The sequence below is a fragment of the Xiphophorus maculatus genome, chromosome 21 (genome assembly GCF_002775205.1).
Source record: "Xiphophorus maculatus strain JP 163 A chromosome 21, X_maculatus-5.0-male, whole genome shotgun sequence".
Classification (NCBI taxonomy): domain Eukaryota; kingdom Metazoa; phylum Chordata; class Actinopteri; order Cyprinodontiformes; family Poeciliidae; genus Xiphophorus; species Xiphophorus maculatus.
The window spans coordinates 18,105,036-18,681,751 of record NC_036463.1 but is presented as its reverse complement, the minus strand read 5'-3'; the positions used below and the strand labels follow the sequence as shown (position 1 = coordinate 18,681,751).

At 40.8% G+C, this 576,716-nt stretch overlaps 17 protein-coding genes and 1 long non-coding RNA gene across 41 annotated transcripts; 7 read left to right on the top strand and 11 right to left on the bottom strand.

Annotated features, from left to right (window-relative positions):
• Positions 1 to 20,032: 20,032 nt before the first annotated feature.
• On the bottom strand, positions 20,033 to 47,270 carry LOC102224342 (ATP-dependent 6-phosphofructokinase, platelet type-like). 7 transcript variants are annotated; one of them, XM_014472251.2, is made up of 23 exons: positions 47,008 to 47,270; positions 44,650 to 44,723; positions 43,170 to 43,247; positions 42,814 to 43,003; positions 41,847 to 42,012; positions 41,719 to 41,763; positions 41,528 to 41,636; positions 41,267 to 41,362; positions 38,801 to 38,893; positions 36,145 to 36,270; positions 34,446 to 34,510; positions 34,171 to 34,240; positions 31,428 to 31,574; positions 30,546 to 30,616; positions 28,971 to 29,058; positions 28,010 to 28,162; positions 24,736 to 24,900; positions 24,583 to 24,644; positions 24,264 to 24,375; positions 22,870 to 22,969; positions 22,606 to 22,611; positions 21,767 to 21,872; positions 20,033 to 20,942 (listed from the first exon to the last, which is right to left on the bottom strand). In XM_014472251.2, exons 1-23 carry the CDS (start codon positions 47,099 to 47,101, stop codon positions 20,786 to 20,788), a joined length of 2,373 nt encoding a protein of 790 aa, XP_014327737.1. In that variant the 5' UTR covers positions 47,102 to 47,270; the 3' UTR covers positions 20,033 to 20,785. The 7 variants fall into 7 exon arrangements, with proteins under 7 accessions (XP_014327737.1, XP_014327736.1, XP_014327735.1 ...); XM_014472250.2 differs by lacking the exon at positions 28,010 to 28,162 and adding an exon at positions 25,904 to 26,056; XM_014472249.2 differs by lacking the exon at positions 41,267 to 41,362 and adding an exon at positions 40,867 to 40,962.
• A 121,776-nt stretch (positions 47,271 to 169,046) lies between these two features.
• Positions 169,047 to 364,590, top strand: adarb2 (adenosine deaminase, RNA specific B2 (inactive)). Of its 4 annotated transcripts, none has more exons than XM_014472247.2 (10): positions 169,047 to 169,631; positions 294,029 to 294,115; positions 295,018 to 295,970; positions 329,280 to 329,394; positions 339,469 to 339,637; positions 344,491 to 344,642; positions 346,011 to 346,179; positions 351,390 to 351,571; positions 356,908 to 357,089; positions 361,838 to 364,590. In XM_014472247.2, the coding sequence occupies exons 1-10, from the start codon at positions 169,529 to 169,531 to the stop codon at positions 362,015 to 362,017; spliced, it is 2,292 nt and encodes a 763-aa protein (XP_014327733.1). In that variant the 5' UTR covers positions 169,047 to 169,528; the 3' UTR covers positions 362,018 to 364,590. The 4 variants fall into 4 exon arrangements, with proteins under 4 accessions (XP_014327733.1, XP_023182595.1, XP_023182597.1 ...); XM_023326827.1 differs by having other exon boundaries at positions 294,026 to 294,115; XM_023326829.1 differs by lacking the exon at positions 169,047 to 169,631 and adding an exon at positions 289,425 to 289,445.
• A 1,664-nt stretch (positions 364,591 to 366,254) lies between these two features.
• On the bottom strand, positions 366,255 to 389,843 carry LOC102226007 (WD repeat-containing protein 37-like). The gene is made up of 14 exons (XM_023326277.1): positions 389,582 to 389,843; positions 387,489 to 387,781; positions 384,089 to 384,185; positions 383,900 to 383,995; positions 383,066 to 383,130; positions 378,531 to 378,669; positions 378,358 to 378,429; positions 378,178 to 378,222; positions 377,952 to 378,028; positions 376,718 to 376,952; positions 375,994 to 376,135; positions 369,841 to 369,975; positions 369,065 to 369,179; positions 366,255 to 368,956 (listed from the first exon to the last, which is right to left on the bottom strand). Exons 2-14 carry the CDS (start codon positions 387,639 to 387,641, stop codon positions 368,825 to 368,827), a joined length of 1,503 nt encoding a protein of 500 aa, XP_023182045.1. The 5' UTR covers positions 387,642 to 387,781; positions 389,582 to 389,843; the 3' UTR covers positions 366,255 to 368,824.
• A 104-nt stretch (positions 389,844 to 389,947) lies between these two features.
• Positions 389,948 to 393,916, top strand: idi1 (isopentenyl-diphosphate delta isomerase 1). Its single transcript, XM_005808367.3, has 7 exons — positions 389,948 to 390,039; positions 390,627 to 390,772; positions 390,960 to 391,132; positions 391,207 to 391,299; positions 391,962 to 392,092; positions 392,168 to 392,272; positions 393,330 to 393,916. The coding sequence occupies exons 2-7, from the start codon at positions 390,630 to 390,632 to the stop codon at positions 393,540 to 393,542; spliced, it is 858 nt and encodes a 285-aa protein (XP_005808424.2). The 5' UTR covers positions 389,948 to 390,039; positions 390,627 to 390,629; the 3' UTR covers positions 393,543 to 393,916.
• A 2,167-nt stretch (positions 393,917 to 396,083) lies between these two features.
• cpne3 (copine 3) lies at positions 396,084 to 407,526 on the bottom strand. Of its 3 annotated transcripts, XM_023326329.1 has the most exons (17): positions 407,350 to 407,526; positions 406,689 to 406,827; positions 405,940 to 406,119; positions 405,658 to 405,732; positions 405,505 to 405,576; positions 405,336 to 405,416; positions 404,411 to 404,500; positions 403,358 to 403,456; positions 402,895 to 402,981; positions 402,755 to 402,814; positions 401,143 to 401,276; positions 400,907 to 400,961; positions 400,752 to 400,803; positions 400,528 to 400,661; positions 398,612 to 398,848; positions 398,184 to 398,296; positions 396,688 to 396,776 (listed from the first exon to the last, which is right to left on the bottom strand). In XM_023326329.1, exons 2-16 carry the CDS (start codon positions 406,818 to 406,820, stop codon positions 398,186 to 398,188), a joined length of 1,599 nt encoding a protein of 532 aa, XP_023182097.1. In that variant the 5' UTR covers positions 406,821 to 406,827; positions 407,350 to 407,526; the 3' UTR covers positions 396,688 to 396,776; positions 398,184 to 398,185. The 3 variants fall into 3 exon arrangements, with proteins under 3 accessions (XP_023182095.1, XP_023182096.1, XP_023182097.1); XM_023326327.1 differs by lacking the exon at positions 398,184 to 398,296 and having other exon boundaries at positions 396,084 to 396,776; positions 407,350 to 407,523; XM_023326328.1 differs by lacking the exon at positions 398,184 to 398,296 and having other exon boundaries at positions 396,084 to 396,776; positions 406,689 to 406,824; positions 407,350 to 407,522.
• A 962-nt stretch (positions 407,527 to 408,488) lies between these two features.
• LOC102223310 (copine-3-like) lies at positions 408,489 to 422,756 on the bottom strand. 3 transcript variants are annotated; one of them, XM_023326333.1, is made up of 17 exons: positions 422,487 to 422,756; positions 420,994 to 421,186; positions 420,696 to 420,875; positions 420,493 to 420,567; positions 419,548 to 419,619; positions 418,126 to 418,206; positions 417,927 to 418,016; positions 415,956 to 416,054; positions 415,765 to 415,851; positions 414,612 to 414,671; positions 414,330 to 414,463; positions 412,992 to 413,046; positions 412,823 to 412,874; positions 412,515 to 412,648; positions 411,486 to 411,722; positions 411,294 to 411,408; positions 410,254 to 410,340 (listed from the first exon to the last, which is right to left on the bottom strand). In XM_023326333.1, the coding sequence occupies exons 1-16, from the start codon at positions 422,699 to 422,701 to the stop codon at positions 411,298 to 411,300; spliced, it is 1,875 nt and encodes a 624-aa protein (XP_023182101.1). In that variant the 5' UTR covers positions 422,702 to 422,756; the 3' UTR covers positions 410,254 to 410,340; positions 411,294 to 411,297. The 3 variants fall into 3 exon arrangements, with proteins under 3 accessions (XP_023182100.1, XP_014327731.1, XP_023182101.1); XM_023326332.1 differs by lacking the exon at positions 411,294 to 411,408 and having other exon boundaries at positions 408,489 to 410,340; XM_014472245.2 differs by lacking the exon at positions 411,294 to 411,408 and having other exon boundaries at positions 408,489 to 410,340; positions 420,994 to 421,169.
• A 320-nt stretch (positions 422,757 to 423,076) lies between these two features.
• On the bottom strand, positions 423,077 to 433,095 carry LOC102225742 (copine-3-like). 6 transcript variants are annotated; one of them, XM_023325873.1, is made up of 16 exons: positions 432,902 to 433,095; positions 432,017 to 432,205; positions 431,734 to 431,913; positions 431,576 to 431,650; positions 431,366 to 431,437; positions 431,200 to 431,277; positions 431,027 to 431,116; positions 429,324 to 429,422; positions 429,159 to 429,242; positions 428,599 to 428,658; positions 428,376 to 428,509; positions 426,820 to 426,874; positions 426,002 to 426,053; positions 425,764 to 425,897; positions 424,666 to 424,899; positions 423,077 to 424,017 (listed from the first exon to the last, which is right to left on the bottom strand). In XM_023325873.1, the coding sequence occupies exons 2-16, from the start codon at positions 432,173 to 432,175 to the stop codon at positions 423,898 to 423,900; spliced, it is 1,626 nt and encodes a 541-aa protein (XP_023181641.1). In that variant the 5' UTR covers positions 432,176 to 432,205; positions 432,902 to 433,095; the 3' UTR covers positions 423,077 to 423,897. The 6 variants fall into 6 exon arrangements, with proteins under 6 accessions (XP_023181641.1, XP_023181642.1, XP_023181640.1 ...); XM_023325874.1 differs by having other exon boundaries at positions 432,017 to 432,202; XM_023325872.1 differs by having other exon boundaries at positions 432,017 to 432,185.
• Positions 433,096 to 433,602: 507 nt separating this feature from the next.
• rmdn1 (regulator of microtubule dynamics 1) lies at positions 433,603 to 437,547 on the top strand. Its single transcript, XM_005808363.3, has 10 exons — positions 433,603 to 433,812; positions 434,167 to 434,272; positions 434,415 to 434,499; positions 435,187 to 435,346; positions 435,504 to 435,593; positions 435,662 to 435,717; positions 436,254 to 436,341; positions 436,425 to 436,455; positions 436,576 to 436,709; positions 437,181 to 437,547. Exons 1-10 carry the CDS (start codon positions 433,675 to 433,677, stop codon positions 437,217 to 437,219), a joined length of 927 nt encoding a protein of 308 aa, XP_005808420.1. The 5' UTR covers positions 433,603 to 433,674; the 3' UTR covers positions 437,220 to 437,547.
• Positions 437,548 to 438,301: 754 nt separating this feature from the next.
• Positions 438,302 to 462,093, bottom strand: wwp1 (WW domain containing E3 ubiquitin protein ligase 1). The gene is made up of 25 exons (XM_005808364.3): positions 461,945 to 462,093; positions 456,364 to 456,420; positions 456,043 to 456,135; positions 455,821 to 455,959; positions 454,828 to 454,952; positions 453,813 to 453,965; positions 453,520 to 453,592; positions 452,697 to 452,878; positions 449,962 to 450,394; positions 449,782 to 449,877; positions 448,446 to 448,620; positions 447,931 to 447,985; positions 447,183 to 447,267; positions 446,524 to 446,652; positions 446,287 to 446,359; positions 446,135 to 446,206; positions 445,202 to 445,290; positions 444,946 to 445,105; positions 444,649 to 444,782; positions 443,373 to 443,513; positions 442,180 to 442,300; positions 441,926 to 442,030; positions 441,722 to 441,818; positions 441,580 to 441,652; positions 438,302 to 440,546 (listed from the first exon to the last, which is right to left on the bottom strand). The coding sequence occupies exons 3-25, from the start codon at positions 456,110 to 456,112 to the stop codon at positions 440,447 to 440,449; spliced, it is 2,880 nt and encodes a 959-aa protein (XP_005808421.1). The 5' UTR covers positions 456,113 to 456,135; positions 456,364 to 456,420; positions 461,945 to 462,093; the 3' UTR covers positions 438,302 to 440,446.
• Positions 462,094 to 469,884: 7,791 nt separating this feature from the next.
• Positions 469,885 to 475,201, bottom strand: LOC111606190 (agouti-signaling protein-like). 2 transcript variants are annotated; one of them, XM_023326049.1, is made up of 3 exons: positions 475,015 to 475,201; positions 470,629 to 470,708; positions 469,885 to 470,509 (listed from the first exon to the last, which is right to left on the bottom strand). In XM_023326049.1, exons 1-3 carry the CDS (start codon positions 475,118 to 475,120, stop codon positions 470,216 to 470,218), a joined length of 480 nt encoding a protein of 159 aa, XP_023181817.1. In that variant the 5' UTR covers positions 475,121 to 475,201; the 3' UTR covers positions 469,885 to 470,215. The 2 variants fall into 2 exon arrangements, with proteins under 2 accessions (XP_023181817.1, XP_023181818.1); XM_023326050.1 differs by having other exon boundaries at positions 470,629 to 470,705.
• Positions 475,202 to 482,021: 6,820 nt separating this feature from the next.
• On the bottom strand, positions 482,022 to 492,203 carry snx16 (sorting nexin 16). 2 transcript variants are annotated; one of them, XM_023326275.1, is made up of 9 exons: positions 492,047 to 492,203; positions 490,375 to 490,894; positions 489,889 to 489,975; positions 488,625 to 488,773; positions 488,371 to 488,440; positions 487,476 to 487,612; positions 487,276 to 487,392; positions 485,771 to 485,813; positions 483,058 to 483,140 (listed from the first exon to the last, which is right to left on the bottom strand). In XM_023326275.1, the coding sequence occupies exons 2-8, from the start codon at positions 490,768 to 490,770 to the stop codon at positions 485,795 to 485,797; spliced, it is 975 nt and encodes a 324-aa protein (XP_023182043.1). In that variant the 5' UTR covers positions 490,771 to 490,894; positions 492,047 to 492,203; the 3' UTR covers positions 483,058 to 483,140; positions 485,771 to 485,794. The 2 variants fall into 2 exon arrangements, with proteins under 2 accessions (XP_023182041.1, XP_023182043.1); XM_023326273.1 differs by lacking the exon at positions 485,771 to 485,813 and having other exon boundaries at positions 482,022 to 483,140.
• A 1,542-nt stretch (positions 492,204 to 493,745) lies between these two features.
• Positions 493,746 to 494,260, top strand: LOC111606215. Its single transcript, XR_002751964.1, has 3 exons — positions 493,746 to 493,854; positions 493,958 to 494,071; positions 494,180 to 494,260. It is a non-coding gene; the product is annotated as an uncharacterized LOC111606215 (long non-coding RNA).
• A 290-nt stretch (positions 494,261 to 494,550) lies between these two features.
• Positions 494,551 to 500,950, top strand: LOC102223439 (importin-4-like). The gene is made up of 10 exons (XM_023326797.1): positions 494,551 to 494,591; positions 494,667 to 494,794; positions 494,876 to 494,953; positions 495,059 to 495,116; positions 496,097 to 496,190; positions 497,194 to 497,387; positions 497,469 to 497,516; positions 497,642 to 497,767; positions 500,695 to 500,739; positions 500,855 to 500,950. Exons 1-10 carry the CDS (start codon positions 494,556 to 494,558, stop codon positions 500,948 to 500,950), a joined length of 903 nt encoding a protein of 300 aa, XP_023182565.1. The 5' UTR covers positions 494,551 to 494,555.
• A 9,701-nt stretch (positions 500,951 to 510,651) lies between these two features.
• On the bottom strand, positions 510,652 to 527,908 carry LOC102221525 (leukocyte elastase inhibitor-like). Of its 4 annotated transcripts, XM_014475348.2 has the most exons (10): positions 518,762 to 518,872; positions 518,249 to 518,442; positions 514,844 to 514,951; positions 513,382 to 513,522; positions 513,083 to 513,200; positions 512,315 to 512,457; positions 511,918 to 511,995; positions 511,748 to 511,834; positions 511,483 to 511,663; positions 510,652 to 511,390 (listed from the first exon to the last, which is right to left on the bottom strand). In XM_014475348.2, the coding sequence occupies exons 2-10, from the start codon at positions 518,435 to 518,437 to the stop codon at positions 511,164 to 511,166; spliced, it is 1,272 nt and encodes a 423-aa protein (XP_014330834.1). In that variant the 5' UTR covers positions 518,438 to 518,442; positions 518,762 to 518,872; the 3' UTR covers positions 510,652 to 511,163. The 4 variants fall into 4 exon arrangements, with proteins under 4 accessions (XP_014330834.1, XP_023182417.1, XP_005816177.1 ...); XM_023326649.1 differs by lacking the exons at positions 514,844 to 514,951; positions 518,249 to 518,442; positions 518,762 to 518,872 and adding exons at positions 527,388 to 527,569; positions 527,807 to 527,902; XM_005816120.3 differs by lacking the exon at positions 514,844 to 514,951.
• Positions 527,909 to 530,124: 2,216 nt separating this feature from the next.
• Positions 530,125 to 533,743, top strand: LOC111606256 (leukocyte elastase inhibitor-like). The gene is made up of 9 exons (XM_023326650.1): positions 530,125 to 530,215; positions 530,453 to 530,634; positions 530,832 to 530,972; positions 531,147 to 531,264; positions 531,937 to 532,079; positions 532,400 to 532,477; positions 532,561 to 532,647; positions 532,732 to 532,912; positions 533,005 to 533,743. The coding sequence occupies exons 2-9, from the start codon at positions 530,458 to 530,460 to the stop codon at positions 533,229 to 533,231; spliced, it is 1,152 nt and encodes a 383-aa protein (XP_023182418.1). The 5' UTR covers positions 530,125 to 530,215; positions 530,453 to 530,457; the 3' UTR covers positions 533,232 to 533,743.
• Positions 533,744 to 548,743: 15,000 nt separating this feature from the next.
• On the bottom strand, positions 548,744 to 554,461 carry LOC111606284. Its single transcript, XM_023326796.1, has 4 exons — positions 554,217 to 554,461; positions 553,692 to 553,965; positions 552,466 to 552,552; positions 548,744 to 549,419 (listed from the first exon to the last, which is right to left on the bottom strand). Exons 1-4 carry the CDS (start codon positions 554,459 to 554,461, stop codon positions 548,799 to 548,801), a joined length of 1,227 nt encoding a protein of 408 aa, XP_023182564.1. The 3' UTR covers positions 548,744 to 548,798.
• A 1,381-nt stretch (positions 554,462 to 555,842) lies between these two features.
• LOC102220714 (leukocyte elastase inhibitor A-like) lies at positions 555,843 to 559,363 on the bottom strand. The gene is given in 9 exon segments (XM_023326648.1): positions 555,843 to 556,544; positions 556,820 to 557,000; positions 557,083 to 557,172; positions 557,312 to 557,389; positions 557,815 to 557,957; positions 558,148 to 558,265; positions 558,360 to 558,473; positions 558,475 to 558,767; positions 559,230 to 559,363. Coding segments are annotated over 9 exon segments (1,314 nt in total). The 5' UTR covers positions 559,300 to 559,363; the 3' UTR covers positions 555,843 to 556,317.
• A 2,948-nt stretch (positions 559,364 to 562,311) lies between these two features.
• Positions 562,312 to 568,324, top strand: pigm (phosphatidylinositol glycan anchor biosynthesis class M). Its single transcript, XM_005811487.2, has 8 exons — positions 562,312 to 562,556; positions 562,984 to 563,157; positions 563,270 to 563,390; positions 564,143 to 564,392; positions 564,579 to 564,682; positions 564,863 to 565,017; positions 566,090 to 566,191; positions 566,826 to 568,324. Exons 1-8 carry the CDS (start codon positions 562,386 to 562,388, stop codon positions 566,991 to 566,993), a joined length of 1,245 nt encoding a protein of 414 aa, XP_005811544.1. The 5' UTR covers positions 562,312 to 562,385; the 3' UTR covers positions 566,994 to 568,324.
• Positions 568,325 to 576,716: the final 8,392 nt, after the last annotated feature.

The following is a 576,716-nucleotide window of genomic DNA, read 5'->3' as shown; positions in this document are numbered from 1 at the left end:
TTTTTTCATTTAGCAGCACCCTCGGCTGACCCTTGTTGCGAGGTCGCTACGCTCTGTGCAAAAATGCAGCCAAATTTGGTGCAGACCTTTGTGTTCTCTACAGGATCAATCTGACTGCTTTTCCCCTGACCTTTCCTCTGCAGCCAGCAGAATGAATGTTCTCATTTTCTCCAAACTCACAAAGAGGTTACCATAAAGTTTAGCACCGAGGGTTATTCCTAAAATTAATCTGCTAGTCTGCTTACATTTCGTCAAGTAATACCAGCAGACCGAAGTTTCCACTCGTTCTGTTTACGGTGCCTCGCCAAGTAATCATAACCCCCTTTTGAGTCTTTTAGTGTTTAATAAAATGTATTTGACTGTGATTTTATGTGGAGGATCAACATAAACCAACAGCGGAAAGAAACATGCTTTTGGTTTCAGTTACAACTGAAATCCTGAAAAGTGGGAATCAGCACACTGCCTCCTTCTCTGTGATTCTCCTAAACAAAATTCAATACAAGCAATACCTTCAGACATCATTTAATTAGCAAACTGGGGTAGGTCTATTTATCTACCGTCTTCCCATTTTTATGGAAACATTTCCACATTTTCAGGTACTTTCTGGTTTGATTCTCATCTCCCTTCAGTGCTCTGGTCTTCCTCTCATTGAAGTGGATTCCTCTGCTTGAGTTTTATCCGGACCAAGCAGCAAAGAGAAGGAAAAGTTGAGAACAATGACATTGATTTTCGGCGCTGCTTTAGAATCGTAGTCTGCCTGTAGTTTTATCAACGCATCAGAGGAAGTGAACAAAGTCATTCAGTCTGTGTTGGCCTCACTTCCAAATATTGACTTAATATCAGCAGCCGACTGGTTCAACTTGGCACATCTCTCTTCACAGCGCAGGCGAGTTTCGGTAAGCTTCATAGCATCAAACTATCACTTTACTTATGTCATGGAAGAATGCTAGTGATATGGGGTAAAATTTTAAACTTTAGCAGAGTCCAGTCTCCAGCAAGCAATCGTTTCTCTATAGTCGAGACCCTTTGTACAAAGCGAAGCATAGAACGAAGTGCTGTTTATTACCAGGCTAATTCCAAGCTGTTGCCGTGGTTAAATGGAGATACAGTCTACTCAACATGTTCTGGATCTCCAGGGTCTCTTTTCAAATGGGATGTTCCTGATCAGACGCTCCGCCGAATTGTGTTTCGATGTAGAGGCGCAGTTGCTCTGCTGCTAAACCTTTGACCCCGAGCCTTATCGCCAACCCTCACTAAAGGTGAGAGACCAGATCTGAACACATACTGTAACTTTTCTGAAGTTTTTAAAAAAAATTATTTTTACTATATGCTAATAGGCTACAGTTTATCTGCCATATGCCCATATTTGAAGTTGAATAAAACTGACACCTCCGCCACGACTGACCTATATCCGAATGTCAGCTGACAGACGTCTGGCTCTAACACGCGTCCATAATCACCTCTAAACATCAACAGCTTCTGCCGTCGACTAAACTCTCTGCAGTACGCCTGCCAGATCAAAGAAGGAAAAGGCAACCTTCAGTGCGTGTGTGTGTGTGAGTCCATTTCAGCAGCTGCTCTGTCAGCATACTCCCAGTCCATGGGGGTTTCGGGCTGGTGGGGTGCAGGGGTGTGTGGGTGTGTGTGTGTGTGTGTGTAAGGCTGGGGGGCGTTTGAGGGGGGAGATGTCCACACAGCATGCCTAAAGAACTCATCTACAACCTCAGGCGCTGTGCTTGGTGTGTGGGATGATGTGCTGCAGACTCAGCCTCTCAGCTCACTGAAACCCGAACACACAAACACCTCCTCATCACTGACCCGCCTGTACACACATTAACATGCCCGCCGTCTGCATTCATCCAGCAAATACGCCTGTTACCCACGACGACGGGCATTTTTCATCGGGATGTGGGTGCAAGGGGGTAGGGGGGGAGAGCAGAAGCCTGTTATGAGAAACTTCCATTTGATTTGTTATGAATGCAAAGCACAAAGCTAAAAGCTCTTGGGGTATTTAGCGTCTGGCCATGAGCTTAATAAGTTTGTGTGTGCTGCATTAATGTGTGTGTGTGTGTGTGCGTGTGTGACGAGCCCGTGCGAGATGCAAATGTGTGTTTGTTTTGCACTTGGAAAGATGGGAGAGCTCTTTTCTGGTGTAATGCACTCATGTGATGGCTAGTGGCTGGAGGCACATCCTCTAATTCACTCTCGGAGGCTAATTCCATGCTAACAAGTCAGCGATGCCACATGCTTGTCCTTGCCCACAGCCTGGTAGATCAGCCTCAAAGCAAACCAATTACCCAGCCTCACTCTGGGTCTGTCAGCCCCCCTCGTCCCCCCGCAACCCCCAGAAAAGTCACTCTAAACTTTTTTTTCGCCCCTCAGAGGCTTTTGAATGGAAGAGGTCTGTGAGGGGTGTGAAGGCACGTCGCATTAGTAAGCCCGTATTGTTGACATGAAAGACGCCTGGCGAGTGACATGAAGCAGACAAGGCTGAGCTGCGTCGCCCATTAGCCAAAACAGCCATTTAGTGACGAAACTGTCCAACAAATTGAATCGCTACATATTTAAAAAGGAGATGAATGCAATTTTTTTTTCTTTAGTACATACTTTGAACTTTTTTTATTTCTTTATTTTTTATTTCCATTTTTTTTCAGCTTCCAACAACAAACATCAGTGCAACTAAACTACCTTCAGGAGCCACTTAATTAGAAAATAGAGATGTTTAATTTAAACACGCAACATGAAACCACGTGAGAGGATGCAGGGCCACTGGAAATGCTGCAGTAGGTACGCCAGACCATTCGGTGGCACTGTGACACTGCCACAGAATGACGCAAAGGTCATAGAACACTGGACGGCGCCATGTTTGTTTTTGCGTGAGTGAGGCGCATGCAGGATAGCAAGAGAGATGGGGCTTAAAAAAACCCAAACAAACATGCGGTTCACAGTAGACATACTCATGCGTCACATGGCGTGTTCACAAATGTGATGCAACAGGTAGTTGAGTTTAACCTCATTTTCCCTGTGATATTCCAACTGGCGGTAGTTGGAAAATCACTGGGATATTAAAACATCCCACTGAACCTGCCACCCAGTGGAAACGACGCATCTGTGTCGTGATCCTCTGTTAATGCTGCGGTAATTCTCTTCTAGAGACCTTCTTAGCAAATATTCCTACTTCCTAGCTGTTGCTAACACCTGGTGTCGCTTTGTGCCTGGATCTTTCTGGAACCCCACTTGAATAGTAACCTGTGTCACCACATAAATGTCTGGCTTTCTTAAAAAAAAAAGAAAACAACAAAAAAAACCTCCCATGGATGAAAATCTACCTGCAAAACGAACTTCAGAAGAGAAACGCCCAACTTGTCGCCCCGCTCATTCATCCACCTGGAGTACCTGCAGGAGAAAATGAAGATTAACACACCTGTGATTCATGCCTGTGTGCTCTCCAGCTGCCATACTCTCATCTATCAAAACACTCACCTGGAGCTCTGTTCCCAGTTGATGTCTCCACCCCCGGGGTCTCCCACTAAATTCCCTGCCATTCCTCTAACCTACAATAAAAAGAAGAAACCCAAACATTAAATCAACCTCCAGGTCCCACTTGACCTACACTATTCTGTTCCTCCCTCCCAGGTTCCATTGCCAATCTGAAGCATTGGAGCCCTAAGCCTTTATGATTTGAACTTTTATTCTAAAAGTCCCATTTTTTCCCCTTGTTTCAGTCACAATTCCTCTCAGACGTGATGGTTAGAGGCTCCGAAAGACTTGAGATTCATGCAGAGGTTCACCTTCCGGCAAGACAGCGATCCTAAAAACAGCCGGGGCTACAAATAAGTAGCTTAGATCAAATGATGTTAGAATGGCTCTGTCAAAGTCCAGACTCCAATGGAGGATCCATAATGAGGCTTGAACTGATGTTCTCCAGCCAATGTAAGTAAGCTTGAGCTGCTTGCTAAAGACAAGCGTGCAAAACTTCTAGCCTCTAGTTGAGCAAAGCTGTACAGATATCCCCCAAAATACTTGGTTCTACCAAGTATTGACTCAAGGGGGGGCAGAGTAAAGGGGGCTATGAATACTTTTGCAAGGCACTGTAAATGAACATATCACCACTCTGACGGATCCTTTGAGAAAATATTCTGCCCTTAACCAGTTTGAGTGTGGAAAGAGCAGCGAACACAAAGGTGTCAGGATTTGCTAAGTGGACTGACTTGACGCTGTGCACGACTGCTGCAGTTCCACTGTGGGAGCAGCTAATTGGATGGTAATTAACAGAGCGAAGGCCGATAAATACCTTTGTGAGCAGGCTTGCCAAGGACACGGAGGTGATGGGACGGTGTTTGTGAACCAGAGCGAGAGACGAGGCTTTTTTTTTTTCCTCCCTTGCCATCCCCTTCCTCCAGCTCCTCTGAAAGATGCTCTTCTCCCTTATCACACCTCCCGCCCATTCTCTCCTGCCCCGGCCTCCTTCGTTTCCATGGAAACACAGGATAAAAAGAGTTACTTCCCGATTAAATCAAAGATTTTCCAAGTGCCAAAAATATTACCGGCTGAGCCGTGTTCCTCGAGTTCAGGATGACGCTCCGTTTTCTTCTTCCAGGTAACGCCTGCGTGCTCCGTGTCTCCGCCGTATGATAACAGACGCGGCCTATTCATACACCCAGGCAAAACTGTTAGGCAGTTCTGTCTCCGAGGGACCAATGAATGGCTTGAGTGCTGACAGTATTTCTTTCTCGCTGTCTTTTCTTTCTTCCAAGGCCTTCTAAATGTCCCACAGAACTGCCTAACCAATCTGTCAGCTGCCATGGTGAAGGTCCAGAGGAGAATTGTATGCATAATTGAGCATCTAGGATAGAAGAAGAACAAACCCTGAAAATCATTCATGTGATTTTTTTTTTTTTTTTTGCCACAGGACGCTGCAGTCTGATGTGGTTGCTCCGTCTCCAGATACACTCCAGCTTTACCTGACAGTAAACGGTGCTGTCTCTGTTGTCATCTCTTTGATCCCGATCACCTTCAGAGCTTTGCAAAGAGTAGCTGGCTCCCACAGCCTGAACAAATATTGACGTTGAGGATTTGTGCTGTGCCGGTGGTGGCTTGCAAGACTGCAAAACCGACGGGTAATAAGACGTAGGTGCGTCGACCTTCTTTTAGGTGCACAAATTGGAGTTGCAACATTAAATAGTGGAATAATAATTTCAGTTCCAGCTGAAAACTGCCATCAAACTACTACCTGTGGGAATCACCAAGACCCTCTTTATTCATTTTAGTTGCTAAACCTTTACAAACTCTAATCCATGGTGATATAAAAGGGCAGTACTATGAGACATTGACTGAGCTTTATATATTATAAAGTTATTCCCTCATCAAAAACATACCTGGAGTGCTGTGATTCTTTCATGCATGTCTGAGAAATACTTTAATCTCCTGTGGAATCCCTTGGAGGGTACCTGAACACTCGCCCTAACAAACCTCCTTGGAGCTGCAGAGTCCAGCCGAGCTTCGCCTGCTCCACTCAGCTCCTCCAGACTAGCGGCAGCAGCAATTAGCTAACACCTGGTGGAACTGTGCATCTGCTGAGCTTATCATGTACACGACTTTTCATGTGAATGCTCCTAACAACAATGTCAAAGGCTTAATGGAGGAAAGTTGTTGTGTTGTGGTGCTGAAGAGGAATGCCAGAAAGAGTTAGGAGCTTCTTAAACTAAGAGGCCGATTTCAATTGTGAAGTCAAATTCCTTTTAAGTCATGTTTGATATATACAGCATTTTTATAAAACCTCAAGGTAACAGTTGATTGTGATATAAAATGGCCCAATGCGCCTGGAAGATGCATCATACTAGACTAACCATTAAAGCTTCACATCTGCCCAACATGGGAGAGATTTGTCTGTCTTCAGTTCTAAGGATAAAGACGCTGACATGGAAGAACAAGCTTAAGTTATGAGATCATAACTTAACTTGGCAACTTATTTTTCCGAAAAGTTCCTTGAAATTCACTTCAAAGCACATTTTCTCTTGACCTTTACAGACGTCTTGTTGGCAAGCGGTGCGTTGCAGCATAATAATCCATCGCTAACTTTAAATGAAATTATACACACCGACAAATTTTGAGCCACGCTGTAGAAAAATCCAGGGAATAACTACAGGAAAGCGCGACAGCGACTTTCGTCCGGCCTCAGAGTAAAAACCGCTGTCACTTGTCCAGCTGCTCAGGGCCCCATGAGTGACGGGAGATCTGCAGTGACGCGGCGGCGGCGTGTAAAGCTTTTATCTGCAGCCTGCTGGGCATGTTCCTCCTTCACACATGGCCGAGTCCTGAAGGGTGATGAAAGTGTGAGGTACCTGACGGGGCGGACGGACGGGCACATCCGCAAGTGCGACCAACACAAACGCGCTCTTACGAAAGCAAGTAACTCGGAGTGCGGACGTCAGGTCTTTCCGCCGGCCTCCGAGGGACACATCTCATCAGAGTCGGCCCTCCCTCCTTCACACTGCACTGATGGAACTTCTCATTCCTGGAGCGTCCATTTTATGTGTGCTAGATTGTAACCCACCTCCAAGTGAGGAGCTACAGCAGTGTGCAATATTTACAGTAAGGGCGCCTTTAACTGCTGCGGGACACATGCATTTTTTAATGCACACACTCTTTATGCATATTAACAGGGCCGTATATCTTGCATTGTCCTTTTTTTGTGGCTTTATTGTGCAGCAGTCTCTGAGAGCAATAGCCTGCTTCAGGGGAAAAGAAAGAAAAAAGAAAAAAGGGGATTCTTTTGCAGATTGTGTCTGTGCCGCCTTGTACAGTACAGCGGCGCAGATCTACCACCCGGCAGAAGATGATTTATGAGGTACACAGCCACCAAATTACACTTAAATTCAGTGAGGAGCAATACAATTCATTAACACCCCTTTCATTCTGCTGCCTTTGTTAAACACGGGTTAACTGCCACAGGAATCCCAATCGATGCTGAAATGGTTAATGAGTAAACGGCGAGAAACAGAGAATATTAGAGATTGATTTGCTTTGGGGCTATAAAATGAATTTATAGCGTGCGCTACCAAAAGGAGCCTTAAGTTAAGATGAACCCCGTGATCCTGGCAGCTGTTTTCCTGACGGCCTGGAGTCCGTCTCACCGTATCCAGATGTTCAGTTTGTGGCATGCACATTTAATGGTAAAGATTTACAACAACAACAAAAAAAAAGACTTAAAATGTATCTAATAGTATAATCTCACACTGGAAGAAAAGAAAACGCTCATTGGCGTACATTAATTCAGTGGAAAATCTCCGGTTTAAAATGATTTTTTTTTTTTTTTTAATAAAATCGTTATTGGCAACTACCTTGCGAATCTTGAAAATTAAATTTAACCGGTGCATCTTAGTGTTTTATGCTTTACTTTTATGGGTTTATCAGAGTCCCAAAGTACCTTTAATCATTAATCCATATCTTCTTGGATTAACGTTTCTTGGTGTAAGAATAACAGGAGACAGAGCGCCGTTTCTCTTAAGTCTTTCACATCATAATGGGAAACGCTGGAGGACATAGTGATTCAAATAACGCAGCCGTGAGTTGGCATTCATAAATCTGAAACGGATACAAGAAAATACCTAAGGCCGGACAAGAACCCAATTTGATTTTGTTCACCTGCGCTTCAAAACGACCGTAAGAGAAGACGGTATTATCCATTAATGTCAACGTTAGATTTACCTGTATAGCACATTTACGCCAACAGAAAAGACCTTATACAAATACATTCTACAGTAGCTAAAACAAATAATTTAAGACAAAGAAGAAAAACAACAGCATTTAAAAAAAAGCGTTCTCAGTAAGTCTGATTGTAATGTTTCAGTTGAAAGAATAAAAAAAAATGTCATAGATGCAAGGTTATGTTTCACGCTAGTTGTGCTTTAAATCATAACATCTCCATGCCAACTGGTTGTTGGGAAGGTCCGTCAATAAAACCCTTTTCTTGTTATCAGTATGAAAATTAATGCTATTTAAGCTTTTCATCTGTATAATCTGTTTTATGTGACTTTTCTTTGCTGCCATTGAGCATCTTAACCTGAGACATAGCTAAAGTAGTTCAGTAATCATATCTTAAGAAAGGTCTTGAGAAGAAGTTCTTTGGTCAGATGAGACTAAGAGAGTTTTCCCCTCATACTAGGTGGGTTTGGAATGAAGAGGATGAATATGATGTACACAAGGATCTGGAGTTCTGGGAGGTTACAGTGGGCGAAGGCATCATGAGCAATTTGAAATATCCGATTTTAAAGTATTTCAAAAAGCACTGTATTTTTTTTTTTTTACAGAAACCTGAAAGTGGAAAATGATTTGACCTTTCAGTTGGTCAAATCATTACAAAAAAAATGGCTCAACAGACTCAAAGTTCCCCTGTTATTATTATACAAGGCAGGTTGCTGTCCTGTTGTAAAGAGGGCAGCATTGACTGCGGATTATTTCAAGATAAACTCACTTAAAAACTTTTGAAACATCTTTTAGCAGGTATGCTAACAAATGTGTCTGAGTTTGCACACAGCCTTCACTGAACAGGGGAAACACATTTACCTGGATTCAGCCGCGCCGGAGGTCAGCGCTCCGTAAATATCCTGGCGCTCTGGTTACATGTCACGGCATTTAATTGGGTCGACAAACGGCCCACCTGGGACTCGTGGGAAAGGGAACGGGTGGGGGTGGGGCGGGTGATGAGCTCAAAAAACGGGAACGAGGCCCCCTTTTTCGTTCGCGTCGTTATTTTTCCAAAGTCTTTACGACTCAATTTAGCGGAGTGGGAAATAAAACAAGCGGGGCGTCGGCGCTCCGGGGGCCTGAGATGAGTTAGTGGGGCTCCCCGAGCTGTCAGGGAGCTTGGCGTAGCGGCGTGGGGGTTGAGGGGAGGCGGCAGGCAGAGCCACCCTAATCAAGCAAGTTTATTCAGATCAATGTCAGCCTTTAGCTTCGCTTCAAATCCCAGCAACTTGAACTCTCGAGCTGTTGGCTTGCTTTCTCATTCTTCTTCTTCTTCTTCCTCCTGGCTCTCACTCTGGCTCCTTTCAGCACGCTCTGATAGCGCCGTGTGCTAATGGCACCGTCTGCCTCCTCTTCCTTCATTTCTGCTGTTTTATTCCTCCCCACTGTTATTTTAGACCAAGTGGGAGCGCTCACGCCGGCAGAGGGAGGAGTGGGGCCTGTAATTAAAATTCTGTTCAGCATGACAACGCCGTTTCATGCCTCATTTTGCCGTGCGCGCGCGCGGGACGAATGCGGGATGAAGCTCAGAGGCTTTTAATAGGCGAACGAGCTCCTGGAGCTCCGGGTTGGGTAGCGCGCGCGTCAGGTGAGCTGGGAGCTGATGCACGCGCACACCCTGCCAGCCTATGCTTGTGCTCGTGCTGCGGTGTTTTTCGTGTATGTTTTAGGGGAGGAGAAAGAAAAAAAAAAAAACTGCTGTGAACTTGTATCTGAGCGCGCGGGCTTACTAGTGCAACACGGCTCTGCATGCTCGCTTGCATGTGCTGACTCTGTGATGTGTTTACTCATTGAAAGGAAGATGTCGAGGGGAAGTAGAGGGGGTGCGACCGAGAGCCTCCTGGGATTCCATCCATGGGGCTTGTCAGCTTCTGTCACTCAGTCATCAACCGGCAATATCCCATGCTTCCCTGCTCCGTTGCCCTCTCTCTCTCTCTCCCTCTCTCTCTCTCCTCTGACTGCAAAACAAAGACGGCGGCAGGGGCCACAGCTGCTGCATCCAAAGGGACCATCCCTCTCCCAGTCTTTAACCTCTGCTCCCTCCTCATCCTCTCTCCTGCTTCTCCTTCATCAAAGCATTTCTGGCTATTTTGTTTCGCGGCTCTGCCGAGAGTTATTGCTCATGACAACGATCACGGTCGTTTATTTTCTCTGCGCAGCTCGGGCCCCTGCATGCACGCCCGGCTAGCGTTACCCTATGATATTCAAGCGCTCTCTTATTAAATATGCATGAACCCTGGAGATGAAAATTAATTTTGGGAATGTCGCCTCCCCACGAGCACCCCCATCACCCCACCCACCCCGGTTTTCTCTCCCTTCGCTCTCCCGTCCTTTGAATGCTCAAAATATGCCTTCGTCTGCCTTTGTGTCGAACCGTGAATTCATTATTTCACTCGCCGGTGATGGTGTAACACAACACCATGTGCTCGGAGGTGGAGGGGTGGATGGGTGGCGTTGTAGTTGTACAGATGGATGTTGCGATACCGATCCCCGCTCAAGCAGGAGGCGACGACAGAGAAACAAGGCCCAGTTGGAAAAAAACCCAAAACAAACACGAGAAAGAAGCGTGGAGTTTTCACGAAATCTCCCAAGTTTCGGGGAAAGTTTGCCCTGAGCTCTTACCGCTCATGAATATTTAGGGGCGGTAAAAATGGGAAAATATTACTTTGAATTATGCATGGAAGAAAACGATGGAAATCTGCAGTAGGACACTGCACGGCTGTTTCTGCTTTTCTTCGCCACGCGATCATCTGAGGGCGACGCCGGTCCTCCTCGCTCAACCCCGGTGACCTCCAGGGTGTGGGCGCGCGGGAAGGGGCCGAGACCAGCTGAGCTGCTCCAGGAATGGCAGGATTTCTCTGTAAGGAGAGTGAGAACTTCAAAACGACGCTGACAAACACTCGCGTTGAGCGGGGGGCTTGTGTAGGAGGTGACGCCGACTCTAGGATGAAGGATGAAACAAGAACTGCTCGGAGTGGAGGAACGGAGCTCCGGGAACGCTTTTGAGTTATAGACGTGCTGCTGGAGTCAGACTGCCTCACCATTGTCATAATCAAAAACAACAACAACAAAAACTTAGTTGTTGCTGTATTCTTCTGTATTCATTGACAGAAGATTGTTGACAAGTGAACGTTTTTATAGGCCTCCTCAAACTCCATTGGTTTGTTGGAAAGGTCAGAAATACGTTTTCACAGTGCTGTGAAGTAGTGATGTACTTCACTAGTGTCAACTAGTGAAGCACAACTACTGTAGTTGATACATGGAATCTCTGAATGAAATGCCTTTTTGAAAACAAGGCAGGGTTATAAAACCAGTTGCGTTCTGCATAGTCGTTCTGTTTTATGATTTTAGTGGCTACTTAGCTTGGTCATTACCTTCCAATAAAATTCCACTCGATTCTAATCTCCCTTTGGGAGTTCTCCCATTGAGCTGCATTTCTTCAGTAGAATTTGAATATATATACTTGCTGCAACAGTAATTGCCCGTTGGGACCGTGAATCTGAACCTGAAGCAGGCCAATCAGCGAATCGAAGGAGCAGTTGTGAACGATGACGTTTTTCTGGGCCGTTTTGGAATCATAGTCTGCCTGTAGTTTTAGCAACTACAACACAGGAAGAGACGCGAACATTGAATTGTCATTAATAGTCACTTCCTTCAGCTCTGCACTTCTCTCTACGCAGTGGGGGACGGTTGTTTACAGCACAGATCATTTCCGGTAAGCTTCATAGTGTCAAACTGTCACGGACAAATGTTAGCAACGGGCTAAAATGTCAAACTTGGCCACTTTCATTACATTTTAATTGTATGCGCTCCTCTTGGCCAGGTCTACCTTGAAAAGGAGATTTTATCTCACGAGACTCTCATAAAATAAAGGTAGGAAAAGACATGAGAACTGTCTATTTATAATTTCTGTGGAACATTGAGTCAAATTATTTGCTGGAATTCCTGGTATTTTTGTATGGAGCAATGTCTAAAAGCAGCTTCTGAAGCTGAAGGCATAGGCACAATGTTACGTGAGATACTATTGGCTGCTGTTTCCAAAGGAGGCAATCCAAGAGTAGACCGCAAATACTAGCTTCTGCGGTAGTGCTACAATGCTTCAAACTGTACATATTAATGGGTATTAAGGTATGTTAGGCACTTGAACCATTAAAATAGGCATTTCTAAGCATTTTTAGAGACAGTCTCAAGTATTCGTGGATTTCAGCTATTGGCTTTGGTGTCTAACCCTCGCAAATATCAAGGGTCGTCTGCAAACTGTAGTCTGCAGAGGATTACAGTCACTCTTGTCACTCCCTAGTGCCAGAGTGACGCATATTTGCAAGTACTGTAAGAATGCTAGTAGAGGCTAATGGCTAGCTCCTGAGAAACACCATCTGCTACATAGCTTCCTGTCAGTGCTGAAGGCCTTTTACAGTTTTGAATGGCTGAAATTATATTTAATCATCACATGTTCAAAAATTACACACGCTGATCAAAATGGATCACTCCACGCTGAACAAAAACTCTTTAAAACCGAAAATGAGACATGAGATCTTCCCCAAAAGCTCAGCTAAATTCTTCATCTCGTCTAACTAGGATAGTTTTACCGACAAATCCTAACATCTCTCTCGTCGGCATTTAAAAAAAAAAAATCTTTTTGCTCATGATTTATCTTTTGAGCAAGAGACCCTAAAGAAGAAATCTCAATGTGAAACTGCCTCAAGGTGTTGAAACACCGCTCTACAGATACGAATGTTGAATAATGTAACTGTAAGGTGGGTGTCAAACACGCAGGGTACAGTTACTGGTGTTTGATTGGCACACTCTCCGACTAATGCAATGAACTGCTGCTGATTTAAGATGGTCTTGAGAAAACAGTTTCTATTTACATTAGTGTACTTAGAATCAGGACTTGGTTCAAATTTCCATGAGAAACTAGCAACCTGTCCAAAGTGTCCCACATCTCTTGAAAAGATGGATAGCACACACCACAGTCCCAATGGAGGGGTGCCTAGTTAAAGTGATAGAAGTGTCCCCAGATACAGACATATCTCTAGAAGTGATCATCAAGATTCCAACTGGATTAACTCTGATTTTCTTCTGGAGCAATCCTGACCTGCAGTAATTTAGATTTTTAGCTCAAAGATAGCCAAGATGATGAATAACTGAGGTCTCCTAGCTTTTTTTTTTTTTTTTGGTTCATTAAAGCTGATCAGAAATTATTATTAGTTTTAAAATCCAATTTGAAACATTAGATAATTATATTTATATGCAAAGGGTTGTAAAAAAAAATATCATTTTTCTTTCCAGGTCCAAACCTTGAAGAAGGAGCTCGAGGTTTATCGACACCTTTTAACATTTTTAAACGCTTAGGCCAATAAAGAATTTGTAGGACATTTGTAGTGAAGAGAAATTTTGAGATCAATCTCAGAAATATTCTAGAGAAAAACATGGATATTTCTCAGCTCGAAAATTAGAAAATTTCCTAAAAAAAAAACAACAAACAAACAAACAAAAGATTTCCAGAAAAAAACCTTGGAAGTTTCAAAAGCTGAAAATTTGACACGGCAGATAATCATCTCCTTCTCTCAAAGTTCTTTTCTTTCTGGCAAATCTTTGCGATTTTCATCCCCAAAGGAGCTCTGGATAGGCTTTCCGAGATGAACAGCACCCATGCCAGTTCTTACACATTTCTGAAATTTAGACTTTTATTTGGGTTTCCAACTCATGTGCCACAGAAGGAGGGCAGAGATAGAAAAGCAACCAAGAGTTTCATTAACCTGAAACCACGTAGGTGGTTGACCCTGGACAGACCTATGGCCGCTCACAGAGGCCAAAAGTAGAACACCCACATAGGTGTGAGTCAGAGCTGTAAAGTTAGACAACGGGTGTTAATCATTGGCAGGCCTTCCACATACAAGGAGTTTGTGATCCGCAGGTTTTGAGCACATATTAATATTCTTAGAGGTTCTGCTGAATGCCCAGCGTTTCTCTCAGTTTCCCAGGAGTCAGACTTCCTCGTGTTTTTAAATTGAGCTTTGTCGACAGCAACATCCAGAAACTTTGGCTGTTTCTCCACACATTTCGTGGTAGTGTGAAGGCATTCTGTGAAGCATGAGTTTTAAAAAAAAATATATACAATAAAGTAAAATAAGACTCGTCAGTTTATCAACACTGGCTTAAGAGATCACGAGATGCACGGACTCTTTAGAGGCAAAGTGTTTCAAAGATGACGGATGATGCAGGATCTTGGCACAAAGGCAGAAAAATATGATTATGCACCAGAAAGGAGCCGCCCACTGAACTGAATAGCTTTAACTTTAAAATGGAAATAGGGCGTCAGCATTGAACCATGGTGGGGCTCCTTGATTCCAAATGTATGGGGATTTTTTTATTTTATTCTTTTTTCTGGAATATTTTCAAACAAAACTAGCACTGTGCATTATTGTATTTCTGTGACTTTGTGTGACACCAGAAGGTTTGTGTCTGCCTGTTCAGCAGAGGGGGAAGCTTTCAGCTGCCCCACTCCAGCCCCCTGTGGCCTTTATTCAGTCACCCCAAATCCATCTGCATAACTGCATCTTTCATGAGCGCTGGTCAATGCCCGATCCATACTGCATGGCACCGCGTATGCGTGTGTGTGTGTGTGTTCCGAAAGAGTGTGTGAAAGCCCGCACTTTATTTTTCCTCTCCATTTTTTTTTTTAGCTCTTCCACACCTCACAGTGTTTTCTCTTTTTTTTTCTTTTACGTGTGTAAGATGCTGCACAACTGAGCCCCAGTCCTGGTGCTTGTCCTTTGTTTCGGATTACGGCGTTTTGAGTCCGTCGTCGACTAATTGCTCGGGTCAGCGGATGAATGGTCCCCGTTTCGATTTGCTACAAATTAGCACTCTCACCTGTATCTCTTCATCACGTTCATGGTTCCTACTAGTGGCACCTTGTTTAAGCCCAGTCAATATTAGCAAAGAGGAATGCAGGGTGCCAGTGGCTGGAAGACGACCCCTGTAGTTCTTATCAGGTAAAGTGGTTTTTGATTAGTGTTAATGGCTCGGACTAAATAGCCTTCAGCTTTTCCACTGGCTACACTTGTTATTATGTGTGCGTGTTGCTGCTCTGCTCAAGGGCACGCCAGCGATTCATCAAGTTGAAAAAGCTGTATCTGCTTTGCAAGGATGAGTGGGGGGCGGATGGGCAGGTGTGTGTGGGGGGGGGTGAGGTGATCTCGCCGGTCCTTTGAAAAAAACTACGTGTAGCAATTGAGCTTTCACATTTAGTCATTCCCCGACCAAGAACGTCCGCGATTTTGTCGACTAACGTCAAATAGTGTGTTCATTGTATAGCGGAAGAAAAATGATTCATGGTTTTCCCATTTTTCTAATAAATGTAACTGCAGTGGAGCTCTGGATGTATTTTTGGGGTTTTTTTACCCCTCCAGGGGTCTTTTTGTGGGCTCTAGTGTCCCTTATATGACAGTGGGCTGACAGGAAACAGGGAAGGAGAGGGGGGAAGATATGCGGCAAATGTCGCCGGGTCCGGGAGTAGAACCCGCGATGGCCGCGTCGAGGAGTGAAGGCCTCCAAATACGGGTCGCGCTAACCGCTACGCCACCACGGCACGCCCCCAAGGATGTATTCTTTAAAGTCCTGCTGGAAGGTCAACCTCAACCCCTCACAGCACTGTAAAAAAAAAAAAAAAAAAAAATTCTCAAGATGAGTCAAAAAACAGAGAAAATTAAGAGTTGTTCTTCTGACAGATTCTTCACAACCATATTCCCAACCAGTGTGATGTGTTCCTTGGTCCTCATGACAGTGCCTCTTCAGTGATGTTCTCTTGCAAGCCTCTTTTTATTTTATTTAGAGGCATCAGAGTAAAGTAAGCAAGTAGCACAAATGCCAAAAAATTTTAAAACCATTTGTCCTTAATATTTTACAGGATTCAAAAGGTCTGAAGCACCGCAATGGGCTGGACACACGGTGAGCGACGAAGTACAGCAACAGGCAAAAGTTTCGTTGTCGCACCTGGGGGGAAACCCAGCACATGGGATGTGACAGCAACAGCCGTGGCAGCAACAAAAGTTGATGGTTTTTCAACTTTCTTGTTGGTTCGCCAGCAGCCTGTGTGTGCACGTCTACGTGTGTGTGGCTTCAACACACAATGAGCGACAAACGACAGTGACAGGCCAAAGTTTCCACCGCTTGGGCTGAACCCCAACACACGGGATACAATAGTGATGACAGTGACCAAAGTTGTACATCTAAAAGCACCTTCACTTCACTTCACTTCAATTGTCGCCTCATTCTCCATGTAGAAAGTTGAAAGCAGCAGCTTTCAACTTTCTAGTGTTGCGTCGCAAGCCTGCCAGTGCACATCTTCGTGTGCTGGTGTTGACACACGGTGGAACAGCGGACCATAGTGTCGGGCTAAAGCTTACGCCACCTGGAGTGAAACCCAACCCATGCGATGCAATAGCAACGGCAGCTATTTAGCATTTTTCACCTTTCTTGTGTTGCGTCGCTAGCCCCCGTGTGTACATCTGGGTCTACATGCATGAATTTCGCTCGTCGCTTGGCTAGCAGAGGGGAAGCAATTGTCGCCTTGTGGCACAACATCCAAAGGAAATATTTGGAGAGGAATCGACATTGCTTCCTGTTTGTCAAGCCCTCAACAACACTGCTCCTTCGACTTCAACCAAAGCCCCACACCCAGCATATTCTTGCCTTTCCCCTCGTTCAAGAAAGCTGTATGGTCTCCCCACAGCCACGACGACAGGGGATTCTTAGTGTCAGCAAGCACACAGACATTAGCAAAGAGGCTTTTCTTGCTCTGCATACATCCAACCCTCATCTAGTTGTGGCCCAGAAAGACAGACTGCAGCACCCGCTCTCCAAAACGCTCGGCATCTGGTGCAACAGACAGCCTTGCATGTTAATGCAGAGTTAATATTATTCTTATGAACTGCGAGTGACTTCGCATGTTAGTGAGCGCTCTGTCAAATTAATGTCACTTCCATTAATGCCGCCGTCTATTTCGTGTCATGGGCACGCTCGCGCCAGGCACCACAGTGGATACACACACACACACACACACACACACATAGTTGCAGAAGCTCAGGCAGAGATTTACACCCCTGCATCTCAACAGTGGACAGACACGGTATTTACACGCGCACTTGCGCGCACGCCGTTCCTCTACAGATGCAACAGAGGAGAGGAAAATGAATGTCCCGACTCATTTATCACATAGCCTCAAAAGTACAAATGAATCCTGTGATGAAAATCTGTCCTGAGAAATGTCAGGAAGATATTAACTCCAATACATCAAAGTGGAGCTGCAGTCTCTAAGCTGACTGCCAGCCCCTACCGCCCGCCTTTGGTTAAAGAGGGGGAAGCGCACCGGCGCCAATGTAATTTTTGCCAACTCTGGCCATTTGTCACACAGAAACGAGTAAATAAAGACACAAGTCACTTCCATCCCAAGATTAACATCCGAAATGGTGCAGAGCGAATTTCATTAGCGCGCAAATGCCATTCTTTAGATCTGTCCGATCTCAGCGAAGTGTGAGGGAGCGAAGAAGAAGAAAGGATGGAAGGGGGGATTGCCTTTTCATGTAGATTCCACTAAACGCTTCCCTAACAAAATATGGCAGACTTGTACTAATAAGTAAGTTAAGGCTCAGTGGACAGAGAGAGTGAAACAGCACAGAGGCTAATGGAACTGAGAGCTTTCCATGCCTCCATGGGTGTCTTAATTGTCGAAAGGAGATTCTCAGAAAGATGAGCGTTTCGTCGAGCTGCTCGGGCCGCTGGATTTCGGGAGGGCCTTAAATTGGGAGAGCGGACTCACTGGAGTTGTTTTAAGTCTAAGCCTCTCTCGTGTGCGCGGGCGGCTGGATCAAATCCCTCAATCCCAAGTCTGCAAACAGGTCGAGTAATTAACGCCTGTTTGTGCGCGTCTTTCAATGCGGCCGACGGGGGACTGCAGTCGGCTCGCATCAAAAATCCAGAACTTCTGCTGTTCTGTGCTTCCTCATCCTGCGGTATATGCGTCATGCGCTTGTTTATTCTCGCATAGCTTCGCCCTAGCGTTAATTTTCATCACATATGCAAGTAATCTGAGCTTGTTTTTTGTTTTTTCCCCGCCCCCCAATCACAGTCAGTCTGGATTTATTGGCTCTCATTGCTATTGTTAACAGGCTACCTTTATGGTGATCTATGCTAGCACTGCTGGCTCCTAACTAGTTATTACAGCTCTAAGAATCCCAACCAGCGCGGTTCATTAGGGGGGAAATTAGAGTGCAGCGGAGTCCATGAGAGATACACAATGCGCTTTTAATCTAAAAAGGTCAATGTGCACAAGCCATTTTAGAGATTCACTGCGCGCTTGTAATTGGGGGGCCTTGTCGGAAGACGGCGAAGAATTAAATGAAGACAAAGTTGCCGAGCGCGGGGTTGGCCTTTGATGAGAATCAGGAGGTGAGGATGCTTCATTTGCAACCTTTAATCAGTCCAGCGAGATCCGATTCATGTGTGATTGTAGAAGAAGAGAAAGTGTGTGGGGCGGGTGTGGAGAGAAATGAAATGGTAATTAGTATTGATTACCTATGTGCATATGACCCCGTGCTCTCCCCTTGCATTCCTAAATCAACCCAAATTATTGAATTTTCTAATTTCATGCTCAGGGAGAGGGAGCCAGCAACACAAAACTGCCTACGCGATGAACCAAGTAGTCATGGAGGAGGAGCGGTGGTGGTGGTGGTGGGGGGGTGGGGGTCTCAAGAAATCCAAGTGAAGAGAGACCAGTCTCCTTTCCAGCGTCGAGCCGTGTGTGTGAACCTGCATTAACCATACAGGGTCTAAGTCGGGGATAATAATTATTCTTGGACAGTCTGTAGGGAGCAAAGGTGATTCGGGTAGCTTTTTCTTCAAATTACATTTCACGTCACTCCACTGTCGCTAAGCGATGGCCTCAGCACAGCCATATATGTATGTAATTACTCCCAGTTAGCACAGGCAAAAAAAAAAAAAAAAAAGTCAATTTAAGCAGTTAAAAAAAAGGGGAGCCCAATTACATGTATACACAATTAATACACCCATGGGAAATTGAAATTTTCTTTCAAATGATCAGATTAATTCCTAATTATGGCAACACACACACACACACACACACACACACATAGTTAATCTACTTTAGTAATAAGCCACCATACAGTGGAATTGTGAGAAAAGGTGGACAGCCAGTGATGGGAGGGAATCCGTGTCACAGTGGACCCGGTGAACCGGGGGGGACTGCTGCACCTGACGGCGCTCTGCCGCCATCTACTGGATGGTCTGGGTTCACAACTAACTCGGTTAATCACTGCCCTTCTCAGTGCTCCCATCACGACGGTTCAGGACGGAGGGAGAGGGCGACCTTCTGTTTCGGGCGAAAATTCCCAAGGTTAGCACTAAAATGGCTGATTGATTATGTAAGGATGAAATTAAGCCGATGTTGTTTGTGTAATGATCCAAAAAGGGGCCTGGAGCATCTATCCTCACTGAAGGATTGTGAGACAGCAGAAATCTGGGCAGAGAGAGAGCCAAAGCAAACCCCTCCCTCCCTCCCACCACCTCTACTCAGTGGGAAAACAACTAAAAGACTCCCAGAACGGTGACTACACACAGAGCAGCATTCTCCTGTTAGTTTTCATATTGTTTTTGTTTCCAAATCTGTGTTCGCTACTTTACTGATCATTTAAAACGTTGTTCTGCATATTTTTCGGACGCCTCTACAATTTGTAGAGTGCAAAGTGATGCGATTTTGACTTGTTCAGTAAAATTGCATCTCTTTGTCAGTGATTTTCTTGTTGGCTCGGCTCGTTTTGTTGACATTTGAAATCTTTTTTTGGTCATCATTGACCGTAATTGTACTTGTTTGCTTCTTGTTCATCTGATATTGTGTTTCAGTTTATTTTTGATTGAAATTCCTTTTAGTTTTCCCTTCCCTAGGTCCATTGTAGGTTGTTCTCTTCTGTTTTCTAATTTTCAGACTGTATTTGTGTGTGTGTTCATAATTTTATGGTTGTGGCAGCCATTTTTAATCTGTCTTTCTTTTTTTTGTAACAAACTGGTTCATAGTTCTGGCTGCTCTGCCTGAAATCCTTGTTCGCTCTGCATCTTCCTAACAGCTTTATGAATATTTGCGACCCCCTTTCATATGAAGCAGGGGTTTTTTTTTTGTAAATGCTAACAACATATTTGATTTATTTCGCAGCAAATTAAAATAGTAAATGAACAAAACAATAAAAAGAAACAATCAATAGGCTACACTTGTCAAGTCTGATTTTATTTTGTGGTAAACCTTACTCTCGTACACATCTAACTCGGATCAATGATGGACAACTATTCATTACAGCATCGCCTACAGTACAATGATTAATATTACTATGCTTACAAGCAAAATAAACAATGTTAAATATATAAATATTAGTTCTCTGTGTAAAGCACGGCACACAGTTGACTTGCAGCAGTAGAATGTCGTTGCATCAGTCGTCACAAACATGCTGGACCCGCACGTTTGTGCTGGTCAGAAACACGCTCTGGTTTTTCCTTTTCTTTTCTTTTTCTTTTTTTCTACTGCAGATAAAGTGTCTACTCTGTCCTCTTGCAGCTCTGCAATCAGAGCCTGTCTACGCAACCGGGGACAGAGAAAAGTGCAACTAAAAAAAAAAAAAAAAAAAAAAAAACAGAAAAAAAAAACACAACCAACACTAAACAACCAGGGCAACGGGAACACGCATATGCATGGCAAGACTGTTGTGTTGCGCAACATCGGGAGTACTGAAAGGCTCGGTTAAAATTCATCAGTTGTGATCTGAGGGGGGGATGACGGTAACAGGTGAGAAGTGGAGGAAACGAACACGACGCGCGGCCAAACAGAAGTCAGCTGTTTCGCTGAGCCTCCGTTACAACATCTGGACTATCAGCACCAGAACTTACTAGTCTCTGTCTCACACACACACACACACACACAGAGAGAGAGGCTGGACTTCACGGGACAGCAGACAGCAAAGCGCCTTCACATGGCGACCGAAGCGTCCGAGTCTTTGGGTCGGCTGTGTATGACGTGCTCCACCTGTCCCGAGTCGGACACGTCGTAGCTCGTCTTGTACTTGGCCAAGATCTTCATCAGGGGACGCAGCTTCAGCCACCACTGCTCTTTGGGGATCCTGTGGCTGAACAGAAGACCGCAAAAATATTCACCCAGCTCGCTACTGCTGCACTTTTAGATTAGTTTCTTATCTTCACTTTTAATTGACTCAAGTGTTGATTAATGGTTAGATTAAAAGCAGTTTCTATCGATTGACTAATAAGGTCCGCATTAGACCTTCTTTTAATGTTGCAGTTTGCCTGTCATCCAGCAGAGGGCACCGCTGGTCATTCTTTAGCAGAGACAGTTGATACAGAAATAAAGATGACAGGACCATACCAGAGCGGAAACGAGAACAGGTCCAAACAGAGTGCGGTGTGGGATGCAAATTGAACTTTGTGTAGTTCTGATTTGAAATATAAACAAGTTCCTTAAGTTTCACCTTAAAGCTGCAGTATGTAAATTTTATAAAGGATATGTTTTTAATATGCTTGTTAAAACTGTCACTGTGTTGTGATGGTGTAATATGAGACAGATAATCAATGGGGGGAAAAAAATCCTTGCCTTCTCCTAGTGCTAACTAAAACTAACCAATCAGAGCCAGGAGGCGGGGTTTAGCACTGCCAAACATGCCTATTTGGACGCCACAAACATCTCTCTGCTCATGGGGAATTTCTTTTTCTCTTATTTTACATCTTTCAATTCAGCTAAATAATGTCAAAATGTTTAGATTTTTTGTTAAATTCAACATATGAAAAAACGTGCCCTTTATGTCATGGAAAGACGGTCGACGCTCTTCATACAACAGACAAATCTCCGGTTTTTTAGAGAATTGTCGCGTCTCAATCACCAAGATCAATCACCTTTAGACTGACACATTAATTGATATTTTGCATCCCTGATACTCACACAAAATCGGTGTGATCCTTGAGCTGCACGACAGGCTGGAAGACCAGAGCCCTGGCGTGCATCCCCAGCAGACAGCAGGTGTCCTCGGTGTTGGCAAACACTCGGCCTGCGGGGGAAACGTCACGGCAATTACAGGACGCACACGAAGGAGCTCTAGCTTCATCCTCGGAGTACGAGGTGCCTTAACGAGAAATGACGGGGCTTCCTCTACCAGCAACTAAGACCAAACACTAGCAAAATCTAAACAAAAAGAGGTGATCACGCAGAAATCAGAATTAACTTAAAAGGCTACAGACAGACACAGTACAGAAGAAGATTAGGGCCACTGGAAAATAAAAGGAATTCTCACTTTACTCTCTAAATTCTGACTTTTTTCTTACGATTCTGACTTTAATATTCAGACATTAAAAGTCATAATTCTGAGATTGAAATCAGAATTCAGATTAAAGTCAGAATTTTACAACAAAAAAAGTTGGAATTTTGATTGTGAAGAATTGTGATTTTAAAAAAAAATATGAATTCAAAGTTTAAAGTCAGAATTCAGAGAAAAAAAGTCTTCTTTTTTTTTCTTGCCAATGGCCCTAAACCTCTTCTGTAACAAGGAGAGGCAGGGGGTAGAGGAGAGAAATCCAGCCCCTGGTTTCACACATTTCCAGCTCGCTTTCAGATGAGTCATAATCTGGAAATGGAACTGCATGGCAGCAGCTGATAAACATGAAAGACATGAACACAAATGTGTGTCTGCACAGGAAGTGTGCATTTCTAAGCTACATGGCCACTAAATGGCAACACAGGAACACGAAGATGGTCATGGAGCCAGCATGAAAAGCAAGATTTACCTTCATCTTAAGTCATCCGTGTGTAAGAGGGAAACAAAACATAAAAAAAGAAAACCAGCTTTAATTTTAACGGTACTTTGTGATGATTCACTTCAAACATGTTTTGCCTCGATAAACGGCAGCAGTTGGAAGAATAAACGACTGAGAGATTCCATGACAGATCTGCGTCACAACGGTCACGTCTCTGTAGGGAGGGAGGATCCTCTAGGGGTCCGCAGCTCGGGTTTTCATCTACCGGCAAACACAGCGACTGGGACGCCTTACCTTTTCTGTACGACTCCACCAGCTTCTGGGAAAGCCACTGCATGGCCTTGGCGGAGATCTTGGTCCCGAAGTTGCGGTCGAACGGCGACGGCGCTCCTCCCTTTCAAAGGAATTCTCAAGTTTAAACACTTTTCTTTCTCCTTTTCCACAAAGGTTTATTATTCATATTTGCTGATGCAGTTGACGTTTTTGCGTTTTGTCATTTTACAAGCACAACCTTCATTGTATTTTGTAGGGGTTTCTATGTGATAGGCCGACACAAAATCGTTTAGAATTCTGAAAAAGAAAGAGAATTAAACATTTTTTGAATTTTTGGGGTGCATTTCCATCATCTTTATACACTGGAATAGTTTTGTTATCACATCGCTCTTTTCAATTAGTTTTTTTTTTTTACTTGGTCAGATCAGTGGAGGAGATTGAACAATAAAAATGCTGATGTATATAATTTTAGGGCCAAGAAGTCCTGGTTAAATTTAGGTCTGGGATTTGACTAGGGCATTCTAACAAATAATTAAGCTTTAAACCAGAGGTGCATCAATTGCGTTTTCTTGGCCAATCACAATCTCTCAAAAAACCTGACCTGCACATTTTGGCCAATGCAGATTTTTTTTCTTCTGAATAGTCACTAAACATTGTAACGGAGTTGCTAAAGCAGAGGAAATGTGGTCAGTGGATCATTTTCAGACATTTGCAGCGGAGGATAAGATCAGTTTCAAGTTTCGGCCGATCACAGAGCAGAGTTTTGCATTTGGGTGAGACATTAAAAATATACTTTTTCATAAGCTTTCCCTTTTTTAATCTTAAACACATCTTGACCTCTGACCGGTCTGTTGTGTTTCTTGTTCTTAGTGACCCTGTTTGTTCACTAATGTTCTCTAGAAACAGTTGGACTTTATATTGTTACTACATTACACACAGATGAACTGTATTTATTAGGTAAAAGCAATTCATTCCACTTGTTTGGCTTTAGGGCTATCCAGCTTATAGGGTCTAAATAAAAATGCACTCCACACTTTACAGGTAGTAATACTGCCAAGCAGGCTTCCTCTTCATTCCACTTAAAAATGATGTGCTATTTTAATTTGGACTGTCTCATTAAAATACATTAAAGGTTGTAGCTTTAAGATAATAAAATGTAAAAAAAGTTCAAGAACCCCCTCCTCAATTTTCTGGTTTTGTTTGTTTCTGCATATTATTAATTCTCTTATTAAAAGTTCTGTTTGATCCTGCTTTATCTGTGCTAATCTCCAGACGCAGACAAAACAAAAGACCTCGTTTGCAAACAGGGGATATGCATGCTTCCAACACAAAAACAAATCTCCCCCCCCCCCCCCCGACTTCTAGAATAATCCACTTTGCGGCAGCAGAGCATGCAGGACGGGGCCCGGCGGTACCTGCTGCATGTGTCCCAGCACGTTCTTCCTGCAGTCGAACACTCCTCTGCCTTCTTCCGTGTACAGCTGGTAGATGAAGTCCGTGGTGTAGTTCACGTTGGAGTTCTCGTTCCTAAACGGACCGAAGGAGGTGTTGTTATGGGTGTTACATAATGCGAGCTTATGAGCTGTGGACAGCAACACGCGCTCTGTTTAGTGTAGAAGCAGCTTAGATTCAAAAACCGCGGGACAGAAACGCAGATTTATTCTCTAGTACCAGCGAACAACAAACAAAAGTCACAGTGAAATAAAACTAAACCACCAGAACCCTGGTTCTCACCTGAGCACCAGTCCTCTTTGGATGCTGGTCTTCATTTTCTCTGTCAGATGTTCAACATTAGCCTAAAGGAAGAAACATTGACCAGCGTTGACTCCCTTATCAAGGGGATGAAACGACAAAGCGGCCAGTCGGGCGACTCGGCCTCGTCTTTACCTGTAGATCTCTGATGTCGAATGGCTCCTCGTAGATGTAAGCGGCGTCGGCGCCCGCCGCCAGCCCCCCCACGGTGGCCAGGTAGCCGCAGTAGCCCCCCATGGTCTCGATGATGAACACGCGCCTCTTGGTCCCGCTGGCTGACTGCTTGATGCGGTCGCAAGTCTGACACATGCACACCAAGCTCGCAGAGTGAGTACGTTAAAACATGGACGCAGTCCCTTTAGTTCACAAGTCTGATCCTCTGACTGAGAAATGCATTAAAGTGGATTTTTAGAACTCAAACCAGCAAGTATACAAGAGGCAGTAATTAGGCACCGAAACTGTTAGCATACTGGAAGACATTCCACATGAGAAACACAACGTCAAAACTGCATGCTGGTCATTCAAAATGTTTCACAATTTCATCAGGCTAGATGCTGTTTTTACCAGACTGACTGGAGTCCTGCAAAAGAATGAGAGGGCACATTACATGTAAAAACATCAGAGGGGTGTTTTCTGTTTGTTTACCCTTTGCTGGTGTGAACGTCCTGTTTAATGGCCCAGTGCTGATAATCAAGTATCTAGTCAGGTAATGGGGCTGTTCGCACCAACACGCATAGTTTGAAGGATTTTTGACAAACTCTGATTGTGGGGACATTATTTACGCATTTCATCTTTCTTATTTGCTCTAAATGTTTCTGACCGAAAGAGTAAAACGGGTAAAAGAGAAAAAGGATTCAAGTGTTTTGGAGGAATCTTTAGCCTAGCAATGCTTTAGTCGTGCTTAAAATCTTGTTTTAAACTTTTGTCATGCTGCACAGCCCCAACTTTATAACTGTGCAGACAGCATTTTTAATTCAATTGTATCACAAGCAGGAGAAAGAAATTTAAAATTAGTTTGAGAAAAAAATGGTGTTATGCATTAGAAGTTGCAACAGTGGCAAAACAAAGATTGATATTCATAATTTCAGTTAGGGTTCGCTGCAATTAGGACTGGAGCTAACGCATAGATTAGAAATATTCACACATTTTACTTTCGCTAATCTTGCAACCTGATATTTTGCTAATTATTAGGACTGGACCATTAGTTCTACTGATGTCTCGGGTCTTTTTCCCCCCCAACAAATCAGTTTAAACAAAGTAATCAAAGCTTCATCGGCGGTGCTGGCGGCTCAAACTGCCTTACCTCCACGATAGCGTTCAGGGCCGTGTCTGCCCCGATAGACAGCTCTGTGCCCGGTACATTGTTACTTATGGTGGCAGGCAGCATACACATTGGGATGCAAAACTCCTCAAAGGTAGAACGGGCGTCACACAGCTGCAGCAGACACTCAAGCGCCTGAAGCGGCAGCATATAGAAAACTTGTTAGAGCCACTAAGAGAGGGCCGGCCGCTGAGAGAGCGATAAAAACCCTCTCAGCCAGTGAGAGCGTATCCTGCCATTCCGGCTTTTCCCGTGTGATAGCTGCGGTGGCTTCCCTTTGGCAAACAGAGGAGTGTGGAGGGATAGCAGAGAAGGTAAAATGAAGAGGTGTGGATGGAAGGGAGGGGAAGAAGAGAGGGGTTCTGGGGGGTGAGGGGGGCAAAGGGTGAGAGGACAGAAAGAAGAGAAAGAATGACAGACAGGGAGTGTGTGTTTGGCGCGCCTCAGCGGTGATACGGCGTATAGCGACCATAAAACTGCCAAGTCAGCTATGGAGGTTTTATACACTGCAAGCCAAACAAGCAGCACTGGTCAAACCCATGAACACAGGGTGGGGGGGGGAGGAGGGGACCCGAGGGGATGACGACCAGCATCATTGTGTTTAAAATGCATGGCGCTTCTTTCACATCTAGCTTATTAGTTTATACATTTCAAAGCCTAAATACGTGTTAAGACTATCTCAGAAATGCAAATAAAAAAAAGAGCTGGTTTCCATATTTTACTCTGACTTTCACTTATTTCCATACAATATGAATACAGTAGAATATGTGATTCATTGTCAATTATTGGAGCCCATTTCTGCCTCCCAAAGGCTTGTTGCAACTTAATGTCAGTACATAAGATCCTACATTAAAATATTTTTAATACAAATTGGAAATGTATGTCAAAAAGTTAGCTTCAGAGTCTACATTAAGGCACAAAATAATAATTGGCTTAGTAACAAAATATTTCTGAAAACCACTAATTATGGTTAAGTGACTTAAAAATCCTAATTACGAGTCATTGCAATAATTCATATCATTATTGTGAAAATTTACAGTAGAAATGTAATAAATTCCCATTATTGATGTTTGAAAATCCTCAGAACTCACTGTATTGTTGAAATGTTTTAGTTTTTTTATTATTAAAAAAATTTTCCACTGAAATTTGTAAATTTCAGTTACCTTATTGAATCTCAGCAGAGATAATATGATTTAATGCAGTTACTGTGGGCTGTTGTTGATTTTTGTTTGGAAAAGAATCAAACAAGCAACTGGTGCCCTGAAGAAGCCAAATTCTTAAGACTTGTAACTTTAATTGTTACCACAATAAATAAGAGTTTTTAAGGTCCTACCTAATAAAAGCATGAATTTAAGACTTTTTAAGGATGTGATGGGTTTCTTTTTTTGAACTCTGCAAGACGCAAAATGTCCGACAAAAGCCAGAAGCGCTGTATTTGCATATTGTAAAAAAATAAAAGCCATAAAAGCAAGCTTAAGGGACAAGCTTTCTTTTTATATTTGTATTTCTCCGTCTGTCTAACAAGCCAGCACCGCTGCACTCTGTTCGCATTTCATCTTCATGCTAAGAAGAAGGGAGGGGGAGGGGGGCAAACACAGAGAGGGGGGCAGGCAGAGCAAACATGGCGGTCACGACGCTTGTGCACCTCAAAGCATGCCTCCATGTTCTCACTCACTTACTTACCTGTTAATGAAGGGAGGGATGCTGCTGTACACTGTAACTTTCACCAGTCTGGCCTCTCGGAGCGCGCGCACACACACGCGCCGAGTGGCTGAATTTCCAGCGCTCCGTGTGGAGCGCCGCTGTAGGCCAGATGTGGCTTACAGACGCTGACCACGACAAGAATTTCTGCCAAATAATTCCCAGACGGGGAGGCAGGAATACAAAGTCACTGGTGAACAGACCGAGTGAGCGATCTCTCCCTTCTTGTAACAACTGGCTTTCGCTGCGTCAGCATGTTTGTGGATTTCATGCTCGAGTGCGTGTGGTGTTTTGTTTGTCTTTTTTTTTTTCCCCCCCATCTGTTGGTGTGTTGCTGAGGTCATCTAAAAATCTTGTCGCCAGGCCTCCCCCCCCCCCATCACTTACAGTAGTGATGGCGTTCAGAGCCGTGTCAGCGCCAATGCTGAGGTCTGAGCCAGGCACATTGTTGGAGACCGTGGCCGGGACCATGACCATGGGCACACAGAACTCGTCATATTTCCCACGAGCCGCTGACAATTCCAGCAGTGACAGGAAGGCCTGCAGGGCAGAGCCAAGGGCTTTAGTAGTGCAAGGGTGCAACTGTGGCAGGTGGGTTTTGGTTTTGAGAGAGGCGCTACTCGCCACAAGAACAAAAAAAAAAAAAAGAGGAAGGAAGGAAAAGGACATAAGTGGACGGTGCCAAGGGGAGGAGCCATGTCTATCACAACGGACAGCAGCGAAACAGACAGGTACCACTCCACATTCAGCCCCACGAAACACTCATATTCACAAAGGAAGACTCTTCTACTTCCATACATCACAGGAAAGTCGAAGCTGGTGAGCGTCTAAACAGGATTTGCGTGAAATGACTGGAGAGAAGCAGATGTTCACTGTTTCCTAATCAAATCTGTCTCAGTAGGAGAATTATCTATTAAAAATATCTAAATGCTTCAAGTTATTCTCACAGAGCTTCTGCATTTACAGCAAAAATCGAGAAAGAAAAAAAAGTCAGCTAATTTGTGCGTCTACTAAAGTCATCAGCGCTCTATTTGCGGTTTTAGGCAGAGAAATGACTTTGAAGCATTGATATGAACACATGGAGCATATGGTGACGTGCTGGCATGAAAGGAATAGGGCTAATGGAATACATCAACGCTAAACAAGATTCAGAACATTAGCACATCTGATATTAGGAGTAAAGAACAACAGCTGTCTGCTTTAATTTGATGAGGAATAACGCTGCAGCTGAAGTCATAAATATACATCTCTAAAGAGCTTACGAGCTTGTAGCCAAAACGAAAGATAGACCTCAGGAGCAAAACGTAAGCTAATGAACAGGCAGCGACAGAAAAGGATTTCAACGTACCTCAAATCCGCCAATTACCAGCAGAGCGTTTATGTTGTACTTTCGCATCTGCTCAGCAATTTTGTCGACATGCTTCGCAGGAAGCGTCCTGAGGAGGAGAAGGCGAATAAAAAAAAGCTGGTTTTGTATTTATAGTCATTCGATGAGATTTCTAAGAATAATGCTAAAAATCCTCGCAAAAATGATAAAGTCACCAGAATACTAGGAGGATATTCAGGCTCTTGTTTTTTCTTTGGAGCGAAGAGGATGGATTACAGATGTGACACCAAACCACTTCAGGTCACAGCTGAACACTGTCGCTTTGTAAAACGTACCTCAATATAGTTCATTTCCAATAAAGTAATGTAACTCATAAAATACTAATTATCCAACAAAAAAAAGAAAGAAAAACACCAACCAAGCAATTCAAAAATATTTGCCAAACTGTCAAATTACAGCAAATTAAAAAAAAAAATGTAACTATAGTAAATAGAAAAAAAATATTTGATTGATAAATAAAACACAAACTAGTAAAAACTAATAGGGAAAAAACTAATTTAACTAATAAATTTCACAGAAAAAAACTAGGCAATCAATGAAAAAAAACTTACCAATATAAAAAAGCTAATAAACAAAAAATAGCCAACAACTGTCAAGATAGATAATTAATTTTAAACAAACGTTAGGTCAAATAAAAAATGGCACGAGATGAAAAACGCAAAAATTAAACATACATGAAACAAATACTACATGTAGCTAACAGAAAAATGACATATGTAGCTAGCGAACAAGCTAATTGTTTCATTAAACTATAGAAAATAAGACAAATTTACTAAATAAAAACTGAAAGTAAAAATAAGCAACTAATAAAAACATTAACAAACTCAATAAGCCCAATAAGTGGAACCTTATTTCTTTCTGAAAAGGTGTTCATGACTTTTTTTTCCCTTACAAAAATCACAATTTCTTCTTACAGTTCAGTCATTAACCTCCACTCCTCTTTCTGTCTGTTTTTAATCTGTGACTAGCTGTACGCCGCATTTTAACAGTTCGATTTCGTCTGAACTTTCTCCAGGCTTTAGTCGCGGCTGCCTAGCAACAACAAACATCTTTCGCCTCACTCGGTGTTGATTTACCAACTTCAAGGAGTTTTATAATCCTTCCCATTTTTTCAACTGATCGCTCTCTGGTTGGAGCCATGTTTTCTTTCCTTGAAGGAGCTCCAACAGCACATTAAGCGCCGAGTTCTCTTAACTGCACCATTGTTTGCATAATTAGACTTGTGCAGGCATTAGTTATAGAAATATGAATTATGCTTGGATTCTAGCATAATTCACATTTTCTACTTGATCTGGAAAAAACAATGCCCCATTCGTTACACGTAGCATGATTTTTTTAATAGGCGCGTTCTACAAAGGGAGAATAGTCAGCTTTTAGATGAAATAGTTTCGTTTCATTAGAACATCAGATGTCTTTCCATATTTTATGTTGCTTTGTTTTCCGCCTTTATAACCTCTAATCTGAACAACAATCATTACAAGAAAAAAAACAACAACTTAGATTTATATATTTGAGCTTTTTTGGGGAGATTTTCACCTTTTAGTTCCCAACAGGGAGCCACCCTGTCCAGTCCAGCCTCCAACATCCCCCCATTTAATCTCCTTAATCTGAAAAAAGGACAACAGACACACACGTCTTATTAAACACTGGAAAGTTTCACATTATAAAATGACTGAAAAAAAAGAGAAGTACAGAGCAATCGCGTGATATTATCCAAGACTGGCAAATGTCAAAGCTACTCGAGATGGTTTAAATTTCTCTACTTTTACGGACGCCCACGTTTAAAATATGAATGGGTCAGAATTATAGTAATTTACTGGCAAAAGCCGAACGCATTCTGTAACACAGAGAGGATGAGTAATGAGTTCTGTGGATTCCAGGCAAAAGAAGAAAAAAAAGCCCGGCAGTGTTCTGAGCCAACTCCCTGTCATGACCTGAAGCCCTTTGAGGTTTTCTCAGGGGGGGAAAAGGACAAAACTAGATCAGTGTGAACCTAGTTCCAGAACAAAGAATGATAGTCTGGTTTTGGATCAGATTCCCCCCTGCAGGTTTCACAGGCATCTACACTTCATTCACAACTAAATCCCTGTTTGTTTTGCTGAAAAACTAAAGTGGAAATCATCTGCAATTCTACAGAGACGACATTCTGAGTCAGATCACAACTCTCCTGTTGCCATCTGGTGGTGTCCTGTGGTACTGCGTCGGCTCAGGCTAATGGGGGGGGGGGAAAGTCGGTGCTGGAAATTGGTTTACATTAATCTGTGCGGATTATCCCCCGATTATTCTTCAGTGAGAAGAACAAGCAGTGAGAGTGCAATATCTGAGTCATCAAGCCAAAGCAGCACTCCAGATTTCATTGCAATAGGAAATCATTTTTTTTACGTTATATGATTTCCTCCTTTCGGTCCAGGAGCTCACCTGCCCTTTGTAGAATCCTTCAAAGCCGTCGCTGACGGCAAACATCTTGTGTCCCTCTGAAATCCCCACCCTGACGGCCGACCGGACGGCGGCGTTCATGCCCGCCGCGGGCGCTCCCACGTTCAGCACCGCCACGTTGAAGTTGCTCTGCGGGAGGAACACGCGGAGCAACGGGTCAACTCAAGTCAAGTTTAATCTTGTAACACATTTAAGCAACAAGACACTTCATAGCGCTGCAAACAAGCAATAATCATAACATTTTGTGTTCAAAATCAAATACGTTGATCGATATTCCACTAACTACCATTCAAAGGAAGCTCTAAACACAAATTTTTTTTTCTTGCTTTAAAAGGAACTTGGTGTTACCCGCTGGGCGTTACTGCCAAAAATTATGTCACAACATTTTTTTTTTTTTTAAATGCCTCGATAATGTCACAGACAAAATGTATGCAAGAATCACAAAACGCATCTAGTGCGTCTAAGAGAATATAAAATAGATGAATAAATGCCAACTAAATTTGGCCAAGAAAAAAACTGTCTGAAATCAGCAACCAAGTGCAAATAAAAATGCTTAATGAAACAAACTGTTCAACAGAACATGAGCTTTACAAGACGTTAAAGCTCATGTTCTGTTGAACAGTTTGTTCATGCGCAACTAAAACTAGGAATCTTATTTTAATATAGAAGGAAATCTTCCTTTTAAAAAAAACTAAAACATAAAATAAATGCCTGAGCTTACTTCCTAATGACCAGGGACTTTGTTCATTTTCATGTTTTTCCACCTCTCTTTTGTTCCACTGTAGTAATGACTGTCAGTGTTCTGGTTTTTAGCATTCTGGACACCATTGCTTTAATCAATGCGACTAAAGATAAACACATGGGTGAGCTTCTCCAGATCTTTCTGCGACACTAGTCCTTTAATCCTGGAAATGTTCTTCAGGTGACAGAAGACTGAATTTGTAACTGTAGTGAGCATAATAGGCCTCCCTCTGAGAGCCGACCCGGTCAGCCCAGCCAGGAGGGGCGGCGGCTCACACCGAGCGAGGCGTGGAGGCAGCAGCAGCCCGCCTCAGGGCCCGACTCGCTCTCCCTCCGTAACGACAGCTGTGACGTGCTCCCGGGAGCACGCCAGAAGCTACGCATCGACTTCCTCTGTTGGAACATCAACAGCTATCCTCCCGTCGTGCGGCGTGTCATTTAGCAAAGCTGCAGAGTGAGTGAGTGAGTGAGTGAGTGAGTGAGTGAGTGAGTGAGTGAGTGAGTGAGTGAGCGTTGACGGCTGCTTTGTTTCCAGCGCAGAAACGACCCGGAGTCGGCACGCAGCTTCGGTTCTTACAGCTGGAAACCAGACCTGAACCTTCTGAGACGCATAAAGGCAGTTAGAGCTGTTTAGCAAGCAGGTGGATAGTAGCTGTCGGGATTACGTTATTTAATGAACGGCTGCTGAAAACCTGCATCACATGGGTCTAGGCCTGTCGCAATAAGCAGCAGATCAATTAATCGCACGATTAATTAAAACAAGCTTAATAACTGCCATTTGCATAATTTATCATCTGTCCTCCATTTTCTCTCGTTCTACCAAAATCTGAATGATAAAAGTCTCCAGTCTGGTGTTTTGGTCTCAACCAGCCCCCCTTTTTTGAAGGACAGTTTTGTTTACAGACTTCATAATTCATTTTATTTGCTGTTTGTATTGTTTGGTTTATTTATTTAGGGTATTTAAAATGACACCCAGCTCCTGTGTTAAATGTTCAATAGAATTTAAAGTTCATCTTTATCGTGATAAACTTTATTTATGATAAACAGCGGGGATGTGAGCGCCAGTCATCTATCTTTTCCTTCCTTTTGAAATTATTATCAATATTTTCTTTTCTTTCTCTCGCTCTCTTTTTTTTTTTTTACAGTGAATTGTGTAGCCCAAATTAGTATTCCTGGATTTAAAAGTATATTATTACCATATTTTTGTTATTCAGCTCAACATGATAACTGTTAAACTTATTTTTTTATATATATATATATTTTTTTTAGCTATTTGTTAACTCACTTTGTGGTGACATTTTAGCATAAGACAAATAATCTGTGAAAATAATTGACCTCCTCTGCCATCTTCCATCCCTTCCAGTACTAGCAGAAGTACACAGCTCAGTCAAAAACAGCCAATCAGAGCCAAGAGAAGGGTCATAGTGCTGCTCACATACCCCCCCGCCCCGGACTCTGCAGTATCTTCCAGACATCATGAATGCTAAAGTTGGTTAGCATGGCCACCAATGATAGTAGATAAACGTTTTTTCTGGAAAGGTAAGTTGTTTCTCCATTATTACATTTAGCAGTGCGTACATGAGCTTGATTGACAGCATTAATACACACTTCCTGGCTCTGATTGGTTGTTTTTGACCAGGAGGGAATCATTTCTGGAGATTTGTAGTAGCTCAGGGAGAAGACGGAGGAAGTTCAGTTGTCTTGCATCTGATCACATGTTGGTTGTGACCCCTAAATGGCTAAAGCTACATATTTAGAGAATTGCTTTGCTTTTTTATTGCTTCTTGTTTTGCCAAGAATCCAGCAGCAGCAGCACGGTGTGTGAGGCCTGTACTATCTGAGTCATTCTTTGTAGCTAGAACCTTAGGACAGTAATAAATAATTTAGCTTATCAGAGGGTTGGGCGAGGCTGTTTTGGCTCTCGGGCAGCAACCTGCTCCTTTGGTTGTGTGTGAAAGTCGTGCGCGCTGCGTTTTCAACTCACAACTGGCAGCTCAGACTCAGGTTTGCGGTGAGCCAGCAGTTTGTACGTCCTCAGGTTGTTTTCGAAACTCCTGTAAAACACGGCGAAAAACAGTCAGCTCTCCTGTTCGATTCGAGGAACGCGTCAAGACATTTTTGCTTCCATTTAAACTCTTCTCCTGCTTATGAGCTATAGCAACACACACCAGCTGTCCAGACTGATATTAACCAACCAAATCGTCACATCGTTTTCTACTAATGCTTTATTTGGAGCTGAGATTTCTACGTCAGTCATACCTGCCCCGAAGTTTGACGGCCTCCTCAAACCGTTTCTGGTCCATGGCTTTCTGGACCTCTTGAGTCTGAGGAAAAGAGAGAAATAATAATAATGTTTGCATTCAGTTTCATACATTTAAAGCATATGAAACAAAAGTTAACGGCAATCCATTTCTCTCTTGTGGCTGAGAGCCACAATGTCAGATTAAAATGCATTTTACTTGCATATAAACTTACTTTGGAGACACACATTCTAATCTGAGACACTTTTACCATGAACTAATAATGGAGCACATATAAAGACCAAAACTTGAAGGCCTGTTGTTCTACAAACAAAACAAGATTGTTCTGACATACAGTACAGACCAAAAGTTTGAACACACCTTTTAATTCAATGAGTTTCCTTTATTTTCATGACTTTTGACATTGTAGATTCACACTGAAGGCATCAAAACTATGAATAACACATGTGGAAATATGCACTAAACAAAAAAGTGTAAAACAACTGAAAATAGCCCTTATATTCTAGTTTCTTCAAAGTAGCAACCTTTTGCTGTGATTACTGCTTTGCACACACTCTGCATTTTCTTGATGAGCTTCAAGAGGTCGTCACCTGAAATGGTTTTCACTTCATAGCTGTGCCCTGTCAGGTTGATAAGTGGGATTTCTTGCCTTATAGTCATGAAAATAAAGAAAACCCATTGAATTAGAAGGTGTGTCCAAACTTTTGGTCTGTACTGTATATAATACCTTCCTTTCAAGAAGAGGTCAAATGAGCGTGTGGCCAATTACGGCATGTAGAGAACATGGGCTTCTCCTCACAGATCACAAATATTGTGTCTGTTTTGTTATCAAAACAAATAAGGAAGTGGACAAGGACACGGCACAGCTGATGTCAAGGCAACAATAGATAGTATCACAATCAGCAGCCAGGCAGTTGCAGGTGTTGTTTGTGAGCATAAAGTGTTTTTCCTACTGCTACAACACATCCTTAATATTGATTTTAAAAAGTACTTGCTCCATTTGCAGGTTATTTTACTTACGACATGTGAAAAATGTCTTGTTATAAGTGAAGCAATCTGCCAATGGAACTAGTACTTTTTCCATTAATATTAAGGAATTATTGACTTGAAACAAGCTTCGATATCCTGCTAAAAAGTTACTTTCAAGTTAGTCTTTGTCTTATTTCAAGTGTACTAAGATATTTGCACAAGAAACTAGATCAAAGTTACTTGATAAGATTTTGTGTTTCTGCAACGTAGGCAGAAATCTAAATACATTTAAGCCTAAACACAAAGAAAAGAAAGAACAATAATATTTGTCATATTACCTGACTGTGATCTATGATTGAAAGAAATCACTTATGAAAGACATAACGAACGGAAAAGTAAGATTTTCCTGTTTTTATTGAAATAAAAATATTCAGATAAGAGCAGAAATCTTCCCAGGGACATCTGCCAAATTCCAAACACGACTGGCCAACAGAACAACAAAGCTCTTTTCTGTTCCTGTGGAGATGATTAGCTGTTACATCATCACTCTGGCAGTCATCGCCAGAACGCTTCAAAAGATCATTAACCATCAACGCCTCTTTCTCAGGCAACATTTTAGACGTTACAGCCCCTCTGAGCCCAGTTGGCTCCTTCTCAGCTCCTGTGCGTTGAAAACTTAAAGGGTGTGGGGATGTCTTGGACCGTTTCCAGCTCAGCGCTACACTCACCGTCTGAACACACTCCATCAGAGGCACGCGCACCGACTGGTTCCCGCAGAGAGAGACCACACAGGCCGGCGTGTTGGCGGTGGTCTCCAGGAGAGCCAGGATGGCCTCCACTCCCATACGACTGGCCTTTTACGGGTGGACAGGAACAGACAACAGTGTGTTATCGCTTTATTTTTGCATGCATGCGTTTATTAAAACATTTAAATCCTGTTCTGTTTGCTCCTTTCTGGTTCATTTTCACTTCTTGACCTATTTTTGGTAGGCTTGTAGTACGGGCGTAGAAACGCGTCTGCACGAGTCGTGTCCTCAGCCTCGAATCTCATCATGTGCTTAACTCAAATCCCCGACACCATTTCCTTTAAGACAAACACACTGAGGCTTTACCATGAGATACTCTACCGCTACCATTACAACTCCAAACGTTTACATATTCCTGTGTAGAGCTTCCACTTAAAATGTTACAGTTTCCTACAATGTCACTGATTCTTGTTTAGTATTTAGTCAATATGGGAACGAAGTTAAGGACGGAAATTTTTTTAATTAGGGCTGGATAAAGAGGCTGAAAAATGTATCGCGATATAAGCGTTTCAGTCGATATCGATGATTGTTTAGTTGTTTTTGTTTTAAATATCTGAACTACAGCCAAACTAGTGACTTTTTCTGTTTTATCCAGTTTTCACTTCATGACCTTATTTTTTATTTTTAAGCACTTATTGAAAAGGTTGTTGCTAGGCAACCACAAAGTAAGCGAGTGAGTTACCAAATTTGCTTAGCTGGCTGGGAGAGGTTGAGCGACTAAAACTTGTCCTCTGCCTACATCTCCCAGAATGCCATGCGCTGCTGAATCGGGGTTCAGTTAAGTTATTGAAAAGTCTATCGGAGGTATTATCTATTGATACCGATCACATGTATATCTATATCATGATATATATTGTTATTGATTTATTGCCCAACCCTATTCAAAATACTAAAGTGAGGATTCTTTTTATTTCACGTTTTTTTCCAGAATTATTGTTTTTAAAATGTGTCAGATTTATTACATTTGTAAAGCAAATTGTCTGAAGCTCTTTGGCTCTTTAATTGGTATACTCCAAACTAGAAGTAAAAAACTGAATGGTTCAGTAAGAGCTTTAGTTGTTTAATCACAGCACCCCTGGTGAAGATGTGTAAAGTTTCTTAAAATAAATTAAATTATGCATTAAAAATAGCATAATTTCACACAGAAAATCTTTGACAATCTTTGTAATTGAGTACAAGTATTCAGTGTGAGGGAAAAAGCAGCATTAATAGGTACATAATTCCTATTAAATAAAATTCCTGAATCGTGTTTGTATGGAGGGCCAAATGGGGCTAAATTAAATCATAAAAAAATATGTATTCCAGCCCACAATCAAAGCCAGAACACAGTTGATTAAAACCTTTTAAATGCCTTGGATTGACAATGATTTGCAAATCCATAAAAAGACTTGTACAAGTCTCTCTTGTTCATTGAAATCTTGCACATTTTGTTTAATATTGAGCAGAAAAAAAATATGTTCAAGAAATGTTTTTGTGAAGTTTTAAAAAATAATAATTTTTTGTGCTTCCATGTTAAAGATTTTGGTCATCATGGCCAAAAGACACCACTGAAATACATAATTTATTATCTGAATCGGCTATAATAGGTTTGCATTTTAATGATTTAATGACATAGTTAATCAATTAATAGCCTGTCAAATAAAGTAAACATGTATTTCATGGTACATTTAATTATTTAGGTATTTAATTTTGTCACTTTTCGCCCTGCATATTTTTGTAGTTTGTATTTTATCAGAGTGACTTCTGATTAGTAATTCATAACTTCCTGTTTAATCTGGGATGTTATTGCCCCATTCTTCCTAGTTTAAATTCAAATAATAAAGATTTTATTATCTGCCTTACACACAAGTTAGGCAAATGTGTGCAACTTCATTGGCATGACCATAAGAAAATAGCTGAATAACATCAATGTGCCCAGGTTTACAGTCAGTGCAACAAATGAAGTTGAATGAGGATGCACTTTAAAAAAGATCACTACTAGATAACTGCAGTAAACATTTTAGTATGCAATGATGCAACAGCAATTAAAGATGAAACAGTTCTACTTTATAAACACTTTTTTTTTTTACCAGGGATTCTAATAATTGTGCAATTGGCGCTAGTGTAGCTTTAGGAAGGACTTTAAGGAAGAATGTGAAATAATTTATCCATAGCCCTGCTTTCAGAGCTAGCTTTTAATAACGTTGGCATAACAGAAATGTGGACTGGTTTGTTCTGGACCCTTAAGGTAAATTCAAGGCCATGATTGTTAATGCTTTCGTTTTTCTTAATAAATTGGTTTTGTGTGAAACTATAAAGTGTAGTATTTACGGATCATAAAAAAAAAAAATCTTTTTTTATGGTAATGCACTGACTATTTCAAACTGCAATAACTCAGCCTGTACTTCAAATATTATGAATAATCTCAAACTTTCTATCTGTTCAGCCTGATGTTGAAGAAACAAAAAACGAGAAACCATGGTGACAATGGATATCTTTCACATCATGTCCCGAATATTTTATTTGATTAACAATAAGAAATGAAAGCAATGTGCTAGGCTTTTCTTTCTTTTTGCCTCATTCCTCCTTGTGAACCTACCAAGATGCGGTCAAAAGCAGACGGCGTCCCTCCTCTCTGCACGTGGCCCAAGATGGTGACCCGTGTGTCGAAGCCCAAGTTTTTGACAACAAGCTTTTGATGACAACACACAAAAGGATTTAGCAGCAGGTATTGTTGCGGAAAACCATCAAAAACCACTTTGTATATGCAGAAACATTCAAAAATAACTGGGCACGTCACACACTAAAAACACAGGCACAATATAAAAGCTAAAGAGAAGGGGAAACTGCAAAGCACAAGCAAGCCATTCTAATTTTTCAGTCATGTTAGCAAAATAGCTTGTAGCCCATAGAGGAACCCAGGCAGGATGTGAACCATTAAAAAGAAAAGAAAAACCCAAGTACTGATAAAACAATAAAACTTTAGACTTTATCACCAGTTAGTTGAATGAATGAGAAAACTAATGTGTGAAAGCAGGTGTAAATCATAGAGATGCACCGAGAACAAGGACTTGATGGAAACAAAAATCAACAAGTTAACAGCAACACGTTTGCGCTAACAACTTCCACTCGTTAGATTGAAAGTTGTTACGGCAGGAAATAGACTCAAAGATACCGGTTTTATATCAGCTGGGATGTTTAAAATAAAGCCTGGGAATCCACAACACAAACGCCAGCCTCGCTAATTACAAAATATTTTACATGCTGAAGGCAATTTGCTAAATGCTAAAGCCAGTTTAAAATGTCACCGCAAAGGTAATTTTGTCTCCGTTTTCAAATAATATGAAATTGCTGTTTTACAGATACTGCCGTTTAAAACTTGTTAACCCCACCGGGGGCAGATTTGAACTTTTTTTTTTTCTTAACACTCATTACTTCACCTCCCTTCAGCGAAACATGGACATATTTGGTATTCATGGAGACATGAAGACTCTTGGCTAGAAGCTGATAAAAAGGATTTGGACGTTTGAGTTGAGCAGGAAGCATTTGGGTTGGACAGATGTCAGTGATCAAGAACCTTCTGCAAAAAGACATTGTATGGCGCTCTGGTAGTGCCAAAAAGTATATATTTTTGTGGTTTTATTTTTTCAATAAAACATTTATTTTTGGGGGGTTTTTTACTCAAGATTTCCAAAGAATACGCTTGAATTAAAGTCAAATATAACAGTTTGTTATTGTTTTATTATAATGTGATTTAAAAAAAATGTATGTGTGCATTTTAAAAAAATACATATCAAAAACAAAAAAATTTACACATGTAATATTAAGTTTAGTAAATTTAGTAAGTAAAAACACAGAAAGTCCCAAGTTTTGTACTTGTTTATGTATTTTTCACTAAAACTTCTGTAAATATGCTTCAGTTTACTGCAGGTGCATCAGTCTTTGCACGGTCAGGTTTCCAAAAGTTCAGTCTCATTTATGATACTTCTAGAAGGTATTTATACTATGTAATGCCAAAAGATTTCTGACAAGAAAACATCCAAATTATTATACTTTCCATCCTAATTCTCTCTGAAACAATAGCAGCTATTGTGATACTTAGATGTGCGATGGAGTCCTGTAAGAGTTTATTTCGATACCAAGATTATTGAAATAAAGTTGGTAATTGCTGAGACAAACGAAGTTGGATTTGGGCGTGTTATTTTAACACAAACTTCAGAAAACCCTGCGGGGCTCAAGTTTTAACATGCATGACATAATGTTTCAATTTAATTCAAATAACGAGTTACACAACAACAAGCAGGCTAGCATGTTTAAAATGCTATTCTTTAACTTGAAATTTATCACTGAAAAGAAGCAGAATAGAAGCAGATAAAAAAGTCTCTTAAAATATGAAGATATTACATTGACAAAAGAATAAATAAATTCTGATCGGTGCATCTCTACTAAACAAGTGGCAGCTGGTTTGGGAAAATGTGTGTTTGGTTTAATGAGTGTCCTACTGTCGTTAAGAGTACAGAACCGTGAAAGCCTTCTTACCAAACTAGCAAGTGAGCCTGATAGAGCATTCCAGAAACACAGCAACAGAGTCAAAAGCCACACCGGGGCAGAGGGTCAGAGTCATACAGGAGGCTGGAGGCTCGCTGCACACAGCTCTGTACTTACATTCTTAATATAGTCAGTTGTAATGGCTTTGTTGTTACGGTCAATCGCCCCTTCGGCGACAATTATGATATTCAGCCTTTTCATCCCTGCGCGGTTCTACAAAAGGAGGGCGTGGTGGAGAGACAACATGACAGAAAAACTGAGTGTGTGGCTGTGACGTGGGCTTTCAGAAGCACGGGAGCCAAAAACAGAGAGAGAGAGAGAGAGAGAAAGAACAGCTTCCTTCATGATATAATCAGCTGTGTCCTGCTTCTATTGCTGCTTGTCAACACTTCTGCTGCGTGAGATTTAAACGCTGTTGCTAAACAGCAGCAGTGAACGTTCGGGTCAGATCTGGTGGCATCGGCCGGGTCGCCGTGCTTCTGGCTTCCCCTTCTTCTTTCCACACTCGTGTACTCACATCCTTGACAATACTAGAAGTTATAGGCTTCCCATGCCTGTCAATGGCTCCCTCTGCTACTATGATTATGTTCAGCCTTGTGCCCCTGGAACGGGTCTGGATTACAAAACATTGTCAGGTTTTCAAACAGAAAAAACACTGAAACATCAGATAACTTGTGTACTAATGTTTTGGGGGGGTTTTGTGGAGAAATAAAACTAGTCATTCAAATGGCTGGTATATTGGTTCATTTTTACTGCTGTGGGAATGCGACGGAGTTACCGCAGATAGTTTCTGGCACATCTTCTCCTCCCAGCCGTCCTCCGGAGGCATTTCAGGAATCAGAACCCAGTCGGCGCCACAAGCCAGAGCGCTCACCAAGGCCAGGTAGCTGCCATGTTCCACACAGACATGTCAGCTGCATGCGAGTACCGCTGGCCACACCCACTGAGTCTGCTGTTTATTTTTCTTACCCACAGTGTCTGCCCATGACCTCCAACACAAACGTCCTCTGGTGGCTGAAAAGGCCGGATGATGAAAGTGGAATCAGTACAGGATTGGTGTTGGAAACTAAAGAGATGCAGCATTTTTTGGCTCTCACCTCTGTGCGGTGGTCATGATGGCGTCTACCACCTCGATGATTCGGTGCAGGGCCGAGTCGGTGCCGATCGTCATGTCGGTTCCACAGAAGTCGTTGTCGATGGAGCCCACCATCCCCACGATGTGCAGGGCCGAGTACTTCTGTACGGCGTCGGCTTCGATCAGACCTGAAGGGACCGGGAGGGTCTTAGAAACTCGTTCAACTCTTTGGTTTCATCACATGTTTCTTTCTGGCCCCTTGAAGCCAGAAACAAACTGTTTCAGCATTCCTTTGGGTGGCAGTATCATGTACCTTCCAGTAACAAAGTGCCATTTTATACGACAGTCATGTGACTGTGTTACCTTCAGTTGTTATATAAATACTACATAGAACAAATATGACTCAAAAGAAATTTGAGTTAAAAATTTAATGCTTTTAAATTGGGCCTCTGGCTCTTTAAGCTCTTCAACTTTCAGAAAGCCGTCACAACATGGTTCTACTATTAACCCTTTAACGTTTTTAACCAGAGTTTTACTGAGAAGTAGCTCCTATAATGAGCTCAGCTAATGCTCAGTTCCAACAGGTGTTTGCTAATTGCTGCTGACTAGTCTGCAGGAGCTGCCCTGGAGAATAAAACTTCTTATGGCTTTGTTTTATAGCCACTGTTCCATAGAGTCAACAAACTACAGATTGTTGCCATGGAGAGGGATGTATCGGTTTCCCTCCTAGTCCTGCTACTTCACAGCTCAATGTCAGATAAGAGGAAGACAAAGATCAAATGTATGGATGATATGTGGGTAACTTAACAGATTTGGTTACAATTTACTTAACGGATTTCAGCATTAAAGAGGCTACATACAAATGCGTGCCTCACCTTTGAGAATTGTTTGCACAAAAACATTTTAAAACAATGTGGTCTTCTCAAATATCCACCGTTTCCTGTTGGTTAAAGTAAAAACGGCTGATATTTTCGGTTGTGTTCCACTACCTTGCTGCACCAGCTCAGAGAGCAGGCCGCTCCATTCCTCCCTGAACAGGTTGGCTCCCGTCAGACTGCCGTCGCCGCCGATCACGCACAGGTTGGTGATGCCGCGCTCCACCAGGTTGTGAGCCGCCTTCAGGCGGCCCTCGTGGCTGCGGAAGTCTTTGCAGCGGGCGCTGCCGATCACAGTCCCACCCTGAAGGCAGCGGAGAAGAAGGCAGGGGAAGCATTTCTGGTCTAAATCAAAAGGTGTTGACAGAGAACTCTGGTTTCTCTCAGTCCTACTAACAAACAATAAAAACAACATTTTTTGTGTTTTCTCTTTTAAAACAGTTCATTCTAAGCAGATGCATGTTTATTACCACTTGTAACATGCTGGAGACACTCTCCCAGGTGGCTTCCCTTATGTTGTCCCCTCCGTCCACCATCCCCTGATACCCCTGAGCAGAAAACATGACAGGAAATATGTCAGAACCTGTTTGTCTCCATAATTCATTAAAAGACAAGATGCAAAACCAGTTAGTGCAGGTGACAGGAAGCAAACAGCAACACTGAAAGAGTTGCAGTAATTTTTGGTAAATATGGGTTGTCTTCTACAGTGATGATATAGCAGAAGGTTGCTTTCACATAAAAATCATTTCGGGATGACTAAAAGCTCCCAAAACCTTTTTAGTTACAGTGCAACTGAAAATGTTAAGTCAAAATCTTAAAATATATGTTCAGCATAGACATTGCACATTGCCATGCCAACGGTGAAACATGGTAGTGGCAGTAGGTCTGCAACCATAGCCAATTTTGCTAGACGATAAATTGTCCCAGAAGTTATTGTGATAAATGATAATATTGTCATTTTGAGATCTTTTTCAACTGGTATAACAACAAAAGCATAATGATGCAAGTAAACCTTCTCAGAGATCAACAAACTTTCATTTCCAAAAAACTTTTCATAATTTTAATGAGAAAAATAGTTGGATAATTATTAATTATTTGTTATTTTTGTGTTGGAGTTTATATTGCCTCTTCATTTCCCTAATATTACGACTTTATTCAGGTTTCCTCGTCAGCCACATAATTCAAACAGAGTCTCTAGACCTGTTAGGAAAATTCTGTTTCTGAATCGAATTGTGACCCTACAAAATCAGAGTCAAATTGTTAGACACTGAAAGACTTGCATCTCTACTGACCTTTATAGAGTTGGCCTGAATTCAAAGTTCAAATAAATAGGAAAAATAGAAAAGAAGAAAAAGAAGCGCCTGTCAGACAAGATAGCGGCATTGGGCATGCTGACATCACTGGGAACTCTGGAAACCCAAAGAGTGCATAGGTGGGGGAAAAAAACTGATTTTCCAATAATATGATTAATTGATTAAATCAATTCCTCACCCAGCTCTACCATGATGTCATTATTTTTAACATCACAATGAACTAGAATTTTAACAGGGGTGTGTACACTTTCTAGATTCACCATTGTAGCGCTACTCTCCTTCATATTTAAGGTTTGTCCCTCGTCACTTTGTGAGCTGTAGGAACAGTACGGCGTTCCCGTCAGCCACCCGCTGAAGCCTTAAGTCCGTTATGTAACGGCATGCGGCGTGAGCTGGGACAGATGAACTGGGATCACGGTTCGAGCAGCAGAGCACGGCTGTTGCTTCCTAAATCCTCTCCATTTGGTACTGATCCGTACCTGCGTAAACGCTGGTCGCATTCATCTGAGATCAATCCACTTCACGCTTAAAAACCAACACCTCCTCATGAGCGAGAGCAGTCATAACTAATTTCACACGACAGCATTTTGTGCAGAGTCATGCTTCTGTTGGACCTGTGAAGCGGAGACGGGCTCACCTCATGAATAAAATAAACTTTAGCTCCCACGTACAGCCCCATGCGGACCACGGCGCGGACTGCCGCATTCATCCCTGCAGGAGGAGAGGAGGGAAGTGACACAATGCTCATAATAATTGACAACAGAGGAGCTTTGCTGTAATGCAGTGCAGCTATCGTGTAGGAGAGGGAATGCATGCTTAAGTGTAAGCTCAGACAATTCATGTTTTGTAGACTTCTGTGGTTTAGGTCAGTCTGTTTCTTATTGCAGAGTTGAAAGCCTTTTATGGGCACAATGTCTTCCAGCTCGTCCCTACCCTCTCTCTGTTACAGTGCGGTTTGTACAAAGTGCGCTCATTAACGAAGAAACTCTGCTATGCGATCTGAGAGTAAATGTAGGGTTAGGAGACCGGAACGGTTAACGCTTCGCTCGCTGGGGGACGGACAGAACCCGGCCGACTGGATCAGCTCTAAATCAACAAATTTCCCAAAAACCGGTGGGCTGCCGGAGGGTTGTCGCTTAGCAACGCAAAAGTTGAGGCTGTTGGACAGCAGGGGAGAGCATTTACGAAAACAGTCTGTGCATCTGCTGGGATTTTTATTTATTTTTTTGTACTCAAACGCTCTTTGGTATTTATTTGATAAATAGTGCGTTTAACTTCAAAGGAGGCAACGTTTTTGCAATGTCCTGGGGGAAAAAAAAAAGTTAGAAAAAGGATTGCTCTGAAGGGTATCTCGAAGAACTCATTCACAGTCGAGTCAAACGACCTGTTGAGCGGTTACATAACGGTGCACACAAACGCCTATTGAGGAGTCTCTCCCACTCGTCTCCTCTGAGGTTTTCGAGGCCCGGATCCAAGCACCCGATCTCTCGTTCTGCATGACTGGCGCTTTCTCCAGCGCGCCGCGCACAAAGCCTGGAGCAAAAAAGCCTGAACAATGCCCCGACGACTCCTGTCATCCATACGCAACGTTACTTTGCTCTGGGATCCGCTCACGGTGGGCTTAAGATCAAAACCAACACACAAAAATCTATTCTTAAGAGTTTTTGGTTTTGTCTTTCTAATTAACTACTTTGAAGTTTTCAAACTCTATATTAAGAATTTAATTAATTGCATCTGGAAAAGAAAAGTAAACTTTGATCTTCCCTATATCAGATACTTAAAAAGATACACGTTTTTTTTTTATTATTATTCCAAATTCATCATATGCACCAAAACAAAGAAAATATGCTATTTACGTTCTAAAAATGTAGCCATTTTAATTTGATGCACCGGTTTAAATGACTGATATTGCTTCACTGTCTGTGGAATGCAAAACTAAAGATATTTTCAATAGAACACGCATCACATCCTTCCTCTTTTCTACTGCTGTTTATCACTAATAACGCCAACATTGGCTGTAGGCCATATTTGTATAGAAGGTCTTTATTTCGAGACAAAAAGTAGTTCAGACCATTTTTTAAAAAAATAAATAAAACAAACCATTGACTAAAAAAGATAAACACATTTATGACGAAGCAGGCATATTATTCAAATATTTTTTAAAAGCTCGAGGTATGTGCTGCAGTTGACTGAGCTCCTACTATCCGAGTCCAACACGAGTTTAATAATTAGACATGGAAACGGTGCGTCTGAATAAACATGTGCTGATGAATAGTGAGGGCTGACTAGAGTAGAATTAATAAATTTGTCTAATTATTAAGTTCAAAATGACTCCTTAGAGGCTGAGCGCGTTCTTGATAAATAAGAGATGAGCCGGTGGAGCACGTGACTAAGAGTTTCCTCTGTGACGCAGAAGCGGCCGGGTGCCGCTCATCACGTACACAGGATGGAGGCTTCCCGCCGCCGGCCCGCACTCTGCTGCCTAGACCTCAGCTCTCACCTCCCTCGACATTAGCTCAGCCTTTCAGGGCTGCTGGCCCTGAAAGGCTGAGCAAGCCGCTGCCGTGACGAGCAGCGCGCCCGCGACTTTCACTTCCTCGTTCCCATTAAATGCACCACAAGATAACTGACGACCTTCCAGGACCTGGTGGAAAACGCAGCACGCAGCTCGACCTTGGCATCTCTCCGGGCTGCGCGGTTTCGGAGAGTGTGAGGATGCGGACGTACCGAGTTGTCACGTTGCGTCATTGTTAGCATCTCAGCTAACCGCTGCCCCTTCCTGGATGATTCAACATCATGCTTTTAGTTTGCTGGAGACTGAAGGGCCCACTGCGCAAATCTTTACAGACATATTGTTGCATAAACACGGTCTTTCTTACCACTGACAACACGGCATCACTGCCGAGGGGGTGTTATGGTCGCCCTCTACGGGCATGTCTGCATTAATGCATAGTAACCTCGATAAACCCCTGTGTCCGTGCATGCGACGAGTTACCTTGAGCATCTCCTCCGCTTGTGAGCACAGCGATGGCTTTCCCTGCTCCCGACAGGTTCTCAAAGAATATCTTCTTGCTGTCCGGCTGCGCCATTTTCTCGACTGGTTAGTATTTATTTCGGGTCAGAGTAGTTGAAAGTCTCCTAACAATTCTGTACAGGTTGCAGCGAAAAGTGATGAAGGGCAGCAGTCTTCACAGCCCCATCTGCAGATAGTATGGCCGTTGTGCTTCTCGTGTCTCTGTTCCGCGTCTAAGCCGGCGAAGACGAGTCGTCGCGTTGATTGGCTGACCGACGCACTAATCACGTTCTTACTCTATGGGCCTCAGCTTGGTGATGAACCAATAAGACGAGACGTAGCTGGCGATGTGGGCGGGCTGAGCGGTGCAAGGTGCGTGATTCGATGTGGCTGTGGCGTAAACCCAACTTTAAAACGAGGTTTATGCCGCTTTGAGTCACCAGTTCTGAAACTCTTAATTCGTGAAAACTTCCCACACGTTTTCAGACGTATTTTATTACATTTTCTTTGGAAACTATCCACTTTCTACCCATTTTCGGTCAATTATCTAACCCTTTTTTTTTTACATTAATGTTTCTATTTTCGTTATATTTGTTTTATATGCCGCTGCTCTGACCCAGTGCCGTCCCAAGGCTTCACAGGGCCCTGAACGTGAAGATTTTACGACCTTCCCACAACAATTGTTTACTACGGTTCGACAGGTCCTCTTATGTAATCTATATGTTTCTGCATTATACATTTAACTTGCATAGTTAAATGTGCAAAAATTTGTATTTTTATTTATTTTTGTTTTTGTGGTGCAGCAAATTAGTGTTTGCTCAGTTTAAATCCCACGACTCGTGTAATATATGTTTGACTTGATAGCATACAGAATGTGACATGTTCAAAAATCTAAGTTGTCTAATAAAACACTTTTTGCAATAAGACTAATCCCGGTGTGGGGGGCATAGCAGCTGCTTAGTCTGCTTTGCCTTTGGTCAGCTCTCCTTTGAAAGATTAATTATTCAAAGTCTAGGCTAAAAAGTTTTCTAAATTTAAGGGATGAACTAGAATCTACACATAACAGATGGTATAGAAGATAAATAACTCTTAAATTAGATCTTGGAGTATTTGTTATTTGCAGATTTTAATTTTAAAAAAATCAAATTTTTTAGTCAAATTAATTTAATAACCAATATAAAAGGCAAAAGTTTAAAGGACAGAAAGTAGAATTTTGGTCAAAACAACATAACTCCCAATAAGCCAACTATAAAAAAACTTTATTAGGTACACCTGTTGAATTTCTTGTTAGCAAAAAGTGTGAATTGGCCCATCACATACCAGCACATATGAATTTATAAATATAATAACCACATGGAACCTTGAAGCAGATGGACTACAGCAGCAGAAGCCCAAATCCGAACATAAAACTGAGACTACAGTTCGCATACATAACAAAATTGGACAATGACAGACTGCAAGAGTCACAATTTCAGTCAGAAATGGCTGATTTGGTTTGAACAGCAGATGTGGGGCCATTATTGCTGATCATGTCCAACCCTTTTTCACCCCAGAGTGCCAATTCTATGATAGCTTCCAGCATGTTACTGCACTGTACATAACAAAGCTCCAATAATCTAAAACCGGTTCCTTGAACAGAACTCCAATGTGGGTCTTTTGTTTTTCTTTTTCCTGAACAGGAGATTCACATATGAGTATCCATTTGTCAAATCTAGCGAGTGTGCGATGCTTTCATGACAGTATAGACTCAAATTCCTCAGAAATGCTGAGCAAGAAAACCAAGACAGTTGTCAACGGAAGATGGGGTGGAAACCAGCGGCAAAGTGAGGACATTGTAGAAAACCTAGTCCACAAAAACAAAAAGTAGCAAAGGTTCAAAAACTCCAGAAGACCTAAAGCCCAGAAAATCACAAATGTAGACCACTTAAAAGTCCCAAGACATCTGAAGTTATTGGAAGTGAAACAAATGAGAAAATGTGGTTGCACAACAGAATATATAACTTGAAAACTGATTGAAAGAAGATGGCTGAGCGGTTACAATTGGGGTAATATGATTATTATTATTGGTGGTGTTGTTGCTGCAGCATTGTAGTTATGTGCTATTAGGCCATATGCATTTGAATCATCACTTATTCCACTAAGTACTAAAACTCCTAGACCAGGAGAATTAGAGCTATTTTTTATTAACTATCCACATATTGAACTGGTTTGCATTACTAAACAACATCGATCACTTTTCAGATCTTTCTCTCATTGGTTGTCTTCTCTTTCTTTTTACACATGACTCAGGTAACTCCTCCATAAACATGACTTATTCCCTATGAAATTCAAAGCCATTTTTCCAGACCTGCACCAAGGTTGTAATGTTTAGTTATTAGTGGTTCTTTTATGCTTCCTCTAATAATCCAATTTGATTTGTGCTTGCTGCAGAGGTTTATTTCATAGCAGACTCCCAGTGTGAGTCATGCAGTTTGCTCTGCCATACTTACTATAAAGCACTCCATGCTGAATTTTCCAGGAAGTCCTCTCAGTTTAACATAAAAATGTGCAATTAGCGGCCTCGGATTGTGGCTCAGTGTCTCCACCGTGTGGCTGTTAGCACAAACTACATGTATTTTGTTCCTCTGCCATATATGATGGAAAACTAGTTATTGTGCCGGCTCAGAAAAACTCACATAAAATTTGCTTCGCTTTCAAATTCATAGGAAAGGACGTTGGTTGGCCAACAAATGTGGGAGGCTGGGTCAATGTCGTAATCACCCACTAGAACAAGAGTCCAATGGCAAATCTGTGACTGATTTTCGAGAAATATCAATTATTGCACACACTTTCCATCTCACTCAGACATTTTTTTGAACTTACAATACTGTGTCTTTTTCTACTTTGTTTCAATAAAATATTCCATGTCTAATTAATTGCAGGACAGCTGGAAAGAAAAATAATGCACAATTAAAAAAACCCAAAACCACTTATTTGACATGTATTTACTTCAATAAAAGGTACTAAACATTGCCTTTTCGGGGCAGTTGTAGGAGCAAGAGTCTGTGAGAATAAATAATCTTTTTTAACTAAATCTAATTTCACCAAAAGGCCTTTTTGTAAAGTCTCGGTCAAAATAGTGACGTTTTTACGTTTGTGAAGAAAGAAATATGCTCAAGGCTTTAAAAAAAAAAAAAAAAAAAAAAGCAGCTTTTGCTGTAGAGAGTTGACACCAGAGAGAAAAAAAAAAAGACTACATCCACAAAGTTTGTTTCAATCATAAACAGTGGTTAGAACAGCCTGATTTCACATTAAAGTGACAAGAGTTCTGGTACAATAGTCTACATTAGTAAAAATGTGTCTGACAGTAAAATGCAGCTGACATGTCTACAAGTTAAGTAATACGCTCTTCCAGCACATATGACAACGTGCCACAGTCATTTCCCCTGAAAGGCTGTGTGCCATTTCAGATATGGGCCACGACTGTTTGGGGACAGGAAGGGGGGGGGGGGGGGGACGCCGCACGCACGTCACTACAGATTCTGTGTTCCTGCTTGAATACATCAGTTTTCATCTGCGTCTGTGAATCTCGAGAAGACAGCGATCTCTGCCCTCGCGATCGATTCAGACGTTTTGGTGTCCGAGGGAAAATTCAGTTTGAAAATGTCTCACACGGCATGTAAAATCCCGATGAAGTTTGTTTAGTTTTTGTCAAATGCATTCTGTTGGGGGTTTGAATGGTTGGATCTTGGCAAAAAATATATATTTTTAAAAAAAGTGCATAATTGTGAGGTGGAAGGAAACGTTAAAAAAAAAAAGTCCACCCCGAAAACGTTTTGCAAGAAAGAATTAGCTTGCATTTTTATTTAGCGCTGTGTACCTTTAAATTGAAGCAGACAGATCTGCGTTTCCATTGACCACATAAATTATGCTAACTGGAAAATAAATGTGCTTAGTAGAAACACAGCAATTGTGAAAAAAAACAACATGTTTTTCGATAAAACTTTTTGTGCTTGAGGAGGTTTTTTGGGGGGGTCTCGAAATGTGATCAACAACCGGATGTTACCACCGGCAGAAACGACAAAGAAGACGACCAGAATGGTAGAAGGTTGATGGTACAGCAGTCTATGTTTTTGTTTTTGTTTAATAATTGCGTGAACTAACTTAGTCATGTGCGATCCTGATTGCATTTCTTATTTAATGGAACAAAACAATTACAGAATTGTAAACATTTCGCTAATTTAATTGACTAAATTCGTAATGGAAAAGCAAATGTGCAGAAATGGGGGGATGAGGGAGGATTGCAGACGGTGCAAGAGGTGATCCTGGCACAGTGGCACTTAGATTTACCATTCCTCAGAACAATTTCCAGAATCCACAAAAGGTATTATATGCATGAAAAGTTTCTCATAACAGAATAATGCAAAGCGTTTAAATATTTGTGTTTACAGACAAAGCTGGCTGCATGTAGACATGTATTTAATACCAGACTGACATCTGAGAGAATATTCTGATGTTGACATTATTATAAAAAGATCTTTTTTGTATGTTTTTTTTCCCAGTCATCGAGGGGGAGGGGGGTACCGTGTTTCCTTTACATTAGCTTGTCTCCGCTCCCTTCAGGCGTTTCCGGGGATCAGATGCTCACACTCAACACGGCTGCTGAGAAGATGGCTTTGGTGGAATCTGCAGAGATGATGACGCTGGCAGCTTGACGCACGGCCTCTTCATCTGTCTGTTATCTGCACTCATCTGTCGTGTTTTTTTTCCCCCATTGGTGTTTTTTTTTGTTTGTTTTTTTTTTTGCTTCGTACAACACTAAGCCGTCAAAAGATATCATCTGCCAAGGTACATCATTTAGAACCAGTGGCAACAGAAAAGATTCCATCCATGCTACAAATCAGTGTGTATTAAATACGCGGCAAGTTTTAGTTTGTACTTTCACTGCATCGACGTTCAGCGTTTTAGTACTACATTATAGCCTGCTGTAGCTAAGCATCCATTAAGACTTTTAAGTGGCAGGATGGGTTTCTGAGCGTCCAATTAAACTAATGACGTTCTGGAGCCTAAAACATACAGTAGTCTGTCAACTGTGGTCTTAAAGAGACAGGAACTCTTTATTTTATCCTGATTGCCCAGTGACAGAAATAATAACGAAGGGAAAGGGATGCTAAAATATAATAATAAAATCAAGGGGAAAATATATGTTGATATATTTGTAATGTTTGAGGTGATTTGCTGAATTTAAAGAAGCAGTACTATGTTTTTTCCAGGCACATATAGTGCGATTTCATAACATAATCTGGTAACTATGTTAACTTCAGTTGTTATGAGAATGCTTTTTATATCAAATATGACCGACCTACAAGAAATGTTAATTCCTAATTTAGTGCCATGAAATTGGGCCTCTGTCTCTTTAAAAGCTCCTGCACCAAAAACTCAAAGGCGTCTCAAAGGCGGGGCTTGGTCCACCCAGGCGTCTTTCACAGCTGAATGGTTGCCACTGGAGATTCAAGGGTCTCTCAAACATGCATGAATGAATAAAGGCAGCACTCCAGGTATGTTTTTGATGAGGGAATGATAGAAAGCTCAGCAAAGTCAATATTACAGAATGCTACCCCTTTAAGGGGGAGAGGATGCTTTCTCACAGCATTATTGAAAACCAGTGAAAAGCAACAGCAGCAATCACCCTTCTCTATCGGGCTCTACTCGCTACGTTATTTTAAAAATACATGTGTGAAATCTTTGTTCAATCACAGGGTTTACACTTGTTAAGCAGTTTCCTCTATAGTGTTCTTCCTTTAAGCTGTCCGGCTCAGAACTGTGTAGCGTATGCCACTTCATGTGAAACAAGTGTCCATAACCATATAGCACATTCATATAAAAGTGGAAGAAACACTTCTAGTTCCCTAAAAAAAAAAAATCAGTGGATTAGATTGCTCTTCTACTTGCATCATAATGTTCAAGGTTTATGTGGTAACAACTTCCCATTTCGCTATACAGCACAGGTCTGGGATGGTTAAATTCACAGAGTGTAGGTGGTTTAAAAATATTTAGACATGTAAGCTTTTTAATTTTATATAAGATAGAGATACAGTCAATGATATTGCTGTCAATCAAAATGCTAAAAACAGGACTGTCAGTCATGTTTTCCACAGTAATTAGCATGCTGCTAACTTTCTTGTTAGCAGTGAAATATCAATTAAAGGATTCTAAAACTGTCAAAACACGTGTACCTGTATGGCATGTTTAACTATGTTAAGATTAGCAAAAGCTGGTTGCAACATTGTGCAAAAATGCTAACAGTCTGATTACTGGCCACATTTACAAATGTACTTAGTAGGCTTACCAGTCCAGACGAAGTTTTCTTAAAAGGACCGTGGGCAGAGCTGAAGTATTTTATGACATAAATAAAAAAAAAAAAACCTCAACAGCCTGGATGGGTCAAAATGAAGTTGAAGCTAACCGAAACAATCCTCCAACTGGAAGCTAAGAAGCTAACATTAGCTGAGACTGTTTTGACAAAATTTCACTTAGTAGAGCAAAACGTTGCATCGATGCCTCATGCCTGTAGCTTCATTTCATGTTGTTGATGTTGACAAAAATAAATAAATAAATAAAAATTAATTTCAGGATGTTGAATGTCAGTCTCAGTGTAAAAAAAAAAAGAAAGAAAAAGAGGTTACATTCAGATTGCTTGCCATAATCTTAGGAATTTAAACAAACGTCTGATTAAATAGAAATCACTACGGTGGCGGCCGAGTTTCTGCACACCGGACCAACAAAAAACCCGAGTTAGGAAATAATAATTTTATGAGCATTAGTGGCCCGGGCTGAGGCTGATTGTTACTATTAAGTCCTGGTGGAGGTCACTCACGACGCAGCCTCACATCCCAGCAGCCATCTGTCCATTAAGGAAAGACTCTGCCTGTCAGATTACATTTCCTGTTCTTGGTCATTTTACACCTCACACTTCGCCCCTTATCGCATTGCTCATTGCTACTTTGTGTCCCCGGGGAAATCAGCTGCCAGTTTGAGGCTCGTATTGATTGGATGCTTATTGGCTGCATGTTGTCATTCAGATTGGTTGTTTTTGTCCAGATTAGGCTTTAGCAGATATTGTGACCCAAAGGGACAGAGCCCAATCTTATATTGAGCTCTGTCAATATATGCTGCCTCTCTCATGGGAGGAACAAGGGCAGGATGCTGGAAAGCATTGCTTTCCTTTATACCCCCACAGGGAAACAACTGCAATCTGTATACAAGTTTCCTTGTATCATTGGCTTGTTTTGTGGTTGTTGTTGTTGTTGTTGTTTGGCAGTGCTGGGATCACACACTATTTGTGGTTGAGATGAGTTGTAAATTTAAGTTAATCTGGAAGATAACTAATGCACTTACAGGACTTATAGCCCTTGAGATTTGAAACCTACACATATACAAACTTCAATGTACTTACTTTGTGTTTTACACATGTACCCTATAAGGTCAACGTGTTACTTCAAAGGGTTAGTTAACACAGAAAGATTGTTATGCCTATTGATGTCTGGATTGGAGGAATATCGGGGGACTGCGCCGATCTAAAATTGCAGCTATTCAACATGTTGGATCGTCTTGGCACGATATCGCAAGGATGTCCTTAAAGTCCCTAAGGAGAAACGACATGTCTAATGTGACTGGTAGCCAATCAGAACGCGAGGTGACGTAAAAATGGAAGGGAATCCGTCCTACCTAAGACAAAACAAACTACCATGCCGCACCAGAAAGTTCTGGTGGAAATATATTTTTATTGTTGTTTTTTTTTCTCTGTTAATTATAGTCCAGAAACTATCACAACTGCTTCTTCCCAGTAACATTTCTTATGAAATATGTTGTCTTGACCAAAGCATTAAAATGTAACTTGGGTCTATATGTTTGGAAGCCCATTTCCCAACCATGAAAGGAAAAACTATAACAAGCCCAACAGGAAAGCATCATTCCGAGTTTTAAAGGACATAATTATGAGATTGAAAGTTATAATTTTGAGATACCAGGTCACAATTTTGACTTTCAGGGTCGCAAGTTTTAGGTGCGAGGTCAAAAGTATTAGCTCCAGTCGTAATTCTACATTATAAATTATTATTACAATATTCAATTTCATAATTATGAGATTTAAAGTCATTTTGCGCCACAAACTTTTCCAAGAGGTTTGTGGACTTCTGAGAAAAAACATTGTGACTTATCACGACTTTGAAAGTCGACAATATGTGTATCTCAATATTATGACATTTATTCTCGTAATTATGACTTCCTCTCGGGCTTTAATTTTTTCCTCTCGTGGCAGAAATGGGCTCCCATAGACGTGCAGATTTTCGTTTTGATGTAATATATTTACAGACTATTTTGTTCAGTTGTTCCAGTCGACAGTAGCTTTTTTTTCTTTCCTTCTGTATCCTCGGTTATTGATGCGATTTACCACCGAAACATCATTTTTAAGTTGAAACATTGGCCTTTTAAACACACAGCAACACAGCAGAAAATGAAAAGCATTAAAGTACACAATGTTCCTTTTACTTTGGCGCCTAAGGGACTCAGTTCAGCTTCTTATCCTCCTCGTCGCAGGAGCTCATTTCCAGTTTATTTCTATTTTTCCACATTAAGGAGGGATCAAGCGCCAGACGGACATTGTGAGCAAATGGTGTGTGAAAGGTGCAGAGTAGTGCGCAATGTCCTCCAAGAGCTGAGGATTGCTGCGCTTCCCGTCCACGTCTGCTGACAGGACGCATCGTTTGGGCCGACACGGGAGGGTTGCTTAAAGTAAGCAGAGAAAAATGGGTGTATTTTTGCATGCTGCATAGAAAAAAAAGCAGGACTTTCTTAATAATAGGAGTAATTCTTGTTTTTTTTTCTTTTATAAAGAAAGAATCTAATTGAGGGTATTGTTAGCATCTGAGGTACAAAACCGGGACTAATGGAGGTCAGACCTGGCGTCGGGATTTAGCGGAGGGAAAAAAAAGAAGAAGAGGAAACGCTGGGCGGGAAAAGTAACAAAAAGAACACAAAGAGATGGTTTATAGTGCCAGGTAATAGCGTAAAGGTTGTGAACTGATTTCTTTTCCCAGCGCGCTGATTGCCACGTGGGAACAAATGAGCGAGCTGCCAATCTGCTGAACTGATTTCTGGGGGGGCCCTCAGGTTGCTGATTAATGAAATGTGGGAGGACAAAAAGACGACAGCAATCCCTCGCTGCTTTTTTTCTGATTGGGCTAATCACCCAATTCACACACCCCTCCCCCCAGCCCCCCACCATCACCACCATCACCACCTCCACCACTCCCAGTCTGGGATTCTTTAACACCAAGAATAAAACTGCATTTCTCTCTCTCTCTCTCGCTCTCTTATTTATGTATTATCTTTACTCCCATCATCTCCCGTTTTTAAATCTTGCACCATTACCTCCAGTTTTTCCACAGCCCCTCATGTGTCATCTATCTGGCTCAATTTAATGGCAGCCTCATAATTATTTAGATGATTATGTGTTGCACGCCATTTAGCATGCTCAATGACACATGTGGAGTTTATGTGCTGCCGCAGCTATACTTCCATAAGAACGGAGGCGAGAGGCTAAAGATGGCGGATGTTGGCCCCAACGTCGCCGCCGCCGCCATGGTACCGTCAAGCGAAGCACGTCCGAGCCAAAATTGTTTGATAAATTGCATCTGTTTACGTAATATGCTATGCCACATCAAAGAGCTAATGCCATACAAATAAGGTACGCTTCCTGCCGCAGCACTGCGAGGCGACGTTCGGCCGGACTAATGGCGTGTGTCTCGGTTGACCACTGAACCCACATAACAAAATCGCGCCATTGAACAAGCTATTAGGACGGGATAATGGGCAGAGCAGCCTGGGTGCTGAATACAACCGCGCGACTCCTTCCAGCCTCCCTGAAACAAAACGGGAAGAATGCAAATGAAATCCGGTTTGTGCTGTGATTTCAAGAAAAAAATATTAAAAGAAGAATTATTTTAGACCTCGTGTATATTTGAAAATGTACGTTCTTATGTTCCGGGTAAATATATTTCAGAGAAGTGTACGGTAGATAAAGCAACGGCCCTGCCTGGCCTTTAGTGGCTGCAATGATGTCAGACGACCACTAGAGGGAAGCACAGGCTCAGTAAAAGGTGAACGGAGGCTCCGAGTCCCGCTAAACCCAGCAGAACTTGTGGGTTTTAAAAGCTACAAAGCTGCATGTCAGACAGCTGTCATGTTGTTTGTCAGTATATATATATATATATATATATATATATTTTTTTTTTTTGTTGCTACGAAGCCGTTTACTCCTGAGAGGTTTTCGTTTTTCCTTTTACTTTCCATGAACATCAACAGGAATCTGTGGCAACTGCCGCTATAAAGCACACATTTAGCTTTTACTCTGTTTCTAAAAGAAAGAAAACATTTGTGTTCGGCGTAACATCGACTGAATGTCGGATCTTTCCAGAATACTTTTTTTCCCTCTTTTTTCAAATTTAATTTTTGCATATTGTTTGGGTATAGGAAACCGTATCTTTAAAGCACGCTCTGCAAGATTAACTCATGCTCCTCGAACTTTCACGCATGTTGTCAGTTTACAACAAAGCACTTTATTAGGACTTCATATGACAAATCATGATTGTTGAGGAAGCAGCCCACCTCCCAAACCCTCCCCCACCCCTTCCAAAAAAAAAAAGATCAGTGTGGTGTGAATGTAAAATAGATACGACTAAAAATTTATTTTGTAATGATTGAGAATGGTGTGCAAGATTTTTTTCATCTTCCTACTCCCTTTTCACAGGTATGTGTTGTCAGAGAAAGTGTTTGTGAATTTGTTAAACTGAGCGAATAAACTGACTGATTGATTGATTGATTGATTGATTGACTTATTGATTGAAAAGGCCAGAGAGCACAATTAGCAGCTCTGTAAAGACATCGTCCAACCTGAGCAGCGGATATCTGCAGCTCCTCCAGAGTATTCCCAGTCTTCTTGGCTGCTTCTCTAACCAACTTAAGGATATCAAAGTAGAATTTTTTTTTTTTTTAAACTTTGTTGTTCTTCAACATTACAACTCAATGGCCTCAGTTCTGAAGGTTATCCTTTTAATGTGACACATTATGGAAAAGCTCCAGCATAAATACTTTGTAAGGCATTGTAATAATAATAATAATAATTCCAATTGATAATTTACTGGTGCCAAAACTTCTTTTCTCCGCCGAGCCCATGATTGTCCCCCCCGCCGCACAGCTTGCAGAGGAGACGTCGGGCGCGGCGTGCTGCAGCTGGGTCTCGGCGTGCGCCGAGAGTCTGTCACCGCCGCTCGAGGACCCCTCTGTCATCTCGAGCATCTGCCGTGACTCCTCGGTTGGAGAAGCTCCTGGAACAATCACAGTCCTCTGCTCGTCAGCACCTGGCGCTCCTGCCTGCTTCCGCCCACAGCGTGTCAGCCTCTCTGAAAAACAAAAAACGTTTAACCGCTTTGTGTCCCGGCAAAGCGACGTCGTCCCCTTTCAGAGCCATATGTGTTTATATATATATATATATATATATATATATATATATATATATATATATATATATATATATATATATATATATATATATATATATATATATATATATATATATATATATATATATATATATATAAAGTTAGTCATGGAAGACGTTGGAAAAAACTGTCCTGTTTGTTAACATTTTTCAAGGTGAGATTTCTCCCGTGACCCAAGTAAGAAATCATTATAATTGAAGAAAGCTTTTTATTTTTGAACAAGCGAATCTGAAATGTGTTTGCATTCTCAACTCACTTAATTTTTTTTTTTTTTTTTTTATTCATTTGACCTTTAGTTATAGGTTGTCTTACTGAGATCCGGGTTTTTCATTCATAAGACAGACCTGTTTTGGTCAAACAAAACCAACAAAACAAGTAATGAAGAAGTTTGATTCAATGAAATAATCTAATGAAATATGAGCTAAAGCAAGACGGAGACAAAACATTTAAAACTCGATGTCTTCTGTTTCTGCAGCAACATTTATGCCATAATATATAATTGGACTTGACTCATTTTTTCCAAGCCACTTTTCATAATAGGAATTCGGTAAAATATGGTATGTGTGTGTTTATCCTTCTAAGTCTACAAACTGCTTCCAGAAATTAGTTGGGTTTTTTTTATCCAACTCTTAATACCAAATCGGTTATTTTAAAATTTAAAACTGTTGCAAAGACGGCAAAAAATAAAACAATAAAATAAATAAATAAAAGTCCAGATGAGGTTCTAAGTTTATCCTGCTGGATGATTAAAGGTGATGTTTGTGAGACAGCCGAAAGACTGGAGGTCACACATGCTTAACAACGGCAGCAAGCTGGTGAGAGATCACAGCCTACGAGACTTGTCAAACCGAATGACAAGAAACTCCTGTGCACACGGGTGACAATTTAACTCAAACAAAATATGGCTGCTTCCTAACCGACAAGAAAAGTTTAAGAAGAAGAACGAAGACGAGAGTGTCAGCTTCCCCAAATTTGCTACTAGCAAGGATTTTATGGAAGAGACTTCAACAAAAATGACCATCATACGTTAAATAAAAAGAGAAATTAAATAATAATAAAAAACCTAAAGATTTACAAAGAACTGACTAGTATTATGCAGATTTTACGTCATACCGTCCTTTTTAAAGGGGCAGTATGATGCGTTTTCCAGGCACATGGTGCCATTTCATGGCACAATCAAGTTCAGTTGCTATAAAAATTCTATGTATATCAAATATGACTTAAAAGAAATGGTACTTCATAATTGAACGCCTTAAAATTGGGCCTCTGTCTCTACAAAAACTCCTGCTCTTTCTGAAGCTCCTCCTTCACGAAGTCACCACGACAGCTCTTTTACTGACACTTTGACAACGATTTTACCGCCGTTGCATCGAGAAGCAGCTCGTGTAATGAGGTGTGCAGGTGTGCAGTTCTACCAGGGGTTTGCTAATTGCTGCTAGCTAGTCTGAAGGAACTGAGTGGGGAAAAATGTGGGGCAAGGGTCCTCTGTAGTTTGGAAACTACGACTCTGAGGAGGAGCTTCGTCTCGAAGGCGGGGCTAGGTCCACCCACGCGTTTTGTACAGCTGACTGGGTGCCATGGAAGATTTAAGGATTTCTCAAACATGCATGAAAGAATCAAGGCAACACTCCAGGTATGTTTTTAATGACCGAACAACATTATAACAAGTTACAAAGCTCAGAAAAGTCAATGTTACACAATGCTACTACCCCTTTAAATTTATTTAACTTCCTAATTATCTTCTGTACGCTCCTAACTTGTGCCTTTATTTTTATCTGTATCATTGTGTTTACTATAAATTTCTATTTACTTATTTTCTGCTGCATATTCAAATTCCCACCTTTTTTCTAACTACAAAAAAAGTTGTTTTTTTTAATTAAAAGAACACATTGGGGCCTCGAGGGCCGCAGTCCTGCAACTTTTAGATGAGCCTCTGCTGCACCACCTGAATAGAGTAATTAGGTCATCAAGGCTCTGGAGAACTGATCTACACAAGGAGATAATGAAGCCATTTCATTCCAGTGTTTTGTACCTGTGGCACAACTAGAAACTGCAGGACAGCGCCCCTTGAGGGCTGGAGTTTGACACCTGTGGTGCAGACTGACGCAAACTTTGTCTAATGGAAGCCGTGGGTAAAATCAAGAATAATAAAAAAAAAAGAAAATCTCTTGCCGTGTGTCATCAGCTTTATGGGAGCAAGGGGAGGCGTCTTGGCGTCACTCGGTCTCCATAACGACCATTTATTTTGAGGCACACATCTTCAGACCTGCTCTACAATTCAGGCAAATTGAGTTATTGAATATTTTTTGCTAAAATGATTTACGCGCACAGGACACAGGTGGAGGCTGACGGTGTGTAATGTTGGGAACAAGACGAATAGCAACTCTTAACAGAGTAAGAGCATAACGTGAGATTACAAACTAAGATTGAATAAAAGGGAACACCGGTGAAAAAGTCACTTTCACAAAAATGTAGTATTACTCTAACGGCAGCGTCTTATTGTTGGAGCAGGGTAAAGTGGAAAAAACATATTTGGAGTCTTGCTGAAATGAAAGGATGTGAGAGCTTTAAAAGGGAGATATTGCTTTTCTCTCTCTCTATCTCTCTGTCTACACACCTGAGGCCAGGAGCAGGACCCTGACTGGAGCCCTGCTTTCTTCTGAGGAGGTAATTTGAGTCCATGTGATTCAATATGTTGTCAAGTTAAAATAGACTGAAGTTGCAGATGTTTTCAGACAGGTAGTAACAGGAGCAAACTGAAAAACAGCTTATTATTAATAGAGAAACGACATGTTCCTAATGAGGATATGTAGCTAACTGCTTGCCAGCTGTGACACTGTACTGGTTACTTTGTTGAAGTTGTTCAAACTGGAAACTGTTTCTAACATTGCACTGACGTAACCGCTGTGTATCCACACAAATTGGGTCTTTTTTGACTATAAATAAGATCATAATGGTGATCATAATGGCGCCGACCTTTAACCCTGATTACTTTCTAACTGCAGATGTTCTCGGCTGCGAAGCAGCAGTAAGGTTTCTCCTTCCTGAGGATCAGAGTTTACGGTTTCTGTAGATTATGTCTTCAGCCTTCTCCCCAATTTTGTTTCTAATGTTTGTTTTCCGCCTCCACATGTCAGTTTCTTTTTTGGGGGGTTGTTTTTGCTGCTGAGACACAAACTTCCACCTTCGCCCCTGAATTAAATGTTTGGTTCTTTTGTTCCTTTTTTCCAGCCACAAACAGCCGGAGTCGCTCTGTGTTTAGCTCCGTCCATTTCGTCGCTCACACCAGCTGCGTTTCCGTTAACCATGGAATTGCGCAAATCGGAATTACAAAGATAAATTCGCTTAATGGAAAGCTGCAGCAATTTAGAAAAAAAAGTCATGTTTTTTTTATTTAAAAAAAAAAAAAAAAAAAGTCAGTTTTTGCACTGGGATGAGGTGTTTTTTCAGCCGGATCAAAATAGACATACTGTATTTCACAAAACTCCAACAGAGACGCTTTTTCTTTTTTTTTTTTTTTTGCATCATGCGAGTCACGTGATCAACAGCCGGATGTTGCTACTGGAGTAAACCACGAAGAAGCCAACAGAAGGTGGTGGAGGATGATGGTTTGTTTTCGCTCCACCAGAGCTCTCAGGCATCGCACGGTTCATCTAAAGGCGTGTGTCATTTCAACGTGTTGTTTTGTTCCCCAAATCGCCGCATAGTGTATGTAGCTGCTTCTAATTATAAGGGGCTCGTCACTCCAAACCATTAGGTGAAGCATTAGCATCATGGATAAGTTATATCTCATATATACTTTTTTTTTTACATCCGTTGCTCCCGTGATTTTTAATGACGTTTCACGTGAGCCAAGTTTATTCGTGTGTGATGTCAATTTTGTTTCTTCTTTAGTGGAGACACAGCAATTGTGGGTTTTTTCTTCGACATTAGCAGAATATCGACAAAGATCTGCACACATTTGTAGTGAAAATGCTGCTCCTGACCAGTTTCCTTGCCAATGCTAACAAAAAACAAAAAGAAAAAAAAGCTGTAGGGATGGGATGGGATTCAGCTGTTTAGCTTTCCACCACAGAATAAGTTAAAGTTTTAGTGAAGTCTTTTTGCTTTTTAAAATAGTCTCTGGAATACAGGAATTTAATTTGGGCTACTGGAGAAAAGGGGAGTACATATATATATATATATATATATATATATATATATATATATATATATATATATATATATATATATATATATATATATATATATGTACCTCACATTTTCAGTTTTTATATTGAAAAAGAAATCGTCATAATTATGCGCTGCCAGTCTGTCATATAAAAAGCCAATTAAACACATTAATGTCTGCATGAGTGGCCAGACCAAATGTCAGAAAAACCAAAAATCGTCAGAGGGATGTAAATATTACATTGTGACAGTATAAATTTAACCCTAAATCTAGAAAATGGAAATTATTTGTGACGGAAACATGAAAAAGGAAAAACTGTTGCGAGGGAACGGAAATGGCTCCGAGGGTGGAAAACAAGACTCGGATCCCAACAAATATGTTTCTTCTTTGGGTTCAAGTCTGACTGTGACACGCCCTCAGTTACCATCAAAGTGAATTCACACTGTTGATGAAACACACCCGCCTCCAAGTCAGCAACTCACGAATTTACTAAACTCAGTATATTTTTTCAGTTTCTTCAAAAGGTTCACCCTTGTCTTGCGCCTTTTATTTTTACGAAGTATCTACGGCTCCACACTGTTGGACTGCATCTCTTTCTCGTCACTATTAACGATTCAAATGATGATTGAACGTTCCTTCACCTGACTGCTTATGGTTATGTATTTAGGCTGCTGATTGAAGCCTCTCAATCAGCAGCCAGGTCTGTAATCAAAACCCTGATTATAACCTGCAAAAATACACCGTCTCCCCACTCAGCCAGCCTGAAACTCATCTCTCCATTTATTTCAATTAATCCCTTAATGACGTTCAAGACAAGCTATATTTCCACTTTCTTTTTCTCTTAACTAAATCAGCGCGTAAGTGAGGGAAAGGGCGATCTTCTCTGGCATCTTGTTTTCTCTCAGATTGATTGCCGGGCCAGGAGTCACGAAAACCTGTTTGCAGAGCAAATGAACTGACGCGGCGCGAGAGAAAAATCCTCTTACCCTCAGTGATGACGCTTCCACGAAGGACGTGAAATCAGACAGTTTCCGTTCATAAGTTATTCAAAACTATGGAGCAAAACTAGGATTTAAGTTGTTAAAATGAAAAACATCTAGGGTTAGGACTCCAAGGGTTTTAAAAAAAAAACCTGTTAAAGTCACTGGAGTGTAACTATAAAGTTATTAAATCAACATAAGGAGCAGATGGACATCACTGGGATCCTCCAAGGAACCAGTTCAGGACCTCTGTCACTTTATAAAATGTTATTGGCTGCATTTCCGTTGACCATGTCATTGGGCAATTTGACGTTTCGAAAATAAATGTTAATGCAAATATGATAATTAAAAAAAAAAAAATTAAAAATCAAGTTTTTCGTGTTCCAGTACGTCACTCATCAGCTCAGAACCTCTACCGACGCGTCTTGACTCCGATAATCTGTGTGTTCAAGCGGAAGTGGTTGGATGAGCGTGCGTGCAGCGACGGCAAACAAACATCCGGGGCTGTGCTTTTCTCACAGGTGAACAAACGTAATGTTGAACAGACCTGATGAATTGTCAGCGCACAACCCAACCGCTGCTGCCAATCCCAGGAAAATAAAACTGGCAGCCATGTTGATGCCAAAGGAATATCCTTATCAGTGTTGCGTCTGCGTCATTAACAGGGAGGTAGATGAAAATGAAATTACTTGGTTTTTTTTTTGTTTGTTTGTTTTTAATAAATTAAGACTTCTGCCTGAGAACTTTTTGTGACTTTCAGGATAACGCTGGACTCTTCTGTCTGCTTTATTTTTGGATCCTGGCTATAAATGAAAAGAAAAAATGATACCCATTTATTCTTGAATGCAGATGACATCTTTATTAGCAGGGTGTTATAGAATGTGATATTGGAAAAAAAACAACAACAAAAAACTAGTGGGACAAGAATAAAAATTGTAATAAAATTAATTGCAGCGTCTGTAATTAATTAATTGCGATTAATCACACATTAACTCAAGATAATCGCTGTTGCTAAATTATTTATTACATAGACGTATGAGCTCAATAAGGAAGATATTTATTGTTTTCAATCTCTCACGTCTTTGAGCCATAAAACTGGTGAAAAGTTCTATTATACCATTCAGCTTTCAAGTGTTTAAGGAACCCGTGATGATTCGTGGAACTTACTTTAAAAAAACAAATGCTTTTGAAATGTGGACTCTGGACGCTGACATTAGTGTTAGGGAAGTCTGTGCAGCAGCAACATGTTTAGCATAGCATTGACATGCTATTTTAGACTTGATTAGCTAGGCTGATAGGCCAACTCCTTTTTGCCCAACTTGAACACAACAGTAGTCTTTTCCAAAGTCCCTTCAGATCGTTTCTGTTTGCAGCCAAAGCGAATCCCCAAGTGGGCCAAAAGAGACGGCGTTGTTGTGCATGACTTTTGTTTGTGGGTGTCGCGTGTGCGACACATTCACGGGCGCGTCAGAAACGCACAATTACAAAGGTTTCAATCGGAAAAATTGGACCTGTTGGAGCCTTTGCATCGGTCCAATCTGTTTCAACGGGAACCTTTGTATGGTTTAAAAAAAAAGAATGTGATTAATTGCATTAAAATTTTTGATGATGATACTGGGGACATTACCATGGTGTTGCATAAAACCGTCTGAACAGATGAACAATGCACCATTAGGCAATTGAACATTTTAACTAAGGTCTTGTGGAGATTAACAGCTCAAAAGCATAAGGAGCCATGACTGCATCACCTGGGCTTCCTAAAGTTGACTAACCGAATGGCTACCTTATCTTTTGACTTTGAAGTAAGTAGTAGTTTGGTCTGCTGATGCATGTTTTCTCCTGGAACAATCAAGGAAATAAAGGATTCTTCAGAAAATATATTTGCAGCGTGCAATAAAATAGTTGGTCTGCGGCGCAATCAGTTTGTGCATATAAATCAGACTTTGTTTTAATGAAGCTATGGTGTTTGTTTTTTTTTAATCAAGGTGATGACATGACTGCAGGCATAATTGTACTGATTATTAATGTGCAGACGCTGAAAGTCAGAGGACGCAACATTACCTGCGTTTGAAACTTTTGACTCATTAAACCCTCAACAAACTGAGATTAATAGGAGAGTGACCTCGACTGATGTCCAGCGTATGTTGACTTCTGTCGCTGAAAAATAAGCCCTGGCTCGAATCCTTAGAAAAACAAGAATGTATTCCCCCAAACCCATTGATTATGATGGAAAGTCCTTGTTCTTTCAAAGACCAGACAGACACATGGTCCAATTTTGAGATGAGGATTTAAACTTCAGTTTAACATCAACTTGTAGTTGGAGTATCTTTGGTTACCCTGAGGTATCTTTGCAGTCCCATTGCTAAGGAGGGTGCTGAGGCTACTGACCACTTTCTCACTCTGGTTTCCTTCTCATAATGTTCTTTGTCCATCACTTGGTCATCATTTCTTCCATTAACTTTGTTCTCTCACTGGGTTTTTATTCCTCCATAGGAAGGATCCCTGAGCCAGTGCATAGTTGGGTTTATTTCCTGGTTGGAGTCATTAACTCAGCTATTGCTGCCTTTACGTCACACACTACCTTTGTTTTTCCTGCTCAGACATAGCACTGTGGGTCCATTTCTTACCTGTTTTGCTGCGCCTATCTCTTGGGGGGGGGGGGGTTGCTGACTGAACCGTTGCTGCCATTAACGTTGCCTTTTTTTAAAAGTAAATAAAATGACAGCTAAATCTAACGGTACTGTGCCCAAAACTGGGATTGAAATCGATTGGGTCGGCGGTGGATCATTAAAGATTTAACCAAGATTTATTAAATGCCTGCTACAGACAAGCGTTCAGATTTTTTTTTAAAGACATGTTTTGGTTGTTGTTTGAAGGCTGCATCTGCTTAAACCGATTATACGGCATTGGAATACTCCCGAGGAATGCAAAGTCACCAAAGAGCAAATATTTGGAGGTTTTCTAGACACCCTTGCTGGTCTTTCCGGGGTTGAAATTCCCATCTGGGCTCTGAAGCCACGCACAGACCATTTCTGATTTGTGATTTGCTTCCTTAAATAGGCTTAAAGTGAGATACTGATTGCCTGACAGAGGGAAATGAGTCTACAGCCGGTGTTAGTGGGGGCTTTTTCAAATGTGAATTGACAGGGCGGAGGTGGGTGGTTAGGTTCAATCCACTATTGCTGATGAGCAGGTTGATTTCTATTAACCTGCAGCCTGCAGATCAAACACGCCGTTCCGTGCCGCTGCCGCCTCCGAGAGGGAGAGAGGAAGCCGAGACTCGGCCGCCAAACTTTTATGACAGAAAGTCTGCTTAATGGGCTGGAAGATTCTACCCATTTAGCCCTGAAATAAAAGGAATCTGGTCGGCGTTCAGGGAAAAAATGGCCGCTTCCAGTTAAAGTCCCCTAGTGTATTGGAAATTAGGGAATTACAAGCACAGTGATCAATCTTTGAGGAGTGTGTCCTCTTGCATGAAACCCTCCAGTGTTTCCCGAGATGTGAGGAAGTAGAGCGAGGCGACACTCCATCCACCCCCACGTCGGATGCATCGCCACCGCTTCTGCTCGCGTGACCAAACGGGACTTGTGGGCAAAACTTAAAAGCTTGCACAGACTTTTTTTTTCCCACAAGCTGACACTGTTACATTTAAATTGTGAATCTTACACCGGAGGAAAAAAAACAAAACAAAACATGGAAACAACAGAATAATTTGAATTCGTACTGTTTTTTGACCTCCACACACATCCAGGAAATCTTGGGACTACACAAAACACACACACATTTCATCCTTTCAGAACGAGCAATCGAACTCTGATGCGGACCAAAAAGGCAAACTGCAGTATGCCTACACACCTGGGTTTCACATGAAAGCCACGCAGAAGCAGGAAGTGAAGTGTAGCGCGGGGCCTTCTGGGTAAATGCATCCTAAACAAACGTGTGTGTGTCTAGCGCTAGTAGGAGAAATGACTTGTTGTCTTTTACCAAACGCAAAAGAGAAATACTACAACTGCTAAAATCTGACACTACTACATTTTTGTTTACAGTTCGCGACAAAGGAAGTTAATAAGTCAGTGACTTATTCTGAGGTTTTTGTGCCGTTTCCTTCAGTTGTTCTTGGTTCAGCGCCACCACAGGTGAGGAGGGGAATAGGTTCTTTCAAGGGTTTTGGTTCGTTGGACGCATTGCATTATGAAAGAGAACCGCACCAGCTAAAAATGTAACAAAAGCTAAAATTTTGTTATCATTCTAGTTGGCGTGAAAACGCCCTAAAAATCAAATACCACTGCAGGACGTGCTACAAGGGCTGCTCTTTAGTTTGGCGTTTTAATAGCGTGCCAACTTAAATGTATTCAAGTCGCAGATTTCTGATCACGTTGTCTGACAATGTGCTCTGCTCCTTTAAAACCCATGCAAGCTCCTTTTCTAAACAATTGTTGACTTTTTTTTTTTAGACATTTCCACTTACATGGTTTACTTTAGAAACTCGATGCTTTTCACCCTTTCGAAGCCCTTCAGGGTAAAATAATGGTCAAGTCTTCACAGCCCGCCCCCCCCCCTCGAGTGACTTAGGTCAGGGTAAAATACGGCGTCCCCCCCCCTCCTGTCTTTGGGTTTGATGTAAATCCTCCGTCCCATCCTCTGATGGGTGTCACCCACGTAAATGGTTAATAAATTAATGTTTTCATGGTTTTTTGGTCAGAAAGGAACAGTGGATTAACGTTGTGAAATAGCCCCCGTGATAAAAATAGGCTCTGTGATGAAAGGGGTAAGCAAGAAAATCCTTTTCATATATATAAATTGTCTGTATGGGGTGAAGATGAGAGGTGAGGAAGACACAGGGGGAGTAATAGCCAGAGAGCGGAAAGATGTCGGTGATAGTTATAGGATCAGAGAAAGGACTGTGTGTGTGTGGGGGGGTGTATGTGTGTGTGCGTTTCAGAAAGAGAGGAGGGGTGTGTGTGTGTGTGTGCTGCAGCCTGCACAGGGAGCTGCCTGTGTGCTGATCACTCATGATGGCACCTTAGAGGCCGTTCTGTAAGGAAGAAAAATGAAAACTATTAAAGGCTCACTGGGCTATGTTGGCTTTGGTGTGTCAGCAATTATTAGCCAGGGACAGCAGTCTTTAGGTCCTCATATATGGAGGAGTGGGAGGGAAGGCCACTACACTGTGCTGCTTCTGACTGAAGAACTTTCCTCAGAGTGTGGAAACGGCAGCGCTGAGAGTTTCCTTTTGCCTGCAGTTGGTGGTTGGTTACATGTTGGAGTGGTGGGTGATCTACTTTCCTCAGTGCGCTTCTCCGTCTTTAGCTCAGCAACCAAAGGTGTTGTGGTGTTTTCACGCTCCGAGATCAGACGCCAGTCAAACTGTGTAGTTGGGGGAATGAGACCTCTTTCCCCGTGTGTCTCTTCATTCAGCTTGCTCGCCTTGTTGCACGACGAGCTGCCGGTTAAAGGCTTCCAACCCAAATATCAGCTCTGCTTAAAGTTTTTTGTCTCTGGTTTTTGTCAAATGTTTATTTAACACCAGCCTGGTCTTTTCTTTCCTGTGAAATTCCACTCTAAGAAACAATTCTCGCTTCCACCACAGCCCGGGCTTTCTCCCCTTGACTTGGATTGTCGATTTTTGACCGGGCCACTCGGCGAACGGATGGAGAAGTTGTGAAGCATAATGACGATTTTCTGAGCTCTTTTAGAATTGTAGTCTGCCTGAAGTTTTAGCAACGCTAGCGGAGGAAATGAACAAAGCTGTCAGTCCGTGTTGCTTCCAAATATTGAAATGAACATTAACAGCGGTCTCGTTCGGCTCTTGTCTTTTTGCAGTGGAGGACCTTTCGCAGTGGCAACTTCTGGTAAGCTATCTAGGCGTCAAACTGGCGCATTGCATACGTTTATGGCCAAATGTTATCGATTGGGTAAGATGTAAAACCACACCAGAACCAAATCGTTCCTCAACACCTGAGAGTCCAGACCCTCTGTGCAAGGCATATAGTGTAGGACAAATTACAGGTTTTTACCCGGCTTATTTAACACCAAACCAATTGACAGGCGAGTTAGTCTAAGTGTTCTAAGCTGTAAACATAGAAAATCCACCAACTATTGATTTCATTTATGAGGACACGTCAACCTTCTGGAAATTAGGTCTGATTTTCTCCCTGAGCTTGGGAGTTTTTCCAGACAGCTCCTCATTTTAAGTTTCAGTAAATTAAAACTGTGTGTGAGGATTCAGGACACTACGTCTTGCGGTTGCTTCAATGATTCCTCCTCTTGTTAAAGGGTGAAGCCGTTTCATGAATCACAAATCTTTGCAGTCATTGTTGAAGTTTGGTTACTAAGCTAAAGCACACTGTGCTTGCATTTTTTTTCCTGGGATGTTTTTCAGATTTTTTTTGCGCTCTCTGTCTTGTTCATGGGTTTTCATGTTGGCCAGTGGTTCTTGGTGCAGCGCCACCTCAAGGCCAGGAGGTAAGCAAGTCACTCTAAGGGTTTGGGGTTTTTTGACATTCTAAATGCACCAGCTGAAAAGGTGACAAATTTTTGCAATTTCTGGTCCCAAATCGAAACGAGTCCACCGGACTGTCGGGTGTGTTTTTGGAAAACAACCAAAGTCAAGGATGCCACACCTAGATTTTTGGAGAGCAAAAAAAAAAAAAAATGCCCCTGTGGACACCCAGCTTCTTCACAATGTAAGCCTGTAATGCTGAGGCAGGACACCTGAAAGCACACAGAAAAAAAAAATGTATATTGAGTTTTAGCGCTATGCATGTGGAAACCACACTAAACATCTGACGGAGCGTGTCAAACGGATGTCTAACCACGTTAACATTACGAAAATACTCAAGACACCTCAAAGTAGAACAAATAACGACATGAGGAGTAAAAAATCACAAGTCGGTCAAAACAGTCTCTTATTTATCCAGACAGAAATTGAAAAACACAAAGCAAGTTGTAGCAATCAGCAACAAATACAATTTTTAAAATTCTTGTTTAGGTATCTATAATGATTGGAGTCAAACAGCGCGCCTCTGCTTACTGATTATTTGAAGGATGCGATCCCCATTAATGCATACTTTCCTGGCATTAGTCACATAACACATTATGAAACTTCTACCTGGTGGCGAATTTGGTGTCCTTGCGTTCGCAGCCCCTGCTGGAAGACTGATCCTCGGCGGACCAACCTTCATTACTCATTACTGCGTTTTGAGGACGTGGGGGACCACCTGTGACACTTATAAATGACTTGCTTTTACAGTTTGCCTACGGCGGAGCTGTTTCTGGGCCCGACCAGATGGCCTGTGATCGACTCTCACGCGGTGCAGCATGACGATCGCCCAAGGGCCCTGTTTACTTTTCATATGAATTACAAGGGGAGGGAAATGCGGCATTACACAGTCTGCATCCAGGAACATACAGAATGTGTGGATGTGTGCGGTTAACATGCCCGCTTTAGATCCTTCATGTTCTTCCAGACCAAGAGCGCTAAGCGGTTTCACTCAAGAAACAACAGATCTAAACCAAAAGAACACATCTTAAATAAATCCACCAAATCCTCCGTTATGTGTTCTCTGAATGGAGAACAAAGGTGGACAACGAACAAGAATAGCAAGGTAATCCATGCTGTAGAGGGAGGGTGATGCAAGAGGTCACTGAATGTAAACGCTCCTGTTATTCAGGTAGTGGTAATCCTCCGGCTATGGCAACCGAGCATGCATCAATCACAGCCTTGTGTATCGAGAGGTGAGCCAACAAGCATTAACCTTGAACCAGAAGTCATTGTCTGGGTGTTCTGCCCCCTCCACTACGCAAGAAAACAAACATCCTGGTTATTTGCAGAATGCAAGTCGGAGCTTGGACGTGTCGCGCTAAGACCTGTGCTGGGAAGCAGACTTTGAAGGAAGGTTTTAAATTAAAACGAGGAAGAGCGACGACAACTTTGGTACCTGAAGTTACATCTTATTAATTCAGAACAAGAAATGTGACTGGAAATCACTCAGAAAGGCAAACTGGGCAGAATGTAATTAAATTTTTTTTTTTATTATTTGTACATGGGTTTAAAATAAATACACGATATACGAAGATTGTAGTCACTTCATTTGATTATTTAACACTATTCATATAGGAACCAAACAATGTTTTTGCTTCTCTATGGTTCTAATTCGGAAGACGACGGACTATCTTTACAACTTCATTCAACATTCGCAAAAGTATGTTGCTATATTATAATTACAATGAAATGTCCTTAGATGCCAAGGAAAAGCACGTAGGCAACAAACCTACGTCTGCTAGGTTTGTTGCCTAGCAACTACACATTTTTCCGATGCGACTTGTGCTTCCCGTGCGACAAAAGACAAACTGCCTGGAAAGAACCCGCCTTCATTTGGTGATCATGACAGACTCGGCGATGTACAGATGTTGTTCGACCGTTTTGTCCTGCAGATTACGTTTTCCCAGCGAAAGAACTTTTGCCTTCTGGCGGTCTCAGAAAGCCTAAAGTGACTTTATAGCTTAGATCTAATCGCGCTTCCTCAGCAAGCAGCATCAGATAGGCCTCCACACCTTATCAGTGTAGGCAGGCAGAGAAATCAGTTCAAACATCTGCAGCCAGGAGGGAGGAAAAGAGGGCAATTCGTGACGGAAGGAGCCAGGCTTTACCAATTAGAGGAAGGCTTAACAAAAAAAATATTCCTCGGGGGGTTGTTTTGATCGGGAAAAGAGATGGAAGAAGAAATCCAAAAACACGAAAAGACTCCTACGTTTCAAGAACAGATGCGAATGATAAGTCGGTGTAGCACTGTTTGATTTCTTTGATTGCCAAAGTGCTCAGGTATATAAATAGTAAATGTAATAACTTTTATCCAAATGCCTTTTCTGTTGATATTTTTATATCAACAGGAAATTTCTCAAAGAAGACTCTGAAAAGGGTGATGCTGATTTGCATTCAGCCCACTGACTTCATATCACCACTCACTGCAATTGCAGCAGCAAGTCTTCAGGTTTATGTCTCTACCAGCTTTAGACCATCTAACAATGACTAGGATTGTTAGTCATTGTTCTTTGCAAGAAATATCTCAAGCTCAGATTAGATGGAGACCATCTACAAAGAATCATTTTCAAGTCTCGGCACAGATTCCCGTTTGGATTTGTGTCTAGACTTTGAGTGGGCCATTCTAACACAAGAACATGATGTTTAGGCCTTTCACAATTTCCAATAAATTAATTGATCGCATGATAAATTAAAACAAACTCAATAATTTCCATTGGCATGATTTATCATTTATTTCTTTTTTTCTCTCTTTCTACCAAAAACCGCATGATAAAAAGTCTTCAGTGTGATGTTTTGGTCTCACCTCGCACTTTTTTGAAGGACGATTTTGTTTACAAATTCAACTTATTTGTTGTTTTGTTTATTTATTTTGTATATTTAAAATGTCTTCCAGTTACAGTGTTGAATGTTCATTGTAATCTAAAGTTTACTGATCTCTTAGAATGTGCTCTTCCATTACCGTTTTGCCATTGCATTATATCTCTTAAAACAACATTATCGTTTATCGCAATAACTTCTGGAACAATTTATCATCCAGCAAAATTTGTTATCGTGACAGGACTAATGATGTTATCATTCTTGTAGGTTCTGATTAAAATATCGGACCGTCAAATCAAGTCTTTTGCAGCTAACAACATGCCTCCACATTTTTTAGTTTTTATTCAAAGACATTTAACACATTTTTGGTTATTTCTTAAAACTGAAAGTGCATAGTTGAAAGCATAAAAATAAAAATTTGGACATGCATTTCCTTTGTATACAGTACAAAGGAAATTCAGCTCGAAGTTCAGTAAAAGAGATGTACTGAGCCTTGTGCCAATAAGCCCATTAAAATGCTGTCTACATCGTTTTAAACTGTGTGATTGTGAGCGTGAGTGGGAATAAAAACAGCAATAGGTATTTTGTTCCATATAACACAGTAGGAGTGTAACAGGTAAACCTTTTATGGATGCAAACTCAACTAATAACCCACCTGTTTAAGATTGTATTTGAAACGTAATCAATTACAAATTTATTGATGGAACCTGACTTAATGTCGTGTTTTGATTGTTGATTCCATGTTGCTTTGTGCTTCTGTGTTTGATATGATGTGAAGCACTTTAAAATGCCTTGCTGCTGAAATGTACTTTACAAATAAAACTTGATTGATTGATTGATTGATTGATTGATTGATTGATTGATTGATTGATTGATTGATTGATTGATTGATTGATTGATTGATTGATTGATTGATTGATTGATTGATTGATTGATTGATTGATTGATTGATACAATTACCTTTTAAACCAGACGACTTGGTCAAAACTTTGGAACTGGAACCAAATCAGGTTTGCGACACATTTTATGAGAGCCACTTTGAGTCGTTGACTGTGTTGTCCTAATTTGACTGTAAATATAGTCGATTGTATCCAAGGTTTAACTTTCTGGCTGATCCCTGGGGATGTTGCTTCAATATGTTGTTTGCTGATAACGCCATCTTATTTGTGAAGTGCACCAGTCCCTTTGGCAGTGAAACACCCTTGTACTTCACAGCTGGGATGCAAAAAAAACAAAATAAAACACACAAATTCATCTCTGGTCTGGACACACAGCCAGTCTCCTTCCTGAACAATATGACGGACGGAGATTAAAGCGCTGATTCCATCTGTGTATAACTGTTTGAACAGAGCCACGAGGCACCTTTAGTCATCTGGAAATTGCACCAAAGAAGGGTACACCCACCCGTACTCTCAAGTTCTTTTCTTCTGTTCATCTCACCGTTCCCCCTTGCCCGTCTTGTCACTATAGGGAGCAGAGCATTTAGCCGGATACACTCTTGAACTCACTCCCATCTGATCTCCGTAGTATCGACTCTTTGCCGCACTTCAAGTCCAAACTCAAAACCCATCAGTTTCAAGTAGCTTACTGTCTTCAATTGCAATTGCATTGTCTTTTTTAATCTTGTTTTGTACTTAATTTTTGCTATGTATTTCAATGTTGTGTTTGTTTTTATGTTAAATTATGAAAGGTGACGTTGAGTGTCAAGAAAGGCACCTACAAAAAAATATTATTATTATTATTAAATGTCTTCCTGACATGTTGCCTGGTATGATTTTAGTTTTTTTGTTTTCAGTGGTTCTACATAAGGAAATGTGTTTGAGGTTATCGGCTTCATTTGGACTCAAATGATGTGAATTAATCTATAAAAAAGCTCATTCATCAGAGCTATGGCAAACTGCTTAAAGTTACTTTAGCTACATATGTATAAGTAAATTTATTATTGTGGCATTTAAAAATTTGAGATGATCTAAAATGCAGAAAAAAAATAAGCATGATTTCAGGTACTTCAAACACAATTAGCAGGGCCGGCCCAAGCCTCCATGGGGCCCTAAGCAAAATTTGGTTTTGGGGCCCTCTAGTTCTGCTAACAATGTGGACTGGCTGCAATCAACAGTTGGACGATTAGATCATTCACCCACCTGGTATAAACTTATTGCATCTCTGGCAGTGCTGTTTACATTATATACATGTATAATAAGATACATTTATTGGCCAACTGATTTATCAACCAGTTGATTTCTGGGCGCCGATTTCCTTAATTTTGGGGTATCGTGCTGATACTTGCATGTGAAGCTGATCTTATCCCCCAATCTTGTCGTCGTCAGCAGAGGTTTAAAAATCAGTCTCCGTCCTCTTCTGCTCTACAGTGAGAGGTTTGACTGACGGACCGGCCCACCAGGTCAGGTCTGCACATTTGCAGTTAACAACATTCATCCCAATGTTGCCAACTCACCAACTTTCTTGTTATATTTAGCGACATTTCAGACAAAAAAAAAGTCATATCAGCCAAAATCAAAATCGGCAGGTCAGGCCCTTTAAAGATCCGGGGATCGGCCAGAAAACTGCAATCGCTGCAGCCCAACTTAAGATGGAATACATACACACATATTCATGACATTCTTTGATTAAATAAATCTCCCTTAGCGTTACTCCAATAGCTAAAAATGTAATTTGTACCAGGTCTTTCTCCCCTGAGAATGTGGATCGGTACCGGTACCGGACTGATTCTATGCATTCAAATGATTTTAACAGAAGTTTCACAAAACTTAGAAGTTGATGTAAAAATAATGTTTGTTTTAGCCACAAAATGATTTTGCTCGGCAGCAAACAACAAATCCCCCACTACAGCAAAGAGTAGCTCATCGATGTAGCAGCCATGTAGCCTGACGTAAAAACATTTTGCTAGACAATGTCACACATTCATAACTTTTAATTATTGTTATCAAACGTTATCAAACACGATGTTTTGAAGCCAAAAATATCTCAGAAATATACAGAGCCGACCATGAAAATCGACTCATTTAAAGTTTAAACTCAGTTTCATACCCTAGCATAAATGTTTGGCTGTTGAACTGGACCGTTCAAGCTAATTTTCTATTAGCAGCTTTACAAATCTGCTACATTACATTACCAAGACACATTAAAACAAACTTTATCTTGGCTTTTTTCTATTCTTTCTTTTTCTTTTCTCCTTCCCTGAAGGATAAGTCCTTTTTTGAGACATTGTTTTGTTTACTTAACTTCTGACCTTTTGACCTTCACTCAGGTCTGGATGCGCTCTGCACATTGAGCGGCATTTCATGTTACCGAAAAGCGTGCGGTACCTACCGCGGCCACCAGGGGCCCCCAAGAGCAATTTGTTTGTTTTTCTTTTTATCAATAAAATAACCATTTCTACATACATTATCAAATATATATTATTGTTCAAACAAATCCCAGCAAACCAACAAAGCCACAGAAAACTCCTGGAGCTGATATAACAAACACTCCACATGAGCTGCAGAATGAGTTTGAGCTGTTAAAAACCAAACAGACTGTAATGATAATGAGCGTTAAATCAATGCAGAGTGCTAAAAGAGAAATGCTTACGTAAATCCCTCGTTTACAAGACAGAAAAAGAAAGTCAAAGTGACGATCTGCACTTTCATGAGGAGGTTATTAAACCTTAGCCATGAGCGTCAAAGCTCGACTTTTGGGGAATAACGGAAACATTACGCACTCAAAGTATTTTTTTTTTGTCTGAAACATTCCCCATCAGAGGGCTAAGATAATATAGCTCATGATTAAGAGACAGGTTTGTGTTTGCCGATGTGGCCTGCCTCTGTTGCTTCGGCGTTTGGGTTATTAAATTTCAAACTTTCCGTATCGACGTGACAGAGAGGCGGCGGAGATTATTGCTCCAGGAGTCGGGGATGTCTTATAAAGGTGGCGCGAACGATTTGCTACTTTGAAATGCAAAACGGGACGGTGGCGCAAATTAGCCCGGTGCATGTAATTAAAGGCCCCAACGAATTCCAATAATCAAATAGGCCATCTTCTGAGAAAACTATTACAGGAGGATTACTTCTGTAGCAGGTTTCACTGATCACTCACTGACAGGCCGTCTCTTTGGCAGCCTCACACACACTGGTGTGTTCTAATGTTTACAGTGCAGCGGAAAAACCATTTGCCACCTTATAGATTCCTTCATTTTTGTAATTTTGTTTTTAAATGATGATGATTTCACTTAAGCAGACGCAACTTGGCGTTATGTGAAAACTATTTGCCTCCTGTACATTAAAATAGTTGGTTGAACTGTTGACCGTCTCTCCTTTGCAGAATTGTTTTAACACAATCGCATTGAGTGTTTAAAGTCATGCCACTGCGTTTCCATTGGACTAGGCCGTTCCAAAAGCTTCGTTTGAAGTTATTTTGAGCCATTCAGAGTTGACTACCCTTCACTATGTTTTAATAGGCTACATTGTTCATTCAATTAGTGTTTTGAAGTTGCAATCTTTGAAGATCTGGAGCATATATACATATATATATAGATTCTGTCAATGCATACTACTGGATAGGATAGCCCCTGGTAGCTGCAATCGGTAGCGACGTTCACGGGCAGGCGCCATCATGCACTGAGTCAAGTCCACGAAAACGGACTGTGCCGAAGCGTGGTGAGCGGGAATCTGTCACAGAAAAGTTCATAGTGCCCTTATTTCTTATCTGATTTCAATAAAATATGGCTTAAATTAAAACTGGACTAAAATCGCCGATGTTTTGATGTGCAAAGCATGTATTCTCATAAACAGCTTAGCTTCTGCCAAGATGCAAGAGAGGACTAAGGCAAATTTCTCTTTTATGTTGTACAATTAGCTTTACATTGAGACGTAGCTTGTTGCATCCTTCACAAAATATCTTCTATTTGATGACTATATGAATATTGCAACGCTCTACAAATGAACAAAACCATCACTCCACTTTTTACACGTTAGTATTGTGGAAGTCAAGCCAGCGTCGCTGACGTACTTCCGTCTTCTTCGCTATTTAAAAAAAGAAATAAATACTGTAATGCTGTAAACTTTTCAAGCCAAAACCCAGAAAAACGTGTTTCTTTGCCCGTGTATCTTGGTATTTGTAGTCCTTAAAGCACCAAGCAAATTCAGAGCCTGGATAGAATACTGTACCACTTAGTGCTGAATTCATAATGTAATCTGCCAAAACTTTGTTGTACTTTTCCTTTTTCCTGATTGCAATCTTTGTTTCCTTGCCTCCCTCGAGCCTCGGCATGTTCATTTGTGCTGTACATGATTTCTATAAAAATATATATATATATAAAAAAAACATTCAGTGCACAGGAGTGGCGCACGAACGTCACGCGACGGCCGATCGAGTAGTAATATGTCGACACTAGAAGCAGCCCAGGCAAAATACATCTGCAAGGGAGCAAATATTTTCTCCACAAAACTGTGTATGCAGATCTGAACTCATCGCACTCATGTATAATCACGCACCCCACAAACAGGACTATATGCATGTAGACAGAATAGTCCACACACAGTGACACACGAACACACACACACACACACACACACGCACACACACACACACACACACACGGAAAGCAGAGACAGTCAGTCAGACCTATTGATGTCAACCTTTAGCTCTCAGTTATCATCTGCACACAGGCAGGCTTCATATTGAATCAGAAGGGGAGGGCGGAACAAAACTGGAAGGCTTTCGCTTTCAATCTCATCCGGAGTCCAACTTGCTTCGCCTCCACACCGCGAGACGCAGGAGACGGAGGGCCGCCGGATGTCGGCGACGCGCCGAGAAAACATATAGAGGCGTTCCGTTCGCCGTGTGCGAAGAAAGAAACAAGCAAACAACCAACAACAACAACAACAACGCATGGGGGGGGGGGGAGCTGGGAGGCCGGTTTTCTCACGTTTGCATTCACACAGCCTCGATGCGCCCCGTAATCACACGTTGTAATGAGGAAAGTGATAGAAAAGCTGATAATGCGATACCCACTGGTGCTTGCTGTTTTGCAGCAGTGAGGTATTTACCACGATATGTTAGCTGTCAGCCCCCCTCCAGCCCCCCGAGCAGAACCGGAGACCCCGCTGGAATTAATCAGTGACATTAAAATCCAGGCCGAAATGTGTCACGCTTTGATGCAAGCCAATGTGTTTATTGATTAATAAACAGAGGATTCCATTCCCCAGATATACTGGCTCTGCCGGCCCGACGCTGCTATTTGGTGCCGAAGAGGCTTTTTTTCCTCTCTTCTTCTTCTTCTTCTTCTTCTTCTTCTTTTTTCTCTCTCTTCCCACCCTCTCCCCCCTCGGGACAAATGTGTTTCAGCTGAGCTGATCCAATCCCTTCTCCATTGTTTTTATGTACTTCTGTTTAGCGCTCCCCGGGCTCCAATGACTACCTGTCTGTTTAGAGGCCCATAAACATAAATCAGACTTGTTAGAGACGGCTTTCCCCCCCCTTCCTCCTCCTCCCAAGTTCTTCCACAGAGAGAGCGCCTCGAACCGATGAATCAAACACCAACCCGGGCTCTTTCCTTTCTCCGTCTCCGAAATGAATTTTGGCCCCCGCTACTGTTCGGAACATTATTGCCATCGTTAAAAAAAAAAAAAAAAAAAAAAAAAATGCTGTCGAATGGGCTACAGCGCCACGCCATTGTTTTATGTCCATACGAGCGTATTGAAATTATTGGATCAGATAGGAGCCAGAACTTTTTTTTGTTTTACAGCAGTATATGATATTGACATTCTGCTGAATCTGGTGTCTGGAGGGGAAATTATGTGGCAGTCAAGCAGGCCTTTTGACTTTTAGATCAGGATAAAAGACAGCAAAACACACCTCCTTCATATATGTATATATATGAAGGTGGCGTATAAATGAAATATATTCACTTGTACTGTTCAACCACCGGCAGGTTTTCTTCCCTGATCATAAGGGGGAAAAAATCCCAACGAAATAATGCTGCCACCGCCATGCTTCGCCGTGGGGGACGGTGTGTTCCAGGTTATGTGCAGTTTTACAGGGTCAAGTCAAATGTTCATACTATTCCAGACTCACGCCTGGAAAATGTAAGGGAGGGAGGGATGCAATTGCATCGAAATTGCATTAGGCACACTTTTACTAACCACTAATGTTCTAGAAACAAAGCTACTCATTTGTTTCCTGTTTTGTTCCCTGCTCATCGCCAAGGTTACTGTGTTTAACCTTGGGCTGACATGCAGCTTTTGTCGCACAAGGTTTGGGTTTTGCAAGTACATCAGAAGGTTCACTTTTCCACAGCCACTTCCTGATCTGACTCTCTTGGTTGACAAATTTATTTCCGGAGTGTTACAGTACGGGGAGGTGAATATAAATATACGGGTGGGCATTTGTTGTATTGGTTATCACTTATCGCGATTAAATTGTCCAATGAAAGTATCGGTAAACGTCAACGAGTTTGAAAATATGTGTGGGGGTTATGATTGTCGTGTCACGCAGTCAGACATCCGGTTGCCTAAAACAGAGGCAGCAACTAGCCCTTATTGTCTCTTATGTTAACACATTACAGCACCACAAAACATCGTTTTAAAACTTGAAGTCCAGATCGCCTACACCAGTGGTGGGCCGTCAGGGCCTGCAAGGCCTTCTCTGCTGGCCTAAAAATATCTGAATCACAGACTGATGTTAATTATATTTTGTCCATGAATACGTATTAAATAAATCCAAATGGTCTGTCCGCTTCCTTTCATTGCTAGCCCCCTGGTTGCGCCGCTTCCAGACGTGTATTTTCATATTTAAGCATTTAGCCAATCACATTTCAGCCACTATTTGTTGCCAGGGTCAAAGAAATCTGCCTGGAGGCCCTGTAGCATAAAATAAATGTCGATCAAACTGTTGCTTCAACCAATCAGATTTTGAGTTGGCGACACCAAGGCCCTCTAGCAGGCGTACGGAAACGTCAGCGTATTCACACGCTCTGATTGGATAGTCAAAGAGTGTACTAGCCAGAGCTAGCAAACTGCATCTGTAGCGAGCTGCACAAGCAAAGATGTTGTTGTGTTGATTTAATAGCTGGTTTGTCAACCCACAATGGGTGAAGGAGGAGAAGAAATGGATTTGGTTGGATATTTACTGTCAAAGCCATTTTCAAGACGGACTTTTCAAGAAAAGCTGGACGTTGTTAAACAAGGTCGGGTAACTCCGGAGCTAGCGAGCCTGTCACAACCGGGAAAAGGATTTGTCCGCCACTTTCAGTCTAACTAAAACTTATGCCAGAAATAGGACAGTTCAGGCTCGACTTTCAGCATTAGCTTCGACGGCGATAGAAAAGGACTTCTTCATGGAAGTGAAACGCACGGATAATCTGCACAACAGAGTAATTGAAACCTTGAGGAAAGAAAGGAGGATAGATTTTGTGTACAAATAATCAGGATTTTTGGTGAGTAAAATGTTGCTATATTCCTAAATAATATTGCAATTTTATCAGGTTATTTTTGATGCTTTTTTTTTATGTGTGTCGCAGCTGTAGAAGTTTTATAGCCATAAAATAGTTATTGAGGGTTGGATTGATTCAGACGGAGCACTACTGAAGGCCTCGGTGTGAAATGCACGGCCCGCCACTGGCCTACACTGTATTAGTAAAAAAAAAAAAACATTGTAAAACGACGTATGTTTTTTTTTTTTCCTTCCAGTTCACAGTTATGCTGCTTTGTGTTGGACCTGTCACGTAAATACAATGACGTTTGTGGTTGTAACGTGGCAAAATGCGAAAAACATCATGAAGGATGAATACCTCGGCGTGGCACTGTGGATGACCTCTGTGCTTTTGGTTCCTTAAAGGCATTTTATCTATGCTTCCATCTGTCTGCTTTCATATTTAGCCTCAGCTGCGCTTGCTGGTCATCACAGCTCTCGGTTTCCTCACCCGCTGGCTTTAGCTCGGAGGCTTGACCTCTGGAGTCCGCCAGTAAAGAGTCCGTGTCTCCTCTGGCGCGCCCATTTGTTCCCTCACTGCACTTCAGTGGGAAAGATAATTACACTTCAAATGAAGCTCCTTCCTTTTGTATCGGCTAATGTTTAAAGCTGCCTGCCTCCGTCCCTCTTCCTCTCCCTGATCGTGCAACAGGGAGGGGAGGGTCAATGAATCCAGACTCGCCTCTTATTTACAAGATTCATGTTTACCTAATGCAAAATCAATAGCTCAGCACCGGGGAGAAGGTAGGCCTCCACCAGCAGTCATTGGGAGCCACTTAACGACACATCTGCTGCTCTTTAGTGGGACATAAAGGAGAGGGACTGTCACCGAGCAACCGCAGCGATGCAGCAGACAAGGGTTCCCTCAATTCACCCCAAAATTCTAGTCATGGTAATAATAATCAAAAGATGGATTTTGTTTTGTTTTTTACAGTCCTTTTTCATCCAAATAAAAATGCAACAAATTCCTTGGCTTGTGTTCTTCCAGTTGCTTGTGAGTGAATTCCCGAGCGCAAACAACTGGATGTAGTCACTGACTTTGCGACAATGAACAAGCATGAGGCGACAGTGAAGAGGAGCAACTCAAATTTAACAGGAAGAGACCTCCAGCAGACCCAGGGTCAGATCAGTCAAGGTAGTTCAATCCACACATTAGATCATTTTCAACACAAACAAGCTTTAGCAGTTTTTTTTTTTGTTTGTTTGTTTCTTTTACAATGCTTTATTGATCCGCTCCAACTGACTGCAATGTGCAACTTCACAAAACACACCAGGCCCAGAGCATCACAGATCCTCGCCTGTACTTAACAACAGGAAGTATAGGAACGAGGTGCCTTTCCCCTCGTTCATCCTTTGTTTGATACCAGACCCACGTTGACGACTCGTAATGGCAAGAAATCCAAAAGTAGGATTCTGATAAAACTACAGGGGTCCAAATTGAAAATTAACACTGGTGTATCTTTTCATCTTTGACTCCCGAAACCTTTGTTGCAGTGAACTATTTGGAAAGTTGGTTTGGAAAATAGTGCATGCTGAAAAATGCACTTGTTAAGAAATGCTTCGTGTTGTCTGTCTTCTATCAGAGTGGCATTCCTCTGACTACTTTTAGTCAAACATAAGCCAAAGCCATTACATCCTGGACTGTTGACAGCCTTCGGCACAGAGTAAAACCAAAAAGTTTTGATTTTTAATCTACATCTCTTTGTCACTTCAAAAAGGCCCTTGACACAGGGAGATATCACCCAACAGACCCGAAGAGACAACGTCGCCTTATTTCCTGCTGCCTTGCACTTCCAGCGGATCGGCACTTCGAAACTTGCCTCACCAGCGGGTACCATTTGACCCTCAAAATGTGCTTTTACCCAACGGTAAGCACTATCCGTCTCAACCCCGACAAAGACCTTACCATCTGTCAGTGTCGCTCCCTGCAAAGTGGCTGCGATTAATTGAAAAACAATCTTTCAGCGGTGGGGGGAGCTACTAAACGGGTCAAGGCAATATTCAATGAGGCCTCTCGAGGTCAGCTCCTCGTTGCCGAAGCCGTCTCCTCCTGACATTAGCCGCGGCGATGTCGGAACACATCGTGCCTGTTTGGCTTCCCCCGTCTTCCCTTTGTTTGGCAGCCGACGTTATCAGTTGGACAGAACCAGGAGACTCTATTTGTCTCCGTCCATGTCAGGGCAACACACTGCTAATCAATGCTGCGGGGGATTACTCGTTGATCCCAGAGGACAGGAGGCTTCTTCTGTGACTACATGAGGCAAGACCACCCACAAGAACTATTTAGAGTGATGGACACCCTGGTGCGAGAGGTGAGAATAAAAGATGCATTGGAGATAGATTGAATGCGAGCGCCCGGCGTGACGTGATACCTCTTCCTCGCCGCGGAGAGTTATTTTTAATCCCGAATGAGTTTCAAGCACCTCATTCTCCAGGTTTCGACCATCCTGCGTCTTGAATAGATCCCTCCTCTCAGGGATGGTTTTTTTTGCTCTCCTCTGCCGCCTCAGCAGATCGAATCAACCCCACTCACACACTTTCAAGGTTGACCGAGCAGCTTCTGGCCCTCGGTAACCAGGCGGAGCGACATTGTCTGTATGCAGGCCTACGCCGTGTGCAGCCACTCAGTTCATTTTTGCTGACAGCTAGGTGCAAGCACCAAAGCGACTAAGTATCTTCAACACTGCCAAGCTGGAGTTGGTCTTCTTTACGCCTGTCTGCCGACTTGAGCAATGCGTCTCTGCCACCAGTGACAAAAATAAGAAAGTCTAAAAGATGTAAAACGCATCACTGGGTCAGTGAAGTCACAGATTTCACGTGTTCACTTTACCTTTTCTTTTCTGTGCTACTATTCCACTGCAGGTCTTTATAAGTATAAGTGCAGAGCATAAATGATTTCTTCACTTCTTGAATGAGAGCTGGATGTGGGCGGATCGAGCCAAAAACATCGACGCCAAGCCGGTATCAGTATCGGCTCGACATTAACGTGGTGAGATTGATACTTTTGTTTTAAACTTTTAAAATTTCATCTTGAACTGTAGCTTATTTTTGTATTGTAGTTTGCTCTCAAATGATAATGTTTTTGCATTTTATTTAGAAAACATGTACACAAATTTCTTCTGTTTTTCTATTGGCAGTTATGATTATTATTATTATTATTATTTTTAAGAGTTTTCAAGGATTCAGTTCGTAAGCTCCTGCAAATACTAAATTGTACATATATAAATACATATTTTAAGACAGTGCAGTAAATTTAAAATGAACAAAAATCCGACTTTCTGATCAGTGTACCGTGGTCCAAAAGTATTCATACCCCTGGCAGATTTGAAATTTTAAGTAAGTAAAAAAAATTTTTTTTTTACTTCCAGTTTCTTGTGACTGGAAGCTTTTCATAATCAGCAATTCGCTGCTTCCCGCCCCCTCCCCCCCAGTAAAAGCTTTTCCATTGATTATTGATCAGCTCCTTCTTCACCGCCTTATTCATCCAGCTGCTCCAATTTCGATCAGTTTTCTGTGAAACATCTGCCTCGCTTGAACGCCATGTTCTCTTGCCTTTCCCATTTCAAAAAGTGCCTAATAGGAATCGGCTGTTGTAGGACACTAATTGAAAGTTCTTCCAAACTCTCGCTTAACATTAAAAAAAATGACGGAAAATTGGAAAAACTTTAGTGTTAGGATTATTTTATAGAAAATAGTTTGGGGATGAAACCGATCCAAACTATTGGAGGCAAAGAGGATTTGGTTGGAAATAATTATTTCTCTGGCCGCTAAACAAACAGTTGGATTTTTTTCAGATGTTCAGTAATAGATTCTGAAACTTCAGTGAAAGATGAATTCATATTAAGGGTGTTTACTATGTCTTTACCAATGGTGACGTCCTTAGTTTGAGCTTTGAAGACTACAGTGAATCAGTATGTCTTCTGCTTTTCTTGCTTTTTGTTCTTTCTTTTTTTTTTTTGTAAATTATGTTTTAAATGTGAAATATTTGAAACCTTAGCCTCTATTCAGACCTTCAAGGTAGTTCAATCCACACATTGCATCATTTTCAACACAAACAAGCTTTAGGTGTTTTTTTTTTCGTTGTTTTTTTATGATCTTTTATAATTTACGGTTTTTAAATGCCCCACGTTATAAAGCATTTTATGCACTTTCACAAACACCTCCGCGGTCTCCTGGTTTTACCGTCGCCATGGCGAGCTTCAGATGTAATCACAGCTGTTCCAGAATACACAGTTAAGCAACATTATGTTGCAAGGCTAGATGTGCAGTTAAATATTATCTATAATATAAAATTTAATGGTGTTTTAAATGAGTTTTCCTTTTCTTTTTTTTTTCCTGAAGCGTTGTAATTTTACCCCAGCAGATGGAGAGAACGCGCTCTGCCAGAACTGGTTAAATTCAGACACCTTAATGACTTTTGCTTCGTTGTGTTGCTAACTCTGCACCCATTATTGCCTGGAGTCTTATATTTAGCTCTTTTTTATATAGATATCTATATATAAAATCTCATAACTCTGGTCTGCAGAGAAAGTTGGCATTTAAAGTTCCTGCCAGAAGTTGACATGCACTCATTATGTGCAGTAATGTCATATTAAACTGGAGACTTTATTAACTTTTTTTTTAATTTATATTCTTCTTCTTCTTAGATTGATAATGTAACCTTTTACAGATTTTAGAAAGAAATGGTGAAAAAGTTCTACTGTATCTACACCGTGTTCCAAATTATTATGCAAGTGATGTTTTCTCAGATGTTCTTAAATGGTCAATGCAAATGGTGGTCCGTATAATTTTCAATTCATGAATTATTACAGCATAAATCAAAATTTACTGAACAAAGCTCCCCATGAGAACAGTATTTTTTTTTTCAAAAATAAAAAACTCAAAATGCACTGTTCCAACTGATTATGCACAGCAGATTTTCTAAACATTTTATGGATAATAAAGAACTGCAAACGGTCATTCTTTGAATGTGCAGCATTAAGTGGTCACATGTAGTAAAATTAAAAGCTATTTCAATCAAAAACATCTTAACAGACCGAGTTCCATGTTAACTTTGGACCTTCTTTGATATCACCTGCACAATTCTTGCATCCAGTGAACTTGTGAGTTTGTGGAAAGTTTCTGCTTGAATTTCTGTGCAGGATGTCAGAATATTTTCCCAGAACTGCTGGTTTGATATGAACTGCATTCCATCCTCAGATCTTCAGCTTGAGGAAACTCCAAAGGTTCTCAATAGGGTCGAGGTCAGAGGAGGAAACTCATGGTGGGAGAAACTCACACCATGAGTTTCTCCCCTTTTATGCCCATAGCAGCCAATGACACAGTGGTATTCCTTGCAGCATGAGATGGTGCATTGACGTTGTGCCCATCCACCACCAATCCACTACTGCGTCCATCTGAACCATCCAGGGTTGCACAGCAGTCATCAGTGAACAAGTCTGTTTGAAAATTAATCTTCATGTAGGGCTGGGCCCACTGCGACCATTTCTGCTTGTGAGCTCTGGTTAGGGGGCCCAATAGTAGGTTCATGCACCGCAAGCCTCTGGAGGATCCTCCACCTTGAGGTACCAGAGGCACCAGCAGCTTCAAATAACTGTTTGATGCTTTGTAAGGACATTTTAACAGCTGCTCTCTTAATCCGATGAATTTGTATAACAGAAACCTTCCTCATTTTACCTTTATCTGTACAAATCTTTGTTCTGAATCAGCCACAAATCTCTTCACGGTACGATGATAACACTACAGTTTTTGTTAAATATCTAATGTTTTCATACCTTATCATACGGCACTACACTATCTGATGATTTTTGTCAGCAGAGATCTTTTCTCTTTCCCATATTGCTTGAAACCTGTGGCCTGCTTAATAATGTGGAACATCCTTCTCAAGTAGATTTCCTTTAATTGAGCTCACCAGACAAACTAATCAACCAGCTCTCTGAAATGAATTGTAGTGATTCAAAGAGCCCTGACACACAATACCATCTATAAATTTAATAGCACAACAAAAAATGTTATCTTTATGACACTTAAATCCAATTTGCATAATAATTTGGAACACGGTGTGCATGAGGTCAAAATTACCAGCAGGTGCAATTACACAAATATTATATAAAAATGTCCTTTAGCAAGTCTAAGAGAAAATATCTATATCTATAAAATTCTGGATTGATTCTAGATTAGTATTTCTTCACCCTTATGATGAGAAATTGAAGGGATTTTTTATATTGGTTGATTTCCTGTCACACCTGGATGCATAATCAATAAATATTGAACAGGGTTGAGGTCGGCCTTATTTGTGTAGCATTAATATCTAGCAGTTTGATCCGTTCTAAAACTAGTTTTGACGTGTTCGGGATTGTTGTCATGTTTCAAAGCAGCAGTATCATGTAAAATCAACCTCTTTTATTAGCTTTACATCATATCATGATGTTATTTCCTCATTGACAACATACTTGGAGTGTTACCTTGAATCTTTCATGCATGTTTGAGAAATTCTTGAATCTCCATGGCAACCATTCAGTCGTTCAAAACACCTGGGTGGACCGAGCATCGCCTTCGAGGACAAAGCTCCTCCTTTGGGCTGCAGTTTCCAAGCTTCCGTCTCACAGTGTTCCGCTCCCCCACTCAGCTCCTTCAGACTAGCCAGCAGCAATTAGTAAACACCTGGTGGAACTTAGACGAGCTACTTCTCAGTGCCACGGTGGTAAAAATGTTGTTGAGGGGTTAATAGAGGAGGATTGTTGTGATGACTTCCTGACGACGAAGTTTCAGAAAGAGACTGAGACCCAATTTCAAGGCTTTAAGTTTCTTTTAATTCATGTTTGACATATGCATGTATGACAACTGCAGCCAACATAGTTACTTGATTGCACTATAAAATGGAACAATGTGCCAGGAAAACACATACGACGACTTAATGCATTTAACACTAAATTGTGTCAAAATTTGACAGCTGATTTAAGTTCAAGTTGAAGAAATTGGAGATACTCCCCAATGTAAGTAAAACAAATCCCCCACGCGATTGTGCCACTACCATTTTTGACAGTTGGTACCTTCAAATTTACTCCTAAAGAGCTCAATCTTTGCCTTCTCTGACAACAACCGTCTTCTCCAGAACACATTTGGTTTGTCCATGTGGGCGCCTTTCCAAACACCTTCAAGGAGCAGACGCTTCCTTGTTGGTCGACGCCCTGTCAGACCACAAAACTGGCTTCACTGTGGGCAGTAAGAAGGGTGTTCCAGTAGCTCCCACTTCATAGACGTGACTCTAAGTTGCTCTTAAGACATCATAAACAATTTTCTTTCATTAGATGGCGTGTGTTCCAATGGGACAATTCGAACATAGCCGTTTGGAAAGGATGAGGGCAGAGCCGGACTAACTTTCCCAAAGCCGTGATTTGCACCTTAATGGAAACGTAAATATTTGCTTAAAACTCCAGTCTTTAACCAACCAGTTAAAGAATTCAATCCATTCTGATGGGAAGACTGGTCAAGCATCCAGCCAGAAGAGTTTAGATGTTGGATAATGGAAAGCCGATGTTGTCGTTTTGTTTCATATTATTTTTCGATTTCACAATGTTACATATTTCTTTATATTTTGTACTACAATACGAAGTGCTTGTGATTCGAAATGTTCAAAGAAAAAATGAAAAAAAAAAAAAATTCCATGTTACCTCCCCTTGGATTTTTCCCAAATCAATATTTTCATTCAATTTAAGGCTTCAGCATATTAAAAACTATAAAAGAGAAACTTGACCTTCAGCTGTTATGTAAATAAGATTTCAGCAGGCTAGCATGGAAATCAATATCTAATATTCAGCAAATTAAGCATATCTATCGAGAAACATAGCAGTATTTCTGCATCAGTGCTGACAAAAATTACATTGTTGCACTAAACAAAATGGCTGCCTCACACCTGAATTTATTGGTGCTGCATTATTTTAGTTAACGTGAACGCTTGACTGTGCTCATTCGTCTCCACTGGAATCGTTAAACCTAAATAAACGGACGGAGAAACTAAAACTGGAACCAAACTAAACTTCAAATGTAACTAAAAGAATAAAACAGTTCTGTTTGATCTGGAAACTAATTTTAAAAAAAGACAGCTATTTGTGCTTACATGTACTCTCTTTCTAGAAGTACCACCAAGGGGAATGCTTTTAATGACATCTTTAACTTCCCCTCGTCGCCTGTCATGAAAGGGTTTTCTAATGTAGGTCTGCTGCTATGTAATTAGCATTAAAAATGATTCATCTGATACTTCTCAGACTCTCGACAACCTGTGGTTATGCCGGGTTCTGTTCTAAAAAAAAAAAAAGATGGCAGAGGGGCTCAATTACTTCAGACTGAACAAAACCACTGTCTGCGGCGCCCGACGCACGGCCTAATGCCGCATGATTTGATTATTCTGCACAAGCAAACACATGCAAATTGCACTCCAGTTTTGAAGTTCGTCATTTCTGTGCATGTTGATTAAATGTGAGAACATGTCAGAGACACCTTGTCAGGTATTAGTGTTTAAAAATAGAGTAAAAGTTTGAAATCATTCACCAGATGCAGAAAGTAGGTTCAAAATACCTGCTGGGTCCCTCCCCCCGTTTTCTCTTAAATGAAAGCAGCTCGGGGTTAACCTTGGAGGCCGTTTTACAGAGTGAAGGAGGGGGATAAAACATGGGCCGACCTGGTTGTTCACTCTGCCATCCAGGCCTTTGTTTTTCTCACAGTATGGATGGCCATCTGTCAGCCTTACCCACAGAGAGGCAATGATTTTTGCTCGCCTGAGTGAACACCCAGGAAAGCAATATTTCACATGTTAGCACCGAGAAAAAAAAAAAAAAAAAGGCCCATCTCAGGGGATTTTGCTTACTGGAGTGATGTGGTGGTGTACATCAAGAGTGATAGTGCTGCCTCAGAGATGGAACAGCTGCGGTAAGCCTGCTTTAACCAGCAGCACCAAATATCTTTGGGGGGGGCGGGGGAAGAAAAAAAAAAAACTCAATTTACTATTTTGCTTTCTTTGTGTGCACACTGGACTTACTACTGACTCGTATTCTTTAAAATATATTTATAAATTCACACATTTGTGATGGTGAATGAAAGTAGAGAAAGTCAGGTAAAATGTCTGAAAGGAAGTAGTATGGAGACGTATCAAACTGGAACATGACGCAGGGGTTTAAGAGCACTCTCGCTTCGATGGACAATTACGGCTTGTGACAACATTTCTAATTAAAACGACAAAAATCCTGGCATTATGGAGGTCAGATTTAATTTGTGCTTTGTTTCCTGGCACATATGAAAGACAGCAATGAATATAGAAACAAATGGCTTGTAAAGTAATTATTGTGCCAAATATTTCATCAATAAAAATAAAAGAAAACACAGGAACTTTCCCAACGTATTTGATGATGAATAGTGACATAGATTAATATTTGTTCATCATTTTAATTAAACATTATTGCTATCAATTCATTTTTGTTACTTTCAGTTTTATTGCTTTATTACTGTATATTTCTTCCCTTGTATTTTTATATCTTTTTTCACATTTTATTTCATTATTTACTCTGTCTATTTTTTGTATTCTGTAATTAACAACTTTTTATTTACCGTCACTTTTTTAAAATCATTCATTGATTCTTTTCAAATATTTTTTCTTTGCATTTTCTTCCCTCCTGTTTTATTCTTTGTCTATTTATTTACAGATTTCTTTTTTTTAAATTATTTTTCTCTATCGGTGAGAAGCTAACTTTGAAGTCCCGCCCACTTACTTAAGCCCCTCCCCTGGCAAATCAGCCTTCTTTCCTATTGATCCAGATTGAGACAGTTTAAAGGCTTATTAAAACTTTGCAGGGGTTTTGAGTTAATTAGCTAATTACATTGCCAATTACATGCGTTCCATCAACGACATTTTTTTTCCCAGTATTCTAAATGCCTTAAACACTAAAATTTGGGTTTTTTTAAACAGCATATTCTAGAATATGCCTCTTGTTTTATGTAAGTGGGAGAAAATCGGAGTAAGAGGATCAAATCCAGAAATGTGCTTTTCTTATCGATTGAGGAAAGTTGAACTAAACTCTAAAACATTGCAACAATGCAAACGACACATTCAGGAGTTTAATGGGAAAAAACGTTCATTATCAAGCCTAATAATTTGGAGGGGAAATCTATAACAACAATTCTGTTTGACAAGGGAGAAACCACAAAAGTGGGGCGTTGAGATGTCCGATCTCTCGCCCGACTGCTTCTGGAGACCAGATTAACGCAGAATCAGGACAAACGTTCTCTCTCGGCCACAAGCTTCCCTCGCCGTGGTTATCATTTGTCAGATCTCGACTTGTTCTCAAGGTCGCAGCCTATAGCGGGGCTATAACTCAACTATCATGTAATTAAAAAGGCCAAATGATCATTTGAACGGAGTAATGAAGTAGAGAAAATGCCTACGTCAGACCTTATTAGTGCCAAGCAGGACACTTTAAGAAGCGATGAGCCATTGGCCGAGAGGATCCAACTAAACGAGTGCCTAATTAGCATCAAAGGAAAACTTAAAGAGAAAATTGGTGAATAATTATTGTAATATCTCCAGAAATAAATATCGTCACCCATTCAGTCATGCAATCGACCAGTCTGACATGATTTCAAGAGGATTTATTCATGTTGGTAATGAAATACACTTTCAGATGAGTTACAATTAAGGGAGGATTTTGTAAATGTATGATAATGACACGTAATAAATATTTATACAAACAAAAACACAGCTCACACAAAGTTGGGAGTTGATAGAAGCACTAAGTTCTAGTTGTTGAACCTTGTCAAATTGCCTCCATTTAGCCTCCATTCCTTCCACGGGCGTGTAATTTTGCTCCTCATAAACATTTCCTCCCCCATCCCCGTATGAAGCTGTGGATTTGGACTCCTTATCTAATTTATGCATCTTGTGAAAGTACGAGTCTGAATTTAGTGGCGCTGGGCTAATAGTATTCATTAACCTTTGCGACAGTGAAATGTTTGATTGGAATGTGGCATTTCCTCCTTCAAAGCCATGTGCCGTTCCCTTTGCAATTCAGACACTTCAAATGAGTCATTAAACGCTATTTTAGTTCAAAAGTCCAGTTTGCTCATGGTAATAGCTGCACCTCGTCTCGATTAGCATTTGTGCACGCTCACATGGAGACGGACGTCGCAATGGTATTTCGGAGGGGCCGCCGCATAAAGCAAAAATTTAGATGACAGACATCTTACCCTCACTGAGCTGCATTGGAATATCAGCGCGTTGTTAGGAACAATGCATTCAGAGACATAATTGTGTCTTATATCACTAGGCTGATCTCCAGCTAATTATAGATGGTAATTAATGATCTGTGATTATGAGAGTAAGTATGAATTCTGTTCATAAGATTTTAAAAACAAGAAGGAGACGCTGTTTTCCATCTTTTGTTCATGGATCAAACGCTACAGTGACGCAAATGTAAATGGCTCATTTCTTGTAATTTGTGTCCAAAATATTTTTTCATATCTGTAAGTATAATTATTATGCAAGAAACAACAGCAGAAGTCATAAAAGGGTTTAAGCAAATGTACAAAGTTTTCCTCTCTGGAAACTACAAAGGTTTTCTCTCTGGAAAACTTTGTAGGTCAGACAATTATGTCTGACCTATAATGCTTAGGACAATACAGAAATGATAGCAGTATAGTGGTAGAGCGTCCCTCCACATACAGTGACTATTACTCTTTGATGCAGCCATCCAGGGTTCCAGTCTCCATATTGTTTTGTTGTAGGTCTGTCTCTCTCTATTTCCTGTCTGATTACTTCCAAAGAAGGTAATTACAAGGACACACACACACACGTGTGTGTGTCCTTATTTTTGACAAATTGCAAGGAACATATTCCTCATACATACCATGTTGTGGGGACCAACAACATGGTAAAGGTTCCTAGTGCAAATATCTAGCACTAGGAACTAGATATTTGTTCCTAGTGCAATTCATACCTTAGAACTAAGGTATGAATTGTTAGGAATGGACTAGTGATGGTTAAGGGCATAAATGTAGTTACTAAAATGAATAGAAGTCAGTACAAAGTCCTAATATGGGTAGAAATGATAACTTGTGTGTGGGGGTGTACTTGTTTATATGCCTAGACAAGACCTTTTCCAGTTTACCAGTCTTCTGAAGACCGATGAGCCGTATGGGGACCAAAGCCCAGTTCGGATGCAGTGGATCACCTTTTTAAGGTTTAGGGTAAGTTTGATGGATATGGAGCCATTTTCCATAATTAGGATCACATCATCAAAGCAACCTTAGTTTGGTCACTGACTTGTATAGCTGCATATATACTGTATTTCTCCACAAACAATCAGAACAACTGTTACAATAACTGTTTCAATAATGTAGCATTTCCAAAAAAGTGTCTCATGGCTCAACTTTCTCTATGTATGGGGTAAGTTGAACCATATCCCTAACCCTCCCACATATTTCAAGTGTACTTATTTGAAGTATGCTTCAAATAACACAAAACTAACTTTTAAGAAATAGGAGCTTGCTTTAAGTCAACAATTCGTTAATATTAAATGGCAAATTATTTCACTTATTACATTGGAAAATGTTTTAAGTGAAATAATCTGCCAATGGAATCTCCTATTTCTTGCTGAAAAGGTTGCTTGCAGTTAGTTTGGTCTTTGTCTCATGTGCACTAAGATATTTGCACTAGAAACTAGACCCAAATTACTTTGTAAGATTAGGTTTTTTTGCAGTGTAACTGGAACTTTGTTTATTTACTTTGTTACATGAAGTGTTAGCTTAGTGCAACTCCTTTTATAGAACAAGGATTTGAAACACCCTAAACAGCAAATCTGAGTTTTGAAAAGCAGACATCGCTTAACGTGACTGCTGTACAGGTTGCAGTTCTTAAAGCGCATGACACATATTGTTCTGAAAGTCATAAGCTCATCATGGGCTGCTCTCCTATCAACCGTCAATCTGTAGCTTAGACTGCTGACCGATGAGATGAGGAAGTGTTTAATTCAAGGAGGTTTTGGTCACACAGTGTCCCGAGCAGCCGACTGCCTCTAAAGTTATCCAAAATATCTTCCCCTGTGAAATGATTTTTTTTCTCTCTTTTTAGACAGCTGACTGGCCCTGTTCTCTCATGTCGCTCGACAGATTTCACCTGATAATGCGCTTAGACACACTCGCTGATCACATTCACCTGACCTTGCTGCACCAGCTAAACTCAGGAGGAGACCGTGTTGTCACTTATCTGTTCTGTTGACTGAAAGAGGACAGATTCTGCAGCTCCAAACGCTTTCCAAACTTCGAAGCTTTCAGGTTTTTTTCAGCTCCGAAGGTGTGCGCACTGGCCCTCCAGATGCAACAATTGGATTTGCAGAACAGCAAATCTTTAAAGAGACAGACTTATTTGGCACGGTGTGGTTACATTTTTGTTGTTTGGGTGGCGCTAATTGCATTTGTCATTGACAGCTGACTAAATCATGCAGTTTCGTAGCATAAAGAAGAACTGATTAGAGATTCTGAAATTCACCCACTACTAATTCGCTGTTATTTTAGCTGAAAAATGAAGATAATTTCCCTTAATGCCACTGGTTAAGGTAATTACTCCATAATTGCCTTATCAAAGTGTCAAAGAAGAGTTGAGGGGGAAAAAAAATATCACCACTCATCTGGCCCATTTTGTCACTGTGTGTTTAGGTTTTATTCATTAAAATGCAGCACTACTTTTGCAGACCACACAGGCAGAACTCTTTGTGCAGCTGCTGTGATTGTGACATGTCCATATCCACTGGCTGCACACGCAAGCACAAAACCTCCTTCTTATGAATAAACAATTAACATAAAAGGACAATTGCAATCAGGGAGAAAGTTCACATCTGAATCTTGACTATGGTAATGCTGCGTGATATAAAGCTGTGCATTTTACACAGCTTAGGTCAAGATGTATCAATTATTGCCTCACTGAACAGTGTCTCTAAATAAAAGCCATGATTGCTGATAATTACAGCTGTAAGAATATCCACATTGACCATGTCAATAGTAAAAAATGTTTCCTTATTGCTACGCTTTTAGGGAATGCAGTCCATATATTGGAACATATAAAGTTTACAATTATATTAGTTGAACCAGAAACCAGAAAGAGATTGTTAAATGTAATAAAAACAAAGCCATTTCTGTTCAGGAATAAATTAGAACAACCGACATACTTCAAACAGCCACAGTTACACAGTAATTACCTGATAAAAGGTATTAACATACATTTCCCAGAGAACGTTTATGTTGTCAGGCTAGATATTTATTTTCCGATTATTAAGTGATCATCTGAAAACAGTGGTGGATGATTGGCTAATTTTGTCAAAGTCAAGCTAGCATAACTAACCTACCTGCTATTTTTATTTCTTAAATGTTTTTCCTGACCTTTTGATCTAGCTAGTCATTACTAGATAACATAGTGTTGACAATTAGCAACAAAGCACTGCGTCCCTTTTTCTTTTATATATCACTCACACATTTAAGATTTATCGCATTATATTGACAACTTGACAGCTAAAACCAAAGGTAGCCATTGTCAGCGAACAGTTTTTTGGGATCTTGTGTGCATCATTGCAAGGTTTCTATAAGTTTATAAGACTTAGTCTATTAGATGGGGTTTGTATGTTTATTTTTTTGTATGGCGTAATACCTGAAAATCACAGTGGGTGACATCATACGTTTAAAAACAGGTTTTTAGGCAATCCTAGAAATCCAGAACACCCAGAAAAATCCCACGCATGCATGAGAAGAACAGTAAGTCCAAGTTTTTTGAGGTGTCGCAACTGTGTATTGCAGTCAAATTATTCCTCAATATATATTCTAAAAGCTTAATAATTGTGACAAACAGATTGGATATAACTTTTTAAGGCATGTTAACCTATGTTTAAGTCAGTGATCTACATAAGTAGAAACTCATAGTGCTACATTTTTTCTACAAAACAGCAAACCCTATCTGATAATCTACTTATCTCTTTGATCCAAAGAAGGTAATTACAAAACATTCGAGTAAATATTTACGTTTTTCCATCTTTACTTTCTCTATAACTTTCTTTTTTCTTGTTATGTTTTTAATTTTTAATGCGTGGCCCATCTAAGAAAACAATCGGTGTCCACTGTGATTTTGCCATTGGACATCTCTAGCCTACTTTCACACAAGCAAAGCCCCGTATGTCATAATGCGCTACATTGAATAACGGCTTCTGTTCTTATGGAACTCTATTAAATATATTTTTTGTCTCTCTTCATGTGACAAGGACAGAAAAGATGTGCATTTACACCGCAACACTCAATCAGCAATGCAGATTTCCTCGGTTTCTGTCTGCTATAAATAACCAAAATTTTGCCTAATGGAGTAATTTACACACACCCCGCCAGAGCCATTGACAGGACTCTTTCCTATGGCAAATGTCTGGCATTTAGCAAATCAATGACATGAGTTATGAAGAGGATCTGGGACTCCATTCTTCTCTATAACAAAAGAGGAAGTGCATTAAAAACTAGCATTGATGGGTTGTTGGGAGTTGGAGTCGATGCTTTCTCAGAGTTTAAAATTAAAAGGCTGTTGGGGTGAAAATTGTTTTCTCTAGTAATCCGTCTTGTCAAGATAGGTCTTTTTCATATTGATTAATTAAAAAACCGAAAGGGTAGCAGGAGGAGTAGAGGGGGAGGGTTAGAAATGCAGCTGTTTAAAAATCTCCGAGCACTTATCCCGCCTAGTCGTGAGTTAATGACACCAGCTTTTCGCCTTGACTAAGTGTTATTGCTGCAGTCTATAATTTCATCTTGAAAATGGGCAAGGGAGTGGATCTTCTTTATAGTAATTGAGTATCGATTTGAAAATAAACAGCAGTGAGACTCCCACCGAACTGACGGAGCCGTCTTTCGGATGGAATCGAACAATAAATGAGCCCTGGTTGGGAGGAAAAGTTATGGATCAGGATGAAACAGTCAAGCGCGCCTTTCCCCCTGCAATCTCTCTTCCAATATATATTGGATTTTAGATAACCCATTTATGAGCCCTGTCATCTAAAACCTATAGTTTTGAGCAGGGTGATGATAAGTCAAAGCAGGGACTTTGCACACTCTTGCATCCCCTGAAGTTTTAGGGGTGGGGGGGTTCCTGGTTAATTCATGTATCATCCAAAAACATGTACAAAATAGTGAGGAAATGATGACCCGACTAAAACGTAATGAGATTCGGAGGCCATGTTAAGCAAATGTTTGATGTCAAATGTAATGTATGCGCTCATAAATGCAAAGTACCATCTACCCAGCTGTGGGCAAATACCTTTATCTGAGCATTGGGGTGAGCGGTAATGGCTCAACGGCTCTGTAAATCGACATAATACGAGGAGGCGAACACTTAAGTCAGACCTCCCGTTAACCTCTGCGTAATCACCGCTGGACCGTGCTCACATGTCCAGCGGTCTGTCTCCCGAGACCTCGCATCGCGCTAACGACGTACAAATGCGCGATCTGTTTTCATTAGCCGCCACTTCACTTTTGATCCAGTGGAAACTGGCGGAGCCATGTAGGAGGAGGACGAGCAAGGAGTCAATGTTGGGGAGTGAAAGCTGCGCACGGCCAAATGACCTTTAGGTTCCTATCAGGCAGCAGAGCAGATTAACAGAGAGATACCGGGGCTCGGCGTGCCGGCCGGGTAATGTCAAAATGTGGTGGGCGCAGCGCTTTTGTACTGTCATTCACACCTACTTAATGATTCCTGATTATCATTCACATGGTAATGGTCCATTTGTTATCGCTGTGACCTGCGTCAGGAGCATTAAGAACCTTTATCTATATTTATCTTGTCAATTATTGATTGCCTTTTCCCTCAGCATGTCATTATTAATTTGGCATGCTGTGTCAAGCTCACTGTTAATCATATTTAAACAGATATGGGGAGATAGAAATCAATTTTCCATTATCCTTGAGGGTTTTTTTCCCCCTCTCACCCCACATTCACTCACTACTGTGGTGGGGGACTCCAGAGATCGGCTATGCATCACTGAGCAGAACCACAGCCATCCAGAGTAAATAATCATCTAATGCGTGTTTAATGGAAGCACTGCCTTGAGTTTTTTCTCAATACAGGACCTTGAGAATGTATTTGCCCCCTTAAAGATTTATTCAGTTTTTATTTTATTTCAAAAAAATTCTAATGTCAGGCGGTCTGAGTAAATACACTGTTCAGCAGGGATGGAGGGCTTGAGACTGGTCTTGGTCTCAACCAGTTTTTTTGTCTTGGTCTCTGGAGTTCTGGTCTTGGCCTTTGAGGATGCAGTCTTGATCTTAGTCTTGGCTGAGGAGGATGTGGTCTTAGTCTTACGTCTTGGTCTTGGAGGATGCAGACTTGGTCTTAGTCTTGGTCTCAGCTGTAGAGGATGGGGTCTTAGTCTTAGGGAATGAGGTCTTGGTCTTGGAGGATGTGGTCTTGGTCTTGGAGGATGTGGTCTTAGTCTTGGTCTTGGAGGATGTGGTCTTGGTCTTAGTCTTGGTCTTGGAGGATGCAGTCTTGGTCTCAGCTGTAGATGATGGGGTCTTAGTCTTAGTCTTGGGGAATGAGGTCTTGGTCTTGGAGGATGTGGTCTTGGTCTTAGTCTTGGTCTTGGAGGATGTGGTCTTGGTCTTAGTCTTGGTCTTGGAGGATGTGGTCTTGGTCTTAGTCTTGGAGGATGTGGTCTTGTTCTTGGTCTCAGAGGTTGCTGTCTTTTTTTAATCAAAAAAGACAGCTTTTTCGAAACTGGCATATTTCCATTCAGCATGTTTATTTACGTAATTTCAATTTGCCCAATTTTAAGGTCAATTCAAACACAGCTATTGATATTAGAGATATAAGACAAATACTTCACATTATTGGAAGATCATAAACCAAAGCTCTTTTCAAGTGTTTCACATGGCAACTATTCTGACTGGCTAGGACTCAAATTCTCACTTCATGAATATTCCTTGTCAATCAGGGTAATAAACAAGCAATATACGAGACGTTTTGCATATATCCAGCATCAACACTTTTTGTAAGACAATTTCTAAAGTGGTCTTGTATCTTATCCTGATGCATGGAAACAAAACTCATTTGGTTAAGCTCTTTTTCTTTGAACAAAAGCAGAACACAAAGAAAGGCCTGAGGAGCGATTCCCCATTGGAAGGTAATGGCGCGAGGCACGGCAGGCTAGGACTAGCGAAGGAAGGGCACTTCACTCAGATAATGGGGTTGAAGGATTCTTCCACGGTGAGATTCATGTACAGACAAGGCTCCTTTGATGCGGTGACATTGGCGAGCCCATAAAAGCAGCTGAATAAAATACAGAGGTGTTACTCAGAGCTAATAGGATCCCTGGCTTTTTGGGGGGCAGATTTAGCATAGCCTGACACGGCAGACGCAGGAACACTAATTGGACACACTTACCTGGGTTCAATAAATGGACACGCAGGGATACATCAGAGGGGATAAGAGTTCAGTCTGGGAGGCAGTAACACTGAATGTTTCTCACTCGTTAACGGCAATAAGCTAAGAATATTTGCATGGATCTCATAGAACTATAATGAGTTTTACAAAAGATGACAATAAAGGGACAAAGATACAAAACGCCCAGATGCTAATCTAGGTAAATAAAAAAATATTAAAAATAATAATTTAGTATATATTTTGGAATTGAGGGACTCTAGTATTTTTATTGAGAAAACACAAGACAAAATCATAAGAGATTCTTAGCAAATATACTAAAACAAAGAAAGAATCTAGAAAAATGCAGAATTTTTTTAATAACCTGAAATAGAAGTAAAAGTTAACAAACAAAAAAGTACACACACATTTTCCCAGATCTTAAATTGTTGATTTTTAAGTTTTTCATAAAAACTGTTTCAGTACAAGAGTTCAATGAAACCAAACACGTATTTTATTCAACAGACAAAAAACATTACTTAAGTTTACTTAAAAGTTGGGCTACAAAGTGTTCAGTTTGTAAAACCAGTAAAATATGTATTTGCCATTTCGCAAGTTAAAAAATATGTGAAATTAAGTTGTGTTATTTTGTGATAAGAATATTGAATAAAATATTCTTCCTTCAGGTTTTGGCAATCAAACAGCCCATGAATTGCTACTGGCAACTGTCACATCTGCACAAATAGCTGGTCAGCAGTGTTTCTACACCAACCTTCGTCCAGAGTCTCCATGGTAACCATCTGTTGTACTGGCTAATAGATTTGCTGTGTGCGCAATTGCAGCTTTTTAGTAACCCGGAACTGCTTTAAACTGACAACAATAGTGTAGCCTAGTGTTTTTTTCCCCTTCAGGTCACCTTTATGTCGTTCTTAGCTAACCGCTTTGCTACTTCAAGCGCATTGTGTTTGATGCATCCTCACTTGGCTAGCTCAATGACTTGACAGGCAACTAGTCATCTATTATATTTTATACATCATCGAAGGTCTTCAACATCAAATGCTAACATCTTGAACTCATGCATTTCGGCACATGGAGGCAAAACAAACCTTTCCTGAAGCCACAGAGCCTATTGCGAAGAACTCAGCAGCCTTTTTAATGTTTTTTGAAAGAGGCACATTGCCGGTTAGATAGTTTCAGCAATAATTACTGGTTGGTTATGATTAGTAATGGTTAATAATGTTAGATGCAACAACCTATAGATGTTGCAGGCTTTGAAAAATACATTATAATCCGTCATGTGCAATAGTTTTTCTTTCTTTTGGAAATATATTTGCACTTTATGTTAAATAGGCGGCTTATTTGTACAAAATACTTCATTTTCCCAGCGTCTTGACATAAGCTAAAATCCCAGACATTTGAATGATTTTGCAGCTTGTAAACTAAATTAATGTGTTACATAAAAGTACAAGGACCTGTATAAAGTTGCAAGGATTTGCTGGGCCTATTTTTTTTTTAATACTTTCCTATTTTCTTTTTTTTTTTTTTGTTATTTTTTCCACTGCCTGCGACCCCGGCACATGGCACACGTTTGACTGACGGCGGATGTAAAAAAAATATTGAGAAGAGCGGCTTAAAGGTCAAAGTCTTAAATCCTTCCTTTGTGATTTAAATCTGATATTAGTTCCAAGGCTCAGACCTACTTTATCTTCCGCTGGCATTCCTCCAGCCAGCGAGCTCGATTCTTCTTGCGTTGATCACAACAGAAACGATGTGAAGTCGAAGAAATTCATGTTTGTCAGCGGCAGAAGGATTAAAGACGTCGAAACCCAGATACGTAAAGTTTCTCACAGCGTATTTTGGTGAAAGGTTTGTCCTGTGGTCAGCGAAGAAAGCACGTCTAACGTTGCTTTTATTGGGGGGGAGTGAATGATTCATATATGATTTATTTCACACGCTGACAAACTGAAGTTTGATTCCCCCTGTCTGTATTCAGACAGAAGGTGTTTACCGGTACTGCCAGGAAGACTCGTTTAGACGGACTAATCTTTGGCTCGCTGACAGCTCTGTCCGTTCGCAAAATGAACACAGATTCCCTCAGACTGGCCTCTCCTCAGGCTCGGATCAATATGGTTCTGATAAGGCAGGACACCTTCCTGAAACCGCAGGGCCCGATGTCGGGCTCTGGCATACCATCACTTGGTCTTAATTACCTGGCTCAAACTGAAACCTCTGATGCATGCTTAAATAATTGTGTGTGTGTGTGCCTGAGGTAAGACTGATTACATGACACACTTGAGCCCTTTTCTGATTTAATCCGACGGCAAGCGTTGTGTCTAAAAATCAACAGCTCGTTACGGTAAGAAGCAAATTAGAATCCTTTAGAGCATTGATTGTTAAATATGTTTAAACATGTAGGCTAATCAGGTGATCCCACACACGGCTGACGTGTTTTTACACGAGCGTGGTACCCTCGCTCTCTTTTGTTTCCTGTTCGCCTGACTTGACGCTCCGGATGTAAACGCGGGTCGCAAATGCAGCAGATGCGTTTCCGTTGCAAAGGTACGCGAACCTTTGTCTTTGTAATTTGGGGGGCAATTTTGCAACTGTGGTGTTTTCAATAAATATGAAATACAATTCAAATCACACATGGCTAAGTTTGTTCAACAAATAAGTCATTAAACAAACAACAACACACACACAAAAAAGGTGGCGGTAACCAGGGCCGGCTCAAGCCTTTTCGGGGCCCTAAGCAGATTTTCATTTGCCCTCCCTCTGTACCACCATCCCAGCACTAATTCAGTTTGTATGACTGAATGACTGAAAATACTCAACCTCACTGTTTGGACTCACTAATAATGTGCTAAAAAAATACTAATGTAAATACCCAAATCAACAAAATGTAAAAAATCAAACAAAACAAAAAAACTGGCATAGTGCATTTAGACAAGTTATATTGAACATTTTCTTGCGCTTGGTGGCACAATTTACCCATCTAGATCAACATGTAGCTGTATGGCTACCAACAGCCATGTAGCTACATATTGCTGAAATACTAACTGCTCACTATTGACTGCCAAAAGAAACCAATTATTTTGGCTTTCAGGGTATCGAGCCGTTTAATCGACATTAAGCTACGAATAACTGATTATTTTAAAAGTACACCAGGTCTCATCCCACTTTTCATAATATTCACCATCAATCGGGGCGTCTGACTCGTAGGTAATTGTCTTTACGTAGTAAAGCCTTAAGAGAGACTGCCTTAGCAGTTTTATCATTTAGCTTTCATTAACATCTGTTCCATTTATTAAATACGGAGCTGTGTGTTTAAGCAAGGGCCCACTCCATCTACCCCGGCTCCATCATGTATGGTCCTCCTCAGCAGACACCCAATTCATTTGTTATCTCTGCCGCATGCTGCAGGCGTCTGGCTGGCACGGCAGAGTGGGAAATAAATGACACAGATGGGAGTGTGCGCGCTTTCCTGGCAGCCCACAGGCCTTCACATAAATAGCTTTTAACATGGGGATCAATAATGTTAACTTGTGATTAAATAGATAATTACATTCAAAATTAGCTGCCCCAGGGGCTAACATGTGTTCATGGATTAGCAAGGGGAGGGCTGCTGAGCTGTCTTAGCCTCTAAGAAAAGGCAATAGACATTTGAAATTCGTCTTGTTTCGCTTTTCTACCTTTAAGTCATACTTAACGTGGCATGTGTTCAGAGATCTTGTGGAAACATGGACTGGACTGAACAACGGCAGTTTACTGTCGTATTACGTTACGCTATTTCTCTCCCTGTTGGATTTTATTGAGCCATCCAATTTGTTTCCATTGAGGGATGGAGGAAGAGGGACCGTTTTTCATCTTGGTTGCCTTTTGGATTAGCTCTGTTCCAAAACTATCTAGAGTTTAAGCGCCAACATTTCAAGTCGTTGCTTCTTGTTTCAGACGAAACATATTAAATAACTGGCTCTGTAATCATGAAAGAAAAAAACCTGGTCTGTTCAAACAACGGTCTTCCCTTGGGTTGGCATCTTGGCGTGGGAGTTTGACAATAATGGTTCACCTGTGGGTTTGACTTCACATCACATTGTTTTTCAATCAAGTTCATTAATACCTAGAGCTATTATTACATCTAGGATAAAAATGTATTTCAAGGTAACACAGGAGGAAAAATATAACCGTACTTCAATATACAAGTAAAATACAATGTTTTTTACGCATAATAATTTTTCTTTACTGTGGAAAACAATGAGTGAAAGTTGAGACATAAACTGAAATACTCAGGAAAAATGCAATAAAACAATTGCAAACAAACTTGCAGCACATTGTAAAGACAGAGAGTAATTTCACATGTAATTTTAATTGCATTTCTTAACGGAAGCACCGCAGTTGCAAAACTGACAAAGGTTTTGTGTTCATTTGTAACAACTGAGCCACTTGTGTACTTACCTGGTGAAAATCAACCTGATTGCTGCAATCATCTCTATCACGATTAACTTAATTTGAAATACAACTCTTTTTAAGAAATGAGGACTGGAGTTTGACTTCAGAAAAATGTTACAGTTGCATAAGGTATGTTTGCCAAAACACTGGCCTGGGTAAGACATTTCTGACGTGGATTTCCAAAGGTTTGACTTGAAACTCGGGCTTCCGATCGCTACGTTGCTCTCTTTAAGATCATATGTGATTTGATGAGGGTAGAAATGGACTTTCTAATAATTGTAAAAAAAAAAAAAAAAAAAAAAAAGAATAAAACAAACATCATTTGTGGTTCCTCCTGGATCTGTAAGGCTCTTCTACCACTCCTGAAGGCAAACTCTTAACGATAGTCCCAGCCTTTTCTTCGTTTTAAGAGTTAGGGAAATCAGGCATTTAGGGGTTAAATCTGGCTTTGTGGGTGAAGAAGAAAGATTGAGAAGGCAAAAGTGTTGGTTTGTGGTGCTAAAGGAATTGTGGTTGGTCTCATGTGCTTTTAAGGCTGAACTATTGTCGACCTATCGCCATGAGCAAGAGCAAAAAACCACCGAAAAAAACATGAATGCCTCCATCCATCACAGCCAGGGATGTAACTGTGATTTATGAAACACTGAAAAGGGGATAGAAATACTAATAATTACACTTAGTGGGTGGCAAAATTATAGTCATTCAATCAATTATAATACCTTGAATATTGGAAGAGAGCAAAAAGAAAAACGCTCTTGCTAAGTTTTCAGGCATTTAGCAATAAGAGATTTTTTTTTTACTATTTCTGACTGACATAAAACTTGAAACGTTTGGTCTAATTTGACGTTAGTAATAATAAAAAAAAATTCTCTTTTTATTCTGTTCTCAGAATAAAAAGTTTTCGATGGACAACCATCGAAAATTGCAAGGAAACGTCAACAAATGCAGAATTGACACAGCATTTAGTATAAAGCAGAATAAGAATATCCCAAAATTTCTTGAAAAATTTCACATACAGTCAATAAACTACAATAAAGACGCTTCACTTCCTCCTTTACTCATTCTGTGCCAAAAGTCCCATCACTCATCACGTCACTCAGGGTTTTTTTTTGTTGTTGTTTTAAAGCATTTTACTCTTTCTTGTGCTAACGTACCCCATGTTAAGCACACCGCTTTTCTTTCAAAAACTGAAACCATATTTGTTTTACAAGGCTAATCCATTTCTGATGGCTGTTCTTATTCTATACTAACATAATAGGACCCCGAGTCCCTTTTCTTCCTGTGTGTGTATGTGTGGGTGTGTGTGTGTGTGTGTCTGTGAACTGAGAGAATGAGAGAGACCTTTTTACCCCACAGCATTTGCCAAATTCATTTGAGTTCTCTCGCAAGTTAATTTTTTTTTATCCTTAATTGGTCTTTTTTATTTCTCCTTTGTAATCCGTGCTCATAAAGATGCGAACAGAGATGGAAAAAAAAAAAAAGAATTCTTGCTCTGCTAGAATTTCTATAACTCTCGCTTGTTCTAAGAATGAAGAAATGCAGCTCAGGTCGAGCCTGATGTTGAATTCAGAGAAAAATGTTCACGCAGTATAATTAGCAAAGCTCTCGTCGGGATGATAAAGCGTCTTTAACTGGCTCGTTGTGGACTCATCAATAAAAATAAAATAAAACGCTCTTCTCTGTGCATATTCCCCACATTTCATGGAGGAAATCTACTCTTACTTTGATAAGTGATGAAAGTTTTCTCCTCAGACGACCAAAATAGCAAAATCACGTGTTGCTGGTACAGGAGGCGCATGTGTGCCTTGATGGGAAGTTCTTTTTTTCTGTACAGAAGGGAGTCTGATAAGTGGCAGATAGAGGCTTTACACTTGGCCGGAGCATATCGGTAATAGCTCCAGGAGCAGCGCGTGCATTAACTCCAGTAGAGGAGACGGAGGAGCGAGGATGGGCGGGGAGGGAGAGGAGAAGGTAACATCTCAGAGTGCGGTCTGAGGAGGGCCGCGCTCCTCTCCGGAAGAGTGCGGATCTTCGAAGTGGCGTATCTGCTGCGGAGCAGATGTTGGAGTCACACAGGCCGGCGACGCAATCGCACATCTCGCTCGTCTGGTTTCTGCGGGCAGCTGGAGGAAGCCGAGAGGGTTGGAGACGATACCCCACCGTACTTGCTCAAGTTTTGTTCTGAGCAAAAGAACACGAAGGTGGGCAGGTAGACGGAGCCGAACGTCTGTTGGTCTGTCTGGAAATTTGGGTTTGACTTGGTTCAGGTTGTAGATCAGCTCACCGAAAAGATAAAATCTTGTTAAACCTCATGGACCTTTGAGTTGATTTTTGGCATTTGCACCCGAAACATTAACCTATTCTCACCTTTTTTCGAAAGGAAAAGAGTAAAAGAGACTATCACAGGATGTTTATATACTTATTTCAAAAGACACTGGATTTAATTAAAACAAGTTAAAAACAAATTCAAAACTTTTGATAATGGAGTTGATATAAAGTGTTTACTTTCACTTTAAATTTACAGTTTGCCACACTTATAAGGAAGAGCCAGTATAACATTCTCATCATATGATAGTGTCTTGATTTCTCTGTTTTAACACAACGATTTAAAATAAGAGCAAAACCTGAGCTGAGCACTTTTAGTTTGAAAATAAAATCATTTATTTTATCATGTAACATGATAAGAATGTCATCACAACCATTGCTGATTATTATGGTGGTGATAAGGCTACATGATTTATTATTATGATGTTCAGACTGAAGCAAAAACTAAAACTAACTGAAGTATTTTATTGTTGTGCAAAACGTTATTTGTGCACAGTTCTGATCTTTATCCACTCAATTCCAACTGAGCTTTGAATCTGGGTGTTTTCACAGCGGACAGTCTGGTAGGCTCGGTTTGATCGGGAACCAAAGTGGCATCATTTGTTCCATTTCCAGCTTCTGTGGTTCACTTACTGTGTCAAACCATCCGAACACTTTGAAAAACCTGTTCACCCCACTCCTCGCCTGCGGTGGCGCTGCACCACCGAAGGAAACGGCTCAAAAATGTCTGAAGAAGACGCTGATCGCACCTTCCTTCTTTATGACATGTGAACAAAGATTTTGATTTTAGTGGTTGTAGTAATTCTCCTTTGTCATCGGTAAAAGACCACAAACCATTTCTCCCCGCTACCACTAGACATGCAGGTTTGTTTTGGTTGTATTTACCCAGAATGCCCTGCGGAGTAATCCTCTTCTTGCTTTTGTTACAACACTGGAGTTCACTTCAGTTGAACTGAGTCCTAGGTTTTTAGGCGGACTGGACTTTGCTTTTTTTAGTCCACATTCACACCTTCACCGAACGAGTCAGACTTTCTAGGCAAACGAACTGAAGTACGACTAAAGCTGACTAAGCAAGGTTGACGTGAATGCAACCAGGCATGTTAAAAGTATGGGTGCATTCACCCATACTTTTAGACTAAAGGAGCGCTTTAAAGATACCCATATAACCATAGCTACTCCCTCATCTTTCAGACAGTCAGGAGATGACCTGTGAAAGGGACTCTTATATTATATACCAGCATATACAGTATTTCTGCCTCCTCATACCTATTCCTGCACCCGGAGGTAAAAAATATATTTAATTTGATCATAATCTGTCATTTTCTATGCTTTTAAAAAACTGAGGGCATTTTAGTGCGGTAATTATATGCTATAGGTGGCAAACGCAGTCAGGGATGTGAAACATCAGGATGGCATCCACTGATGAATTATTACCAATGAATTATGAAAGGACACAATTATATAACCAGTAAGGTGGTAGACTATAATAATAGCCAATTGACAAATCAGTTTCTGAGAGGGTTGGGGGGGGGGTTCTCAGTGTCCCACAATGCAGGTTTTCATGTTTTTAACAGACAACATGGTGTATGGAAGACAGTGGCAGGAATCAGTCCCTCAGCAACACTGCAGGGACAATTGGGTTTAGATAAACTCCCTCTGATATTCTATCTGGGACCTTCTCTGGCATATCTACTAACATTTTAAAGGTCAAAGGACCTTATGTGGGCCAGATTCTTGTCCTAATGTGGAGGGCCCCGTCTTTTACAAAGGTGAGGTGTGAAACCTAAACTACTTAGGTTTAGTTAGGCATGTGATGGTTAGATGTAGGGTAAGGGTCGGGGTTAGCTCATAGAAATGAATAAAAAATGAATGGAAGTTAATGCAAAGTCCTTGTGAAGATGGGAAGACATTCAGTGTGTGTCCTTGTATTTGATGCAGTGTAAAGACCATTTTCCCAACAAATACGACGTAGTGTAGACCGACTGTTCTTAATGGGGCACAAAGCCTGGGCCCCATAAGAAGAAGTGCTGTTTTTGGTTTAGGTTCAGAACTAAGGTGTGAATTGAGTTTAGGGTAAGGCTATACAAATAAATTAAGGATGAATGGAAATCAATTCAAAGTCCATGTGATAGTAGACGCTCAGTGTGTGTGCGTGTGTGTGTGTGTGCTTGTCTAGCTATCCTATTTAGTCAATATGCCAGAAATGACCCTAACCTTCTAAATACCAATGGGTATTATGGGGACCAAAACCTGGTCCTAATACGATGGACCACCTTGTTTACGGATATGGGGTTAGGTTTAGAGACATGGTGTGAATTAAGTTTTGGTTAAGGTTAAGAGTAGACTAGTAAATGGTTAGAGAAAATCTCTGGGTTAAGCATAAATGCAGTTCCTAAAATGAATGGAAGTCACTACAAAGTCCTAATATGGGTAGAAATACAAACTTGTGTGTGTGGATTTGGAGTTTGACCCTTGACCTAAACAGAGTATGGAGAACTATAAAGTTTAATGAAAACTAGAGTGAAAGTAAGAAAACCCTCTAAAAGGAAATCCTTTCCAGTGCCCTATAACTTAAAACAAACGGCGTGATTAAATCACAAAACTCGCGAACGCAACCAAAAACGTAACCAACTTGAATTGAGATTTGTTTCTATTCTCTATATAGACCTGATTTGACTCTTTTTGAAGTGTACGTGTTCGCTTATAGCACAACGGATCATGCAATTTCTACTTGAAAAAAACAACAAAAATAATACTGTAAAATAAAAAAGAACAATAAATGTAGATGAAGAAAGCAGATATTAGAGTCCCATCACTGAGTCACATGAAGACATTAAGTGAGAGTACTTTACTCTCTGTGTGAAACAGACATTCATTAGTCCCACACCAGAGCTTAGGTCCTGTATGAGTCCTGGTTCCTTGAGGCTGTTGTACGACACTTCCTGTCTTGACGCAAAGCTCATGATTTCATATTTAACATTTGCTCGTCTCAGCTATGATACGACAAAAAAGCATAGCTGAAGTGAATTCGTTGTTTTTGCCTTAATACAAAACCGTCTTCATATTTCAAAATAGTGCTTCAGCTTCAGTTTGAGTTTGTTTTTTAGGATTAACAGGCATAAATTAGTTGATCAAAAGTCTTTTTTTTCTACCCTCCCTCCCTCTTCTAAACTCCAAACATTATAGTCAGCATTTCATCTTGGGGCCTTAAGCGTAGCGTCCAGAAGTGCAGCCATTTGCACTTTTTATAAGCTTTATCCCCACCTTAGTTATTCTAAGATCTGCTACCAAATTTGTCCCTCATTCACTCACCCTAAGCTTAAGCCGTCAGCCCAGTAATACGGCTTCGAGAGGCACATCTCTGAGCAACTTATTTATTTATATGCGCGTCTGCCTTCGGTTGAGGCCGCCATGCCGCTGGGGCGCAGCTCGGCGCGAGACGAGGAGGGAGGAACTCTGCTTTGGCTCACGCTGTTTAAGTCCCTGCGCTGCAGATTAGCTGTAAAGCACTCTGTTTGATGCCGGCCAAGGTCATTAGGAGACGCAACGATCACCGGAAAGTTTCCCAGACTAAAAGAAAACAAATGTTCATGAAAATAGATGGAAGACTTCTTAAGAGGGTTCCAAGTCTGAGTGACAACAACGCTTCTGCATCACTCGAGACTCTGAAGAGTCTCATGCAGTTCCGTTTTTTTTTTTTTCTTCTTCTTTCAGATTTATTTTGAGGAAACACAATTTACAAAGTTCAACAGGAACTGAAATAACAACTGCCTCAGATGCTTCCTCCGTGCTTTTCGATATTTCCGTTAGCGGAAAGGAATCCGGAGTTTGCAACCCCGGCGACACCGTGCAGCGTTCTGTCCCCGCTATCTGCAACAGCTCCGTGCAAGAGATACCTGCAGAGTCGGAGCTCTTTCATTGCTAGGCCTGACGCCGGATGATTATGTCTTTGCGTGTGTATGGGTGTGTGTGTGTCTCACTTCCAAGTTTTTCCTTCCGCTGTCAGAAAGGCGGCGAGGTGATATCTGGGTGACTGCAGGCTGCGAGGTAGAGCACCAGGCTCCACCAGAGCGCCCGCAGTCAGCGAAGAGAGGGTGATGGGGGGGGGGGGCCTGTCACGACGTGTCGGCCGGCATCACGTCACGCCGGGGCTCCGAGCGAGCCAAAGAGCTCCGACCAGATCAGGTCATGTAATGGATGTGATGAAAAGCAGCAAGTTCAGTCTGATGCGTCCTGCGCACAAAGACACAATGAGGGCTCGGACATCTGCGTGGTCACTTTAGAGATGATTTGAAACGAGCCAACAAAAAGGCTGTCTAGACACTCCAGAGAGTTTCAGCCGTACGAAGATCAACAAAGATTTGTTTAAAGGGGCAGTGGTACATAAGATTGACTTTTTTTGAGCTTTAGATCATGTCATAATAGTATTCCCTCATCAGAATATACCTGGAGTGTTGCCTTGATGCTTTCATGCAGGCTTAAGAAATCCTCTAATCTCCATGGCAACCATTTAGGTGTGCAAAACGCCTGGGTGGCCCTAGTCCCGCCTTCGAGGCAGAGCTCCTCCTCCAACCTGCAGTTTCCAAGTTTCTGCCTCACAGAGCATCTCTTCCCCACTCAGCTCCTTCAGACTAGCCAGCAGCAATTAGCAAACACCTGGTGGAGCTGAGCTTCTGCTAAGCTTATTATACAAGCTACATTTCAGTGCAATGCTGGTAAGTTTTGTTAAAGGGTTAATAGAGGAGCCATGTTGTGATGACTTCAAGAAGGCAAAGTTTCAAAAAGAACAGGAGTTTCTTAAAGAGACAGAGGCCCGATTTCAACACATTGAATGAGGAAGACAAATGTCACTCTGAAACATTGCCATCTTAAATAAAACTAAACACAATACTTTAGCAACGTATTAATTAGAAGGTACAGTGGGGGAGGAGTGATTGTTAGAGTATGTTTGAAGCTGAAGAACACGGGGGCCTATGAGCCATTGAAACATGAAAGTGTTTAAAAGTCAAATATGACAGAAAAGTCTATATGTACCACATGTGAAGATAACACACGTTCTTCCTCTCTTTCTGTTGCTCTTAGTTTCCTTCCCCTCTTGTTTCCAACCTCCATACCTTCCTTCCATTTAGTCCTGTCATCTTCCTTCCTTCCTCTTGTTCTTCACTTCCTTCAGCTTGGGGCCTAAAGCAAGATGAAGGCCCCAACTTGCTTACAGATCTGTCACACATTCTTCCTCCTTCCACCATTTCTTTTGTACTTCCTTCCTTCATTGGTCCTAGCTTTCTTCTCTCCATCCGTCTGTTTTGCACCCGATTTGTTTCCGCCCTCCCCTCCTTTCTTGTATCCTTTCTTTCGTTGGTTCTCCTTCCTTTCCTCTGTCAGTTGAGTTTCTTATTTTTGCAGATTACATATCTGGGGATGTAGAAATATTTGCATAAATTTATCATGTAGGCACACTACCATATTTTGTATTGCCTTTAAATCAAAGTCTAAAATTAATTACTGCTAAAACCTTGCTGTTTTTTTGTCCTGGTAAGTTTTTATACTTTAAATATCTCGTCTCTTGTGATAGCTACATTTAATTTAAACACAGGCATCCAGCTTGGACTGCGAGTTATGTTATTGTGTTAACATGCCACCAAAACTGGATTTGAGTTGACCAGTTGCAGTACCAAGTTGCTTAAATTCACAAATGACGTTGCTAACTGGCTACAGAAAGACAGGACAGCCAGGAGAGGAGCCACTGCGCCACCACTTTCAGATAAAAGTGACCTTTATGCTTATTCCCCTTTCATTTAATATGTAACGCCACAATTAAAATGTTTACTCGTCAACCGTTTCCCCGTTCCGAGGCCGCTGCCGCTTTTGTTTTCCATTCGTCTTCCGCACAAAAGCCACTAATTAAAGATCCTCTGATATAGCAATCATCAATACAGGCCGGCCTATAAAACAGAAAGCGACACAAATGAATGATGATGGGTCCTTTTGAGGATCTTGCTCTCAAATGACATGAATCAATCAGCATACAAAGCAGGCTCGCGGGCCCCGCCAACAATGAGGCCGATTGAGGCGAGCTGTGATTGTGAGTCGCTGAACAGCGTGAATCGGCGGCACTCGGGGGTCCCGGGGGAGGAGGGAGCTGATCAGGCTTTCTTCGGAGAGGAACGCTCCGTCGCCTGGGACCCAAAAAATAAAAAAAAAATCAGCCGGTTGTGTCACTGATGATGCTGGAAGTGGCTCTCAGTGGGATAACTTTCAAGTGATTGAGGAGGAAAATGAGATTTTTGTTTATTCATAAGCCAGGTGCAGATAACGGGGGCCATTAATGACTGGGGGTTGATTACGAGTCACTTCTGCCGAGCACAGTGTGATGCGCCGCCATTTAATCAAGATTAAAAAGTTAATGGGTGCAGTTTCACGTTTGTTATGAGAGTCGAAATTTAGGTGGTTGTTCAGCGATGCCCCTTTTTTTGTGTGAAAATTCATATTTATCAATTTTTTTTTTGGTCTACATGCTTTTCATTTATTTGTATTTGATGCAAAAATTTTTTTTTTGCAATGTAATATCATTTCCCGTTTGAGAACTGGGGACGTTATCGATCGAGGAAGATTGGTTTTGTTCAGGCAACACAGAACAGGAGCGTAATGCCAAAACAACGAACCTAAAGATGATCAATGAAGACATTTTGAACACTTTTTCACTTCACATCATATTGAGCCAATTGTTTCTTGTATTGACCACTTGCCTTTTTCCCCCCCACTGGGATCTTTTGACTAAAAATGAGGACCCAGAATTGCTTACAAGCACTTTTTAAATCCTGACAGAGAATTAAAAATGTCTGTGAAATCACAAAACACAAAACTTCATCAGTTTTTTTCCCCTAGAAATACACTGGACTCCCAGTATTTGTTGTAGCTGGGGACCACAACTGCTTGGAAATGGCTGAAGTCAACAAATACTTGAGACCCCCTTTTTAAAATTCTCATATTTGCCCATTATAACACTTCAGTCACCAAATATACCTTAATATACATTATTACACTCAATGGAAACTGTCTTGGCACTACCGCAAAAGCCAACATCCGAAGTCTTCCTTGTGTTTGGGTACAGCCTGTCGGTGCAAAGGAAAAAGATTAATGGCACTTCTGGTTGACTTTAGCATGATAAATTAAAGAGACGTTGATTTAACTGCTTCTTGCTAACGTGGCGCTAATTTCATTACCTGGAACTGACTGAAGCACCCAGCTTTGGGTTTTTACACATTTTGAGTACAATTCAATCGCGTGTTGAAGACGAGGAGCATCACCCCGGTTTTTCCTCCACCGCTCGGCTCAGTCCTGTTGCCGGGATCGGTCGGTGTCGTCAACGAGTCCGCCAGGACCCGCGTGTAATCATTCCCTGCCAATATGCCGTAATTAAGTATGAAGGGTAATTGTTCAACAAGGGGCCTCGGTGGGGGTGGGGGGAATCTGCTCAAGATTGTACCTGACGTGCGTCAAGGCGGCGTGGCGTCAGCTTGCGCTGAGACACGCGCTCTCGCAGATTAACCGCCCCCTTCCACTTCCCCGGAAAGCATCCCCCCTCCCCCACCACGTTAATGCAAATTCAAAGCCCGAGTGACATCTCCAGCGGCGTAATGAGAAATTTAGCAGGAATATGAGGCTGATTATCAACTGCAAATTTGCCGTAATGCCAGTAATCAGAGGAGATGGCGGAGAGAGGGGAAGTGAAGGGAAGCCAACAGCGAGCCGGAGCACTAATTAAACTGTTCCTCCAATTTGTTTGCTGCCATCCCTCTGACATGATAATGCTGTGATGACCCGGACGATTCGTTTCACCGAGGTTTCGGTCAAATAACATTCAATTTTGTCGTCGAGGCCAGCAGACGAACGAATAAACAGAAGCTTGTTTCTTTTTTTCTCTTTTTTTTGCTTTTAAAGAAACTCCGTGTCGTGCATTTTTTAGTGACAGTTCCGTTGTCGCGCCCAAGCTGAAATAACAATTCCCTCGTGATATTCTTGTCTGCTCAGGTGTCGGAGGGTTAATCACAAAATTAACTTATCATCTTCCTGGACGAAGTAATTAAGTAGCGCAGGACAAACTCTTCATATAATTGAAGGTGAATAATGAGGCACGGGAGGGAGAAAGATCACATTTTGATAATTAGGAAACAGGCCCGCTAATAAAGCCAGTAGGAGAAATGTTGTTATGTCACTTATGGCATAGTTCTATGGCTGTGATATAAGAGCAGCCTCTGTAATGAGAAGCAAATTCTGTGGTTTTTTTGTGTTTTTTTTACCTCCTTGCTCATAATAAACTACCTCCACGTTACTAAACCAGGCCAGAGGAGATTAATTAACAACGCGGAAATGGAACGGACAATGCATTAGCCGTACAATAGCGGTTGTGCATTTGCATGCAGTGTTTTGTGTTACAGACGAGGTGTCCGGCTAAAGGTCAAACGCCACCCTATTTTTCTTGTCGCAACAGAAAGTTATTTTTGTATTTAAAATGAGAGCTGACACAGCTGGTTGTGGGGAAACGGAAGCCCAGGGTGATGCAAAAAATAAATAAAATAAAATAAAAAATAAGCTGGATTCGTTTTTGTTATGTTTTCCAAACACTTGAGATGCTAATAATAATAATATTTCAATGCAAACATGTCCAAGTAGATGTTCACATTTTGCTTAAAATAAAGAATGAGAACCTTTTCTTTATGTAGATCTAATAAAATACAGGTGTTGGGATCTTGTTGTTTTTGTGTTTTGATTTCTTTCTGTGTTCCTTAGTCTTTCTTTGATAGGGTCCATCTTGTTTCTGCTTTACATTAGTTCATTCCTTAGTGTTAGTGTTTCTAGTTATGTTTATTTCTTGTGTCTAGTTATTCTTTGTTAGTCTAGTTTAGTTAGGTTTCTTAGATCGAGTTATTCTTTAGTCTTAAATTAATTTCCAAGTCCCTTGTGTACTCTCTCTCTCTCTTGCCCTTTTCCTTCTCTCTCTCTCTCCCCTCACACCTGCAACCTGTTTCTAATCAGGCATCTGTCCATTCTTCAGTAATCAACCTCCCCATTTTGTATACAACTCATTCTCAGTTCCTCCTTGCTGGTTCCTCCTGTTAAATCTTGCTAAATCCCATTACTTCCCTGTTGCCCCTGGTTCCTGCCATTGTTTTTTTCCCCCTCTTCTTCTTCTTCTTTTTTTTTGCTGTGCGAGCTTCTGCCGCTCCTGCCGTGGGGTCCTTCTTTAAAACCACACGTCATGACAGTAGGTGGTGCTGTGTCGGGCCGCCTTCGTTCAAATTGTAACACAAGTACCAAATTTGACACGAAAGTCCAGTTTCAGCCCAATGAAATGAAAGGGTTAAATCGAGCCTGGCTAAGATAAAGCCAGTTATTTTAAACCAACATTAAAAGAGTTCATATGAATACCACACACATTTGTTTTGACCACCAATTGGTTGCAGAACTCCCTCCAAAACTCTATGAATTGATGTTTGAAATGATGGCAAGCCAAAAACTTCACAGACCACCATCCCTCAAAGTTCTTTGGGAGAAGGGTTTGTTGTTACTGTTGTTGTTTTTTTGCAAGGCTGAATCATCACTGAAAAGTCTTAACATGAAATTAACAACATAACTCTAAAAAAACACACTCTAAGGTCTTGCCAAGAAACCGTTTGGACTGCTAGCCGTATCCTCCCGAACTAAGTTGTTCACAGCACAAAAAGATGGCTAAAGTGAACGCTTTCAGTAGCGAATAACAGTCTTACCAGGGTGCAGTTGTTAATCACGCTATGCTTCTTCTGCAAGAGATGATGTAACAGTCTTACAGTGGGGCATGCAAATGAAGCAGACATAAAGCCCGGCCCAAAGTCAATACGAGACCTTACGAAGCTCAAGCATAGACGTATAAATGTCCGCTCAACAGGAATTCAATTTCCACCGCCGCCATCAGCACTAATGTTAGTTTAATGTGCAGGACTGGAGCACCAGAGGTATTATTAGGAGCATAATGCATCCCGAAAAGACAGCGTCTGTCTCCTCTGCATTTTCTGCACGGTGAGCACGTGAATACAGCAAATCAATGCGGGGAATCGCAATCATGGAAAACTGCTGGAGCATCGGTGAAAAGTGCGACACGCCAAGCGGCACTCTGCTTAACGGGACATCCACGGTCTGCTTAGGCGTTGCTCAATTTATCGACCGCTGCAAGAAATCAACAGCAGCAAGCGGCTTAGCTGCTCTCTCTTCAGATAATAGACTCCATCCATAGCGGCCTTTTATACGCCACGCAGCGCGAGGTGACAAATGGACGTAATGTCTGCCAGGCTGTCTCTGAATTTATTTGACTTTTTTTCCCCCCATCTTCTTTCTTTTACCCACCCGCCCTCCCATTCTCCTTTCACTTGTGATCCTCTCAGCTGTATCCCGATGCACTGACGTACCCAGAGTAAATTTACTGTTTCTGCTGCTGCTTATAACCTTCAACCTGCCAAGAACAATCAGTGTATGCTCGCCACAACATTCGCTGCGTCTCTGGAAAAACTTTATAACAATACAATGGGGGGAAAAGAGGGCTTTAAAAAGCTATTCTGAAATTACAGATTAATTTTTGTACTAAAAAGATAATGCAGCAACATGGTGATACATTTTTTTATCCATTTTTGTTCTTTTCTTAGGTGGTAAAATTGAAACTGCAGCGCAAAGTAACTGTATTCTCTCTCTAGCTGCATTTCCTTTACAAATGTGAGCAAATCTTTGTCAGTATTCTGCCAATGTCGAAAATCACAATTTTGGAAATTGCGGCGTTTCCATTAAATAAGAAATGAAATAAATGAGCTTGAATAAATTAGCGTGAATTAGCTTGTTCACGCAATTCTTCTTAATTCTTTTCCTTTCGCCTTCTTCCCTTTAGGGGAATCCGTCTCCACGTAACCCCATCTTCCGCATCGTCTTCTCTCACACCAACCACCTTCATACCCTCTTTCAATCCGTCCATGAATCTCCTCTGTGGTCTTCCTCTAGGTCTCTTGCCTTGCAGGTTCCATCCTCAGCCTCCTTCTACCGATTTACTCAGTGTCTCTCCTCTGTACATGTCCAAACCATCTCAGTCTGGCTTCTCTGACTTTATCTTCAATACGTCTGACATCGGCTGTTCCTCTGATGTATTCATTTCTGATTTTATCCGTCCTTGTCACTCCCAAAGAGAATCTCAACATCTTCGTCCCTGCTTCTTCCAGCTCTGCCTCTTTGTCATTGCCACTGTCTCTAAACCAAACAGCATTGCTGGTCTCACCACTGTTTCGTGCACCTTTCCTTTCATTGTTGCCGATGCGCTTTTATCACACATCACACCTGACACTTTTCTCCTCCTCCCACTTCCTGTCATCGTCTCCTTCAACATTTTCGCCTGTAGTAGCATCCGGCTGTTGGTCACGGGCCTCGTGTGATGCGACAAGCGCTTGGATACAGCTGGAAGGCCGCCTCACCCCTACACAAAAACTTTTTCATCAAAAAACTTGAGTTGTTTTCAAAATTGCCGCGTTTCCACTAAGCAAATCTATTTTCATAATTTCTATCTGAGCAATTTTATGCCTACTGTGACATAATCGAAACGCATGCGTCTGGCTTTTGTGAAGTTCCAGCAAAATACAATCGCATACCACTTCTTGTTTATGCCATTGTCTAATCGGACTTGTCACAATTCTACACCGAAAAGTGCGGCATTAATATCGAAAGCATTTGTACTCGGGCGTAAATAAATATTTCAGTCCGAGAAGCCTCGTTGCTTTGATTTGTCGCCGCGCTCCTAATGATGGGATGCTCCCTTTTGGAGAATAATTCAGCAGTTGTGGGTCCGCAGCAGCAGATGAATGATGCGGCTGTGGAAAAGGGCTTATTTATCGCCTCCATAATTAAATTTAGTATCTTGGCAGAGGGGCTGTCACGGTTTGATGGATCAAGTTCCACCGTCCTGAGCTGGAGAGGACAGAGGAAGCAGGAGTTGCTCATTCTGGTCTGAGAAGGCGCGTCCATCTTTAGTAGACACTAACGTTTGATTTTTAACGAAAGAAGCCGGGAAAGAAGATGAGTTATAATATACGTTTGGCAGAACTATTTTTGTTTTAAGGAAAGCAATTATTTCTTAAGGTTGTACCTTTTTTCACGGCTAAATACATTTACAAAAGAAGTCAAAGTTAAATTTTCAGTTTGAAGGAAGGCCACTGCTTTTAGCTGATGGCTTCTCAGACGCCATTAAACGTGGATTGTTGTTTTAGACACATTATTTGTTCCGCTACTAGCACAGTTAACTTCGTTTAAAGGCTAAACAATGACTTTAGATTAGATTCATGGAAAAATGGGAAACTCCTTACGTCTTTGTAGGTGTAAACCATTAAAAGCCATTTGTTGATGTACTGTACACATTGCTTGTTTACCACATACACATTATAAACCATTGTCCCTCAAAGAAGAATAATACTACATCAGTTAAATGCCCTGTAAGCTTGTTTCTTTCAGGAAAGAGTGTCAGAATGATAGACATTCATTTACACATATTGATTAAATGCCGCTTTTTGGACAAAAGCAACACAAAGACGAGCATGACTGGACTCTGTTTATGTCGTCAAGGAGCCGCATAAACACAATAGTCCAGGTAATGAATATGAATGGGAGAGACCGGAGGACGAAGTAATTAAACAAGGCGCTCTTTAAGGTGGTTAGCCCTGGCTGGTCGCCACGTTGGCACCCCTGCATTGCTTAGCGCTGTGAGTTGCCATGTCAACCATGTGGAGAGGGGGATAGAATGAGCATATAGGACAGCAGACTGTCAACATCAGTGTTGAGCACAAAATGAACAAGGTATTTAATCCGCTCTCTGCAACAATACTTTCCTCCCCTCTGCTTCAGCCGGGATGCTGTGTAATTTACCGTCCACTGCCAGCCTCCAGGCAAAACCAGCGCCAGGTTTATTAAACCCAGCTATATGTGTGCGTTTGTGTGTGTGGGCCTGTGGGGGTGTGCGTGTGTGTGTTTGTGTGTGTTTGTGTGTACGTGAGGGAAACGGAACATGTGATCTGGAAGTGTATGATTTACGCCATAAAGGACTTTTCTGGGACTTGGAGAAGTGACAGCTCTTGAGGCGCCTCGCTTTGACGATCGTCGCCTCTCTTCCCTGACAAATGCGATTAAAGGCGACCGTTATTGTACAGAGTTGGGATTAGCGAGGTTTTTGACAAAACTCTCGTCGGAAATGGGACACATTCAGTCCCGGAGCCAAGTCCGGGACTGTTTATGTTAATCGACAGCGGTGGCGCGGCGCTACGCAGCTGTACGGGACCAGAGCGCCTTTTCATCTACAGCTGATTGCTGCCGTCAGCGTCTCAAGCAGAAAAGAGATACAGGCAACTGTAGATTTTTTCATTTTAATTTTTTAAAATGGTTCTGTGCATGATTCATCATAACAGTTGCAACAGTTTAATAACCTGTCACCTGAATTGTGGCTGTTTGTAAGGCGACTGAATCTCTGTCAGCCCTTCGCTAAGAACTAAGGATATGTTCAGCAACCAACACGTCTAACACATCTCTTTTTTTTTATTCTTCTTAAGGAGCAGTCTTATATATTTTCCAGACTAATAGTGTCATTTTATAGAACAATCAAGTAACTATGTGACCTTCACTTGTTCTAAAAATGCTCCATATGTCAAATATGACTTTAGAGAAATTTGACTTTGTAATTTAACGCCTTGAAATTGGGTCTCTGTCTCTTTAAGAAACTTCTGCTCTTTGTGAAACTCCGCCTTCAGGAAGTCATCACAACATCATCCCTCTATTAACCCTTTAACCTTTTTGCCAGCGTTTCACTGAGAAGCAGCTCCTATAATGAGCTCAGCAGATGCTCGGTTCCACCAGGTATTTGCTAATTGCTGCTGACTAGTCTGAAGGAGCTGGGAGGAAGAAACTGCAGCTCTGAGGAGGAGCTCTGTCTCTGGAGGCGGAGCTAGGGCCACCCAGGCGTTTTGCACAGCTGAATGGTTGCCATGGGAGATTAAAGGATTTCTGAAACATGCATGAAATAATCAAGGCAACACTCCAGGAATGGTTTTGATGAGGGAATAACATTATGCTATAAAAAGGGCGACTCTGCAGATCTGACATGGTGGGATCCTCTGGATCAATTTCCTCAAATTAAAGGCTGAATTTTCAAAGATTTATATGAAGAATGAAAGTATTTGAACTACACTGCACACGAGGGATACCAATAAATGACAAAGACATGGAAATAAATCCAGTTAATATTGTTGTATCTTTTTTTTTTGTGCCATATTTCTTCACTAGCAACAAAATAATTCATGTTAGGTCTGTAATGTTTACTTTTATTACATCTGCCTCCTTCTGTCCAATTACAGTCTAATCCAGTATTATTTTGTCTGACGCCTGTACATTGAGCCTGACGTCCACCGACTGAGTGCAGAGTGTCGGCGCAGTAGGTTTTGCGTTCCTGTTTGTGTCGCTCTGAGGTTTCATCCATTTCCCCTCCTCACCTGGCTGCTGGCCTGTGAGCGGCCGGCCTCGGATGGTTAATTATCTCTCGTCGGGTTCCCGATCACATTCCCCCGGGTCCGACGGCCAAATGTTCTGTCAGAGGCAGCATATTGAACTTCCTCCCGGCCCATCGGAGGCGTCCAAACCGCCTGGCTAATAACAATTCATACAGCTGCCAATCTGTCCGGCCTGGCTCATCAATATTCCTGTCCGCAGCCCAGCATCAATTAAGAGACATTAGGGCACATAACAAACATCACTTTCTGGGTTTGATGTCTTAAACGGCAAGAACAGAAGAGCCATTTCAGTGGCGATGGTGGGCCGGCTCTCAGCAAGGTTAAACTCGCGAGGCAAAGGGAGAAAATCGACCTGTTAAATATGGAGGACGCACATGTGCCTAATGTTTAGTTGACATACAAGAAGCCAAGCGGTTTACCCAGAAATGAAACTCGATCAAAACACCTCCTTAGAGCAGCAGTTTGTAACTTTTACAAAAATATCTTTTTTCCGTATTTGTTAAAACTGACATCATGTCGTCACCACTGTGACAAAAAGAAAGGAAAAAATCAAGCTCCATCTTCTCCCAGAGTTGCTGTGGCCGTCTGGAGAAACTCACCGCTCCCGGCCAAAAACAACCAATCAGAGTCGAGGAAGGTCTTAGCGCTGTCAATCATCCTTTTGCACAAGTTGCTAATTGCGGAGAAACAACTTTCCATTCCAGAAGAACTGTTTTTTCCACAATCAACGATGAACATGCTAACTAGCCTTAGCATTCGTGTCAGGCTATGTTGTGGTGAACCAGCTGTAGTGTGTCAGAGAGCAATGGGGAGGATGTGAACGGTGCGTATCCAAGGATGATTGACAGCGCTAAGACCCTCCTCCTGCCTCTGATTGGTTGTTTCTCACTGAATGGTGTATTTCTGCAGTTTGGAATGGGAACAACTCAATTTGATTTTATTTTCACATAGTATTTGTCTCGTATTACACTTTCACAACATAAAGATAATTTTAACAAATATGTAAGAAACTTTTATTTTTTAATGGAAGTTGCATCCTGCAGCCTTAAGGTGACATTTACCTTCACAATTTTGATAGACGTCGCGTACATTGGCTACACTGTAAAAACAAGAACAACTAAAAATGTAGTCATCTTTTAAAGGCTGCGAGCTCCTCTGTGGAAGATAACTGGTAAAATACCAAAGTATAAAACTATACTAAAGAAAACAAAAGCAGTAGATGAGCAAGTCAGCATCGAGAAGTTTTTTATTTCTTTTCTTGGTTTTGTTTTTTACCCAACACTGATCTGAGTCATTGAAGAACAGAAAAGAAGTAGCATTAATAGATCAGATTTGTAGTATCAATCTTCCACACCAATCAGGTCTTCTGGTTCTGATTCATAATAACTGGAACATCGATCAAGATATTTGTGTATCTTGGGATGATTTTGACAAAGAGTAATGTTTATTGACTGTATCACAGCTGTTTACTGTTTTGTTTGTTACTTTGAACTGCCTTGTTTCTGCGCAATACAAGCAAACTTGACTTGATAAACTGAATGCTACGCACATTTCATTGGGACCCGGTTGGTTTATGATGGAGTCCCAGCTAACTCACTCACCGATGACGTTCAGCTCCACAGCTCATTATTTTTCTAATCAGTAACAGACATTTTCTTGCAACCGGAGATCCTGCTGTCGGCCCTCTCTCCCACGGCTGCGAGAACAAGCCCATGTCATACTGTTCTTGCAGCGGGGGGTTCTAGCGCGGTGTCCGACTGCTAAAGTGGGACTAACAAGAGATTCACGGTGGGCCGGGCTCCTCCTTTGATATCTGCTGGGGCCCTGCGAGGACTTCCCAGGGGGTTTCCACTTGAGTTTACTCTGGCGAAGAATAAAATGTTATGGTCAGGGAGAACTTCTTGTTCTTGTTCTTCCCGTCTCGAGGAAAAGAACAATTTGCTCTGTTCTCGCAGAGTATGTGCTGACCTTAAATAAGCTGCTCCTGCATGAGGTCAGCTGCTTCTTGATTGCCTATCACCGAAACCTCTGTGTACGGGTCAGGTCAAAACTCTTCTTCCACCTCGCAATTTACATTTGTTTTTTTGGGGGGTTTTTTCAACCAAAAAATGTGTTTATTATTGGAAACGAGGCAGGAATCTCTCAAAAGACGTTTAAACAAAGTACAATAGGTAATAATAATAAATGTAAAAACTTGTTATTTTTTCATTACATTTTAACCAAAACATAAAGGCTAAAATTATTCATCCAGTTCGTAGTTATCATTGGGAAACTCTTTATTAGCATATTAGCATTACGATAATCAAACCCTTGACCAACCTGGCCAGGACTCTTCAGAAGAACCTAGGTCCTTCTGGAGTTTAGATGTAGCGCCAGGTTGAAGCGCTAGGCTAACGCTAGCGTGCTTGTTCTCCGTTTTGATATATTGATACGGTTGTGTCAACGTCGTCTAAAGATATAGCTCATTCAGCAGCTACAGTCTAGAGTAGATTTGCTCACATTTCCCCAGATCTTTGACTTCTTTGACTCATACATATCAGTACTCTGCAACTCGCAAACAAATTTGGTTGAAATTCACAACGCACGCTTGGAGAACGGCTATCCAGCGCGGCGCGTTAAGAATCAAAGGCCGTGGCAATCATGCCGAACAGCAGGGGCCACCGCTTCGTTAAGAAGAGCCGTCGATGCGACAGGAGGGGCCCGCTGGAACCCGCGACCCCACGGCGCAGGCCGGGGTTATTATCTGCAATTACCCTGATTACTGAGCCCTTCATCGGAATGACTAAGGTGAAATGAACTTATTCCTCTATTAAACAGACGTTCTTCAACGTTCTTCACAATCAGTGAATGTAGTCGATTCTGGTTAAGACCCATGATATGCTTTGCTGTTCTTTGTTCTACTTTAGCTATTTCGCTAAAATAGAGCAAAAGCCTCTGTGCGTTTTAATATAAGCAATTATATCGTCCCAGTTATGCCATCTCTGAAAGTCAAATTCCCAAATACATAGTTATTGCTAATTCTCTCTGCGTCCTCAGACTAATACTCCTGCTAGGGAGCTCCACATCCAGTGATCAATCATATCACCTCTCTGAACCCGCCGCGCAATTTATTAAGTGCTGAACAAATGGGCCGGAGCAAGCGAGCGTCTGTTCCCAGGGCCAGGGAATGTAAATCTGAGCAGAGTAACAAATTAGTTGGACATTGCTCCCCTTTTTCCCTGCTTGCATACTTCAAAAAAAAAGAAAAAAGAAGCTGATTCTGATGCAAAAAACAACAACTTAAAAACCCAACAATAACAAAGCAGAAAGGAAAATTTGAGGGAGGAATTTGTAGTTAATGACCAACAGGAGTTGTTAAAACCAATCGTTAATAAAATGTATGAATGGGTTTATTGATTTTGGTATTTTGAATTTCAAAAGTAAACGAATACATCGTTTATTTATTTGATTTGTTAACACACACTGATGCTTTTTATCATTTTTAATTGTACTGATTGTCGCACAACTAAAAACAAAAAGGATATCGTCCGGCCTAAGAAGCCGGCTCTTCAGAATACTGCTGTGTCCGAGCAAACCTACTGGAAGTTGAGTGGAAGGAAAAAAACTGCAGTACAAAAAAAAAAAAGAGTGCACAAACAAGTTCATTGGATGTGTGTGGTCATCAGCTTTTTGAAGACAATGAGTTTCAAGTTTTCATAAGCTATTAACCGTAACCATTAAAATGATCAAAAAGAAATTCTTCAAAACATAACTCGGTATGTCATGAATGTAGATGAGATGAGTTTCACTTTTTGATTTGATTTGCTGATGTAGACTGACTTTTTGATGATATTTCAGGCTCTACATGTTTGCGTTAAACATATGGTGCAAACACACAGCTGCAGGAAAAAGCAGGGAAAGAGATGGACCAGTTGCATTCCCATCGTCCCCAAAACACCAGGATGGGGAGCTGCTCCTGTCTTCTAAGTACAAACATCCAGGATGTTCAGAGACGATTCTGGCTAAAATAAAATAGATTACAAACGTCGCATAATGGACGCCTCACGCGCTGAGTTGAATGTATTGATCCCAAGTACGTCACCTTTATGAAGAAGATCCGTCCGTATCAGGCGACTTAAGCAGGACACGCTGAGGACATTTTGTCCCTCTGACTCATGAGTGAGAGACAGAGTGGAGGTGAAGGTGGGGGCTCGGGGTGGGAGGTGGATTGCTGATTGCTCGTTTCCATGAAGCCCGCAGGAAATCACATGATATATATATATGTATATATATAATTAATTAATGGAAAGTTAAACATCACATTTGCGCATAATCTAGAAGAAATCCTTCTGAAACCCATGTTTGAGAACGATTGCATGTAACAATGTTAAACTCTGACTCGTTTTTACCTTCAGTTAATTGATTTCATACAAACTAATTTAAGTTTTATTCTCCAAATGTTGGATTTTTTTTCTTCATGTATGTCATTATTGCATTTGTTCAGAAGTGCATATATACACCAGTTATTGGTAATTAATTTTTTTTAAAAACACTTTAAATGTCTGTTTTGTATGTACATGTATCAATTCTTTGATTAATAATAATAATAATAATAACAATAATAATAATAATAGTGTATTAAAAACTGGATTTCAGATGTAGAAAGGACGCGTGCTGCTGGAAGATTTAAGGTGAATTTAAATTCTCCACAAGCTGGCTGAACTGTATGCTATTTGATTCAAGACTAGCAATATCAAAAAATAAAATTAAAACACCACAAAAATATGCTGAGGGACACTGCAATTTTAATTAACTAAGTATAAAATATTTATTTATTTATTTTTGAAAATTCTATGTCTGAATGTGGCTAAAGAGAGAACAACTAAAACCTGAAAAAAAAAGAGAGAAAAATGTAAATATTGGTCCCATATAGTTGAACTGACTGGTGGGTCAGCTCCTCTGTGAATTCAGTGCAGAAATAAAGCAAAAAGTAGGAAAAATACAGCTGAAGGGGAAAAAATACCCATCCGTTTCCTGCATATTCAGTGGCTATTAATCATTTTTACAATATTCACTGCAGCAATATGTGATAAAAAAAGATAGAATTTTCAAATGTAATGTAAAAATTTGTGTGATCAGTCCAGACGTTACAACAACGTTTTTGGGAAGCAGTCTGTGGCGCCATTCAGAAATAACTACTGCAGTTTAATTGTAGACAAGCGAGCGGTTCATCTATGTTTTCCCTCTACCTGTGCGTCGTGGGTGAAAATGGCCTCTTTTAACCCGGACATCACAGCGACGCAACACAGTCCGACCCGTTCGTGAACTTCCCGGTATCTTTGGCAAGCAGACATGAGCCCAAAGAGTTGTGGAAATATTTGAAATTCCTTCCCTTGCAAGATTCCATCGATGTAATACAAGAATTATTTATCTATTTCTTTTTCAGTCTCAGACTTTCACCTTTTTATCTGGTCATTAAAAATGCATGCAGTGTTGTTCCATGATTAGTTTAACACACTGTGCCTTTGACCTTCTGTCGCTTAATTATCATAAACCTATGTAGAGGAAAGCGCATCATTGGCTCCTCTTTTGTGCCACTGTAATTGCATCCTTAATGTTATGTGGTGAGGAATACTGATATAGCCGAGAGGAGCCGGTTTAGCCGGGGTTAGGGTGGGAGCAACTTAAAACAAAGTCTGAATATATATAACATTTAGTAGTCAAGGTAAATGTTGCATTTTGTCAAATCAAAACAGGAAATTAACCTCAAGCAGACAGGAAACATGGTAAACCAAGTCTGGAAAACAAGAAGAAATATTCATGCTCATGCCTACATGCTAGCATGTAGCTAACACGTGGCCACCAACATGGCTACATGTTGGATAAAATCCAGCAGGAGTGAGTCTGGGAGTGACATAATTATGTTATAACATTAAATTTACGCTAAAATGCTAACTAAGGCTAACATGTTAGGACGGCGGGATAGAGGAGTTAAATGTGGTTGTTTTCCAGCCAAAACAGGAGACTTGACATGTTTGTGATACTGAAATCTACTCTAATGCTTCTATTTCAGCAAATATAACTGCTCTTGCAAGATTTTATTTAAAATAGTTTCTGTCAAACTTTGTACCGACTAATTTTTGCCAATTTCAAATTCAAAGTAGCTCTCCTAGCTTTCGTGTCACTAATGGTCAATACTTTTGTTAATATTAAGGGCAGAGAAATGTTAAGCTGCGTACACGAGACAGCGGTTGTAAGAGATTGCTTTCTTGTAAAACAAAGGCCAAATAAGTTGGAATTAGTATTTACACCTGTCTCTAGAAAACCATGTTAGCGGTTAGCATGGTTAGTATTTCAAAAACAGCAGGTCTATTCCATAGAAAATGACTATTGGTTATGGAAAAAGTCCGTTTTTCTACTCAATTTGGTAACCATAACATCAAATGATTATACTGGTTGTCCCTTTTGCAGAACAACTCAGATCAACTCTGGGGTCCAGGTCTCAACAACATGTTTTGTCAAGATTTGTTTAGCAAATCTCTTCCAATAAAACATCCAGTAATACTATATGGACAACTAAGTACCATGGTAACTCTTTATGCTTTTCTGTGTTCTTTTTACCTGATTTTTAGTTTCACTCGACATGCCCTCACGTCAGGGATTTCATCGTCAGGGCAACTCTAAAGAGCTGGGTTTCAGCATTGGTTTGAACAAACTTAGGTTTTTGTCAGTTTTCCGATTTTCTAGACGTTTGTACCAGATTTGTGGTGCATAAAAACTGAATGTTTCTTCGTCATGTTTGGTTCTGACTCTGGAGATGAAGAGTAAACTTGGTGCAGAAACCTAAATCCGTATGACCATGTTTACACTCCTTTCTTTTGTTCATCTTTCCTCATTTTTTGTCTTACCTTCTGGTATTTATTCCTTCTTCTCTACTTTCTTGTGTCTTTGTGCCTCATGTCTACCTTTCCTTCATTTAATTATATATATACATATATAAAAAAGTTATGCTTTTCTTTGTCCCAAATTTCTTGGATTCGTTAAGAGACAGTCGTCAACTTCTTTCCGCTCACATTTTCCCGGGAACTGGAGAGTGTTGCTTGCGGCGATCCTCTGTAAATCCCATGTGACCTTCTCAAGGTTGCAACTGTGAAGATAACAAGATCATGGTGTGGTAGTCAAAACAGAGATAAGAAATGTACATTTAATAATCAAGTATTGATTTTTTTTTTTTTTTTTTTGTAATCTCATTTCCATGATGGACTTCCCAGAAGAGTAAAAACCGGAATAAGTTGAACGCTGGAAAGTATTTGTAGAGCTGGCTTCAATAAATTCTTAAATTCAAAATACTATGGATCTACATATTTAGTTGGTATTTAATGGTTTGCTTATGCAACAAATCAATGTGATATTTACGTGGGAATTGCATATTGATTGGCAAGGATATTAAATTAAAGTTAGAAGTTGGGTTTGCTGAAGGTCTTTGGGAGTTACTGATAAATAACTTATTGACTTTTATGATAACAAAGATCAATTTCATAATGACTGAGAAGCTCTCAACCTTTTCTTTATTTACACTAAATGGCATTCCTGGTCATTTGGAAATGAACCAGTTGACAGGTGAAACCTTCTTGGCCTTTATTTGTTCCTGTAGTGCCTCTCCGTGTCATGTTAGGGCCATTGAATCAAAGACTAAAAGCTATAAAACTAAACCCAACAACTGCAGATTACAAAGTGAGATTTTACAGCAGTGGTCAGAAACACCTTATTTAACTGCTTTTTTTTTGTTCTTTTTTTTAGGTCATTTCAAAATGTCCTGCTGGAATTTACCACCAAACACCTTCTTTATCCGGTGGCATTTGTCATCGGTTTTAATTTATGCTACTATCAATGCTGATTAATAATTCAATCTTGAATGTGAACACACCTTTTTATGTTTGAAACCTTTAAACTGGAAACATCTGTTTCCAATTTAGACAGATGTTTAAACTGTTTATACAGACAGTATGTTTGTTACTGCGTGGATAAACTTATTTACGTGGATAAACTTGTTCACGTGTGAGTTTAATTGCGTTCCTTGTTTAATGGAAACACCATGATTCCAAAATTGAGTTTTTCCTTTTCAACAAAGTTTTGCTTACAGTCGTAATGGAAACGCAGCCAGTTTTTGACCGTTCTTGCGGAAAATTTTCAATGAACTCACAATTGTTCACTTGCGTAAAAAAAACAACATGCGGGTTAATTTTGATCGAGAAAATGAAAACCGGATGGAACGACTAACGTGATTTGGCAGTGAGCGGATAAGATTTAAAAAAATTTTAAAAACCAGCTGTGATTTGATTGATAAAATAATATTTAATCATGCAACAGATTAAAAAGCTGCGGCACATGAGAGATTTGTTCATGTCAGCTGGGAGGTACGAAACCTGAACGGCTGCAAACCTGTGATATGTTAAGTGTATTTTAGCTGCGTGGAGTTCAGGGAGCGGAAAAACGAAGAAACGCCGCTTTCAGGGATTTAGCTTAGATCATCAGGCAGACATAGAAGAGCAGAGAAAGCCTCCCTCTAGGTGGGCTTTATGTGGGAACAAGACTGTAATCAAACACAAGGACAGGGTCTAATTACACCCCTCGCTCCGCTTCCTGCTGAGATCTCGTCTTTGTCCCTGAATGACGGACTTCAGGACGGGTGACCTGTCCGAGCAACCCCATCACAAGCACACACACACACTCACACACACTCACACGGTGTGTTTGAGCTGTAATAAGCTAAAGGATGCAGCAACGTGTAAAATGAATCCAACTTTAGCCATGTTCGGTAACTTTCAATAACTGTGTGACGTAAGTAAATTAAAACATAAAATTAGACAAATAATAACAGGAGGTACTACTTTTTCTTCTTCTTGCAGTGAACAAAAAAAAAAAGATAATTTCAAGGCTGAAAAACATTTTTTTTTTTTTTCAGCTTTTCTGGTCACACTGTATCCAGGGAACAAAGCGAGTCTAAATATAGTTCCAAAAATAAAACAACTGGCTTAATTAACTCTGACTGCTGAAGCTCTATAAATGAACCAAATAAAGATAATGAATATATTTGTTTTGTTGATTTAATCCCACCATTACTTGCAGTGAAAGAGACCACAGTCTGTTTAACCTTTCACTTTTCCTCTGTGTGTTGTTTTGTTTGTTTTATGTACGTATGGCAACGGACAATACCGTTAAATACATTTTCGGTGTGAAGATTATGATTGATTAAAAGAAACAAAGAAAAGAGTTTGGGAAGACAATTCAGTACAATGAAGATATAGAAAATGTTTAGGAAACGGTTCAGCTCCCAGGTTTGGTCCATGAAGGAGACTAAGGTACCATTTAAAACCATTTAACTCAGAAAGCTGATATTTTACCTTCCATCGCCTAAAACGCACAATTTATTTCTATCTCATTTACGAGTTTCTAAAGATTCATGGAGATACAATAGATAGATTCACCACTACAGCAACATCTGGTTGTTGATCACATGATTCGTGTGATGCCAAAAAAAGTGTTTCCATTGCAGTTTTGAGAATGACATTTATTTTGACATCTGAAAAACCACCTAATCTAAGTGGCAAAAGTTTTTAGGGAAAACTTAGTTTCTTTGAAATGGGTGCGTTTCCATTAAGAAACTTTATTTTTGTGATTCCAATTTCCACGATGTTAAGGTCAGTGGAAACGCATCTTACAACAACCACTCTTATTATTTCAACTTAGCGTTTCCGCAAACATTACGCCATTGCAGACAATATTATTTTGGAAACTAATTTTCCAAATGTCCGCTGCTATGTATCATAGGAGCGGACATGTTTACCATCCAGGCTAGGGTTATGAGGTCTTTGTGCTAAAACAATTTTAAAACAGTTTGTTTGAAATTAGACACAAACAGAGCTTTCTGTGGAGGCGATTCATCCGGACATGCGTATCATGTAGACATTTGAACCGACTTGTATCAGCACCGTCAGCTGATACAAGAAAGAAGGAATGTGCCAATCCTGGGAATGAGTCCTGGTGCTTACCCCTTCGCTGAGATTGATTTACCTCTCCGTCCCAGGTCTGTCGTTACGGTGGGCCTCTCACACAGGCCCGTTACGACAGCTCAGGGAACGCGGGGCGGAGGTGGCAGGAAGCGCATGATGGAGAAGTGTTTCTTATCACCGAATGAGAGATCAATCATTGTTATACTGAGGGAAGGAAGGGAAGAAGGACTAAGGAGAACAGAGTTAATTTCGCTTCCTTTCTCTCTGAAGAGAAACAGGCATGCTCACCAAAAAACATCTCAGGAGTTTTCATTGCCTTATTGTTTTATAACTAAAAACTTTGCTACAACACAAAATCTTACCGAAGATATTTGGTCTGTTTTCTAGTGCAAATATCTAGAAAACCCTGTTTTGTTGGGACAATTGTATCTGATTGGCTGTTTAAAAATTGGCTAGGTATCACACTAAAGCTCAGAATCAAAAAAATTTATTTTGTTATTAAAACATTTCTTCAAGCGATCAAGAAAGTGTTGAGTCAACTGATATTGAAAAAAACTCTGGGGCTGTGACAAAATGGGAATGCAACTGCAAAAAAAAAAAAAAAAAAAAAAAAAAAATTCAAGTACTCACGTTGTCCATGATGTTGGGACCACAAAGTCATTCTACAATGTCTCATTCAACAAAGGTCAAGTCCAAAGAGTGCAAACAGTGTTCGGCGTCTGCTACTACATTGTTGCTTTGCAACAAATGAAAATCACCACTTCTCTCAACACAATGAGTTCAAGTCCTAACTTTTTCTTTGTACTACAACCAGTTTCACTTTCAGCAGAAATTGCTTCAGAAAATGTTCCATAAAGTCTACAAGCATTTACTTAAGGAAGGTGTACTATTTAAATAACTTAAATTCGGGTGATAGTCCAGTTAAACTTGGTTTGATTGGTGACCAAAGTGCCAACTGAGAATTGGGTTTTTGTTTCTTGGTCCGCATCAGAGTTCGATTATACATTGGCAACTCCTCGATGAACCGGACTTTTTAGGCAAACAGACTAGAGCTTGATTAAAGTGGACTAAACAAGGCTGGTGTGAATGCACCCTTAGAGCTAGGCACTGTCCCAGCTGACTTATAAATACAGTGAGGACCAAAGTAGATCCCTTGGGTTTTCTGCAATAGGTTAATGAGTTCTGCCACACAAATCATCAACTACTTCAGAGCCAATTTACTAAGATTTTAAGATCTACAAAATCAAATACCATGTCTAGAGATATTGTTTCAGAGAACACGAACAGACTGGCGTTTGGCAACCAGAGCCTGACGTCCATAAACTTGAAGTGAGTCAAGTTTCAAAGTTGAGTCAGTAACAAGCAGGGAGGCACCTTTATACTTGAGCTTGTGTGTATAATATTCAACAAGAGTGGATAACAAAAAAAAAAAAAAAACGTATACTAAATTTTAAATCGACTTATTTTTTGTACGTGGAGTTCAGACCGGAGCTGTACACCAGATTTAAAATGTGACATTAATGCACATTTACTTGTAATTTTTAATAATGCATTCAACACGAGCCACGCATTAAGTGGTCACACTAACAGTCTGGCAACCATTAGCCTCATATAAATCTCTAGCGTTTATCTCCTCATCAGAGGATCAACTCTGCCCCGTCTGAAAAAGAAACGTCAGAATAACGTCTTCATGGCAGCTTCGCCGCTGTACCTTAGGGAAAAAAAAAACAAAAAAAACCCTTTGTCTGAAATAACTGCTCTGAGGGCTTCTGGAGCTATTAACTAAGGTGCTGTTAGACATAAGTATCCTCATTCAGTCTAATGATCACTCGGAGCATGTGGATCTAGCAATTTCATTGATTCACTGTGGCATATGATTTATTACTGCATGAGCTCCAGGCTTCATTTCAGTTGTTTAAGGCTAAAGTGAAAGTGGTATTGATCCTGTAATTTCTACTCAATGGATGTGGCGCGGCTGATTGCTGTGTACTTTCCTCTGGAAAAAGAAGATAGAAAAAGATGCGCTACAGACGGCGCGGTGCATTCAAATTCTACAATTGATAGTGTTTGAGTTTTTATGTGTGTGTGTGTGTTTTTTTTGTGAGCCAACACCTGCTGCACAAGAAACATCTGTTAGTTCATCCTGCCCACATTTTACCTGACGGGTTGGTAATTAGCATTTTTATTTTTTATTTTTGCTTCGATGTAAAAAGTGCAGTAACTTATTTTAATTTTTCCGTTTCAGTTCGATGACTCACTCTCCGCCTACATGATGCTGCAAACCGTAAAAAACCCACCGGTGGCATGTTTTGCGACTCACACCAGCGAGGCAGATGGCTGCTACTTGTGGCCTCGATGTGCAAGTTTTTCAGGATCCTAAACAACTTTTCCAAAAAAAAATAAAAAAAAATCCATAAAACTTGTGATTTCTTAAGTTTTTCCTTTTCTTGACGCTTAACTGTGCTTCCTTGAACTCGAAATATGAAATACGTTGCGCACTAGCAGTAGATTTAATCTTGAAGTAAGCTTTAAAGTTGAGTTGTATGTAATTATATGTGTGCGTATTAATGCCGCCCAAATTTATTGGTGATGCAACATCACTGCATGCATTCACAAAATCAAAACGGCTTGGACTCCAACAAATAACGGCTAATTAAGCACTGTGATGCATTCAGGCTACTTAAGGCAGTACTATATTTAATTCCCTCCTAAAACATTTTCAAATAAGATTGTCTGATCATGCCGTTAAGAATATAACAACCAAGTTGTTTCACTGCAAAATAAGCAGCTGCAACTTATTAAATATGCCATGCTGCTGATTTGGAAATAATGCATTTAGCTACTTAATAATACTCACCTCTATCTGGAGTCTGTTTGCAGTGAATCGACACCAGAGCTGAAAGAACTGGTGTTGACTGGTGAAGGATTGTGTTGCATGTTGTTCAGTTTCATCGTGTAGCTATGACAACGAACCCTGCTGTATATGCCATATATATCAAATATGACTTTCGAATTTGACTTTGCAGTTTAACACCTTGAAATTGGGTCACTGTCTCTTTAAGAAATCCCTGCTCTTTCTGAAACTCCGTCTTCAGGAAGTCAATAACTTTAATAACTGTTTACCAACGTTGCACTGAGAAGTAGCTCGTTGTACAACGAGCTCAGCTGACGCCCAGTTCCACCAGGTGTTTGCTAATTGCTCCCGGCTAGTCTGAAGGAGCTGAGTGAGGGAGTTGCGGATGAGAGTTGCTCTTTATTGTGGAAGTTGGGAAGCCTGGAAACTGCGGCTGCGTCACGAAGACGGCGCTAGGTCGACCGAGGCGTTTTGCACAGCTGAGTGGTTGCCACGGGAGACTAAAAAGACTTCTCAAACATTCCAGGTATGTTTCTGATGAGGGAATAACGTCATAGTGTGACAAAAAGCTCAAAAAAGTTGCCTTTACATAACAACAACAATGTTGTTCATGGCAGAAAGGAACAAGAAAACTTCACGTCAAGGGTGTCCACTTATTGCCCGACAACGTTTTTCACTTTACTGCTCCACCGCTCAGGCGGTCTCCTCATATTTCTCTGTTCTTAGAGTCGAAGCCAAATGTGAAAGGACAACACTCCCCGAGGGGGCGATTTGTTTAACTTTGAGAGGTTCTTTGATTTGTGTTAGATTTGCTTGGAGGAATGCGGCGGTCCTTTCTCCCGAGTGGGTACAGCAGCAGCCACCAGCACGCGCACCGCCACAGAGAAGACGTCCCCACCAGGGACCAAACGACAGTCCTCATTTAGGCAGCCGCAGCCCGGCCAGCACCTCAGCAATGCAGAAACAAGAACTCCATTAAATAATGTAGTTTTTTATTTCTCTCTCTCTCACTCTTCGAGACTCTCTCGGGAAGCACGGTGTTATTCTCCAACCAGCAGGGGACGAGTTCGATGTATCTCATGAATCACATTAGAGCTGTTTTAATCCTCTAATGGGAGGCTCTCGGGAGGGCGAGGCTGCAAATGAAGTAGCACAAACTCAAGAAATACAGTCGATGATGGAGGAGGGGGGGGGGGGGGGCACACAAAACAAATGGAGGGGAGGGAAAGGAGGAAACACATTTAACCAGATATTAGACGAGATTAATCTTTGGCATTAGTGCGCTGTGCTGTTAGCTGTCAGTCCGCGCGGCCAGGTGTTGCCTTTTCCCTCCAGGGTGCATTATTCCAGGGAGCGTGGATGGCGGCCGTGTCCCACCATTGCTTATCCATTCCTCCTAATCCAGCCTAAGCACTTAACCAACGCTGCGGAGATCACCGGGGTCCGCAGAGGATCAAAGCTGCTTCAGCAAAAATAAGAGAAGTGTTGAGAGGGGAAAAGCTGATGTAACAAGAAGAGGTAGATTAGCATTAAGACCTGATAGATACAGGGTGGGGGTAGGGAAAGAATAAAATCTTCATTAGTCTCTGCAGCAGTTTATTTTTTCCTTTTACTATAGGTCATGATGATTTTCTGTTAGAGAATCCATCTTCCCTGTTTGGCTAGCTGGAAAGAGTTTATTTAGTTCTTCGAAAAGCACGCGAGGTGATGAAGTTAGGAGAGCTCAAAGTAGGATAAGAAGGAGCCTGGGAAATGCACTGATTTCAGTGGCCCAGTTTTCTGGTGTCCTTTCTGTCCTGAGGCGGCTTTCTTCTTCTTTTACAGAGCTGTGAGCAAGTATTTACCACCCGCCCACTCCACTACCATCTACAATACCGTTGTTCGCTTTTTAACACATTTACATTTCAGATAATCAAAACATGATTAGACCTGCTGTATGTAACTATTATAAAGAATGTGGGGTTTTTTTTTTAAACTCTTGTCATGATAGTAAGTTGAGACGGATAATCTGTGAAAAGATCAATCTTCTCCACCTCCTTCCTGAGCTATTATTGTCATCTGAAGAAAGACACCACTCCCGTTCAAAAACAATCAATCAGAGCCAGGAGGAGGGGCTTAGCGCTGTCAATCAAACTCATTTACTCCATACTCAATGTGATTTAAAAAAAAACAACTTATCATTACAGGAAAACCATCATCGGCACCCTCACTAATTAGCCTGAGCAAGTAGCCACACAATTGTGATTAGCAGCGCTAAGACCCACCTCCAAGCGCTGATTGATTGTTTCTACTAGGCTACTAGTTTGCTTTCCAAAGCTTTTGCTCCACCTCAAAAGCTGTCTTTCTGTTATCAGTTTAATTCTCCATATAAATCAGTTTTTTTTTTTCGTTCTGCTCTTACCTGTGCTTCCCCGCGTTCCGGTTTGGACTTCATCCTCAGACCAACATTCATAATTTAGCAGATGGTTCCTTCTCCTTCCCTCGCTCAGCCCGGGCCTGAGCTCCCACAAGTCATTTTTCAGACCATACAGGCAGCGTATTTTGACAAGTAAATTGCTCGGCTCATTGCTGATAGCTATTCACTTAAATAATAAATTTATAGTAATAGCTGCAGGAACAGAGCAGTCCCACTGGGTGGGAGGGATGAAAGAGTTGTTACTGACTGAGGACGTGTTTCTGAGATTTTTTTTTTTCCTTCCTCTAGCAATTACAGATGAGCGAATATACAGAGAGAGGGTCTTGGAACCTAAAACATAAATGAGCATTCCTGAAAAGGCAGCATGTGGAAAGAAAAAAGCTTTCAGAACAAAAATCGTAATTTTGAATTTGATCCATAAGCTTGTTTTAACAGTTTTTTGAAGAAAGGACTTACTCGAGGATCCATTTTTTCTATTTAACAAATCAAAAATAATCATATTTACCATAGCAGTCCTTTTTATTTTCATTTTCATATGACTTTAAATGTAGGTGATAGATGTGAATAACATACAGTCACTCAGAGGTCGCTCAAGGCTCATGCTGGCATAGTATAAACTAGACAAAAATGTGATTTGTAAATGTCTCACTAGCACTGACTATATAACTGTGCAAATTGTTTGAAAGTACAATTTTGTACAAAAATAAAACTGCTTAGTGAAACGCGGCAATTTCAGAAAAAAGTGTTTTGATCAAATGTTTTTGTGCTCGGATGAGGTGGCTTTTCAGCTGTGTCAAAATTAAGTGTTTTTCGCAAAACTGCAATAGAAACACTTTTATGACATCAGACGAGTCACGTGACCAACAGTCAGGTGTTACTACTGGGGGAAAAGACGAAGAAGGCTACAGGAAATGTTTGGGGAATGAACTTTTTCACATGTGATTTAAGATTGTTTCTTCTTAAAGCCAACACCGCAATTGCACAATTGAGTTTTTTCGACATTAGCGGAATCTCAAAAAAGTTTTAATTTTTAATCATAGTTATCAGTTGATTGGTTCTGTTACCCTGTGAACTCAAAATATGACATTTGATGCTTTCATGGGAAACATGGGAAAATGTCTTAGAAGTGAAATAATTTGCCAATGGAACTAGAACTCAATAAGGAATTATTGACTTAAAACAAGCTCCTATTTCTTGTTGAAAAGTTACTTGTAATAGTTTTGGCTTACTTGCAGTGTCCTGAGACATTTCCTCTAGAAACCAGACCAAAAATATTTAATTATTTTTGTGTGTTTGCAAATAGAAGGTCATTGTCAGTAAAGGAAGAAGCTGGAAGAAGCCTCATTAAATGTTTTTTTTTTTATGTCTTCAGAAAACCTGAATATGGCTTTTTCAGAACTGACGATGCTCACAACCCTGCATCAAGCACAGCCGTCCATAAATAAAATCTTTTTTATCAGCTTTGTGAATGGCCGAAGGTGTCCAGATGCCACCAATTTGTCCACCACAGTCCACTTTGATGCCGTTTCAGATGTCTCCATCTTCAAAGACTCCCCAGCAAAAAAAAAAAAAAAACAAGGACAGAAGCAGGGTGACAAAATTGCTTTATATTACCCAACATGAAACAAGAGGGAAGGGTTAGACATCATCCACATAATGTCATAATGAGCCCACTCTTACTTCCTGGGGCTTTTGGGTGTCTGGTGGTGATGATGATGATGATCATGTTGTTTGTTGTCCCTTCAAACTAGGTACAAAGTCACCCCGAATGTAAGAACACGCCAATTTCTGGTTGGTTACTTTAATCTTCTGCCGTTCTGATGGCGTGACAGATGTGCAAAGCATCCCATGCTTTCAAGGCTGTGTGAGTTTTTGTGGCAAAGGGAATTGGGGCTGTTGCAGATTGGCGTGTTCAAGGTGGTGATTTAGATTTGAAGCTAATGCACTCAGTAAATGTACTAGCATTGATTTAAGGATTGGCTTATCAAGGAATTTGCATACCTCTACCTTAAGCCTAATATTTAAATTAATTTTGATGTTTTTACCAAAGTTTTTCCAAACTTCAGACGTAAAGTATGGGTGTTTCTATGAGACAGAGAGGTATTTCTCATGGCCCGACAGAATTACCTTCCAGGACTTGTACGATTTCCACACCAGATGCATCCTGAAGCCTTTCCATCAATGAGACTACAAATCATTGTTATTAGAGAAGTTCTATTAATTTTATTATTGAACAGCTAAAGTCCTCTGAGTCAATCCTTAACGTACGCAAATCTCGGGACGAAATATTTCAAGTAAAAAGGAAGTTTATGGCTTTCATAGAAAAAATCTATAACAAATCAGCAGCCAATCTAGCCAGTCTTCTGTTTCTGTAAGTCTTAAGGTTTCTTGTTCTGTTGACCTTCACATTTTTGTGCGGCAGCAACTAAAGCCTCCCAGATACTGTTCAGAGAGATTAACTGTCTTCTTTTACAGTAAATCTCTTGTTCAATGAGGATCCCCATGTACCCAGTGAGGTGTAGGTCCAGTAAGGAAGGAGGCCATGTCAGTATTCTTTCATCTTCAAGGTCATTACTGCCTAGCCTTGCAGTGGAGGACTTCGAGTCATGCTTTTGAACAGACATTTACCAAATTATTTCTGTCAGGAGACTGCCATGAGTATTATACAGTTTAAAGTTTAGTCTTTATTTTTGATCAAAATATTACTTATGCTATCAAGTAACTAGTTTAATATCTTTTAATACTGGTCACTGAAATTGCCCATTGGTTTTCAAGGGATTGAGATCGCCTGCCGTACCAGGAAAAGTTCTAGTGAGCCCCAGCTTTTTACTTCTTGATCCCGAAGGACCAAACCTGAGTCTTTATCCCAATGAACTGCGAGGGGAATCTTTGGTTTGAGCTGCATGGTCGGTGGAAACAAAAGGAAAGTCATTAAGCGTGATCCTTTTGTTCAGAGTAGCCTGATCATTTTCAGTCCTTCTATCCACCAACGTTCCCCTTAACGAGGCCGGCCTAAGCCTGGGTCTGTAACATTGTCATGGGTTACTTTGTTAATGAGAGAAACGCTGCCAGAAAGTTCAGGTGGCTCGGCTGATTAACGCCAAGATGTACCGCGGCTTTCGGAAACTTTCGATAGCTTTGACTGTTGGGATGATGAACCAAGAGTTGCTCTGAATTAAAGAAAACCGATACAAAATTACATCATGTGTTGCTTTGAGCAACACGTGTCACTGAATGAAAAATATTATCCCATTTTTACTTGCATTTATTTAGTTCACTTAAGACATTTTGCAGTTCATTCAAGATTTTTTTAATTAAATTTTTTATTATTATTATTTAACAAGTCCTGTGCAACAGTGTTTATTTTCACAAGTGACGCTTTACAGCAAGGTGCAAAACTCATTTTTATTTTGGGTCACATCAAAATTGTGAATGCTTTCAAAGGGCCGGTCTTTGGGGGAATGCATTTATCGATAAAACTACCCGTTTACACACTGTTAAACAATATATATGAAAAGAATAGCACTGTCTGCATTTGATGAGTACTGTATAAATAGAAAAGATTTTTATTTTTTTCACACTGATTCCAGATTTGACCCGTCGTAGCCTCGAGTTTGGCATGTTCATTACAGCTTTCGCTACAGTGCTCCTCCTGATTAATATCACTATGATTATATATGCATTAAAAAAAGGGACAAAACAGAAAACACAACAGAAGGCGGGTGAGGAAGGGGGGAGGAGGGCGCTAAAACTTGAAATGGAAAGAGGGAGGCAGATGTAAAGTTGATGAAGGATAAAGAGAATACAGGAAAACGTCTGCTCCTACACCGACAGAAAGAGAGAAAGCGACAGGAAACTACAGCAATAACATATTCGTATATAATAACGTCACTGAAAAGCGTAATTATAGTACTAATTAATACATGACGCGTAATAGTCACACCTGCAGCTCTAGATGGTGTGCCTGTAAACACCTGAATCCAAACACCTGTGTCGGTGTGTTTATTTAATATTTTGTTTCACCAGATTAGTGTTTTAAGTTGATTTGAAATGACTTTGGGGGGAAGAGTGGTTCAAAAGGATACCGTTCCCTAGACATGGATCATGACACCAGTTCCTGCTACCTGCTCGCGCTCATGCAGTAATCTATATTTACCTTCTTCCTCCTGCTCCCGGTGTCCCGCTGAAAGGGCTTCAGGGCCTTCCTCTGTCTCTCTCGTCTCCCTGAAGAACGAAAGACGGATAATGTCTTCCTTCTCCTGCGCTACCTGCGCCGCATTCATAGTCGTCGTGGCCTCAGTTAGCTCCCCAAAGGAGCCGGCGGGTAGAAAGAGAGGTGAGGAGGCGTCAAAGACGGGCGTAATGATGTCGAGGTTAAAAAAGAAGCGGGTTGCGGAACAGACGTACGGGTAAACACGCTGCATTTGATTGTTTGATGTCGGAAAAAGACGAAAAAACCCCCCTACAAATGCTATATGGAGATCACATGGGCGCGCGGCGCTCCGACATAACACGGAAACCTCCAAAACACTTAAAACGGCTACACAGTCAAAAGACAAGCTTGGTAAAACATTGAGGGTGGAGATGATCAGGGAGGAATATTTCTGTCTTGCCTGGTTTCAAATGCGGAAGGAGCTCAAGGAGAGGGGGGGGGGAGAAACAAACAGAGCAAGTAGAACATGCTGGATGTTTACACTGTAACTAGAACGAGTAATTACTCACCAGTCTGTTTAACTAAATGTTACAGCGCTGCTGCGGCTCTGCCTCCTTCCTTTAAATGTCTTCACAAGGACGACAGTAGCCGGCTCGGCTTTGTGCGTTGATTAAAGTGAAGTGAGCGCGCGCTGTAATCCCTGGATCCTTTTTAGCCTCGCTGGGACTTAGGTGAGAATGATTTCCCTCTCCGGAGCCAGATTTGTGACTTGCCGCCGCTTTGTTTGGGATGAAAGCTCAATGTTTACCCAGTCTATCCTCTCAACCTTGGCAAGCCAGCATTCGGAGTGTGTTGGAGCCCCAGAAAATCTCCACATTTTAGCTACACTTACAGAAGCTGCAGTGTCATGAAAGAGTATTACAAATTTTAGGGTTTATTTTGTTTGTTTGTTTGTTTCAGACCGTTAAAGAAATGCTAAAATATCTGAAATCACGTCAAAATGCAGTTTTCGAATTGGAGAAAAAAGGTCGTCCAAACCAACCAGGTCATGAGTGAAGATGTAATTGTCCCCTAAAGCTACTAACTGTGCCTCCATTGGCAGGAGAAACTCCCATTCAGAGTTTGTGAAAACTGGCAGTTATTCTTTTGCACCACTATGGAGGAATTTTCACTCAAGAGAAATTTCAAGCATTAACAACCTCGCTGCGAAAATATTATAAAGTATTTCTTTCTTGTTTAGTTTCTAGTGCAGACATCTTGGTACAGTTGAAATATCACAAACTAACTTTCAACTAATATTTCAACAAGATATAGGGGCTTAATTTCTTAATATTTATGAAAACATCCTATGTCGACTGGCAGATTATTTCACTTACAATGAGACATTTTCCTACTAGTTACAAGTGAAATGATCCGCCAGTGAAACTAGAATTTACTGATATTCAAGAATTACTGACTTAAAACAAACTCCTATGTATTAGTAAGAAGTTACTTGTAAGTTAGTTTTGTCTTATTTCAAGTGTACTAAGATATTTGCACTAGGAAATAGACAGAAAAAAATACTTGGTAAGATTTTGCATTTTTGCACTTCCACTATGAAGCAAGAGAAACCTGCACTGTTAACGGTTCCACATAGTTGGTACCGTTCACTCGAAAATGGTTCGCTTATACTCGGACCATGCGGACGTCTGCCGGAGTCGTAAATATTTATGCCACAAACAGTCGTGAAGACGTGCAGGAGCTAGCAGGTAGCGAGCGAACAGGCGGACGTCCACCAGACATGTCCACACAAAGGCACATTTATACGTCCGTTTATCCTCGGAAACTTGCTAGGCGGAAAACGGTTTTCACATCAAACTGTTTTGTAAGCGAGCTGACAAGGTTTAGGTTTGGCGCTACCCGTCGTAAAGACGCACAGGAACTAACAGGTGTATGGTGGCTGCCCTGAAGGAGAGGAACCAGGGCTAGGCGCCCAGCTAGCTCATCAAACTTGCTAGTATCTATTTGGATTGGAGGAAATTAAGAAGTTTGTCATGAGAAATGTAGGCAATCGGTACAGTTGACTATATAATCGCAACCGACCGCGGACGGTGCATGTGGGGTCAGCGCAGCTCACCGAATGCGTACAGTACACTATGCTGTGCTTCATGATTTGATTTGTCACGTTGCATTCCTTCAAAACTCCTCTCAAAATCTGAGCATCTTGTTAATCACTCCAAGTTGCCACATAACATTGGAAGGTCCAGATGTCTAAGCAACGAGAGGTTCATTGGCTCAGAAGACTTGATTTATAAAACCTCATAGGGCGGACTAAATCATCTGTGTTTGTCAGAGCCACAGGAGAGCCGCAGAGGCGACAGCTGACTGAAGTCTTGAAATATTTGGCAGCAATAAATAAGCCTGACTCCTTGACACTCTCCAAAACGCCAGCCATTTAGCTGGGCAATGAGAGCGCTGTGATTAATTAGGACGTGTGCAGCCAACAAACCAGGGATTCATTTCCCCGACAGATTGAACAGCATGAGCGCTCACGCCGCACCGTCGCGTCTCCAGTTCAGACTGTTGTGCCTCGCCGAGTCTCTTCTCAGGGAAAGGGTCAGCCTCCGCTAGAGGCGAGCGCTGCGAAACATCCTGCGGGAGACGATTCGTGTCGCTGAGTTGCTGTTAAGCGTGGTTAAAATGAATCCAGCGACGGCAGGTTGTTTTCCCTCTTGCATGATGTGAAAAGAAAAGTGGCCTTGGCCACTGAACATGGAGCTAAGGACCAGTTCTTCCAGCATCACTGTGGATATTAATTACAAGTAATTGCCAATTACCATTTACTTTTTTATTTATGTCAAATAATAATGAAATAGTGATCATGTGCCTTAAAGTAGTCAAAATGTTTTTTTCCTATTTTACCAAGTCACCAGAGGGCCACAAGAGTTGCTAGGCAAGCCTCAAAATTATAAACCTTAATCTACTACATTTTTGAAACAGAAAACATTGATTTATCATAAAATTTTATCTATATTTCAATTATTTCTATATAAACTAAGTTAAAATATTTTTGTTGAAATGTTATTTGAAATGCTCAATTTATCAAGCAGTGTTGCTCCTCAAGCTAGCATGGCAACTAAATTCTAAACTACACCAACTAAAAAGGTATGAGGCAGCATCTGTGCTAAATGAATGCAATAATTATCAAGGATAGAGAATAAGACATTCTAAAAGTTTGTTTCTGTACATATTTTGTAACATTGTCGAGTGGGTTTGCCAAGGGGGCTCACCGGCCTGAAGCTAAAGCTGTTATGGCATGGAAAAGTTTGGTAAGCCTTGATCTAAAACACACAAATTAAGAGCAAAAACAGAAGAAATTTGTTAGGAGTTCTGTAATGAGACTGTCCTTGACAATTATAGAGGAAGATAAAGCGTGACCCAGGGGACCTTCGGTCAAACACAAATGTCCGACGTCACAAGGGGCCATTTTTCTCTGGAAAATCGTGGAACGAAATTGAACCGAGGACAGCTCCTCAAACTTTGGATAAGGAATGAATAATTTAAGGCGCAATGATTAATCCAGTGGCGAAACACCTCGCTGAAATATAGAACCTCTGAAGGTAACTTTAGCCCTCAAGAAAGACTGATGTGAAGTTTTGTCACGCAATTTTCAAAGGCAAATTTCTTCTCAGGCATGACATAAATCATACTGACAGGAGTGGAAAGTCCATGTTTCCTCCTCCCCTCCCCCCGAACGTGTCCACATAACGCACATTTACAATTCAACTGTCCAAACGAGCAACGGCGAACTAATACCAAATCACCTCAGAAGTTTGATGCTTAATCCTGTTGTTGATACAGACTTTCAAACTACTTTGCAGATGAGCTTACAGGGTTCGCAAAGGACTTTCATACTGTCATTCATACGTTCAGCTTACTGAAAAACTTCTTCAACATTTCTGAAGAGTTGCGGGATTACGGCATTAAACGCCCTAAACTGTCGGTGTGCGTGCGGGGGTGTGTGTGTGTGTGTGCTACAGCTCCCTCCAAGAATTAGAAAAAGAAAGACAGGGCAGAGAGTGTGTGCAAGCTGCTTTACTCTCCCTGATAAATACAGATAGCACCGAGGGCGCCAGCATATTGCTCCACACAGTGAAAAACGCCAACCTGAATCAATTTCACAATTAGCCAGTTCACTGTTTTAATTAAAAAAACAACGGTCGTCTTTGAAGAAATCAATGCCGTCTAATGAGACCAAAAAAAAGAAGAAAAAAGAATTCCCCCGCTGGTTCGCCGTCCCCGAGCGCCGACAAATCAAAGGCAGAGCAGGAAACACTTCTGATCCTGTCTTTCTATGCTTACAGCATTTAGCTGAAAATCTGGAATCGGTGGCGGTGTTTGTTGGGACCATTTGGATGATGCGTATCTCCTTGGAGAATTTAAAGCAAAGCCTTCTTTAGATTGTTGTGCAGCAAGCAGGTTTTGGGAAGTGTCGATAAGAAATCCCCTTTTCTTTAGCTACATGCTATTTGGGAGTCTGTACAGGTGCAACGGCTTTAGAAAAAAAAAATTCTCTATAAAAAAATTTAAAATTTATTTGAAACTATTTTTGATAATATTTCATTTTTTTAATTGTAATTCTCTCTGTAGCTTTAATTTAGACTTTTTGACAAGGCTAACAACCAACCTGCCAAATAGAGTGTTCAGGAGTTTCTCCACTTAAATTGAATGGAGATGCTAGCTACCTTGACAGCTAACAACTCATTTACAAAATCAAACACTTGATAATATAACCATTATTTTATCATACACCAGTCCACTATAATCACCAACTAAGATAGCTAGCTTTTAATTTAGCTCTTGACAGGTCCTAGCGAAACGGCGCTGTAAGAGAATGGAGCTAACGCATTAGCTAGTTAGTTCATTTGCTACTTCTTGCTAGTGCAGAGTGATATTTTTGAATAGTACTTTTGCTACATTCAGTGTTTATGCTGGAAAACTAAATGAGACTTGTAAATACAGCTGAACCCTTTGGTTTTTTAACATTTAACTTTATGTCCTATTATTCCTAAAGTTAACCACTAGGACCCTGCTTAAAAGAAACTGGGTTTCAGTGAAACGTTGTTGTTGAAATTTAGGCTCACGTTTAATTGTCTGCAGCGGTGGGAGTCTGTGTACTATTTTAGCAACCTGAGAAATAATTAATGCTTTTAAATTAAGTCAGTTACATCAGGTACATCAATGTTTCTGTAAAAACTGTGATAGCATAAAGCTACAGTAGGCTTTGTTCAAGGCTACCCAGCGAGGATCACAGTGTCGCTACTTTGTTGCTACATTTAGCAACTTTTCAGAACCTTCTGTGATGCTTTTTTTAAAAATAGTGGCTTAGCAACTGCTGTAACGACTGTTTTAGGAGTTATTTGAGTCTTAGAATCAGGAAAGCACGTTCTGTTCTCACTCTCCTCAACACGCAGCAGGTGCTGCTGTGGGTCCCAATCTCAAAGCTCGTACAGGGTGGGGTGGATCCTTCCACAGCAGCCCCAGATCAGCTGAAGCTAAACCCTGACCCTTCACATCCGGACTGTTAGTGAATCTCTACGCACAAAGCAAAGAACTTCTTGTCTTTGTCAAAAAATAGAGCGCTGCAGTAAAATGAATCACTTATCTTTTTGGTGCGTTTAAGGTTGTTCATATAGATAATGTAAGAAATAAAGCAAAACACACTTGTTAGACTTGTGTGTTCCTAAGCCAAACCACAGTAAGAGGGGCAGTATTAAGTAAAGTCTCCTTTTTTGAGCTTTTCGTCATGTGTTGCCCAGATTCTGTCATGCATGACTTCCCCCAATCAGTTCCTTCAGACTAGCCAGAAGCAATTAGCAAACATATGGTGGACCCGGGCATCTGCTAAGCTCATTACATGAGATACTACTCAGTGGTAAAATTGTTGTTAAAGGATTAGTAGGGGAGGCAAGTTGAGATGACTTCCTGAATGCAGAGTTTCAGAAAGAGCAAGAGTTTCTTAAACAGACAGAGACCCAATTTCAAGGCATTAAATTACGTAGTGAAATTTCTTTTAAGTCATATTATATATATATATATATATATATATATATATATATCATTCTTATATCAACTAAAGGTAACATAGTTACGTGATTGTGTTTTTAAAAAATATATAGTGCTGCCCCTTTAAAAAAAATTTACTTTTAAAAATGTATCTTTTTGGGACAGCCAATAGCTACTTTCCTTTCTGCGGCGTCAGCAACAGCGATGCCACACACCCCTACTGACTACTTATTCCGCAGTCAGAAACCTGTTGTGAAAGCATCATTATCTCCAGAAATAATCCTATTTATTTATTACATTTAGTGCTGAACTTTCAGTCTTTGCTACGTTTCGCGTTTGCGCCATATTGCCGCTGACAGGCCTTTCGGTTCCCCACTTTTATTGATCTGCCAGCTTTAATTCCCATCGACATTCCTTTTATCCCTTCGGCAGCTCTCCCCACAAATACACTGTCTGTTTCCAACTGTATGATGCTGCTTTTTGTCAGGCTTCTTTTTTTTTTCTGTTTTTGAAATTCCTGCCAGAAAAAAAAAAGAAAGAAAGAAAGAAACCCCAACTCCACCCATGTGCCTGCATGCCTGGCATGTCAAACGACACCCAAGCCGAATCCTGCTCCTCTCTTCCTGCTCTCACGGGCCCATTCGCCCGGTTTGATGTGGATCTAATCTCAGCCGCTGCCTCACCTCAATGTGTGGTTTAGTGAGTGAGGGGGATGGGTGGATGGGGGGCAGGGAGAGGAGAGAAGAGACTCGAAACTTCAAACACTGTCTGTCTCTGACGCGGTGATAAACCCTGCCTGATGAAAGACGGGAGCCTTCAGAGAAGGAGGAGGTGATGAGCTTAACTTGAGGGATTTAGCAGCTCTGTCTCTCACTTCCTGCGTTTTGTCAAACACTGTGTAGACCTCGTGTCGTACTTTTTATCCAGAGCTGATGGAAAGTAAAGACACTTTGTCTTTTGATATGTGAGAAATGTGAACATGGAAGTGAAAGGAGACTTCGGGCGGCAGGGGGGGGGAATGTATTTCTTTACCTCTTTCTTAAACGTGCAGAAATAAAAATCTACGTGCTGTTGAACAATTTGAAAGATTTGAGAAGCTGCTGTTTGAGACTCAACCGTATGTAAAAATGTTTACTACCACCATCTACTGTTCGTTTAGGGGAGCTGACGTCAAGCCACGCTTCACTCGTGTGAGTTTGTGGGAATGAAACGTGGCAGAACGATCGTGATTGGAGCAAAACAGACAAAACGGATCTCAAATTAAAACACACAGGTATAATAAGGGAAAACCTTTTTTTTTTTCTGCTTTTCAGATTTGATTTTTCACATTTTGAACATTTTGAATGCCTTTTGGTCAGGCGAGTCATTCTCAGCAAGACGGGCCTGAATTCGCTTTGGAGTGTTCGACGTTTGTTATTGGGGAACTCAAGGTTTTCCTTGAAACGCTGAAGGTTTCCAGTATGAACATAATGCCCAGGCCTATTCAAAAAAAATAAAAAATAAAAATAATAATAATAACTTTGCACCTTCCGCTGAATGCAGATACATCCCAGATATGCAACAATGTTCATACTTCTCTGAACCTTTCCATAATTTATCTGTAAAATATCATGAGGTTTGTCGTCATAACAGGACAAAAGATTAAAAAAAAAAAAAGGTCCAAAGGAGTGCGAATACATTTGCAAGGCTCCATATTTTTTTTGTTTGAGATGAATAAACCTTTCATTTGTATTACACTGTGGATTTACATTTACTGTTTGCCTTTAGTACATAATACATTTGCTTTCAGGCGTTGCTTGGTCGCAACCAAGATATCATCCTCAGGCTTTACTGTAGGTGTGAATGATGCATATAGCAAAACCGATAAATATATTCATTTCGAAAAGCAGCAGGTCTTACATTAAAATTAATTTTTACATCTTTCTAAAAAGGTACTTGGCAGTATAAAGTAAGGCTGCTGAAAACTGAAAAATATTGTAGCATCTACACCGGTTGCTTCCTACCTAGGTCAGTTCATGTTTTTTTTGTTGTTGTTTTTTTTTTCAATAAAAGACCACAACAGGTGTGAGCCTGTAAGACATTCAGTCATTACCGCAACCCTGAGTAAAAATACCAGTGACATCCCCAGGTCCAAGTCCTGAGTTTAGGACTTTTCTATGTGTAGTTTGAATGTTCTCCGTAAAAAAGCATCAGTTCTCCCTGGGTGCTTATTCTTTCCCCATACAGGCCCAAAACATTCGCGTTAGCTTCTTGTGAAAGCTTCTTCTTCTTCTTAGTTTCTTGTGAAATGTTTGTCTCTCTCTTGCCCCCCACACTGATGGAATGTCAAAACATGGAGAAACGGGCAGTGCAGCATTTCTCTATGCGGCTGGAGAAACCTCGTCATCCTCTGGACCAACTGCAGTAGCATGACAGAATTTGTTTTTAGCAGTTTTGAAAGCATAATTTTTTAAAACCCATCAACCGCATCAAGAGATGTGACCTAGCTGTCGAATTTATGGACTCCGTTAAGGAGTCTTTTCTTGTTGTACTGTGATGGTTCTGCTGTTGGAACCTGAAGACTCAAGTTCTAAATTCTTTTTATTATTCTGTCTCTATCTTGCAACTAACAATTATTGCAGAACACTCTTCTTTTAGACTCCTGTAACTGCAATAGATTTTTAATCGAAGTCAGGCTTGAAATATACTTAAACGCTGTTCTGAATGCTTCATGTTTTTTAGCTTTAAGGGGCAGTAATTGAGTTTATTTTCTAATTTATTTGGTTTCTTCAATCATTTAACTACTTTTGATTTAGCCCGTCAAAGATATACTTTTTAACACTGAAGTATGGAGTCGTCACTACATTCATGTCAGTGAGTTGCTGCTGTTCGTCGTCTGTCTTTGTCATGGCTGCCCGTCCCCTGGGAGCCCTTTAACTCTGGCCTCATCAGAGGCCCACAGAGACCCCCCTGTCAGTCAACCAGACATCAGCCTCTGATTGGCTCCGGGACTGATTACACTCTATTCATGCCTCGCCGTTTTTGGAGGACGGAAACACATGCAGGGCCATGTAATAAGCGTCCATACGGTGGGAACATGATGCCCTATTGGGAGAGGGGAGGGGGAAAAAAATCACTGACTGCATTCTAGTGCCGAGTAATCTCAGTTCAAATCAAAATCCAACACGGACGCACAAAGTTGACCGCCGCGCGAGGGTTGGGTGGACGAAGCGGTACGTGACCATGCTGTGGGAAAGAATTTGCACTTTTACAGATTTTTTTTCTGAATTTCTTTCTTTGTCACACTTAAATGTAATGTTATACATAATATTAGACATTAAATAAACACAAAATGGTGGTTTCATTTATTAAGGGGGAAAAAGGCTATTCAGTCCAACCAAGTTTTCACCTTGAGACATTGGCTTGGTTTTTCCAGAGTCTATTTCTCATAGCTGGATTTTGAAGACTGATCTTATTATCAGAGCCAAGTGAGGTCTGTAGTGCTTTAGGGTGCATTCACACCAGCCCTGTTTACTCCACTTTAACTCTAGCTCATTTAGCTAGAACAGGGGTGCCCAAAGTCAGTCCTCGAGGGCCAACATCCTGCACGTTTTGGCTCTCTCCCTGGGAGTACCAGCAACCTTTTCAGCATGTCAATGTTCTTCTTAGGCCTTCAAATGAGCCATCATTGGATCCAGGTGCGTTAAACCAGGGAGAGAACTAAAACATGCAGGATGCCGGCCCTCGAGGACCGAGTTTGGGCACCCCTGCCCTAAAAAGTCCAGTTCATTTGATGAGGTGAGAATGGATAATCCACCTGTGGTGCGGACCAAAAAACAAACTGGTCAACCTACAAACCTTGGTCTTGGTTTGGTTGGAGTGAACTCTAGTCCAGTTCAAATGCATATGTGAACAACAAGCGGACCCGAGACCGCTTTAAAAACAAGAAGTGGAAGACGGTGCAAGGAATTCTGGGTAAATACAACATCCCAATCTAGCGCTAGTGGGAGTAATGAACCATGGTCTTTTACCAAAGACAACCGCTAAAATGTGATGCCACTCCATTTTTGTTCATATTTCACGAGTAAGGAAGTTGCGCTCATGTCTTCTGAGGATTTTAAATACATTTAAATCCATTACAGAGGATCAACCGGACTACGATGTGTCAAAATAACCTTAGAAGTGGTTCTTGGTTGATCTGCGGCCTCTTGACTGCAGACACCTTCAATGGTTTCTTCATTTGTGGACTATGGTTTTCACTGCCCCAAAGCCTGACTTTGACTCCTGTACGTTTCTGAATAGTTTTAGATGACGTGTTGCTTTCTTTGACCTTTCAGCCTTCTTCTTGTCAGCAGGTTCTGTTCAAGTGATTTCTTGGTCTGGTGCTAAACAAGCCTGGGTGTGGATATAATGAGAATCACAGTTAATTAAACTCTTTACAAGAGGGGTAATATTTTCACACTAGGCCAGGTAGGTTTAACATGTTAATGATATGAAAACCTTGTTTTTATCTGTGTACTGATGGGATAAACTGATTTTTTAACATCGCTGTATGTTGAAGGGCATCCTAAAACACTAATCCTTGGTAATCTGAAGACACCGAATATTTCTGCCACAATCGTGACGCGGAGTCGACAGTTGGGAGTGATGGAGAGATCCATTAAAATCATTTCCAAGAGGAAAACGTGTTAAATGTCACCCCAATCTGTGTCAGTTTGATAACTCATGATATGAGAAAGATTCAACAGAAGGATGTTTTAATGATAAAATCCCCGCAGCCATCTGGTGGCGTAATGAAATGGCCAGCGCTGGCAGAAGATCTGGATGACCTCTCCGTATCCACCAGCGGCATATGCCGGGCCGCGCCGAGTCGAAGGCTCAAGCTTTCCAAGCGCCGACAGCCATCAGCAGCTACACTCATAATCATCAAGCCCTCATCTGCTGTTGTTCACAAATCCCACGCAGGGCCGGATTTTTTTTTACTTTTTTATTTTTTGAGGATTTGCGAAAACAGGGCGCGCCATATGTTGCAGCGCGGCTCGCGCCGTCGCGTGAACAAAGACGGGGGGGCATTAATTAAAACCCGCAACTCGCCGCTTTGATTATTTCAACACCTGCGAGTGTCAACAAGCGCACACCCTCTCTGATCTGCTCTTTATTCTGAGAGGTATTAAGAGAGTTGGAGCGGCGGGGTCTTGGCTCTCTGTGCCCGAGCTGGCTCATCTGCTTTCATTGTGAGATGAATCCATTCAAGCCACTCGCTTCAGCCGGCCGTCTGAAAGACTTCTAGCACGTGTGAGCCCCGCGTTAATGTTAGATGTTCTGCCTTTATGTGCTAATGGGCAGATTAATACTGTTGGAGGATACTTGTGTGTGTTTCGTCAGGACTGGTTTGACTTCACGAGGCCGTGTGAGATGAGAGGTTTGCGGGCGCAGAGACGCTGCAGTGCTGAAGCGAAAGGCGGTTTCAAGGATTACTGTTGGGGCGGAAAAGAGGCAATTAATCTCCATCTTCAAAATGGGATACAGCTGAGCTTCAAGGCCTTTGGGATCTTCTGAAAAGATGATAAGCTTCTGTTTACTAATTTTCCCTTTTAGATGTATTGATGCTTTGTGCAAATATGTGGCAGATATCCAAATCTGGATGTGCGAGTGTGTAGTTGTGGATGAGCTAAGGGCAGGTTTAGTGATTCACCCCCCTGCACCACACACACCCTCTATCCCAGGTGTGTGATTGCAACAGTGTTTGTTTGATTTTGCTTTTTGCTCATTTTCAATTACAACCAGCTCCCGAGTGATCGGGTCGAGCGTTCCAGTTTCTATCAGTTCGAACAGGGTGTTTGATCAGAACTAAGCCCTGCTGGTATTAGATTTATTTTTTCCCGTTTTACTCATGTCCTTGCCCCCCCCTGTTTGTTCTGCGGTCACAACCAGAAGAGCAACACGAAAACAAAACAGCTGGGTTCTGTCTTTTAGCCAGATGCTGGGTTTGTGCTGTTAGGGTCATTTTGCTGTGATTCAGACTCATCTGGTGAGTATCTTTAAAAAAAGACCAGTAATAAATTACCATTGCTTTTCTACTCTATTCCACTCGATTCTCATCTCCCTTCAGTGGTCCACCTGGGCTTTCTCCCACTGAAGTGGATTTCTCCAGTAGAATTTCCAACTTGCAAACAGGAGAAGAAGTTGTGAACGAAGACGTTGATTTTCTGTGCTGTTTTAGAAGCGAATGAAGTCATTCAGTCCATGTTGGCCACACTTCCAAGTAATGAATTAACTTTAACAGCCATATTGTTCGGCTCAATACTCCTCTCTTCACAGTGGAGGATGGTTGTTAATAGCGCAGGTAAGCTTCATAGCATCAACCTGGCGCATCACATATCATCACAGGCAAAAGTTAGCGACTAGGTAAAATTCAAAACTTCAACAGAGTCCACACCTCCAGGAAGCAATTATTTCTCAATAGCCGAGGGTTCAGACTCTGTACAAAGTGAAGCGTAGAGCAAGGGGTTGATTTTTTACCAGGCTAGGTTTGTGCAGTTTTGATCAAACAGTGGGTCAAAAATGCAACAAATTGGCTTTGTTTTGTTAAAGTTGAGACCGGAAGGAACCTCCAGTGTTACTAGCATAGGCTGCGTTCACACTGCAGTCTTTAGTGACCCAATTCTGATGTTTTTGGTGTAATGCCACCCAGGCCACTTGGATATCCGATACGTATCCGATTCAAAAGTGACTTAACGTCCTAGTCGCATCCAACGACTTGAACGTCATTGATACTTTACAAATGTCCCTATTCTGCGCCCTGACATTCTGAAGCGGGAAGAAAAACAACAACCACGGCGGACTATAATGACGATTAAGTTGTTAATGCTCCAGCTCATTGACAACAACTTCAAAATCGCAAGATGTGCCCCACCGTTAGCATCCATGTTTACTTCGGCAAACACTTAGCACGCTCTATATGTGTGACATTATTGCTCCCTCTACTGCGCATGCGGGACACTTTCAGGTCGTTTGCAGTTCACACTGGAGATCACATACAGGTCGCATTTATTTGGAAGTGTAAACGACCACAGCAAAAAAAAATCAGATTTGACAAAAAAAAAATCAGAATTGGATCACTTCAGGCGGCAGTGTGAACATAGCCTTAGTAACGTAGGTGATTCAGACCACTTTAGAATAGTGATTATCTTCCAAATATTAAATTAACATCCATCTCGTTCGGCTCGGCACGTCTCTCTAGGCAGTGGAGGACGGTTGTTAACATCACAGGAAATTTCCAGTAAGCTTCATTTCCTCTTAATATTTTTGATGCACTCTACGAAAAACTCAGAGAAGTGGTGGGCTACGTGTCACCCGATCCACGAACACATGAGGTGTACAGTAAATCCATGGGCAGAAAAACATTACATTACATTAAGATTAGCCATGAGAGAGACAGAGAGAGCTCTGTTTTTGAATTTCAAAGGTTTTCCGTTTGTACTTGAAACTTGCTCTCGGCGAGGTTGGGGGAGTTTCACCGCCACTGTACCTGCTTGATACTGATGAGCAAAGCTAAAGCAAAACGTTGCTGTGCATCAGTTCCCCTCTGGCTGCAGAATTCATCCTGATCAGACCTGGCACAACAAGCTTCTTTACCTTCAGGAGCTTCACAGCGCCTTCCTCCGTCTGTCGGCGCAGATATATCTCGTTGTCTGTCCAAGAACACAAACTTATCTCGGGAGGTGCAGAAAAATCTGAAGCCTGAGTTTGACACAAGGTTATATACATATATATATATATATATATATATATATATATATAATATTTTGTTCCAGCGAGAATGAAGACTGTAGGAAATGTAAAAAGAAAAAAACTTTTTTTTTTTTTTATCTCAATCAAGAACAGAAGATCATTGGAATTTCTTAAAATTAAAATAATTATTATGCATCCTTTGACATTTTATACAGGAAGGATAGCATCTGTGAAAACACCACCTGAGATTTAAAATGGAGACGTTTTTAATTAACCCTTTACCAATAATATAATAATGCTGATTTTAGACCTTCTGCTATCGTCTACTTCCATTCCATTTTCTCTTTCATTATCATATACAGTATGTCACAGTGCTGAAGCTGGATACAATCTGTCATTAAAACTCAAATGTGCACGCAGCAGAATCAGACAAATAAATGAACATCTGCTACCCCTCAATCCCAAACAAATTAACACAAAGCTGCCTAAGCCTGGCAGTGACACGTAAACCTCTCGCTCTTTCGCTCTATGCCACACAAATCAAATCTGCTGCGTTTTAAGTCCCAAACCTTTTCACCAGTAAGCAGGGGGGGTTGTTTTGTTTTGTCTTTTTTTTTACTCCTGTGAACAACCAACAATTGGTTTTCCCAATCTGAGGATGGAAATACTGTAGGAACAGCGATCAAATAGAAAAAGAAACACAGTAGATCCCACGTTGTGAAGACAGTATGACACAGTAGAAAAAGTTTTTCTGTTGCAAAAGAAAAAAGGCTAGCTACAAAGTTTCTTTTGTAACTCCGGCTATGAGCAAATAGCTCGTTCGGCAGCTCATTCTGATGAGTTAAATGGAGATCAGATTTCTCCAGATTTAAACTTTCTTTCTTAAATACCTACAAAATAAAAAAAAATACAACCCCATGTTCCTTGGATCAAGCTCCATCTTATATTAATGTGGTCACAGCTTTGTCCATTCCTTTATTTGTGCTTTTTTATAAAAAGGACATTAAATTTTGAGTTTGCATACTTCATATTCTTATTTGTTGAAGTGACTTTGAATTGTTTAAACCTTTTTATACGGTACTGGCTTTGACTTCAGGTGAATCACGGGGGTGTTGGTTTCGAACTTGTTTGTACTCAAAGGTGCGTTCCGTTTTTAGTCGGAACTTTTCCGACTTCCCATCCAAAAATATCAACCGGAACGTCCTCCGAAGTTGGTCTTCCCATTTGGAAAGTGGGAAATCTTTGGAATTAGTAAAAATCCTACTCCCTGTTAGGATTTTTAAGGCTGACTTGACGATTCAACATGGCCGCTCCTCGCATCAACAGCAGTAAGCTGTGGTGGAAACAGTTCGCAAAACAATCATTTTCAAAACACACGTAAACGTTTGCCTAAACTCAGTGCTACATGTGGCCCCAAAAACTCCAACGTGAACAAATTCAAAGTGGTGTTTGCGTATGTAAAGTGAAGCTTAAAATAAAGTGAATGAGAGGTATTGCGAACAGTGTCTCCTTGGGCGTTGCCATCTTGAAATCCCGGCTTCTTGACTTTCTACACTGGAACGCTGTCGCCTCGGGTGTGATGTCAAACGCTCTAACTTCCAAGGTAAATGGAACTTATGCTAAATCAGTAATAAATAATTGGAAGAAAAAACTAGACTTAAGGACTAAAGAATATGACGAGTCTATTGTCTATAGACATCATCAGTTTGTCTTTTTTTGTATATCTCAACCTAACCCCGTCTCATTACATCACTCACTTGAAGCTGGAATGATAACACAATTTGATTGTAAAATTGTGTCCTTAGCAAAAAAAAAACAAGTGCTATGCTTAACAATCAGAACAAACACCAACAATCTGTTTTTATTATCAATTGAGTTTGAATAAGGTTTTTCTGAATGCAGCTCTGTGCGAAAGGCTCTGTTGCAAAACAGAGATCAAATTTACTTTTATTCTATTCATTTTCTCCTTCGCTTTCCCCTTTCCTGTCTTTCACTGATAAGCTCTCCTCACCGCACAGCACAATGGCTCCATTGTACCAAACCACAGAGCTGATAATGTTACGTGACATTAAGGGCAATGATGTTAGCTCCTATTCAGAGAGACATTTTGATTGGAATGTAGACTCACAAAGAGAGCCATAATATTCAATGCTTTCTGAAATTAAGGATTCCAATATTAAACCAAATTATTACTGGGTTTCAGACTATTTTATTATCCGGCATGTCAGAAGATGTTTGGTTTCCTGATAAAGAAGACCAAAGACTACGGTAGATTATAAAGCAATATACAGTTCGGAAGATAGAATTTAATTATTATTACCTTCATTGTCCTTTGTGCCTCCACATATTGATTTGTTTAACCAGGTTTCACCCACTGAGATCCCAGATCTCTTTTGGAAGGGAAACCTGACCAAGACAACAACACAGTTCAATTTGAAAGAACTCACATCAGAGCAGGGAATAAATACAAAGAAACACACAGTTAACATAGACTCAATAGAGGGATGTTTAACTCTAGTCCTCAAGAAATGATCTCCTGTTTCAACAAAGCTGGACTAATAGGTCACTTACCTCTTCAGCATGTCGTCATGTTCTGCAAAGGCCTGAAATAAACCATTTACTTGATTCAGGTGTGCAGAACTTGTGGAACATCTACTATAGCATGCAGGAAAATTGTTCTTAAGGACTCGATTCGGGCACCTCTGATGCAGAGCTTTGACGGGAATTATGGATTTATTCAGAAACTGTAATAAAGTGTAGCTTGGCATGGCCAAGATGCTTAGAGGCACAAGAAAGCTGCGTGTTGATGACTTAAATTAAAACAAAAACTTGATAGATAAGAGGCGAGGAGCCTGAACAGATAGTCACAGGTATTGGAATGCAACAGATGTCAGGCATAGAAATGGAACGATCCAGCACCGAACAATGAAAAGTCCAAAGCTCAAATACTGACGCACAGTTTTAAAGTGACAATAGGACCAGATAAAATAATCCAGAAATATTGTACACCTGAGGCCAGGAGAAAGCAGGAAAACTGAGACCTAGTCCACAGGTAGCCGGATATCTGAAAACAAACGTTTTGGCTTTTCATCCACACAAAATCTCAGTTTAATATCACTGAAAACAATTATTTTTAAAAACTCCAACCAAAGTGGAGATTTGAGACACCTCAGTATTTGTGTTTGTGTATTCACATGGGGAAACAGAAGTTTTGTCTGCGACAAATAATGCGCCATGATGTCCACATACTTGCTTTAACGCAATTCCCAGTTGACGTTGTATTGCGTTTTAATAACCTTATATTCTGATAAGCTATTTAAAAGTAGTTTAACCTATATATCTGTCCACAAATATCAACATTCTGGCGCCGTGTTTTATTCCTGAAAGGAATTCGTCGTCGTTTCGAAGCTGCCTGATTGGCTAACATAGGTTTTATCGTTGGGCTACACTGCCCCCTAGGGGTTTGGCATGTTTAAAACAGCACTCTGGCATATTTGTGTGGGTTTATGTAGATGAAAACTTTCCTGAGACTGATTTTGTGTGAATGATGTTAACAAAACGGGAAAGGGAGGAATCTAAAGGATACATAAAAACTACGAGAAGTGGAACAAAAGAACTTGACTTGAAACGTATGACTGTAACAAACATTTTCTCGTCTCCTTAAACCCTACTTTCTGTAGCAAACCAAGCAACTGTCGTTCCTGTTCCACTCTTCTAAAGTAAGAACTCAATTGTTTTCACTCTCTTTTTGTGGATAATAATATTCATATTCCCCTGAATGCTGACCCAAGAAAAAAGAGGCTATTTCATAGCTGTCAGTGCAACGTCTTTATCTTCACTCTCCAAATGTTGGGGTCAGCCAAGGCTTGACGCTCGGCAGACAATTCTCCCAAAGAACTAATGTGATTAATGGGTGTCACTTAAGAGGGGTGGGCTGAGGTTGAAAATGAGGGGTGGAGGGAGAGAAAAAAAGTCATTCAGAGGAGATTGTTGCTGAAGAAAAGGTGCATTGGTGGACGTTCCTCTGCGAGAATTAAGAATTTACCCCCCCCGGCTGTAGATACGTGTTGCAAAAATGAAATGTTGAAAGTCACTTTCAAAGTTAAGACTCAGTTGGGGAATTCAACCTTGTACTGAGGTGTGAGCCAAGAGTTTTTAGGTAGCAATTAGGGTTCTTTGTGTTCGTAATTATACACAGTACATTAAGGCAAATATTCAAGTGCATTCATCAGAGCAAGTCCACTTTTACAATATTGCCTTAATTTACTTGCGTCATTCCCTCTGGTAAAAGTCGATCCAAAAAAAGAAGAAAAAATCCGGTGCCTTGCAACAGTTTTAGAAATGTAACTTTTTTTTTTTTACATTATTGTCAAGTTACAACCACAGACGTTTGTGTAATTTATGCGACAACCAACACAAAGATGCGAATAGTTGGAAAGCGGAGAGAAAAAGGAGACATAGTAACAATGTTTCCAAATATTGGAAACATTTTTGGAACGTTTCCAAAAATGGAAACAAAATTAGATGGATTTTGTTTCGTCGTAGTTTTGTTGTCGCATGTATTCGGCTAGAACAGCCGAATACATGTGGCTGTTGTGTGAAGGCATCAGAGGTTAGCGGGCATCAGTGAACAAACAGCGTCATGGAGACCAAGGAGCACAGAAGATAAAGCAGGGATATGTTATGAACAACATCCCAATCTTTGAACATATCACAGAGCTCCGTTCAAACAACTGTACAAAAATGGGGAGAAAATTAACCGACATCAAAATTTATGACAATGAACAATGTCATTTACTACGTTGGTGTTTTCAGTGTTCTTATAAAAGAAGAAGAAAAAGTTGCTTGTACTGGCATATGCTGCCACTCCTGAAATATCTTTGCCCCTCCTCTTGCCACTCCACAGATATTTTTCTAGATGCCACATTTTTTATAATGTGTTATTAAGAAGCTGAGACTAAGTTTGCAGTCACAGGAAAATTATAAATTGTGTGTGTGGGTTTTTTTTTGTTTTTTTTTACCTCTACTTTATATTAACTCTACTTTATACACACACACACACCCCGTGTGTGTGTGTGTGAAAGACGTTCTAGTTAATGAACGTCTTTCAACTGGGCCATGCTCTGATGATCAGTTGTTAAAAGTTTGATGCCCATGTAATGAGCTGCCTTCTGGTTGGTGCAAAGTTTTGAGTAAAATATAATCACTAGTGCTTAGTTACAGCTACTTTGCAAACATATCTGAATTCAAAATTTTTTTAATAGTACATATTGTTTTATGACATCTGCAAAAAAGAGGCAATAGATGTTTTTTTTAAATTATTTTTAGCTAAACGTAACTCAGACGATCACTATTACTACACCAGAGTTCACAATTATATATATATATATATATATATACAAGTATATATATATACTTGTATATATATATATATATATATATATATATATATATATATATATATATATAATGTGAACCGGTCTTTAATAAGTTTTTTGATTACAGTGGCAAAAGGTTGGAAAATGTGACAAAATTTAGCTTTAATTTGAGTAAATTTCAGTTCACTTCAAGAAGGACAACGCAACAATACATACTAGAAATACATCCGGAAAAGGTTCAAATGAAAGCACCTAAAATTGTCTACAAAGTGGCATCTTTATGTTTTTGCCAAAAAAAAACTAAAGAAATTTTTTTTAATATTAATAAAACCACAAGCAGGTAGAGAGTTGAGTTGTGTTGCTGTGGATCATACCCGTCTCCGTAAACCGACTGACCTATTTTACCTTCTGGCTCAAAAAGCTACTAAAGGATGACAGTGCTTTGAATTCGCAGCGTGAAACAATCCCGCTTTTCTAAAATGTGCAACGACTGTCAGCGTAAAAGAAGGAACAGCAGTTGTAACACATCATGGGCTGGTTCCTGCTTGTTACTTGCACGGGGTGTGTGTGTGTGTGTGTGTGTGTGCAACACACACTGCGCCAGTGCGCCCCAGACTCACTGCAGCAGAGTGCCGCCGCTCCCCGTGGATTAGAGGCTGAGGAGCGAACCGGCTGTGGAGGGAAGATGAAGGTTGCGTGTGAGTCTCCCAGCCGCCCGCCTCGTGAGCAGCCTGTGCACCTGATAAGGCCACCGCCACTTAATCCGTCCCACCACCACCCAACCACTTAAAAAAAAAAAGGGAAAAAAAAATACTTAAAGTCAGTACTCACCCGGAGACTGATGAGGGCGGCCTCTGAAGCCTCCATCACTACATTTACCTGGCTGGGAGGGTCGATAAGCAGCAGACCCGCTTTCCCTCTGCACGGTATTTCCATCAAGGAGTGACAACTTCATTCTGAGATTTGACCGTTTTCAGACTAATTTTCTGTGTCATAATTGGTTAGTTCTCTCAACTCTTCTTTCTTTGGTAGAGCTGATAAAGGAGGATTCATTGAGAAAAAACTTAACATTTTGAAGGCAAGGCAGACCAAGTGGCTCTATTGATGCTTTATACAGGCCTTTGAACTTTTTCAAATTTTGTCACATTACAACCACAAGTAGAGTAACATATAACTGTAATAATCTTTCAAGTGTGGATACAAGCATAAACTTTAGCAGGTAGTAATGTTTTTCATATTTCCCATTAGTCACAAATTTGAGATTGGTGGACTTTATTTGAGATGGCTGCCATTTTAGAGCTTTTTAAGCCAGTTATCACTATAAAATGGTACCCATTTTTGTGACTTGGATGAACCTTATGTCACATATGTTTTCGTCTTTGGTCGTCCTATTCATACAACTTTTAACAGTAATAATATGTAGCAAAAACAGAAACTGTGAGCTGGAAGGAGATAAAGATGTGTGTCAGACAAAATGTCGACTTTATGGTTAGCATTAGCATCTGCTATTTTTTTGTGTTTTGCAGTTTGTTAGCTTCTGCTAATGTTATTGATGCTTAGCGGTTTAGTGTTAACTCCTCCTAATTTTTATGTGACTAGCTGTTTAGTGTTAACTTAAGATCTCCGTCTTTGGGGTTCCTCTCCAAGATGTCACCAACACAATTAAATGCGATAGCTTTTGCGCTGAAACTAGGACTCAGAGTGAAACTTTTGTGTAACCGCGGAGTTTCTTACCTGCAAAACGCACGCTTGTAAAGTTTATTCTATTCATGAACCGGGAAAATCAGTGGTGGATTTTCTTGTGCCACGTTGCGCTAACTTGTTGAGCTCAGTACAATAACCGATAAGTAGTGAATGTGTTACGTCTTCATTCAGAGGAGACTGAGATGGGTTACTGGTTACAATGAGGTGGAATTTAAGGGTCAAAAAAGTACGTGCACGTCTGATGGCATGCTGACGTCACAGCGTCATCTAGTGGCCTGGCATGATACCTACAGCTGACTCGAGGTGCCTCGGCCATGCCATCTAAACGCGGAAATTTTCTGAGAATAGTGGCAGTTTCCATTTAACGGTCTCATTTAACCGCAGCCGTATTATTCTTCAGTGGAAGTCAGCCAAACCTCCTTCTGTTAACTGGTTAAATAAATGCTTTCAATGTTGAAAATTGAGAGCAAAGCCTATCGGCATGAAGACTAGAATGTTAAATGTAACATAGAAATTCACAGGCTACTTGTTCAATCTGTTCTTTATTGGTCATTGTGAACTACTCTTACATGCACAGCTTATAATGTGAATTCCCTTTTGCTATTGGATGTAACTTACAGGATTTTCTCTTGATTAATTCTTATTTGTATGTTGGTGTTTCATTTTTGTTTTTTGTTTGTTTTTGTTTTTTTGCTTGTTTTTGTGCCATTACTGCATATATTATTTATTGTCTTGTGTGTCTTGGAGTTGTTAGCTGTTTTTGTATATAGCTGAAAATGTACAAGTAAAGCATTTTTAAAAGGAAGCGTTTCATTATATATAATTTTCAAGCAAAGTTATTGTGGGACTTTTATAGAGCCACAGACTTCAGACTCTGTCCTTACTGCTACTCTGATTAGCACTGTCCTAACAACACATAGATTTAGATAAACAGCCGTGCCCTCAGGTTGATTCTGTTTACTGATTTAAAAAAAAAAAAAAAAAATTATCTGTACATTAATTGAGTTGTTCTTTCATTTAAGGCCCAGATAAAATACATTAAATTTTGTGGTTGCAACTGCATGCTGAATATAAGCTAAAACTCAGAGAGTTGTTGTAGTAACTAGATATCTCTCAGGGGTCCAAATGCCATGCTTTGAATGTTAACACATGCTGTTTCTCAACAGTGAGTTTTTTTTTTTTTTTTTTAAAGCTGTTAATTACTGCGTTCTGATTAGAGCAACACATGTATTACCATGGAGATGGTGCTACCTGAGCTCCGACAAGGTGTTAAAATATTTATTTTTGGTCATTTTGAATGCCACTGAAAAAGAAAGCAACGAGAGAGAGAGAGAGAGAGAGAAAAGCAAACTTTTTATTTCTCCATTCCAGAACACCTTCCATAAATATATATTTAAGAAAATCTTAATCAGGAGTGCAGGAAATGAACGTGTTTGAGAGGCGTTCTGATTGAACTCCTTATCTTAGATTGCAGGTGTCTGATTTGATGACGGAGGGGCGGGGAAAAAAAAGAGAAGTTGTTGCCACGTGTTTGCTGTAATCACAATTTGAATCTAACTCTTTAATCCACAGATATGACATCAAACTAATGCCAAGTGTTTGACTAAATAAGAAAACATGAGAGAGAAAAAAACAGTGTTGCTTTCAGAAGAGTTTTCACACGCAGGTTCGATGCCTTTGGCTGACTTTTGGCTAGCCTGCAGCCATTTCATCAACAGTTTTAAAAACACATGCTAGGCTCCAACAGGGGCCTGTTGGAGCCTAGCATGTCTTCTGCAACCCATACCAACACTCACCCCACCCACTCAATTTATTTTGGATCATTTTCAACAGTTTTCCTTTTAAATAACTTTCATTTCATCAACATTTGCTTTTTATTCTGTATTTTTATCCTTTTCTGACTCTATTATATGTAATCCAGGGCTTCTGCAGGTTTCACCAACTCAAATTGAAGACTTTTCAAGACCTTCTTAAAGGCAAAGGCAATTTTATTTATATAGCACATTTTCAGCAACAAGGCAATACAATATTTGCTTGTATTAAAAGGAAATACGAGCAAAATAACAAAGCAAAGGAAGAAAAATCATCTAATGTTGATCTAAAGTAAGCTAGGCGCTCCTGTTAAGACCTTTATGAATGAAATGTAAGACCTGTGTCACAACAAAAATGTAGAAAAATTGCATATTTTACATAGTAGTAGTGCCTATCTTTTTTGTGCAGAATGGGTTGGCAACAAAAGTGAGCCAGCGGTGAAGACAAATGTCGTGCAGCCTACTGGCGATAAATTTGCACCTAACCATGATGGGCACAGAAAGATAACACGATGGCTAGGACATGTTAGCAGCTTGTTAGCGGTAGCTTCAGAACGCAGCGACGATGTCGGTGTGCGACTCAAATGTTTGCCTGACAGAAAAATCCCATGGAAAAATTGAATTATATAGACTGCACAAGATGAAATAGTCCTGCCACCACAAAATGTTACACTAGTGGTTAACGTATTTAACACCAACTTGTGTTTTTTTTTTTTCTAATAAATTGAAAACATTTTAAGGCCCTTATTTAGATACATGAATTTAAGACTTTTAAAGGATGCACAGACATCCTCGTAGACTAAAGTCATGCAGCAAGTGTCACACAGTGGATATTAATTTAAATTCAGTTTTGGCTTTGTTGGATGATTTTCATTTGTTTTTATTTTAGCATGATTTTACTCTGATTTTGATGTTTTTGCCATTACAAAAATGGCAAAAACATGTGTGTGTGCTTTTGCGTAGCCTTGCTTTAATCTGCTGACTTGATGCATACGAGTAATCTGGTTAACCTGTTGAGGTGTGGCTGTCGTGTCTGTGCGAACTGCTAAAATGGGCACCGACTGAAACCAGTAAATCCGTTTGAGTAAATTTGGAAGACATAAAACTCTTCTCACCAAACCTCTCTGCCCATCTACAGCGACGAGAGAGTGTCCTGCAGAACCTGCGGCAACACGGGCTGAAGGTAGACGCAAGCCGTTCCATCGTTTGGAGAAGTTTCTTGGATATCATGTCAACCAACAAGTACCAAAACGGATCCTGTGAAATTGACCAGAACCGCCCCGCTCCATCTACTGCCAGAAGGTCAGAGTCTTCCCAAACCTTCTAACAGGAAGTGCTAGTCATACACGAGCTCACGCAGACCGACGTGACTGCTTTACACGGGTATTGAAAATCTGCTGTCTTTGTGTTTTTATGATTGCAGTAGGGGCATCGTAAATGTCAAATTAAGCCATTAAAGGTCTCATATATGAATATGCATATGAATAGGTGTAAATGCACATGTATTTTAAATTTAACTACAGATCATAAAATGGGTTTTAGATTTTTAAAGAAACAGTGTATCCTCCTATGGTTTTCTTTGTGGTTTGCGCCCGTGGCAACATCTGGTTGATGATCACATGACTCATGTGGTGTGAAAAAAGTGTTTCTACATTGCAGTGTTGCGAAATAAACTAAATTGAATATGGCCAGAAATCCCCGCCTCATCCTAGCGCCGAAACGTACAGGTGTAAGTGTTGGATAAATTGTATTATTAGTAATTATTAAATATTTGTTGTATCATGTAGCCTTGTAGTTACATTTTAGATAATGTTTCTGTGTGTTAAATAACTTTGATTCTATCCTGAGACTTCCCTGGGAAATAGAGGTGACAGCTACTCTCGGCAGCTGTTGTCCTGCAGGACTTCCTACAAGACGGAGGTGTTAATTGCTCCCAGCAGAGTTTTACAGGCCTGACAATAAACTCTGCTCTGTGCTGCTTTGTGATACAAAGCCGTTGCTTTGAAGCTATGCAATGTGTCTTGTTTCACACCGGGCCTGGAGCAAGAAAGATTTAGAGTATAGATAACGTGTGTCTAGACTAGTGAATGTCATTAGCGCTGCAACGATGTGCCCCTCCATCCTTTTTAGAGTTGCAGCGCCCCGTGTGGCAGGGTTCCTAAAATCAATAAAAGAGAGGAACAGACAGATGTGTGGCAGAGCGGTCGGAGTTTTGTAACTGTAAACACATCTCTGTCTGCTCTCCTCGCGAGAAACAAAGAATCTAACTCTCTTGTCTTTCCTGTATTTGTTTAATTGTCTCTAATAGGTATTTAGACCTGACAGTAAGTAAACTTATTTTCAAAATGTCAAATTTGCACTGTTGTAATATCAATGGAAACGCAGCCAGTGTCGAACTCCTTAAGGTGTGAACAAGTGCAGATATACATACAGTACATGTAGCAGATGACAACCGGGATCAACTGGGACAGACTCTATGCTTCTGCTGGGAGGCGACAACAATCTGTCTACAGTGACCTTCCAACGTTGGTGTGTTTGTGTTCCTTCTGCAACCTGTACCTCCAAACCACTTCACCCGTTCACTGTTATCCATGAACGCAACCCGAGCCCCTCCATCCCCCTCGCACAATTCCCGCACAAACAGCTCACCTTCATTACAGCCCTGATAGTGGAATTGGCAACTTGTCACTTTTATTGATTTGTCCTAAACTGCAATTTACATGGATATTTGTGGGTGTCCTGAGGGCAGACTGCAGCTTGGCCGACCGCCCAGCCACCCCTTTCCCCACCGCCCTCTCTGCCTTTTGTTTCCTCAGTCTGAGAGGAAGTTTTTCTCCCCGCTGAACTGCCAGGGCCTCAAAGTGACTTTTTCAGCCTGACTTCAGCAAACATGTCATGCTTTTTAGAGCGGAGACATCCCCCCCCCCCTTTTCATCATGCAAATTGAAAGAGCTGGAATGGTGTTAGGATAAAGAGACTGGTCGCGGTGCATGAATGGCTCCCTGGGTGAGCCCTCTCCCAGTGAAGCCCATTCTGCAGACAAATGCTTAATACGCAACTTAAAATGTGTTTTACTCCCAGATAAATCTTGAAACTCTGTTCAGTGCATAATTTACAAGCCTTTGTATGAACAATCCTAATTGTTTCATATTTTGTATTAGAGATGATAAAATGAAAAGAAATGCATTTTATTATCTGTAAATGCTATAAAATGTGTTTCTATTAGAAATGCAATAAACTTCATTCTATTAGAGATGATAAATGCTAGATAATGTAACTTAGCTTAGTTACCTAAGCTATATTGGATAAATAACTTACCTTAGGTAACTACCTAGTTAGGTAAGTTACCTTAGCTATGTAACTCTCTAGCTAAATTACCTAGGTAATGTAGTTAGGAAATTAACTAGATAAACTTGCAAGATAACTAAGCTAAGTTACCTAGCTTAGGCAACTAAGCAACTTAGTATAGTTTCCGAGGTAACTAAGCTTAGGTAACTTTACTTGGTTACCTAAGATAATTAGGTAACTATTACCTAAGGTAATAGTAACTATCCTATACCTAGGATATAGTAACTAAAAATTAAACCAGCTATTAGCTTAGTTACATAAGCTAATAGGTAACTAAGCTAATATGTATCTTTGGTAGCTAAACTACCTATTAGGTAACTAAGCTAATGAGTAATCTCATTAGCTTAGGAAACTAAGGTATTAGCTTTTATCTGAGCTAATAGTTATCTAATTGTCTTGTGTAACAATTAGCTTATCTGCCTAAGCTAAAAGCTAGCTTATGTAGCTCAGTTAGTAAGGCAACTTGATGCGTTAGATGGTTTGCTTAAGGTGCCAGGATAGGACACACACACAAAGAAAGAAAAAAAGTCTAGTTGAGGGTCAGCTTTTTTTTTTTAATTGATTGCTTTTGCCACCCTCTAAGTCATGCCACCCTGCTTGGTGAGCCTTATTAGGCTCAACAGAAACAAACACAGAAATGGAATGAAGGAAACAGCAAGTCAGTTTTTGTCAGGTTGTAAAAATACGCACAATCTGCCTGAAGATCTGCGTGTATTCATGTACCTGCATGTGCATGTAGCGCCCCCACATCCCCCCCGCACCCCCCACCTCAAACACCAACGCTGACCTTCAGCCACAGAGGCCAGGCAAACAGCACAACAACCCGCAGCGACGGAAAACACAAATGCTTTGTGAAGGCTTTCGACACGGCGCGTTCGCACAAAAATGCCAAAATGTCACAATCTTCAAACTTTGTGTCCACAACACAGTTTTTCTTTTTACCGTTGTGCGGCTGCTGAAGGTTACCTGCAAAAAAAATTCCAAGAGGGTGTCAAAGCTGGAAGTGGTTTCTCAAGAGGGAACTAATTTCAGCTTGTACTGTCTTCATTGCCCTTGAAGTTTTCCATGTTTTTTTTCTTGTCAACAGCAAGAATGAGGTGTGTGCATAAATATAGGAAAAGGAAATTAATTGTGTTTTTGTTTCTTGAGGAGCACACAGAGCGCCCATTACTGAAGGCAACAAAATGAAATTCTTACTGAAATTACAGCTGTTCTGTGAAGACTTCAGAGGTTCGTTAGAGAACAAACCACTAACAGGGAAGTTTGGTTATAAATCGACATCCAAAGCCTTGAACCTTCTAAGGATTACCGGTGATTTATCTTTCTGAGAACTTGAAAGCGCCACGTCGTCGCTGATTTAAAAACCATAATCAGCGAGCACGCGAAACCTGACTGAAACATTGCGCACGGTAAGCCAAACGATATTAATAAACTACATTCAAATGCAACGTATGCTGACATTAGGGTCGTTTTCACAGGCTTGGACAAAAAAAAAAAATCATTCAGCTTAACTTCCCTGGTGATAGTTTTTCCATAAATAAACTAAACTTTAACGTTTCATGATATTTACATTGATTTCAAAGTCTGATAACGGTTTGTGTAAGTGTGCAAATATAGGCTGTATATGCAATATACCTTACATTATTTTAATATATATTTTAAAAAAAGGAACCACATTCGCATTCTTTACTTTGACGTGGTGGCGCGCCACGATCAATTACACGTAAAGGAAACAAAACCCACAACAGATGATTTCCCATAACAAACTCAGGTCAGTGGTGGCAGTATCATGCTGAGGGGGGGATGCATTTTTTCCAGCACAAGCTGAAAGTGAAATTAACATCGGACTGTTTAAAAGACACATAAGACACAGTCATTGTAAGAAAAGGCGCTCCTGTAGCGTGTTATATTTAAAGGGGCTAAATAAATAAGCATGCCACACTTTTCAGATCGTTATTTCTAAAATTGTTCCTGTTTTTTTCCTCGACATTTTGGAAGAGAGGGTGTTCATTTTGCAAAAACTAAAGAATCCAAAAATCCTCGAGCAGGCAAGCCAATTTTTTTTTAAAGCAGAGACAGCAGGACGTTAGGAAAAGAAAGAGGGAAAAGGCCCGCGGAGAGTTTTTGTGTTTCTTCCTCTCATCTGCATTCAGATCCGCTTTTTTTTTTTTTTTTTTTTAGCCCTGCAGTGAAGTTTCCTCTGCAAGGTGGCACGCAGGGGGAGAAGTTCTAGAGCACAGATGCTAGACATCACCAAAGTTGGAAGCTCCGAACACGAGAAAAGATTAAAAAAAAAAAAGTGAGTCAAAAACCCGCGGTGGGTGAACAAGGGGTGTGTGTGGTGTTGGTTGGGTGTTGCTGCTGATGTCACGCCCACTCGAACAGCCGCGATTGGACCCTAATTAGAAATCGCGGCAGCAAATAGATAAGCGTCCTGCATGATTGAGCCCAAAGTGGCTGATGCCTAAAAAAAAAAAAAAAAATTCTGCAGGGGCGGAGAGGAGCGGAGAGGAGCGGAGCAGACAGAGAGCTGCCAGGTTGCGCTGACAGCACAGAGGTTTCACATCCGACGGGCTCGAGGCTGGAGCTGGACTTTCTTACAGCGACACCTCCGCGGCAATAATATCCATCCAGAAAAAAAAGAAAGAAAAGAGAGCGAGAGAGAGAGATATCTGTGCACATACAGAGAGAGGGAGAGAGTAGAAGAAGAAAAGGAGGAGGAGGAGAAGGAGGACGCGGCGTTGTTCGGAGAGGCTGAACGAGACAAGTAGGAAGGAGAGTCGGCTCCAAGTTGCTCGCGCGCTCCGCTCCTGAGCTGATGGCATCCGTACTTGGAAGCGGCAGCCGCGCGTCGGGCGCTCCGAGCGGCCAGGTCCGGTGCAAGCTGAAGCGACGGAGGAGGAGGCGATCCAAGAGAAAAGGTACGGCAACTTTTTAGTTCTCTCTCCCCCCCCAGTCCCTCTTTTTTTCTTTTCTTTCTTCCCCCAACATTTAGCTTGAATGGGCGCGCGGCGTCGTTCGCTCGTGCGCTGCGCTTTGTAACTCTCCGCGCGGTGAAATTCTCTGTTGAAACGCCGATAAGCGAACAAATAACCGGCCGCCTTGTTAAGGTCTCTGGGTTTCAGCGACGCGTACAGTCTCTCTGCTCTAAAGTTTACTTTGGGCTGCATTTATTATTACTGCTCGTTCAAACAAGATGTACAAATTCCAAGAGATTTTATCATATAACTCCCCCCCCCCCAAGAAAACCCCCCCAAACAACAATATATATATATTATACTAATTTACATGGATGCATCTAATGTCCTCATTTCTATTTTTTTTAATTGTTTAATTTAATCGGTTTCTTTGAGGTAGATCTAATTTTTAAACTCTTATTTCATACCTAATGCCCTCTGTTAAAGGGGGGGGGGGGGATCAACATTTGTGCGAACTATATTTAGATCTCTCTGAAAGATTGCAGGGATAATCCTGATAATTTTCCTAATGGGTGCCCTTTTGCCCCCCTCTCTTCCATAAAATGCATTCCTCCTCATGTCTTTATAAGTCCGGCACTCTGGGGAAAAAGTCACATGTTGGACCAGCAATCAAGGCCCTCTGCATGTCAAAAGGAAAATGGGGGAAAAAAGAGGTTAAAAAAAAGAAGAAATTTCTCCCTGAGCCCCATTTTAATTTTTATATATATAGTTTTAAAACTCGGTTTAAATTTTTCAAATCAGTTTCAGTGAATTCCAACGAGTCCCGATCAAGTACATTAGTATAGAGTGTAAAACAATCAGCTGGATCCATAATGGGAACAGAAAAGCATGCTGATTTCACTGACTTTTCCCTCCCAGCGCCGCAGCCACCTCTGTAATGGATTCTGATGGGGGGGGGGCTTCATGGTAAACAATTCCCCCCCCCCCCCCACACCCTCACACCGCCATGCGGTTTTATATCGTCTTTACCAATGATGTTACATCAGACTAATGCATGCTATCAAAAATAATAAAAACAACCTCATTTCACCGAGAGACGCCACACAGTTCTGCGTTTGCAGAACTGACCACACTTTGCCGGCCGTCGTTCGACCCGATCTGTGACTGCTGGGTAATTTCACTCGTTTTATGTTGCACTTCAAAAAAAAACAACAACAACAAAAAAAAAAAGGCAGAAGAAAAGCAACAGAATGACATTTTGGAAAGAAGAATTGGTGGAAGCTTCGACCCTGCGGCACATTGAAGGTTATTTCCTAAAGCATTTCAGCAATTACCATTAAGATGTCAAAAGCAAATTCGTGCTGTTGCATCACGATGAAAGATTGTATCTTTTCGCCCGTTTCTTTGTCTTAAGCTCCTCTGGTAAGACCAGCTGCAGCACGTTTACTCTGTGTGTCCGCGACGCCACGACAGCGGTGCAGTCCGTGCTGCCGAGACGCTGATGCGAACGTGGACGGAAGCCGACGCATCCGGCTTGCGAGCGAACGCACAGCGAGCTCCAGTAAACACTTTTTTTTTTTTTTCCCCCTCGCCTGTCATCAAAGCGCAAAACAGTCGACCACAAACTTAATTTCCATAACCTCTTGATTTTTAATAGCCCAAGTAATTGAGACAACGGAGACAATACATAAAATATAGTGCCGAGGCAAATGTATTTACATAATGGAAACGACAGAATTGGTTCCACAACATTAAGCATTGCATATGAGCGCCGCACAAACGCCGGCGCGCACATTAGCCGACGGGGCCTTTTGGGGGACGCGGGGAATGGGGGGCTGGGGGCTTGTGTGTGTGTTTGCGAGGTGGGGGCTAATTTATCAGCGCTGCTGATTCACTCTGATAACACGGGACATTAAGGGGCCCCGGCTCAGGGGCCCGTTTGGAAATGAACTGTGGCCGTGGCCGGAGCTTTTCTCCCTGTTTTCATGTGTTTCCAAAAGCGTCTTGTTATTATTATTATTATTATTTTATATTTTTTATTTTATTCTTTTTTTCCTCACTTCAGACTTCAGCACAGATTATCCATAAGCCTGACCAAAATTTTCATTTTCTTCCTCCCGGTGTCAAATCTTTTCCTCGGAAATGCCAATCGATTGTCATCTCCCGATTTTCACACAATTATTTTAAAGCTAAAAGAAGGAGTGAAAAAAAAGTCAGCGGGATTACTGCATGGCATTTAGGGCTTAATCTCTTGAAAAGGCTGCAGATTATTTGTAGATGGACTCGCTAAAACCTTTGTGTGCATTCAAAAGGCTGCAGCTTCTATTAATTTCACCGTTTTTTGTTTTTTTTTAAAGTTGCTCATTTTTTGATGGGCAAAACAAATAACCCCAGAGTGAAGATTAGAGATTTATCTCTCTCTTTTTTTTGGCAGTCTGACACCATTTGATTAATGCTTTGAATTCCTAGAAATCACTGTGTTCCCCCAGCTTTACCTTTTAAAATTTCCAACGGCCCTCTCTTCCTTTCCTCAGACCTCTCTCCGTATCGGTTTAGCGTTTATTTATGACCGTGCTTGACCGGCTTTTTAATCAATCACAGCCTTTTAGCATCTCCAAAGGGATGCCGGTAACAGAAATAAAATCCGGCGCAGTAACACCTGAGTGGGTGTCCAGTTTTGATTCCCCATGAAGGCACTCTGTGGTTTAATAGCTGTCAATCATCTGCATACGGTTTGACCGTGGCGTACACACGAGGCAGTCCTTCCTCTTTATCCACAAAAATAAAGCAACGCAGAGATTTATGTACCAGCATTGCTTTTTTATTTATTCTTCTTATAGCCACACTTATCAGCATGTAGTCCCAGTACAGTATATCAGCATGTCATCAAGGGGGGGGCGTGAAAAACACACTGTGTGTAACATAATTTGTGTCGCAATTACCGTTTACGCCCTCAGTCGCAGCGAGGCGGCAGCAGAGGAGTCCGGTTTGGGTTTTAAGAGGAGAGGAGGGGTGAGGATGGGAAGGATGAGGGTCGGGTCACGCAGGATGATGGGGGGGTCCTCCCACATCCGATCCCCCCCACCCCCCTCTTCCCCAGGAAGACAGGTCCCTTATTGTGTGACATCCAGAGTGGAATAATGGAGCATGAACTGCAGGCGGTTCAGTTTTCAGCACGGCCGGCAGTGATAGAGGGGGGCGTCGAGTCGAGGTCAGAGGTCAGGCAGGAGAGCGCTTTTTAACATCCACACATCCGTATTTGGTCTAAGAGATTTATTACTATGTCTAAGGAGCTGTTTCTGGCAATCAAATTGGGTTTCTTTGTATAGATTTTTCAGATTTCTTTGCACCGGAATATTCTAAGCAAACCTTATTTCTTTTAAAGATGAAGCATGGCAACTTTTGGAAGCTCTCAATGTCATGAAAATTGGAATTTAAAACGACAAAGTATGACTCTGTTTCATCCTAACCACTAAAACGTTCGATTTTTCCAAATGTTTTAGACATCTTCCGCCTTGGCAAGCATTGGTCGGTTACTGGTATGAAGGTATATCAAGGTTTTAAAAAGTTGCTTTAGACTGTCGGGACTAAACCAGGCACTTTAAACCCATGTGTGTTATGGAACTGTGGTGGGAATATCCATGTTGACAGCCAAACGATAACTTCATATAGATGAAACAAAAAGCCTGCAAGCATATTTGGGCGAGGTACAGTAGTCAAGGTATATTAAAGCTGTAAAAGGTTATGGTTTCAAAACACAAAAAAGCATTTTATCCTTTTAAAGTGGTGTAAAACTCATCTTTAAGGGTAATTTCTTAGGTTCTTTTGGAGCAGAGCAGTTCAATGTGTGTAAAAATTAAGATGCACAAACGACTTGTATCGCTGTAGCACCTTTTTTAAAAGTACAGATGGAGAATCTGTTAATCAACAGAACGCATGCCTGAGGACTCTGATTATAGCCTGATTTAGTAACAAGCTGATCTCAGTATGCACTCAAAGTAACGCTACATTTATTAAATGTTTATTTTACCTTTCTGTTTTACATAGCTGTTATGATTAAAGCTGTAACAAGCAGAGTTATATTTGTTAAGCAGTAGTAGTTTTTCATGGTGTGCACCGATCCACTTTATCCAGTTCCGACACCGAACCAGATATGAGGTTAAGTATCGGTCGATACCGATCCGATACAGAGAAACAGTGAGGAATTCAATTAAAAAGTTTCCTTTTTTAAACAGACATAAATGTACCGAGTTACACATTTATTTGATAACTCTGCACCAGTACTGAACACTTAAGTATTATGGATCGTTCACATTGTCACAGACACCAATCTAGAATTTTTTTTCAAAATGGAGACCAGTATAGATATTAATATCAGATTGGTGCATCTCTAGTGAACTCCACTTCTTGCCCAATTACCATTGGAGATACCCAAACCTCCCTGACCCCTGTGACCCTGAGAGGATACATGGGTACTGACAATAGATGGACAAATGAGTGTTGTTTTTTTTGTCTTTTTCTCTTTTTTGGTTAATACCATAAAACAGTGGTATATTTATTCATTTTTAAGTTATTGCACCATGTGAATCTCGTATCGCCACATACTTAGTTTCACAAGCAGAAAAGAAAACGTCATGTAAGCAGGAGTCAAGATGCTTCCCTAAAAAGACAATAAAAAGAAGTCTCACGTTTGAATTTAAAGTGCAAGCTTGTGTTTGACTTCTTTTAAACCGCTCTGACGTTATTCAAACGACGCTGAAATTCTTTTTACTGGAAAGGTTTGACAAAAATCCATTTTTCATGTCTCGTTTCGCGTCTTGCAATGCGAAGCAACAGCCCCGCTTCCATTCCAGCAGCTGCGTGCACATACGTTCGGTGTCAAGCCTGTTTTTTTTTTTTCTCCAGTCGTTTTCCTGCCTGCCTCCCCGCCATCATCTGTCAAATTGTGAGAGTTGTGGGGGGGGGGAAGGAAACAACAAAACAATATTTCAGTGGAAATGCTGTAACCGCTACAGCAATTTTTAAGCAACGGCACAAAGCACAGTGACAAACGCATGCAAATTGAGAACACAAGTCTTTGTAATGTGGAGCACAATGAGCACATGGAGGCTGAATGATAGCAGCAATAAAACGCTAGCTGTGAGGAATAAATGAAAATATATATATAAAAAAAGAAAAGTCAGGAATGTGCTCATTGCCAAAGCTCTTTGGAAAATGATCAGTGGAGGAAAAAAAGGAAGAAGAAAAAAGAAAGATTTCTGTTTTTTGGAGCTGCGAGTGCTATTCTTAATCAAACTTGTTCAGTTTGCCTGGATAAAAAACAACTTTGACGGTCTCTGTGAACATGTACACACAGCAGCGTTACGATTCCGGCGTAGGCCCAATCAGACTCGTATCAAGGCACACGCGTGTAGAGCTTCATGCGGGTTACTCGCTCCAGCGGTTTACCAATGTAGGTTCAATCGCAGCAGGGACGGAAGCCGGGCGGAAGGGGGCGGGACTGCTTCCGTGTTGGGACGCCCCAATGTCACAGCGAGTGTCATGAGAGGACGGTGGGGAAGAGATACTTTGCAGATGTGGAACGTCATATTTTATTTTATTATTTTTTTTAGCCCCCTGAAACTCTTCTGCCACATTTGTTTGTGCCTGTGTTGATAATGGCATTAGGAGCTGTGGCGGGAACACCGCTGGCATTTATGAGGTTAATGAAGGTCGGCGCCGTCGGGAAACGGCGCGGCGCTCCGCTGTGTGCGCTCGCATGGCTCTGTGAATTTACAGGGCGCTTCCTGATTAAGAGGGTATGGGGGCAGGGGGGGTAGCGGCGGAGAGGTCGGTCCGCTCAGGACGCCGCGTCCTCCAAGTGACCGCGCGTTTAGCTGACGGGAGGGAGGAAAAAAAAAGAAAGAAAGAGGTTAGCACTCCTGACTGTGGTCTCATGAGGACAGCAGATAAAATGACCAAAGAAAGGGAATAGCACAACTTTGGTGCATTTGCATAATTAGTAATTATCTTGTAATAGTCCCTCCTGGCTTTATTCAGCTCCGTGGTAAAAAAAAAAGAAAAAAATGTGCTTAAAGTTCAGGAGCAACAAATAACTTGAGGAGAAAAATGACTCACTGGTGCAAACGTTTGGACTCTTCGTGGGCCGCCTTGGCCACGTCTGCTAAGAATAAAACAAAAGTATCAAAAGAACAGATGCAGATTTTGAGAAAAAAAAATCAAAAGGTGACACTTAAGTTAATTAGTCTGTTGTTTCGTGACTCCCACAGTTGGAAAGATAACGGTATTACTCATGCCGCAAATAACTTGTTGCGCTTCTCGTCATGACGACCAAACGCTAACAGTTTAATTGAGTTAGTCATGTGTTGCGCTCCATCAATCTGTCCGCAACAGCTTTCGAAAAACGACGACTACTTCAGGGGAAGACGCGCCGCGCTGCTAATGTGTGCGCTCCTGCGTTGGGAAATAAAACTCTGGAGTGTATCAGATGCTGCCTCCGTATGGTAATTTGTTTGCGTGTCTGTTACTGTGTGTGTGTGTGTGCATGTGTGTGTGCGTGTGCCACTCCTGAGTATTTGTGTACGGTGTGTAAGGGTGTGCAGCCGTCTGCAGGGGAGATGCCAGTCCTCATAAACAGAGTGGAAGACATTATTGCTTCCTGTCGGTGTTTGTGCGTCCGCAGTCCACTAGAAGGGGCCTGACAATGTAAAAGATGGAGCGGAGCCGCCTGGGAGCGAGTGCCAGGTGATTCCGGGGTCGGACGCGAGCGGCGCACTGGGTTGTCGCTGTTGGAAACGCAGCTCTGGAACTGCTCAGCACACACACCAAAGCAGCTTGGAAAGGAGCCTTTTTGGAGAGTAAAGCTTGTGGTCTGTAAATATTCAAACAGCATTTCTAGGCTACATCAGCAGGTCCAAATCTTTTTTTTTTACTGTCTTTATTATAGTTGCTTTTAAAACCCTTTTTTAAAAAGGTGAAGCTACTTTATGGTGCACCAAATATGGTCTAGTGCACCACAACATTTACAAAACTTGACGTACCTCAATGCTAAAAAGCCTGTCTGATGCATGAGGGCTTCAATAAGTTGTTTAAGAGACAGCAGTCAAAAGGCACAAGTCTGTTTTTCAGAGCTTGGAAGTTACTGTATTGGACATAGAGCCTCAATCCCTTGTGTAGAAGTCTTCATTATAGGGATAACTACACTAGCTCAAATTTGTTTTAATTTCAGATTTCTTTATTTTGAGCATGTAAATAACTTTGAATTAAGAGCACCGTAATCCAACAATTCAATTTTACAGAACAAAGCAACATAAACATAAGTTCCAGATTCAAAAGGAAAGGACAGGAGTGTAATCTTATTTTGCTTTTCATCTCCATGTGGGGAAAAAAAGTCTCAGTCCACATGAAATGCTAGCTAAAATACCTATGTAGGGTAGATGTGTCAAAGCCAAGTTTGTAAAAAATCTCTACTTGGACTGTCTTTGTAAAAGTCACAGTTTCTCTGTCTCCATGTGGACAGGAGGTACTAACAAAATAGAAAACTTTTTTTTTATTTTTTAAATATCCAGACAAACTTTATCAGTTTACTTCTTTCAAAAGAGTAGGGAAATACGTACACTACAACACCAATATTTGACAACTAACAAGTTGTCAAATATTGCATTTGACAGTCTAATCTCATTCTACACTATGCACATTCTCAATCTGCATTGATGAAGTTTCACTCACATCAGGGTGCTGGATGCTAGAAACTGATGGTATGATAAACTTTTGTGAGTACTTAGTGGAATAATTATCTGACCAATTCGAAGTGCTCATAGAAACTTCAGATTTTTCCTCTTTTTTTTTCTCGACAAAGGTCTGTACCTGCATAGTGGAACAGTGTTCATTCCACGTTCTTGATCCCAATAAACATGCACTATTCAAACTGGGAACACATAAAAAAAGATGTGACAAATGTTGTTGCACAAAATTTGCGTCATATCGTCAACTTTAGACTTTCATTGCACGTTTCTCAATACTACAACATAAATAGTAACATAGTAGTCGGTGTGACAGCAGCTTAAATCAATGTATGGTAATAATAAGTGAGACATTGAAACGTGTCTTGTATATAATGTACAGTACAGACCAAAGGTTTGGACACACTTTCTAATTGAATTCAATGAGAAGGTGTGTCCAAACTTTTGGTCTGTACTGTATATATGCATCAAGAGCATGCATATGCTAACATATTCAAGCATGCCAAAAAATTAAAGCCTTGAATGTTGTGTTTTAATGTAACGGCAAATTTGGCAGCATTCCTGCAACCTCTACTGGGACTTCTCTATTTTGAGAGTTAAAACTCTACAATAAGCAACAGAAAAACAATTTTTAAAAAAACACGGACGAATTGAAAGAGAAACAGATTCTGTCAAATTAAAACAGTCTTAAGTTTTTATGGCGGTAAGTCCAGTTAGGGCATCTGATCTTTTATTTAATGCACTGTACCTAGACAAGCTCTTGTGTCTAATGTGAAGTCCTGCCAGTAGCAGGCAAGCGCCCCACACATCACAGTGGCAAAGCATTCCTCCCGTTTATGATCCTAATTAGCTCTAACTGTGCCATCATCCCTGAGTCATCATGCCTGGAGAGAGGCCAGATCGTTTGACGGTCGGTAGTTTCACTATTTCTTCAAACCTCTCCTCTCTTTCTACCTCTCTCTTCCACCTCTAATCCCACATCCATCCTTCCTTTCTCCCACTTTAGCAGCATTGCACAATGCTATTGTTGTCTCCTGGCTCACTCGGTCGTACTCGCAGCACGGTAGCTGCTACCATGAACAGCCACACATTTCATCAGCCACAAATAGCCAAAGAAGGTGTATTGAATTTGGGCACTGAGAAGCGGGCATTCTGTTTTTCTTTTTTTTTTTTGCATACAGTGAGTTAGCCAGGAATTAAGCTGCCATTTGAAAAGCGCTTGGAAGTGTGTGTGGGGGGGAATAAAAATCCCGACCGCGTGATCGGCATCTGAAGAGCCTTAGACTCCACCTGACTTAAATGTTTTAAACTGACGTCATGCCTCAGCCAGAGCCCAGTACAAGAGCAGTGTGTGCCGTGCTGACATTGCAAAGTTAGCACTGACACTCCGCCTCATATGGAATAATGAAATTGGATGAAGCAGCTTAAACGCTCACCGTACCCTCCTCTCGCCATCAGACTCTGTGCCTATTAGAGATAACATTAATGAAGGGGACTTTGGTTGAGAATAGACGAGTCTTTCTCCAGGGTGGGGCGGTGAAGGTGTAGGCCGCAAACGGCATTTATTTCCATTAATAAGGAAGAGTGTTTTACAAGAGGACCTCTCCAGAGGTTCTCTCTCTAGAGGTTCTGGAAAAGTCCTACACCTTTTTGTTACCAGGCGGGCACGGGGAGAGTACTGCGGTAGGGTCCATTTGTCTAAAAAAAACTTGTTTTAACCTTCATTTACTCAACTTGGGCAGAGGAAGACACTCAATCACAATAATCACCACTGTCCATCTTTTGTAGATTATTAATGAGAATGAGAGGAGAAGAGTAATTAGCTGGTCCTTTTTGCTGTTCAGCATGTTTTCTTTCTTCCCCTGGAGGACTAAAAAGTGGTTTTAATCTGTTGTACAGTGGGTCAAAAAGTTGATGTTCTGCCCATTTAAATGCCAGCTTTTTGTTGTATAAAACGACACCATGACAAATAGTTTCAATTTTTTTTCACCTGTGCAGTTCATCAGTCATTTCCTGACACTAGCTAATTTGAAAAAATGCTGGAAAAGATAAAAAGCATCTTATAGTGTCAGTCAGGGCCAGGGTGCAACAAAAAAAGGGTTTTGTATTTGCTTTCAAGTTATGTTTAAAAAATAAACAGCAGGCAGTAGTCAGGGATGCTCCTAAGAGGCCAATGGTCATACTAAAGGAGCAGCAGGAAGTTACTTCTATCAAGGGGTTTCGAAAATTGTTCTGCTATTCCATTTTTGGTTTAAAGTCCTTGTGATAAAATGCCACACAATGTTCAAGAGTTCAGTTACCAGACAGAAAATCTGCTCTTCATCTTAGATGATGGCCTGGAAACTGAAGGAACACCGCTCACTAGAAACATCCCTGACAAGCAGCAGAGTGGAGGCTAGTTAACCAATAGCCTGGTAAATTAATTGGCTAATAACTTGTTAGACTCAAAGTGTTACTTTATTAGTACCAGACTGGCAAGAAGTGATAGTACACTGCACAGATTTGTATTTGGGTTTTGCTTTTGTTACCTATCATGCACCTAGGAAATCTTTTGAAAATACTAGGCTTTTTAGCTAACACTGATTAATTTTATCTTACCACTTATTACTGAAGGAGAAACTGATCCCTTTTTTTCAAAATGGCTTTCATGAAAGCCATTTTATTTGTGAAAATGGAAGTTGTTGTTTTTTTTTTTTGCCTTTGGACCTTCTTAAATTTAGGCAAGCAGCAATATCCCAATACTAAAAATGAACTGGTCAAATCTTTATGACAATATATTGAGCCTCGTACACTAGGAACAAGATTGAAAGTAATTTCTGGATGGTAAATCTACAACAAGACGCTTGTCTTTTCCAGCAGCCATTGTACAACACATACAGCAGTAAAACCAGCTGACTAAACGAGCTGGAGCTCAGCTTGGGTTGCTGGGTAACGAGCTAGGGTTGCTAGGTGAAGGACAGTGCCTGCTGATTTGTGACGTTATATTCTGAATGATTTTGAAATGATTTTCCAGACACCAAAAAACATTAACTTTTTGTCAAAAAACAGCTGGGTGTTTTTTTGTTGTTGTTTTTTTTAAATGCTTGGTCTGATTTTAGAACCAGCAGAAACCCAAATGGAAGCACAGAAACGTTCGAAATGTGAATTTGGCATAATACATCCCTTTGTAAGTCTAAGGGACAAGTATCAAGCATATTCTCCCACTGATACACTCTGTGACGCCGGCTAATTGTGGCGAGATGGAAATCACATTAAATAAATTCGAGAATTGGCAGATAGATTTGCTAAATGGCAGATTAGCACATATTGATGAGGGGATAAATGTAAACTTCTGCCTCATTATTCTGCCCTAACACCAGCATAAAATCCCCTCTCCACCCCTCAGTAAATCCCTTCCTCATCCATCGATCCTATCATCCGTTTGGGTCTTCTTCTTTGAGAGGCCAACAGGCTTATCTCTCAAGTCTATGAAAAGATACTTAAAAAAATATATAATCTTTGACTGCATTAACTGTGCGGATCAGCACTTTGTTGGCTGGCATTGGTCAAGCTTTGAGTTTTTATTTACCTCTGCGCCAAACTTCGCGATAACATCCTGTGTCCCAACTTTTTTCCGCAGTCGCACGCCGCGGTGTTTGTTTTTCTCCCCGCTGCCGTGATTTTGATTTGTACAGCTTGAAGTGCTGGAGCGTAGTAGATGTGTTTGCGTTTGCCCGAAAAAAACTAAGAGTTCCAATCAGCCATCCATTGCCTCCGATAGCTCCGAGTGTATTTGGCTTCCCCCAGATAAGGCCTGAGCATACATCCAGTCGGATTCAGCTGAATTGTTTGAACACACACAGGCACGCGCGTGCGCGCACACAGGCTGCTTTGGCAGAGGTCTGCTTGGATGGGCTGTGTCAAAACGGAGAATTTCATCCTCACCCCTCGCAGTCAGCGGCGCTTCAGGGCTGTAGCTGTTTGCAAAGGGTGAAGGGTGTGTAGAACCAGCGGCTACAAATGTTGCCTTGCATAAAGGACAAAGACAGGATACCTTGAGGCTGAAAGCGTCCCTGAGATGCTGGAACAGATGGACCTACATATCCACCATTCCACATTTAGACCCGAGGTAGCTATTGGGGGAAAAAAATCCTATACAGTACATCTACGTTTCTGAACTACCTGTCTGTTTGTTCTGCTTTTCTTATCCAGAGTTCTCTCTCTGGTGAGACCTGACACGGCTATGAACTTTAATTTTACCGAATTTTTTCTGAAGAGTCATTTAGACAGAGCTGAAGATTAAATTTCCTGAAAGATTACATTGCGCTCTCGAATTATACCTGCACAAACAGACGAGAATGAAGGCGAAATAGACTGGATATGTAGATGATATTTGAAGCTGTTCTCTTTTACTGCTTCAAATGTTTCTGGCATTTCTTTGGGTCAAAAGTATGTGGTGGTATTTTGGTTAAGAAGAAGAGACATAAGGAAATGTTTTTTTTATTCAGAGTCAGAGTTAAATATGTGAGAAAAAGACCCTTCTCTGTGTCACAATATGCATGGACTGGTAAAAGAATTTCATGATGCAGCAGCGTAGAGGGAAAAATGCAGTGGTTCCATAATATTAACACACATATATAAAAGAAAAAAAAAATCATGGCATTGTCTAGCAGCTTTCCTTTAAAGCACTGCTTTAATAAAAATAGTGGGTTTAGATTCTATGGCGTGTGTTTTTTGTGACTTGACCATATTTCCAAACGGCCAAGTAGATCTGTTCGTATGAGAAATATGTAATAACATTCTTTCAGCAAAGAGGCATGGAGAATCATTCCTTGCCTCTTCCAGCAAGTTTTTCCTTAAACTGAAAATTATACAACTTCTAAAACCTTAGTATACCTTCATAGCCATGTCTATACAGCAAGCAACTCATACTGTATATGCTTGCTCATTTTATCAAATGTTAGTTTGCCAAGGTATGTGTAAAATTATGTTGTCTACACACACTTGACTTAGCTTCGTGGAGAGGGTCTGGACTCTCGGCTATTGCGATAGGACTGCTTTCTAGAGGTGTAGACTCTGTTGAAGTCTTAAATTTTACCCAGTTGCTAACATATGTCCACGACGTATGTAGTCAATGCTGTACATTCAGGTGAATTTCAGCTTCACCTGAAGCTGAAATTTCAGGTAATTTCAGCTTACCTGAATTTGCCTGCACTGTAAACAACCATCTCCCTCTGCGACGAGAGAACAAGATGCTGATAATATTAACTTAATATCTGGAAGTGTGGCCGCCACGGACCGAACCACTTGATTAACTTCCTCCACCGCCATCGCTACAGGCAGACTGCAATTCTAAAACAGTTCAGAAAATCGACATCATTGTTCACAACACCTCCTTCTGTTCGCTGATTGGTCCATTTGAAATTTTGCTGCAGGAATCCAAGTCAATGGGAGAAAGCCGACACTGCCTGTGTAGCAAGATTAGAATCGAGTTGGATTACTCAGGATGGCAATGATCAGGCTATTCTTAGTGTTACAAAGAACAAAAAGTATGACTTGTTTTGTGAGTAAAACTATGTAAAAAAAATGATTCTTTTCTTATCATATGGACTATTTTTGCTGAAAGCTGTCACCTGGTTTCTGCATTTTTAGCTGGACAACACACTGGTCACTCTGACATTTCATCTTTAATTTGTAGGAATTTCCCAGTAATATTTTTAGTTGTTTTGAAACAGTAAATTTTTAAAGCTTTGACATACGCTCATGCCTAAAAGCAACCTACACCTAGTTGAGAAAAAAATCTCAATTAAAATTTTCATTCTTATCAGAAAACAATGCATGTTTCATAAAGCTACTTAACATCCAGTTGCATTTAAAGAAGATACAGGAGGAATCCCACAGAAAACAAAATACTGTACAGAAATCCCAGCTAATCATGTGTTGTACTTTTCCAGAGTTACATGCTTTTGAAGCATCACCTAAGCTAATTTGAAGCTTTGCTGCAGAAAACTTAGCATGCCCTGTTGGTTTGCTGCAGGGCGGCAGAGTGGCAACACGGTTTAATGATAATAGCTCTGACGATTGCAGAGATAATCCTCCTGGTATTCCTGCTGACTGCGGAGAGCCAGGGCTTTGTTCTCCACTCCACCTATTAGCGTGATGGAAGTTCATTTTAATTTGAATGGACCATCAGTGCTCTAAGAGGGTGCTTGTGCGAGTGCGTATGAGAAACCGAGCGTGGAGCATTCAAACGGGTGCGGCGCCATGCCGGTGTGTACGCGCTGCGATGCTAACCAGACACTAACACAGAGAAGTGGCTGCGGGTTGAGTGTGGTGACCTCTCTGGGCTGCGGATGCTCTTATCGTTTTGGCAACTGTTTCAGCAAAGTTTCTCTTCCCTGGCAGCCATAGCTGAGACTCAAAGCAAAAAGATAGTCAGCAAAAAATATGGAAATGGTCTTATTTCAAAGATGGTCTCGTTTAAGGATGCAAAACCAAGGCGCCACGTAGCAAGGGTTGAACTTACGTTCAGTCGGTTTAATTACATGATGCGACATCATGCACAGCAATTTATGATGCTAAAACATTGCCATGTAGATAAAGTCATACCTGTTTGCTTACTACAGCCAATAAGCTAATAGCTTCTTGTTTTGAAAAAATAAAATATTTGCTTGGATCTGTCACAAGATTGAGCATCGGTGAGCGATTCAGTGCGTCCCATTGCATTTTACCTAATTACAGCCTCAAACTTCAATGATTTTTTTGCTGGATTTTTATGTGTCTGATGAAGGTGTCGACCTCCATCCAGACGTTTGGGGCCAGCGTCCTGCAACTTGTAGATCTGTCCCTCGTCCAACACCCCTGAATCAAATGACTGAACTGCGTCTGCAGCATGCTAATGATCCAGTTACTTTGTTCTGATGTGCTGACACAGAGACACAACTAAAAGTTGCAGAACGAGAGTTTGACACCTATGTGTTAGACCAACACTTAAAAATCCCTAATTGGAAAGTACTTTACTCACGTCTTTGATCACGGCTGACTAAAGCACCTGCTTCTGCACCATTAATGATCCCATTCGTGCCTTGTGCCAGACAAGCCATGCGGCTTTCTTTCAACAATCATATTCTTCTTGCAGCCCTTCAATAAATTGGTCAGTTCTTAATTCTGGCCTGCTTATGCTTCACGTATTGGTATGTACAGCAAAAGTGCAAGCTAGCAGTATCACTGGGACAGGTGGCTGTTCTGAGGTGACCCTCTGGTTCTCTGTGGCACAGTTTGAGTTTTTACAGTGCTATCCTGCTGTTGAATTGGCAGACAGAGTAAACAAGGTTCGCTGTGTCTGGGTAGTTTGTCACCGCTGCGACTTCAGGGCTATCTAAATGGCAGCGAGTGAGAGCGTTCATCATCGTGTTCATCCTTTGCAGCGTGAGAGATGAATAGCCTACCAGTCCACCAGGTCATGAGTTATCACTCACCAGGGGCTGCTGGTTCATATCGAGGTCAAAGGACTATTAGTCTTCAGGCAAATGTGCCTTCCTGGTGCTGGGATACACACAGATAGACATCCTTTTGCTCGCAGCCTCAAACACACACCCGGGGTGTTCCTGTGAATGTTTTGCTAGCAGTCGAGTCTAGCTGGTCTTACCCAACACCCTGTGGTTGTTTAATCGCTGCTTTGCTTTTCTATTGATGTTGAAGGGATGAAATAAGTGATGTGGAGATTGTTTTCCTGCTTTTATTAGTACCTTATAGCTGTGATTTGTGTCCCTTTCAGACATTTGCAGTAATGTATAAATAAGTTACCTGCCATCATGAAATAAAATAGAGAATTGCACATTTCTGACTTTCTTTGGTTGTAGCAAAAGGACAGAAATGTCCATGAATTACAGAAACCTCTGTGGTTTTCACATCAATATTGCAACAAGGAAACGTAAAGGAAAGGGCTTCCTGTTTGCACCTTATTACAAATATCGTGAAACCATCAGAAAGGTGAGTTGAAAGCACAAAATTGAACATTGGTGTGGTTGTTTTGTAAAAGAACTCTACATTATCTTTTAAAAATTTCTTCCATATGTGAAACACAGTGATAGTGGGCCAAAACACACATTTCTGAATATATTGAATGAACCGCCTGCCTGTGTGCTGAAACCCAACCAGAATGACACCTACACAAGAAATTCACATTTTATACCGAAATTCAAAATTCCAAATTTTAGGCTATACATGTTTGTTTTGATTATTTCCCTCCAGTGATTTATGTTTTCTCTTATGTTTATGTTTAAAGCTATTATTTAGAAGATCTGTAGAGCTGTAACAACTGTAGTCTATTATAAAATATTTAACTTAGAATTCTAGGAAATGGTGAGTTCACAAATTTTCTTTTTGTTTTAAATGTTAATATTTTTGGTGTTTCTAAAAATATTTTCATCTTTGACAAGAGATCAAAAGTAGAATCTGTACCACTGATCAAATCTACCTTTGAAACAGATCTATTCAGATTTATGTTTTGCTTTTTTAAAAGACAAAATCCTGTGTATGTTAGTCCTACTTAGCTTTAAGAACGTTGAATAATTTATTTTCAGTATTTCTCTATAACATTTTTATTTAAATTTAGCAAACTTATAGAAATATGCCCTACAGAAAAAAAAAACAGATGTAAGACTGTGTGAACATTTACCCATGTTGTTTTGCTAGTTTTGGCCTGAAAGCTAGGTTAGCCTGCTAGCATGATATTTATTTCACAAAATGGAGAGTCCATCTAATTTGTTAATCTAACTGGAGCGCAGTTGAAAGATTTGGATAAACAAAGTTGTTTGCTAATACTTGGTTTGCTAGCTTAAACCATAAAGCTAAACTGGGATAAGCTAGGCTAATCAGCTGTTAGCATTGTACATTCTGCACAAAAACAAGAGCAGAGCCAATTTGCTCTAAAGACTTGCCAAAAGACTCTACCTCAGAGAAACATAAGCCCACGATAGTTTGTACAATGCTCTGTTTGTTTTCAGATATTTTAGCTTTCAGAGCAGACATGAAAAACAGGTGGCAGATTAACACCTTTTACTCTAAGCAAAGATTCTGTAAGTAAAAGAACATTTTTAATTTGTCCAATTTTAGGATGTTCCAGTGAAGTCATAAAACTATTGAAATTTACAATGTATTCCTCTTCATTTTATGCATTCAAACCATAACGGGACAAGTAGATATTGTGCAGCATAATGTCTGCAACCGTTTTAATGAGATCCAAACCATCAGAAGTGCTAATAAACATTTTGTACGCTCAACTTTGGGGAATATTTTATATTCACAGAGGTCTTGGGAGATAACCGGGCTGTTGGGCAATCTCTGACTTGTTATATGGCTGACTGGAAACTCGGATCCAACTTCCCAGTACAAACAGAATACACAATTAGAGGACATTCACAGAGCGGTCATCTGAGTGTTACCCCCCCCCCCCCCCCCCCCCCCCCCTGGTATTTCTGAAAGCAGAACGAGATGGAGAGCTCTGAAAGATTTCCACTAAATGAAGGGCATTTTCATGTATCAGGCTGGCTTTGTTAATTGCTTCATTTAAATGTTATTCCACCATCAAATGCCACTTATTCACAGACAGCATTGTTGCTTGTGAAAACAATTAGGCTATCAATGGACGCTGGAGTGCGGAGTCTAAATATGCAATAACAATAACTGTGCTTTTTTAACAGCATTATTAACGGTTTCATTATAAAAGGCTGAAAGCTGGAATGAAAGCGTTATCTCCGGCACAAATTTGGAAAGGCATGAACACACCAGCAGATTAGCTTTTAACATCACCCACAGACCTCCTGGCTGTGAGTTGGAGTGTTGTTGTGCAATGTGAGTCAGAGGGTATATGAACTGAAGCTTTGTTAAAACCGGAGAATGCGTTATCATTATTTTGACTACAGGAAGGTAGGAAAAGCAAAGCTTGGATAGCAGAGTTTTACTCTCGTCTTTCGTTTGCCTGTCATTAGAATCCTGGAACGAAGGCAGCTTTGATCCCAGCGAGGATACGCAGGAGAACAGTTTTCCCAGTCACCCTCACCTCATCTGTTCAGATGAGGCGAAATAGGATGAGAGTTTAATGATGCCGCGGGAAAGCGGCGGTGTCACAACCACAGCCACTAATAACGGAGGCACTCCGACAAAAGAATAGGACCGTTGTGTGAATCTAGCAGATTGGGGAACTATTAGAGGAGCCCAGTATTGTTGATATGAAACATACTTGGCACATGCAGCCTTAAACAAATAACAACACTGTGACTGTTTATTCCAGAGAGAGAAGCAGCACCTGAAGAATATAACAACCACAAAAAAAAAGAAAGAGAGGAGAAGAATGGGACACGTTATGAGAACATTTGGCAGAAACGGAAATGCTCGCTTGATTGCACGAGTCAGTTTAGAGAAAAATCTAGATTTAGATTTTTTTCATGTATTACAAATACTATCATGTATCTGTATATAGAAAATGGAAAATAAACATCATAAATAACCTATGCATCCGCAAATACCTTTTGAAATTTTTAGTCTACTGTGCTAAAATCTCAACCCACATTAGTTAAAATATGTGACTTTAAAGTCTGTCTGAAAGTATACACACTCTTTGAAGTTTTTCCTCATTTTATCATATTACAGTCACAAATTTGAGTTTCTTTTTTTGGGGCTTTCGTATGAGAAATCAACTCTAGATAATGCATAATTGTGTGGTTGAAGACAAATGCTAACTTTTTGGTGTGTAGACAAAAATTCAACTGCTTTTACTCTGACATCCTTAAAGATCTCCTACCGAATGCCTTCTGAAGACATTAAAGGGGCAGTTGCTTTTATGAACAATATTTATTTTTTACATATTTATTTAAACTGTTTAAACTGTTTCATGACTTTATTGTATGAGACAGATACCATAATTTGGAAACAAATCAATCCACATGATTGAACATACACATGATTGTCTGACATCGCTAAGACCCTCCTCTCCGCTCTGATTGGTTGTTTTTGACCTGGAGTAGTGCAATTCTTTGGCAATAGTGATTTTTTTTTTTTCACAGAAAAAAATCAAGCTCAAGGACATTGTGAAAGTTTTAACAAATAAAGTTAAAAATGACACAATTTTTAATAAACTACATACTGCAGCTTTACAGACCAAATGCATGCCGCACATTTTAGATTTTTATTAGTAAAAAAAACTTTTAAACCACCCAGCAGTTTCCTTCCACTTCACTTTTATGGACAGATTTGTTGTGGTCTGTCATATAAACGCTAAACCTAACTGTTGATAGTAATAAGGCAAAGTAATTCAGACGGTACGAATACTTCTTAAAGTATTTGAACTGTAAAACTGGGAGTCAGTGGGTCTAAACCAATAAACACTTCCTGTCCCTAGAGACAGAGTGTAATAATCAGGCTTGTTGGTTGGCAGGCCGTCCCTCTAGGCCTCCATCTCCCAGCCCCCAGGTCCTCCACACACCTGCCTGCCGCCGGCCGTCTCTCCTGCCAGGCCCGTAATCCGATCCTTATTGGCTGCGCGCTCAGCCAAACTGCCACGATGCCCATTATTGGGCCCTAAGCAGGTGCTGAGACATATCGCTCTTGATCACAATGCAGGATTTGCAGCATCCAGCAATCCATTTTTCAATTTGGTTTCCTGCCTGAGATAAATTAACAGATGTCGATTGATTTTTTTTTTTTTCTTCCTGTGCAACTGTGAGCCTTGTTTACACCTGACAACCGAGGGCGTTATACCTGGGCGACTGTTTGAGACGAGCGCACGTTATAATTAGCTCTTTTTTTTTAATTAAACAAATGCTTGACAGGAAACTTAGCAGGCAGTTACTTTGACACATTTTACCTTCCTTTCCACTGTTGCGGTTAATCAACAGATTGCTTTTAGTAAGACGAGGTGTTGCAGCCAGCTGCACGGCCCGTGTCGTCATCTCTCAGTGATGTTCTGCTACTTTCTCATAGCTAGTTGCTTAAAAAAACACGAATTAAGAACAGGATTCCTCATTGTTTTGGCTTAATCACACCAGGAAAGAGCACTGCAAAGTCAGCTCTTCCCGACTTAGAGACTCCAATCAGGTTGGCACCATCACGAAGGGGCCCCCAGCGCTTTCACAGCCATCTCCCTTCACCAGCTGGTTATTATTGCTAAAAATACGCTAATAAAACTGGTGTAGCCTGGCACCATCGCACCCTAATGACGGGAGTCAAGTGGCGCGCGGCAGATAGCCCCTCACATGAGTGCTGTCACAAGCCATTTAATTGAAGTTGAGGAAATGGGAGCCGGCATTACTTTGCTCTAAACACCCCCTCCCTAACCTCACTTTCCACACTCCACCCCCTTAGCGCGCACACATACGTTGTTATTCACCAATATGCCATCTTTATTGCTTGTTGCTGTTATCTCTGCAATCACATGACATTTTCACATAGAGATTGTGTTACATTCATTCATATCTCTGGTTTCCTTTTCTCTTTGTTTTGTTCTGTTATTGATGAAGGCAAACACATTGTTTTGTGACGTGTCTGATGATTTTTAGTTGGATTGGTTTGCTTGGGCTGGTCCAGGCCTTTTTGGGGCCCTAAGCAGATTTTCATTTTGGGCACCCCCCTACCAATGGGTCAACACCAGATGGTTTATCATGCCTAAGCTAGTCTATGTGTGTAAGCGATAAGTAGTATTTAAGTGTGCCGTGTTTTAATTTTTTGACAGTAACGTCAGCACTAAATATACAGTAAACATGTTAATAAGTTAGATATCTTATATTTCCCCAATAGTGGCAGCAACTAACAACAAAAAGAGATTAACCTATTATTTGTGTAAAAGCAATTTTAAGAATATTAATTATTTTTCCATGTGTAATTGCATTTAGTTTGTATTATCCATGTTATTTTAAATATATATACATTTGCAGGGTGTGTGTGGTTTCAGGAACCAATGGTCTGCTGAAACAACCATTGGCCCTCCAACCCCCAGCTTCTGTGACATCTGCTGCGCTCCTTTTGAGGGTCACACTAAGACCGCTGGAGGGCTAAAGGGCGATTTTCATGCCAGGAATCTCAATGAATCCTAACTAATTTACCATTTAGAGCCATTCTGCTTTTTGTTTGAAGAGTCTCCTCTCCCAGTTTGGTCCAAATCTGTGAGGTGAGGTACGAGTACCTTATGAAGACCCCCAGTTTCTGGTTTGGATCCAGTGCTTTGTTGAAGGCCATTACATCTGTGTGATTTTTAATCTCATCCAGGACAGCCGGAAAGCCAACTTGTCACAGTCTCAAAATCCCCACGAATTTTTCAGTTCTTAGCCATTCATTCTTATGAACACACTCCTCTTCCTTCTTTGGGTGGCTGGGGGTTCTGCCTTCATGTTGGGCCTTGTATAAAAAGAATAAAGACAGAAAAGGTCTACAGGGAGACAGGAGGAAAAGTGGAGCAGAGTGAGGTCAGACATGGAGGTGGCAGTACTTAGAGAGCGGGACCAGAAGATTGATGGTAAATGGAGGTGATTTCCAGGGAACCCTGTGTCTCTGTGTTCATTCGTCGTAAGTGAAAGGAAGTTAAATGAACTAGTGTGCCATGTGTAAGTGTATGTGTTCACGCTGCCGGTGCTATTGCCCCCCTTACTCGTATCTCAGTGGCAGGTACAACGCCTGAGGGCGAATGCCAGAAACCATCTAGGGCAGGTACGAGAAAACTGTGGAAAGGGGTCGGATGATTGAGGAGAGGTAGAAAAAAAGGGGTTAAACATCAGGTTGACAAGATGTCCCAGTTCAGAGAGAGCACTTGTTTGATGGATGATTAAAGCGACAATAGAACAAGTGAAGGCAAGGGAACTAGCCGAGTACAGGAGGAGAGCACTAATTGCGAACACAGAAAAGCAATAAACCAACAGAGGTGGCTTGCTTTTGACGTCTCGCCCCCCTTTTAGAGTCCACAGGAGACGGCACCAACGTCTGCAGCCGGTGTACTTCTCAAGGTCCATTGAGTGCAATTACACAGAACAATAGAGCCAGCACGGGTGCTAGCTGACTGTGCTAAACACTGCTTCTTCCTGTCAAGAGAGGAGGGCAGAGTGACTGAGCCGGATCGAGATACGAAGCCTCTCCCAGCTACTTTGTTTCCTCCCCGCCGCCGTTGTCTCCCTTAAACGAGCAGAAGCTGCAGCCAGGAAGCAAGGCGGGGACAGCTGGATTAAGTTTGGCTGAGTGGAAGCCAATTGCTGGTTTCACCAGAGCATCAGATGAGTATGGAGGAGGAGGCGGCGGTGTCACAGAGATGTCAGTGATTATTAGAGAGTTGGGAGGGCATTAGGGCTAACGGGTGTCCTCGCTGGGCCTCGGCATCAACACAATAGAGGCAATCTCCCCCACATGCAAAGCCTGCTAGCTGGGCCTCAGAACCGGCCATTGGGTTCTGAAGATCAGTCAGAAATTACCATTTGGCTGCAGCTGTAACGACTGATCTAATGAAGGCATAAAACACTTTTCTCAGTGCTCCTCACTGTCCTCGGTCACCTATGATGTCTCTAGATTCGTCTCATGCTGCTTCTTGTGGTTTTGCATCTTTGGATGTATGAAAGACGAAACAGCAATCCCAAGCACACACACCGGTGGAGCAAGACTCAAAAGTGGGGCTTTACTGCCCTTTTCACGTGTTACTGACATGAAAGGAGTTGTGTGCTGCCAATAGTTATTTTAGTTTAAAGGCTTGAAAAGTCAAAATAAACCATTTCTCTGCAAGAATAAAACAAGGCTGAAAATGTCACTGCCTTCCTTTCCGTCCTGTCAATCATCTCCTGTCTCTTGATATTTACCATGCGACAGGATTAATGGATTGGCAGCCTCGAGCATTTGCCCTTCTGCCATGAGAACAAATCGAGACCAGAAAGGTCCTTTTGTTGAGGGTTTCATTCAGATCTGCTGCTTGGTTTGCCTGATTTCGATCCTGGGGAGACATACAGTTTCAGTCAGAAGTTTACATACACTCACGGTAAGCACGAATTTAATATTAGGCTTCCTTCGAAGTGGAACAACTACACAACAAACTTTGTTTTTTGAACAACTGTACAAGTTTGGATTTCTTGGAGATTTTATTTAATCCCCACAAAATCAGAAATATACATACATGCTTAAATATACACATGCAAATTCTTCAGCTTCCACACCTTTTGTGGTTATCAAAAAGCTTCTGTGTAGTTTAAAAAAAAAAAACGACTTTACATAATACTGCACCATCAAAAGTACACATTTATGTACATAAAGGTAGCTTAAATGACCCTGAAGTGCCAGTTAGAAGTGCTTTTTAAAAGTGAATTGTATTTCCAGTACTATCAGCGTCTCTTTTACACAGTTGTGTGTTCTCATTCTTAAGATTCATTTGGATTGACATTGTGTGGTACAATCTTGACATCAGCATGTTATGTGCAAAATCTCCTTTTCAAGGATGTTGTACTGTGACCAAACCCTGAACTTCCCCTTCAGGCAAAATAAGGAATCCTTGTCTCCATTATAATTTCAAGCAGAGCGCCGCCATGCCCTTCAGGCACCGACCCACCACCGTTTCGCTTCTTCTCCACTATCTTAAGTGAGCTGTTCTACCTGTAAACACCTTGCTGTTCGTGTCAGGTGGGCGCTCCCCTTCCTAAAGAGAGGGTACATCTCCTCTTTGTAGTATCAGACAGCGCCTGTCTGAAGCATATGCTGCTGTTTTTGTTTTTTTTTCTAAATTCAGCAAAGGAGTTTTGCACGCCTTGTAGCATGTCACACGCTAGCAGCTCGCGGTGGCGTTCCCCTGACGCTGACAGAGAAATCAAACGTAAAATGGAGCACCGGAGCGAGCGAACGAGCAGCGTTACAGAACAGATGTTCGCGGGAATGTTGACTCTTTGTTTGGCCCCTTATCTTTGACGCTGCCATCCTGCGGTAAAGTGAGTGACGGAAGAGGGGAGGATGAAGGCGGAGGGGGAGGAGGGAGAAACAACAGGGAGGAGAAGAGGGGAAAGCTCTGTTGTCGGGAGAACTCCGTGGAAGAAGTGTTGGCAGGCGGGGTGTTCAATGACAGGAAAGTGGGACAGCCACACAGCTGTGTTTTGGCGTCGGGGGACCCCCGAGATTGGTGTCGGCGTATTTCATTGTCAGGGAGGAGAGTGGGTGAGGGAGACTTTAGAGGATGTGATGAGTGGAGAGACAGAGAAGATGGATCGGGATGCATCAAAGAAGAAAAAAAGACAATAAACGAAAGGAAAAAGTGAGGCACACCCTGGAGCGGCTACTCTTATATTAGCTGATGGTGTATATATATATAAAGTCTAGAAACAGGAAGCAGGAGTTGAGTAAGTAAACAGAGTCAGCCAATTCTCCTCACATAAGAACTGATCTTTGGTTCAACTGCGGGGCGACCCGGTGACAGCACCTGCCTTTGAAACTTTGGTAGGCGGAAATATTTCCCATGATTCAGCAGCCACTCTCTCTCTCTCTCTTTTCCAAGGCAGAGCTGACATCTGTAAGATCAGCTTGACAGTTCTGCTTGCCACCTCACAACAAACAGCCCCTCCGAGTTATATAACGGCGGCTGAGATCCGAAAGGATTTATGATCAGCTATTATTTCACCTTTACGGGGTGATAAAGAGGGCGATAAATCTCCGTGGCCGAAGTCGCCGCTGGGTTGGGCTCCTTTCCTGTTGGCCATTTCGTGTTTATTTTTGCTTGGAGCAGTCCTGCACGGTAAAGCATTTGAGTAATGCTTACTGAGGCAGTAACCACGGTCCCCAGATGGGGTTTTATTGTAAAGGATATTGTTTTATGGACTTACAACATACTTTTAGGTATATTTTATCTATCCAAGTTTTTTTGGGTACATAAAGGTCCCCCATTTTCTACCTGCACTTTGTCCTTTTATGTCTTTCTACTTCTGTTTGGTGTCTGTGTCATTCATTCATTCCTTCACCACTTCATACACATTCAGTTTTTGTTGTCTTCTGTTTTTTTGCCTGTCGTGTGTCGCTTCGTACCCGCGATAAGGACATGATGTCTCATGCAGGTGTTGACCACTGACTATTTAAAGGGATTTTCTTTATTCTTAAAGTCTATGGCAAGAAAATGTCCTCATAAGACTGATGGATATCTGCCAGCAGGGTGTCACTAAAGAGTTATTTTGGTTTAACATGGAGTCCAAATATTTTACATTTGATAGGAGTCAGCTGGTGTCCCAGGCAAAATAAAGAGGGAACCAACGTGAATGGGAAGAAAATTGGACATATTAAACTGAATTAAATTGAAATTAAAGCATTTTATTTTTACTATGACAAAAAAACCCTTCTACACCAAGTACCAGTAGAAAATGAGGATACATATGAGTCAAAAACGGTCCATTGCACTAGTAACCAAATTACATTGATATACATGTACTTAACCAACTTCCTCACAGTGTATTTCTCCTTCTAGTGATTATTTTATTAATTATGGAGATGAATAGTGAGTGAAACAACTCTCATGTCTAATTCGGTGTAATTAAATTTTCAGAAACTTTTCATTAGATCCAATTAACCTGTTAACATATACTTTGGTTCTGATTTATGATTGTGCCGGATGACTTTAAGGGAGCACTCACACCGTTCCTGTTTGTACTGTTTGCCTAGAAAGTCTGGCGCGTTTGGGGAGGAGGGAATGCGTAATCAAACGCTAAGGCGGGCCAAAAAAGCGAACTCTGGTCCGCTTAAATACCTAGGTCTCAGTTCAGTTGAAGTGAACTCTACTGCCATTCGAATGCTAAGCGGACCAAACACTGCTCCAAAACTACAGCGCAGGGCATTCTGGGTAGAAAGAACCAAAACAAACAATCTAGAGCTAGCAGGATAAATTCTCGTGGTCTTTTTTACCAACAGCTAAAAGAAATCCTACGACCACTAAAATCTGATGCCTCCCCATTGTTGTTTACAGTTTGCGAAGAAGGAAGTTTCTTCTTCAGAGGTTTTCATGACATTTTCTTCAGGGGTTCTTAGTGTAGCAATGAGGGCAGCATGTTTTTAAAAGGTTTGGTCCGTTTGACACAGTGCTGTATAAAAGTGACCTGCACCAGCTGAAAACGTAACAAATGTTGCAATTCTGGTACCCAATCGATTGGAGTCTACCGGACTATCAGGTGTGAAAACACCCAATAGAAACTAGCCAGCTCAACATGACCTCCTACAGGTAGATATTATTTACTAGAGTCATAATACAACACTTCCTGACACTAACCTATGAATTAATTGGTAAAAGGAGCTTCCTCTATAGGGTGCCTTGCCTTACTTTTGAGATAGGTTGACAATTTCTGTCATCGACAGCTGAAGTGGTTTGTGTGACTGGCAAGGATTTTGTATTCTGGACACATTTCCAGACCCAAAATGCAATTCTCAGTCAGAAAAATCATCCACAACAGATCATTGCCTTGTTACTGAAACGTCCAAGAGCTGCAGATAGAGGGAAAAAATGCAAGCCATTGTGTGCATAGTTGCTTTGCTGCAGCTCTTGCGCAGCGGGGAAGATGTACGAAGATACTGGGACAGAATGAATGATGTCCAGCCTGGCTCGCACCGCCGGCCTCCGTGTGCATGGATGTTTAGGAAGGCAAAGGTTAGGACAGATAAACTAGACCCAGGAGGAGATGGAGAGAGCCTCTTCATATCTCATCCCTGGATGATTCATCTTAAACCATCACTCTTGTTTAGGACCCTACAGCAGGATTACCTGCAGAGGGCTTTTACAGCTCGGCTTAGATGTGTAGCTTCAGTTCCTTACGAAAAAAGACTGGGTACAACAAAAAAAAAAGAAAAAAGAAAATAGTCCTCCACAGTTTTTTAACATTTTTTTTATTCCAGGTTGCTACGATGCCGGTAAACAGTGCATAAAAAAAGCGGGACTGCAGTTTTGACTGCAGCTTTATTTTGTGCCGTTTATTTAGGCTCAAAATGGGTCCTGATGGAGTCATCAGGACCCACTTGCCAGCTAATGGTTTAATTAGGTCCATCTGGAGGAGGCAGGGAAGGGGAGCTTGTCTTACTCTCCAGTCATTCCTCTGGTAATTTGTCTTCCCCCGCACCCAGTGACTGTAGCACGGATGGCATGGAGATGCAGCAATGCATTCTGGTGCTGGAACAGCCTTCTTCCTCCCACCCAAACACTTCCTTTTTTCTTTGTGCTAAACAGGAGAACTTGCATTCTTTTAGATCTATGATCTTACTGACCCGGGGGTTCTCCAGTCAGAGCCAGGATGATCTCTTCTGTAAACTAAACTAAATTTTACCCTAACCCTAGAGCAATGTGATTATTTGTATATTTCACATTACAATACATATAAGCTTTCAGTTTCAATCATTTCTATATTAACGTAGAGTCTTTGTACTTCTTCAGTCAGTAAATGGGTGGCAAAAGAGATCCAGCTTAGTGATGTTCAGAAGAACCCATATTCGCAGTAAAACGCCAGATAAAAACACTAGAATAAACCAAGTTCTCATCATAAGTGCTTCAGTTCTGTTTCTAACACTCCTCCTCTACCTGTTGCTGCATGCTGCCAGAAAGAAGGATCTTAATTTCAAGAAAAACTAATTAGGAAAATGTTTGGACATTTAAACTACAAGTACACCACCTTTTTAAAGGGCCAGTATTATATATTTTCCAAGCACATACAGTAGTTGCTTGGTTATGCTATATATTGACATTATGTTACCTTCAGTTGTTATGAAAATGCTATGTATACCAAATATGACTTAAGAGAAATTTTACTTCCTGATTTAATGCCTTGAAATTTGGCCTCTGTCTCTTTAAAAACTCCTACTGTTTCCGAACCTCCGCCTTCAGGAAATCACAACGCCGCTTCTCTGTTAAGCCTTTAACAACATTTGTACCAATGTTGCACTGAGAAGTAGGTCGTATAATGAGCGCAGCATATACGCACCGCCAGGTGTTTGCTAACTGCTTCCGGCTAGTCTGAAGGAGCCGAGTGGGGAAGTCGTGGGAGAGGGCCGCTCTGTGAGGCGGAAGCTTGGAGACTGCATCTCCACGGAGGAGCTTCATCCTCAGAGCCGGCGCTCGGTCCACCCAGGCATTTTGCACAGCTGAGTGGTTGCCACGGGAGACGTACAAACACGTATGAAATAATCAAAGTAATACTCCATGTACAGTATGTGTTTAATGATTGACTAACATTATAACATGATGTAGAGCTCGAAAAAGTCGATTTTACATAATACTGCTCCTTTACATTATTGTGTAAATACCTTGGTGTTGTGGCGATAATCCTAATAGGTTACAGTGGAGAAATTATTCAGCCGCTCTTTCCTTCCCTTTAACACCTCAAAGGGCTCGTCTTTTGTCTGACATCGTCGAGGATCAAAGGAGGGAAAAGAGTGTCGGGGCTCAATCTGAGCCTTTGAAAGTTCAAACCAGCGCCTCTCTCCCTTTCCAAACAGAAGCAAACAACTTTGAATCCAGGTGCAAATAGGGCCAAGCATTTTTTTTTCCTTTTGCAATATCTTTACAAGGAAAGCCTTACTAATTTAATAATGGTGTCGGACATAATGGCACCAGCGGCCTATCCCCTGAAAATCCATTTCCATGCTGTTGTGTTATACCGAACTGCGTCTATTCGCATACTGTCCGTCAGAGCTAAAAGAGAGAGATTTTTCCTTCCAGGTTTTCTGCTACCGTAGAATTACTTTGAAACTCACAATAATCGTCAAGGTCCTGCCTTCGCCTCACCTGGCGTGGGAACGGGGAGTTCAGGGAATTTATAAGCTTCACAGGCAAACCTGCTGGAATGCGAGACGGAAAGGAGGTTGGTGTTGGGGGTGGGAGGAGGGAAATGTAAAATGGCCGCCACGGGGGAACAGTATCAGCTTCAATTATGACGGGCAGTGAAGCGCTGCTCAGAGGCAGATGAGCTGGGAGCCAGCCACTGTGGAGAAGTCAGGGGCTGATAGCTGATAATCCCTGGGATGAACTGGGACAAACCGGTCACCGATGGAACCCTCCCACCATGGTCAAGAGTTACTGGAACAGGAATACAAACGTGGATTCTTTCCTTACCTTCACGGCGAAGTTAGGAAGGGATCTTTCTTTCGAGGAAAATGTGACGCCTCATGTCTCAGTGAAACGGATTCTTAAAGCATAAAAAAAAATAAAAAATGCTTCTTTCCAGCTTTAGCAAATAATGATACATTATTTATTCTGAATGCCTCAACGGGCTTCCTGATCGTGAAATTCTTCTTTAACCTCAAAAACTTTCTAGAGTGGATGAGAAGAGAACAGCGTGGAGGTTGTGGAACTTAAAGTTAAAACCCAGTGGTGTTTTTTTTTGTTTTTTTGACTTTCACTAGCAGCTCCACAACAACAACAAAAGGCATCTGTGTTGGGAAATTCTGAATTTCTACTACAGGACTTCACAAAAATAGCTCTTAAAGAAGAGCACCTCCACTGTAAATTCCACAGGGTGTGTATTCGTGGCAGTGACATCACGAGAGGTGTTAGACCCAACCGCCATGATGGATTGGAGGAAAGGTCTGAGCTCATCAGTTGGTGGTGCTGTGCGCTATGGATCACAAGTGATTTTTGAAGTATTCTGACAGTGATTGAGAAACATCTTAATTTCTACCAATAAATGTCTTCACTGAGAAACAACTAAAAAGCAGAAGACTGAGATATGGAGCGAGAATTTAAATTTGAGACGATATATTGGGGGGGGGGGGGGGGGGGGGGGTTGTGAGCAAATTGACATTTTTTGGAGTCTGTATCCTCCACTTAACAATTAATTGATTACTATGTTAGTTGACAATTATTTTAACAATCGATTAATCATAAGTAACCCGATTAATTGTTCCACTATACATGTTTAGAGGTGTGTTCTTTAAAGCGGTTATTGCAAATAAGGATTTTAAACAGGACACACATGGTCCAGTTTTATATTGTCCCAGTATGATTACCTTATATGGAGTTATGAGGTCATGCTTCTTACACAGAACCATATAACACAATCTGATTTCCTGTATTCAATACAAAATATCCCCAAATATCAATTATAAAAAAAATTTTTTAATGTTAAATTTTCTCACCACGGTTGTTGATGTTTGTTGATACCAAAAATATTACTCTTGCTTCTCATTAAAATTACTTTAATCCATAAAATTTTAGCGATTTCAAAACTGTAATTAAAAACAAACAAAAAACTTTGCGTCCTGAGGTACCCGGCTTCAGCTTACAGCAAAAGAGCAAAACAAACAAAATAATGGTGCTGCATGATTGTGGATTTGACACACTGTATCTAAAGTGAGTTGCATTGTGTTTTACCAAAAAGTCTGAGAAGAAACTTAAAACATTGAAAACAATCAAGTTGTGTGTGTGGAAGCGAAAACAACGGAATTTATCGGAGCATTTTCAGTTCTTGATTAAAACAATTAACTTTGGTATGTTTATCCCAACAAGCCGAAATCAGAAATGCTAAATTGTGCAAAATGCAAAATATTTACAGTTGCATCATTATTTCTGAAGTGGATCAATTGACTTGGGTTCAGTTGATCTATCTTTGGAGAGCTCTCATTGCCTCGCCGTCACTATATGGTTCATTTATTTCATTCCACTTTGGTGACCATTACATACGATGACGCGTGTTGTTTTTTTGGGAAGTTTCAGTTTGGATTTTGCCATTTCTGTCCGTCCACGACGCCTCTGCACAGAACATTATTCAGGTTGCCTGTGTTTGGGCAGCGCTTGCTGAGCAGGGGAAAACATGTTCCAAATTTGCACAGTCGTCAGTGGTAATGCACTACGTTACCACCTTCTGTCGGTGAAAATGAAGGATATCCAGGTCACAACTGACAAGTCTGTCACCGAGGGGGGAAAAAATAGGAAGTTGGATGCATCCGAAGCGGCTCTGCCTGCCTCTGCTTAGGCGTGTCTGTGCTGAGCGAAGACAGGACTCCTTGTTTCCATTAGCAAGCAGCAGGAAGCTGGTTTTTATTACCACGTTTGTTCCCATGGAACTGAAGGAACAAGTTTGATCAGGAATAAAATGAACACTCAGGCTGCCTGCGGCCACAAAATAAGAATAGTGTTTACCGTTTCTCCAAGAAACGAAAACCAAGTCCCACCATTGGCAGACAATGTCGTCGGACCGTAAGCGGCTTGTGATGAGAGCCGTTTCAACTCTCTGGCCAACAGTTGTGCACCTGATAAACAGAAAGGCTTTGAGCTTATTTGGGTTGGCTTGAGGTGATAATGGGAGGAGATGAAGGCAACAAAACCTACTCACAGAAACATGTGTCAATATTTCTGATGTGGCCACCCACGTAAGTTCACTTTAAATACGGCGTGATTGTTAGTGGCAGAAGTGAACTTTTTAAGAACTTATAAAAACATGATGTAAGACAGAAAAGGTTCTAAAAACATGACGAAACATTTCATATTTCCTAAAACAACACTTTGTCCAATGTCATTTATTAATAGGACTGAAATGACATTTCTGGGTGTTCTGCTTATTGATTGGCTATAATTTATGATTATTATATGAATTTATTTTGTTTACATAATACAAAGTAAAAATGCACACCCACCTTTCTTTCTCGCTGTGTGAGGTTAAACCAGACCAAGCTTTTCTTGTTTTAGGTCAGTTTTAGAATTACCCAATGGTCCTTCTATTCGCTAAATGCCACAATAATGAGAGAGAGAAACGCCAGACGTTTGCCCATTAATGTCATTTATTAGAACGTCCTAATCAAAGCTGATGCCTAAAACAGATTGAAAACGTGCTCTCGGACTTGAAACCCGGTGCTCATCCTGCAGCCTGATTCGGCTGAAGCTAGTTTGCTTAAAATATATAGAAAGAATGTTTTGATTGTTCGCGTGCAACATAACTGTAAAAATATAGAAGCATTGTATCATAAAGTATCGACTGAAATCAAATGCGCTTCACGTTTTTCTTTTAGATTTTTGGCTGAAACATATGCATCCTTCTGCTTCCCCTTCATATTTCTGCACGATGTTAAGTTGTCTGTCACACAGGATGAAATTTGTCTTTCAATTTTCAATAAATCTATAAGTTTGCTTTTAAGACTCAACTTAAAAGCAAACTTACGCTTGTTTCCATGTAAGAAAAATGTGACAAATTTCACAGGTTACAATGATCTTTGCAGTGCACTCGGAGAGAGCATTCAGAGCTATGAAGGTTATTTTTAAAAATATGCTAGCGTGTCATTTTAAATGAATATTGTATATTGTGTAATATATGTATTGGGTAAACACACACTCACACACACACGCACACAGACTGCTTTAACTACCTGCCAGTTTAAACTGTCATTTTACCGACAGTCCAATGCAAACCTCAGGGTTCTTTGGGACTTCTTTTTTGCATCATTTTGTGTGTGTGTGTGCACACCCGCGTGTGTGTATGCATCCTTTTGCAGGAGAGAGACCGAGCGCTACACAGAGAGCGCGAGCATTATCGCCGAGAGCCGAGGCGCCTCATCAGAACACAGATGCGGCCTGATTAAGGGCGAGCTCGGCAATGACAGAACTGCATTAGTGTGATGTATGTGTTGTTAGCCAGCAAGCAGCTAATTCCAAATTTAACACCTGATTCACACAATGCAGTCACACCTGAGTGCAGGCCAAGATTTACTACCCTTGTCAGGCCGCTGACGGCTTTTATAAGTAATTTTTTGGACTCCCCCGATTCATTCTCTCTCTGCGTCCGCAGTAATGGATTATGATTCCGGGTAAAGATTCAGCTTAAAAGCAAAATCATGCTCGTTTGCAAACTGGGTTGGTGTCAGAGAGTCACTTCGCTGGAGGAAAGCCCCTTCCCCGCTCCCCGGAGACCTGAGGCAGAGACCGATGCCTTAAAAAGACAAATTTCTCTCGGTTCTAGCAGATGCTGAATGCAGCAGGCCTCATTACACACTTTTTTTTTTTTTGCACCTCCAGCGTAACCCACTGATGAAGTTTTTTTTTATGTCTTTTTTTTTTTTTTTTGAAAGTTGAGTCGTAAACTACTAAATGCAAAACAGCTTTATTCTGTTGAATAGCATTAACATGGATGGATTACAGATAAAAGCTCATTACCGGTGATTCATAACGACAGGCCGCCGAGAAGGCAGACATCTAAGATGCAACAGGCGCTCCTCAGGACATGTTGGGCTCTTGTTCCATCTGCCCTTCATACGCCTCCCGGTCTGCTCTGCAGCACGTTTTCTGCCCCCTCCATGTTGTCATAAACTCTCGTCTCTTCGCGTGACTTTATGTTGCCGTTTGCCTCTCGAAATGTTACGTCGCATCGACCGATACCTGCACTTGTTTGGTTCCATTCAGATTTGACGAATGCAAAGGTCAAGTTCATTTTGATTTTGGGTCGCATGCAGGTCATGAATGTATTCAATGTTTTGTTAAAACTACACATTAACAAACTGTTAAAATATATTATGTTTCTTTTTTTTATTACAATCGGCATATTTTCTTGATTGTAGAGGTGTAAGAAGTAAACCGATCTTTATAATCTGTTTAAATAGTTTTTTTTCTTCAAAAGGCATAGCAGTAAGCCATCTAGCAGAAACAAGAAATCCAATTTTTTTCAGTCACTTCTTTCGTTTCTCCGGGTTCGTCTGGTCAAACAAAAAATAAGCAAGAATTTAAAAAAAGGAACAAAATTCATGTAGCAGGTACTATTTAAAAATATTGGTCATTTCCAGTCATCTGTTAAGCAATCGGTGCGTTCTCTTGGCCACCATCTACACAGATCAGCCGTTTCAGCTACAGGCTCAACAAAGCCAACAGTTACAAAACAAGAACATTATCTGAACCAACAATAATTCATCTGACAGCTGTGATATCAGGTATAGGTATCAGCATTAAACACTTGGATGTATGCTAATGTGTGAGCATGCACGTGTGCTTTCTGTGCCGCCTTGATGTGTGTTTCGGTTGCACTGAGGCTGCTCTGATGGAGTGTGCAGCTGCACGTCATTTGATTGCCTTACCAAGCGAACACGCAAACGCACACGGGCAAACACTCGCGCCAACACACACACACACGTGCTCTCTCGAAAGTTAACGCATTTGTCTGTGCCTGCTTTTTGCGACGGAAGAGGTGGGGCTGCGGCCGCGTGCGAGCGTGAAGCAGAAGTGGCTGTGGGCGTGTGATTGCGCTCGCGTCTGTGTGCCTATTTGCCCGAGGACAGCAGTCATGCTCCATTAATTAGCACAGCAACCTGCTGACTTTCAAGTGGCGGCAGCAAAATTAACCCTGCTTCACTGAGAGACCCGAGGAGAAAAAAAAAAAAAGCTTCTGTTGTCCCAGCCTTGATTACCACTCACACCGCCGGCGCGCATACATGAGGTCATTTCGACACGCAAGCCATACCGGCGCGCTTGCGTGTCTGGACATCTGCGAGAGTGCCATGTGATCAGATAGCCACCGCCAATGGGCGATCTTCTGCTGAAAGCCAGAAAACGCTGGAGAAAAAAAAGAAAAAAGTCCTTTTGTCATGAATCAAATCAGGTTGGAAGCTGCAATCATAACAAAGTGGCAGCAAAATTGTGTTTGAAGCTCCTGGGAGAGGAGGAGAGCCACTGTGGCATGTGACTCTGCGAGCTGTGAATGCAAAATAAACGGATTTGGGGGGTGAATACTCTTAATTAACACCATTAAAATTTTTGATTCCGTGAAACTTTATTCATTTAGTCGCGTTTGAACTGCGAGCTTCGATGTGTTAATTTAATTGATGTGGTAGAACAGAACAAATGCGTTTGTAATTGTGAAATTCAAACACTTGTACAAAAATGGTAAATAGCCTGTAACTTTATAGAACTTAATCTAGTCATATGAACTAGATAAATTGCTAACTCTACAGCACCAAACAGGTCTAGACCAGGTCTAAACACCAACACAGTGTTTAGAGGAAGCTAATGCTAAAACACTAATCCAAAAATTGGCTTTGCTATTAGCACATTAGCCAGTTAGCAGAGGTGTGGACACCACTTAAAGCAAATTCTCACAAACAAAATAAATATAAATCTAATACCTCAAAAATATATCCTACTGCACCCAATTGCTCCCAGAAGTTACTTTAATAGTCAGTTGATTTGGTGTGTGTATTTTCGTCTTGGTATAAATACACCTGAGAAAGTTTCATAAGTTTGTTAGAAAATATGGGTATATAAACAGCATCATGACAAACATATTAAACAATTCAGGGATCATAGAAAGGTATTGATGCAATAACTTTCTTTGCGTCTTGCTATGGGGAAGTGTTTCTTGAGCAGGAGGGAAGCTGGTTTGGGTTGATGGATGGAGCTGAAGACTATGAGGGGCCGTTTAGGACAAAATTTACGTTTTGTCTCTCACACACTACCAAAAACTCTTGCATACTCCAAAAAAGTAGCCACGCACACTCCAAAAAATTACGTTTTGTCTCTCACACACTACCAAAAACTCTCGCATACTCCAAAAAAGTAGCCACGCACACTCCAAAAAATTACGTTTTGTCTCTCACACACTACCAAAAACTCTCGCATACTCCAAAAAAATAGCCTCGCACACTCCAAAAAATTACGTTTTGTCCCTCACACACTACCAAAAACTCTCGCATACTCAAAAAAATAGCCACGCACACTCAAAAAAATTACGTTTTGTCTCTCACACACTACCAAAAACTCTCGCATACTCAAAAAAATAGCCACGCACACTCAAAAATTACTCACGCACATTCAAAAAATACTCAAATTGCGTATACACACACTACTAAAATGTCACACACACACACACAAACGTTAACTTTCTCGCTCACATACACTACTATCAGCTCGCTCACATACACTGTACTAACAGCTCGCACATTCACAAACGTTAACTTTCTCGCTCACATACACTACTACCAGCTCGCTCACATACACTACTACCAGCTCGCGCACATACACACAAACGTTAACTTTCTCGCACACATACATTGCTAACAGCTCGCACACACACAGACGTTTATCTCTCACATACACAAGACTAAAGTTGAACACACACACAGTACTAAGACTCGTTTTATGTATGTGTGAGAGCGAGACTTTTTATGAATGTGTGAGAGCGAAACTCTTTTTGAATGTGTGAGAGCGACACTCTTTTTGAATGTGTGAGAGTTGTCACGGAAGAGGCGGGGCATAATTTTTGGATCAAACTGCGCATGCGTAGATCCTAAACTATAAGTTTCGATTGTTGACTCACTGTATGTTCTATTACTTAGTATATTTGTGCTTTTAAATATATATAGAACGTTTAACTTTCTTGTAGATTAAATGTGCTATAGAAAGAAATGAATCTGATTGATTGATTAAAAATAGCAAAATTGCTGTAGTACAATCTGTCCACTGGGTGCCAGTATTACAGAAATTATTAACCGGCGCCAACTAGTGCCGAAGAAGAAAGAGTTTGCTATACCGAACATGGCTAACTCTAATTCGAAACGAGAGAGAATTGGTCAGGCAGCTGCCATTTTAAACACCATTCTATCTTCTCCGGAGGCAACCAGCACTTTGACAGGCGCATTAAACGATTCAACGACTGCCCGCAGTGCTACAATCTGGCACCCAGTGGACAGATTGTACTACAGCAATTTTGCTATTTTTAATCAATCAATCAGATTCATTTATTTATCAAGAGATAAACGTCTGTGTGTGTGCGAGCTGTTAGCAGTGTATGTGTGCGAGAAAGTTAACGTTTGTGAATGTGCGAGCTGTTAGCAGTGTATGTGTGCGAGAAAGTTAACGTTTGTGAATGTGCGAGCTGTTAGTACAGTGTATGTGAGCGAGCTGATAGTAGTGTATGTGAGCGAGAAAGTTAACGTTTGTGTGTGTGTGACATTTTAGTAGTGTGTGTATACGCAATTTGAGTATTTTTTGAATGTGCGTGAGTAATTTTTGAGTGTGCGTGGCTATTTTTTTGAGTATGCGTGAGTTTTTGGTAGTGTGTGAGAGACAAAACGTAATTTTTTTGAGTATGCGAGAGTTTTTGGTAGTGTGTGAGAGACAAAACGTAATTTTTTTGAGTATGCGAGGCTATTTTTTTGGAGTATGCGAGAGTTTTTGGTAGTGAGTGAGGGACAAAACGTAATTTTTTGGAGTGTGCTAGGCTATTTTTTTGGAGTATGCGAGAGTTTTTGGTAGTGTGTGAGAGACAAAACGTAATTTTTTGGAGTGTGCGTGGCTACTTTTTTGGAGTATGCAAGAGTTTTTGGTAGTGTGTGAGAGACAAAACGTAAATTTTGTCCTAAACGGCCCCTCATAGAAGACCGAGTGAAGCTTGAAGAACACCAAAGCCTTGACACTTGGGTCGAAGGTTCACCGTCAAGTAGGACAACTCTTATCTTACTGTAAAAGCTAAAAGGGAAGGGCTCAGGTGAAGAGGAACCAAATCCAAGTGAGAATTTTACTTGAATGTCGATTTCTTTCTAATCATATTCTTCCACTTCATAATTATACACTACTACTATAAAACCTGACAGTGTTCAACAGATTCAAATCCTCTAGCAATGCGCTGTGGAAAAGCGGGGTTCCAATTTGACGAAATTTCAACATTCTGGCCAGCTCAGACTCCCGGGCCCTCCAAGCTGTCGGTGGTCTTTTGAGGTGGAGCTTTCCGTTCCCCTTCTCCTTCCTCCCAGCATTTGGCTGCCTAAAAGTCTTGTGAGATGTCAACCTGCGTTATGGCACCCTCGCGCACCTCCCTCTGGTACAATTACTGACAGCCGGTACGGGGACTGACCTCGCAGTACGGAGTCGGACCCAGCGGCTCGCCCGCTGTGTGCCGCATGCGAGCGCGTACACAGGAGTTCATGCTTGCTTGGAGCGCTGCAGCTTCCTATGAGGGGAGAGGAAGAGAAAAAGGCCCAACGGCTGCAAAGGTAGAAATACAAAAAAGAAAAAAAGCCTGAGATGACTCCGTCAGACTGCTTTGAGTGTGTGTGTGTGTGTGTGTGTGTGTGTGTGTGAACCAACTTTCTCAACCTGTGTTTTCACCTCAGTGACCCATAGAAAAGATCTAAAACCACTTTAACTGGAAGTAATACATTTCGTATCGTCATACCTCCCAGTCTGTTTGACCAATCACTCAACAAACTTTTCTAGCTGCCCACTAGGGTTAGCACAGGGGCGTAATGTTGACATTTTGGCCAGATACTGATAAATTTGGTGTAAAAGAATAATAGCTGGAGACACCATTTCCAGTTTGCTCAAGAAATCAGCTACTGTATTTAATAACAGCATGTTTTATTCAATGATCATAACCAAAATAGAAGGGCCACCTTACACCACCGTTATGTTTAAAATGACACACATTTGGATTTTACATTCCCATCTGTTGTTTGATATAGGCATTTAGAATATATAGTTGAACCATCATACTTTTCAGAAAAAATGTTGTGGGTCAGAGAGATGAACTGGTTTGGTAGTGAATCAACCCCAGACCAAGAGCAACAGATGTTAGGACAATGCTAGCTGAAGCTGGTAAGAGTGTTATTATCTACAGTGAAACAAACCTCGTCTTGATATTAGTTGAAAAGTCACCCAAAGAGGAAGATTTCAAAGAAATGTAAACGACAGCCTACAAACCTGACTCGGTTACCCCAATTCTGTCATGGAAAACGGGACAAAATTCCAACAAACTGTGGTGGGAAGCTTGTAGAAAATCCAAAATGTTGATTGAAATAATACAGTTAGAAGGGCAGCTCTACCAAGTACTAGGGACATTTTTGTAAACTTCTGAATTTGAAAAAAGAAAAAACTAAATCTCTCATTATTCTGAGTTTATAAACCATAAATGATTTTGGTAATTGCACCAGACCTGGAGCAAGAAAGGTTTAGACTGAGAGAAAGAAAGACTGTCTATTTATAAATCCCATTTTTAGGTCAGGTTTCATATGTGCTGGATTACCTGAAACTTTGTAATCAGCCCAACATGTTTATCAGGATCTTTTTCTGGAGAACTTTATGTCCTCTCAAGGGTTGAGAAAAAGCACAGTACACAGCTTTTTGAGACCAATAAACCTTTGATTATTGTTCTTTGTTTTTTGTTTTTTTTTGGGGGGGGGGGTTGTGTAAGTTGAGTAAATCTGCAGTAAGGGACTCAATCTCCGAGTGAAAGAATCTGCGAAAGCCTCTCATGAGTATGTGTATAAGGCACTGTTGCGTGATTCTGCCAATTGACAGTCAGCACCGGCAGTCGCTTTGAGTCTGTAAGATATTCTCATTTTCTGATGAGAGCTTCTGAGTATAGAAAAGATCCGAGCGTGCGCTTTCCTGAGAGACGGTGTTTGGCCGCTGTCTGCTGTCATCGGCGCGGCCCGTCACTGAGCGGCACTGACAGTCGAGTTGGCCTGGATGCTGTCACATGTCCTTGCCAGTCCACTCGGAGTTCGGGGACGCACCTCGCCGTTGTCAGCTCCTGTTACCTCCCCACATACGCACTCTCCGACTGAAACCCCCTCTCCTCGGGCTTCAAGCCAGTGGTTCCTCCTCTGTCTAGCTTCGCTTCACTCACAGCAGTGCAGACACAGTCACATTTCCAGGGGGACCTTGTGACCTTCCCTGTCTGCCTCGTTCCGGTCCTCTTCATGTTAAGTGTCAGATCTCCTATGCCACCTCGCCCTGAGCCTGAGGTCCCCAGAGGCTGGATCAAAACCTCTACGCTGGGCCAGGGAGAAATCCCTGCCAGTGCTTCCGGTGCCACAGCAAGCGGCGTCAGTGGGCTTCACGTACATCATCTCTATTTTCTAACACCAAGGAAGACGAGGCCTCGGAGAGACGAGAACATGCCCGGAACAGTGACTGAAAGAACCAGAGGGCGTGCTCGCTTGTCGCCTGAGCTCGCGTTCAAGATTTTTGGCATTCAGAATTAGCAGGACAGATCAGGCCCGCCTACGGTGGAGAGTAAAATGTTGCCTTTTCCTCAATGACAGAGGCATTGTCACAGTCAGTAAGGAGAAGTCAATAAATGTGTCAAGTGTATAACATCTACCACTCATCAAATGCCAAAGAATCAGAGTTTCTCTACTTTTATATTCAGGTAATTTTATGTTTTGTGCTGCTTTGTTCTGGTAGTTTATTGATGTCTTCTTCTCAACAACTGACCATATGCCTTTTGCTGCATTTGCATCAAGTGGGTGCTGCCATGGTGAGGGTATCTCCAAAACTTGGCATCCAATTACATGCACATATGCTTGATATTTCTGGCGAAAGGAAGACTTTTTCATAACTTTAACAACAGAGTGTTACGTGCCAGAAACAATGGATCCTTACTTTTTCTCACAAAACCGACATTAAAAATCAAAACAAAACTTGATAATGCCTTTCAATACAACTCATACTTCAGCATACACTGTTCGACCTCCTAGCTAACCCTGTCTGCCATGGATTTTTTAACATGCCTAAAATATATCAATAACATGCAGCACTGCAATAAAACTACATATCACATGAGCCAATCAAATGTTCTTTTAATGACCCACACTAATAATATTACTCAATCTCATTGTACATTGTGCTCCAGTTGTGCCGATGAAGGTTCACTTGCTGCTTGAAGTGGCTTCAAATGACAGGAGCCTGACTTATTCTCTGATTAAATTAGCGAATTATTATTTGACCGCTCAGGTCCACTTGCAAAGAATTTGTATAGATCACTTAACTTTTACCCCCAGATCGTTTCAGTATGGAAATAAATTACATTGTTGTTATTGCAATCTTAACTTGCTCTAATCTGACTCAGTCCAACACTTTTTCAATATACAAGATGGCCTAAGAACCGCTGGAAGCAGCTTGAAGAGCTACTTTTTCTTAACTGAGCTTCTGTGAGGTCAGTAGCAGTTCCTTTCCCTGTTGTAGAAAGATTTCATATCAACGTGAGCTTGTCGGAAAAAAAAATAAAAGCGTCCTCAGAGAGGTGAAAACTAGCGAGGTACACACACGTAGCTGTATCAGTCTGCCTCATCCACTGATTTAAACTATGAGCCTTGAGCACGACTATTTCCAGTTTCCGTTGCTAACGTTTAAGCTGATAATAAATCAGCAAAAACATATGGTGTACATCTGATTAGCTTGTTAGCTAATGCTGAGGATTTATTTATTTTCCAATAAGCACATGTTGACATGACATCTTTCTATTTCAGTACATAAGGAACTACTAATGATGATAACTTCACAGGACCTCTGTTTAAAAAAAAAAATAAATAAACCTTTAATTTTGACTTCTTTTTTTTTTAGTGAAAACTAATTTTGGCTGCATACGAAGCAAAAATTCTCACAGAAAACATTTTGTAGTTGCTTTGCATCATTTTAAAACAAGTGAAGACATTTTGTCAGCTGTCTAACTCAACAAGCCAAGCAAATAAAATATGGTTGTTTAACATAAGTGGCATTGATGAGCTGCAGCTAAAAGAAAGCAGTGACTCATATTTGGTTTGTAGTTGATGGCCAGCAGACATAAAAACACCAATATAACAGTTGTGCTGTTTTGCAGAACATTGTTGCTAAATAATATTTTATTTTAATTGTGCTTTCCACTTAACTCTGATTCCATTTTTTTGTCTTTCTACATCTCCAAGATATTGAAAGAAAACGGTTCAAAAAAGTTTAACTAAAAAGTGTTTTTGCCCCCAAAGCAAGCGTGTTATGGAATCATCAATATGTCGTAATTTAAAGATGCCTTTACAAATGATTCACACAGCACTTCCATTTTGTTTTCCTGGATCTCCTCTTGAACATAAAAAAATCAAGTAAAGTCTGGAGAGATGCTGGAAGAACTCTTTAAAGGATTTGAGATTTTAGCTACTAATATCTACTTGTTGTCCCTTGTCAGTCATCAGTAATATTCACATAATCACCAGTGATTTATCTCGCAACAGTGAGTTTTAATGATTTGATAACAAATGATAGGCTATCAGATGGGAGCGGGGAGAAAGCGACTCGTGTTGACGAGCGATGTCAGTAGAGGGGGGAAGAAAAAAAAAAGTGGAGAGGAGAACTTCCCCTGCGAGCGAAACCACAATAATTAGCATAGCGGGAGAGAGAAGCGCAGTGCGGGAGAGATAATCATAGCGCCTTAATGTCTGCTGAATGCTATTAATCAGGAGCATTACCCAGAGTGCCCCGGCTTTTCTTCAGTTATCTCACTGCGCGGGGTGATGATGAGCCTCCCCTCTTGATCCACAGCCATGTCAGCATGATCTGTGTGTGTGTGTGTGTGTGTCAAAGAGTGTGTGGTCTGGATCATTATTCAAGTATTATAAAACATTCCACTTTTTATCCTTCATTTCAATTTCTTGTTTTCACTTTGCACACGAACCCAGAGGTCCAGAGTGTATTTATGTAGCAAACAAGCGGTGTTTCTGTCAGACTGCCCCAGGGCAGCCGTAGTAGCCGTGGTTTATACTATGTGAACGGCTTCAGCTAATACTAGCCATTTACCATTTACAAGCATTATGTTCTGATCCAAACGAGTGACCCGGTGCTGCTGCAAATGTTGAGCTGTTCCCCCCCACGCTGGGGAGACCAGAGCTAATCCGGTGGATACATTTCGTGTCTGACGAACGCTCTCCATTTGTATTACTATTATTTTTTTTTGTTTGTTTGACCTTCTGATGCCAATATGTGTTTTTGTTCGTTTCAAGGTTGCATACTGTTCCACACTGAATTTGTCACATTTTCAGCACTTTTTTTAAATAGAATTATTTACATTTAGATACCAACAAATTACCGTATACTAATAAAAAAAACACAATGCTGACACTGGACTTTAAAATCAATAAGAGATCAGTCATTGCTTTTTCAGGAATCTAAACTAATTTAGAGAAGGTTTATTTTAAATGTAGATGACCCAAATCAGGGCTGGATTATTCTACACAGAAGCTGAAGCACCGTTTATGATTTGTAATGGGTTTTTTTTTTTGTTTGTTTGTACAAAATAAAAGTGTTGCCTAAATGCTTTGAACCATATGTTCAAGTTTAAAAATCAATTCTAGAAGGTAAGAAGGCAAAAAGAAAAATAAAACAGTTAAATTGCCCTTTTTAAATTCTGCATACTCAAAATATGCAATGATCACTGGACCTAATCGAAACAATGATTGTGGCGATTCCAAGAGGAAGGACCGATGTTAAATATGAATTAGTCTGTTTTCTTTGACAGTAACAAATACTACAGTCTTCAAATGTTACTTTTTTCATTATTTTGCTGACCTGAAAAGTGATACAAACATCTTAAATCTATGTATCATTTCAAAAAGGATACCAACATTTCCAAATCCTCAGACAGAGATTGACGGCTTGAGTTGACACGACAAAGCAACTTTGCTGCACTTCGTTTAGCCTTTCTGTCCATCTGCTCTCATTCTTTTGCAGTCAGAAAGAAGCGCAGACATGTCTTAATGTGTAATATAAAACACGGTTTCATTCTCCTTTGCCTTACCTCAGCAACGGCAACAACACTAAAGAGTGTTAACCGACTGGTCACTGGTCAGGGTCGGTCAAGCTGACTGAATTTTTACTATTAGAGTAGCATTCTTCATATATTTTCCTTCCTTTCTCAGATTCATTGTTCTGAGACAAGTACTCCTTGAAATGTCTGTTTAGTAAAATAAGAGACAAAGTGTGAAGAGATGTTGAGATGTTGTTTTTTTAATATTCAGCATAAAAAAGAGGAACTCCAAGCCTGTTTTCACACTGCACTGATTTCCAGTCTGTGGAGGCTTCCATCACTTGGAAACCTGACGTCCTCTTTTATAATGGATTGCCCCCACTGTCACTGTTTGTCAGTGCCAAACAGCGGAGGAGAAGTAAAAAAGCTTGTTTCTCTTTGATTTTTCAAGGGGAATGACATCGAAACCTGCCAGTCGAGGGAGGTGTTTTATAGTCTCGGAATCATTTTGGATATTAGACTCTGGGGGGATGTCATGTTTACCATGCCTGACCAAATATGAGCACAAAGAACAGAAGGAAAGCACCAGACTCTTCACTCAGGTGCTGTTGACTGCAACTTTCGATTCAGCCGTGCCGTTCCGCCGCGTTTTCACAAAACGGAGACAAGACCTCAAGTAAAATCAGAGACTTTCGAGAGAAAGCAACAGTAAGTCCTCCTTTCTTAATCTATATTTTACATCCAACAAGTAACAAGTTTATATATTTTACATTTGCTGGAGCAAGTTTTTTTTTTTTTTTTACATACTGACATTTCAGCCTTTTGTCAAGGTACCGTTTATGCCTCACCTATGAATCATTCAAGCATAAAAAATAACTATAAAAAGCAATCTAATTCAAGGAACATACCAGTATTTTCTTTTCCAGTACATTGAAAAAACTATATGTAGTGAATGAAAAGAATCTAGAAGTAATGTCCTTAAAAGAAACACACTGGGGGAATATGGAAACTCCATGTAAAAAGACCCCAGTCGGGTATTCAAACCTGGCTTTTTTACTGGATAGCAACAGTGATAACCACTGTTCTATATGCAGCCCACAAACACACAGTATGACTAATAAAAAAGCTAATACCAACTTGTTGTACTTGTTACTCTGTAAAGAGCAGAGCTCCAAAAGGAGATAAAATAGGTAAAACATTTTGCTTCAGTTTCTTCATCAAAAATAATGTTTGTTATATGTTTTAGGGAGCTCTATTAATCTAATCTCCATATTATCATAGCGGTAGTAGTTTTAGATAACAGCAATTAGAACATTTTGTACATTTCTTTTACTCGTGTTAATGCCCTCTTATGCAACTGTGATCATTTTGACTAAAGTTTGTCATGCCTTGAGAATCTTACATCAGTGCATGCAATCACTAATGGTCCTTAGACTCATCTAATTATGCCTAAAAACACTCCCAATCTGCGGTTCTTTATTTTACATGACTATGTAATCGCATCTCTTTGTAGCTAAAGGCTTTTCTATTTAAGATAATATTTCTGGTTTATTTTCAAAGTCCATACGCTGTGATGTACTTTCAATACAACATGGTATGAAAAGAGACACCTCAGCTTTCATTGTCTTTGGTAAAGTTAATATTTAAAGTGAAATAAAGTGAAACTCCACTGTCAATCCAACCAGGTTCTTACAAACACTTCATGTCCATCGACTGTTTCTGGTCAGCCAGTCTTTGTCTTAACAGTATTTTTGCTTGTGTTTGGTTTGTGTTGTAAAAATGATTAAAAATGTAACTTTTAGCCCATAAGTCTGTCACTGTGTGTGGCAGGCTTCTGACATAAAAGCCTGTAAAACTCTCAGTAAATAAGATAAAAGTTTACCAGGTTTATTAAAATACATGAAATAGTTTTAGATCCTTTAACAAAGGGGTTGAAATCACAATGAGGGAAAGGGAAGAAAGTATGTGGGATGAATAATAGGAATGTGTTTTTTGCTGGATGAGAGTAGTTGAGGATCTCACTGGTTGAGAGGATTTGTTTAGAGCCAGGAAGGAGTGAGCAGAGTCTGGCGTGTTGGTCCAAGTAGATGCTGGAGTGTCGGAGGGACGGACAGGTAAGGTTGGAGGATTCAAGGAAGAGAGGAGCCTTGTGTCCAGGAGTAACCATGGAAGCAAGGATTGAGAATAAGATTTACATGAGGCTAGGAACAGCATGTAGCACTAGAGATACCACCTGGGTTGGCAGTCAGGTCCTTATCAGCAAACACACAGATCCGTGACAAGTTCGGACTTGGTCAGCCCACTTGGTTGACTGCAACCATCTTTCAACCACATTGAGACATTCAACAAACATCTTTATGATGACGTCCATTCAGCTTTAGATGAAAACCAGTGTCGCCCTTTTCATGTTTCGTCAATGAAATGTTGGCTAAAAGTTTCTCTTCTAGATGGGTCACAAAGACTCCAAATATTTGCATTGTACAAATCTGATAAGAGAAGATTGCAAAAAATATTTAATCTACCAAGGTCTCTTCAAAGTCGACTGCGTGAACTTTAAACTCACTGTGTTTTTCTGAGTGGAAGGAATCTACATAGTAGTCATGGAAACATATGGGACTCTGCGTCCTTTCAGTCCCTCAAATGGCAAATAGCTAACCCTTTTACCTACACAGTACTTGCAATCTGCAATCCAGCTTACTCAAGTGGACTTACTGTTCCCTTTTTAAGGCAAATACATGAACGCTGGTTTGTGTTGTATAAAGTTTCTATTATTATGGTTTGTTGTGCAGTCATCATGTTTTGGCTCCATCTCACTCTCCGCTCCCGTCTCCGTATTCTTACATTGCACGGCGTCCGATTCACCTCTTCACATCATTTATCACTATAAACATTGCTCATTGCTCCCAGCAAATATGTTTATTGTTGTCATTCACTCCTAGGCCATTTATTTAATGTGTTCTCTCTCTCCACACATCTCTCATCACTCCGTTCGCATCGAGGAGTGAGTGCATTGTGTGGAAATCAAACACGTATTTAATGATAATGGACCGATGTGCGGGTGAATGAAGGGAGATTGCGACAGAACGGCGTGCTGGAAAATCAGATCCCGGCATCTCCAAGGCACAAAACATAATAGGAAGTCAAAAGAATGCCTTTGCGCCTCCACTGTTGTGAATTCTCCTTTTGTCAGTCAGAGCCTGGCTATTTAAGTCATTGTTTTGCCTTATTGAGAAGGAATTGGATTTTTTTTTTTTTTACCCTCCTCCTCTCCTCTTGGCAATGGATGACTTTCCTCGCCCACCAATGGGTAGACCTAATTAGGACATTTTGGAGAGATAAATATGTATGTACAATCGATTTTTTTTGCGAAAACAAGAGCACAAAGGCATCCCCTAATAATGTACATCAACCTGCTGGCCAGTGTTTTAACAAAACGAACTTCAGATGACGCCGGCCTGTTGGGTTGGATCTTTCTGCTTTCCCAATGTGCTCCGGTCGGTTTTTATTAATGTTTGAAGTCTGTGTAAAAGCTGGAAATGAAGGAGCTGCCAACAGGGACAAAGAAAAGGTTGCTGTGAATCAGAGAGGCCTGTTTGCTCCAGAAGGTCTTTATATTAAACACTGAAATGATTGATACTGTGCAGGCGTGTGTGCCTGTGTGATACCATGCATGCTCACAGTTGTACTCATTCCCTAAAATGGCATATTGCCCTTTACCTAATCACGCTGCAAATCCTCAATCATGCTAACCAAGGTAAGTTTTTATGGCATTTTCCTCACACATACACGCGTGCGCCGACGTGCTTGGTTTTCTTCACACAAAGAGAAAAGGTCAGCATTTTAATGGCTTTGCGCCCCGTAGTAATCGCCTTTTTGGTAAGCTGTGCAAACTAAATGAAAAGATGTCGTCCCATGTGTGGGGTTAACCTATGCTGCTTCGTTTCAGTAAGTGAAGTGCCATTAGCTTCACCCTACACTGTGATGTGAGGGAAAACAGGGAATCTACCAGCAATTTTGCTCTGGAACAATTTGTTGATGAGCTCGAACTGCCCGTGTCTATGGCACCTAGCTCACCGCGGTTGGTGTCAGCCATTTTGTAGTGGTCATCAAATTTGTCACCCAATGCAATAAATGTTCTCTACACAAGTTAACTACTTTGACCAAAAAAGACCATGATGCACAGCAGTCCGAGCTAACGCAGCATGCTAACATTAACATTTGATGTTAGCATGTAATTTTGTAATGGTACAATCTTCAGTTAATCATTGTGTGTTGTCAGTACAGACTCTTGGGGGCAGTAATGAGCTGGAGTACATACCGTCTACTCGGAAGAGAAGAATGAAAGAAGCAACAATAAGGAATGGTTTTTTACCCCTTGAACTATATTTACGTTTTGTAATGTTGTGGTTGCAGAGAGAGTATTTATCCAATTGTCCTTTTAAAACAAGCCTCTTAATTTGAGTCGATTTTCTCATACGCATCGTTTTTGATGCCTCAGTCTGACTCTATGAGTATTGGCAATGGCAACACACACAGGTAAATTAGGTCATTAGCAACAATCTGGACTGCAAGTGAACATCGACAAAGACCGCTAGCAGAGAGAGCAGTTCAAATTTAACCTTTGCTTTTGAGCGGACAGTCTTAGGAAAACAGGAAGTCATTGATTACTAATTAAAACTTACTTGACTTTAAACACAAATTTGAACATGAACCAATTTTAAAATAGGACAGTTACATTTCCCTTACACGAGTGACTAAATGTAGTTCTCATAGTTAAATGTGCATGTGTTGAACCTTATGTTGTTACCTAATAATATTTTTGCATCAGAATACATTTTACATTCTAGAATAAAGTTTAATCTTACAATTCAAAAGGTAAAGATTTATAGTTTTTCTGTACTGACATGAACAGAGTAGGATTTAAGAAAAAAGCTTCACGAGTTTCATCAAATTAGTCTCCAGCTGTGTTTCCATCCAGAAAGGTTTTTCAGGATTCAAACAATGTCGAAAAAACACATTTTTGCAATTGCAATTTTTCCATTAAGTAAGAAATACATTTGTGGGACGTCGGCGTCGTTGAAGCACGAAGCTCCTCTAGCTTGGTCACAGCTACACATGCAGTGTTTTGGGGAAATTGTTGTCGGCGGTTGTACAGAAGAGCAATTAAGGGCGTTTCTCCTTTATGCAAACTAGTGTGATGCGAGAAAAGTGTTTCCATTGCAGTTTTGAAAAACACACCAGTTTGGAGACGGCTGAAAGACCACTTCATCCTGTCAATCAAATCATTAGTTTTTCGAAATTGCTGTTCAGCAAATTTATTTCTATAATTCCCATGTGCTCAATTATGTGGTCAATTGAAACGCAGCTTTTGTTGTTTGAGTTGGTTTTGTCAGTGTTACAGAGACAAACACTGATCATGTGACTTCAGCGAAACAAGCCAAATTTGCTATTTATCACCTTATGTAAACTGGGGTTTCCTACTTCTTCCTGTTGTGGTAATTCTTTTCATTTGTTTTACATTTAACGTCATCCAAAATTTTGAAAATGCATTGGTACCCAGAAGTCTTTCATCCAATAACACATACTGCAGAAATTGATATGCATCCAAGGCTTACACTTGCACGTTACAATCAGCTAATGTAGGTTATTGCAATACGGATTTTTTTGATTCCCGCTAAAAAGGCAGACCAATACAAGGTAACCACAATGCCTTGAATTTGCATTTCAGTCTCTGCCGGTTACAGTGTTGAAAAGCGCTGCTGCCCTTCTGTTGCTGCAGCTCCAACCGTTCAGGACTGGTCTGAGGAAAGCACATCTGCACCCATGAGCAGCAAAAAAAAATCCACTTAAAGCAACTCCATACAGTCAACAAGTGTGCCCTTCAGGGAGAAGAGAGGAAGAGACAAAGGGTTCCAGAGTCAGTGTTGTTTCCACACTAGCCAGAGCGCGCCACGTCTTAATCCTTCCCCCTGGAACCCAGTCAGCGTTAAACTAGCTGAAATGAGTGCCATGCAGGGAGTAAATGGAAGGAGACGACCGTCCACAATGGCTCTGGAAAGTGGCTGTTCTTGTAAATAGGAGGATTAGAGGGAAAGAAATCCTTCTCTCCTTGTGGAGGCGTGCCCATGGGGACAAAACCCAGTGTTTACACTCATTCTCTGCACGTACAGGACTCCAAATTCAGGTTCACTGCGTGATCAACCAAGCGCAGAAAGAGTGGGGACTAGGTGATGCCTCTCATTCTTTTATGGATTAAACTGTACCCGAGCTGGTTATAACCATGTTAGGAGCATGACGGGGGTCATTCTGGAGGGTAGTCAGCTGGTTTAGCTCTCAGAAATTCAACAGATTGACATTTTAAGGTTCCTCATGCATTCAGCTTGCATAGAGGATGAATTGTGCTAACTAGGATAAAACGTGGACTTTCTTAAAGCTTTAGTAGAGGTTGTGAGATCTTTTTCCTGTTCATCAACATGTCAGACAGGGCAGTTCGAACACTATGTGTAGTAGATGCATACTACCAGTAAAACTGATTTTTACAAAACTCCTTTATAGAACATTTCAGAAGGCATCTCTGTTGACCTAATGTAGACTTAACAGAAATCTATTCCCCAGGGAGTTATAGCCAATGATGAGTCGAACAAGACCAGTCTGGCAGGTGAACTGATTTCAGGTTTGGACAAAAAAAAAAACACCATAAGGTTAGATATTTTGCTTTGTAAGTTGAAGTCCAGCACAATCACTACAGTAAGGACCGTAGTGCTGCTTCAGGATGTCTTTGAAAGTCGTCTGAAGTGGCATTGTGAAGCTCTAAAGCATAAACAGAGATGAGATTAGATGTATCCACAAAGGTTTTGTTGTTTAGGGTGTGCATCCAAATCCATTTGTCTAGTCTACAGTCTTCAGAGACTAAAAACAATCGTTTTTGAAACCGAAATATGGAATAGATTCATTTCAAAACGCCAATTTCAGGCTTCTGTGTCACCATCCGAGCCGAGCCTTTTTTAAACGATATCGACGTCGCAGCTTCACCTTCCTCTCCATCCCGCACGCGCCTCACTGTCATTAAAACAATCATGGTGCTGTTCGACGTTTTTTTCTTTCTTTTTCTGTCATTTGTCAGTCTTACAGCGCTGACCAAGTGGCCTGGCATACCTACTACATCATTTCCTGTGGTGCTGAAATGCATCGTTTTTCGTAACCATTTACAAAAATACGCTCTCTTAGTCTTTGTGTGTACAAGGCCTAAGCTAGAAAGATCGTAGATCTTTGTCACCAACGTATGTGCTATTGTACTGATCAGGTCATATATTTTTGTTCTTGTCCAGATGGTGCATGCTATGTACATTTCGGAGCGTCAATGGAGCGATGTCTGTCACTGTCACATTATCACCATCTGAGGGAAGAGTTCAAACCTGACAGCTGGAAAACAGGCTTTTCTAGGGCTGCTGGCGGTCAGGCATGAACGGAGAAAACACATCAGCCCCGCCACCTCCACCTCCTCCTCCTCCCTCCTTTCACCCGACACTTTATGTTGCTCAACTCTTTTCTGCTTTGCTTTGTTGCTCTCTTCATTCGCCTTCCACCTTTTGGCTGTTTTTATGTCAAAAGCAACATCCGTCGTTTTTGATTTTTGATTTTTTTGTTTTTGTTTTTACTTTCAAATGTATAAAAAGCAAATGACCCTGAACTTTCACCTGTACACGTTTCAGTAGTTGCATCTCTTTCAATCCATTTTTTTTTCGAGATTAAGAGAGAAAGAGGAAAAAATAAACATAGACTGTAGAGGATCTACTCTTTTATTGGCCACTTCATGCTCAATTTAGCCAGCCATATAGCTAACAAGCAGATCATTTTTAGGCTTCACAAGGTCTGATGACAAATAAACAGTGCATATCATTATGCTAATATTTGGCAGGGAAAGGTGTGCGCGAGAGCCGTGGGTGTGTGTTTATGCTGGGGTTTGTGTGTGTGTGTGTCAGCCAGCAGACTGTGTTTGGTGGATGGAGACATTCGGCGTCGTCAACATGCCCTCTGGAAAACCCGTCTAGCGATGTCTGCGCTCCTCCAATGTGTCTGTATGCCGGAATGCCAAGTGGCATTTTTCCTCTTTCTCACTCATGACCATGATCAGTGTCGTTCTCCAACCCAAAATATTACACGTGCACTAAACAAGTCTTTTTTTTCTCATATGCGATTGCAAAAATATTCTTACACCCCCAAAAAAATTTTTTCCACATCCGCAGATATTGTGTGACAGACTGAAACAAGCATAGTGCATAATTGTGAAGAGGAAGGAAATTGATTCCTGCATATTTTCTTTTTATATCGTAGAAATCCGGCATACATTTGCATCCTTCCCCCTTTATCTAATAGATGACCACGGTCGGGTAACTAAACATTAATCAGCGATGCAGAAAAGACGCCGATGTTCACTCTAGAGGAGCTGCAGAGGTCCCAAACTCAGGTGTGAGAATCTGTCAACAGGACAACTGATGGTCCTTTTCCACTCACATCTCTACATCGCAGCTCAATCTGGTTCACCTCTACTTTACTCTACAGCTCTAGTGGTTGGAGAAATTGTTCTGAGGTAGCTCCAGAATCCAAAAAAGTACCTTGCCATGATTGGTACACAACACTAACGTAACCCAACTCAACAATGGAGAGAATCACTCTCGGAGGGTGTCTGGGCATCCATAAAAAGGCAGAAAAATGTCTTAAATTCATTAAAATAATATAAGTTGGCCTTCACAGGTCTTAAATTTTGTCATGGGATTAGATAAGAATCTAATCTTGTATATTCTCTCTCGCTGGACTTTTCTGTCAGGCAAATGCTTGAGTCGCACTCAGCCATCGTCACGGCGTTCAGTGACTTGAGGTGGTTGAGGCTAATGCTAACCAGCTCCTAATACACCCTTTCTAGCTTCTTTGCGTCTGTCATGGCTACGTGTAAATTTATCGCTGTTTGGCTGGACAACGTTTTCGCTTCTGTCGTCAACCCATACGATGCTACGTCCATTCAGTCCCGAAAAAGCGTGGCACTGCCGGGTTTGAAACCGTATGGAGCCGTACGCGGAGTGAGAAGCACAAAGCTGCTGCCAAGACCCACAGCACAGACCTTAAAACGTTCACAGTTTTGATCCCCTGGTGAGGCTAAAGCTCCCCAGAAAGCGGCAGCCGCTCCTACGACTAGCACTGCTCTCAGAGCAGCGTTTGGTGCGGCGCATGAGTCGGAGGTTTGTTGTATTTTAAACATGGTGGCCAAGCACCAGTCTTATCTACTGGAGAATTTTATTTAAACGAAGTTGTTGCTATGGAGGGAATGAGGAGAAAAGGAAGAGAGCATGGAACCAAATTAGACTAGAGCAGCTATGATGACGAGAAAAAAAAAGATTAAAAGGAACTGTAATTAATTTTTCCAAGTCAAATAAGAGTCTGAAAATATCTCTTAGGCAATCTTGTGTGGAGTACAATTTATTCCTCAATAGTTTTCCATTCTTAGTTTTCTTTTGTATATTTCAGGACTTGGTGAAAAAAAAAAACTGTTTAATCTGACTGGCATTTTGCAACCAAATTCTCCAAGCTAGTCCAGACAACAGATTGCAGATTTTTATGTGTTGGTCCATCTTATATAACTGCAGTAAAATCCATTGAAGTTTGTGGCTATAATATTACTAACTGCGAAAAAGATTTAGGGGCGTGAAAACTTTTGCAATCCAATATTCAAACATCTCCACGGCAGCTTTGTTGCTCTTTATATTCTGCATCGCGTTTAATAAGGAAACTTCTTCTGCGTTTCCTTCTAAATGATCAGAAAGTCGCAAAGTGCGGCGTGGCGAGACGCCAAACACATGTTTCTTAATAACAAATCTTTGGTCTAAATATTGAAGCTAATCAAACAAAGCTAGCATTATGAGGTAATCAGCGCGCGTGTGTGTCTGTGTGCGCTCGTGATCGGGCTCCCAGGTAATTATAGCAGACAGCTGCCATGGCTTCCTGGATCAGTCCCACGTCAACAAGCTGCAAACATGCTGATGTGTATGAAGACTCTCACACACACACATACACACAGAGAAGAAGAAGAAGAGGTCCCTCATCAGCATGCAGTCATTATTAGGAGGCTGATGCCCAGATTTGTGTCATTTTACTTGGAGTCTCAGATAAGCCTGGGCAAATTGTGTCTGCCTCCACAGGGGCATGTAGAGAGATGAGCTGCACCTGCCACAGAGCCAAGCAGAGGGAGAAGGAGGTGGGGAAGTGGGGGCCGGGGGATGGACTGGTTCTAGTCTTGTCTCATGCTGGTTCTGGCCGTACTGGTCAGCCTCACTTGGCCAGATCTGATTCATCATCTGGGTTCAATCATTGCTGTACCCAGATCTGTCAGCTCCTTCCCCCACAGTCCTCCCTCTCTCCAGCCCATCTCTCTCTCTCTCTCTCTCTCTCTAGTAGTTTGTGCGCTCGCCAGGCATGCTGTGGTATCATGCCTGCATGCATCATGGACCTGCTAACAAATTACATAGAGTAGCCACTCTGCTTCCCCTCTCACTCAGCTGTCAAGTGGAGCCACTGAAGCATTCTCCCTCCTCTCCACATCCAACCCTTCCATCCATTTCCTCGTCTCGCCATCCAGCGTTCCCTCCCGCCGCCTCCTGCACCCCCATCCCTCGGTCTGCTGTGCCTTTAGCCACATTTCAGCAACCAGGAGCAATCTCTCTCACCTTGTACCCATTCCATCCAGCCTCCTCCATTATCTTGTTTGTCAGTTTTCCAGATGGTTTTCAGAGGGAAAACACATTTTTACAACTGACATAACGACTACATTATGTGATCAAACCTGATTCTTATGCAGATGATACTTTCTGAGAAATGTGTTCATCACGTCTGGTTCAGACAGTTTTTCACAAAACAAATGTAGAGCTCTTCTCTTGCCGAGTTTGTTCAGACGTTCACTCCAAACACATCTTAATATTTAGGAAACCTCTTATTCTATTCATGAAAACACAAAAAGGGAGCATTTGAAATGCTTTCTTGGACATTAGAACCAGCCTAGGATCAAACGAGCAAAAAAACGGAACTAATCAAAGCTGGACTCATTTAGTCTGTGCTGATTACAGGTTCAAGCACAGATGTTTTGGAGGGCCGTAAAACCTTTACCTATCTCGCAAATGTTGTTAAAATCCCATCTTGTTCTCGTGGATTTAATTTCATACAACGCCTCATCTCATGGTTTACAAACCCTAGTTATAGAATAGCTCTCTTCTAAACCTTCACACAGCATGTGGGGGAAAAAAACAAAGTCGACTTTGCTGCTGATTATCTACTATTATAAGCTGAAACAGGGTATAGTGCCACTCAGCTGATTAGCTGCTGTGGGATTTGTTCTCTGTCTGAATGGTGGATGTTTAACCTGCCAGACAAACGTTAGCACTCTACACCGCAGTCTCAGCCAGCGGAGGAGTCAGACGGCGCTGTGATTAATAGGCTAACGACCAAACGTCGACCTCCGAAGGGAGCCGGGTTGTTTCCCGTTTTACTAACCACACAACACTATCGTTATCGTTTCCACACGTTCTGACAGTCAAATGCCCCACCACCTCTGGACCCTTTCCACCAAGACGATGTTCGCTGAGGAGGATTGATTTAATTTTTTTTTTACAAGCATCTGCTTTATTGGTGTGAGGGCTTTTATTAATACAACCCTTTCTACATGGCAGCTTCAAGATAAATAACTTGAACGTAAGTATTTTGCTGTGAGAGTAAATGGACAAAATCAAGACTCTGTGTCTATAAGTTGTACCAAGGATACTATGTCTGTCCTTCCATTCATTGTCTATACCCCCAAGCTGGCGTCTATCTTCAGTGGTCACTGGGCAAGAGGAAGTTTTAAGCCCTTACCAGTCCATCACAAGGCAAAACAGAGACACACAGGACATATAACCATTCACATACTTACACCCAAGGGGAATTTAGAGAAACCAATTAACCTATTACATTGTTTTATTATCTTTTGCGAGATGCCTGTTATCCGATCAGAGTTGAAGTTTTTTGTTGTTCAACATATCCGCCAGGAGTATGAATAAGTTTGGACTGATTTTGGATTTGGCTCCACCCCCCTCACCCCCATTTCTAATTACTTAATCATTGTTTCCAAAAGCCTGGCATAATCACCTTCAGGTGTTAGATGGAGCTCTTCGTTTTCACAGTATTTCATCAAAATTATTAACACAGGAGCAAAAAAGACAATTTTGGAAAAAAATATATATATATATATTACAAGCCTCAAAAAAATATTTTTTTAAATCCACAATGTCTTATTGGGCGATTTCAAATTGTTTTCAGAGTACACTATGCAGCGATACGTCTGAGGGCCTCCAGTGTGGTTGCCTGGAAGGATAATGCAGTTCACCCACTTGCTAGCTGTTGGTAGCGTTGTTGTCATGAGAGCATGGTAGGTGGACCATTGCTGCTCTGTCAGTTTTGTTAGTTTGCACATAGCTACTTTTAGGAACAGATACTGTAAAGGATAAAGGATAGAAAATACATCCATAGAAACCAAAGGTAGCCTAACTTTAAAACTGTAGTATGTTGTCCACTGCAGTTCCTGTCATGTTCTCCCTCTTAATTAACAATATTTGAATTGAGAAGCTAATGACATCACTGTCAAAGTACACAATATACAAGCTAACAAGCTGCTAACATTCGTTCCTGGGTATAATTGGTAAATATATTAAAAGGTAGTTGCATTCTTTGTCCATATGGATATGAATATTTGTCAAGTTCTCTTCACGGCAACAGCTAAGGACACACTTGCTGCTTCCAGAGGATTTTATTGGAACAGTAGCAGCCCAATCCAGATGAAGGTGCACATACCTGTTAAAGGAGATATGCTAGCATTTTGATGCTCTGGATCATTCGACTATGTCAACACAATGCTAATACACCAGGAATGATCTTAAAGAACCAGTTTAGAAAGCTGATAAGGTCATTTCCCAACAATTTGGGATCTATCGGTCATATTACACATACGTTAGAACCATTTAGAGCAGTTGCGAATTTTCTTAAGAGTGGCTATCTTGGCACATTCACCCCAAAAAGCCATCTCACACTATCTCCATCTTGGAACCGCAGATATTCGTTGGCATGTACTTGTTAAAGTTCAAGACAGTGAACAAGTCTGCATCCAAGTCTTCTGTAAGAGATAAAGCGCCATAGAAAACATATCCATGGAAACAAAAGGCAGCCTATAAATACTGATAGATGTGGGCATTAACTTTAAAACTGTAATATGTTGTCCCTTATATTGTTTGTCATATTTTTTTTCTTAATTTACAGTATTTGAATTGAGAAGCTAATAACATCAACGTCACTATTATAGCATAGGAGATACAAGCTAACAACAAGTTGCTAGAATTAGCATCAGGATATGATCAATAATTATCTATTCTTGCGCAGTTTGGGTTTGCAAAGTTGCATCTGAATTAACTCGTACCATGACTTTTAGACAGCTGAGAGCAAAGTAGAAATATTTACCCATAATGCAATTAGGAGCAAATGGAAAAACAGCTAGCATGGTGGTGGAGGTGTGATGATTTGCGTGTTTTGCAGCTACACTGCCTGGATGCCTTTTATTTCTGTCACACTGACAGAATTAAGTGCTTGTGCTAAATGTGGCTCTACAAGCTACTGAATCAGTTGCTATGGTTCCATTTTCTCCATGAGATCAAATTGGTGGCATTTTTTTCTTCTCGCTCTCTCTCTAAATGTTTCTCTCCAAAGCCTCCCCTTCCAAATGATCCCTTCTGCTTCAGATCATCAAACTAATTTAGATATCATATAAAAAGCCTCTTATACTGAGCAATTTTGCTTAATGGCGGTTGTTGCTCACAAGCAGTTATGACATTTAGGGGGTAATTACTTTTCCCAAATAGAGCCAGGTTGGCTTGGATATCTTTTTTCCCCTCCTTTAGCAAATAAAGTCCTGATTTAAAAACAGTATTTTTTTTTGTATTTCTTTAGTTTTCCTAAAATGTGTTTGATCTGAAATTGAAATGTGTGACAGAAAAAGAAAAATACTTTTTTTAACAGCACTGTATGTAAATATGTTTAATTCAAGCAATTTACTTTTGTATGTATGCATCTATCTTAGTATTTTAAGAGACACCTAACTTACTTTTATCATGAAATGTGTGTGTGATTGTGTCTCCTTGCATGAAGGGATTAAAAAACTTGTGGAGAACGAGTTTTGTAGTCTAACGTGACCGCGGCGCATCAACCTCCAACACGACTAGAGTCGGTTGGTGACGGGAGCGGGGTCGCTGCCCGGTGTTGTCCCCCGCTGCCCCGTGATGGGCCCGGCCTGTTCCGCGCTGAGCTGCAGCTGCAGGTAGTAATTACTGATTAGGCTGCTGGAAAGTGCGGACAAATGCACTGTATAATCAGAGACTCCGCCAACAGTAGGAGTCCTCCACAATGGCTTGTAATTAACAAGATAATTGGCGAGAGATAGCAAAGATTTCTGGAGTTCTTCCTTATTTGCATGTCATTTTGCGCTGAGTTCTTTATGACTTCTTCTCTCCTCTGCCAAGGTTGAGGCACTAATAACACCGTGTCCTACGGTGCGACTGTGCCTGTGCCGCGGCTTCCAACTGTGGCGCGTGCCGGAGAACCGAGAGGCAAAGCGCGCGCGCACTCTCGCACGATCTGATATTTGTCTTGCGGACTCCCTTTGCTATTTACACTGTCGCTCTTTGCGTTTATGTTCGCCGTGTAATCACGGGAGGCTTTTCAGAGACTCTTTCTGCCGTGCGCCGGCGTCAGCAGTCTGTTTGGGCATGTAAATCCTTCCTTTAACCTCCGAGGTTGTTTCTCCACATGTGTTCATTAGCGTTATTCGTACAATAAGTTCAGTAACGAGTGCTGAGGCTGCTTCCTTTCAGATGTCGCTCAGTACATCACACGCCCAGACTAAAAAGATGTTTATCGCTCCTTTTCCAATTATATTTCTCCAGATTAAGGTGTCGCTGTGGCACTTGTTTCCTTGACAACGCCGTCGTTATGTTACCCTTCTTCCAAGTACCCTTAATCTAAGCGAATATAAAAACTCTTCATGTGCATTTCTTTTTTCTTTTTTTGTTCACAGTTTGACACTCTAGCACTTAGGGTCCAACCTCTCTAGCTCACCTCATGAGGCTGTTTTATGAGCAACTTAAATGGGCAACATGCAAGATGCTTCATTTTTATTCCCGTGTGCTTGTCCTCAGGCTGCCAGGTCCTGGCAGATTGTTGGAATGAAGGGGGTCCCTGTTGAATTTGAGACGTGGTGCACAAGAGCATTTATAGGCCTTTGACCTGAAAAGGTTGAAGGAATATGAAGTTGAAGGAAAAATGACCCACAACTGTCAACTTTATGATTAAATAAAGTTTACACGTGTGGTGTACATTTTGGTAGTCAGCCCCTTTGTGAAACAACCTTTTAGTGCTATTAGAGCTGCAAGTCTTTCCGGGTACCAGCTTTAAACACCCAGAGGCTGAAATTAGGCCCCATTATTTGCTAAATTGCTCTAGCTCAGTCAGATTGGATGAATAGTATCAACGAACTTAAATTTTGAAGTCTTGTGACAAGTTCTTTTTGTTGTTCTGGCTGTATATTTAAGGTCATTGCCGTGCTGGAAGGTCAACTTCTGCCACACAATTAAGTGCGGCCTTACTTCTGGGATTGTCCTGTATTTAGCTCAAACTATCTTCCTATGGGCTCAAAATGGCAAACGCCTAATGCCACAAGCACTATGTTTTGCTTTGGGGATGGTGTGCTAATTTTTCCTTCACATGTAGCGTTTTTGCATGCAGACTATTTAGCGTACATTCACACCAGCCCTGTTTAGTTCACTTTAATTTCACTCTAGTTCGCTTTCCTAGAAAGTCGGTTCATCTGAGGAGGTGTGAATGCGCAGTCGAACATTTGGGCGAACCAAAAAAAGCAAACCACCTGGTTTGCCTTGAAACCTTGTTCTCATTTAGGCCTGGAAACCGCCTCAAAAGTAGGAAGCGGACTACAGCACAGGGCATTCTGGGTAAATGGAACCAAAACAAACCCTTGTGTCTGAAATGACGCCCCAAAACAAAAGAGAAATCCTACAAATACTAAAATCTGACAACACTCCATGTTTGTTTATATTTTATGAAGAAGGAAGTTGGCTCACGTCTTCTTCACAGGTTTTCATGTCGTTTCCTTCAGTGGTTCTTGGTGCAGGCGATTGGGTGAACTGCTTTTTCAAAGGGTTTGGTTTGTCTGACAGAGTGTGAAGGTGAACCACACCAGCTGGAAATGGAACAAATGTTGCCAATTTTGGTCCCAAATCGACCCAAGTCTACTGGACTGTCGAATGTGAAAACTGCCACTACGTCATCTAACCTTCCAGAATGTTTTTCTTGTTGTGTCCTTTATGTGACTGTACTTCTTATAGTTGCTTGTAACATTGACTTTTTTCTTGCCACTCTTCCATATTTACGTAGAGGTAGTAAAGTAAAATAAAGGGAGAAAGCATATGCATTCATGAGTACGACTCATTAAAGTCGTGCTACATTTCACATTTCTGCGTCATTTGATTTGGTCTAGCACATAAAAGCCAAGTCAAACACATACTGTGAAAAACTTCAAGGGATGTGAAAAGGTCTTCTAGGTACTGAATATGGACAAACAAGAAAATCCTGTTGGACTTTATCTCATCCAAAACAGATGAACAAGGGAGTATGGGAAGGGCGTGGTTTTTTTAGTTGTCTTTTTTTAGTAAAACCGATAAACTGTGAGGTTTGTTCAGTAATCGGGTTTTCTTTTTTTTTTTGTCTTTTTCATTCAAAGTTGAATCCTGAGTCGCGAGAAAACAAGATGCTAGGCCGAATGACAGAAAACAGTGTGTATATTTGATGGGTGACTTGATTCTTTTTCGTGTAATTGATTTAGTTTGCCAACTCCGTCTTTTGCTTCACATGGGAGTCGGCTCTTGTGATAGATGAACCTGATGGAGTTCATTCCCCCCCATCCCTCCACAGCAGCCGCAGGTGTAGTGAACAGGGGCGCGTTCCTGCGCAGGTCGTGGCAGAATAGTTATGAGTTCCTCTTACTGAGCATGCGTCATTCCAAAATGTAGATTTTCTGTCAGCTTCATGTTTCACTATAATTTCAAGCAGGATGAAAGATTGTAGCTTCTTAGATGAAACCAATGCTGTTTCGTGATGATCCATTATGTATTTTTTACACTCTATATGTACCACAAAAGGACTCAGAAGTTCTAATTTGTCTCCCTTTGCTCTCTCTTTCACATGTATTCCTTGATGTTTCCTCTTTCAGGTAAGACTTGCTCATATTTCTTCATCTGTTTGACCAAATCTGATGCCTGAAAGTCCTAAAAAAACAAAGAGAGAGAGACTAAAATCAAGACGGACAGAGCCTGTCCTGCTGGTCAGCCTCATTTTACCACGAGGAACATTCATGCATTCCAACGTTTTTTTTCTTAGCAGCTGAGAATCCTGTAATCATAAAATGTTAGGTGCATACAGTAGAATGCAAATCAGTGCATGAATAGCTACAGTAATTATGATGTCTTGAATGTATTAACTCAAATCAAGTTTATTTGTTTCGTACATTTCATCAACGAGGCAGTTCAGAATGCTTTACACGATAAAACTGTAACACAATAACCAATTATGAAACAGGAAGCAAACATTACATTTAACAACAACACAAATAACAATTACGTCATGTTGAACCACAAACTCTATTGTACATTTTTGTAATCTTGAGTAACTGAGGGGATAGTGAGGTGGAAGAAACATGGTTTTTGATGGAGCACTGTTATCCAGCCACCCGGTGTCACAATCAAGTAGCAACGTTCCCTTCAGTGGTTATAAAAATGCTGTATATATCAAACGTGCTTTCACAATTTCACTTCTTGAAACTCCGCCTTCAAGAAGTCAGCACAACATGGCTCCTCCACCAGCCCTTTAACAGAGTTTTTACTGTTAATGAGCTACTGTTAATAAACGCTGTTAATGAGCTCAGGAGATCTTTGCTAATTGCTGCTGGCTAGTCTGAAGGAACTGGGTGGAAGCATCGCAGGGGAGGGTTGCTGTGTGAGGCGGAAACTCTGAAAACCGCAACCTCGAGGAGGAGCTTCGTTTTCGAAGGCGGGGCTAGGTCCATTCAGGCATTTTGCACAGCTGAATGGTTTCCATGGGAGATGAAAGGATTTCTCAAACATGCATGAAAGAATCAAAGCAACACTCCATGTACGTTTTTGATGAAGGAATAATATTATATGACGACATAAAACTCAAATCAGTCGATGCCCTCCTGCCACTGCAGTTTTATCCGTTTCAAAACAGGCCATAGAAGTGCTACTGGACAAAGGAGAGCTTTTTAGTTCAGTTGACGATACATGGAAAAGTTAAAGGTTGTGACTGTCTTTGCGAGGAACTCCATGTAACGCATGTTTAGCTTGCGCTCTGTGAGTGAAGCATCATCCCTAAAGGTGACTTCCCTCGATGTCGAATCATCCTCCGAATGGTCAGTGCTTGATGTTGCCTCTCCTCTCTCTTTGCGATACAAGTAAAAGTTTGTTCCAAGAGAAAAGAAAAGGAACAAAGTTTCTGCCTAGTGAAGCAGCCGAGGCTGCAGCACATACCCTGAGCTTTGAGCAAATTGAGCTCTTTGACAATTAAGGCTGGAATAGCACAACAGCAATTGTTCAGGGCCCATTGTAATTCCGTTTTGTCAAACCGTACGCCTGTAGGTGATAGCCTTGCTGCTTTTGATTGCTCCCTTTCAGTCTGTTTCTTTTTTTTTTTCCCCTCTCTCTCCCTTCTTCTTGTTCCTCTCTTTCATTTGCTTTTTTATTTCCTCGAGAATACTTCTTTTTTTTTTTCATCTTTTTTTTATTCCAGCGGTATGAGACTGTGAACAGCTTGCGGGGCGGCGGCGCAGTAATTACCACGGTTATAGCAGGCGGAGCCGAGAAACGTAGCCTGGGGAGGAGAAAGGCCACTGTGCGGTGATGGCCCCCCAAAATTAATGGAGAATTGGAAATGAATCAATAGCTAATGAAAATGTGTGTTCACTCTATTACTGCGTTTATGACGGCTGTGACCTCAGGCGGGGCGCTTTGTCACCTGACTGCGGAGAGCGTGGCGGCGCTCTCTCTCTCTCTCTGTCTCTCATCATATCCATCTCTTCTCATTTCTCTGGGATGCTTTCTGCATCACTGAGTCTCTTTTTTTCTCCTCCCATTTCCTTATTTTAGTGTCTTTGTTTCATTCCAGCAACCAAATTAAATGAGGTTGGGGGTTGGGGGGGGGAGAAGCGTCATTTCATTTGTTGAGGGAACAAATGATCACTTGGCGGAGCGATGGCACGTCTCTCAGCTCCAAATTATTTCTTATTGTGCGGTAACAGTAACTGACTGTAATCGTTAATTTTCAGCCGGGTTGACAAAAGTAGTTTTATTTTGTTTTTTTTCTTCCTTTTTTTCATGAGCCATTTGTTTTATTAGCTAAATCCTTAAAGAAATGTATTTCTTTGGCGCAATGCAACAACAACAAGGCGACATGAAAGCATCCGAACAAAATGTGTTCACAGTATATCTTTCTAAAATGAAAGGATGCAACAAATGCACGATGAAAGACACAGCATCCATTGTAAAGATGTGTAAAGAAGAACCTTGGAGTATTTAGCAGCAGAGCCATCAAGCTGTTTAGCTTACCACACAGTGGTTTCCTATAGGACTTAGGTCAACGCAATGACACGGCCATGGAAAAACATTAAAAAAAATGTTTTTATTGTCTTAAAATTTCACACCAAATCATCCAAGTGTTTCCTGTTTAGGTTTGTTTTGCTGAGAAGCTCAATTTTGGTGTCATCTGAGCAAATCAGTGAGTTAAAAAATACCTGTTGATCTTTGCAAATTCCACAAATGAAAGTTTGTAGAAGTTGAACAGAAAAGGAAAGATCCTTCTTCTTGCTTCTCTTCAAAACAGCCAGTCGGGCTCTGGGTTGTGTCTAGTGGTTGTCACGGAGACAGGATGACCTCAAGATGCCGCTGTCTGCTGCTGTGACATTTGGAAATTTCTTTAACCTTTCCTGCTTAGCTCCCTTTTTTAACTTGCCAAAAGATAAAACTCACCGTTCAGTAAACACCTGTCAAATGAAATCACCTGGGCTGAAGCAAGAAAAAACGCCAGTTGTTTTAAACTGATTCATTACTCTTCTGAGTTTAAATACGGGTAACTTTGGTCTTTTAGCTTTTTTCACATCTGATTGCTCAGTAAACTGCACTGTGTCAAACCAACCAAACCCTTTGAAAAACCCGTTCACCCAGCCGCCTGTGGTGGCACTGTACCAAGAACCACTGAAGGAAACAACATGAAAACAACTGAAGAAGAAACTTAGCACGATTTCCTTCTTCGTGAAGTGTAAACACAAGTAGAGAGATGTCAGATTGTAGCGGTCGTAGGATTTGAGCCATTTCTTCCTCTGGTCCTGGACTTGTGTGTTTGTTTTGGTGGTATTTACCCAGAATCCCCTGTGCTGCAGCCCACATCCTACTTGTGGAGCAGGCTCCAGTCCAGTCGTCATTCACAAATATATTCGAACCACATCAGAGTTCACTACAGTCGAACCCGGGCCTCGGTTTTTAGGTGGATCAGAGATCAATTTATCGCGGAATAAGCTGTTCCACATGGCAGCTGAATTACCGCGAGAACGACAAGACAAAGAGTTTTCCACTGCCTACTGAAACCTCTTGGTGACTGTGATATGTTTGAGTTTGAACACTCAGGGAAGTAAAGCAGAACAAATACATGAAGTCATGTTAAAAAGTGCTGACGTTGCACATTAAATTCACACATGTTGGGGGGGGTCTCTGCTTGGCCCACCTCTCTTAGACAACTAAAAACATCTTTCTTCCAAATAAAAAAAAAGCCTTGAGAATACGAGAGGAAGAGGTGGAGATTTGCTGCAAAAAAACGAAGGCTGTTTGTTTCGGTCTGAAACCTTTTCTCTCGGGGGGGGGGCTCATTGGTTCATCTTCATACGGCAGGAAAAAAAACAACCTCCTGTTGCAACAAATTCAGCTCAGGTATAGTTTTTTTTCTCTGCCCCCTCCTTGTTTTATCTCGTGAGTTTTGTTTTGTTCTGTTTTGCCTTTTTCCTTTTTTCTGCATTAACGTCTGACTTCCTCCCTGCAGAGTTTGTGAAACTTTTTGAAGCCTTTTTTACTTTTCATATCAAGCTAAAGATATTGTTTTCCTCAGACATCCAACGTTTTCCGACTTCAGAACAACTCGGATCACACTGCGACGTTGCTTGGAATGCGTCTGGGGTTGTTTTCGCTTTATTTTTGGCCTAAACAACACCGATGCCTGAGCTTGAAAGACTACAACCTCACTACCTCAGTGGAAAACTCTTATTTCTGAAATATTGGGAAAGTTCTAATGTAGACATGAGAAGACCTAACATGTCACCCTACACAACGTCGTGGTAAAAGAAAGGCAAATATACCATACTATTACGTTTGACATTTTAACTGTTTTGAGGGGGAATCTGCTGCGAGAAAGACGCGGCGTACCTCGCTTCATCGGACAGTGAGACTCATCCAGTAAAGAGGAAGAGATGTGAGACTTTCTTACCACTTCTCCAGGTTCAAATTCAGAGTTCATCGCACATTAGCTGCTTTGCTCCCCCAGGATTCACAGATCATTTCTCGTCCCTGACGTGGTACATGCGGCGCTGCTGTGGGGCGGCTGACGGCGCGCGACATCGCCACTGTATGTGTTTGTTTGCTTATTTGTATTGGAAGGGGGCATCAAGCCTCCAGCCTTCAGCACCTCCTGCAGACTCCCGGCCCCTCGGGGCCCCGTCTTTCAATTCAGCCACCTCTTTGTGTTGCGGCTCTGCGGGAAGCTGAGGAAACACGCTTAACTGCATGCTCACCAGGCTGCGCAAGTCTACCAAGGTAGCAGACCTTGAAAAAGAAAATAAGACAATCAGCAGACTATGCCGTTACCCTGCAGCTTTTACGATTAAACTTCTCTGCAGCCGAACATTGGATCATCAGGATCTCCTGTTGGATGGTTCGTTCTGTGCACCGGAAATGAAAAAATAACGTTAGATCCAGCTCACTTGCACAAACCTCTTTAGTCTTCACATTTTCATTTAAGTTTTTTAACCAATTTTTAAAAAAATGGGGGCTATAATTGTACCCTCATGCAGTTCTACAGCTCTCTTTTATGCTGTCTGAGTTTAGTAGTCCTGTTTTCTTGTGTAGTACACCAGTTTCTCTTGCACTTCAATGGAAGTTACCCAACCTCAGGTACAGCTGAAACCAGAAATGTACATACGCCATATAAAAAGACACTTGCCTTGATGCCTGGACATCTTGTTTGTACTCACGTCTGTACGGATGAACGAGGCACATGAACCAAATTTGTTTAAGTCCTCAGTTCTGTGATTGTTTCTGTTAATGGAGAGTTGGAGCTGTTTTCTTGCTGTCAAGTCTACTACGTAGTACGTAAAGGGTTTTGTGTGGGACCGCACTGCGTGTAGATGACTTCCTTGATTTGCATGATTGCTTGGGTCGTTTTGATTATCTGCACAAACAGCTGTAAGCATTTCACTTCTCCTCTTATTAGAATCGGTTCTTTCTCTGTTCGTAGCTAATAAAAATCTAATCATCTTGTTATGCGTCATATTTCTTTTTAAAGTCCAGTATATGGACCCCAGGAGAGCCTGATTAGATCAGGGGTTCCTCCATACTTTTTTGTCTACAGGTCTCACTTTTCCACACTTGTGGTCTATTTTAAAACAATAAATGCAGAACTTCACTAACCATATTTCTACATGGAATCTATAAAAAAAAAACTATAGTTAGATTAATGAATAGACTGGAAGGTAAACAGATGAAACATTCAACACATACAGCAGTTTTGATTTTTTTCTTGGACGTATGACGCGCCTTCTGGTATTTCCATGTGAAAAGTGTAAATAAATAAATGTTACCTTCACAACGCAACAGAGAATCAAGCCTGGTCAATAAAATGGTTGATATTTGGAAATTCTGCAAATCCACAAATCAAATCTCAAGGCTTTTCCTGACTTTGCATGACCGCTCACCGTCAGACCACGTCTTTAGCTTTGCAAGAACGCTGCAGTTCCCAGGGTGGGGGTGGCAGGTCTGTGAAAGGGGCCGTTAAATCTAGAAATTTACCCAGGATAATGGTAGCTCTGGGGTCAAGAATTATGGGAAATGAACAGTTCGCTAATGTTCCTGGAGAGAAGCGGGATGACGAGGAGGAGGAGGAAGAAGAGAGGAGGAAGGCCCTCTCTGCCTTATCACACCACAGAAAACCTGCAATCATCCTCAGAGGCAGATTAGTAGCCGGACCAATGAGCCTACCAATACCCTTCACCGGCCGAGCAGGTGACCTTCCATACCAAGTGCAGCACATTAATCCAGTCTGTTAACAAATAAGCAGCCTGGCTAATAGAGCTCTGCCAGAGGCTAATGCCTGTTTCTGCTTCCGGAGCTACAGAGGGGGACCGGAGATCCAATGAGGCGAGCAGAGGAGAGCAGAGGAGGCGAAAGTGTAGCAAACTGCCCATCTTAGATGGCCCTGAACGGCTGGTGAGGCGTCGTCAGCAAATATCCTGCCGTTTTCCAGGAGTTCCAACCCGGCTTGTTGTCAGTCACACACAACGTTAAGCGAGCGGCCCGTGATGTGTTTGGAAAGAGACCAAAAGGCTTTGCGGCGATTACGTCAGCCGAAAGTAATTCGAATGGTTCCCGTAGGTGTGCAGGTTTGACGAAGGCTCCTGTGTGGAGCCTTCTCCATGCTCACATGGAGCATGCTCACACGATACGTTTCCCAGATCAAATTTACTTGTGCTGCATGTGCAATTGATGAAAAATACTCTTTAAACTAGAATATTACTGAGAAGGTAATAATGATGTAATAAAAACATGTGTTCACATAACACTCTGCTGAACATCTGCAACATGGATACTTCTCTTATTAACTTTATCTTGCCCACGTTTTTGTATTTGAGCTCCGTTCATAGTGTTAATAGTGAATGGTTGATTGTCTCTGTACTTCTACTGGGTCCCCCTCCGCTGCCCCCCCCACACACACACCCCACACACACACACACACCCCCACCCACCTCACCTCTGCCTGCCTTCGGTCCAGGGGCGGTCACGCTCCTTAATGGACCGGCTGACATGCGTTCAGCAGTAATGATCACCTTAAGGGATTTCTCCTCCGTTTGTCTGAATGACCGAGGCCCGTGAGGACAAATCAATAACCAGCCCGCCGCCATCTCCCCGGCGACCGTTCTCATCTGAAATTTCCTCCGTCGTTTTGGGCGAACGCTTCCGGCTCAGGGCCACTATTCCCTCCATCTTTGATTCCTCGCCGCAACTAACCGTCTGAACCGACAGCAGTTTCCTTGGATGTTCTTAATTTTTTATTTTATTTTTTATCTATAAAGCGTCTAATGAATCCAGCTAAACGCTGCATTGAAGAGAGAAAAATACACAAAAACAAAACAAAGCAAAGCAGCGCGGTACAGACTCACAATACCATTCCTGCCTCAGGCAGGTTTTTGTCTCATGCAGCAATATTCCTCTTTTAATCACTTCAGCTCAATAGTAATGGTGTTTGAATTCCTTTTGATCGTTTCCAAAGGCGGTTTAAGTTCATTTGTTGAAAGTGCTGTTGGATTCGATTACTGTAAACCTCTTTAGTAAAGACCGAGACCAAAAACCGAATTCTGCAGCCAATGTGCTTCTCAGAGCAATTGTGAGAATCAAATTTTTGTGAATATTTTAATTGCGCAGAGCAATAAATTCACAGTCAATGGAAGCAATTTTAGAGCCAAACGGAAGAAAAACTCCACCTCGGGAACGTCTGGCCAAGCGTTTTGAGCCATTAGCTTGCCGCTGGTCATTGATTGGTAATTTCTTCAGGGTTAAAGCGGGGTGGTTAACAGGCGTCTCTTAAATCCCCTTGTCTTCATCAAGCCTTATTCCCTTCCTAATGAGGTTTATTAGATTACAACTCTACCTCACACGTTTAACAAAAAAGATTAAATTGCCAAGGCTCTGCTGGGAGCATGTGTTTTTTTTCTTTTCTTTCCTTTTTTTTCTCTATAGTACTCCAGGAATGAGTGAAAGTTGGGGAAACGTGAAGCGCTAAGCAGGAATAAGTCATTGGACATGCCGAGTCGGGCCCCGGAGGTGCGCGGGGCGCTCAAAGAGGCGCGTGATGCCTGTCGGAAAAGGCTCCTAAATGGAAGTGACGTGACAGCGCTAATGAGACGGCCTCGCATTACGCGCGACTCCTGCCTGGGGAGCACATTACAGCTGACTTAATGAGAGGAGATATGGTACACAGACGCTTTTGTAGCTGAGCGATGAGAGCAGCGGCCGCGCCGCCGAGGAACAAGCTACCACCGCGAGCGAGCGCTTTGTTAAAGAGGCTGACAGGTCAAGCTACAGGAAGTGCCGCGGATAAATGCTTCACACGTCTGTGAGGCTGTGGCTCAGAGTGTTGGGCTACATTAGACTCTGCTTGAGCAACAAGAATAAATCCTTCTCTTATTTGTAGTTAGAAGCTATATTATCACATACTTTGAAAAAGAACTGCGATGTTCTCGTGTATTTATCCAAGCTACTTTATTCGAAGCTGCAGTATGTAACTTTTATTTTTTTTAAATAAGTTCTTTACATGATCTCCATGTAAAGAACGTGACAGTATGATATGACACAGATAATATGGGAAAAAAATGAATCCTTTTCGCCTCCTCCTTGAGCTACTATTGCCTTCTGAAGAAACGCTCCCGATCAAAAACGACCAATCAGAACCAGGAGGAGGGTCGTAACGCTGTCAATCACACCTTGGACGCGTTACTAAAACAGCTTAACGTTACAGGAAGACCCATGCTAACTAACCTTAGCATTCACAACAAACTACGCTAGCTGCAACATACCAGGGACAAGACTCAATCACACTAACTTTTAGTTGACAGTACTAAGACCCGCCCCCTGGCTCTAATTGGTTGTTTCTAGCACTGAGAGATTCAGAAAGTGCTTGATTTTTTTTTTCTTCACAAATTATCTGTCTCATACCATGCTGTCAGAATATAGTGACAGTTTCAACAAATATGTAATTAAAATATTTTTTGGCAAAAGTTAAAATTCCCTCTAGGGCCATACCTTATTAGAAAGAGATTGCGAAATAGTTTTTGTAAAAACCCAATGAGATTGCCCACATTTTCCTCACTTCCTTTTCAGAAACCATGGGAACTCCCGCACCACTTTCCTTGGCCTCTAGGCTATAACTCTCCTAAGTCTGTACCAAGTGTGAACGTACAGTAAAGCTGAAAATTATTCATGCCCCTGGCAGATTTAGATTTCAAATTGTTTTCACTCTACCTGAGAAGCTCGTGAGACAGCAGGGCTCCCCCCAGGAAACTTTATCCCAGTGAATGCAGTGTTTTTAATCAATTGTCTGGATGACAAAGATCTGTCTGTGATCGACTGGTGTTGTGGTTCGTTTACATACACTATGAAGTTACAAGTGCAGACACAGAGCCAAGCGGGCGGTGGAACACGTACTGAGCGAACGCGTGTGTGAGGTGTAAACGCACACGCCGCATATTATTCTTTGTTCACAAAGACATACGCGGTTGCATCAGTCCACTGTGCGCTCAATGCACAGCCTGCTGTAAAAGTTGCGCTTTTGCAGGGTCACTTTGAGCAAATCAAACAAGTGGTGAGGATTTTGTCTGTAAAATTCTAAAATAAATAAAAGAAATTGTCCGTCTGTATCAATCGCTGGTGCTTGCAGGTCAAATCTACCTCTAGAACTGTGGTCTGCGACCACACAAAATCATTCAGAGGGCCTCAACTGGCACGGCTAATTTAGAATATATATGTCTACAACATGTTTTATATTATGCTTAAAAAGAGACTTTACTGTTCTTCCCAACAGACTTAGTCAATTCCAGAATCTCTGTGTTTAGGGGGAGAGTTTTATTTGTGGCTAACAAATTTGTGGCCGGTCCAGTGTGTGGACAACCTGCTCTGGTCGGCTAGCGGCTGAGTGATGGATCTCTGACAGCTATTGACTGGGAGAGGAGAGCAGTGGGGAGTAAATCGAGGGTCACGGGAAGGTGTGTGTCAGAGGAGGGAGGTTGCAATTGTCGGTCCGGCTCTCCACAAGACACAAGTCACACCTCATTAGGTGGTAGTGGAAAAGGCAGCTCAGTCTGCCGAGAAGGCAGCGTCTTCTGGCCACAAACACACACACACACCAACACACGTGCACACTCTCCTGCCCCAATTACCCATATCCTGTCCCTTGAGCTGACTGGCTGAGTTATGCTGACAGGCGCCCCTCTGAAAAAGTGAGGGGAGAAAGTCAAAAGAAAGGGATGGAAGGAAAGGGAGGAAGAAATGATGGAAGGGTGAAAGTTGGGGGAGGAGAACAGAGGAGAGAGAATAGACAGAGAGGGGGACAGGGGGAAGCGCATCACGCGGCACCAGGCAGAATGAATCATGTCCGCCTGTCACCTGCCACACACTGTAAATGGATGGGCCTGCAATCTCACCATCAGCGCCTTATCTGGGCAACATGGGAAAAAAAAAAGTTAGCAAAAATGAGAGACAGTAGCAAAAAAATAAATAAATATTGAGGAGTTTCATCCGCTGCAAACTCACCGTAATTTGTTACATTTTGTAAAGACAAATATGACAGGAGGGAATTACTCTGCCACTATGGTAGCAGCCATTTGCAAATGCCATAAAACGCAGGTATAAATCTCCTCCGCGGATCCACTTAATCTCCGACTCGGGGCTCTTCGGCGGCAGCTGTCTCCATCAAAGCTTGTGTTTACAGCGAGTCTTGAGTTTGGAAAGTATTGTGGAGCAGTGACAGAATTGCCTGGTACAGCTCGGGGACTGATGTTTGCTTTTGATAGTGACAAACGGCTGCTATGGGCGCGAGATGATTTTGACGCGTCTGCTACTGGTTTGTACAGCTAACTGCTTGGCTAGTTCTGGAAAAACTCAAGAAAAGTTTTGGTGACGAGCTGTACTTTGTAAATGAAAAAAATGTGTTTCCTTTTCAACAATAGCATAAATATTTTTAAGAAAATTCAGCATTTTGGCAAAAATGTTTGACTGCAGTAAACTTCCAGGTTACACAATGTCGTAGAGGATCATAGGCGCACATCGTAGATGGTCCAGGCCTCGAAGTCCAGTTTTCTAGCAATTAAAGTGAGTTCTCTTCAAGTTAAATATTCGGATTGCATGCTAGATAATTAGCTTCAAGCTAAATATTTACTTAGCAACTTTGACATTTAGCTTCAAACTACATATTTAGCTTCAATTTAAAAATTCAGTAGTTAGCAGCCTTGCTAACTATTGCTTGCTAGCTAATAGTTGGCTAGCTTGCTTGCTAATTATTGAGTTTAAAGCTAAATATTTAGCTTGCAGTTTAAATATTTAACTTGCTAACTAAATATTTAGCTTCAAACCATAGCTACTTATGTGTGTGGAGAATTGTTGGTTGGACATTTAGCTGCTTTGGCATTTTGTACCTTTCTAAGGCCAATACATTTCTCTCCCAGGGTTGATAGTCTCGCAACCCAACATTTTGTCTTATGTAGAATTTATTAGTCAAAAAAAATGATGTGGAATTGCCTCAAACAATAGAGTGCAAATATTGTCATTTAATTTTATCTTTAAAAAAGTTTAAAATTTCCTAGAAGCAGCAAAATCTGTTCAACAAAACAAAATTGAACAGTTTGCAAGATTTGAACATTTTAAGACCATTTAATTCCTCACGTGAGAGACGGCCACCTTTATTAAGCAATTCTGTCAACACAACACATCAAGAAGAGACGCTAAAAACTACAAAGCAAGCCTCAACTTCTCATCACAACTTTTTCTGCTTTCATCAGACAAAAATACATTAACTACATCTGGATTAATCAGACAGCGCTCACTTAGACGAGGTATATAGCGGCATTTTGATAGTGGAAGATCTCGTGGCACATTGTTCGCCAACCAGTTGCAGCCTCACAGAACAGCTTTTACGAAGGAACAGAAGCACTTTCTCGCATAAAAGGTGAATGTGACATTTGCTGAAGGAAATAAAAACTGCCAGAATGAAGGCACTTTTTATCTCTCTCTCTCTTTCAATGGCTTTAATTTGTGCCTTCTTGTCATTTAGGCAGGAACCATTTTATGCAAAACGAGTACTACTTCGATAACTTAAATTCTTGTTTTTGAACAAAGACGACTTAAAACTCAACTTGATTAAGTACAGATAAAATTGTAAGGAGGAAACTTGCCCAAACTCGACACATAATGGGAATTTTTTTTTTTTTTTTTTTGGAAGTTCCTGGGTTGTTAGGTTAACAAGTTGCTGTTTTCTTTCATCGATGTCAACCCGTTAGCTGTCTGCTAGCATTTCTTTTCCTCGCTGCTTCTAGACAAATGAAATGTGTAATGTATCTTCAATTTGAGGCATTAACAACAGCAATGAGAGATGATCACACAATGAGCAGCATTATTAGTGCCTCAGACGGTGAGTGATGAGTCCAGTCTCTGCCTTAATTTATGCGTCGCCACTTTGTCTTGTCAGCGCTGTTCAGCTCGAAGGGTTTTCCTCCCAGCTCAAGGAAGGCAGGTTAGAGCGAGGGAGTTGGGTAGGATGGTGGGGTGGAGAGGAGAAGAAAAAAAAAGAAATAAAACTGGAAATGTGACTGTAATGCAGCTTGCGAGTGCAAGCGTGGATTTTCTCCTTCCTCTCTGACCAAATCCCACCATTTCAGGAGATTAACCCCGGCATGCGATAAATGTTCGACTTCTTCTTCCCCTCCAATTTCCTTGGAGCTAGAAACTCCAGAAGCCAGCGCGGCATGTAAGATAAAAAATGATCACCTAATTCACTCAAGCACAAAATACAATTCTGGAGAGACGAGGGAGGGGGAGGGGAGCAGCAAAAGAGGGAAAAAGGGGGTGCACAACCTCATCCGCCCGTTCAGAAAATTTCCTCCATCAATTATTATTAAATGAAGCACTTATTCAGAGGGACCTGTGCATAGCAAATAGGTCGTGACTCTATGATTGTCTGTGGAAATTCTTCTTTTTCTCTTATCCTGTGGGATTAATCGTATTGTTCGTCTCTCGCCACGAGCCTCGGTGCACCTCGCGAGGCAGCTGCACTGAAATGCCGTTGATTGCTGAAGGTGCCCTCTGCTGCTACCATGCCATTTAAATGGAGTTGTTAATAAAATGTAGCGATGATTGCCTTTCAGTCGTCACCCCCAATTTCTGCTTTGGCAGATGGCTGCTACAGGACAAATTCAGGATTTGGGCTAACCTTTAAGCTACACTCAAAAGTTAAAAGTTAAAGAGAATCGCTGCTCTTTCTCTGTTTGTACTTCCTTGCTCTAAATTAAAATCACCAATAAGAGAGAAACGAAAGTGGACGTTAATGTCGCCTCTCAACTTCTTAGCATTTGCTTAAATCACCTAAGTTTAAAAAAAATGGACCTGAAACGAACAATCTTTTTCATAAGAAGTGGAACTAGACTGACATTAGCAAGTTGCTAGCTAGAGAGCAACTGGTTTTGTTCCAGTTGTTGGCATTTGGGATGCCCACCTTTTCAGAAGTTTTCTTTTTATATTTTGATAAAAGTTAATGAAATGTGTCTATGTGAGTCTTGTGAACAATGTCAGGAAGTTAATCAGGGTTATTGTGGTTTGATAACGTGGTTGTAAAGGTGGTTTAGAGGCCTATAATAGAGTTCTGAGATCTTCTTTGTTCCTGCTTTAATAAGCTTTTTTGCAACTTAACAAGCCACATGAGTTAGCTAGTCCAGGTAAGCTATTAATCGCTCACAAACTCTTAATAGAACCCCCCTTTAGACCTACACAAGTTGGTCAATCAACCGATATAAAACAGATAACTTAAAATTGACTACCACTGGTATGAAATTGCAATATTCTTTATGTATTGTGCAGTAAAATAAAAAAAAACCTCCTTCAAATTAAGATATGCTGCTACTTTTGAAAACTTTACTTAATCTGCTGTCAATCTTAATTTAAAGATATATAACGTATGGAGCGTCTCTTCTCTGTTTTCTGTCAAAAAGTGAATTAGTACCATGTCTGTGTGGACAAGCAAAGATGGAGATTGAGCTACACTGTTTTTTGAGGGTTGGGGAGCACAGAAACCATTGGAGACAGAAGCAAAGACATATTTAGATTAAAAAGAAACTGAAAGTGAAACGACAAGACTTCAACAAATAGATGAAGAACAATGGCACAGAGATAATTTGCTGAGTTTCTGAACAGAAATTAAAAAATACAAAAGCCCGAGACGCCAAACAAGACTTTAAGGATTATTTTTATTCGAGTTTCTTGCAAGAAAAGAGAGAAATTCCGTCCTTCTGATGAACAAACTTTTAGAAATTTTTTCAACTCTTACATGTAAAGCAGAGAAGTATTCTTGTAAATGTCTCTATGGAAAGCATATGCTTCTCATATTTACTTGACCTGATTGTTCCCGCTTGAACAGTTTGCTGCTACGGGAATCACAGCGATTCAAAGATCCCAGTTGTTGGATTTCCAGCTCATCCTTGTTTGTAGCGAACGTATCAACTGTCCCACACTGCTGGAAGTCATCCTCCACTCTTCATCCAAAATGTGCTGGAGCAGCTTTCTACATCCAGATGTCATCCCAGATATTTTTGTCAGCCAAAAGTCTGCCTCTTAGGAAGCTTAAAGAAAAGAATACTTATATTTTCTAATTTTATAGAAGTCATCGGGGTGCACTGCGATGACGATCGGTGTTGAAGACCAAAGTCACCAAGTCCTTCCTCTGGTTTATGTTTGGCCATATTTTTCCTCCTGTTTGTGGACGTATTTGGGTCTAAGTTAGCTACTAACCAACCCTCACCACCAAACAGGCTTCGCTTTGATACCTTCACTTAATGAGCCCATCAGTGATACTGCCACCGCTGGCTATAGAAGAGGTGAGCAATAGTCAGTGGACGGATCATGACGATGAATACAACAGTAAGGTCAAGATAAGTTAAGATTTCCTGCTAAAGCATTCGTTCAAATGCCACAGGTACCGCCAGACGTCCAGTGGGCAGAATGATGTGAATATTAACAGGGAGGTGGTGGTGGTGGTGGTGGTGGTGTTGATGGGGGCAGTAAAGACTCCATCTCGCTGGCAGAGCTTGCTTTTGTGTTGTACGTATGCCACAGCTGTGCCAGCCTGCATCCGTGTGATAAAACGAGAGAAAAATTAGGCACACTAGGCCAGACACCAACGTATTCATTAGTGAGGAATGACTGGTTGAAATGTCAGTGGGCCAGAAGGCCAGCACAACAGATGACCTCAGTGCCTCCCCAAAGGGAGTCGGGCCCCAATCAAACTGCATTGTTGGTGTCCACACATAAACCGGCTATGTTAGTTGACTAAGGCAAAGAAACGATGCACCGATCCGAGTATATAGGCCGATATCTTGTATGTATAATTCCGCTAATTTATATTTAGCTAAATAAGTGAATAACTTATATTAGGGCTGGGCGATATATAGTATCTCAGTTTTTTTTTTCTCGTTTTCTTTTCTTAACAAGAAATTACAAATAACTGAAATAAAAGCCAGTTTTTGAAAATATTCTCTATCACCTCTTCTGTGAGTTGACCAGAACTTAAAGTCCAAATAAAGGTTTAAATCTCGTTTGTCAAACAACTAGTGAAACCCACGGGGGGAAAAAAGCGTTCCTTGCTTTTTCTCCGTGGGTTTCACCATTGAAAAAGCAAGAAATTTGAATAATTTATCAAATCAATTCATAAATTTTATCTATATACATATAGTACTACCCTTTGATACTTGTAAAAACAACCACGCCACCGACATTGCTGCTCTGAAGGAAACAGTTGTTGCCCACAACCAGAGTTAACTCTGCTGTCAGTTCCCGGCTATTTCCTCATAAGTGGAAGATGTTCTTATGTTTATGAATTATATCTACATATCCTACTTATTTCTTGAGGTTGACCTGGATGATTCCCCAGGTCCCAGCAGGTGTCTGGAGTATCTTCTGATCATTCACAGCATGGATCCCATTGCTAGAAAGTCTGTTTTAAGGTTGCGGAAAAAGTTAATTAACTGATCTGAAGACTTCTTCAAGTCTGAGATGAAGAGCTACTTTAGTTGGTTACATTTTTTTTTTTTTTTTAGGAACACAGTTCCAGGAAAAAGGCGGGGGGGATGTTAGCAGGTGTGATGAATAACTCTAATGATCAAGTGTGTTCTGGGTCACTCCGGTTAAAAGCAGTGACGGAAAAGCAAAATGCAACATGGCAACAGCTTGTTCCTGTAGACAGAGCGGTGAATGTGTAAAAGCAGCTTGTGCCCTTTTTTTTTTTTGTTAATACACCTAACAAAACACTCAGTCGCAGTCGGAACGCTAAAAGCCCTTCGTGAAAAGCCAGACAGTTTTTTTTTGTTTTTTTTTTACCTGGTGACCGCCTGCCGCCGCTGTCGGCTCCTATCACGTTGCCGCCTGTGCCACGCTGTTCCTCAAATCCTCAAACCGCGCGAGGCTTTTCTCTCGCCACAGCCCTCCTCCCCATGTTGTTTTATTCATGGGGCTCAGGGTTCATTTGCCAAAGTCCTCTGTTGTAGATTTAAGAAGACAAATAGTGCAGCAAATCCGGCAGAACGGCGTTCGACTAAATGACATTTTGCTCCGCCGCCTGGCTAATCGTAAAGAAAACAGCGGCGGATGAGTGCTTAAAACCTCGTGTCTTTGGGCAGATATCGCGCGCGGCATCACGGAGGGATCCTTTGATGTGTTCGCTCGTCTTCCACAGGGCCCTCGCGGGGAACGCTTCCGCACGCAAATGCTATCACACACACCCACACCCCCACACACGCACGCAGGCGCACAGCCTGAGAGGTAGTTAATGGTAGGAAAGGCGTTAAACAACCCGCTCCTCTGTGTATTAGCAGGAGCGGATCCGTGGCAGAGACGCTGAGAAGGATCCCTCCGCCGCTTTAGTGCTGCCGTGTTCATGGCTCAGCGGGGGGATTACCTGCCGGGGCAAATGCAGGCACATTAGGCACACACCGCTTTGCAACATGCATGTACACACACACAACCCCAGCAGGGGGCAGGGAGGCCGTGGCAGGACGCCGAGGTCTGGGTTCTACAGAAAACAGAGGAGGGAAAAATCTCCAGACTGAATCTTTCTCATTGTCTAAAGGTTGTCCATCCATCATCCATTGTTCCTTTTTTCATTTGTCTGTTTGCTCCAACATTTCTTCATTCCCATGCTCTTTCCATCACTTTTTTCTTTTGTCTATCCTTTTTTGTTGAGCGCTTTCTTTCCTTCTGTTCATCTATTATTTATTTCTTCATCTCTTCATTTCTTCCATGCCCTTCCTTCCTTTCTGTTCCTTCCCGTCTCCTGTCCTTCCTTTTTTATTTCCTTCCTTCCTTCCTCTCCTCTTTCCTTCCTTCAAATCCTTTTTCATTTCTTCTTTATTAGTTCCTTCTTCTGTACTTACTTCCTTCCTTCTTATTCCTTCCTTCCTTTCTGTCCTCTTTACTTCTTTCCATGCTTCCTTCCTTCCTTCTATGCTTCCATTGTCTTTGCGTCCATTATTTCTTTCTCCTGTCTTTTGTCCTTTCTTCTGTCCTTTCTGTCGTCCTCGCTTTTTCTTCCTGTCTCTAGTCTTTGCAGTTTCCACGTTTGAACTCTGACCTCTGTCAAAGTATCTGAGATACATTCATCATTTAAAAAAAACAAACTTTTTTATTCATCCAAATTGGGCTTAACGGTCTGAGACTAAGTCTGGGCTCATGGAATTTGACATGAACAATGTGGAGGAACCCTGATTGTGTGTAGCTCCAGGCTTTAGGCCATGAAAACATATTAGGGAAGAAGAAGCCTGCCAACAAACAAAACAACAATGGTTGAACGGAGGAGAGTGTGGGATGGCCCGCTTATCAGAAGTTGAGTCTTAAGTCTGCGGATTTAGCTCAGGGTACTGCTCCAACAAGCCATCTCAGGAAAAAAAAGAAAAAATGTTTTAGTCGTGCTCGGCCAATTAGTTGTTTTATATTGAGTCACATTTGAATAAATGCCACGCGCCTACTCTTTGCCGCATATTTAGCATTAAAAAGCAGATCATGCACAAAAGAAGGGGCTTGGGAATATCATCTGAAAGCCTACCTGTGCCAATATTATGTGAGTGCTCCGAGGCACTGGCAGCCACACTTCATCCAGTCATACTTTTAAATAGATTAATGTGAACCGCAACAGAACGTATGGAGGTAAACATGTATTAAAAGTGCTCCAACATATCCTGGCAGACAGCTGCTCCGACTTTGGACTCGATAAAGCTCAGTGAACTAAAGCAGCAGGTGACCTAGCTTCCTGTATCACTACGTCCTGCGGAAAGTTTACACTGAGGTTGACCGCTTAATGGAGCTGTCCCTTACCAGTGGAAATATTTCTAAACAATCATCTTTTTTTTTGTTGCTTGTAAGCTGAATAAAAGTGTCTTTCAGCCAGCTGAGTGGCAAAGTGCAGAAACAGAGGGCTTCTACTTAGATTTCATACCAAACATATGAATGTTTCTAGAAGCGTATTTTCAGAGTGTTGACCGTTGTAGCAAAATGTTATGAGAAATAAAAAACAGAACAGGAACTATTTACTTAAATATGGAACATGCCGGAAGGAAGGAAAAACAGGAAAAGGAAGGAAGGAAAGAGACAAAGTGGAAAACAAGAAAAGGAAGGAAAGAGATAAGAAGAAAATGATGAAAAGGAAACAAGGAAGGCTCTAAAAACGAAAACTCAAAAAAGGAAAAGAAAAAGAAGGAAATAAGAAGGCAAAAAGAAAGATAAAGAAAAGAAAGAGGGCTACCACGATACAAAAGGGTTAAAAAAGGAAATGGAAGGAAGGCTACAAAAATGACAAAAGAAAAAACATAGAAAGGAAAAGGAAGGAATAAAGGAACGGGGCTGGTAGATAAAATTATTTTCACTGATGTAATGAGCTTTTGGCTATTTTATCTTTCCCTACATATTTAGATTCCCAGACTATGTAGGAACCCCGTTAACAGGTAAGGGAGGGGCAGCCGCATGTTGCTCCATACTGCGTACAGTCACTGAAAATTACAATCACTCTGCCATTTTCTCTCACATCTTATTAAAATGACTGAAAGCATCATGAAGGAACTCTTTAAACCAGTAGCGTTTCAAGCCTTGATCTGTGTACATGTCCCATCATGGCTCCTCTCTTTTGATACCATCACTAATACCACCAATCAGGAGCGGCCTTTCCCCCCCGTCTCCCCGGAAAGCTGTCAGTCTCGTCTCTGTGAGGGATGGCGCCAGGCTTCTCGGTCCACCTCTGCCTTCGCTGACAGAAGCCACTTTCTCTCCTCTTCTGCTGTTTGTCTGTGGGCGCTCCAAACTTAGCAGCATCATGACAGTCACACATGAAGTGTCCAATAAAGAGCTACAACGCTGGGCAGGCTGACACTCACTGTCAGTAGCCAGCTGTTGGCGAGGCTGCGTCTCCGAATTTCCATTCACGTTCGTCTCACGCTTGTTTTGACAGCAACATCGACCGCTCGCATAAATCCCAAAGTCTTCTGGTTCCCTCGTCTCTCTGTCCGCCTGTCCATCCAGCTATGTGATCATCACGTCATTTAATGAGATCAGCACATCGAGGTTCATTGATGGCGCGCAGATATGTCGAGGTTTTAATTAAGTCCCGACCACTAGAAGGCTTGCCCTCGCTGGCGAATGCACAGGGCTTCACTAAATAATGACACATTTACATTTAACCGTCTAACCTATATCTAATTAGTCACTTGGGTATTGTTTTTAAATGATGGCAGAAAGTTCAGCCGAAATGACAAACAGATGTATTGCAAATTATCATGCATTCTGAGCAGCTCATTAGGCCTCCGTTTGTTTTCGCAGTCGTCTGCCCGCTTTTTGTCGGCTCTCTAATTTGAACAAGTGAGCTTGTGTGAGTGGGCTGAGGGTCCGGGCTGGCAGTAGCTGAATGCCCCTCCTTGTTTCTCGGCTCCGTTTGGTGGCATCACCTCCAGCCAATTGAAATCAATGGGGGCCACGGGCAAGCGCGGCTCTGTGTGGAGCAGATGGCAGAAGAATGGCCCCTTCCTCTTACCGCGGCACGCTCGGACTCATACAAATGGGTCAGTTCTCGTCACTGGACGCATAATATCGCCACTCTGCTGGGGTTTGGTCAGGCAAATTAGCAAAGATGAGGTCTCAAGAAACATACTTCACTCAGATCTTCTGCTGGATGACTGTTCTGTGGATGAAAACTTGAATGAAATGGTGATTGGATGGACATTGAAGGCTCCCACATTTGCAGTGGTTGTGGACAGTTTGTTTTCGTGAACTCCTTCCATACAGCAGCGCAGACCACCGGGGCTCAATGCATTGTTCGTTTTGCTTTTACGAAAAGGTCACAGAGATGGCGATGGTGTCCTTCCTGGACAGAGATGTTCCAATTTCCACCCAGGAGTTTTGAGGCATTTTCCAAACTCATTATTTAACAAAGAACCATCCAAATGAATGTACACGTTCTGATAAAAACTATCAGAGAATTCCTCAAAAACGATCTCCTGCTGATGTGTCCAGATAGTGGAGGCGGACTAGGCGAAGTATAATATCAACACTGATGTGTCCGATAGCATTTCCGCATACAACATGGCAACAAACGTCTGACCAATCACATAACACTTTGCACATACCTCTGTCAAAGTAGTTCAACCTGAGCCTGGTGTTGAGAAGTGGAGAGAAATGGCTCTTTGCGATTAAGTGACGCAATTTTCATCACGTGGCGACATGTATGTCAATGAGAGCCAATTTCAACATGTAGATATGGATTTTGACTGGGAAAATTTAATACATGAATAAGCTCACTGCAATAGAATGCTCTGAACCACTCCATTGCATCCCTGGCAGTAGGTGTGTGGCCGTTGTTATGCTTGAAGTTGAAACTCAGTCTCAAGTCATTTTACAGTCTTTAGCTGATTTTCTTCCAAAACTGCCATTAATCTTCACGTCGACTCTGACCAGCAGGATGCTACAACCACATAGTTTATGTACAAGTTTAATTTCATGCCACACAATGTTCTGCATGTTGGCCAGAAAGCTCAATTTAGGTCTCATGTGACGAGAGCACCTCCTTCCACATTTACCAGACCTGGAGTACTTTATTTGAATTTCTTTGTTATAAATGATTGAATCCATCTGTCGTTTGCTTTCCAGTTCCATCTACTCTAGTCTACCACATAAACTCACAACAAAGTACGTTGATGTTTGTGGTTGTACGTGTCAAACCCAAATCACAGAAACGTGAGCAGTGTGAGTTAGTGACCTTTAATCGTTCTTCTTTTAATGAATCATTAGGGAAATGTAATTGTACTTAGGAGCTGAAGAGTGATTCCCCTTGTGTGTAGGTGTGGAAGGTGTGCAGGCAGACTGAGGAGGCAATTAGTCGAGCATAATGTCTACAGAAGAGGGAAGGGAACTCATCAAACATATTCAGAGCTCAGTGCCAACGACGTTGCTCGTTGTTCCTACACCCATTTATTCTAAGATAATCACCTCAGAGTCTGTGTACATTAGACAGTAAACAACTTTGAAAAATAAGCAGCAGTACTCATCTGCTGTACTTACTGTGAGAGGGGGAGTGATATACCGTTTTAGCTGAAAACAGTAGGTGTCAGTGTACACGCATCACACTGTTCTGTTCAAATAAGGTTGTTCAGGCCTTGCATCTGATTTGACTCCTGGTTTAAACTAATTCAATTCAAAGCAAGTCAGTTTGTAGCAAAAGGGAACTTTTAAAAAGGAAAATTTTCAAATGTTCAGGATGAAATTAAATACAGAAACTCATTATTTTAGTTTATTAAGCCTTTGTGATTGTTCTAAAAGTAAAGTACTTCTGCAGCAAATCATACCTGTCTATATATTTTGGTAAATGCCCCAACTTGTACCTCATGCCTCTGCTTTTTGTAGTCATCAACAAGCTTCCTTGCTGTATACTTTATCACTTTTCTTGGCAAAATCTGCAAGGTTGATTTTAATTGGTCATTTTCCTGACACAAATTTGACTCTTGAGCATAGTACAAACATCTTCTATATGACAGAGGTTGGATTTCTGGTAAAGCACAAGCTTTACCTTTGCATGTCATGTCTTGACATTTCAGGTATACCATAGTGAAGCTGGTTGCTTACATGTACCATGGCAGATTTGCACCACAGATAGGACATAATTTGCATACTATCAATGAACCTTGATGTGCTGATCTTATTAAATGATGGCGATGATCAATTAGCTGGATAGACAGGCAGATGGAAAGACTGGAACCTGAAAACTTCTGAATTTATGTGAGTGGTCGGTGTTGCTGTCAAAACAAGAATGGAATTATTGTCTTGTTGGGACACACAGCTGTGTCCAAATTTCGACCAACTACCTTAATTTCAACCAAACATTAAGGTAGTATTTACGTTTTCCACTCTTTTTGCTCAATGCATCAATACCATTGGCAACAAAACAGCCAAAAACATAATCCTACCACCATAATCCTATACTTACTAACCAAAACAAGAATATTATGGAAGCTTAATGTTACCTACTTTAATAATTTTATTCCAAACCTGTGGAAAACCTGTGGTGCTAGCTATTACTTTGAGATAAAGTAATCGCTAGTATTTGGAAGCAGTCCTTCGACACTAGCTACTAATTTTTTGGGACGAAAGTGGCTCACGAGGTAAGAGTTTGTCCTGTAACCTCTGGATTATCATTTCAAACCCACACACTGCCAATTTCAGTCGTACCCTTGGGTAAGACATTTCTCCTGCCTTGCCTGCTGCTGGTGGTGGTCAAAGGGCCTGGTGGCACTGGTGCATGGCACCCGTGCTTCTGGTAGCTGTGGCTACCATGTTGCTCACCACCATCAGTGTGTGAATGTGCATGTGACATGGTGAATGACTGATGGTGATGTGAAGTGCTTTGAGGTCCTTTGGACAAAATAAAGGGTCACGTCTTCGCCACTGGTTGAGGTTACTCTCAGCCCTTAAGCCTAGGATGTTTCTGTAGTGTTCCCAAATAGCACAATCCACAGCCCTTTTATTCTCATTGACTGATTATAAATAGATAAACCTGAATCAGAATTTTGAAGTCTATAAATGAATTTTTCAGGGAAACAACTCATTTCTGCTTTGCTTTGCGAATCTCCAAGAATGTTGAATAAAGAATCAGGTTTATGCATGTCTACTGCTGATTTATGGCTCTTCTATGGAGAGTGGGACTTAATCGTTTGACATGTGTGTTAGTATTAGCCACACTGTAGTTGGATGGATGGCTGTCAGCATGGCTCTAACACACTTTCGCCCTCATGTGTTCCACTCTGCTTTTTAATGCATGCTAGGGAGTCGTCTGTATCAGATTCTCTTCGGCTTTGATTCTGGTGCCTTTGTTTCGTCATTTGGTGTTTCTCTTTTTCAGTCTGTCTGTCTTTTTCTTACATATTGCCTCAGTTTTTCATTCAGTGTGTATCTCTATGCTCCCTTACTTAGCTCCTACTGCTTCCTCCGCCCTCGCTTGTGCAGTCGAATGTCTATCGGAGCAACATGTGGCAGGTGGTGAAAGGAAGAGACGAAAACCAGAGAAGAACAACTGACAAAAGCTTCCCTTGGGCATACTTGTATCTGAAAAAAAAAATACTTTTATCTCCATGATTGAGTAACGTTAGCACAACTCCAAAGACGTTGCTTTTGTTGAGATGAATGCAGTTCATCCTTTCAGCGCAGATTTCTATGTCAACTGGTGTTTGTTTTGCACGTACGGCCTCGCCGTCAGTAATTATAGCACCGTGCCACTCTCTGACTTGGCCTGCCAATTAAGTCATGAGAGAGTTATGTACTTCTATGCAACAACATCTGTGTGGCGCAATGATCTATATATTCGTCTCTCAATAGTGACTCCAGGAGCTCCAGTTTCAATACAGAAATACACTGGCAAATATGTCAGAGGAATTCAGGACAATGGCATCGAATTCTCGCTTTCACAACATGCGGCAGAAAAATTGGCATTAGAATGTAAGGAAACGGAAACTATAAGTTTCTAACTTTACTGCAGGTATTTTGAATTTATATGTAAAATATTGGTGATCTTAAAGATCCTATTTGCCACAAGTAAAATGGTTCCATTTTGTTCATAACCCGTTTTGACTTGTAGACATTTTAATTGGACATGTCTGGCTGGTTTGTGGACTGTTGTACCTGAACTCCAGATTTCAGTGTTCTCTCTACTTTTATGATGTTCAAGTGGATATTACATATTTCTGTCTATCCATTTATCTGTCCAGTAATTCTTCCCATCCATCCATTTGACCGTCCATCCATTGACGATCAAAATCAATATCAAAGGAGATGGTAGTGGATAGACGGAGCAGTAAATGTTTCAACACCACAAATCGTTGGCATGGCTTTGGTAGTCCAGATACAAATCTATCTTCTTACCATCACAGAGAAATATTGGCTTCATGTAGAAGTTTTGCAACAAGAAAAATCAACAAAAAAATGGATTCAAACACTTATCAGATATGTTCGTACATTGTGATTACTTAACATGAAAATCCTTTTTTTTAAAGCAGGCACAATAGTTTCAATGACTTGCTTGAGAAATGTCAGTTTTCAATTTTAACCAGAAAATAGTGCTTGCCTGAATTTACTTATTCAGCTTTTTGCATTTGTTATGACAACTTTAAAAGTGACAGTAAGGAACGGGTGGAAGTATTTCTGGCAATACATCTGTCACTACATCAGCTGCTCTACAATAAAAATGCTCTTAAACCTAACATTCATGGCATCGGCCACTTCACCAGTGGTATTAGGTTTTACAATTGGATTTCTGAACAGAAAACCATTTTTACAGTCAGTTAAAAAGTAATTTTGGCGAGGAAAAAACAAACTCAACTTGCTTCTTTCCAGAAGATATTTCAAGCAAAATAGTCACTTTTGGAATAAAATGACTAAGGATATCATTTTAGTAAGGTGACAATATATTGATATTTAGTGATGCAAGCATCATCAGTCTATCATTAGCATAATAAATTACAGTAACTTTTGTCACAGTATTGATAAATTATACAATAAAGACTAATACATCCATCTCATACACCCTGTCCTGTAGCCAGAGTAAATTTTTCCAGAAGCACATGGTAGCACAGATGTGATCAACATCTGGTGAGACATGGGGGATCTGTGTATTGAACAAAAACAGAAGCCTGCGAGCTTTAAAATTTTCACTATTTCTCGTCTTTACACATGTGAAGCTCTTTTAGCTTGTTTGGGTCGTGTTAAATGTTCCTGTGATTGGGCGTGCTGTGGTGGCGCAGGGGGTTAGCACGCCCCACGTTTGGAGGTCTTAGTCCTCAACGCGGACGTCGCGGGTTCGACTCCCGGTCCCGACGACCTTTACCGCATGTCTTCCCCCCTCTCCTCATCCTCCTTCCTGTCTGCCTACTGGAAGAAATACGAGCCACTAGCGCCGCAAAAACTCTTCGGAGAAAAAATGGAAAAAAAAAAAAGATGTTCCTGTGACAACAACTTCTTTTCTCCTTTGTTTTCCTTCCAAGTTTCTTCCCTCCTCCCCTCTCACTCGTCTCTAATTTTCATGTATGTATCCAGAATCTTTGATTGAAGTCCAAATGATTCAAACATGACTTGCTCTGGGGGAGGTTAGATTAAGTTGCCAGTGTAATTTTGGCAGGTCAAAAAGCGCCCTCAGTGTGGCTCGAGAAAATGTTCAAATTGAATATTACCTTGCTGTGTTATTCATCTTTTGGTGCTTCTTTTTTTAAGACTCATTATTTTGTTTTTTGTTTTTTTTTTGTCCAACAAAAAATAGACATTTGTAGAACATAATCAAAAGTATAAGAAAAAAAATCATTGGGCTGACGATTCTCAAACCCTTACATCCGTCATGTTGGGGTTTTGCATAGTTGTACCAGTTCAGTTAGAAGGCAGCCATTTTGATTCACAGCAAGGACGTCCATTTCTCTTTTTTTTATAATTTTCTTCCAATTTTTCCATCCTTTGCTTTATTTTCAGTGACTCTTTGTTTTCCCAACCACTTCTTTGTGATGGCTTTCTTCACAGCCACCATCAATATTTTAAATATTCACAGTGGCTTGCAAAAGTATTCACACCCCTTAAACATTCCCATATTTTGTCACATTAGAACCACAAACATAAATATGTTTCATCGGACTTTTAACACAAAGTGGTGCACAATTGTGAAGTAGAAAGAGGAAAATATACATAATTCAAAAAATGTTTTACAAATAAAATAAAAAAGTTAGCAAAGAGAATATTGGGGAGCAAACAGCATCATGAAGCTCAAGGAACACAGCAGACATGTCAGGAATAAAGTTATGGAAAAGTTAAAGCAAGATTAGGCTTTATAAACATTTCCCAATCAATCTCAGAGATATCCAATTGTGTCTCTTCTTAGGGGGCATTTTTCCTCTATAATCCATAGTTAAGTTATGAGAGGTACAACAATCTCTACATTTGACAAATTAGGGAAATTACCTCGCTCTTTAACTAGCATATCTCTGTAAGGTAAATCTCATTATTTCACAAATGGGAGCATTGTTTGCTACGAGCACATAGGCCTAAACCTAGCCTGAAAATGATGTTTGGCTGCTCTCTGGCATTATCCATGTGCAAAACGTTGATAAGGAAAACATGCATTAGGATGGCAGCTCACAAGGTGATGATAACCTATGCCAATCCTAATAGACTGTCAGAAATCTTGATTGAAATCTCCCGCCTTTTGCTCGCCCTATGAAGCCAATCAGCCTGGCTGAGTTTTCCTAACATCTCCTCTCCCCTCCTTCCTGCTGCTTTGTGGGAGCTTGGTATGATGAGCCAAGTAAATCCTTTAAGGGTGTGGGTGTTTGTTGAAGGGGTGGCCATAAAAAATCACTACCACCATATGGCTTCAAAGACGTTAGAGCTACGGGATTATCATCATCAGAATCACTTAAGTGTGCGTGATTTCTTTTGGCATAACCTTAAGATGTCAACGCTTTGGTTTTAGCACTTGTCATTGTGAAATATATAGTTAAATGAGTCGACCGTTATTAATCATGTTCAACCAGTGAATTGTTATTAGATGATTAATAACATGCTGCATCCCTTTAGCTCACTCTGAACAGAAAAAAAACATACCTAATGTGATATTTTTCACTGTTTCTGCCTATTACTGTGCAGAAATTGTGTGTATAGTGTGAAAATAAAGGTTAATCGTTTATTTGAAATTATGGGATGCTATTGTACAAAGCAAGAGCATTATGACATGATGACAACTGTAACTCACAAATATTCAGAAGTTTATTAGTAATATCCCCGTCACATTGCAACATATTTACCTTGTTTTTTTTGTGGCATAGGTACGTCCTCTGTGGCGAATGCAGCATTTTTTTCAACACATCTGATACTATAGCAAGATTTTCACTGAGTTAATGTGAATTTTTGGGGGGAAATGTCTAGATATTTATACAGCATTCAATTTTAGATATTTTGCACATGCAGTGCAGTAAGCTGGACAACATTATCTATATTTTAGGGTTAATTGCGTTTAAATAGCAACTTTTAAGCTATGAAGATGGCTTGTTTAGCCAAGCTTAGCCTAGCTTAGAACAGACAAACTAATAGACATGATGTAAATGTCTCTTGTTTTAGAAATAAAGAAAGCAGTTAGGAATAGAAATAATTTTGGTTTGGCTAAGTTAAATTTCGCCACTGTGTTTACCTCTTAAGCTAACGTTTTTGTCTTGGTTTATTGTTATTGTTCTGCTGCACTGTCGCAGGAGCTCCAACCGAATTTTGTGATGAAGCATCTGAAATAAAAAAAAAATGTTCTGAACACTGAAACACTAAAAGATTTGTCGGCTGTGTGGAATATTACTGAACATCCTGCCCTTTTGATATAAAGTTAAAGGCTAGCCCCATTTTCTCAAAGATGCCTGTAGGAGCTCAAACTCGGTTGCGTCATAATTAATATGCCTGAAAGAACTTCATGTACTGAATGCATTGCAAGTTGCACTCTTTTGGTTGTATTATTTCCATTGATGAGCTAATACATTGTTTTTATAGCATAGCAACACCGTCTCATACATTTTTATTTTTTTTTGATGCTGTCAGTGATATCAGCTTTTCTTTTTTCACCCACGCTGCTGACTTTGCTGTTGGTCCTGGGAAGCAGGTAAGATTGTACTGAATGTGAAGGCGTGTGTGTGTGCATGCCTGTGTATTTCCTGCATGTGTGTCTGTGTTTTGTAGTGGTGTGTGTGGCAGGGATGGGCTTAGCTGAGACGAGCCAAGCCAGGTCACATGATCTCTGTGGTGCTGCTGATATTGCTCTGGCAGTATGGTGGTAGGGGGCTTACCGGGGGCAACGATGAAAGTGGACGAATTAAGACACACACACGCCGTTGTGTTTTCATGACTTGTGGGGACTTTACACTGACTGTCCTTCATTTTCTATGGCGAAGCACTTACCCTACCTACCCCTAACCATCACATACCTAATCCTAAACCTAAACGTCACACACCTATCCCCTAACCCAAAAACAGCATTTCAAGAAAATGTCCCAACAAGGAGCAATGGTCCCCACAACCCCACATTGTAGACAGAAGTAGGTCCCCACCAGGATAAAAAAACCTGGTTCGTGCACACACACACGCCCACACACCCCTGCACACCTCATAACAGAGACCGACCAACACCAACTTTACACCATCATCCTCAACTGGTCGATTCCTCAGGAACAAACCCAGAAATGAAAAAGAAATAAATCTATTCAAGGATTTCTATGGCTAACCAAGAGACAACAGAAATCACAATAACGCAGGGGTGTCAAACTCGGGGTCATTAGCAAGGCTCTGGAGAACTGATCTACACAAGGAGGAGGTAATTAAGCCATTTCATTCCAGTGTTTTGTAGCTGTGGCACATCTAAAAACCGCAGGACAGCGACCCTTGAGGGCTGGAGTTTGACACCTGTGCAATAACGTATAGAAATATAACAGCAGGAAGCTCATTGATAAACCAAAGAAAAGTAATCTTTATAAAACGGTGCAATGCTTTTCTGTTTGGCTGCCTTCTTTGGTTTTATTGATCTTGAAACAAGGTAGAAGTGGCTAATGGTTCTGAATGAAGACGGTATTTAATTTTTATGAGGCAGATCCAGATCTTACACACTGCGTTTGTCATCATGGTGCATTTAGATAATACAGAGCGTGCCCAGATGTGCACCTATTAGACACAAACTCATCGCCGCGATTGTTTTGCTAACCGCCTCATTCCTCTTTTTTCAAAAAAGTAGTTGGCAAAAACCCAGCAGCAGTACTGTCCAAACTAATGTGAAAACCAGTTAATGATTGTACTGTTTCTTCTAGGCTGATAGTCTATACATTTATAATGAGATCCACCCCCTGTCAACTCAAACTAATTTGGTTCACAATAAATAAATGAAAAAGTACATTAATTATTAGCACATTAATGGAAGCTCCTAACGGAAAAGACACACATGGTTAAAAAAACATAAATGTGTAACTAATAGGTAAGAGATGTGTCTACAGTAAGTCGCCTGAAAAACTGAAAACTGCTTTTAGGCCTTAACAAAAACACCATAGCAACTCTACCAGACTTTACCGCAGATAAACACCTGATATTACTAAGTGCCATGTAAAAGGTAAAAAAAAAAGAAATGTAAAATAACTTTTATAAATATAAACACATTTCATACAACACAGTGCAAATAAAATGAAATAAGATATAGAGAATATGAATCAAATATGGACGTAGATTGTTGGTAGCAGTGCAAATATAAATGTGCCAGTTCAATGTTGTTGCCGTTATGGATTCTGGAGGAATGGTCAAAAATGACCATGAACACATTCCTAAGTCCTGGGTGAAGTTATATTTTAAGGCTTGGGGAGCTGTAACATTATTTAGCGGCAAATTAAAAACGAACAAACTCTGAAATTAAAACTTAAATGTCACCAAAGTAGGAAAATCTTTGTTCCTGTTTTCTGAACAGTAAAGACATGAGAACATTTTTCCCTATTATTTCTCAGTGTTTGTTGTGGTAACACTGTCTGAAGGTTGCACATTGAGAACGACTTTAATTAAGATTTTCTTTTTTTCCGCCTGGGGCTGCTTTCGCAAGCCGGTACACGGGCAGCTCTGGAGAGCCAGGTACAGATCGCAGTACAGATCACGGGTCAAAATCACGTGATTAGAGGGAAACGTTCTCACCATGGCGACCCTTTTGACTTAGCAGTCGAATTTATTCCAAGTCAGACAGAGAGGCATGTCGAAACTAATTCACGAGCTGCCACCGGAGCTCCATTTTTTTTTTTCTGGTAAAAGTGACCTTTAATTTGAAGAATGTGAAGTGGCTGCATTGTAGCCTTTCAGTGAAGTAAAAGAGTTGGGGTGGGGTAGAGACAGGTTCACAAAGAAAACTGAAAAATACCACTGCTCACATATTTATCGATTTATCCATTTGCTCTTGCTGTTACCGGAGCTTGACCACGTTGTTGCCTCACTTCCTGCCGGCGGTTCCTGGCCCGTATAAACAGATAAAACATTCACACCCTGCAGCTCCAGGTTGATGGAGTTCGTGATTGGCAGCTGGATCACAGTATTGATTGAATTCTCCGTCTCTTTGTCTTGCCGTACCTGCGTGTCGCTCTCACACACTCATCCTTTCGCTCCCTCCCACATCTGTGTGTTTGCGTTTTAAATTCAGGATTGTTATTACATGAAGGGGAGAGAAGGTTATTGCTTCGTTTTTGGGGCGGTGACTTCTGGTGGCCACCGTCAGAGGCACCCAGGTTTCCCTTTGCTTCGCTCTTCCTATGTGTCTGTAGGACCAATGAGCAGTACGACATCAGCTCTCTTCAGGGTTTGGTCCAAATAAATCCTCTTGAGTGATGAACCATTTCTCTTTTTGTCTCATTGAAAACACAAACACTAAGGTATTTTATTGGCCTTTTATGTGATGTGACGAACCAACATTAGAGAGGAAACGGACGAAGCATACCTGTCCATACATCTGTAGTGGTGGTCTCCAATCTGGTGCTGCAGTGAGTAAAAACGCGTCCGACGCTTCACATCCGACATGCAGACACTTGACATTTCGCTCTACACCCTCGGGCCCTTCACGGGCCCTCAACGCGCCTCCACATAGACTTTGAGTGTAAACCAGATGCTCCTGACGCTCAAAACGCGTTTGGTGTGAACGCACCATTATGAACCATCAGATTTTTTCACAATAATTTGTTTAACTGACATAGAAATAACCTGTGTTTCTCTTATTTTAAAACATATATATAAACTATGTCTTAACATGATTTCAATTAATTTAAAAAAATTTGAGGATGTAAAAAATTGTAACGCAGCTGAAGTTGGGGTATCTAAGTCAAAACATTTTCGTCTACTAGAATTATTAGGAATCTGCAGCAAAATATTAATAGCAATAGATGCTCTCCATAAGCCTGGAAGAACCATAAAAACTGACTTGTAGCTAAGTTGCAGTAAAATGTGGTATTACAAAGTACTGATTAAAGAGGGCTGAATAAAAATCACACCTTTCAAATTTTATTCGTATCATTTTCTGCTCTACTTTGTGTTGGTCTGTCACACAAAATACCAATATAACACAAAATGGGAAGGTAGTTGTGTGTTTTCCCTCGTGTAAATCTTCTTTACGTTTTGTTTAACTTGTTGCTTTTCCATCTCCATCTCACAAAGTCCATTGTACATTTAGACAAAAGCTATTAAATTCAATAAGCAGGAGCCGTGTGAGAGAATTAGCTTTCAATGCTTAAACGGCTCTGCCTTCATGCTTATGAATGTCATTTACGATAGCACGGTTTTGTGCTACATTGTTTAAATCTTCTGCTAATACAGATATTATGGGATGAGAGTAAAGGGGGCGGGGGGATAAAAAAAAAAAAAAAAAGATGTGAGCGTGCGGAGGGAGGGGGCAGGGGAGCGGCTGGAGCTGAGAAGTGACTGCTATTAGCTGTTAATTCTGAAACAAATTATGCAATTAGCTCTGGCATCAGGATGTAGGCCATGAGAGAGGACGGCGTAACCTTCAGTTGATCTGTTCTGCGGCGAGCCGGCGGGAACGAGAAAGAGAGACCCACTTAATGAGAGAATTTCTTTTCGCCTGAGCTAAACGCTAACAGTATCCATAAGTGCCACTTTAGCTTCCCTTTGAGCGTGCGCCCCTTTTTATCGCCCCCCCCCCCCCCCCTTCACCCCCCCCACCCAAATCCCCATCCCCCGATTTGGGGAGGGATTTTCATGATGTGCAAATGTTTTATTTATTCTTTTTTTTTTCCTGTTCCGTCTGGAGGAATACTCATGTCCCTAAAACAAAGAGGTAATTTGTCTGTGCACAGGAGATAATATTGACTCGGGAGCCGCGCGATCCGTTACCCCCCAGCAGACTGTGGAACGGAGCGAAGGTGTTGATTTCAAGGTGTGAGTGTGTTCGCTCGTTTCAGCACATAAAGGTCTCTAAATGTGGAAAAACAATAATGATAATAATAAAGCTGTGCAGCTGTTGCCCAAATATTCAACTTATATTTGTCGACATCGGCTTAACTCGCCCAAAACGTCCACCCTGCCGGGACCAGACTTCAAGTGGAACCACGTTTAGGTCCAATATCACTTATAACATTATAATGAGCTTTGGTTTTTTTCATTTGTGAAATATTGATATATTTAACAAATAGTGCAAACTGGAGCAAAAACAGAAATAATACAACTTGTTTCTATGTTCTTACACAGTAATATGAACTGTGTAAGAACCAGGTACACCTCTAAAGTTTTTAAAAAGTAAATCAAAGTAAGATAATAAGTCATATCCAAAATGTTCCACCTGAGTATCTCTTAAATATATAATTCAACTGAAAAACAAAATGGTGTAATAATAATATAAAACATTTAAAAAACTGCAATAACATGGTTATTAAACTCCTTCTTGAACCACTTCATGATTTAGCCTTTAAATCTTCTTGGCGACACATCTACCCTCAATCGTAGGCCAAGTCAGACATTGTTGCATCAGCTGAAGCTGTTTCTCATTGTTTAAAGGTACCAGTAAGGACAAGAGTACATAAAAAAAAATCCCCACCAGTGTTTATATGGAATGGCTCAGTGAAGACCGGAACAACAGTGAAACTCTCTAGAATCTCTTAAAACCATGTGTCCATCTGATGAAACCAGATGGACGCCGTTTAAAAAAAAAAAACTAAAAGCAATGCAGCAGATCATCAGAACAACACCAAGTCCTCAGAGGGACATGATGGTGGCAGAGTCATTCTGTGGGGTTACTTTTTTCCCGACTGAACTAGAGTTTCTGTCAAGGTGGATGAACTCAACCGGCTCAATAAATCAGTTGGTTCTGACCCCAAACATTGAGCATCACTGTGATAATTTACAGCGTCTGGTTTCTTCAAGAACCGAATTATGACTAGGTCTCACATCAATGACGTAAAAGACGCATGTTCTGACTGCAGACGCTTTGAAAACCATCGGATACGTATCAGATTTAGTACCACATATGGGAGTGGCACACATCAGATTTTTTTGTGGGGTGGAAAGATCGGAAATGGGCCGTTCACCCTGCTGTGAAAAAGTCGCGTTTGCCTGTTGTGTGAATTTATCCATAGATATATTTAGCAGGCCGGCGATGGCTAATATTGTCAAGTGAAGATGTGGCATGCTGGTAGATGTCAATCGAAGAATGTCAACAAAAATGGAGTGTTGTCAGATTTTAGCAGCTACAGGATTTCTCTTTTGTCTTTGGTGAAAGGTCACCAGCCATTTCTTCCACCAACACTAACATTCCTCATCTGTTTTGGTTGTACTTACCCAGAATGCCCCTGCGCTATAGTCCGCTTTCTGATTTTGGAGCGGTCTCCAGTCCGCAAGGCATTCAAACCACGTCATAGTTCACTTCAACCAAACTAAGACTGAGGTTTTTAGGTGGACCAGAGTTCGATTTAAAAGGAGCCAAACTGGGCGTTGTGGTGCCTTAACCAAGTATTTACATTTTACCTCTGTCAGATTTCACTCAGTTAGATTGTGCAGAATTGTAACAACAAAGATGGAAAAAGGTTTTGGTTGGTTGGTCATGCTCTCATTAATTCATTAATTTACTTTTTTACATTCTGTGTTTCTTAACTTAAGTCAGCGTCAGCAGATAGAAAATGACATAGAAAATCAAGACTTTTTTGAGTATGTAACTCGATGACTGTACATGAAACCCATGTTCTAGTTTCGCACACTGAAACATGCTGCTGTCAGCTCTTAACCTGTTTGCAGTGACGAAATCAAACTCCATTTTTTGATTTTCATATTTTTACCTAAGGCGGGCACTGATTTATGTCCATTTTTTTTTTTTTTTTTCGTACACTCTTAACAGCTTAGTGTGTTAAGCACATGTTCGGGGGAACGATTTGGGATGTTATCGGCGTTGTGCAGCAAAGTAAACAGCAGCGCTATCTCCAAAAGGTTAGCCATATGTTAAATCAGTGACATGGGAAGGGAGGGAGAACAGCTGTTCCCTCCCCCACCGCTGTGTGACGGCTCACACACACGTGCGCGCTGTCGCTGGAAAACACATTTATTCCCCCGTGTGCATGTGTGCTAACAGTTGTTAAAAAATATATTTTTTTTATACAAATGTGTGTATGTTTCCAGCTCTCTAGGCGGGAGTTTAGCAGAGGCTCGCCCTGGCGAATTTGCGAGCCTAGAAATGGCAGCAGCACATGTGGGCGAGACATCTGGGAAGCTGAGCAGACCAGTGATCAAAATCAAGCTACAGTGTAAACAAACAAGGCGGCTATGCAGCGTAAGCTGGCCAGCTGTCAGGAGGAGACTGAGGAAATTAGTCTCTTTCTTGCAGTTTCCACTAATTTATTTCTTTTTGGAAGACAACACACTTTCACTGAAAGCAGTTTTCTGCCATGCCAGAGTTTCCATGTGGCGTAGTGAGAGTGTGTTCTGTGGATTCCTGCTATAAAGGGGGGAGGGGGAGAAAAAAAAAAAGATGAATGGCATGCATAATTGCCATGATGTTACATGGGTGTATAATCGCGAAGTTATCATAGAATCATCTTCATGCAAAAATGTTTTCACAGATGATTATCTAATTGGCATACAGTTTCACACACTGGAAGGCTCAAAGACATCTATTATATTTAATTAAAGTTGTTTTTCACACTTGTAAAAATCCTGTCGCAAAAAAAAGGTGGGGGGGACAAAAATACCTTCTCTGTCTCCCCTCATGCACGATTGCATTATTGACTGTGTGAAATCGTCCCAGTTTATCTCACAGCCGTCAGGTTGCACACTGTGAAGAGTTGCTGTTTTTTAATCATCGCGTGGCGACAACGACGGTTTGGCTCGGTTGGCTGAAAACCCCATCCAGAGCTCCTGTTTGGTGAAAGTTGCCAGGCTTCAATTGTTCATTTTAAAGTATTGTCACCCTTCCCAAGGGTGACATTGTGCGGGTGAGAAGGGTGAACAAATGAACAAATCATTTGTGAACAAAAAGATTTGTTCACAAATCATTTTGTTCAACAGAACAAAGGAACAGACACTGAAGTTCCTTTTTGATACCTTCGGAACATAAGTGGCTTTATTAAGAAGCTATATTGAATTCAGAAGCTAGCTTGAATATGTTCATATCCTTTCAAAGCTAGCTTGAACATCTTTAAAAAGCTAGCTAGCTTCTTATGTTTAAGAAGCTAGCTAGAATACTATATCCGTAAGAAGCTAGCTTGACCGTGTCCGTACCCTTAAGAAGCTGGCTTGAATATCTGTATTTCCTCCCCTTTTCATTAATTTTCCTTGTAAAAAATCATTGCTACATAAATTAGTAAGATACCTATTACTTGGGTGTTAATTAATTATCAGTTATTAATTGCTACAGTTTGGAGCGGTGGTTTTTCTGGATTGGTTCCTAGCTTAGCAACTCCAGTTAGCGTATGTTACAAATGCAGAAATGTGCTGATGAAATCCTTTCACCACGCTTACAAAGCCAAGATGATGAATTGTTGATATAAATATCAAGTCGTTCATCTTCCTGAGTCTGTTTTTTGACCCCCATCTCTACCCAAAGCTGCTGTCATCTTATAAAAATTTCATTTCAGCCTCATATAAATAGGTTGCAAATGTATTCACTCAGCTTTTCAGATTTTGTGATTTATGTGGCAGACCAGCACAGGGTGGCACATAATTTCCAAAATGGAAGTAGCATCATGATTTTTTTTTTTACCATTTTTATAAATGAAAAAGCTAAAAAAATAAAAAAATAAAAAACAAGCATGTTTAGTGTCGTTGTTTTTCTCCAAGCTCAAGTCTTTCCAGAACTGCCCTGTGATTAGCTCAACTCTGACCAGATTTCCTGTCCCAGATGAAGAAAACCATCACCATGGTGATGGCGCCGCCATGTTTCACTGTGCGTTCAGTGACAGACAATCCCATTTTTTAATCTCTGCAGTTACTCCAGTGGTACCATGGGGTTCGTATCGGGGGAGTTGGTGGGATGAAGATGTGTTGCTAGGGTTGCAGTCGTGTCGTGGTCTTTCCAGCTCTTGATGACGGAGTGAAAATAAAGAATGGACCTTACCACGTTAGTACTGACCTGCTCCCGATACTGACTTGATATCGATAACATCGATATTTTAGATCAGTCCGCTCCCCTCTACTTTGTTCAGAGATTGAATTGTGATCGCAACGAGACAAATGCTGAAATGTTCAAGGGGTGTGATTACTTTTGCTATCCAAAGCACAGAACCTAATCTGCTGCAGATCTATCGTAACCGAGGCTTCAGATTTGAATGTCTAGATACAAGATTTAAAGCCTTCATCACAGTTTCTACATCTTCCTACTGACTTTTTTACATATTTTTGGATGTTGACAAAAAGAGGAACAAAGTCTCTACGGAGAGCCAAACTTCACCTCTTTGCCAATTATCCATTCCTGTCTGTAGCACTCCTCCAGCGAGCGGCAGATAATGTAACAGCTTCGCTTCCGTGCGCCTGCTCCATCGCCACCGCCGACACCATCCTCTGCGAGGCGCGCATCTGGCACCTCCACATTCGCCACTTAGCTAAATTACATTACTTCTAGCCTAGCGCCTCTAACAAGGTGCTCCAAGTATTCCTGGCGGCTGGGAAAACAGAAAGTGAACACGGAAAGAGACAAAGAAGTAGGGGGGGAAGCTAACACGGTGTTAACAATTGCTCAGTGAGTTCCTCTGCTTCCCATTACACACACTTTGCACCTTTTAACCTTGTTAGCGGGGCCGCGGCGGCAGCGCCACCCCTGAATGCTTGTTCCATAATTAAGAGGGGGGCTCAGGTGCTAGATTTTATGGAGATTTCGGCGGGCCTGTGATTAAAATTGAAATTTAATTCTGGTAATCTGAAAGAGGAGAGGGAAGAAAAGCACAGGGGAGGAGGGGACGGACGGTCTGGTGCTGGCTAGCGAGCTAGCCGCATATCGGCGGGAGATACTTCACACAGGCTGTTCAAACATGGACTTAAAACAGGCTTATCTCCCGAAAGGTTAATGAGGAGCGGCTGGCTGCGCCGGTTACAAACGCGCAACAGAGGTCTCATCTTCCACTGCGGAAAGCGGCACGTCACTCACAGCTACACACACACACACACACATGCTGAAGCAGACTGGATAAGCTGCAGGCATCACAAGCCCACCGCCTCACTGACAGAATCCTCCTTCCCAATAACATCCTCAGACGACTTAATTACTTTTCCTTTTGATGCGATTCATGAGAATAATCGGACTCTAGATGGAATCTCACTTTTATCCCTCTCTCTCTGTGTTTTTTTTTTTTTTTTCCCCCTCCACTACAAGCGGTTGATAATTTAGTTGGGGGGCAAATTAGATGACTCTGAAGTCCGTTCTGTTGAGGTGTGATACAGAATAACGGCTCGCTGTCGGTGTTGCCAGATCGGGGCAGGTTTCTGCCCAGTTGGGCTGGTTGTTAATGTTTGGGCTGCTTTTCACAGCATTTTGTGGGTTTTTAGAAAGTATTCACAGGAAAAAAAATCTTTGAAATAGTTGCCATTGTATGCGTAGCAGAAAAGCACAAAACTTTTAGTAAAATGCAGCCTTCTTGCGCTTATCTTTTTAGTTGATTTATTTTGAAATTTCAAGGATCTGTTGAATGTGACGTCATCCGTGCGTGGTTAGTCATTGGTTCGTCAAGTGTTAACGGGTCGTGATTTTAAAGGGAATATCAGAAAACTCAAAAACGGCAGTATTATGTTATTTATGACAATATTTTACATATATATTTTCACTCTATCTGACTATATTAACATGAGTTTCATTACAGGTTGAGTTTTGTGCTGGTTTATTTGTAGTTGAGTGTTTTTTATGTTGTGTTGGCAGTCCTGCTCGTTGTGCCAGAATTTGCTATAATGCTTTATTTTTGAAATTACAAAAATAAAACACCGAAGTAAAAGCATAAAAAATGCAACAACAAAAAAAAAAAGTCAAGCCAGGATTCAATCACAAAGGCACCCGTTCACGTTTCTCCTCCCTCGTTCGTTTACGTACCTCCACTTTAAAAAACCAAAAACGAGCCATTTAGCATCCAGGTACTGCATTCACGGCCTCAAAGTAACCCTTTTATTGCCAAAGCTCACGTGCGTTCCCCTCGGTCGGCGCTTCCAAACTGAATGGGGGCTCTAAATCATTCACGTTCCAGCTCTGCAGATTTATGTTGATGCCACTGAGGTGGATTGTAAATGCATGGTTCCGTGTGAGGATCATTGTATGGATGCCCTCCTTGTTTTTCACCTGCAGGGTAGTGAGTGGTTGCTCTGTCTTATCAGCACATGGTGGTGTTTAGGCCTGGCAGGGGGGGTTGTTTATGACCGCGTGTGGGCGTGTGTGTGTGTGTGTTAATGTGCTGCACACTTGATCTAAGGAGCATTCTCGTCACATTTATTTGAATGCTATGAGCAGCTGCTTTTTATCTTTAGTGAGCGTTTGGGTATTTCAATTCACATGTATTCCTGTTCGGTGGAGATTGTTGCTACATTATACAGTTTAAAAGCATTTGTACCAGGTCAGGTGTTGTCACCGTAAACTTTACTGTATTTTATTGAGATTTTACCAACACGTAATAGCGAATGGCTGTTTTTTTAAGTGTAATTTCCTCCATCAGCGGTATCCTGCTTGAATTTCTTGGAAAATGCTAAATGTGACGAAACATCGAGACTGCGAATCACCCTGAACATGGAGACGTGGCGGTGGCAGCATCATGCTGTAGGGAGGATTTTCTTTGGCAGGTATAGGAAAGCTGTTCAGTGTTTATGTGACTGTCTATCAAAATCCCAATATTGCATTATGATAATCAGAACAAATACATGGTATTTTTAACTGCCTTAAAACTAAAATGAAATGTTGTTGCTGTTTGTTCGATGTCTTGCCTAATCTATTAACTTATTCACAAAAACATTCTTTTACACATGACTTGCTGTCACTCTGGAGTTTGATCTTCTAATACTTTAAAAAGAATCTAACAGTTCAGTCGTGGAATCTGGTTTAGAGGTTCGATTACCTCTATCAAAATCTGTGTGACACTAGGAAGGCGGGTCATGACAGAAATAAAACCTGAATTACTGCCATGAACGCGGACAGTAACTCGGACTGATGACGGGATTTAATGAAGAAAACAGGAATAGGGCAAACAAGATTCAAAGCTACGACCGAGAAACGAGTTAGTATCAGACGTTTTAAAACAAGAAGAAAAGTGGCAGAGAGAAGGTGAATTATAAAGCTGGCGTAGAACTGAGACTAAAATAAAAGAAAACTATAAATCAAAAAGAAAAGAATAACACTGACCTAAGAGAACAAACTCCAAAGGCACAAGAAAGAGAGCTTAAGAAGGAATGAATACATTTAATTCTATAAAAATGTAACTAAATATGGCAAGACCAAATGAGCAAAGAAAAACGACAAGCAAGTGATCAAATACGGATAAATCCCAAAATTCAAACACCCAAAGATTATAAAAAACTATGGACTGAAGGTCTGAAATCCTGGAGAACAAATAACTAAACTACTGAAACACAATGACATAAATGACAAACGCCCCTTGATTGCAATCTAAAAGGTCTTTAGCCAGATGTAGACAGATCATGATAAAGTTTCTGTTCTCACATCTCTTCTTGTCGCTGTGACTGAGTGTTTCCGTGTGAATATGAGTCCGTCGTTGGGGCCGACCGCCTGAGCAGCGGCAGCTCGCCGTCTCCGTGGCCACGCCGGAGATGAATGGCCTCTGCTCTCAGCCCACTAAGTAATTCGGCCAATGATGAATCGCCGCTCTCAGTGACACCCGCACAGGAATCATTTGGCCCTGAAGCCAAAACTTAGACGAGGGAAAAAAACAAACAAGAAAAAACCCCTGGCGGCGGTATCCAGTCATCTGTTACCGTGTTGCTATCCAACGTACCTCCAGACCCAACTCACCTCCTCCACAGAGTGAGGCCAAGGCCTTCAATAAGTAGAAAAGACAAAGGTCCGTTTAATCATCTCTGCCAATGATAATCAGTATTTGGACTTCCAGAACCCATTGGTTTACATGCTTTTCTGATTTATTACCAGTTAATATGTTATTTTCCAGCCAGAAAATCTCAGAAGCACAAAACATATCTAGAAATTTTTTTAAAGCAAATTAGTGGACACTTTTTTGAAAACAGATTTTCTTTTTTGACAACAAAAAAATACCTTTTTCAGAACGGGTCAAACGGTTGAGTTATGTGTATAGTTTGTTCTGTCTTAAATTTAATTGAAGGTGACATTAAAAATGGTCTTAAAAGCCTTAAATTTGACCTGCCAAGATTACAGTTAAATATTGTTTTATCAGTCAAACCACCACAATTTTTTTCTATGTGCTGCCAAAATGTATCTGTGTGAAACGTTTGTTCAATATCATTTAACTTTAAGTAGTACCCATCAATTTTAGAGACTGATATTTATTCATATTTTAACCATTTGTTTACACAACCCTTTGAGAACATTCCTGATCTTAAAATGAAAATGAGTTTGACACCCCTGCTCTAGATTTTCCAGATATATAAAGATATTGGACTTTAATATACATTACTGTGGAAGGGGGTTAACCCTCAAGAGCAAAACAAAGTGATAATGTAGACAAAAGTGTGACTTTTAGCTGCTTCCATTCACTTACATTAGCGGTACACTTGTTGGGAACCGCTAGATTTTAGTACTTTCCGTCAACACTCCCTTTATTCCACTCTTTCTGTACAGATTTCTCAGTTGTGGAGAGCGAAATAAATGTACAAACCTATCATGCATGAAAATATCTTATTTCACGCATTCTTGTCCACTTCCTCTGTCTGCGTCATACCCGTAGTTTTCCGTCTCCCGGCGGCCGCCTCGTATCAGCCCACATCCAGCTCGCCCCCCACCCGGAGTTTGTTGCCGGCACATGTAAAACAAATCCCCCAACACAAGGAATGACTTAATGAACTTAATGAGGTTTTCTAATTACAGAGGGAAGTTAGCCCATGTCAAATGGGTCTTTTCTGCCTTCCTTTACATGGATTAAGAGGCAGCCTATTAAATCCAAGCCCACATTACAACAGAGGAATGAGGAGGGTGGGGGAACAACATCAGTTATATCTGCTGTAATTCTCTTCTGCATTCAGAGGCTCACGGCTTCGCTTAAACTGAACGACACCGGTGTTTTTACAGCGCAGCATGCGAGTGTTGACTTTACACTCACTCGGGAACGGCGAACGGAGCATAAAATCAGGACAGAAAACGTCCTGATGAATGAGTTTGACGCGACATCAATATTATTGGTGTGTTTTAAGTGGAACTTCAGCGGCTGGACCCTTGCCAGGTTTCCTACGTCTCTGTTTTTTGTCGTTATTTGCGCGTCTCATCCCCCGTCTCTTTCACTTCTCCATGGCAGGGAGGGATGATTTACTCTATCATCATTAACACATCAAAAGAGCCAACTGTGTATTTCAAAGTCATCTGATAACTGATACTCTTTAATGGCCCACTGGAACAGTAATTAATTTCAAAAACATCCCGTTTATTTGTTCTGGAAGTGAATAGCTCCCACCAAAGCGGCATAAATCCTGTCAGTTGCTGCGGCTCAAATTAATTTACGTGTTGCGTCTCCTTGCATCTTTTGAGAATTTAATTATCTCAGCAAACAGGCTCTGGGTGTGCTGAATGTACATTCTATCACTGGAGGACTGGCGCCAAAGCAGCACAGGGGCTCCTTTGTCTCCCGCGCCTCCTATGCCTCTGCAACCGCGAACACGGAGGCTAAAGTTTAGTAGAAAAGATGCGCAGATGATAGAAACAGTTGGGAGTACATATAGAGTTCACTAGTTGAACCTGTGGCATCCCGAGTTCGTGCCTGCTGTTAATGTAATATAGCTAGCTTAGTTGTATTAGCAGCTAGCGGCAACTGCCTTGAGTTACAGAATGCAAAGATTAAGTTTATGAGGAAAAAAACTACATATACAAGGTTAAATAATAACATTTTTTATTGAATTTAAGACATTTTAAGCCCTCTGCGTGTGAGCCAATGACAAAGAGATGAACATCATCCAGCCAACTGGCTTTAAATTTACATTTTACCCATAATAACTAAATAGCTAGCTGGTGTATATTAGCAACTAGACTGCGGTAGCTGCAACCGCCTTGAGTTACAGAACGCAATGATTAAGTTTATGAGAAAATTTAAAAAACCCTAGATATACGCGGTTAAATAATTTAAGATCTGTGGTTGATGAATTTAAGGCCAACTTAATTTTTTTTATTGAATTTAAGGCACTTTAAGCCTTGTGCCAAAAGAGATGAACATCATCCAGCCAACAGACTACAAATTTACATTTTACCAATGATGGAGACAAAAAAGCTAGCCAGTGAGCTAGTGTATATTAGCAGCTAGGTAGTGTTAGCGGCTAATTTGTTTAAATATGTTAAAAGGCGATGTGGGAATGTTTATTTCATAAGATATCTTGTTTTCCTGAAGCTTTAAAGTAACAGGCAAATACACAATACTGTGATAGGAGTGTTAATATCAATGTTTTAGACTATTCTTGAACAATCAGTAGGTTTCCTTCAGTAAATTAAGGTAAAGTGCTTGTATTTAGCTATGTGCTAGGTCTACATAAATATGGAAAAAGAAAATAAATGTATGAACAAGCACTAATTTTTTCCCACTTTGTTCTGTAACACATTGTCCAAATGCTTTAGCCGTCTATTCATGTAAAAATCCAGATATGTTTACATAAATTCATAGTAAAGTTTCAGAAATAATTGTTAAAATTTGGCTAAAACTTATCTGAGAATTAGGAAAATTTGAGCCATGATAGGACAGCATTTTGATTTGAAGTCATTTCCCTGTGAATGCCAGTAGAAATCCGAATCTACGTGCAGCTTACTGCTGTCGCTGCCATTAGAGCGGAAAGTGGCTCATGAAAATTTAGATCCACTGGCAATTTGCAAGCTTTAATTTGATTTCTTGTCATGTATTCTGGTGCTGTTTTTAGACTCGCATTTTGTATTTAAAGTTGTTTTATTTGAAGCTAGTGAGTCAAGCTTGGGGAAAATTTATCCAAGATGATTAAATTAGGGGAGAACAGATACTCCCACACTGAGATACAGATTTCAAGCTGTTTCTCACTCCAAATCATTTTTTTCCCCCCACTGGGTAATCTCTGTTGTTTTCAGCCGCATTTTTTTCTAATTTGTTTCACTCGTTTATCTTTTATTGTATCGTAACCTCTGCACCCACTTGTTGATTTAAAGCCACACCAAAGTGTTTTTTATTACTATTATTAGTTTTGTGGATAAAAACTTTTCTTGTTGTCATTCATTAAAGGACAAATCACACATTAAATCAGCCGTGAGTGATGGACCGGAGGTGAAATGTGGCAGTAAGAGTTACAGCTCCCCGTCAGCTTTGTTTTGACAGACCGTCCTGGCGCCACGCACACATGCAAACAAACAGACGCGCACAGAGTCAGCATGAGTCGTCGGGGATTTTCTCACAAATCGGCCCCCTAAAGGGAAAGGGGGCCAGCATAAATCAGCTGGTGTCAGGGCTACAGACACCCACGGCTCCTTATCGCCACACGCAGACGGGCACGCTCACAGATTGATAGGTAGATAGTGGCTCTGAAAGGCCGGGTGACAGGCAGCCAGGTACAGAGGCTCTGAGAAGCAGGCAGAGGGAGGCAAAAAGGCATCGGGAACAGTTCAAGGACAACCGTCACACACCTACCGACTTCATTTTTACTTAATGACCCTCGTTTGGGAAGTTATACTTTGTCGTACACCGATAAAACGAGCTGTTTGAATTTAATCATTACATTTTTTGTATTATTATTTGCATACGGTTATAAGAACTTAATTTGTTAAATAAATTATTTTTTTTTTATCCCTCCAGGGGGTCTTTTGTGGGCTCTAGTGTCCCTTGTATGATAGTAGGCTGACAGGAAACAGGGAAGGAGAGGGGGGAAGACATGCGGCAAATGTCGTCGGGTCCGGGAGTCGAACCCGCGACGTCCGCGTCGAGGACTCAAGGCCTCCAAATACGGGTCGCGCTAACCGCTACGTCACCACAGCATGCCCAAATAAATTATTTTTAATAGTATTTAGAATGTACGTTCTCAACCAACAAAATTAAAATTAAAATAATTCTGAAGGAAAAGTAACTATTGATTTGTAACCAAAACAAGACATTTCTGAAACTGTAACAAACTAATAATGTGGCAAGTAAATATTTCAGCTAAGATGGCTAATGAATCATGGCTAATGATTCATGGCTAATGATCACCTCGGAGGGTTAGAAGCTAATATTGCTAGCCAATTAGCTAGCAAGGTCGCCTTGCTAAATACTTTTCTAGAAAGCAACTTTAGCTGCTAAAGTTGCTTTCTAGCAAGCAAATTTGCTTAGCAACACTGCTAATGACTCTAGCACTAGCACTGTTGCTAAGCTAACTAAAACTGGATTCAAACCTGCGACAGAAACTTTCTCATCTACTTGTCCAGTGGCAGGTTTTTACATTTACTGCCATAGTGATGAAGTCATTACTAATACAACCTGCATAGTCAAATCAGCCTCTCTGCTGAGCTCCACAAACCATGAACAACGGCTAACAGAATCAATTTTTTTCCATTAAATTTGAATCAAAATGTCACACAAAATGCATACAATATGTTTTTCTACTGTCACATTCACAAACTAGAATGCTCAATTAAAATTTACACAAGTTCATTGGGTAATGCGTAACTACCCTTCAACATTTCTTTTTTAGCAGAAAGCTAGTTCTAGAAACATCAGTTTGAAATTTGACGATCATATTTTGTGGCGTTAATCACATGATAAAACACATTTTAAAATAATCTCTCTGTTTAGCTAACTTAGCGGATACCAGAGCTGGTGTTAAAGTGGTTTTCTGTTAAGAAAACCGAACTGTCGGGGCGTTCCAGAGAGTCGCCAGGGAGCGACATCATCATGACACATAAAAACATGTCTTTGAACAGACGTCTGTTCCTCCCTCTGGGCTCTTCTGAATTTCAGTAAAGGATCAGCGAGACGGAGACGGTTTATCCTTACGGATCATGATGGTTTTTTCTCTCTTTTCCCCCCTGAGAATTGATGTCTCAATGTACCCAATCTAGTTTATAAATGCTCCTTTGGGCAACAGTCAACGCTGGCTACTCTTTACAACGCTGACCTGTGTTAAGATTCCAGGCACATAAAGCCCCCTGTTGTGAAAAGTAGTGGCTTTTCCTAGTGGCTGAACGGTATGTATGACAGCACTGCAGATGGTAATTATACACAACGTCTCAGTCGAAAGAAAAGAAAAAAAACTAAAATGTTGCTGTTAAGCTACAGGCTCAGGATCCTCCCTGAAAACATTTTCTGGGGAAATATTTTGAGATCAACACTGTTGGATTTTTAAGCCACTGGTCTTAATTTTTGGTTGGTTTCCAGTTCACATGAATAAGTCATAACGTGGTCGAAGCCTCACAAAAGTATCGTATCTTGTAAAAAATCTTGTAAGTTTTTGCAGATTAGTCTCGCCTGGTAAAAACCAACCTCTATCTCTACGCTTTGCTTCGTGTAGAGGGTGTGGGCTCTTGGTTATGTAGAAACAATTGCTTTCTGAACTGTGTTGAAGCTTTTAACTTTACTCACGTTTTTCCGTCACGTATGGAGTGCGTCAGTTCAACATTACCAGAAATGCAGAATTACAGGCAGACAACAATTCTAAAACAGCGCAGAAAATCTATGTCACCGTTCACAATTTGTCCTTCCGTTTGCTGATTGGCCTTGTAGAAATTCTGCCAGAGAAATCCACTTCAATGGAAGAAAGCCCAGACGGAGCAGTGAAGGGAGATGAGAATCGAGAGGAATTACACCAGAAGGGAATCGGTAGGCTAAGATTAACGACAAAAGTAGTGTATGAAGATATTACCTAGAAAAACAAAAGGCACCACCATACATGTCTGCATAAGCAGTTATGAGGCACGGTGGCAAAACTTTAATCTGTGGCTACGCAAGTTACTCAACAGGTGGTTGCTAGGTTACCAAAGAGTGAGCGAATTAGTTGATGTCACCAACCTTGCTTTAGCTCGCTGTGAAAGGCTGAGCGGCCGAAGTCTTATGGAGTCCAGTGAATATTTTATGTATTCAATATTGGAAATTCTAGAAGACATTTTATCTATTGGTATAAACACATAACATGCTTATCGCAATATATATTGTTACCAATTTAATGTCCAATCCTATCTGGAACTACAGAATGTGATGACAAAAAAACCCTAAAAATATCAAACGTGTGTGAAAACAATACATGAGATTTTGTGAAGCTACAGTGAGGAGTTTGATGTTGTCCGCATTAGTAAAGCTGACATCTTGAGGTCAAACGCATGAAGCAACCCTTCCATACAGACCGCAGCGCTGCAGGGCTCCCCTCCCTCCGATCTCCTCTGCCGTTTGGAGCTAAACAGACAGAGGCTTGTGTTACTGTCAGAGCGCATTTGATGCACACTGCGTTATAAAAAACTACACTGAGTGGCTCCTCACCCATCGGAGCCCACCTAGAACAAATCGAGGCCGTTGTTCCGTTTCATGGTCCCGTCTGCTGCGGGTCGTCCGCTGAAGGTAACTCTGTGCTTTCCTAACAGAGGACTCTCTCATCTGTTATTCACTTCCACAGTTCTCCTTTTGCTTTTATCCCGTTGTCTTCTCTATTTAATTTTTTTTTGTGTGTGTGTGTCTTTTTTACGTTTTCTTCTGACGTTGGATACTCTGGGTCAGATATCACAAAACTCTCTCTGTCCGGCAGCCGCGCACACAAGCCGAACCTGCCGATGACTAAATGCGATGTGTCATCTTGGAAAAAGGCAGCTATCCACTAGAGATCAAAGCAAGTGAAACTATGGAGTGACTCAGAGCAGACACGTCAGGGACCAAAGAGCAGCAGACACACACACACACCGACACACACACGGCGCTGTGAGTTTGCCGACTCTGTGCAGACAATAAGAACCTACTGAGAATAATGACGATATTGTGATATGTTTTTAGAGCCTTTGGAGATGTGTCACGCGTCTCCTAGCAACTGATGGGTATCATGGAAGTCCACTGGAGATATTTCTGTCAATTAATATTTCTATATATAATAGTAATGACTAACCAAAACTTACTCTGGAAAACACACAGTGCTTTGTGATCATTCTAAAGATCGATACAAAGCTGAGTATCGTATCAGATCGATAGCAGCGCAATGAGTTCGGTACTTTAGTTTATATTTTCTCCTCGGAATGCAGAAATTGAAATGTCCAATATCAAGTGCATATGTTTTCAATGTGAGAATAGCATTTCATATATTTGTAATGTTTGCTCTGAAAATGTCTGCTTTCTTTCAGATACAGTTTGTTCATTTCCCTCATAAGCATAGTTTTTTATGATCTATTCGGTCAGCTTAAAAAAAATGTGACTGAAACTCTATAATATTCAAATCTGAAATATGAATTTGGCCGACTATTAACCGTTGAAGGAAAGACAGTAGTCCTGTCTAGGTTATATACGGATTACAGTTATCCTATAAACAGTTGTGTGTGGTAGAAGGTAGTAGGGGAATTATTTCATTTTATACTGCTACAATGTTTTCTGTTGTAGTTGGTAAATTCTAAAAAATAAAAATAAAAACACTTGCATTTGTCTAAAATCTTTGATCTGTATTTTATCTCAATCACAATCAGCTGAAGTCCCAGTAAAACTCCCAGTAATGCACACACCTGCTTTGCAACAGTTCCTTACCCACAAACCTTCTCAGGTTTTGTCATTGCTTTGTTAAAATTGAAGTTTACTGTGGAAATTCTCGACACAAAGGTTGCGGCATGTCTCGGATGCATCAATAAAATGAATGAGTGAAATTAATATTATGCAATAGACCAGCAAAAAGTAGAGTCTTATTGTGATGGAGAAACATTTTTTTTTTTGGATTAAAAATAGCATGGGGGTTGTGGAGTTTCACAGTTCAGTTGAGAGAATGTGTCAACAACACAACTCTACAAATCTGGCCTTTATAGATGAGCACTGAGAAGAAGGACATTGTTGAGAGTAATCTGTGAGAAGTCCTATTGGACGTCTGACACTAGTCCTGTAGGACACGCAGTCAATATGTGGAAGAATGGCCAGACACTTCATATCTGGCCAGATGAAGCCAAAATGGAACTTTTTGACCCACATTAAAAATGCTTCGTTTGGCAGAAAAGTTCAACATAACCCTTAACCCTCAGGAGGTTGGATTTTTACTGTCCAACCAGCCAATTTCAGATCAGACGGGATTGCGGTCATGAGCCAATATGTGAGGTCATTAACACTTTATCTTTTACTTTTGTAATCGTTACTTTTGGAGTTCTATGATGCTTCTGACTGTCTCTCATGCTATAGCGATGCTTGTTGGTTCTGATTCTTGTTTTGTGTAGCAAATGGCCTCCTTCCTTGTTTGTCGTCCTTAGTAAGGCCACAAATGCAGCACCGAGTTGCATCCTTGACGAGATTTACATCATATTCATTGCAATCTATTTTCGGTCTATTTTATTGCATTTCAAACTGTTGTTTTGTCAAGTTTAATCACAGGTTTTCTTTCTGAGAGAAACTCTGCGGGCAAAGAAATCTCTACTCACACATCCAGCATTTCGAGGAGCATTGAAGAGATCCCTCTCCAAATTGTTCAGCCCTGCTCCTTCTTCAAAACACCGAAGCGGAAACGAGCAGAAGCGCCAGTCGCCCTGTCTCCCCAGCCGCGAGTCAGGTGTGCACTTTCGTAGTCAAAGAGAGTCGTGAATGCGGAACAAATGAAGCCTCCGGTGCGCTGATTCAAACTTTCGCGTCTCGATAATGACCTCACTCTCCTACGCCATTACTCATCATTCATGGAGCCTCGGCTGAGGTGGGAAGCTGCTGCTGCTTTCTCCTGCATGAGACAGAAGGTGATTGGGAGGACTGGGGAGGGCTGATGGGTTTTGTGTGACTAAAATAAAGTCATTTGGAGTAGTTTGGGTTATGAATCCAGACTACTCATACGGAGTAGTTTGGAATAGCAGCCAAACTGGAATTGTAGCCGTATTTACCTTCGTGTGGCACGAAAAGCATATTTTTAGTCTAAACCTTAAACATGGATTGATTCCTGTAGGACTTGATGATGGATGGGTGGCGAAACAAAATCTCAACGCTTGATCTCTCTGTCTGTTGAGGCGTTCACAATCTTCACCATACTGTAGATGAACAGCAAAGAGAGGGGTTGTTTTTCCATGAGACTCTTTAACAAAAGGATGTAAACTGAAAATCAGGGAAAAAAAATTGTGCAGGAATGACGTTCTGTTTTTCTAATCTCACCAAAAAATGCATATTAGTTTCCAAGCCCATTAAAGCTGAGACCACACATAGCCACGTATTTGCACTTTTTGCTGGTCAGGCGCAAAATGGTGTGTTTTTATCGGAAGGAACGTAAACAAAATTACCTCAAAGATACAATCATCCAACAATCTAAGCGTTGTGAAAACAATTTCAAGTCCGTTATTCCATCAAGAGAAGATTTCTGTCAGTATTTAGGACAGTTCTCAATCCTTCTAAATGAATTCACCCTCAGGTAAAGCCATGCAACATCCAGAGAGCACAAAGAAGTCAAAAGCTTAATTTCAGACAACCAGAATGCTAAATGTTGGAATTTATGACAGGACTTAAAGACTTAATACAGTAGAGGACAGAGAAATAGGTCAGTTATGCTAGCCTGACTTTGACAATCTTAGCATGTAGGTGTGCTGTGGAATGTAGTGACCTTCAGTTTAATTAAAACAAAAGGCGAACCATGCACCTATTTTCTGACAGACCATCAGTAGCGCAGGAGTTTAAGTTAGCTAATCAAACACAGCTATCTTCAGACGACCACTTATTAATTGCAAAGTGAACATCAATCCAGGAAACATAATTTAATGGACTGAGTTTTCTGTTCTTTGTGTGGAAAACATTGGAGGGTCTCTTTTGGTGCTGAGTCCTGATAGATGTTCAGTAATCTCTGCTCTGACATCTAGTAGAGCTCTTGTCAGTCAGTTGCTATGGCAAAGGGTCTGTGAAGAGTACGAGTGGTTTCAAGTTGTTTTTCTGTGTTCCTCATGTTGTGGCACGTTGCACTACGTTAATTGATTTACCGCGGCAGTGCGGCTATGGATCTCAACCAAAAGAATCCTATTTTTGCCCTCCAGCATTGTGCACTTCCGCGAAATTTCTAGATGTAAACAATAACATTCAATGTGCCTCTCTGATTATTTTTTGCTGCCCTCCCATCATTGAAAAAAAAAAAAACTCTCAAAGGGATTACATTTGTGTTATTTGTAACATGTTTTGCATTCCTATCCTGCCACCACTGATGATAAGAAGCTCTCCAGACCGTATGGCCTTTGACCTCTGGGCACGTTCCAGGTCCGATGAAACTTATTAGTAATCTGCAAGAGAACCGTCTTTGAAACCACCATATTTGTGTGGATTCTGGGCTTAGTACGCGGGAACAGACAGCACCCGAGATTATTTTTTATGATGACACAAGACATACCATCATCCTGTTGGCGCCAAATCAGAGAAACGACAGCAAAACCCTTTTAGCTTGTCTACGAGCGAGCGTTCTGCGGCTCTATTATTCAGTATGTTGGTGACAGTCTGAGAACTAAATATATCTGCTCTTGTTCCCTTTAGCTCTGCTTGACTGTACATTCATTTCAAGTGATTTTTTTCCCCCTCACTTTCTTTCAAACAAGCAGGTGAACAATGGCAAAGCCTCAAAAAGGAGAAGTTTACTTGGCACCTCTGAATCAAATCAGTTACCGAAGTGACTGAGTGTGTATATTAGAAAGATCTGTCAGCTTTTGTTTTATTAATTCTATCTGTGGAGTTTTTTTCCCCCCTTTGGATTGAGTTTCTCCTCTGGTTGTGTTAGAACTGATCAAAACAAAAGTGCTTAACAGATAGATTAACTGTTTAATGTGAAAACTAATAACGTTGTCAAGCCTTTTCCGCGGCGGACGGAGCCTTTAGGGACCTGGATTGCACAACAGCAGGAAAAAATATATCAGAATCTTGTTTCCTCCTCACATTAAGTCAATTCTGATATTTTCATTTCCAAGACACCGAGAGCACAGGAATGCCTCCCCCCAAACCCCCCATCCTTTCTGCAGGCAGTATTATCACAGCATCAACATTTACCGCAACATTAGTGTCACTCTTAAGTAGCCGAGGAAAGTGCTTGTCGTCCGATAAAAGTGCTTTTCTTCCCTCCATGAAAATAAATTTATGTACAAGCACAGAGCCATTTTCATTTCACTCCAAAGTCACTTTTTTTTAGTCCCCTTTCAGTCTTGTTTTGTATTTCATGTAAATTGTCAGCCAATGTTAGCTTTTTTTTATTATTATTGAACTAAAAAACAGGGTTTTTTTTCCCCCCAGCACATAGATACTACGCATAAAATGTGTCTAAACATCAAAAACTTCTTTTTAGCAAAATTGGTCAACATCCTATAATGATGCTTTCACAGTATAGCGTACCATTAAAAAAAAACACTTTCAGTTTTATTTGTTTGTTTTTTATTGTTACTTATAGATGTTTATAATTGTCAAACACATTTGAATTTCAGACAAAGAAATCCTGAGTCATTACACTCCAATTTGATCCTACACTAAATCCTGAATTAAACCACTTTTAGTTCAGTTTTGCGAGACATAAAGAGACATTTTAAGTCATGTTTTGACTACATGAAGTAGAGGCTGAAACATCTCAAGAAGTAACACATCTTGACCTGATCAAAGGGAATTTTGTCCTTGTGGCAAAAGGGTTATTACGGTAATTTAATCTGAGGGGCATTCTTTTCATAGACAGTAAATTACAAAAAATAACTCAGTAGCTATCGAAAGTTCCGGTTGTTGTGGACAATTGGACAAATATATTTAATCACAGGACATTTAAAGAACTGCATACAATTAAAATAAGCAAAAATATCCAGGTGGAGATTGGAAACCTGAAACCTAGGGTTGATGTCTGTTTCCAATTCGCTTTGATCAATTAGGCTGATCATAACTGTAGCGCTGTTGCTGCATCAACAGAAATCAGAAACAATTTTCATTTTATCCCATATCGTAGAATTGGACTATAAATCTGACTCATTAGCTGCACAGACACTCTGCTTTTTTATATTTTGTTCTTAATACACAAAACTGCGGGTTCAAAAGTATCTTTGTTAGGAATTTACACACTCCACATTCCCTTTCGTCTCTCCCTCTCCCCTGCCCCCCAGTCAGACGGCTCGTGTGCTTGACTCCCGAAACTTCTGACTAGCCATGTTCTTCAAACATCATGCCGCAACCAAAGCATGGCAGGAAGACAGATAGTCCCTTCAATGTATAGTGACAAACAAATTAGTGCAAAGATGCCGCTCGCTGCATACCAGATGTGTCGGGCTCCGTGGCACGGAACAGCCGATGAAAAACTGCCCGCGTCCCATCTGTGCCGTGCAGCCAGCGTCAGTGCAGCAATTTGCGTTGAACAAAGTAGTGCAAACGGGCCACCTGATTATATGTGTCACGACGTGAGGTGTGCAACACTGGTGGAGGAGAGCGCACACGAGTTTTATTTGATTAGGGGTGTCATTTAAGTGGGACGGAAAAGATAAACGAGAGAAATACTGTTCGCCCTCTTGGTATCACATTTTCAAAAAGCTTTGTGTTTTTTGCCAGGCAAGGCGTGTTCACCAATCGGAAACGCCATGATATGCACCGTGAAATCATCCGATTTCAGTCTCCAGTAAATCTCTTGGTGCATCTTTTGGACATAGAAATTTCCCCCTAAGTAACAGTAAAATACCCCCAAAACGTGTACTAGAGTAAGAGTAGCTCTACTTCAGTTTATATTTTACTCAAGTAAAAAGAAAAAGTATCCATCCAAGAAAATGCTAAAGTAAGAATAAAAAAGTAGTTGGTAAAAAAGGCTATGCGAAAAGGGGTATTATTATGTATTCTCCAGGCATATGGTGAAATTTTATAGCCAAATCAAGTAACTATGTTACTTTCAGTTGTTATAAAAATGCTATCTATATCAGGTATGACATTAAAAAAAATTCACTTCATAATCTAACGCCTTGAGATTGGGCCTCTGTCTCTTTAAGAAGCTCCTGCTGTTCCTGAAACTCCACCTCCAGGAAGCCATCATAGCATCGCTCTTCTATTAAGTCTTTAACAGCATTTTTACCGGCGCCGCACTGAGGAGTAGCTCTGACTCATTAGATACACAGTCTGTTTTTTGAGTAGTAGTATTGCATCTGCTGTAATGAGCTCAGCAGATGTTCCACCGGGTGTTTGCTAATTGCTCCCGGCTAGTCTGAAGGAGCAGATTGGTGGAGACGTGGGGGAGGGCTGTTCTGTGAGGTGGACGCTTGGAAAGCATCAAAGGCGGAGCTAGGCTCACCCAGGCGTTTTGAACAGCTGAATGGTTGCCACGGGAGATTAAAGGATTTCTCAAACATACATGAAAGAATCAAGGCAGCACTCCATGTATGTGTTTGATAAGCGACTTTTTGTAAAACTCAAAAAGTCGATTTTACAAAATACCGCCTCTTTAAGGCTACAAACACATCCCTGGCAGGGGTATCAACCAGCATGGATTTTGCTGTAGGTTACAATATGAAGCATTTGTTTTCTTTGAGACTGCCAGGTCTCTTACACTGAAACGGCTCGCATCTAACCTCACACCTACCGGTTGACTCCCACACGCTCTGAGATCCGAGACCACACGCAGGGGACAGGGGGGAGTGAGGGGTCATGTCACCATCTGAACACCGGGTCAGGTCGCTCATCTGCCTATTGCTGAGAGCCAACAAAGCGGAACATCGCTCACCCCTCCGCCCCCCTCTTTTGCCTGCGACTCGGCAGTGGGAAGCGATCCGCGCGCAAATCCGTTGAAAGTTGAGAGCAAAGGCCTCGCAAGGCAAACCCAAGCGTTTGAAATTCAAGCAGATGACAGCGCCACGCTCGATGACATAAACAGGGATAACCGTGGGAGGGGAGAGGGGCCTCGGCGGCGCTGCCGAGACGCTTCCTGAACCTGCTTAGTGTCATTACGCCGCGGACTTATCTCACTCGCTCTGCCTTGTAAATACACTCGAGTGCTTGTTATCAAACGAGCAGCGCGACAAACCTCATCCGGGTTCGAGTCTTCGGCTTCCTCGGCGTGCTTGTAAATGAGTCATTCTCATGGATGACAACCAACATTAATATTCTGTTAAGCAGGGGAGCGGCTGCACATTAAATCCTCCTGTTATCAGGCTGCCATCATGGGCTGCACACAAGTTGGGGGTTTTTTTTTGTTTCTTTTTTCAGGGGGTTATGACCAGCGGAGAGAATCAGGCCTGTTTGCTTTTTATTGCAGAAAGCAGAAGAAGGACTAGAGAGCATCTTGGTTTGCCTTTGTCTGCTCCTGCTCAAGCAGACATGCCAATAGGGGTAAGTTAGCCTTTTGGGTCCGATGGCTCTGTGTTGCAGGCGTTTGGAGCACCCCGAGGCGCCATTGTTCAACCGTTGCTGTTCTGGTGCTAAAAGCTTTTGGAGTCAAGCTCAATGGCATTCACAGGTAGAAGACTTTTTTTGCGGAATGCCCGTTGGAAAAAAAAAAGAAAAAGTTCCTTTTTTTTTCTCTTCGTTCCTACAAGAAAAAAACATTTTTATATCGCTCTTGCCTGGGATGTGGCATAAAAAGGCTTTTATCTGGGCTGCGCTCTCGAGCCTCGCTAGTGCCTGCATTGTGGCTGTAAGTGCGGCTCTCTGAGGTGAGTGCTCACAGAGATGTGAGGGGTGTTAGGCGGAGGTGCGGACGGAGAGAGAGCCCGAGCCTCGGTTTGATCGTAGGGGCGAGAGAGGCGGCCGTCATGCATGCTGGGCGCGTCCCCGTGGCGACTCGCCGGCTCCTCGCCTCAGCAGCTGGAGAGGGTTCCTCTGAGACTCGCTGTCAGGATGGAGGGGGGAAGCTGAGAGAAAAAGTGGTTTCAATTTCTTCCCTGAGCTACTGTATGATTAAGCGATTCACTGTCCGGTTTCTTTGTCCATTCTTCAGTGGAATTCGGTGCTGTAGTCTGTGGACATTGCAGTGTCACTTTCGGTGAAGTGGCCCCTCCTGCCACCCGTACCTGTACATGCAGACATGCCTGGTTGGATCTTGTCACCAGTCCTAACGTTTCTGCACAGTTGAACATTAGGACTGGTGAGAGCAAGAAATACAAAAAGCATCCAGGTCAAAATCACTCTGCTTACAGTGGGGGAAACGAGTATTTAACATTTGTTCACTGCATTTTCATTGACCATATAGTTGCACAAATTGACATTTTGAAAATAAATTTGCCTAATGAAAGCACACCATTTTCAAAAAAATGTGTTTTTTGCATTTTTGGGGGCGATATTGAAACTGGAACACTTTTGTCGCGTTACACAAGTCACATGATCAACAACCGGATGTTGCCACTGGCTCAAACCACAAAGATGACAACAGGAAGTAGTTGGAGGATCATGGCTACAGGATTTTTATTAATTGAACACACTTATTCACATGTGATTTTAGTTGCATTTCTTATTAAATGGAAATGTTGTAATTGCAAACATTATGAGGTTTTTTACATTAGCTGAATGTTGACAAAGTTTTACACACATTTATAATGGATACGCACGTGACTATATTTATAAAAGGGGTAACTGACATTAAATTCACAGAATACGTCAGTGTGATCTCAAGTCATCTGCGCCATAAAGAAATCAGAACAATTAGATCAGTAAATGAAATTACATGTAATTAAAGAGAACGAAATGGAGAATAAATGAAGCTGAAGGAAAGTTACTGAAATCTTTATGTATTTTAAGCATAATTTGCTAACTGCTAGCTAAAATCAGATAGCAGTGCTATTAGCTGAACTAGACAAAGCTGGTTTATTATCATTTTTAAGGTATCACACAACAGCTATTTTATATTATAGATAAGAGAAGAGTAATCAAGATCCTGTTTACAAACGCATTTCTAAACCTCTCAATATGTAGCGGATCGATTATCAGTAAGTGAAAAGAACCTAATTTCACTCCTAGCTTATTCCGAGTGAGACTTCATGAAAAACTATGTGGAAGATTTCACATCTTCCACATCACATCATATTTTTATGCGTCTTCTTGAATGAATGGTTCGTATTTCTCATTCCGCTCTCGATCTTTTCTAGTTGATCCTCTTTTTAGTCCCTATTGGTTTGTTTTTGGATATTTTCTTTTTAAGCTCAACTTCCACATGCAGACTAAAACATCTGACTAGAAATGAGGAAAAAGACACTCTCTGGCTCAGATACTCTGACACCGGCTCTGACAGGTAGGTGATACTTGCATCCTGCAGAGAAAGCCAGCATCCTGTCTGTAACACTCACCAGGTGGTCTGTGTGAGCAGATTTCTTCAGCTGACAGTTTTTACTCTGCAGGAAATATCTACAGACCACAGAGACCGTTAAAAAATGTTCTAAAGGAAATAAATCACTGCTACAGGAGAATTTTTTTTTTTTTAATTCCTCAGAAAGTTTAAATTATAAAACTTAAAAAAAATAAAGTTGCTTTTAGTATTTCACATACATTTATCATAACCTGGAATGTTTCAGCCTTAACCTAGAATGAGTTTGTTTTGAAATTTAAGTAGGGAGCACATTGACACCTTCAGGTTTATCCTCTACTAGCTTGATGGACAGACAGACAGATGGACACAGACTCGAAACTACAAAACAACAGCTGCAACACATAACACCTTTTAAAAGGAACTAAAATGTGTAACAGTTTTTGTCCCTGCAAAACTTTTTAAATGTTAAACTACAAAGGAGATGCTAGTTTTAGGAAGATTAGCCAGCCGCAGCGTACGGCTAACACAGTGTCAGCAACGTTTTCTTGTCGGGCTAGTCGCTATTTCTATCAGGTACCCAAAATGATGCCACACAAACATTAAACAATTTATAAGAGACTCCTTCAATACTAATCTGGCCAAACAAGGTTATACTGACTGCAGCAAGATAGTAGTTGACAAGCCCGATCATATGTAGTGGTGCTAGCATCGTTCAAGGAAAGCTAGTTCACCCAAATTCTACCATTTTTGTTTTTGTGTTGCATGAGTTACGTGACTCCAAGAGTATTTGGGAATATTTTTGGTGTCAGAATGTTTTACTAGCCAAAACTGAATAACAAATGACTTTTCAGCAAGTAGCCAGGCTAAGTACCAAAACCCAACTACTGAAATCTTGTTTTTACCATTGTGTGTTTGTAACTACACCTGAAATGCTCAGATAAGGACAGAACATGTTGAGTACCAGTGCCAGCCCAAGGTATAATCAAGCTACGCAGCCGCTTAAGATCCAAAATAAACAATGGGCCCTAAATCACAAGTCAGTTTTATAAATGTATTTTGGTAATGTGATCGTTCATATGTAGGATGGTAAATCAGTGTACACTATGAAGACTCCTGAATAAAATAATTTGTTGCAAACAAAATGATGTCTTAGAAGCAGCCTAGCTCCTCTACTTTCTACAAAATACGGAAGTAAGAACAAACTTCTGAAATGTATGTCAGCAACAGAAAAACACATTGCTTTTCTCAAAGACAGCATATTTGTTTATAAAACAAAATATATGTATATATACATATATTTTAATACTGCACTTTTTTGGGGCTTTTAACATGTTTAAAGCCCCCAAATGGGCAGTTAATGCAGGAACATTAACGTAGCTGTGCTGCTTAATGGTAGTTTGATCCCTAAACAATCTTGGACCTGCACAGTTTGGTACCTTGTAGTATAGTTTTAGTGCCCAGTAGGTAACTAACAGGATGTAATTGTTGCATGCGCAAGCTTTCAAACTCCGGTTTAGATGTCATTGTATTCAAACAAAGGTTTGCAAGGACCCTTAGCCCAATACGTATTATTATGTGGAGGTTATTTTTATCACATAAGAGAATTGGCAGGAATCAGGTTTTAAGTGTGATGTGAGGGAGGTGGTGGGTGAAAAAAACACAGTCTCTCATTTACTGGCTCAGTAGCTTTCAGTCTCAGAAAGATACTGAGTGGAAAGTGAGACGGGCAGGTGTTAAACGGAGACAGAGCGAGTGAGTCTGTGATTTCCCCCGGCGCCTGTTTCAATAGTGTCTCCCGTCGCTCATCTGACCCATTCGTTATGCTGAGCCATGGGGAAATCTGATTGGGCTCATTACCCTCTGCTCAGAGCCGGCGTAGGAGGTGCAAGAGAGAAGGAGCCTGCGCTCTGCGGCTCATTGTGAATGGACGCCATGGCCGCTCCTTTCGCTATCAGGAGTTCACGGCCATCTGCCGAGGTTCTCCCGTATCTATTCCCGCCTTGTCCTCCGTCTCGGCCTCTGTACCGCGGAAACAAATGAGGACCGTCTCCCCTCACCGTGCCTTGGCGCGGCGCCGGTGGCGAGGAGGTCGGCTGTGGTGAGCCGAGGCTATCGGCATGAATTGGCTCCCATCATTCAGGCCTGCTGCTGAACGAGAAGGAATGGCTGATGCATACCGTGAAGGACATGCAGAGTAACGGTGGAGGGAGGAGGGACATAAGCGGAGGTGATTGGTGGGATGTTTGATGAACTTCATAGCAGGCTGGATTTTTTTTTTTTTTCCTGCTTGACTTTGAAGTCATGCTTACATGGAGAGGATTTCACCTTAGGTTGACCGCATCTCAAGAAGTGACAATATTTCCAACAGTTCTTTTTTCTATTAGACACTCTCTGCTTTCACTCATCAAGAGATATTTAGTAAGGATAAAGCTTTTACATGCCATCAGTTGGGACTCTGAACCGACTGATTTTAATTTGGAACCGCATAGGATGAAGGACTGCTTTCAAAGTTATTTTCTTGGCTTTCTATGCCTGTTTGGTCCTTGCTTTCTTTATCTTTTCAATAATATTTGGACAGATTTGTGTTGATTTTTTTGCTTGTTTGGTTTACTTGGGTTGTTGCTAACATATATTGGGAATGTCGTGCCGTTAGCCTGGTAAGGGATATATTTAGTGACAAAAACATAGACGTGTACAAGGACTTCTCAAGTAGACGTGAACTCCAAGGAATGCTTCAACCCAACATGAAACTCCAAGTGGAGTTAGGCCAATATTGGTATCCTTAGCTAGTCCAATATAGTGATAAACCTACCAGGCGTTTTACCATTGGCATCTCTTTACTGATACATCATGCTCTAACTAAGATGCTACAAATATCCTACATGACTCTGGAAAAGCCAATTTTCTTCAAAAAAACCTGCCTGGGATGCAACTCGGACGTCTTTGAGACGGGAGCGTACTCAGTCAGCCCGCCTCACGAACCTCCACAAACGCCCTGCTAGCATTTCCACTGTGACCTCTTATTTTCTCCCCCATTTACGTCCGCGCAACATCAGAGCTCTTGAAAACACCACGACATTTCGCACTCAATGGCTACTTCCTGAGGCGTTTGACGTGAACTGTGCTCCATTGAAAGCGGAGAAAAAGGGAGCGTCTCACAGGGTTGCATGAAATTACTCAGTCCTGAGGAGGGGAGACAAAACCTCTGTTCCGACGGTGAATGCGAGTCTGGTTCAAATGAAAGTCCTTTGAATGGAGTATTAAAAGGGTCTGTTAAAGCTTTCATACAGCTCAGTGATGTGGCCAGCATATCATCAAGCAATGAGGATGTGCATTGAATCTCATTCCTCTTTATTACATTGTGTTCCTTTTATGTGTGTGTGTGATGATAGTTCATCAGTCAGCGCCGCTGGCTGTTCGGCGTTGATACGGTTCAAAATTTCATGACGCTTTGAATGATTTGTCATTAAACTTCTGCACAGAGCGCTACCCACCAGCGACCTGTTCTCCACTCTGTACTGGCGCGCCACGGCGAACTATGAGGACCTGTTGGCATCTCAGTACACAGTGAATACTAGTGAGGTTGTGTATTTCCTCTAAAATATCCAAAAGCACATATCCTGTGCTTAGCTGAACTGCTCAGAACAAAACACGTTAGTGGGCCTGTCAAAGCAAACAATAAATCAATTAATCACATAATACATTTAATGAATGCTTTTCTCATGTCTCTGTCTATTCTTATTCTGCTTAGCAATACAGAACATTACCTTAGATCAAGATTTAGATTTTGTTGCTAAAAATGTGCTACATAAATAAAATGACCTTTACCTTATTTCTACCAATAAATGGATGACAGAAGTCTTCAGCCTGGTGCTTTGGTCACAGAAACTTCATAATTAATTCAGTTTATTTGTCGTTTCTGTTGCTTTGTTGAATTATTGTGGATATTTAAAAAGTCTTCCGGTTCCAGTTTTAATGGTTCGTTAGAATTTGAGAATGCGTTCTTGCGTTATTTTTTCCATTACCGTTATATTATTTGAAAATGATCTCAAAACAACAATATTATCATTTATCGCGATAACCTCTCTGATGTTGTGCGGATTTATTGTCGGAAAAAAACTTATCGTGTGACAGGCTTATCTCTAACCGTATGCAAAGGCTTTGTATACTTATGTAAATGGTTTACTAGTTTTAATACATCCGCCAAAAATCTTTAAAACTGTTTTCCACATTGTAGTAATGGAGTATTTTTGTGTAGAATTTTGAGGGACTACATTAATTTAATACATTTTAGGATAAGGGCAATATAAAAGGCGGACAAAATCTGAATCACTGCATGTACTTGCACTGTATATCTCAGACATCAAGAAATGCGTTATCGATTTTAACTAAAAAAAAAGAGCTAATAGAAAATCACATCTAACTGCATTTTCTGCCTCACCTGACGTTTGTGTTTCACGTGTTCGCGTGTAAAACAGATTAGGACGTTGATTTGGCTTATACCCTCAATTACTAAAATATGCGGCAGTGGCCTCTCACAGCAATCACCTAACTATTTAATGCAGCTCCGATTGTGTGAAGCTGTTGTGTCTGATTGCCAGCTAAGCCCTTTAGCTTGGCAGAAGCCGTTAAACGGTACTTTTGGACCGCTCTGCGGTGCGGGATTACCAAATCTACAGTTGATTTCCGTGTTTTCGGGCTACACTGGGAAAGCTCAGCCATCCTCTGTGTTAATTGCCTCAGAGTGCGCTCTAATTTCATGGTTCATGTGAACTACTGTCTTTGCTGTCAAAACGCACATGGATAGACTTTGTAAGTTACAACCAAACCTGTATAAATCCTTAAATTTGACAGAGTAGTACGTCACATTTCATCCTTTTCTTTTTTTTTCTAAAAATAAGCCTTTAGAGGCTTTAGAAACAATACAGATTGGTTTGGAAATGGCCTCTGTGATGCCAAGGGAGTCATTAAGGGCCAAATTGCTGCTTGTGTTGAGCTGTAGTCCATAATTAGGTCAGAATGCAAGTGCTCGTATTGTGATGTTGGCCCACAAGGACTCGCCAGTGTTTGGAGTGCAACCATGTGTGTCACAGTGACTCATTGAGTCCCTCTAGTGCTGCTGCTCTGCTAATAGAGGAGGCCTCGCTCACAACCTCACGCTCTTATCAGAACGAGTTTACAGCCCCCGTAATGTGAGGCCCCCAATTTACGCAGCGTTTAGCTGTTTTGAACTCTCGCCCTCATGAGTCTTGGCTCTTGGAGAGTCAGGCGGAGGAGTTAAAGGGCAGCAGGGGTGTGTGTGTGCTAAAAGCTTCTAGAGTATAACGACACCTGGCTCCGACTCTGTAAACTCATTCTGGCTCTTTTTCAACATCCTACTTCATCACCTTGCTGTACAAGTCCATCTCAATCCCCCCCACCCTCCCTCCTTCTCCTCCTCCTCGCCTTTCTCTTTTATTGATCATCAGCTGGCATTGGGAGGAGAGAGGAGGTTTAATTAAGGAGCCAGACTGGTCTGTCAATTTTACTCAGCGCTGCGTGGAGAGCACCAAACCAAGCGATGGTCCTAATAGGGCTTCACACTGTAAACAACACGCACACCTGGACAGCCGGGGCCTCGAGGGGGAAACAAGAAAAGAGGGGCTGTTGACAAGCTGGCTCTGAGGAGAAAAAGTTCAGCTCCTTTCTTTTTTTTTCTTTTTTCGTTCGGGCACAATGCGAGAACACGAGTTTAAGTCTGTGTTACTTCCACAAAATGTTGAATCGATTTGCAGAAAGATTAAGAGCTGGTGGGTAAAACTTTAATCGTGTTGCAAAAAAAAATCTGAATCAGTTAAAGTTTCAGCTACGTTTTGAAGACCTATAAAGATGCAATATGTACCTGTTTTTATAAATGTTTTTTTTTTACATTTGTTTTGTTAGTTAAAATTATCATTATGTTGACAGTATAAGACAGATCATCTGTGAAAAAATTGACCTCTTCACAGAAATACGCCACTCAGTCAGAAACAACCAATCAGAGGCAGGAGGCGGGTCTTAGCACTGTCAATCACTCTCCTTCTCAGGCTCTCCCATTTGCTCTTTGCTAGGCTACAGCTGGTTCACCACAACATACCCTGCTACCAATGCTAAGGCTAATTAGCATAGCCGCCAATAACAACAGATTTAAGGTTTTCCTGTAATTGTAAGTTAGCACATTCAGCTATTAGCACATTCAGCAGAATACCGAATACTTATTGATTGACAGCTATTTATTGATATTTATATTACTAATATAAATATATTTGATATTTATTAACAGATATTTATTGATTAAGAACCTCCTCCTGGCTCTGATTGGGTGTTTTTGACCAGGAGTGGTGAGCTTTTGCAGCATTTTTAGCAGCACTGGAAGGAGGTGGAGGAGCTCATTTTTAGTTTTCCTGTTAGCTAGCTCACTTATGATCCCCGTAAACAGCACTTCCTGTTATTCCATCAAAATAAGAGTCTGAAATCTTGCCAAGCTAATACCATTCACCTTCATATCAGCTAATCCTGCTATCAGAATAAATGTACTTCACCAGATTAAATCAGCTACTTTGAAAAGGAACTCAATTTATATTGTGAATAATATCTCTACTGCGTTTTGTATGACGGTTTCTGTTTATGATGCACAATGATCAAATTTCGAGACCAAGCGTGACTGTCTTTTTCACAACAAACCTTACAAAAGGTAAAAAAGAAAAACGTAGCAGCATCTTTGGAGGAAATTAAAATGCAGATAATTTCTATTAGTAGAGCAAACGCTTTGTATTTGACTCTGATTTCAGTGTTACGTTCCAGTGTAGGTTCAATGGGGGAACGGCCTCTGGAGAGCAGCCCTCCTCTCATGCACGCGTCATCTCTGCCTCGTTGTCGACTCGGGAGCCGACAACGATCCCTGGCTTTAATCGATAAAAACATCAAAGCAGCTCTACCTCTGCCCTCCTGTTGACTCTGTGTGTCTCTTGTCTCTCCTGCAGAGAAAGTCGGTATGCTGTCGGCATTGATCGCTCCCTTCAAGTACATAAGCCCTGGGACCAGCAGCACGGAGGACGAGGACAGTTTAAGTAAGCCGCTGCACACCTTCTCCGTTTCTCATTGGCAGACAGAGTGTGGAACTGAAATCTCTGTCACCTGCATAATTAACTACTTTGGGAGGCAGGCGGGAGAAATGGGCTCTTTGATTACAAATGGGTCTTTTAAAAGTGAGCTAATAAATGTTAAATCTGAGTGTTCCCGATGAATAAGTCATCAAATCAGATGCCTGCCTGCATGCTCATCTTGAGCTACAATCTGCCCCACCAGTAAGTGACTCCCATCCCACCGTTGAAATTCCTCTGAACGCCCTGTTTTTGTTCGTCTGCCATCAGAAAGCCAATACATGCCGCCACTTCTCCGTAACGACGGTTGAAGAGCGTATCGCAGCTGTTTCAGGCTTTTGCTCTCGCAGAGGATAGAAGTGTGAAATAAAGCAGGCTCCAAACCCTTTTTTCTTGGAAAGTCTTAGCACTCACACACAACCCCCGCCTTTTCCTCCCCTCCCCATTACAAATAGGATTGATGCTCTGCGAGGGCCGCGGGGACCAATGTTTCCTTCTCCCCGACTCAGATTCCAAACCAATTTGGAGGCAGATTACAGGATGATTTGGCAGATAACATCACCATTTCAGAGGGATTTGTATTTGGGTTTTAAAATACTTAAATATTATAGAGCCCTGTGGTATGAAGTGGGCTCGGCTGCGGGTGTTGATTGTAGATGTGTTCATTACCATTTCATTGTGTATCAAGTGGCTCAATCTGCCTTGAGAGATTTTCCTTGATTCATTTTTGTTCAGCCAGGATAAATGAGAGTGTTGCACAGTAATAATTACTTTCTTTTCTTCTTTTTTTTACTTCAGTATTTTAGATCTCTTCCTTTAAAATGGTTTCTGTTTTGTTTTGTTTTTTCTTCTTCTGGTTGGCTCTTCAGGCACGAGCAGCACGGAGGTGAAGGAAAACCGCAACGTCGGGAACTTGGAGGATCTCTCCATCGGCTCTGGAGAATGCCAGTCGCTTTTCTGCTCGGAGTCGTCAAGAGGGGCCGGCTCTGGCCTGAAGAGGAAACGGCCACTGGAGGAAGACAACAACGGGCGCCTGTGTCAGCTCCGACTCATCTATAAGAAACTCTCCTGGTCTGAGGCTCCAAAGAACGCCTTAGTGCAGCTGAATGAGCTTCGGCCGGGGCTGCAGTACCGCATGGTGTCCCAGACCGGCCCCGTCCACGCTCCTGTCTTCTCCATTGCCGTGGAGGTTAACGGACTCACCTTTGAGGGTACCGGACCCACGAAGAAGAAAGCGAAGATGAGGGCCGCTGAACTCGCCCTCAAATCCTTCGTCCAGTTCCCCAATGCGCCCCAGGCCCACCTGGCCATGGGAAACATCTCCAACCCTTCGGCGGACTTCACGTCCGACCAGGCCGACTTCTCCGACACGCTCTTCAAGGAGTTTGAAGCGTCGCCGTGCTCCGACGGCCTCGCGCTCTGCGACTCGTCGAGCGAGAGCGATCTGCTGTCGAGCGAGCTGCTGAGGCATGGACGGCTGCTCCGCCACACGTTGGACCTCATGGTGCAGGCCCAGCAGAGGCTCGGTGGGATTGTCCCGGAGCCCGAGGAGCCGAAGAGTCCCGTGGCGTTGCTCAACGAGCTCCGGCCGGGCCTGCGCTACGCCTGTCTGTCGGAGCGAGCTGAGGGGAGGCGGCCGCGGAGCTTCGTGATGGCGGTGCGCGTGGACGGGCGGATATTCGAGGGCTGCGGTCGCAGCAAGAAACTTGCCAAGACGCAGGCGGCCCAGTGTGCTCTTCAGGCCCTCTTCAACATCAGGACAGCGCCAGAAGGGAGGACGGGCCTCAAAGCCAGCAGGAAGAGTTGTCCTCATTTACCCCAGGTGAGTGAAGTCACATCCCAAATGCCCGGGTTCCGCTAAGCATCTTTGGCAAGCCACTCTATGTCCTACAGCGACCCGTAATGACCAAAACAGCAGGCGTGCGGCAAACTCCCAAACACCTTCCAAAGAGTAATTAAGCTAGAAATTAGATTGAAGCTAGAGATAGCGGACTGGAGGAGGAAATCACCGCAGGACAGATAGAGATATGAGTGAGCAAGCAGGGATTTTGTCTGGTTACAAATTTGTCCTCTTTCATTGTGTAGGATCGCACATTGAGTAAACAATCTCTATTTGTCAGTCTGTTTTAATAGAATAGCATGTAAATGGAGCTAATTATTATCCTGGTGCCTCTGACACACGAGAAATCTCCATAACAACCCAAATGAGATTTAATTTTTTCTGTTTGTTTTTTTTTGGGGGGGGGGGTTCCACTGCCTTTGCCGAGCTGTAATTGGGAAGGTTTTGTAATTTTGCAAAAATCTCCGATTTTCTCGTGTGTGGCATCACAGTGTCTATAAACATTAATTCAATTCTGTAGCCCAAAGGAAATCGAAAAGCAAAGAGCAAGTCGACAAACAAACCACTGAGACCAATCCTCTGCTCATTTAGCCAAATATTTAAGTAGCAATCAGAGCAAGGAAACTAGAGAATTTTGTTTTGGGGGAACACTTGGAAAAATTGAAGAGACAAAAGAGATGGTTCTTAGTTTTCCTTGCCCTTTGTTGACAGCAAGTCCAACTTTCTCATAGCTTCTTGTAGCTGGGACACAAAATCTCTTGAGGTGTTTAATTCGACAGATTTAATTCTTTTTCATGTGTTTGCACGGACAGGAAATTATCAACGGCGTCCAGTTCGTGGGCATGCTGACAACCGATAGCAACACTTTTTAAATTCTCCTTTCTGTCTTATTTTATGCAAGGATGTGTAAGCCACCTGCCTCTCGAGAGTCTCAAATTGGAAAATGAAGCTGTTCACATCCAAAATGTCCTCACCCTTGTGTCTTCCCTCGAAGCCTTTGCTTTTCCTGCGCACCCCCCTGCACCCTGCCGAGTGCGTGTTGAAGTAGCGTTCTCTTTGAGCCTCGCAGAAATAAACTGGCGAGGGTGTCCTTCCCCAGAGCAAAACATCAACCCAACAGACCTGCACATGTTTGCCTGGGAGAAACTTCTTCTTTTTCCCCCCTGACTGCCACGGTGTCTAAAAGGATTTTAAAAGGATTTGCTGCACCCGTTTAGTTCCGGAGAGCAGTCGCTTGTGGAGTTTCTTGAAAGTCAAGCGTGCTGTCTGCCAGCCTCCAGAAAACAATTTTTGGGGGGAGGGATTGCGGGGAAATGACATACATAATCCATATAATATTTATGCGTGTGTGGACGAACAAGGCGTAGGGGTGGTGGTAGGGGGTGTTGTACAATGTCAAAGCAAAGCCCCCCAGTTAACACAGCACACTCGCATGTGAGTCAGTCCTGACGCCAGGCACCGATCGTGCGGATAGCGGCTGACTACCCTGCAGATGCGATGCGGAATTCGGGGGCGGCTGCCAGATGTAGCCTGGGGGGTAGTTCAAACGGTGTGGTGTCCTGCCAGCTTCTGTGTGCCAGCTCAGACTGTTCTCTTTCCTCCAAATTCCCTGCAGCGCTACCTGTTGCACAATGAAGTGAAAATGTTCAACACGGCAAACGCTGGCAGGACTTCTCAAGGCGGCAGAAAAGGGTTCTGCCTTAAAAAGCTACAACAATTAAGATGCCAGAAGTCTATGGGAGAGCCGCTTGGTGCCAGTCATACGTCATGAGCTGCACGTGTGAAAATGTGAGAAACAATGTGAAAGCCACAGGCTCCAACCAGACTGTTAAAGTTGTTGACATTTTGTCTGCTGAGAGTTTTGTGTAACATTAAAGAGGCAGTACTAGTACGACCTTTACATCATGTTATAATATACCTGAAGCGTTGCTTTGACGCTTTCACACATTCGAGAAATTCTTTCATCTCCCGTGGGAACCATTCAGGTATCCAAAACGCCTGGTTGTGATCTAGCGCCACCTTCAAGGACTAAGCCCCTCCTCGGAGCTGCGACCGCCACACAGAGCAGTTTTCCCCCCACAACTCCTTTACTCAGCTCCTTCAGACTAGCCAGCAGCAATTAGTAAACACCTGCTGGAAATGCGCATCTGCTGAGTTCATTATATAAGCTACTTCTCAGTGCAACGCTGGTAAAAAACTTAGTTAAAATGTAAAAAATGGAGCCATATTGAGATGACTTACTCAGGGTGGAGTTTCAGAAAGAGCGAGAGTTTTTAGAGAGGCAGAGGCCTAATTTTAAGGCTTTGAATTACAAAGTTAAATTTATCTTGAGTCATATTTGACATGTAGAGCATTTTTTAACTGTTAAGTCCGTTACTTGATTGTGCTATAGAAGGCCAGTATTTGCCTAGAAAACACATAATAGTGCCCCTTTAAAAATGGCGAATGCTTATTAAGTGCTTTTGTTTTCAATTAGCCTGACAAGAACTCTTTATTTTCACTTTCCTCCTCACTTCAGGAACCTACATATTACAGGAAGTCAAGCTTAACACGTTCATCCTCATTACTTTGCCAACTTTCTCTGACAAAATCACATGTAGTATTGGTTAGAAGGGAAATATTGCGGCCATTTAATACCAGTAATTAGGGCGGCATTTCTTCATAGAGAACACTATTCTAGAGATGTGTCCACACTAAAGGGGGGTTTTCCAGAAGTCTAATATTGACTCAGTTGAACTTGAAGGATTGCAACTAGTATCTGTTCCAACAGTGAAATATTTAGATGCAGCGCAACTGCACAGAGTTTTATTCTTCTCACTTCCTCCTGGTATCACATCCATACCAAAGAGAGGAGCAAGAGGGATTGACGAGACAAGCATACAAGCATGCTAGCAAAAGACTCTGCTGCAGTGATTTCAAGCTATAGTTTCGTCCTCCTACACTCGTGTCTCTGGGAATTAGCTTTAACAACCGGAGCAGAAGCGAAGCGTTGGACTGCAGTTTGCTTGGCATTAAGGACGTATTTATCTACAAGCGAAGGCTTTTGATTTTCTGGTTTTTCGTTTAACCCTTTTTTATGATCTGGGGAAATTAAACCGGGATCAGTTCTGCTGACGAAACCTCATTCGGATGTCAATCCAGTCATTCTCGGACTGAAAATGAGCTTAGTCACAAATCGGCAGTGGTATCTGAGGTATGGAAGTAAAAGAAAACCAAAGTACTATTACTCTAATCTAGGCCCCCTTTCTCTACTGTACATATCCTAAGCTCAGCCTCAAGGGTATGTCAGCTTGTAGACCTGCTTGACTTTATTATTAATCAGTCATTAGTGAGCAGTCCTTCAGTCCAAGCCTCAGCAATCCAGTTAGCAGTAAATGCCTTTGCTTTATTAAAGCCCGCAATGAAGTGAGAAAGCACTGGAATAATCCTGACACCCATTTTAACAAGTGGAATGATTACCCCACTGTTCGGGCCTTGATTGGCCACTTAATCTCCACTCGCCGTCACAGCGCGCCACGGTGTTGCCAAGTCAACGAAGTGTTTGGCCGGCACTGCGACTGTGGGAGGCCAGAGAAGTCAGCAGGTTCGCTTCGTGGAAAAATAGGGACGTCAGCGGCTGGGACGCCGAATTCTGCCACCTTGGACGTAGGAAACGTGGTTGCTGGCAGAGCCAAAACGGTACAACTAAGGAAAGACTGCAGATGAGACAATAAGCGTCTCTCTCTGCTAATTCCTACATCACTAAAGATCAAATGCAGCCTCATGTTCGTCGGTTTCTTTATGTTTAAAATGATGCGATTTGCTTATCTTGAAACGCAAAGCACCAGCGATTGAGAGGGGATTCGGAGCGGTCAAGTGGAGTAATTTTCCCTGCCTCCGCCACGGCAAATTGAATATGATTTCAGACACGTGAAGGTGACCCCTGTCAGCGGCTGAGCCTCTCGCAGATTGTTTTCTTTGTCTAATCTCTCCCTCCTCTAATCTGTCTCAATATAAACAGCTGTGACAGGCTGATCATTAATTAATATTGCCACAACAAATTAGCGACAGCGATCGCCCGGCCAGGCACCCTGTCTAAGATAGAAATCCACCAGCTTGGGCGAAGGGAGGGGCTGGGAGCGGAGGGAGGTGTGAACAACACATTAGAGAGGAGTTGATTAACAGCTTTGGAGACCTTGCAGATAGCGTTGCACCCGCAGCATGTGGACAGTGATGGCAACAGATACACAAATAGTGACAGCTTTTTATACGGCCGGGTATCTCACGGGATCGCCTGTGATTATAATTACAAATGGCGCGGCGCAAACAGGGCGATGAAACATCTGCATCCATCACCATCTGAAGACGCAGTCAGAGACAGTGGGAAATGGGTTAGGAAGTATAGAGATGTTGCCATGTGATGTCACGCACGCAAGATCCCGCCCCCCCAGACCCCCTGCAGGACGGGAAAAAACCTTCTCACTTTGGTTTTAGCAGTTAAGTTGTCAAGATTCCATTATAGTTTTGTTTGCTAGACCCAAAGAATGACCTTTATCCACGATGCTGTCTGAAATTAAAATACACACAGTGTGGCCATGCTGACTAATTAGGTGCCTTCTCTTGGTAATTGGTTGAACTCTGGCTTTTTAGTGGTATCAAAGAGGAGTCTGTAATATGTTTGTATGCCAGATTTTTCAGAGTGCTATTCATGAAATATCGAAAAACCAATTCATTTTCCTTCAGCTTCAAGACATCACCCCGTGTACATAAAATCTATATAAAACACATCAACGATTCTGGTTGTAATTTGTCAAAATGTGGGAGAATTTAGGCACAGTAGGTAAGACGTACGTCTAATCATGTCACCAGCACTCAAATCAGTTCTGTTTTTTGCAGCCTAAATAATGGCCCAAAGTGAGAGTCCGTTGTATGAACCATATATCAATTTCCAGAGAGCAGCGGCGGCGGGCCTTGTTTTTGTTTTCAAACTCACCCTGAGCTCTGACCTCCGCAAACGATGACCAAGATGGGAAATCCTGGCTCGCATACATAAGCTATCTCATTACACTTTGTCACTTGTGTGCAAAAGTAATGTGAGCATAAAGCAGCTGTTTGCTTCAGGAGCGCCACTCTGCCCTTTTTCTTTTTTACCAGCCACTTAGCTCATCATTTGGTATTTAGTAAAAGAGCAGAGCAGGAGAGAGAGAGGAGATTTCTGTGTGAGATCACCAAACAATAATGTTTTTGTTTAGTTTTTTTTTTTCCTCCACCCCGTCTGAATGGGGGGAGCAGCCCCAACACAGAAAGGTTAAAATCATCCTCGTCTGTCTAATATGTATGCAAAATATGACCTATGAGGCTGCGGGCCCGCTCCGTCTAATGTACCGCGTCAGCATGCAGCTTTGTGGGGGGAAAATCCCTGAGCACGGAGGAATTGAAGTGGGGTTGGTTGGGTCATGTCACCTTGCACGTACACTACAACACCCCTGTAATCTATTCCAAAAGACGCGCGGTGCTGCCGTGTGCAACCCCTGCTCGCCCTGCAATATCCACAGTCGCAGCTACTAAGTCTTCATTCTTCACGACAGTCCTCCATTACTCCCTTCCACCCCCGTCCGCACCCTTCCTCCCTCCGCAAGCTGTGAGCCAAAGCACGGCTATAATCATTCCTGAAGAACCTCTCACACTTCATTAAAAGCATAATCAAGTTCATTACAATTTCATAGGCGTTCAGGTAGCAAATGGCTTCAGATAAATCATGACTATTGGTCCTGTGTGGCTGCCGTGTGTAGGTTTATCTCCGGCTCTCAGGCAGGGAGGCGAGGAGGAGGAAGAGGAGAAGAGAGAGGAGGGGGTCTGGCTGTCTGGCCTTTAAATGACCTTCCAGCCCCGCAGCGGCGGTCCGCTTCGACGCAGGTTCTGAGCGGGCCACCCGGCGCCGGCGCGCATCAACGCAGAGGGACGCGATTGTTCGTGACGCCCCCTTGGGTCGCACACAGTGGAGAGATCAACAGATGTGGCACCATAGGATTATTTTAGACTGGTCTCTGTGACAGTGGATGATTAATTTATCTTGAGCTGCTTTTGATGGTTATTTGTCTTAATACACTGTGGCCCCTGTTATGGAGAAGACAGCTGTCAAAACATAAATTAAAGACTAGGAGAAGTCCTGGTTCAAAGGAGGATTTCCTTGAGTTTTTAGTCAAATGTGACAAACCTCTTAACTGACCTCATAACAAGTCCTGCCCGTTTGGACAAAACGTGAGCAAATAAATGCTGCAGTAATGATCAGAGTATGATTACAGTTTTTTTTTTTTGTTAGTTTTCATTTTGAAGAATGTGGAGATCAAAAAGGGTTAGATGAAATTTGTTCTTACCCAGTTAAAAAAATTAAATGCTACCTCAAAATTTGAAATGCACCCTCCGACATCAGATTTTTTGTTGTTGTTTTTGATACTGAGCAGTGATTAAGGGGAATCCAAATAAGTATTTTCCCAATTGGTGAACGAATATGTGAGCACAAACGGGTCACTGTGGAAGCAACACTCATTGGTGTTGAGGTTGTTACTGACCAAAGTAAGCTCAAAGTTAGCTAAATAAGAAGCTATTTTGAAACAGATGCTGAATTTTCTGCGATATGTCTTCAGATTGCGAGAGAGGGAGAGAGAACAGAACAGGAAGGCAAAATATACTACAGTAAAGATGTTCTATATTATCCTTTTGGGCTTTAAAAATCTATCATGGAGCAGGTTTGCTTTGAAAATGTTCCCAGCATTTTAGAACTCTCAGAGTTAAGGTAAGACTTCCCGTTCTCCAGGGAATACATACTAGATAGACTGGAATATCAATGCTAGCTGCACTAGCAACACTAATGGTGAATATGGCTAAAACATAAAATGCTTTTTTTTTTTTCTTACACACAAATTCTTGCTTTTACTTTTTACAAATGACATTAAAAACATTTTTCAAAACAGAAACATCAATCCCTCCAATAAACATGCAGAACAACAAACCCGGGCTGTGTCCTACTCCAACCAATCTCATTCATGGTTGAACACTGAGACCCCTTGGGCTTCCCAAATCTCTGCAGATGTTTCCCCGAGTGGATTCCTCTTCAGTTCTGTAGCCGAGGCAACATGTTGTCAGCTGTTGATATGCCCTGCTTCAGCGTGGGATAAAACATGAGCCACGCTGCTTTTCCGTGGCTGTTTTGTTGGAATACCTTTGCATGATTCTAGAGTTTCATGAAGCAGATCTTGAATAGTTTGTCTTCCAAATGAGGCAAAGAATGACCTATGTTATAATTACATATTTAAATAAGCCCAACCGTTACTATCAGTGGTATTATGCTCACATTAATCAAGTCTTTAAAAGTGCAATTCAAAGAATTTGTATAGCTTAGTTATTTATGCGCATTTATTTTTAGCTTAATTAAGACCATTAGCATTGCAATAATTATGAGTGAATGCGATGTGTTCTTTTCACATTTACCCTCCCACACTTGAAATAAATTATTAATTACCCCCAGCGCTGTTTTTGTTGCTTCATGAAAGAATCCATTCAACTTGATTGATAGAATACTTACCGCTAAAACTCCACTCCAGGTTTTCCTGGCTATCTACAATAACTCACCACAATGTATGAACCAGGCATAAGCAACATCAGTGGGCGGTGTTGCTTGCGTCCTCCGCCGATGACTGAACGTGATTGCATCATGAAGTATTAGAACTGTCTGGTTGACTGTGCTTGTGTTAATGGTTTATTTGAAATAGCTACAATAGAGGTTATTGAACTTCAGACGGATGCATGAAGCGTCTTTGCTGGAAAGAAGTTGAATAGAAGCGGAAGTTTATATTTTTCAAAATAAAAGATTTTTCTAAGAAAAATACTCGGCAAACTGCAGCTAATGTGAGAACCTTGGCAGACTAGTCAAGTCACTGAGAGCCCCAACAGAAAGAGAGAAAGTCACGTACGACTCACAAATCGCGTTAGCCATTGTGCTAAATCCATTAAACTGTGATTAAGATTCTGTTTGTTTGATGCGTTTGCATCACATCCCAAACATTACACACATCACAACACCACATTTTCCAATGTGTTATTCTTCTTTTTGAATGCAAAAAATAAAGAGAAACACGTTCTCATTGGCTAGAATTGCTAATAAATGTTTCTAGCTTTGTTAGCAAGTGACCAAACCCTACTAGTGTTCTGACTAGCAACCAAACTTAGCTTTATTTTAGTGTCTATTATTGTTAGTTCTATGTTGTGGCTTAAAAATCAAATTGAGCAATTTGGAAATTGGAAATTGGAAACTTGGAAATCTTGGTTCATAGATATACTGGAGTTTTTGCTAGTTATTTAGCCCAGAGAAAAGTTTGTTAGAAGTTTAACGCTCTTGTTAGAAATGATGTTCTGTGAAGTTCTTATCGGTAGCTAACAGTTTCGTTACCTGTACCACAGAGACGCAACACGGCAGAGATAGTAGAAAAAGGAGAAAGTCTTCAGAATGACAAGACGCTAACAGATAGTCAGACAGAAACCAGTTGTAGCTGATTTAAGCTAAAACACTGAAACTGAAAATGTTCATACCTGACCAGTGCAATGCCAGTAGTAGATATTAGATGTATGCATTTCCAGAAGAGACCATTGCTAGGTTTGGTGTATTTTTGTCACTCAAATAATGTCTACATAATTATGTCAAAGTTACTGGTGAACACTGCAAGCTTTACCAAGCTATTTTTCAGGTGTCATGCTGGAGCTGTTTAGAAGTTTTACCAGTGGACTGACAAAATACCAAAAAACTTAATACCCTTTTGAAAACGCAGATGTTTAATGTTACTTAATACAATTTAAGTTGTTTTACTAAAATTAGCTAAAGTTGCTGGGTTTTGTGACTAGCCGTTAGCTTTAGAGTCGTCACTTTCTGAAACTGCCCACAATGTGACATCTGTTTTTTACAGGTAGGGGAACTACTACTGATCAAAGAACACAGCTTCCCGTGTGTGTATAGTTGTGTGTCTCTGTGTTGCCCTGTAATGTACTCACAAACTGTCCAGGGTCCAACTTGCCTCTCATCCAATGACCACTGGCACCAGAGCCCCACCACACATCCCCTTAGACTAGAGCCTGGAAGAAATAGTGTGTACAGATGATGAATTGATGTTTTTATATGGAAGAATTTGTGCCAACACAATGGGGGGATGTAGCAACCGACACTTTTTTTTTTTATATGTGGGGTTAAAGTGAAACATCTGCTACCTGTGTCCTGCTCTGTGGGACCGCGCTGTGCCTCTCCTGGGGGAGGGAGGCTTATTAAAAGAGGCCAGAATGAGGTGCATGTACGTCTGTTTGTGAATGTGACAAGAGTAGCGGGGCTACAAACCTGGCTGGCAGGGAAAAGGATGCGAGGCAGACCGTGGGGGGAGCAAGGGAGGTAAGGATGGATGGAGAGCAGAGGAGGGAAAGAGAGGGGGAAAAAGAAAACCCTCAGTGGAACAAAAGACCTTCAGGATTAATTAGGCGTCAGATTGGTTGCAGGGCACAGTGGGGGGGGGAGTTTAGCATTCTGGGAAGACCTCATGTCCTCAGCCCTCATAATTCAGCCTGCCTGCCCATGAGTATACAACAGCAAGCTAGTTAGGTCCTGTGCTGTGCCTGAAACCACTGTCTACTGGGTAATGGATGGAGTCCACGCTTCATCTTTATGTATTTTTATGTTATCCCAGTGGGCAATAGGAGGAAACGCAGAGGTCATGTATGTAGCACGTTGTGTTTACATGATGACTGTGTCAATACTCACTGGATAGAGGGAAATAGGTGAAATGATATTCTCTCCAGATAGCTGCGTCTCTCCCTGCTTGAGTTGCTCTTAGCAGTGCGCGAGCTCTGCCAAATTAGAAGAGAACGAATACACAAAATAAATGCACATGAACTCTCACTGAACTTCTCACTTTCCCCGCCATTATCGGCTGAATTTCTCCTCTCGTCGCTTCCAGAACAGCTGAATTGCTGATTCGGGTCACCGGCGCCACCTTTTATATTCAAAAGGCGGACGCGAAGATGCCTGTTAATGCCATCTCCCGTTGTCACTGTCACAGAAGGACGTTTCCGAGGCGACCTTTGGTGGCACCTCTCGCCCTCCGATACAGGAAGTGCGCTGAACTCTGCATACAGATGACGGGCAGGGTCTGCCGCGAGCCATAATATCCTCGCACGGTTCCGTCTCCTGGCGAAGCACTTAGCGGGGATCCAATAAATGGCTTCCTGGAGGCCCGGAGCAAATCATGTCCTTACAACATTTGCTTCAATCATCCAGATTCACAAAGGTAGATCATACACAGAGCTTTAAGATGTCTTGGTGACATGATTCACATGAGATGATTAGCTGTACAGTTTTTTTTCCCCCAACACAGAACCGTGATAAAGCTTTAGCAGACTGTGTTAAGGAAGAGAAGAAACCTCAGCAACTTGTGGTAAGAGGCCGGAAAGAAAACCTTTTCTTTTCATTGGCTCAGAAAAGTTGGGCAATGCTTTTGTCCTTTCATTCTCTAGATTTGCTTAAAAAAAGATGATGAATTACTAAAATCTCTTGCCGACTTGTCCTTCCAGTTGAATATGTAACTTCAGCCACCTGAGCTGAATGCAGCCGCCTAGACTTTTAGGACATACCTTGTCTTTTAGCACCTTGCTGTACGCCAGCAGGTACATGACAAATCCATTCCCTCTGTCCCATTTTTTTGCACGTAGGCCGAACTTCGGTGCCTGTGCAGCCTTTGCCTCTGCTGATACTGAAATGAAAGCAGTCGCAGGCAGGAGACTTTTTTTATTTGTCCAAACAGAAGCTGACTTGCGTCATAGCAGCTATGTGTGATGTAACGCGATTCCTTGCTCGGCTTGTTAGATTGTGTGCAATGTGACCGAATGCAGGTGAATGCTGTGTGCCATACCCTCTAACAATGCTACAGTGTTGAATGGAGATCAGCCTTCAAGAAACGTCCAGAAGTCCATCAGCGGTTGTTGTTACAGCTGCTTGCATAAGCATTTATAAACCTTGAACTTTCCGGTTTCACATTTTGTCACATTACAACCACAAGCCTCGGTGGATTTCTCGTTGGATATTGTGAAGGAAAAGGTAAAGGGTACATGTTTTTGGTCGACACCCTTAATGAAAGATGTAGATCTTTGATTTATTTATTTTTTCTACACTGAAATGTTTTAGATCGTCAAATAAACCTTTATATCCAAATTCATTTCATTTATTAGGGAAGAAATGCTATCAAAACCAAACTGAATTCATTACTTGTTTACTAATGAATTAACACTAAATACCATTTCATATTTCCCTTTCTTTTGGACTTTTGGAAGCATTTGCTATTGATACGTCTGGAGTAAAACTAAGACAAAGGTACATAAAAAGGTCTTCATACCAACACTCAAACGGTGTTTGGTATGATGGTGGTTGTTTGACATCTTGGGCTGCTTTTCCGTTTCAGAATCTGGATCACCTGTGATAATTACTGGAACCACGAGTTCTGCTCCTGACCACAAAATCTTCAAAAATAAAAATACTAAAAAAGTAAATATTAATTAAACATAAACCCTCCCACTGCATCACACCTCAACATTCACACTCGCATATGAAAAAAATCTGCTAACAGACGCGCAACTGTACAACTATAGATCTTTGAAAAGCAGAAGTGGAGGTTCCTGCACAAACAATAAAGACGGCAGAAGTTGATTTCTGAAAGTCAACAACACTTGTCTTTTCCAACTGCCATCATACAGTGATAAAACCAGCTGACCAAACGTGTCGGAGCTTCGCTTGGGTTGCTAGGTGACAGGCTGGGCTTTGTTTAGATTGCTAGATAACGGTGCAGTGCCTGTTGACTCATTAGTCAGGCTGTTTTTGAAACGGCTCCTTTTCCAAACACAGAAAAACATGAACTAAATCCCAAAAATTGCTGGGTGGTTTTTAGAAGCAGTAGAAACCCAAATGGAAGAACAAAAATGTGCAAAAAGTCAATTTTCACAAGAGGTCCCCATTAAGCTCAAGCGCCCCTGGGCCATACAGTGGAACAATAATCCAAAGCACATCATCAACTTCACCTCGTATTGGCTCAAACAAAAAAAAAACAGAATGAAAATAATCTGAATTTATCTAACCAAGATAGGACCTTAAAGAGGCCAATGTGTCCAAAAAATTCTCCAGCGTTGTAAAATTAAAACAATTCAGCACAAAAGATTTGGATAGTAAGAATCCTCCATGGCAACACAAAAGAATCACGGCGAGTTATCACAAAACACCTGACGGCAGCTGTTGCCACCAAGCGCGACAAAAATGTTAAAGCAGAAGGAATCGGACGGAGGGCGACGCTGCGCTGTGCAGCTATGGCGATGAAAGATAAAGGAATCTGAATTGACTTTTTTTTTCTTTTCCAGCGGTACATCGGCACTGCGTCTCTCTCACTGACAGAACACAGAACAAAGCCTTCACACATTATCCCTTCATTCAAGTGGAAATCAAAAAATGATTTACCTGTTCACAAGGTAAGTCCCTGGGTGTCTGCTCAGACCTCATCAGCCTGCAGCGGTGACGGCGCCGGATGGTTCCGCTGCTGAGGACACACACATAAATACAAACACACACTCTGAAGCTCTGATCCGCCGGTCTGTCTGTCAAACCGATGCATCCCAGATACTTAGCAGCCATATTTAACAGGTGCAAAGAGACAGCGTTAACACTTAGCACCTCTGTTGATTATTGGTTAGACATTAGAGGGGTTTTATGAGGTCTTAGATGTAGGGATGTACATTTCATGCAGATGCAGTTGTATCTTCATTTATTTCATACTTTTTGGGAACAATTTCAATCTTTTCTGACTGTGCTTCTCTACCGACCTTGTTCTGACTTTCAGCCATAGCCTGTTGGTTTCCCAAATCACCGATTCATGAAGTGCCCCGATATTAAACATCAGTCAGATTACGGATGACCTCCGTTGGGTCTTCACGCGTCCAGAGTTTGCTTTTGAACTTGCAGAAACCTCCCATGGTGATTTCCCTGTAGATCAATAATATAGTGGCTGAACTGGCCACTTATCTGTGACATTTGACCCCCGCATGTCTGCGTGAATTGATGATCAGGCATGAACTGAAGCAGCAACTGTCCAAACTGGTCTCCCGCCAAGACTTCAGCAACATTAAGCTCCCACCAGACTTGCAGCTCTTCATATAATTTAATGTAAATTGTTGTTTTCAAGTAATATAGAGCTTAATGGAAGAACACATCCCAAAGATCAATTAACTTTAAATCTTGATGAATATTTAACACTGGAACCAGAAAACATTTTAAATATCCAAAATAAATAAACAAAACAACAAATTAAATTAATTATGAAGTCTTTGTAAACAAAATCATCCTTCAAAAAAGGGGCTAATTGAGACCAGACTGAAGACGTTTTGTCATCCAGTTTTTGGTAGAAAGAGAGAAAAGAGAAAAACGTCACATTTTTGGTCGTGTTTTAATTTAACAAAATAAAGATCTCTAAGCGCCGTATTGTGAAGGGCACACATCTCCAAATTGTTCAGTATCAGGGATAAGGAAAATGACAAAAAATATATTTTTGCAAAGTCTTCTGGCATTTAGGAAATAGAAATAATTTGAATAACTGTAACCATAAAACCAGAGAGGTTGTAAAATTTGGCTTGATTTAAAGCAGAATTCACAATATACTCAAGGGGGATCTGTCACAGGAATCAGGTCAAATATGTTACACCATTTAATTTGATAAGAAAATAAATATACAACCACTCAATATGAAATTTGTTGAATTTTAGCAATAATTATTTCTTAAAAAAAAAAAAAAATCACAATACTAAGAAATAATAATAGTTATTCTCATAAATAGATCAGTAGCCAAAATCCCTCAAAAATAATTATAGGTTAGATTTAAATCACTCAGTTTATGTCAGCAAAAAAAAACCTAAATTATTAAATGTCCAAACATTCTGGTTCTTTTTTTGAAGAGAATAATGTCTGCAAAGGAGTTCCATATACTCAAAAAACAAAACAAAGTCCTGGAAGTATTTTCCCCATTTTAATCCAAAGTCCCAATCCAAAATGAAAAATTCAAAACCCCACACCCCCAAAAAAAGGATAAGAAAAAAGAGTGGTACCACCAAAAATCCCCAAAAAGAAAAGTAAAGTCCTGATCTCACCGGGAGCGACTTTCTTCCCCCTCTTGCACCGGGCGGCGTTTCCTGGGTGCAAGCTCCGGATCCAGTTTCTAAAACACACGATCTGCAGCGCTGGGGCGAACTTTGGTTGCCGTTTTATGTCTTTTCTTTGATTTTTAAAAAATTTTTTTTACTCGTTTTAAACATTCAATCAAGTCAAGTCTCAGATCTGACGGCGTGCGTCTCCCTCTCCAGTTGAGCCGCCCCGCTCCGAAGCAACACGCCCCCTTTTCATTGACTTGTTTCAGCCACACCTAAAGCCAGCATGATGCTGCAAAATCAGTTTTAAACAGTGGAAATTCGGAATAATTTTAACAATGAAATAACAGCAACTGTTCTACAAAACAGTTTGATACATTTACTCAATGTGTTTATTCAGAGAAACAAACAAACACAGTGGTTATGTTACAAGGTTTCGTCTGATTTCATTTCAGACAAAATGTGTACGTGTCTTTTTAGTCTCCGTATGTAAATATCTGGTGTTCAGCAGTATGTTGTGCTGTATGCTATCTCGCAGAACTCGGCGACAAACAGCTTCCCTCTGCTTGTGGTTCAATTAATCGTTTTCACTGCGTCCCGAAATTCCCGTTTTGATTCACGACATCTCCAGTGCGCGGCATATTTACAGCCGGTTGCTTTTATTGGGCGCAGAGACGGTCAGGAGACCCCCCGCCCCCCTCCTCCACTCCTCTCTGCTCTTTGTCAATTTCTTCCTCTTTACCTCTCTTTCTGTCACCTTTACAGCGGTGACTGTGTCAAGCCCCTCTTTATAGAAACACACTTAAAGCTTCGGCTTGTTAAGCCGTGGCAGCTCCTTCCCACAAACAGCCCGACTCTTCAGGGTAACGTACACTCAGCGCTCTCTCCCACAGCATTATTAGCCCTTTCTGGAGGTCGGAGTGGGAGGTTGGAGCGGTGATGGAGGTTCGGGGGGGATGCATTCGCGGTTGTTGTAGGTGGAGACATAGCGATCTCGCTGTCATAAGATGACCGCTCATTTTGTTCCCGTTTCTCGCCTCACTGTACACAGTGGCAGCAGGAGTCGCTCCAGCGGCAGAGGAGAGTAAATAAAATATTCAAAGGAAGGCATAAAGAGAAAAAAAACAACTTTGATGTCCTTTACAGCTTTTAGCAGCTTGACACACAGGCATCTGGGGGAAAAAAAACAACTCATGCCCCCAAGGCGTACAAAGCAACGGGGTGTAATTTCACGTTTAAGGAGAAAAGCTTAGGCCTAAAAGCAGAGCATGCACAATGGGAATAGATCACTGCTCTTTCTGCTCGGGCCAATATTGACTCTGCTGTATTTCCCTGCCTCACCCCTGTCCTGTGTGTGTGGGGGGGAGGGTGTGGGCGCGCATGACTTCAAAGATGTTCAGGTAAAAATAAAAGAGAGCATGTGTATTCGTTACAGTCCGTCTTGAGTTCTGCTTCCTCTGGATTTGTTTAAAGAAATGGTAAAAGAGGTTGGAGCACCAGAGCAATTTATTTGTTATATTCAAGATTCTCTTGTGTTGCTATTCGCGTCCATTGAAGTGCAGAGTGCAGCAAAGGCTGTGTGTTTGTTGGGGAGTGGGATCATGAACTCCAAACCTCCTTCTGTCAGTGGAGAGAAAGTTAGAAGATGCAGCAGAAACATGCTGAAGCATTGTGATGAAAAACTTTAATTGTCTATATAGAAAAACAACTTATAGACATTTGTGCTTCCTGTTTTTCCAGACGGACCTGAGAGATTGTAGAAAGGAGCAGTGATGGGTAAAAGAGGTGATATGAGGAATTGTGGATTTTTCCTGTTTTTCTTTGTAGATCTTATTAAAAACATGTGAGAGAAAGTTCAGCTTAGAAAGCTTAAATACCTGGATGCAGTGCTACTCACATGTCATTGGCTGGCTTTATCAAACCAGCCAATCCTCGAGAACCATATATTTTCCTTGGTTCTGATTGGCTGTTCCCCCAAGAGCAGAAATAAGGAAGACTCTTAATATTAGCTTCTGCTAAGATGATTTCCACTGTGTGTATTAATGCGTGTTACGGTATAATTGGTGTGAGCTATTGAAATAGGCCATTTTAAGTGTCTTTAAAGGGTTCTCAAATATTCACAGATTTCAGTTATTCACTACTTAGAAAATAGTTATTTCAACATTTAATTGTCCTTTGTTCTAAATAAAGAAGTTTTGAGCTGAATTGAATTGAGCTCTAGTCATTTTTAGTGTTCTTTGCACAGCATGGCGTTTGCCTCATTCTGCCTGTGAAAGCTTGGGTTTTGTAGAGATGCTCCCACTTACTACTATAGTCCAAATCGTTGCATGTTATTGTTGGGGACCGACGATGCACCGACCCAACTTGCTTAATCATTGCTCCAAGCTACTGCAACATGTGGGGAATCCAGTGGCGAGGGGAGTCTCCAAGACAGCCTGGAAAAGTGCAAATCTGCTTCATAAAATCTTTAACGTCGCATTCTCTATGGACCTTCAGGATACGGAGGAAGTGATTTGATTCATGTTTATTAAAAATAAATGACAAGAGCGCGGAAAACCAGAACTGCCACACACTACAGCTCATGGTTTTAATGCTGAAGTAGTGCAGCTTGCTGGCTCCTCGAGATTCAGGTAGAGCTAGCACAGAGATCTTACTCTGTTGAAAACAAGAAATCCAATGTGTGTCACAATAGAGCTGAAGGCATGTTCTCATTTGAATAAGAGCATCTCCCTATGAGTTATTTCCAACCAGCACAATACCTGACTTTAGAAGAACTCGCACTGCGGCGCGGTGATTAGCTCGGCGCTAGCTGCACAGATCTAATCCCCAGCTCCTGTTAACTCTTCTACCAATCTCAGCTGAACTTAGACATCTAAAAACCTAAACATCTACTTCACTTTCACTTCTGGTTTTAGATGTACAATCAACCAAATACAGCTCACTGGGAACCGGTTCGCCTGTGACATGCCTGCAGGAACAATTTGCAAGTCCCAGTTGCGGAAACTGATGTATGACTATTAAATTGGTTCAAGTTGAAGTTAACATTGTGTGTGCTGTGCAATAAAAGTCCACGTAAATGGAGAAATTACTGTTTTACCTCTTTCTTTTTTTTTGCAGACTGTCTCTTATTGTCCTCACTCACGTTGTATTTCTTCAGTCTTAAAATCTTATCTCGGCCTTTAACTGCTGTAAATGTATTAAGAGTAACTCGGCTTATATTAGTTTTCATTTCAAAGTGATTTATTTGTTTAATTTTACTCAGTTGTTAAAATTGTGCTTAAAGCTCTCTGGTGGGATGAGAAGCTTTAACAAGTAGATAATCTGAAGCTCTGATAACAGGTTTGCATACAGAAACCTTAAAACATTCACCTATTATTGGAAAAGAGAGTTTTGACTCTACGTATTAAGCATACATAACTCTTTTGAATACAAATTTTAGTCAAGTTAATGGCAGAGTTTGCAGTTACAAGTTAATCACATGTTGATCGAAAATCACGTATCGACAAAATAAACATTTTCCATTCAAAACCCTTTTTTGTTGCTAAATTATTGAACAAATAGACATGTGAGCTCATTCAGATATTTATCATATTTAATCTGTAATCCAGGTTATTCAGACATCAGATTGGTGAAAAGTGATTTTATATTCATTCAGCTTTCACGTGTTTCAGGAAGCCCTGATCATTCATGACACTTCTTTGGAAGAAAAATAAACTACTGTAGAAATTTGGACTGACATTACCGTAGTGTTGGATTTTTGCCGCATGCTTAGCATTGAGATGCTTTTTTTTGGTTTGAATAGTTTCAGTGACGGGCCAACTCCGTTTTGCACAACATGAACACAACAATAGTCTTTTCCTTCGTCCCATCAGAAAGTTTTTGAAGCAAAAATTAACCCTCGTCATGCTGGTTTTAAACCAGCTCCAGTACCTCGCGTTGTCTAAAGCACATTTTAGCAGGGGACAACCAAAATGCTGCCTGGTGCTTTGATTAATCCACCAAAACTCCACTTTTACATCGTTAACATTGTTCAAGATTTTATTAATTTATTCTGTCTGAAAACAAACACAGACTCAGAATCCTATTGGGTTAACCCACAGCATCCCATTCGTACCAGTTAAAGAAAAGTTGGCCACCTGCCCCAATCTACCAATCTCCCTCATGTCAGTCAGGTGCCCCAAGCTAGCACAGCATTGATATTTACCCATGATCCCCAGTTGACCGTTAGGAATACCAAAGGAGCACCTAGAGCTATGAATCAAATGTCAGCCTTGGTGCGGCGGTGGAAGCGTATCAATATCCGATGATGTATGGCTGGCCCCGGGGCCCTTTGGTCACTGCAGCACCCACAGATAGGACACGGGCCCTGGTCCACACTTAGTCATCTGGAAAGCGAAAGCCTCCAGATGAATGACCGCCTTCACAAGAAAATGGGCTGACTGTGTTCCAAGAGGAAAGTAAAGTGAGCAGGGTGAGCATGTTGCACTTCATCATAGAAGATATTTTTGGTACATGATTATTAAGCATAAAAATGTTTTTGCAGTAAGATATAGTAATTTGAAAAAGTAACCTTAAAAACTTGAGTCTTTTTTTTATCACTTCTGAACAAATTTGGCCTTCTTTTCTTTTCTTGTTTTATTTTTACACATTCCGGTACAGGATACATTTTCCTTGTTATGTTCTGATCAATTGAAGTGAACTATCTCTCAGTTGTGCCCAGTGTCTTCTTCACAGGTTTTCCTGTCGTTTCCGTCAGTGGTTCTTGGTGCAGCGCCCCTACAGGCGATTGGGTGAACGGGTTTGTTAAAGGGTTTGGATCGTTTGACACAGTGCAGTGTGAAAGTGAACCGCACCTGTTGAAAATGTAACAAATGTTGCAATTCTGGTCTTGTGTACAATTGCCAATGTTCATCAAGATGTCTTTTGACAATTGTGAAACTGACCTTTACGGGTATTTTGATCTGCAGCAGTTTTGACCATTGAACTCTGTCATTGATGCTGTCTTTTGATTGCGTTTCAAAGTCATGGAAATGGTCCTGTAAGATTTTCTAAAGTTTTTTTGGGGGGGATGATGTGTTGCTTTTTGAGATCTTTTTGCCTACTTCATGTTGCCAAGCAGGTCCTTTTCAAGGAATTTCTGGATTTTACATGTCTGGCTCTCTGATTTGGATTTCTCTCTTCCTTTAACAATTAAAACCATTAATTTTGTATTCACCCAAACTGTCTTTTTCTGATATATAAAAAAAACATATGTTTGGTTATCTGAAATACATGTGACAAAGAAGCAAAAGCAAAAGAAAAATATTTTTAGTCATATCATGAGCAAATAATACAGTTACCAGGACATTGCATTGGATACATTGCTTAACAGAGGGACAGAGAAGCGTCCAGAAACACCAGAGCATCCCCTCGCATGCGTCCCTAATCTCCGCACCGAGAGGAAAGCAACGCTTGGCAGCAGACGTTCCCGGCCGTCGCTCAAAGACTGCCACCGGGGGTTTGTAGTGTTGCTGGTTGCCAGGTTTGAGCCCAACCAAAGAGCCACAGCAGTATCTTCAAGAGCAGCAGAGACAGAGTGGTGGCTGTCGGGTCTGGATGGAGGCACAGACGCAATCGCGCCCCTCTTCAGAGGAACCATTTGAATAACTCTGCGCCTTCATATCATGAAAGCCAACAGTAGATCCTCCCTGTACCCTTAAACGCTTCCAAGCTGCTGCAACAGCTTGAGAATGTGTCTAAATTGTAAAAAGGGATCCCGTTGGTGGCTTTTTCTCTTTCCGCTAAAACATGACATTGGATTTGGCAAACGATCCAAATCTCTATTACCAAGTGACCGTCTTCTTACCATAATTAAGTTATAAGTTGCTGATTTTCTTATTTCTGGATGTGTAACTTAGAGCAAAAGTTTTTTTTGTTTATGTCTTGGTGTGGGATGCTACTTTTTCTTTCTATATTAGAGTTTTGACCCTTAGCTTCATGATGTCGTAAATAATACCAAAATTTTGTCGGTATCATCTGAAGCAAAAGCCTTGGTAAAATGTTCCATTCACCCAAGTGGTAGGAAATCACTTTATTGAGCTCAATCTGGGGAAAACTTACAACATATGAAATTGTACAATACAAGGATTTAAATATCTTAAAATGTAAGGATGCACAATATTGGATTTTTGGTTGATATACTGAAAATCATTTGGCCAATAACCAATACCAATATTTTTTTTCCTACTCCTACTTACTGAAACTATATGACTTTCTCTACTGTGGAATTAAAATACTGCATTATCTTAGTCGTCATTATCTATGCTTTGTCAATTTAGCCTGCTACAAAATGCAAATGCTAAAAAGGAGGCTGAAAATGATGCAACATATTTAAATTGCATTATGTTTAATATCAAATGTATTCATGACATTTGCTCTCTCTAAGACAGTGAAAGTTTGACGTTGTGCTGCAGACCGGTTTATCATATAAAAACAATGTATTTTATATCAGTGAGTTATTTTGATGGAATGTCCGATATTAAATTTTACAGGTAATATCGTCCGATACCATGCCGATAATATCGTGCATCCCTACTAAAATGTTTTTTACTACTGTGATACAGTGAAAACGTTACATCATTACTGAGGGCTATGTAGGTCTGAGGATCTCTTGCTGTCTAACTTTGACTTTATACATTTTGCTGTAATTACCTTCCAGAAGAAATACTCAAGACCTTAAGCTTGTTGATTTGTGAGATGACAAGAGGTTATGGAGAAACTTTGGAAACCATTGCATACAGAGCCAAGATCTGCTTTCCAGGAACACAGTGGAATGTCTCCGTCTCCATTTCCAACATTAATGCTCCGCTAGTAAAAAAAAAAAAATCTTCAGTTTCCTTTTGGAGTTTTTTTAAACATTTTTTATAACATCTAATCCTATCAGCAGCGATCCACCCAGAAGTCATTAACACATAAAATCCCCGAATACTTCAAAGAAGCTAATAAATCTCCGAGGCGCTGTGTTCACTTTGACTACAACTCTTAAATTATTCCTTACTACATAAGATATAAAACTTCCCTACAGATGATCCAGTGAAGAGGCTGATCTCTCACAGTCTCTCTCTGTCTCTGCGCTGAATCATGAGCAAATTAATGGGAGTTGTGTGAACAGCCCTCAGGGGCCTCTAGAGTGGCCTCCTCCCTCCTCCTCCTCTTCCTCCTCCTCCATCATCTCTTAGTCAACTATGTACTGTAGATGATAGGCTCTTGTTAAATTCTCACGACTGACCCTCTCATTTCCTCCTCTGTCTCCTTCCAGCCTCTTTTTCTCTTTAAGTGCCTGTCTGCTCGTCTTCTCTCGGCTCCCTTCCTCTCCTGGGGGTACGGTCATGTTATCTTTTTGCGGGAGTCCCTCTACTGGCCTTTGGTGCATAATGTATAAAGCCACCGGTGTGTGTTTTACGCTCTGCCTGACATTATTAAGTCGTTTCAGGCATATCGCTGCTTTTATCTCACACCGCGGAGGTTAATCAGAGGGGATTTACACTGAGACGACCACCTCCCTCCCTCCATTTCTTTTTTTGGCTTCTCCGTTCGGTGCATGTCGTCTGAACTAACCTTTTGTATATTTTCAACATATTTTATATTTTTTTTAAAAAGGTTTTCCGTTAACTGTATCATGGATACAATGTTCAATAATCAGTGGCAGGAACGTCGAGTGTGAAGGCAATCTGCTGTGTTGTGTGACATTTAGACAACATAATTGCGTTTCCAATTTCTCCCTGAGGGTAATTACAGTAGTTGTTGCTTGGCGTGATTCGATCTAGAAATCTGACATATAAAATGGGAATGTGGGGTATGATACAAGAGTGCATCAAGCTGTGTCTTTTGACTACATGTTTACTGGAGCAAATAGAGAACACCTTCAGAAAGCACTTACACAATCTAACCTGCCTATTCCCCACCAATTATTAAGCACACCTGCTTTGGCATTTGCATAGGATTCTGTGTACTTCTCGATTCAGGGAACTCTGGTATCAGTTTAAGCATGGTTCAGCATTACAGACAGATGTATGCTCAAGCAACATGTCATTGGTAATTTCACATATGTCAAATATATGTCAAATGAAGCCGAACTAGTTTCGTGATTAGCCGCCACTACGTCCGGCACTACTTTGAGTTCTAGCTAGCATAGGACAATATGGCTCTCATGTCAATTGATGTCATTATTGATTAGTTTTTTTGTTTTAAAATATCTGAAAGACTTCCAAACTTGATAAACAGCACAGTGCTGTTCCATTTACTCAACACGTTGATGCTAAGTAACCAATGAGAGGGTGAGTTAGTTGATGCCACCAACCTTGCTTATGATGCGTTCACACCAAATGCATTGTGAGTGTCAGGCGCGTCTGGTTTGCATTCAAAATCTATGTGGAGGCGTGTCGAGGACCCGTCAGATGCGTCAAAACTGCTCTAGCCATTGTTTTCCATTGCTGGCCTTTTTGTAGGACGTGCTTGACCTGTCAAACGCTCCAAACGGTTCAAATTACACCGCAATAGACGCTCGAAACGCGCCGCGATTGACCCTCAACGCACCTCCACATAGACTTTGAATGTAAACCAGACGCACCAGACCCGTTGGGTGTGGAGGCGTCATTAGATGGTCACGAGAGGTTAAGTCTGAAGTCTTTCCTGTGCCTATGGGTACACAAACACAACGTCCAGTTGGATCCAGAAAGATGTTACGAAGCTGATCAAAAGCAATGTCTTCCTTGCAAAAGAGAAGAACTGTGGCGTAGTTGTTTCATGTTCATCACTCGGTCATCTTGGTCACTTTGTTTCCTTCAACAGTAACTCATGCAGCTTCTTTCCACAACAAACAGCTGTTATATTTCGTTGACCATCTGGAATTGTCCTTATCTCCAATGAAAATCAGGAAGAACAAAACAACATTGTAAAACCTGGAAGCTGAAATACCTTTCCTGGATCAAGAGAAACAGCCTCGGCTACAATCGAACACTAACAATGTCGAGTTTATTTGTTGTGTTTTGAGGTAAGCATTAAAAAGAATTCAAGACACTTTGAAGGCATTTTTAATGCAAAACATATATGGTAAAACAATGTTTGTTTGTTTTTTGTTTAGTTTAATTTCCTGCCATGCTGGACGTTTTTACATTACTTGGCTAGAGTTGATCTTTTTTGATAGTCTTACTGCTAAGCATAACTCATGGATTACAGTTTTAACTCACAATCCTGCAAACTTATGGCCCGTTTCCAGCTCTGTGGCAGAAACACACGTATCTGCGGGTTTTGCCAAGAAGCCAGTTAAGCTGCACTGAAAGCTTTTCCCAACAGGATCTGGTTGAAGTAACTCGGCAACCTGTCAAGCCCGGCTCCATGGTCACACCGGAGCCAAACGCAGCGCCGCAGAGGAATCAGGCTTTTCATGCTGATGGTTTTGTTTGATCAGATGAAGAGATTTTTAGATTGACCGTGAGTTTCAGAGTCAGTCATGTAGAACATCAGTTGTAAATGCTTCTGATGGTGTTGTTAATCCTCACATTGGCGGCTTCGATATTTGGGTTGTTCTTTTTCCCCCCAAACAAATTATTGTTTGGATTTCAGTTTAAAAGCAACAGTGACTTTGAACAGTTGGAACCGGTCTTGATAAAGTTCGTATTAAACTGTTGAATTTAGCTTTTTATGTCATCAAAGTGTCCATCGTCTGTTCAAATCTGCTTTACTTTAATGACCTGATGGAGGAATTTTCATGTCAAAGTTATTATCCAGATATGACCCAATGGCAAAGCCGGCTGCTACAGCATTAAAACCGCTTCAGTGCATCAGATTGTCTATTGCAAGTTGTTACTTAAAATAGTTTTATAACTTTATATCAAATTCCAGGAATCATTTCAGTATCAGTATTTGGCAGAATATCAATAACAAAGATATTTTTGAAGGCAATATAATGTATTAGGTGAGGTGTATGAGGTGGACTTTGATTCCAACACCTGACACAGCGCAGAGCAGTGGAAACGCTTTGAAGACTTAATTGGACTCACTATCATTGTTGGTGTATACAGGGACAAACACATAGAAATGAACTTTCTGAGTCCACAAAATTCACCAGAGCAAGTTAGTTTGTTGATAAACCACCGCACATACGAAAACTTCATTTCCTTGACTTCGTACATGCAGCGGTTTATCATTAATAAGGTTTTGTGAGATTTTCTTATTCCTTGCATGAAGGAAATCAGTTCCAGCCAAAATGACAGACTGAATTTATTTTTTTCAGGCTACAAAAGATCAGACCTAGTGCGAATTTTAAAAAATTAAATATATTTGTTGGTACAAAATTTACTTAGTCTGGTAAAAACCAGCCCATTGTTCTACACTTTCCTTCGAACAGAGGGTCTGGAGCCTCAACTATTAAGGAAAGATTGCTTTTTTTTTTAAGGTTACACGTTTGCCCGTGACCTATATAATGCGCCAGTTCAGTGGCATGAAGTTTACCAGAAATTGCCTGCACAACCATCTTCCACTGCGAAGACAGAAGTGCCGAGCCGAACCAGATGGCTACTAATGTTAAGTTATTATTTGGAAACGTGACCAACGTGGACTCAACAGATTCATTCACCTCGTCCGCTGCCATTGCTAAAACTACAGGCAGACTGCAATTATAAAATTGTATCCTGCTTGAAGTTATTTACAAATTTCCTTCTGTTCGCCGATTGGCCCGGTTAAAATTCTACTGGAGAAATACCCTTCAAACAATCAAGCGTAGGTAGGTAGGCAATCACCACTAAAGCATTTTGGTCATATACCAAAATGTTTGTTGATTTTTCTTTGCCGTTCAAAAGTCAAATTGTAAATTGTTGGACCTCCAACGTCGAGATTGATTGCTGTCCCAAGTGAAGAACGTCGAGTTTATAACGATCCTGTTTCTATGTTTGCCGTCGTCTTTGGGTTTAGGATGAAGCCGTCATTCTTGTGCGAGCGTATGATCCTTGATTCTGATCCTTCCCTCGTGTGGCAGGCTTATCGTCTCGCTTTCCACCGTTTCAAGCCTAATGAGGACTCTCTGCTTGAGCTCTGCTTTGCTGCCAGAAACCCACGGCGAAGGCCTCTCGTCTCTCATCCACACTGTCGGGGAAGGGAGGGTGGGGTGAGCGGTGGCGAAGGCAGATCAATAGAAGTATTTCCGTCACTGTGTCTCTGTCTGCTCCTTCATCCACCTTTGTGCTTACTCTCTAACACGATGGCCTGCGTGTCGATGTCCGGCTGCCTTATCTGACTAAAAAGACTCCCGTGGTCGGGTCAAAAAGATTGACTAATCCACGCGTGCTGCGTGAGCAGCAGGGCCATCTGGTCGGGGCGCAACAAAAGCGTTGATTCGGGTTAGAGGCAGAGAGGGCGAGAGTGTTTAACACCACTCTCCAATTTATTTATTTATTTATTTTTTGATTGTTGTCATGGGGGCACAACAACATCTATTACTGGGAACAGAAGGCGAGACAGCAGAGCGACGCGTTAAAAGTCCCGACACATTGTCTTTATTTATTTCTTTTGTGATACCGATCTGGCGGACGGCGACAGTCAAAGATTTAGGAGCGAGCGGGATGTTATGTGTCACATGGAGAACAAACAAGAAAGGAATCTGTCTCGCCGTGAGGAGTCTGGCTTTTTTTTTTCTCGAAATCTAAAAATCCCCCCGAGGCGGCGTTTCTACCAAATGAATAGATATCCATTTTCAAAAGCGTCATGCCTGGCAGTAGGCGAGAGAGATGGGGAGAGGGAAGACTCGGCTGGAGGGTGTGGGGGTTGGATTTCGAGGCAGAGGGCAGACACTATTAAAACTGAGGAGAATGAATTGTTAAATACCCCTATAAAGAAATATAAGACATGGCCCAGTTTTTATACAGGCTGGGCGGCTCTGCAGGCAGGTGATAAGGGGGGGAGGGTGGAGGTGTGTATTTTAGTGGGAAATCAGTGGAGTTCATAGATGACCGACACACACACACACACACACCCATCACATCTGCCTAAGGGTTTGGACTCTGCATTCCCACTGATTAACTAACGCACAATGTGCCGAAACATATGGAGAACGTTAAGGAAGCCCTTAAAATGCAATCAGGGGATGGATCTGGATTCTTCTGTCGTTATTTCCCCTTTGGGGCGATACTAAACAATAAATTATACACTTGGGCACTTTTTTTTTTTTTTGCCTCGCAACACACAGGCAAACGTGCCGTCTCTAACCCCTCTGCCGACGTTCCGCTGCCTTCTAGGTCAAGAGACAGTGGAGGAAATTTCCCTGCTGACATTTTGTGTTTCTGGCACAATATTGACTTCGGAGGAAAGGCAGCAGGAGGATTGTTGATGACATTCCACATTACCTTGGAGAAAGGTGTTGAACTGTTTACGTGCCCCTCAAACAGAGAGGGAGGAGGGCGGATGTGCTGGAAATGCCTGGAAGATTTTTAGGATTATTAGAAAGCTCTTTATGGCGCTCTGGGTCTTCAGTAATATTTAACGATATAGACAGGTTTCTGTCGCACAGCTGTGTGTAGCTGGGAGGGCAGTGCTTGTAACTGTGTGTTGTGTGGAGAACGGCTCCTAAATAGAGATGACAAGGCATTGAGCTCCATCAGACGAACAGCTTTTCCAAAGATAAGGATTGTAGAAGCAACAAACGGGGTTTCCCTGGATCTAGGGCCAGCAAAGAATCCAAGTGATGCTTATTTGTCACAATTTAAGTTGTTTATATTCCGTATTTATTCTAATATTAAAGTTTTATTAATTGGTACACTTCCTAGTCCACATTTTGCATCTAAACAAACCAGATTTTATTCCAACTGTTCCACGCTTGACAGAAAAAGCTGCCCTAAAATGTTTTGTTTTAATAAAAGTTTAGCTTTTGTTCAGTTTGCTGTGGAGGAATTTTCCCCAGAATTGTTTCAATGACTATGTTTTTAAACGTAGACGTACAGGTTTCCCCTCCAGTGTGTTATAAACCTGGTGGGCCACCAGGCTTCACTTGCCCCCCACCAGACTGAGCATTTGTTTATTTTAAATAGAGCTTTTCATATACCAGTAACAACGATAAGAAAGACAGATTAAGCTCGGTTTATAGTTGGCGCATTGAACTAAATAGTTTGGTCTCACGCTATTATTTTGAAATGATGCCTGCTCATGCACCTAAAAATGTTTGTAGCATTTTTAGCCCAAAATTATGGTGGACTGCTTGGCAGGTTTTCTGGGTTTTATCATTCATAAAATGAAAACTTATTTTGAAATCTTTGGCAAAATGTGGAATAAAATGCACAGAGTGAGGACTCTGTGGTGACACTGTTGGTCATCGTACATGCGTTATGCAAATTGTAAATGTTTTCTCTGAAAACGGTCGTAAAGAAACCCCCTTCTGTTTTTTGGATCCGTGTGTCTATATAGAGTTAAGTTTAAACTCAGGTTTAAAGTTAGCCTTTGACCAGTGTGTTTCTTCACATCGAAAGTAATATTAATGTTTCCCTAATTGAATTATGGGGGCAAATTCCTCTTTTTATTGCTCAATGAAAACCAAATGTTTTAGAATATCCGACACGCGCAAGGAAAGGTTTCTGTTTTGCAACATAACTTTGTCACTTCTGAAGTTATTTGAATGGAAAAAATTGTTCTTGTGGGCAAAACTTTCAAAAATAAAATTTCATTCCAGTATTACAGTTCTAAACGGTTTGGTTACAATCCGCAGATTGCCGATGGGCCACACTTTAGAAGGGGCTTACAGGTCCAAAAAAACTATTCTTTTAATCTTTTTTTCATGAATGCAGGTTTTGGGCGTTGTTCGGTTTTATTCTACAGCCCAAAAACCGATCAAGCTCTGACATTTACAGAAATAAATATTAAATTATGAGTCTAAAGAAGATGCCCAGTTGGGTCTTTTTAGCGTCTGAAATAGATCTCATCCATTGCGGCTGCAGTTGCTAAATAACTCCTGCTCAATTTCTCAGTAAATTGGTCAGAATGAATTCAGGACAGAATCCGGGTGAGTAACTCAATATATATATACTGTATACTGTATATATACTGTATATATGAGATGTTTTCTGAAACAACCACAAACGTGGCCACACCTTGATGCTCATCGGGGGGAAGCCACCGGCCTGCTGGGTGACAGGTCACGCTGACGCTTTGACTGACGGAGGACTGAGATCCTTGGCCTCGTTTTTCTGCCACATTAGCTCCACGCCGAGGGTTGGCGCTCAGCTACCGTTTTAGAGGAGAGAGCTGATGTGTGTGTACAAGGTGAGCTGCATTGAAGGAGGGTACAGAGAAACACAGCTGTGTAAACCACCAGCTTTTTTCACGTTGATATAGACTGTTGTTTTCTCATGATCATTTTCCCACGATGATGAGGAAAAACAGTCTCTGACTCAGTGGGGGGGCTTCTTGCTTTATTTGATGCGCTTTTTAAAAAAATGTATTTAACCTGTATTTATCCAGGTAAGTTGGTTGAGAAGAAAAATCTCATTTTCAACAACTAACATGTTCAGAAAACATCAAGTCAAGTTTATCTGTAGCTCACATTTTGGCAGCAAGGCGGCTCAAAGTGCTTTTTACGTCATAAAAACCTTATACAGTCTAGAATTATAAAATAAACAATAAACATTACATTTTGTAAAATGCCATCATCAAAATCATCAATTCACATAAAATATGTTGGTCAATGTTTCACTTACCCGCAACTCTAACCACCTGGGTGTTTAGCCTTGATTTAAAGGACCTCAGTGTTTCAGCTGTTTTGCAGTTTTCTGGAAGTTTGTTCCAGATTTGTGATGTATAGAAGCTGAATAATGCTCCTCCATGTTTGGTTCTAGAACCAGAAGACCTGATTGGTCTGGAAGGTTGATACAACAATAGATCTTTAATGATTTTTGGTGCTTTTCCATAGAGTGATTTATAAACAACAGTATTTTATGAGTTTATTCTCTGAGCTACAGGGAGCCAGTGGAGGGACTTGGGTCGAAGTGTTCTTCAGGTGATAGAAGACCGACTTTGTGATTGTCGTTATGCGTCTCTGAAGGTTCAGTTGTGTTTCGAGCTGTAACAGGTGAAGCTGCATACTTCGTTCCTCTTTGGATCCGAAGATAACTTCAGTTTTCGTCTTAGGACATCATACAACAGACATAATGACTCAACGCACTATAATACACATTTAAACTTTTTTTGAAAGCAGGTACATCCATCATGTGTTTTGGTTTTTACTGAGTTGATAAATGTCAATTTTGGAAGTTAGTGTACTGAGATGTAATGTATTTTTCCAAGTTGTTTCAATCACTGGGTGATGCAAAATGAAATAAGGATTTATCTAATGATATACAAACTTTTGAGACCACCATGGTGATGAATTTGAGTGTTGGTGGAAATATTGATGAATGAGCGAATGTATTGCCAATGATAGTCTTATAGACATCATTATAAGACTACAATGTATTAATGTACAAATGTATTAATCTGCATGAATGGAGAGATGGGCATTTTATAAGAGATAAATGACATCTGACTTATAGAGTTGAGTTTTAGATGCAGATTTGTGGATGATATCACCATCGACAAGGATAGGCAGGACTGTCATTTTGACCGAACCGTGCTTTGGTCAAAATGACATCAGAGGAGGAGACGTGGTAAAGGAGGGGGAAGAACAAGTGGCGTCAAAAAAAGAGAAGTAACCCACAAAGGCTTAAAAATGATTGGAAAGAAACCAGAGAAACTGTGAAGTGACAGAGAGAGAGGTGAAGAGGAGGAGAGAATGAAAAGAAGGTGGAAGGAAGAAAAAGCCGGGCTGCTTGCCAGGCTCTATTCCACCTTTGCTCTCCGGGTCTTTCTGAGCTGCCACCTCCCCTGCTCTCTGTAACGTCCTGAATGAAAGGGCCTTTAAGGAGGGATGGAGGACTTGACTCTGGGTTCACGCTGTGACCGACACCAGCTGAAGCTGCCAAGCCAAGCAGCTTTCTGTTCAAATTAATTGGATGTCACTTTCAGGTGCAGGAAGCAGGGAGGAGTTTTTTTTCTCTCTGCCGTTTTTCTTTTTATCTCGTCTTTGTCCTTTTATGTGTTTCTTGTTGATTACCTTTTTTTTGTCTTTTGCAATTCAATTAATCAGGGCCAAAGTTTTGAAATCTCAAACAAAACGGCTTGTTTTTTTTTTTTTTTCTTCTCGCCTACTAGATAAAGAAAATAAAAGGAACACACACTTCCTGTCAGAACGCTACATACACAGTTTACAGATGTGGATGTCATATTATTTTAACTTTTTTTTCTACATTTTGTGAATTAGTACTTTTCCTGGATTGACTGATTTGTACTAAGTAGAGGAATGAAAATGTCATGGCGTAGCCATAAAAAAATCAACATTTCTTCCCACCTAAACAACATGAAGCAGATTAAGAAGTGAAATAAAATCCACCCAAAGACGTCTACCACAGGGGCGTCCCTAAATGTGTGCAGGCGGTGGCGTGGACCCCCAGAAAAATCATCTTCAGTTCATTAAAAATAAAAAAATAAAAATGAATAGCATGTATAACATATGTTTGGATATTTTTGTTGATTTTTTTTTTTAATTTTTGCAAGCCTGACCTGGCCACCAATATAAAAATATAAAGGTGGCGCTACTGGTCTTCCGATATGACAGTGGCTGACATACGGGATCTGTCCTGCTACATATTTTTCTCTGCTAAATAAGTAAAACATACTTGCCCTCAGGCTTGTCGCGGAAACTGTCCCCCCTCCAGAACTATAGACTCGATTCAGAACTGTAGACTCTTGTCAAATCTTCTATAATAAAAAATCTTTCTGTGACGATTTTCTATTTTTATTTTTTCTGTTTCTGGTTCAGATTTTTATTTTAAGCAAATTACCATGCCTACCGTCGTCATACTTAAATTGACTACTTTCCTAATAAGTTTAGGAGGGTTGACTGACATCAGAGAGTTGGAGAAAAGATATAAAACTATTTTCCTTCTCACTTTCTTGCCATGGATGTTTTGTTTAAGACAATAAAAAGTGCTAATCTCACACGTAAGAAAGCACTCGGATGTTAGCTGAAAATCTTCGTTCTGAAGTAATTAACGGAGCAAACTTTTCGCCACTCTCTCTTTCTCTCTGTGTTGCACATAAAGCTTCGGGGCTGACATCAGTGTCAGAGCGGCAGTATGTGCTTATGCATACATACGCATGGCCCCGCGCGCCACCCACCACCACACCGCAAGCTGCGAGCACCTCACCCTCCAGTTCTGGCTGTGAGAGTATTTCACAGCTCTGATGAGGGTTATAATGTGCAATATGTTCACTAATTCATTCGCATCCCCCCATCTTCTTTCAGCCCTAATCTCTCTCCTCCCTCCCTCGGCCTGCGCGTCTGTCGCCGTGGCATCTGCCGATGTCCTCTTAGCCGCAGCGAGCCTCAATATGTCCAAAAGGGGCCCCTCTGTGGCGCCGCTCTGATGCCACCTCCCGGTGACGCGTTTTGGTGTGTTACAGTTGGCACGGCGGCGGCTCGGAGGCTGAGCCCTTAATTACGACCGGGACGAGGAGCGTGGGAGCTTTGGAGAGGGGGTGTGAGTGCGAGTCGCGCGCTTTGGCAACATCGGCCAAACGGAGTCGGTGGACGCGGCGCTGGGAGGACTTTTGAGGGAGAAGTGGCATTTGGAGGCTTTTCTAGAGTTGGTGGACAGGAACGAGCAGAAGAAATTTTAAAAAAATATATAATTTTTGTTAGCTGGAAAGTAGGCCTGGAGAGTGCCACCAAGTGGCAGATGGTGGAGGAAATGAGGAGCTGATGTGTTTCGTTCACTCGAGTGAAGCCAGAGAGAAGGCAGTGCACTCCGGGACAAGACCCAGCACCCTGTTGCATATTAGGAAATACTGGCTAAAAACAATTATGTTTCTAGCTGTTACACCATCCACTGCAGTGGACACAATCAGTCATTAGTAGACTGGAAAACCTCTTTAAATTAAGTGATTATTTTCTGCACATTATGCCCTACTGTATAAAAGTCTTTCAACCTTGTATATAATTAGATCAATAACAAGAAGAGCCTCGTTTTTTATCTTTAGAGCTTCCTGAAATTCCCACATTAAATCTGTGTAGAAATTTTGTCTTGACATTTAGCCAGGCTCCTGTCAGCTAGTTATGATTACCACATTTATGTCTCTTTGCTAAATCTAGAATATTTGGGAGATTTTTTTCAGAATATTTAAAAGTCTTTAAAGTCTAAAGTTCACACAGGTTTACTTGGTATTTGGTATAATCGCGTATTAACCGTATGTCTTGGGTAGAAAAATCAATGTGGGTGTCGTTTCACAAGCTTTGTCACCACAGTTTGCAGGAATTATGACCCATTACTCCTGCCTGAACCGCTGTAACTGAGTCGAGTTTGCAGGTTGCTAGTGTCATTCTTTTAGCTCTTTTCTAGAAACTTTATAGCTAATTTTGCTTTGATTAGGAATACTTAAACAGGATATCCATTTGAGCCAAAGCTTTAGCTCACAGGCTCAGGTCTCTACGTGTTGACTTTTTCACATAAAGTGCTTTCCTGATGCCTTTTGTTTTGTTAAGGGCACCAGCTTAACCACACATCATGATGCTGCTAACCCCGTACTTCACAGTTGTGATGGTGCCATAAGGCTTGCAGTCTATACCTCCAAAATAAAGTGTTCTTTGCTCAAGTAAGGCAGAAGATACTGTAAGCATATTTGGGTTAAGGGTGAAAAAAAGATTCCTTTAGCAACAAAGGAGCTTCACTGATCACTGTTAGACATCATTGTGACCCCAATAATATAAGGATATTTTATCTAAAGTGCTTTTTTCTGTTAGTTTCTATGTCTCACCGACATGAGAGAGTAGTTCTGTGCTGATTTTTAAATACTGTTAAGGTAAGCATTATCTGCTCTTCGAGACGTCATCAGAGTCCTGTTAAACGAAATGTTCTCCCCTTGTTGCTCGCGTTCTTGCCCGACACGTTCAAGAAGTCAAACATCACATGGCAAAATGTCACATGGGCGCCTCAGTCTGCACAGATCAATGTTAAAAATAAAATTAAGGCGGCGATTCTGTTTTTCCAGGACTTTGCCGATTCAATATTCCACTTGGTGAGGGAGAAGTACCGGTCGCTGGTGGGCGGCTGCAGTCCGGCGCACGCTCGACACAAATCCCTGGCAGGCATCGTAATGACCCGAGGTATGGCAAATTTCATTGACTTTTATATATGACTTTGAATTATTGAAGTAGCGCAATATAGACAGAGTGACAGTGTGTGTGGAGGGGAGCGCGACGGGGAGGGAGCAAAGAGGCACGGAGAGAACGAGGGCGGGGATGGGGGGAAGAACATCTAGATAGAGAGAGAAATTATGAAGTGAGCGTGGGAAGACAGACAGAGTTTCCATTTCGTGCTGTTTTTTGAGCTCATGCTGGAGAATGCACCTCCTTGCTGAATTATTGACTGTTCGGAGTCTCCGAGGAGAATGAGACATAGTAGAGAGTGTCAGTCATCCCTGCTGCATGCTGGACTCGTAGCGTCGAGGCAGCCTTGACAGCAGTCCCAGATGCCACCGTGGGAATCCTAACTAGATCAGCCTAATCTAAAAACCTGACGGAGTGACAGCGATGAGGAGGAGGAGGAGGAGGAGGAGGAGGAAGGGGAGGAAGTTCTGCACTGCTGCCCTGCTGCAGCATGAAACAATCACATGGCCATTTATCCCGCTAGGGATTTATCTGCCGAGTTGTTACACCTGGAATTTTCATGCACGTACATTTCCTAGCATGTTCCTGTGTGAATTTTCGACTGTCTCAGACATCCAACATTCATACATGTGAAAAGTGTTTCTACAGCTCTCATATGTGCACTGCCGAATTTTGGTCTGTTCTTGTGCTTGGTTTTCCTGTGCTGCCAAACCTTTCTGATCGTTGCATCCCAGTGAAAACTTTCAAGCTTATTCAATGAACAACATTCCTTGAAAGCGCTCCCTTGCATTTGTTCCTCAACATCATAACCTTAAAAAAGATTGTATAACTGGAAAAAATATATATTTAAAGAGGACATATGTTTATGTTTTAAAATGTTTAAATCGAATCGCTCACCTTAATCCACAGAATAGGATGACATGTAAAAGAAAATCCATATGTATCCCAGTACTGACACCAATATTGTATGAGGAACTGCTTTAATAGTTGGCCAAGCTGAGTGGCAGAAATACTCAAGAGTTGCCAAAATTATCTGACTGAAAACATTGGTTTTCTAATATTTCCAGGTACAATGTACACAAAAATAAGAATTGAACTTCTCAGTTTCTTCATCACTTCATTTGTCCGAGGAACTTGGCTGTTCTGGGTTACAACTTGTAAAAATCAAATAGAATAGTCACGGTTTCTTTTGAAACCACTGGGAAAGTGGTGGATCTCTGCCCACTGAATTGGGGAACCCAGTCAACTGTCTTTTTGTGTGATGGAAAATGTCCCCCAAGCTACACTGTGAACCCGATCCTGCCAGCAACGCCAAATGAGACCAAATAAACCTGGAGCTGTTGACAGCCTCTGAAATCTGGAGAAGTAGGCAACATGTTAACCAAGGAACGACACTGTGTCTTCAATGCATTTCACATAAAAGTGCTTGAAAGAAAAAAAAACAGAGTAAAATATTAAAATAAAGCCATGTCAAGTCTGGATTATTTTAGTGGGAACCTTATAAACAAAGCAATATGCAGGATAGTATCTTCACTACTTGTAAAATAAATTTTAAAAAATGTTGATAAAATGATGCATCTGTTTACCTGGATGTGTCCCTCCAACCCTAGTGTATGTTGTCCAGACAGACTTTTAGCACACAAATGCAGACAATTTTGTTTCCAACAATTGCGAACCCGCGTGCGCGTCCACACACACACACCCCCACACACACAGAGAGGAGTATTATCTCTGAGCCACTGCAGGCAGCAGGGCTATGGGGGGGTCAGTGAGAAGGGATCGGTATCTCAGCTGTCTTTGGAGTGCTGGAGCTCATCAGTTTGGACTTCAGTGAGATCGGCGCTCATCCCGAGCTAATCCAATCCCTCTCCTCTCCTCTGCCTCCCAGTAATTGCTTCTGTTTGTTTATTAATAGCAAATGTTATCTTCAAATATCCAGACCACGGGCTGCCAAGCATTCGCAGCGAGGTGGCCAACAGCAGACACCAAAACTTGACAGGAACTCTGGGGAGTCCTGTTCAGCCTCCCCCCTCTCTCTCTCTCTCTCTATTTCTCTCTCTCTCTGTCCCCATGCGTCTCATACTCCTGCTTTTGCCACAACAACATGAATCAGGGATCTTTTTTTGAACTGTGGACACACAGCAAGCACCCCCACACCCTTTGCCTTGGTCCCTCCAAGACAGCTGAGCTCCGTCCTGAACGAGATTAGCCCCACCGCCAGGCTGAGACTGCAAGACGAATGCCAAAGCAAACTGGAAGCGCATGGCGTCAAATAGTGTGGAAAATCTCATCTTTTCTTTTTTTTACTTATCTGAGATAACACTGGGCATCTGGAGATGGTAAACAGTGTTCAGATGTGTTCAAAGAGCTACAAAAATCCAGATCATACATATGGAAAAGTGGTAAAAGACATGCAGGCATCCATTCCCCGACTTAAATGTCTTCACAGAGATGAGAGAACCTTCCTAAGTTTTTTTTTGTTGTTGTTGTTTTGTTTTCTCCCATCGAGCGCGTTGATGCGAGAGACGACAGCGAAGGAGGAACACCACGGGGACTCAAAGGAAAAGATGAGAGTAAAGGTTTTCAAACAAGTTGATTACAAATGACAGTTAAGCCTCAGTTCTTAGTCGGCATATCCGTTTTCAAATGGGGATTTTTCTTTGCTCTTTATCTGGTTTTCCAGCCGTCGCAAACTGTAACGTTCAAGTAATCACATAAGGCAACGAAACAGCTTGTCAGAGGACGGGGGGAATGAGGAAAGAAAGAATAAGCAGAATGTGTGGCAGCAGAGAGAATCTCACAAAGACGCCCTTATGTGTCGCCTGTTAAAGCTGATAGAGATTCAACAGGGTGCCTCTTCTGCTGACTCCAAGTCGCTTTTTAACCCCCTACCCGTCAGAGTTTTTCCAACGACTCGGATGACAGGGCGCCGGATGACATTCGGCGCAATCGCGGAACATCTCCAAGACACGAACGCAAGGAGGAGGTCTCCACCCAAGCGACTTTTAAACGAGCCGGCACACGAGCGCTGACCTTGAGAGCTCATTCCGCCTCGGAAGAAAATGTTTTAACGTCCGCTTTATGGTTCCCAGAGATAATGGTTGGCTTATTAGGAAATATTTTCCCCTGTTTTTGAGCCATTGAAGAATAAAGGGATTCCGGTAATAGCTTCCCGGCGCCCGTCACTGGCGGCTGACAGCCGTATAATAACGCATCATTTCAAAGCTCGTGGCCATTTTGTTTATTTGGATTCTGTTTTACTTTTAGTGTTTGTATGTATTTCCTTTTCGCTGAAATAAACCGTTTCTTCTTCAGCTTATTTAAGTTTTGGCCTCGGAACTCTCAAATGTTTGTTTCCTGCCAGTCTGTGGAGTTTTAGACTCCACAGTTTTATCGGTTCTTCTCTTGGGCGTGTCATTCGTCCTCTTGTGTAGCTTTTTATTCGGTACCAACGCCATAGAAGGAGCTTTGCAACCTTTCCCACACGGAAAGATGTCAGTGGCATTATTTCTCATCTGCTCTCGAACTTCTTTAGATCGGGGCACAATGTTTATCTTCAGTGTGTTAAACGTTTTTGACAACTTTTAACCTATTTGCTAGACAGGTTCTCTTTAACATAAAAATAGCCAAGGAATGAAATTTACTTCTTCAGCGTGTTTAACTGAGGTTTCACTCTCTAACTGGAACAGAAAATATCAAAGTTACGACCATTTATGGCTGGATCTCCTCATTTTGGCCTAACAGAGACAACAGACACTCAGCTGCCCCATTGCCATCGGACATCACCATGACAACCAGATTGTAGTCAAGTTAAGTCAATGAAAAGTTGCAATCCAGACCAAAATTAATCCTTTACAGTTAATCAAAATGCAACTGTCAGCTGATGGGGGTTTTGTCCTTGGGGGTCTAAAGGAACTCAGAGTTTCAGCAGTTTTACAGTTTTCTAGAAGTTTGTTCCAGATTAGAGGAGCATAGAAGCTGAATGCAGCTTCTCCTTTTCTGGTTCTGATCCTGGGGATGCAGAGTAGACTTGTACCCGCAGCGGTTACAGCTGACTGCTGTGTTGGTTTGTCATTTGAATGACGCTAACGGATGCTAATATGGCATGATTTGATGGGATCACTCCTGAAAACCGATCTGACAGAGGAAAACCAGCGTAGGCAAACGAGTCTGTTCAAATCGCAGTAATCTGTAAACTACAGTTTATGGTCTGAAACGATGAGGAAGAATGAAAACACGGACGTAATATAACCCAGGGCATCACTACAGAACGTTGATGCCCTGGATTGGATTGGCAAGAACCCAAATATTCTTGTGCAAGACGAAAAGCAAGACTAAGATGACCTTAAAATGAAAGAGGAAGAAATATTGCAGCAGAACCGAGGATGCCCTCAAAATTAAACCGTCCCCATAAAAATAAAAATAAAAGACCCCGGTGATAAGCAAAAAAAAAAAAAAGACACAAAGAACATTCAGGACTGTCGGGTTGAATGACAAATGCGAGAGATATTAAAAGCACACATGCGACGCATGGGCAGCCGTGCAGAGGAAGTGAGCTCGTCAGTCGGCCCTGGGAGGGCGTGGGGATTTATTCAAATGTTTTGTCAGTAAATACACACCTATCTGTTTACAGTGCTGTTCGTCGTAATTGGTGCTTCCTGCTCTCGGCTAAAACAACTAAAACGTGACGCGGCACGTTCAGGAATAATTTTTTTTATCTGTCCTGTTTAGACTCATTCCAGTGAATGTGTCATTTGCTGATACGCGCAAATAGAATTTTACGGCCAAATTGCAGCCAAGTGGTGGCAGAAAGAAAACACAGAGCTGCTGCAGTTGCTTCACTGATTTGATGCAGGTTACATTTATGAAAGGTGTTTGTTTTCAATGGTTTTATGGGCGGATATCGGATTTTTGATCTGCGTAGGTCGTTTAAGTATCTTTATTTCTGTAAATGTTTTGTGCTAATAACATGCAGCTCTGGAAAAAATTAAGACCGCTTTACTGGACCCCATTGAAAACCTCCTGGTTATTCCACCAAATATTGATTTCTGAACTCTTCCTGAGTTAAAACATCAATATTGTTGCTTCTAAATGAATGTGAACTTGTTTTATTTGCATTATTTGAGGTCTGAAAGCATCTTTTTTTTTATTTTGACCATTTCTCATTTTCTGCAAATAGATCCCACATTTTTGCTTGGAATTTCAGAGACATGTTGTCTGGAGTTCATAGAATAAAAGAACAATGTTCATGTTACTCAAACATGAACCTATAAAGAGTAAAATAAGAGAAACGGATCATTTTAAGTGCTCTCTTAACTTTTTCCAGAGCTTCATACTTAGCGCATTAATGAAGTTTAGGTCAGAGTGACTAGTTGATTTGATTATGTAAATCAACTAGTACAAGTTGAAAATTACCTTTGAACTGCTGTGCCTAAAAAAATATCCATCCCCTTTGGCGTTTTAGCCTTTTTATTGCTTTTACAAATCAGTCATGATCAACAGAATTTGGTTTTCATTAAAAAAAAAAGGAAAAAACTGTTGATGTCACAGTGGACACTAATTTCTACAAAATATTGACCATAAAATACGTGATTGCATAAATATTCAGGTTATCTTCGTCAGGTCTGAAGATTTTATTGGATCTGGAAAATACAATAGCAACAAGAAAAACGGAAGAAATGCATATTAAGGATGATTTTAGACAGAACAAATGTGCTGCTGGACTCCAAGATATAAAAAAAAAATCCACCTTTGTTTAAACTTTAATGTTATGAATTTGCCTAAATGTTCTGGATGATTTGGTTTGTAAAACATTTGCAGCATTGGTTTGTTCCACTAGACACAGTCTCAGCGGTCCCGCCCACCTCCACAAACAGGCCAGATGATGACTTCATACCTTACATTTAATAACGACGGCGGCTCCGTTTGGTAGACGAAAAAGCCATTTCTTCTGGAACAACGTGAGAACTGTGGCAGGAATCCCAACATCTTTATTTGACTGCGGTGCTAACGGATTAGAAAGAAGTTGACCCAGAACACTATGTGACAAATTAAAAGAGGCAGCTGGGGGGGGGGACAAACGCCACACAGTTTCCTTGTAGGACATCTGCATGTTTTTCAAACGTCTGACATAATTAAGTCGTTTCAGTGGAGCTCAGTGTTCTTATTCTGAGCTCTCCTGGTCGACGTTAGCTGCGTCCTGTTTGGACTCGGGAGTCTGAAATCTAGACCCGGAAACTCAACGTTGGGCGCGACGCGAGAAGCCCGAACAAATGGGGTTCACAGTCGGCTGCGGCTCTGTGTAATGTAGTGTGATGCAGCCTGGTGGCGGGAGGCCAATTTGCCAACATGCAGACAGAGCGAGTTAAGTGGACCGGCGTTGCAGTGTGAAAGCAACGTGACATTAAGCAGAGGCACAGAGGAAGTGCGTACGCCCGAGCTGTTTGATTAATGTGTTGACTTCCACCCTGATGGAAAAAAACAAAAAAGAGATACAAACCAGCTGGTTCAGCAAAAACCGGATCCAGCTCTCTGATTGTCCTTACTGCTGTTGGGTCTTTACAGCCCAGGAGCTCTTTTGTTCCCACTGTACCTCCATGTTAGATCGATAATAATGCATCATCAGCAAACATCCACAATAATTCATCGACCTCAATGTGAAACCTAGTGGTGGTATGCTGTGGGATTCAGAAGCTGTTCTGAGTAGAGACGCACCGTTCCGATATTAATGTCTGCACCGGGTATCAGTGGCAATGTGGCCGATCCCTGAGGGCGGATCTATTCAGTCTATGTCTATGCTTTGTGCTCTGACTGACATCATGCTTTATCGGAGCCCGATCCGACCCGACGAAACAGTTTTGATTATAGGAACAAGCCCAAAGTCAAAACGATACGTTTACTGCTTTCAGTTTCAATGAATGAATCGAGTTATTTTGTGTAACATGTTTCAGCAACATGGCACTTCCAAGTGCTTCACGTCTGAAAACAAACAAACAAAAAAACCCACCATAAACACATCGTATCGTCAACAGTTGTTGAAAACCAAAAACAGGCTTTACATTTTGTGACGTGGCATCGTTAAAATCATCAATACACATTGAATCTGTTGATCAATGTTCCATTTGTTTTGCTTCTGAAGCACCTGGGTTTTTAGTCTAGATTTAAAGGAACTCAATGTTTTGGCTGTTTTGCAGTTTTCTGGAAGTTTGCTCCAGATTTATGGAGCATAGAAGCTGACTTCTGCTTCTCTGTGTTTTTAGGTCATAATTTGAGTAAGCAGTGTAACTTTTCCTGTCTTTAGCTTTTCTTCAACATCTTCCAGCTCCATGTTGTGGCTTGTTGTAACCGCAGGGTTACAGTCAAATGCAGATGTTCTGGGATGTGATTGACAGGAGCGGAACAGGGCGGGGCTGCGTGCGGGTTTATTCTTACAATTCAACAAACTTTGTCACCTTATTTTCTTTCTTTCCTCAACAGGATGAGTTACCTATATTTAAACTGTTGTAAGTATGGTCTACACAACTTTATGTGGCGCATCATAGTTTGGCTTTCTCTGTCCTGCCTGTGTTATAGGCTTATTAAACGCGCCACAGAAACAAATCATTTTGGGTCTGGTTCGGGCCGTAACTCTAAACTCTAACCGACAGGGAAATGACGCATCGTTGCCCGATTGTTACGAAACCCATCCCCTCACTTTTCATGTCCAATTTGGTTATCAGGAACAGCAATCAGAACCCTGATGGAGCAAAGCGCCTGGCAGGAACTAAGAAGCTTTAATTCTGTCTGATGTCAGAGAGTTAGTTTATCTCCTGAGTGTTTTTTTTTTTTGTCTTCTCATTAAAGGTTTCTGTCAGTCCAGTTGCCATAGCGAGCGGTTCCAGGTCTAAGCCTGTGATGTACGCGCTTTCTGACAGAGCTGCTATCCTCGGGTGTGACATCTCTGAATCACCAGCGATCAACAGATGTATTTGTGTGTGAAGAGCGCTTCGGGCCTTCCACTTTACTCCACCTTGTTCCTTCTGAGCGTCCCCTCCCCCTTCTTCTTCTTTTTTTTTCTTCTTCTTCTTTGATGCAGCTGATTATTCTTCCTTTTAAAACGGCGCGCCGCCCGCCGGGCTCTGTCCCTTCCTCTCTCCGTCTCTGTCTTTCATTTATCTCTCCTCTCTCCTGCAAACTGGAGGCAACCTCGGTGCCAATTTCATGGCAGGCTAGCGAGCAGCGCGGCAGAAATTATCCACTGCAAAATTGATCTAAACAATCGCAAAGTGGAACGGCAAGGAAAAGCAGGAGAATGAAATTGGGAGAGTCTGTTACCTTTTTCAACTCGCTTTATCACCAAAAGCGGGTTGGCGGCTTTTTGCTTACAGGGAATGCTAATATCTGAACTCGTGATGTGATAGAGATGTGTGCCACAAGGGGGGCTTAATATGCTTCAATATTCTTGTTTCATTCTGTATGTCCCGTATTCTCTGCACACAAACACTCTTTATAAATAGGGACGCACCGATTCACTTTTTTCACTTTCGATACCGATATCTGAGTTTAGCTATGGGCCAACGCCGATCCAATGGAGAACAACAGTTAAAACACAGGCGCGAATGTACCGAATTACAAATGCCCTTGATGACTCTGCACCGGTACGGCACAATCAAATACCAGCGATCCAGAGGCGAGGTGGAGCAATTTGTTGGCGGATCGCTCCACAAATACGAAAGTCATTGCCAAACAATAGCGTAAAAATAAAATCCATACTCTTTTATTTTATTCTGCCCAGGAGAGCTGCACCGAGTCACGTGGCACCTGAAATACTTTCCGACTTTGTAGATAAAAAAAAAGTTAAATGTGCTCTATCGTCAGTGGTCTTTCCTTTCTTCATCTCATGTGCCCGTTTATTAACCGGCCCCCCCACCACACGCTGCCCACACCTTTCCCTCTCTCATCCTCCCGCCCTCCTCCCCCCATACTATTTCCCCTGCCCTTCTTGCTTCTCCTCATCAGTGGAGGTGTCAGGACTCTAACACCGCAGTGCCATCTGGGCCGAGGCTGATAAAAGCTCACATGCCGGTCCGGCGGCGCCTGCAGGACCGCCAGGAGCTGACGAAGCCTGACTTTCTGAAGAGATGGGGAGAGATTTGTTGCAGCCGGGGGAAGAAATGGCGAGGCGTTCTCATGCTGATCCGTCACCCACCTTTAACCCCCCTCTAAACAACCTCTGTCTATCTGTCTGTCTGTCCGTCTTTCGGGTCTGACCTACAGAAGTCTTTTTTTCTAACAGAGGAGCCATCATGAGACGGGACTTTTGTTGGATCTCTCTATTCCACCACAGCATCTTCTTCTCTTTGGTGTTTTGACATAAAATCTGCAGATGTTGCTTATGATCCTTCATACATTAGGCATTAAAATAAAATCGGTTAAAATCACACATAAATAAGTTTGTTATTAAAAGTTATTTTAAAAAGTTATTTAAAAACATCATCCTCCTATCACTTCCTTGAGTCTTTTTTGTCTTTTCCGCCAGTAGTAACATCTGATCATCTAAAGGAAAAAGAACAACAAAAAAGCCAAAACCAGAAGAGATGTTTAAGGGTGGAAATATTCCTTTCACACCACAGTGTAAGGATCAAATGGGCTGTGATGAACAATATCTAAATAATACATTGTGTTGATAATCCATACCCAAGCCTTCCTTAAGTAACTGAAGGAGCTCACCTAGGATTCTTTCAGAAACAGAAAACAGAAAACATCAACACCTTCACATTCTTTACTCAAACGTTAAAGCTGAAGATAAACACTGGTTCTGTTGCTTCTTGTTGCAAAAACCTACAAAAATACAATTTCATCCCTGGACGGAGCTAAAAGATAGCCAAGATTTGTTTGAAACAAATCAATGAATTTCCAGACTGTGCTTTACGTTTCTTTCTTTGGGTCCAATATAAATTGTTCTCTCCTCATTGGAACAAAGACAATGAAAAAAAATCCAAATTCTGAACAACAAACACACCAAAAAGGTCCATGAGTTGAAGAACTGATGATGTGCAAGGAGCTGAGGACATGTCTGTGCTCCCTCAACAGATCTGGACCTGAGGCACGCCCAGGTGGTGGCGCTATCCACGGGAACCAAATGCATCAACGGGGAGTACCTGAGCGACCAAGGACAGGTCGTCAACGACTGTCACGCCGAAGTCACGGCGCGAAGGGCTCTGATACGTTTTCTCTACTCTCAACTGGAACTTTTCCTGAGGTAGGACGCCAAAGCTCTAGTTTATCTCTGTGGTATTTACATCTTTTACCCCTTGTTATTTATTCCTATCATTATTGTGTTTCTGGGTACTCTTTCTGGTAAATATATATATATATACATACATATATATATATATATATTATATCTGAATAGATTTGGAGAAGGCATCTTGAAAGTTGCACAATGCAGAGACGTTTAACTGCCAATAAAAAAATTGCCCTTTCAAACCAGATATGAAGCTCGTTTTAGCTTGTTTTATATTTTGTTGCATCTTTTGCGTTTATAACAAGTCGTAATTTGTTAGAGGAATGTGTGTTTATATATTTTGTTACAACAAGAAACTACTTTTGAATGTATTTCTTAGCTTTGGCGCTTAAACGCTTCAGTAGCATTGGGCTTTCCGCTTTTAGAAGAGAGACGCAAAGTCTTTTGTTTATTAGTTTGGATTCTGTCCGTCATTTTATAAACTAAACTGGCTACTGGAAGGCGTTCTCTTTGTCTGCAACCTGATGCAATTACTGTGTTCACATCTGAACCACATTAAGGGGGGGAAAAGAGCCAGATGACATCTTAAACGGACGAAAGACTTAAATAAGGAAGAGATTCTAAGTTGACTTTCTTTAAGGGTGTTTTCACACTGTTCGATTTGGGACCGGAATTGCAACATTTGTTGCATTTTCAGCTGGTGTGGTTCTCTTTCACGCTACACTGTGTCAAACAAACAAAAACACTACAAAAAGTCTGTTGCCCCACATTCACACCTCCCCAAACGAAGCAGATTTTCTAGGCAAAGAAACTAGAGTTGGATTAAACAGGGATGTTGTGAATGCACCCTAAATGACCTGGTAAATATTAAGAGACTCTTTAAGCCAACACACACTTGTTGATTTCAAAAATCCTGTGCGACTTGAACATCTTTATTCCCCCCAAAGACGCAGATTGTTCCTTTTCTGCGTTACAAATGAAATAATCTAAACGTTAGAGCAGTTTACCTCGGCCTCTTCACTTTGGGCTACATGAGATAGTCCATCAGATTTTGTGAATGTTTCAAACACGCCCTTTCTTAATATTTACACTTTGTTATCAGAAGGAAATTGCACTAAAACCGTGTTCAGTTTGCTGCTGTTTCTACATGCCTGTTCAAAACCTTAAACAGCTGCAGAAAGTGAACGGAGAAACGAGTCACTGAAAATGTTTTGCCATTAGTTTTAGTTTCCGATGAGCCTCCTGTAGTCTGAACATGCATCACATTCTGTCTTATGTGACACTTAATAACATCACGGCTTGTTAGTTATGACCCCCTGCTGCAGCCAAAACGTGCTAACTCCTCTGTAATAACCTCCATGGAAACAGCACCGCTTTGTTCACGAGAGACTTTTCAATAATCAACAGGCCATATGTCTGCTGTTCTCTATAGCTAACTAAGCACAGCTAACTCCGCTAAGGCTCTCTTTGTTTCTGCTCTTTTCCATACAGTATCTCTCAGAACTAGTCAGGCCCCCTATTTTTTATCACATCCTATCACGTTAAATCCACAAACTTCAATATATTTAATAGAAATTTGAAGTGATAGACCAACACAAAGTAGTTCATTAATAAGCATGGGTCTAGCAAGAATTTTCTCCATCTATCCGCTTCACATTTTTATGAAACCTGTTTTATTTTAAAACATTTGTGAAAGCCTTGTCATTTTCCTTCTGTTTAGCTGTTATATGTTGGGGTTTCACCTGAAATAGAAAAGTTATACACCGAAGTTTGAAGTCGTGACGTGGACAAATTGGGAAAATGTGTAAAAAGCATTAAAGTTTCTGCAGTTCACGTAGCATTGTCGAGCCTTACCAGTTCCAAGATGATGGCTTTGATGAATTTTGACTTTTACCAGCGTCCACTTTATAAGAATATATTACTTCCCTGTTCTCCCCGGGGAACTCAGCTGGAATGCTGATGTATCAGATTAGTGGATGGAAGTCTAGATCGTTGAATGTCATATTTGCATACACAACACTGACTTTTTGTCTTAGGACAATGCAAGATGGCAGCTACAGAGACTTGGCAGCAGAGTAAAACGGCTAATGTGGGAGATAATCCATAATGAAATGACCAAACAAAATGCCACGACTGCCACATTCACACCCAGTGAAAGGACATCGGTGGCGGAGGAGAGGTTATATAAAGAGGAACATTCGTGCTTTGCGTTATGAATGCCATGGCCTACTTTGTAAAACAGAGGAAAAGTTGATTTATTTGTTTTGTATAACCCAGACCTTAAGAAAACACTTTTTGAAACGTCTGACTTATTTGTCTTGGATTAGGATTTATGATTGTGTTAGACTGCTTATGCCTAATTTTAGGTCTAGAAAATGTCAGATCTATTTGTTACTAAGTACACAATATGTTTTCTTGGGTAGTGCAGCATAGAAAAATTATCAAGTATGTTTAGTTTATCAGATAAACTAACTTTAAAGGTAAGGTGTGATCGGATTTTCTTAATTTCTTAGTTGTTTTGCACCACATTAATATAGACATTCAATAAATTAGATGGATTAAGAGATTATAATCTTCATTATTATTTCTGTTAATTATGAAGATATTCCGCTTGCAGTTAACAAAAACATGACATTTACAATTATTATATTACATCAGAGAAGTAAAAAAAAATATTCTGAAATGTAACTTTAATGAAAAGTATGTTTAACACCTGCTTAAAGGTTTTCAATTTTCAAAAGGCATTTTCTAAACTGACAAATAAGCCTAACTGAAACGCATATTAAACGCAATTAATTGAATATCAAAATACTCTGCACCCTTTCATAATAAGCTAATTATGAGGTTTCCTGAACTAACAGTGTGTTTGTAGCAATCTGTAAAAAATCTGCTGCATTAGGATTTTTATCAACAGCTAAAGGTTACTGTAGGAAACACTGAAGATGAAAACAATACTCTCAGATAAAGCTGGAGTTTACATAGCAGGAGTCGAACTAGCTAAATGACCTTCAACCTCTATTTCTTTTAAATAAACTAAATGTCTACAGAGTGTTGCGAGCGTTAGCCTGGCTCTAGCTATCCTTGTGCTGATGTCTACAAATCCTCTCATAGCAGTTTGACAAGTATTTATTACCACAGCTAAAAAGCTGCAAATTTACTTCATCACATTAGCTTTAATGTTGCTGGAAGCACATAAACTGAGCCGTGCTGCTCGTCAGCAGCATTAGTGGCAACAGCTGTGCGTCATTCAGCCCCCAGTCTGTCCTATCAAAATTAAAACGTTCTTAGCGTGAGCCTTCAGCAGTTAGCTTAATTATTCCAACCCCAGGTAACGCTTTCAGTATGCGGCAGGTTCTGTCAACACGACTGGCAGAGGAGTGGAAGCTACACAGAAGCCCAGAGGTTTTTTTTTTTTGCTTTCTGTGAGCTGCTAATATCTGCGTTGGGGAGTGTCCTTGTAGTTCAGTGCTGTTAAGGTGATTTATTTGTTTATTTATTACTTTTCCCATTTGGCAATGTACTGTATAATGCCCACTTTCTACTACATACAAGTTAAAAAGTACAATTATTTCTATAACCTTTTTTTTGTACCACAAATTGCTTTTACCTTTTTGAGGCTCAGATTTATTTTATTTTATTTATTTATTTATTTTGTTGTTGTTATGTTCTGCCTTTCTAGTGTCTTATTTTCTTTTAAAAATGTATTCGAAATCATAATTTTTACTTTCAGTGAAAGATTTATGATTTAAAAAAAACCTCAATAATGTTGAGGTTACGACTCATAATTATGAGATAATCAATAAATGTATGAGTTTGAATTTCAATATTACAGCATACCATATTAAAGACATATTACATATGTCCTTTTTTTGCTGTTTCAAGTAGTGGAAAAGGTTGTTCATACTTCACTCTTTGTTTATAATTAGCTACATACACAAACATGAAACAAAATATGTAGCTTTTCTTTGTGCATTTTGAGGTTGCCAAAGTTAAGCTAGCATAAATGACCTACTTTCTGCTTCCATCTGGACATGGTGCATAGATAAAAGTGCTGCGCGTGTGTCATACGGTTGTCACTTAGTGTCAAATTAAATTCTGTACATCTATGAGTTCAGTGGCCTAAAGAACAATTGGTCCACGTGTTTAAGCAACGGTTCGCTCCAGCAGAAAAATCAAAGTTTGCACATGACGTGTTCAGACCAAGTTTAGTATTATAAATAAGAGGACCTTTAAAGGGAGCCCTGTGGGATCCCTTTATGTACAGTAAAATAAAACTGAACAGGGAAATGTATACAGCGATGAAACCCATTACTAAGTAAAAAGTTTCCTCAGAGCCGCAATTTTAGGAATCTGTGATCAATACCCCCCCCCAAAAAAAGACAGTCAACTGTGATGCTAAATGTTTTTGTTCATCAAGTTCAACTGTTTCATTCACAACATAGTGGTATTTCAGTCTTTTGTTTTGATGCTATTGCACCAAAAATCCTTCTATGCTACTTTTGAAACTGAACTTACTGATTATTTGAACAATTATAAATCAATAATGATGTCCCTTTTGTTGGGTTTTAACGTCGGGACCCGTACGTTATTGATCTAAAGGATCACAGTGTGATAATTTTGAAAGTATGCAGTGTGAACCTGAGTAATGTTCAGGACTTTGACATGAGTAAAATAGGCTGCGGTCAGAATGTGAGCCTGTGTCCATCCCTCTCTGTCTCTGCTTCTCTTCATCATTTTAGAGAGGGGGGGGAAAAAGTGGAAATCTATTTCCTATGCTGTGATGAATAGTGCCACCTTTCTCATCAGTCTTGCTCACTTTTGTTGCTTTTTCTCATTCTCTTTTTCTTTTTTCCTTTTGGTTCCTGAAGTAAAAGGCTGGAGGACTGGGAGGAGTCGATATTCGTCCGCCACAAAGACCAGAGCTACAGGTTGAGAGACAATGTCCATTTCCACATGTACATCAGCACTTCGCCATGTGGGGACGGGAGGCTCAACTCGCCTTATGAAATTACAAGTGATTGTAAGAAGCCAGACATTCATTCATTCCATCACAGTGTGAAAGATAAAAGCATATTCTTGTCTTATTTGCTGAAAATTAACTGTTAATTAGTTAAGATAACTTTCTAGGGATGCACGATATTGTATTTTTGGTCGATATCCGATATGCCAATATCCTAAAACTCATTTGGCTGATAACCGATACCAATACCGATTTTTTATTATTTTTTTTTCCTGTACCTATTCACTGAAGCTACATGGCTTTCTCTGTTGTGGACTTGAAATACTACATTGCCTTTGTCAATTTAGCTTGCTACCAAATGCTAAGAAGGCAGCTGAACATGATGGAACACTTTGAACTTACATTATGTTTAAATGTCAAGTTTATTCATGACATTTGCTCTCTAAGACATTGACAACACTCAAACTGTGCAAATGTGACGTTGTGCTGCAGGCATCATTGTCGCTGGTTTGTCATAGAAAAACACCTTTTATATCATTTGACAGAATGTCCGATATTAAATTTGACAGCTAATATCGGCCGATACAGATACTATGTTGATAATATTGTGCATCCCTATAATTTTGGTTTGTTCTGCAAATTTAGAAACATAATCTTGACTGTTATGTCAAGATTATTATGTCAAGACTGTTTTTCGTCTGTCCTCACACATAACTGCAGCCGACTCCGTTTGTATCCTCCACATGGAGAAACTCGTACAGAGAGAGTGAAGATGCTACCATCATCAGAGAAGCCTTAGAAATATTAGGCATTAAACCTCATAAATGTTCTGCAGTGGGCTCACAGAGATTATGAAATTTCTGGACACCTTTGACCGACTGTTCTTAAACATTTCAGAGCCGGAAGCTACCGGCTTAATTTTTAGTCTCTGTCGGATCATAGGAACAGCTACAGAGCGAGAGAGGAAAACGACGGGAGGAACTGTGCTTTAAGCCCTAAGAAATGTGAGGCTATTAAAACATGAAGAGGAATTCTCTTGCATATATTTCAGTAACATTTTTTTTTTGACAGGAATGTAGTTTCTGAGTCACAGATCTGACAGCTAGTAAGTAAAACAAAAGTACATGATTTGAGAACAAATTCTGAAGGATGCAGATGAAAAGATCTTGTAAACACTGATTGGACCTCAAAAATATGAGCAACACCCACCAGTTCATCACTAACGGTCTCTTCCTTTTATATATTCAAGCACTATGGACCTTTATTAACAGTACAAGAACCTAAAGAGGTCCCTTAGCTTTGCACACTCCCATGAAGAGACATGACATCTCAAAGATAAAATAGGACGATGTGATTAAACAACTTTTCCCCCCCCTATTCAGACAGAGCCTACTTAAACATACCTGTTCTTATTTCCCTCCTTTCAAGTACACAGCAGCAGACACCTTATGAGGAAGCATCGAAGCCACCTGCGAACCAAAATCGAGTCTGGCGAAGGGACGGTACCTTTGCGATGCCGTGGGCCCGTCCAGACATGGGATGGCGTTCTGCAGGGCGAGCAGCTCATCACCATGTCCTGCACAGACAAGATCACCAGGTCAGTGCTGTCACATGACCCAATTGGAGTTAAAGCTGTAAATTGAGTAGCATTGCTCTGATCTAACATGACCAGTATCTGAATCCCTGACTAACTTCATTATTTTAGGTCTGCTGTCTGTGATCTTATGTCAGCTGCACATACAGTGAGTTGTGCAGCTGTATTATTTTTAAAAAATTTAATCCACTGCATTGGCACGGTTTTCAAAAAAACCGTGCCAATGCAGTTTGCACGCTACTTTGTTGATCTTGCAAAGGTTGGGGTTTTTCTTTCCTCTTCTGTTTAAAGGATCCTAGAAAAGTAATGGGCACTACATTGGCTTATGCAGCTTCCTGTCTGTGTCATGTGACCTGCTTTGTACAATGTGCTCAGACAGCTGTTGGTGCAGAAGACGGAGCCGCAGAAGCATTAGAGTTTTAGGATGCATTCTCACTAGCCCTGTTTAGTCTGGTTTAATCAAACTCTTGCTTGTTTGAATGAGATCTTGGCAATGACCCAGTGATATTATAACTCAATCTTCACTGTCTGCTGAAGAAGATTCAATCACCTTGGCATTCCAGATGATTGAAACCGAACGCTTATTATTAGCTTTCAGAGTAGCTAAAGTCAAGCTTGATCTACTCTGATTAATTCAGCTAATAATTACATAAACAGGAGAGGACACTAAAAATTTAATTTGTTTGTTCCTAAATAATTTTAAAAAATGAGATGGTAAAAATCACAACAAAAGTGACGTATCCTGTCCTGATGCAACAGAACATTGTACAATCCACAGCCTCGACCCTTCCACCCCCCACTCATGTATTATTGATGGATAAGACAGGACTACACAATCCAGAGTTTAATACATCAGCAAACAATGCAACTGCAGTCAAATGTTTATCCTGTAATTCTGATTAAATGTAATATTACTTTTTTTTTTGCAATTAAAAGTTAATGAGTTTTCTAGCTCAAACATGAAATTCAATTTATTAACTATTGACTCAGCTCAGTGGAGGAGATACAAAAACATCTTCTAGAGGAAATTCTTATTTCTGAGTTTGAAGGCCTCATTTCTATTTTGTACGCAGGCTTTTTCAGTGAATCTAGAGAGAAGTTTACTTGTAAATAAAAGTGGTAATATTGGCATGTATGATACTGCTCTGCTTACTTCTATCCATTTTAACTTATTTTACAAAAGTCACAATCTAATTTTCTATTTGCGATTACTATTTTTACTCACTGGAGCACATTTCTGTGTATGTGTGTGTATATGTGTAGAAGAGAACCTTCAGCTTTCAATCACCCGAGAAATTTCTGGTGTGCTTAAACAAAGACAGGTAACCCGAGTGGTGGAAAGGTTAACTTTATTAGAAGATTACCTTCTTCATGAAGAGCAGAGATTTGGCAGAATGAGGCATTTTAAAACGGGCTTTCTGAAAGCCGAGCCGAGACTTGTCTGATATTTACCTAATCCATTTCTCTGCGCATGTGTCCAGGAAGCATGCTAGTCTAGGTAGTGCTTGTATTGATTTCCCATATGTGTCTGAATTTGGTAATCCTATTCTAATGAATGAGTGCATTAATCGTGGCTCTAAATCAGTAGCGTTGACTCTTTACTCGCCATCATGCTGGTCAAAGACTTGGCCTGTATATTCTGACAAGTAGCTCACTCAAACATGATTTTTGTGAACTGTTTTTGCTTAGCCGCTTCTTAAATACTTACAATGAGTAAAATTTTAAAATGTACAAAGTGTATATAGTTTATAGACACGATAAGGCATCAGTGATTGACTATGGCTCATTTACAGTCATATGCAAAGTTGAATCATTTCTGAGGCTACAGTCTATTTGATGTGATGAAACACACATTTAGAGGTGCTAACTGATTAAGATGCATTCAGAAATATATGAGTAGATATATTCATAATAACCTCCAATAATCTGTGGCAACTTTGTTCAAACTAAGACTTTTACTTCTGTTAGTTTATAAATCACTGAACGGATTGGGATTAAAGATCTGCTGCTGTTGTACCAACCTTCCAGACCAATCAGGTCTTCTGGTTCTGGTTCTGGTTCTGCTCTGCAAAACCAGAACCAAACCTGGAGAAGCAGCATTCAGCTTCTGTGCACCACAAATCTGGAACAAACTTCCAGAAAACTGCAAAACAGCTGAAACACTGAAAACTTTTAAATGAAGACTAAAAATCCAGCTGTTTAGTCGCTTTAGACTCATAATAACTAGAACATCGATCAATATATTTAATATATATTTGTTTGAGAATGGCATTTGACAAATTATGTTTGTTGCTTTCTTTTGCAACTGTTTACTGTATTATGTTTGTGTGGCCCAAAGCATTTTGAACTGCCTTGTTGCTGAAATGAGCTATACAAATAAACTTGAGTGTTTGAGTTGGACTCAAAATCAAAATGAGTGGGATGGATATACTGCATATCTCATAACCTGCAATAAGCATCCTAGTAATTTGTTTAAAAAAAACAAAACAAAGAAACCCCACAGGATGATTGTGGCACCACCGTGTGGACATGAGGGTGTGCAGGTTCATCATATATATAATTTTTCATAATGTCTTCCAAACCATGCAACATATTCCTTTTTACTCAACTTTATTGATTAGGCGACTTCTGAACTGGCTGCTCCAGATTCTTATTTAGGGGTATCAATTCTTGCCATAGACGCACAAAGATTATTATTTGTCAAACAACCTGGAAATGATGTATCAAGTTTTCTTGTACGTTCCAAATATGCATTACTTTACCAACAAAAAAAAAACGTCCCAATGAAATACTTTGAAGTTTGTGGTTTTGCAATGCAACAAAAAGTGAAAAAGTTTTACTGGGCATAATTACTTTCCCAACACGCTGCAAAAGTGTATCTAGACAACTCAAGTTTACACCCCCACTGCCAGGGAGCCCACACACCAATTTTTTCTGAATTGTCTGAAATCAGTTTTTTTTTGTGTGTGTTTTTTTCCCCCTAAGTTTCTCTGCCAAGACGTGGCCTCTTCATGAGCTGAAACCATGAATTTAGCTTCGTAAGCATCTCACTGTGCCAACCGAGCCATACAGAACGACAGCTGAGCTGCAGTGGTGTGTGTGTGGGGGGGGGCAGGCGTGTGTGTGTGTGTGTGTGTGTGTGTGTGTGTGTGTGTGTGTGTGTGTGTGTGTGTGTGTGTGTGTGTGTGTGTGTGTGTGTGTGTGTGTGTGTGTGTGTGTGTGTGTGTGTGTGACAGAGAGAAAGGACTGGTAGAACCATGCAGAGAAACAGAGCAAAATGATGCAGAAGACGGTTAGGAGTGGAGGTGAACCCCTCTCCTGTGTCGCCGCTGTTAATTTGACCAATTTGATTCAGTTGGCCGGGGTTGGGGACGGTGTGATTAAATCTACCCAGGTCACCAACAAGGGTGAAAGCAATTACTTTACAAAAAAACAGAGTGACGGGGGACAGGCGGAGGGGACATCCTGCCTTTCATCCCTGCCTCCACCCTTCACCCTCCTCCCTGCCTGGAGAAGACGGCAGACGTGCTCTCTTTGCTCCACAGCTTCCTCCTCCTCTTCTTTTTTTTTTTCTTTTAATCGCTGTAAATGATCAGTGGTTGCCGTTAAAGTGAGTGGGTCACCGAGGGCCGGTTTATCAAGGTCAGGCGAGGAGGGCGGAACTGAGAGCAGCTGAGGGCCGCGCGCTCCGGCTCTCTGCTGCAATCTGGAAGTGATCCCCCCCCCTCCCCTCTGGATACTCTTTTTGTCCTCTGTCCCGCTCATTGCGCAGCCTCCCATTACTTTTTATTTTATTTCCTCACTCCCTTTTACTTCCCACACTTTATTATAGTTATTCCAGCTTCGACCAGCGGGGACATTAGAGATCTCGCGCGCTCATCGTAAACATCCCTGACGACCAAAAAGAAAGAAAAAAAGAAAAGAAACCAGCTCTCGCCGCCTCGGCCGCTTTTGTTTTCTTAAGCGGTGCCCGGCGAAGACACTTTTGCAAATATTTGATTTGAAGGTGACAGCTGGATTTAATTGAGGGGCCTAAATGGCTTTCATATAACGATGATGTTCTCAATTTCACTGCGGTTTTATGCAGATGAACACATTACTTTAATGGCTCGGCATTTACTGGAGGAGGGAGAGGAGGGGATGCAGAGAGGGGAGGAAGAAGGTCTCTTCCCGAGCCAGATGGCTGTCTTTTCTTGCATGAGATTAGAAGATGTCTCAGATTCACTGTGTTGCATTCGGAGTGAATTAATATTTCAGCCCAAACTACTTCTTTTTTTTTTTTTTTTCTTAGCATCATCGGAGCACTTAGGATGCGTATGTGTTGGCGTTTCGAACAAAGCGCCTCTTCTTTCCCCTTTTTCCCCCCCCTGTTTGGGAGGGAAAGGCAGATCTTAGTGACAGATTGCAGGTAAAGCGGATGCAGACTCTCAGCCGCTTAGCGATTTTTTTTTTTTTTTTTTTTTTTTCCCCAGAAAGCCGTTGATGTTAATTGACTGCTTGGAAAGCAAAAGCAGCTGTAATGAGTGATTATTAAGACGGCGAGTGCCAGGGAGGGGGAAGAGGGAAAAAAGACAAGCGGGGCACCGTAATTGCATCTTCGAGAGAAAAAAAAGAAAAAAGAGGAGGCATTGATTAACAAAAAGAACGATGTAAAGAAATTAGCCGCGTAACGTTGGGAGCTCAGGTAAAACAGCAGACCTCCTCTACCCCGATAAATGGCGGGAATGGTAATAAACACGGTAATTATCATTTTCCACCCTCAAATTAGCATCTGCTGGTTAAATGGGAGAGGGTTTCCACGGTAGGTGGCACGCGACCAGCTGGCTGCGGAGTTATTCGTGTCGCGCGTGAGGCTTCCTGAACAAAACTGAAGGGGATTGGCCCTTGCGCAGAGCAATCGACGGCGGCTCTCCTGCAGTGCATTAACCTCAGTGGCACTGATGAATGCACACATGGTAATGTGTTGTTCCATGTAATGAGTGCTGATGTACTGACCTTTGGCCGTGTTGTTTTTGGCGATGATGTTTTGGGGATGTGTGTGTTGCGTGTGTGTGTGTACCCAACCAGTGGCTGTGATTCATCACGTCCCACATCGAGATAATGATCAAATTGTCTCTACCTGTCATTGAGGCGCTCACAGCTGTCTGTCTGTCCTCGTCATCCAGTCTTGTCTCTTCCTCTGACTCCTCGTCTTGCTTTTCTCCTTCTCTCAGGTGGAACATCTTGGGCCTGCAGGGGGCGCTGCTGAGCCACTTTGTGGAGCCGGTGTACCTGCACAGCATCACTGTGGGAAGCCTGCGCCACACTGGTCACCTGAGCAGAGTTCTGACCCAGCGGCAGGAGCGCCTGGGCCCTCTGCCCGCCACATACAGACGCAGCCAACCTCTGCTAAGTGGTACGGCTAATTATTGTTTGACCTCTGTTTAAAAGGCGGCTACTCTACATGGCTACATCTATGCCAAAGGTACTGAAAAGTGTTTCTGTATTCGCAAAATGTTCAGATTTGGCAGCATAGGGAAATCTCCATGCTGGTACCATGTAGGACATATTGTTGTTGACGTAGTTAGGTTGTAAATATGACTCTATTCAGAGACGTTTTGAAACAAAGTATGTTTGGTAAAGATTGGTTCCCACTTCCTGAGCTGTATTTTACATCAGTTTCCTATAAAGGCTGTCTATGCAATTCTGCTCAATTGTCATCTCCCGTCAGTGCTTTGATCGACCATCCTCAATGTTCTCAGACCAAGCTAGTACTGGAACATGCTAATGTGGTAACTGGGTGGGAATGAAGAGGACTGGGGCTTCAGAGCACCAACGGGGATTTATAGAGTGTAATTGTATCATTGGTTACTTATTCAACATACCAAAGATGTTACTTTGAAGTATTTTGGGAATCTAGACTGTCACTGATGCTAGCATGTAAAGACTGATCTGCCATTGATATAGTTAGCTAGGTATCACTTTGGTAGTTTGTCACCTGAATGCTAGTTTTATTAGCAGTATGGCCGCTTCAAGATGTTTATTTCATAGTTTCTGCACAATAAAAACATTTTGCCTGTTATTACAAATATGCTTGCCAATAATCCCTAGTTATCACCTTTGTAATAAGAAATGCACCTGGATAGACTAAACATTGCTTTTGGCGAATGACGGCTCAGAGTAACATAACAATAGTTGTCAAGCACAACCGCGACAATTCAGCACCTGCTCAATATTCCATCTTAATGAATTAGCATCAGCTTCCTGCTCCTAACCTGAAGATTTTGACATGTGTACAAGATTCTTCACGAAAAGTATGACTCATCTTCAAGCCAAGCGCGCCACATCAGATCATTTCTTACACCCGGCCCACAAACGCTTCACGAACTCGTGTTCCACCGCCGCTCCACACTGTCATTGTTCCAAGCCTGAAAAGCAACAGCTTAGATGTCGTCTGGCAAGTCAGCGTCCCGGGCTCCGTTGAGACCCGAGGCTTCTGTTTGTGGGAAAGATGAATGCTGGCAGACGATCTGAATGACACCCAACTTGTAGCGACGGCGTCAGCCATCACTTCAGATCTAGGCCAGTCGGCGAGGTGGCGTGGCAGACGAGCAGAGAGATGTAGGGCAACGTTTGGTTTCTGGGGGATCATTGATAAGAACAAAAGCAGCGACAGTTACAAACAGGGAAACACTTTAAATCATGTCAGAGACTCTGTATGGATATGAAGCGAGCTCTACTGTTCTCTTTCCCCTTGTATTGGCCGTCTTTAGTAAAAGGAAGAAAAAAGACATTTCTCGATTGATATGGTGTGAATTTAAACTAGTCGCCCAAGAAAAGTTGAAGAAAACATAATAAAGGGAAATTAATAGAAGTGGGTAATGCAAATGAGACAAACGTTTTGTTTTTTATTATTTATCTCGTATAAGGTTTGTGCTAACCTCTTTGGGAAGTGCTGCCGTTTCGTCGGGTCCTCTCCCCATTTGGCATGTTTTAAAACGATTCTGTTCTCCTTGTGTCTGGATCTGTCAGATCTCCGCACCTCCTGTGCTTTGAGTGGCAAAAGCCTATTGAAGAGCACAAGGGTGAGGGAAGGGAAGGAGATGGACAGACAGGGGAGACAGGCCTACACCAAATCAATGCAATCAGACCTCTTATCAGTCAGCCATTCAATCTGACGGGAGCCCCGGACAGCGAAGGGTGGGAGGACAGAAAAGAAGGGAAGACGGATGTTTGCTTGCATTCAGATGTCCACACACCTCAACCTTCCTCTGCTCTCCTCCATCACCCCAACGTTGACTCTGATGAAACATTGACTCTGATGAGTCCAACTCCCTCCCCCTGCTTTATTTAAAAGCACGGCCCCCAGAGGAACGTCCAGGAGATCGCCGGGGCCGCTCTTATCGCAAACAGCCAAAGCAGCTCCACCTGAACCCCGAGGGCTAAACTCCCAAACACATCGATAGACCGACCGGCTTGTCCTTGACTGTTCGACAAACACAAACCGGGACTTTGTTGTTTTGGGGTTTTTTGTGGGATAAAGGGAACCAAAGCAGCAGCATTATTAACGATTATTCAGTTATTAATGTTTGATTCAGATTGTCGGAGCTGGACTCACTTTAGTACGTTTTGATAGAAACCGGAGCTTATTGGGGAAAACATCAGAAGACTTTTGAACTTTTTCGCTTTAGGAGGAAATGAAAACATTGCTTAAAATCAATTACTCATTAAATTCTAATGTCATCTAAGTAGCAGCACAGAGGCTACATGGATTTTTGCTTTTCTTTTTACTTTCATTAAAGGGCGAGCCTCCATCAAAGTCTGCTTTAAACAACAATCAATCGGGGGGGAAAAATTCAAGTTTCCACTGCTCCTGTGCTCCTGGTGTTTCCCTGAAGGCGTGTAGTGGCCCTTTAACTTTATCACCTTGAGGAAAATTCTTATTCCTTACCCTGATCTTAATATACTCACTGAAAATCTACAGTTTCTATCAAACTTGTTGCTTCAAACACACCAAGCTGCTACCTGTGGTATCAGGTACACATGCATGGTTTAAAAAAATAAATAAATAAAAATCCTATATGCAGATGCTCCCATTGAGCTTTTCTCACTCTGCCAAGCATCCTCCCAGTGGGGAAATTGATCAAGTCTTCATTGAAGGGAAAAATCAAATTGGCTATTACAGAAACACAGGAGTCAAGGCCATTGAATGGATGAAATGAGCCGTGAATGGAGCCAGAGGGAAGGCAAGAAGGCACGATGGATAGGGGGCTCTTTTGTTCAAAGAGGTGCATCTGCACAAGAGAGGAGAACGATGGGTAATAAGAGACTCTGAGGATTGTTCCTGTGGCAGGTGATTCATCCAGCTCCGTGGAGCGGAGGAAAAAGAAGAGGTGAGGCCGGTGAATGGAAGACGAGCGTGGAAATGGGGGTGCGATCCGCAGGCGCGTGCTGAGGCATTGTAGTTCCGGTTTTGTGTTATAACAAGCTGCCTGTCAGATGATGAGATCATGAGGCATTTGTTGCCAACCCGTTAAAGAAACCGGCTGCGGAAAAAGGTCCACCTTAACACAGAGCGTTACAATAAATAACTGGGTTGGAAATCAAACTGAAATCCTCGCAGCTGTCCCTTTGTAAAGACGGTACATGGACGGGCATAATGTGAAAGGCCACAAGGCGTCTAATGTTGATGCTGCGAGGGATTGTGGGAGAGCACATTTCTGGTATTCTCTCGTTTTCTCTCTCTCTCTCTTGCCGTAGGAGACGGGAAAGAAGCAGTAAAGATGTTATTCAGAAAACATCCAGAGAAGTTAGCTAGCTCATATCACAGTCAAGACTAATATTCATAACCTTTTACTGAGAAATATAGTCCAGGGGAAGAGTGAACCATTTGTAGGGTGTTCTCATTCTTAAAATGTTTTAATGTATCCAAAAATTAAGGCCTTAAAATATCTTAGATTCATTTAAAGAAATGTAAGTTGGCCTTAAATACGTTTAAATCGCACACGTCCGCCTCTGTATTGTTCATTGCATTCTGTGACTTAAGGTGGTTATTGCTGACTAAATGCTAATACACCTTGCTATCTAGTATGCTAGCGTTTTTTTTTTTTAGGCCCTCGTGGTTAAGTGCAAATTTATCGCAGGTCGGCTGGACGACGTTCGGTTTCACCACTGACTCGTGTCCACTGACCCATTCAATGCTAGTTGCATTCTGAAAATCTAAACTGGCATCAAAAGTCTGAAATTCCAGAATGAACTACCAGAACCAAAAAGCTGAACTTACTCCTGAGGCCAACTACAGTCTAGACATGGGGCATGCAACAGGCAGTGACTGAATAAAGCATGTTAATGTTTTGATTGTTGATTCTATGTTGCTTTGTGTTTCTGTGTTTGATATGATGTGAAGCACTTTGAAATGCCTTGCTGCTGAAATGTGCTATACAAATAAAATTTGATTTGATTTTGATTTAATGAAAGGACATCTCTTAAAGTTCATTCATTGCAATCTTAAGAAGGTCTTTAAAAGTCTTAAATTGGAGTTGGTGGAACCTGCAGAAACCCTGATCTGGCTCTGGTGGTCAGTCTGGGGCTTGACCTGAGACACTTTGCCTCCTGACCCAGAAAATGATTTTGGCATAAACTAAATAATATAATGCTCCTATAAAACACAATAAAAGCACAGGTAAATGTATAATAATATCATAGTTTTTGTTAGTTGTGAGTAGTTTCATATACATTTGACTCTAGTTACATTAACTTTGATTCATGTTGATTCAACTCTTAACAGAACAACCAAATTATTTTGTATGAGCAAGAAAAATAATACTTTAGTTGACGGCTCTGAGTTACAGCCTTACAACAAGCTCAGCTAAAAGAAAGGAGAAACAAATCTCTGGAACATTAATCTGTGCCTGTTTTCCATCTCTTGGCGAGGCGACCGGTTTTGTTTCTTGTTAGCAGTCGGCCATGTTTCATCCAGCCCACAAGCCGCCATATGTCAACGCAGAACTCTATTTGCTTGGAGCTTGGTACTGGAAATGGACTTAATTTGCATGTGTTGTATAACGTCCATACATCTTCAGAATGTTGTTTTTAGTTTTTATTTGGGAAATAAAATGCCAGCGTAATTAAAGCTAATGAATAGATCTCAGATCTGTTGCTCCTTCTCTTGGCCAGAACTCATTTTCTCCACTGCCCTTCTCCTGTTCTCTGCCTGTGCTTTGCTGGAGAGATTAATTATTTCAGAGAAACGGGCAGAGAACACGGTAATTGTCCAGTGTAGGTGTAGCAGCTGATATTTCTGAATGGAGCTAATATTTACAGCGGAGCCAGCATATCTGCAGCAACATGAGAGCAGACAAGCTGTCTCACAAAGGCAGGAACGCATGGAGCACTTGATTGATAGCCCTCCATATTTTTTTTTCAACCTTTTCTCTCTCTCTGGGGGTGTATCAAAGCTCCATGGTAACAGCCACACCGTTTAACGCTCAGGTCCACTTTTTGTGCAGCGCTGCAAAACTTAACATGAGCTGTTAGCCTCAGGCAGAGAGACGCAAGGGTGGAGGAAGGTTAAACCGAACAACAAAGTGAAGGTTTGAGCGGCTGCTAAATTTGACTTAGAAGTTTCTACTTTTTTTTTTTTTTTCCCGTGGATGTTTTCCCACGGTAAATCCGCATATGGATCACATGTCGGGTCATGACAGCCAAGCCTTCCTATTAAAGTTGTTTGTTTGTTTTTTTTCATCCCCACAGGGCTGAGCAACATTGAGTACCAGCAGCAGGGGAAGGCCACGTGCGTCAGCATCAACTGGACCCTGGGCGACGCGCAGCCGGAGGCGGTCAACACGGCGACGGGACGGCGACGGGATTCAGGGACACCATCGCGCATCTGCAAGCACGCCCTGTTCACCCGCTGGAACAGACTGTACCGAAAGGTGAGGGCTCACCTTCAAGACGGCAGGCCAGCCCTGGACAGTCCGCTGTAATCGAACTCTAGTTCATTTGTGTAGAAAGTCCGGGTCATTTCAAGAGGCGTGAATCGAACGCTGATGCGGGCCAAAAAAACGCAAATTCTGGTTCGCCTACAATCAAAGCTAGGTCTCTGTTCGGGTGAAGTGAACTCTGATGCGATTCGAATGCTTACATGAACGCTAACCGGACTGGAGCTAACTATGGTGCAGGGTGTTCTGGGTAAACACAACCACAAGTGTCGCACTAACAGGAGAAATTGCTCCTGGTCTATTTAGCAACAACAAAATAGAAATACTATAACCGCTAAGGTCTGAAACCTCCATTTTACTTTACATTTTATGAAGAAAGAAGTTTCACCCATGTCTTCTGAGTTTGTTTTTGTTTTATTACTTACAATGGCAGATTATTTCACTGATGACATTGGAAAATTATCTTGTTATATGTGAAATAATCTTCCAGTGAAACTGTTGTATTATTTCAAGTGTACTAGGACATTTGCACAAGAAACAAGACCAAAAAAAATACTTGATAAGATTTTGTGTCTGCAGTGAACATCCTCAAACTCCCATCAGGACCTGCTGAAGGGCTGTGAGTTGCTCACTGTGAGTTCAACAGAACATTTAGAACTAAAGTTTAGAGGAAACCAGTTTAAAGCTGCGTCCAAAGACACACTGAACGCGCCGTGCCTTGCAGGAACAGTCATAGCTTTAAACCTCTCCAATGTTCAAAATTTCCTACCAGAAACTTTTCTACAAGTTTCCTTTCACACGCATCAGCAGCAGCTCAGCTGCCGTCCTGTATGCCTCAGTTAGCACAGTGAGATGCTTGCTAAGCTAAATCTGTGGTTTCGTCTGGACGGAGAAACAGACGACATGAAATGACTCCAGAAAATCCACCCACAGACTGGAGGGGTTGAATTCCTACCAGTCTGTTCATGTTCGGCTGTGTATGGATACATTTCTAGAGTCATACTTGAGTGTAGAGACTCATTCAATAAATTAGAATATTATTGGAAAGTTCCTTAATCCAGTAATGAGGATTTATTTTCTTTCAGCTGATTAAAACACGGCTTAAAATTACAAAATTACATTAAGCCAATAAAAGCATTTTTAATACAGAAATGTATACTTAATGAAAAGTGTGTTTAAAACTTGCATAAAGCTGCAGGTTGTCATTTTTACAAACAATACTTTTTTTTTTACATTTTGGTTAAAACTGTCACTGTCTCATGACTGCATAACATCAGGCAGATAATCTGTGAAAATAGAGTTCCAGAGTTTCTGACTGAATCATTCAGTCAGAAACAGCCAATCAGAGCCAAGGGGGCGTGTCTTAGCGCTGCCAATCACCCTCCTGATTTAATATGCAATTTTACTAGAGAGGACCTTAGTCTCTAATATTTAAAATCCTTAAGCATGAAAGTTTTTAACCTGTAAATTATCCTGTAAACATTTCAACCTGTAAATAGTCGAGTTTATTCTAAGAAACTTTAATCGCCATAAAACATATTGAGCTAAAGCATCCTCCAGGTTTGAGTAAACTTTACCTGAAGTTAGGCTTCTCTGTCTCCACCAGCTCTGAAATGGCTCAGAGTTGAATTGCTTTCTGTCCAGACTTTGACTAGGCCATTCTAACACATTAAGCAGCTTCTGTAAAGCCAGAGCTTCCATTGCAGCTCCGGCTTTACATGTAGGATCATAATCAACCTCCATCCAAGACTCAAGTCTTTTGAAGCCAGTTTTGAAGCCATGATGCTGCCATATTTCACCAGGATGTGCGGTATTAGTTTTCTCAGTCTTCTCATGACTTGCTTTGAACAATTATTTCTTTCTGTCCACTCTTCCATGTTGTAGAGTTTATTAAGCTAGTTGTCTTGGCAACAGATTCTCTCACCTGAGCTGTGGATTCCTGCGGCTCTCCATGAATCCCTGAAGCCTGCAGAGAACGGCTCTCCTTACACTGAGACTAAATTAACGAGATGTCAACTCTGTTTACTAAGTAAGGCACCTTGTGGCTCTTATTTAGGAGCATCAGGCTAAAGAGGGCTAAATACGCATTTTAATTTGTAAGAAATGTTGAAAATTGTGGATCATTTCGGTCATCTTCGCAGTTAGTCAGGCGTTTGTGTTACTGTACTACAGAAAATCCCGATAAAATACACAGTTTCCAGTTGTGGTCAAGTCTTAAAAAGTCTTTCTCTAAAATTCATACATGTAAAATTAAGGCCTTAAAATATCTTAAATTAGTTCTAAAAAATTTCAGTTGGCCTTAAATACATGAATCACAGGTATTTAATTCTGCTGTGGCAGACTCATATAATCTGCGTAGTCTTTTTTTTCTTGCGGTACTTTTACTTACGTTTGAATCATGAGCAGACATTTTCACTCTGACTGCAGGCGGTTGAGGCTAGCTGCTAATGTACAAATAGGAGCTAGCTAGCTTTTTTTTAATGTCAATCATTGGTAAGTGCAAATTTATTGCTAATTTATAGTCTTATTGTTTTCTGTCGCAATACAAGTATTATTTTATACATAGTGGTCTTAAAATGTCTTAAATTTGACTTGAAACCTAAAGAAACCCTGTTTGGAGTAGAGGATTAAAACCAGTTACAGACTGAACATTATGAAGACATTTCTGCTCAGAACAAAGTCCCACTGGTTTAAAAAGGCTTCAGTTGTTATCAGTTTAGTTTGATGTGAACTCTATGGCCTTTTTGAAGAGGTTAAACGTTTGCGTCCCCATTCTTAATCTTGCACATTCAACAGGAGTTCGTCTGTTGCCTCAAACAACCTGCAAGTAAACAAACCGTCCGCTGAAATTCTTCCAGCCAGAAATCCAGAAACATTAACTACCGAGACGCTTCCCAACAATCAAAAGCCACACGTGTGTATTAAACTCCAAATCGCAGCGCGCGCCGTGCCGAGGAAATGTGGAGTTTCCTCTCTGCTGCAGATAAATTTTGTCGTCTTGGCAACATCTGCCGTCTGTGCGGCTTATCGGAATCTGGCAGCTCGGATCTTCGCCCGCCCGCACTTTCATTTCCATCCCGAAACTTTATGTAACAGACGCCGCCTGCGTCGGCAAATGGCGAGCCGTTAAAGCATAATGACTATGAAACCATAATTATTTGGAGGAGTTCTGGAGGAGCCCCTCCCGTCCCCGCGCCCCCGCCCCCACCCCCTCTAAGTGCTCCCCGCGCGCCGCGCATACGGGGCCACGCTAGAGCAGTCGCACTAATCTCCAAAAGAAACTTTTGCTCTCCTCGTACTCCCTCTCCCCGCTTGTCTCTCCGCCGATCTTCTCCCCCCGCTTCACCCTACCCCCCCGTCGCCCCCCGCGACAGTTCGAATGCACAAAAAAGCACAGAGAATGTGCAATTGCTTGTGAAATTTAAATGGGGAGATTACACAGCTGTTGAAGCCCCCCACCCCACCCCACACACACATCCACCCCCTCCCATAGCCACCCAAATGCATTTGTGCCGGCTCATTCGTTTTGTTTTGCTCGCCCCTTTTCTTCCCCCCACCCACCCACACCACCACCCACACACCGCCCTGACTAAACCTTCTGCACCTTTTTGCCCTGACTGTACAGACCCAGCACCGCATTACAGCAACAGCTGCAAGTTTTTAGATTTTTGCACAACGGACCAACATGAAGGGACACATTATGTACAAAAACCCATCATTATTGCATTTTAGGTTAAAATCTGAAAGGTGTGGCATACATTTGTATTCCCCTTAGTCAATACTTTCTACAACCACCTTTCCATACAATCGATTAGACCTGGGTCTGGACTTTGACTGGGCCATTGCAACACATGCGTGTGTGTGTATATATATTGATCTAAGCTAATCAGAGTTGTTGTCCTGCTGAAAGCCTAACGACCCCAACCAATCGACCAATCGCCATATAGACTGGGCTCAATAAGCAGTGGTCTCAGTTTGTAGGACATTAGGAAGTCTTCCCACAGATTAGACTATATTCTGACCCGATTCTCCTTGGGACGGAGCTGCAGAGTGTAGAGCTGTTTAGGAACATCCTGGTTTCTCTTCTGGACCCGTTACCCTCCTGCCCCGGTCTGAACTCCTAACAGTAAATTACAGGGCTGACCCACATTTACTCCTCACTTTTCAGATTTTCTCAAGCTTTAAAGTGGCACTTCAATGTTTTCTTATGTATTTGTTAAAATTGTCATTATGACAGTATGAGGCAATCTGTGGAAAAGATCAGCCTCCTCCTTTACCATCTGCAGAAATATACAGTAACGCTCCCCGTGACAAACAACAAATCAGAGCCAGCAAGAGGGTCTTAGTGCTGTCAATCATGCTTGTGTACATGCTGCTCAATGTTCTAATGGCAGAGAAACAAGTCACTGTTCCAGGAAAACCAGTAAGTCACAGGTTTGATGTAGGTATCATCATCTTAGGGTAAGATAACACTTAACGTCATAAAACCCTCATCAGCTTTTGAATCATAATAATGGAACATCAACCAACATATTTGACGTGTAATGATGGCACTTGACAAAATGGAATGTCTGCTATTGGTTTTAACAGCTATATGATGTTTGAACTGCTATGTTACTGAAATGAGCGATACAAATAAACTTGATTGTTTGGTCGGTGGTCCTGCTAACTAGCTGAACACTTTAGGTATCTTTACGCTTACGTCTGCCTCCCATGCGCTTCTTATCATTCTTCTCTTTCAGCTGGGGCTCCACGTCTCCAGCTCAGCAACGGACCGTCAGCCCATGTACGGCGAGGCCAAGATGGCGGCGCGTCCTTACCAGATCGCGAAGCAGCAGTGGTTCAAGTCTCTGCAGGAGACGGGCCTGGGCACCTGGGTGAAGAAGCCACCGGAGCAGGAGCAGTTCCTGCTGTCCGTCTGAGCAACGCCGGGTGTGTGTGTGTGTGTGTGTGGGTGTATGACCTTTATTTTTTTAGGGTAAGATGACGCCTCCCACAGCGTCATACCAGGAAGTGCACCCTCCAAACCCAAGATTACCAACCCCTGTACCTGACCGCAGTTTTCATTCTGTTTCGTGTCGCCCTTTCATCCCGTCACTGAAGCCACCAGCAGAAGGTCATGGAGGAAAACTAGAGTTGAAAAGCTGGAGTTTTTCTTTTTTTATTCCTTTGAACACAAACACACAAGTTTAAGCAAACACCCATCTAAATACACAACCCCCCCCAACTCTCCCTCCATTCCTGTCCACGGCTGTCAAGGAAAAAGGGGGGTTGGGGTAACCTTGAGCAGAATGAAAGGCAGCCGCTATCTTGTCATCAGCTATTTCCGGGCCCTGAGGCTCCCGCTGAGGAGCGAAGCCACAGGGGAGAGAGAGAACGAGACAGGCTGAGAAAGGGGAAGGGAGGGGGAAAAAAAGAGGGTCCACGTCCAATTACCGGCCCTGTCAGGGTGACGGGTGATGGAGACGAAGGGAGGGAGTGAGGAAAGAGAAGGACAGGGTGGTTCACCTTCTCCTCTTTCAGCACTACCTCCATCCTCCTCCTCTTAATTCATCTTTTTAACTCTCCTGTGTCTTCTTCCTCTCTCCTGGGGGAGCTAAACATGACACAGCGACAGGTTAATGCCCCCCTAGAGGAGGCCAGGTGTATAAATGACATCATTACTTCCCGACTAAGCACAAGAACTGAGGAGGAGACGGACCGGAGAGTTTCTTCTTTGTATTGTATCACCTGCTGGTTTTTCCTTGGTCTTAACAAAAGCTCAGTAGCAACATTCATTTACTCACTTTTTCTTCCCCTCAGTCTGATGACTATTAGTGAAGTTGTTTTTCCCCCCTTGCTTTCAGCTCCCATCACCGTCAGGTCTGAGGTCTAACACCCAATGGGTCCCCATCCACCCCATGTAAATTAGCACCTTAATGCATTTCGTCTTTACATACTTTGTCTGTGTATCTCTGTGATGTCTTTCTATTCATTATGATCATGACTGTACTGTTCTGTCAGCGTTCCCTATAAATGATTGAGCCGGAGCGGCGGCGGCGAGAACCGAGCAGTGATACTGACATCTAGTGGTTTCTCTGAGTACTGCAGCCTGTTCAGACCTGGTGGTTTCACTGGGACTGTGTGGGAGTTGAGATGACAAACAGACCGATTTACACCAAAAACGACCTTTATGTTGGGAAATGTTCACCGGTTTGACTCACGTTTCATTATATTTACCTTCATTCATTGAGAAGGTAAATTTTGATCAACAGTAATTATTGTAGCAATGAAATTGGGATTTAGTAATATATATTTTTATAAAATTTGTAGTGAGACTTGAATTTAATCTGTTTGGGCTGGACTGAACGTAGCGTGGTCAGATTAAGTCACACTAACAGTAGAACCTGCATGCTCTTCAAATTCAAACTTTACTTTATTAATCCCAAAGGGAAATTAAACACACATAATGTGTTGTGATGAAGTTGCAAAATTACAAATAATGCCTCTTATACAGTGGCAGATGTGCATATCACTACTTATTTCATTTTGAATTTTGTACATTTTTTTAATAATTTAACAATCACAAATCATTTATTTTCAGGTGGACGGGTGTTATGTGAGATGCACCAACACAAAATTATGAAACCAGAAGCAAAATAATGTTACATCTTTTAACATTTTTACAGATAAAAATTTGAAAAACATGGCACGCATTTGCTTACATCCTCTTTTTATTCTAACGCCCCTAAAGCAAATCATATTCACTAGTATGTTGTTTATGGAAGAATAGGGGGGTAATCATCATTAGCTTGTACTGCTAACAGTAGTTAGCAATCACTGGTTTGTGACTTGAACTGACACTTGTTTGAGTGAGTTAATGTGTGTTGTCATTCTGTCTATGTAGTGCTGAATACATTTGTTACATTCATATTTGACTTTTTTTTTCGTAAGAGTTGAACATAAACTCCACTTCATCCCCAATGAAAGCTAGAAGTTTGCAAACCTTCCTGCGATTTAAAAGTAGCTGAAATTTGCCTACATTGAACCTGGAAAAAACAGAACCAGCTGGAGAAAGATTCAGCTAAGAGCCAAAAGAAGGGGGTACATATCTCCAGCCGCTATTTTATATTAATTCAGACACAAAAAAACTCTACTGTGGAATAGATTTTATGTAAGTACCGTCTGTTTGTCAGATCAATATGAACGTATAGGTACAAATCTTGTTTTTCCGGCAAATGTGACATTCATTACTATCACGCTCCCTAATGTTAGCAAACAGAGTTTCACAAATTTATTTTTGAGATAAAACATAACGTTTGTCTGAAAACTGAGTGTAAATATGTAAAAACAAATGTACAAATGATGTTGATGAAGATGAAGGAATCTAAAAATGTCCAACTATGTAAATTGAGGTACAAGAGGAATCGCTGCTAAGATCTGTAAATTGCACTTCAGTAACATAAAAAGTGAATGTTTGTACTGTATATGTGAATAAAACCACTAAATCTTGTAATTTTACTTTTGCCTGTCTGGTTTATTTTTTTTATAGTATCCTTCTCCAGTATTGGTGTATTTCTACTTTGTCATGATCATGGTCAGTGCGATAATGTGCCGACCCCAGAGAGCAGGCGGCCATTATTAAAGAGGCCTCCCACTGCTGCGTCTCCCCGGGGAAATCCACGGGAAAATGGTTATCTCAGTTCGGCTCATGGCAGGTGGCGCACAGACCAGCGGGCAAATTAGCCTGGAGGATGAACGAGGAGACCGGTGGAGATAGCTACACCTCGACCCCACCTTCCCCCCTACAGCCAGGGGTAGCTCTCCCCGCCACAATAAACTCCATAGTTGACCATTTGAACCAGCTCTAACCTAATGGTTGGGGGCAGAGAGGCGCTCCGCGCTTTATTCTGTCGGTATGTCGTTAGTTTTTATTGCTAACAGTAGTTTAAAAAAAAAATAAAAGCGACATGAAGGCATTATGCGCCACAACGCGGACATGTGCTGCAAGGTTCCACCATAATCCTGCACCGACATGGAGAGTGTTTTACAGTTCTCAATCTTTTTGTCGGAGCCCAGCTCCACTACAAAAGAAAAACCCTGGAGAAATTAAAGATTTCCATTGAAGTACACAATGAAGCTTTTGTGTAGCTCGCTTTTATTCCAGATATTTTTTGAAAGCAGATAAAATGGTAAATGGCTTATTTTAAGCATAGCTCTAACAGTGTTCGCTACTTGCAACTACAACTCAGAATTTTTTTAATTTCCAGATTGGGGAACCATGGAAATGAACCAGCTGATGGTGGTGCACTAATGATAATGATCTGGGTTTGTTTTGGCACCTATAGACTGATTGTATTAAGTGTTTTGTGTTCTAGATGTCAAAAATGAGTCATTTGTTATCTGATGGCCTGAAAGTGAGTTCTGGACTCTAACCCTTTAAAAACAGCAACCGAGGCTGGAAAATAAAATAAGATGTGTTGCAATGGCTCAGTTCAAACCCAGGCCTTAAACTAATTCAAGAGCTGTGATGGAGCCTCTGCGACCCTAAACATCTCTTAGATGTACAAGTGTTTCCCTATTTTGATGTTTTAAGAGAAACTTTAACCCGAAAGACGGTTACGCTTACGTTGCTCTTAATGAGGAAGAATCCTTATGAACAGACATCAGTAGTTCCAGGTTTGCAGATGAATAAAAATATAATTTTCTGAGAGATACCAGCCTCATTGAAGTGAATCAAAAAGTGTGGGATGAATAAGATGAGAGAGACGCGGCGGTAGCAAAAGGAAATCACATCTTTTTTTTTTATTGGAAAGTGTCAGGGAGAAACAGCCATCACAATAAAGTATGCAAAGATGACCGCATAATGAAGTTAGGCGAATATAAATTCACTACAGTGAGCCAAAAGCTGATCCACTTTAGAAATGTAGATTTTACTCCCGCAGTCTGGCTGTAATTTAATGTATCAATCTGACAATCTGATTTCCTCCAGGTTGGTTATTCAGAAGCGCTGCGTTTTCTGAACTTACCGTTCCGCCTGCGGAGGCCGATAGCACCGGGCACGAGGCCCCACCGCTACCCCAACGAGAGACACGGACAAAGCAAACCTGTCTGAAGCACAATTACTTATTAAACATGTGGAGGAGCCACAGACGGATGAAAGTCACACGCCGTCCTCGATGCAGTAGTAAGGCATTTTAATTCAGGTCCAACATTTTTCAGGTTCATGCTACTTTACAATGTGATCCTGGTTCTTATTGTTGGAGGAAACAGCAGTGCGTTCTGAACACACGGATCTACACCGGTCACATGTACAGGCAGTTTTATGGAGTTTTACAGCACTGGAATAAGTTAAATATCTGAAGGAGATAATAATAAAAAAAAAAAACAGCATGACTTCAGTTCAGGACATTGCACATGTAACATACAGCATGTTTCAGGAATCGGGTGGAGCACAGTACCCTGCTGACGAAAATCCAGTGTCTTTTAAAGACACAGTCACCTGGTTTAAAACAAACATCACCACTCTGTGAATGAGTAACATTAAGGAGCTGAGTATTGCTTCTGTTTCTTTTTTGTGTTAAAAACAGACAGATAGGTGCAACACAGCACAGAGCTGAAAACCACTGAAGCACACACACATACACCAACCACATCAGTTCACTTTGGGCTCATGACTTAACAGCAACACAAGTTCTGAGGTGGCAAAATGAGGAGCGAGTCCAGTTCAGGTCAGAGGTTTACATACGGCCATCGTGACGTTGCTGTCGGCGTGAATGTTTTTATTTTGATGGTTTTTAGCTGCTGATAATTCAACATCCAACTTCAGTGAGTTTTTAAAAACAAGAGTGCAGAAGTTTGAATTTGCAGTATTGTTAGGAGCAAAATATTTGGTCAACGGTCACAAAGAAATCTGCACCTGAACTACATGTCTTTGCAGCAATTGATACTCTGGCATAATCCTGATTGGATTATTTTATTATGACGGTTTATTTTAGCTCGTTTGGTTTCCTAGCATCAGCCTGGCTGTTAAAGCAGCAGAATGTAAATGTATAGAAAATATGTTGGGTTTGGTGATAGTCTGTTAAGAGTATTGTAACAGTATAATATGAGACGGATTGTCTTAATAAATAAATTTTTAAAAAATGCGAAAAAAACCAACAAGTTCTTATAGCCATCTGCAAATTGAACTGCTCCTAGTCAAAAACAACCAGCGCTGTCAATCAAGCTCGTCTATTTGCTGCTCAGTGTGCTAATGGTGGAGAAATACCTTACTGTTCCTGGAAAACTATTTATATTTCATCATAGTAGCAATGCTAACTAGCTGTAGCATTTATGACAGGCTATGTTGGGGGGAAACTTGCTGTAGTTTAGCAATAGGGAAGGACATAAGCAGCGCATACATGAGCTTGACTGACAGTGCTAAGACTCTCCTCCTGGCTCTGATTGGTTGTTGTGTTGGCTGCAGAAACAGTGGGAGAAGGTGGAATATCTGGCTCATGTTATACTCTCACAACATAGCAAAAATTTTAACAAATATGTAAAAAACTTTTTTTAAAACAAATAGGCATATACTGCAGCTTTAAGCACAGATTGGGATCGTTGCCTTGGTGAAAACCCAGTTGCGTCCATGTTTGGAGCGAGCCACTGTTCAGCTCTCCAAATACGTTTCAACTCAACCTGTGACTCATCTGAGAATATCTGTGGCTGCTTTCATCGCCGATGGTCACCGATATCAAACTACCATCACTGTGGACGGCGGCGCCTGGGCCTCGTTGGGTCTTGGGTTGTTCTTCAACATTCTGACTGATTTCCTTCCACATGATGGTGAAGATTTGGCTCAACTCAGATACAACGGAGTGTTCAGACCAGATGATAACTGGATAGAGCCGATTGGTGTACAAACAAGTCAAACCTCTGTCCCTGACCTGCTTCAATGCAGAGTTTGTGCCGGGAAACTATCATCTGCCCATGTGGTGTCAACGACTTTAAAAAGCCTCTGTAAATTCAAGCTAGCGCCCCCAAATGTTGTTTTTAAAAACCCTTCATCCTGCTCTACTGCATGATGACCGTACGCAAACTTATGTGGGCCCCTAGCGCAGCAACACGTTGGGTCTTCTAATGACTCTCACAGACAGCTGGAGGATCGGTGGACTGGTTAAATGCCGTCGTTTCCCCATTATTGCTTCGCTCTTCAACAACCTCTTCGTCTTGCCAGAATAAACCTCCGTCTATATATTAAAAAGTCTCCTATGTAAACATAGAACAAGGCAAGTAACAGAAAGTGAGATCTGGAAACACGAAGGCTAATCACGGACTGAAGAGAGGAGGCGGGGGTCCGGATCTCCGTCTGCTGAGCTCTCCGTTTTAAGACGTGGCAGACGTACGTCGCGATATGTTTGGTTCTGTGACAGGAAACGCTCCGGAAGGATAAAGACATCTCTAAGCTCTGCCATATTTAACAAAATTGCATCTCCCAGAAGGCGGCTAAGACACTGAATCTGTCACTTAATCAGGCCACAACATCTTATATACATACTCTACAGATTGTTCTCCGACTGCTTTTGAAGCAACGTCTGCAAACCGAGGTCGTCTAGCATGCAGGAGAAGCTATTTGGCAAAAAAAAAAAAAAAAAAACAAGGTGACGCGAGCAGCCACCTGCACACACACAAAACCGAAAATGTACTTCCACACAGAAATGGCACAAGTCACAGTCCATGCTAAATAAAAAGGGCAGATTCTGGATGGGTCACTTCTCCTGCAGCAGGGCGGGGATGTTGATGTTCCAGCCGATGGCCTGCCGGTCGAAGCCGCAGGTGAACAAGTTGCAGGCCTGGTTCTCCTCGTTCCACGCCGTGCAGCACACCATTCGCCTGTGACCCTGCACACACACACACACACACACACACACACACACCACACAGAGATATTTATGAAGGTTTTTGTGATGCAGATGTGATTCCTCGTCCCTCTTTCGTCCTCTCCTTACCATCCGGTTGCTGCGTGGAAGTCGGGCCAGCCTCACCCCGCTCATGTCGAACAGGCGGACTTGTCGATTGTCGTGCGGCAGGGCGATGATCCTCTGGTTGGCCGAGACGCTTATCCTGAAACGTCACACAACATTGCACTGTAAAGCAGATCTCTGGGGAAAAAAGATCTAAAAGATTATATATATATATATATATATATATATATATATATATATATATATATATACTTTAAACTAAGAGTTTAAAAGTTATTCCAAGGGTCACAAATTCCCATCCGAGCCGACAAAATAAAAACGAGTGAGAAACGATACATCGCAGGGACAAAATAAAGGGGTGAAAAGTTGGAAAACGGATTACAATTCATGATGTTTTCAGTGTTTAGTCTCGATTTAAAGGAACTCGGTGTTTCAACAGTTTTCTTAGATTTTGTTTCAGATTGGAGGAGCGTTACAAACTCGATGCTTACATCAGACTGCTGCAATTAGATTGAAACGGCTCTAATAAAAATACAACAGTGAACAGGAAATGAAATTTGACTTCTTATTTCTTTAAACAAAATCCACACTTCTGAAAACTGGGAGATATTTTCACCTTTTTTATTATCTATCCCTACACCCACAAAAAAAAAAAAAAAAAACTATAGCAGATGTAAATATTAATATCAAACTTCATGCCAAACAGACGTAATGCATTAATAATCTGCGACTCTGCTGGGTCTGGTCCTGGATTACACGCTACAACATGACAAGTTCTAAAATCGGCGCCTTTCACCCACCTGTTGACAGCCGAGTCGGTGCGGATGGTTGCTATGGGCGACCGCATGTTCTTCAGGTCCCACACCTTCACGGTGCGGTCGTCGCTTCCCGAGACGACGTTGTCCCCCACCGTGAAGACGGCGGACGTCACGGTGCTGCAGAAGCAGGACAGAGCGGGACGGTCAAGACAGGAAGACGAGAAAACACGTCACTTATGAAGCAAAACTCAGAGGAAACCTCGCTTTAGACCTCAGTCCTTGAAGAAAGGGTGGATCTCTCGCTTGTCAGAACGCGACGGCTGTAAAAAAATTATTCACAAAACGTGTTTGGGATGCAACGAAGCTATTTTACTGTAATATAATCAAATCAAATCACATCTGCCATATTAGGACATGTTTTCTTCCCTTTCCTGTTTTGAAGAGTAGCTAACAGGCGTCTCATTTTTTAACCACAGGTAAACAGGAGGTGATGGATCGCTGATTACAAGTTCCTTTAAATCCTGATCTACTTCAGGGGGAATAAAGCAAAAAATAAATTACAAATAAGCTACGAATACCTTTATTTTACAAGATATGTTGGGGTGAGAGGCAGAGTACTTCCCTTTTCCTTATTATTTAAAAGTATATATATATATATATATATATATATATATATATATATATGTGTGTGTGTGTGTCTCTTAGCATAGCAAAACAAAAAACAACAAAACTATTGTTCATTACCAGCAACACAAAATCTGCTCTTACAGCGTTTGGTTCACATGGTTTTTCATCCTCTTAGGCTTCCAACATCACAGTCTCAATATTTTCTTCTTCTTGATATGATGAACATGAAACCACAGATTCCATTTCTATAAAGAACTGAACGCAAACAAGCTTCAGAACTCGACTATCGGATCCATTATTTGTCACGACTGAATTCCCTTCATCCCTTATTCATTCCAAAGGGAAAATGAAATGTTGTCGTAACTCATGTCGTCTAATTATCCTCAAAGAGCCGCAGCCTCATGGCGATGCTGTGGGTGTGAAGGACCTGCGGTCAGTCCTGTTACACACGACTGTCCGAACTGAGAGGGCAGGAACCAGAGGGAACGTTTGTCCAAACGCGCAGCGGTGAACCCAGAAAATTAGAAACAAAAAGTCTAAAACATAAAGAAGAAATCAGACCTGCAACAACTTGCTTATTCTTATACGTTCGTGATTTTGTTCACCAACACAAACGTTCGGCTTTTCCCCTTTAGTTCCCGTGCCTTCATGGAGTGAAACGTACAAAAAGAAAAGAAAAAGAGGGGAATAATTATAGTAAATAGTGTTCCATCACACCTCTCCTTCTTTTCAGCTTCACCATCTAGTCTGTCCTGCTTAAATGAAGCACCCCCTTAATTCAAACTGACATGGCATCACGGGCTAATTAGGCACCCAAACCTGGCCCCATTAAAGGGGCCAGGTTTGGGGCTCAAGGAAAGTGCTGCGCCGACACAGGCGCCTCCTGACTTTGAAGGGTACAGCCCAGCTGGGAATACAAGCGGCGTGGAGGGGATGATGGGAGGTGAGCACGCAGCGTAATCAGACAAGGTAATTGATTATAAGGTTGATTAAGGTTAAAGGGTTTCTCACGACGACGGTGAGAAAGGAAAAAGGGGGGGGGGGGGGGGAGTTCGGTGGTACTTAATGCTCGGCTGGTCTCTGACAGCCAAGGTCAAGAGACTGAAAGACCCGAGGTAAAAAAAAAAATACAGATGTGAAAGCGTCTCACTGACAGTAGTGGAGAAAAAGTGAGATTTTTAATTTTTTTTAAATATTGTATATACCAAAAATTCATGCAATCCTGTCATGAAGGAATTTCTAAACTGTATCAAAGCCGAGTGCATTTTACTGCTGGGAGTCCGATACGAGTTTTATTTGAGTAAATTGCGGCGTCTTAATTGCTTAATTGCAGGAACTGCATTTTAATCAAGCCCTATACACTGACAAATTAAACAATGCTTTTCTATTTTAAAAGAAACTCTTTTTTTGCTGCTAAATTATTGAATAAGTAGACAAATGTACAAAGTTGTTTATGTTTTCAGTCTGTTGTTAAACCAAAAATGAACTCTCAGAGGGCCAAAACAAGCTTGTGCATCAGATCTATGGGCGTACCAGAAACGAGCAAACACAAGGTTCCAGTGGGAACCTTTGTTTGTTTTTGATTGATCGTGTTAAAAACACACTAAAAAATATCTAATTAAATAAACAAAATTAACATGTTAAAGGTCACTACCCAAATGGATTTAATTGGGATTCTATGCAATAGATGAAGAGAAAGTCTTGGACAAGTGAAGAAGAGCAACCCGCAGCATGATGCTGCCATCACCATGTGTCAAAGTAAATATAGTTTACTCAGGCTGATGTGTGGTGATGGTTTTTTTATTTGCCCTAGATGGCCTTTTGCATATAGACATGCAAACCGTTACTTCTCTAATAGATTATCTTAGCCTGGTCAGTTTGGGTTGCTTAAACTGTTTGACAACTCACTGACCAAATTTAATCAAAAATTTTATTTTTTTTTCTTATGGCAATTTAAAGTTTTTTGAAAAGTTGACAATCACCAATTCTCTAGAGAATTGGTGAGTTTTTAACTCCTCAGGACGAACGGAGCATTTTTATCTACTCTGATGTCGAATCATATGGATCTGAAACTGTTGGTATTTAAAGATAAAAGCTAAAGGTGGAAATGAAACCAGTCAGATGGAGACTAAGTGCTTTTGCAGCTTTGTGTTAATTCTCCAGCGCTGCAGCAAAACTGACGGTCCCTGAAGTGCTGGAGTATTCCTCAGGAGAGACGAGATATCAGATCTGCCTCTAACACACACACACACACACACACACACACACACACACACACACACACACACACACACACACACACACACACACACACTCTCTCTCTCTCTCTCTGTGGAGCGCAATCAGAATGTCTGAGGAAGCCGTCGACGAGAGGGGAGACAAACCCGACATGGCATCCCGTTTGTAGAGCAAGTGCGCTGTCGTTTCTCGTTTGCTCTCGGCCGTTTTGTTAGCTCGCGCGCCGTTGTCATTACACTGCAATTATGGCGGGGCGGTGGGACGGAGGGTGGATGCTGCACTTTTAGCCGCCGCGCTCCGCTGTCAGCCAGCGTTAGGCGTAATTGCCGGTGAAGGCGGTGGAAACGAGAGGCTTTCACCCCCCTCTTCCCTCCTCCGGCTCTCAGCCTGCGCTGCCTCTATTAAACCGTTCTCATTCATCTCTGCGACTGCAGCGTTTCAAAAGGAATGCTGCCGTGTTTATGTCAGTCATGTTGCAACATTATGCCATAAGGAAGATCCTGGGAAACGAGAGAGAGCAGCGGATGTAGCTCGCAGCTAACAAGTAGCGACAAACTGGATCAGGAAGTGACCTTTTAGGACCCAAAGGATGGATCCAACCTGTGCCCAGTCTAAAATATCAACTTCATTTAAGAATTTCTACCTGACTGGGGAACATCAACAGAAATTCATCAGCATCTTTAATGGGAGAGGCTAAATCTGCTGCATTTTACGCATTTTATTACAGCACATTTCAGACTACTTAAATAAAAAATAAAGGGACATGATTGAAGTTTCGAACGTTTCGAACTCAAGATGAACCATCTGGTCCTCATCCAAACTTTGTGGAGATATTATAAGCTGCTGCTTCTTCCCCGAGCTACTTCATGTATTTTTGGTTTAAGTATAAGAAGGACTAAAAAGACTACAAGCCGTGATGATTATGGCTTCCAGATCATTAAACTCCACAATGTCTCAAAATTCGAATGTCAAATCTATTATTCAGATGAGTAATGACGTTTTCTGCTGATTTTTTATTTAACCATTTATGCCTTTTTTTAAACACAGTATTAGAAATACATTACAAGATGCAAACAAATAATTACATTCCACTTTAAATAAGAAAAACTAAAATTTTATCGTCTAAAATGCAGCAATAGCATTCCTTTATCATTTATAGATTTCTTGATTAATATTTCCATTAACGATTAATAATCAGTGAGGTAAAGGTTGCCTATAATAGGAGATTTTGCTTCTTTTTTTTAATAATACAGAATTTGAACCAGGTGAAGCTAAAACTATGTCATGTGAGGAGTTCTGGTCGGACATTTTTACAGACAAAAAAAAGAATTTTTTTATGTTAAATGCTAAATATTTTTTGTAATATTTTACATTTTTTGTACAGTTTTGGCTCAATTACTGAATTAGTTGACGATCATGTCAATAACTGATTAATCATCATTAATGCGATTCATCATTTCGGCCCATTTCAGAACTTTGTAACTTAATAATGTTACTTTTTTAGATGTACCTGTGGATACATTTCTCCTCCCTTATTACTGGCATCTTTTTCAAATTACCACACATAATAAACTCATTGATAGACCTGTCGCAATAAGCAATAAGTCAATTGATAGCCTAATAACTTAAGATGAATTGTCTAATTTCAATTTGAATGATTTATTATTTTTATTTTTCTACCAAAAACTGGATGACAGACGTCTTCAGTGTGGTCTCATCTAGCCTTTTATTGAAGGACAATTTTGTTTACAGAGACTAAATAATTTACTTTATTTGTTGTTTCTGTTGTTTTGTTTGTTTATTTTTGGACATTGAAAATCTCTTCCAGTTCCACTGTTAAATATTTGTTAGAATTTATAGTTTATTGATCTTAAAGAATATGTTCTAGCATAACTTTGCCATTAGCATTATATTACTTGAAAATGGTGTCAAAACAATAATACTATTGTTTATCGCAATAACATCTGGGACAATTTATCATCCAGCAAACTTTGTTATGACAGGCCTACAGGTCAGCTAACAGTATTCAGACGGACAATTCCTACAATTAGCAGCAGTAAAATGAAGCCTCAACCTGCTCCAAGTTAGCAGTTGAATAATACAGTAGTTAATTCAAGCACATGATTATTTAATAAGCAGCAGATGAATGATTTTTGTTGTTTCTAAAACAGAAATCTGTGTCGTATTTACAGGTTTTGGTGGGTTTGGTGCTTTGAACACATCAGGAAGGGCGAGAGGCTAAAGAGGCCTCATGGGAAGGACATAAGGACAGAGGAGAGGAGGCGGGGATGTTAACTGTGAAACACTGGAGTCTAATCTCATTACTGCAATTGTCTATGGGAGGGAATTAGTCTGGGATCTGCTGGAATTATTCATGTTGGGATTGTACGTAATGAGCTCGACGTAATCCCTCGCCTGCAATCAAAGGCTGCCAGAGAGCAGCAGCCAGCGGACGCGTGTAGGCATGCGCATAAACACACACACGAAAACACTACCCCCCCCCATTACGGATTTTAAAGAGCAGCGCGGCTGAAAGCCACAGACGAGCCTGACAGCCGTCGCTTTGAAACGGGCGGCTGCAATTGAGTGTTAACAGCGAGCGAAGAGCCAAATTACACAGAGTGGGGGGATTAGCACTGAAACGGACAGATAAATGAGCAGGAGAGCGGGGGAGAAGGAGAGGTAGTGATAGGAAACAGAGACGCAAACTGTCAGCGTGAAGAGAAGTGCTCAGTAATGAATGAAAGGCAAGTGGAGGATTTGGCTTAGAGCAATAAGGTCTGCAGATTAATGCTAAAGGAAAGAGGAAAAAAAGAACTGGAGGAGGAGACAGCACCACCTAGTGGACACTTGGCTGCAAATTGGCAGCAATAAAGGTTCAAAGTTTGAAAGTTTGGTAACACTTTATATGACGGGGTGTGCATAACTGAATCACATAATACTGTCATAAACTTAATATATGCAAATGCAAAGTTGGCATTTTTAATGGACTTTTTATGCTAATTTTAGTACAACTTTACATTCAAAGTGTCATTATTTACCAAAAGACACTTCATGACAACAGTCAAACATTCATGAAGACTAATACATGTTCATCAGGTGTTATGTCATGTTTATGACAGTGTCATGTCAGTCTTGTGCACACCCCTCCAAATAAAGTGTTACCAAAAGTTTGGGCTGCAGGCAAATGGATGTGTGGAGGAAATGGGAGGACTGACTCTCAAACCCTGAAGCCACAATAGAATACAACCCCCCCCCCCAAAAAAACACAAAAAAATACAACCTGTGAGAGAGAGAGGGAGGGGAAAAAAAAGAAAGATGTGGACTCACTCTGTGTGTCCCTGGAAGACGTTGACAGAGTGGATGGACGGGTCCCTGAAGTCCCACAGTCTAAAGGTGGTGTCCCTGGATGAGGTGACCACCAGGCGCTGGGTGGGGTGGGTGCAGCAGTGGGTCAGCTCCTGGTCATGGCCTGAACAAACACCAACAAAATAATTTCCGACAACAGATTCCCATCTGGCTTTTCTGTCGTTTCTGTGAGCGCACACACACAGAGGCTCACAGAGGTACTCGCACCCCGTAAACCGCTTGGCCTTTGGTAACATTACAGACACACACTTCAAAATCTTTTATTAGGATGTGGATGATTATAGATCAACAAATGTTTTTTTTAACATTTTCAGAATCTGAAATCTGTTTCTCTCATTTGTTTTCAGCCCTGTTCACTAATCTTTCCATCATTTCTAACCCACTTGCTCGTTTCTGCTAAGAGAACACAGCAAAAACACAAAATCTTACCAAGTATTTTTGGTCCAGTTTCTAGTGCAAATCTTACAAACATAATACTGTCATAAACTTAATATAACACCTGTTATGGACATGTTTTCTCTTATTTACATTTCCTTGAACAAAAGCTAAAGAGGCCACGAACAGAACATTTTGTCCGCCGTCCAACTGAATCTTCCACTCAGGATTGAATGTCCCGTACAGAATGTATCCACTAAAACATTTTCCCTCTGCTGTACAGTGACCCAAACCACCAGACAGTTCATACCGGTCAGAGTGTGAACCAGTTCGGACGTCTCCACCTCGTACAGGTTGGCGGCGCGGTCCCACGAAGCCGTCACCACCTGTCGGCCCCCCACCAGCCAGTCGGCTGCGATCACCACGCCCTGGTGGCTCTTCATGGTTGCTGTGGCAACCCGGACTGTGGGGACCTCAGTGGGACCGTCTCCGTCCACCTCGCCCTCTTCCCTGTCGGATGAATCCTGGTCATCGTCGCATGGAGCCTGCAGAAGGACAAGATACAGTTGAAAGCAGATGTGTGTGTGTGTGTACAGACAGTGAACAGACTAAACCTCCCTGGTTTTCGGTCAGTTATTGTCAAAAACTATTTCTGGGTTCAAAGACAGAATAATGAGAGAGAAATGTTTTTGGGTTTTTTTCCACAGATTTTTAAATTATTGTTTTACATTCATCAAAAAGAGGAATTTAACTAAAACAAGACTGCTATTGATCTTAGTGTATTCCTCCATTTGTTTATTACACTTTTTAAATATACTGACGGGTTTATTCAAAATATTTGACTTCACCGGAGACGCCTGTGGATATTTTGTATGGCTATATCTCAAATACATGGCAAAAAAAGAGGAATCAAAATAAATCAGTTAATACATTTGAAAGAGAATTGTGGACAATTTCCAGATATCCAAAGGCGCCATTTTCATCTGTTCTAGCAATTAAAAGCAAGCATAAACACAATAGGAATAGCAATTATTCATCTTAATTTTTGGAGACATATTCGGTGGTGTGATGAAACTAAACAGAGTGTTTGGATTTTGAACTTACCCATGATAGGCACAAAAATAGCTAGTTAGCAAAGATAAATTAGCAGATACTTAGCAGTAGCAACGTAATGAAGTCTGAACGCGATGGAAATTGTTGCCTTATGCAAAATCCCATGAGGAAAAAACAACAACAAAAAACCTGCCGTTACCCGTTGATAAACATAATTAAGGCAAACTTTTAAAAGAAAACAAAAAAGAAAAACTTAGACATTTTAAGGCCTTGATTTTAGAGACGTGAATTTAAGACTCTAAGGATGCAGTTAAACGCAATTCTACTAAGCGAGTTATTATCAAACAGAAATAAAAAGATTGCGCGTCTTTCTCCAAGTTTTAGGTGAATATCTGCTTCCAAATGTACGCCAGAAACGAGAAGCTCTCAGCTCGCGCCCTTGAAATCTTTTTTTTTGCTTGTAGCAAAAATCTCAGTCCGAAGCTACTTACGCTGACATCTGGCGGCGGCTGCGGCGCCGGGAGCTGCACCATGTAGCGCCAGATGTGAGCCGTCTGGTCTCCGGAGGCTGAGCGAAAACACAAAGAAAAGCTCGTCAACACAGATTCCCGCCCACTTACTCCTGGAGACGGCAGGAAATATCAAAACCTGTTGACACAGATTCTGCTTAAATCTTAAAAAAAATAATAATAATCTTTTATGAATTCAAATCCATACCTGTGAGTGCCATCTGCTCGGTGGGGTGAAATTTGATGGAGTTGACTGCAACAGAGATGAAAAATCATGAAAGTTTCAGATCTTCTTCCAGAAGTGACAGAAAGATTATTTCTTATGCATAAAGAAGGACGATAAAGCATAACAAATTCTTTTTTTATATATATATATATATATACATACCTGATCCTGCATGGCCTGCATACCTCAGCAGACATTTCCCCGTCTCTATGCTCCACAGCAGAGCTGAGTGATCTGTCAGGACAGAGGACAGGGAAATTAGATCATTTCAACTTCACGGAGATTTAAGCCGTTCTGGCTCGAAGAAAGAGGTTCCTTTTGGTTGAGCCGTGTACCGGCAGAGGCGGTGCCGAGCACCACGGGCTGAGTCCGGGTGACGCTGAGGTCCCAGATGCCGTCCCGGTGGCCGACGTACTCCTTGAGCAGCTGGCACAGGGCGCGGGAGCCGGTGGTGGCTTTGAAGCTGGAGACGATCTGCAGAGGAGAGGAAGAGACAAGGGACTGATGAACAGAAGAAAACGAGTTTAGAATCTGCATACAGTGCAACCATTTACAGCACCTTGAAAAAGTATTTGTAGACCTTAAATCTATTGAAAGGTTAGGGTAGTATTGGTTATTTATCAATGTTATTTTTGAATTTCCTCCCCCCCCCCCCCTTTCAGAGTCATTCATTGCTTCCTGCTGGCCTACCACCATAAAAGACAAAACAGAAGTTAAAAGTGGTGTACATACTTCTCAGAGTTACTGTATGGTTACACATATAGTGCATGCACCATCAAAAAACAACACACAAAAAAACACACAAACAAGCATTTGTAATTGGATTAGTTGAGCTGCATATTAATACTCTAAAGAAACCGTTGATTTAACAGATAACTGTTTATGTGCTGAATGCGTTTTGATTGCATTGTGTTGCTTTCTGCAAAGCAGAACAACAGATAAGATGGTGTTTGGTATGTAGGGCAAAGTTGGTCACCTTCTGTGGGTAAAGGTCAGCTTTGCAGCTTTTTCCACCGCAGCAGGTTAACTTTAGATCAGAGCCTGGTGAAAAACCTAAAATCAGCTCTGCTGCACCCTCACAGACGGTGACGGCTATAAATGCATTTCGAAGACTTCTGCTTCCCGTGGCGTTTCTAACGAGATCAGATCTGCACACGCGAGCTGGAGTTCTTCAAACATCAAAACCCCGTTAACCTATTCTACTCCAAAGTCTTAAACAGAGAAAGCCGAGTGTGCGCGCCTGACTTTTCTGATCTCAAATATTAACGTCGGCTCTGCTTACGCGGCAGGAGCTCCAAATAAGACGGGCACATGTCTAAAAATATCGCGTGCTCTGGTTGCGCGTCGGCCTTTGCTGCTGCAGGGCCCCCCCACACAGAAACAATCTCAAGAGGAAGGTTTGACTTCTATTTTCACAGAGCCGCAACAGCTGAGGCACATGACAAGATCAGCAGGCTTCAATCCCCGGCAGCTGGCCCACATCAGAACCAATTTAAAAAAAACAACAACAAAAAACAGAAGAAGCAGCAGCAGCAGCATGGGTCATTCTAGTTAAAAGTGACCAAGCAGACCAACAAACCCAGAGTTAGTGCGTATTATTAGTTTTAACCCAGTTCAGTTTATTGTAACATTAGATTCAACATTCTGATGCATCAGCTGTGGAATAGATAGCAGACGTGTCTAACAGGAGGTTAATCTATGCTGTCCTCCCTTGATCCCTTGTTCTCTCTTTTTGTTTTTTAGTCTTTTAACTGGATTCAGTTTCTCCATCTAGATCAGGATTTGGTTGCACTCGGATGAATATATTTATGTTAAGAAAAAAAACAACAAAATACCATTTTGCACAGCTGAGTACAAAATAACAGAATGAGAGACACACGGAGCAGTTCTCCCCTGGTCCGATTACCAGTATCTACAGAACCCTCGACTCTCATGAGCAGCCCAGGTAAAGATGTGAATAAAGTATTACAATAAAATAAATCAAACCTTTTAGCTTATTTATTCCTTACGTGGGAATGGGAAACTCTTGTACATACAAATTTGAGGCAAACCACTGGTGACACTTTTGATCCATATGAGAGAAATGCAATAAGCATTTTACATTTTTACGTATATCAAGGAATGCACGACTCTCCATTCTTCCTGTCGTAAACGTCTGACACTGTAGAGAGTCTAATTGCACTTAGTTTTCAAAATGGGAAAAAGAGAAGACAACTCTCCACTGAAGCAAAGCACCTGTTGAGCTTCACAAGTCAGGAAAAGAATATAGCAATTCACTTGCATAAATACAGTTAGTATGGAATAATGAAAAGGTTCAATCAACCACAATAATCAAAATGTTTAATCTGCATGGTAACTTAAATCTATACTGTAAGCAACAGTGGCATATCAGGGTAACCAAATCATCGTAAGCATTAGATGCTGCCTCTATGGTCAAAAAAAAAAAAAAAACTGAAAAAAAAAAACGAGGCAGAACTGGTATGGTTTGGTTCTGTAATGATGTGGACCTGGAACCTCATTGCCTCCAAGAAACATAAACAAAAAAAAAAGAAAACCCCAAGAAGATTATCCTTCCTCTAGAAAGATCTAGAAAAAAAAAACATCTTTACCATGGGCGCTAAAAATTGTGTCGGGCGCTGGAACATTTTGGAGAAGGTGAAAGAAGAAAGTGAAAGTTCACTTAGCGCCACCTTCAGTGCCCCAACATGTTACCTTATTGGTTAAATCTACAAGAAAACATGACAAAGGTAAAATTGTGGCGGTTCTGTACCAAACTTATCCCAAGAAAAAGGAAAGACCAAGTCATTCCTGCTCAGCAACCTTTGAATTCTCTACAGAAACAACTGCAAGTGAAGACGAAACAAATGCAATGTCAACATTTACCACATAGAAGAAGCAAGCATGTCATTTTATGTTTTATACCTTAAAATTAACAAAAGGTTTCAGACTTTAGAAGAAAACAGAAATAAATCATTTAAGGCGTCAACAGTCATCACCTGTTCACCAGGCATCTTCTGACTTAAATGTTTTTTGTGGGGCTGTTGCTGCGAGGAGCTGAACAGTAAACTCAGCATCAGATGAAAGCAGTGCACAGAGAGGACATTACATAACGGCGCTCGTACTGTTACTGTACAATGAGTCTTTTAGGGGTTAAAATACGAGGTTTCACTTCCAATTCTTACTTCTTTAGTCCTGATGATTGGTTGAGAGTATCAGGGTCATATATGTGAGTTTGCTTCCTGTGAAAAGTTGAGGTCACTGTCACTTAATGTTGGCCAGAGACGGCCGCTTTCACGCTTCTCTCAAACGACATGCCTCGTGTTTGAGATGCAGGCAGACCTTTGCTTGGCTTTTAGTTACACGTTTAGCTGCTGCTGTGTTCAACAAAAGTGAAATTGAGAATATTAGCGGCAGCAATGAACTGCCTATTCATTTGTGTTTGAGGTTTGCGTTTGAGTTTTTGATATGTTGGGGATGAACCAATCTCTCTTTGGGAATGCTCCCAACATAGGATCAGAACTGAAGGAGTCTTTAGGATGAGAGGTGAACCATCTTTCAGAGGTTCAGCTGCATGCAACGTAAGCACAAAGGATTGGCATCTCCAGAGTTGATTCAGGGAACTTATGTCAACGTCTGTGCTGTGAAATTCCTCCATAATTTTAACCATAGAATAAGAAATATACAACATCCAGAAGAACTTGTTGACTTCATGAGGAATAAAGCAGTGTCCTCCTTGACTAATCAAGTCAAATGCCAGCTAAAAATGTCTAAAAAAAAAAGTGGTACGGCACAACTGAGTCTGGAGGAGACATACTTGTTGTTAAGCAACCAATACATTTCCAAAAATTCAGGACAAATCTGGAAAAATAAATAAGTCACCTCCACACTTTTTTTGATTAAAGAGAAAAAGATCATTTTAAGAGGTTAAGCTAGCAGCTGTGCTAAATGGTAAAAACTGTAGGCATTTCTTCAATGCAACCAATCCTGATATTTGGACTAATGTGAAGGAAAAACAGCAAAAATCAAAAGCTTTTACCAAAATCTGCTGCTAACTTTAAGGAAATTTTTAAGCAATTATTAGTAAAGCTCTTTTGTAATGTCTTACCCTGTTCAGGGGCCGGCCCAAGGCATAAGCAAGGTTCAAACTGTGACCAAAGGTTGTTCATTTCAAAACATACTAGTGAAGAGAATTAAACGGGTTTTTTTTGTAGACTTTTTTCTTAAAAATAGACTAATTAGTTAAATTCGACTCTCAAATTAATTTGGGCCAGCTCTTTGTTTTGTCATGACTTTGGAACAACAGAAAGTTTGAAACATTTAGGCTCTAGCATACAAATAAACACACGTCTTCACCGTTTGGCGGCTGCAGCCGCCAACCAAGTCGTTTCCTGAGAAGGGCGCAGAGTGGAAAAGAGACGAGGAGTCAAGGTGAGACTGCAGTTAAGATGCGACTCAGCCAGCAGCCGTCTGCTCAGCGCTCAAACAGAGCATTCAGGAAGTTACCCATGAATCTCCGCCCCACAACTCCCAGGTGGGCACGCTGAAGTTGCGAGCTCCGCCTATTTTGTCCTGGAAAGCGTACAAGCGCTACCCTCGGCAAAAAAATTCAACATTAAAATGTCACTTTGTGGACGTTAATGTGGGGGGAGGGGAAATATATAAAAATAAACAGCATGCATTCATTGGAAGGGATAGACTCTCTCGGTTCACAGTCTAGGATTACGTTCTGACTTTCTGAGGGCGTGGAACAAGCTTTTCCACTCCTTCCGTCCCCCTCATCAGAGAAGCTGAATCCTAGCCGCTCAAATATTTACACACGAGAGCTCCGTCGTGCTCGGCGGAGCAGCCCAACATGGCTGGTGCCAGGTACCTTGCTGGTGGAGGCTTTGTAGGTTGTCTTCAGCTTCTGTGACAGCTGACTGGTGCTGTGGCTGGCTGTGTGACACAGACACAGAAGACCCATGAATAAAAACGCCCCAGTGAGTGACAAGCGCTCTGCTTGGTTTCACTGCTACAGAGGCAAGACTTAGAATAACAGAAAAGACACACAAAATCTTTGTTGTGGCGCTCGTCAGGCGTTGTACCTCACTGCAATAAGTTTTGGGCATAAGATTTACATCACTAAACTACAAACAGTAAGTGCATTTAGTCATATTGTCAAATTTAGGAATATTTACTGATGCTCTTGTTGAACGAATAGTGGACAAAATAGTAAAAAATAACATTTCTAATCATTCTGTCTGGGGCTTTGTTATATTTAACATCATTAACTGAAATTAACAGAGACAAGGATAAATCAAAATTCGTATAAGAAATGTTTCATTATAAATGGCCACACTTAGCCTGACCTGGTGTCTGCTTTGTAGAACTCTTCAAATAAATAAATACTTTATTCTTATTCCAGTAATCCTAATGTGAAGCAGAACATTTCATGCCAATTATCCTAAATTATTTTCTCTTTTTTTTTTATAGATCAACTTAAATGTAGACTGTGTGTAGCTTAAGGCCGTCACACCCTTTTATACAATACCTCAGAGGTAGTTTGTGCTTTTATCTTGGTCTATGACAATAAAACTGAAACTTTATGTGCTCCAATAGAGCCTCCCATTTGTTTGAATGAGCTGTGTTGCAAAAAGAGTACAGTACTTGATGTAATTGGCTTGTGAGGATATATTTTCAAAGACAACTTGAACAAATGTCGCACCTTTGGCTTTGAGGGCTCCCTTGGTGGGGTCTCCCCCCTCGATGGCCTGTCCGTCTCCAGTCAGACGCTCGTTGAGAGAGTCGATTTCCCGGCGCACTGCGACATGGGCACAGCATTAATGATTGAACGGAGATCGCCGGGTGGTGAATCAGCAACTGAGGCCTGACGGAGGAAGGGAGGTAAACTCACATTCAAGGTTTTCAATGTACAGATTCTCAAACTCCCGTTCGATTTGGCCAAACAGGTCAAGGAGGTTGTTCCGCACAGCGAGGGGCAGCTTGGAGTCCTGGACACATGACACACAGATCAAGAGTTAACCAAGATCTTTAATACATCTAAAGCTTGTAGACCTTTTGTCATGTTGCTACCACAAATGCCAATGTAGTTTTTTTTTTCCCCATGAAAACACAAAATAAAATCCCAACAAACAAAAAAATAACTGTATGTAACATGTCCTTTCCAATAGTGAAACATGGTGGCGTCAGAATCATGATGGATGCTTTTCTTTAGCAGCAAAATTGTTAAGAGTTCATTCAAAGACGAATTAAGCTAAACCAGGAATTTCTGCAAGTTTCACAAGGTAAATGAAAGAGAAGTTTTTCAAGATGTTATAAATTATTTTTTTTAAAAAGGAATGAGCTGTTTTAACTTGGAAATATGAAAGCTAGGACTGGGCAGTATGACTGAAAAACATCATGATATATACGCATTTTATATCAGTCGGCATTGGTAATTGATTAGTTTGTTATGCCGTCAACCTAATGACATCACCTTCCCTTTTTTATCCAGTTTCCTCTTGAGCTGTTCATTTTCTCCTTTAACTCCATCCCAATCTTTTTTGATTTTAGCGGTAATTACGCGCCAAAACACGAAACAGCTCCCACCTCCTAAGGCCTACGGTGTGTACACATTTTCTAGTGGGCCGCGCAGACCCCACGCTCACCGTCTGCGGACGGTTGAGATTTCATAGTGCAGCAGTGACTACATTTCTCGTCACAAAATGCCTCAATTTTCCACACACCGAATGAATACCAGCAAGTTTTATGAGCTGGTCCCGTACCTTAACAACACAATAGTTCAGAGTTCATTTAGGGTAGTGAGTCAGCTGTGTGAACACGGTTTCCTGTGCGGGGGCTGTACGTCGCCAAGTACGAGTCCGCGGGTGCAAAAACTTGACCTTTGTGCAGACTTATCCAGCGGACGTCGGCGTTGAGTCTGCATTATGTCCGTGGAATACGCCCGAGCATGTTGGGGGCAACATGAAACAGCTGTTGTGCATTTTACGCTGAAAGGTTGTTGCTGGGTAACCAGAGAATCAGTAAGTTCAACCTGTCTTTGATAGCGTTTCCTCTGCCTACATCCCCCAGAATGCCGTGCGGTTCTGGATCGGAGGCCAGTGAAATTATCAAAATTACATCGAAGGCGTATCATGATAGATATCTTATTGTTTTATTGTCCAGGCTTTAAACTATGTATCACTTAATAAATGTGCTAAGTTGAAGTTTCCTTAATTATTTGTCCAAACAAGCTTTAGTAGAAACTTAATTATTGTTAATTTAAAAAATTAAAAGGATGGAGAAAATGATAACCGAACAAGAAGACAAATTTAAGATGGAACTAAATGTAATCAATCGTGGAAAATCTGCAAATATCCAGGACTTTTTAAGGCCTGTAACTTAATCTTTTTTTTGTAAATTCAAGACAAAGACAAACCCAGAAAAATCCTAGAAAAACACCTGTTGGGTGTAAAAATCTGAATCTGAGGTGGAGGGTCAATTTTCTGCAGAACAATGAACAACCTGTAAGTCGAAACATACAGCTAGATCTGCAGTGGTTTTGTTTAGTTAAAGCACATTTATGTATTAGAACAAAATGCATTAGAAAATCAGTGGGAAAGCTCGGCACAGTAGCTACAACTTGACATTTGGTAAAACCTGGTGGAGACAATTCCTAAAAATATTGCAACGAGAGTTTTGACTCCAGAGAGTTGAATAGAAGTGTACACCACACTTTTCATCCAAGTATTATTTATTTTCTGCCCAGTTTGCAATTACGCACCATTTCACATCCATCACATAAAATCCCGATGGAATGCATTGACGTTTTCTGTCGTAACCTGATAAAATGCGAGAAACTTCAAGGGTTATAAAGACTTATAAAAAGCCACAGTAACACTTGTAGAAATAGCAGCACAGAAGATAAATGACACACCGGTACCACAGAGAGAAAAAGTGAATGAGTCATAAAATAATAATAAAAAAAACTAAAAAAAAACTTCCCACCCAGCCTGAAGCAGACGTCTCCTGACAAATACAACAAGTGTGGTTACTTTCAATACAAACGGCTGCAACAACAATGACTGCCTTACCTCCATGTCGACCTGCTGCTGGTGCCCAGTTAAATCCAGGTCACCAGTCTCCACCACAGCTCCCATGAAAACACAAAATGCTACGAGCGTACACAGGGCTGCATCTTAAGATTTTATAACAACCGATTCAAAATGTTTGCCTACCAAAAGGCCAGAGTTAGTCATGGTGACGTTAACACCACATGTCACCATGCTCTGGGGTGGGTGGAAGACCTATGAGGGAATAACAGGCGGTTCTTATAAGCTCCTTAGTTTTAGTCTCTTAAACCTGCAGCCTGCTACACACTTTGGTCAATAATGCCAGCATTAAAAAAAAAAAGAAAAAAAGGAGGAGAATAAAACCCGCTCTGTGTTGCGTTTGGGCTCATAAAGCCGCCTGGGCATGTGCAAGTAAACACAGGGCGGCAAAGAAAGGACTGTTGAAAAGACTAATCAGACCCGGACAAAGCGGCTCGTATTAAAACTTGATGAGACGACACGGCGGTGGCAAGCCGAGCTCCGGTTTTAGTGGCTCAAGCCTTACGTTTAAGGGAGAAAGTGAGAGCTGAGGCGCACTTTCACCTGTTGCCAATTTCACCTGTTGGAATAAATGATGATTCTGAAACGTGTAACGTGGACGTGTCTCACACTGCAGCCGCCTCCTAAAAGTTAACAACTGCTGCGTCCTTAATCAAACAGAGAGTCGTTTTTATTGCCCGAGAGGCAAAGAAGGGGGTAAAAAAAAAAAAAGTCACCAGAACAAGCTTTAAGGAAGTATCTCCTAAGACAAAAACTCTCTGTCCTTCATTTGTGTGGAAAGCTAAATCAACTCTAGACTTAATTCAAATAACCTGGTTTGACTCCAGAGAGTTAATCACCAACTTTATGGCGGTGGAGGAACGTTACAGTCGATCCCTTTAAATGAGTAACTAAAGGCGTCACCGCCTAGGATGGTAAACGTTCTGTAACGACTGGCGTTAAGTTAGTACGGGTTAAACATTTTCCTTTCCTGAAGGGAACAAACTCAACTCTGATAGTAGAAAGTAAGTCGTCAATGTTGCCTTACCACAAAACCTTAAAAATGCTGTTAAACAGGCTGGTGCTGCAGAGTCACGGCTGATAAAAAGCCACATAGCGTAGCAATCACTTTCATCTTAAAAAAAAAAAGAAAAAACTTCTTGACCTCACATTTCGAAATGATAAGACCTAATAAATTTAGGACACCCCCCGCCATCCACTGACCTGTCCCTCCAGCATGTCTCCTCTCAGGATGCCCGGTGGCCGCTCCTCTGTGCTGTTGGTGCGCCGGATGGACAAACTATGTGCCTTGCGCTTCTGCTTGGGGTGACGTGCGGCCGAAGCCGAGCCGCTGCTGCCTCCGCCCTCCACAGGCATCTCTCCTATCCCGTGTGAGGCCCTGACCCCGCCCCTCCAACCTTACCTGCTTACGAACTACCTGAGGAGCAGGTCAACAAAGGCCAGGCTCGCCGGTTGGCAGGTGTGTAGGCTGGATTTTGTCACTTGTCACCACCTACCTGTAGGTTTAAAAAAAAAAAAAGGGATAAAAATGGTCGTTTACAACTCAGGAGTCGTAGTAAACAATAAATCGACTAATAGCATGATAAATTAAAATGAGTTCAATAATTTTTATTTGCATGATTTAGCGTTTTTCTTTCATTTCTTCTTTTGTACTAAAAACTGAATGAGAAAAGTCTTCAGTCTGGTGCTTTGGTCTCAACTAGCCGCTTTTTTCTTTTTTTTACAGAGATTTCATAATTCATTTTATTTGTTGTTTCTATTTTGTTTATTTATTTTGTATATTCAAAATGTCTTCCAGTTGCAGTGTCAGATGTTCTTTACAATTTGAGGTTTATTGATCTTTGACAATGTGCTCTAGCGTTATTAAGCCATTGTCATTATATTGCTTGAAAATGGTCTCAAAACAGTACTATTGTAATACAATTTTTCATCTGGCAAAATGCGTTACCATGACAGGCCTAATCAGGAGGAATTGTCAAGGGAGATGAAATGATCCAATCAGATTCCAAAAGAATAATGTACATGAATTCAAATTTTATAATTTTTTGTGGTACTATTGTGATAACGATAAAGATGATTAAAAAATATCTTATTTTTTGTAGGTTGGTTGTGACAGTGTGACACAGTATTCATAGCAGCACCAATGCAAATATTGTTCTTGTGTGTGATTTATACCACAACACTGTATACAGTAACTGTATCTAATCATATTTTTTTAACTTGTGGGTGATTTTCAGATCTTTGCAGAGTTAGATTAGATCAGTTGGACATTTTTCAGTTACTGTGTCATAATTTCATTTTAATGTGAAGTATGATGGTAAAGAAACAATTACATGAACTTCCTTAGCACCCACAGAGGCTGACCATAGAGTTGGACCAGAAATCACAGTATCAGGTTTAAAGAAAACCCAACCACAAGATGCGTGCATAAAACCTTCATTTAAACTGTGGAACAGAATGGTGGAGGGTCCATAATGTGGACACTTAAGTATTCAAGAGTCAAACTTGACTCGGTCTTTGTGAAAGCAAAAGATTTGGCTGTCAATTGTGTCAATGGTTCCAGCAGCTGCAAATCTACAACATAATGGCCAAGAAAGCAAAAGATAATCCAGGTTTAGAAACGGCCTACGACGTAAATTAACCTGAAGGAAGTTGCTGTAAAGGAAGGGCGTTAAAGAGAACTACTTCCCCATTTTGACTTTGTTTCATAAAAAGACCTAAGCTTTTTATTGTGCGTCGTGAAACATAACACAAATCCCCAGAGGACTCATCACTGTGCATTTATTTTCATGTAATAATTTCACAGCCACGACCTGACATTAAACATTATGGGATAACACCATGCTACGAAAAAAGAGAGAGATACAACTATAATTTAAAATAACTGAATATCCCTCCAGTCGTTGAGTAGCCGGATGAAGGTCCTAATAATGTCGCACAATCTGATGGGGCACAGAATTTAATGTCACACCGGTCAAACCCTAAAGTTCCTGTTAAAAGACAACCTGACCTTTGCTAAAACATTATCCGCTTATATTTAGAGTTCATACGACGTTCAGCTAAACAGTGGAGGTCATTATCGAGATATTGTCCTTTTACTTCAACAACCCGACCGAGGACAGCAAAGCAAATACAAGCCAAGCACGGAAAACAGAAGTATGGCGCGCGATAACATACATCATTTTAGACCATTTCCCCAAAGCTATACAGGTTACGTTCAAACCTAACATGCATCTAGTAGTCCAATACTTGAACTCCAATATTTGTATATGTGTAGAGGTTATTCTGTCACTCACCAATTCTGCTGTGTTCCTGATTTCAAAAGCATCTTCCAGCAGCCTTGAGCTGTACAAGCTAGCTTAAATAGCCGCTGCCACATATCACCTTCATGGCTGCTGGGAAAGTTGAGCGGACTTTATAATGAGCGTCTGTTAATTTACAATTTCCGCCAGGTTATACTAGTTTAACACTAAACATTAAAGGGACGTCATTTATTTTAAATAGTCTTAGTTTAATTACAAAATTTGACACATCGCATATTAAAAAGTGCTTCCGCACCACGTGGTCTGTGTTTGCAGCCTTTGAACCAATGAGCAGTCACGCCGCCGTTTAGACAGCGAATCAAAGCCCGTAACGTCAGAAGGAGAGAACGAATGCGTGACTGTTCGCTGCCAGTCTGGAATAACTGCAGCAAGCACATTTAAATAGGCTTCAAGGGCGTATTTTGGCTCTCCTGCTGCAAATTACGTACTCGGTAAGTAGCATCTCATAGTATGTGCTTTTGCGTGATTTTCATGCGTCCCCACAGTGCATACGTATGTTAAGTCTTTAGAGACCACACGCCATCAGCGGTGGGCTGATGGCGTGTTTACAGTCTGCGTTGGGGAAAAAAACCCCGAAATGGAGTACACTGGAATAGATCCTACTGAGAAATAAAATCCAATCTCAAAAATGTCATAGGAGCTTAAGCAAAAGCTATTTTAGTAACCTTTAAACCATAATCACATTTGCACAGCAAAGATATTGTCACATAAGTGGACTATTTATGCACAGAGGAAATACATACAGGTAATACTCAGATTGGCAAATAGGTGAATATACTCAGAATCTGCAACAAGAAAGATATTGAGTAATTATAATCATGCGACAAAACCTCACTTCCATAATTCAGAATTGTCCCTTTTAGGATCCCTTTCTTTATTGTAAAGCCACGTCTATGCCGAGGATAACACTTTAGCCATGTGTGTACAATGTCACCCGATCCATTCCTTGGTAGTCCTGTCCGTGTATTACCATCAGCCGGGTGCTCCGTCCTTGTGATTGGTTTTGTGTTTCGGTCAGGCCATGGCCCCAGCTGTGTGGGCGGTGCTCCGGGTGCTATCCCGCGAGGGAGTCGGCGTGTTGAAATCAAACGTACCTGCCAGCAGCAGAGTAGTTCCTGGGTGGCAGAGGCCTTCTGTGACGAGCGGCTGCAGACGGATATCCAGGTGGGTTAAATCCTCGGCGCCACTGTCGTTAAAAGACGCTCGTTTATCCGTGTTGTAGATGTCTTCGTTTTTCTACTGTATGAACTGGTTTAAGTGAATAGACAGCGTTGAAATCCGCTGTCTGAAGTCTACGAATGCCATATTGTGCAGAGGATACAATATTAAAGTTGTTCCATTTCTACATCAGCGAGGTGAGACGCGCACAGGCTGCAGTCAGGATGCCCGAGATCACCACGGACCACCTGGACGAGAAGCAGGTCCAGCTGCTCGCAGAGATGTGCATCCTCATCGACGAGGACGACCAGAAGATCGGAGCGGACACCAAGAAAAACTGCCACCTCAACGCCAACATCGACAAAGGTATGCCCGGCCTGCGGTCCGCTCTCACTGCTGCAGCAGCTCCGACCTCACCTGTCTTCCTAAAACCTGTCCAGGTTTGCTGCACAGAGCCTTCAGCGTCTTCCTGTTCAACAGCGAGGAGAAGCTGCTCCTGCAGCAGAGATCCGACGCCAAAATCACCTTCCCAGGTGAGGAACACCGGGCCCCTGCCATCACACAGCATATTTTTGTAGGGTTGAAACGGTAATCGCGATGAATCGACTATTGAAATAATCATCCACTAATTTAGCTGTCGATTAATCATTAACAGGGAAGCACACAAATTGCTGAGAGAACAACATATTCAGAGCAGTAATTAAGTCAAAACAGTACAAAAATATATACATTTTGCATTTAAGATGTATAAAAAAGTTTTGCTTAGAACTAGTTTTAGCTCCACCTGGTTCAAATTCTGTTTATATATATATATATATATATATATATATATATATATATATATATATATATATTTATGTTAGTATTTTTTTTGTTTTTTAGCTGCATGTGCGTCCTTCTCTAGAAATGATCAAAGGAATGCTGTGTTGCATTTTAGGCAATAAAATGTTTATTTTCTTACATAAAAAAGGGACGTTTACTATTTTTATTTTTTAAATGCATTTATAAAATTGCATATTATAAAAAAAAAAGAGCTCAAGCGCTTCAATGAATAATCTGCAAAGTGCCCCCATTATTTTATTTTTAAAATCGATTTAATCGTCAGAATAATCGATTACTAAAGTGGTTGCTAGTTGCCGCCCAAATAATTAAGTCACAAATGGCTTCGGCTGGCTTTCCCCCCCCCCACACGCAGGCTGCTTCACGAACACATGCTGCAGCCATCCTCTGCACACGGACAGCGAGCTGGAGGAGAGGGACGCGCTGGGCGTGAGGAAGGCCGCCCAGAGGAGACTCCAGGCTGAACTGGGAATCCCCCTGGAGCAGGTGGGAAGAAGGAAGAGGATTAGAGAGGATTGAGCCACGTCTTCGCTCCACATCTGAACTGATCTTGTTCTTCAGGTGCCGCCAGAGGAGATGACGTACCTGACGCGAATCCACTACAAAGCGCAGTCCGACGGGGTGTGGGGAGAACACGAGATCGATTATATTCTCTTCATGCAGAAGGTGGGTCGACTCAATCCGATCTCTAACCGAAGCTCCTGCTGGAAGGAGCTTCTGCTCAAATGAACTGCTCGAGTTTCATTTGGGTGTTTAAGGTTTGGAAAGTGCTTGGTTTCTGTATAAAGTCCTTGAAAGTGCTTGATAGTCAAACAGCACACTTTGATAATAAAGTGCAATACAATGTTTGATTAAAAGCCTAAATGTGGAAAACATTATTTGCAGTTGAAACCAGATATTTGCGTTACACCTAATAAGACACAGACCTTTTTTTTTTTCCTCACTGTCTGAAGTTAAATCAGACGAATCGTTTCTGTTTTAGGTCACTTAGAATAACCCAAAATTATTTGTTTATTAAATGCCAGGAAACTTGGTGAAAATGTTTTTTATATATATATATATATATTGTGCATTGTGTTTAAACATTTGAGTGGGAATGATATTTACCTTAATGCGATTTTTCTGGATTGCTTCCATGCAATGAATATTTATTATTCCCAGTGGATCAATAGCTGCATTTCCATTGACCTTAGGATTGTGCAATTTGATATTTTGAAAAATAAAGTTTTGAATTGCGAAAGTTTTTTTGGTTTGTTTTTTTTTCTCCACATTGAGAGTTTTGGGAACATTTGTAATGGAAATGCAGCCAATCACTTGCCGATCTATTTAATTGATGTAAAGGTTGACTTATATTTTACTCATTAAAACAATGTTATTGAAAATTGGGGGATTTAACAAAAATATTAAGCGTTTTGTTCTTTGGCCAATCAGGTGTTTTAAGTGTGTAAGAGAGACATTTCAAAATATACTATTTTTTATATATATTTTAGCTCACCTTGTACCGGCTGTAGGATGTAGAATAGACATTATCAACAGTAACAAATATGTCTTTTGTTTTAGTACATTTATATTTTTATCTACAAAGAATGATGCTGTTACCTTGAAAAAAAAAATGCTTGGAAAAGTGCTTGAATCCTACAAACCCCGACTGTCTTATGTTCAAACCACAAATTCGAGTGCGTTTCATTCCGATTTTGACGACTTTTCCCAACCTTTCCGGTAGGACGTGGAGTTGAGTCCAGACCCCAACGAGATAAAGAGCCACTGCTACGTGAGCAAAGAGGAGCTCAAAGCGATGCTGGACAAGGCCGAGCGGAAGGAGCTGGACGTAACGCCTTGGTTCGGCCTCATCGCAAACACTTTCCTCTTCAAGTGGTGGGACAACCTGCACAACCTGAAACGGTTCATGGATCACAGCAACATCCACCGCATGTGACCACGGCGACGGAGATTGTGTAACAGTGTTGAGGGGGTCTTCAAAGAGTCCTGAATGTAATCTGCTGTTGCCCACGGCGGCGGCGGCGTTTTCCTTCAGGAGAAGGCTCGAGGAACTGAGTCGGTCTGGACAGAAAGTAGTGCTGGCACGCTGAACAATGAGTGAATACAAAACTGCTAACGTTTCTTGGGTTACAAGAATGCAATGTAGCCGTCATCTAATCAGAAGTAGATTATTTTTGTATGGAAAAAGTTCAAGTGCCTGATTAATGGTGTCAGTAGCTGTAATAAATCTCTATCTTGTTTTACAGTGATATCAGTGAACAAGATGTGTCCTTGTACATTTTTACACAATTAAATGATTTTGAGCACTGAGAGTGAACTACTTTAACTTTTAAGAGGCATTTCTAGGTTGTTGCCGTTTATTTTATAAGAACATGTCACCCCTTACTTTAGTCTTTTGGCAAGGTGAAATTAGTATGTAAGGAATTTCAGCAGGTAGAATCATTGTATTTCATCAATAAGTTGACGAATTTCAGTAATTCAGTTCAAAATGAAAATAGTTAAATATTGAATAATCATGTTTGTATTACTTTCTCCTGCTCAAACTTGAAAAAGGCTTAACCTGCAACCGCATGGGACAATTTGTCTTTCCTCCGTAATGATTTTGATTTTATTGAAAGAGGAATTTTTCCAAATTGCCGTCTTTCCATTAAGCCAATATATTTTCGAAATGTCAAACTGCGTAGTTATGTGGTAAATTGAGATGCGTGGAAGAGATGAGTTTGTGGCACTTTCTTTACTTACACTACTTTAGTTAAGCCTTTTTTTACCACTTAATTTTCCTCTCATGAGCTTGAATACAGTGTTCAGAAAACCCAGATTCTTTAAAAATGACATTTTGTGGCTCACACCTTACATGTGGACGAAAGTGTAGTCAGCAGTCTTCTCCTTAAGAGTGTAGCCCAAAACATATCCATTACATTCTTTTAAAAAAAAAAATCCTACTCAAAAAGAACAGAAATAATATCTTAAAAGTATAATTTTGAAGACTTTCTATTTCATTGAGTTGTACCTGGTAACTATCCTGATTTGGTGAGACTGTCATGCCACCTTCTCTCCACTAAGTGGTAGCAGCGTACATCTCAGAGGCATAGAGTCGACCCGATTAAGAAAACCCATTTTGTTCACAATTTTGAGTGTTTTATTAGCAAGCAGGACGCTCCAAGGCACATCGTCCACTACTGATTTAAGTGCAAAGCAGCTGGAATAGAACAGGAAGGAGCCATCAAATGAACATTATATGGTCAAAAAGTTACATTTAAACTAATGGCAATACAAAAACACTTAAAATGTAAACATGTGCTTCCAATTTCAAAACTGTCACTGGTGTTGAGAGCACTAGCATATATAATACTGATATGATGTTAGTTCATGTCTGAGAGACAAATTTGCAGTTGTGGATCATCAACATGGACAAAGCAAAACACAAGTGGCATAATAAACCCAATTATGACAATATTGCATTAATAGATTATTATTACATGGAAGTACATAGACAAACATGCAGACCACAGCTATTGACAGTGGTTTTCATTCTAGTTCTAGATTTTAGAAGTGATACACATTTGATATTACATCACTTAACATAGAAAATGATGGAATTACGCAATACACAGTGATTTTGTTTAAGCTCTAAAAAGGCAACTAATATACTGAAAGTCTAGCACCTTTTCCCCTCCGAATTTGTGTTGTGTCACACAGACTTTGTTGGTCTTTGAGTATTCTCATCGGAAACCATCAATTAAACTCAATGCAAACCCAAAACATAAAATTGGAACGTTTTCATGAAGAACAGAGAAGCAGAACGTTCGTCTCGTGTTTAAAATAAGAAAATGCCTTCGTACTCCCAAAGTCTTATCCCATGTGTTTTTTCCCCACCACAAAACAGATATGCAGGTTATTATCTAAAGATAAAACTAACATATGTCTAAAATATTGATTAGATTGGACAAGGATAGTCGCGTAAGTGGAAAAAAAATTGGTTCATTTTTTAATGCCATGGTGAGCTTGAGAAAGCGTTACCATATTTGGGCAATGACATCACACGGTGACTGCGCTAGCCCAAGATACGAGAATCGGATTGTGAAATTAAGCAATGTTTAATTCTTTTTTCATATTATTTTTATAATTTTAAATATAAAAAAGAAAATCAAATCTACATTTCTGGTTTTCCCACCAAAAAGAAAAAAAAAAAAAGAGAATCATTAAAGTTAATATTTTTATTTTAAAACAAAAATAAAACTACTACCTTTATTTTCATTTCTAGTTTCGAATGAGAAAATCCAACAAACAAGGCGACTTGCGTTTTGCAAAATTATTAATATCCTCAACTATGTGGGAACAGCTCCACATAGTTGACGTTTAATTATTCATTTAATTTCCCTTTGGGATCTATAAAGTATTTTTGAATTGGAAAGCAAGCAACAAAGAAAGGTCCACAAAGAAGTTTGATGTGGAAGAGATCAATCTGATGATGCGTCTTTGGCACAATTATGACATTCTCATCCAACATTAGTATCTGACCTCACAAATGCAAAAGTAAAAAAAAACAAACATATAACCTATGGCACTTTCCAAAGGGAGGTGAAACACCAGCAAAGGGTGGGCCGTCATGTCAATGCCAATGAATTCAGAATGGGACAAAAGTTTATAAAGGAATGCATTTCAATACTTTTGACAATATAGATTAAACTACCATGCAAACTCAAATCTTAAAGGGCAAATTTAGAACTTTAAATCTGGACTTGTCCAGATGTGTCCTGGATTCTATATATTGTGATAGATTTTATTACAGACTCAGAGTCCAGATTACATAAAAAGGAAAACAAAGACAATAAAATAATTAAAAGTACAATAAAAAAAATATAGAGAGCAGATACCAGGATTCTTATATATATTTTTTTTTTACACATAAAATTAACGAACTAACCTGGATGCTGTCGACAGCTGGCTCGATTGACACTTTAGTGCACACTAACTTGACAGCGCTGTCGGTTATATAGAGCTGCATGAGATGAAAAGCGGAATCCGTCAGGTTTCTTTAGGGCATCGCGGGGGTCTCCGCTGGGGCAGGACTCAGTTTTGGTGGGTTCAGCTCCATGGTGCAGAAAAAGTCCACCAGCTGAGCCGGCACTTCGGCCAACACGCTCTTCGCCAGCGCCTCACGGGGAGCCTAACGAGTGAAAACGGGAGATTTAGTTTTTAAAAAGTCAAAACAAAGAGCATAGTGATTCATTTAGTTATTTAGAGGCAAGGCGAGAGAGTGTGACCAGAAGGATGCCATGCAGATGGAGGCAGCTGAAAAGAAGATTTATATTTATTTTTAATGATTTCATTACCAGCCACGTTTTAAATACTGTAGAATAAGAGGAGAGGCCTGTTAGCCACCTGTTAGCTAATTCCTTTTGTAGCATCAAAACCCCATTGCATAGAAAAAGCAATGGTAGTGCAATTTAATCCATCTCCGTTTCAGCATGAGCAAGAGTCAATGTTAGTAAATGATAGAGGACAGCAGAGAGATCAAAATGAGGAAATCCGTCTCTCTAATGTTTGCTTAGCGAGAAACTTTTCAGATACAAAGCTAACATTTGTTCTGACTAATCAGATCAAACCCTTGAAAACATGAAGCTTTATCAGGGTTTCACCAACACAAATTTCAGGCTTTCTAAGACCTTTGTAAGACCATTATGAATTAAATTTAAGTCCTGCGTTTCCACAGAAATGTATGGATTTCATCCAGCCAACTTAAAAATATAATGACAAACACAAAAAAGCTAGCTAGCCAACTGGTTTGGTGGGTTCAGATGTTTAACCTAGCTAGTTCCTTAGCTAACTAACTTAGTTAGAAGGCAATTCATACATTTCTCCACAAAAGTATATGAATTTTGTCCAGCTTACTTAAAAATATAAAGCTAGCTAGCCAGCAAAAAAGCTAGCTAGCCAGCTAACCACGGTTTGGTGGGTTTAGATATTTAACCTTGCTAATTAGTTCATTAGCCAACTGAGTTAATTAGCTAGCAAGTTAGCTAACATACTTATGTTAGCAGTGAGTTACTGGTAACCTCTAGTGGCACGCTACGTAAATGTCTGACTAATATTGGTGTCGTTCTGTTGTGAAATTTAAACAAAACAAATAAATAAACTGCAAATTCTGCAATTGTTAAGTCTTTTTTTTATTGTAGGCTTTGCACTTTTTTAGCCAAATTACAGAGAGCCATTGTGAAAATTTGCAGCAACAATGCCTTTAATTTTTTATCCTCCCACAGAGGGCCAGATCTCTGATGATGTGACTCAACAATGAATTGTGAAATATTTAACTATGGCATATAAAATCCAAGGAAAATACACTGAGGCTTATTGTTGTAAAGTGCATAAACATTTTTCCTAGGCTGGTAACTAAGTTCTGATACAAGGTCAGTTCAGGTTCATCTCTTCACATCAGTGCTAGCTGTCAAGAGATGAACTCGGAGTTGTCCATCTGTGATCAGATCAGCCAAAACAAATATTAAAAGCATTGCTGAACATGACTTGAGGCAGTTGTTTATAAAGGCATGACATGATGTATTACAGGCATGTGTACCCCTAAGACGGACTTGGATCTTGGGGAGGCTTCAGTTTGCGTAAACTGAAGAAGGAGGTTACTTGCTGAGGCAACTCGGCTAATACGCTTTGAGCAAGAGCCTGGCTGGGCGCCTGAAAGAAAGAGGAATAAACAATGTAAGCATAAGAACTAAGTGAGCTCTTTGCTGAGGGCCTTGGCCTCCATTGGTTTGAGGTATCAGACGCTGCGTAGGGACTTTGCTCTGCTATGACACGACTCCCATTTTAAGTCAAAATTTAAAAAAAAAAAGACCAAGTGAAATGTATGCAGATTTTATAGCAATGAGTTAGCTCGGAGAAATGAAGCTGAATCAGCTGAAATCACAGCAAACGCCGCTTCCTATTCCATCTCCTACAAAGCAGAGAGAAACGGAAAGAAGTTTGGTGAACTGGACTTGACGAACTCACGTTCTGAAAATCCCTGAAGGGGACAAACTGGACGATGTCCCTCATGGAGGCCTCGCCGGCCACAGAACGCAGGCAGCCGTTGTCTCCGTCCAGGAACTCCATGGCGCTGAAGTCCGCCGCTCCCACGCCGACGATGATGATGGACATGGGCAGCCGCGAGGCGTTGACGATGGCGTTGCGCGTCTGATCCATGTCGGTGATGACTCCGTCGGTGATGATCAGCAGGACGAAGTATTGCTGCAGGAGGAGAACAAGCCAGTAATCTAATAGCATCATAAACAGAGAAACAAAGAAACAGTCCGCTATGCTACGGGTATGTTGCTATGGATACAGCTGTTCACTGGAACTATTAAACAGGAAACTGGCTCGTAAACACAGAGGAAGTGCAGAGAGAGGGAAATGAAGAATACATGCAAATGCAAATTTTTGAACAAGTTCACACACTCATCATGGACATGAATGTCACATTAGTCTAAAGATTCCCATGATTTATGGATTTAGTTCATTTTTTAAACTTCAGCAATGAAAAAAAGCAATTTGTTCTGACTGATGAGACCAGTCAGACTGTATGAATCATTTTGTAAAACGATACATACAAAGTGATACATTTTGTACATATAAAGTGATACATAAGTCTGATTAGTTAACACACACATACATACTTTCTATCTATGTATATAAGGATGATAAATTGTCCCAGAAAGCACTGCAATAAACAATATTCATGTTTTGTCATAATCTTCAATTAATATTTTCATAATGGCACGTTTGCCCTCTCCAAGACTATCCAAGACTAATGAACTTTAATTTCCACACTGGAGCTGGAAGACATTTGACATATGAAAATAAAACAATAAACTAAATGGATTTAAAAGAGCACGCATAATAAAAATCATAAATAAAATTGATTATGAAGTCTCTGTAAACAAAATTGTCCTTCGAAAAACGTTAGTCATTCGAATGCAATCAATAGATTAATTGTTTATTTGCTTACTGCGATGGACTTAACTTAGACTAACATTTGGTTAAATGTTGTCTGGGTTGCAACATTTTGTAGTCATACAAAAGGAACAGATACAGATCTTTTAAACTGTTTGTTTTCCTAGTATGCACCAAGTTTTTAAGTGTGCGCACAACTACAAGTACGTATGAAAACCAGTTTTGATGTGTGACTGTGATCGCTGTGATATTCTGACACCCAGAGACATTCCAGCTGTTTATTGGAGGTGAAGTTAAAGAACCTGCAGTCCGTCTTCTGATTCTGCCACCTCTAGTAAAAGACAAAAAGTTTTTGCGTTAGAATGAGGTGGGGTTTTTTTGCTTCGCGCGAGTCACGTGATCAATAACCGGATGTTACAACTGGTGGAAAAGACGGAAAAAAAAGACGTCATGAAGTGGTAGGAGGATCATTTCTTGACAACTTATTGCGTGTGCAAAGTTATTCAAACGTGATTTTAATTGCGTTTCTTACTGAACGAAAAGTGTTTTTCCGACATTGGTGGAATATCGACAAACTTCTGCGCACATTTGTAATGGAAATTTGGCTACTGGTGTATAGTTATGTTACCCTGAAAAATACCATACAAAAACATCTTAAGCTTAAAATTATGACATCCATATCCATGACGATTCGATACGTCATGTTGACAGAACTGCAAATAAATCCTCAAAAGTATAGATAAATTAAAAAGCTTTTCTTTTTACACGTTTTTGCTACTGCTTAGTATTTCTTATTTATCAAAATGTCTGGTAATCATATACAGATTTTGACCTGTCATTTTTATATTTGATCACTTTGTTTCTGTTGCCCTGACAACGCGGCTTCACGTTTCATAGTTCCCACGTTGGGAAATCTTTGCAGACACAAAACGTCAACCTTTACCAAATAAAGAAATCAGGACACTATGAATACTCACGGATGCAGTGGTCTGTTGGATGGCTTGTTTAGCAAAACAGGCCACATGATTGATGATAGGGGAGAAGTTGGTGGGGCCGTAGAGTTTGACCTGAGGGAGACACGCCCTGTAGGCCTGCACCACCCCTTCTACACCTGCACCACGACAGCAGATCACACCAGCATCAGTACAACAAAAACCGACACCTCCAGTAGCAGCTGCGGTTCAGAGATAAGCTAACACACCTGCACAAAAAGGATTGGAGGGGTTGAAGTTGAGAGGAAACTCGTGGGAAACCTGTAAAAGGAGATCATGTGTTTCAAACCTTCGGTCAATAGGAAAGCCTCGGTTCAGGCGTTTTGGAGGGACTGGTAGTGTCATGTCGCAACATGAGCTTTACCTGCCACGTGGGCGGAATCTGGGCTCCGAAGCCAAACGCCGGGAACATTTTATCACTGAGAAAAAGAGACAAATCGAACTGGTGAAACGGGTACAAAAAAAAAAAAAAAAACGTTAAAAAACATGTTCTCGCTGAAATTCCTTCACGTAACTTGCACAACGCCACAGCTGCTGATGTAATACAGTAAGAGCAATGGAAAATGTTTCGAATTAAAATAAATGAAAACGTGTCTCTACCTGTCGTAGTCCTGAATGACGTTCCCCACGGACCAGATAGCAGAGAGGTACTCGTTGACGCCCTGAGGGCTGATGTAGTGCAGGGACTGAGGAGACCTGGGATCCCCGTTGGAGCCGGTGAAGTCCACAGCCACCTGTTGGGCCAACATGGATGCATAAAAACAGCAGAACTCCAGTTGCAGTCACAGACTACGCTTATATAGTGTCACATTGATTTGAAGCTTTTAATGATTGTGAGGGTGAAATGATAAAACACACAAAACTTTCATAAATCTTTTAAATGAGAAACTGCCTGCACGGGTTCAGGCTTTCTGCAGGTTTCACATCAGGCGCACATGGTTGTAAAACAAAACTAAACTAAAAAAAAATAAAAAATAAAACCAGAGCTAAAGACACTTTGTTGCTACGTTTACACATCATAACACCTGTCTGAAAGTCAACTAGTAAGAACAAGAGTAAGAACAGCTGCATCGCATCAAAATTACACAAACCTGCAAATCCTCAACTAAAAAAAACAAAACAAATATGAACAAAAGTCTACAAAAACATGTCCAACATGCTGCTACAATTGGAGAGTTAATTCGCTTTGACTATTCCTTAACAACTTGTGACTTTTTTTTTTCTTTATTAAAATTGTAACAGGGCATTTTATCACTATGTTTTTATCAGGAATGGTAATTGAGCTTTTGGGCCTGACCGCTTAATACGGAGAAGACTCATGTTAACCTGCTTAGTTTATTCCGGTTTCAATATTTGCTTTGGAATTGTTGTCATGGTCGAACACTCTTTTGTGTCTAATTTTTAACCATCTGACTCAGACTCTCCCCTTAAGATGAAGTAACCAATCGTTAACTGGAAGCTGATGGAACAGCAGTGACATTGTACAATGAAAAAATACAATGAAAATAAAGCTCTTCAGTTGTTTCATCCTAATTAAAGTGTCCAAAATGTTTTGATGTTTTTAATCTGTGACTTGTCACGTTATTCGGTGAAGTTGTTAGTGTGTGCACAGGAAGTGGTTACAGTGGTGCAGTGAATAAAAAAAAGACACCTGACCTCAGTCTCCCTATGTGTTCACATACTGATGTTGACTTTGCGGTTCCAACAGTTTCACCAAAGAGACTCTTTCACCCGTCTTTGCCATCACAGTTACTGGTGCAAAATACAACATATAATAAATCAACCCATTCTCACTCCCTACTCGTCGTATATTGGCGCAGGGGAAGGCCAGTCGGCGTCGCATATTGACGCGTGGGGTACCCCTTTCGCGTCAATATGTGACGCACGGTCAGAAATCGTCCCAACTCGTCAATATATGATGAGTCGGGAGTGAGAATGTGTTGAATAAAAAAAAACAAACAATGCTTAGCCTGGTGGGGGCGCAAGTAAAGCCTGGTGGCCCGCCAGACTTATAAAACACTGGGAAACCACACAGAGCTGTACCAGAGACTCGTTGGTACCAAAAAAGTGCCACTTTGCATCATTTTGATCCACAATAGATGCAAAGTAATTTCTTTTCGATCACATCAGCTGGGAAAAAGAACAGATTAATAGTACCATTGAAAGCCTAAAATGAATCAAGACGACAATTTTGATTGAAGCTAAAACTCACAGTGAAGTTGATCTGACAGCCTCCCATTATATAATCCAGGAACGTATACTCCTTTACCACCTGCAGAGGAAAGAATCTGTCATGCAGAAATCTGAACATTGCCTGCATTCAGACAAACGGCCCAGAAACTAAGCAGATACCTCGCAATGCTTCACGCTCACAACACCAGAGTTCTTGTAGCCTTTCTTCTTCTGCTTCTTTTTGCTGTTGATACACTCAAACTCGGCCTGTGGAACAAGACGAAGCTGGTGAATTTATCACAAGAGAGCAATGGAGGAAAATTCATACTTAAGGAAAACAATATGTGGAGATTTTCATAACAATGAAGGATACTATGATCAAATGAAACGAACAAGACTGATTTCTTTTGAGAACAGACTTTGGGTGCATCTGCCGCCACCTGACTTTCCTTTCATTGGTGCTTTCAATTACAGCCGTCAGACTTGTTCCACAAAAAGCAGCGACATTGTAATCCATCACGATGGTATTTCAGAACAATATGATTAGATAAAATGGGAGCAAAAGGCATGGAGGTCAAAGAGATGCTTTATGTGTTGGTTGCTGCGACGTTCACATGAGACTCGCTCGCACACGAGGTCATACCGGAGACGTCCGAGACGCTTCCTGGAGCCGCTTCATCGTGGTTTCAAAGGAACCAATGAGATCGTGAGAGCCGTCGTCGTCGTGGTCGTAGCACTCCACCTGGAAAATGAATTTTAGAGATAGAAAGATGTAATTATGAGAAACTGGAGCAAGACCACGTTACTTTCTACCCCATGAATGTGACTTTTTAAAGTTGAAATGATAACTTCCGATATCATATTCATGACTTTGTGTTTCATAATTCTGACCGTAAAAGTCAAAATTCTGACTTTTTATCTCAAAATTATGTCTTTGAAAGTCAAACATTTTGTGTTGGTCTGTCACACAAAATCTTAACACATCGGAGTTTGTGGTTGAAACATGACAAAATGTGAACACATTCGCAAGGTGGTGCATTTGTTCCCAATGCAGCCCCCATAAAACTAGCCAGGTCACAAGACTACAACTAAAATTGGCAGCAGCATCGACACAAAGTGATAAGTCATAGCAAAAACCTGACCAATTCTCAAACCAGGTTGCTTTCTTTAAGGTCTCTGTGGAAATGTGTGATTTGTTGTTGGGTGAGGTGGCTCTCAGAAGGCGAAACACACAGATGAAACAAAGGTGCGAGAATAAAAATGACTCTTAGAAACAGGACATGAAGGCAGTAAAAACAGGGAAAGTTGTGTTTCACACAAATGCCTCCATCAACTTGCTTGATGACACAAAGTCAGGAAGAACTTTGTGTTCTTTCTGACACACTTGTGTTCTTCCAGTGTACAACACTGGAAGAACACACTGTAAAAGTGAGAGTGTACTTCGTTCACTCTCACACCTCAGCCAGTACGTAATAAGAAAGATGAGGAAAGACAAACTGCCGTGGCACACAAAATAACTCACTTGTCCCACAAACTGCCTCCTTCCTGAAACGCTCGCTTCAGAGGTCAAAGAAATACACAATATCAAGCTAACAAGCGCTAACATCTTTGCATGTTCTGAAGGGAAAAAAAAAGAATGTGACTGCAGGCGAAGACAAGATTTATTCCAAGTTTAGAGGATGAAAACCACATTTACTTTAATTGGTTTCTCCACGTCTCCCCCACACAGAGACTGCAGGGGAACTCGAAACGGCCTCCACGTCGGGTTCAAGTTGTTCTTCACCACCTGAAAACAAAGTTCACGGAAATCACACAAATGCAGATTTATGTGCCCACAAAATTGACCTCCAGTGATAATTAACAGTTTGGTTTTTACCATATTTAGATCATATTGCTCTAAATCACAACAGCAGCTGATGAAGCGCGGCGGCCCTGATGGTCACCAAAGGTTTTTGCCGTGCAAACAGTTGGAACTGACTGAGCAGCCAGACGGAGAAGTGGAAACGAAAGCTGCGTTTGTTGGGTTATTTTTTTTAAAGCAAGGTATGACGTCTCCATTTAAATTTACATGTAGAAGCAGTTTTGTTGCCCTCAAGCAAACACTTAATTCATTAAATCAATGGATAACAGGGGCGCTCGATCCAGCGTGCAACATTACGAAAGGCTTATGGCGTAACAGTCACAGCGCAAGTGGTTCCTCTTTCCATTCAGATGGTAAAAAGTGAAAATCAAACAATGACTCAGATCCTCAGGGCTTAGGTATTTGAGATTCCCAAGCTGCATTTTCTTTAGAATATTTTAGATATGCTCAATAAGTGGATTGTCCACAAATAATTTAGTCACATTCCACAGAAAAATCTGAGAAAGTAGGTGAATCCATGACTACTTTCCAGTATGACAATACTCCTTAGCTATTTTTATGTCAGAAATTGAACTGCATTCATATTATTCTAGGTTTTACAGCTTTCAGACTTAATACCAACATGAAAATGGAGCAGTAGCAACAATGATAGACATCTCTGTTGTAACTTAACATACAATAATGGGCTATAAAGCTATAAAGCATGCCAACCATCAAAAAACTCAAGGAAGTTGACCAGAAGCCGTACAGACGGTGTTACCTCTGTCCTGTGAGCCAGCTGCCATCCGGTTTCTGTATGCTTGTATAACTCCAAATAAGGATCAGACTTCCCAAAGAAATCCTACAGGAGGCAATAAACAGCAGACCAATAAAATGCAACCAAATGTTGAGAAATTAAAAGCTTGCAGCACAAACAGAAATACCCTTACCTTGTTATCCAGCTTTCTTGCCTCCATCTCAAAAAACGCCGCCCGATTATCTTTTATTTCCTCCGCACTGATCTACAACACAAAATGTAGATGCATTAAACAGAGGAGTTCGAAACAGAAAACGTTCTTCCTGCTGCCTTTGCTGAACCTTACAGTGATGGTTCCCTTTCCAGCTGGCTTCTTGTTCTTCAGCACCAGCAGCCGGGTCAGTTTCCGACTGGACACAACCTAAGTGTGGGGGGGAGGGGGAGAGATGAATCAAAAGATTCATTCGGCTGAACAGATGATGAGTGGGGCCCGCTGGGCAAATGACATCCCTAACAGCATGGATGAGTGAACATCGGAGACAAGAGTCTTATTTGCAATGGTTTACCAGAGACAAAATGGCAGCGATTCCTGCAAAACTTGTTTTGTTTCAGTGAAAGGTAACCTCACCTGCCCCAGGGTGCACTCCAGCTCCCCCAGAAAGTCGTCATCGTTCAAATCAACCGTCTTGTTATCGATGTCGTAAATCCCAAACTTCAGCTTCTGGACCATTTCGAAGTAGTAGTCGACGACAAACTTCTTGGCAAACTTCGGACTGAGGCAATTCTGAACTTTCTCTGTGCGTCCAATCTGTCGGGAAAGACGGGACGCGGGAGAGAAGCGTTCCAAATGTTAACAAGCCCGTAAAGAGCATATGTTGACCCGTAAGTCGGGGTCTTAAAGATTAATGCAACACTGATAATAGCGTTGATGAGATTGAACACACATGGAGACACTGCGGGAAGAAAGGTTCCATAAAAGTCAATGAATTGTTCATTTATTGACAGTTTATGGAACCACTTCAACTTATTAAACAGCAATAAGTTGAAGTGGTCACCTTTGTAGATATAAGAGACTATAAAGTGTGTGCACTCATTTTAATCAGATTGGGGTCCGGATTTTGGGTCAATGCAAATGCCTCTTGTGACCTCATCGGCCTAAATACTGTGACAATAGCTGGTTTTGCTTCTTCTGTGCACTTTTTGGTAACTTTGCAGAGGAAGTCCACACTTCAACATCAAGCTGTGTTTTTAGTATCAGTGATAAAAAAAAACATGAAGGCTTTCTTTTCCCCTGCACTGTAACTAAAAGTAGCAATATTCAACATACTTAGCCTGAACTTCAAATCAAAAACAGTTTATGCTGCCCATGTTACTGACCTCATACCACTGGGAGTCAGAGTTGCACGTCAAAAGGACACACAAGGGGTCCGACTTGGAGCCTAAGTCGCTGTCTATGAGGTTCTCACAGGACACGGTGAGCTCCACCTTGGTTACACACTGGGCAGCCATGTTCCTGCTTACAAGAGGCAGAAACCACACAGAAAACAAAACACGCCAGATTACACGACGTCGAGAACTATTTAGCCAACAAAAACATTGAAGGAAAACGAGGGGATTTTTGGTTGTGTAGACAATACTTTGTCTTTCAGCGCAACTTCGGGTGTCATCCCTGTAAATGGGGAACACACCCAGTCCGCTACACCCACCACACTAACCCAGTACAGATAATACTGGGAGCTAACGCTGCTACAGCGACCGTAGCAATACAAGCAAAACACTCCGGCTTGCTGCGTAAGTTAAAAAAAAAAAGGAAAATAGTTTTTGACGTACGCTTCGTAGTAGCGCAGTCGCTAATGATAACAGACATAAAGTAAAAAGTTAATGCGTGCGTAAAAAAAAAAAATAAAAAGAAAAAAGTAATACCGCTAACTTAAGCTAACAGCCAAACAAGACATAAAATTAATAACATCTGGCTTAGTTAGCTGGGTTACCACGTCGACTTCCGCATAGTTAGGAGAAAAATTAAATCCAAGCTTACCCTCGGAAACAACGTCCACGATAAATGATAATTCAGTTAATCTTAATCTGGCCCTTCTGCCTTGCCGCTCGCAGCAGAGTAATTATTCCCCCTGGTTTAGCAGAAGCTACGCCCAGCTATGGCCCAATAGTCGGGTTTCTTTCTGGAGATGAACAGCGTAGTTTCCTGTAGGGAGGCGGAGCAGCTGCTGCCGTCCAAGTCAATGGTTATCAATAGAGTTCAGTCTGTTCATTTCCCACATACTTTCCATGGCCAGAGGCGTGGCTGCTCTGGAGTTCACACTGGATTTTTATCTTGGTAGCGTTGTCAGTAAAAGCAGGGGAAACAATTACGCTTTTTTATGTTCGAGAGTAATATTCTCCTAATGTTTTTTTTTTCTTTTAAACCAGGAAAATACTCATTAAAGTTACGACAGGTATTCATTCCCTTTGGACTGCGTCATGTTTTGTCACATTGCAAGTTTCCATGTCACGTCATGGAAAAACTGCTCTGGTCCAGCGACATCGAAATCTAATGTTCTGACCAATGTGGTTCCCGGAACGCGTCATCCCCACTGTGAAGCAAGGTGTTGGTAGAATAATGCTGTGGGAATATCTTTCCTCAGCAGCTCAGAGTTCTGAGTTTCAATTCAAAGCATATCCAAAGGGTGCTGACCCGTAGGAGTTTGAATACAAATGTACCCAAAAGAATTAAAGATTTTTTTTTAAAGTAGCATCTTCCTCTTATAAGTAAGCAACTAAGGCAGTTTGTATTATTCAGTCAAAAAAAAATCCCATTAAAATGAATTAATCTTTGTAGTTGTAATGGGACCAAATGTGAAAACAAAAGAAAAATATCTACAGCCTCCAATTCTTTATAAACATTCAGAGAGAATAAGTTCTTGGTCTTCAGGTCATATTCTGCAAACTATTCCAGGCATGATGTCGGCGTACTTAGTTGCCATTTTTCAAACTGAATTCAGATTTGAAAGGGCAAAAAATGAATTTGAACATTTAATGCTTTATTTTCCTACCTTTTGTCATGTAAGACTATCCTCATGCAATAAAAGATTAATTTTTAGACCGTTTTCACAATTTCCCGAGGAGAACCAATTGCACGAACAAACCAGACACAAACAAACTCTTCAAAATTATGTTTTTTTTATTTAACCTGTAAAATGCTCAGCTTTTTTTTGTTGGTATTTTAACAAATGTAAAAAGAACAGAAAAACAGACATCCAGCGAGCTAAATCCTTTAGTATTTACTTGTAATATAGGAGTGTTTCATTGTTTTCTTGAGGCATGAATTGTAAGGCCATCAGGAAATTGACTATGGATGTTAATATAGAACATCTAAACTTTCTACATAAATGCCATTATGTATCTGAATCACTGTAAGCCTTTCTTATATACCAATTGTTAAATATTTGGTTAAACATCATAATAAGTCAGTAATTATTTGATTATCTTGATTTTATAGACTTAATTTTGCATAAAAACAGAACAAAAAAAAAATACAGGCAGAATCAACACATATAACAAAGACATATGACAAGGCAACACATGAGTCAAATATGAATTTTTAAATATACTAAATAAAATGTACATACAGGGATAGTTGGACACTTAAGACAAAGTGAACGTCTTCTATTATGTGCATATGTTTAGTATATAAAACATTTCCTCTATTAGGTCTCCCTGATTATGCTAATAAAGAACCAGTCCACTCGTGAAGAAGCACCAAGTGATCAGTCAAATTAAGCATAAATTTGATTCAGTATAAATCATTATTAATAGTGACATAAAGCTGATCCATTCTGTAAACATTTGACAAGCTTTCGCTTTGAATCCTAAAACCTATTTACATTTTCTGGGACCAGCATAACATATAAAGACCCACAAGGAAGAAACGGCAGTAAAATGGGGATCAAGGAGAAAACTAATTTATATCATCGGACTTCAGAACTGACAGACTGAGGAGATGGCTGATATTAGCTGCCTCATTCTTGAAGAAAATATGAATTTATTCAAAACATTTCACCCATCAACCGAATCATCTAAAACTGGTAGCCTTTTTTAGATGTAGGTCATGCCACCCTATGTGGTGAGCCATATGACTCAGATCGAAAACCACGACTGCTTTTTATTGTTTTGCAGTGGTCTGCTCTATGTTGTTCTTTAGGTTGGAAAATTAAATTGTTGTTTTATAGACAGAGAGAGAAAGAACAAATAAACACTTTATTTATAGGGTTAAAAACCTAATGTTGTAGTCATTAACCAAAGTATAAACAAGCATTTTTTTACTCACTTTATTTGGTGTTTTTTCTTTAGTTAAACTAAAATAATTTAACACATCTTATGAGAAAATAAAGTCTGTAAGTATTTCTGTGCTGGTTTCTCTGTAGTAACGCCACCTTCAGTTTACTGTGTGTGCTACTCTGAGGTGAGATGAGATACTGTTTGCTTCCTCATACAGCAAAACCGTCTTTAATAGTTTCTGAAGGGCTAATTTGATTTAACGGACTCTAACCATGGCAAAGGAGACACAGAGGAGGAAAGATATGCAGTGATGCACCTCTACTGTGACACAGGCAGAACAGGGCTGTAAATGAGGTTAAAGGACAGTGCAGGAGTACTGTAAGACTGTGTCAGCAAATATGCGTAATGCCATAAAATGTCTTGTTTAACGAGGCTAAACCTGGTATATGTGAGTATTATATAAAACTGTGGCAAAGTGTTAACATACCGTAGCATGTCCATCCCTCGGCATAAGCCATGTTAGGTCAGGTTCAAAATACTGACGCGCCTTAAAGAGGCTTCAGAGTTGAACAGGACTCGTCTTTTTTAGGAGGAAGTTTGGTTCTCAGCATGCATCACCAGGGGGCGCCGATGCCAGGGGGTCAGAGGGAGGATCGTTGCTGTGAGGCGGGCTCAGTTTCATGGTTTTGAAGAAGCCCGCCACCTGGCCCGGCACTTCTGCCAGGACGGACTGAGCAAGAGCTTCCTGAGGACCCTGGAGAAAGGAGAAACAGGGAGGGTAACCATGGAGGATGGACAAATATGTAGGCTTGATATACGCAATGTGGGAAAAAAAGCAAAAGAAAAAGCAGCTAAAGAAAGGCTAGAGTTAGCATTGCCATGCATAAAGTTGAAACCAGGTATTTACATAGAATGCAAAAAAAGAAGATTCACTGACATTATAACCATAATACGGCTTTCACAATTTTGTTAAAACCATATTATCTTATGTAAAATACTGAATTTAGCACCGGAATGAAAATTTGGGCCAATATAAATTTCTGATGTTATGGTGCACAACCAATATCATGCAGAATTATTTTTCCAGACACTTTTGACGCAGTGTGAAAGTGAACCCAACACCTAAACTGTTACTCTGCTTTAGTGAAGCATCCCATAATCCTGTGCTGTATCACATGATCAAACCCCCTCCCATCCTGAAACACAAATGGCAACAAGGTGGAGAAAAACATCGGTTGTTAATCAAACAATCAGCCCAGTCTTACTAATCGGACCGATACCTATAAGTTAAAAAATTACTAACATCGCCCGACATCGATCTTTATGCCAATATATTGTGCATCTCTAATTGAATTTTTAAAAAGTAATAGAAAGAAACAAACAATTATGGTAACCCTCACCCACCTAAAATAACAAAACATGTCTGACTTAAGTGAGAACAAAAGAATTTGTGTCTTTTTCTACACTGTATGAAAACATCTGGTTACAACTAAATGAAGCTTCACAGAGATCCAAAACTTGATAATGACTAGGTAGCTAATTTTGCAAATACTATTATATAACAGACAGAACATGATTGGATGTTCTGGGTTGGATCAAAAGTTGGGAAAGGACACATTACTACAAAGTGCAAGCGCGTCGCTGTGGACAAAATGCAGAGGAGAGAGGAGGAAAACAAGTTGGGAAAACAGGATAGGATAGTCGTACATGTCTAGGAAGGACAGGGATCGCTGGGGGGCTTCAGGTCAAATAAATTGAAGAAGGAGGCCACTTGGTCAGGCAATTCTGCCAGTACGCTTTGTGCGAGTGCTGCAGTGCCTGCCTGAAATTAGATGTGCGACACTTAAAACATCGTCCGCGGTGGAACACGTCTGCATGGTGGGGCGCGCCAGAGCTTACGTTTTGGAACTGCCTGAACGGCACAAACTGCACGATGTCCCTCATGGCGGCCTCGCCCGTGGCCGAGCGCAGGACTCCGTCGTCTCCGTCCAGGAACTCCATGGCGCTGAAGTCCGCCGCTCCCACGCCGATGATGATGATGGACATGGGCAGCCGCGAGGCGTTGACGATGGCGTTGCGAGTCTGATCCATGTCGGTGATGACTCCGTCGGTGATGATCAGCAGGACGAAGTATTGCTGCAGGAGATGGGAGACAACGCAGAGGATTTATGGTGAGATTAAATTAATGGGACATTATTATGTGTTTTACAGGGATATAGTGCCATTTTGCAGCATAATCAAGTCACTATGTTCACTTCAGTTGTTAAAAAATGCTATATATCAGATTTGACAAAAAAAATTCTACATCGTGATTTAACACCTTGAAATTGGGCCTCTGCTTCTTTAAGAAACTCCTGCTCTTTCTAAAACTCCGCCTTCCGGAAGTCATCACAACATGGCCTAACCCTTTAGCAACATTTTTACCAGCGTTGTACTCCTCAGCAGATGCCCTGCTCCCCCAAGTGTTTGCTAATTGCTGCTGACTAGTCTGAAGGAGCCGAGTGGGAGAGGCAGAAGCTCAGAAACTGCAGCTCTGAGGAGGAGCTTCGTTCTCAAAGGTGGGGCTAGGTCCAACCACGTGTTTTGCACAGCTGAATGGTTGCTATGGGAGATTATAGGATTTCTCAAACATGCATAAAAGAATCAAGGCAATACTGCAGGTATGTTTTTGATGAGGGAATAGCATAACATGATATGAATTTAATAAAGTCAATTTAATAGTCAATATATAATACTGTAATTTGACATCATAATGAAAGAGGACATTAGTGCATACAACTTTTCAGATTTTCCTTTGAAAAAACCTCTGAAGACGATGTTTATGTTGGTCAAGCATGTCGAATCTCCAGAAAATACATTTGAGTTTGAAGTTTAGCCCCTATTAGCCTTTCAACTATTGCAATTAATTAAACATTTGTTGCAACTCACAGAGGCGGTTTGCTGCTGTAAGGCCTCTCTGCCAAAATGGGCCACGTGATTGATGATTGGAGAGAAGTTTGTTGGACCATAGAGCTTCACCTGAGGCAGACACTGCTGATAGGCAACGATCACTCCCTCTATGCCTACGAAACCAGACGAAAACGGCACCAAAATCATATGGGTCACACAGACAATCTGGATCTCTTGTTTCTACACATCAGCGTGTAAATGTAGTACATCAAGAAATAAAGATGAAGCCCCAACATGATAAAGAACTTTAACTTCCTGTGAGACATTAAAGTGTCACTAGGTCTTACCTGCACAGAATGGATTTGAGGGGTTGAAGTTGATGGGGAACTCATGGCTGACCTGCAGACGAGCAACTAATTATGTCAAACGAACGTGTCTGGACAATTTACACTGATTCAGGGCTTGCTATATATATATATATAAAAAAAAAGGTATAAAACATCTCAAATTAATCACCTGCCATGTTGGAGGAAGTTGAGCACCAAAACCAAAGGCAGGGAACATCTTGTCACTGTGGGAAGGGAGTTATACAAGTAAGAGTGTTGGTCAAGGGGAGTTAACCAACATGGAGGACTAAGACATACACTTTCCCCCGGTCATACTGCAGTGAGTGTCCCATGAGTTTTCTTAAGGACTTCATTCAGAAGGACGCTGGGTTTGGTTCACCTCTGCTGTAAATCGGTCATTTGTTCCATTATTTCATGCCCAACAGAGCGCACAAGGAAGTTTACCCATGCGTTTGGAAAGTATGGGGAGAACCTGAGGGAATGCAGTTACTATAGCTGTGGTATAAGTCAGTGTTGACCTTTTCTAACCTTTGCTGCAGCGACTTTAAGATGGAGGGTAGAAAAGTGGAACCACGATTGATCAGAGCTGCTCTAGTTGGACCTGATAACTGGATGGACTTTACTTCCCCACACTTATTCTCTATAGCAACAAACATCATTGTTTATAACATCTCACTGGCCACTTTATTAGGTCCACCTCCTGCTAGTACTGGGGTTGGCTCCCTTTTGCCTGAAGGACCACCTTAAATCTTGGTGGTATTGACTAACTAAGATGGTCATAACACTCAGATGTTTTGGTCCAAATTACCACGATGTGACCTCTGAAATGTATGGAGGTCCAAAAAAGGGGGGGGGAAATTACTTAAATGCGAATGTTCTATGAAATAAATGCATTTACAAGTAAACGTCTCGTTAAATAATAAATATACCTTTTAAAGGATGAAATATGCATATGATTGTCATTCTTATTTATTAAATAAATAAACAGTGTAATAATAATTCCAATTATTTTACAGGGGGTCACCATTATGCCACCAACTTGAACCATGATCAATTTATGACAAATTCTGATTTCTTCTAAACTTCTGAATGTGCAGCTGAAACTGAAAATCATTGTTTTTCCCCACTTGCTATTGTCAAATTTTGGTGAACCTGTGTGAACTGAAACCTCTACATATATATATATATATATATATATATATATATATATATATATATATATATATATATATATATATACACATTTCAGACCATTTTCATTATCCCAGTAGATCTACCTAGAGACAGCTGTCTGTCTGCTGCTAGCAACATGAATGCAGCAGCAAATCTACAACAGAATGGCTAAAAATTGAGAATCAAGGTGTTGCAATCATGGTCCAAGGGCAGATCCTTAACCTGACCTGTGCAAGCAATTGCACAACGCTACTCATTTTCTTTATTGAGTATTTTTATTTAAAATCTGAATAGGTTATCTTATTAACACCATGCATTCAACGTATCTTTTTACCTGTCATAGTCCTGGATGACGTTACCGACTGCCCAGATCGCTGCCAGATACTCGTTGTAGCCTTGAGGGTTGATGTAGTGTAAAGATGTGGGTAAACTGGGATTCCCATTGGAGCCCGTGAAATCGATAGCAATCTGACCCCAAGCATAAACAACATCACTGTTAAAAGTAGTCTTTAAAAAAAAAAAAAAAAAAAATCACACAAACATGGGAAAACACAATGGGAAGTTTTGTCAATATTTATTAGATCTGAAATGATTTTCAGTAGATTGTAGTTCTCACCGTGAAGTTAATCTGACAGCCGCCCATTATGTAATCCAGAAACGTGTACTCCTTCACTGTCTATAAGCAAATAAGGGAAAAAAAATACATATTCTAACACCATAATCATAACAGAAAACTGCATCTTTCATTTAAGATTTTCATACTTCTTCTGGCTCAACTTTAAGGAAGGAATGGAGGTAGAAAGCCAGGAAGGAAGGAGTGAAGGAAGGAAAGAAGGGTACAGAAATTAAGGAAAAAAGAAAAGGCACAAAGGAGGGAAGGAAGGAACAATATTTGGAGGATGGATTTGAGGAAAGGAAGAGAGAAGAACGCAACAGAGAAAAGTTTCAAACAATGAAACAGGGAACAATTAAGTCAGGAAATAGAAATATTCCTCCACACTCTTATTCAATTTTTAAAAATGTATCCAGACCTGAAAAATACAGAACTCAACTTCGCCCCTTAGTAAGAAACCTTAAAGTAGAACATAGTTGTCAAGTGGAACGAAAAGACTACGTGGTTTTCAAAACTTTCTGCATATGTCAATGCGAAAGATGAGCATTTGTACATTTCGTTCGTCACATTAAGATTACGTTGTTCTAAAACATGTTAAGACAAATAAATCAGGTATTAACATTTTCACAGCATTCCAACAGCGATGATACGAAGTAGTGCTAAAAAAAATAAGACCACTTGGCTGCAAACAGCAGGACCGCCAGCAGTGGGTCACTAGCACTGAAAATTTTAGATGGATATTTTCTTGACAGGTGAAATGTAACACACACACACACATCCTGTCATTTATCGGCAGTAAAACTGAGCTGCTGTACATTGCAGTCTTTCATAATTCAGCAGAATGATGGAAGCAGAATAAACTGTTTATGGGCAGAGTGAAAGTGAAATGGATCTCTTACTATAGATCCCTTCTCACTCGTATTGCTGAGCAGATTCAGATCTCCTCATTAAAATTAGTTGGACTAATATATGTTTAAACGCTCTTGCTTATTTTATTTCATTTCTGTCGTATCCATCTGGCATAGAGTTGGAATGCCCACATACTGTATGTTTTAGTCAGAAAGTCCAACCTTCTTTATGGCATTATGATGGCTTTAAAATCATATTTATTTGCTTGCTTTATGAAGGAAATGTCTTATGAAATAGTAACAAATACCTTGCATTGTTTTATGATGATAATTCCCGAGTTTTTGTATCCTTTCTTCTTCTGCTTCTTCTTGCTGTTGATGCATTCAAACTCAGCCTGAGGAGAAGAGACTCAAACCAGTCAGGTTTCACCGGCACCTTTCGTTTCGTAGGCATTTTTGTAGCGCACCGTGAAAAAACAAAGGTTTAAACTGAACTCACAGCGAATGACTGACATGCCTGCTGTATCTGACAGAGTGTCGTGAGGAAGGAGCCGATGAAATCATGCGAGCCGCTGTTGTTGTAGTCGTAGCAGTCAATCTGGGAGAGGCAAGAGGGTCGGGAGAACCAGGACAAAGTCTCACTAGTCTTTATCATCGTCAATTAAAGCACGCGGGAGGTAGAGCAGATGAAGCAAGAGAATGAGTGTGATGCATTCAATGTGACACTCTGATAGTGAAAACCTCTGGCAGAGAGAGACACACACACACACACACATCCATCGTTGGTGTAGAGAGAACAGAGAAAACAGAAGAGCTCTGCACACAGTATGAAGCGACCAGCAGAGATCAGACAAGCTAGGAGAAGCTACAGCCTACAGAAACCCACGGCTAAGAAAGCTGATGGGTCATCCATCTTAATGGAGAATTCTACCTATGGAGAAACTGGTCCATTGGTTCTCTTACCAATTTAGCGGTTAGCCATATAGTTAGCAGGTAAAACAAAGGAGCTGCATTTTGACATAGATTTGAAAAAAAGAAAAAAAAAAGTTCAATTTAAACGTCAAAACAAAACTAGCAAAGTAAGATTTAGTTGAATTTTTAGCAAGTGGATACAGAATAAAGCTATATTGAAGGAATGAGGTTTGTTGAATTTTTGTTTTTAAAAAGAAAGATTTAAGGTTTTCTTCAGTTTCAGATTTTTTGTCCTGTGTGTAATTTGAGGCCCCGCCCCCAAGGCAAACAGAGCCAGACGTCTGGAACTGAAAAGAAAACCTTGCATCTGAAAAGTAACTATTTTTTTCCTGTTTCAAATCTTTTTGTTTTAATTTTATTTATTTATTTCTCAGTTTGAATTTTTTTTTATGATTTTTTTTTATTTTATGGCCCCAATATAGTTCCGTAATACAGGGTCTTGTTAAGTGTCAGCATCCTTTGGATTTTTTCCATGTGTTATGACCAACACAATGTAGTGTGTAATGGTACAGCAGTAGAAGTAATGGAAGATTACAATTTTTTTAAAAGAAAAAATATGTAGACTCAAAAAAAAGCTAGCAAGCCTAGAAGGGTAGCAGCTAGCTAGAAATAGCCACAGTCACAGAATGCAATGAAGACGTCTGAGCACGATTCTGAAAAATAAACTACATAGAATATAGAAAATTAACTAGTCCAGCCACAACAACATTTAAGATGTGTGATTAACATATTTAAAGCCAATTCAGATTTTTAAAATGAATTTAAGACATTTTAAGGATGAGTGGAAACGATGGCAAAAAGAGAAAAAAAAAATTGCTCTCTGGATGTGAAAAGCTGGTAGAGACATAAATCCAAAGAGTTACTATGGTAATTTTAGCAAAGGTTGTTCTACAAAGTATTTACTCAGAGTACATGTCAAACTGAGGAGTGTGTACAATTTTTTTCTCCCATTTTCCATCCATGTCCTACATTGCGTTGGTCCCATGAAATACTGACGAAATGTGGACAAATTCAAAGGGTGTGAATGCTTTTGCGGCGCACTACACCTAATATGAAATTTCCAAGTTCGAAACAATTCATGAATGACTGACCCAAACCACAGCATCGTCTCATCACAGACTAAAAACAGGTGGGTTCAGCAATGGACCAGTCTCCTCAGAAGCGGGCGTGTTCCTTTAAGACGGATGTAGATGCATCGTGGACTTCAGCCGGTCCGGTCACAGACACCGCATCCTTCAAGTGATGTGCATTCACTCTGCTAACAGTTAACTCACTTGTTGTGCTGCCTGGAAAGCATCTGTTCCACACAAGTGTGCTTTAATGGAGTTAGAAAATGGACATAAAACAAACAACACGCATTTCTTTATTTGTAGCAAGAAGATTAAACGTAACAGAACATGTCCAGGGGTCTTGGTTTTACTTAAGAAGAAGCCTCAGGCATTAGGAGATTCTAGCTCCTTATCTTTAGAAATACTGCCTGAGGTTGTAGTGTATGTACCTTTATAGATTTTTCCACGTCACCGTCGCAGAGGGACTGCATCGGGATTTTGAATGGCTTCCATATGGGGTTTAGGTTGTATTTCACCACCTGAACCAGAGAAATTATTTTAGAAAAACTATCACGGCTTGGTAACGGTGCACACTTTAAACTTAATAGTAATTAGTTCGCTATCACAAACAGCACTTTGTGTCTGTACCTCGGTCCTGTGGGCCAGCTGCCATCCAGTTTCTGTCTGCTTGTAAAACTCCAGGAAAGGGTCGGACTTGCCAAAAAAGTCCTGGAAAAAACAGAGAGCCGTAGTTAACTTGTTTTTAACCGTAACAATGTTAAGACTTCCAAATGTAAGTCACAAACTCTTGCATTACGACAAATGTTGGAACACGGTTACCAATATTTATTTCTCTCTTGAACTTGTTTTCAATAATCGCCAGGGCTGGAATGATTAATCGGATTAATCGCAATTACTTGATTATTAAAATAATCATCAACGATATATACAGTATAGACCAAAAGTTTGGACACACCTTTTAATTCAATGAGTTTCCTTTATTTTCATGACTATTGACATTGTAGATTCACACTGAAGGCATCAAAACTATGAATAACTCATGTGGAAATATGCACTAAACAAAAAAGTGTAAAACAACTGAAAATACCCCTTATATTCTAGTTTCTTCAAAGTAGCAACCTTTTGCTGTGATTACTGCTTTGCACACACTCTGCATTTTCTTGATGAGCTTCAAGAGGTCGTCACCTGAAATGGTTTTCACTTCATAGGTCAACCTGCCCTGTCATGTTAATAAGTGGGATTTATTGCCTTATAAATAGTCATGAAAATAAAGAAAACCCATTGAATTAGAAAGGTGTGTCCAAACTTTTGGTCTGTACTGTATATATACACTATATATATATATACAAAGTATTTGTAAATATGTTTTATCCAGAATTCATCAAGTGGCAGTTTTAGTTTTTTTAGCTGATTCAAATACTGTAAAAACTTTTTTTTAAATCTCCTATTAAGCACCTTTTTTAGATTCATTATTTAATCTAAAAATATAAACAGATCAACCCCACGCTGTATTGATGCCAAGTCGAGCAGAAAGGGCTAAACTTTTCAAATGTTGATGTTAAAAGTGTTTTTCGTTTTTAGCTTCAGATGCATCCGTTACTACAAATGATCAACAATTCAATAATGGAATATTATTTTATATTTTATTTACTTTAGGAAATAAAATGCTTATTTTCATATTTTAAAAATAATAAAATGAGTTGTAAGCTGCATCGGGACATTGAATCAAAAAATGTCTTAAATGCAAGTAAGTTTGTAGAATGAACCGATTCTTTTCATCCGATTAATCGTCAGAATGATCACTCTATAACCAAAATAATTGTTAGTAACATCCCTAATAATTACTACATCAAGTGAGTCGTTTCAGTTTTTGTGCTACATTTTTGTGCACCAGGATCTGATCTAATCATGATGATGTGGCGACTCATCTTCAATCATCTGCCTTTAATAATTTAGTATTGACAAAACGATTTGGTCAAGAGTTTAAAAATTCAGTAGCAGAGTAATCTGACCAATCAGTGAGCAGAACAGTCAGTCAGTCATCCAAACCTTTTTGTCCAATGACCTGGCAGCAACTTCCAACGCCACCACCCTGTTGTCGTTTCTCTCCTCCGCACAAATCTAGAAATTGGAAATAAATAAATAAATAGTACCAAATTAAAAAAAATAAAAAGGATCAGAAAAATAATTCACACCCCTTGACCTTTTCCACATTTTATCCCTCGAGGTCTTATAGGAGGACTTCCACACCCTCATATAAAACCACTGTGTTTATTTAGTCAGTTTATGAATCTTTTACGTTTGATCTCTATTGAACTACTTAAGGAAGCGTGCACATGTAAGACGACTTGGACAGTGTCTGGGTTTGGTCTTGAACTTGAGTTGTTTGAGCTAAAACAAAAATATGAATGTTAAATAAATAGTGTTTGTTATGCAGAGATTTATGTTTGTGTGTGTATGTCTTTGTAGAAAGTCAGAATTTTGTCCCCAGTTCATTTGATTCGTTTTGGTATAAATCAACCAAAACTCTTCTTGGGATAACCGAACTGAATTTACACAACAAAATGACGATAAAAGTACCAGTGACATTTTGTAGATTTGATTACCCTCAGTGGGTTGTAAATTATGTGTTATGTTTTTTTTTGTTATTGTTGTTTGTTTTTTACATTTCCTGCAAACATTAACATTCCATTGAAGAAAATGCATTTAACCCTTTTTTTTGGCAAAAGTTGTATGTTTTTCTTTATTTTTAGGACCTAAAAATAAAATGGTGGTCCTTTAAAAATGCCAACAAATTGACCAAATTATAAATTGTTTTTTTTTTCCAAAAAGCTCAAGTAACATAAGCAGCTCCAAACATGTTTTATTTTGTACAGAGGGCAGAAATGGCCCACTTGTACTGTAGCGGTTCCAGTCACCTACAGTGAGCAGCAATGCTCTAAAAGCAAAAGAGGTGAAGTACTTTATAAGTTTTTATCAATCAAATAAGCTCACGGTTATCGTTCCTTTCCCTGCTGGTGTCTTGTCTCTCTTCACAAGAGGTTTTGTTAGTTTTTTCGAGGACACAATCTGAGCACAGGAAGAGACACAGGAAGTCAGTTTAGCAAGAGTTGATACAAACTCTAGCTTAAATCATGAATCTCTACGTTTTAACAAATCAAACAAGCTCGATAAGTAGCTGACATGTTCTTTCTGACCTGCCCCAAGGTGCACTCAAACTGTCCCAGGAAGTCCGCTTCTTCTGGAGTGCAGTTTTCGCTGTCGATGTCGTACACTTCAAACCTGAGTTTCTGCACCGCCTCGAAGTAGTAGTCGAGGACGATGCTCTTGGAAAACTTAGGATTCAGGCAGTTCTGGATTTTCTCCGTTCGCCCAATCTGGCGCAAGAGACAGTAAAAAAAAAGAAAAGAAAAGAAAAAAAAGCTGCGTCGCATTACAAGTCCAGATCTTCTCCGCGAGCAACGCGACGAAGAACAGAAGTAGCCGAGCGCTCACCTCGTACCAGTGAGGACCCGATGAGTTCAAGTGGAGCACGCACATGGGGTCGGACTTGGAGAAGGTGTCCATGTCCAGCAGATTATCGCAGGCGATGCTGAGCGCCACCTTGGTGACGCAGTCTGCGGCCTTGTGTTGCGGTGCTCCAAATGACGCCATCGCTGTCCGAGGGAAACCTTCAAGAATCCCCCCCCAAAAAACAAAAAATCATACATGTCAGAAAATAAAGACAAACATTTAGTGTAGCTCCAACCAAACTGAAGTGGGGCTTATATTGAAAAGGAAACCAATAAGAGAATGAAAGAGGACTAGCAGATCTGATAACCATCTGACCTTCATAGAGACTCCTTCCCTTTTTACCCACCAATAAAATGAGCTGATGCTTCAGTTTCTGTTCAGTACAACAGTTTATGTGCAACAAAAATCATTACAGTTTTAGGGGGAAGAGAGGGGAATCTTCTGTGGGTCTGCTTCTCTTCCATAGAAATGTTATTAGAGGTGAAATTATGAACTCTTTACAGGAACAAAGGAATGCCATCAAACAAGAGTGCCATCTCTGTTGAATCACATTAGTTTAACATCACCAATGTTAAACTACATGAGATATGAGCAGTTGCTGAGAGGTTTAATGCTTTACTTTCAGTTAGCAATGCTATTATTATTATTACGAATCTGAACCTTTTTGATAGGCAGAGAGACGCCTACAAACAAGATTTAGCCAATAACAACAGGAAAGAACAACAAAATAAGCACCCTAACATAGTTTCAAAAGCACAAACACCACAGGACAGAGGATTTATATAGACATGTTTACATTAGGGTCTCAAACTCGCTGTCCTGCAGTTTTTAGATGTGCCACAGGAACAGAAAACACTGGGATGAAATGGTTTAATGAGCTCCTCCTTGTGTAGATCAGTTCTCCAGAGCCTTAATGACCTAATTATTCTAGTCAGGTGTGATGCAGCAGAGGCACAACTATAAGTTGCAGGACTGCGGCCCTCGAGGACTGGAGTTTGAAACCCCTGAACTAGACGGATATTAAAGGGCGTAGTCGGTTTAAAAAAAAAAAAAAAAAGTACGACAGCATTTTCCTCTGCAAGTCCAAGAAACTGAACTCTACTTATGTTTGTGACAAACTGCTCTGGTTAATATATTTTTTAGACGCAAAGCCGACATTTAGCGCTCTGCAGTTATGGCCAGATAAACATTAACGCTGAACGTGGTGAAATGGCTCCTGTGAATAACCTGGAAAGTAAAGCAGCTGGCAGTGAAACCCCAAACATGACGGGATATTAAATCGAAACTGGCCGCTATTCCCAGTCAGTTTGCGCCTCGTTCCTTAAACGCGAGCGGTGCCATTATAAATGCACACATTTTAGCGCCGTTTTCTCTTTTTCTTTAAAAAAAAAAAAAAAAAAAGAACGTTTCACCCTTATTTTATATAGTGAACAAAAACGTAGTTATGTCAGATATTCGCCTGGGTAATAACGTACCTTTTCTCTAGCCGTCCGTCCTCCGGGAACCCAGCAGAAAGAAACCGAGCTCGGCTAGCTAGCTGCAGGAGGGGCGGTGTTCTCCTGTCATCGACGGAACCAGAAGCACTTTGACACCGGGTCGCTCCTCCACCTTCCCCGCGGCCTCCAGTCACCACATCTTGTTCCGAACCCACAAACGTAAGATAATAGTGCACATAATTCACGGGTTGCATAACATTCACGTGCTCACTCGTACTCGTTTGAATATCCCGTATTTCACGTGACGCGTGTGCTGTACAGGTGCGTAAGTTAGATTTATATGGGCGGGGGGGGGGGCTTTCCCCAGACATATTAAAATTATTTTCCATTATTTGTTGTCCAGACTGGCTTTTCCATCCTGAAATATAATCTGTATTAGCAACTTTGCAACAGTACAGTTATTTTTCTCAGATTCATCCCACAGGATCAACATTGTTGATTTAAAACCCTCGTTTTTTTTGTTTGTTTTTGTTTTACAGGTCTCTCTTTAATCCTCATAAAAGCAGAAAAATAAAATATGGATGAAAAAAATTCACAAATACAGAAATGACCAAAAAATAAATATGTATATCAACATTTATTTTCATCTTAAGTAGAATAACTCTGGCTTGAGTTAGCCTGTCTTCAAAGCTATTTAAGCCTGAAATAGTGCCTCAATGCTAAACATGTTGCAGCCAGCACAGACGTAGTGGCTACAGGAAATGCACATGAAAGTCCTGTCGCAGCCTGTTCCGTCTTCAAACCCCAGTTCAATTAAGTTTCATAAGTCCTTCTTTTCATTTACTCCAAAATGGCAGAATACACAAAGATTCCTGTTTCACACTCACAGTCAGGCTCCTTGCACTGGGACTTATTCTTATTTAAAGATACAGGGCTGGACAATATGGTGGAAAAATGCATCCATCACAATATAAGGCTTTCATATCAGTCGATATGAATAATTATTGATTAGGTTGGGTTTTTTTTTTGTTGTTGTTTTATCCAGTTTTCTCTAGAGTTGTTGTACTCATTTTCTCCTTTTACTCCACACTGCAGCCAAGAGGCCAAACCTGAAACTGCAGCTCTGCAAATTAATCCAGTTGTTGCTAGGTAACCAAAAGAGCAAGTTAGTTAATTGATGCCGCCCACTTTTAGTTGGCAACACACACATTAAAAACAATAAAAGAAATGTAAACAGATGCATTGAGGATGGAGGACAGGGTGTCTTGGTTATTGTAAATTCTTGCAGATTTCACAACACTTTGCTTACGTCATGAATAGATTTAAGGTCAGTCACAGAGGTAGGTGTTGCGCTTTTCTTTGCGCTTTTTCATTCTAAATGAAAAACTGGAGATGCAAGAAGGTGGTTCCCAGTCCCAAATGACATGTTGGGTGGCTCTGACTCTTCGCATTAGGACGGCTCAGGCACGCCGAAGACGTTCGGTGGTTTTAGCTTGTAAGCGTTGAAGAAGGACGACACTTGGTCAGGAAGCTCTGCCAGGACGCTCTGGGCAAGGGCCAAGCTGTTTCCCTGCAACAAAACAACAGCAGATTATCGATGGCGAATCGTCACAAACTGACCCGGGGAATCTAGAGTTTAGGTTTGCAAAGGTATTCATAAGCTTTGAACCTTTTCCACATTTTGTGGCAAAAATCATCTCAAAAGGAACACATGGATGGATTTTTAATGTGTGCAAGCTGTGGCTTTTCAGGCCTTCCTCAATGGCTCGTCATACCTTTGGCTAAAAATTATAAAGAAACAACACATTTTTAAAAATATAGATATAATAAAGAAGTTTTTCTGTTTTTGTTTTGTTTTGTTTTTTACCTCCAATAAGCAGTTGCATTGAATTTCTGCAAATAAATGACACTAAAAATACCAATAACACTTTTTTGGAAATCTTTTTTTTGATATCACTTTTCACAAATGTCTGCAAAGTTCTAATTTTATTTCCTTAAAAAAACAAACAAACAACTAAATATTTAAATAAAATGTTTCTTTTAAAAGATATTTTCTGGATTGTAAATATTTATGATCAATTCTAAATTGTCCTTTTAAAAAGAAAAAAAAAATACATTTGTGGCTCTAAGCGACTCTTTTTTTTTTTTTTTTTGGCTTGACTGAGGGCAAAAATGACTTTTTGGATCATGGATCTAAAGGTTCTGACTCGCTGCTTACATGGAAATGTCTGAAAGGCACAAACTGGACGATGTCTCTGGCGGCTGCCTCCCCCGTGGGGGACAGCAGCAGTTTGTCGTCGCTGTCCAGGAACTCCATGGCGCCGAAGTCCGCGCCGCCCACGCCCACTATGATGATGGACATGGGCAGACGGGACGCCGCCACGATGGCGGCGCGCGTCTGGTCCATGTCTGTGATCACACCGTCTGTGAGGATGAGCAGCACAAAGTATTGCTGCGCATGGACAGAAATAAAGGGACAGGACAGAGATGAATAGCTTTAAACTTATTTGAGATTTTTTTTTTTTCAGTTTCTACTCATCAGTTTACACTTTTTTTTTTTTTTTTGGCTTTAATGAATACTTGGGGAGTAAAAAAAAATCCTTGGCTTGTGAGGAATCAGAAAATCCATGAATCAGAGATAAATGTGACATATTTTTGTTGCATTTTAAACGGGCATTATGATGTAAAATCGACTTTTTTGAACTTTACATCATTTTATTACGTTATTCCGTCATCAAAAACCTTCCTGGAGTGTTGCCTTGATTTATTCAGGCATGTTTGAGGAATCCTTTAATCTCCCGTGGCAACCGTTCAAGCTGTGGAATACGCCTGGTGGAACCTAGCCCCGCCTTTGATGACAAAGCTCCTCCTCTGAGCAAAGTTTCCAGGCTACCAAGCTTCCACATTACACAGCAATCCTGTCCCACTCAACTCCTTCAGACTAGCCAGCAACAATTAGCAAACACCTGGTGGAACTGCGCGTCTGCTGAACTCATTATACGAGCAACTTCTCAGTGCCACGCTGGTAAAAATGTTGGTAAAGTGTTAATAGAGGAGCCATGATGTAAAGACTTCCTGAAGGTGAAGTTTCAGAAAGAGCAGGAGTTTTTAAAGAGACAACGACCCAATTTCAACGAGTTAAAATACAAGGTAAAATTTATTTTAAGTCATATTTGATATATATAGCTTTTTTTTTTAACAACTGATGTTACCACAGTTACTTGATTGTGCTATAAAAGGGAATGACATGCCTGGAAAACACATAACCATTGATACTTTAAAGGTGCTCCTTTAAAGTATCAAAATGGTGGCCTACCGACGCGGCGTTCTGCTGGAGAGCTTGTCTGGCGAAGCAGGCCACGTGGTTGATGATTGGAGAGAAGTTGGTTGGACCCCACAGCTTCACCTGAGGCAGACACTGCCGGTAGGCCTGCACCACTCCCTCTATCCCTGCAGCACACACACACACACACACACACACACACAAACACACAAACACACATCTCAGGGTAAAAGCCAGCACAGCTGCGACCGAAACTCGACGAAAGGTTTACCTGCACAGAAGGGATTTGCTGGATTGAAGTTGATGGGAAACTCGTGAGAAACCTGTCGGCACGAGTCGGCAGAAGATTAGAAACGACATGACACAGTTGTCTCTGTCGCACAGACACATAAAGAAAGAATGGAGACCAAGGGTGTCCAAAGTGAGTCAAGATTACATTTTGACTTCTTATTTTTAATCGGGGGGAAAATTATTACAGACAAATTAAAATCTTATGTTGGCTCTAGCAGAAAGTACTTGAAAAACAGGGTTTTTTTTAAATTAGATCTCCATAAAAAGTAGGTGTGGGTGCTTTTAATGACTTTATTAAACTTGGCTATGAACTTCTCAATAAAAGTGACTTAAGTCTTCTTTTCACTAATAAGAATTGAAAAAAAAGAAAGTTCTATTATTTTCAGTCGAGATCTTTAAAAAAATCACTTTTCTTGTTTTATATTTTGGATCTACAACAGTTTACACATCCCTTTCCAACACCAAAAGATCGACTGCTTTACTCGTGTAATGAAATTGTTGCAGCTAAGTTTATCTTTGTGCAGATAAAATAAATAAATCCTTTTTCTGCCTTATGGTTTTAGTCTGCGAGTCCTTGTGACTTGATGGTTTTGGCTCAAGAAGTTTGGACACCCCTGATATTGACTGTGTTTAGCAAGAAAAGAGCTCTGATGGCTTCATAAACAAAGCTAATGTAAATACTCAAGATTGTTAAATTGAGATAAAATATTCTGCTACATCTGAAAAGCAGTTTTATTTAATAAAACATGAAGTATTCTTGAAAGACTCTCAGGTTTAATAGTGTTTTGTTTTTTATACCTGCCATGATGGAGGGATCTCGGCTCCAAATCCAAACACTGGAAACATCTTTGTACTAAACATAAAGAAAGTCACAGTTAACATTCATCCAGTCAAATCTAGTCCTGTGGAGAGGCAGCAAAGTCGTTCATCCACATGACACACTGCTGCACGGAATGGTTTTTACATTCTGTCATGTGCTTTAATGTGTTTTATTGAGATTTTGTGCCATGGATTATCACAAAGTGGTTCACAGTTGTGCAATATCTGCATGGTTTTCTGCAATATATTGTTTTCTTCCTAATATATTGGCCTAAAAGTCCTTTTTTTTTTTTTTTTTAAACCAAAAGTGATTTTTTCCCCTCCTATAAAGTCTTTTGAAAAGATAGAGGAGGTGATTTTTTTTTTTTTATGTGCTAATTTTCACTTTTGGAAAAAAATGACTTGGGGAATGTCTCTGCCAGCTTTGTAGATCTAATATTTTTATATATTTCTTTTTTTTTTTTTCCACCCATGGTTCTTTGCAAATTTGGCTTAAGCTCAGTCTGAAGGGATGTAGAGTCTGTGAACACAAGTTTCCAAGTTTTCCCACAGATTCTCAATTTCAATTAAGTCTGGACTTTGACTAGGTCATTCTAAGCTGTGGTCTAAACCAGGGGTTCCCAAACCTATACATATCGAGTCCTTCCTCCCAAACAGCATTAGCTTCTGACCATGAACTCCCTTAGCAAACCTACAGACAATGCTACAAAATATGTAAACAAAATAAAGATATTAACTTTTAGAATGCCCCCCCCCCCCCTCTCACTTTTATTCAATATGCAATAATTACTAACTGCTGTGTTGTACATTCAGAGTTTAGTCGGTCATGAGTCCTCAGGGTTTTATGCAGCAGTGTCCTTCACAGTAGAGCTGCTGGACGGTTTTGTTCTGGACAGACGCTCGTCCATTTTGCGCTCGCTACACTAGCTTGAGGAGCAGAGCGGCTTGATCAAAAACATGAGCGTGGCAAATAACCTTTTGAGAACTTATTTCAACTTATATTTCATGACAATCATTGAAAAGGAGATAAGATTTTGTGATTTAAAAAGACACTACAACTAAAAATATATCGCCAAAAAATTCATTAGATTCCATTTTTTGCCTTTTTGTTTCTCTCATCTTTCCTCCGGCGTTCTGAGGGCCCCTAGCGCCACCTGGTGGAGCCCTCAATTTGTTCCAATTTGATGTCAGATTGTCCAGGTCACCTTCTTCCACATCCCTGCGTCTCTACACGGCTTGTAGCAAACTGCAAACGGCACTTCTTACCTTTCTTGTAAAAGTCTGTGTCCTTTATTTTACATACAATTGCAATAAAATACATTTAACTTTTTCGTCGTGTGACAAAATGTGAAAAAGTTGAGGGTATATGAATACTTTTGCAACAAACTCTTTGGCATATAAAGCTATAGTGTGTAAACTGTAAACTTCTTCCACACACTGTGATTTTGTCTACACTGATCTTTGCTCCTTTCCAAGCTTGGTAAGAAAACAAGTTTATTAACAATGGTTACAATAAAGGATGATTTGTAGTTTACCTGTTGTAGTCTATGACGACGTTACCTACGGCCCAGATGGCCTGCAGGTATTCATTGTAGCCGTCAGGGCTGATATAGTGAAGGGACTGAGGGGACATGGGGTCGCCGTTAGAGCCTGTAAAGTCAATGGCAATCTGGGCCGCCACAGAGACAGACAGAGAGAGAACGCAAAAATGAAAGAGGATTCTACAAGACCAGACCAAGTAGTTCATGCCAAACTCACCGTAAAGTTGATCTGACATCCTCCCATCACATAATCCAGGAAGCTATATTCCTTCTCTACCTGAAAGACGTGACGTTACATTAACCGTATCCACAAAAACGAGACGTATGGGGGGGAAAAAACCAGCATGGTAAGATTTTTTAAATGTACATCAACAAGAGTAACTGGGAGTCGTCTGAAATTCAACGCTTAGACTCTTAAGACCCGTTCAGACCAGATCACAGCTCTGTACGGTTTTATCAATCTCTACGAGCGATTCAAATGAGACTGGATTATGGAAGGTTTTGGGAAAACTTTGTGTGGCTATTCTGGAAGCCACCAAATAAGTTCCCTACTACTGAACCACAGTGATGATACAAATAATCTACCATCAGATGGTGCAAAACACTTCAGCATCACATTTTATGGAATTTTTTTTTTTTAGCAAGGCACAGTGTGAAAATTTGGGTCAGTATCAATGTCTGATATTTATATCGGACATATTTTAGATTTCACCTCCCTTTTGACATATTCACCTATATTTTCTGTAGATTATATATGGGTTTATTTTCCATAATTACCTGGCAGCGTTTTATGCAAATGATCCCAGAGTTTTTATATTTTTTGCTTCTCAACTTTCTGGAGTTAACGCATTCAAATTCCGCCTGAAGACGGAAAGAGACGACATATTAGTCTTTGTAAACCATAAATAGTCCCAAAAATAAAACGCCTCGAAAACGTCTTACAGGTGACAGGTGTGTTCCTGCTAGCATCTCTGCTAGCGAGGCTCTAAAGCTCCCAATGAGGTCGTGCGAGCCGTTCACGTGGTGGTCGTAGCAATCCACCTAAGGAGAAGAAGAAGAAGGCTTTCCTCAAATATTAAGTCATATTAAGTTTCGGTGTTATGCACGCTTCATCATATTATAAGTAGCAGCGTTACCTCAGATGAGTTCAAATGAAAAAAGAAAAAGGGAAAAAGCCCACCTTCACACCGTCATCCACGAATCATGCATATGCTTGTTCAGCTGGGTGTCAAACACTGCCTCTTTTTAGGTTTGGTAGCGTTACACAACAAAAAAAAGAAAAAGAAAAGAAAGTGCAATACAGCATGAATTAGTAGCATGTGAGAGAAACCAGTCCATAAAAATACCAAACATATTTTTGTTCAGAGCTTTAGGTCATTAAATTAAGAAAACACATTAGTTCATGTTAATATGGAGCATTTTCAAACAACAGGCACGTATAGTCAAGATGGAAAGCAAGCACACCTGCTTTTAAATCCTAATATCTTACATATTTTTCAACAAAAATACATAGTAAATAAGCATTTCTTTATACAATGTTGTTCATCAGAGGCTGTGAAGATTGAATAAAAACATAAAGACTATAAGTTCATCTTCTGTGCTGGTGTGACAATCCAACACTGAAAACTTGAGAAATACAACCTTTACTCTGACGATATTTGTCATGTGGAGGGAAATATGTTGAGAAATAATTAGCAAAACTGCTTGTGTCACAATAAATGAATTATAAAATATTATTATAAAATATGCTTTGCCTTTTTTAGGATGATCAGAGAGGCACGTTTCACTTGTAATCTCGTTTCCCTTCGACGTAATTATGTGAAGATGAGGAGACACAATGACCCGCGATTTTTTTTTTTTTTTGGCAGACTACATGATGTGGAGAGAACAATGATGAACGCTCAAAGATATGCTGCAACTTTGAGAAACTATCGTCACATCTAAGAGAAGAGAAAGAAAAATGAAACTTTTTTTTTCTAGAAACAAAAATGTGAAATATGTGACGTACATTTATAATCAGCCATCTTTTACTCTGTTAACAGACTGCCTTCGAAACTCAAACAGAGTCTGCATAAACTGCAAAAGTGGGAGCAGAAAGGTCGGGGTTTAAGCTAGGTGTGTAGTGGACGCGTTGAAGGAATGCTAGTGGTCGTATGCGTGTAAACATTTCCTGATACTTCACGGAAATGGCCTGTCGCTGCTCCTGGTCGTGCACCTTTCACCACGTTTCACTCAAACTGGTCTATTTGGAAGGTGCTCTTGTTGAGCAGGCCCTCTACATTGGCATTTATACAATGAGAGTTTAGTTTTGGGAAAATACGGAACCGACGTCCACGTCAAAATGTAGATGCCCCATCGTTTGCCCGGCTCGTGCTCGCTCAACGCTGACAGTGCTAACATACATTTGTTGGTGTAGCGTTTTGCTAACTCAATACATGAACTCAAATTGAAGTTAATATTTTTTTTAATATATAAATTCCTAGTGTTACAGATTGAAAACTACAAAATTATATTACGTACTATTGTCGATGTAAACATCTATACCAAAGGTGTCAAAAAGTGTTGATGTTAGTGTAAAATATTAGAAATAACTTAGCAGTTTACTTACTTTTGCTATCATGGTCAAATGTAAGAGAAAAGACTACCTTTATTAGTTTTTCCACATCTCCCCCACAGAGGGCTCGCAACGAAACACGGAAAGGTCTCCATACTGGGTTCAGGTTGTTGTGAACAACCTGCACAAACAAGAACAACCGCACCCAAAGTGAGCAACGGCATCCGTCCCGCGGGTGCATGAGATCCTAATAAATACGTTTACCTCTGTCCTGTGAGCCAGCTGCCACCCTGTTTCTGTCTGCTTGTAGAATTCCAAGAAAGGGTCGGACCACCAGAGAAACTGAACAACATTAGAGCCATTTGATCACGTACAGGACAAAATATGACGGCTCGAGTAATACAAAACTCCAAAACATAAACATTTGTACCTTTTTGCATAGCCTTCTCGCTGACACTTCAAAGTTTGCCACTCTTGTGTCCGTTATTTCTTCAGCACATATCTATAATTCAGTTGACACAGGGATACAAGCTTATTTGTAATCTGACTTACTGTTTTGGCCACATCCCAGTACAGTTATAAAGTACAGTACATTATAAAGGATGTTTTAGATTGTTGGATGAGCACTGGGTCCACGTACAGTAATAGTCCCGTGGCCTGCAGGTCTCCTGTCCTTCAGCAGCAACTGTCGGGTCATCTGCCTGTTGGAAACTATCTGGATGGATGCAAATCACAAAAACAACTCGGTTGAAAAAGTAAAAGAAACTGAAAAATGTTTCACACATAATTATAACTCACCTGACCAAGTGTGCATTCGAGTTCCCCCAAGAAATCATCATCACTCAAGTCGTACGTACTATTGTCGATGTCATACACGCAAAACTTCAGCTTCTGCACCATCTCAAAGTAGTAGTCAATGACAAACCTCCTGGCAAACTTTGGATTTAGGCAGTTCAGGATCATCTCTGTGCGCCCAAACTGATGGAGAAAGATTAATCACGCCGCGTCGCGTTGCTCTGGAGGAATTTGTCATGAGAATGTGGATGACTTCTACAATCTCCCACCATGACCCGACACAGACCTCGTACCAGTGGGAGCCAGAAGTGCTGATGTAAAGGGCGCACAGGGGGTCCGACTTTGAGAAGACGTCCATGTCCATCAGGTTTTCACACCAAATGGTCAGCTCCACCTTGGTGGCCAGGTGAGTGGCCCCGGGAGCCGAGGCAGCTGCTGAGGCCATTCCACCTGGACTAGTTGAGAAGACAATCTGCTGTTAAAACAAACAAACAAGGAGAATTCCATTTTTCAAAGGATTTTATTTATTTATTTTTGCTCTAGTGGGCTTTATTTGATAGTGAATTGATGGGAAGTTGGTTTATGAGAGCGACACGTGTCACTGGACTTGAACCAGTGACGGACCGAGGTCTCCCACATGTGTCGCCGCTCTACGCACCACGCTCAAAAAAACTTAGGTTGCTTAACTGATGGTTGATTGCAAGTGTACACCATATATTTTCAATAAAAAAAAATGAAAACCATGTATTTTCTTCTTTTCTTCGCATAATTATGCACTACCTTTGTTGTAAAACATAAAAATTCCTCAAAATACACTTAAATATATCATTTTACTGCGAATTACATGCAAAGTCTACATGGTTGGGAAACTCGTTGCACAATAGTGTTGCCGAAACTTATTTTCCTCAGTGACAGTAATACACGACCGTACAGATGAATGCAAACAACAACAACAACAACAACACTATATTACTCTAAAAACATAAAGAATGGACATCATTGACACATCAACCAGGAAAGTGACTTTGTTTTAGAGTTTGAACTTGGGTACAAACAGTTCCTGTCTATGTAAAGGTTTCATCAAACTGCAACATCATTCATACAGACTTTCTAAACACTACCATCGCTTGTGAACGTCATATTTAGCTGCTGTGCTGACACACTGCCCTACCTCGGGAGGGGTGTGGCGACCAAGCAAAACACGTTGCAATCACTTGCAGTATCTACTCCTTAGAACATGGAGACTTACATTAATTTACCCGTTCAGCACCTGATATAATAGCTCTTGATCCAACAACTTATTTCTGCTTCTGGCCGAGTAATGAAAACTAAGGTTTATCTGACAGCAACAGCTGGGCGAGTCGGTGTGGGTGGAGCCAACTGCTGATCTTTACTCTGATTGGTCAACTTATAACCACATTAACCCTATCGAACCCGATGACTGTGGTAAATTAGGAACGGCGGGCATTTTAAAACAGCGTCGTAGTGAAACTACGGTAAGAATTTTTTTTTTTTTGGACGAAAAAAAAATTTCAGTACAGTTCAGTTGTTTTAATAACAACCCGGAACACTTAAGGCGTTTGCTTGTTTCTCATCGGTAGCAGAGGGACGAGCACAGGCTGTAGCCAACGGGGTGCATTCAAGAGTGGCAACACTTTGTTTAGTTGTAATTTAACACAAAACGTCTTACCTGCCGCCGTATTTAAATTGAACAACAGTAAGTAATTCATGTGAAGTTGTACTTAGACATATATTCAGTGAAACTCAGGTTGTTATACTTAACAACCCGAGTTAGTTTTAGGGATATTTGTGTTTTTTAAATAAATTAACAACGTCGAGAAAGCGTTTGTGCTCTTGAATGTTCACCGTTTGTCTCTGCTGGCTGCTGCCTGCGTTGACATTAAGCCGTGTAGTTCCTGCTCGTTGGACTTTTGGATCTGACAGATGATGGCTGGCAGGGTTTTAACGCGGTTTGTGAACAGGAGTTTGCTGGAAGTTGCAGTCGGCGCTAAAGGCGAAAGGATCAGGGGCTCGAACCGCTTTTTCCGGACAAGTGCCAGCTGGATAGTCGGTGCTCTTGGTGTAAATACTTTATGCTTTGTTTCTGACTGCTCAGCTTGCAACCTCTCGTTAGTAATAGAGAGGTTGCCAGTCATTCTCACGGGGCTGATGTAAAGTGATGGATGATGAAAGTAGATCGAAGTTCGCCAGGGCTCTTTAATCGTGTTTGGCATCTAATAAGTTCAGGAAGCAATAACAAGACGTTCAGAAGTGCATGACAAAACTTAATTTTCAAGAGAAAACCAAACTTTATTTTCCAGTGAATGCATATAAAAATAGGGTATTACTTTAGGTCAGCTAGGATACCAACCAATAAAACGCAAAGTGCAACATTTTGTCCTTCCCTTTGTTTTTCTGACCTGTTCTTGTCCACAGAGTGGAACAGCAGCATTCCTGCTGGGGCTCCCTGTACTGTCTGGTCTAAGTTACCAAGCTCTCCGTAAGCTGCAGAGTTCAGCCGTGGTCTGCGCTTTAAATAAAGGTAAATAGTCACACTGGGTTGGATGTGGTGGGGGTGGAGAGAAATAGAAAAAAAATGGAAGTGATTTTGGAGTTAAATAGACTCAGTACCTTTCAGATGCACCTCCACTGACAGCAGGGTGTCATGTTTTGTGTCTGGGCAGATGAGGTCCTGGAGCAGGCGGACTACCTGTACAGCTGCGCAGACACAGAGAAGCTCTACCAGCTGCTGCTGCAGTACAAGGACAGGTGAGCCTGACCTGCAGCCACTCATTTTTCAGGCAAATTTCAATAAACAAGACTAAACTGAAAGATTGATTTTGATTTTAGTTTTGGTGATTCAATACAAGATGTTTATAATATCCAAATATTACAGCTAGTTAAGATCCAAAATTCAGGAGTTTTTCCAGAAAGTGTGAATACTACACAGAAATATTATGGCCTACATATTTCATGGGGAAGACTGCTTGCCAATTTGACGGTCACTGACACCAGCCACAAAAAAAAAAAAAGGCTAAGCCATATGCTTGGTCTTTGCTGTATTAAAACAAACCAGAAAGTTCAGTGGAAGAAAAAAAGTGCTACAGGAAAAGCTTAAGAAAGGGATACCTGCAAACTTGAGAAGAGCCACCTCACTCAGACGTATCCAGGATACGGGAAACATCGGCCGTTTTCCTTGGATACAAGTCCGTCCTGAACCAAACAACATCAGAAGGAATCTGGTTTTAATCCTGCGAAGAATTTATTGTTCTACAAGTAAAGTTTGACTGGATGACAATAAGGTCACCCTTTTGTTGTAGTGGTTTTGTCAATCCAGCACCAGAGGGGGGCGCCGTATCAAATCATCTTAGCACATGGGTGGACCAAAAGTTGGGATTTTTTTTTCCTGGTCAGTGTGGAGGGGGACCGTCATGCAGGTTGTGTGCTTCCATGCAGCGAGGATGCAGAGTTCCTGTGGAGGCTGGCCCGGGCGTCTCGGGACCTGTCCCTCCTGCCCGACACAGACGCCGGCAGGAAGAAGCAGCTGACATTTGAGGCCTTTGAATATGCAAAGCGGGCTCTGGAGAGAGACGACAAATGTTTTGCTGCGCACAAAGTAAGTCTGTTGTTTCACCGCAAGAAGAGGAACTGATGCAACAATAAGGCCCATTATGTTTTTTTTAAGAAAAATATCGTTCGGCGGTGTATTCCCAGTATGAAATATGCTCGTTTTTTTTGTTTTGTGTCTTTCTCCTTCCCTTCCCTTTACTCAGTGGTACGCCATTTGCCTCAGCGACACCGGGGAATTTGAGGGAGTCAAGGTTAAAATAGGAAATTCATACATCATCCGGGAGCATCTGGAGGTGAGAGCATCTGGGTCACCGTCTTAAAACAAAAGTCATACATTTATTAATTTTCTTCTTCCTCCCAGAGGTCTATTGAGCTCAACCCTAAAGATGCCACATCCTTACACATTCTAGGTTACTGGTGAGTCTTTTTTTCTTCTTCCTCTTCTTCTTCTCTTACCCCAATCATTGCAGTCAAACTTAAATGGAAGTGGACACAGCCTAGGAGGATTTTAGCATTAATTAACTACGTCTTAATTTATAATGTGTTAGGTTTTTATGATTTCAAGCACTTTGAACTCGTTACCGAAGTGTGTTATACAAATTCCACCACCATTCTTGAAATGAAATTTAATGAGGCTTATGTAAAATTATATCTTCAACTGTCAAAGGGTTCTCAAAGACGCTTTACAAAGTTCACGTGATGATGGCAAGCTACTGGTTTGTGGCTAGTAGTGCCTTTTTGCACCTTTCTATTCTCCTTTATTGTGTTCAAGTTTGAGACTTCAAAGTATGAAACACCAGAAATTGACGATGATTCAGTTGTACACAGTGCCAGTTCACATGTCTTGAAGGCTTCATCAGATCCGGAAGCACACCATGTTGCTGAAGTATTTCAATCCAGGTAGAGGTGATGCTCTAGTGAAATCTCATCCAAGACGATTTCTTCTTCCTTAGGTGTTTTGCTTTTGCCGAGTTGCCGTGGTATCAGCGCAAAGTGGCCGCTGTGATTTTCTCAACACCGCCTACATCTACGTTTGAGGAGGTTGGACACTTTTCTAAGTTTGAGCCCTAATCAGTCACTGATCTTTGATCTCTATGAATGCTAGTTTTACTTGTGTTTTTCAGGCTTTGGAGTTCTTCCTAAAGGCCGAGAAAGGTACAACAGCTTGTGGTCTAATCATTGAACAGCTCCTGCTGCCTTTAGCTGAGATCAATAATAATAATTTTGAAACAATCTAAGCTTAAGCATGTCTCCTGTAATCGTTGCTTTGTACAGTCGACCCAAACTTCTACAGTAAAAACCTCCTGATGTTGGGAAAGACCTACATGGCCATGAAAGACAAGGAGAAAGCGCTTCACTGGCTAACCAGAGCTAAAGAGTATCCCATTCACACACTGGAAGACAAAGAGGTATAAACACACATAGCTGTTGTAGTATCTTGTAAAAGTATTCACACTCTTTGAATGTTTAAAACCTAAACCCAAAGGAGAATCTGTAGCAAGAGTAAAAAATTCCTCTTCACAGTTATTCTCTGTCCGATCCGTAATTAGGAATAAAACATGGTCCTACAGAGTGTTAACCCACGGGGCGCTGAATACATTTGCAAACCACAGTTGTCAAGAGTTACTCGAGAACTTTAGTTTGCAACATTGTGTGTTGGTTTAACAAAATGCTAAACCACGTCTCCTTTCCCTTCCTCTTCAGTTTTCTACAGCATTGTGTTCGTTTGTTGCATGAACTCCCACAACGTTATGTCAAAGTGTGTGGGTTTAACTCGACAGAGGTCAAGGGACATGAACACGCGAGGCGTTGCACAACTGGTTCGTACTGCATGTGGCCATTGTGATCGCGTAAACATACCAGCATGTGTTCCTCTTTAGGTCCACAAAGAGGCAGTGGAGCTCCTGAATCAGCTTTGATGACCTTCTGTCCACCTCTGCTCTGCGTGCCACAGGCGGCCTTTGGACTCGAACCGAGACAACGAATGAAGAATCCCAATAGGATCTATTGGTATATTAGTTGCTGCAACTGGGACTCAAAGCAATGAAGACAAAAAACAAACATAGATCCAGCTTGAATTTTCTATGTGCAGCCGCTTCCTCAAGAGAAATGGGGCATTACAGCACAATTAGAAACCTAATTCTGTTAAGATTTTACGTTTTCTTTTACAATGTTTTATTTTCATCTTCTAAAATGTCTACCAGTTGTGTCTGACGTGATTCATTAACAATAAAACTATGACTTGACTGCCATTCGTCCATCTGTTTGCTGCACACTGCTGGTGAAACACGAGTACTACACTTTCCTCATTCTTTCAAGACGGAGTCATCTGCTTTGGAAATATTTCCCCAGATGATCAAAGTTTGGAAATTAAAAAGCATTGACATATAACTCCATTGAAGATTTTAACAAAAGGCTAGCTAATGGAGCTGATAGCCTGACTAATTAAAGCTTGACTTGCTTCTCATTCTAAAATGAATTAAATAAAATGTAACAGTTTTTAACAGAACTACTGCTTTTCTTTCTGAAATGCACTCAAACGTTTCTGTGTGAACAGTGACAGTTTTTAATGTCATGCTAGCAATACAATACCAGAGTCCCAGCCAGTGATGTGCACAGTTGGACACTAGGAGGCGCTAGAGCACCTGAGCTTTTTCCTCTGGACAAAAAAAAGGGTCCTTCTGAAATGTTTTTTTTAATAGTGCATTTCTATTGATCTGTAATAGGTGAATATAAATTATTTTTAAGCTCCGCCATTAAAGAAAAAATCTAACATTACTATGACAACACAGGGTGCCCCTTCCCCCCCACCACACTTGAACACTTTCCCCCAAAAATATCTGTGCACACCACTGCTGCCAGCATTGTTTAATTACTATATGCAACTTAAAAAAAAAAAAGTGTGCTTTGCTTATTGAAAATTAGGCACATTAATTTTTAAAACTAGTTGACAGAAGTTGTGCTGCGCCACCGTCCCTCCACCCCACAAAAGCCAAGCCAGTGATGGTTTATTCACTTATTTATTCGTATCTCATAAATCCATCTCCCTCCATTTAAAATGGGTGAAAATCAGATTAGAAATGAATCTTCTATACACATGGTCTCCTGTAGAGGGGGCATTCTGTACAGTGTGGTTGGTGTTTTACAGTGTGTATCTACACGTGATATGTTACAGAGCGGAAGCGTTTCAGGCGGTCAAGCCGACCCCCTGCCTTCCCCCGACCCCTGAACTTGGGGCCTGACTGGAGCTACGGTCCGAAACCCGGACCAGAACGACCGGCCGCAGCCAATGCGACCTGAAACGACCCCCCCCCCCTCAAACGCTATTCTGATAAGAACAAAAGGCATCACAGACTCCCCATCGGTGGAGCGGTAGCTCTGCGCGGTCGATTATAATATTGAAGTATTTCATTTCACTGTCGTCTTTATGCAATCGGAACACGCAACAACTGATTTGGATTACAGGTTTCTGTTGAAAAGGAAGCACAGTTTGATGGATCTCTGTATAAAATGGCCTCCTGCGGCTCTCCGCCCCCCCCCCCCCAATCAGTTGAATACATGTTATTTACATGACTGATAACGGATCACAAGCTAATCCAGGACAGAAGCTTGAGGCGCTTCGCAGTGATCTAATGCCTGAATTTCGCTTTTTCTTTTTTAGACTTCTAACTGAAATCATCTGTAAGAGCAGAGTTTGATGTGATGTCTGTGAGAGGGGGGGGGAAAGGAGCACTGTCCCTTTAAAAACTGAAGGAAACCTAGGCTGTGCAGGTTTTTGAGTCTCTACATGATGCAAATAAGGCTTTCTCAGCTCACAACGTGAGCATCATGGATGAAGTAGCTGGGTTGAGAGGTCAAACAGCAGTATCTCCCCCCCCCTCTGTTCTGCCTGCTTGTCTAAGTAACACATTTCATTTTGTTGTTGTTGTTTTTTTTTTTAAAACACCATCACCTTTGACTTTACGTGAAAACAACGGCTAACGATATCGGAGCCTTATTTTTCTCCGAGCACCGTCTGCTAAAGGGTTGAAGACGATGCGCTCCTGCTAAAATGAGGTACGATTAATCAAAACGTAGTGCTGCATCAAACACAGTGGCTTCAGAAGGACGGGACCTACAGTCCAACTCCAAGATCTGCAAATCACACAAAATAGCGCCGCTGTATCTTCTTTTTTTTTGTGTGTGTGTCCATTTTCTGAGTTGCAAATGGAAACTGCAGATAATTAAAGAGTCGTCCCCGTAGATCGCCGTGCCGACGCCTTTCTCTCGTTACGTCACAGTGTGCAAAACAGGCCGCAGTCTTGATACAGCCTGGAACGTTTCTGGCATAAACCGGCACTACTGTCGTCACCCACACACACACACACACACACACTCTCACGCATACATAGTAATGGCTTGTTTTCAATGAAATTTTTAAAATATCTAATATCGTCCCATGAGTTCTCATCGATTTAAAGACACAATTAAGATTCCTTTTTTTTTTTTCCCCAGCAGAGATGGATCCATCGCTGATTTTTGTCGAGGATGGGTTGATTCATGCCGGAAAAATAAAAAGTCTGCGTGCACACGCTCGCGGCGGTCTTCTAATGTTCGTAGGCAGCATGCAAGCACGCAGGATTTTCTAAAACGACTATCTGTGTCCCACAAGGAAAAACAAAACTGGATTTCAGGCACTGAACGCCAAATACAACTAACTTTTTGCCTTTTAACAGCTCTATAGAACTAGAGCTTTAAAAGAAGGTTGAGCCTAAACTAGAAAACCCTCTCAAAAGCACTGTCTGTCTAGTTTCTTTTTTTTTTAAAGCCAGTCAGCCACTTGGGGTGGACATCTAAAAAGAAAATTAAAAAAAGAAAAAATCCATGATTTCTGTTTTTAAAACAGAAAAGCAGATGGATGAAATGTTTTGCATATTTTCATGGAGGGGAAAGAGGGCGTTATATATTATATAAGGACTGGGAACAGGAATGCGGCAAAAAACGATGCTGCAAATTAGGATTTGGTTTTAAATGACAAAATAGCTTATATACATTGGTGGTTATTTTGTGCAATTTTTTGTTGTTGTTGTTGGTTTGTTTTTCTTGGCTGATTGAACAGCAGAGAGGGGGGCTAGCAGAGGGGACAACACCAGAGGACTTTGTCCCTCTATTCTTGGCCAAATCCTTCGGTTTCCTCGATGGCGAAGAGCAGCTTCTCCTTCAGCTGTTCGTAGCTTTTATAGGGAGGCAAGTCCAGGCGGTTAAAACTGGAACACAGACATTAGGAGGAGGAAGTCAGTAGAGAATTATTACAACCTTCTCAAGGCATCGGTACTAATGTCACCGTCGTCACATTTTGTATCTTTTCAATCAGTCTAATGGGGATTTCATTTGATACAACACAAAGTAGCAAATGACTTTTTTTCCCCCCTTCAAATAAAAAAATCCCACTCAGTTCAATTCTTGGTGGAAATTTTTTGCTTTTGTACATCTAAAGAAGATTTAAAAAAAAAAATCTTTTTAAAAAAACTCCAAGCTTCACCAGATTGGATGAAGGGCAGCTGTGAAACCCTCTTTTCAACTTTTCACACAGATTCTAAATAGGACTTTAGACTTTGACTGGGCCATTCTAACACACGACTATGCTTTAAAGAGGTTGTATTACGTGTTTTCCAGCCATTCTACAGCATAAAAATGCTGCATATATCAAACATGACGTAAATTTTACCTCACCTTGAAATTGGGTCTATGTCCCTTTAAGAAAGTTCTGCTCTTTCTGAAACTCTGCCTTCAGGAAGTCATCACAACATGGCTCCTCTATTAACCCTTTAATAACGTTTTTACCAGCGTTGTACTGAGAAGTAGCTCTTATGATGGCTAGTCTGAAGGAGCTGAACGGTTGCCACGGGAGATTAAATGATTTCTCAAACATCCATGAAAGAATCAAGGCAACGCTCCGGGTATCTTTTTGATGAGGGAATAACATTATAACATGATGTAAAGTTTTACATAATACTGCTTCTTTAAAAACCAATATTTTTTTGTTATATTTATGGCATTAAAATAATTGCCCCATTAGTGCAGGAATAATGTGCCAATCTCTTCTTACATAGTAATACTTTTTTTTTTTAACTTATGAGTCAACACTGTTCAACAACATAAAGGCTCACAAATGTATTTGTTTCAAGCATGAGAGGGTTTGAATTTTTTTTTAAAATAAATATATATATAAATATATTATCACATATAATCGACAGTAAAAAATGGGGCTAAAAAGTTTTTAAACTGAAATGTACTGACCATGTGTGACTACGGGGAAGCCATGTGTCCTTCCCCACTTTCTCGATGCAGAACTTCTGCGGCCCGTTGCTTCCTGCAACACAAAGCGAGACAATCAAGGGGACCGTAACGCTCCCAGCGTCGTACTAGTTCCGTCACTGACCCATCAGCTCAGCGAAGCCGCCCAGAGGAAGCCGGCAGGTTCCCGTCACAAACTGCATGAGCCGCAGACGCACTTCGTTGTCCACTTCTTTCACCAGCTGCAGGGGAGGAAATCGACGGCGGACACCATTACAGGCCGACGCTTCTCGCAGGGAGCTTACGTTGACGTCGGACGCGAACACAACAAACGCTAGAGCGACAGTACCTGCCAGAACCAGATGATCTGCTTGCTGTTCCGGGTGTAGTGGCGGTACACGGTGTTTCTCTGCCAGTCCTGCAGGTCCACCTCCTGCATGCCGCACAGCATCACCTGGACGCAAAGATGAGCAGACTCAGAACACCAGTCGAGTAGAAAAAAACAGGAAGCCAGTGATTCATTTTGTCGCAGAGAAGTCTAAAGTTGAGACGTTTTTAGAATTAAAGCAAGCCGGTTCTGAACAGAGGAGCGCTGCTGCTCACCTCCAGCTCCTTCTCATCGAAATACTGCAGCCACTGAAGCGGGACCACTTCGTTGAAGCCGTCCAGAAAAGCTTTGGTTTGACCTTCCACCCCACGGGAGAACCTCCACTCTGCCATCAGACTGCAAACACAAGCAGGACATAGGTATGTTTTACTTTTCATAATGACTAAACCAAGCGTTCCCAAACTCTTCCCTGGCCCCCCCAAAGAGCATTAACCTCTGGACAGGAGGCCTCTTTGCAAACCCACAGACAATGCTACAAAATATGGAAAGAAACATCAACTTTTAGAAGGTTTTTCATTCACTATTTCATAATTATTACATTCATTTAGCATAAACGGTGCCTCATACCATTGAATTTTAGATGGTTATGGGTTCTGGGGGACAAAATTTTATTATCAGATGATATGACTTTATTACAAGGTAGTACAATTTATCAACATAATCCCCTATCGTGATCATAAGAAAGTATGGAACATTTTATATTAATTGCTTCAATTTTTTTTATTTTATTTTATATTATTACCCCGCAGTTCGTATGGCGTTTTTCCTTGTTGAACATTTTCCCATTTCTCACTTACTTGCTTGTGGAGCAAAGGAGCTTGATTCATTTGACTGGCAGCCAATCAGAGAATGAGCATCAGAAACAACATTTAAATTAATTACTTTTAACCTTTTTTTAATGATTGAAAAACAGAAAACAAAAGTTATGATGACAAATGGACTTTTCTTTCTTACTTTTCTCAACTTCTGACACATGCTGAAGCCCCCACAGCGCCGCCTGGTGGCCACACACTGAACAACACTGGTCTAGACTACAGCAATTTCACAGGTTAGAGCAGGGGTGTTCAAACCTTTGCACTGTGGGTCAAAATCTCCAAGCTGGAAGCATTTGGGGGAGAGGGGGTATTTTTCTTAAATTCAAAATTCAAAATCATTTTATTGGGAATCTTTTGTTTTTGTGATTTAAAGAGGCAATGTAGAAAATAATTTAGTCGATACTGAGAAAGGTCTTAGATGTTTTCCTTAGTAAAAGAAAGGTGTGCAGTTTTCTGACCTTTTGGGTTGAATACTCTGTGATTTCTTTGGTCTACAAAATGTTTTTTAGCAACAAATATGACGGGGGCCACATAAGATTATTCCAAAGGCACTTTGGACGCCCCTGGGTTTATTTTTGTTCTGAGAAAACTACCTGATGTACTCCTCCTTGTTCTCCTCCGTCACCAGGATGTTGGCGCCATCGGGTTTCAGGTCATGAGACGAGATCTTCCCCAAGATCTCCATGTCCACGGAGAAGTACATCTCCAGCCCACATTCCTCGATGTTGTTGTCCCTGAGGAGATGCGACGGCATGATCGCTTCTGTTTTCATTTATACGGTAATGTTTTATGCAAGGAAATATAGGAACTTTAACAACAATGTTGGGACAAAAGTATTAGTTACAACAACATTGACAAGTTTTACTTAAAAACCTTACTATCCTGATACATTTAGGCTATTTTCCTATGAAATTGTTAAAATTGATATTAATCACATGGTTTGACATAAAAAAAGGATAAGTAATCTGTTTTCTTTGTAAAAACATGAAATGAGAAACCACATTTGGGAAATAATACAACTGAATAACAAAAAGTTACAGTCGCCTAGTTTTAGGCAGCTTATTGAAGTCAGACGGTTCACTTTATTTCTTGGCATTACCTCAGTAGTTTTTTTTTGTTTTCTTTTTAAAGATTTTATTGGCTCTAGTGGCCTTTATTTGACAGTGAATTGACAGGAAAGAGGGTAATGAGAGAAGGGGGAAGACATGCGGCAAAGGTCGCCAGGCCGGGAATCGAACCTGCGACAGCCGCATCGAGGACTAAGGAATCTATATGTGGGTTGTGCTTAACCCCTGCGCCACCACAACACACCCCTACCTCAGTAGTTTTAATGTTAGTCTATTGTTGCAGTTGGAGCTCAGTTTACATATTGAATTAAGACACTTTGAGGTGTATAAAGTTACTAAAATTGGTCCAACTAAAGTCCTAATTTCTTCTAAAGTCAGACTGCTCCTTATGTCTTGCTGCTTGGCAAAAAACAAAAAGTTGCATAAAAATAGCAAAAAGTGGCTTTTTGATTCACTTGTAAGCTGTAAGCAAATTTAAATCAATTATATTCGCTCATTTCTAGATTTTTCCAAACTGTCAATCTTATCCACAAGTCAGATTTAGACCTTTGAACGTAAAGTTTCATATCCCTCATTTTCTTTCTAGATTTGAAAACAATCTTTTGGCTATTTATTTAAAGATCTTCCAAAAAAAAATAAAAAAACATCCATACTTTTAGGAAGAAAAAACAAAGCCAGGACAAGCAAACTTTGTTTAAACTTCCTTTCAAAGTTTCTTGATGCATGTCAACTCTGCAGCCGTGACCTCTGAGGACATGAATACTACTGATAGTGAGCGCTGCAGAGCGAACACACAGCTCACCTAATCCAGATGAGAGAGTTGTAGAACTCCGGGTCGATGGACTCCAGGTCCTTCAGGATGAGCTTCTTGTTCAGCATTCGTTTGTAGAACGGCAAAGAGAAGCCTGTGTCAATGAACTTCCCGTGGAAAAGTGCCTGCAGAGACACAATGGGAGAGATTAGCAGTTAGCAAGCTAACCCGGCCCTAAAAATACATCCGCTCATTTTGGACAATGTCGGCATTTTATTTAGCACAGAAACATAACGACTGAAAACAGTTGCGGTGGCGTGTCGGGGTGCGTTTGTTAAGCGGACGTGCCATCGCGATGAAGCGGCCAATGAAGCAGAAGTAGGAGAGGTGATCTGGGTTGATGGCCGACGCCGGGTTGATCTGCAGACAGTAGTTGCTCTTTCCTGCGTACTCAAACAGGCAGTACATGGGGTTCAGCACCTCGTGGGACAAGAGGAAGAACCACTCCCTAAGAGGCGTGGAGGAGGAGAAAAACAAATGCAGAACAGTGAATGATTTAAGGTGAAATCTGTTGAGGAGCGGTTTCTAAACTCATTCTGCTTACCTGGCTAAGCCACCGTAGTCCAGACCCTCCTCGCCTCTGAAGATGACGTACAGCCTCCTCCGTAGGTCGTATGGCTTCAGAGCCATGATCTGAAAGAGTACAGAACAGACGCGCAAGATCAAATAACACATCATTTACTAGCTGGATGATAAATCAATTTTATTAATTCATTTTTTGGTTTTTGAAGATTTCATTTTTGGAAAATCAGAATTCCCCCACACCCCAGTGCACTTTTTGGGTTTCCATAGTTCAGCCATCTTGTTTTACAAGTGGGTTTTACAACTTTTGCTTATTTGGACATTGAATTCTGGTCAACTCTGCGACATAATATTAGGGCCAGGCTAAGATTTTATTTTATTTTGAATTATGAGGATAAAATTACAATGTTACTAGAACAAAGTCGTAATATTAACAGAAAAGTCGTCAGTTTATGAGAGCTACAACACAAAAAATTACTTTGACCATACCTCAGTCTAAGTTTGAGCGATCATATTTAAAAGAAAAGGTTAATCTTTTAACACATCAAGTTATCTGTATCTGTGAAACTACGGTGAAAGAAACTTTGTCTATTTCGAAGTAAGAATCACACACTGAGCTGCTCACATCATGTTCCTATACCTTTAAACTTTGCTCATTAAAAGAACAGTTTTTTTTGTAATTTTAAGAATTGCGTCTTTTTCTGCCACTATAAATATATTCTCTTAAGTAAACAAACATTCTCAAAGTCCGGCCTTAATATTCAGTCATACAACTCAGAGAAGGGTTGGATGAAATAAAAGCTACTTTTTAAAAATATTTTCTGCAATTTTCTTAAGAAAAGAAAGCGAGCAAAAATAAATTTATTTTTAAGCCATATCGTCCATCCCCAGTACAAATACGAACATTTAACAGAAGAGAAAACTCCTACTATAAACAACAGACTGAAGTTCTTACTTGCTGAAAAGAGTCTTCGAACAGCGTCTGTCTGGAGACGGTGATTTTCACGTGGCTCGGCAGAGCGTTAGACTGAAGAACAAATCAAAGCATGAGCACCGTAGAGTAAACGATGCCATCAAACAGAGACGTAACAAAAAGAAAACGCAGACCTGACACAGGTAACGGAAGTGAGCGAGCTTCCACCTGAAGCTGCGCTCGTATGCAATCTGTGGGCCTTTGGTGCTGAGCAGAAAAACGTTTCAGAAGGTGAATGCTAGAAAAGTGTCTCACTTCAGAAAAAGATTTGTTCTAGGATTTCATACAGTTAATAGAGAACACCCACTCGGTAAACAACACACACACACACACACACACAGAGCATCATGATGAATGAGAATCTCCCTTACACAGAAGACTTCCCGGTGCGCGGGTCGCTGAAAGTGGTCGTCCGAGTGTTGTGATCCACAAAGTAGCGAACTCCTTCCCTCGTGTACCGGATTTCCCATCCTTCAGGCAGAGGATCCTCATTCTGTAGCCTGCAAAGGAACACACACACACACACAGACAGAGGCATGCTTCATATTTATTTCTGATTTTGCTGACTTTTAAAAAAGGTCCAACCAAGGGTGGGGTTTGCAAATTAGCCAGTGGCTAGAAAACAGTCATGCAAAACAAATATATATATATATATATTCAGTTCAAGTTTATTTCATCAAGGACCGCACCGTAAACAAAGCAACCTTTGTTGCCAAAGGGCTGCGAAGACATCATTACACAACTAAAGCGAATAAAAACTCTATAAAAACAATAAAACCACAAAGTGGTAAGTTAGTAAGATCAACTTGTAAAATTAATGAGTTAAGCAAAACAAAATACACTAATAAATAGAGAAAAAAAAACCAGGATGAAACTTGGTGGCTGCTTCGGATCAGACGAGCCAAACAAACATGTTATACATCATAACAGGACGTATGGAAAAGCTTTTATTTTCCATAAACCACATTATGACAGGTTTCTAACTCTGCATGCACCATCCACATCTGGTATCCATTTGCTCTGTACTCACCCTTGGGTTCGAGGGTCTTCCCACTGTGTTGTCTTGGTATTGTGGTTCACAAAGTAAACTCTGTCATTGGAGTCCACACGCCTCTCTACAGGTAGTCATGACACATAACAACATTAAACTTGTATTAGATTAGAATATGTATAATCCAATTCAAAACATGCCGATTGGTACAGAACTATACAGGAGACGGTCAGAGCAAACAGTTCTCACTAGTAAAAGCAGCTCAAGTGTTAAATGCTGCATTTCCATTGACCATATAAATTGCACAAATGGAATCACAAAAATATATTCGCTTAACGGAAACACGCCAATTTTGAAAAAACTCATGTTTTTCAATAAAACGTTTGAGTTTTGTTGTTTTTTTTTTTATTTTGGCTGTATCAAAGTTAGTGCATTTCGCAAAACTGCACTGGAAACACTTTTCTGCATCACACGCGTCGCATCAACCGGATGCTTCCACTGGCGGAGACTACAGAGACGACAGCAGGAAGTGTTAGGAGGACGATGGCACAGCGTGTTTCTCGATGAACACACTTATTAATATGCAATTTTAATTGCATTTCTTATTTAATGGAAACAACGCAATTGCGAAATTGTATTTTTTTCGACATACAAAACATCGCGTAATAGCGACAAAATTTTGCGCACATTTGTGATGGAAATGCAGCTACTGTCTCCAGTCTCCGTTTATTTTAGTGGAGTGGAAAGTTAACAACTTTATCATACTGCAGAGCAACGATGAACTCACCCCAACCAGGAGGTAGAGGGCCCAGAGGGTCATTCTCAGCAGACATCATAGATGCCTAAAAGTGAGCAATATGCATTAAACTCCATTCAAGAAACAGAAAAAAAGACCCAAATCCTTTTAGGAATGTTTTTTTTTTTTTTTTCAAAAATAGAAAAAAAATGACATAATATTGCTTATGACTCGTGTCTCTTAAAAAGAGCAAACCAAGATCAAGATCTAAGTTAATGTTTTTAATTAAATCTGTTCTGTAAACATTTTTATTTCTACAAATTTGATTAATTTTTTTACAGAAAAAGCAATTGGGGAAGAAACCGTTAATCATCTTACTGAACGAGCCAATGAGGAGGAGGAGATGGTCATTAAAAAAATAAATAAATACATTTTAAAAAGTCAAATCAGCCAATCAAATTTATAACTTTACAGGCACTTGTCTTACCATCAGCACAGAATGAAGAAAACTGACTAAAAAGGAATAAGCAGGAAGACAGAAAGGGGTGTGCAGAGCGGTTGCTTACAGAGTAGAGGTATCTCTGGTTAAACTGATGCATAGCTCCCTGCAGCTGGCTGCGCTGGCTCTGCCACTGCTCAAAGTTGCGCACCGATTCCATGGTGGGCCGCTGCCAAGTGGTGGTCCGGGTGTTGTGGTCCACGTAATAGATCCGACCCCGATCGTCCACTCGGCGCTCCCAGCTGGCAACAAACAGTAAAGGAGGCTTGAGTTGCAGAAACAGAGGAACCCGAGTCTAAGCGACCGAATGATATGTAGCGCCGTGATTTCATGTGCATCGTTCATTTTATGGTGTCTAATTAGAGAATAAAGGATTCACTTTTGAAATAAATGATTCTCCTTAATAATGCTCAATAATTCTCGACAAGATCTTAAAATCAATCCAAGAAAAATCTGATTTTCTTTCCTTCTTTTGGAAATCAATGAAAACTGAAAATTCCCACCTTCTTCATAGATCTCATAGATCTGTTGCACTTTTGTTGAGATGAAGTAATATTATCACCAATTTATTTTCATTTCAATCGAGGAACTGAAGGATATTTTCTTCTTGTATGCTCAGCATGTGTCAGATTAAAGTGTTACAACACAACAAAGTTTGCACAAATCAGTGCTTTTTGTTATCTTTGAAAAGTGAATCTGAAAGAAGAGGAAGCAGCAGCTCGGACCTCAAAGAAAAGAGGTTCTGCAGGTGTCAGCAACTCAAATTTAAGACCTTTACAAATAAAATTTAAGACCTGTGTCATGACATGAATGTACAGAAGACAATAGAAAAGAAAGCATGTACCAGGGTACAGGTTGGCAACAGAAGTGAGTCAACACTGAAGAAAACATCAATAAATTTAGGTTTATTTTTTGATTGATGCAAAAAACCTTGCTAGCTAGCACGGATATATCAACAGCTAGTTAGCGGCAGCCTCAACCGCCTTGAGTCACAGAACACAAAGAAGATGTCTGAGTGGGACTCAAACAGAGAAGTCCTATGAGAAAAAATTTAAATTAAAAAACTACATAGAATATTTGAGATTAAGTAGTCCTGCCACAACAACACTTAAGACCTGTGATTAATGTATTTAAAGCCAACTTTGTTTTCAATCAATTTAAACATTTTAAGAACTTAATTTTAGAGAAATTTAAGACTTTTTAGAGGATGTGCTGACACCCTGAAATCAGCAAGTAGGAGTCTAACTGGTGAATCTAGTTGACGCTAATACTGTAGTCATTGGTCAAGAACAGAGAATTCTGTTTACATTTGTTTTAAAACTGAAAACGCCAAAACAGACGTCCCTTGCAAAGTTAAGACGGTCTTGGCTGAAAAGGTCTGAGGTAAAGCGCCGGCCCCTCACCCTGGAGGAAGCGGCTGTGGTCTTTCCCAAGTAGTAGTTCTGGTGTTGTGGTCTACATAGTAAGTTCTCCCATGTGGATCTTTCCTCTGCTCCCACCTGAAACACATCCAGCAACACAAAGTTTGAACCAGGAAGGTTATCAAGTCTGTTTGAGCACTTTTTTGTTTGTTTTGATTGTACCCTGGTGGTAGAGGATCTCCTGCTGGAGCATTAGAAACCTGTTGTCTGGGTTTCACCCCATCAGTTGTTGTTGTTGTTGAGCTGCTACTGCTGCCTGCTCCTGAAGCCCCCGCTTCTCCCGGCGCTGGGGAGGAGGACAACGATGAGGACGTCGTCACGGTGGGTTCTCCCTGGGTTGCAGAGGCTGACGTGGTGGAAGCAGCGGCGGCGGAGGAGGAAGAGGAAGCGGCGCCGTTGGCAGGTTTAGCAGCAGGAGACGAGGCGGAGGAAGGTGTGGGAGCCGGAGGGGGCCGGGAAGTGCTGGCTGGTGATGTTTCAGCGTTTGGCGGGGCAGCATCGTGAGAGCTCTCCTCAGTTTCACCTGCAGAGGGCTGCGTTTCCCTTCTGGAAGCAGAAGATTGCCTGGGAACAGTCTCAGAGGATTCCCCGTTTACTGTAGAAAATTAAGAAAGAAAAAAAGGGAGCAAGTCTGACCTTTTACTTTGCACTTTAATATAAAAAAAAAAGCAACAAAAGGGTTGCACAAAAAAAGAACGTAAATATAGTTTTAAACAAGAGAGCTTTTTATGTGATAATATTTTTTAAAAATGTCATGTTAACGAGTCACTCCAGGAAGTTGCAACTATTACTGCAAATTCAATCATTATTGGCAAATTTTGCACGGAATTGCAATTTTTTAACCAATCACCACAACTTTCCCGCAAATTTGACCAATCACCTTCACGTTTTCTGAATTTCCTTATTTTCTGACCAGTCACTCAAACTCAGATGAATTTTGACCAATCCCCTTAGCCTCTTTTTCATTTAACTTCCCATTTCACTACTTCAAACCAGCATGATTTATTACTTACTTTCCAGGCACATTGTGGAATTTTATAACACAGTTAAGCAAGTTTGTTATCTTCAGTTGTTATAAAAATGCTATACATATCAAAGTGCGACTTAAAAGAAATTAGACTTTGTAATTCAGTGTTTTGAAATTGGTTTCTGTCTCTTTAAGTAACTCCTGTTCTTTCTGAAACCCCGCCTTCAGGAAGTCACCATAACATCGCTCCTCTAACATTTTTGCCAAGGAGGAGCTACATCCTCGAAGGCGGAGCTAGGTGCAATTAGGCATTTTGCACAGCTGAACGGTTGCCATGGGAGATTAAAGGATTTCTCAAACATGCATGAAAGAATCAAAGCACATGTTTTTGATGAGGGAATAACATTGTAACACGATGTAAATCTAAGAAAAACATTGTCAATTTTACATAATTCTGTCCCTTGAAGGTGTGGTAACGTGATTTATTTAAGTCTTTGAAGGCACCACGAGGGGAGACCTGTTGCTGAGCCGAGCTGCACAGTCTGTTCTGTTCAGCAATTAGCCAGAGCCAAAAGGCCAAAACAAAATTGCGGTTTTCTTCCAAACAAAACGTGTCAGTCAAGTACTTAATGCTGCTGCATGCAGATAATAATAGCTAAACGGTTAATATATGCCAGTATCTTATATAAAGCTTAATCAGAACACTAACGTTGTTGTGTTACCCATTTTACATCCTTTGCTATTTAGACAGAAGTTGTACATGTTGTTGCTTTCCAAATATTTAAAGGAAATATTCATTGTCACAATAGAAAGAGTTGGGGAAGAGACATTACACTAAAGTACACAATCACTGCAACATTAATCCTATGTTGGCCCCAACTTCACAAAGAGAGAAGCAGAAGTAGAGACTAGATATACGTAGGAAGGTCTTTTGGTTCAGATCAAGATATTCTGGACTGAACTGAGTGACTGAGCATTCAATGTACCACACAGGGTAAAAATGTTATTTCTAAACAATTGCAGGAATATTTATGTCTCAGATCATAACTCACACAAACCATAACTAGAACTCAGTAACCAGTGTCCCTCTTTTGGACCATCTCCAGAATGAATCCAGAGAGCACTTCTACATCCGTCCCAGAGGAATGTTTTGCTTATTATGCAACAAAAACACTGCATTAACTTTTAATCAAGAATAATATTTTTTGGATAAAGGTTGTGTCTTTACTAAGTTGAATGTTGTTTAATTTAAAAAAAAAAAAAAAGAGTAATATTGCTTAATCTGTTTGGTAAAATCCATGCTGCATCACATTCAATCATGAAAAGAAAGTCCTGCTTATGTGGAAGTGTGAAAGAGATTACACTTTTTTTTTAAACAATTCTGAAAAACAAGGGAAACAAGGTTGCATTTCTTCACTGCATTGCAGTTTACACCAACAGATTTAATGCACCAGAAGAGCATTAAACCATACCGGGACTTAACAGGGATCAGATTAACAGTGACGATCAGAAAAGTGTGTTTCTTTTCCTTGAAGAAACAAGATAAACGTAGCTTTTATTCTGCTGAAAAGAAGCTAACCTTCATTCATCATACCCAGCTGAGAGCAGCTCTGCAGCATACTGCACTCTGCTCCGCTTTGCTTTATGCGTCTCCTGGGTGTTCGGACAAAGGTGCTGACAGCAGCAGAGACTGCAGGCCTCACTTAGTGAAAATTAATCAACTGTTCTTCTTTACACTTCATTACAACCCCGTGAACCGTGAAGAACACAAACGTAAAGAACCCTCAATCCATTTCCTGGAAACATAATAGGTACGTGCAAAAAGAAAAATTAAAGAGAAAGTCAGATTATTACGAGAAAAAAAAAAAAAAAGAGGGCGGTAAAGTCAAATATTGTTGTCATGAGAGAGAGAGAGAGAAAGTAAACCCACCCATTCTGGTGTCTGGGCTGCTGTCTGGAGGTTGGTGCACTGGGGTGGAGTTGGGGGTTGGATCTCCGTTGATCATACCGGTGGTGTGATCGAGAGCAGGGCTGGAAGGCACCGGACCATCTGCACCGCTGGAGGCTGAGCAGGAGCCTGACCTCTGACCCAAGTCTGTTCCATTCACGGTGCTTTAAAGGGAAAATAAACATTAATTAGCATTATTTTATGTTGATTTTGCTTTAAAGATTGTCACAGTTGTTATTGCTCCTTAAGTCTCTTTGAGCGATAACTCTCTGGGTTTTATGACAAGTTTGTGTACTGCAGTGTTTTTGGCTTCTGCTTCAAGCACCATGTAAAGGCAACCAATGCAAAGACACAAACTATTCCCGTCTGTGGTTGCAGCCCATTACAAGGGTAAAAAGAAGTATAATGTACACTTTGTTTAAAAAGGGAAAAAAAAAAAAAATCACATTCAGAGTTCAGTTCGAGGCAAAGATGTGGCAATAGAAAGATGAAGATAAAATCTCAAAGAAAGGCGGAAGGATTCATTTTGTAGACAATCTTACAATAGACTGGTTTATGTTTTACCAGCACACGTTATATATATATATATATATATATATATATATATATTTACTTAAGTTACTTGACTTGACCAGGCACATAAAATGGCAATATGTGCCTGGGAAATACTTAATACCCTTTAACCTTTAACTTGCTGAACAGATCTTTACAATGTTCAAGTACAACAAAAATCCTTCATTTATTTAATTTTTTAAGATATTGACATAAGTACAGGAATATAAAATTGATGACTTCATGAGTTTACCTGTTTGCAGCCCTTGAAGAAGAGGAAGAGGAGTCTCCGTTTTCATGAATGGCATCACCATTCTGCTGGACTTCTGGAAAATAGATTTAAAAATAAATGAATGTTAACGTGGGCATGTTATGATGAAGAGACTATAAGGCAGATCATTCCCACTAAAAAGTGTATTAACTTGAGTATATTTAACTACATATGCTTCAAACTGAACTTTTTTCTACCAGATTTGCAGTGCAGGTGGATGATGGACTACACACACACACACACACACAGCTAAGATAAATAAATAGTGAGCTCACTGGTGCCATTTGCTGCGTTGCCATTGGTCAGTGGCGCCAATTCCTCCTGGTCAGTGACAGTCAGGCCATCAAGGTACACAGTCAGCTCGCCAACAGGCACAGAAAGCCCTTTCTGTTCCACACTCAGCTTCAGCACCTCCTTCACATTCTCCACTGTGGAGCATAAACAAGGCAGTGGGGAGAGAGAAAAATCACAGTCAGAGAGGAAAATAAAGAAAACAACACAATTAAATACATTCATGAACCGGCAGAAGTTTTTCTGGCTGATCAGCACTCTTTAAAAAGCCTGACATGCCGATTCTGATTTTGGTCGATACAGATGGTTTTTCCTTTGTTTTTTTTATAAATTACACCATCAGGTGCTATAACTGATTTCACGTGAGTCTGAAACGTGACTGGAAATAGCAACACAGTTGCAAAATTGGCAACATCTGTGGATAAGAGCGGATTGCCAGTCATCCAAAATTGAGGAAATTGCTGCACCGATTGATCGACGCTCCCGATTCACATCTCTGTTCCTTTGAAGAAGTAAACTGCCACTCTCCATCTTTAATCTAAATTGCCATTTACTTAAGATGCATCTAAGATTTTCTAAAGGAGAGATAAAATACCACAGCATTTACAAACATGTGAAACAAAAACATATTGCATTAATCTAAAATAGAAATTAAAGATTTTTCTAAATGATGCTGAAATTACAAAATAAATATAACATTCCTATTATTATTATTATTATTATTATTATTATTATTATTATGTGTATTACTACTAGTTTTTTGGAGCTAAAAAATACAGTCAGTGTAAAACTTTGGATGCAATGACAATAACAGCCAAACATCTGGGTGGAACGTTAATAATTTAGTTCCATTATTTCTTTCATTAAAAAATAAGCATAAGTATACATTCTAAGTATTTTGTAATGTTTATCATTGCATAATCAAACTTAGCTTTTTTTATATGAGCTATTTCACTAAAACTGATTAAAGCTTTACGTCTACACATCTTATAATCTTACATTTTCTGTCATGCCGCTCCAAAGCCTGAAGGAGATCCAGCGTAGCTTTGCCCAGCAGAGCGTCTGCTTTCAGGGTGTGGTGACTCCATACTTTGAAATCCACCTGCGTGTGTGGCGCTACAGTCCTAAAAAAATATATATATCAAAAACACATACAGCACTTCTTAAATGATAAGAGCTTAAAAAAGGACACGGTAAATGTAATAAGTTTAAAAAAAAAAGGACGTTTTGGAGTTAACCTTCACACTTCTGCTGTTACTGACATAAACAGTTCATACACTTTAATCAGGATGCCATTTACGACTTTTCCTTCAGCCGACTGAAGTTCAGGACAGCAAGTTTAACATCTAACAAATTAATAAAAACACTGATTTTTTTTCCATTTTCACATTTCCCTCCCCTAGAAATGATAAGATCCACATCTGGCACGATGCCCCCTCGTTGAGTTTCAAACAAGGACAAAACAAGCAGCACACAGTGCGGCCATTGTTTGAATAGCCCAGCATACTGGTCCAAAGGGAAACATCTTGCATTACAACCTCAAAGTCACGAGAAGGACCCACAGGAGCGAGCAAAAACATCCACAAGACTCGGAGCACTGCGGCGGCCGCTCTTATCAGTGCTAACTAGCCGGGTGAAACCATCTGCAGTGATTAGTTTCTGGCTTTCAGTCCAACCGCTGCTAGAGAAACCACAGCGTTTGTGCTGCTAGCTCTAGTTGTGAGAAAACACAAAGAGGTCTGTGTGCTTGCAGGCAGCTTCCTCGCTTTTTCAAATGATTATCAGATGAGCCACCGGAGGGGGTTTTCCTCCTCAAATGCTACATGGAATCCACAAACTGTTTGAAAAAGCAGGATTTTGATTGTGCAACGCTCAGTACGGGACACGAACCGAGCTTAGTAGGAAGGATCTTTCTGCCTCTCTAATGGCGTTTTTACACGAGCTCAAACGCTGCACAATCGCGGCATGAAAGGGTAAATGGACGGCGCTTACAGAGTCAGCCTCTCGTCCCATTTCGGGTTGGAGGAGCTGTGAGATTTTGCCGTGCGGCGGGTCTCTCCCTCTGCTGTCACCTCCACGTAAATGGCCGCCCCGAAAACGCTCTTCTTCCTCTTGAGTTTGGCACATGAAACTAGAGGGGGGGGGGGAAGGAAAAGATGACTGAAAAACTCAGACCTAAAAGGTGATCCTCTGGATGAGAACACTTTGACTCACCAATGGCATGGAGCTGTGATGTGCGTCTGTGGTTATGGCTAGTCTCTGCTCTCGATGAGGCCGTGGCCATGTCATTCACCACAGTGGGAAAGCCTTCAAATGGAAAACACAACGGAGATGTCAACCGCTAACTCCACACGAATTCACAAATAAGACCCGGGAGGAAGGCTCCAAAGCTAATAACGATCAGATCTACTTGTTCCTGTTTTTAGTCAAAGTTCAAACTGATCTTTAGCAGCGTTCAAAAGATTATCATAAAAAAAAAGGAGCATTATGTTGTTGTGGCCTTAATATTGGAGTAATAAACCGATGGATACTCACAACAGATGTGTTTTGCTAGGCCCTCCTGTTCAGCCTACTCCGTGTCCCATGGCGGCACTGAAACCAAGATCACAACAGATCAGAGAAGCAAAAAACTTTTTAAAAAGGGGGAAAAAATGCGCTAAATGCATCAAAACAACCTCCTTTTTGGTCTCTAAGACTCATCAACCAACAGCAGGTATTTTTATAAATATTTCTTTGCTTACTCAGATAAGGGTAAGGAACAAACTGTCTCTCTTAAAAGTATACGCGTCCCTATTAAAACGCCAGAACGTTGCAACATAAAAAATATTGGAGCATTAAATAACCTAAGTTTTTTTCTGCACTTAATGTCACATTAATCCTGTAGATTTGAACTGAAAAAGCGAAACAAGACGATAAATAAAAGAGTGCAAACACTTAAAACTTTAATAAAGACCTTTTTGATTCCACAATTCGGCACAATCGGAATTAGCAAAAGACATCAGGTAAATAAAAGCAAGATTTGCCGATATTTGATTGTGCGGGTCAAACACAGACCATGGAAACAGGAAGTGATGGGACGCGAACGCCATCACAAGTTGTTGGATTTCTACATATCCAGCATGGAAAGCAGAAAATACTCCAGGTACGATTAGGAATTTCGCCTGGCTTCCGACTGATTCGGTGCGGTAGTTTTCATGAGAAGACAAACAAAATCCCAGACTCAGAAATCCAGCTGCACTCTGGCAGAACAAGCATGGCCTGGTTATTCTTCTGCTCGCCTCCGCATACCTGCCAAGAAACTTCGTCACCTTGTAAAAACAAGAACAAGAGCCCGGAGGAACACAAACACCCTGGCATCTCGCTCGAAAATAAAAAAAGGTAAGGAAGTTCAAAGTGACTGTTCTGGTTTTGTAGAGGGAACACACACCCACCTTGGATGTTTTGTCCCTCTTATTGCTTTAACAAATCAAGAAAATTTGCCCTTTTTTCTCTCTTTTTTGACACGAATCCCCTTTAAATTCAAAGTAAAAACTTTTTTCTGAATTAGGTCATTTAATTCAAAGGGGGTGAATAGTTATGAATTCATTTATTATTTGTCAAGATAATTGTATTTAATTGTTATTTTGAAGAAATCAGTTTCAACATCGACATAAAACGGGTCGTCTTTGTTCATTTTTTGGCAAAAAAAAAAAAATTGTTGATATGCGATTAGTTTTTATAGGTACTTTAAATGTGAGGGCAGCATGAATTGTGGGTAAAACTAGATGCCTTTCTGAAACCAAGGTTGGAAAATAATGGGCCTCCATGTGTCTGAAGGGGTTTAAAGTTCAACCTATTAATGGTCAGTAATTTGCACTAGTGAAAGAATTTTTCCTGAGTGAACTGGGCACCAACACGGTTTCCAGCCCAGGGCCCCACATCCTTGTAAATCCGGCCCTGTAGCCGACTACAATATCATGCCGCCGTGAGAAGAAGGTAACGCCAAAATCTCTGAGCTAAAAGGGTTTGCGTGTGAGGCATGTCTGCTTCAGTCAGCCATTGTCTCTCTGCATTGGTCTTCAACCAGAAGGGTCACATGTTGGTGCCAAAAGAAACAAATATATTTCGCCTTTTTTGGCCTTTCGTTTGCGCTTCGAGCCGCAAATGAAAAAAACCTTTTTGAAAAGCAAAAAATAAAGTTTGTTCTTTCCATGTCTGTCGTTCCTGAGCTGTACGCTGGACATGAGAACAACGAGCAGAGAAAATATTGCTTTCAGGAGATCGGCTGAGCGTAATTTATTACCGATGATATTCTTCCCAAAGGCCAACTCTCTGAAAGGAGTCGCACAGAAAGAGATAAACACAGCCATGTCCTCACATAACCTTGCTGGATGACTGCTGCATTATTACAGCGGCATAAATAAAAAAAAAGTAAGGAGTGCACCACACACGTCAGAATGAAAGTTGGGAGGAAGTTTGAAACAGAGAAAAGGAAATTAAATGGTGGTGACATCATGTATTTTAAGCTGTGATAGATTTGAGACTGGACAGGCTGAAAACTAAAGTATGCCACACTTTTCAGATCACTATCCATACTTTAAACTAAATCCTTTGTGTTCCACTTAGACAGGAACTGTGTAGTGTTTGTCGAAATTGTTGAAGTTTGTTTTAAAAAAGACAAAATGGAGAAAAGTTAAGCTTAAATATTTACTACTAACAATGACGCAGTATTTTGTGTTGGCATGCTGTCTAAGATCAAAATAAATTACATGGTGTTTGTTGTAACATGATAAAATGTGGAGAGAAAAAAAAAACAATTCAAGGGCTGCAAATAGTTTGGCAAGACACTTCCCTTCTCACAAATGACGCAAATTTGAGTTCAATATTTCATATTCCTCTGCTTCCCGTCCTCCACCTTACGGCTGCATGTTGGACATGAACGAGGTAAAAGAAGAAGAAGACGGTTTGAGTCGGTCAGTGGATTTTTCCTAACCCGTTTTCCTCACTGCAGTGGTGTGCAGGTGGATTTGCTTACAAAACAGAGCGCCGGGCCGGGCACCGCACCGCACCGCTCGAGCATAATGCCCTTTATATTTTCTGCTGCATGGACTCTGGTTTATCTAAAGCAGGAGTCGGGCATAAAATCAGAAGCTTAAAAAAAACAAACAAGCACTGCGGTTAAATATTATCCCAAAAATAAAAGTCTGTAAATGGACAACATCATGCACTGTGTTTGGGATAAAGACACTTTAGGCGTCCAGCTCAGCAACGGGCAAAGAAACCTGCTGACCTTTTGGAAGGCGCAGTCTGGACAGGGCGGTAGTGGAGGCCTGGAGGCGCAGAAATGCATGGAGTCCAACAACAAAACCACAAAGAGTCGGTCTGGATAACACAAGCTTGGTTGACAGAGTTAAGACCTTCCTCCTGGCTCTGATTGGTTGTTTTAGATCGGGAGCGGAGCATTTCTGCAGATGGTAATCCTAGCTCAGGGAGAAGGTGGAGGAGATCCATTTTTTCACAGATTATCCGTCTCATCTTATACTGTCACAACATGACGGTTTTAATAAATAAGGAAAATATATATATTTTTATATGCAGCTTTAAATTCGAAAAGTTTTTGACTATTTTTGACCAAAATTTCCAATAAGCACATAATTATGCATTACCACAAAAAAGTTATCTGTTTATTTTGAATGAAACTCTACAATAGAGGAATTGCAAAAAAAATGAAGGGACTGAAAATTTAGCTAAAGTGTATTCTTTATCAGTCACAAGCAACATTTTTTATGTAAAAAAAAAAAAAAAAAAAAAAAAAAGTAGAAATAGATAAAGTTGGAGGTTTGCACTTATCCTTTATTTTTATGTGAATACGTTTCTCCAATCCTGTTTGCCTTAAAGATTTATTTTCATAAGAAGAGACTACGCAAACAGGAACGCTCCAGTTTCTCCTCAAAAGACAATCCGTCTGGGAGCGGTTCCTTCAACGTTCCATCAACACATCCAGGTCAAATTAGGGATCCAAAATCCTAAAACACAACAGCGCAGGATGCTGTAGACGACAGCATTAGCATCCAAAAACCATTCCCATTTCTCAGGCAGAAAAACCTGCCCAACAAAATGACAAATACCCAGCTGAGCCTAAGGCAACAAACACATAAAACCAATTATTTGATGTCTGTGTTTAGTGGCATGAGCACAAATTTCAAAGAACCTACAGACGAAATAAATAGTCGGAATATTTGGTGGTAATAACTAGAGATACCTCCTCCCACAAAAGGGAGAACAAAAGATAATGGTTAGGTTAATAAGTCAGAAATTAATCTGATTTATATCCAACAAAACGCACACGATCGTTGCCAGGTCACAGAAACACTCTCAAAGTCAACTCGGCTAATTATAGTGTGAGCGAGGCGTTTAGAAACGAAGCTAGACACCGTAGTTGTTTCAGGCTTCTAGAAAGGAAACTGCATTTTCCACAGAGCCATGGTTGAAGTTACTTCAGGATGCCACAACAGAAGAAAACAGGAAACTCAACACTTTGCACTGAAAGTTGGGGTGTTTTATTGCTACACAGAGCCCGATTTGTTCAAAGCCTTTGCAGGATTAAGGGACCACTGCTATTACTGCCAACTGTGGTAATAAAAGAAAAAATGCTAAAAGCAGCATAAAATGCCAACTCGGTTACCGTGTTGTTGTTTTGAAATAGCTGAGAAATCCTGGTTAACTGCAGAGCTGTGTAACACAGCGGTTCTCGCACACGCGACATTTCTTTTGCTCCCAATGTAAATAATTAATTGATTTCCCAAAGAATGGCTGCTTAAGGCTCCTTTATGATTACAATAAATGGATAAATAATTTACAACGCTCTGATTTACATGATAGTAAATCAGAGCTTTCTCCTCTTGGACAAAGCTGTTGTTTATTTTAAAATGATCTCAGAAAAAAAAAAAAACATTGAATATCTTGTGATTAAAAAAAGAAAAGAAAAGAATTTTAAGCTATAAAATGTAATACAAACTGGTGACGGAGATTTATGCAACTTTTTTTAAGTCGGATTTTATTTCTTACAGCTCTGTAACTTAGGCTCATTAAGTATTGAGTTTTTAATTTAACCCAAATGCAGAAAAAAATAGTATTTTATTGGCATTTATAGCTATATAATATCCAAATCGGCAAAAAATAAAAATTATTAGTGGGTCAGAGATTTTCAGGAAGTGACCGGAAATCAGTAGCCAAAAAACCCCTTTAAGCAGTGCATTTGATGGAGATAATTATTTCTGTCTGTGTTCACTAAAGATGGGCTCCAAAGCAAAGTGTTTGTCAGCGTGTAATTAAAAAGCTGCTGGTGAGGCAAGTGCTTACCTGCCTCAGGTAATGGGGATCTGAACGTACACACAAATCACGAACAAATCTTCACAACTTTAGAGGTTGACAAAATACAGATATGGGTGAAGATTAACAAACACAAAAGGTCAAAACGTAGACTAATCATATTCTTAAACGACAGAGCGTAAGCTCTGCGTGGATATAAAATAACTTACTACGGCACTAAACAGTTATCTGGTCAACAAACATTGACCAACTTTGCACGTCCACCAAACATGTTTTTCACGGTGATCCACAGACAGAGACTCTGAACCTTCCCGGTCTTAACCCACCGTTTCTCAGCCAAAGTGTACCCCCTGCCTTATGGCGCATCTCAGCAATATGTCCGGCACTATGCGAACATTTTAAAGCAAAATGTACTGAAAGTAATCTGCAGCGAAAGCTAAAGTCTGGTAGCTAGCGCTCGTTAAGCTAGCTACTAAGCTAAGCTGCACATAAAATATCTTATTTTGTGGCCATTTGGTTTCTAGAACTACGTCGTTCGCAGGCAATTATCGTTTTTAGCTGTGAGCATGTCCTGACAAGTAGTTGAGGTGATAATTTAGCGCATTTGTTGATTTTTTTTTTGGTTTTGTTTTAGAGATAATATTTCCTACGGACGAGGCTATTAGCAAGCTAACGTTACAAACTTAGCCAAGTTAGCGGTTCTCCAGCAGCAGCCAGGGTGAACAGATTTCCCCCAAAACAGGTCTAGCAGAGTCTAAAAGTCTCTCGGAGCGCCTCGGCAGCATAAAGTACGCGGTGTTTTTACCTTGTTTCGGCGCTGCGCTCCTCCCCTACAGTCCGTGGTTCGGTACCGTCAGGGCTGCTGGTCACCGCACAGGCCCCGCAGTCAGCTACGGCTCTACTGCCATCTCTGTGCGGATGTTGCCGAGCAAAACACCCGGGTGTCACCCGAACACTGCCGTGTCAAGACACGCGAGTTTTTCTGTGTTTTTTTTGGGGGGGGGGGGGGGGGGTTGTTTGTCAAACTCTTTGGATGCCGCTAGTTAGAAAATATTCGCGTTAATTAATACTTTACTTTATGTTTTATTATATATATGGAAGCCCGTTTCCGCCACTCTGTTAAAAAATAAAAATATAAAAAAAAATCTCATTATAATGAGATATTATCTCATTGTTTTGAGATACTATCTCATTATAATGAGATATTTTATTTTTATTTTTTTTAACAGAGTGGCGGAAACTGGCTTCCATATTTATACGTAAGTAATTTAATGGGTTTTTATGTTGTTTGTTGCTTCTTTTTTTAAAAATAAGTTTGAGGTCTAAGCTGGGTTACACTGTTATTGCCTCAAATTGGAGTTTGTTTTGAATTTAATGCAAAAGTACGACATAAAGTTAAGCATGTAAAGCTATTAAAGACGAGAAAATAAGGCAATCTGTATCAACATACTTAGATTGGGGTCATTATTTAGATTTCACAATAACAAAGGAACAAGGTGTGAAATACAATTTCATTTACATTTTATTTTTGTTGAAGCTGAATGCAAACTGTTAAGTACCGTATATTTAGAGTCGAAGGAGAATGATGTATAGCTTTCCAAATTTTGTACAATTAAAGATTTTAAAAAGTATGGCATACATTTTTGCCTTTGTACTTTTTGCCATTATTAAGCCCAACTCACAGCTAATTTGTAATTTTGTTTCTGGTCCCAAAACATCCAAGTTTATCTGCTCCAAATCAACTTACTCCTACCCTAATGCACCATCATTTTGTATAGCCTTGGTAATCTTTTCAGGAATCCCACTCTGATGGGTTTATTTTTTTCTTTTGTTGCTTTTTGCTCAGGTTTATGCTGTCATCAAATGAAAGACATTTGAATCAAATGAGCACATTACAGCACCGCCCACTTTTCCTCATCTCCAAGTCAGCATATACAGAAAGAAGTTATGTAACATACATCCCTGCAGTTACTTATTAATGAGCATACTAGACTGCTTTTCTACAAAACAGATTAGATCACTTCAGTTTGCAAGACCAGGGGAATTCTCAATATTTGAAGCTCTTCCTATTCTGGATTTGCCAGCTACTTTCTGCTCCAATCAGAAAACACTGCTGGATGGCATCGCTGCCTGGACCAGCGAATTGGATGCCAGACTTATAGTTGCTGAATAAAAACACAACACTTTTATTGGCTTGGGGAAGAAAGCTTAACCGTGATAGGCAGGCCTCGGCACTGGGCATAGTTAGGTGGGAAGGTGTAAGGTCACTCTGACTTTAAAAAGTTCATTTATCAAAGCAAAAGAAATAAAAAAAATCAGATTTCCTACAGTTTTGCAGATTCCCTGATCTGTACTGGACCAAAACACCAGAACACTAAAACATATAATTTGATCGATATTCCATCTGTAGATTAGACTGATATGATTTTGGATCACACCTCCTGTGACTGCAGGAGAAGGATGTTAAAACTATTAAGAGTTTGTTTTCTCATTCCCCATTGAACATAAGCACACTGCGACAGCTTGAGCAAAGATCAAATTTATCTCGCCAATCAGTTTAGGATTTGGCATTCTGCGCCTCGTTCTAACATGTTCCACTTAAATCACATTTTAGACGAACACGTTTGAGGGTTTTTTGGAGCAGTTCATCAAAAAATATTTATTTAGCCTTTATTGAAACAAGGCTCCTTTATGAAGATAAGATATCTTTGGAAGAGAGACAAGAGAGCACAAAACATTCAGACGCGCCGTAAAAGAAACATTGCAGCTAAGTGAAAATAAACTCAGGAACAAAGGGTCATAAGTGGGATCTTGCAGTTTCTCAGCAGGAGGACAGAACTTACAAAGTCATGATTCATTCAGTTCAAAAAGCCAAAGAGGACTCGAAAGAGTCTGTAGGAGTGGGCAGCTAAATTCAAGTAACAGCTGGATTTTTAGTTGTTTTCTGCAAAAAAAAAAAAAAAAAAAGCTCCATCTAAAACAGGGGTGTCAAACTCCAGTCCTGGAGGGCCGGTGCCCTGCAACGTTTAGATGTGCCTCTGCTGCACCACACCTGAATAGAATAATTAGGACATTAGCAAGGCTCTGGAGAACTGATCTACACAAGGAGGAGGCAATTAAGACATTTCATTCCAGTGTTTTGTACCTGTGGCACATCTAAAAACCTCAGGACACTCCCCCTTGAGGACTGGAGTTGCATTTTCAATAGAACTCAATTGGAAAGGCAACGTTTCACAGATCATTTTGCTAAACGTGGTCAGACAGAGCTGATGTCACATAATATATATTACCTTTTTGCAAGAGTTTTCCACAGTAGGAGAGGAGTGGGGGGAAGACTGGACATTTCTGAGTTAGTCTGATACTGTCCGTCTGTCTGCCATATTGGATTTAACAAAAGAATAATTCTTGCACTTGCAGTGGATGGACAGTAGTTGGCAGTGTATTGCCTGATGCACTAGTGTCCACTTTAGTGGTCCGTATGCATTTATAACATAAAAATCCACAAGACACACAAGAAAATTACTTTTAGATAGCTGTCCACTGTAGTGACCGCTTCGCATGAAAGGGTGAACTGGAACTACACTAAAAAATGTTGCAAAGTTGCAATACTAATGAATTTGACGTCTCCGTCTATTGGGGTGCTGTGGTCGCGCAGGGGGCAAAGCACGACCCACGAATTGAGGCCTAAGTCCTCGAGGTGGTGGTCGCAGGTTCGATTCCCGGCCTGGCGACATTTGCCGCATGTCTTTCCCATCTCTCATTTTCTGTCGAACTACTAGAGCCAACAAAACCTTAAAAAAAAAAAAAAACGTCTCCATCTATACATGTTGGCCTATAGACGTCTCTATAGGCTGAAATACATGTTGGTATCTCAAAAAAGTCTGTTGTTGAAAACCATAGTAACAGGTGTCGCTTCAGGTATACAGAATCACTAAATTGCGTAAGTTTCAGGTGACACCATGTTTTTTTTCGTTTGTTTTTTTAAAGGTAGTCTCATATTGTCTTCATGCCATTTTAATTCACACAAAAGGTCATTTTAGCAAGTTTCTCTTGTAATAACTCTGTTTTTCTCCAGAATTTAGCACCAGTGCTGTTGCTGCGTCGAGACAAGTCTTGTTTTGATTTGTTTGTTTGTTCAAGGACCTTTTTCAACAAAAGGTCATTGTTTACTGCATGGTGTTTGGCAAGCCAGGGGCTTTGGACAACAGAATATTTTTCCTGGCTCACTTGACATGAATGACAACCATGAGAATTCTGTCTAAAATAGTAGATGAATCTATTTGGAAATGAGCAGCTGCGAAAGCCACAGGCAGATGATGTGGTGAATTTGAAAAAAAAAAAAAAAAAGGCATCGCACTGCCTTTATTTGTGGCTGATTGTGTGAGTTCATCAAGTCTTTATAGAGCAATAGCCTCACGTAAAGTTGGTGTTGTTTGCAGACAAATCTGCAGAAAAGCATTGAAATTTTGATGGCCGTGTGTAGTTTTTTAAATTTGGATTTTTAAAAGCAAATTGACAAAATTCTTCAATTTTAGGTATGAAATGCATTTGATTTTGAGCTTTATATTTGTGGCATAAAAAAATGTGAAGCATTCAAAATGCCCTGCTCAATTCAGGTGTTTTTTTTTTTTTTGTTTTTTTTACACTTTTTTATCTTTGAAAAATAAATATGGACAAACATTTGTTCTTTTAGCTGTTTCTTAACTTGCAGGTTGTCATATCTTACTTTTTGATTGTCTGACTTTCTGCTGGTGGAAGTTCAAGAAGGTCAGTGCTGTACACAAAGTTCTCAAATGGTAAAAAAATATATATATATATATTTGAAGTATTTAATAAAATAAAAAAAAATCACAGCCACTGCAAATATTTACCATTGAAAGCTAAGTGAATCTTCATCAGCGCAGACAGAGCATCTGCATAGCATGGCATGAGATTATATAATATTATTAAGTCACTGCCAAACATTTTCATGGCACCAATGTACATTCTGCAGCAATATCACATAAACACACAACACTCAAGCCACAGAAAAAAAACCCTCAGTGGCAGGTTAACTGAACTGAAGATAATACGTTTGACATAAATGTAGAAAAGCAAATACTGTGAAGTTATTTATGGCTGTGTACGGTAATTATTGAAGTTCATTACTGAGTTCATTATCAAGACATTACTGAGAATCTCACCACTTTTAAGGACTTTTTTGCTGTTATTAGTTTTGTTCCCCTGTTGATTCAGTTTGGCAACATTTTCAGAGTGTCTCCACACAATAACAGCTAAAGATGTCACACGCATTCAACTTAGGCTTGTGGACATGCGAATAACCTCAACAATGTTTACAATTCCCAACTTGAAAGAAGAACGACACGTAAATGTATGACAGAGTGTGGCTGAAATGCTCTGTTTCCATCGGTCAGCCACTGGAACAAGACTATGTGGGAGAGTAGAACGGCATCCTTGCTTAGGAAGAGGTTTTGATGACCAAGCATGTGTTTGCAATCAGAGATGCAGAAGGCTATTTCAGTCATTTGCAAGGAATCTTTCAGAATGAACACTTGTTTAGGCAGCCAAAAGCAAACAGAGTGAGCCGTCCAGTCAGAACGTCCCAGCTGCTTCCCCCTGAGCTTTACTCAACTTCACAAGTCAGTAAGAAAAACAGATGGACAGACTGGCCGTACTTCCATTCTCATTCGCCGTAGTCTGTAAAATTTGTAGATCTTGGCATAATTGTTTCCTCAGTGGAGATATTACATGTTCTCCCATGATCTTCTGTTTTCGTTGGCCTTTCAGCTTTTCTCTTCATTGGTCAGGAGCCCGAGGTATCATTAAGTTCTCTAAAGCAACGTAACACTCATTACTGGGTTTAGAAAAGCCAGAAGGCTTTACTTGTTTTATGAGTTTTCTTTTTGACTGTTCACTGCACACATTTGGAAACCTACCTTCGTTTTGATGTTTCCTACAGAATGGTATTTAGCAGACCTGAACATTTTCAGGGCTCTATCAAAGTAGTCTGCTGGAAATGTATGACTTTCAAAAGATGACATTTTTTTTGTCTTTTCAAATTTCTAAATTTCCACTTTTGTGTGTGTGCGTGTGTGTGTGTGTGTGTGTGTGGCGGAAATGTATTCCTTTTTCCTATCTACAATGTCCCGTCGTGTCGTATGCTTGTCGCGCCGACTCTAAACCTTATTTGTTCGGTGTCGCATCCAAAGCAGTTCCATGCGAACATCGTTTCTCACTCTACTGCTTACTGTGCGACACCGACGTGTCCGCGAAAAGCTAGCCAAACCTACTATTGCGCAACAATCCTTGTTGGAGCAGGGGTGTCCAAAGTGTGGCTCTGGGGCCATTTGTGGTCTTTGAAATAAAATTTTTTCAGCCCCTGACCACAAGTCAAAAATGGGCGAAATTTCACAAACAAAATAGAAAACAATTGGTAATTGTCCGTCTTTCTTTTAATGAGGGAAAAGTCCAAAACCTTTTTTATGTTTTGGATGTTTGATTATTGCTTTGCTCCATTTTTTTCTTTTTTTTTGCTTAGTGTTGAGGAAGTGAAATGAAAATAAACAAATGAATAAATCACAATCAACAAATTTTTGCAGTTTTAAATTTGTTCAAAATTGTCAGTTTTGGCCCAGAGGGCAAAAAGTTCGGACACCACTGGCAGGTGCACATCTCATTTTGCAAGGGTTTTGTGAATTAGACCGGTCCCTTAATCGTAGGTTTCTCAGAATATGCTGGTGCCCTGAAATGCAGACATTTATTTAATTAAAATGTATATGTTACATTTAAAATTTGGGGTTCAAATACGAAAATACAATGAAAGAAAACTAGGACAATGCTTTGAGGTGTGCTATACGGTCGCTAAACTCTAGAGTGGAATCGGGGAAGTGTTCACGGCGCGGCGAGCGTAAGTGAAGCTTGCCTCATTTGGACTGGCAAGCCTGCAGACGCGACACGAGTGGATGCGATGGAATCTGCAGCAATGCTGCCCAAAGAAGAGCACATAGATTTGGACCTTCTTCCACATCTGCTCGTGGGATTTTCTCCAGCGTCAAACTCATCCGATGCAATTGTGAGTGAATAAATGTCGTATTGACAGGCAGAATCGGAGGCCTCAGAGGTCAAACTAGAAACATCAATCTCTCAATCTGTTTTTTTTTTTTTTTTTTTTTTTTTTTTGCAGGACTCAGAGAGACTGTGCTCAGCTAAAAAAAAAAAAATCTGTCAAGCTAAACAAGCATGTAAGGAAGGGCTTTCACACCCAATTACGAAGCTTGTCCATCATTTCATGCTGCTGTGGGGTAATATAAAGCCTTCACACAGCTGAAGGTAACGGTGCTTGCTGTGTGATGTGACGGGATTACAGCACCTGGCAACGACTGCAAATATCTGACTGGACTGCAGAGGTCTGTGAGAAAAACCTTCGACTCTTATTCAGCTGGAGGATCAAAATATGGAAGCTCTCAACCAAACAGAATTTAATTTAACAAGGGTGAACACATTCTTTGATAATTACTTGGGTCTTTCCTTTTAAGGGATTAGCGTAAAATTCTTGAGCTTTTGTTGAGGTAAAGAAAATAGTGGGCATTTGCATTTTGTCGTGGAATAAATACTATTTCCAAGCACTGTTCAGGTGAAATCACTCAGTCAGGTTTATTCGTACCACTGGTCCGCTCTGTTGTTGTGCTTTCTGCAGACTCTGTTCTTGATGGGGGTTTTTTTTGAACAGAAGTGCCTGTTTTGTCCTTTTTGTCAGAAGGCTGTGTCCCAAAAATCTTCAGCTTAGTTCAAATGAGCTCACACCGTTCTGCTCCCAATATGAAACCTTCTTTAGTTCAGCATTGAAACTCTAAAAGTTGGATGCCATGTTGTTTGACAGCTTTGTTTTGTTTGTTTGCTTATTTGGAGCCCCGTTAGTTTCTCGTCCGTTCTCGGCCATTTTGATACAAATCAACACACTTTTCTTCGGAAGTAAGTATTACTAACTCATTAAGATAATGACTTCGTTAATCAGTCTGCTAATTAACTAATTAACTTCAACTGGACCTCTCCAAAGTGTAGCAGTGAAATGAAGTCAGCTGATGACTTTGCATCACGGGCAGAAATACAATGAGAATGCTTTTTTTTTTCTGCTACAACTTAAACGTTTTACAATAACAAAAACTCATTGTGATGGATTATATTGCTACAGTCTTACAATAAGGTCAAGAAAGAGTCAAGGTGCTAAAGTTAGTATTTGAATTTCAATAAAAGTGGAGAAAAACAGAGACTGAAGCAGGTTTGGTTCGTGGTTCTGCTCAATTTTAATCTCGCTTCAGTGGCAGTCTGGGATTTCTCCCGTTTACTTCGATTCCTCCGGTAGAATTTCCACCGGCCCAATCGGCCACCAGTGGAAGAAGTTGTGAGCGATGATGTCGGCATTAGAATCGTCGTCCGCCTGTAAGCGGGAGGGAAGTGAACGTAGCCATCCGTGGCCATGTTAGCGACGCTTCCAACTATTGGATTAGCATCAACAGCCATCCTGTACTGGTAACACTGGTTCCATTACAAGCAATCATTTGGAGGCTCCAAACCCTCCGTATGAAGTAAGAAAAAAAAATTAAAGAAAAGAAAGAAAGGAAGTAGAAGACTGATTTTTTTCTCAGATCTATCACTACAAACATTAGTGGGGGGTTTTAACAACCAACTACAGGTGATGATAAATTGTCATTTTGTTGTTATTGAGAAAAATAAAAGGAATCAACAAAAAAACCCAAAGCACTTTATTAACATAAAGCTGTCAACTTACACGACAAAAGACGTGAGTCCTTTTCACTGGAACATTGATGTAATCACTAAACATAACATGCTTATTATACAAAAGTTGTATCAACAATACAACACTTGCATGACTGATAATGCCCTGTAAATACTTCTAGAGATTTTAATCTCACTCATGGCGGTTAGTTAATCCAAGCAGCTGCCTCTTACAAGAGGGATAAAACTGAATTCCCACGTGCCGACGTTGTTTTGAAATGTCCAAAGCTTTTGGCTGGCACTTGTTTCTTTTCTTTTCCTCCACTGACCAGGTGCGTGTTCAGGGTTGCGTCTTTGACTTTTTCCTCGCCTTCCTTCGCTTCGCTGTTTTCTTGCTCCCACACCGTGACCTGGCGCGCTCCGCTCGGCGGCAGAAGCAGATTGCGTTGAAGAAGCGGCAGTGGCACGTTGCGCACGGGTCGCAGCAGCCGGACAGCGGCACGCAGCTCTGCCCCAGCAGGGAGCACCTGGGCATCACCGGGGGCTTCGGCTTCACCGGGGGCTTCGGCAGCCCCAGTCTGGGACGAGAAGTGTCGTTTTGAGGCGGAGGATGAGGAACAACGCGGGACTTTTTCTGGAAGTTTGAGAGAGACGATGTATATTTTAGAGGGGGGGAAAAAATAGATGAAAAATGTTAAATGCTCAACAAACAATTATTATGATTATTATTTTTAAAAAAGATGTCTGACTCACTGTCTCGTGGTTCTTCTGCTGTTCATACAGTGCCCTCCTGGTAAACAGTGTTCTCACTCTGTCTTGGTTTATATACCCTGCTGAAATAAAATTAGAACAATTACGTTTAGATGAAAAGCATGTCTCTATCTGACTGAACTCCCCCTAACTGTGAAGCCAAAAGGCAAAGCATACTTGGGCCTGAACAGATTTTTTTGAATAAAAATCTGAAAGAGGAGGCAAAGGGAACATTTGCTTTAAGCCCTCTTTACTCTGATACTTTGAAATAAATGTGCGTTCGAATGGCCCAGTCAAAGTCCAAACTTAAAATCATATAAGAATTTGTAAAAAAAAAGTACAAAAAAAACTTGCATCAGCTTGTCTTGTTATTTTATACCGTTATAAAAACAATGCTACTTTTTCTACTTCCTGCTTTAGTCATTTTTTTTATCTCCTCGAGACATTTTAAAAATAATTTAAATATAATTTCCTCCCATAAACTCTTGTCTGAAGCATATAATTGCACAACTTACACATTTTCTAATATGCTCTTGATTAGCACTGAGAAGTAGGATTTGGATAAATGTTCTTGGAGCAGCACTGAGTTTATCTCAGTGCTGATCATATTTATGATCAAAATGATCATAAATACTTTTTATTTTTTATATTTTCTTTCTTTCTTTCTTTACATGTTTTAGAAGTTAGTAGTGTATTTCAGGCCCATCTTGCTTGTGTGAGATAAGAATCATGGAATTGCTCTCTTTCTCTGTGTCAGGCGTGATAACGCAATTAGTAAAGAATCTTCAAAGACTGTTATTGAAATATTGGTCAGCTAGACGTGTATAGTGTTGCTCATTGAGCACAATGAAAAGAATAGAATAGAATTCAACTTTATTGTCATTGCACTGTCACAAGTACAAGCAACGAGATGTAGTTTGCATCTATCCAGAAGTGCTCTACGAGATATAAATATTTATTTACAGATGTACAAGACTATGTATGTATGGACTATAAGGGGTTATAGCAAAGAGATATAGATATTGTGTATAAATATAGATATGGGAGCTGTATGCACAGATTATACAGAATATACAGATTATACAAGAATGTTAGGGAATGGATTATATATGTATATAATATAATACAAGATAAATAATGGCAGATAAAATTTACAGGTTGTATGTGTGTGTGAAGAAAACAGTCCGTGATGTGTGTGTGTGTGAGGATAGTCCATGTGTTATTGTTGTATGAGAGGATAGGGGAGTACAGTCCTTATAGTTTATGTTTCATGTCAGGAGGCGTTCAAAAGCGTGACAGCTGTGGGGAAGAAGCTGTTCCGGTGAACATGAGTTTCGACAGGATTTATTTTACATGACAGAACAGAGGTGTGCGAGCGTTAAGAATAACTGCTTTTGCAGATTTTATTTTTTGCAAATGTCTAAAAGGTGTCACATTTTCCAATGTTTTCACACCTTGAGAAACATTGGAAAGGCGTAGAGACACCTTTCCAATGTGAAAGGTGTGAGTCAATATTTTTGTGGAAGCTCCGCTTTTACTGCCAAGACAGCTGAGAGCTTTGGGTGTATGCCTTTCACAAAAATATCTCAAACTAAGACAAATTAGGTAGAGAATATCTTCCAACCGTTAATTCTCAAGTTCACCAGAGATTGCTTGTTTGATTTAGATCTGAACTTTGACTAGGCCGTTCTAACACAGGAATGCTCCGATCTATTCCTTATGACTTTAGCTAAGCCTGTATGTTTTGGGTTGGTGTGCAGCTTTTAATCAACTCCAACCAGCCTCCCTGTGCCTCCTGAAAACAAAACAAAACCCACAGCATGATACTGCCACTACTCTATGCTTAAAGGTGGACTGGACTGAGCAGGTGATATCTGAAGTTTGTTTGCACTGGGTTTAATTTAGGGGAATCATATCAATGAGGGATGAATGCAAAACGACACACACTTTTCCGATTTTCGTTCGTAAAATATTTAGAAAATATATATATATATTTTTTGTGTTTGTTTTGCCAGTTCACATTCATGCACTACCCCGTCTTGGTGTGTCACATAAAATCCCAATAAAAGGGTTTAGAGTTCCTGCTGGAAAAAACTTGCACTGTAGAGCATAAATTAAATTATGTAAAGACAAAGCAATATACAAATTCCTCTTTTTCTGTCTACTGAAGTTCTTCTGTGCAAATGTCTAAAACTTAAACTGTCCTCTGCAGCTACTTTATTATTGTTAGACAGTTCAGCGTAATAATTTTTTTGTGTGTGTTTTCTAATCTGAATCGCAACTTAAAACCTGCTTCTGCTTTTTTGACAAAAAAACCAAAAAACAGATGAAATATGCCTGAACATCCAATTTGCAGTATTACAAGCTGAAACTGGACAACCACATCTTACTACTGAAAGAAATCCTAGCTCCTCAAACAGTTTAACCTTTGTCACTTCTCCAGCAGATTTTCCCTCACACCCATTAAAACCTCTTACGATTGATGCTGCAGCAACCGCACCGCCTGCTGAGACGGACGAGTTAATGTGTTCCAAAGGTCAGTTCCTGACAGGTGACAGGATGTCAGAGCCGGCTCGCGGCCTCTCGTTTCACTCGACTGATTCATAGTGCAATCACTTGGATTTATGAAGTGCAAACGGAGTGGAAGGCGGTTTAAAACGCTCAGGTTTCATGTAAGGTTAAGGGCAATTTGTGCTGGATACACAAAAAACTTCTACTCCCAGATCAAAACTTAGATAACCTTAATGGCTAGGGCTCCTTTTTCCCCTCTTTTCTTCTGATATCTGCATAGCCTACTGTGACACAGATGAAACCAGTCCATTCTGCGGCAATAAATCAAGGGGTATATAAAACTGTCTCATTTATAAGACAAATCACTTCCTACCATAAACCTCTGCAGCCATAAAAATGAGTGAAGCACCAGAGACCGGGGCCGTTTGCGCAGAATAAGTCAGAGTTCCTGTCATGTCTGCACTGACAGTGAAATGTATACGTTTTGTATTACCTTCTTCCTCCCACTGAAGAATTAGTACCATGTTAAAGATTAGCAGTCTGTGTCAAGCCCCATGTGGTTTACACACAATAAAAAAAAAAAAATTTGGACACTGTTAAACATGAGCCATTAAAAAAAAAAAAATCTAAACTTGACATTGGACTCCAGTTAGCTTTGTTCAACCGTTACCTAAACTTATCCATTCTGTATGCTGTCCAGCAGAGATTAGCAAGGCTACGTTTATAAAAGTTGTATTAAGAATAAATATAGAAATGTTGTCAAATTTAAGAACCTCTGTGAGACTTGTGGTTGATAAAGTTTCTGCGTTGAAGCAAAGTTCAGCTAGTTTAGCAAGAGCAGTAATGCTAACGCCAAACTTGCTAGCTAACATAGTTGCCAATGAACTGTACATCTCAGCTGTGATTGTCAGGAGAAAGAGTCATATGAAACCTCATTAGAATAGATTTAAAAAGTCCTTTATAGTATCATAACTTTTTATGGCTTAATATGAAGCTATCTATCTAAACAGTTTGTTTTATCAGTGTAATTGGGTAATTATGTGCCTCCATTAGATGTGTGTACTCTTAACACAAAACCTTTTTTATGAAAATACTCTAAAAAAACAGAAAAAGAAAGTAAGTTCAAGCAATTATACTGTATATAGTCAAGCCCAAAATTATTCTAATTATTTTTATTTAAATTTATTTTCATTCAGTTAAGTTTGTTTCTCATATGATGTTGGCATCTCTCAAAAGATAACACAAAGTAAAAAGAATAATAAAAAAAATTTTTTTTTTTAGGGAAATCTTGAATTTAAATAAAAATGGCATGCCAAAAAATGATATACTTCAGAATAATCAGTATATCAGAAATCAAATCACCAAGTAATGTTTTGGATGTTAACACAGGATAAACTTTACTTCCAGTCAGTAGAAACATATTGGTAAAATAAAAAAAAATACTTCAAAATTGAACGTGACAGCGGTATAAATTATTAAAGACTTGAATTCATAGTTCATTATCACTGATAGTGAACTATAAAGACCAGTTCAAAGTTCCCTTGCGGACTCAACTGCATTTATTTCATATCCTCCAGTCCTGTGAATAATGACCATGGTCCAGTTGAAATGCTAAAAAAAATTATTTTAATTTAATTTACAATTAACTATGTGTTCAATCAAACTTTGCATGGTTAAATGGTTAAACCTATTCTATAAGTTTTGATAAATGCGTCACGGTTTCATAAGATTTAAACCCTTGATTGTTCAGCACGATGAATTCAGATACAGTCATTTCTTTTCACATGTCTTATCAGCAGAACTTGTATTTTATTATTTGCTACATAAATGCAAAAAATAAAAAGATTAAAAAAAAAAAAAACTCTCCAAGTCACTTACCATGACTGTGAGAGGCTTTGCTTCTGCTGAGTGAAATGTACGTGTCCAGTCCAAAACTCAGCAGGGCGAAATGCAAAAAGCACAAACACTGAACTGCCGACTTCATACTGACTGTGAGTGGAAGGAGTCCTGCTCTCTGCCTCCCTGTGGTCCTCAGCTCGTACTTATTCGAAAGGCAGGCTCACACTTCCAGCACACACACCCCTTCCTGCCCGTCAGCAGAACAAACACCAGTGACGTGTGTGTTTCCAGTGAAGACTCTGAGTGTATTAATAACACTTATAGGTGGGGAGCTCATCGTTTGCTTTAAAATAGTTTAAATAGAATAAACTCTGTCAAGTTGGAGCTCTACTGCGATCCTGTTCATGACTGTTTTAAAAGTATTACTGTCTAAATCATTGTCAGTTGTGCAAATGAAATAGCCCAAAGTTTTTGTGCTGCCATTTCCCATTGCAGTGAGAAATCGCACAACTTGCAGTTTTGTAACAATACTCAATAATGAAAAACTGTTTTCATTCGTTTAGCCTTTGTTTAAAGAAGAAACGCCTTGCGAATAAATCTGTTTTTAAAGTGTGAGCTGGTCAAGATGGCAGCTCACACAACACAAGTGAGGAGCTACAAAGTTTGACACCAACTTATTATATAAAGCCGTTAACATAAATATAAAGTCCAGCTTGACATGACTTGTTTATGCTCTGAATGGACCGATTCAGTTTCCAAAAGAGCTTCAGGGGCTTATTGAAGAGACAAAAACGTAATGTTTTAGCATACTTGACCAATTATTAAATGATCTAATTGCAAAATAAGATAAAAAATTTTCAATCAGCCCAGAGCAAATCTGAGTGATTTAATGAATATCCAACTTCTGGAATGCAAATCATAGCAAATGGTTAAAAGTGTTAATAATAAACGAGGGAAATTTTTCCAGTCTGGCATATTTGTGCATAAAAATGACACCAGTGCTGTTCTTAGACATACCTGATTCTAAAACAACCAGGTTATGAAGTAAACCACGTCGCACAAACTCGTTATAAGATGCTTCGAACAAAGACACATAAAATCTAAATTGGAGAGAATAAAGGGAGCATCACGAACAATAAAAAATCTAGATTACCAATAATTCACCTCAAAGTAAATGAACTGCTGTCTTAAGCATAAATTGTCAACAACTTTAAATGTAACTATATTTTCTCCCTGTGTTAGTAAAAATAGGGAATAAAACATAACATAGAACCCTGATATAATCCATCTGCAAAACAACGTGCTCTGTCTGAGACGTAGCTTCTGAAAAAACCCGATTTAATTCTACGGAAGGGAACATAAAGATGTGTTTATGAAAGCAGCACATATTTAATAAAATGATCAATGTTTGCAAGAGACCCAGAAAAAAAAAAGTTTTTGAATTTTTTTTTTTTCACTACATGACTCTTTGGAGTGAAAAACCATCACTACAATTGAAAAAGTTTCAAAACATGTTTTTATTTATTTTTTAGAGTATGTCCTTTGGAGAGGACATCGGGACTCTCTTGTGGCAAATATGAACACATTTCGAGGCCCAGGATGTCCTCTCTAAGGACCAACAGGATTTAACACAGTGGCATGTATGGTTTCAGAGTTATGAACAAAAAACCTATGTCCTCCATAGAGGACAAACATGTATTGCTGGGTCTCAGGAGGATTTATTGGTGACAGGATTACCAATAATTTACAGATTCCATTTCTACAAAATTAAGATTACCGTCAGGTTAGCATATTGCTGAAGACAAAAAAACAACAAATATCTTCGGAAACAAATCTTTTCTATTTTTATATAAAAAAAGTTTTAATTTAGTATAACTGTTGGACCTTGAGGCTAGTCAAAGTGGACTTCAAACAACTCCCATTTCAAAAACACCGTAGCAGATGATCCATCTGGTTTTACGAATCAAATACATCACAGTATTGAATTCAAAAACACAGCACTTAAAGCTCATCTGGGCAAAGCATCTGCTTGGCATGAAAGCAAAGCAATAAAATACACTCAAAATATCAGCGCGGTTTAAGAGAACCTTAAATCAGTAAGGTTTTTTGTTTCCAGCTTTTATCCCGTTTTTAGATCGAAAACCCATTCAAGCAGCTTAGAATGGTAAATCCAAGCCGGTCCCTTTCTCAATCGCATCTTTTCCTCTGCCTGCTTGTGCGGCTCCATGCGGCGTGGAGTTGACATTTCTGGCCTGTAGCTTAGCAGAACATAGCCACTTGTGTGCTTCGGGGCCACATATCCGACACCAGCCAGTTCAAACCACGTAGATGTGATTCATGAGACATCAATCTGTCCGTCCACGGACGTTTTACTGCTACTTTCTGCTGCAGAGGCCAGTAGGACGCCTGGCACGTGTACAAGAACCAGTGAACACTCTTACATTAATACTGGGTCACAGAAAATCACACATTGACCCCGTTTATTTTGCTTTTACGTACACGCCAAAGATTAAAGTAGATATGAAAACTTTCCTACTACAAAACATTTTAAGCTAACTAGCGTCTTGCTAGCTCTCAAGCTAGGACGGTTGATCAAACACTGCAGTGACGCCCCCAAAATATTGATTCCTCTTGCAATTTAGGGTTTAAAGTAATGTTTTTAGCTTACCAACATGTTTAATCTGACTTGAGATAGTTTTGGGCTCAATTGTATGTAAGAAAATTGTTTGTCGTAGGTGGTGGAAACGGAGGACCAAAACGCAAGTAGGAGGTAAGGAGAATTATATTTAATAGTTTAGTTTAATAAAATAAAAAGGAGCACCTACAGGACACACGCTCAAGAACTCAGGGACATCAAGACAAAATAACAGGCGGATCTGACAAATGGTGGATTAAAATGAGAAGTATTTAACCACAGGTGGTGATTACTGAACCAGGAGCAGATAGTGCAACAGTAAAAGGGCACACCTGATGGGAAAAGCAGGTAATTAGAGGGAAATGAGGGAAAAACTAACAAGTAAACACAGCATAATCAAACCAAGAAGACCAACAAGGACAACCACCCCCCCCAAAAAAAAACCAAAACACAAAAAAAGCAGGAAGTAAATTGAACGCAAGAAAAGATAAGCCACCGAAAATAAAACAGCAATTAAGATCTAAAAGGATAAACAATAAGTAAGCCTAAAACTCTAAACACACCAAAAAATTATAGCACTTAGTTTATAGCTGCTCATAAACGGTTTCATTTAGTTCAATTCTGTTTGTTAAAAAGAGAGATGAAAGAAAAATAAACCCAAATACAAGAAAGAGCAGAGAAAGATATCACTCATGAACCAGACACCATTTTGTTTGAGCTGACATTACTTAGCTTTCCCTGGATTCATTGTTATTAGTGTGTTTCTTCCTGTCAAATGTGGAAAAGCATAAAGCAACAATGACTAATGGGGTTTGGAACAATGCAACAGAAAGAGTCTGCATTGTTCTGTTTCTTAGATGTAAAGTGTGTGGTGAGGACAGAGGAAAGTATATCAGCGATACAGAAAATAGCCTGGAAATCTATTTGGGGAGCAATAAGAGCAAAGAAGTATGATTGACCTCAGATTAAAGGACTTTTTCCAGGTTTGAGTGACCCAGTCATGTCCCTGTGGGCGATTCTTCAGACCTGAAATCAGCACACACTCAAAAAACTGTTTCTCAAAAGGGATCAGCGAGAGAACGGTAATAAAACATTAAACTATAGAAGATTTTCACCAAGTCATTTACAGGTGGAAAACCTTCGGGGAAAGTAAACGGCGAATTTAACGACAGCATGAGCGTATAAAACCGCTTTAGTCCTCATAAATGCCACAGTTCTGACTTTCTCCAAGTTTCTCTCGGCACAGCAGGCGTTGATTACAACGCCTTTTGGACTACTGACGGTCGCAAAAAGAAATGGAACATAACTGCATCCTTATGACTGTTTATTACCCACAGTAATCCATTTTCAATTAGCCTGATTTTCCACTTTCGGTTCACCTCTTATAAGTGTTGCACAATTTGGACTTTCTGCGAAGTTTCTATTTAGGAACCCGCTGTCAAGTGATTTTAACAGCTTTATAAGTAGCAACAGCCAAGTCAGGAGAGGTAGCCTCCTCTAACTGTGGCGCAAACTTTGGATCAGGAGCAGAAAGCAATAAAACAAAGATCTTTTTAGATAACTTCTCCTAAAGTCGGTCAAATTATCCAATTTGGCACGTTGGGTTTTGTAATTGATGATCCCAAGAAAAGTATTGAAGTTAGCATGGAGATAATTATGGTTCGCACGAATGAAGACGTCATGCAATTTCCCTTATCGTATCCACGTGTACTGATCGGTTTAACTGAAGCCCTTCCACCGCTTCCTGATACGCCTGAAAACACGATGCAATAACAGACTGGAACTGATGGAGAACTTTTCATCTAGACCAAAGTTTACAAAACGTGTGTTCGGACATCTGGTCGCCTGAAATTTAAGACATAACTTTGACATAAGTTGCTTTCGTTGTGTCAAATGGCAAGTTTTAGTGGATTTGGCACTTCTTTTATGTAATTATGTTGGGCTATGTGGTATTTCCACAAACGACAGACCAAGCATCACTTCCCTTTTATAAGCTATTCTGTTTTGGTCTTTCATTTAAAATTTTAATACGGAAAATTAAAGTCTGCGGTTGTAACAAGACAAAAAGGGGAGAGGTTCAAAAGGTACATTTTACTGACGCACAATTACATGTTGAAGGAGTCGAGATACAAAAAAAAAAAGACAATAGAAGTTAAGTTTTTTGGTGTTTATGTTCTCATTGATGAAAATTTGTCATTTAAATCTTATCTAAATATAAAGAAAAAATTCCAACAGAGTCCTGTTAGTGTTGAAAGTAAGTGGGTGCATGAAACTTCATGAATTGATGGCATTTTAAGATTTATGCACAAGCAACATTGAAAACAGATTTGTAAAGAGAGAATGCAAATACAACTTGAAAGGCACAGATTTCCAAAAGATTTAGATTCAGAACGGCGACGACGGGAAGACGCATTCCTGTTAATGGTGTCAGTTTGTGGAACAAGCTCGACAGTGAGATAAACGATCTAAATCTCTTTCTGCATTTAAACGAAATGCAAAAAACAATCACAATGAAGCGATACTGAATACGCTGATGTTTTGTTGTGTATTTGTAATGTGTCTGCAATAGTCTGAGCTGAATAGCTAACTTTCACTCATGATTTCATTAAGTTGTTACATGAACTATTCATATGAGAGAGAGAAATAAAAAATCAAATGAAAACTGCAGTCGTGCTTTCACGAAGAACGGTCTGTAAATGACCCATGACATCGTTAGGCAAACAGACTGAAACCTGGACACGGTGTCCCGGTGTCGAACCCCATCCATATTTCAGAGGGATAATAAGAGGCAGCGCAGGAACATTGGCTTGATAAACTCCATCTTGAACAAAACGCCTGACTTAAGCTGACTCGGTCATGTCAAACGTCTGAAGTGGGTCCCATATAAGCGATCCACAACAAAAAACGCTAATCGAGTGAACGGCTCGCAGCAATAAAGCGGCACTTTGGGAAATTAAGAGCTGAAAAGTAATCATTATGAGTAACGAGAGCCTATTTTTCCACATTAAATAATTAGAACGTTTAGGAAGCGTCTTCCCCCCCCCCATCCCCTTAAAAAGTCTTAAATCACAACATCTTCACAGCAGATAGATCCAAAATTTTATTTCACAGAAACCTGGTACCATTTATTGCCGTGGTAACACCGACTTTAAACATAAGAAAGCAGAAAACAAAGGTAGGTGTGTTCAATACGTTACTCCCTCTTTAATCATGTGAATATTAAATTTTTTACATGATAAGCAGCGTGTGTTACAGTGTCTACAGTATCCTTTTCATAGTTTGGATCTTGTTGTTCGCATATATGTTTATATATTTTTAAAGTGAAACTACAGGTGTAAATAAGCTAAGATTCAATTTGTGTAATATTACAAAAACATGTCTATTCAAAACAACAATATATATATATATATACACACGAGTGTTATTTAAAACCTTTCCATCACAGGGAGGGAGAGAGAGGATATGTTTCATGTCCTGCATAAATCTATAAAGCAATCCCAACTCATCAGAAGAAAAGCTAAGAAAACAACAACACAATCCTTCAAGGCACTTAATGATTGCAAGAGGCAAATATCCAGAGCGGCACAGATCACAAACTAAATATTACCATTTTAGACCCCGTCGGAAACCAAATCGGCTTGTAGTGATCAAAAAGGCATGTGGCCTTCTTAGAAAGAGTGAAAACCACATCCGAGCGGTTGTTAAGCTTCGCCAGTCATCCATAAAGTGCAAGACCCGAGCCGTTCCAGGCCGAGCGTGAGACACCATCAGCTGCTCAGCCCCCCCCCTCATTAAACAACGATTAAAGAGTGAAAGCCACAGATGCGTCTGCCTCTCCGGAGTTGCCTGGGTTGAAAAAAAAAAGAAGAAAAAAGTATGGCTTGTGTGGGTGACGTGTTCGCCAGGAACAGTCTGGGCGTGACGTTTTCAGATAAGCGTTTCCTGCTTCAGAGCTTTTAAGTTAATTAGCACCATTTGCAATGTAAAACATGGGCTGCTCTTCGCTAAGTCTTGGCTCAACACAATCGTTCTCTTGTAGTTTTAACTCGCGGTCACTTGGCCGATCAAGTCACCTGAACAACCTGATGTCAACTGTGATGGTTGGGAAGTAAAAAAAAAAAAAAAAATTTAAAAATCGGACTTAGTGTTGAGTAAATTAAATACATCAAGTGTACATAGCAAATTATTTTTACGGAAATTGCAATAATCTAGAGTCCAGTATCTTAAAGTGCACGTGTGTTGATGTAAAATCTTCCACAGCTCAAACACAAAGCTGCAAGTTAACATGTAGATGTATGGAAGTAAACTGTCTGAAATGGTCTTCTAGTGTTACACTGCAAAAAAAACACTGAATATTACCAAGTGTTTTTGGTCTAGTTTTTAGTGCAAATGTCTCATTTCACTTGAAATAAGGTAAAAGTAACTTTTCAGCAAGATGTAGGAGCTTGTTTAAAGCCAGTAATTTCCTAATATTGGTGAAAAAGTAATGGTTATATGTGGGACTAGTCCTTTTTCCACTCATATAAATGAATTTTTGACTTATAACAAACCTATATTTTTTGCTGATATGTTACCTGCATGCCAGTACACTTGAAATAAAACAAAACTAAGATATTTGCACTGGAATCTAGACCAAAAATACTCTTGAGATTTTTTTTTGTAGTGTACCTACATTACTAAACAATGACTGCAGCTACTAACAAGACAGGAATCCGATGTCAGTTTTTTTTCTTTCTTCTATTTAGTTATGAAATGATTTGTGTACGTATCAGCTATTGCATCTCATGTCTCCATCTTGATTCATTGACGCTTTCAAACCACACTTGGCACTTAAAACAAGAGGGAATGTTGGCTTCACAATGCAAACCGACGATTTGTTTACACCGATAACAGTCAGTGGGAGCACAAAGTACCTGGATATCGACCGTGACAAAAGCCACCTGGGTACATCTGCTCAGAAAGCCACAAGGGGGTGCTGTTTCTCAGTTTGGAGAAGCTGTCTTCTCAAAAAGGCAACGAACGTCCAGGGATGTCGGTGGTTACTTTTGTTGTCGATTGTCGGTACTGAAAGTCGTCGAGCCTTCAAGTTTCGTCGGAGCCACGCTTTCCGGAGGCAAAATTATAACAAACTCGACCTGGCAAGAAGCAGGAGCAGGTTAGAGAGCGACCCGGATCGGCTCTTCGTCTTGAGGTTGTCAGGTTTTATAAAGTGTTTCAGGTGCCGGGTTGGATAACCCACAAGTGGTGTTGGTGTGAAACTATTTCCTCTCCGTGCATCGGGTCGAGCTCTGCCCCCTCTGAGGTCAAACAGCAGTTCCAGCCTGAAAGATGGAGGAAGGCGAAGTGACGTGAAAGTCGAAGCCAATTGTACGACGGAGGGGAGCGGGAGGAAAAAAAGAAAAGGCTTGGGGTTGGGCTTCAAGTGTTCTTGTGGAACAGCTGAGTGACCTGGATGACCGGAGGAGAGGTGCCGAGCGCCGGGCCGCACCAACAGGCGGCGGACCGCACCGGCTGGAGCCGACACCTGCCACTGCCGAGACAAAACACACAGTTTACTTCACTTCTCATTGAAAATAACGTAAGGTTTAACACCAGAAATGACAGACTGATATTGTTGTAGAGAGAAAAAAAACACATGGGGACAAGAAAAAAGAGGTGGTGCTTTGCAGATGTATTCATAAAACTTTGACTTTTCCGCATTTTGTCATGGCATAATTAATGTCATTTATTGGGATTTTATGTAAAAGACTTACTCAATTGTGACGTGGAAATAAAATTATAGATGACTTCAATCTTTTCACAGTAAAAATCTGAAAAGTGTGATGAAATTTAGATTCAGCCAATAGTGTTAGTGCAAGTTTGTTCACCTTACATTTTTGACCTTAGGCAGGCTGAATGTTTTTGCCTTTTCTCAGGAAGATCCAAACCTTTCCATTCTCGTCTGGTTGTTGCTCTGGACTTTGACAGGGCCGCTCTAAACCATAAACATGCTTCAATCAACACTGTATTTTACAGCAGGAAGCCTCCCTTCAGAGTGAAGTGTGTTGTTGATTTTTGCCACATACGACATTTTGTACGTTTTGCGAAGTGATTTCCTGTCAACAGACTGTCTCACCTGACGCCTGGATCTCTGCAGCTCCAGCAGCTTCCTGGCTGCTTCTCTGACTGGCGCTCTTTTTGCCTGGCCACCATGTCTTGGTGGGCTTACAGTTGTAAAAACGTTTTCCTTTTCAGATATTCAAACTTTTATGTTTTATACCTAAACCTGGTTTAAACGTCTATGCAACTTTCTTCCTGCCGTGGTCGCTTGTGTGCCTTCGTCTCCATGATGCCGTTTGCTCACATTGTTCACTAAAATATCAACTTTGTGAATGAAATTATATTAAAGAGTAATGGGAACTCATATGACATCTGCACTATGGCAGATAAAACATATATCTTTAATTATGTCCAGCACAAGTTCATTGAAGTCTGCTGGAAGGCGACAAAATGAGGAAAAGTTCAAGGGGTGCAAATACTGTACTTTTGCAAGCACCTGCAGAACAGCCTGAGTTACGAGACAGCCACCGAAAGAGACGCACACAGTCAACACACACACACACCACTGTGTGAGAAGCAGTCGGCGAACGTGTTAGTTGTACAACATGACGGACCTTTTCCAGCTAGCAGCTAGCAGCGCGGCTTGTCTCAGCTCAACTCTACTCAGTGCCGATTTGCTGAATTTTCAGCCATCGTCCGATATGTGCACGTGAAACCGATATTATCTACATTTTGCAAAGGTCTGAAAATCCGCCACTGTCCCCTTTTTCTCTGCCATCAGAGAGGGCTGACTGATAGACCAGGTCACATCTGCACATGCGCAGATAGCAAGGTTGCTAAGGTTGCCACCATGGCAACATTATTATTATGATGCCCGTGTCTTGTGATGTTTGTTTGTTTTTTATTCCTGAGGACAAGATCTACTCCCGCTCCCACTGAGGGTCTAATAAAGGTATTCTTATTCTTGTTTAGTGACTTTTCAGACAAAAACAAAATCGGTATTGGCCGAAATCAGAATCAGACTTCCAAAAACTACAAATGGTGAACCGCTAGTGGTTTTCCATTAACACTGAGTTCTAGCTCTATTCGGTGGGGCCGTCATATAGCTATGCGGTCCTACAGTCCGAAAAATAGCACAAAGTGATCTGTACACAATACAGACAATGCTACAATGGTGACATAAAAGCTCTGTTGAACCACATGCAGCTTTTTTTCTTCTTCTTTTTTTTTACTCCATAAAGAAGAGAGCCAGAAAACACAGGAGGAAAAAAAAAAAAAAAAGAGTGTAAAAAGTTATCAGTGACCGGCAGTCTTTAGACATTGCGTTTTTAACCCGACTGAATGCTGGCTAGTGGAAAACCCTTGTAACAGAGTCGAGCTGCGCTGAGTAGCTATTACTGGAAAAGGTCCAAATATGTCCATAAAGGTTGGAAAGGCACCGGACATGGCCGCACGATGAATCCACACCACTGCTGGGGGGTCGAGTCTTCTTACGTTTCCTCAACACATCACATGAAAGCCTTGCAATCAGCCAGGTATTGTGACACCTCTATCCAAAGCATTTCTGTGGCCGGCAGCGATGTTTCTACTCTAAACATCGGCTGCCGAGTCTCAGGAGGTAAAACACTGGGCTTTGAAATGTGTCATCAGGTCCATCACGAAAGAAAGTAACCATGTGAGGGAGGAGACACCTGAACTTGCTACGGTGAAAAGAAACTCATCCCAGCGTCAACATCATAGATGTTACTTCTAAATAAGTAACATGTACAGAGCTGTGAAGGACTACTTCCTCCCTGCTTACAGATTTGATTTTTTTTGCCTTTTTGTCACACTTAATTGTTTCAAGTCATTATACTGTGAGAAAACAAGCAAAAACACAAGAAATTACGTTTCCACAGCAACACCGACAGATCATCTTCAGCCATTAGACAGGAGAGACGCCAAAGTTAGCGGCACATTTAGCATGCAAGACTTGTAGAGAGAGACGTGGAGGAGGGGAAAAAAAGCAGCTTTGAACACTCTGACAACACGTAACAGAACACCTTTATAGCACAGGTGATGGGATGAGTGTTACTAGTAAGAATGCTGCAGTTCAGCCCGTTGAGTTAGCTTTCATAATACCTGACGAGTAAAGACGCTGTGCTTTCAGACCGGAGCTGCCCTGCTGTGAAATATCCAGGGGAAAGAAATCATCACAAACAGGAACACTTTAAAGACTAGAAAATAACTAGAGCGCTAATAATAATTACTGATTAGACTCTTCTAATCGCGGAGCGCCTGGTTTTGAGATCATGTTCGCTCTTGACGAACAGGCCCTGATTTATCCAGATCGAAGCCCAGATTTCTCTCATATTTCAGACACATTTCCCCAAATTTGACTGCAAAAGAGGCACAGAGAGGGTGAAACTCCCTGTACACGTTCCTTCACTCACAGCTGTGGAGGAGCGTGTTGCCAAATGCTTCCATCTTTGGTTTATGGCTCTGTTTATGGCTGGAACCAACGATTCTTTTAGTAATGAATTATTCTATCAATTATTCTGACGATTAATCGGACAAAATATTGGCACAGCCTGCAGACTTTTAGCTTAAAATCCACTTAAGGATTTTTTTTTTATACAATATTAGAAATACATTAAAAGATGCTAATAAATAATTCAGCTCCTTTATTAAATAACAAAATAAACATTTTACTTATTTAAAGTAAAATGTTTACTTTAGATAAGCAAACATTTTAAATGCAACAGTATAGCAGTCCTCTACTATGGTGCTCGAGGAGTTTTGGGTAGAACATATTTACAAACCAAAGGAGTTTTTTCATCTTAAAAGCAAAATGTAAGTATTTTTTGCACAGTTTTGGCTTGGTACGTTGTTCCTTCAGCAAACAGCCTTTTTTTGAGTCTATATAAACTCAGTCATTAATCTATTACTGACCAAGTTGATTATTATTTCAATAATCGAGATTAATCGTGAATAATCACAATTAAAATCTGAGAGCCTTTACATTTTTTAACATATTTTGTATTTTTCACTGTAAACCAGCAGACAAGATCATCAGTACTGTTTCTGAATGTCTTTATTTTCCTGCTGAATGTGAAAGAACGCGATTCTACGCACTTCATTTCTGGCCGTCCTTCAAAAGCTCCCTTTAAATGTACTTGTCCCTTCATTGTAAATATCACTGGGACAAATGTAAACAGAATTATGTTCAGTAACTTTTATGGACATAATAAAATCACAATTTTCCTCCCCGTCAGATTGGATTACTGTATTATTTATGCTTTCGCCATAGCAGGGAATGCTTTTAAGAACTCAACTCTAATCAGTCTTGTTTGCAATCAATAGCTACTCTGATGAAACTAGGGCCTCTTTCTCGGCTGCTTCTCTGAGTAATGCTCGGCCCCTGCGAGGTGACAAATTGTTAAAGGAATAAAAAGTGACCAAAATGCAAGGCAAGAATCCAACGTGAAGCTTCAATTCACAAATTTGACATAACATTTCGGATCATTTGTTTTAAATTGAATAAAGTCGAAAGTTTAGCAGAGAAGTTAAGTTCAACACCTGTGAATTAGGGTGGAGTATCTGCTCATGTATCTAAATAATATTTGCTGTTTGGGTGTGTGCTTTACCCCGTGTCGTCGGGCGTGTCCTGATCCGCCTCTGCTGCAGACGACTCCACGTCGGCGTCTGCACTGCTCTCGCTTCCCTGAGCCGACAGACCGCAGGGAGACCCCGGGCTTCCTCCGCTGCAACGATCACACATCCACGAGTGACCGGGTCAATAAAAACCCACTGTAAATATCAGTAAGGCGATGTTTGGTCTACTGACTTGGCGTGCTTCTCCAGCATCAGGATGGTCTGCTCCTTTTCCTCCAGCTTCCTCTTCAGAGAGTCGATCTCTTTCTGCTTCTCCAGCAGCTCCTTCTGCAGGCGGTAGTTGCTTTCCTCCAGCGTCTCACAGAACACCTGAAGGGAGGGGAAAAAACTTTAATGTATGACATACTGACACAAAGTTTGTTTTAGCAAATAAAAACTAGGGGCTGAATACAAATGCACAACACACGTTCTCTTTCTTGTTTTTTCCTTTGAGAAATAGCGCATTATTTCTTGTCCGTTCCGCAATTACGCACTACTGTCTGTATAATCCTTTTGCCGTTTTATGCCTTGTGCTTCTTTTCCAACCCACTCTGTTACATAACACGGGGGGAGTCTGTCAAAAATAATCCCAGCAAATATGACTAAAGCAGCTCAAAAATGCAGTAAGGTCTAAATATATGAAGAATATAACTTCAGAAACACCAGAAGGACTACTCCAGTCCTGTTCCAATCTGATACCGATGTCGAAAATTGGTCTGATATCAGCCAAAATGTGAGTATCGGAGTAATATCGCTTGACCAAGCCCTTTCTAATATTCCACACAACAAAATAACTAATAAAAGTACACCTGATTGTGCTGATATCCTATCAAGTCAATATCGGTATCAGCCAATACTCAAAGCTGCGATATCAGTATCGTATCAGAAGTGAAAGAGTTGTACCAGGGCACTCTTACCAGATATTAATATCGGATCAGTGCATCTCTAAAAATAGATTCCCGTTTGTTGTCTGTTTGTATAGAGAGTTCCCATCAAAATGATGGTTATTACTGGATTATCCGTCAGGCTTATTATTACACTGCTTCCATTGATTGAGAAGAGGAACAACTAGCTCTGTGAATGCTTACCCTGCTCTCCTCAAGGCTGTCAAAAGGCCCAGGAGGATCATCGAGGCACAAAAACTCCCTCACTGGAAGGCTGTCAAAGAGCGCAAGCACAAAAACAGAACCATGCTTGATTTTTTTTTTTTTTTAACAAATCAGTGATAAAATGATATTAAAGACCGTTTGCATCAAATATGGACGCTGACTTTCTGTTAAGTTGCGATACACGGACAAAGAGCTGAACCAGCAGCGTCGACTAATACAGTTTTTCTAAGTACCAGTGGACGATGTCTTTGTGTGCAACCAAGTTCTGCAAAAATGCCTGCAGCCCCAGCTGCCGGTCCTCCAGGAAGTCGCTGTTGTAGTTGTCTTTAAACCACCTCTTAGGAGGCAAAGAGAGTCGGAAGCCGGGGAACATTTCCTTTAGCTGGAGGGGAAAAGACACACAGAGAACAAAAATAGTATAAAACTTACATAAAGTAACAACTTTACAGGAAAAATGACCAATAACCCTGTGCAGTTTTGTCAGTAAATGTGATAAGTTGCTTTCGACAAAAGTACCTGATATATATATATATATATATACATTTTTAAAGTTTCAACAAGCAGGGTCCACCCTCCATTCAGAGACAGCCATTGTAGTTGAGAACAAACCTGACATGATCTCTACTATTATCCTCAGCTTCACTGGGAGATCGAGTTTTCCAAAGGAAGACAAACTAGGAAACGACTCAATTTCCTCCTTTGACATGAAAAGTTGCGTTAGCTAGTGATCATTTACTAAATGTAAACCTTATACAGTGGGATAAACTGTGAGTCGTTTTACACATTAACACATTCCACTTGGCTGCTCTGATTGGGTTATTTCATGGAAAACCTACAAGCCTCAACAACTAAATACTTAAGTTTCTCATTTTACCTAAAGAATCCAGAGGCTGATAAATATCAGGATCCAAAAAACAACCTCACAGGCTAAGCAGCTCACACAATGTAATCAAACTGTGTGTATAATAAAACAGTGAAAAACAAAGTAAAACATGACACTTATTACAAAACCATTCAGAAATGATCGGTGTAAACAGTGACACTTCAGAAGCTGGAAATACCGCAGGATTTTTGGAGGCGTCTCATGAAAAAGATTTTTAAAAAAGCAGAGAAGACGGACATTCTGACCTATCTTTAATCTGAAAGAATGTGCACGGACCAGCATGGATGGCCGCCAAAGGCCTCTATATTTTCTGCCTATGTAATCTGTATCAAGCATTCCTTCCCCGAGCCGTGAGAGCGCCGTCCACCTTGTGGGCTCGGGCCTGCTGGCTGTGTGGGAACAGAAAGCTTCTTTGTGCAGCTCTGACCGCTTTCACCGCACGCCCAAAAGAGAAAGCAGCCGGATGACAAAGTGTTTGCAAACACCAGCGCGAGATAACAAAGATTGGACCGGAAAACGTCCAGGACACCTGGGACGGCTGCATGGAGGCACAAAAAAAATAAAATAATAAAAATTTATTACGAAAATAAATAAGAATAGATAATCAAAAGCACCTTGTCGTTGAGTCTGGAGAAGTCGGTGTATCTTCTAAACACGACCCAGTTCTCGTCTTGACTCTTCCTCACCAGGAGCTTGTACACCTGCAGAAAATGAAACTCAAAGCTCTAAGCATGTAGCGACGTGTGAAATAAAATGAAAAGATGTTAGCATAGCGGTCAATTCATGACACACAATTCTTACTCGCAACACAACATTTAAAATGCTCTGGTTATTAGGAGTGAAAGAGAATTTGTATCTTCACAGTTGTCTCTACAGTGATACTAAACCGCGGATATCAGAATTGACATGAGTGGATTTGGGTGCATCCCTAGTAAAAAAACAAAAACTTGTGGTTTCGGTTTTCAAAAATGAACTTGTTTTTTGACCTGCGAGAATTTTTGAGCTGGAGAGTTTGGACCCCCCTGGTACAGTCAGACTGATCATCAGTAAAAGGCCTCCATCACAGCAGTTGCTAAGCAATCACATCTTCAGGTTGTTACCGTGAACTTGGCTCTCTCCTCCATGACCTCGTACCCCAGCACGGTCGGGGTGATCGGCCTCTCCTCCGCCTGCTGGCTCCCGGCGGGGTCCGACATGGAGCGAGGGCAAGTCGAGTACTGGACGGACGCCTCCAGCGTCCCGTTCACCCTGGCCCGGGTCACGGGGCTCTGCGGCGGCGGGGGCGTCTGGCTACGGTTGGCTCTGTCCGCGCATCGCGACTGCCGCTGCGATCCCGACCCCCCGCCGGTCCGACCCCGCTCGTCCCCCGCCGACCTGGTGATGGTGCACGAGGACTCGGAGCCGCTGGAGACGCTCCCGAGAGATGCGGCACGCTGCGGCCGCCTCAGCCTGCCGCCGGACATGGGGACGGGGACAGGCACGAAGGGTGAAGCCATCTCCCTGAGTTTGGCGCTGGAAGCCGAGGCGTTTCACACCAACGCAGACGTTGGCTGCCCTCAGTAGTTTCGTACGATGGCAGGGTCTAACAGCGGCGTTCAGCTCGACAGGACGACATTCACCCTGAAGACGCAGTACGAAAGTATTTTCATGTCTTTAACTAAATAAACGACAAAGAAGACTTCACATTGCTTGAAATGTGGTTGCTATGCTCTACTTGTGGCATTAAGGGCATCAGATGAATTATTATGTACCGCATGTCATTTACAATTCAATAATTTTACAATACGATAGGGCTGGGCAATAAATCAAGGTTATCAAATTGAAATTTTGGTTTTTGAAGAATAAATGTTTGAAAAATCTTGTTGTTTTTTTTTGCAGAATATGACCATGAAAAAAATTAACAATAAAATAAATAATACATACTTGTTTTTGTTTTAATATATATATATATATATAAACCATTGCAATAATAAATTCATAATATACTTAATGAATCATATTACCCAGTTTTATTATCATAATTTTAAAATCACTCAAATAATAAACTTATTAATTGAATTCCGGACACTGTTGGACTTCCATAGGGGAAGTCTGCAAATAAAAAGCATAACATGTGACCTGCCTACATGACTGACCTGGACTTAAAATGTTTGTAGATGTGTGAACACGTTCAGCACTGAACCGAAAGGTGTAAATAGAGTTAACAAAACACTTTCATGGTATTTAATTGCATATCTGACCTGGAAAACAGGACTCGGTACAACGCGTCAGCAAAACACTCGTATGTTAGCATAACTAATATGACACCGATCCTACTAATCCTACTATTTGACAATTAAATAATCACTCTCTCCATATTGGAGGTTATTTTGTGAGCAGTGTTACCTCCAGCGGAATGTTAAAGAGTTATTCCGAGTTCATCTGAGTGTCAAGGCAGGCACAACTACCAACCAAAATACTGCACAATGGGGAATACTAGGTTGTTGATATTACAACCCGAACTAAGCGAGCCAACTCGTCTAAATAGCTTCATGCCGAATTACGCAGCATTTTCAAATGACTTCATAAAAGTGGTAAAAATCTAATTTCCTGACGCAGCTCTACGCCAACTAAACGGGTAAGGTGCCACTTTGCACAGTGTTCGGCGTGCCTACAATCTCTCTGACAAGACTGGGAAAATAAGCTACACTCATCGTGCTCACCTTAAGCTAGCAGGCTACAAAGGATAGCTGGAGTGGAGAACCGCTGACACGCGTAGTAAACGAGACTCACCTTCAGCTTCAAAGCGAAATTTCATTCCTTTTAAATTACAGCTTTATTTACCAGGACATTAAAGGCAAATGCCGGCGTGTCGTATTCCAGTTTATCCGGCGCATCCCGTCCAAGCCTCTGTTAGCTTGATTGCTCTCAAAACGATCCGAGTGTTACATTTTAGGACAACCACTCGGGGGCGCTGTGTTACCACGGCGGGACAGTTTACGCACCATGGGTTACACACAGGTGATTTCTGACCAGAAAACTTTTCGTCTGTTGCCACTTCCTGTTTGCTATGACACAATGCTCCATATTTTACCCTTTCAAAAGTCACATAACCTCATTAATTAATTGGCTTTGTTTCACAAATGAAACAGTAACTTCAGTGTGAGCACCTGGACACGATGAAGAATCCGCTGCTATGGCAACCCACGCGCTACTACGTAGAATGGGCATCAGCCAATGAAAAGCGGCTCCTGTGTCATTGAGTGATACGTACAAGTTAACTGTCGCATAAAGAGCAAGTGGACTTTCATTGCAACTATGAAGACGATAGAAGAGCTCGAGCAAATCCTGTTACAGCTGACACAGCCTGACAATGCCATTATACAGCAGGTAATAACTGAAGCTAGCTCTTTTTATATATATATATATATATATATATATATATATATATATAGCTCGTGTCGAGGGAAAGCCAGATAACTGCTAACAGCAGTTATGTATCGGTTCAATACGATTTAACGGCCAAATATGGGACGACTGCGTATTTTACGGGAAGGGTGGCAACCTGTGCTAAAGCGCCCCTAACGGGCCTAGACACGCCACTGGTTGACAGTACAGTCAACGGCATCACTTTTGACTGTACAGAAGTGACAGTATTTATGACAGTAGACATAAATACGCGGTTTTCATTTGATTTCGACCGTTAAGTTAGCTAACCTAACTAACTCCCGAGCTGTTATTTCTAACTGTCCGATAGAAACGCCTGTCATACACACATCAACACTAAGTTTGGGCGTACCGTGGTGGCAGGGGTTAGCGCCACCCACATTTGGAGGCGGCTGTCGTGGGTTCGACTCCCGGACCCGGTGACGTTTACCGCATGTCTTCCCTCCTCTCCTGTCAGCCTACTTTGTAAAAAGGGACTCCAGAGCCCATAAAAAGACCCCCTGGAAGGGTACAAAAAAAAAAACAAACACTAAGTTTAACTAGTCAGACCTTTTTCACACTTTCGGGTTTTAAAGCGGATGTGGGGTTCGACAACTTCCGGTGGATATAGCATTAGCATTAATCTTTCTTTCTTTCTTTCTTTTTGTTTTTAATGGCGGTTGGCAAGCAACTTAATGGTGTGCATTACCGCCACCTACTGGTATGGAGTGTGGATCAGAACGCAACTTAAAAAAATAAAATAAAATAGCATTAATCACTCAATCAATCAAATTTTATTTGTATAGCACGTTTCAGCAGCAAGGCATTTCAAATTTCAAAGTGCTTCACATCATATCAAACACAGAAACACAAAGCAACATAGAATCAACAATCAAAACACAACATTACACGACAAGCAACATAGAATCAACAATCAAAACACGACATTAATTCAGGTTAAAGACATTTAACATTTAACCTTGACATTTGTTTTTTTAAAGTTTCCTGACGGAATAATTTATTAACTGGAATCTTTATGTACTTTTTTTTTCTTTAAACAGGATCTGATATTGAGCCCTACCTCCCCACCCTGATGGAGACCATGTTGTCTGCCCTCAGGAATGCAGAAGACCTGAAAATCAAAGAGCTGACCGTGTCGGCTATAGGTGCTATAGGTGGGGATTTATTCAGAGTCAAACTTTCTGAAAGCAACCAGAAGGCTCTTACAAAAAAACAGGTCGACGTCTTCTTCTTCATTATCGTCTTTTATGTTCTCAGCTAATGCAGCCAAGGAGTTGCTGGTTCCCTATTTCCCTCCAGTGATCGAAAGCCTGAAAGGTTTTCTCATCGCCACCACAGAGGAGATGAGGCATCTGCAAAATCAGTCCCTCAGTAAATCAGCCACATTTTTTTAAATTCAGTTCTCAATCCAAAACTGACGACGACAAACTCGTTGTCCAGGTTATATCGATGACAATCTCGACTTGTTCCTGTTTTTAGTCATGCTAACTGCACTGATCCCCAAGATCAGCAAGGAAGACTCCAGTCCTCTCGCTGAAGAATGTATTCAACTCAGCCTCAACCTCACCCACACAATTGACGATACTGACCTGCGACGATACACGTATGTCTTTTCTCTTTTTTTCGCCTCTGCTATTAAGCCACACCAAACGCCGCATGCATTAAAATAAACCAAATTCACTCTTTGGTTTTGCTTGAACTCCAAAAACCTAAAATCCGAGGGAACAGTTTTCGTGCTGGAAGTGTCTTTCTAAGAGTTTTCTCCTTCTTTACAATCAGGTATTGTCTGTATTCAGCTGTCTCCACCGTCTCGCCCGAAAGCCTAATCCCCCACCTCACTGACATAACAACTGTGATGCAGCTCGCTCTGAAGTCTAATGAAGGCATCACGGTACAAAGTGTTCACACACACATCCCTCTGCGGGTATTCTCTGAACTGAAGTCCACTATGAAAACTGATTTCTAGGCCCACCTCGACGAAGATAAGACCTTCGTCCTGCTCGACGACGACGATAACGGCAACAACGCAGGAGGAAAAACCGAAGAGGACTCTTTGGAAGACGACTTGGAGAAATACATCCATGAGATTGCAGGGTGGGTTCTGCCACATAATGGCATAATATCTGCTGGTCAGAAACAGATCGTTGTCATTCTGCTTTGTTTCACATGTTGCAGGTTCAGCGTGGAAAACGCCTACATTGATGAGAAGAAGGAAATCTGTGAAGCCCTGGGAAAGATCGCCTTAAGCACAGGGTAACACATTTTCACTTTCTGCTGCTTTGAATATTTCGTTTTATTTTTTTCCCAGAACTTGCTTGTGGAATATTCACCTGTTGTTGCTCTGGGCTTTCATCGCAGCGTCGCCTTCCAGCCTTTCCTGGAGTCCAGCTTCCAGCAGGTGTTTGAGATGAGAGATGTAAGTCACACTAGATGTTTGGTCAGCCTGGTCACTATGTGTTTGACTGGTTGCATTCAGTTCACTAGTTTATGGTTCCAGTGTAGCTTATAACCTTTTTAAACTTTAATTCATGGTTAATTAGAAGAAAAAATGTCTCAAACTAATTGGGGCCTGCCCATAACAATGCATAAGGAGAGCAGTGACTGCTGCTCAGTGACTGGCCTGAGCAGCAGTGAAGTCACTGACTGGACTGGACTGTCTGGACTGACAGACAGTCACTGCCTCCATGCAAAGCAATGGCAGGAACCTATTGTTCTGCACCCAATAAGGCGTCTCTTTATTGGGGACTAAATTAAGTTGAGCCAACTCATTTTATTTAAATTAGAATAACCATAATACATTAAGTTGAGCCAACACGTTTTATTTACATTAGAATAACCATAATATATTAAGTTGAGCCAACACGTTTTATTTACATTAGAATAACCATAATATATTAAGTTGAGCCAACACAATTGCTTTACATTGGAATAACCTTAATAAATTAAGTTGACCTAACACATTTGCTTTAAATAGGAGTAACACAATTACATGATGCTGAAATAAAGCAAAGTAATCAGGTGGAAATCCTTTCCATGATTTTTTTAATGTTCATCCAAAGAGTTATTTTTTTTCAGTGTAGCTAAGAACAATCTAAAAATGGGATTTAGGTTGTCTCGCTAGCTGCAAACGTGGACAGCGTTGTATTACAGTTGTCTCCTTCTTTTGTTTGCTGCCTGTGCATAACTGTAAAAACTTAGTGGCAGAAAGATGATATATAATGAGTGTGCTATTGACCACCCGCTCAGTGCTATTGAGTCTACAGATGCAGCTGCAGAAAACAAACAGCGAAATATTTGCTGTCGCAGAAAACTCCAGCAGTACTTTTTCTAATGTGTGCTTTGTGTTTTCATTGTGGGGATTTGCTCTGAACAGCACTCATAATTTGTTCTCTCCAGTTTCCCCACAAGGACGTTCGCAGGGCAGCACTGGGCGCTCTGGGTCAGTTCTGTGAGACTCAGCACAAAGTCTGGACTGAGACCAACCACCAGGGTAAAACAGGATATTACTAAACTAGAAAATTCCTGAAGAAATTCAACCGGGGCCTGCCAAAGTGTGCCCATCTGTTTGGACCCAGCGTTCTGATGCTAAAAATTAGCAACAATGCTAAAGAAAGCTGCAATGTAATCAATAACATGAGGAGAATCACAAGAATGTTGACTAGCATGGACTTGCACCATTCAGTATGTTAAAATTAGTGTGTAAGCTAAAATTAGCCAAATGCTAATGTAAGCCTAAATGCTGTCAGTATCATGTGGGGTATCATTAGAATGTTTTCTTAGATTGACTTTGTACATTCAGTGTCATAAACATGGCTAATATGTAAGAAAAATAGCTAAAAGCTTATTTTAGGCTAATGCTAACCTGACCTGAGAGAAAAAGATAATGCAAGGTAATATTACTGCACCGCCTACGGCAGAAAAATTCACAAAGAATTCAATTGTTGTGAGACACCGAGTCAGTTTATATGAAAAAAGCAGTCCGAACAACTCCTTCCCGTTCAGGCACCGAGACATGTATTCAAAATCCGTTTGAAACGTATTGGTGGGCTATTTGTCGTGTCCGATAGTACCGCAATCCATATCTGTAGCTCACTCACAGTAATAGCAGTGATGAGACCAAGATGGTGTGCGCTGAGCTCAGACATTTTCCAGAAATATATGGAAGTGAATCTGTGAGATCTGTCAGTTACCCTGGCGCACGATTTCGCTCTGAAGCACCTTGTCAGAAAACTAGCGAGATTTCGAAAACATTTTACGGGAGCAGGCATTCGTATCAATGTCATGACCGAGTTTGATACCGATAGGGCGATATTTCTGGGCGTGACGGCGATTTCAAAATTGTTTTGAAATTGCTAAAACATCGCCTTCGCAAGTCAGTCACTGCTCTCCCTATGCATTGCTATGGGCAGGCCCCAATGAATAATTCATAATTAATAGCCAGCGACATTAAAACATGTTCTTCTTCTTTCCCTCCTGACTCTCGGGCTCATCAGCCTTGTTGAAGTTGCTGGACATGGTAATACCGTGCTTTGTGGAGACGGTGCGGATGGACCGGGAGCAGTCCATCGTCTTAGTCGTCCTGAAAGCCATGAATGTCGTGATCGAGCCCTGCAAGGAGGAAGTGTTCAGAAACCCTTCACACCTCAAGGAGATCAGCAACGTCTTCCGAGACGTGCTGAAGAAAAAGGTGAGGGGATGGAGCAGGAGGGCTGGAGTAAGTTTTGATATTAAAGAATTACAAGAGCCAAGTGTTTCCTCTCTTCATTAGACTGCTTGCCAAGACAGTAGCACCGACGAAGTTGATGATGAAGAACAGGTACTTCAACTATCAATGTTCCACTCTGTTTAGAATTAAATAGTTGAATAATACCTCAGTTTTTGTATAAAATTTATTTCACATAAAGTGCAAATGTTTGCGCTCTTTCCGCGTTTTTGTTTCAGGCAGAGTTTGATGATTTCCTCCAGTTTCATGCAGAAAAAGGAATTCTCCTGGTGACCTCCAGCGTTCCCGCAGAAACGTTTGCTCCTTACCTTAACGATCTACTGCTTATCGTCATGAGCAACTCTGTAAGTCTAAGAACGCTGACGCAGATGTCGATTATTAGTTCGGCTGATGCGAACTTAAATCCGTCTCTTTCCACGACACACTACACGTTGTTGTTTTGGAATTACTGGTGTCAAAGATTTAGTATTGGCAAAATGTGGTTTTATTATTATTGACACCTTATAAAAAAATAAGGCCTCCATGAATTATATGATGGATGGATAAATCCATCAATGGAGAGGCAAATAGATTAATCAGCATTCACGGAATACAGTAAAGGATAAAAATATGGAAATGCAATATAAATATTTTAATGCTTTCTATTTTTTATACTTTTCCAGATCTCGAAAAAATACTTAAATCAGGGATCACAGAAGTGCTTGAAATCCTTGGAAATGCTTGAATTTCAATTAGGTGTTCTAAAGGTTTAGAAAGTGTTTTCTCGCTAGCTGCAAACGTGGACAGCGTCGTATTACAGTTGTCCCCTTCCTTTGTCTGCTGCCTGTTGTTTAGCTTTATGCATAACTGAAAAACCTTGGTGGCAGAAAGATGATATATAATAAGTGTGTTATTGATTCTACAGTTGCAGCGGCAGAAAACGAACAGCGAAATATTTGCTTCGTTCTCAACTTTGCTTCGTTCTCAACTCAGTTAAGTGCCTATTTTTTCATTATCTTATGCAAAGTAGAGACTGTTAGAGACTGACTCATACAGAGATCTCTTTGTAGTTTTACACCATTAGTGGTCTAAGACCACCTCACAAACTAGAATTCACTCAAAGAAATCTGACTGTTTTCTGATTTAAACGGTTATTATTGCTCAGTAAGTTATCCTGTCAGTATACGCTGCACATCTCCCATCTTATGATCCTACGTGTTGCAGAAAGTATAAAACAAAAATAAAACAGTTGCACAAAAGCTACCGTATTGCAACTTTCATATCTGGTCAACTTTGTAGTTACGTGATGTTTAAAATTGAAAATGCATTTTAAAAAAAAAAAAAACACACAAAAATTTCCAATATATCAACTCTGACTTTGTCAATAAATCTACTCCTTGTTGTTTATTCTAGTTTTGTTTTGTACGGTAGTTATTATGTCACGCACCAGACATGATTCGTGACATTGGTCCTGAGCCTCGGTATTCCCAGGCTGACGGTTTTCCAGGCCTAATGTCAAGGTCATCTCCACAGGCTTCAGAAAATCAGTTTGTGTTTGCCTTCTCACCGATGCAGGCAGGAGAGGAGTCAGTTATCCGCAGCTCAACATACAGGAAGCATGGGCCTTTTGTCTCTTCAGTCACAGTGTAAACCACAGGTGTCAAACTCCAGTCCTCCAGGGCCGCTGTCCTGCAGTTTTTAGATGTGCCACAGGTACAAAACACTGGATAGAAATGGATTAATTACCTCCTCCTTGTGTAGATCAGTTCTCCAGAGCCTTAATGACCTAATTACTCTATTCAGGTGTAATGCAGCAGAGGCACACCTAAAGTTGCAGGACTGCGGCCCTTGAGGACTGGAGTTTGACACCCCTGGTGTAAACGCTCGGAGCCGAAGTGATTCATGTGTTTTGGATGAACATGTCAGGTGACGAGAAGCATTAAAATGCCAACACCTGACCTCAGGTTCATTGTGGATGACAGATTTATGACAGTGTGTAACGAAAAGACGCCAGCCGCCTTATCTCGTCGTCTGCTCTCTGAATGTGAGGTTGGTGTATGAGCCTCTCACGGCACCATCACGTTCTCCACTATTGGAGTGGGGGAGAAAAACAAAACGCTCCAGATTTTTTTTGCTCCCAGACCTCTGCTACAAGAGGAATGCATATTTTTTTGGTATTTTAGGTCTATTTTCAAGTGCAACTATCGGAGTACACTTGAATTAAGGCTAAACTAACTTACGACTTTCCAGCACGATATAAAAGTTTGTTTTAAGTCAATTCCTTCATATTGCTATAAAAAAGTAGCAGTTCCACTGTCAGATTACCTGGGGAAAATGTCTTGGTGAAATGATCTGCCAGTGGAAATGACACTTTTTTTTCTAATCAAAATGTAGGAATTATTTACTTAAAAAAGCTCCGATATCTTGTTGAAAAGTTACGGTACTTGTAAGTTAGTTGTGTCTTATTTCAAATGTTTAAACTAGAAGTAGACAAAAATATGTGGCAATATTTTGTCTTTGCAGTGGGCATAAGACAATAAATGAATCTACACATGAATAGTGCATTAGAATCAGATGGAGCAACATTAAAATTTGACTTGTTGATTATAACATAACATGGGTTGTATTAAAATCAAAGAGGATGAGATTATATTAAATTTTGATTAGATTTTTATATGAGGATGACTTACTATTATATAGACTTTAAATTTAGGATTAAAATTTGTTTAAAACCAACATTTTCATGAACATAAGCAATATAAAATGAAACAATTCATAAATATCATGTGCTAAGGAGGTCTAATGATTGAAATGCATGCACTTATTTCGCAGGGAAGAATTTGGGATTAAAATAATTACTTCTTTAAGCAATTAGAAATATTACTTAGAAAATGTTGTGGTATTCCGCCAGTGCTTTACTTCCAAATACATTATTTCAAAAAATAATATTAATAAACAACTAAGCAACGGAAGCAATTACGTTTAGAAATTATTAAAAAGAAATAACAGAATCTGACTGAGTATAAGACATTAAAAGCCAATGTATGGAGAACCATTAAAAATGCAAAGAGATATTGGAGGGGGTTCTGTAGGACATAGAAATCCCTAAGGTGTGATCATATCCTCACACTTGATTGGCTGCCATTTCTTTACTCTTTAAAAAAGATTTTTTTTTTTAATTCTCCCCTCTCCCAGAAGGAATGGTAACTGTTCTTCTCCCTCCGAAGCCATTTTAGATATTTTCTCTGCAGTTTCTTTGCCTTTAGCTCCTTCCTGAGCTGGAACCCAACAGGACCAGGACCGGGACCGGGACCGGGACCAGGACCAGTCCCACCCTGTGCGGTCTGAACAAACGCTGAATTTCTAAGGCTGGTATTTGGGAGCAGTTTTATCTGTGAACTCAACATTCTTGAAGCCGTTCTCCTGCGGCTGCTTTGCTTCCTCTCCTTCAGCTGATCCTCATTAAACACCTGAACGCCTCACCGGCAGAGACCCTGCGCATGCGGACACAGAAACAGCTGTTGGTCAGAAACCGGAAGTGGAAATAGTTCCCTTGAGTCCTGGACTGAATCTAGCGGTCCAAACTTCAGCGGGTGAGTTTTAACTCTTTCTACCAAACTGGTTCCGAGCCGTTTTTAAACGTTTCTCTGTTTCCGGACCGGTGTTACAGATGAACTGGTGGCTAAATTAACTGGTTGAAACCTATGCGCACCGCAGATGTTTCTAAATTGTAGGTGGCTGTGTTGATGCCTGTTGAAAAATGCTACTTGTGTGACAAAACGGTCTTCAAAACTTTACTATAAATCCCATTTGAAGCAGATGTGTTTAATGTTGCGCGTGAAAATTATGTTTCAAAATACGTTTCTACAGCGCAGCATTCAGCGCACTGATCTGGTTATGCATTTGAGCATGTCCAGAACCTGAGTGAAGTTGGCCCGCCCACCTTCTTCAAATCAGACAAAATTGGTGTCAAACGTTTGTGCTACGTTTGTGCAGCAAAAATTTTCGCTATCATTTTAAAGATATAAAGAAATGTTTTTAGAGGTCATCAAAGGTCAACCAGCCCCCCCCCCACCACCACCACCACCACCTTCTTCAAATCAGACGAAATGGGTGTCAATTAACTCAGCTACGTTTGTGCTGGTTTGTGCAGCAAACATTTTCATTTGTGCAGCTATCATTTTAAAGATACGACAATCCCATTCGCGTTCAGGTTCACCAGAATAAATTAATTTCATCTCATGACATTAACACGAGACAGCCACAATAAGTGGAAGGTTTCTGCTTTTTGCAGAAACCAGCTCTGAAAAGCATTGGAATTGACTCTCAAGTACCTGTAATGTGATTTGCTTAACACTTGCAGCCTAGTGTGTGTTTTTGGCTCAGATCCTGCAATGCAACAGCACTGTTTCTGAACTTTCTTCTTTTTTTTTTTTTTTTAGCGACACCACTCACAGTAAGTGTCGCTAAACGATGAGGTTGGTGTCATCATATTTAATCAAATTTAAATCACATATACCTGATGGTGTTGCTTGTGGTATTTACGTGTCCAAATAGAGAGGAATGTCAAGTAATGTTGATAAGTTATACTGCAATAAAATCTCATCTAAATGATATAAAGTTAACAGTCAATGTTGTAGTTGGTGGTGAATATCCAAATTGACGCGCCAAAATTATAATAATAAACGTTCCTACATTACTGTCAGATACCACCAACAGATTATGAGCCACATCTAGGGTATTTGTCTGTGTTCTCTACTGGGAACCAGTTTGCAGGCTGGTGACGAGGGGAAAGAAACTTAAAAACAAAACGAGCCGCATTAACACTTGAATTAACTAGTGACAGTCAAACGGGGCCCTCAACGCAGACGTTTGTAAAAATGTAGGTGGCTGTGTCGTTTCCTGATCAAAACGTAAACAAACGGATTAGAAAATGTCTCTTTCTCTATGATCTCTTCAAATGCGTTGTATGTGAAGGAATATTCAAGAATATATTGAAATATCATCAAAATATACCACACTTCAAGAGGAGACTGTGAGAATTTCTACCATCACCCAGCATCGTTGGAGTACTGACGATTATTTTACATCTTCTCTGTCTTATATTGACTGACATGTTCTGCAAGGATGTCAATAAACATAAACAGTTCTGATATCATGCAAACTAATTTCTTGCTCATTTAATGGAAGCCACATTATTTCGTTTGCACCTCAACAGGGCTGCAGATGCAAAGCTTTGCAATTTAGTAATTTCGCAAAATCCTTAGTTAAAAGTTTGCCAGGCAAACCTGTTAAACGATATTACCTCCAAAACGTTGGCAACAAGTGAATTTTATTTTATTTTTTAGACAATAAAATAAACTGATCCAATAAATCTGACGACATCTCTAACCGAACTCGTACCAGAGCGCCGTTTTATCCACTAAACTATATCGGCCGACGGAAGTCCACTGATCCAACCTGTTATAGGTTCCGATCTAACGGACACCTCGCGCTTTAAAAGGCAAACCTGGATTATATGGTGACACTTTCAGAATCTCCGCTTGAGTGAAGATTTTAAACCCGTTTCTCATGAAAAAGTATATAAGACAATTGTTTTTTTCAGCGTTGTCTCTTATGGTTGAGTGTTAAGAGTCACTTCATGAAAAGAATAAAGATGTTTAGTTAAATTACCAGAAAAGTATCGACAACGAAGACGAAATGACACTTTCACATAGATCTGCGGTTGCCATGTCTCCTTTAAGTGAATTAGGAACTCAACTCTCAACTCTATAATTATAAACAAATGATAGCATGTTACAAAAACAGTGTTTAAAAAGATTTCGCTATGGTTTCTGTGGATATCTAATTGAAATATACAATATGAGGGAGATGTGAAAAACAACACAGCCAGTCGATCCTTTTAAACATTTTATTTTTAATCCCATGGCTCTTCAACACTTATGTTGGCTTTCAGGGATTAATCTTTGCTTTGAGATCTATTTATGGCATCTTTCGATCTTCCTTTGACGAGTTTCAACCTCTGAAGCAATACAGAAATCAGGACAGGTTCTGCGTAATTTACCTGTCTTGGTGATTTTGCAGATTAATTTCTTTTTTAAAAGGTGGGGGGGAGGCAACATACCATGTTAGACCAATAAAATTGTTTTTAATTAGTTATTCCCGAGATCTTAATGGATGTCTTACGGATTCGGAGAGTATTTTTGCAACTTATCACATGGTTTACTTCCTGGTTCTGTAAAGGGGTCCTAAAAAGCCACGCCCACACAAACATCTGCTACTTCCAGATGCCACCACCAGTTAATTTAGCCACCAGTTAATCTATAACACCGGCCGGTGGACTGGCAGATCAGGCAGCAGTGATAAAACTGTAAAAACCAAAATGATTAAAGCTTATTATTAAATCACTTTAATCAAGTCAATCTAGTACACATTAAAAACACGGCATCACATAAACAAGCCAAACTTGGTGTAGTAGATCTGGTGCAGCCCTACCAGATAAAAGCAATATAAAAAAACAACTACATACAATTCAATCTGACTAAAAGAGACAAATGTATGTGGAACAACCACACGCCCAGGTAACGCTGCCACCGTTTTTATAATGCGGCCCTGTATAAAAACACCACATCAGGACAAACTTATTTAAGAGGATCAATTTAAAATCGTTTTCCTCCAAACCTGCCACAGCCAGCAAACACACACCTGGTCACACACACAGGAAATTGACACTTGGCCACCACCCTCCCAGCTTCCCTTTTATGGAGGCTCAGGCTGTGGAGGGAGCGCCACCTAATGGTGCCACCTGTTACACACAGTAAGCCTCCCAGGAATATGGTGGGAAGTGAGCTGGCTTTGCTGTTGCCTGGCAACATGGCATACATGACATTATTCCACTAATGTAATCTGATGATGTCAAAGTGTTATGATGTCATAAGGGACATAATGATCTGTCCCTTATGACATCATAAGGAACAGATGCCTTGAATATCCAGCGTCTGAATCAAACTTGCAGAAGTCAAGCAGCAGCTCGGACGTTGGTTTTTCCACAGTGGATTTAACATTGAATTTTTTCGTAGCTTTTCTGATAGATCGATCGAACAGTCAACATGTCGGCAGTTACACCTCATGCATTAAACAAAGACGAAGTCAACCAAATGACTAGAGAGGAATTGGCCTTTGTGGTCCTGGATTGGATACAAAGGATGAAAGACATTGGTGCAATGCTGGGAAGGGAGGATGAATTGGAAAAACAGTTGGGAATAGCTCAGGAACAAATTGAGCATCTAAATACAAATAATGATTTGCTCACTCAAGAGCTAAAGGAGTCTTACAGACAAAACAGGAACCTGAAAGAGAAGACAATCCCGAAGTTACAACGAGAGATCGAGAACCATATTTCCCACAGGAATCAGTTGAGGGCTGAAAATGAAAGCTACCAAAAGAAAGTCAAAGAGTTGCAAACATCTTTAACTAAACTCAAGAGGGAATCAAGACAGGAGGTGGATAATATTTCAAAAGGAATAGATGCAGTGGAGTCTCGATGCACAGCGGACCAAAAGACAATTGACAGATATCAAGATGAAGTGAAGAGACTGGAGTTTGAGCTGTTCCAGAAAATGAACGATATTGGCATTTTGAAGAAGGAGGTTACACACCACAAAGACAGATCCACACGACTTGAGGGCAAAATAGAGCATCTAGAAAGGCAGTTGGACAAAGCAGCGGAAGAAAAGAAAGCTCTTATGAAGAAATTTTCAACACCTCCAGCAGAGAAAGTGATTATAAAACCTGATCAACAGCTTTTAGCTCAGCTGACGTTATGTGGACCAGCATTTATGGAGGAAAAACTGAGACGCAGGAGATTAGTAAATCATTTGATGAAGAAAGAACAAGAGATGAATGAACTGCAGAAGGAACATGCAGAGAACCAGTCTGAGCTCTTAGCCTTACGACGCCAAAAAGCTTTACATCAACAGCAAGAAGACAGGAATGAGAAAAAAAGGTTTGAATCGGATGTCAGAAAGATGAAGGACGAAATTAAAGCCTTAAATGGTGAAATACAGGCACTAACAGAAAACAGGGATCAGGATCAAGATAATATAAAAAAACTCACAGAACAAGTGAATCAGTGTAAGAACAAATACTACAGGGAGAAGAAGAATCGCGAGGATTTGCAGAAGAAACACGAGGATTTGAAGGAATCCATGAAGAGCGAAGAGGCAAAGGTAGAAAATTATATTGCTGTGGAAAAACCTAAACATGAAACCATAATTGAACAGCAAAGCGATAAACAAGAACAATTTCTACCACCTATTGACCAAAGGTTTGCGCGTTGTCGGAGAACTTTGCCTCTGGGTGAAGGCAGGTTATTGCCAGATTTTAAAGATGACAAGATGGTATCACAGGAAAAGTTCAGTCAGAGAAAGCCAGCGCCCCCTAGCACAAGGAAGCCTGAAATCACATCATTTACACCGGCACGTAGGAATCGTATTGTCCAGGAAACTGAGAGGAGAGAAGGTAGCGGGCAACCAGGCAGAGTGACCAGATGAGATCGCTAAAGTTCCCTCATTAAGAGGTTAAAGGCAACTGATCTGGGAACTCCTGGACCAAGAGGCTGAGGAGAAGGAATCAGTTCCTCCTTACTATAGGCTGCTACCCCTGGATGGACGGACGGACGGACGGATGGATGGACGGACGGACGGACGGACGGACGGACGGACGGACGGACGGATGGACGGACGGACGGACGGACGGATGGATGGATGGATGGATGGACGGTTCCAATCATTAACTAATGATGACTAGACTTTTATTTATTCTTGCAATTTGGCCAAAACCATAATTTTCTGATTTAATCTAATCAACTTTAGATTAACTCTTTAATAAATAACTTGTACTAACCTGTACAAAACTAAATGCAAAGGTTTTCTCCGGGTGCTCCGGTTTGTCCTACCTTCTGGAAAAAAGTGATTAGGTTAATTGGTGCCTTTTAAATTGACCTTTGTCTCTCGTTCACTAACTGCTGGAGACATTCTTTAAATGGACACACTCTTTAAAGTAAATGCATAGGTTTTCTCCGGGTGCTCCGGTTTTTCCTACCTTCGGGAAAAAAAGTGATTTGGTTCATTGGTCTCTTAATTTGACCTCTGTGTCTCACTCACTGACTGTTAGAGATACAAAGAATATGAACTTATCTAGTTCAGATTCTTTTTAGCACACACTCCTTACATGGCCTCATAAAATGGCTTCCAGTCCTAATGTTTCTATATTTTCTGTTTTCTTAGTGGTCTTAATTTTGAACAGGTCATAGAATATGATCAGTCTCTCTAAGCTGGAGTGTCTTCCTGTTAAAAGGGAGTTGTTCCTCTCTACTTGACTGCTCAGGATGAGGGACGGTAACAACTATCAATTGGATAATTGGATGAATGGATTGATGATTGGATTGGATGCAAAGTTTTTCTCTTGGTGCCTCGATTATTTTGACTATTCAGGAAAAGAAGTTTTTAGGCTAAGGGTGTAACTTTGTGTTGCAAGTTGGTGGGAATGAAGGGGGGTTAGAGTGCTGATGCACCCACAGTCACTGGACGACCTTTTCTTTTCTAGTGCTAAGAATAAAGAGAAAACTTACATGAGAATGCCAGACAGGCTTATTCAATAAATTAAGATATGATGTGTCTTTAATATAGCAAATAATAAAGACGCAAAACCTTTTTTGGGTCTGGTTGGGGCAGTTAACTCTTTATTTAGTTATTATTGGATTCTATAAAATGTGGCTTAAAGCTGAGATGCTGATGTTTGGATATGTAAAATATATTTTATCTCTGATAATAAATCTATAGTTTGGTTTCTGTCAGTTCTAGAAACAAGAGAGAAAAAAGACAATTTCTCTTTAGTCCCATAATTTAATTTTACTTAGCAGGAGTCGTGGTTTAAAATTGAACAAACTTTGGCTGTTTATGCTTCATGAAATATTTCATCCTATTTGATGACTGATCTGAATATTGTCACGTTCTATGAACAAATGATGCAATTTGTCCAGGGGAAAAATGTAGAAAAACAGGTCGTTATATTATGTTTTTATGTCAATCTGTCAGCTTCATACAGACTCGTTGCCATAGCAACCAATAAACAGTTTTCGGAAAAAAAGTTTTCGAAAAAAACAACAACCTGAAATAAATATATAAATAATATTTATATATATAAATATTATATATATAAATATTATATATATATATAAATAAATATTATGTATTTATTTATATATATATAAATAAATAAATAATATTTATATATATAAATATTATATATATATACTTATTATATATATATATATATGTAATTTATATGAATATATATATATATATATATATATATATATATATATATATATAAATAAATAATATTTATATATATAAATATTATATATATATACTTATTATTATATATATATATATATATATGTAATTTATATGAATATATATATATATATATATATATATATATATATATATATATATATATATATATATATAGTATGCATTGTTATTAGTAAGAAAACTACTAACAATGCATGGAGGGTTCCATCCCAAATCCAGCACCCTGAGACTGTACACGAACCGCAAGGAAGGAGGCAGAGGACTAGTGAGTGTGAGAACCACAATCCAGGACGAAACAACTAAGATCCATAAATACAGCAGGGACAAAGCCTCAACAGACAATGTGCTCAGTTAATATCTCAGACAACAGGGAACGGAGGTTGAGGTACCAGAGATACCATCATGGGAGGACAAGCCCCTACATGGGATGTACCACCAGCAAATAACCCAAGTGGCTGATATCAGTAAATCCTACCGATGGCTGGAAAAAGCTGGACTCAAGGACAGCACAGAGGCCCTCATCCTGGCCGCCCAGGAACAGGCCCTAAACACCAGAGCAATAGAGGCCCAGATCTACCACACCAGACAAGACCCAAGGTGTAGGTTGTGCAAGGAGGCCCCTGAGACAGTCCAGCACATAACAGCAGGGTGCAAGATACTGGCAGGGAAAGCGTACATGGAACGACATAACCAAGTTGCAGGCATAGTGTACAGAAACATCTGTGCAGAATATGGACTGGAAACCCCGAGATCAAAGTGGGAAACACCCCCAAAGGTGACAGAGAACGCCAGAGCTAAGATCCTGTGGGACTTCCAGATCCAGACAGACAAAATGGTAATGGCAAACCAACCAGACATTGTCGTAGTGGATAAACAACAGAGGAAAGCCGTTGTGGTAGATGTAGCAATACCAAGCGACTGCAACATCAGGAAAAAGGAGCACGAGAAACTAGAGAAATACCAGGGCCTCAGGGAGGAACTGGAGAGGGCCTGGAAGGTGAAGACCACAGTGGTGCCTGTGGTCATCGGGGCCCTCGGGGCAGTCACCCCCAAACTGGAGCAATGGCTACAACAGATCCCAGGAACAACATCAGACATCTCAGTCCAGAAATGTGCAGTCCTTGGCACAGCCAAGATACTGCGCAGAACCCTCAAGCTCCCAGGCCTCTGGTAGAGGACCCGAACTCAGAGGATAAGAACCACCCGCGGTGGGTGAGAAGGGATTTTATTTTTTTTTTGTATATATGTATATATATACAGTATATATGTATATATACTTATTATTTTATTTAGATATATATAATTTATATGAATAAATATATAAATAATATTTATACATATTATTTATAATATAATATTATATGTATATATACTTAATATGTAATATTTTAGCTTCCTGAAATAACCTGTTCTCCCTCTGCCCTTTAGTGGGGGAACAGATTAATTCAGGAAACTGAAATGTTTGGCTCCTCCCTCTTAACTTTGTCAAATAAAAATCAAATGTCTCCAGATATACAGGATTTAGTGTTGATGAGAGGAATAATCACAGTTAAAGCGTTTGTGAAAAAAATAATTGGCTCCCATTGCCTCTTTTTTTCCCACCGACCACATTTCTGTTGGAGTTTCTCTCTGACTTTCTTCTGGAGAGTCTGTTCCAAAGCGACTTCATCCTGCTGCTCTTACTTGTTCAGTTCTCCCTAAAACTGGGTTCAGACTCTGGTTGCCTCGATAAATATGGTAAACTATTTGCTCTGTGCGAAAAGTGGGCGTGTCCAGACTCTTCCTTCATCCTCCTACGAAATAATGAATGAAACCTGAACTGCTGATTGCATTAGCAGTGTTGTAGAGTTATTTCAAATGACAAAAAATAGGACAGAAATAGAAGAAAAGATCAGTTTCATTTGCGTTAGCTCTTCATGACGATAATATTTCATAAAGACCGGGGGGGAAAAAGCCTTGAATTACATGATGAGGGTTTTTCTGGGGGTCCAGATGGGAAGTGTGAGGAATTCACTCCTCTACATGTTCACATTATTTGACTGTATCTAAGAATATCAAATATATTTTGAATTTAAGTGAAGATATGACATAACACAATATATAATATACAATAAAATACAATGACTTAAAGCTTATTGTACAGACTAGGTCATCAAATCAGTCTGTCAACTACGTTGCCTGTAGGGATTTTTAATGTCCAGCAGGTGTCAGTATTGAGTGACACAGTATCAATACAGTTTTGCTATGAGTCGAAATGCTTCATGATGCCTCATTTACCCATCACTGCCAGACAGACAGCAGCTGAAGACATTTCAAGATTTTAGTTCTGGTTTTGGGTACCCAGAGAAACTACATCATGATCAAGGACGGGAGTTTGATAACGGCTTATTCCAAAGGTTACAACAACTCTCAGGAGTCATCCCTGACTGATAGGTTGCTGTAACTGGTAAATACAATCAATGCCATTGCGGGGGAGGGAAGGGGGCACGGGATTTTCTTGTGAACCACTGAACTAAACTAACACTCCCATAGTTGCTTAACACAGAAATAGTTTACAATGCAAGTTGAGTCTGTACATTGAAATGAGTTTAACCAAATAAATAATATTCATATTGTTATTAACATGAACAAATAATGTAGATGTATTGTGAAGCCTTTTGGAGCCCACTGGACTTGGAAAAAGCGCTATTCAAGTACAGACCATTTACCTTTAATGTCCAAGGAGCTCCAACCAACTAATAAAGTCAAGTGTGACAAAACAACAAAGTCCTATAACACAACGCTTGATTCAACAGAACAAAAACACATTTATCAAATCTAACCCAAATCCCAGAAGTTCCGGATGAAAATAAACCAAACAAGACAGCAGGTTCGAAAGTTTCACTTTTATTCCTGATGTGAGAGTTCAGGGCTGCATTACGATGATCTACAGATCTGATACCAGTAAAGCTTCATGTCGTCTCTCCTCTCCCTTTGGTTCTGCGTCCAGTGTGAAACGATTACTTATTCCAATGCTTGCGAAGATAAAGTGCTAAGAACGTTGCAATTATGCTGCCAGTTTGAAACAGGCTACATTTTTAAAAGGCCATGTTTTTAAAAGGACACGTTATAAGTTAAACCAGCTGCAGCAAACAGAGCTGTAATGTTTTACATACATGAACAAATACACCCGCAAAGGATGTCAGGTTTAACAGTGGAAGAAACTTTAGCAAGGCACATAGAGAAGAGGTAAAGCCCAACTTGTACACAGTGGTGTTAAATCTACCGGATGGAAACCTGAGGTGGGATTAGGAAGAGAGAACTCTACAACAACTCCTCTTCCTCACTCAGCTCCATGTTGTAATAACCTCCCTCCTGTTCGGACACGCCACACTAAATGAGCTCACACAGGCGAGCAGTAGCGGCCAGCGAAGAGGACGCTCTTGGAGGGGTTGTGTCGGATGAAGAAGAGGAAGGGGTGGTCCGCGATGAAGGTGGCGGGGATCATGGCGCAGCGCAGCATCATGACGGCGGCGGTGGCAGCGGCGGCCTCGGTTCCCTCCTCGTTGACTTCCACGAAGGCCTTGTGGTAAACCTCCGACACAAACAGGTCGTTGGCCGGGGACATGCCTGTCGGAGCAGAGAGGGACCGAAACGTTTAGCTGGTACCAGAAAGGTACAGAGAGCGAGTCGGAAGAAAACAACCTGGAGACGAATCCTACCGGAAAAGTCGCTCCTTGATTGGTCGAAGGCGTCCACCATGCCCATGCTCGTCAGGACGGCCTTCATGTCGTATTTCTCCTCCAGCTTGAACCGAGGCAGGCCCACCTGCACCTCGATCATATCCATCATGTCTGGATTGGTCCAATCCATGAACTTCTCGTACGTCAGCGCCTGCTCAAGCTTGAGGTTGGACAACAAATAAAGTCAATTCCTCCAGCTCTTCTTGCACGTCGTTGTGGAGGCTTTGCAGGATTAAGTAGCTACCTTCTCCAGACCAGTTGTACCCTCCATGCTGTTGGGTAAAATGATGAGCATGCTCAGCTCCTTCCCTTTGTACGGCATCTCCAGGATCTGTAAAACAGGGGATTTTTAACAACGTGGTCTGGGTGATGGTTGTAGATTCTCCCACCGGAGCTGTGAATCTCTGCAGTTACCTGGCAGGCGACTTCTGAGATGTAGGTCAGGGGAAACTTTGATTTCATGTGCATCATCTTCACTGCCTTTTTCTCATTCTAAAGAAAAACCAAACAAAAACAAAATTGTGTACATGCAGAGGTCAGTAAAAAGATGTTACTTATGCTTACAGAAGATATAGGGATCACACAAAGTCTACATAGGTCAACAAGTTTATTAATCCTGAAAGAGTTGCCAGAAAAATACATTAAAAATCTGCTGTTGTTCCAAACAAAAACACCAAACATGGAGAAGCAGCGTTCAGCTTCTAATATGCTTTTTGTTTGTCAAAGGAAACAAACATTCAGTCAACGTTTTAGCTGATGAGGTTTTCTTCTCCACACAGACAGAGGTCAGGTTGCTGGACGGCACTGTTACCTTGTTGACTTTGAACTGAGCGTCGCGGGTGGCGTCCACCTTAAACTGCTTGTCCCAGTGGCCTTTGAAGTAGATTGCATTGACCAGCACCAGCCGGGTCATCGAGTTCACTGCATCCTGGGCCAGGATATCCTTAATTTTACCTGGTGAGAAACGATGCAAATAAACAGGTAAAAAAAAAAAAGCACATTAATTAAACAATAATATAATATATATGCGTATATATATATATATATATATATGCATAAAAAAGGCAATAAGCACAAAAATGAATTCAAAATGATTAAAAATAAATAAGCAAATAATTTAAATTAAAGAAATACACATTGACAAAAATAGCCTAATTTATCACCAAAAAAAGTCAATAGAAATATTTTGCGTACAAATTTTACATTTTAAAAGTAATGAAAAAAAATTTAAGTAGTGAAACAACTTCAAAATAAAATGCTGAAGTTGAATCAAATAGGAAAGAAAAAAGTAATCCAAGGATTATGATGGCTAAATATTGCAGAAGTGGAGGGGAATTGAAAAAAAAAATTAAAAACTGAAACTTTTTCATTTTAAATGAACAGATCCATTACTTGCTGCTTATTAATTTGTCTTTTTAATTTAATTTTTTCATAGAAAAATAATGAATTCATCGTTTTAATTTCCAAGGCTTAGTGACACATTGAGGGTTGTGTGTGCGTGTGTGTGTGTGTGTGTGTGTGTGTGTGTGTGTGTGTGTGTGTGTGTGTGTGTGTGTGTGTGTGTGTGTGTGTGATCCACCTTGTGTCTGTGTCTCCACCCAGCCGTTGATCTTGACCCTGGCTGCCTCGGCCTTTGAGTTGAAGTCCACGGTCTCCAGTTCTGCCTTGTAGTGCTTCTTGGTGCTCTCAAGGTAATCCTGAGACAAAAGCAAGCGAATGTAGATCCATGTGTCGGCTTATCCGGCGTTCCGCTTTTCTGCCCTCATGCACTGTACACAGTCTTAATGTGTACAGAAAGCCACACCCACTCAGGAACATCCACTCTTAGTGCTGAAAGGAAACCCCGCCCACCCCCACCTCCCCCATCCCAAGTCACACCTGAACAAACTGGTAGGACTGCTCGCCGTAGAGCCTGTTGGCGACATTCAGGGCATACGGAGCGTCCGACTTGTTGAGCTGGCTCAGCAGCTGGCCGAAGCTGGAGTGGAGGTCGTCCTTGACATCCAGGGTTTTCAGGGTCTGCAGATGAAAGGAAACCAGTTAGATTTACTGAACAAGAAGCAGACCAAACTAAAATATGTATATATATATTTTTTTTTTTTGAAAAAGAAAGGTTTTCATGGTCATTTTGTTTATTAAGTGATGAAAGGATTTGTTTACACTCTATAAATAGGGTCTAAACCTGCTAAAGATGTTTTAACTCATCACTTAATAGAAAAAAGACGCATTTCCGTACCATCCATAATACCAAAAGTCTTCATACCACCAACGGCTTTACATCACAACCACAAACTGCAAAGTATTTTATTCATAATAGTGTCTAATTGTGAAGTGGAAGCAAAGGATATGCAGTTATTCTTATTTTATTCACAAATAAAAATATAAAATTTGGCATGGATATGCATGTGCTTAGCTCTTTCAATTATTTCACTGCAGAATCACTTTTTTCTGGAATTATGTCTGCTGATTTCTTTGGTGTACGTTTACCACATTTACACATCTAGAGCACAAATCAAAACAGATCAAGCTCAGTCCGATTTCATCTTGCCCTGGACTTTGATTGGGCCATGTCGAGACTAAATTATACAGTTATGCAAATGGAGGCAATTTGTTGTAAAGGGATGGTTGAATAAAAATAAATGCCAGACTCAGTAAAATACATTTACAGTTGTGGTTGTAATGTGACAAAATGGGAAAATCCAAAGGGTGTCAGAATGTTTATGTGTGTAGGAATCAGTCATGAAGACCCAAATGTAGCATCAGAGAGAAAAGTACAAAATATCGTAAGCCCTTCATCCCTTTAAAATGAAAAAGAACCAAAGATCCAGATCTTAGAAGTTCTTACAGAACATAAGACCATCCCTCCACCATGTTGTTATTCCAAGTCCAAATCCTTCCTCCAGATCGCGTGTTTACTGTGCAACCAAAAATTAAACTCATTGAACTCCAATGGCCTGGCACTGCAGTTTTGCAGTAAGACACTAGTCATTTTTCCACTGTCACAGCTACACCAGTAAGAGGAAACGAGTTTTGCCCATTTTAGTGTAATGGGAAGCGGCAGATGAAAAAAGCCCAACAACGCAGCGTCGTGTAAAAACAAAAGGACTCTGGAATGTTGGACGCATTCACAAACTTCCAAGTTGCCTCTTTCACCTTCTGTTTCCTTCCTGGATTATTTAATGGCGGCGCCACAAATGGCAGCAGGAGAGCAACAGAAGAGAAAGAGGGCAGCAGAATGTGAAGTAAACTCTCCTCCAAGGACCACATGTTAGCACCCAGACCCTTTGTTAGTAGTAGTATCAGGTAACAACTCCTCTTTTGTTGCTTTTTTTTAAACCACCTTTAGCAGCTGTGGTGGCAGTTTGGCTTGAGCTTTCTGTTGCATCTGCACCTGCGCCTGCGGCGGTCCCGCTTGCTTCATCTTTTGCGCCTTAGTGAAGCACAGAACCTGGAGGCGACATTTGGGATACTTACTGTCAAAGCCGGACATGACCGACCTGCAGCTGGAACCGTTTCGTCTGTCAAATCAGTGGCGCGGTACTGTCATGAGGCTCACAAGAAGTTAAATATTTTTACATTTATTCACATTTCCTTATGACGGAGCACTACGGCCATGCTAAGAAAAAAGAATTGCGACTTTTCGCCATCGAAGTGTTACGACTTTTCCCTCATGCGAGTTCATTCTCGCAATTTCATTTTTTCCTAGTACGGCCCGAATCCTCCGTCTGCATCAAGGCTCTGGGTTTGTAATAAGAGATGGAGAAGTGCTGCCAGCTGCACCTACTCAGGACAGCCCAGGGTAAATCCTCATAAAAACCTCGACAGAGTCTGAGCACGATGGCTGATTATTGGCGCTGACAGCAGGAGATAAACAGATGATTCATCGTTTAAAGCGTCTTTCACAACCCGGAGAGACTCCACTCTGAATTCCCACTCCTATCAAATTCAACGCAGTTTAATCAGAGAGGAAAGTTCAAGTTGGATAGAGCACTGTGTCACGAAAAGGTAAATGTAGACGTTATGGTCTGGTTGCTTCATGACAGGACGAAACGTAGGTTTACTAATCGGCTCCACACCGAGTTCTCCAGGAATGTAGCCGCTGATTTACTGTACAAACAAAGACAAAACCGGGATGACTGAATAGGGACGGGTCAGTTAATGCGGTCAAGGAAAATGAAAGTCTTAAAAAACCCCAAAGATCTTCTGTAAAAAAAAAAATTAAAAATAAACAAATAAAAAGCTTAAAAAGTTATTTTAGTGAGATGCTGAAGTGAGTTTGATTTTCTCTGACTCAGTTTGTATTTGTTCAGGCCGCCTGCCTGCCTGAGCAAATACACCAACCAGTTTCTTAAACTATATAGAGAATAGAAAGCAAATATGTCACATATTTAGCCAACATAAAAAAATAAATAAATAAAATCTTTCAAACCGAGTTGTACAATTTAACATTTGCTGAAATACTGGCAAAGACTTACATATCCAGAGCAGTAACACTTGTATAACAATCAACATTTGACAAACTTTAAATATCATCACTAAAATGTAAGATAAGACTGGGATAGGCCGGGGGGTTTTTGTTGTTGTTTTGGGTTTTTTTAAGCTACTGGCTTGGTTTTCCAAGCTGGACTGAGTTATCAACATGATGTTTGGTGACGGTCGGTTCCAGAGTTCCTGCAGCTAAATCCGAACATGTCTGTGGTTGGTGCAGAGTCAGAGTCAGCCTGCTGCCAGGGACTCAACAAACCGAGGGATTTCTCAGCTAAATGACACATTCCTCCACAGCTGACTCATCTTTCCAGTCCAGCCTCTCAGCCACTCCCTCTTACTCAGCAGCATTGCGTGGCAACGAGCGTCTCCATAACAACCTCTGGCATACAGTGTGAAATGCCTTAGATGCACAATAGGAAGTGTTTCGCCAGCGCTCAGCTTTATTTGAGAGATTTCAACGTGCATGAGCAGGAAGTTTATCATCATCCCTATTAAGTTGGTTCCCTAGTTCCCTCCTTCACAACAGAGGGATGTTATTTGATGTGTGGGGAAAAATAAAAAGCTCCTTTATGTCGAAGAAAAAAAAAATCTGTTTAAAAACACATTGACTAGCTGCTCTGATTAATAAATTCATTGCTAATGTGTCTCTAATCCTGAACAACCAGATAAGAAAACAAACATACACAATGAAAACCTGCAAGTTAATTCACAAACCCCTGACTGGAACAAAACACTTTAAAGTTTTACAGTGAGCATGTTGCTATGATAACAGCACTGATTTACACCGGATGGAGTCGTTTCTTTAACCTGAGCTACAGGGCAGATTATGGGTGAGGCCCTGCTCCTCCCATTTACTAACATTTACCAACTTGACTTAACTGGGTGTGGTTTGGCTTCTGCGGTCCCAGGTTGTTAGCCGCCACATAAACCCTCTGTTACCAACTTTCACCTGAATTTCATCCACCTCTCCTGGAAAATAGCCCCTGAATCTTTCTGCTAAAGTGGAAAAACCCGCTAACGAATAGAGACTAATGCTCCGTTTATTCTCGTATGGTTAGTAGGAACTCCATCGCTGCCGAATCAACAACGTCGGCAGAGAGTTTTCACTTCAGTCATTAAATAATTAGATGACTAAATGCGAATGTGCCGGCTTACTAAAATGGCGGTCGGTGTTCGTGCAGACTGAACTTTGAGAAGGACCGCTCATAAAAACGGTTGGGCATATCTGCTGCACCTAATGAGACCTGATAACCACAGTTAAACATCTACAGGCATTATCCTGTTCCCATAGTAACGCAACCACAGATTTGACCCACATAAAAATAAAAAACTAGATTATTCCTGCTAATGGGAAGAGAACAGAACAAGAAGGAGTTTCCCAAAGCTTGGTTTTGCTCCATATTAAACTCAATGCTTAATGATAAAAGAATAGTTCAAAGTTTTCAAATTAAGGATTTGTCTAAAGGTGATACGCAGACAGCGCCTAGCATGAGGTAGGTAACCCTTTTGGCGTCTTTATTCTGGATAAATCCAGATTAGCCCAGACTTGTAGGGGGAAGCAAGCGGTTAGCCTGAGAGGATTTTTATCATCCTAGAAAATCTCTAATCCCAAAAACATCTCAGAAGTTCAGACAGATGCAGTTTTATGAACCTTTTAACGGTTTATTATCCACTCAGAGGCTGATTATTTAATTCCTGTTCCCTTCCTGCGTGACGTTAAACCATCATGATATTCTTGCTTTTAATAATGCTAACTTCACCGCAACTACCCGTCCACAAGAAAATTGATATTTCCAGTTGCCTTGGCACCCATGGTCCGTTTACAAACGGGCACTGTGTCCTCCACAAGAAGAGAAAAAGACACAATTTGTGGTGCATATTGACTGCGCGTTTGGAGATCCTTACAGATAGATGTCTGCTTTGTACATAACACATCATCATTTTTCCTCTAGCATCCGCCTCTTTTGATCAATTACAGAGAAACTTTGAGCTACACTCGCAACAGCTAAAATAAATGAAGACAAAACGAGAGTTTTTTTCCTTGCAGGTAGTTCCTTATAATCTTTTAACAAAACCTCACTTCAACATTTCCGAACCTTTACTGTTTTCGCACTGCCTCGGTGGGGCTGAGTAAATCAAAAAACAAAAACGTGAGGAAATGTGTCACTGGTGTGCCAATAAAAAGAAAAGCTACTCTCATGAATGCTAACAATGTTGACAGTTTAAAGAGGTGGGGTGCGTGTTTCACTAACTGTACCTCCGACATCTGAGCGGCTGTGTTTCCTCTGGCTCCCAGCAGCACCATGGCCAGAGCCGAGGAGATGCTGAAAGGAGAGAAGAAGACGTTTGCGGTGTTGTCTTTGTCCCCCAGCTTTTTGAGCAGAGCCAGAGAGAAGCTGGTGTTGGCTGAAGCCAGAGGAGTCACTGCTGCTGCTGCTGCTGCCATCGTGCCTGCAGGGCAATGAAACAAAGACGGAGGTTATTAATTTAGAACATTGTCGGGTTTTATTCTTCTTTGAAGTCAAACTCCCAAAACAAAAACTAGCTGCAATAAACAGAACAAGCTCAGCAATATAAAGGTGAATGCTAAAACTGCAAGCGGAGGCTGCAAATGACTTCAAAACAACGACTGAGAGCTTTTTAAGCTGCAACACTAAAAGGTCTGAAAGCGCAGTAAAATCGTTACGACGGCATTCATTAGTTCTGGGTGTTTCGCTGGGAAACCAGGAACGTCGCGTCTCACAGACTGAACGACACAAGCTGCACTCACTGTCAGACGCTTGTCGTGTAGAAAGAGTTGGGTCACATGAAGAATGCTGGTTGAAGCGCAGGTTTTTTATCTGACACGAGGACACACCCCGTCAAACAAAAAAATTATGAACTTCCGCAAATGTCCTGACTACGGAAGCCGAGGGGATAGAGATAAAAAGCTTCGGCGTGAGCGGAGAAAATGTTTTCCTATACTACTATTACTACTACTGCTACTACTACTAATAATAATAACAACAAGCGTTATCTTGTAGTTTTAACAGTAGTTAGCTCTTTTTCAGGAAAAATAACATAAATAGCCAAAAGCTAAATAATATTGTATGGAAACCCGTTTCCGTCACTCTATTAAAAAAAAAAAGTCAATATAATTAGATAGTATTTCAATATATTGGGACTCTACTAATAAAATAAATATTACTGTAGAAATTTTGTTTATCTGTACAAAATAAGTTGCCACAATACATAGCATGACACTAACCTTTTAATATGTTTATAACTTTGAATTGTGATTCAGTCAAGGGGACAATGAATGCTTAGAGGATGCAAAATACATTTTTAGTTTAAGTTTTGAGACAGAATTGATTTTTAATCACAGATTTTTGTACGTTTTCAGTGTTTTACTTTGATGTGAATTGAGGACAGTGTGACTTTGTGGGTGTGTTTGTGTCCCAACTTTTTTTTTTTCAAAGTTTTTGTTTTTATTACAAATATCTCCACATAACAACCTTGGATACTTTATGTTCTAACAGGTCAATTTTATTTCAGTATACCTCCTTTCCTGCAGCACTTTTTTTGGTCACACTTAAATCATCAAAAGATATATATATATATTTCAGCTATGAAGACAACCAGAGAAAAACACAAAAAGCATTTTAAAATTATTAAGGCATAAAAAGTTAGCCAAAAGATTAGCACCTATGTGGAAAGGCAAACTGCCCCCTGAGCTAAATAACTGACAGTGCTACACTTGGTGGCATCTTAAAGTCACAGACTGGATGTCCCACATTTATCAGTTTCAAGACTAAAATCAATCAATAAGAGACAACACCTTTATTCTCACAAAATACTATCCCACATGTGTTGAGGTCGCACACGCCCAGGTTGCGCAGCAGCTTCTCTGAGAAATCAGATCTTTCTTTGTTTCTTGGAGCTAATTTGTGGGTGTGGTGGAGGGCTAGGTCACCCCTTCAAGCCTTTGTTTCCATATGATAAATTGAACATATCATAAAAAATAAATCCGTGAAGCTTAAAGTCGGATCTCTGACTGAGAAAAACCAACAAACTTCTCATTCAGTCAATGGATTGTTTGAACAAATCAACTGAAATGTTTCACTTTTTTAAAAATAAAAAGCTCAATGAATGTTTATTTATAGCTATTGGCCAACTAATGAGCAAACTGTGACGCATTTAGTGTATAAAGGAAAATTTACCCTATACTGAAAAAACCAATGGGTAAGATTTACTAAAAAAAAAAAATCCTACAGACAATCAAGAAAATTTAAAATGTTCAAAGAAAATTTAAAGAACACAAATTCAAGTATACCTTACTCATTTATATCTAGTAAATTATACTAAGCACAAAGCTCAAGACTTTTGAATAAATTAGGTACATTTTGCTTAATCTAAAATCAAAATAAGTAAAATTGATAGCCTTAAGGTTACTTATTTATATTTAGATGCTTTGATCATCCTCAATTTCTTTATATAAAAGTACCAGACAATACATTTATGACAAATCACTTTCCAAACACGTTTGAAGTTATTTTTTTTACCCATAAATTAATAAAACTCTGCATATTCAATGCATATTCTTTTATCTCTAACTGACACCATTCCAACTCCACAAACTAAAGATATCAATGCAACATGAAACATACAGCATTAAATTATGAATTTACATATATTTATGCATTTGGCAAAAATCTGCTATAACAAATAGCAGAATATTGTTGCTTCATAAAACACGTGCAAAAACACAAAAAATATACATAAAGATATAGAAAGAGAGAGAAAAAAAAGGTTTCAATCTACAGTTCAACACGGTTTCTAAAGAAAATAAAAGTGGCGAATACTGAATACAGATACTCTTGAATCGTCAATGTTCTCTTTGCACCTCTTCAGATGATTTTAACTCTGAGACCTGGAGGCCCAGGTCTGGTGCTGCCGATGCCAGACTATGTTGCAAAGAACAAATGGCAAACATGACATGAAAATAATCATGAACCGCCGGTGTGATCTGTCCCTGTGAAGACGGATTTCATCCACCCAACCACACCTCCGCCTCTTCACAGAAAGCTGGGAACCAAGCAGGAACAAATGAGTAACCACCCGACAAAGGTAGGCTTTCACCACGCGCCAGGGTTTTTAATAAGCTTTCTTTTAACATTTGATTAGAAGCAGCGAAATTAATACATGTTTATGTAAAATACATCTAAATGAAACCTTTTGGTCAACATGAGCTCGCTCAGGTGTTGGTCACTGTTGAAGAAACACTCACACTTCTAATGTGCCATTTTGACCTAGAAAGTCAAAATGGCAGAAACTTAAAAATAAAAAAAAGAAGAAGAGAAAAAACGCAAATTCAGCAGAAAGTTCCAGTTGCGAAGAGTCAGCTACTTTAAGGTGACTAAGGTTATTTAGGTGTGAATGTTGGGAGTGAATTACGGAAAGTGATTTTCTGTATTTCACTCCATGATGCAATGAACTGCTCAGACAAGCCCACGCATAGAAACTTGCATAAGCAATACAAGTTAAAAATGGCAACTTTTTTTTTTTTTTTTTTTTTTGGCTAATGTTATATTTCAAGACAACAACACATTTCTCCTCACTCCAAATAGCAGTTTTTAAAAACAAACTAAACTTTTTTTTTTTTTTTACAAAAACATTACTAAATAACATATCTCTATGTTCAGTACAGTTTACTGTCTACACCGCCACCTACTGTCCATGCATGTGTGACCTTGTAGACTCCACCTACCATATTCGTTTTAATTTCGTATTATGCAAAAATAACAATAATCCAATGTTACGATGACATCACAGAATGATGTAATTCTACCGTATTAAAATATATACGTGTCTGTTGATCCAAAAAATAAGCAGAAATGAAGATATTTTTTTTGCACTGGCAATTAGTCTTCTAAATCAGATGATCACGTATTTATTCACTCTACTTTATAAGAATTGCATCTCACAACATAGTTACTGAGATTCTTACAGCCTTTTATTGCTCATGGATTTTCCACACTTTTGTCTAGACAACAAAAAGTTTGACAACTAAAAAAAAAAATATTTTAAAAATGTAGAATGTAGTCCATAGAAAATGCTCAAAGATATGGCAACAAGTTCTGGCACGACAAAGGAAATCATTAAAAATAAAAAAAATAACGCCCTATCATTATGTCACTTTGAACCAGAGGGAATACAGACGATGTCACGGTTTCTGTCAGTACACCCAGGGAATGACCATCTCTTCGTGCCAGTCTTAAGAAATTTACAATTTTGGCAGCTTAACGCTTGAAAACAATTAAACATGTGCATTCAAATAAGTTCATCTCCACCTAATGGTTAACATTTACTCCAGTGCAAACATAGATTGCCAAGATGAATTTCGGCACAAGCTTTGGAAAAGGACTCGGTGACCTTTGTAAAAGTGCAATCTTGTGTACGACAGCAATGTAGTGTGGCCGCTGTCGTGGTCATTTTATGGGGTGTAGAGTGTGCTGGTGAGAATTTTTGGCCATTGGTTATTAGTTTGACTATGAAGAATTTGATTGCTTGCTCAGGAGGCGACTCGTCCATGTTGAACCAGGAGGACATCTAGAAGTGGCAGGACTTTAGCCCTCGAAGACTGGAGTTTAGTAGCCCGCCTGCTCCAAAGGTCATAGAGTGTGCTAGGGGGAGCAGAAGCGTCCAGCGAAGAGAATGGTCTTAGTGATTCGATGACGAATGAAGAACAGGAAGGGGTGGTCTGCAGTGAAGAAGGTAACACTATCTGCCACCAAACCACCTGTGGCAGCAGCAGCTTCAGTTCCTTCTTCGTTCACTTCTACAAAAGCCTTGTGGGAGACTTGTGACAAAAAGAGCCCTTTGTTGCTTGACATTCCTGTCACAGACAAGAGAAGAGACGTTCCAGGATTACAGGCCACAGCTGTAGGAATACATCTAACCAAAAGTAGATATCAGTATTCAAAAAACAAAAGAGCTGCTTTTATCACAGAGTGTGCTTCCATGAAGGAATACTACAGATAAAGGGAACAATTTGGGTGACATGTTCAGATTTGAGGTCCAAATGCTATGGGCTGAGCCTTTCTTTTTCCAATTGAGGTTCTAAAGGAATATGCTTACAGCCTTTCACGGCTGCTCACCTTCACCGTTTAGCCCACTTACAGCCGGTGACGCTCATTTGAGGAACGTCAAAACTAAAGCAAGCTACGGAAACAGTACATGTGTTCACGTACCTGACGGGCCTGTTAGCTACTGCTTCCACTACCAACGATGCCTGACGGGTATATGACAGAAAGCACTCAGTAGCTGTGTTTCCATTAACCATCAAATTGTGCAAATTGAAATTAGGAGAATAAATGGAAACATGCCAGCTTAGTAAAAAAAGTTTTTGATAAAGTGTTTTTGCGATACCATTAGATTATTTTATTGTTGTCGTTGTACTAAAATAGATGTGTTGTGCAGAACTGCGTAAAAAAAGGAAACGCCTTTTTTACCTCACACGAGTCACATGAATAACCGCCGTATGTTACTACTGCCGAAAACCACAAAGAAGACAACAGGAAAAAGTAGGAGGATAATGTTTGTTTGTTTGTTTGTTTTACGTTGTGCTGCTAGCTCCACCAGAGCTCTCACAGCAGCTCATAAAAGTTGTGTCATTGGAAAGTGTTAAATCAATAGCTCTTCTGTAAAATCACCCACTACAATTTATCCAAAACGCCCCATATAGCCCCTCCCAAGTGTAAGTGTTTTGTCACTCCATCCCTTTAATAAGACGCCGACGTCTCCTCTGACGGCTGATAGATGATGAGCGCCAGCGCCATGGCTGAATTATGAACACATCCCATGCAACTGTTTGTTGCTGCCATTATTTTGAATGACTTATCACATGGACTAGCTAATTCACGCATGATTTTAATATAATTTCTTATTTAGTGGAAGCGCCGCAGTCATGAAATTCTGCTTCTTTTTATTTTTATTTTACATTAGCAAAGATTTGCGCACATTTGTAATGTTAACGCAGATAACGTTAGCACGATCTGAGAAGAAGACACCTTCATGAAAGAAGTAGGTACAGCCTCAATCGAGGCTGTACCGGCGCTGTGAGGCCTGATGCTCAGGTGAGAGCCGCGGTACCGTGTCTTTGTATCAAAGTGATGGGGACTGGCCTATTGAGAGCAGAGGAACACAGTGAGGCTCCGTATTTTTCTCTCTGTCTGTTCAATTTAAACTCTAGTAGTGGAATGGCTTACTAACCTCAAAATCAGAAGTTGCATTGATGGGATAAGGGTGTGGGGTTATGCCCCTCATCAGCAAGGAAATTTTTTTAAAAAAAGTAACCGAAAAAGTTTTATGTAGCTTAAATTTCAGGCTGATATTTTCCGTCACCAACAAGTCCATTTTGAAAGCAATAGCCTTGATCATGATTTGACAGCGTAAGGGCCTAGTTCTGGGCCCCACTCCCCCTATAGTCAATTTAACTACATCTGAAACATCTCAGTCTCCTGCCACATGTCTCACCAGAGAAGTCGCACTTCGTCTCATGAAAGGCGTCCACCATGCCCATGCTGCTCAGGACTCTGTTCAAGTCATACTTCTCCTCCAGCTTGAATCGAGGCATCTTCACGATAATCTCACCGCTTTCCATCTCACGTGGATGAGTCCACTCCATGAACGTCTCGTACGTCAGGAGATCCTCCAGCTGATCAGGTGATAAATCGATCATTACATGTGTCATGGTGAGGTTTAATCAGTCTGTGAGGCACAGAGAGCCCTACCTTCTTCAGACCCGTTTCGTTATCTTCTATCTGTCTTGGTAAAAAGATGAGCATGCTCAGCGCTTTCCCTTCATAGGGAATCTCCAGAATCTGCCCACGAAAAGGTGCAAGGCATTACAGAGAAGTACAGGCTCTCAAATATGCTTGATTCATAGTAACTCGCCACATAAAGTTTGGTTATTTTCCTACTGAGCAAGTTCAGTCAGGCGATTTGAGTTCTACTGCTGCTTTACATGTTACCCACTTCCCAACTGGAGCAGATGATGAAAGATGCTAAATTCTCTGCCTCGCTTCACATATCTCTGATTACATCATTTCAGCTTCCACCTGTGAGCTCCAAGGTCAGTAATACCTCACAGCTGGCTTCATCAATGGAGGCATGGTTGAAGTGGCTTTTAAGTTCCATCATCTGAACGGGTTTTGTGTCTTTCTGTGGACAAACACAGGAACAGCTCATTGACCTACAAAAAAGGACAATACCTTTCAGGATGAGTTAAGTTAGATCAATAATTGGGCAAAAATCCAATGTTTTTTTCAATTGTGTTGGAGAAGTTTGAGCACTTTATGATTCTGGTTGCTCATTTGTTTGGGGGATGACAATACTACAGAGACCACAACGATAGGACTATGGAGATCAGGGCACTTCCTTGAAGGTGATTAATGTCTAGTGGTTAAATTTTGTGCTGGTCTCCGATGTAAAACAAGCTTAAGGGGCCATTTAGCAGATGAATGCAAGCAGCTGGACACGGAAACTCCTCATTAAATAACTGACGTTTGGGATATGGAGCATCACCTTACTAGCAGGAAATGCTCTTGAGTTGAAGTGTGAGGTTGTGCTACACCAGATTAATAAAGTTGGAGTCACTTTGACTCACAGGTTGGGCTCTGAAACCTAACGCCTGAAGAGGGGCTGGACTTCCTCCCAAGGAGACAGTTTCCCAGGGAGACAGGTATACCTGTAAATATTATATATTGAGAGGATACTTAGCCAGCACTTTGGTGGTAGAGGTGGCAGGGGTATGGGATCTCCATAATCATCTCCACGTCAGAGCTAAAGTGTACTTGGCACAAGGCCAGCTGACGGTTTTTTACCAATTGCTTCAATCATATCACCAGACCTTTGGAGTTCTGTCTTGAGTACTTGGTAAAGAATAGGGTGGAGGCGTCAAATGATCACAACCTTGTAGTTAGATCATTTCGGGGGATGAGGTTGGTGGACAGAAGCTCTAAGACTGAAGCTTCTGGTACTTATCACCCAATGGATTTAGTTCCTTCTTACCACCTCAAGTTTGTACATTTCTTTGGACAGACCTAGAAAACCCTGGAAGAACTGTATAGAGATTCTTTGTAGCCTGGGAACACGATGGAGTAATCCCTCCACATTAACATAGTCGTTTCACATCACAGTTACTATAAAAGCAAGATTATTATTTTGCACAGCAATGATAAAGACCTACATATTGAGAAAATAATCTGTATTGGTGATCATTGTTACCTTGTTGAGTCTAAACTGAACCTCACGGGTATTTGATCTCTGGAAGGCCGCATTCCAGTTGCCTTTGAAGTACATGGCATTAACCAGCACCATCTTGGTCATGTCGTTCACCATGCCCTTAACCACCATGTCCTTGATTTTACCTGACGACAACATGAGCAGAACATGGGTCAGATGAGAATCAGCACTGCAAACACAGCCTAATTAACAAAATCACAATTACACACTGTTCCACTAGATGGAGCTAATGACCTTCAGAGTTCTTAATCATCGTTGTATTTTTATCTGTGGTTTTTATGAATACTGTACAGCACTTTTGGCTCAGTTAATACCTGTTTGAAAGTGCTTTATAAATAAATTGACATTGGGTTAGTTGGGGTCATCAACTGATGGTGTGTGTGTCAGTGTGTGTGATCCACCTTGTGTCTTCTCCTCCACCCAGTTGTTGATCCTGACCCTGGCTTCCTCACATTTGGTTTTGAAGTCCACAGCCTCCAGCTCTGAGTCGTAGTGAGTTTTTGTTTGGGTTAAAAACTCCTAGAAGAACAAACAGAAGACCCATGAATTCATCCTAAAAACAACTGCCTAGAATCACTACTGTACTTACTGACTATGTAGGATGAATAATTTTACTGATTTCCTACTGTTACAGAATCTGTCCATAAAATTGTATTTGGTATGTTTCATACATGAAACAATTTAAACTGACACATGTACCCTGACAGATTAGCTAGTTGTGGTGAGAAAACCTGTTAGAAGTGTACCCAATAAAGCACATAGTGAATATATTTGGTAATGAAAATGTGTATTATTACTCTCTCACCTGCAGAAAGCTGTAGGACTTCTCTCCAAACAGTCTGTTGGCAACACTGAGAACAAACTTAGCGTCCGGCTTGTTGAGCTCACTCCGTGTTTTGGCAAACAGAATGTGGACATCATCCTGACAGTTCTGGGTTTTTAAGCACTGTGGAGACAGAAGACGGGGGTGGTTACAAGACGACATGTTGAAAAAAAAGAAAGGTCATTGTAACATTGTCATAAGCTTTTGGGTTAGCTACTAGCTAGCAAATGACTGAAAAATAGAGCTCTGTACAAGATAACACAGACCAGAAATCAAAGTACGAGATCACCTCTGATATCTGAGTGGCTGTGTCTCCTCTGGCTCCCAGCATCACCATAGCCAGAGCTGAAGAGATGCTGAAAGGAGAGAAGAAGATGTTTGCAGTCTTCTTGTCCTCACTCAGCTTTCTGAGCAGAGCCAGAGAGAAGGTGGTGTTGGGCTTGGAGAGAGGAATGGAGGCGGCCATTGTTTCTGAAGTAAACCAAGGATAGATCAGTCATTTTCAAGCTGCATGACTTTGTTCAGACTAGTTTTCATTCCTCCCTCTATGGTGAGTCTCTACTGACATATTAGTCATCCACACTTTCTAACACAGTCAGTGTAAAATGAAACTTATCCGAGTGTGACCAGATCCCATTCACGTAATAAATGTTTAGCCATTAAACAGCACAATTTTTATATTCCCAAGAGAAGGAAAACTTTACTTACTGAAAGATCCGTGGTTGTCTTGACGCGATCAGTACTGTTTCTGCAGCAGAGAGAGAACAACTCCTTGCAGTGTCGTATTCAGGTGAGCACATTCAAGTCACCACGTGCCCTTGAAGGGAATGTGTTTTTATTTTTGTGAGTGTTGTGATTGGTCCTTTCAGGTGACATAAGTAGAGGAAACTGGTTCGTGGAACTGCCAAGCCTAAACTCCTTCAACTTCGAATTTGTGTTTTATCAGGTCCAATTTCATTTTTCAGGACAATCTTGTTTAAAAGCAGAGAATCAGATTTCTGCATAACTCTGCCCTGCAGTAATAGGGATTTTTGGGTGTGTCTAGGTAACCAGATGGGTAACTACGACCAATGACCTTTTAAAACCTTAGGTCATATTTATATTGTAGATTGACCCACTTATGAGCTCATCATTTAGAACAGCTTGGCTAAGATTGTGTCAAGAGAAGAATTGGTTCAAGCTTGTAGCAGCTCCCCAGCACTTGAATGAATCAGCCAGTCTCCACGGGTGAATTTAGTGTTTTATTTTTCTTTGATTCAAATCCACCATGATCATCACCGTCACCTCAGTCACCATGAAAACTAAAACATATACAAATATTAAAATACAAACATAAACTTACAATACAAACAAAACAAAATGTACCTCGCTGCTTTCACTGGGGAACACTGAGTGTTGATTTCTTTGTGTTTTGACAGTTCAAATCATTCATTGGCACAATGATTGAACCAGACTTTATAGGGCCTACCCACATTAGCTACGGCAGCCCGTGAGGTACATACAAAACCCCCCAAAACATTACAAAGTGCAAATACCGTTAAGTAAAACAAAATATAAACCACCAACAATGCTAATCAAAACAGACAAACATCCATAAACAATCTGAGACATTCTGAATTTAGAAAATTCACTTTGAATAATTTTCTTTAAATAGTCTACAAATTGAAATCATTTAGGCAATTTATTTTAAATAGCTCACTATCCATTACAAAGTTTATAGATTAAGTTAATGTAGAACCACCTAGTTTAACTTGTCACCTGGTTTCTGGCAGAACTTCCCATGAACAAGAGATATTTCTCTTTCTTATCCGTCCTGAGACAAAGTGAAAGCACTACCTCTTCGCGCAAAGAACCGGAAAATGCTGAAATACCCGCTGGAAAACTCATTACAACACAACAACGAGCCGCATAACATGCAAACCAGCAGCAGAGAAATCCCAACCTAGAGACAGCAGAGCTGCTGAGAAAGGCCCTGCAGTAAAGCAGAATGTTACGTCTTAAAAGAAATGCTCAGTCCCCTAAAAAGAAACATGAAACCATTAAAAGACGTAGCCCAGATATACAGCTCAGTTGCGCTAAGTTGTATATCTGGGCTACTTAAATATTTTTTGTGCCTTAAGCTTTTAGAAACTTCACTTTTTGGTAGAATTAGAGCTTCTGGAAGTTTCTAACTCTGGCAGCTTGTGTTGATTCAGTCATCTTGCTATAAAACTTCATAAGGCCGCTGGACCCTCACAGCACCGATTCAGTGTAATCGGTCAATCTGGTTGGCAATCTAGTTCGGAGATCAACTCTGACCTAATAAATTCTGGAAAAAAAAAAATTGACAGGGTTAGGGTAGGGGTTAGGGGGTTAGGGTTAGGGTTAGGGTTAGGGTTAGGGTTAGGGTTAGGGTTAGGGTTAGGGTTAGTGTGAAAATAACATTTTCACATTTTAAAATGTTATGTATCTTTGTATATTACATTACTATGTCATTTGTTATACATTTCTTCATTTAAGTGATCCTGAAGTTTTACAGCAAGATGCTTACAAAGTACTTATGAACTTTGCATTTGAAACATTATTTAAGGCTGTTGCAATATGCCATCTCCACCAGTGAGAGGCAGCAGTGCACGGACATTCAAGTGCTGGGGAGCTGCTACAAGCTTGAACCAATTCTTCTCTTGACACAATCTTAGCCAAGCTGTTCTAAATGATGAACTCATAAGTGGGTCAATCTACAATATAAATATGACCTAAGGTTTTAAAAGGTCATTGGTCGTAGTTACCCATCTGGTTACCTAGACACACCCAAAAATCCCTATTACTGCAGGGCAGAGTTATGCAGAAATCTGATTCTCTGCTTTTAAACAAGATTGTCCTGAAAAATGAAATTGGACCTGATAAAACACAAATTCGAAGTTGAAGGAGTTTAGGCTTGGCAGTTCCACGAACCAGTTTCCTCTACTTATGTCACCTGAAAGGACCAATCACAACACTCACAAAAATAAAAACACATTCCCTTCAATGGCACGTGGTGACTTGAATGTGCTCACCTGAATACGACACTGCAAGGAGTTGTTCTCTCTCTGCTGCAGAAACAGTCCTGATCGCGTCAAGACAACCACGGATCTTTCAGTAAGTAAAGTTTTCCTTCTCTTGGGAATATAAAAATTGTGCTGTTTAATGGCTAAACATTTATTACGTGAATGGGATCTGGTCACACTTGGATAAGTTTCATTTTACACTGACTGTGTTAGAAAGTGTGGATGACTAATATGTCAGTAGAGACTCACCATAGAGGGAGGAATGAAAACTAGTCTGAACAAAGTCATGCAGCTTGAAAATGACTGATCTATCCTTGGTTTACTTCAGAAACAATGGCCGCCTCCATTCCTCTCTCCAAGCCCAACACCACCTTCTCTCTGGCTCTGCTCAGAAAGCTGAGTGAGGACAAGAAGACTGCAAACATCTTCTTCTCTCCTTTCAGCATCTCTTCAGCTCTGGCTATGGTGATGCTGGGAGCCAGAGGAGACACAGCCACTCAGATATCAGAGGTGATCTCGTACTTTGATTTCTGGTCTATGTTATCTTGTACAGAGCTCTATTTTTCAGTCATTTGCTAGCTAGTAGCTAACCCAAAAGCTTATGACAATGTTACAATGACCTTTCTTTTTTTTTTTTTTTTAAATACATATTTTAGTTTGGTCTGCTTCTTGTTCAGTAAATCTAACTGGTTTCCTTTCATCTGCAGACCCTGAAAACCCTGGATGTCAAGGACGACCTCCACTCCAGCTTCGGCCAGCTGCTGAGCCAGCTCAACAAGTCGGACGCTCCGTATGCCCTGAATGTCGCCAACAGGCTCTACGGCGAGCAGTCCTACCAGTTTGTTCAGGTGTGACTTGGGATGGGGGATGTGGGGGGGTTTCCTTTCAGCACTAAGAGTGGATGTTCCTGAGTGGGTGTGGCTTTCTGTACACATTAAGACTGTGTACAGTGCATGAGGGCAGAAAAGCGGAACGCCGGATAAGCCGACACATGGATCTACATTCGCTTGCTTTTGTCTCAGGATTACCTTGAGAGCACCAAGAAGCACTACAAGGCAGAACTGGAGACCGTGGACTTCAACTCAAAGGCCGAGGCAGCCAGGGTCAAGATCAACGGCTGGGTGGAGACACAGACACAAGGTGGATCACACACACACACACACGCACACACGCACACACACACACACACACACACACACACACACACACACACACACACACACACACACACACACACACACGTGCACACACACACACACACGCACACACAACCCTCAATGTGTCACTAAGCCTTTGAAATTAAAACGATGAATTCATTATTTTTCTATGAAAAAATTAAATTAAAAAGACAAACTAATAAGCAGCAAGTAATGGATCTGTTCATTTAAAATGAAAAAGTTTCAGCTTTTTTTTCTTTTTTCAATTCCCCTCCACTTCTGCAATATTTAGCCATCATAATCCTTGGATTACTTTTTTCTTTCCTATTTGATTCAACTTCAGCATTTTATTTTGAAGTTGTTTCACTACTTAAATTTTTTTTCATTACTTTTAAAATGTAAAATTTGTACGCAAAATATTTCTATTGACTTTTTTTTGGTGATAAATAAGGCTATTTTTGTCAATGTGTATTTCTTTAATTTAAATTATTTGCTTATTTATTTTTAATCATTTTGAATTCATTTTTGTGCTTATTGCCTTTTTTATGCATATATATATATATATATATATATATATACGCATATATATTATATTATTGTTTAATTAATGTGCTTTTTTTTTTTTTACCTGTTTATTTGCATCGTTTCTCACCAGGTAAAATTAAGGATATCCTGGCCCAGGATGCAGTGAACTCGATGACCCGGCTGGTGCTGGTCAATGCAATCTACTTCAAAGGCCACTGGGACAAGCAGTTTAAGGTGGACGCCACCCGCGACGCTCAGTTCAAAGTCAACAAGGTAACAGTGCCGTCCAGCAACCTGACCTCTGTCTGTGTGGAGAAGAAAACCTCATCAGCTAAAACGTTGACTGAATGTTTGTTTCCTTTGGCAAACAAAAAGCATATTAGAAGCTGAACGCTGCTTCTCCATGTTTGGTGTTTTTGTTTGGAACAACAGCAGATTTTTAATGTATTTTTCTGGCAACTCTTTCAGGATTAATAAACTTGTTGACCTATGTAGACTTTGTGTGATCCCTATATCTTCTGTAAGCATAAGTAACATCTTTTTACTGACCTCTGCATGTACACAATTTTGTTTTTGTTTGGTTTTTTCTTTAGAATGAGAAAAAGGCAGTGAAGATGATGCACATGAAATCAAAGTTTCCCCTGACCTACATCTCAGAAGTCGCCTGCCAGGTAACTGCAGAGATTCACAGCTCCGGTGGGAGAATCTACAACCATCACCCAGACCACGTTGTTAAAAATCCCCTGTTTTACAGATCCTGGAGATGCCGTACAAAGGGAAGGAGCTGAGCATGCTCATCATTTTACCCAACAGCATGGAGGGTACAACTGGTCTGGAGAAGGTAGCTACTTAATCCTGCAAAGCCTCCACAACGACGTGCAAGAAGAGCTGGAGGAATTGACTTTATTTGTTGTCCAACCTCAAGCTTGAGCAGGCGCTGACGTACGAGAAGTTCATGGATTGGACCAATCCAGACATGATGGATATGATCGAGGTGCAGGTGGGCCTGCCTCGGTTCAAGCTGGAGGAGAAATACGACATGAAGGCCGTCCTGACGAGCATGGGCATGGTGGACGCCTTCGACCAATCAAGGAGCGACTTTTCCGGTAGGATTCGTCTCCAGGTTGTTTTCTTCCGACTCGCTCTCTGTACCTTTCTGGTACCAGCTAAACGTTTCGGTCCCTCTCTGCTCCGACAGGCATGTCCCCGGCCAACGACCTGTTTGTGTCGGAGGTTTACCACAAGGCCTTCGTGGAAGTCAACGAGGAGGGAACCGAGGCCGCCGCTGCCACCGCCGCCGTCATGATGCTGCGCTGCGCCATGATCCCCGCCACCTTCATCGCGGACCACCCCTTCCTCTTCTTCATCCGACACAACCCCTCCAAGAGCGTCCTCTTCGCTGGCCGCTACTGCTCGCCTGTGTGAGCTCATTTAGTGTGGCGTGTCCGAACAGGAGGGAGGTTATTACAACATGGAGCTGAGTGAGGAAGAGGAGTTGGTGTAGAGTTCTCTCTTCCTAATCCCACCTCAGGTTTCCATCCGGTAGATTTAACACCACTGTGTACAAGTTGGGCTTTACCTCTTCTCTGTGTGCCTTGCTAAAGTTTCTTCCACTGTTAAACCTGACATCCTTTGCGGGTGTATTTGTTCATGTATGTAAAACATTACAGCTCTGTTTGCTGCAGCTGGTTTAACTTATAACGTGTCCTTTTAAAAACATGGCCTTTTAAAAATGTAGCCTGTTTCAAACTGGCAGCATAATTGCAACGTTCTTAGCACTTTATCTTCGCAAGCATTGGAATAAGTAATCGTTTCACACTGGACGCAGAACCAAAGGGAGAGGAGAGACGACATGAAGCTTTACTGGTATCAGATCTGTAGATCATCGTAATGCAGCCCTGAACTCTCACATCAGGAATAAAAGTGAAACTTTCGAACCTGCTGTCTTGTTTGGTTTATTTTCATCTGGAACTTCTGGGATTTGGGTTAGATTTGATAAATGTGTTTTTGTTCTGTTGAATCAAGCGTTGTGTTATAGGACTTTGTTGTTTTGTCACACTTGACTTTATTAGTTGGTTGGAGCTCCTTGGACATTAAAGGTAAATGGTCTGTACTTGAATAGCGCTTTTTCCAAGTCCAGTGGGCTCCAAAAGGCTTCACAATACATCTACATTATTTGTTCATGTTAATAACAATATGAATATTATTTATTTGGTTAAACTCATTTCAATGTACAGACTCAACTTGCATTGTAAACTATTTCTGTGTTAAGCAACTATGGGAGTGTTAGTTTAGTTCAGTGGTTCACAAGAAAATCCCGTGCCCCCTTCCCTCCCCCGCAATGGCATTGATTGTATTTACCAGTTACAGCAACCTATCAGTCAGGGATGACTCCTGAGAGTTGTTGTAACCTTTGGAATAAGCCGTTATCAAACTCCCGTCCTTGATCATGATGTAGTTTCTCTGGGTACCCAAAACCAGAACTAAAATCTTGAAATGTCTTCAGCTGCTGTCTGTCTGGCAGTGATGGGTAAATGAGGCATCATGAAGCATTTCGACTCATAGCAAAACTGTATTGATACTGTGTCACTCAATACTGACACCTGCTGGACATTAAAAATCCCTACAGGCAACGTAGTTGACAGACTGATTTGATGACCTAGTCTGTACAATAAGCTTTAAGTCATTGTATTTTATTGTATATTATATATTGTGTTATGTCATATCTTCACTTAAATTCAAAATATATTTGATATTCTTAGATACAGTCAAATAATGTGAACATGTAGAGGAGTGAATTCCCATCTGGACCCCAAGAAAAACCCTCATCATGTAATTCAAGGCTTTTTCCCCCCCGGTCTTTATGAAATATTATCGTCATGAAGAGCTAACGCAAATGAAACTGATCTTTTCTTCTATTTCTGTCCTATTTTTTGTCATTTGAAATAACTCTACAACACTGCTAATGCAACCAGCAGTTCAGGTTTCATTCATTATTTCGTAGGAGGATGAAGGAAGAGTCTGGACACGCCCACTTTTCGCACAGAGCAAATAGTTTACCATATTTATCGAGGCAACCAGAGTCTGAACCCAGTTTTAGGGAGAACTGAACAAGTAAGAGCAGCAGGATGAAGTCGCTTTGGAACAGACTCTCCAGAAGAAAGTCAGAGAGAAACTCCAACAGAAATGTGGTCGGTGGGAAAAAAAGAGGCAATGGGAGCCAATTATTTTTTTCACAAACGCTTTAACTGTGATTATTCCTCTCATCAACACTAAATCCTGTATATCTGGAGACATTTGATTTTTATTTGACAAAGTTAAGAGGGAGGAGCCAAACATTTCAGCTTCCTGAATTAATCTGTTCTCCCTCTAAAGAGCAGAGGGAGAACAGGTTATTTCAGGAAGCTAAAATATTACATATTAAGTATATATACATATAATATTTATATTATAAATAATATGTATAAATATTATTTATATATTTATTCATATAAATTATATAAATATATATATATATATATATAAAATAATAAGTGTATATATATATAAACATATATATATATAATATTTATATATATAAATAGTATATATATATATATATATATATATATACTATTTATATATATAAATATAATTTATATATTTATTTCAGGTTGTTTTTTTTCGAAAACATTTTTTCCGAAAACTGTTTATTGGTTGCTATGGCAACGAGTCTGTATGAAGCTGACAGATTGACATAAAAACATAATATAACGACCTGTTTTTCTACATTTTTCTCCTGGAGAAATTGCATCATTTGTTCATAGAACGTGGCAATATTCTGATCAGTCATCAAATAGGATGAAATATTTCATAAAGCATAAAGAGCCAAAGTTTGTTCAATTTTAAACCACGACTCCTGCTAAGTAAAATTAAATTATGGGCCATTATAAAGAGAAATTGTCTTTTTTCTCTCTTGTTTCTAGAACTGACAGAAACCAAACTATAGATTTATTATCAGAGATAAAATATATTTTACATATCCAAACATCAGCATCTCAGCTTTAAGCCACATTTTATAGAATCCAATAATAACTAAATAAAGAGTTAACTGCCCCAACCAGACCCAAAAAAGGTTTTGCGTCTTTATAATTTGCTATATTAAAGACACATCATATCTTAATTTATTGCATTCTCATGTAAGTTTTCTCTTTATTCTTAGCACTAGAAAAGAAAAGGTCGTCCAGTGACTGTGGGTGCATCAGCACTCTAACCCCCCTTCATTCCCACCAACTTGCAACACAAAGTTACACCCTTAGCCTAAAAACTTCTTTTCCTGAATAGTCAAAATAATCGAGGCACCAAGAGAAAAACTTTGCATCCAATCCAATCATCAATCCATTCATCCAATTATCCAATTGATAGTTGTTACCGTCCCTCATCCTGAGCAGTCAAGTAGAGAGGAACAACTCCCTTTTAACAGGAAGACACTCCAGCTTAGAGAGACTGATCATATTCTATGACCTGTTCAAAATTAAGACGACTATGAAAACAGAAAATATAGAAACATTAGGACTGGAAGCCATTTTATGAGGCCATGTAAGGAGTGTGTGCTAAAAAGAATCTGAACTAGATAAGTTCATATTCTTTGTATCTCTAACAGTCAGTGAGTGAGACACAGAGGTCAAATTAAGAGACCAATGAACCAAATCACTTTTTTTCCCGAAGGTAGGAAAAACCGGAGCACCCGGAGAAAACCTATGCATTTACTTTAAAGAGTGTGTCCATTTAAAGAATGTCTCCAGCAGTTAGTGAACGAGAGACAAAGGTCAATTTAAAAGGCACCAATGAACCTAATCACTTTTTTCCAGAAGGTAGGACAAACCGGAGCACCCGGAGAAAACCTTTGCATTTAGTTTTGTACAGGTTAGTACAAGTTATTTATTAAGGAGTTAATCTAAAGTTGATTAGATTAAATCAGAAAATTATGGTTTTGGCCAAATTGCAAGAATAAATAAAAGTCTAGGGGGAAATCATTAGTTAATGATTGGAACCGTCCATCCATCCATCCATCCATCCATCCGTCCGTCCGTCCGTCCGTCCATCCAGGGGTAGCAGCCTATAGTAAGGAGGAACTGATTCCTTCTCCTCAGCCTCTTGGTCCAGGAGTTCCCAGATCAGCTGCCTTTAACCTCTTAATGAGGGAACTTTAGCGATCTCATCTGGTCACTCTGCCTGGTTGCCCGCTACCTTCTCTCCTCTCAGTTTCCTGGACAATACGATTCCTACGTGCCGGTGTAAATGATGTGATTTCAGGCTTCCTTGTGCTAGGGGGCGCTGGCTTTCTCTGACTGAACTTTTCCTGTGATACCATCTTGTCATCTTTAAAATCTGGCAATAACCTGCCTTCACCCAGAGGCAAAGTTCTCCGACAACGCGCAAACCTTTGGTCAATCGGTGGTAGAAATTTTTCTTGTTTATCGCTTTGCTGTTCAATTATGCTTTCATGTTTAAGTTTTTCCACAGCAATATAATTTTCTACCTTTGCCTCTTCGCTCTTCATGGATTCCTTCAAATCCTCCTGTTCCTTCTGCAAATCCTTGTGTTTCTTCTGCAAATCCTCGTGTTCCTTCTTCTCCCTGTAGTATTTGTTCTTACACTGATTCAATTGTTCTGTGAGTGTTTTTATATTATCTTGATCCTGATCCCTGTTTTCTGTTAGTGCCTGTATTTCACCATTTAAGGCTTTAATTTCGTCCTTCATCTTTCTGACATCCGATTCAAACCTTTTTTTCTCATTCCTGTCTTCTTGCTGTTGATGTAAAGCTTTTTGGCGTCGTAAGGCTAAGAGCTCAGACTGGTTCTCTGCATGTTCCTTCTGCAGTTCATTCATCTCTTGTTCTTTCTTCATCATATGATTTACTAATCTCCTGCGTCTCAGTTTTTCCTCCATAAATGCTGGTCCACATAACGTCAGCTGAGCTAAAAGCTGTTGATCAGGTCTTATAATCACTTTCTCTGCTGGAGGTTTTGAAAATTTCTTCATAAGAGCTTTCTTTTCTTCCGCTGCTTTGTCCAACTGCCTTTCTAGATGCTCTATTTTGCCCTCAAGTCGTGTGGATCTGTCTTTGTGGTGTGTAACCTCCTTCTTCAAAATGCCGATATCGTTCATTTTCTGGAACAGCTCAAACTCCAGTCTCTTCACTTCATCTTGATATCTGTCAATTGTCTTTTGGTCCGCTGTGCATCGAGACTCCACTGCATCTATTCCTTTTGAAATATTATCCACCTCCTGTCTTGATTCCCTCTTGAGTTTAGTTAAAGATGTTTGCAACTCTTTGACTTTCTTTTGGTAGCTTTCATTTTCAGCCCTCAACTGATTCCTGTGGGAAATATGGTTCTCGATCTCTCGTTGTAACTTTGGGATTGTTTTATCTTTCAGGTTTCTGTTTTGTCTGTAAGACTCCTTTAGCTCTTGAGTGAGCAAATCATTATTTGTATTTAGATGCTCAATTTGTTCCTGAGCTATTCCCAACTGTTTTTCCAGTTCATCCTCCCTTCCCAGCATTGCACCAATGTCTTTCATCCTTTGTATCCAATCCAGGACCACAAAGGCCAATTCCTCTCTAGTCATTTGGTTGACTTCGTCTTTGTTTAATGCATGAGGTGTAACTGCCGACATGTTGACTGTTCGATCGATCTATCAGAAAAGCTACGAAAAAATTCAATGTTAAATCCACTGTGGAAAAACCAACGTCCGAGCTGCTGCTTGACTTCTGCAAGTTTGATTCAGACGCTGGATATTCAAGGCATCTGTTCCTTATGATGTCATAAGGGACAGATCATTATGTCCCTTATGACACCATAACACTTTGACATCATCAGATTACATTAGTGGAATAATGTCATGTATGCCATGTTGCCAGGCAACAGCAAAGCCAGCTCACTTCCCACCATATACCTGGGAGGCTTACTGTGTGTAACAGGTGTCACCATTAGGTGGCGCTCCCTCCACAGCCTGAGCCTCCATAAAAGGGAAGCTGGGAGGGTGGTGGCCAAGTGTCAATTTCCTGTGTGTGTGACCAGGTGTGTGTTTGCTGGCTGTGGCAGGTTTGGAGGAAAACGGTTTTAAATTGATCCTCTTAAATAAGTTTGTCCTGATGTGGTGTTTTTATACAGGGCCGCATTATAAAAACGGTGGCAGCGTTACCTGGGCGTGTGGTTGTTCCACATACATTTGTCTCTTTTAATCAGATTGAATTGTATGTTTTTGTTTTTTTATATTGCTTATATAACGGTCGTAAAACAGCCGTCATAGAGAGTTTGCTACATGGATCTAAACCTCCATCCACTCCCCGACCCAACCTTATTAAGGATTACGGTGGTATCCTGACGTGTTGTCTTTTGATAGGAAGTGTTAAAGTTACTCTCTGTTACATGTACCGGAAATCAGTTCTCATCAGTTTCAAACATTTATTATAGACGTTACCACTTTTCCCCTACTACTCTCTAACTGCCTCCATGCATTGCATGGCAGGCACCTATTATTCTACACCCAATAGAACGTCTCTTTATTTATTTTTCTTCCATCACCGTTAACGCGGCTCGTACCGCTGCCTGCACCCCCACAAAAGTGGTATCAAAACGTGCGGCTCGATGCCGAGAAGGGAGCTATTACTTTTATTGGGAATCGGACTTACGATGGCGACGTAAAAAGCGAAAAACGATCAAAATTTCCAACTGCCGAAACGCAGAGCATAACTGACACCAACTGCCGCTCCTTTAGAGCGAGAAGTGAAGAGAATTTTTGACCCCAAAATAAGTTTGAAATCGCCGTCACGCCCACAAATATCGCCCGATTGGTATCAAACTGCCTGCTCCGGTAAAATGTTTTCGAAATTTCTCTAGGCCTTACGGTTTTCTGTCACGGTGCTTCAGAGCAAAGTCATGCGACAGGATTTTCTGTCGCTCTCTCAGGCTCTCTCCCATGTATTTCCATATATTTCTCAAAAATTTCAGATCTCGGCACACCATTTCTTTCTCTCATCGCCGTTAATACTGTGAGTGAGGTAGAGATATGAACCGCGGGACTATCGGAGACGACAAATAGCCCTCTCATACGCTTCAAACGGTTTTCAAATATGTATTACGGTTCCCGAACGGGAAGCAGTTGTTCCGAATGCTTTTATTTGTGTCAAACTGTTGGGCTCAAACAGAGAATTGTCTCCCCCTGCATGTCTCACTCAGCTGACAGTTGGCAGAGAGAATTATTTACCATAGCAACGGAACTCAGGAGGCTATTGGCTGCTGTTTAGGACTACAAATACGCATCACTGTAGTTCTAACTATGGTGGAAGACTCAGTTGAAGCAGAGGACTGAACTGGCCTTTAGAACTACTTGCTGCTATGGGCTGTATATAACTGATTTAACTCAGTCACTGTTACACAAGGGATTAGTTTGGAACTTTAAAATGAAGCATACTGAAAATTTCAAAATAAAAGCCTTGAATATTTTTAGATCAGGCAATTGCTCTTTTGAGCATTATATAACTGATTCAATCCAATGACTGTTATACATGGGATTAGTTTGGCCCTTTGAAAAGAAGCTTAACAAAAATTTCAAAATAAAAGCCTTGACAAGTTTTACATCATGTAATTGCTCTTTTTGGTTTTATGTGACTGGTTTCTCCAAAGCACTGTTACACAATGGAATACTGTGGGCATTTAATATGAAGTTTACTGCAAATTTGAAAATAAAAGCCTCAATATGCCCCTGAGGTTAGTGCACCGCCTTGCAATAATATTATTCTGCATTATCTTTTTCTCTCAGGTTAGGGAACTGCCTTGCTACGCACTCCCTGGAGTGTCTGAACTCCAGAGCTTGGAGATGACTATCTGATGTTCACTTCTCCATGTCACATGTGTGGCAATATTTCAGGCAGCTAAAATATTACATATTAAGTATATATACATATAATATTTATATATATTATAAATAACATGTATAAATATTATTTATATATTTATTCATATAAATTATATATATATATATATACTGTATATATATATATATATATAAATTATATATAAAATAATAAGTATATATATACATATATACTGTATATATACTGTATGTATATATATATATATATATTTATATATATATTATTTATATATATAAATATTATTTATATATTTATTCATATATATTATATATATATATTATATATAAAATAATAAGTATATATATACATATATACTGTATATATACTGTATGTATATATATATATATATATATATATTATTTATATATTTATTCATATAAGTTATATGAATAATATATAATAAGTGTATATATTTAATATTTATATATATAATATTTATATATATAAATATTATATATATATTTATTTCAGGTTGTTTTTTTTCGAAAACATTTTTTCCGAAAACTGTTTATTGGTTGCTATGGCAACGAGTCTGTATGAAGCTGACAGATTGACATAAAAACATAATATAACGACCTGTTTTTCTACATTTTTCCCCTGGACAAATTGCATCATTTGTTCATAGAACGTGACAATATTCAGATCAGTCATCAAATAGGATGTAATATTTCATAAAGCATAAAGAGCCAAAGTTTGTTCAATTTTAAACCACGACTCCTACTAAGTAAAATTAAATTATGGGACTAAAGAGAAATTGGCTTTTTTCTGTCTTGTTTCTAGAACTGACAGAAACCAAACTATAGATTTATTATCAGAGATAAAATATATTTTACATATCCAAACATCAGCATCTCAGCTTTAAGCCACATTTTATAGAATCCAATAATAACTAAATAAAGAGTTAACTGCCCCAACCAGACCCAAAAAAGGTTTTGCGTCTTTATAATTTGCTATATTAAAGACACATCATATCTTAATTTATTGAATAAGCCTGTCTGGCATTCTCATGTAAGTTTTCTCTTTATTCTTAGCACTAGAAAAGAAAAGGTCGTCCAGTGACTGTGGGTGCATCAGCACTCTAACCCCCCTTCATTCCCACCAACTTGCAACACAAAGTTACACCCTTAGCCTAAAAACTTCTTTTCCTGAATAGTCAAAATAATCGAGGCACCAAGAGAAAAACTTTGCATCCAATCCAATCATCAATCCATTCATCCAATTATCCAATTGATAGTTGTTACCGTCCCTCATCCTGAGCAGTCAAGTAGAGAGGAACAACTCCCTTTTAACAGGAAGACACTCCAGCTTAGAGAGACTGATCATATTCTATGACCTGTTCAAAATTAAGACCACTAAGAAAACAGAAAATATAGAAACATTAGGACTGGAAGCCATTTTATGAGGCCATGTAAGGAGTGTGTGCTAAAAAGAAACGCATTAAGAATCTGAACTAGATAAGTTCATATTCTTTGTATCTCTAACAGTCAGTGAGTGAGACACAGAGGTCAAATTAAGAGACCAATGAACCAAATCACTTTTTTTCCCGAAGGTAGGAAAAACCGGAGCACCCGGAGAAAACCTTTGCATTTAGTTTTGTACAGGTTAGTACAAGTTATTTATTAAGGACTTAATCTAAAGTTGATTAGATTAAATCAGAAAATTATGGTTTTGGCCAAATTGCAAGAATAAATAAAAGTCTAGTCATCATTAGTTAATGATTGGAACCGTCCGTCCATCCATCCATCCATCCATCCCTCCCTCCATCCATCCATCCGTCCGTCCGTCCATCCATCCGTCCGTCCATCCATCCGTCCGTCCGTCCGTCCATCCAGGGGTAGCAGCCTATAGTAAAGAGGAACTGATTCCTTCTCCTCAGCCTCTTGGTCCAGGAGTTCCCAGATCAGCTGCCTTTAACCTCTTAATGAGGGAACTTTACCAATCTCATCGGGTCACTCTGCCTGGTTGCCCGCTACCTTCTCTCCTCTCAGTTTCCTGGACAATACGATTCCTGCGTGCCGATGTGAATGATGTGATTTCAGGCTTCCTTGTGCTAGGGGGCGCTGGCTTTCTCTGACTGAACTTTTCCTGTGATACCATCTTGTCATCTTTAAAATCTGGCAATAACCTGCCTTCACCCAGAGGCAAAGTTCTCCGACAACGCGCAAACCTTTGGTCAATCGGTGGTAGAAATTTTTCTTCTTTATCGCTTTGTTGTTCAATTATGGTTTCATGTTTAGGTTTTTCCACAACAATATAATTTTTTACCTTTGCCTCTTCGCTCTTCATGGATTCCTTCAAATCCTCCTGTTCCTTCTGCAAATCCTTGTGTTTCTTCTGCAAATCCTCGTGTTCCTTCTTCTCCCTGTAGTATTTGTTCTTACACTGATTCAATTGTTCTGTGAGTGTTTTTATATAATCTTGATCCTGATCCCTGTTTTCTGATAGTGCCTGTATTTCACCATTTAACGCTTTAATTTCGTCCTTCATCTTTCTCACATCAGATTCAAACCTTTTTTTCTCATTCCTGTCTTCTTGCTGTTGATGTAAAGCTTTTTGGCGTCGTAAGGCTAAGAGCTCAGACTGGTTCTCTGCCTTTTCCTTCTGCAGTTCATTCATCTCTTGTTCTTTCTTCATCATATGGTTCACTAATCTCCTGCGTCTCAGTTTTTCCTCCATAAATGCTGGTCCACATAACGTCAGCTGAGCTAAAAGCTGTTGATCAGGTTTTATTATCACTTTCTCTGCTGGAGGTTTTGAAAATTTCTTCATAAGAGCTTTCTTTTCTTCCGCTGCTTTGTCCAACTGCATTTCTAGATGCTCTATTTTGCCCTCAAGTCGTGTGGATCTGTCTTTGTGGTGTGTAACCTCCTTCTTCAAAATGCCGATATCGTTCATTTTCTGGAACAGCTCAAACTCCAGTCTCTTCACTTCATCTTGATATCTGTCAATTGTCTTTTGGTCCGCTGTGCATCGAGACTCCACTGCATCTATTCCTTTCGAAATATTATCCACCTCCTGTCTTGATTCCCTCTTGTGTTTTGTTAAAGTGATTTGCAACTCTTTGACTTTCTTTTGGTAACTATCATTGTCAGCCCTCAACTGATTCCTGTGGGAAATATGGTTCTCGATCTCTCGTTGTAACTTTGGGATTGTCTTCTCTTTCAGGTTCCTGTTTTGTCGGTTAGACTCCTTTAGCTCTTGAGTGAGCAAATCATTATTTTTATTTAGATGCTCAATTTGTTCCTGAGCTATTCCCAACAGTTTTTCCAGTTCATCCTCCCTTCTCAGCATTGCACCTATGTCTTTAATCCTGTGTAACCAATCCAGGACCACGATGACCAATTCATCTCTAGTCAATTGTCTAACTTCCTCTTCGTCTAACATATGAGTTTTAACTGGCGACATGTTGACTGTTCGATCGATCTATCAGAAAAGCTACGAAAAAATTCAATGTTAAATCCACTGTGGAAAAACCAACGTCTGAGCTGCTGCTTGACTTCTGCAAGTTTGATTCAGACGCTGGATATTCAAGGCATCTGTTCCTTATGATGTCATAAGGGACAGATCATTATGTCCCTTATGACACCATAACACTTTGACATCATCAGATTACATTAGTGGAATAATGTCATGTATGCCATGTTGCCAGGCAACAGCAAAGCCAGCTCACTTCCCACCATATTCCTGGGAGGCTTACTGTGTGTAACAGGTGGCACCATTAGGTGGCGCTCCCTCCACAGCCTGAGCCTCCATAAAAGGGAAGCTGGGAGGGTGGTGGCCAAGTGTCAATTTCCTGTGTGTGTGACCAGGTGTGTGTTTGCTGGCTGTGGCAGGTTTGGAGGAAAACGGTTTTAAATTGATCCTCTTAAATAATTTTGTCCTGATGTGGTGTTTTTATACAGGGCCGCATTATAAAAACGGTGGCAGCGTTACCTGGGCGTGTGGTTGTTCCACATACATTTGTCTCTTTTAATCAGATTGAATTGTATGTTTTTGTTTTTTTATATTGCTTATATAACGGTCGTAAAACAGCCGTCATAGAGAGTTTGCTACATGGATCTAAACCTCGATCCACTCCCCGACCTTGTTAAGGATTACGGTGGTATCCTGACGTGTTGTCTTTTGATAGGAAGTGTTAAAGTTACTCTCTGTTACATGTACCGGATATCAGTTTTCATCAGTTTCAAACATTTATTATAGACGTTACCACTTTTCCCCTACTACTCTCTAACTGCCTCCATGCATTGCATGGCAGGCACCTATTATTCTACACCCAATAGAACGTCTCTTTATTTATTTTTCTTCCATCACCGTTAGCGCGGCTCGTACCGCTGCCTGCACCCCCACAAAAGTGGTATCAAAACGTGCGGCTCGATGCCGAGAAGGGAGCTATTACTTTTATTGGGAATCGGACTTACGATGGCGACGTAAAAAGCGAAAAACGATCAAAATGTCCAACTGCCGAAACGCAGAGCATAACTGACACCAACTGCCGCTCCTTTAGAGCGAGAAGTGAAGAGAATTTTTGACCCCAAAATAATTTTGAAATCGCCGTCACGCCCACAAATATCGCCCGATTGGTATCAAACTGCCTGCTCCGGTAAAATGTTTTCGAAATTTCTCTAGGCCTTACGGTTTTCTGTCACGGTGCTTCAGAGCAAAGTCATGCGACAGGATTTTCTGTCGCTCTCTCAGGCTCTCTCCCATGTATTTCCATATATTTCTCAAAAATTTCAGATCTCAGCACACCATTTCTTTCTCTCATCGCCGTTAATACTGTGAGTGAGGTAGAGATATGAATCGCGGGACTATCGGAGACGACAAATAGCCCTCTCATACGCTTCAAACGGTTTTCAAATATGTATTACGGTTCCCGAACGGGAAGGAGTTGTTCCGAATGCTTTTATTTGTGTCAAACTGTCTGGCTCAAACAGAGAATTGTCTCCCCCTGCATGTCTCACTCACAGCTGACAGTTGGCAGAGAGTTATTTACCATAGCAACGGAACTCAGGAGGCTATTGGCTGCTGTTTAGGACTACAAATATGCATCACTGTAGTTCTAACTATGGTGGAAGACTCAGTTGAAGCAGAGGACTGAACTGGCCTTTAGAACTACTTGCTGCTATGGGCTGTATATAACTGATTTAACTCAGTCACTGTTACACAAGGGATTAGTTTGGAACTTTAAAATGAAGCATACTGAAAATTTCAAAATAAAAGCCTTGAATATTTTTAGATCAGGCAATTGCTCTTTTGAGCATTATATAACTGATTCAATCCAATGACTGTTATACATGGGATTAGTTTGGCCCTTTGAAATGAAGCTTAACAAAAATTTCAAAATAAAAGCCTTGACAATTTTTAGATGAGATTAGATGAGAGGACTACAAATACGCATCACTGTAGTTCTAACTAACACTCAGTTAAAACAGAGGGCTGAGCTGCCATTTAGAGCTACTGGCTGTTTTGGCCAGTAAATAACGGATTTAACCCAAACACTATTAGACATTTTAATTAGTGTGGTCATTTAATATGAAGCTTATGGTTTTTTTTTTTCAAAATAAAAGCCTCAATATCTCCCTCATGTTAATGCACCGACATAGGCGGTGCAATAATATTAGCATGCATTATATTTTTCTCTCAGGTGAGGGAACTGCCTTGCGCGTTACAGACAACATTCTAATGATATCCCACATGCTATTGACAGCATGTAGAGAAAGATATGTTCAGCCTGCTTTGATCAGAAAAACTAACTGCTTCAAACAGTTACAATTCTGTCTCTCCCTCTCTGTCTCACTCACATGACAGCTGAACTGCTCTTTAGAACTACAATGACTGACGGTTAGAACTACAACATGGCGGACACTCAGTGCCTACAAAAGAGATGTGAGCTGAATGTCAGAACTACAAACATGGTGGAACTGTCAGTTACTACTGAGGAGGACTGAGCTGGCCTTTAGAACTACTTGTGTTTTGGGCTTTTTATAACTCATTTTACCCAATCATTGTTACACATGGGTTTAGTGTGGCAATTTAAAATTAAGCTTAATGAAATTTTCAAAATAAAAGCCTTGACCATTTTTACATCAGGTATTTGCTCTTTTGAGCATTATATAACTGATTTAACTAAATGACTATTAGACATGGGATTAGTTTGGCCCTTTGAAGTGAAGCATACTGAAAATGTCAAAATAAAAGCCTTGAATATTTTTACATCAGGTAATTGCTCTTTTAAGCATTACATAACTGACTTAACCCAATGACTGTTAGACATGGGTTTATTGTGGCAATAAAAATTAAGCTTAATGAACATTTCAAAATAAAAGCCTTGACAATTTTTACATCATGTAATTGCTCTTTTTGGTTTTATGTGACTGGTTTCTCCAAAGCACTGTTACACAATGGAATACTGTGGGCATTTAATATGACGTTTACTGCAAATTTGAAAATAAAAGCCTCAATATGCCCCTGAGGTTAGTGCACTGCCTTGCAAAAATATTATTCTGCATTATCTTTTTCTCTCAGGTTAGGCAACTGCCTTGCTGTGCAAGGCAGTTCATTAGCATTAGCATTTTAGCTTTAATAAGCTATTAGCTATTTATTTGACTTATTAGCCATGTTTAGTATACTGCATGGAGTAAGTCCATTATAGAAAACATCCTAGTGATGTCCCACATGCTACTGACAGCAATCACGCTAACATTAGCATTTTTGCTAATTTTAGCTAATACACTTACTTTATCATACTGACTGGTGCAAGTCCATGTTAGTAAACATTCTTGTCAATCTCCTCATGCTATTGATTACGTTGCAGCTTTCTTTAGCATTGATGCTAATTTCTAGCATCAGAACGCTGGGTCCAAACCGACGGGCACACTTTGGCAGGCCCCGGTTAAATTTCTTCAGGAATTTTCTAGTTGATTCTACTGTAGCTTAAGCTAGATCTAGTCATCTAAATACGCCCATATTAAATTGTAGAACTAATAATATGATTACATTTTTCAGAGTTATTACAATCCAAAGAAATTAGTAGCCTTAAAATTTCACTGCACTTGAGAAATAGTTTTCTTTTTATGTAAATCTGTAAGATTTAAATTGATTGTCGAATTGTTTTGATTTGGCCCATGGATGCTGTCACAGCTGGTAGAGGCTGATGTTGTTTATTGAAGTAGATGGAATATGGTTGTTTTGGAGCAACTGGAGGACACATGGACATGAATGCACAAAGGAATGTTCAATGTATGATTTTGACAATTTGTAATAAAGAAACAGAGTTTGGGGAAGAAGACAGCGGTCCTTCTTTCGTTCGCTAAAGCTGTTCTTGTTTACAGGCTTCCCACTCGGAAGAAAGGAGAAGCAGAGACAAAACAAGACAAACATCAATTGTTACAACTGTTTCAACACTAACAGCACCAAATGTGACCAGTAGGGGGGGATCTTTTTAAACGAGATGCACCAGAACACAGAATAGTCCACAATATTTTTATTAAACAATTTCATTAAAACATTTCTCTTTTTAAAAACATGGCTTCAGGCTTACTACTCGGTCCCTGGAAAGAAAAGGGATCATGTGAAATAAAGGACAATTTAAATTATTTTTTTTAAAAAAATGCAATGCAAAAGAAAACAAATGAGTAAATCAAAACGAAAGAAAGCAAACGCATTAGTAATTTCAATAATAAGCAAAACAAACCGTAAAAGAAAACACAGGCACTTCAACCGGTGGAACAAACTGTCGTTGTCCAATTTCAAAAGCCTCTCGATGGGGCCAGAGGAGTCCTGCCCCGCTCGCTCAGCCTGTCCAAGCAGCAACAGGTTTCCTTCAGAGCGGCCCAAACAAACACAGAGCTCTGTATAAACAGTTATACAGAGCTTTTCAAAAAATTTTCCAGTTCATCAATTTATACTAAAAGGAGCTAAGAACAAGAGTATAAAACATAAAATCTCTGTGTGTTAAAAGTTGAGCAGGACCTGGGTGACTCCTTCCAAAGTCTGGAGCCTTCCCGACCTTCCAAACAGCGCTGGTGCTCAGAGGGGAAACCTGCCCTGAAGCTCCTTCCCTCCTGCCTCACCCGGAGAGCCAGGCCGCCGCTGCTTGGACCTCTGCTCGTGGAGCGCCGGCTCCTTCGTCCACGGAGGCGCAGGCGATTTTTCTTGGTGGCTGTGTCCTTGGCGCGCCACCTGCAGCCCTTGATGTTGTTCTTTTTGCTGCCGCCATCCGGATCACAGCCACGGGGGGCATCTGCCTGCGCCTGCTCACCAGCAAGTTTCTGGAGGTCCAAATGGCGTCTTTTATGGTGGCTAGGGTGAGCCACATCTCAGCAAAGTCCTTTTTCTTTATTTTCTGCTGGCTCACCCCGTACAGCACTAGCTGTGGTTCGAGGACCTCCCTTGCTGGCAAGTGTGGGAATTGCAAGGAGCCGGCCTTCGCCCACAGGTCCACAGCAGCGCTGCACTCCCACAGCAGGTGCCTCACCGACTCCGGCGCGCCACAACCGGGTCGGGGGCAGATGGACGTTGCAGACATGCCGCAGGAGTGCATAACGGCTCTGACCGGCAGGATCCCATGAGCCACCATCCATGACAGGTCCTGGAGTCTGTTTGGAAGGACGGGATGGCTCACGTTGCGCCAAACGGTGGAGGCGTCTCCACACAGGAGGCCGCGCACTGGAGTCACTGGTTCCCAGTCCTGCACAACAGAAATAATAAAACGATGATTTGTTAAAATCTTGCTCTCCCTTCCTTCCAGTTTAAAATGTTCTAAAAAGTTCCGTATAAAAGCATATGCAGGAGGAAGGTTAAAAGCTACTGGAGTTCTAAAATCACTTTTTATCATTTTTAATTTCTAAGATAGGACCCACACCAGAATCTGGTCATCTTGTTTGTTTTGTTATTACTAGAAAGGTTCATGGCTTGTTTCAGGTGGGTGCTCGTATAGTGGCTGCCTAAAAACAAGTGAAGGTCTGGGACTCCTTTTCCTCCTTTTTCTTTGGGTTTGTACATGATTTCTCTTTTTAACCTTTCCCATTTGGAGTTCCATATGAAATAAAAAATGGCTCGTTGTAATTCTAAAAACACTCTCTTAGGAGGAATAAAAACGGCACTGGTGAGTAAAAACACTGGTAAAATCACAGCTTTAACTATTAAAATCTTTCCTTCTATTGTGAGGTTCCTCATCCCCCAGAATCCCAGTCGCTGTTTTACTCTTCTTGTTATTTCAATCCAGTTTGTCTTTCCTTCTCCATGTTTGTCAAATTTTACTCCCAGTATTTTTTGTTCTTCTTCCGTTACTTGAAACTGACATCCTAATTTTTCATTCTCTTTCCATGGTCCATAAAATTGTGCTTTTGTTTTTTCTTTGTTTAATTTTGACCCTGATGCTTTCCCAAACCAATCGGTTAGTTGAAAAATCCTATGTATTGATAAAAGATCTGTACATAAAATGTTAAAATCATCCATGTATAAAAGACATTTCGCTACCTGCCCTCCACTCCCCGGTATCGTTACACCTAAAATCTGTGGGTCCCTTCTCAAGATCTGCGCCAGCGGCTCGACGCAGGCCACATAGAGAAGGGCGGATAACGGACAACCCTGACAGACACCGCAGTTCACTTTCACTGCTTTTGTCAGAAACCCGTTAACCATAAATCTGCTGGAGATGTCTCGATAAAGCAGTCCCACCCACGCTACAAACCTCCCAGGAAAACCCATTTTTTGCAGTACCTGGAACAGGTACTGGTGCGAGACCCGATCAAAAGCTTTCTCAAAATCTAGATTTAGGACTATCAGCCGAATGTTTCTGTCTCTCGCAAAACAGATGGTGTCTCGGATCAGTACCAGGCTGTCCGTGATCCTCCTTCCCGGGACGGCGCAGGCTTGATCCGGGTGGATTAGATCCCCCAACACTCGACGCATCCTGGCTGCTAAAAGTCTACTAAAAATCTTACAATCAACGTTTAAAAGGGTAATCGGTCTCCAGTTTTTAAGATCTGTCTTGTCTTTGTCTTTATATAAAAGTGTAACTATTCCTGTTCTAAAACTATCAGGGAGTGTGTCTAGTTTGCTAAAATCAGTAAAAACAGTAAGTAAATCCGGTGCTAAAATATCGTAAAAGGTTAAATAAAATTCTACAGGGAGTCCGTCTGAGCCTGGAGATTTCCCTCTTTTAAAACTTTTCAAAGACTGTAAAAGCTCTAAAAGGGTAAAATCCTGCTCTAAAAAACTGCTGTCTTCTATACTTTTCTCAAGGAAATTCAAAGTTTCTTTTATATTTTCTTCTTTTACCATTTTTTCTGAGTACAAATCACTATAGTATTTTTCAATTACTTTTTTCTTTTCTTCTATGTTAGAAACAATGTTTCCATTTTCTGACTTTAAATCAGAAATAAAACTTGGGTTGTTTATAATTTTCTTAAAAAAGTATCTGTTACATTTTTCTCCTTCTTCTATTTCTCTCTCTCTGCTTCTTAATATTACTCCCTTACTAACTTACCTTGTTCATTTCTTTTTTTATTTCTCTTATTTCTTTATTAAAATCCATTCCCTGTTGGTTTAAAAAGAAATATCTTTGTAGTCTCTTCTGCAGCCCCATCATGCATCTCTGTTCTTTCCTCTCTTTATTTTTCCCTGCTTGTCTAAAGAAAGTCTGGGTCCTACCTTTCACCATCTCCCACCACTGTGCTCGTGTTTCGTACAGGTCTTGGAGGGTCTGCCACTCGTGGTACCGCTCCCGGTACTGGCCGACCAGAACCTGGTCCTCCAGCAGGGAGCGGTTGAGTTTCCACAGACCTCTCCCGGTCGTCGCACCTGAAGGAAGTGAAAGCGTGCAGGACAGAAGGAGGTGATCAGAAAAGAAAGCCGGTGACAATCTAGCATCAGTTAGGGCGCAATCCCTGATGAAGAAATAATCAATACGAGAGGCCATAGAGCCGTCACCACTGACCCAGGTGTGGCCCTCCTCTCCAGGATGCATAGTTCTAAAACAGTCCACTAGTTTAAAATCCCTAACGATTCTCTGTAATAAAAGTGATGTTTTGTCTACCTTAAAATCCTGTCTATTTCTTTTCCTATCTTTTCTAGATAAAATGCAATTAAAATCCCCCCAATTATTAAAGGTTTAGTTCCCAGCATGTGGGGCTGCAGTTCCTCTAAAAAGTCATACCTGTCGTGTTTGTCATTAAAGCCATAAATATTTAAGAGGTTAAAATCCTGTCCGTTAAAAGTCAGATTTGCTAAAAGTGCTCGTCCCTCTCTCACCACGGTGCTCCCCTCCACCAAGATGTGCGGGTTGTTTATTAAAATGGCCGCGCCATCATTTTTATTTTCGTTGGAGCCGCTCCATATAGACGGCCGTGGCCACAAGTCCTGCCACCGGGTGTAGTTCTTTAAAAACGGGAGTGAACATTCTTGTAGTAAAAACACATCTGACTGTACGGAGCTTAAAAAGGATAAAACACTCTGGGCTCTAACTCGCGACTTCACACTTCTAACATTGATGGTTGAGAAGGTGAGAGTCATGAGTATGATGGCTAAAATCAAGTACGACATTTTAAAGGATTAAAACAAGATAAGACTAAGTTCAAACCATGTTAAAAACGGGCGGTCGTTAAAACAAGGCGGGTTCAGAGACTGCCCTGTGAATAAAGCTCCTCCTTCCCACATGGTGGTGCAGGTCGGGTTGGAGCTCCATTCCCCCTTCGGACTCTCGGTGTCGGCCGTCTTTCTAAAGCCGTTACCTTGTTTGGGTCCTCCGGGGTTGATTGGTGAGCAAAGTCTAGGAACGAGGCCTCATTGGATGAGCCAGCGAGGAAGGCTCTGGATTCCTCTCCGTAGTGATGTTACGTGATGTGCCGAGGCTTCGAGGCGTGTGTCGAGTAATGGAGGGGGCGTTTCCGTAAAGCGCGTATCGAGGCTTGCTTCATTTAGGGGAGGAGCCGAAAACGATGACGTCCGAAGCCTCGCTGCCTGGCTGTACCACGTGACTGCTTCGGGAAGTGGCTCAGATGTTGGCGCGGGGTTTGACAGCTTTAGAAACCCCACAGGATCCATTCAACATGTGGGTTGTTGTAGGCGAGTTTTGGTCAGGAGAAAGTGGATAGAGTTTTGATAGTTTTGATAGCAGAGTTTGGATAGTGGTTATTTAGTTTGAGACAGTTAGTTTGGTGTTTGGAGAGTTTAGGAGAGAGATAGACAGGAGATTTAGGAGCGCGAGGATAGGAGTAGGATGGAGCCGGCGAGAAAGAGGAGGAATTTCCCCTATGTGGGAACATTTCGATTTGATAAGCCCTAACAAGGTAAGGTGAACTGAACATTTGCAGATGCATTAGGTTTGCTTATGAGGAACTGTATTTTTCACTGTTTCTTATTTTCTGTAAAGGTGAGGTGTTTATTGTGCTCCAAGGAGTTGGGGTACAATAATAACACCTCATCCATGTAGTGTCAAAAAGAGAAATCGTTTGAAACCAAAAACTGTGGAGAAATTGTTGTTTCTTAATAAAAATGCATGAAATCATCCAAGTTACACAAACATTAGCCTATTCACTACCCCCTCCCTAGTTCCACAGGCACTTTCACTGTCCTCTGCCTGATTAAGCCCAGGCCATTTTTCTAGAGTCACAGAAAAACTTTATTACACAACATGCCATATCACATGACACTACTATTTTGGGAATAATTACACACAGAGGATACATTCAAACAATATTTTATTATACACACATGTGTATACATAATTTATGTAGACAAATGATTTCGTCCTACACCTTTTGTGACGTCATTCCCAAGAGCCATAATAGACAAAAATTCAATGCATCACACGTATTAAGATACAGCTGGCTGTGATTATACACCTGGCCAGTAGGTGGTTTCGTGTGCACATGAAGCCTCAAGAAATGAACCCTTTCTCGAACCAGTTGGCTCAAGTGGTTCAATGCCTCATGAGGCTTCATCTCACCATCACTACCTCTCCGAAAGAACCGAAGAGTTCCTCCAGCCTTCCTCTCTTCCCTACCTTGGGGGTAAGGTCGGGAGGTGACTCAGATGCCGGCCTCTTAGCCAGCTGGGCGTCGGGGAGGGGGGCATCATCGCTGCTGTCCGTCTGTTCTTCCTCAGAGTCCGAGCTAGCTCCGCCTTCGGTTAGCATCTCCCCCCCCCTCACTGGATGTTTCGGTCTGGGGGGGGGGCTTCCTTCCCCTCCCCGCTTCCCGCCCTCTCCTCCTCTCCTCCAATCAGAGGACCTGGCGGGAGATTTGAATTTTCCGACCCAGCTGCTTCCACTCGCTCATTAGCCGTTTCCGTTAACGTCTCTTTTCCTTTTTTCAATTTATTCGCAAACGATTTTGGACAGTCTCTGAACAAATGATCCTGTCCACCACACAAATTACATTTCCGCCCGTTCGTACATTCATCAAAAGTGTGTCCCACTTCTCGACATTTACCACAGAAAACTTTTTCACAAGTTTCGGCCAGATGACCATGCTCAACGCACTTCCGACACAGTTTGGGTTGGCCTTGATAGTGAATGTAGCCCCTGTTCTCCCCCAGGACTATCATTGAGGGGAGATGCTTCAGGCCCTGGAAGCCTTGGGGGTCTTCCCATTGTTTAATGGGGACCCGCCAAGCACAGTTCCAGATGCCGTCCACATCCCGCACCTTCATAGCCTGGCCTCTCACAGTGCAGTGTCTACCCAGCCACATACAGATATCCTCAGCGCTGACAGTCTCATTGAACATCCTGACAATCACCGTTTTCAGGGAGTTCTCAGTCAGTTTCTCGACGTCAAAAGCTGAAAACTGGGTCTTAGCATTTTCAAACCGTGTCCAAAAATCCTTGAGAAGTGCGGCAGAGCAAAAACTTACGTCATATCCCTTATTGAAAGGCAGGGTAAGGATACAATTCAGGTCATCTGGCCGAAACTTCAGTACCTGTTGAATAAGCTTCCTGGAAAAGTCCAATCTCGTTATTCTATTTTCTTCTTCTCTTTCCTTAAATAAAAAACGAACACTGTGGTGCCTCCGCATGCCGGCATGGCTAGCCGCCATGGTGGAGGCACCACCAGTTAAAGGTTTAAAACCTTTACTAAAACCAATAAATAGTTAAGAAACACCAATACATACAAATAAAAGGTAAAAGATATTTTCCACTACTTAGTGGTCAATATCTTAACCGAGACAAAATATACTGAACCTCTAAATCAGTGGCAACAGCCAAGTCACAAAGACTACCGCTATCACCACCCAAAGGAGGGGACCGCTGTCTGAGCCAAAAGGCCGAGAAGTGATTCATTGACTGAATGAGAAGTTTGTTTGTTTTTCTCAGTCAGAGATCCGACTTTAAGCTTCACGGATTTATTTTTTACGATATGTTCAATGATATGTATGGAAACAAAGGGTTGATCAGGTGTTAAGGTCCTGAATCTGTATCCAGTAACACGCAGCTTGTTGTTTTGGGACTGATGGAGAAACCGCTCCATCAGCGGTTCCTTTGACGCAAATGAAATACAAATGGATGATGGAAGTCGGGACAGACAGTGATGGGCGGATTAATCAGCATCTCCAAGCTCTGGAGTGTCTGAACTCCAGAGCTTGGAGATGACTATCTGATGTTCACTTCTCCATGTCACATGTGTGCAAGAGGGAAGCTGACCTGTGTTTGTCTTTAAATTTTACAACCTTGACCCTTAACCACATCGTTTGGTTTGATTTCAACATGTCTCCCAGTGATGAAGCCTAGAAGATCTGCAAGACCACATAGACACACATCAGACTTTAGACAAGGCGAATCTCCTTCAAATTGCCAAGTAATGGCACTCTAATAATGTACGACTGATGCAATATGCCTGTGCACTTTTAACCATTCAGGTGTTTTGGGAGCTTTTTCTTATATTTGACAGTTTTCAATTTCTGCTGTTTGTATTATTAAGTAATAACACTTGAACTTTTCCTTAATGTCAAAATTGATCTTGAATATCAATGAGTTGAAAAAATACAGAGGCTTACACACAGTCAGGTGTAAAATTATTTACACTCTTTTTTTTTCATTGTCCAAAACGAAAAAAATATAGTCACTTCTCTTGATAGTGACTATCAAGAGAAGACACTCCAGAGCATGATACTGCCACCACCATCTTTTATTAAGGCTACAGTGTTGTTTCAGTGAAGGTCAGATACACGACATGAGGAAAATGTCAAGAAGATCCCAGAAGAAAAGCTGAACTTCATTTCAGGTTGATCAGACTCACTGCGATTGATGGTATTTGAACTCCAGAAAACTGATCGCTAAAACTGACTTGAAAGGTTTCAGATTTAAACGTATAAGTTTATGATGTGCAATGAGATCATTACAGCTTTTTGTTTTGTCTTCAGTCTAAAACAATATTTTCCATTCAAATTCACTGCAATTTTTTTTAACATGAGTTTGTAGAAATGTAAGAGCCGTGACACATGCATGTATGTATGCCATGTCTTAACTACGTATCTGCATGATAATAATATTTGATCAACTAGATTGACCTTTACTGCCCTCTGTATGATTTGTAAATAAAGATCTGCTGCGTCACATCCAAGCTTTCATCTTGCAGACACAAATTTCACTCAGGGCAACAGAAACGTCCAGCAAAGAGAACGGTCAGGGTGGGGTTATGGCGGATGAAGAAGAGGAAGGGGTGATCTGCAGTGAAGATTGATGGTTTCCTATAACAACATGGTACTATTTTTCCAAAGGTAGCAGCAGCAGCTTCAGTTCCCTCCTCGTTCACGTCCACAAAAGCTTTGTGGGAGACTTTGGACAGAACGAGCTCCTTATTGCCAGACATACCTGTAACAGGTAAGAAAAGACACATTACATAATTATACAACATATGATTAAAATAAATATCAGTTTTCATTAATAAGAGTTTGGTTATGTGACTGCATCTTCCTCCTTATTTCATGTCATTTCTAGTTTTCCTCCAGAGAGGACGGATCAATAAACTGTTGCCTGGATCTAACATAGGTCAAAGGTCATCACTGCAGCATCTGAGCACAGCTGGTTGTTCTGACATTCAACCAAACAACATCTGAAACGTCTCAGTCTCCTTCCACATGTCTCACCAGAGAAGTCACACTTTGTCTGGTCAAAAGCGTCCACCATGCCCATGCTGCTCAGGACTTCATTCAGGTCATACGTCTCCTCCAGCTTGAATCGAGGAAGCTTCACCTGGACCTTACGGCGTTTCATCTTGTCTGGATGAGTCCACTCCATGAATTTCTCATAGGTCAGAAGTTTCTCCAGCTGGTTGGACAATATATGAATCATCAGATGTGTCAAGGTGACGACAGAGATGAATTCATCTGTGAGACTGAGAGAGTCCTACCTTCTCCAGACCTGTTGTATCGTCCTCTATGTCTTTAGGTAAAATGATGAGCATGCTCAGTTCCTTCCCTTTGTAAGGCATCTCCAGGATCTGTCCAGCAGAAACATTTCAGACGTTACAGCAAAGAAAAACACTTAATATGTACAGGAATCACAGTCAATATTTACCTGAAATCTGATGAATCTATTGCTGACTATAATACCTGATTGATAACCATGTGATTCATTACCTGACAGTTGACTTCACCTATGACGGTGAAGGGGAAATCATCTTCCTGAAACATCATCTGTACTGGTTTTGTTGTGTTCTTAAGACAGTTAAAGACACATAAAGCAATTTTTTAAACTACTTAAGACAGTGGTTCGCAAAATAAATACATTTTAAATAATAATAATAAAAAAACAACAACTAATGTTCTTGTGCTGGTTTGTATTAGTGCACTAATGGAGAAGTTTATATGCAAATGCAACATGTATATAATTGTGAATAGCAAAGTAAGTGTTCAAGCTTGTAATTGTAATCAGTTTCATTTTCATTACTGTCTTCCTATTTATATCAGAAAAATGACGTCCTGCAGCCATTTCTTTGCATTTTTATGGCAAATGCAAAATATGTACAGTGGTATAAACAACATAGAGACAAAAACAAGGCTAGCTAACTAAAAGAGAAGCAAATGTTTCTTTAATGAATTCAAACCCAGCTTGCTGTAAGAAACTGTTTATGTTCTGTCACCTTGTTGAGTCTAAACTGATCCTCTGCAGTATCAAATTTAAAGAATTGTTCATCCCAGGCAGCTTTAAAGTAGATGGCATTAACCAGAACCAGCCTGGTCATGTCGTCCACTTCGCCCTCAGCCACAATATCCTTGATTTTACCTGGTGACAACATGGAGGCAACTTGGATCAGAACCAACACCAGAGAGACTGAAGCTTTTAGCAGCATGACAATAACACACTGTTCCACTAGATGGAGCTCTTGATCCTTAGAGTCCATCGTCAGTATTGTGCAAACTAGTTGAGGTCATGTGATGAACTGATGGTGTGTGTGTCAGTGTGTGTGATCCACCTTGTGTCTGTTCCTCCACCCAGTTGTTGATCTTGACCCTGGCTTCCTCACTGCTGGTTCTGAAGTCCACAGCCTCCAACTCTGAGTCGTAGTGAGTTTTTGTTTGGGTTAAAAACTCCTGGAAGAACAAACAGCATCATTGAATTCATCCTGGAAACATTCCCTATCTATGGTCCAAGTGCTCATGAAAATGTCCACTAACACCAGTTTACCTGCAGAAAGTTGTAGGATTTCTCTCCATACAGTCTGTTGGCAACACTGAGAGCAAATTGAGATGCTGGTTTGTTGATCTCACTCAGCAGTTTGGCAAACAGAGTGTGGACATCATCCTGACAACCCTGGATTTTCAAGCACTGCGGACAAAATGTTTGACATTATTCCAGTTGTGTCCCACCACATCCTCCGTTCAGCCGTGTCTTGATCGACGTGTAGCATCATCTCTGATATCTGAGTGGCTGTGTCTCCTCTGGCTCCCAGCATCACCATAGCCAGAGCTGAAGAGATGCTGAAAGGAGAGAAGAAGATGTTTGCAGTCTTCTTGTCCTCACTCAGCTTTCTGAGCAGAGCCAGAGAGAAGGTGGTGTTGGGCTTGGAGAGAGGAATGGAGGCGGCCATTGTTTCTAAAAAGAAGGAAGTAAAAACATTTTCTTATTAGTCGCCCCAATCAGATGCAACCTTAAGCCTACATTCACAGTAGTGCTGCTCTGTTTCGTTCTCCTTAGAAACCTTGAACAGGTCGTTGCTTAAAAAAAATAAATGTTTAACCTCTTAAGTTATATAACAATTATGGTTCTATCAATAATCATATCTTTCTAATAGATGCTATGGACACGTTTTACACACCAGCTTCCCATCAGCCAGGTTTTTGTATAAGTGTAACTGCAATGACCAATGCTCTCTACATGTTTAGTTCAAAGTCTCTCGTGGGGTCCATCAGAGGAAGTGTCGCGGTTGTTCCACTCGACCCATCCCGGGACTCCATCCCGGTTCAAACTGCCTGTCTGTACACAAACTCTGAGGACCGTCCTTTCCCTTGTTTTGCTTCCAGACGCAAGACGAACAGAACAGTTTTGTTTACGTGCCTTTTTCTCCGACCGACGTTTCTTCCTCGTTCGCATCATTGGAGGGAAAACGACAAACAGAGTTGAACATTATTGCTGCTGCAGCTCGAATACAAACACACCCAAAACTCGGCTCAGACGCAGCGGCTCGCTGCTCCGACAGCTGCTGTGTAGTGACGTCATTCTGACTTGGCCGTCCCGTAATCGTGGAAATTTCGGCTCTTTTCAGAGAGCCGGCTCTCGTGGCTCGGTTCCCAAAGAACGCGCGCGTGGGTTTTTGCTGAGGAGATGAACTCACCTGAAAACAAAGTTCTCTCTCTTCTACTCTCTGCCTCCACCTCTCATGCGATGTGTTTGCTGCTCCGCTGTTTGTCCCCTGATAATGAAGAGCCGGCTCCCGTCGTTCACTTCAGAGAGCCGACTGTAAGAGCCAAATCATTCGCGACCGACCCAAAAAATGACTCATTTTCCCTGACAAGACGTCATGTTTCTGGTGAATTACTGATTAGATCTGCTTATGACATGAGCAACAGAAGTTTCTTAAAATTTAGATTGTAATAGTATAACACTCTCCTGTCTCCTTGAGTAGCACACAGTGGTGAAGTGTTGGCAGCTCCTGTATTCTAGGTGCTCTGCTGGATGACACCCAGCCGCTTTAGAGACGATTGAACTGCAGGCCAGCCACAGCCTGACCTGGACTTCATCAGAAAACTACAGGCCAAACCAGCAACTATTACAGAATGGTATAGAGAAGTATTTAGGGTCCTCCCTCATGAAAGGATTAGTGCAGTTAAGGCTAATGAGAAACATTTCGGTCTCCTGTGCTTGGCTATTTACCTAAAGAGTTGATGCAACTTGTGATGAGAGGTCAGGATCCTATAAAGTGGAAAGTCTCACCAGGTCTTAACGAAGGAACATCCTCCTTTTGATTTACGAAGCATTTTTCTTCTTTCTTTTATCACCCGGCTAGCTATGATTGCGTTGCTGCCAGGCTTTCAATATGTCTGTAAATGTTTGGTGACCACGGAAGATTTGACATTTTTTTCTGTTTTTTTCTCTTTTTTGTCATTTGAAATAACGCTACAACACTGCTAATGCAATCAGCAGTTCAGGTTTCATTCATTATTTTGTAGGAGGATGAAGGAAGAGTCTGGACACGCCCACTTTTCGCACAGAGCAAATAGTTTACCATATTTATCGAGGCAACCAGAGTCTGAACCCAGTTTTAGGGAGAACTGAACAAGTAAGAGCAGCAGGATGAAGTCGCTTTGGAACAGACTCTCCAGAAGAAAGTCAGAGAGAAACTCCAACAAAGATGTGGACGGTGGGAAAACAAGAGGCAAGTATACTTATGTTTGCTTTATGTTTTGCTCAAGGTTCAAAGGTCTACAGTGATGATTAGACCTTTAATAAACAGAAGAGAACAGGGATCCATTTCAAGTATCTGGAGGTGCAGGAGTGTTGTTAGGATCCAGAAACTCTGGGGGCTTAGCCCCATCACAGAAATACGGCTTTATTTTCTACTTACAAACGTAGAACATTTATAGACCTTAGCCTGTTTGCTGTTTTTAAATTAGATTTGAATTAAACATTAAACAAAAACGTATGCAATCATGTTTACTTGGGTGTCTTTAAAGCAAGGGTGCTCAAGTCCAGTCCTCAAGAGCTGCCGTCCTGCAACTTTTAGATGCATCTTTACTCCAACAGACCAGGAACAGCTCTGAACGGACCTGCTTATGAGCCATTCATTTGGTTCAGGTGTGTTGGAGCAGGGAAGCATCTGAAAGTTGCAGGCTGGTAGCTTTCGAAGACTGGACTCTTAAGTTTCTACAAACTCATGTTAAAATAGGTTCTTGTGAATCCTTTCACAAATGTTTCGCATATTGTAAAATGTATCAATCAAACTGAAATAATGTTCAGCTGTTCTATCAGGATCTTCTTGACATTTTTCTCATGTTGCGTATCTGCACTTCACTGAAACAACACTGTAGCCGCAATAAAAGACGGTGGTGGGAGTATCATGCTTTGGAGTGGCTTCTCTTAATATTCCTTACATAAACCGTAAACACATAAAATATGATAAAAACAAATTAGAGGTGTGGTGATCGATCGGCCACCGACCATAATCGGCGGATTTCCGTGAAAAAGTATGATTGGCGATCGCCGATCACTGTCTCTTGTTGCCGATCACCAAAACCGATTACCTGCATCTCACATCGCACTAATGATCACAATATCCCAAAATTAAGGAAATCGTCGCCCAGAAATCAACTGGTTGATAAATCAGTTGGCCAATAAATGTATCCTGTTATACATGTATATAATGTAAACAGCACCGCCAGAGATGCAATAAGTTTATAGCAGGTGAGTGAATGATCTAATCGTCCAACTGTTGACTGCAGCCAGTCCACATTGTTAGCAGAACTAGAGGGCCCCAAAACCAAATTATGCTTAGGGCCCCATGGAGGCTTGGGCCGGCCCTGGATACATTATACTCATCTTGTTACAGTTTTACCAACTAATTGGAGCAAATGATATCTAAGTTGTTTTCTTGCCACTAGAAAAGGGCAGTATGTAATTCTCACTGTGTATTTACCTAATATAACAAAAAGATTGAAAAGATAAATTTTTGTGGCCCTTGTAATGCCCAAACAAACAAATCTGTGTGTACTTACTGTATTTATTGTATTTTGTTAGGTCTAGCAATGGAAATTATGTCAACATCTGGTTCTGTTTTAATTTTAAGGGTACATTTGTTAATGGAAAAAATACGGCCACTGACAGAATCTTTAACATGTGAAAATTAAGAACAGAAAAGAAAAATAACAAAGAACTAAACAACATTCAGAATAAATGTTACAGTAAAATAGGTACCTTTAAATCAATTCAACAATGTGGTGCTTTCCAAAAGAAAAACTTTTATTTGATAAGATTATGATGCGGGGTATAAATCATAATTGTGATGGCGGACCAGAGGGGAAATTGTGCAGCTGTTTAAAGTTACGCGGAGTAAAATATAGGTTGTAGTACTTACCCAAGTCCAGAAGGTGGCAGCAGAGCAGTCAAAGAGTTTCTAAAATTCGAGGAAGAATACATTGTTTACATCCCTCAGACTTCCGGGTTTGAGCTGTGGTCATTCATTACTGCTAAATAGCATGAATTTGTCTGTCTGCTGTTATGGAGACGCTTCTATCTAAGCTCCCCGACAAACATGTCCTCTTCCCGGCCTCCTTTGCTCTCCGACTGGCTTTGGTGGCTTATGGAGACTACCAGGACAGAACTATGGCGGTGAAGTACACGGATATAGACTACCATGTGTTCACAGATGCTGCCAGGTTCATCACACAGGTAGCTACTCCCCTTTTGTCAGCTGCTGATGCGTTTTTAGGAATGACAAAGCTCAAAGCTAAGGAACAACTTTTATTGCCTTTTTTTCCTGTTTTGCTTCGCGGATTTGAATCAACTGCATTCCACATCATCTCTAAAAGTTTTGTAAAACATTGAAAATTTTAAGCAAAGCTAAAAAAAATTATTCTCACTTTATAAGATATAAAATATGTATGCATTTTGTTCCTTTACAGCACTTAGTATGCTATAACTTAACACAACTTTCTGCCTCACTTATCATGCCTACCACCAGGTGTCAGCAGAGGACGACAATGTATTCCAATCTGTATGTCAAAGATTATAATATTGTGGCTGTCTAAATGAAACTCGCTTTTTTTCTTAAGTTAATTTTTATGAACAGAAATGTTTGTGTTGTATTTTTGGACAGGGCGAGTCTCCGTACAATAGGTCGACCTACCGCTACACGCCTCTGCTGGCCTGGCTTCTCACCCCAAACATCTACGCCGGCGTGGTGTTTGGAAAGATCCTCTTCATTTTGTGTGACGTGCTGTCAGGACTGCTCATCTACAGAACTCTGTGTTTGAAAGGTCTAGACTGCAAGGTTTGACCCGACGACGTTTTTTTTTTGTTTGTTTTTTGTTTTTTTTAATTCTCTGATTTTTGCTGGTTTCGATAAGAAAAATGTTATTCGTTCCCTTACGTTTATTTTTTAGACTGCAACCTCTGTGTGTTCTCTTTGGCTTCTTAACCCTCTGCCGATGGGAGTGTCGAGTCGGGGGAACGCTGAATCCGTCCTGGCAGCTCTGGTGCTCGGGACTTTGCTTTGTATGGAAGGTAGGGCTACAACTAACGATTATTTGCGTAATTGATTGTTGTACCGATTATTCTGACGATTAATCGGATAAAAACAATTAGGACATTATGCTCATTTTTCATTTAACCACTTAAGCCTTTTTAGACAATATTAGAGATTCATTAGAAGATTAAAATAAACACATCATTTTAAAATAAGAACATAAACCTTTTACTGTCTTAAGTGCACTAACATCGCATTCCTTTAGTGTATGCTTGATCAATTGTTTGATATTTTTTTTGCTTCTAACATCAACATGTGTAAACTTTGTGCATGACTTAACATCAATACAATGTAGCAAAAAGTGCTTAGTAAGAGAGCAATTGTTTTTTCTTTCACTGAATTTAAACAAGGTTGAGTTAAACATATGGCACTTGAGTTCTGGGTAGAACATATTTACAGAAAAGTGTTTTTTTTATATCTTAAATACAACTTTTTGTACAAGTTTGGCTTAATTACTGCTCTGAGTGTGTTGTTCTTTCAGGAAATTGCATTTTTTTTGTCTTTAGTTTGTACACTTCAGTTAAAGATTAATTGATTACTAATTTAGTTCGGGTTTATTTCAATAATTGATTAATCGCTATTAATCCGATTAATCATTTCAGCCCTTACAAAAAGTAAGGGCTGAAACCCTCTGGGAGTTTAATGCCTCCATAAAGACTATAGCTGGATGTCACTGCTGCTGTCATGTCATCTCCGCAATCATGTGCTGATGCATTTTTTTTCCTTTTAGCCAGGCATCTGGTGTGGGCAGCCGTGCTCTACGGCCTGTCGGTTCACATGAAGATCTATCCCATAACGTATGCCCTGCCCATTGCTCTGAGCCTGAGAGCGCCGGCAGCGGGCCCAGCGGAAGGCAAACCGACGCAGACGTGGAAGAAGTGTGTCCTATTTCTCGGAAGCTTCCTGAGCCGCGACCTGATCCTCTTCGGAATTGTGGCCGGGGGAGTTTTCTCCGCGTTCACGGCACTCTTCTATTACATGTGAGGCAAACACATAAAGGTTTGATTTAGTCACTTCTCTCCAGGATGTTGTACATGACATAGTTTATTTTTAATATACTTCAGTGCAAGCATTGTTCTTCATCATCTGTTGTTAGACGTTGGGGGGGAAAAAAAGGCAGAAAAACAAAAATTATGATTCTTACGACTCGTCTGTTGTGGATGCAGGTATGGTTGGTCGTTTCTTCACGAGACGTACTTGTACCACTTGACAAGAAGGGACATCAAGCACAACTTTTCACCGTACTTCTACATGCTTTACCTTACTGCAGGTACTCATCAGTCCAGGTATGGTGGTGGGGGGCAGCTGTTATTCTGGTCTGAGCTAATGAGGAAATAGGAGCTAAATCCAGGCAGCTTTTCTTTTTACGTTTAACGGTGAATAAATGAACAAGTGGTGCAGGTGTGTACAATGTCTTGGGTTCATTTTTTTTTGCCTTTCTTGATTTTAGACAGCCGGGGGAGCCAGTGGCTCGGCCTGGCAGCCTTTCTGCCGCAGCTGGTCCTGCTGTTGGTGGCGTCCTGGAGCTTTCACCATGACCTGGCGTTTGCCTGTTTCCTCAATACGGCCATCTTCGTCTCCTTCAACAAAGTGTGCACTTCACAGGTAACGCAAGTCATAGACCACTCATAGGATGTATGCTTAAGTCAGGGTTCCTAAGCGATGTTGTATGTCTGATAAGGTATGAAAAAATAAAAGAGTTTGGAAAATACTTTTTTGAGATCTTTTTTTTTTTCTATGCTTTTATAGATAAATGTTTAATATTTCTTAACAAAATGAATAGTTTTTTTCAATAACATCTTTATCGTTTAGTTGTCACATCACACCTTGTTGTTTTTTAATGTTGCTTTCGGACGTAAAGAATCGGTCGTATAACCGGGGAAAAAAAACCCGGGTCGGGATAAAATGCCAAACAAAACACTTGGCTGGATATTACTTTGCTTTTGCAACAAGATAAAAGGACCAATGTTCAAAAATTCTACTTGAATTTTTTTCTCCTAATGTCTAGAATGTTGGGAAAAAAAAGAACTCAAGACCAAAAAAATGTCTATAAATGTATGGGTTTAATATAATTAAATGTATGTTTTTAAAATGTAACCTATTTTTAATTGTCTGGTTTGGTGATGAAGAAAATATGGGCTTTTTAATTAGCCTTGTAGAATTGAATATATATTTTTTTACATGGAGAGTTTGCATTAAAAGAAAGAGTAACTACTAATCAGCTCATACTGCTTACCACTAAATGTGAACCTGACATGCTTTATCTGTGTTTTTATTTTTGTAGGACTTTTTTGCTGATATCATTATTACTGCTTGTTTTGTTGGGTTTTTTCAGCACTTTGGTGCAGCTGATGTTGTTTTTAATTAAGATGACGTTGACATACATTTGTATATTAATTCTCAGATATTTGGGGTATTTCTTCCTTAGATTTTGATCTGTTTGCTTACTTTTCAACCAAACTGTTAGGTTTGTATACCTGAAAGTAAATGAAGGGAATTGGAACATGTTCAACAAAACCATTGTGTATCCAACAAATCCACCAAAAATTCATGTGGATTTTCAGAGAACGTCTTAAATGTTTTTGTCCTGTAGTTTATGTGACAAATATTTTTAGCCCTGTTGTAACAGAGAGTAAATTATGTTGATTAACAGTTCCTGACTTGTTTCTGTTTCTAGTACTTCCTGTGGTACCTGTGCTTGCTGCCCCTGGTCATCCCACACCTGACTCTGTCAGTGAAACAGGGTCTGGGTCTGCTGCTGCTCTGGTTCGCTGGACAGGTAATTCACATCTTCACATTATTTGTGTTACTGTTGGGACAATTGGGACAATTCATATCAACTCTCGTAGCTCTGGCCATCTGAAAATTATGTTTTTATTATTTTGTTTTCTCTCATTTTCAACAAACTGACATGAGTACAAGCTGTCATTGATCATTAACATGCTTGCAAAATGATTGGTTGTGCTTTAATGCTTAAGAGACGAGTTTTTTTTTTTTACTCTGTACGAGGTCCAACTGGGTCGCGCCGACCCCATGTGCGCTTTTTACAAGTTCTACAAAAATCTTTTCAAACTGTCAATTTTTGGAAACTGACGGTCTGACGGGACAGCCCCATTTCCCCCGCTGTCCGACCGTGACATTTGCCGCGCCCTACGAGAGCGTCTCGCTAAAGCCGCGGGAAACTTTAGCCTGTATATGTCTATTTTTATCCAAAACATTTAAAAAAATTAGCCTGCTAAAGAAGTTGCAGTGAAAACGTTGTGAGAAATAGACACATGTGAAGGAAATTTTTTGAAGGTTTCCATTTCTTTCTTTCTATAAGCTGACCAGAAAACACAAAGTTCAATTACATTTTCAGGCTGCAAAATAAAACTGTCTACTTCTGTTCTTCACCGGGTCTTCTCCCTATACAGGCTCTCTGGTTGGCCCCCGCCTACTTTCTGGAGTTTGAAGGCCTCAACACTTTTGTCCTGGTCTGGCTCGCCGGATTGATGTTCTTGGTGGTCAACTGTTTCATCTTGATTCAAATCATAACGCATTACAAACCCAAACCCCCTTCACAGAGACCGAAGGCCGAGTGACGCTCCATTGTGTTGAAACAGGAACATTTAAACTGCAAAAACACAAAATCTTACCAAGTATCTTTGGTTCGGAAATAGCTTGGTACACTTGAAATATTTTGATAGTATTATGACTTTATTCTTGTCTAGTACACCCTGATACTCTGTCATCTATGTACTGTAGAAACTAGACCACAAATACTTGATAAAAATGTATTTTTTTTTGCACACATTAAACCAACCAGGACTCAAGCAGAGAAGACGCACCAGTAAAAAAAAAAAAACATTTGTATTTTACTCAGTTTCTCTCAGCTGTCTTTTCATAGACTTCCTTCACTATAATCTAAATCATGTTGTCGGAGATCAGTCATATATTGTATAAAAGCCTCAGCTGGATTATCAGTTATCCTGAGTTAAACCCTTGGATTACATGCTTATGTTGGCAGGCCGAAGCACTTAGATTCACAGCGATGCACAGACCGCAAACAATTACCACTCTGCTGTGTGCGGCCTATAAAATCTTTGACGTTTGCCCCCAGAATAACAAGAATTAGCAGATTTTCCTAACCTGTTGTTGGGAGCAAAATACAGATTATAAATCCAGTGTTGGAGAATGTCCACGTGTCTTCTTAGAAACTGAGTTTTACACACTCCAGGGCTAATTTAGAAGCCAGTTTTATGCTGGAGCTGTTTGACTTTGCGTAGGGCTTAATGCTGCTGCTCACTTGTAGTTCTTGAACAAGGAAGGGGCGCTGTGCAGACCGGATTAAGTTCAGGTAAATCTGAGCTAAATCGTGTCATGGTGACCTGGATTCTGACCTATAAGTGGTGCTTTGCTTTTCCACAGACTCTTAACAACATTCAGATGATATTCACCCTGCAAACAAATATAATTCAAGGCAAGGGTCCCAGTTCATGTCAAAGGGTGGGGAGGTGTTGGATCAGAACAAGCTTCGCCGCAGCTGCAGTTCACAGTTTTCACCACTAGGCTGAAGCATTTGCCAGCGAAACGGAGCTTCGGAGCTCAGGCGTTTGTGTAAGCCGCACAGATTAATCAGTCAACTGGAGCATGACTACGACTCAAAACAAACAGTGGTTCCCTTAATCTCGCCATACTTTCCCCTCCTAATCTCACGTGGAAATCCTCAAAGCGTTCACTTCGGCCCCGCTGATCCAGAGTGCCGCTGCTGCTGCGGCCCGAGGGCTGACACCAGGAGGATACAATGTACGAGAAAATAATACGTGTGCCTTGCTTGTCGTCGATGGCGGGAAAGGGTTGCATCTGTGGTGTTTTTTCAGAAACGTTTATCTAAGTGACTTGGTGTGTGTGTGTGTGTGTGTGTGTGTGTGTGTGTGTGTGTGTGTGTGTGTGTGTGTGTGTGTGTGTGTGTGTGTGTGTGTGTGTGTGTGTGTGTGTGTGTGTGTGTGTGTGTCCCATGTGGAGCGTGCGTGTTCGGGGCTGACTCACGGTCTGCTGCGGCCTGAATACCCGGTTTATGAATCACCGGGTTGCACCGAGTAACCTTTCAGCTGCCTTTGGGCCCATACCCAAACCATTTTCATTCTTAACCACCGTCCGTCTGAACACCACAACATTCTGGATTTTATTTTTAAAAAGGAATCTGTTGACTGTAACAATGTCCTCCTCAAACCGGTGGTGTATTTTCTAAACGAGACGCGGTGCGTTCCGTCGGTACTAAGAGGTCATGAGTGGAAACGCCCCGCTGAAGTTGCTGTTCTCATTCAGACACAAAATCCAAAATGGCTTCCACGTGGTTATTAATATTTGCCACAATTCACTGTTGGTCCCTTCCTCAAGTCGCCCCTACCCAGCCTCATGAACATGTTGCTGTAGTGTTGGAGTTTACATTATGTTAAATACTTTGTTGTTTGCATTGCTAGCGCCTAGTTAGCCTTATACCTTAGCAGTTTTTTTTAATTTTTAATTTTTACATATGGTAGCGATCACACTAATGCTAATTTGGTAATAGTGGAGCAAATTTTTTTTTATTTAGCCTATTCATGTTTTTGCTAAATTTCAAAACGTTTAGCACACTTAGCGTCCTGTAAATCATTAAAATCAAGCGCTTACTAGTAGCGAGTAATTTATTTCTATGTTATGTAGGCATAATATACAGTGAAATGTAAAAGTCTTTCTGTTGCCGGTGTTGCAGCACTCAGGAGGAAAGCAGCACCTGTAAAACCTTTTCATGCTTAACAGCAGGAGTTTCCTCAAATGTTCAGGGTGAGTTCTTGGTCAGTAATGTCTGACCACCAGCTCATTCTTTGTCGTCATGGTAACCACACTGCCAGATGGTAGTTTTCACCATTTTTGTCATGGCGTTGTTGTTTTTTAATCAGACCTGAACCACTCAGAAGAAGTAAATAATCGGTTATTTACAGCCTCATTATGTATTTGGCTACTTAAATAGATTTTTGTCTCCTTTAGGTCGATCCAGATTTTGGCCGAAACCAATTTTTATATTTTTTATTAAAACGTCCCTAAACACAGATACAGAGCTGCGAAGTTGGCATCACTGGTGTGATTATTTTTAGATTTTAGTGATGAAGGTGCTTCGGATCAGAAGGAGGGATAACTCTGATGAAAAGAGGGAAAACATGAATCCATCCATAACCCCATTGCAAAAATCCCACGTTTTCCTCATGTTTTGCGGCTTTAGTTTTTACTCTACTGTCTTTTTGTATCGCATACAAAAAGCACAGCCTATACTTAACACGTTCCATTCCTGGAATATGTTCTGAACGTTGTAAAAGGTTTTAAAACTACATTTTTATGGAACCACAAGAGTGTGTTTTTTTTTGTTTTTTTTTAGTTTGGAAAATGATTTTATGGACGCAGAAATATGCTTTGGACTGGGCCTTGGTCTGATTTGCTCTAAATGCTGCACAACCTTTGTTTACCCAAGCAAAAGCTGTTGATCAGTTTCGGACTCCAGGCAGGATGAGTACGACTCACAACCTGGTCACAGAACCATACTAGAGGAAAATCTGAAATAATCCTCAAAGCCTTTGGACTGGCTGTTATGTCTAAACCTGCGTTTCTTTTAAAGTGTAAGGAATATTGTAGCTAAAATCTAGTAAACTCCTGGAAGCCATCGGCTCAGACGACACCTGGAAGCTGGTGTCATTAAACTGCCTTTGACACAGAAGCCATTTAATGAAGACTCAAGCGGCTTAAGAAAATAAGCACTAAGTCGAGGTGCTTTGTTGTCCTTCATTAGCTAATTGAGGCAAACAAAGAGTTGGAGGTTTTTTTTAGTGGGAAGCTCCAATATTTTACTGACTTGTATACGTTTGAAATGTCTGTTGGGTGGTATCATTTTTTTTTTATCTAATATTTTGTATCCAATGTATTTTTATAAAATATATTTTTTTATTCTGCAATCTGAAAATAAAAGCTTCAATCTAATTTTATGACCGTGGCTCAAAAGTTCTTACGAAGCATATTTAGTAGAAGGTTCTCACATTATGCACCAAACCAAGCACACGTTTCAAGGTAATTCTGTGGGATTTTTATGGGATGGAGGAACACAAAGTTCTCCACGAATGCAAAGTGGATGGAGGAAGATTCACCGTTTTTATTTTTGTAAAAAAAAAAAACGTAGTTTATTTGTATGCAGTCTACTTTTTAAGGCTGACTCCCCTTATTAAAACCCAGCCTGTCAGAAATCACGCACAAGTTTAACTGTAATTTAATCTCCGCTTGAACATTTGTTCAATCAATCAATCAATCAATCAATCAATCAGTCAACTTTATTCATATAAATTGGTAGATTTGATTAGAGTGAGGTCAGTCAGCCTTTTTACCACACAGGAAACTTTACATCAATGTGACGATAAATATTAACATCATTCAAAATGTTCTGGCGCTCAATACTTTAAAACATTAAAAGCCATTTAAAAAAACAAAACAGCAACAACAAAAAGCAGCATCTTCATTATGACAAGATTTAAATAAAAAATAAGAAAAGAGAGAGGAAAAAAAAAGAAGCAATTTCTCTGCCGGGAAAGAAGAATGCACCTAAATACATGCCAATCATGGAGAATCTGTGGCAAAGGAAAAAAAAAAGTATCTGTACATACACCCACCATCTGATCTGACTGACCTGGAGCTGTTTTGCAAAGAATTATTATCAATTATTATCAATTGGGATTGTTGGAGTGCATGCTGGCCTTTTCAGGTTTTAGCTGAAAATGTTATAAAAACTGATAACAAAGACATAAAAACATTAGCAATTTCTTTCCCCTTCATTGTGATTACATTCTACTTTTTGTTGTTCCATCAACTCAAATCCCAATAAAGTAAACTATAGTTTAAAAAAAAAAGATCAGGGGGATGAACCCTTTTGCTAAACACTGAATCAGTGCGTTAATACTGTCTAATTATGGTTTCATATATTCAGGTTTCTAACCCTCTTGTCGCTTTTTTTTTTTTCTTTCCCCCCTTTGGTCCAACAAACGTACAGAAGGTTGTTGGTTGTTGTGGGGGAAAAAGAAAACTACGGTCATTTTCTTTCATCCAGCATCCCAAACTTTCTTTCTGTTTCTCAGGATCATCGAGACTCTTAGTCTCTATCTGTGTTTTCCCTCTTAATCTACTTTCTCTGTGTTCTGATTCTCTTTGTACCCCTTTCAAGACAGTCGGTTTCAATGAACCACCCGCAGGGAAAACACCACCTTTTATCCACTTATTCACACCATACACACTTTGTTCTTCATATTTCGTTATCATAAAGTCAAACAATTCACCCTGAGGAGGAGATTGCGTTCTGGAACCACGTAGACCCATTCTTCTTGAATTGGGTGGGATTTCCTCTTTAGACTGCAAACGTCTTCGCAGAATCCAACAGATCAGCTTTGTGGTCGCTCTGCCTCTCAATCCTCTAAGAGAGGCCTTTATTTCTGATAAAGGATTCTCTAAAGGTTTGGTCCCCTCAGTTTAGAAAACCAAAACTCAAGAAAATACCTGCCTTATTTACCCATAAGGACTTTCACTAGGACTCTAACCTAGAAATCAGTGGTTCCTTTTTTCTCTCTGGGTCTTTAACCCGGTTTGGCACTTGAACCCAAACAATTGGGGGCGAAGGGGAGACTCTAACCCACCCTTTTGTTTATTTTTATTTATTTTTGATTTTTTTTTTTTTCTGGGACTTTAACCCGACTTTTTCTTTTAAAAACGCCACTCTCTATTCCCCAGGTTGAAAGGTTTATCGGATCCTCTATTTTAGATTTTATAATTTAGTATTTGCTATGTTAATTTGTTAGCCTGAGTGAGTATCCCACCTGATAACAGCGGCTTTGAGTTCGTCGATCCCAGCGCTGGAGCCGTGGAGCCGACCAACAGCCCTCTTCTCTCTCAAATCCTAAACGAGGTTTGAGGCTGGAGCCTCGTCCAGGTTGGCACCAAAACGCTGTTTGTCGACGTCCTCGGATGTCCAGTCGAGGGATCCGGGTCACGGCACCAAATTGTTGTGGAAAAAAAACTATTACCAAGCACCGTTCAGGTGAAATCACTCAATCAGGTTTATCCATATATTGTGCACAACACAGAGAGCTTGTAGGACAATCAACAATGAAGCAAGTCTGGATGAAAAGCTCTGATAGGCAGAGAAACACATGAGTTTTATACCAAGGATAAAGGATCCAAAACAGTCTGGTTCTGATGCAGCTGTGGAAAACAGCTCCCAACCTGGTACATGTAACCCAAATAGCTTCATTTTGGTAGGACTATACAGGAACTTGGAATAAACATATAGCAACATAACTAGCAGATGTGACCTTATTGTAACTTTCCACATCATGGTGTATATGCCGAAGAGGAGAGTTATATAAATGCTCATGTAACCTTTGCACTGTAAACGTATTACTGATCTCAGCCGACTCACAGACTGCTTGTGCCTCACAGACACAGCTGTCAGGACGCATCAGACGTGGCTCACGCCACAGCTGCCCAGAGCGCCCACCGCTGCCTCCTGATTGGATGTCCTCTTTTCGTCGCTCCTTTCCCCTCTGAGCGTCTCTTCTCATTTCTACGTTTGTCTCACTTCGTCTCCTCCCCTCATCGTTGTCGACGCACCCAACGCTCGGGCGGTTTGATCGACGTTAAATATTCGAAATTCGCTCCGTCGTTTACTCTTCAGCTTTACATCTTTTTGTTTGTTTGTTTGTACAGGAATTGCTATGTTTGTGTAAAAACAACCAAAGCATGCCGTGTGGATGAGAGTGATGGGGTATATCCACGCCTCCACCTAGCAGTCGTGTTTTTGGGCTGTGGGAGGAAGCCAGAGTACCCTGAGAGAACTCGACTTTGGCACCAGATTTAATCCAGGATCCCTTTTATTTTCTGGAATAAAATTGTCTGCCCCACTACGCAGCCCCAAGAAAACTTTAGAAATGACATCATTTGTTGCCCTTCAAACCGTCGAGCGTCATTAACGTGTACATAAACAAACGAACTCGCCTCCGACGCAACCGACATCTCCATGTGGCGGTTAATGATCTATGTACAGTAACTCTTGGCTTGTTGAACGTAACTAGCACGAATACATTTTTGCGCAATGTTTCATACAGCGCTATTAAAAATGAACCTCATTTTGTCGAACACGTTAGTTAATTTCTGCATTTTGGTGTGATAGAGCAACATAAAGTAAGGGCGTAATTCTGGGAAAAAAAAACAACAAAAAACATAATTTTTGCATTTTATTGTAAACGAAAAAAGCTTAAAAAAAAGTGTGGCGTGCATTTGTTTTCCGCACCCTTTACACCGACGCCCCTGAATAAAAGTGGAAGGATTCACTTTATTGTTAAATAGGGCCTGTCTGTCATCAGAGCAGACAGCAGTTACATGTGGGGTACCCCAAGGCTCAACTAGCTCATGAGATTAGTTACCATAGCTACGCAGCTCACCAGGTGACTCTGAACCCATCCAAGCACTGAACAGATGCTATCAAAACAGATAGTTTAAAACTTAAGAATACTTCTGTTAGCGTATAAATCACTGATCAGCTTGTTGTCGTCGGGTCAGTCTTCCAGACCTCTCGGGTCTCCTGGATTTGGTCTGCAGAGCCAGAACCAGAACCAAACATGGAGAAGCCGCATTCAGCTTCTATGCACCACAAATCCGGAACGAACGTCCGGAAAACGGCAAAACAGCCGAAACACTGAGAACCTTTAAATGAAGGCTAAGAGCCCCCCCCCCCCCCCCCCCCCCCCCCCGATGAGAATGACCTTTGATTAGCCGAACATCGATCAACATATTTGCTTCACAAGAATGTAATATTGACTGCGAGTTTCATAGCTGATTGCTGTGTGACGTGCAGCACTGGGAGCTGCCCGGTTGTTGCTCATGTAAACTCGACTTGACTTGACTGGCGTTTTTTTTTTTTTTTTTTTTTTTTCTTCACTAGGTTGTTTGTCCTGCTGCCTAAGTGAGTTACTCGACTCTCTTTACAAGCTAACATCCATCTAATGGGCGCCTGATATTCACTCACACGTGCACAAAATGTACGTAAACACTCTCAATCATCCTAATTAGTCAAATCCCGGCACTAACTGATCCTGGCTCAGCCCGTAAGTCCCTGTAAGCTATACGCTAAGTGAGGAGAAACAAACACAGGCTTCTGAGAGGGATTAGAAAAGGAGGAGTGATTAGAGCGTCGCTGACCATCCAAGGTGAGGGGCTGTAGAGGTCCAAATTAAGGAGGAGTTTGAATGAAAACCTGGTATAGCGCCAGGTCAAAATAAAAATGAACAAATGAACCCGATAAAGCTTAAAAAACATGGTTCTTTTACTAAAAGTGGGAATTAATTCATTTACACTATTGATACCAGTTTCAGTGTGTTTTTAATCTATATGGAGTCTTTTTTTATTTTTAGCAGAATATTACTTATTGTTTGAGAAACCTGTATCTTTTTGATAAACCAATCTCCAACGTTAAAGCAATGCTAAGAGTAGCTGAGCAGACTCACTACCACTGGTTGCTACGCCAACGGTAACTACGGACCGCAGCACATCCGGGCTTTGACGTCACGTAAAGTGTCAGAACCGAAGGACGTTGTCAGCTGGATGCCAGAAATGTCCAAATTTGCTCTATTTTTTTTGTTCATCTTTAGAGTTGATCACCAACACGTTGAAGCGCACTTTGTTAGCTCCTTCAATGTGAGGAGCAGGAAATGAGATTTCACCACAGACTCCGTGCCGTTTGTTGAGCTTTGGCCTACTTAGGCGCTGCGGCCGTTCTGAAACCGTTTTTTTTTTTCTCTTTCCCAGATCTAATGAGTATAAACCTGTGCCGTGTAACCAGGGGTGAAACATAACAGGAACAAATCGCTAGTTTGTTTTGTTTTCTGCGTGCGAGTGCAGCTAGGTTACAGTCATATGTTGTTATAGAACTACTAAGAATGTTGTTCTGTCGCCAAGACAGTTCCCATATTTCACTGTAAATCTTGCGAAAACCTCCGTGGCTTTGAGCTCAGGGCTCCCGGCCTCGTCTCTTCTTCTGTGGTATTCTGTTGTTTAGTTCTTTGGGCTTCCCTAAACTCTCGGCTTCTTGTGCTAATGTGACGGCTTGAAGGAAATGTGGAGTCACTGTAAGCTTTGGCTTTATGTCTTCATGGTTTTGTTATGTTCGTGTCAGAGAACAATTAGGGCGATGGCACCTCACAAAAAAAAAAAAAAAAACTGCGGATATTTGTTTGTGAACAAACACAGAAATTTCACGAGTTGTAAAAAAAAAAAATAATAAAGAAACTGAAGCAAAATCTCTGTTTAGTTTCTGCCTTTGCGTCTCACTCTTCTACTGATTCCACTGTGACCTGACGGACAGCAATCCCAGAATGCACTGCGGCGCACACTCCCTGTGAGAAATCAGGTGAACATTTGAGCTCATTTTAAACAGCTGCTTTTCTAACTTCCTGCGAGGCATCGTTGCTGCTGCTAAAGAGGAAACGGGAACTAAAGATTTGGCTTCATCCTTGTCTTAATCTTATTTCATCTTGTTTTCTCAGTTATTTCTCCAGCTGGCCATATTTTCTTTTTTGTGGACTTATGAATACTGCAACATCGTTAGATGAGTGGGTGAGAAATGTACATCTAAGTGAAAGGGACCTATGACGTTTGCAATATTCATGTATTCATGTTTTTTGCACACCACACTGATTCCTCTGCAGTCACAATAACTTTGCTTAAACGTTATTTCCTCCTTATTTCCCAATACACGATGTAGAGTTAAATATCCCGTTAGAACCGATGTTAAAAAGCAAAACAAAGCAACCTGAGAAGAATCTAAATCCACTTTTCTGTTTTTCCCAGCTCAGATACTCAAGAGTTTTGACGAAATCGTCACACAATTGTGTTTTTCTAAATTTATCCCTTTTTTTTTTCTCCTGAGAGACGGTACATGCAGACGGAGCCTTTTAATAATTCATTTGCTCCGTCTCCTGCAGTCGAAGGGAACGGTGCAGAACGTTACTTAGTAATGTAATGAGGATAGGACAGCGTTGGCCGATTTCTGGCCTTCTCTCCCACGTTTAGATTGAAACTCTGCGACTCGCGATCCTGCCGGACTGTGTGTTTGTCATCACGTTTTGATTTCGTTGTCTGCGTTTGCGGCGTTTTCGTGGCCGCATCTCCACTGCCAATGTGGCCAAAGGAGTCCATGTTGACGCATTTTATTGTACCGTAGCTAAAATTGGGGATTCTGACAGAAAAGGGAGCGTGGAAAA

Bases quoted from the DNA above. Each gene is read 5' to 3' on its own strand.
- LOC102224342 (XM_014472251.2), bottom strand. From the start codon at position 47,101: ATGGCGCAGCCGGACAGCAAGAAGATATTCTTTGAGAACCTGTCGGGA. The intron at 31,575-34,170 runs GTGAGTTGAAAA...TTCCTCCCGCAG, and splicing joins CTGAGTCTGAGCTGCCAGTT to AGCAACTTCAACGTGGCGGT. The intron at 29,059-30,545 runs GTGAAAATCTCC...TCTCCTCCTCAG, and splicing joins TCCCTGTTGGGAACTAAAAG to GACGCTTCCTGCGAAGCATG.
- adarb2 (XM_023326827.1), top strand. From the start codon at position 169,529: ATGGCATCCGTACTTGGAAGCGGCAGCCGCGCGTCGGGCGCTCCGAGC. The intron at 169,632-294,025 runs GTACGGCAACTT...TTGTCTCTCCTG, and splicing joins GAGGCGATCCAAGAGAAAAG to CAGAGAAAGTCGGTATGCTG. The intron at 294,116-295,017 runs GTAAGCCGCTGC...TTGGCTCTTCAG, and splicing joins GGAGGACGAGGACAGTTTAA to GCACGAGCAGCACGGAGGTG.
- LOC102226007 (XM_023326277.1), bottom strand. From the start codon at position 387,641: ATGCCTGTGGAGGGCGGAGGCAGCAGCGGCTCGGCTTCGGCCGCACGT. The intron at 376,953-377,951 runs GTAAGTAGCTTC...GTCCTTCTGCAG, and splicing joins AGCCGCCGCCAGATGTCAGC to GCTCCATGCGACGATGACCA. The intron at 369,976-375,993 runs GTGAGTCCACAT...CTGCTTCTGCAG, and splicing joins GTCTTCCAGGGACACACAGA to CACCGTGACGTCCGCCGTCT.
- idi1 (XM_005808367.3), top strand. From the start codon at position 390,630: ATGGCCCCAGCTGTGTGGGCGGTGCTCCGGGTGCTATCCCGCGAGGGA. The intron at 391,300-391,961 runs GTGAGGAACACC...CCCCACACGCAG, and splicing joins CGCCAAAATCACCTTCCCAG to GCTGCTTCACGAACACATGC. The intron at 392,093-392,167 runs GTGGGAAGAAGG...CTTGTTCTTCAG, and splicing joins TGGGAATCCCCCTGGAGCAG to GTGCCGCCAGAGGAGATGAC.
- cpne3 (XM_023326327.1), bottom strand. From the start codon at position 406,820: ATGGCTGCCCAGTGTGTAACCAAGGTGGAGCTCACCGTGTCCTGTGAG. The intron at 403,457-404,410 runs GTAAATGTGGTT...TTCATTTTCCAG, and splicing joins ACGTGGAGAAACCAATTAAA to GTGGAGTGCTACGACCACGA. The intron at 400,962-401,142 runs GTAGAGACACGT...TCTTTTTCTCAG, and splicing joins GTCATTCAGGACTACGACAG to TGATAAAATGTTCCCGGCGT.
- LOC102223310 (XM_023326332.1), bottom strand. From the start codon at position 422,701: ATGCAACCCGTGAATTATGTGCACTATTATCTTACGTTTGTGGGTTCG. The intron at 418,017-418,125 runs GTACAGACACAA...TCTCTGGTTCAG, and splicing joins AGCTGGCCCACAGGACCGAG to GTGGTGAAATACAACCTAAA. The intron at 412,875-412,991 runs GTGATTAATTTG...GCTCGTCTGCAG, and splicing joins AACTTCCTCCAACATGGCAG to GTCAGCCATGAGTTCCCCAT.
- LOC102225742 (XM_023325873.1), bottom strand. From the start codon at position 432,175: ATGGCCTCAGCAGCTGCCTCGGCTCCCGGGGCCACTCACCTGGCCACC. The intron at 431,651-431,733 runs GTGAGTTATAAT...GCATCCATCCAG, and splicing joins TCGAATGCACACTTGGTCAG to ATAGTTTCCAACAGGCAGAT. The intron at 429,423-431,026 runs GTAGTCTTTTCT...TCTTCTCCTTAG, and splicing joins ATGTGGAAAAACTAATAAAG to GTGGATTGCTACGACCACCA.
- rmdn1 (XM_005808363.3), top strand. From the start codon at position 433,675: ATGATGGCTGGCAGGGTTTTAACGCGGTTTGTGAACAGGAGTTTGCTG. The intron at 435,594-435,661 runs GTGAGAGCATCT...TCTTCCTCCCAG, and splicing joins TCATCCGGGAGCATCTGGAG to AGGTCTATTGAGCTCAACCC. The intron at 436,456-436,575 runs GTACAACAGCTT...TGCTTTGTACAG, and splicing joins CTTCCTAAAGGCCGAGAAAG to TCGACCCAAACTTCTACAGT.
- wwp1 (XM_005808364.3), bottom strand. From the start codon at position 456,112: ATGGCCACGGCCTCATCGAGAGCAGAGACTAGCCATAACCACAGACGC. The intron at 441,819-441,925 runs GTACTGTCGCTC...CCTCCCCTGCAG, and splicing joins AGATCATCTGGTTCTGGCAG to CTGGTGAAAGAAGTGGACAA. The intron at 441,653-441,721 runs GTCAGTGACGGA...TTTGTGTTGCAG, and splicing joins CGGCTTCGCTGAGCTGATGG to GAAGCAACGGGCCGCAGAAG.
- LOC111606190 (XM_023326049.1), bottom strand. From the start codon at position 475,120: ATGAAGTCGGCAGTTCAGTGTTTGTGCTTTTTGCATTTCGCCCTGCTG. The intron at 470,709-475,014 runs GTAAGTGACTTG...ATTTTATTTCAG, and splicing joins CAAAGCCTCTCACAGTCATG to CAGGGTATATAAACCAAGAC. The intron at 470,510-470,628 runs GTGAGTCAGACA...TCAAACTTCCAG, and splicing joins AGCAGAAGAACCACGAGACA to AAAAAGTCCCGCGTTGTTCC.
- snx16 (XM_023326273.1), bottom strand. From the start codon at position 490,770: ATGGCTTCACCCTTCGTGCCTGTCCCCGTCCCCATGTCCGGCGGCAGG. The intron at 489,976-490,374 runs GTAACAACCTGA...CATTTTCTGCAG, and splicing joins AGGAGAGAGCCAAGTTCACG to GTGTACAAGCTCCTGGTGAG. The intron at 488,441-488,624 runs GTACTTAGAAAA...GCTCTTTGACAG, and splicing joins CACAAAGACATCGTCCACTG to CCTTCCAGTGAGGGAGTTTT.
- LOC102223439 (XM_023326797.1), top strand. From the start codon at position 494,556: ATGCAGCTCGCTCTGAAGTCTAATGAAGGCATCACG. The intron at 494,592-494,666 runs GTACAAAGTGTT...ACTGATTTCTAG, and splicing joins AGTCTAATGAAGGCATCACG to GCCCACCTCGACGAAGATAA. The intron at 500,740-500,854 runs GTGCGGTCTGAA...CCTCTCCTTCAG, and splicing joins ACCAGGACCAGTCCCACCCT to CTGATCCTCATTAAACACCT.
- LOC102221525 (XM_014475348.2), bottom strand. From the start codon at position 518,437: ATGGCAGCAGCAGCAGCAGCAGTGACTCCTCTGGCTTCAGCCAACACC. The intron at 513,201-513,381 runs GTGTGACTTGGG...CTTTTGTCTCAG, and splicing joins AGTCCTACCAGTTTGTTCAG to GATTACCTTGAGAGCACCAA. The intron at 511,664-511,747 runs GTAGCTACTTAA...TCCAACCTCAAG, and splicing joins GTACAACTGGTCTGGAGAAG to CTTGAGCAGGCGCTGACGTA.
- LOC111606256 (XM_023326650.1), top strand. From the start codon at position 530,458: ATGGCCGCCTCCATTCCTCTCTCCAAGCCCAACACCACCTTCTCTCTG. The intron at 530,635-530,831 runs GTGATCTCGTAC...TTTCATCTGCAG, and splicing joins CAGCCACTCAGATATCAGAG to ACCCTGAAAACCCTGGATGT. The intron at 530,973-531,146 runs GTGTGACTTGGG...CTTTTGTCTCAG, and splicing joins AGTCCTACCAGTTTGTTCAG to GATTACCTTGAGAGCACCAA.
- LOC111606284 (XM_023326796.1), bottom strand. From the start codon at position 554,461: ATGTTCAATGAGACTGTCAGCGCTGAGGATATCTGTATGTGGCTGGGT. The intron at 553,966-554,216 runs GTGCGTTGAGCA...ATCTCCCGCCAG, and splicing joins CAACCCAAACTGTGTCGGAA to GTCCTCTGATTGGAGGAGAG. The intron at 552,553-553,691 runs GTAGTGATGGTG...CACTACGGAGAG, and splicing joins TCTTCGGTTCTTTCGGAGAG to GAATCCAGAGCCTTCCTCGC.
- pigm (XM_005811487.2), top strand. From the start codon at position 562,386: ATGGAGACGCTTCTATCTAAGCTCCCCGACAAACATGTCCTCTTCCCG. The intron at 563,158-563,269 runs GTTTGACCCGAC...TTTATTTTTTAG, and splicing joins TGAAAGGTCTAGACTGCAAG to ACTGCAACCTCTGTGTGTTC. The intron at 563,391-564,142 runs GTAGGGCTACAA...TTTTCCTTTTAG, and splicing joins GACTTTGCTTTGTATGGAAG to CCAGGCATCTGGTGTGGGCA.